At 38.4% G+C, this 576,716-nt stretch overlaps 13 protein-coding genes across 23 annotated transcripts in view; 4 read left to right on the top strand and 9 right to left on the bottom strand.

The window, feature by feature from the left end:
* Positions 1 to 10,087, bottom strand: part of wdr19 (WD repeat domain 19) — a 25,055-nt gene extending 14,968 nt beyond the window's left edge. The window contains exons 1-18 of the mRNA XM_079853761.1: positions 10,001 to 10,087; positions 9,517 to 9,608; positions 9,366 to 9,431; positions 9,077 to 9,202; positions 8,859 to 8,974; positions 8,252 to 8,367; positions 8,064 to 8,144; positions 7,575 to 7,687; positions 6,671 to 6,844; positions 5,933 to 6,003; positions 5,639 to 5,811; positions 3,672 to 3,786; positions 3,141 to 3,247; positions 2,928 to 3,050; positions 1,758 to 1,907; positions 1,318 to 1,465; positions 821 to 1,028; positions 474 to 633 (exon numbers count right to left, since the gene is read on the bottom strand). Coding sequence (XP_079709887.1) covers positions 474 to 633; positions 821 to 1,028; positions 1,318 to 1,465; positions 1,758 to 1,907; positions 2,928 to 3,050; positions 3,141 to 3,247; positions 3,672 to 3,786; positions 5,639 to 5,811; positions 5,933 to 6,003; positions 6,671 to 6,844; positions 7,575 to 7,687; positions 8,064 to 8,144; positions 8,252 to 8,367; positions 8,859 to 8,974; positions 9,077 to 9,202; positions 9,366 to 9,431; positions 9,517 to 9,608; positions 10,001 to 10,006 — 2,145 coding nt within the window. The 5' untranslated portion in view covers positions 10,007 to 10,087. The remainder of the gene's footprint in view (positions 1 to 473; positions 634 to 820; positions 1,029 to 1,317; positions 1,466 to 1,757; positions 1,908 to 2,927; positions 3,051 to 3,140; positions 3,248 to 3,671; positions 3,787 to 5,638; positions 5,812 to 5,932; positions 6,004 to 6,670; positions 6,845 to 7,574; positions 7,688 to 8,063; positions 8,145 to 8,251; positions 8,368 to 8,858; positions 8,975 to 9,076; positions 9,203 to 9,365; positions 9,432 to 9,516; positions 9,609 to 10,000) is intronic.
* Positions 10,088 to 11,359: 1,272 nt separating this feature from the next.
* Positions 11,360 to 28,033, bottom strand: ncapd3 (non-SMC condensin II complex, subunit D3). Of its 3 annotated transcripts, none has more exons than XM_079897797.1 (35): positions 27,958 to 28,033; positions 27,420 to 27,571; positions 27,132 to 27,294; positions 26,779 to 26,954; positions 26,432 to 26,602; positions 26,098 to 26,159; positions 25,475 to 25,562; positions 25,259 to 25,392; positions 25,031 to 25,103; positions 24,437 to 24,562; positions 24,061 to 24,313; positions 23,898 to 23,936; positions 23,703 to 23,810; positions 23,541 to 23,614; positions 22,453 to 22,587; positions 21,273 to 21,493; positions 20,968 to 21,159; positions 20,663 to 20,760; positions 19,712 to 19,821; positions 19,518 to 19,625; positions 17,989 to 18,097; positions 17,624 to 17,725; positions 17,296 to 17,534; positions 17,117 to 17,196; positions 16,879 to 17,016; positions 16,618 to 16,751; positions 15,071 to 15,267; positions 14,882 to 14,992; positions 13,950 to 14,120; positions 13,692 to 13,825; positions 13,456 to 13,523; positions 13,056 to 13,097; positions 12,898 to 12,960; positions 12,696 to 12,759; positions 11,360 to 12,140 (listed from the first exon to the last, which is right to left on the bottom strand). In XM_079897797.1, the coding sequence occupies exons 1-35, from the start codon at positions 28,007 to 28,009 to the stop codon at positions 12,068 to 12,070; spliced, it is 4,260 nt and encodes a 1,419-aa protein (XP_079753923.1). In that variant the 5' UTR covers positions 28,010 to 28,033; the 3' UTR covers positions 11,360 to 12,067. The 3 variants fall into 3 exon arrangements, with proteins under 3 accessions (XP_079753923.1, XP_079753925.1, XP_079753924.1); XM_079897799.1 differs by having other exon boundaries at positions 23,898 to 23,933; XM_079897798.1 differs by having other exon boundaries at positions 26,432 to 26,599.
* Positions 28,034 to 28,370: 337 nt separating this feature from the next.
* On the top strand, positions 28,371 to 36,280 carry primpol (primase and polymerase (DNA-directed)). Of its 3 annotated transcripts, XM_079857227.1 has the most exons (15): positions 28,371 to 28,456; positions 28,777 to 28,913; positions 28,992 to 29,180; positions 29,270 to 29,364; positions 29,539 to 29,677; positions 30,504 to 30,651; positions 30,777 to 30,828; positions 31,012 to 31,148; positions 32,819 to 32,981; positions 33,107 to 33,201; positions 34,200 to 34,286; positions 34,440 to 34,548; positions 34,643 to 34,725; positions 35,168 to 35,214; positions 35,321 to 36,280. In XM_079857227.1, exons 3-15 carry the CDS (start codon positions 28,998 to 29,000, stop codon positions 35,555 to 35,557), a joined length of 1,575 nt encoding a protein of 524 aa, XP_079713353.1. In that variant the 5' UTR covers positions 28,371 to 28,456; positions 28,777 to 28,913; positions 28,992 to 28,997; the 3' UTR covers positions 35,558 to 36,280. The 3 variants fall into 3 exon arrangements, with proteins under 3 accessions (XP_079713353.1, XP_079713354.1, XP_079713355.1); XM_079857228.1 differs by lacking the exon at positions 28,777 to 28,913 and having other exon boundaries at positions 28,379 to 28,456; positions 28,954 to 29,180; XM_079857229.1 differs by lacking the exon at positions 28,371 to 28,456 and having other exon boundaries at positions 28,818 to 28,913; positions 28,983 to 29,180.
* A 2,455-nt stretch (positions 36,281 to 38,735) lies between these two features.
* adamtsl7 (ADAMTS-like 7) lies at positions 38,736 to 51,668 on the bottom strand. Its single transcript, XM_079864771.1, has 12 exons — positions 51,435 to 51,668; positions 49,004 to 49,187; positions 47,380 to 47,555; positions 46,852 to 46,963; positions 46,079 to 46,243; positions 45,538 to 45,667; positions 43,206 to 43,419; positions 42,183 to 42,356; positions 41,933 to 42,109; positions 40,290 to 40,469; positions 40,059 to 40,203; positions 38,736 to 39,142 (listed from the first exon to the last, which is right to left on the bottom strand). The coding sequence occupies exons 1-12, from the start codon at positions 51,582 to 51,584 to the stop codon at positions 39,003 to 39,005; spliced, it is 1,947 nt and encodes a 648-aa protein (XP_079720897.1). The 5' UTR covers positions 51,585 to 51,668; the 3' UTR covers positions 38,736 to 39,002.
* Positions 51,669 to 60,365: 8,697 nt separating this feature from the next.
* On the bottom strand, positions 60,366 to 114,214 carry zcchc7 (zinc finger, CCHC domain containing 7). Its single transcript, XM_079864772.1, has 9 exons — positions 114,132 to 114,214; positions 112,490 to 113,088; positions 81,153 to 81,211; positions 80,854 to 80,991; positions 79,868 to 80,038; positions 77,239 to 77,274; positions 62,896 to 62,991; positions 61,548 to 61,665; positions 60,366 to 61,464 (listed from the first exon to the last, which is right to left on the bottom strand). Exons 2-9 carry the CDS (start codon positions 113,073 to 113,075, stop codon positions 60,887 to 60,889), a joined length of 1,782 nt encoding a protein of 593 aa, XP_079720898.1. The 5' UTR covers positions 113,076 to 113,088; positions 114,132 to 114,214; the 3' UTR covers positions 60,366 to 60,886.
* A 5,265-nt stretch (positions 114,215 to 119,479) lies between these two features.
* On the top strand, positions 119,480 to 172,896 carry pax5 (paired box 5). 4 transcript variants are annotated; one of them, XM_079851379.1, is made up of 11 exons: positions 119,480 to 119,858; positions 128,709 to 128,874; positions 132,298 to 132,495; positions 133,798 to 133,862; positions 136,755 to 136,880; positions 144,626 to 144,807; positions 153,384 to 153,513; positions 160,799 to 160,900; positions 167,098 to 167,184; positions 168,139 to 168,225; positions 170,004 to 172,896. In XM_079851379.1, the coding sequence occupies exons 1-11, from the start codon at positions 119,813 to 119,815 to the stop codon at positions 170,084 to 170,086; spliced, it is 1,272 nt and encodes a 423-aa protein (XP_079707505.1). In that variant the 5' UTR covers positions 119,480 to 119,812; the 3' UTR covers positions 170,087 to 172,896. The 4 variants fall into 4 exon arrangements, with proteins under 4 accessions (XP_079707505.1, XP_079707507.1, XP_079707508.1 ...); XM_079851381.1 differs by having other exon boundaries at positions 119,482 to 119,858; positions 144,626 to 144,726; XM_079851382.1 differs by lacking the exon at positions 119,480 to 119,858 and adding an exon at positions 123,463 to 124,758 and having other exon boundaries at positions 144,626 to 144,726.
* Positions 172,897 to 190,783: 17,887 nt separating this feature from the next.
* On the bottom strand, positions 190,784 to 203,576 carry melk (maternal embryonic leucine zipper kinase). The gene is made up of 18 exons (XM_079860035.1): positions 203,375 to 203,576; positions 202,810 to 202,890; positions 202,590 to 202,675; positions 202,297 to 202,413; positions 202,062 to 202,205; positions 201,606 to 201,674; positions 201,155 to 201,247; positions 200,961 to 201,059; positions 200,758 to 200,826; positions 200,575 to 200,673; positions 200,080 to 200,166; positions 199,293 to 199,421; positions 198,541 to 198,693; positions 197,647 to 197,896; positions 196,719 to 196,824; positions 194,675 to 194,834; positions 191,860 to 191,963; positions 190,784 to 191,397 (listed from the first exon to the last, which is right to left on the bottom strand). The coding sequence occupies exons 2-18, from the start codon at positions 202,871 to 202,873 to the stop codon at positions 191,220 to 191,222; spliced, it is 2,007 nt and encodes a 668-aa protein (XP_079716161.1). The 5' UTR covers positions 202,874 to 202,890; positions 203,375 to 203,576; the 3' UTR covers positions 190,784 to 191,219.
* Positions 203,577 to 204,978: 1,402 nt separating this feature from the next.
* Positions 204,979 to 239,946, bottom strand: frmpd1a (FERM and PDZ domain containing 1a). The gene is made up of 17 exons (XM_079850462.1): positions 239,623 to 239,946; positions 229,754 to 230,185; positions 219,322 to 219,426; positions 219,048 to 219,211; positions 217,263 to 217,365; positions 217,026 to 217,071; positions 215,739 to 215,843; positions 214,986 to 215,081; positions 214,568 to 214,693; positions 213,915 to 214,034; positions 213,669 to 213,805; positions 212,761 to 212,884; positions 212,310 to 212,402; positions 210,998 to 211,180; positions 210,753 to 210,897; positions 209,127 to 210,200; positions 204,979 to 208,913 (listed from the first exon to the last, which is right to left on the bottom strand). Exons 3-17 carry the CDS (start codon positions 219,420 to 219,422, stop codon positions 206,242 to 206,244), a joined length of 5,289 nt encoding a protein of 1,762 aa, XP_079706588.1. The 5' UTR covers positions 219,423 to 219,426; positions 229,754 to 230,185; positions 239,623 to 239,946; the 3' UTR covers positions 204,979 to 206,241.
* Positions 239,947 to 240,538: 592 nt separating this feature from the next.
* On the top strand, positions 240,539 to 264,638 carry kdm4c (lysine (K)-specific demethylase 4C). Of its 3 annotated transcripts, none has more exons than XM_079850472.1 (22): positions 240,539 to 240,639; positions 241,342 to 241,520; positions 242,270 to 242,445; positions 242,821 to 242,935; positions 243,669 to 243,862; positions 244,001 to 244,050; positions 244,140 to 244,243; positions 244,345 to 244,482; positions 244,600 to 244,793; positions 246,622 to 246,788; positions 247,724 to 249,459; positions 250,572 to 250,683; positions 251,078 to 251,259; positions 251,360 to 251,579; positions 253,576 to 253,652; positions 253,781 to 253,836; positions 254,012 to 254,120; positions 262,034 to 262,222; positions 262,960 to 263,130; positions 263,357 to 263,476; positions 263,574 to 263,666; positions 263,974 to 264,638. In XM_079850472.1, exons 2-22 carry the CDS (start codon positions 241,377 to 241,379, stop codon positions 264,133 to 264,135), a joined length of 4,509 nt encoding a protein of 1,502 aa, XP_079706598.1. In that variant the 5' UTR covers positions 240,539 to 240,639; positions 241,342 to 241,376; the 3' UTR covers positions 264,136 to 264,638. The 3 variants fall into 3 exon arrangements, with proteins under 3 accessions (XP_079706598.1, XP_079706599.1, XP_079706600.1); XM_079850474.1 differs by having other exon boundaries at positions 240,544 to 240,639; positions 242,789 to 242,935; XM_079850473.1 differs by lacking the exon at positions 262,960 to 263,130 and having other exon boundaries at positions 263,974 to 264,633.
* Positions 264,639 to 266,392: 1,754 nt separating this feature from the next.
* On the top strand, positions 266,393 to 360,764 carry dnah6 (dynein, axonemal, heavy chain 6). The gene is made up of 78 exons (XM_079850561.1): positions 266,393 to 266,672; positions 269,564 to 269,737; positions 269,826 to 270,091; positions 270,680 to 270,947; positions 271,121 to 271,255; positions 271,551 to 271,665; positions 271,761 to 271,875; positions 272,746 to 272,914; positions 274,259 to 274,366; positions 274,492 to 274,602; positions 274,707 to 274,796; positions 276,691 to 276,811; positions 276,902 to 277,053; positions 278,059 to 278,211; positions 278,373 to 278,624; positions 279,308 to 279,436; positions 279,569 to 279,682; positions 280,035 to 280,178; positions 280,511 to 280,666; positions 280,879 to 280,929; positions 281,019 to 281,111; positions 281,253 to 281,372; positions 281,469 to 281,646; positions 281,875 to 281,971; positions 282,072 to 282,285; positions 282,395 to 282,559; positions 282,637 to 282,747; positions 282,927 to 283,052; positions 283,372 to 283,527; positions 284,046 to 284,207; positions 285,763 to 285,900; positions 286,000 to 286,167; positions 287,262 to 287,410; positions 288,963 to 289,070; positions 289,820 to 290,375; positions 290,488 to 290,610; positions 291,672 to 291,854; positions 292,749 to 292,892; positions 294,094 to 294,315; positions 294,418 to 294,565; positions 294,645 to 294,802; positions 296,208 to 296,339; positions 297,644 to 297,815; positions 306,621 to 306,767; positions 307,608 to 307,681; positions 307,881 to 308,035; positions 308,200 to 308,431; positions 310,119 to 310,271; positions 310,419 to 310,559; positions 316,787 to 317,029; positions 317,270 to 317,437; positions 317,660 to 317,895; positions 321,400 to 321,661; positions 321,828 to 321,951; positions 323,113 to 323,309; positions 323,567 to 323,770; positions 326,916 to 327,041; positions 327,449 to 327,613; positions 328,666 to 328,733; positions 329,276 to 329,456; positions 330,327 to 330,506; positions 333,150 to 333,383; positions 334,155 to 334,290; positions 334,422 to 334,594; positions 338,292 to 338,482; positions 343,516 to 343,676; positions 345,544 to 345,632; positions 346,293 to 346,439; positions 349,466 to 349,604; positions 350,260 to 350,379; positions 353,285 to 353,406; positions 353,540 to 353,669; positions 353,792 to 353,919; positions 354,072 to 354,257; positions 357,841 to 357,913; positions 358,076 to 358,227; positions 358,885 to 359,107; positions 360,612 to 360,764. The coding sequence occupies exons 1-78, from the start codon at positions 266,412 to 266,414 to the stop codon at positions 360,713 to 360,715; spliced, it is 12,471 nt and encodes a 4,156-aa protein (XP_079706687.1). The 5' UTR covers positions 266,393 to 266,411; the 3' UTR covers positions 360,716 to 360,764.
* Positions 360,765 to 360,831: 67 nt separating this feature from the next.
* Positions 360,832 to 477,538, bottom strand: chrna8 (cholinergic receptor, nicotinic, alpha 8). The gene is made up of 10 exons (XM_079850503.1): positions 477,155 to 477,538; positions 452,969 to 453,108; positions 423,703 to 423,747; positions 407,353 to 407,462; positions 374,440 to 374,519; positions 369,735 to 369,902; positions 365,185 to 365,379; positions 364,965 to 365,051; positions 364,730 to 364,839; positions 360,832 to 362,363 (listed from the first exon to the last, which is right to left on the bottom strand). Exons 1-10 carry the CDS (start codon positions 477,225 to 477,227, stop codon positions 361,821 to 361,823), a joined length of 1,551 nt encoding a protein of 516 aa, XP_079706629.1. The 5' UTR covers positions 477,228 to 477,538; the 3' UTR covers positions 360,832 to 361,820.
* Positions 477,539 to 485,677: 8,139 nt separating this feature from the next.
* Positions 485,678 to 506,819, bottom strand: chrnb3a (cholinergic receptor nicotinic beta 3 subunit a). The gene is made up of 6 exons (XM_079848089.1): positions 506,387 to 506,819; positions 498,101 to 498,252; positions 490,078 to 490,122; positions 489,887 to 489,996; positions 487,398 to 488,301; positions 485,678 to 487,308 (listed from the first exon to the last, which is right to left on the bottom strand). Exons 1-6 carry the CDS (start codon positions 506,445 to 506,447, stop codon positions 487,177 to 487,179), a joined length of 1,404 nt encoding a protein of 467 aa, XP_079704215.1. The 5' UTR covers positions 506,448 to 506,819; the 3' UTR covers positions 485,678 to 487,176.
* A 42,291-nt stretch (positions 506,820 to 549,110) lies between these two features.
* Positions 549,111 to 575,371, bottom strand: chrna6 (cholinergic receptor, nicotinic, alpha 6). Of its 2 annotated transcripts, XM_079864789.1 has the most exons (7): positions 575,118 to 575,300; positions 560,409 to 560,548; positions 558,982 to 559,026; positions 557,845 to 557,954; positions 556,644 to 557,703; positions 552,522 to 552,578; positions 550,564 to 551,689 (listed from the first exon to the last, which is right to left on the bottom strand). In XM_079864789.1, the coding sequence occupies exons 1-7, from the start codon at positions 575,173 to 575,175 to the stop codon at positions 551,564 to 551,566; spliced, it is 1,596 nt and encodes a 531-aa protein (XP_079720915.1). In that variant the 5' UTR covers positions 575,176 to 575,300; the 3' UTR covers positions 550,564 to 551,563. The 2 variants fall into 2 exon arrangements, with proteins under 2 accessions (XP_079720916.1, XP_079720915.1); XM_079864790.1 differs by lacking the exon at positions 552,522 to 552,578 and having other exon boundaries at positions 549,111 to 551,689; positions 575,118 to 575,371.
* Between the last annotated feature and the right edge of the window lie 1,345 nt (positions 575,372 to 576,716).

The raw sequence follows: 576,716 nt of genomic DNA, 5'->3' as shown, positions 1-576,716 counted from the left end.
ATGATGCAAGTTTAGTCATGTGATGCATATTGAACCCAGATATTCATGTTTATACTGGTATTGTGCCTGTTATATGCTATTCACTTTCACACAGTTGCTAAAATATGTTACTTTGCACACTTTTCACATCACAGTCCTGCAAAGATGACAGAAAATTCACTCGCATTTGCTGAGCAATTACGTTTTAGTGCAACCTGGGCGCATCAGTGAATGGTGAGATATTTTGCTAAATAAAATGATCCTGCCAGAAGAATTGCATTGTAACTTGATTATGTCTTGTTCTGTCTGTATCCTCTCAGTGAGCTTTTATGATGGTTTACGCATGCTCTGTAATTAAGCGTTTTACGATGTTTAAAGAAACTTTTGGAAAACATTTGAAAACCCTAGTGTGGACGGAGAGCGTTTTGACAAAAACTCCCGTTTTCAAATCTATCCGGATTAATGTAGACATAGCCCTAGTGACATGGTCACACCTTGATGTCCTCTAGGGACATGACCATGCCGACGTTTCCCATCATGCGGTATACTCTAATGGCCAGTTCCACCTCCATGTGGTGCAGGCATGCCCTGCCCAGCTCACCCCATGCCTCGGTTTTGTTCAGAGCTTTACAGGTATTCCACGCATCAGAAAACCTGCACACAAACATTTGACAGAGTTCAGAACATTGCTGAAGACATCATGTGGATACAATCATTGATAAATTATACATTTAACAACCTTGCTTTCAGAAGCATTTAGGTTTGTATTTTTGGGCTTGATATCCTGTAGTTAAGAATGCACAATAAACTTCCAAATCAAACTAATGTAGCATGAAATTACCTTTTCAGCATGATGGCCTGTTGCAGTAATGACTGGAGTTTGTCTTTGCTAGTGTCACTATGTGGGTTGTTGAGGAATGAATGTGTGTTTAAAACCACACTGTTAATCTTCCCACTTTGGGTTTGACATGTCAGCTCCCCGTTATGCAACAGCAAGGGCTTATGGGAAAACGGCAACTTGGTGGCACCAACTAGAATCACTTTAGAGCCTAGAGAAAAACACACAAAAACACGCTACTAACGAACATTCAGTAGCAGTGTAGTCTGTTTCATTGTCCAATAAAACAAAATGTCTATTACAAGGCATTGATGATTAGAATGGGAATTGAGACCTTTTTTTAAAGATTTTTAACTCTGTCCATGCTTCCTCAAAAAAATGACTAAATGAAACGTCTATCAGAACCATTATACGCATCCGTAATCATTACATGAAATCGGAACCAATATTACAACTCCCATACCTATTAATGATAAAAACATTCTGCTTTTTAGTTTTACCCTGTATGGTGTCTTTGTGGAAGGCATATGTGTAGACTTTGTCCTCCTCATACGCCACAAACACACCCTTATTGCTGATCCAGTTTTCCCACAACACCCCTTTAATGGCAGGAGAGAAGTCTGGGATCTCAAACACTGAATCATTCACCTATAGGAAAAACAGATGTCACTTGGTTTAAAGGTTGTCATTTTTTTTTTTTTTTTTTTACTGATAGTCATTAAAGACAGTTCACCCAAAAATAAAAATTCTGTCATCATTTACTCCCCCTCATATCATTCCAAACCTACTTAACTTTCTTTCTTCTTCGGAACACAAAATAAAGATATTCAGAAAAAAGTCATGCAGGTTTGGAACAACATGATGGCGAGTAAAAAAAAAAAGTTTTATTTTTGCATGAACTACCCTTCTAAGAGTGGAAAACGTGTTTGTTTGTGTGTACCGGACAGTATAGGAAGCCGTCACTTTTTTCATCAATAAAAACGAGACGTGTCCCATTGGGGTCGGGAAAGACTTTGCGTACACCCACTGTATGGCGATATTCAGTCACACTCTGCCAGTCCTCAAAATAGAAACACTGAATCAACCCGGTCTACAGAATGAGAGAGAGCCAAAAACATAGGCAGAAAGAACACAAAGAATGACACATTTAGGTAATAAGGTACGAAAGGCCATGTTATATAATGAACAGAGTCACACTAAAGGGCTCACATTACTCACGCTTGAGTGCCTTATTGCTTTTATCAAACTACAAAATATTAAGGGCATACATTTTCATTAAAATGTTATTTTAATAAGTATCCTGCTGCTAGAGGACATAATATATTTTATATAAATAATACAACTATAATATATTATTAAATAGAGTGAATCTCCAGTTGTCTCATCAATTGATTCAATTACGATTCAGAAGTTATTGATTAGATTATAAAACGATTCTCGATGCATCTTCTCTAAAATTCTTTTAATAATACTAAGGTTGCACTTTATTTTACAGTACGTGCACTTACATGTACTTCCAGTGTACTTACCAAGGAAAGTAGTGGGCAATACAAGGTAACTAAGGTTAAGGTCTGGTTTAGGGGTAAGTTCAGGGTTAGTACCTAGTTATTACCCAGTTATTGTAATTACTATAAGAAGTACATTGTATGTACATGTGGAACAGGACTGTACATTAAAGTGTGACCAATAATAATTACTATATTAATAATCACAAAATAGATTTTTTCCCCCAACTGTTTACGTTAACTTAAGACATAATGACAATGTTTATGTAAATACTCACCAAGACAGATATTTTGAAATGTGTCTCTGACCATTCAAGCACAATTCACGCTAAAGAGAACTGAATTCAGGATCGCATGATGTCTATGTCCATGGCTTATTGCGTTTAACTCTTTTTAACATTAAGCATGTTCTGCACCTTATTTTGTCATTCATGCATGTTCTTTTTGTAAAAACAGAAATGCGCCCAAATATCGGCTTTTAAGAAGTCACAGAATGTGTTTATAAAGTGTATTAGCACAAACAAAACAGCATTCAGAACCATAACTATAAATTGAATAAAATGAGGTAAGGATGGAAAAAAAAGATGTATTTGTGAATGACTCACATCAGTCCCATAATACAGAAACTCAGAGGTGAGAGCATGACTGAGGATGCGGTATTTCTGATCGGGTTCCGGAAACAGTTTCGTCTGTCTGTCCTCTTGAACAACCTGTTCATCTCCATCAATCTTTCATACACACACATTAAACAAAAAGTAAGTAGAAAAAGCTGACAGTCATATATTCAGAATTGTCTTTTTACACAATTGTCTTCTTACCACATGCAACTGGACTTTCCCCTCAAACAGGGCAGCAGCATAGTCACAGTTCAGGCACATACTGGCCACTGTCCCTAAATACTCAGTGTCTTTTACACGCTCCACACCTGAAACACACACATGCACAGATTAGTTCACTTCAAAATGAAAATTCTGTCATCATTTACTCACCATCAAGTTGTTTCAAACCTCTATGAATCTCTTTCTTCTGCTGAACGCAAAGGAAGATATTTTGAAGAATGTCGGTAACCAGTCAGTTGATGTACCCCATTCACTTCCATAGTAGGAAAAATAATACTATGGAAATCAATGGGGTACATCACCTGTGTGGTTACCAACATTCAAAATATCTTCTGCGTTCAGCAGAAGAAGAAAATTCATATAGGTTTGAAACAACTTGAAGATGAGTAAAAGATGACAGAATTTTCATTCTGAAATGAACTAAACCTTTAAGATGTAAAGAAAGTTACTGCTACAAGTCAGAATATTTCCTTTTTTCTCAAATGTGAATTCATACTGTTCCTCACTTACCACCATCTCCTAATGCATAAAACCACGCTCTGTTATTCATGCCCACAGCAACATGATATGGTCCCACAGCTATGAAATTAGGCTCCACCTCCACTGACACAGCAACGGGGGACTCCTTTGAAGAGATAAAATGCCATCTATAAACTCTATTTTTACATTTTCTGGAAGAAAACAATCTGGCAAAACCACAAAATGATAGGGTGTTGTGGGTGGTTGCAAGGGCATTGTTATGCAGTTGTTAGTCGTTCTAATGGCCCGTTCACACCAAGGACGATAACGATAAAGATAAAGATATAGTTCTAAAAATCGTTCTCAATATTAAAGAATAGCCGAGTACACACCACAGCTGTAATGATATCATCGGAATCACTAATGATTTTATCCAGCTGATGAACGATAAAAACATTGACAGCCAATCAGAATCCATCCTGGTGTCGAGCATTTAAAGTGACAGACAAGCACACGCTTAGAATAAACAGAACAATATTGTCCACTGGTGTGAATGCTACTACAGTTATCTATATAGTGATCACTCTTGGTGTGAACGGGCCTTAAGGGTGTTGCTAGGTAGTTGCTAGGGTGCTCTGGGCGGTTGCTAGATGGTTGAGGTTGGGTCCAAATTAAAAGAAACCCACCCTAAATCTCTAGATATGGCTCAAGTCCTTCCTTCAACAAAAATCGAAGGGATTTTCTCAACCGTTTCGTTGTGTACCAGGTAAAGCTGGACAATTAATTGTTAAAAGATAGCAATCTTGATTCAAACACCCACGCGATTTATTCATAAATGACAACGATTTGTCTTTTATGTTAAATAAAAGTATTTGTCATTGAAACATTCATTCAAGAGATTAGTTCAAAAAGGCTGATTTATCTATAAATAAAACAAGTGACTGCTGTGTCCCAACTCGAATACTAGCCATCCAAAATAGTATTTAAAACTACAATGTAGTACTTATGTTGAAATGAGTGTTCCAATGATACCCGGATCGTTTACTATTTCCGGACAGAATCTGATAATTGTCGGCTAATATTGCCCACAACCCATTGCGTGTTGGATGAGGATTCATGTTTATTTAATGTTTATTCAAAGTTATCCACATTATATTTCATCTGCAACACCATTGTGAACTTTTATGAGGATAAGTTTGGTCATTAACTTTTAAATGCATCATTATACAAACACATGAGGAGAGTCTCTGCATGAAAGACCCACGACTGGCAGATCTACGTTTCTCTTCGATACGGTAGGATATTATATTACATTGAATGTGGAGGATTTTAACTGTGACAAAATGATTGACAGGTCAGTTTAAATGGTGACAGGATGCACATAAATAAGTGACAGAGCTGTCCGTTAAAGATGCAATTATGAAGAAGTAGTATGTCCCAAAGCTTGCCTACGATTCTGATATACACTTTAAAAGTATGTACTTTTTCTTCACAAAAACAGTACATACTTTTAGGGCATAGTATAAGTAGGCGAACTGGGATGCAGCAGACGTCTTTATGAGGGAGTCAATGAATCCTTCATTCAAAATGAATCCTTCATCCTTCATTTAAATGAATAATTCAGATTAATTAAATATTTTTGTTAAATAGACAGCAGCAATGAACCCAGAATTTAATTACATGTCATTTTGTATGGTTGTATATTCATAATCGTGATCTCTATTTTAAACAAAAAATTCGTGATTCTCAATGTATCCTGAACTGAGCAGCTCTAGTACCAGTAAAAAGTTAAATTCTGATTGCTTAGAAAAGTAATAGCACACCTCTTTTCAAGAAGTTGCACAATTTGCGGTATCATACACATTTGTAGTGTTAACAATGCAAGACAGGTTACATGCATGTTTAGTATTTAGCATTAGGAGTTTGGAAAAAGATGATCAATAGTTATAGTGATGCTTCGTGAGCACATTTAACTGATTTTTTGTATATGTGTATATGTCTTTGTATTGTCTTCTCACCCCTTCCAACTGGTTAGCGACTGTAACCTCCAGCAGGGATGTAAGATATGCGATTCTAGTGCCACTGCTGTCTCCCAATATGGGAAGCTTGGTGAGGAAGACATGCAAAGTGCCCTGCTGAGAAGACACTGCTAACAGCTGCCCATCATCGGTCCAACACATCTGATCAAGGCCTGAGAAAGACATGAGTGAGTGTTCACTGAAATATGCACACTTCAGAGAGAACAATTCTTTATTTTATTTTAACACATATACAGGGCATCAATATGCATCAGAAATTATTTCATAGCATACCTTTGGTCTCCTCATCCAGCGTGACTATAGCATACATCTCCTTCAGATCAGTCAGGTCATGTATCTTAATACTCACAGAGAGATACAATAGTGTTATCTTAACAGCACAGAAATAAAATTTCATGTTCAATGAGAGTGGTGGATAAAACTGTCATGATTGGATGAAACAGTGAAGTGTGCGTCTGAGAGCTGTAGGTGAGGTCAGTCCTTTAAATCTATTTATAATGACTTTGTATATGTAAATTGGTTTTGACAACTGACCTAAACTGTCGATCAGCTTACCGGGAAAATGTGGTATATGGCAGTTTATCCAGACATCTATTGTAATGTGCACACTAGCAAAGTCCCTTTAAGGCAAGTCATTTCACTCAGCGGGCATCTTTGAAATGATTCTTGGGCAGCTGTTTCAGTCATGCAAGTATAGCTCATATCTCTTTGAATGGGGAAACATCAAATTCTCTAAAGCTGTTCACCAAGCTTACGATTCAATTTCTTATTTGAAATCACCAATGAAATCTGACAACAACTGTCTCATAAAAATCATGACAAAACACTGCATTTCTCAGGCTGGACCAGCCAATGCACATGTGCAGTCGTACAGTGATTTTACGATTGGCTCTTTTATTTAGAAGGCGGGGCTTATTCTGGCATATTGCGCGTTGCACTTTCTCCCATCCATAGTTATACGAGTGCACCGTCTTTGTATATCTAAAGTCTTTGATACTAATAAACACTTACCAGTTGTCCCCACAGGACGCAGCCTTGTTTAGTGACTGTGAGATGGCGATGCTAGAAAGGCTGTCTTTATGATTGTGGGCTTGAAACAACTCTTGGCCAATCTCACGGATATGTGTGGAAATTACCACAAAATAACCATGAGAAAATCCTATCATGATATAGCCATCCCCATACCTATAAACAGAAAGGAAAATATGTGTTCAGTATATAAAAAAACACAATAAGCAATTATGTTTTGAGTGGTGTTTTTTTCTCTTTGTGTTTTGGTTGACTTTTTTTGGACCTTTAAGAAAGGTACATTATAAATAATTTTGTGCTGTCAAATCTATTAATCGCATCTTACATAAAAGTTTGTTTACATAATATATGTGAGTATATACAGTTTATATTATATTATTTATATATATTATCTATATATATATGTGTGTCCGTGTGTGTGTATATATACATATATGCATATACATGTAGAAATATGTGTATGTGTGTATACTGTATACACACACACACACACAGTACACACATATATATAATATATATAAATATAATAATATATACACACACACATGAATTATGTAAACATAAACTTTTATGTTAGATGCGATTAATCGATTAGACAGCACAACAATAATTATAAATGTCTTTTTATTATTAGTAACTAAAACGGCAGTTAACTTTTGCGTGGCACTGGCAACCAGGACGTTATTGTTTATTAAGTAAAAAATTTTAAAATGTATCCAAAATGACTAAATTGAATGAAGGAACAGTCCTTCAATCTGTGGTTAAATGTCTTGTTTGAGCACAGTGGTCAAAGACTTAAAACAATCACTCCCACATTGAAGTACATCAGTGTGTGTGTGTGTGTGTGTGTGTGTGTGTGTGTGTGTGTGTGTGTGTGTGTGTGTACCAGCGGTAGGAGATGATGTTGCCATAGCGCTGCTGGAAGGCCAGTTCTATAGGGTTATCAGGATCATTAATGTTAAAAAGAAACAGGGTCTTCTTACCCAAAGCCACACTCACCTGCAAGTTAAAGATCATTTAGTCAATCTGTAGAAATATTTGCATACTCATGAAACAAAGAGATGGAGAAAGTTTAGTTTCACTGTTTGTACAGTAATGCCAGAAAGCTTTTTACATCCATAAAGTTCAAAATAAAGAGAAAATAACCAAAAGACAAAGCACCTTGCATTAAGTACTAAAGTATTAATAGACAGAATAATCCCATATTGTGATTATTACAATTATAAAAAATTACATCTTTTTTAATAGTTAATATTAGTATATGAATTTTACTGTGATATGAAATTACTTATAACGTAATTAAGATTTTGCTCATACGTTCACCTCTACCTATAATCAGTATAAAAAATCAGGTAAAATGAGCATGTCAACATACAGTGCTTTCTCCTGGAGATGATCTCTCATCTGTTTTCATCACTGAGAACTGAACTTCTGCAGGATCTGCTCTCACAGAGGTCTGAAGGCAAGAAAGAGCGGAAAACAACATTTCAAACTATGCTATCTAAACGTCTACACCAACAGATACTATAACACAGGATCTCGCTCTGACAGATCCTCACGTGCCTGTCGAATGGTGTCTCCCTCATGGTTGCTGATCGTTATGCTGCGGTCTTCACTGCCTAACGCCAGGAGGTTGTGAGAGCTCCAACAGCCACATGTGATTTTCTTTGTGTGCTTACCTACATGAATATACAGTATGTATGTTTTTTTTAAATCTTTTTTACCCAAACTAAATAGTAGAATGGAGAGGAACATAATATTTGATAGTAAAAGAGTACCTAAATTCTTACAGAATGTATTCCATACGGCAAATACCTTTTTGTGTCTGCCCAAAATATATGTGAAGCATATTATAAATTGTAATATATTTTTAAATAGAAAATATATTTTGTTTAAACCTTCACATTTCATGAATATATATTAAAAATAATTGCAAGAGGGATCAGAGAAACAATTAAAACATTAGGATAAAGGCAACCTTTTCTGTTCCTTTAGAAAATTTGTATCCATTTCATTATTTTAATATATTATATAATTATATTAAAATAAATTATATTTAATAAATACATTATAGAAATATAAAAGAACACATGTCTGAAAGAAGAAATAAATATATGACATGAGAAATATTCACATGTTTCTTTTTTTTTTAATTATTCTTCTATTTTACCCAGAACAGGAATCTTGCGAGAGGTTTGCTGGTTGTAGATAAGAAGGTTTCCTTTAGATGTGCCAACAGCCAACAGTGGTCCAGTTTTGGACCAGAGCAGGAAGGACATCTGATCTCTGTATCAACCCGAAAAGAACAACCGAAAAAAAGGCATCAGCTGAAAAACAGTTTAAAGAGTTTATTCTCTAACACATTCCCTCTCTCATCACATCACTCACCTCATACCACTGTCTAGCTGAGAGGTTTTGTTAACATTTGCATCCCACAAGTAAATGGAACTGGACTTTTCAGCAATCACAGCCAAGATATCACCATCTTTATCCCAGTCAAGAGATAGACAATTCCTGTACGCACAAAAACACAAAAGTATGAGCAACTGCAGGAAGAGAATGTCCGGCCTGCAATATTGCTCTATAGTTATAAAGAAACAATATTACATAAAATCTTAAAATATCTTTAAACTCGAAATTAGAGTCTCAGACAGAGCATGGCTGAATGCTCACTTACCCAGGGAGATTTAACTCATTGACCTTCTGTCCATGTCGATCAAAGATTTTTACAAAATTGTCAGGGCTGTGGATATATAAAATATTTCACTCAAACATTGCCTAAAAAGATGAACACTTCTTGTCTATATAAACCAGCAAACGGTACTCACCCTGCAGCTGCAAGATAGTTTCCTACTGTTTTCTGCCATTTGTATTGCAAACATGATCCAGACCAGGACTTTTCTGACAGCGTGAAAACACGCTGAAAAGAAACAAAACAAGTCTCAAATAAATACAGTTCATTAATAAACGGCAGTCATAGAATATCAGGCTAAAATGACAACAAAACTACATAACGTTACAATCTTGAAAGATAATGTAATAACTGTCCAATCTTTTTGGACAACATTTATATTACTAGCAGACAGGAAAAAGTTTAGTTTATCAGTATTTTGCAGTTTGTTCACTTATATTTACATTAATTTATTTTCACTAGTAAAATACATTGCTGCTGAGCTAACTAGCCATCGTGCTAATGCTATACGTGATGCTTTTAAAAGCATCTTCGCGAGAGCACGTGTACTTCAAATAGCGATATTCAGTTTAAATGCAATAGGAAACCAAGTGTTTTTTATATATAAAAAACATACGTGCCTTCATTTTTGTTTGCTGAAAACGTTTCACTTCCCAGGGTGCTTCACTCCGACGCGTCTTGATCTCTCTTAGCAACCTCTAAGCAACAGCCAGTCAGCGTTCAGCAAACAGTAAAACATGATTTACAAAACAGCAGAATAATAATAAATAGGCCTAGTCGACGAAATAATAAGAAAGGTACTAATTAATAAATACGGTAATAACATTTATAGAAAGCTATATTAATGAGGAGTAATAGGAGTAAATAACATTATTTGTCTGCCAAAATTATATGTTAAGCATAATATAGGCTAAGTAGTTGAAAAATTATTCTTATTCTAATAATAAGGCAACCCTTTCTGTTCTTGTTCTTCTATTTTTGTTAATATAATTAAACAAATTTAATTAAACTCATTATAATTCAATATTTATTAATTTAATTCATATATTATAAAAAAGCAGTTTTTTTTTTTTTTTTTTTTTTAAATAGATCCTGAATGATCCATGTACAACCATTAAAGAGTTGACTGAGACCGAATCTGAAATGTAGATCTTAAAGACAGCAAACTGTTACTTTGTTTCTTGATGTCAGAATTCCATTTTTAATCATGGACCTTTTTTTACAGTCTATGATCAGGACAGATATCAAAAGGTGTCTGTCTCTCTCATGTGGAAGTGAGAGGAAACACAACAATTGGTATGTTATTTGGAATATGATCAATTCATGCTGGTTAACATGATCATCATGTTTTGAACGTATTGAATGTAACTTCCAAAAATTATTTATTATTAATCTATTTTTCACACACACACATGCATGTTTTTTCGTTTTATGGGGACTTTCCATAGACATGATTTTTCTATTCTATCCCCTTACACTAACCATACCCCTAAACCTACCCATCACAGAAAACGTTCTGCATTTTTACATTTTCAAACAACATCACAATATGATTTTTAAGCTGTTTTCCTCATGGGCACCAAAAAATGTCCCCACAAGTAAAAGGATTTCGGACATTGCCATCTTGGTGGGGATATTTTGTCCTCATAAATGTAGGGTTTGCCATTTTCTTCAAAGAAAAATATCAGATTTATATTTATGGAGCAGCCTGTTCATGTGCAGTATTGGCATAATTTTATGCTTTTCTTGATTAGTGTATTTTTATTGTTTATTATTATGACTGATTATATTTTGTTCGTAACCAGTATATATGCTGTGATCTTCAAAAGACAACAATGTGCATTTCATGTTTATTCTGACACCTTCAGTTATGCTAATGCTCCAAAATCTGTTTTTATAACAGTAAAAACTCTTCATGTAATCGTATTACCGGTAATTTGTGTCATGTTTATCAAAATAAAACTGATTAAAAAAAAAATATAGACCTCACTTTATTGGTATTTAAATAGCCTATATTAAACTTTATTCTTGTACACACAGGTGCTGTATTAAACACTAAAGTACTGAATGAAAGAATTTCGGTTGCTACATTTTAACATTAGAAATGTCTCATATGAATGTCTCGTCACATACATTTGATCCACTTCATCTGCAATAAAGACAGCAAACACTGGTAATCCACTCTGTAGACACAGGTGATAATATTCAGGGATTAAAAGCACACAAGAAAGTGGATTACACCTTAAAAAAAAGTCACTTGCATGACAAAATGTTTTATTATATATATATATAAACCTCTCAAAGACAGTTTTAGAAATACATCATAAAGGAGAAACAGAACGCTTGTGTACCAATGGGTGATAAATCTGCTCCATATAATAATCATTAGTTGCCACACTTTCTCTACTCATATGAACGGCAGGGAAAGTAGATTGCGAATTTCAGACACATTCAGTACATTTCCATATAATAACCAGGTTTGGAGGAAATCCACATGATACGATCCAAAGTATCAAAAGCATTTAATAACATTTCCTTTTTACAAACAAGACAAGTCGATGAAATGGTAAAAAAGGAGAGTTATCAAGAGAACAGTGAAATAAAGAGGGCTTGTTATAAAGGTACAGTGAACTGAAAGGTAGAATCAATACATCCTACATCATAATAAATGCACAGATAAACATTCACTAAAACCTTTTCTTGGATCTCAGTTTTTGTACAAGAGGAGATTGCACATTCCACTGCCTGGGCACTGGTTTTCTAAAGGGCGGAAGAAAAAAGAAGAAAAAAGGAAATCTTAACCAATATACCTTCATGCTTCATCTAATATTTTCAGTTCATTGTAAAACTGTATATATTGTGAAGGGTCATTTCACTATGGTTGTTGTAGCGCTGTGCTGAAATTTATTTTCAAGGAAGTACCTCGTCTATTAATGGGGAAAGCTACAGTAACATCTTCAGCTAGACAGCTTGAGATCCTTTCTATCTAAACTGGTGTTTCTTAAGCCTAGTAGGGAATGTTTTATGAGCAGTAGGATGACCATTTTCATCCGCATGCAGTGCCGAAGCACAACCAAAAAAAAGTCTTCTGCAAAATGCATGCAGTTCTGTTTTTTTAACAGTGTACATTTAATTGAAATGTTAATGAACGATGTCTAAAACTTTGTATTACTATCACTTCTCGTTTCTATTGCCTCTTTAAGATGAAGTGCTTGTTGTATCCCTCATTAAGTCACTTTATTTAAAAGTGTCTGTTTAATGAATAAATGTAAATTCAGCTTAGCTCTCAATGCATAATGAAATGTATAAGCTTACTGTTGCTCTGGTGACATCAGATGTAGAACACTCTCTTCTTCCTCCGCATCTTTGTTACCTGTAACTAAGTACACATTTGACCATTTTTCGCAAATTTCCAAGTACTTGTTGAATGGTTTTTAAAACATTTGAACACCATAGTATTGTAAATGAGATTTCTGACCATAAGACTAAATGTTAATGACCATTCGCAAAAACATACCTCTTCTAGATTCATTGCAGATGGCACTGACTTGCTCTCCAAATGTCACTTCATTGATGCTCGCTTAAAAAGAATCAGAAAAGAGCTCAATTAAATAGCGGTTTCCCTAAAGATGGACTTTTGTAATTATGGGAGACGTCCAAATGAATTAATCTTACCCTGTGGAGTACTAATGGCTCTCCCAACCTGTTTTCCTCGTCCTGAGAGGGAGGGAGAGAGGGAGGGAGAGAGGGAGGGAGGGAGGGAGGAGAGAGAGAGAGAGAGAGAGAGAGAGAGAGAGAGAGAGAGAGAGAGAGAGAGAGAGAGATTAAAAATTATTTTCAACTGATGGCTCTCCCAACCTGTTTTAATAATACAGATGTTCTTTATAATATAATTATAATAAAATACATGATCTAAAATACCCTTGAAGTTGTGTGATTAATTATTGTACTGCAGATATACTGTATATATATAAAAATAAAATAATTCCCCCCAGAAATGACTGATCTGTGTTGTTCTGTATGAGCAATATTATTGTTGAGTTGCTGACAAAAGAAAATGCTGATTTTGGTTTACCTGTTGAAAACACTGTAGGGGAAGATTGGCCCCTGACTGGAGTTACCATGCCTGCAAATGTGCGGCGCCTGAGAGAACGAATAATTGTAAAAGTGATGTGAATATTCATACATAACACTTTTGCCTTATTTCTATAGATAAAGTGTGCTGCTGATGATATTATTATATTGATATTGGTGATATCTAACTAAAAAGTGACAGGTTATCTGTTGTACTTGGATGTGGCTCAGTTTTACCTCAGAGCATCAGCAGATTTTGGGGTTCGTGCGGGTCCTTTATTAGCATGAGGATGTAGAGGGGTGGCAAAACCTCCCCTCGGTGTCAGCCTCCCAACATTTGCTGCCTGGGCAGGAGAAGCCATGGCATTACCCTAAAGAAGAATGGGAAAGGGAGGGAAGCAGAGGAAAGAAAGAGAGACAAGGTCAAAAACTGGCAGTAAAGGCTTTGTTGTCAAATTTCTGCTACTTTCCGATGCATGCGTATGTTTGACTAACGTTTTGTCGGGGTGACATTGTGAAGTTGGCCAATTGGTTTTCCATCTGTTGTTGTTCTTGTTGTTGTTTTTCCTTTTCAAACTGCTTCAGGTTATACTCCACCTCTGCAGCCAACTGCTCATCAGCAGCAAACAGCTCCTTCACTTCTGAACGATAGTCCTGCATGGTCACCTGCAATAGACACATAAACAAAAAGCTTGTCTTGTGATGGGTGTGAATATCTTGACATTAACTCATAAATTACATCAATGATCAATTGCCTCATCTTCTCTCTTGATTTTTAAATTGTGGCTTATTTGAAATGTATGAATAAATTCATATGATTTAATGTCATAAAATATTAATGACACATTCACATTTTTTGTGTGCTTTCAATCTGTCAGTTAATTAAAACATTGCTACATAAGAACTACAACTACCACAAGGATGTGTTTGATGAATCAGTGTAAACTAATGGACCCTTTTCACAGAATATATTGTTATATTACCTTAGCATTACCACAATGTCTGAGGAAGGGAATTTTTCTCTTTTCTGACCACCATAATCAATCTCTCTATATTTTTTCCCTCTTTTGCAAAGTCACAGAAACCCTATCATGGACTATAGTTTACTTACTGGAGCAAATTGTAACAAAAAAAATGATATTTATTTGTTGTATTCTCTTGTTCACCACCATGGAAGTTTACTCAATTACGATGACTTGTGCTTCTGAGAACATGAAAACGTGAAAAGGATTCATTACGGCACTACAGGTTTTTTTTTTTTTTATATATAAATCTTTTTGACTGAAAAAATTGAGATGAGATGCAATGGCCCAAGACATTTGTCTGACGTGTTTGATATGTAGACAAATAATTAAAAACGAATTTATTTAAAGAAGTAGGGAGGGGGAGGCACATCCCTTATATCTAATCATGTCTGTATGCATCACCTGTAGGTACGCCATAAGGTGTTTCAGGACAGGTGAGTGTTGCTCTTCCAGCATGTTCTTCAGACTGATGATGATAGGAATAACATTCTCCACAAAGTTTCTCTTTTGGACCTGCACATAAGACAGATGGCAAGTTTAACAAAGATCTGATGACCACCCCCAGAATGTACACTCAGGATGTTCTCTCACCTGTGACACCAACTTTTTCTGGGCCACCTGTAAGACAGCTTTAGCCATGGCCATCTCATCCTCCTGAGGTTCCTCTCCTGCTGCTGGGCCGCTCATGGCTGACAGTTTCATCTCCTTCAGGGAGAGGATGTCAAATGTATCTGCAAGCAACTCTGAACCCTGAGAGTCCAGAGGCAGCTCAGAGTCCACAAAACTGGCTGGAGAAGAGAGGCATCTGTAAGGGTCACATCTACTGTATGTAATAAACCAGTGTTTCTCTGATCTTCTGTTGAGTCCCTAACCATTTGCTTTCAACCTGTAAATTGGATTTACAGCTACATAAGTCATGGATAAATATTCCTTCTACTGAAAAAAACACAAGATAGTTAAAGGGTTAAACATCGATAAACAAAATTGTGATCGGGTGGGGCTGTTGCTCTATTCAGGATTCATAAAGAGTTTGGAAAACATTTAAACATTATGTTTTCAATGTTTGAAATGTCCTTGAATTTTGAAGATCCTCTTTAAAAATAAATGCTTGGTATTTTTCCTTAGAACTTCCAGTTAGATTAATAAATATTTTTCTTTTTTTAAAAGATCGAGTCTGTGTCAGTAATCGCATACTCTCATGAGTAGGTACTCATTACTAGTAGGTAATTACTTCACGACCGCTAAAAAAACATGTTCTATATAATATAGAACATGTTTTAGTATGAATGTAATCTGGACGTACTACATTCGCCATGTTGTCATTATCATGTGACCTACCAGCATGAGTTACATTGCTTTACTGCCATTTATAAATCCTCTCCTGTGGCCTCATGGGATAGTAAAGTGTTCATCGTATGCACACTTCAGAATCTTGCCGGAAGTAGTAGGTCATACAGTACTTTTTGCCTACTCTTTCTCTTTTATGAGAAGTATCGGACATACTTTTGTCACATACTGTTTTTCGCCTACTATTTAGTACAGGGGTGGGGAACGTTGATCCTGGAGGGCCATTGTCCTGCAGAGTTTAGCTCCAACCCTAATCAAACACACCTGAAGTTAATCAATGTCTTCAGGATTACTAAAGTTACAGGCAGCTGAATGTTTTTTTCAGAGTTGGAGCCCTCCAGGATCAACGTTCCCCACCCCTGATTTAGTAGGAACGTATGCGTATTCAAATGCAGCCCGAGTCATGGGTCCCCTGTGTTCTGTTCTTTTAATATCTGGAATGGTATTGCAGCAGAAAAGGTGTGTTTCTGTTGCACTGTACAGATGTGAATTTGTACTTCCTTCAGCCAGAATCATTCAGATTAAAATGTTTGTTTCATATTCATTTTTGCTCTTGGTGTAAAACGACCATTCGTCTGTGATTCATTTCAATATATCGCATAGCCTCTGGTGTAAAAAGGTCTTTTTCTCCAGCCAGTTTTGTTAACTCACTGTTTCAATCACTGTATTTTGTCCTGCTTGGAAGCCCATTGAATGTGCTGGAAAAGTGCTTAAATTTCACTCCTAAAATCTGTACAAACCCTGCACAATGCAAACACCACAGAAAGCAATCTATCACAAACAGCTCTCACCAAGAATGTCCTGGCAGATTTTGGTGGTGATATTGAAGCGTTGCTCATCTGTAAAGTTTTTCAATAGGAACCTGTAGATCCTGAAGCGTTTGCCTTGATTCTGGTGTCCTCTCAGAGAAAATCTGCTTTTCTCACTGACAGAAAACAAACCAAAACACATTTTCAGAACTCCTAGCATTCCAAATTAGTCGATTCCTCCCATGAAGGGAAAGGAAATTAAACATTGTTTCTGAACATACGATGGATCATTTCAGAATGTACCTCTCAGTTTGAGGAAATTTATTATATTTCTTATGTTTCTCATAAGAGTTGAAGTAGAAAATACACTCAATGAAATGCTGGGAAAACATGAGGGGACTCTTCTTAAGCAGGAGGTCAACCAGGCAGTACTCACAGAGACTAAACAACAAAACAAACGAAAAACAACAACAACATTATATTAAATGGCAAAAGAAACTGCACTGTAATAAGCTTTTCTTTGTGAAGCCATATTTCTTACTCTGCAATGGCAGGATTTTGGTCCACAAGAGCAATAGCAAAGCGGAAAAACAGCGCACCTTTCCATTTCACATATTCCTCCTATTGAAGAGCAAAACATCACAATGCAGGACATTTAAAGAATCTGACACAGCCAGATAAAAAAAGAAAAGAAATGCTTGGAGGGTCTTGCATGAGTACCTGCAGTAAGTTGGTGAGCATAATGAGGGTCTGTTCTCGAACGATGGGCTCTTTGTCTCTCAAACATGCTGAGATGTTTGGGATATATCGGCTCACTGTGTTGGTGTAACGCACGCAAAGGTCGCACATCACCACCACCACGTTACTGCGCACGGCCAGCTCTGTGCCCACTTCCAGCTCCCGCGCAAACACAGGGAGATACTTCAACATTAGTTCCTCGTGCTGCAAACAAAGCTTACCTATGACACAGAGAGAACATATAATCACATTGAGCCAGCTGGGTAATGTGCATCTAAAAAAAAAGAAACGGTTTGTAAATGTTTATCACCTAATGTGATAACAGCATGAGCTCGGACCACTGTTGGCATGGAATTGGGTTTGAACTGAGACAGAGGCTGACTAGCAGGCAGTTCATGTCCTTCAGCAGGAACTGAAAGAAAACACAGAACAAAAAACAAAACATGCAGTTGATGAGACAGATGTTTTTAAAGCTTTATTCCAAGACCATGATATTGACACCAGCTGTAAATTGCATCTTAATCTGTGCTTACAGCTATAGCAGATTTCTGAAAAGCTCTTGGATGTGATTTACTGAAATGACACATGCACATGATAAGAATCCTGGGATAGATGTGCATCCATACCAAGCAAAAAAAAATAAAAAATAAAATAAAAAAAAAGTCATGGCCTCACCTAGCTGCTCTGAAGGAGTTAGAACAGACTGAACCAGAAGGAAAATTCTCTTCCCCACTTTAGAAGGACAATGGAGAGAAGTGGCACCAAGTGTATAAAGATGTTTCACCTGAGATACACAGGATACATTGAAGGGAATATAAACATGCCATTTTAAAATGCAAAATGTAAATTAAACTATCACTTTATTTAACGCTTTTAATAAGTTGTGGTCTCTGAGATTCGTTTTTTAGTTTAATGCACACAGTCAAAGGTACGTTCATTTTTAACAAGGTTTATGATCATTTAAGTCTGATTCATTGGCAAATTTCAAAAGCAATAGTTTTGTGATTTCTTTCATAATGTAATGCAGGTTTATAAAGTGGCTGTTAGATATTGCATTAACACTATAAAGCTAATGGGCCTGTTTACACCTGGTCACTTTTACTGATCAGACAACCATCTGATATGTGAAAACTGAAAAACTCAGCCACATAAATGAGTCACTGCAAAACAAATATAAATCCGAACTTCAATTCTCATACCATATGCAAATTTAACGTCAATAAGATCTGCATATTATTTATCATCAGCTAATTTCTCATCAAAAGACATCAATAGGACAGAGAGCGGCATCATCTTATTTTTATTCTAAGATTATTTAGTCTCACTATTTTTAATTTTTGTATGATTATTGTATGTTCAGGATGCGACATCGAACTTTCAGTTTCGTTTCAGAATCAGAATGCTTGCACAAACAAGGAATATTTCTTAAAAATATATAAAAGAATAAAGAAAGACAGTATTATGAGTAATATGAATAAATATCAAAGTTTACAAAGATATTGCACTAAGCAGCAGAGTATTGCACTTACAGGCTTCTGCCTTGGGAGGCATTTAACCGTTTAAGAGGGAAATGGCCTGTGGGAAGAAGCTGTTCCTGTGTCTAGACGTTCCATTACCCAGTGACCTGAAACATTTAGGGCACAGGAACAGCTTCTTCCCAGAAAGCCATTTCCCTCTTAAACAGTTCAATGCGGCATTTTGAGCATCTGCTTGCTGAAGAAATGCTCAGCTGCTCATCTGAGGTGGGCCATATCTGTGGCGTTGCATGTTGCAGTAGCACTATCATATCTGGCTGCCGATAGCCTAACACACTCTCACACAAGTAAAATTTACATATGTGGCTTCAACAGCCAGATGCATTTCGGTTGTCCAGTTTCGTTTGGAATGAGTCTGAAACCACCTCCTGAAACCATCAGTCTTGAGAGCATTTCGGAGGACATTTACAGTACACCTTTCCTTTTCCGATCAGAGAAAACGCATGAAGTGACCAGGTGTAAACAGACACTATATTGTTGCTTTCTGATTTAAAAAGCACAACAGCAAGAAAAACAAAACAAAACAGCCGTTTAACTAGAAGGATCAGAGAGGGTGAAAAATAGACATGTAAAACTAAATTGATTGTTTTTGCTGCAAAAACTTTAACAATGTTAGGCCTCAATGAAAAAAGTGTGATTTATCCCCCTGAATAAAGGCTCTGTCTGTACCAGAAGGTCTTCATTGATGTTCATAGCTCCTTTCTCTTGTAGAATGACACCAGACAGATAACTCTCACAAACAGAGACCAGCTCTCCACAGAAACGATCCAGGAACCTCTGAAACAAACACAAAGACAGAAAGTATAAATAAAATACATCTAATAAGGGCTTCTTGGCAATGTATAATGGAAGTATGATCTTACCAATGTGTCCTGAGTGTTGTCTGATCTTCCAAACCTGACCAGAGTATCCACACAGGAGTTGATCACCTCCAAAGGCAGACTGAAAGTCTTCAACCAGCCCATCAGATCATCTACACAGGTAAAACATGCACACATTTGTAAAGTATTTGAATTAAAATTCCATTTCTTACAAAGCTGTGTTTTGAATGTGTAACTTTAACTGAATTACCAGTGTTACTAGCCAGTAGGTAATTAGACTGTCTAACCTACACTACCATTCAAAAGTTTGGGCTCAGTGAGATTTTGTCTTTTTTAAAGTAATATATTTATTTATTTTATTTTTCAGCAAGGACACATGAAACTGACATTATATTTATAATGTTACAAAACAAATGTCTATTTCACACTGATTATACAAAATGTTTCTTGAGCACCAAATCAGTATTTTAGAATGATTTCAATTTTAGAATGATCATGTGACACTGAAGACTGAAGATGGCTGCTAAAAATTCAGCTTTGCCAACAGGAATAAATGTAAAATTTTAAAATATTCTTAAATAGAAAATAGTTATTTTAGTTTAAATTGTAATAGTATTTCTATTTCCCACAAAAAATGCAGAATTTCTGAGCATAAGAAACTTCTTTCAAAAAATGTTTAAAAAACCTTAAGGACAAATGAAACAATAGCGGTTCTGAGTTCATCTGAATCCAACCTGACTTAAAAAGTCTTGAACTCATAAGTTATTGGTCTTACACACTCACTGAACCACAAGTCAGTTTCAGGTTAAAAGGAACTGGCTCACAATACTTGTTTGCTCCTTAATGATATAATAAACTAATGCAACCTCACCAGATCAAGTAAGATGAAACCACACCACCTGTCATCAATGGCGACTATTTTTAATTATTATCACAATTAGTAATTTTTTTGACGCATTTACAATAATTTCAGTCCCGACACACAACACTTACCAACTATTCTGGCCTTGGTGTCATCATTGATATTAGAGGCAATGTCACCCATAACGCTCAAGATATGACAGGTCATTGTAACTGAAACAACTGGTGACCTGATAATTAAAACAAACACATCATTAAAAAAAATATTTTAGAACAAAATCACATGCAAAGCAAGCAGACACCATTTACACTATTACAATAAAATATTCACAAAAACACTACATACTCTTTGACCTCTTTCCTTTATAACTGTCTGCACATTTACCACATGGTTTGATGGCACAACAAATTCCACTTCCTCAGCTCTGTTTTCTGACCTGATAGTATTCTCCCAGGTATCCAGAATGGTGGAGTAGTTCAGTTTAGGAGAGCAACTGGCAATTTTAGCTAACAGCAGCCAGGCAGCAGCGGCCCTCTCTCCCTCTGTGTGAGACAGCAAACAGTTCACAAAGGCAGGAGTGAACTTCTGCTGTGGAGCCCACACGCTGAAAGCCTTGCTGAAATACCGGCTACAGAAGAGAAGGATGTGGAGGAGGACAGAAATAAAACAATGAAAGCAAAGAAAGGGGGAGATATGTCACACACTTGTAATCACAGATGATTAGGACAACGTGTTACTAACCTGAGGTCTTGACACTTCTCACACATCAGTCCCAGTAAATCCCAGGCCAGCCTCTGAGAGGTGTCGCCATCCCGATATTTGCCTTGATTCTTAATGTGAGTGATGATGACATGGTCCAGACATTCTAGAGCTTTCTCCTGCACAGAACTCTCAGAGTCCATGACAGCCGGTAACACTCCTCTCAACCAGGCCTCCTGCACCTCTCTATTTTCAGGCAGAGCCTGGACACATCATAATTGAAAGGAAGAATGTTATAGGACAATGATACACCACGCGTGTCAGTCATGCAAGTACAGCTCCTATCTCTTTGAATGAGGAAACAAAATTCTCCAAAGCTGTTTACCAAGCTTACGATTCAATTTCATATTTGAAATAAATCATGAAATGGTTTCTTATGATAAAATAGCATTAAAAAAGATTTATGTGCAGTCAAAAGCATGCTTCTCAGAAAATGTACTGTTTCTATAGCAACCGGAGCTTCTTACAGCAGCTCCAGTGACGAGATGACTATCAATCAACGATTGGCTCTTTTATTTAGAAGGCGGGAATTATTCCGCCATATTGTGCATTGTAGTTTCTCCAATTTATTAATATGAGAGCACCGTCTTTGTATATCTCAAGTCTCTAAGTCTAAAAACATTAACAGCCAATCAGAATCCTTAAACATTTAAAGTGGCAGTAGACAACCAGCAGGACTGTGCGTTGGTATGGACGCTAATATAGTTATAGTTATAATTATCGTTCTTGTTATTAACGGGCCTTAAGAGATATGGCAAACCCTCATTGGCCAGGCCATCACCATTCCCATGGGTGAAAAAAATTAAAATCATGATTTTTTTTTTTTAATTCGTTATGTTATTATTTTGTGGGTAAAATTGTGCATTTATGAGTAAACAAATATGATTAATATCTTATTTGTCAGAGAAAGCTACCATACCAGCTGAAGAGAAGTCGTGAGGAAAAACAGGATAAATGTCAAGTTCTTAAAAACACAAGAATTAGAATTTAAACATGACCTCAGTTGTAAACATTAAAATGGAGAGGCACAGGTAAAAGTTTGACTGTTTTGACTAGCTAATCATTTGATTGGTCGTAAGTCGTAACAGATACTAGATAGTATGAATCCATCTGTTAGATGCAGCAATAATGTTGTAATGTGAGGTTGGAAGGGGGTGCTCACAGCGAGGAGGTCCATAAGGCACTGCATGGCTTTCTTCTTCACTGAGACAGCAGGATCCCTGCAGCGCTCCGACAGTATACTCAGATTCTCCGCACTGCATGAGACCACACCATGCTTCAGCAGACTCATGACGGTCTACACAAACACATGAAAGACACACGATCAGATACATCTGCTTGCTTTATACAGTTTAGACAATGAAACGAATGGCCTCTCCCATTAAAAAGTAAGATTTTTTTTAATGCTTTCTGTTAAAGAAGTCTTACAAAGGCTGTATTTATTTGATCAAAATCAGTAATACTGTGAAATATTACAATTTACAGTAACAGTTTTCTACCATAATTGATTCCTAATTTATTCCTGTAATAGCCATACTGAATTTTCAACAGCTTATTTGGAGCTCAATAAACAGTTCTAGAAAGTTTATGGAAAAAGTGAGGCTTTTTTTGTTTAGGATCCTTTGAGTTTGATGAATAGAAAGTTCTAAAGAACAGTATTAATTGAAATAGAATTTTGTAACCACGCACATATATTTACTGTCACTTTAATCAACAATGCATCCTTGATGAATAAAAGTATACATTTCTTTAAAAAAAAGAAATATTATTAGTTGGACGACTAATCGCACATCGTGACCCAACCCTGAGCTACACCAGTATCTGAAGGTCAAAGATCTAGCAATCACAAATAGTAATTTATTGGGTAATTCAGCAAAAACCATACTGGAATTCTATTTTACATTTACATTTACATTTATTCATTTAGCTGACGCTTTTATCCAAAGCGACTTACAATTGCTATATATATGTCAGAGGTCGCACGCCTCTGGAGCAACTAGGGGTTAAGTGTCTTGCTCAGGGACACATTGGTGTCTCACAGTGGATTCGAACCCGGGTCTCTCACACCAAAGGCAAGTGTCTTATCCATTGCGCCACACCACCCCCCCTATTTTATAGACCATAGTGGAAAGTGGTCACATACCACTTACCACATACCACCGTTTTGGTGCAATAAACATTGACTTTAATAATATAAGTATAATATATGGAAAATGTGAGATGTTACAAAGTGTACAATGTATTTCATACCTCCAGTGCACTTTTTCTAGCATTGGTTTTTGGATCACTGACATGCTTTTTAAACAGAGCCATAGTTTCCTCATCTAAAAGTAAATACAAAAAATTAATAAAGAAATAGTGATGTAAAAATTTTTCTTTAAAAATGACAAGGCCTATTTGAGTTAAACTTACTCTGAAAAGACGTATTCATACCGCTCCTGTTGGTCGTAGTGATGCTCTTGTGTTTTGTAAGCTCAATGGTTCTGAAGGTCAGGGCAGTTTTCTGACCTTTCAGTGTTTCTGAAAAACATAACACACACTGAACCATCACAGACTATAAAAATCCATCTACCTAATTTCATTTTAAGTACCAAAATACAATCTTACGCTCAGATTGGGCTGAATCCAGCATAGTCTGAGCACCTGCTGAAAAAAAGAATGTGCTTAATCAGTATTCAAATGCATGTTACAAATAAAGAATAGAATTCCCTCATATACAAACATTTTTACACTGAGATGTACAGTTACAGTACTGTAGTAATATACATACTATTGGAGAACAGCTCATGCACACATTTTGTGGCATTCTGGGAACCCAGCTCCAGACATTGTGCCAGGCAGTGCAATGCGTGACCTCTGACCGTGGGAGAGACGTCATTACGATGATTGTAAATTATATTGTGGACCAGGAACCTGTGAGACAGGAACACAGCAAGCTCAGGGTCCACTGTGTCGTCCACGTCCCTCTCGCTCTGCTGCAGAAGGACCATGGTAACATCAAGCGCAAACATTCTAAATGCCACCTGTAGAGAAGGTTTTTTTCAGGAATCAGGAAAAGACCAGTGCATTGACAAATATCAAATAATCTGTGCAAATGTCAAGTTGTGCTCAAATAAGGGGCCGTTATAGTCACACTGACTGTTCACCTTGTTATTTTGGGAGTAGTTATAGAGCCACTTAACGATGGCTGCGTAGTCCTGGCACGGCATCTTAGCCATCAGCTTCCCAACAGCCTGTGCTCCACTGGATCGATATTCAGACTTCTCCACCATCTAAAAACCCAGAATGAGTTACATGGAATTACATGGAAGATTTTTTTTTTTTAATGGCGACACCTCACAGGTTAGTTCACCCAAAACTGAAAGCTGCTGTTGTTGTTAGAATTGATTTGAGAGCTGCATAATGACTTGCATGAACGATATGATAGTGAATAATGATGTCTGTATGTGTATATAGCTTTGGAAAATTTGGAATATAAGACAAGTTGTATGAACTACTTCTATGGTTCTTTAATAGTGCTTTTTGTCTGTTTTGAAGCTTAACAGCTGAGGTCACTATAATATGTCATATATGTAACTGTATGTAGATTTTTATGAAAATCTAATTTTGTGTTCCATGAAAATAATAACTATATAATAAATATATCAGGAACGACATGAGGGTTGAGAGTCAATAAAGACAAAACTGAAATAATTCAAATGAAATTATTTATTAAAATGTTCCTTTAAAATAAAATATACCTGATGGCAGATGTGTTGCACAATGATCCGTAAAAGTGGCAATGTGGCCTCCCTCTGCTGATCAACAATATGACTAGAACACATAAATCAGATAGAATCAACTCTCAGTATCAATGCTAAAGAAATATTGGGGGACAAAGTAAATCCAACACAATACATTTAGAGATTGTGTGTCATTTAAAAAAAATAAACTCTTTCCCTATATGAAAGTGAATTGGAGTCACTAACCTAATGAAAAGGATGGCCTGGTCTCTGGCACCACAGACAGCCTGAGATGGAGCAAGAAGACATGGCTTGGATCTCTCCTGTGCTTTCATCATTAGAATCACATACAGTAGCTTGCGGAACACTCGGCGACGGCACTGTATAATACAACATACAATGATCAAGCAATGTAATCATGCAACCAAAATACAGTGGTCTTCTTGAAGTAACTCCACACACCTCATCTCCTTCACCATGAATGGTTGAGCAGAGTAGCCCCAGTCCATGATAGGACAGCTCAGGCAGACTCTCTAATTGGTCGACATTCCTGTAAACACACACACACACACACACACACACAAAACCTCAGAAGGCTGCGAAGCTTGATATAAAGTCAGATGTATTTGTGTAAAAGACTCTTTAAGAAGAAATGCATCAGTTTTGATATTTTTAACTAAAACAAAATAAAAAAACTATTTTTTTTTGTGTGTGTTTGATTTAGTCTGGTCGTTAGAAATTGGGTGTGCAAATCTGTGGAAAATTGGGAGCGTAGAGGGGAGACAACAACCAATAAAACACAGACCTGCAACACTCATTATTCAAACAAACATGAGCGGAGAAAAAACCCCAAAAACAAATAAATCTAAAATGAAGTCAATTTTAAACATTAGATGACAAACTTAAATTTGAAGAGAAAAAAACTAAAAGACAATTGTAAATCTTGCCTTAGGAACAAACTGAAATTGAAATATTAAAAAATGAATAAAAATGACAGACACATTTTTTTTAATGAAAACTAGTATACAAATAATACTAAAACAATGCTGTAATGCATTTCCTCATCTTTCTAATTGTGCATTTACCTTTCCTGAGAGAATGACAGATCTCCAATAACTGGTTCAAAGTTGGTAAGTTCAGTGAAAAGCTGAAAAATGAAAATAATGTACGAAATCTCAGCATTCTGTTAGTATAACTGTACAAAATGCAAATGTTGGTTTCAATATCAACATGTGAAAGTGTTCTAACCATACTCAAATCTATACATTAACGCTGCTTTTCTGCGGAGACAAATATGCTCTGAGAACGTTATCTACACTTCAAAGGGGTCAACCTTCTTTTTAAGACCAATCCCTAACTACCACAAGAAGCACACAAATGCTGGGTGAGGCTGGCACACATCTCACATCATTTACAGACCTGAACACAACTGTCAGCACTCTGAGGTTTGTCTCGAAGCGAAATTCTCTCTAGGAGTCTCAGAAGTGTGCGAACCAGTGATACAATGCTCTCCCTTAGTTTCAGCAAATCCTGTGCAGAAAAGTACATCCCCTCTTCTTCATCATCTTCATCGTCATCAATCTCCATCTGCTGGGAAACAAAACACAAAAATATGCAATACATGACATCACTGTCAACACTATCTTTGACAGATAGATTGAATCTAGTCTTTGGGGAAGGTGTCAGAGTAGGAAAATACACTTTTAAAGATGATGAGTGTAAATGTCACATATGCAAACAAATAATTAAATAAAAAAATACTATACCTCTTCTGACGTTTTCTTTGGGGGTTTGGATCGTTTTCCAGGTTTGGGGTCACCTTGGGAGCATTTCAGAGAATCTTTCTTGCGTTTCTTGCCAGAGTCTTGAGGCCAGCATTTTAGGGGCATGTTCAGACAGGTATCAAAAAGGATCTGATGGTACACTTTATTCGCAACACTACCTGAAGATGGACACAAAAAAAAAGATTAAATAAACTAATGAGAAATTCTGACAGTGTTATGTTAAAATAGAAGGATCAGGGATTTTGGTTGTGGGTGACAGGTCCTTGACATCACTAACAAACTTGAAATCAGTTTTTTTTGCTCTAGGCTATATTAATAATCTGTTGCAATCTGACCTGGTATTTTCAGCAGCAACAAGTATAGAGAGGCTGCCTGTAGACCACACAGTCTCTGTTCAAGACTGGGATTTTTGGCTTTAGCACTAAGGATGAAGTAGGACAGGACAGCCACCAAAGTTTTTGCGGAGACACCATTCTCACCAAACACCACCCAGACACTCTACAGGAAAACAATACATGTTCAAGAAATCATAAGTAGATTACATTGCAGTGAATAACAAAACTGATCGATTATGTTTGTGTAAGCCCTTGGTGAGGTGAAACAGAAAGAAATCGCAGTTATACCTGTGTATTGTCATCATCCTCATTGGAGAAGGTCAGAAGCTGCATGTAGACTGTTTTGAAAACATCAGGGTCTTCCTTTATCTCCTCCTCAATAACAGGGTCAAGAGGGTCTGTGTCGGTGAACTCGAAATCCCACACTGCATCCACCCAGTCTGAAACATTTCAACAAGTCAATACCATATGTACACTGAGGCTAATGATGCACAAACATTATGCAGGCAGTTCATTACGTTTTAAAATAGACTATGAGCATGCGATTTACACTATGGCAGTTTGAACGGATAGTTAAACGTTAGATAGAAAAGACAGTGAGTTTGGATATAGCAGAACAAAATGTTTCGCTAAAAAAAAAAAAACCTAAAATCTCGCATATTAACGTACAAACTATGACCCGAAACCAAAACAAACCCCCGGGATGACAGTGTCAGTTGCAGCTCAACATATTTTGAGGTTTAATAGAAACATACACACGATGAGTCTCAAAAAAGCATTTAGCATTTGTTCCCAATACATGCTCGTGACAAAAAAGACACTATACCTGAAGACACGCTGCTTAATTTTAATAACTGCAGAGCACGTATCAACTCCATCTTTCGTTCAAAACAACGCGCCAACAACAGTGGGACTTCGCGTCACATATCCCGGCATGCACTGCGGCATTCACGGACTACCTCATGAATATTAATTAGAAAATGACTTTTTTTCGTTTTAACTAAACCTAACTGTAATACCAGTATGATAACATGCATATATGGTACTAATCTCCAAAAAAGAATAATAAAACAATTAAACAACAAGAGAAAATAACTTCTAATAACGATGAGGGGTGTCAACTAATTAATATTCATGATCTTAAACAAGTTCCGTTTCGCGCTCGGTGCATCTAGCGCATGCGCAATGCTTCGTTCTGTGACGCACAATTACGCGCGTTCCTTAAAAAGCCGCTGTGATGCTCAGATAGAGGAAGTGCTTCAGACTGTCAATACGTAAAAACAAAATCACAAAGGATAACAAAGGACTATAAAGCAAGAATACAAGTAAGCAACCAAACTAGGTGTATGTGCAGTGCACTTATTTCTTAATGTATAATGTAGCACTCATATATATGTTTTATTAACCTGTAACTTACTGTATGCAGTTCGATGTTCTTTAATTTATTGTTCAGTTTTATCCCCTGTCTATCTATCTATCTATCTATCTATCTATCTATCTATCTATCTATCTATCTATCTATCTATCTATCTATCTATCTATTTATTGTTTACAGTGTATTAGTAACACATTGTGTGTCTGGCATAAAGCATTTACATAAACAAAACCAGTAACATTTTATTCATTTGTTTCTCTGTCTATTTAGGATTCAGAAATGGCCAACATTCTTGATAGTTAATCATTTCACCATTCATATACCAGCCCAGTAATATCCCAGAATTACATCTGCTGTACCAGAAGCCTTCACTGTACATTTGCTGTTGGACTTTTACCTGCTCACAGGTGACTTCAGTATTACTGTCCTCTGATGATCACATCACAGAGCATGAGTGAGATTTAATCATACTCCAGTGTTTTGAGGCAAGGATGATGGGAGGAAAGTGGCAGGATAGGCTGAAGTCTTTGGAGCAGAGAGCCTCGTCCTTTCAGTCTTCTCCTCTGTGCAGTCCATACAAGCCACGTCTGTCCCGGCCATGGCAGCCCTCCTCTGTCTGGAGACTGTTCCCACGCCAGAACGCAGCCATCGGCTTCATTCAGCACATAAAACAGGTCTAGACATTAGCTGTTAGATATCCGTACAAGTAAAGTATATCATCAGCTGTTTTTAAAATGTTTTTCTTTTATTCTGTATTTGTCAGGACGTGCACATATTTTCACTTGAGAAGGAAGGCAGTGGTGCTGGACAGAGGATTTTCCTTGTGACCAGCTACAGTGAACTTTGGCATTATTACAGGTAACTGTGACATATATAATGATAAATCAGTGTTAGGGAAGTTACTCATGGAAAGAATCTGCTACAGAATAGTTACTTTGCACATTATTTGTTTATTTTCACTTCATTTTTAATACAATGTGCATGCACTTAGAGGCATTGTTGAAGGTGAATGAGAGATCTGTGTCTCTTCAGCACTCACAGACAGTCTCTGATGCACTGCTATGAGGTCATTCTGGAAGGAGCCGTCTGCAAACTCTACTTTGACTTAGAGTTTCACAAAGGCACCAACACGCACCTGGACGGCAAGATTATGGTGGCAAAACTAATTCAGGTAAATATGCTACCATTCAAAAGTTTGGGGGTCAGTGAGATTTTTTTAAAAGAAAGTAATAGCCTACTTTTATTCAGCAAAGACGCATTAAATTGATTAAACAAATGTTTGTTAATGTTAATTCCAACATTTGCTAGTGCATTTTTAATTAAAAGTTGTATTTGTTAACATTAGTTAATGCACTGTGAACTTGAACAAAAATGTAACAATTGAATTTTTTTCATTAACATTGCCAAAGATGATTAAATGTAAAAATATATATATTTCTCACTATTAGTTCATATTATTTAATACATTTACTAATGTTAAGAAATATTGTTACAAAAGATTTCTATTTAAAAAATGCTAAATGCTAAACATTATTTATCTATTCATTTAATTATCAAAAAATAGGGAAAAAATATAATGTTTCCTCAGAAACATTTAGCAGTACAACTGTTTTAACATGAATAAAAATAAGAAATGTTTTTTGAGCACCAAATGAGCATATTATAATGATTTCTGGAAGGATCATGTGACACTGAAGACTGGAGTAATGATGCTGAATATTCAGCTTTGCCACCACAGGAATCAATTACATTTAGAAAAAAAAACATTTTTTTAACTTGTAATAATATTTCACAATGTTATTGTTTTTAATATATTTTTGATCAAATAAATGCTGCCTTGGTGAGCTTAAAAAGGCTTTTTTCAAAAACACACACACACACACACAAATCTTTCTGGCGCCCCTAAACTTTTGAAAAGTGGTGTGGTGATTTGTCGGTTCTTGTTTTAAAATGGTTTTCATAACTAGACATGTAATTTCCTCAATATGCAATAACAGTATGTGTGTGAGAAGCTAGAGGAGGTTTATAGTCTACGCTGCTCTGCAAAAGACGTCCTTAATCTTGACTCCAGCACCTCTGAGAAGTTTAGTCGCCATCTTATCTTCATGCTTCCCAGCGCTGCCTTCAAAGACAACTCCCATGTAGGTGAGTCATTGTCATGTCATCATCATGTGCTTTGAGTGACACTATTGATGGTTGATAAATACATATATATATATATATATATTTGTCACGATCTGTCATTGTGATTTTTGTGTGCGTGTTTGCAGGACGATTTATTCATGATATCCTACATTCTGCTATAAACAGCCTTCAAAAAAGGTGAGAGATGACAAACATTGGAAGGGCTGTAATTAAAGTCATTATTTTGAACTGATTTCTTTATTGCCCCTCTTGTTTTCTGTAAAAACCCTCCACCAGTTTCTTACAGCCTCATTTTTAAAAATGTTTTTGCAGTGTTAATACATCCTTTCTGTTATAATATTGGTTTGATTTGGTTTAAAGCAATCCAGAGGCACCAAGAGAGAACAGAGATGATGTGGATGGATCTCAGACCAAGAGAAGAAAGTTTGAAGAGAAGGATCTTGGCTTTCTAGTAGTCAAGAGCAAAAATGGGCAGGAACAACTTTTTGTTGATCTGGGTAAGAATTTAAAGTTGGTTCTTTAGTCTACAGTCTTGAAAACATTGTTTCAATGACACACTGGACTTTAGAGGACTGCTGTACACCAACCTCTTTGCTGTTGATTAAAGGTGCTCTAAGCGATGTCACACGTTTTTTAGGCCAAAACTTTTTTTGTCACATCTCCTCACTATCCGCTAGCTGCCTGTCCCCTGAACACACTGTAAAAAAACGCAGTCTCTGTAGGCAGCCCAGGCTCCACAAATGGCAAGAAAAACAAACTGGCCTAACCTTGGCCACGAAACATAACAAACAGTGTTCCAGCCAATAACCGACAAGAATGATTTGGGGTTGGGGGGTTAGTGGGAGTACACATGAAAGGGGGGGTGTGGGGAGTGGAGGAGAGAGCTAGAGTTAGCTTGAGGAGAGATGTCCTAACAACGACTAATGTTAAAATTGTATATTCTTGAGAATTTTGATATGGCCGACACACGACCAAAGAGACGACGTTCCGGTGAACAAAAACAAAGAATAGGGAAAAGGAGAAGGAACGCGAAGTCCCGAATTTTGTCGCAAAGTCCCGGAAAAGCGTTCAAAAGGTGGCGAGAACTCGGCCGGAAGAAGGGCTTCCAATTCGACATGCAGGTGGCTCTGTTTTTGCTGGACAGGTGGGTAAATCCAGTTTGTTTTTTCTAAATGATTCATGACTGTTTCAGGAAGCACGGAAGGGAGGGGGAGGGGACGGGATGAGGAGGAGGGAGGGTCGAGCTAGCCTCCATTTTGTTTGACAATACTTCGAACGTCAACAAGAAGTGACGTCACCCAGCATCGCTTAGAGCACCTTAAAATATATTAAACACATTAAATGGTCTCTTGTGAAAAAAATAATACTTATTATGGAAATAATATACTTTAGAAGGATACACTTAAGTGCAAACTAAATTTAATGTTATCAGACACTTAATTGCATATTATTTACAATTAAATGTATATGTAGTATACACCCTAGTCAGGGTAGCACCATATTTTATTTTATTTTTTTATTTATCAAAATGATGTGTCCATGGTAGCCAAAGTAATCAACAAATTGAGGGCTGGATTTAAAATCACACCAAATTCTGATCCAACTTGAGCACGTGAAGGTTTGTGCGAGACCATCACTGACCCACTATCAAACCAGTCTTGCTGGATGGTTTTGCAGTCAGCATAACATTCCCCATGGCTTCTCCAGACTCTTTCATGTTTGTCAGTCTCATCTGTGAAGAGAACGGGGCGCCAATAGCAGACCTGCCAATTCTGGTGTTCCCTGGCAAATGCGATCGAGCTGCACGGTGCTGGGCTGCGAGCACAGGTCTCACTAGAGGACGTCTGGCCCTCATGCCACCCTCATGGAGACAGTTTGTTCAAAAACTTGCACACCAGTAGACTGCTGGAGGTCATTTTGTAGGGCTCTGGCAGTGCTCCTTCTGTTCCTCCTCACACAAAGGAGCAAATACCGATCCTGCTGCTTGGTTGTTGCCCTTCTACGGCCCTGTCCAGCTAGTACAGTTTTTAAGAAAATATATTTTTAAGATTTGAAGTACACTGCAAGTGTATATTCAATAAATTTAAGCACACTTTTTTGCAAGAGTTTATTAAGGTAAAGGACAAGAAAGTTATGCCTGATGTTAATACCATGCTCTCTTTTGAAGGTGTCTACACCAAGAACAGGAACTTTCGCCTCTACAAGTCCTCCAAACTGGGAAAGAATGCAGCCTTCAGTGTGGCAGAAGACAACAAGTTTGTCCCAAAGCCCTGCAACCACACTACTAAAGAAGAACGCATATTTCTAGATTCTTTAATCACCAACATCAGGTAATTGTATGCAAAAATTGTGTAAATATGTTGTCCACACTGTGGTGGAGCAAGCTTTTTGTGATTTTATTTTTGTCTCTCTCTCGCTTTCACACACACTAACGCACATTACTGTTTTGTACCAGTTTCACAGGACAGAGGATTTTGACGTATGATATACCACAGAAGAAAACAGCAGGGTCTCTGTGTTCAACCCTGCAGAGAGAGTCACACAGCTCTGGTGAGAAATACAAGTTAACATCACCAAGAGCTACCCTCATCCTTCCCTCGCACTTTGTAACAAATTCTTCCCTCGTGGGTCAAAATGACCTGAAGCCCTTAAATTATACTTTTTTTTCTTTTCTTTTCCAGAAAGCTTATTTTATTTTGGTAATATTTTTTCTATTTCTTAATGCAATTTTTTGGAGATTTTTTTGTTATTTAATTTACCTTTAAATGATTAGATTTTATCAATAAATAAGTAATAATTCATAAGTAAAAGTATAAAATAATTTTTGGTTGCACTTTTTTTTAAGGTGACATTGTTACAGTGTAATTATATATTTAAGTACTGAGTAATATTAAGCAACTACACGTACTTACTATAGGGTTAGGGTAGGATTAGGGTTTGGTTGAGGGTTAGTTTCATGTAATTATGCATAATTTACTGTTAGTACTATGGTATGTACATATGTTACATGTAACAAGGACACTGTAAAATAAACTGTTACTTAATTTTTTGGTAAAGTTTGAATTTTGAGCAGTTTTAGTTTTTTCTATGTGTACTGAAGTATTCCTCGCATTCCATTCATTTCTAAGGGGGTCACATTGACCCTCGAGGGAAGGATTTGTTACTTTTTTAAATTTCAACCACAAAACTACTTTAATCCATTAAAAATAAAAAAAAAGGGTATTTGTGGTTCAAGTGTGACAAAAGTCCTAGGGTCTTGGACCACTCCGATGGACACTATTTAAAAAAAAAAAAAAAATTAACTATCGGGTCAAAATGATTGGGTAAGTGAATTTATTCAGAATTAACCATCTCAGGTCATTGCTGTAATGTAGTTTGCTTACAATTTGCATTAAATACACTGTATAATGTGCATTTATATATATGAAATTGAACATTCACTAGCCTGGTGGCTGTTGGGTGAAATAAATGTAATGTCATGTTTTACTTTTCACACCACTGACAGTTCATTACAATTAGACACTTCTCACTCCGCCCTCTCTGTATAGATCTGTTAGGTGAACAGAAGCCGTCTCCTTTTAAAGAGGTGGATGAATTTGTGCTGACACTCGTGTGCAAGGATGGCATTCAAGGAAGTAAGCAGGAGAAAAACGATCTGTATACCATTTCTTTCAAATGAAAATTGTCATTCTCTACTCACCCTCAGGTTGCTGAAGGCATGTTTTTCACAAAAGGAATTATTTCAGCTGAATGCTTTGTTAAATGAATGTCACATTTAACCCAAACAGGTATCCGGCGATGGAACTACTTTGCATCTGAACAGCTGCTGGTTTATGACATTGAGAAATTCCGCTGGTGCCACAATGTGAAGCGCTTCCACAAGAGCAACAACATCATGTGAGTCTCTATCACTGTGAATTGCATTGCTTTACATTCTCTGTTTGATGATTTGCAACAAATTACGAATGCTCTTTATTCTTCTTTTTGATAGGATTGTGGTGGATCTCAAAGAAGAAGTGTGGTATCAGAGATGCCATGACCCTGACTGCAGGAGACAGAACTTCAGATCCTCCAGTATGCTCCATAGAGGAATAAATAGATGATAATATTACGCTCCCAGATAGGCTGAATTTCAGTGTTGTTGTTGTTACCTAAAACTATTACAAGTAATTTTAGGTCACTTAAAAAAAAAAAAGAAAGAAAATCAGATATAAATATTTGATGAAAAACTTGTTCAAGTTCAAATGTTCAATTAATATTAAAAATGTTTTGTTGGCAACTAACTGTTATAGGTTTAAGCTGAAGTAAAGTTGCAAATTAAAACAATTAACACATTTTTTTCAAGAAACAAATACAATTAAAAAAATTAAATAAATGTTAATTAAAAATGTTAAGAAACTTTATAATAGTATATAAATAATACTAAAATAAGAATGTTAAGATATGGAAAGTTTGTGGGGAATGATATTGCATTTAAAAGGGTTTGTTTGTAATATGGTGGCATTTCTATGTTCAGGCTTCCCACTGCCTCAGGAGGTCTGCATGAGCCACCTACTGATGAAGGTTTGTCAGGATTCACCTCGTCTGGAGACACCTGTCATTCACATAACCGTACATTTGGCTGAGTACATGTTTGTGTGTTGACTTGTACACCTTTCTTTATCTTAAGGATGAAGAGGATCAGGAATATTTGACGGATGAACTGGGGAACATTGAGCTTGCCAAGAGCTCTGTACCCATGAATGCTTCAGCAGAGTCCTCCTCGGCTGCCAAGCCTGCGAACACTGAGGATTGGGGAGAGTGGCCTGATGACCCTGCTTATCTAGAAGCTTTGCAGGAAGTAGAAAGCACCACTGAAGAGGTACCTGATGAGCTTCTGCTCCAGGCAGTGACTGAGTGTGAATGACACCATTATTAACTTACTATAGTGCAATACATGAATTTCTTTCTTTCTATACATTCATTTGTAAAATATGTGCTTAAACTCTGTTTCCGTACGGAATGTTCAATATAAAGTTAAAGACAAATGTTCATTCATTTCCATTATTATTTTAGATGACTTGTCTTGGGATATTACAACTGTATATAACTGAACAACAGGTTTTATTTACAGAGATCGATATATGTCAATATGCACCTTTTACTGCAAACTTAAGAAAATAACAAGAGAAATACAAATCTCTGAGCAGAAATGATTTGAAATGATTATATGATTATAAATATACACATTGATAGTGCAGAGAAATAATGCAAATGCTTAAGTACAATGCAATACATTTTATAAAATTGTAAATACATAACATGTTGATCTGATTGGTTAAGATTGTGACAAGATCATCTAAATGTGACACCTTTGACCCATTTCAAGATCCTCAAAAGGGACATAATATTTGATGTCATCTGTTGCATTGTAAAAGGCTTTAACCTATTTTAAAAATTGTTTAAATGTAAAGTTTTGATTTAACGGTAAAGTTTGATTGTTGTCTTAAATTAAATATTTTGCCAAAATTACAACCTGCAGTGACAAGGCAATTCAATTGAATTTCAATTGAAGAAAACTAAGTTGAAACTCTGCAACTGATAATCCATAAAAGCGAGTATAAATAATAAAAATTATTGTGACGACTTGAACAATAATTTTATTTTCAATGGTGTGGATCAAAAACAGTAAATACTGCTTTTGGTTACTTTTGTGATTTATAGAATAATTTTATAGAAATGAATAGATTAATTTTATTTATTCAGTCAGATGTATTAACATAATATACTGGGTAATGTACAGAAGTGTCCATTTTCCTCTTGCTCTGATATTCCAGGAGAGGGCAGCATTTGTCTATTTCTGAACACAGATTCAGGACAGGGCTGGAAATGCTTTATGTTGCTGTATAAATTTAAATATGAGAACCTGAAGAGGCGGTCTTCCCCAGAGCCTTGGTTCTTCCCAAGGACACAGAAGGGTCTTTTTTTTCTCTTTAAAGCTTCTTTAGAACAAAATGCATCATTAAAGTCTATATTCAAACAAATTGAACTTGAAATTAGTAAGGTGGATGAGTGTCCTACAAACAGCTTTTTATTTTTGATACACTGTTCTGTGTCTGCGACTCTACATATGACTATAGTTACACAATTACAATTTTTTTACATATACAAACAAATAGAAATCTTTTTAAATTCAATAATATTTTGTATTAAGGAAAAATGGTAACACTGTACAATAAGGTCCCATTAGTTAATGTTATTTATGCATTAACTAAAATTAACCAGCAATGACTTGTACCACCTGACTGCTGCAGATTCATTTCGGCATTGATAGGGTTGACATAGAAATGCCTAAAAAAGATTAGAACGGTTATGGTAGAACCGTTATGACATGGCGGGATCACAGCATAAGCTCATTGTTTTGGTTCAGGAGAACTGTAAAAGGCGGCTTCTGTTCGTTTGCGGCGCTCGGTGACTGACGTCTGTCTACAACGCATGCATTGCCATACGGAACATGCTGATGACGTGTGATGTCTGCGCGAGCAGGGTGTGCGGAGGTATGTTGACAGGCAGGTAGGAACATTTTTTGGTCCTACTCTACCATTTTATGTTAGCTCAGGTCCATTAAATAAGAATAACATATATACAACATTTAGTTTTAGTTATGTATTAGTAAATGTGGAAATTAACATGAAGTTAGTTCATGTTAACTAATGTAAAAGCAGATGTTTTTTTCATGATAAATTAGAGTAAGTAAATGAATCGCCTATTAATCATTTTGTTTTATTTCTTTGCATACAATGACCCTAATCATTAATTTTGAATGCCAAGATTAAGATGATATTTGTCAAGAATGTTTTTTTATTGCACAAATGAATATTATTATTATTTATATCAATATTGTCACTGGAAGTTTGTTTCCTATATTGAAATATGGCACTTATGGGATGGGATGTTTTCCCATAATGTTATTAATGAGTTAATAACAACAATTTCATTATTTTCTATTTAATAATGAATAAAATACTTTTTTTTTCTTTATTACTTTAGTATCTAACAAGGAGAAGTACAGGTTCATTCTATTCCCATTCCCACATTATAGACACCACTGTGAATATACAGTATTTTCAGAGCATTTTATGTTCTTGTTTGACTGTTGTTTAGTTTTTGTACATCTTCTAGCAAAAAGAGTGTCTCACTGAAGGAACACGTCTTTCCTTTATTTTAGAATTCACCTTCATCATTAGGTTTATTTTGTATATATATATTTTTTTTTTTTTCATTTTTCAGAGTGAGAGCAGTCTTAAGAAAAAGAGCATTTTTCAGTCATTCTGAAGCATGTGTGCATTTCTGGCGAGTCTGTTCTACTCATACTGAAGTGACCTCTTCAAGGGGTCATATCAGGACAAATCACATTATCTTTGATCTTTTGAATCAAAACTCAAAACCTCCCCAGTCCAAAAAGACAATTTGTCGAAATTCAGCTTACAACATAAGCACTGTTTCATTTCACACACTAAGTGTTCGCATAGAAGTCTTAAATGTACTGTAGCTAAAACAGGCCTTTTAAGGCTGTGTGAAATGTAATTTTACCCAGTTTATTTTCCAAACGCATGTTATAAAACTATTTGTAAATAACTCATCCGTGTTTCATTTAAAAAAAGTCTTATAACTCGATCTTCTGGTATATATAAACAATAGACTTCTCTCTGGTGATAAGACTTCTCCAATCATTTCGTCTGCTTAAACCCGCCCCTTCCAGCTTGTGTTCATCTGCCCACATCTCATAATCCAGTCGTACGTCACAATTCGGAAGATCTGTTGCTACTTCCATTTCATTGGAACTTAAAAATTCAGGATCAAAAAGAAGGTGAAAATGGTTTTGAAAACTAAACTCATTTTGGAGCAAGAAACCTTGACTAATATTGCATGTGGACCTCTCTTTAAATTATTGAAAATACAAGGAACCCTCTACAATGGCAGAGAAGCAAAGTTTTAGATGTTGTATTTAGATAGGTTAATAGTCATAAATTAACATTTAAATATAAAGATTAATTTGAAAATCAGTCATTGTTCATTTTTAGACATTACTGAACATGATAAATGAAGTAAAAGAGGCTCAGTTGTTTTTATTTGCAATAAATATTCAATTGCTCATAGAGCATTCTCATTTTGCGTTTTAAAAAAGAAAGGCAGTGAATGTATACTTAAAGTCTTTTGAAGTGAAAGACAGAGAGGTGATGAACAGTGATGTCATCTCAGGGTCAGATCCAGCTGAAAACAGGTGGGCGATGATGTCATGATGAGAGACAAGGACATACCAATCCAAGGAAAGGCGAGCGGTGATGTCACATCCCAAGGAGCCGACCTGATCACCTGATTCTATGCAGTGTGTCTCTCTGAATGACCCGAGAGCATGATGCACAACATGTGGTGCGGTAGTATGAGTACACACACAAACGAGCTTGGACCACCACCACACAGTTGTAGTACAAATCCCTGCAGGACTCGTCTACAGACAGAGACAAAGAGAAACATCTTAAAGGTACAGTCCACACATAAAAGAAAGTTCTGTCATGATCATTTTTCTGGAGTTTGATAGCTACAGTCTTCATTAACTTTAATATGGAAAAGAGCAATTTAACATTTAGCTTAAGATCTCCTTAATTGTTCCATGGAAGAAGGAAAATATGGGTTTGGAAAGAGCTGGGTAAAAATATAGATTTTGATTAATCGTGATCTTCATTTACACAATACTGATGTTCATTGTTAAAGTCACGATGTAACGGAAGTAGCGACCGTTCTTTTCTATATTGGGATGTACAGCTATATGAAATGGATTATCAGAGGGAAAAAAGTAGGGTGAGGACTGGATATAAAAAGTTTCAGTTTTAGTATCTCTATTATGTGTCTGTCAATTTTATATTTCGTTTTTGTTTTTTTCTATATAAATGTAACATTTTATTTCAGTTTATATTTGGTAATTTTAGTACATCAACTTAAATGTACGTATTTATTTTAATTTTTTTTTAACGTTTTTCATCTAATATTTATATTTTATTTTTAATACAGCTTTATTTACCAGCTTTCAAATACATTTGAATAGTTTTAGCTTTAGGTAACAATAACACTGTCAAACAGACAAGTTTAAAATAAGTCTGAAACACTGGCCATAATAATTTACAGCATTAGTAGAGAGAAATGTATTTATTTCTGCAAAAAGTTGAATATGTAATCATTCAAGAGCTTGTGAATCAGATTCAGATTGGGAAATCTGTATCGATATCCAGCCTTGTTTTGGAATGACATTTGGGTGATTAGATGGCAGAATTGTCATTTAGGGTGAACGATTTGTTTAACAATTCTAGATAAAGTACAAAGACAAATTATTTTAAATGAAGAAAGTGACAGCTGTAGAAAAATCATACCAATCTGTGGCGTGCAGGTGTGTGTGTTACACTTCTCTTGATTTGCAGGTTCAAGGGCAGGATCACAGTCATGGCTTGTGGTCAGTTCATCTTGCAAACAACGTACCTCCCTCACTCGAAAGCCTCCGTCGCAGGAACGAGAACACTGAGGTAGTTTAAAAACATTCTTGTTAAACGAGTTGATTGAAACAGCTTGGTTGAAGTTGCACTGTGTGTGTGTGAGGAACTAACCGAGCTCCACTCCGTCATGTACCACTGCGCACCACAACTCTTCAAATAGCAGGTCTGTCCACTCGGAGGACGGGGCAGATGAGAGCAGCGCTCATCTGAGGTGACTTCTAATTGGACATTGTTTTGGACAACACAGACCACACCTCGACTCTGGGTACCATTGCCACATTCAGACGAGCACTGTTACACACACATAAGCAAACAGGGTTTCAGTATTAGATCTGGGTTTTTTTCAGTAAATCAACACTGAGTTACTAGTGCAGCTCAATTCCAAATACGAACGACTCTTATGAGTCAGCTCTTTTAATGAATAGTTCAAAAGCAGACTTATTTTAGTATTCAATTATATTACTATAGTATTTATTAATATTTTAATTACTGTCACCTCCATTTTTGAGCATAGATGTGAAAAGGCTTAAAGGGATAGTTCACCCAAAAATGAAAATTCTGTCATCATTTACTCACCCTCAAGTTGTTCCAAACATGTATACATTTCTCTGTTATGTGGAACATGAAAGAAGATATTTTGAAGAATGTTTGTAACCAAACAGTTGTGAGGCATCATTGACTTCCAATGTATTTTTTTCCCATACTATGGAAGTCAATGGTGCCCGACAACTAATTGGCTACTGACATTCTTCTAAATATCTTATTTTGTGTTCAGCAGAAGAAAGAAATTCATACTGGTTTTGAACAACTTGAGGATGAGTGAATGATGACTGAATTTTCTTTTTTGGGTGAACTATCCCTTTAAATAAACCTAAATTGCTGTAATTCTTGAATGCTTTGGAATCCAGACCTAAGGCTGATCTCTTTTTAGAGAAAACACTCTGATTATTATAGGACAAAACAGTACTTCAACAAAACAGTTAAAATAAGGTTAAGAAAAGCACTTACAAGGCTCTTTTAAAACAGATTGCAAAATATATTTAAAAGTATTCAAAGGTGGCAAAGACTTCAAGCCAACTAGTTAGTTGTGTTCCAAATTGAAAGTTTATTATCACAAAAATGGAGGTTCCTGTGAGCTTTTGAAAAGGCGCTATGCTAAAAATAGCCACCGAGTGACTCACACTCCATTGAAATTTTAATTGTGCATTCTCCTGTAACAAATGAATACATTTCTGTCACAATATCACTTCTATTACAAAACAGTGGTCAAATACAGAACTTTTAGTCTCAGACCTTTCCAACGATATGTGATTTGTCAAGATTAGAAATAGATTTGACCATAAAATAATGCAGTCAATTTTGTAAAATGTGAAACATGACACCGCTCACTAGGGGGAGGAGCCGGCTAAAAGGATTTAAAGTACGATTTCCATGTCCGATTTCAAAATATGAATTTTGAGTGTTTTAGCTCTTGAATGATATCTAATTTATAATGATTACTAAAATATTTGACAGGAAATAAACAGTTAAAAAACACTGGTATGGCCACAGGACACTGACAGTTTTTTAAATGAACTTTTATTTTATATTTTTAGTTGTAATTTTTGTTTCAATTTTAGAACTTTTGTTGTGTGCTTTTATCATTTTTATTACTTTTTGTTTCTGTATACCTTTCATTTTATTTCAGTTTTAGCTTTAGTAATTTGAGCAAACTTTCAGTTAGTTGACTTTTCTGCATGTGTGTGTCCATGCACCTGTCCCCAGGCTCCTGTGTACCATTCCAGTCGCTGTGAGCAGGGTCCCAGGTCACACGGCATGAGCTCGTCGGGTTTATCCTCATCATCGCAGTTGTCCAGTGGAAGCGAGTTGGTCTGACTCATCATACACACCACCGACCGGCTGCGACTTCCTTCCGCACAGTCTGCAGAGCACTGCAGAGAGACATAAACAGCTGTTTTAGAAGTGCTACTGGGAAATACTGAAGAAAAGCGCACGATTTCTCACCCTATCACTCCAGAGAGAATAGAACCAGCTGCTGGCACACACTCCTTTGTCACAGTTCTGCAGGTCCTGTGGGCGAAGCGCCATGTTGCATTCCTCATCAGAAACGATGTCACCCAGGTTATCAACACACACGACTTCTCTTCTGCGCTGACCTACTCCACACGGCACAGAGCACTGAGAGAGAGAGAGAGAGAGAGAGTGAGAGAGAGAGAGAGGTTTTCTCCGAGCACTTTGTATTGATGGCCTCCAAAAACCATGATCTGTTAGGCCTAATATATTGTATATTGTGCAGGTTATCATAAGCAAATGCAATGTAAATAATAATTCCTCTTTTACATCTTCTCTTCTTTTTCACATCTACACTATCGTTTAAAAGTTTGGAGCCTATAAGGTTGTTTTTTAATGTTTTTGAAAGAAGTATCTTATGTTCACCAAGGCTGCATTTATTTGAGTTGTGCTGCTTAATATTTTTGGTGTACGTGATAAATCGAAAGTTAAAAAGAACAGCATTTATTTGAAATATATTTTTTTGTAATATATAATTTTTTGTAGCAATGTAAAATATTTTACTGCCACTTTTGATTAATTTAGAGGATACTTGCTAAATAAAAGTCATTTAATTTTTTTGAAGAAAAAAGAAAGGAGAAAAATAACTTCTTATTGACCCCAAACTTTTAAACTGTAGTGTAAGGGGAGAGCGGGGTAAGATGAGCCACCATCTGTGTTTAGGAAACTACAATTTTTGTTTCGTTTTTGTTTATAATGACAACACTGTTAATGAGGTCATTTTTTCCTAATTAGGTGGTTATGGGACAAACTGAGATCACATTATTCAAGTCAGTATTTCAATAGCCAGATGTTATGTGTTATAGATGCGTTCTTTTAATTCCAGATGATAGATGATGTCATGAAACACAGTTATGTGTATTAGTTTAACCTCTCATTTCTTCTTGCTTCACGTACTTAAGGAAAAACTGGCTCATCTTACCCCACTCTCCCCTACACACAGACACATTCACAAACCTCTGTCCACTCTGAGCGGATCTGCCACTCACTGCAGATCTTGAGCTGGCACACAGTGGTCGTCTCTGGCATTTCCGTGTCGTCGCAGAGGCTGGCCGCCACGATGACTGTGCTATTGCCATGGTGTCCCTGCGTCTGCTGGCAAATCACCTGACGATACTGGAAACCTGGACCACAGGTCTTACTGCACTCAGACCACTCCCCTACATCCCAACTACACACACACACACACTGGTTGAAGGACAACTGCTTGGTTTCATTCACATGTGCTTCTCATTTGCACCATTTGAAAATCAAGTCCAAATGCCCATATGGACAGTTTTTAAGTATATATTTTAAGTGTATACACATTTTTATGTAAGATACATACAAAATTATACATAAGTAAGTATACTTGGCTTAGACTGACATGTATACAGAAAAGTTTAAGTACATCTGCATATAATTGTACTTCATTAAGAAAAGTATGATTAAGTATTCTAAGTATATTTGGCAAGTAGTTGTGACGATACCAAGATATACAGTGAGGAAAATAAGTATTTGAACACCCTGCTATTTTGCAAGTTCTCCCACTTAGAAATCATGGAGGGGTCTGAAATTGTCATCATAGGTGCATGTCCATTGTGAGAGACATAATCTAAAAAAAAAAATCCAGAAATCACAATGTATGATTTTTTAACTATTTATTTGTATGATACAGCTGCAAATAAGTATTTGAACACCTGAGAAAATCAATGTTAATATTTGGTACAGTAGCCTTTGTTTGCAATTACAGAGGTCAAACGTTTCCTGTAGTTTTTCACCAGGTTTGCACACACTGCAGGAGGGATTTTGGCCCACTCCTCCACACAGATCTTCTCTAGATCAGTCAGGTTTCTGGGCTGTCGCTGAGAAACACGGAGTTTGAGCTCCCTCCAAAGATTCTCTATTGGGTTTAGGTCTGGAGACTGGCTAGGCCACGCCAGAACCTTGATATGCTTCTTACAGAGCCACTCCTTGGTTATCCTGGCTGTGTTCTTCGGGTCATTGTCATGTTGGAAGACCCAGCCTCGACCATCTTCAATGCTCTAACTGAGGGAAGGAGGTTGTTCCCCAAAATCTCGCAATACATGGCCCTGGTCATCCTCTCCTTAATACAGTGCAGTCACCCTGTCCCATGTGCAGAAAAACACCCCCAAAGCATGATGCTACCACCCCGATGCTTCACAGTAGGGATGGTGTTCTTGGGATGGTACTCATCATTCTTCTTCCTCCAAACACGTTTAGTGGAATTATGACCAAAAAGTTCTATTTTGGTCTCATCTGACCACATGACTTTCTCCCATGACTCCTCTGGATCATCCAAATGGTCATTGGCAAACTTAAGACGGGCCTTGACATGTGCTGGTTTAAGCAGGGGAACCTTCCGTGCCATGCATGATTTCAAACCATGACGTCTTAGTGTATTACCAACAGTAACCTTGGAAACGGCGGTCCCAGCTCTTTTCAGGTCATTGACCAGCTCCTCCCGTGTAGTTCTGGGCTGATTTCTCACCTTTCTTAGGATCATTGAGACCCCACGAGGTGAGATCTTGCATGGAGCCCCAGTCCGAGGGAGATTGACAGTCATGTTTAGCTTCTTCCATTTTCTAATGATTGCTCCAACAGTGGACCTTTTTTCACCAAGCTGCTTGGCAATTTCCCCGTAGCCCTTTCCAGCCTTGTGGAGGTGTACAATTTTGTCTCTAGTGTCTTTGGACAGCTCTTTGGTCTTGGCCATGTTAGTAGTTGGATTCTTACTGATTGTATGGGGTGGACAGGTGCCTTTATGCAGCTAACGACCTCAAACAGGTGCATCTAATTTAGGATAATAAATGGAGTGGAGGTGGACATTTTAAAGGCAGACTAACAGGTCTTTGAGGGTCAGAATTCTAGCTGATAGACAGGTGTTCAAATACTTATTTGCAGCTGTATCATACAAATAAATAGTTAAAAAATCATATATTGTGATTTCTGGATTTTTTTTTTTAGATTTTGTCTCTCACAGTGGACATGCACCTACGATGACCATTTCAGACCCCTCCATGATTTCCAAGTGGGAGAACTTGCAAAATAGCAGGGTGTTCAAATGCTTATTTTCCTCACTGTATGTAAAGTAGGACTTGATTATAATTTTAACTGTAGTGTGTTAGGCCTATGTGATAGGCTTATTTAAGTATATATATTTAAAATGTATTCATATTATATACTTTAGTGACTGACTAACTAAATAATCTTGAACTAACTTTAGTGCTGTTTTTTTTTTTGTTTTTTTTTAAAACTCCTTTGTCTGCAGTAAAAGATGTTCACTCACAAGGCTGGACAAGGCTGCGATTGACACTCTTCTACCTGGGGGCCAGAATGACTGGTGTAGCTACAGAGATCCCCCGGTACAGTGGTTTGAGTGGCCCTTTCCACACAGCTGAACACAACTTGACGACTGCCTGATAAACACACCAGACAAACAGATTAAACAGAGACAGACATTGTCTTACAAGTTCAGTGTCTGCGGCTAGTAGAATACCAATCTATTCTGGTTTTATACGCAAGCACAAAAGTATGGTTACTCTGGATTTGATTTAGATTTTTAAACAGTGAGGACATTATAAAACCTCAGCAATGGCCTGGAATGCGTGAATGTTGTGTGTGTGTCACTACATTCAAATTCAGAACACTATTCATTAGACAACACAACAGTGTGTTTATATATCTCAGGGCCAAAAATAATTATTTTCTAGTTCTGTCTTACATATATTCTAGGAATCTTTTAAGAGACAATTTAGTTTACCCAGACCAAATTAAAAGAAGAAAGGACCACAAAAGCACATTAATGTATGGACTAACAACAAAACTACCTGTTCCACAGGTGGCACTGCAGGGTGTTGTTTTCATGGCAACCCAGCTGTATTGAGGAACTGGTTCTGGGGTTATAGGGTCCAAAGGAACTTGGTTAGGATGAGGGCTGCCCATTGAGCTTTCACCGTCACTATTCTCAGGATCAGGAAACATTCCATGACTCTCTACTGGAGGGAGGGGGAAAGAGACAGAAAGAAAGGAGAAAAAAAAACTTAAAGATACTTTATTTTTTTTAATACAGGATATAAAATGCCCCATTACCTAGCAGATAAAAACCCTTAAAAATGATATGTACAAGCATGGAAACAGTTATATTAATCTAAAAACTTTTATTTAAAAGTTTAAAGGTTCTTTTTTGGAATTTTGTTAACATCTTGTTTTTATACTTGTGAATCAAAACTCTTTGTTTTTGAAAGTCTGTTTTGCTCACCAAGGCTGTGTATGTAATCAAAATTACAGTAAAAACAGTAATATGAAATATTACAATTTTCAGAAGCCATTACTCCAATCTTCAGTCACATGATCCGTCAGAAATCATTCTAATATGCTGATTTGGTGCTCAAGAAACATTTCCTATTATTATCAATGTTGAAAACAGTTCATGAGAAAAGCATTTTTTTTGTTGTTACAATGTCAAAGCGTTTACTCTCACTTTTGATCAATTAAATGTGTCCCTCCCTGCTGAATAAAAAATATTTATTTCAAAAAAATCTTTATAGTGTACTCCATATGTGCATTAGTATAATATAAAATTATATATTGAAATTCTTACCCAGAGGAAGTACACTAGAATAAGAATAGGCATCTGAGTAAGTGTCAGTGATGGGGTCTTTGGGTAGAATGTATTCATAATACACTGTTGGATTGGGCTGTTGATAAATCACCTGAAAAATATAGAGTTTAAAACAAAAAATCCAGTCTTACACACTATTCATATGGACTTAATCAGAAGCCTTTGTTATCATAAAAACAAACTTCCTAACTTTCTAAAACAATACATCACACTGTAAGGAAAATGAGCCAAAACGGAAAAGGTCCTAGTCATTTTATGCAGAACATTATCAGTTACATTTTCTTTAACCCCTAAACACAGCACAATGCAATGTGTAATACAAAATACAGGTAAAACACCTGTGAAAAAGTCTATACAGAAAATTCCTTTGTATTAACACAATACTGTTCCTTATTTTAACACACTTTTCTTAGAGTGTAGATTATCTGCCACATTAAGCCGCTTTCTATATATGTATCTTTAATCGAGGCAGTTTTGTGATATCATACAGTAGGAGTGGTCTCTCACAAAGAGATGCAGCTCCTGATTGGTTGGGCCAGGAGCAGTGATGGATTCTCCCGCTCTGCTGCGGATCTCATTGGGCCGTTTGTATGCGAGCTGAGTACCCACGGCATAGAAATATCCTGGCCTGTCGATTACCCAGTCACCATTTAGCACTGATTCACCACTCGCTGTCCTGAGAGCTTGAAGAAAGAGAGAGGGGGGGAAAAGATTATGGATGGAAGAAGGACACATGGTTCCATAACACATTTTAACCTTAATGGGATAAACCAGGTCACACCAGCTGGCGTCTGGAATGTGGTAGCTGTTATTCTGCTGGTCCACCAGCTTGGACCAGTTAGAAGTAAAACCAGTTACCGCCTTAAGATATGGCACTTTAAAGAATAGGGTATAATAGGGCCTGAAATGCTTAATAACTGTCAGTGAAAGAAGCAATATACAGTCAAACCAAAAATTATTATATATATATCTGGTGTCTGAATAATTTTTGGTTTGACTGTGTATATATATATATATATATATATATAAACATTTTTTACTAGTGGGTGCAGGACACTATAGCTCATTTATGTAAGTGATGATACTAAAATGAGGAAAACTGTGACATATTATACCCAAAAATTCCTCATACCATGGGCTACCAGTAAAATGTATAAAAATTTGGGGCCAAAGATTATTCAGAAACACTTTGACCTGACCATGTTTTGCTTATGTGTTTTTTCTTTAATTGCTAATGCGACCTTTTTACACCACAGACTGAACAAAATTAAGCATTGCTTGGTAATTGGTTGACCTAAATTGGTATCATCTAAATGTGTACTTAAATTAAACAGCTGACAGCTATTCAACCTAATTCTTTTGTGAGGCAGTCTAATAGAAGGATGGCCAAAACCAGTGAAATATCAACTGATTTGATAACTGTGATAATGTGAGAAATGTTGAAGGTGTCTGAATAAATTTTGGTTTGACTGTATATATATTTATACATTCCATTTTAATTGAGGCTTGCTTCCAAAATTTGTCTACATACAGTTTAAAAACATGATTTGTTTCACCAACAAACATTAAATATTCAAAATTGATAAATATGTATACTGCACCAGAAGTAGGTTTTTGCCTAAATTAAGCTGTATTGGAACCAAATGTTGATTTGTACTTATTGATAAACCAATTAGGTACCCTACTGTTCAAATGTTTGGGGTTGGTAAGATTTTCTTGTTACAAAAGACTTCTATTTATGCCGTTCTTTTCAACTTTCTATTCATCAAAAAAATGTATCACGGCGAGAGAGATTTTTTTTTTTTTTTTTTTTTAAATACTACCAACCCCAAAATATTTGAATTATTTGATTAATAATCTTGTCTACACTCTTATAATAAAATGATTGAATGGTTGTGCACATCAAATACAGTGAATGCTAAAATTTGATAAGTTAACAGAATGAGATTATTTATTTGTATTCTCACCTGTCAGTTTTTTTATATAACATATATTTCTCAGAGCGCACACACACAAAAACGTGTGTTTTATGTCTGGAAACACTAAATTGCACCCTGTTTGAGAAACGTGCCATGATAATGAACCTGAAGTAAAGTAAAAACAAGAGCCAGCAGGAATTCAGTTCCATTACCTAAGTAGTTCCTGGTCTTCTGTGTTTCCTGTATTTTGATTCGTTGAGCTCCAGAGGGGATGTCCAGGATCTTGTGGTAACCAACAGAGAGCACAGAAAGAAAGAGTGTCCCACTGAACAGCTCACACGAGCTCCCATCCCCTGCGCACACACCACATACATCCACCTGGAAACCCTCACAGCCCTGCACGAGAACAACACACACACACACACGAGTCAACCTTCAGACCTGAGTAATGACTTCACACAGATGAAAACAGGGATTTCACCACTTCAAATGGGAGACTATCTGGGCAGATGTTTGCTTGAGATCGTATTAATAAAAAGATTAAAATCAAAATTGAACGGCTAAGATGATTCGATTTCAGAAAATTCATCAACATTGGCTGTCTTATCTGGCAAGAGTTAATCAAAAAAAGCAAACATGTAGCTCTTCAAAAGGGCATTGCTGTCTTTCACTGAAAATGCACTCACATTGAGCTGTATTTATGCCTGTAAAAATGCTTTCAGTCATTTATAATTTATATGTAAATTAGACAAAGCACATGAGTGCATATTTCATGAAAATTTTAGGTAACACTTTCCAATAAGGTCTCATTACTTAACATTTGTTAATGCATTAACAAATAATGAGCAATACATTTTTTATGTTAACGTTAGTTACTAAAAATTCAACTTTTTATACACTTTCTTCACAGTTTTAGTATACTGAACATGTAAACATCAAATTCAATATTCACCCATGCTCGCAGATGAACAAAGATAAATACAGGGAAAAAAAAAAAAAAAACAGATCAATGAAGAGAGAGATTGCTTGTGTTTGAGATTTACAGATTTGGAAACACTGCTACTATAATCACAATGATTCACTGTAAACCGTTTCCGAAAACTTTTTCATTCAAACCATCATAAGTCCCTCTTAGCATAACACAATAATGAGAAACACACACTTTATGGTCAGACAAGGACCACATCGTTTCATGATTCAAAATTACTCACTGCAAGCCGTCTAATGCTTAAACAAACTGCTTTTATTGTAAGTTCCAAAGATTCTATAAGAACTGGGATTGATTAAGAAGACTATGAAAAAACACCTTTTCTCGCAGTTTGTCAGACTTACAATAAGAAACAGGCTTAGTTTAAAGAATATCATACTTGACAGACTGGAAAAATTCTGCTTCCTAACACCAAAACACACACAGTTTTGTTTTTCTATCATAGTGGGGACTTTCCAGTGACTTCTTGTTTTTCCTCTGAGTTCATGATGTTTTCTATCCCCCAAACCTCAAATAAACCTTTCGGCATTTTTTTTTTAACAATGTTATTAATGTGTTATTTAGTATGTTTACTAAGCCATTTTCCTCGTGAGGACCTTTGACTGATCCCCACAGTAGAGGTGATTTTGGGTTTTACTATTCCTATGGGGACATTTCTTCCCTACAATGAAGACAAAACCTGACCCCAGAGCCCCACACACACATCCGTACTGGATAGTTTTGCAATGTTTTGTCCCCAAGATCATCTTTACAAGAGCCATCAATGTTTGCTCCAGTGTTTACTATACTGGACTCAGGAGTTTATGAGCAATCTACTCACATTCTCACAGTACTCAATAGGTTATTAAAAAAAAAAAAAAAATATATATATATATATATATATATATATATATATATATATATATATATATATACACATTTCATACTTAAAGATTTTTTCTCAAATACCGCATAATATAGTATATCATTTTTTTAAAATAAAAATACATATAGGCCTATTTAAAAAATAAAAAAAAAAGTCATTTGCACTGCATAGATATTGAATATTTAGAAAAATATATAAAAAAAACACTAATATATTTTTATATATTAAAAAAAAAACAATTAATATATATGTTCTATTAAACTTTCAGAAATGTAAACAGGTTGCCATAGGAACTGTAAGAGACAGAATTTTTTTCACAACTTTTTTTTTGTGCCAACTCAGTTTTACAGTATACTGTATTTCTTGTCTTATAATGAGTACTCTGTACTTTGTAACGTATTTTTGTTACTGTCATTGTAACAATTGCATTTTTGTAAAAATGTGCATCATTTTAAAATGCAGCAATGTACTTTTTAGAAAAACCTTCTTGAAAATGGTATCACATTATTGTACTATACCAGAACATTTATCAAGTCAAGTCATATTTATGTAGATTTCAACCTATTAAATGATAACTCGATGTAAATTTAGGAACTTAATACTATAGATGTTGAATATTTCAAATTTTTGTGAGTGCAGATTTATGTGGATTTCTACATCTTAATTTATCCTAATTAAGTTTAAAGTATTCCAACACACTATAAGATATTGAACACTGTTTGTTACAGACACTTGCATGCGTTCTAGTTCTGCCGGCTGGAATCATTTGTTCATTCTGTGCGGTTCTTACCTCTCCAGGGCCGCTGCTGAAGTCGTTGTCCCGGGGAACGGGCTCCGTGGGTGGGCACAGGAGGGAGAGCAAAAGGGTCATCAGGAGGAAACGCTGGATGAGTCTCCACTGGTGTCCGCTCCAGGTCGGCAGTCGCATCCCACAAGCCATGAGCAGAACAAGACAGTTAGTAAGTGTGTAGATGTGTGTGTATGTCCTGGTCTTAATGAGAAGTAATGCAGTGGCGCTGTCTCTGAATGGAGATGTGTGTTTGTGTGAGAGAAAGTTTTAGTGAAAGGGGGTTTCTCTCTTTGGTATTTAAGTGTGTGTGTGTGTGTGTGTGTGTGTGTCTCACCCCCAGACAGCGAGTCACATACACACTGGCACACATCTCCCTCCTCTCCTCTTTCCACTCACCCCATTTTTTGTTCTTTCATAAGCAGCAAGGTTTCCTTCCAAGAAATCTCTCTGCATGTGAGAGAAGCTGTAAAATGCTTAGAATTACAATCACTTTCTGATGGACAGACACAGTCTCTCTATCTTTCTTTCTAACACTCAGGGAGGCTTATTCTGACCTAACCAGAACTAAATCAGAGAATTAGAGCAACAAAAAAAAAACTCTCCCTCTCCCTCTAAAAGCCACTAGAACAGAAAACAAATGTAAAACAGGCCCATTCTGTAATGCAGTCCACAGCCGTCTCTTTGCATACTTGAGTGTGTCTTATGGTGTGTAATTTTGTAGTAATGAGGGTGTATGTCACTCGTGTCCAGATGGTAAGTGTGTTTTTCTATGACCTGCACACCTTCTGGAGGTCACATGAACTTCACCTCATCAAACAGGAGAGGAAAGGAGAATATCAAGACATCAGATCTAAAGGAAAAACACAGAGAACGTTCAGAACTCTTGCACTGAAACATTCGGTCAGTTCTGTTCACAGAAAATATTTTCACGGACATAAACTACTGGAGCTCAGACTGACGCGGCAAAGGAATGTTTCTTGTGGCAGTGGTTTTGTGTTTCTTTATTCCAGGTCAATAATGCAAAGCGACTTACAGTTTTTCTTCATTGCAAACACATTAAAACGGATTCTATTAGCATAAAATCCCAGAGCATTACTTCAGCTCCCTAAACAAAGACACATTCTTCCAAACGTTAAACTCTATTCACCTGTTTTCACACATGGTCCATTTTATTCCTTTTGTTTTTAATCTTCACAAAAATGCCCTCATGAACAGATTTCACCATGTTCTTTTTTAGGAAACCCAAGCACTCAATATGTCTCAGTTCACACACACATGCAAAAAAAATTCACATAAAATTCTAATCGCAAATTAGGTGAGTATGTTTTGAAAGAGGCAGAGCGTTGAGGGACTGAGACCAAGAAGATAATGAAGGGACAGTTTTCTCCGATGAAATTATGTTTCTCTGGTTAAAGTTGACCCCAAAATGAAAATTCTACATTTTTTGGGGGTAAATAGACTTTCAAAAGAGGGACAGAAAGCTCTCAGATTTCATTAAAAATATCTTCATTTGTGTTCTGAAGATGAACGAAAGTCTTGTGGATTTGGAACAACATGAGGGGGAGTAAATAACGAAAATCTAAAAAAAAAAATTGGGGTATACGATGGAAGCTGGGCCAAATCTGAGCCGTTTCACGATTGCAACTATCACCAAAGACTTTCGATGTCCTTGAAAGGGACTTTGCGATCACTCAACCTCAAAAATATAAACATGTTACTAGCCTACAGTAACTACAAAATACAGTATTTTGTCTTACTGTAGTTGCACAGTATACTGTATTTCTTGTTTTCTGGTGTGTACTCTGTATATTGTCAAGTCAAGTCACCTTTATTTATACAGCGCTTAATACGATACGGATTGTTGTTGATTCAGTTCCGTTGTAAAGATCATACATTTCTAAATTAATTCATTTCATCTACAAAGCAGTTCTGCAGAAAACAGTAGTCAAATCAATAATATTGTTGAATATTAAGTGTCCTCAACTAAGCAAGCCAGAGGCGACAGTTGCAAGGAATTCAGGCTATGTTTACACGGAAACGATCTGAAGAGAAAACGCAAAAGTGGCGTTGCGTTATCACTTTTTAATTCTGCGTTTAGACGAGCGTTTTGGGGGGGAAATCTGCGTGCATATGGTGACGCAAAATTGTGTGAAATTCGATGTAGTATGCACTCCAGGCGGCTAGGTGGCAATGGACCGGTGATCGGTGCCTTCATGGTCTAACATACTTTTGCGTTTTTTACCCTTTAGACGGGAACCGGGGAACGCGACGGTGGAGCGTTTTTAAGATTTCCACTCTGGAGGGTGGTTTCACTTTTTTGCGTTTTTAAGGCCCAAAAACGTCGTCGCCGTCTAAACGAAAGGCACATCTGATAAAATATTTTTACGTTTTCACCCGCGAGCGTTCTCGTGTAAACGGGGCCTATATGTAATTACACATTTATATAATGTTGATGTTATAATTTACTACATTTAAAATATATTAAATGTAATCTAATAACACACTACAGGTAAAATGATAATCAAGTAGCGGACCACATGTGTTTTAGTATGTTAGTCAACACATCAAAATAAGTGAAGTGTACTTTAAATAATCATTAAAACACAATTTACATTATTACAGTGCATTTTTTAAAAGTGTACTCACACTTAGTCATGAAAGTGTGCTCTCTACTGAAGTTGCCTTTTATTGCATTCATATTATAAATGGTACCCTATAGACCATTTTGAGATCATTACAGTTATCTCAGGCCAAAGTTTGGTTGTGATGGAAGATGATCTGATACTGATTTACAGTAAGAGCTTGAGTTCGTCACAGAAATTTGAGGTTTGCACAAAATGAAGAGCGGAAAATATTGGATTAAATACTCAGATACCAATAAATTGTGAATAACATGGATAGTCTAGGACTGAGTCTGATTTAAGACCAAGCATAATTTGTATGCACTTTTTAAAACCCTCAAAAGAAATTCTACTAAGTTAAAGACTCCACTTACTGGTAGTGAAATTTACTCTGTTCTCTTTTTAGATCTAGACTGGGTGACCACCACTCGTGTTGTTTTTTTTGTTGTGTTCTGCAATAAGAGCCCTCTATGAAATTTTTTTTTTGCTCCATGTACATATTCATGTATGTTTAAAGAGGGAGGAAAAAGGAAAAAAGGGGAAAAAAAGGATAAATTGTTCCTGTGAATGGAAGTATTGTATTGTTTTGCTTTTCCCAATAAAAAGAAAGAATTCATTTTGAAAAGAAAGAAAAAAATTTGTCTGGAAACTACAGTATGAAGCACCGGTTGAGGAGGAAGGAGAGGTATAGAGGGGCTTTACTCGGATTTACAAGCATAAAACGGACACATTCCCAATCCGCACACTGTTGACTACACACCTGTTGCAGTGCAGTGATTTAGATGACATGCATCTGTACATGTGTGTGTGCGGATAAGTGTGTGACGTGGTCACTAGTCAAATTTGCTCATCCTTCAGGATGGTAAATAGAGAGAAGTCTATTCAGTGACTGCTTGGAGGAAATCTCAAAGTGACGTTAAACGCAGACAAGTCTGACAGCCTTCGTAGAGAGTTTTTAAGAGATAGAAACAGATAGCTGGAAACTCGACAGAGACTCATCCAAAAGTACGGGGATTTGGAGAGGAATGTCAGTACTAAGCATACTTAATAACAGCTCTGAGCCCTGCATTCTACATGCCCGCTGTGGATTAGTACGGACAGTAAATAACATAATAACAGTGGATGTCTCCCAAGTGTACTAAATCAAACAACCCCAAATCTTTATGCTAAAGTACTAAAGGTGGAATGACTGTTGAGAGGATGGAAATGCAAACTGAAAATACAGAATTGTCAATAGAGATCACAGCCTGTGTTATGACATTTAACAGTTGTGAATTCCTGTATTTCCATGACTTTTATACAGATTTAAATGATCCTAGAGTACAAATTAGTGTGCAAATATCTTCAATAAGACCCTCAAAAGACAAACGAGACGGATGTTATCGCGCCGCCTCGAGGGAGTTTACTCTACACAAGCACTCACAAACAGCAATGTCTAGCCGATTAAATACTTTAGAGAGGAGCGCAACTAAAAAAAAAACAATGTATCTCCCAGTAAAACTTTCCAGGCCTAGAAATCAGAATTGTAATGTGTTATTTTCAGGTTTTCCATGGCCGTGGGAACCCTGGAAGACAGTCTCTCTCCCGCCATACAAATATTCATACTTCCCTAATATGCAAAAAGCAGTATGTCAGATGAGAAGGATGTTGAAATTTGCAGACTTCATGATACTGGAGGCAAAAATATCTGGGTAACCTAACCTACAACTTGGCAATGAACTATGAGTTGAGCTTCTCTTGGTGCTATAGGTCCCCAAAAAAGTTGTTTCTAGTGGTTAAATAACACCAGTAAATTAGTTTCGTTGTTATTAGCACATCATAGGTCTACGACCTTGTGCTGATAAAAAACTAATCCCAAAAATTACAACTTCATGCTGTGCAATCACACAAAAACTTGACTGAACGTCTTATTTCACTTGGGCCATTAAAAACCAAGGCCTTCATTTTATGTGTTTCTTTACAAGGCAGTGGAAACATAAAATGTTGACATAATCAATGTGATTTAAGACTTTAATGCAAGTATCAGTATTCCTTACATTCCAAGAATGCTGAAAATTAATCAAGTTTATTTTAAGCCACATTTATCTCTCACTTGAGGGTGATCGAGTAACACACACACATATAACGTTCTACAAAATGGAAGAATTTATAATCATCCCAGCCGTCAGAAAGAGGATGTAACAGTTGCATTAAAATGGAAGTTATATTATATATTTATTATATTATATATATATTTTTAAATGTCAATCATGAGAAAATTGAGTCGTGATAGAGAAAACAACGTTTGTTATGTCAAGACCACAAGAAAATTAAGTTGTGATCACGAGAAAACAGCTTTTTATGTTGAGATCACGAGAAAATTAAGTTGAAAGAAAAAATGTATAAAATGAATCCATGGCCTCTTAGGGCTTCCGTACAGTTCTGAAAGAACACTGGTTTTCAAAAAATGTGTAGTTATTGTGCCATGAGTTGATGTATGTCAGATGTTTTGAGCTGACTGAGTTTAAAACAATAAATAAAACCTGCATCTATTATTGGATAATTATTAGTGATTTTAGGCCAAACTACAAGGTTGTTATTGTTGACTAAAATGAAAACTATTAAAAATAATTTTCAGTCATAAAATAATATAAATGCTAATTAAATAAAATTATTAATCTTAGCTAATGTTAATCTCAACATTTACTAATAAATGTTTTAGATTAAAAGTTCCATCTGTTAACATAAATGCACTGTGAACTAACATGAACAAGAACATTTTTATTATCTAACATTAATAAATGCTGTAAAAATATATAGCTAATTGTTAGTCTATATATAGCTAATATATAGCTAATTGTTAGTCAATATTAGTTAACTATTAATATTAACAATTAGTTTACAAATTAGACCTTATTGTAGTGTTGCCATATCTAGTAGATTACTAAAACTGAAATTTTACAAAAATCACAAAACAAAAGTACTAAAACAAACTAAAATGAAACCTCAAAATATAAAAAGCAAAGCTAATTTTAAACTATTATTAAATACATTAGTATATCATACTAAAATAACACTGCTCCAGAAATATTTGAGCATGCAAATTACATTTTCAGTTCAAACCAAAACGTCTTTTTTTTTTTTTAAATCAGACTCTGTCACGGTTTCCATAAACTTGGCCATTCTCAGCACTGAGTGACATTTTCTGGCAAGCAATCAGCACATATGCAGGGACCATAAAAAGTACTGTAAAAACCTATGAACATCTATTTTAACCGCAAACTTTTCCCATTTTTCATTATATTTTGACTTTCATGGGTTTAAAGCTGGATTTATAGACATATTTATATGTTTTTTTATAGCCTGTGTGCATTGTATATATATAGCATTTATTAAGCCCCAGTTGGGCTGCACTGAGAACTGGACTAATGAAAAAGACATGTCACACACAGCTGAAATGGACCACAGTAGTGGAGGAAACATTCAGAGGAAACTAGAAATCACAATCTTACAAACAAGACTTACTAAATAAAGATTTTACAGGCAAACACTGTCCTTGAAATGAAAATGACCTTGAGTATGATTCAATAATTACACTTAAGTGGATGACTGTGATTGTTTTGAGAGCTGTATGTTGAGTCCAAGGGTTGTGACGCATTACTGGGAATGTGTTGTGGCCAACTATGCCAGTAAACAGCCTGATTAATCATTTCTAAGGAATTAGTCAGTGAAAATCAGTGTGAGTGATTCACAACTAAATTCAGTTTCAATAGTGACTGCATGTTTCTTCACTCACTCACTCACTCCGTACTGTATCTCTCTTGCACATCTCAGCCAAGCCCTGGGGGACCCTTGAGTTGACATTCTGTCTGCAAATCTTTTTTCTGCATGTGGGCTGGATTGCCGTGTTTGGTGTTGGATTTATATTTGGCTTAAGTAATCATCTCTCCTGTTTTACTGTTGAAAACTTTTCAGGCAATAAAAGCTTGATGGCACACACTTTCACATAAACATCCACACACACAAAGACAGTTCTGCAGAGCAGAAAAACATTTGACAGAACAACTGAACAAATCTGTACTCCTCTGGAGCTCAAATATTGTTCTTAACGAAAACACAAGCCGTAAATGCGAAAGGAGGAATTATACAGAGAATAAAAAGGAATGTGGGATCTTAAAAAGTGAAAAATAGGGAAAGGGAAGGAAACGGCAATGGTTTAACCACTTAACCAGCTGTTTTCTGCCTGTCATTACTTCAAAGCTGAACAGCCCTAAACAACACCTGGAGCTCAAGTAGATAATCACGGGAAAGAGGAGAAAGGTGGAGCGCATATTTTTGTCTGAAAGTGAGAATTTAGTTCAATGGACAGATTTTTAATATGAGATTGCAGGTAATCACAGCCGCGCTGATACTCAGATCAACAACATGATTGCAAGTTCAATAAACAAGAAGCTCATATTGAGGAGCTTAACATTGAAGGCACAATATTGCCAGTTACTTATCTGTTTTGATCCGACAACGAGAACTGTTCCAAATGACGCAAAAGCAGAATCCACCATTGAGAATATCTGAGCAAAAGTTCGAAGTTGCATTCCTGAATGAATCAGCATTGTTGAATGAATAGGTGGAGTGAATGATTCAGTTACTCGCTCACTTGTCACCACCAACTGGCATACAGATATTTGGCAAGTAAAAACAGGCAAGCACAAAACGGGTATATTTTATTTTATGAAACAAAATTGCAGAAATAATGGCTGCTTTTAAACCCGCTTTCAAAACACTCCCACATCTGCCATTGATTGATAAAACAGATAGTCCCGCCCCCAGACTCATCTCATTGGTTAAGCTGGTGGGAGGCTAAAATAAATGTTTTGTTGGCCCCACAACATAGAGTATGTTTATACTTTTTACAAAATCAACCTATCTGTGTCTTAGTTTTCTTTTGCATACTAAGCTGGGATAGCTTAAAATGACACTTTCCCTTAAAAAACCTGGATATCATTAAAGGTGCAAAAGGTGATTCTCTACAGAATTTTTTTTTTATGCTGGTTGAAAGTCTCCTCATATCCTGATAGCAATCACTATGTTAAGTGGTCTAAATGTTTTTTGTTTTTTTATAAATATATAAATATAAATAAATATTGTTTGTGGAAGGCGTAGGACCATAAAATGTCCGTTCAATCAATGAAATGAAAGCATGTGTTCCTTGTCAGTCAACGTGTGTTTGCATACCACTGCACAGCTTGTTCACGCAGACATCATACATCATCAACGCGTTCACGTGCGCTGTGTAGACAGAGAGAGAATGGCATTTATTTATGTTCGTTAGTACTGTTACTATACTGTAAAGTTTTCTCACCGGTGAATGACACATGATGTAATCCAATGTTGTCTCCGGTCGTCTCGCTTCTGGTCTGTGTGCGTTCATGTGTTTTGGAGGAGGCGTGGCTTTGGACGGCGATTTGCAGGATCGTAATGCTTACAATGCTAGCAGGCTAAAATTAGCATTTCCCAGATCACCTATCGCACCTTTAAAATAGACGTTAAAGGAGAACTCCGGTCAATTTTAACATTGAGCTCATTTTTTTGTACATTTGGAGTGCTGTCAATACAGAGAACAACGACAAAAATCGGTGTTGCCTACACCGTGTTATCCTCTTTTTAAAATTTGCACCCTGTTGACTTCAATGGGGCAAGTTTTAAACCTGCTTTTAGCCTCTTAACATCCTTGATGTGTCATTACAAGTGCACAGGTCATGTGAGTGATTCCTTCGGAGTGAACGCGGGTCAATCTGACTGCAGTAGATGTGAAAGATATGAATAAAAATGATATTTATTTAGCCAGCGCTCATACCTGTATTTACATCCTGTTTTCGGTCAAAGTCCATAGTAATCGATTGTCGAGTTCACGCGCATGATCATAGGTACTAAACCAATGCGCGTGAACTCGACAATCGATTACTATGGACTTTGACCGAAAACAGGATGTAAATACAGGTATGAGCGCTGGCTAAATAAATATCATTTTTATTCATATCTTTCACATCTACTGCAGTCAGATTGACCCGCGTTCACTCCGAAGGAATCACTCACATGACCTGTGCACTTGTAATGACACATCAAGGATGTTAAGAGGCTAAAAGCAGGTTTAAAACTTGCCCCATTGAAGTCAACAGGGTGCAAATTTTAAAAATAGAATAACTCGGTGTAGGCAACACCGATTTTTGTCGTTGTTCTCTGTACTGACAGCACTCCAAATGTACAAAAAAATGAGCTCAATGTGAAAATTGACCGGAGTTCTCCTTTAATACAAAAGATCTCAAACAGGATATCAAAACAAACAGACTTTAATCATGGTGTTACAGAACTCAGCATGTACATAAAATAAGAGAACTCGTCACGTAGAAGCAGGACACCTGTCACTAAAAAAACTGATGTTTGCTAAACCTATCGAAACTAAGCACTTTTTAATGTCAGTTTCGTACATGAAAAACATTGTGTAATGCAGCCAAGCAATTAATAGTTCTTTTACAATTCTGTGAAAGTGAAACGCACCAAACACTGACAGTGAATTTGCAATTTCAATATTCATTTGTTTTCCCTATTTATTTAACCTCTGAAATGAGATGTGATCAATTTAACATTCACAATATTCAACAGCACTTTAATTGTATTTGGGCAAGAGGGGCTTATTTGCATTGATTCGTTTTCCAAGAACAATCCTAAAAAAGTTCTAATACTGTACATGAAAACGTGGATGGAAGAAGACGGACCAAAACCAACTAGCCAACCTGAGAAAGCCAGCATTGGTGATAGAATCATCTGAAGTCATATTCGCATGCTTTGGCATTTTTAGGAACGTTTTTTAACCTTTCTTTGTTTAATTTGAAAAAGGTTTTCATCAGATGGATACATGGAAGAATCGTTTGCTGCTTTTTTTTGTCTCTTTTTCAATTTCCTCTCCTTCTTTTTCGTTGTTGTTTCCGTTTTCTTTTTATTGTTCTTTTCTATTCCAAAGGCCTTTTTCAGCTTCATATTGGCTTTCCGGGGAGACGGAAAAAACCCTGTCCAGTGAGGGCCCTTTTTGCCACCTCTAGGAAAGTCTGCACCTTCATCTATAACTATAACTGAAGATTTTTTCTTTTTCTTCTTTTTTGCTTCCTTCTGGCTTTGCTGCTGTGGTATAAACTTGCCTTTGCCGTGGCTCCCTGGTGTTTGTGAGTTCTGCTTGACACTCAAGTGTTGGTGCGCTTGTTGATGATGTTTGGGCGTGTGTGCGATGCGTCTCTTCGGTGTGTGCTGGTTGTTTGTGTGAGTGTTGTGTGGGTACGGAGACTGTTTGTGGCTGGTTTTTTGTTTCTTCCTGGGCGGTTGAGGGGTAGATGTAAAACCGCCTCCATCAGTGGACATCAATCCGGCATCCTGAAGATCTGTAAGAGAAACGCATGTCCTTATATCTGATCAGTTTGATCAGTGTCTATCAATTCAACTTATCTGAAAGTTTCCAACAAACCTCTGGCCTTCTTTTTTAGTCTGTGCTCCCGGCAATTGATGTCCTTTGTTGTGTCATAATAAGTAATCATGGGCAGGGTGGGATACGTCCCATTATACATTCTCCTCTGAGAGCATTCCTGCAAAAAACACACTCTTTAAAACCTCATATTATTAAGTCATTTTATTACTTACATTTTTTTCTATTTGATTATATTTTAAAATGTAATTTATTCCTGTGATGGCAAAGCTGAATTTTCAGCAACAATTCTCCAGTTTTTAGTGTCACATGATCCTTCAGAAACCATTCCAATATGCTGATTTGATGCTTAAAAAATACATGTTTATTATCAATGTTAAAAATGGTTATGCTGCTTAATATTTTTGTGGAAGCCAATACATTTTTTTTAGGATCCTTTGATGATCAATGTTTAAAAGAACAGTATTGATGTTTTGCAACAATGTAAAAGTCTTTACTGTCACTTTATCAATTGAATGCACTCTTGCTAAATAAATGTAGGCTATATCTTTATGGCTATATCTTTATATCTCAAACTTTTGAACGGTAGTGAATACAGTGTGTGCAAGTCATTATACCATATATTTTTCAAGCACATTTTACCAATTCCAAACCACATCAATCCTAATAACTACTTCTAGTTTTGTATATAATCATTTAAAAGTTACATATAATTATTAACAAGGGCTGTAGGTGGAAAAAAGCCTTATATTAACATGTGCATTGTTATTAAGCAGGTTTTCCTTTACAGGATGCAGTTCTGGAAAACGGTGGCACTGGAGACTAAAGGGTTCCTGATGGTTTCACACCTAATTCTTAAAGTCTTTTACAATTAATATAATTTCTTCTCAACCTGTTTTTTGGGTGACGCTGCTGCCCCAATAAATATTTTCTTGTCCTTTGGTTGTGGCTTAATTTTGCAATTTCTATTATTAAGATTGATGTGGTTTGGAATTATTAAAATGTGCTTATGAAAAAAAAAGATCAGAATATCAACTTTTATAATAACCATGCACACACTGTATACTTTAGTTTTAATATTGTTAGCAGAGCATTAGCATGTTGTATATGAAGATAACAATGCCAAAAAGATTTGTACACACAGAGTAAGAGTTAAAAAAAAATCAGCAGTGTATGTTTTGTAAATCACATATTTGGAAAATGTGTCAATTGGTTTAAGTATGACAAACAGGTGTCAAGCAGGGGTTTTCATTTAGTTTGTGTGTGGAAATGTTGTATATAAGTTTTGCTTAGGGGTTGTTGTGGTTGTTATCCATTGCAGAAAGCAAAAGTGACATCACAACATCAGCACACTCATGTGATGGCCCACAGATGAGGCCAGTCCACTTACATGCCCAAAGTGTCCTCTCTTAGAGCAGTTATAACAGTAGGCAGGTTTCCTGCAGGCCTCTGGATCACTGGACTTGTTGAAAGGTCCCAAAGTGGTCTACAGAAAAACAAACAGAGCAAAGGGAGAATGATTACCAAATTACCGAAATCTTTAAAAGAGAGTTTGACGCCTCGACTGACAAAGTGCACCAAAGTACTCTTTTGTATTTACAGTCTGTCAAAAGAAAAACAGTGAAGCAGTTCCTTCATTCACACTCAGTATTGCACCATTTCAAATCTTCTTGACTCCAAGGCCGGCCATTTTCCACAACAATACTTCCTCTGTTTATTTTTTCAAAATAATTTTGCCTTATTTATGTTTTCTCACAATTTCAAGCTTGGCATTACTAGAAAAATCTATATTCATTATAAAAAAAAGTCATTCACATTATATTTGACTAATTTACTTGACTTTTCCTGGTCTAGAAATCCCACTTTTATAGGCTTCATCGTATAGCCAGTGGGAACCCTGGTTCTTCAAAGAAAAATGAAAAACTGTTTTAGATTATTTTGCAATTAAACTTATTTTAAATCATTTTAAGTCATCTTGAGGCCCTCTTGAAAGTTTGCCGAGAACCACTGATGTAAAGGGATAATTAATAGAAAAATAGACATTCTGTCATTATTTACTCGTATTCCTGTGTTGCAAAACCATCTCTGCTTTTTTCCCAACAATGAACGAGTCAAACGGACAATTTTGTCCATTTTTGACAGTCCCTGGTCCCTTCATGCTTTCACAGTGTGGAAAAGAGCAGCTCTGACATTCTGCGAACGTCTTGTAGCAGGCTACTATGCTCATAATAACAAACCCTTTGTAACAAAAGCATCTACTGTGTGACAAGCAAACAAGCAGTCAGGTTAAGAAACCTCCAATTAGGGTGACATGAATTTGGGCACAACCACTACCAGACACACTCACTAAACACACACAAGAATACAACACGCTCATGTCAAGTGTGTGAATGCACCTCGGCCTCTCAGCTGTGCCCTTTGTGAGCGTGTGTATGTCAGCGGTAGCCGACTACCTGCGTTATATTACTCTACTTCACTCAATTCCTTTCACTCGGTTCTGTTATTATAAACCTCACTTACATTTCCCATCTCGCTAGTGAATGATGACCCCCATTCACTCTCTCTTTCTCCCATCATCCACTCTGTCTCCTCCTCCCACTTTTTCTCACAGACATTCATATAATCTGTATATTTTCCTTTTCTTTGAGGTGATATAAGGGAGTGATTACCGAGGGTATCAACAAATCCCAGTAATGCGCTGGTGATAAGGCCGCCTTTGGAGTGTGTGTATGTGTGTGTGTTTCTCCATCTGGTCCCGGGGAGCCCAAAGGCGTTTCACGCTCCATCGCCCTCCGTAAATACAGCACGATAAAGAGGGTAAGCTGACTGGTGCGAGCATGTTTGTGTGCGTGTGTGTGCGTCGTGCCCGAAAACTACACACATATTGTCTTTTAATGTCTCCTCAAGGGGGCGTCGAGACATACACACACTCATATACACGCATTTTCAATAAGCCAGGACACACGCGGTCCCTCTACGTCATATTTTAAACATATCTTCCTCCGTTCCACACACTCACTCTCTCTTCCTTTCTGTCCGTTTTCCGCTTGAGTGGTTAAAGGGTGGAGGGGTGAATGCTATTAGAACCGTTGGTCATTATCAGCTCAGCGCTGGAGACTGCTCCATCTCCATCACAAAGACACCACCGGTTACCCCCCCAGACACCCACCCTTCTCTCTCTCCGTCGCTCACTCACTCACTCTCTCTAACCCCCCAAACTCACGGCACGGTTTGCCTTCCACTGGCCTTTATTAGGTATATTTGCTAATCAAGCATCACTATTGCTCATACATAGAGTTTTGGTCAATCCCTTTACTCTAAGTATTATACTTCAGTGTAACTCGTCCTGTACTGTATGTGCTATGGACATAAATGACACCTCAATTCATTTGGCTTATTGAGGAGAGATATGCTGTTACTTCTCCAAGCGATGGATTGCCTGGTGAATGTGAGAAATGGGTGAGAACTTTGAAGGAGGAATCAATGAGAAACTTACAGTAGAGCCTTCTTTTGACCTGGGCCAATAAGCATCCACCCAGAACACCCTAGAAACCACCAACTTACGATGGGAATCGAAATTTATTGGTTTTAATTTTAATTTCGATTCCATAAAGCAGTTCCTTAATTAAATATTAGCCCTTTCTAAATAAAAATACTAATGAATAAAAAATACCATTATTTGAATACTTACGTTTTTCTTTCTGAAAAATTTAACCCTGAGGAGAACACCAAAAAAAAACTCAGAAAAAGATTTTTTTGTCTGAATGTAGATTTTTTTGTAAAAAAAAAAAAAAAGAATACTTTTATTCAGATGATTGTTAAATTGATGAAAAGTGACAGTAAAAACATTTTTAATGCTACAAAATGTTTCTATTTAAAATAAATGAAGTTCTTTTTAACCTTCTACAGAACAAAATATATTAAAACATTTTTCCCCCTCAGATTTTTGGTTTATGCTAAAGTGAAAAATATATCATGGTTTTCACCAAAAATATTAAGCAGCATAATGGTTTTCAACATTGACAATGTTAAGAAATGTTTCTTGAGCGCCAAATCAGCATCCTAGAATGATTTCTAAAGGATCATGAAGATCACAGGAATAAATTACACTTCACAGTTTTAATATATTTAATAAATTGTAATAATATATAAAAAAAAAAATCAATTAAATGGGTGAGCATAAGACAATTCTTAAAAAATTATTTCTAAAATATTATATAAATATTATATATATTTAAAAAAATCTTACCAACCCCAAACTTTTGAACAGTAGTGTATATCTTTTCTACTTGCTCCCATATGAACAACCACTCAATAATTAGAAATAGACAATAATTAGATTTAAAGCACACATAACAGTTCTTTACATTTTTGAGTTAAGCATCAGCATGGCAAAATCAAAGACTTGTGGTCCAGCGAGTCAGGATCAACACCAGATAAGTCAGTGAATGAGTCGCCAGACGGGTTCAAACAGATCTCTCATCAGATCCAACATCTTTATAACTGATTCATTCAAAAAGAATCATCTCATACAAGTCATTTGTTCACAAACTGGACTATACTGGTTCTATTGAGTTGAGGACAACTCAAAAGAAAGACGTATATTTTTTGGATTATTTTGGAGTTTCTCTCTTTTTTTTCCTGTAGACTTGGGAAAATTAATTTTAACCAGTTTTCCACATTCCTGCTTTTAAACTTCCCTTTTTCCATAAGTGTTTCTTATGCTCCTTCTTACTCACTACCTTCTAATCTTTATGTTGTTCTTTCTCTCTCTGTTCATCTATACTGTACCTTCACTATCCATCTATTTTTCTTTCTCTACATTTTTTCATTCTTGCTGATATCTCATGCAAATTGGTGTTTAGGAAGACTCTCCCCACCGTCGCACCTACGCTGTGCCCCCCTCCCCTGACCTTGAGCTTCTGTTATCACACTCGTGCTCGAATGTGCCGGAAAAGGGAGGAAGACTGACAGGGGAAAGAAAAAGAAAAAGAAAACAGGGCGACCCCTCCTTCATCCGATTCTCGGTGCATAAGAGCTGCTCTGTGGCACTATTAATTACCTCTCTTTAGTGTGTGTGTATCACCTCTATCTGAAAGGATTATCGGGGCAGAGGGTGGCCTCTGATATGTTTGTGTTTCAGGGCCAAGAGTCACAGAGCATATTCTCACACACACACACACACACACACGCACACACACACACGACCTTGTGCAAAACTGAATTCATAGACCCAAATATCCGTACCACATTTTTCAGTTAAAAAAAGAAACGTTAACCTAAGTTGTGACATAAAATGTAGCATTTTTTCTTTCCCCCCACCTGAAATAGCATTTTTTCCCACCCATAGATTTTTGGTTTATGCTATTTTAAAGTGAATCTTGTTTGTAGCTTCAAAATATATCTTACAACATCCCTCACTACTACTGTACTATTTGGTGAGTTAACATTAAATTTCAAGCAGTGACAAGTTGCATCCTACAGTGTGACATGCTATATTTCATTTGTAAAAAGTATGCAGCTTTTATGACTTTATATTTATTGAAAAACTATACTGTAAAAAACGTTTGTCAAATAAAAAAAAATGCTACAGTAAAAAAAGTTTAATTGGTTACCTGACTATACAAGATGAAAAATTGTAAATGTTTAGTTACCATCACATTATATGTAATTTTATTGTATTTATTGCAAGTACCATATTACCATATAACGTAAGGTGAAAAACTGTATTAAAAAAATCCCTATGTGACACACATATTATTTAAATGGTTTTGTTTCGTATACTTGTTATCGATCATAAACATTAGGGTGTTACAATTTCTGTTTACATTTAGTTTATATTTATAGCATTATTTTAGTCTTGTGTGTGTTACTGTCATGGTGTTTTGGTCTTTGTGTGACCCATAACACCATGAACTCTGATTTATCATTTACAGTGCTATGCATAAGTTTAGACACCCATACTAAAGTTGACTAAAAAGAGGAATTAAAAAACATCTTTTGGAAACTAAACTTAATACCTTAATTTAAAAAATTAGGAAAAATCCAACCTTTAAGGACACCAATTTTCTTTGTGAATGAATAATGTATCGTAAATAAATAAATGTTCTTCCTTAAAATACAGGGTGCATAAGTTTGGACACCCCTATGTTAAATTCCCATAGAGGCAGGCAGATTTTTATTTTTAAAGGCCAGTTACTTCATGGATCCAGGATACTATACATCCTGATAAAGTTCCCTTGGCCTTTGGAATTAAAATAGCCCCACATCATCACATAGCCTTCACCATACCTAGAGATTGGCATGGTTTTATTTCAGTTAGCCTAATAGCTAGTTTGATTTGCATTGAGAGATGATCTTATGGAAAGTACTCCATGCCAATCTCTAGGTATGGTGAAGGCTATGTGATGATGTGGGGCTATTTTAATTCCAAAGGCCAAGGGAACTTTATCAGGATGCATAGTATCCTAAAAAAATTAAAAAAATAAAAACTTAAAAATAAAAATCTGCCTGCCTCTATGGGAATTTAACATAGGGGTGTCCAAACTTATGCACCCTGTATTTTAAGGAAAAACATTTATTTATTTACGATACATTATTCATTCACAAAGAAAATTGGTGACCAAAAATTGGTTGGATTTTTCCTAATTTTTTTAATTAAGGCATTAAGTTCAATTTCCAAAAGATGATTTTTTTATTCCTCTTTTTAGTCAACTTTAGCATGGGTGTCTAAACTTATGCATAGCACTGTATCATGTGCCACCTGTATACCTATTGTGCCACCTGTACTATTTTGCTGGTTATTAATGCATTTTGAGGTAAAAGGCAGATTTAGCTATATTAACATTATATAACAATGAAATATACAGTTATAAAAAGTAAAATATACATTGTCTCTGTATTTTTTATGGTAAATGTCTGACAATCAATGTTGCTTTTTTTTTTTTTTTTACAGTGTACATAGAATATTTGCACTTGTCAATTTGCTAAAAGATTTCTAGTGAAAGCAATGAAAAATTGAGAAAAACCATTAACACAATGAAAATTAGAACTGAAAATAGTATTTACTTAAAAAAAGAAGTAAATACCTCTGTTTTTCACAATCCACTCTACATTTTTGAATCCACTCTTTTCAAATTGATCCACTTTGGAGAGCGTTTTCAAAAAGCTGTTTTCGATAATAAAAACGCCGTCTCAGTGTAGACGGAAGGCCAAAATGGAGAGAAAAAGATGCATTTTCTAACGAAAACGTATTAGTGTGGACAAGGCCTTACACTATCAACAAGCAACAAACACTATATTTATTAAAACCAACTACAAAAGTTTGACCAATTCAGGCTGATTTACGGACTGGTCGCAATCATGATAGGTCAGGTACATCTGTAAGATGTCTGCTAAAGATCTCTTAATCTGGAAAGCATCTGCGGTGTAAAAACCTCTGATAAACGCCGAGGACACACTTTACGACTGTAAGACCGATTATGACAGTAATTTGATACTTACGACTCATCATGCCCAAACGTGCCAAGTCGCGTTCAGTCGGTGTTCACAGTCGGTGTTTAAAATCTGCTCCAGTTGTTGGAAACAGTCTGAAAATGTGTTCAGTTCAGTCTTAGATTGTTTCAGCTAGTCATTAAGTGTGTCCCCGGCATTAGAAAAAGCAGTTTTACATACTTTGTAAATCTTAAACATTTTAAAGATGTCTTTTTAAATGTCTATATGGCATCTAACAGGAAACGTCCTAGAGACGTATTTCAGATGAGCAAACAGTCTAAAAAATACATCTTGCAGATGTAAATGCCAACATCAAATAGACGTCTCAGAGATATACTTGTGCTATCAGTAAGCCAATTATAGCGAAGTACATATGAATGTACTGGCTTCCCTCACATGACTTTATTTCTCCCCTCATGCATCAGGGCTTCTAGTATGAGAACATAATGCTCAAGAGAGGCCAAAGAGATGCTGCCTCTCTCTGAAACCTCATCTGCTGGTGTTGCTGTTGGACAGTGTTACAAAGATGAGTGCTTTGCACAATATTTCTTCTCATATTTCATATTATTTCTTGTATTATTATTGTACTGTTGATTATTTTCTCATCCAATGTTTTTAAGAGGCACCGCCTCCCTTGCCTCCTCAAAGAAAACGGTCCTTGTGCCCACACAATCACATGTTTAAGCAAATAAAACACACATTTACACACACACATTGCACATCCTGGCAACAGTACCTCACACCTTGGCTACAGGCGGACACAACCTTAATCCTTAAACCCACATCAAATTTAAACTGTTCCCAGTGTAATCACAATTCAAACATGCACACACAGTGTAAACAGTCTTTGTGTGCTTGGTGGATTAGGGAGAGGTGGGAGATTTGGGGTGCATTTTGCATACGTAATAGAAAAATCTAGAGAGCCCCCCAGAAGGACAGGAAAGGGATGAAGGTAAATAGAAATCATAAGAAGATATTCACCATTTTCATTCCAGAAATGCATTGAAAATATGGCATTCCACAAAAAACAACACTCATTAGACATGACTAATGAAAAGTATGAATTAAGAAACTTAAAGGGATAGTTCACCCAAAAATTTAAATTCTGTCATTAATTACTCAACTTCATGTTGTTCCAAACCTGTATGACTTTTGATCATCTTCGGAACACAAATGAAGATCTTTCCCTCAATTGACAGCCTACGCAACTACCACTTTCAAGCCCCAGAAAGGTAGTAAAGAGTCTAAAGAAGAGTCATAACTTGTAATTATGCACTGTTATTACTATTAAGTACATATAGTAACATGTAACTACATCACCTTAAAATAAGTGCTACCAAACAATTTACCATTTTATTTACTTAATATTACATCTCCAACGCGTTCATGCAACAGCGTCTGCTCTCGAGTCAACAAAACATGCATACGTTCTGGTGCTCTTGTGAATGCGCTTTGGAGATTAATATTTTATAAATAAAATGGTTAATTATGTTGTTGTTTTTCCACAAATAAAGCACTCGCATCTCTTCATAACATTAAGGTTAAACCACTGGAGTCACATGAATTACTTTAATGATGTCTTTACTACCTTTCTGGGGTTTGAAAGTGGTAGTTGTGTAGACTTTCAACGGAGGGACAGAAAGCTCTCAGATTTCATTAGAAAAGTCTTCATTTGTGTTCCGAAGACGAACGAAAGTCTTACGGGTTTGGGCAGAATTTTCATTTTTGGGTGAACTATCCCTTTAAGAAACCACAAATTACCTATGCCTGTGTGTGAGAGAAAGAGTGAGAGAGGAAGTTAAATGGAAGCAGATTTAGGGCTCAATTTGCTGGAAGAAGAGGATCCAGAACCTCCCGAATTCCCATTCACATCACAATCTAATGTGTTTTAGGAAAAAATGAAGTGTAATAATTATGGATGCACTGATATAAAAAATGCTGGTCGATACCAACAAGCTAATAATTATGATCATCTGTGGACCAATAACCGATAAATGGCTGATATTAAAATCCTATTCAGGATTTGTATCAATCTTTTCACATGCTAAAAGTAAAATTGGGCATTACAACATTATAACAGGTCGAAAATTGGATATTTAGAGATTTACTAAAGTTTACATTTAACAGTGAAGTTAGAGTTTTTAAAGCTTGTGTTAGCAAAGATAATATAAAATCTAAATGTAATAATAGTGGAAAAGAGTATGCATATTTAAATACCCACTATATATTCAATATTGACCAATAAAATATATTAAATAATGTCCAATATGGCACATGTATAACATTCCCAGTATAACATGGAATATACCACTTGCAATAGCTTATATAAATGGCAGGTCTTGTCATTGCATGTACATATCCACTGGCATAATATTTTAATATGGCATAGAGGTGACCTAAATGTATAAACACATAACCACAATCACAGGAATCGATGTATCATGCTCAAATGTTGATTGTTGATTCTTCTGCACAGCGGACAGAAAACAAGTGATGATTGACATGACAGGGCTGCAGCAGCTCAGTCTTTTCCATGCAGGTACACACTGCTTTCCTGTGATGTGATTTACAAACAGATCAAAACAGTCTTCCATTTCTTCTACATTTAAACTGAACAATTAGTCCTAATTTTTTCGGCTATTTACATTAACCGTATAGTTTTATCTGGAAACGTATACCCCTGTGTACAAATGCTATGTCAACCCACCTGTCAACATCCTCTTTTTCATGTTTTTTTCACACCAAAATATTCCATAAATGAAAAGATGCAAAGAAATGCTATGAAGGACACTCTGACCCATTTCTGGTCTCAGCTGCAGACCGTATACTCTCCCGTCTCTCTGTGTTCAGTAAGAAGTGTGTGTGTATACGTAGAGGCGAGAGAGGCTAACAGATAAACATTTTTTCTATTTTCATGCCAGCTCCTCTTGCTTTTGTAATTCAAATGCAGACACAGGAAACTGGCAGCCAAGAGACACACACACACTTACACGGATGTGCGGCCATACACACACGCCTTGTAATGCTATCGACCCCTGGCCTGTCATGCAATGCCACACACACACTCTCTGTGCCTGCCTTCCAACTGATAACCAGAAGCCATCGTCCAAACCAGCGGAGGAGTGAGAGACAGTGTGTGGATTTGAGAGTTTAAGAGAGAGACAGAAGGGGGAAAAAAGAAAGTAAACGGGAGCGTAAGCACTGTGTTTGTATCAGTGATTGAGGAGTTTGCGTCTAAAAAGGTCATAACATCATGATGCATCAAAAAAATTCAAACTGCTCAAGGAAAAATTCTAATTCATATTTCACAATTCACTCCAAAAGTCAAAAGACAGACAACATTACATTTAGCTCAAATTAAGATTTCTGCATCATGACATTGTCATATAAATGTTATCAAAATACCATAGACAATCAGAAGGTGTCGAATCTTCTTGCCTCTTTCCCATTCCCACACCCCTCTTTTTCCCAATATTACCAGTTGCATTTTTACTTTCCCATTTGATAAAAGGCAAAAAAGCTCTTCAATTGACAGCTGGAATTAAATAATTACTTTATAAAGAAAGCCCATGCCATGTCTTTAGCTTATCTGAGTTTCAATGAGCGCAACACATGAGTCAGAAGAACAAGGAAGAAGACAAGAAAGAGATGAATGAATGATATGACAAAGTGAAAACAGCACAATATTGCTACAAAACAAATGTCTACTGCAGCATTTTGAAGTTTCTCCCCCAGGTGGCGACACCACACAACATAGCATGATGACACTTATGACTATCAGATGAATCACAATGGTCAGTCCATCATCAACAGAAAAGCAATATACAATAATAATAATAATAATAATAATAATAATATGAAAGAGATTATAAGGGAGACTATTAATGAATACAATTTATCAGCAAATGCAAAAAATCTCGCTGTATTACAATTCACACATACACACATTGATACTTTTATTCAGCAATGATGCATTAAACTGACAAAAAAGTGACAGTAAAGACAGCAAAGGTCTTTTTAACTTTCTATTCGTCAAAAAATCATGAAAAAAAGATTCACGTATTTTCAGCTCAACTGTTTTCAACTTTGATAATGATAGGAAATGTTTCATGAGCAGCAAATCTGCGTATTAGAATGATTTCTGAAGGATCAATTCAGCTTTGCCATCACAGTAATAACATTGTAAAATATATTCAAATAGAAAAGAGTTATATTATAATATTTCACAATATTATTGTTTTACAGTATTTTTGATCAAATAAATGCAGCCTTCGTGAGCATATAAGAGACTTCTTGCAAAAACAAACGAATCGTACAAACTAAATCCTCAATTCAAGCTCACAAGCACATATTCATCCATATTCATTTCTCAATTGATTTAAACTGTTCTTACCCTGAACTAATGCTTTTTGCAGACGGTTCCACAGGAATCATAGACTCTTAAAAAGCACAGCAGCACAACATCAACATGAGAAAAAACTGCTTTATCTGAGCGCTGTGCTTTGACATTTCCACTGAGCTGTTCCCTTGGGAGTCGAATCGATACAAATACTCGAAATAAACTGTGTCAGATCCTTCTCTGTATCTCATGGACAGTGTTCCTCTTCACCAGAGGAGAGAATGTTTACCTGGCAATCAGTGGGAACACTTACAAGCGTTTATGATATTGTGATCCCTAGATATGACTTAGCCCTCATTCGTTGTAAGTTTATTTGTTTCGCCCATTTTATACCAGGCGAAAATCTCATGGAAAAGTTTGAAAGCATGCCATATCATACCATATTAATAAATAAAAAAAATCTTCTGGGGACATATTACAGACATTATTTGTCCTTGAAATATGGCTAGATCACACAAAATCAAGCACATAAGCCCAGAACAATGTTCCACTGCTGTAGTGCCTCATCTATATCAGTAGATGGTGCTGTATGTCTATCACACCAACACATATACATCTATGTAGACATTTACAAACTATATACAGTATTTGCTTCCTGTTTAAACATTTGAACAGGCTGATTCTAGCCCTTTTTATCTCCTGATGGCATAAGGTGCAGCTAAATGTGCAATCTATCGGCATAATACCCTTTATAGTGAATAAGAAATAATAAATGTTCGTTATAAAGTTTTCAGACCATTTCTGGCTCGGCCGGTCGTGCGGTGTCAGAATTACCGAATAAAATCCCCAAAATGTTCATATCATCTCTGATGACAGCAAAACCTTTTCTTTATTAATTGCCGTTGACTTTCTCTTTCTCAGTTGCATGGCGCAAATCGTTAACTTTGAATGCTATGTTCCTAATACATTTCACTTATACTAATGGTTCAATTAAATTTCATTACAGTGTAAAGGATTACTAGGATGATCAGTTTGTGGAACGGGGGGATTTTAAAAAGGAGTTTTAAAAATGGTAATTGCTCACCAATATCCTCTTAAAAGGTCTGGAATCCGTACCCCCTTCAGACCCGTGATAAAAAGCTATGTTGTGCGCTGCTAAATACACCTAGCCGTCACAAAAAAATGTGTCTAGTTGTGCGTGTGTGTACAAAACATGCTTAAAACGGTATTTTAAAGAGAATGAAGGATAATTGATTTGATTTGTGGGGAAAATGATGTCCTTACAGATGTAAAACAGGCTGTGACCATATTATATAATAATGCTGCCGTAAAGTTTGAATAAGATTGAATAAAAGAGTGAACAGAAATACAGTATCATCGCACCAAACCGCACATTTGTCCCAGATGCCACATTTGCTTGGTAAAACTTTCACTCTTTGCATAGCTTCTGTGAACACTCGCACTTCTCTCTGTCGGTCTCCTTTGGGTTTTGTGGCAAACTTAGTAGAGTTGAGTGGTTGTTTGTTAGTGAAGACAGGTGCAGGCCTCATCCACACACACACACACACACACACACACACACACACACACACACACACACACACACACACACACACACACACACACACAGACAGTATAAACAGACCCAGTACAAAGGGACTGGTCTGACAGAATGCCTTTTCACACCTGACTGGGCCTAGCATAGGGCGACAGGCCAGAGCTTCCAAAGCACGACACACACACACACACACGGGTATCTGTACTGTATTTAACTTTGAGCCCTCTAGACTCCAGGATAGTTTAAAGGCCTTAAAGACCGTCTGTTGAGGGTGACTCAATTTAAGTACCTACACACGCAAACAGAACCAGGGCAGGACCCAGAGGATGAAAGTAATGCACAACCAGATGGACTCAGCCCAGCAGAACCAAGTGGACCTGAAGGAAACCATCTCACGCTAGTTTACACCACTATAAAGCCTTCAGACTCGGACAACAGTCCACATGTCGTCCACGCAAACAGCAATTCACAGTGACAGCAAAAGACCTTTTGGCCTAAACAGAACTAACATTTTGCTGTAAATAAATAGTTTCCACTGGAATTCAATGATTATTTCAATTATACTACAGAAGGATAAACAATCTCCTTCAAACTGTGTAAAAACACTTTCTTTATTTCTGTCTTTCTTTCTTTTTCTTTTTGTTGTTTCTTATCTGATTTTTTATTTTACAATAGATAAAGTGTATCAAAATCATAGCAACACAGAATAAAAGTAGCTTAATTAATCTTACGAATGGCAAATTAATACTTAATACAACTTAAGATATTAAAATGCACTAATATTACCAAGAATAAGCCTATAAACATGACATAGGCTGAATATTAAAATGTTTATTATAAAATATTATACATTATTTATTATTAAAATAATGTATTATGTTATTAACATGAAATAGACAATACAATATTATATAAAAATTATGAACTATAATAAAAATGTAATATTCATGTTAATAAGTTTTTATTAAGTTTTTAAAATGTATGTACATGCATTTCATGCATATCATATATGCATTTAAAATGCACACATGTACACACATATATATATATATATATTTCATAAACAAGCAGAAGCTAATTTCAAATGAGACAATTTGGGTTTTATGACAGGAAATTATTTGACTTTATTTCTGAAATAAATTTTATTTTAAATGTTACTTAACCACTGAAATGAATTGTAGAAACAATAACTGTAATAACAATGGTACTTTTATGCTATGAGTGATAATAATATCAGTTTCCTTTGTGCTCCGAGCTCAATCAGTACAAACTCAGGAAACACTCTTATTTTTTTTTTTAACACCGAGGAACAAAACCATAAAGCTGAGAAACGGTGAAAGCGAGGAAGATTTTTTAAGACTTTTAACCCTCCGCGCAGCTCTTTAACAGCCCTAGAGGCAACATTTTCTTTTCATCCCACCTTTCTTTTTTTCCTCTCTCTCCACTCTGCCACCCAGCGCACCAGGCTAGCGCTAACGATCTGGCCTTTTCATTAGGCAGGCTAGCTAATTAGACTGTGTGTGTGTGTGACGGGTCGAGTGACTGCTCGGCGCAGCGCGATGCTGGCAGCCCATTTCATGCTTTATCACGTCTTTTAATTGACAAACAACCTGCTCTTTTCTCTTAGGCTGAGGTCTATATTCCAGGAGTCTGCGCGGATGTGTGTGCGTGTGCAGATGTTCCAGCGCGCCCCTTGACGTTTAGCTGTGTGTGTGACTGTCACATGCCTTCTCACCCTGGTGGATCTTTGGGGAGAAAATGCTCACTGAGTTTGCCAATTAACCACTTTCAGATTGTTCTGTGACAAAACGCATACACAAAGATGCAAATACTGAGAAATGCACACAGCAACTCAATAAAACTCGTGTAAACCAATCGTGTCATTTTAAGGAGTCTCAAAGTCACATTCAAATATTAAATTGCATTTAAAAATTCAGTGTATTAAGTAACTTTATACACTTTAACACAAGGCTGGTTATTAAAGCAGCCCTTTGTGGCGAATGAAAGCTGATCTCTCCTCCGCTTCGACACACCATCAGGAGTCCACCATTTATATACATTCACACAAAGACAAAACCAGCGGGAGTCTTTTCTCTGCAAGCAACAATCAGGACTAATAGAGCTCATGATGAATGTGTGTGTTTATATACATGTGAGGTTTTGTTGCACACAAATATGCTTCGACTTTACTTGTGTCACAAAGGACTCCAGTCATTTTCTTAATTCAGACGCTTAACACAGTCAGTCACCTGGAATTCCCTCAGGCAGATTCTGTATGCATTCAAGGTGTTCACACAAGTTGTCTTCACATTTTATATGAGAGACATAGAAACAAATCTTACCGTAAGGTGGAACTGTCTCCAGATTTCTGGGCAGGCCTGTTGAGAACAGAAAAAGTCAGTGTGAAAACATAATGTTTATATAAAATGACAGTCCGTAGGTTCAGAAACACATATAAAAAATAATCACACAGATGTTTATGACACAAAATCCATCGTTTTATCTCTGTTTCTGTTCGTTTTTGTTCTGCTCTACACTTCCGAGCTTTGTTTCGTCATCTTTGGATTAAATGTACAGAAGAAGCTAAATGAGTGAAAACTTTTAGGGCCTATTAGGAAACTATTCATGAACTGGATGACGTTTATGGAAGGATTGATGGTGTTGATGATAAAGATAAAAGGAAATCCAGCAAAGCAAGAGAAGATGAGAGATGAGAAGATGTGGACATGAAAGGAGATGGGAAAATGAAAGAAAGGGCAAGACAATGAGAGAAGGTGGAAAAGAAGAATGAAAAGGAAATGGAAAAGAGAAAATGAAAGGAAAGGAAAAGGAAAAAAAGAACAGAGAAAAAGAGAATGGAACAGGATAAAGGAAAACAAAATGGAACAGGAAAACAGAAAAAAATAGACCAGGAAAAAGGAAGTGGAAAAAGACAATAGAACAGGAGAAAGGAAAAAGAAAATGGAACCGGAAAAAAAGGACAAGAAATTGAAAAGGAAAGGATAATAGTAGGAGAAGAAAGAGGTGTGGTGTTGACAGCTCAAGTCGTCTTAACAGAAACTGAGCGAGGGTGGTTAGCGCATTTGCCCTGCGAGCTTCCTACATTTCTGTGAAAATTGAAAGTGCCGAGGGCACAGCAGCCAGACTCATTTATACAGTTAGCTTTTCATTTAACCCCACCTGAGAGCCGGGCAGAGGCTGGAGGGTTACCCTGCTGAGGGTATTGAAGGAAACGTTCAAAATCTTTAAGAATCTGCTTTCCTTTCCCTCGCTCACTGTGACAAGATTATACAGCAATAAAGCTATTAAAAACACATTTTCATACTGCCATGATCTTTATATAATGATGAGTTCTACTATTGATTTAGACTTGTTTGAGGGCACCCAAAGCGATGGCCCATTGCCTATTGGTCGTCGAAAACCATGACAATTGAGATTTTCTTGAGCTTTGATAAAATGACATTTTTATAGACACAAATCTAGAGGTAAAATCGAATATTGAAACCAATTTGAAGCAAGTTCATATTTTCACATCCAAATGAGATTTGTGCCAAACTATGCACAAATTAGGCACAAATAGTGTTTGCAAGGGAACATGTTATCAGAGTGATCAGTCATTTTATTTTCAAGAAGCGGTACAAATCGCCAAACATGAGAAAAGGGTGAAAAAAGGGTAAAAACTTAACATTTAGAACATAAACATTGAAATTCCAAAAATTGTCTACTTTAGAAAATGCCTTTATAATGGCAATATCAATCTTACATAGTCATAAAAATATTTTTTTATATATAATTTGTTTTTTAAATATATATATAAAAATCTTGCAAACAATCTGGGTTCAGACAGTCTAAAAATTTACATATCCCAAACATGTAATAAATATGTAAATATCAAAAACGGTGGTCTTCATTATGCAGAGGTATGTTACAGCAAGCCCAAAACCAGAAAGTAAATGGACCGGCTGATATTTTTCAACTCTCAGAGTTCATTAACAAATGCAACATAGCAGTTTTTGGGACTGGTGTAATTATAGATTATAAGCATAATTAAAAGTCATGTTGTGCTGGCGGCTGAAGAATTGTTTGTTCAGTTAACCAGTAAGATCAACTAAACTCTGTATTCCATATTTACTATCTGTTCTAGATCCATCAACAACCAGAAGTCTTACAGGGATGATTGGGCATTATGATTGTGATCATGTGATGTGAGAACTTACGGAATTTAGATAATCAGAACAACTTCTAACTTTGACTAATAGAATGCTGCAGAATATCTTGCAGCGGGATTGTTTAACTGCACCCAAATCCTAAACGTGTTTGTTTGTCATGTTATGCATGAATGGGGAAACCAATTCCGTTTCAATTAAAACTATGCCAAAATTATATTAAAACTGTTTCCAAACCACAAGACAACAGAAGATGAACAAACTTAACAAGCTTTTATGGTGAGTGAATGTTCTTGCGTCAAAAAAAAAAAAGGAAGATAATACAGGGGCTTCGTAAAAATTCAACGCTAATGGTGTGAGATGCTGAAAAAAAACAAGCAAAACGCAATCTGCATGCAAGAAAAAACTAGTCCACTGCACTAATTGCAATGACCCTGACCCATCCCTAGTTATGAAATACGATTCCAGTCTTTGTTTTAACAAGCTATATATTTTGCTCTTTCATCTCTCCTGCCATTTCTAAAAGTCACTTGTATCTCTTCCTCCCCCATTTCTATCTCTCTCGGTGGGGTTGTTGTTGGGGGTGACGAGTGGAGCGTGTGTCCCACTCACAGCCTGTGAAGCGTCTGTCTTAATGAGAGAAAGAATGGCCCAAGAGATAGACTCACTCACTCACACTCTCACACACACACACACACACACACACACACACACACACACACACACACACACACACACACACACACACACACACAATGCAACACAATACACTCTGAAACAAACACACCCACATAGAACTACTCACGTCAATGAAGTGCCCGGTCATGCCACAGCGGTGGCAGCATTTGTGCCAGCGAGCTTTCTCCAGACAGCTATCATAGGTGTGGCCGGGCAGCGAGCAGTTATAACAGTGACGGTTCGGACAGGTCCTCAGTAAGTGTCCCTGAAGCCCACATAATGAGCAGCATGGCATCTTCTGCTCATAAACACACACAATAAGAACAACTCTCATACTTGGTGACACGAGCTACAAAACACTATTAAGTTGATACAAGATTGTATTCTTAATATATTAAAACTAGAACACCTTTTTTTGAAAGAATTATCTTTAATCATTGTAAATCTCATTAAAGATGTGTAATAATAATAATAAACTAACTACACACAACACCCCTTTTTTTTAAACACCTAGCTGTTTCCACAGCTATTTTGTGGAAAACATTCAATTGTATTAATGGTCACACAAATAACTTAAAAAAAGAGTAGTATAAAAAGTTATTCAACCTTTTATCTTCGATGCCAATGCTCATATTTGTTATAGCATAGACATTTGGTAACATTCTATTCTTGTGCATGATATGCATTTATTTGATCAAATAATACAGTAAAACAGTGACATTATGAAATAATACAATTTAAATATATTTTTAAATGTTATTTCTATTTTTGACAATCCAGCAAATAAACAATTATATTTACAGTATTGTCAAAATATGTGAATGTTTAACATGTCACACAAAAACTTTGACCTAAAATGCCTTTTCATCCTAGAGTTTATCGTGACCTATAAGTTACATTATCTCCAACTGTCTGAAATTTGAAAAACTTGATTCTGATTGGTCAATCGCAGCATTCTGAGACAGTGGCTAAACTCTATAGCTGACAGTTTTTTGGTTAATCCGGTACTATATGTGTCAGCACATTCTTTGAGTGGAAATGAGAAAATGTGGACCTTTGCTAAGGGGCAGCTGACTGTAGTATAGTCAGAGTGAAGGGTGGATAATGATGTACCTTTGGTGTGGGGCAGTTTTTGGAGAGATGGCCAGTCTTTCTGCAGTTGTGACACGTGATGGATTTTTCTGTGTAGTAACGGTTTGAGAAGCGGTTTGAAACACGCCTCGGGCCAACCCCTTTATTATGGATCTGAGCCTACAAACACACACACACAAAATGGTAATTACCTCCTATCAAAGACAATCCTTAAAAATAACAATTATTTTCGGTTTTAAAAAGTAACTGTAAAAGTATGTTATAAAATACCAGTAATATCTATTTATCATGATCATTTTTTAACAAAAATGTAACATTACCCATTTATCCTTTTCTGATACAGTCCAGGTTTGTATATTCCCTCCATCATTTCCATGTTCTACGAAAAAAAGAGATCAGTACATGAGAAAAACAAACTCAAGCCATTGACATGGAATTAAATAAAACTTCAATAAGAGATTGTATGCGATTATGTGTGTGCGTGTCTATAGTACAAGAGGCCCACTCCCCTAATTTGACCTTTTTTTAAGATCATTCTCAAGAGACAGAGAGACAGTTACTACAGCAATACACAGCTGCACGTCAACACACACAGCTTTAAAAATGACACACGCACACACATGTTTGTTTCACTATATTAGTGAGGACACTGCATAGACTTCCATTGATGTTATATCAAGTTAATGATATTTTCTATGGCTTAATCCAACCCCTAAACGTAACCCTCACTAGTCAGTTGTCATAATATTTCACTATATAAGCGAAGACATTTGGCCCTCACACGCATTGCCAAACCTGTACATAGATGCATGAAGTCACCAAAAAACAACAACAACTGAAAACTCCATAGTAGAGTACAAAGTAATGAAAATAAACAAAACAAATCTCTGGGAAGTGACCAGAGCTGACAAGGGCCATTAAACTATTGATGCTACAAAAACTGATGCTAGTTTAGCATGTCACATTGACTGTACTGAAAAATGATACTGATTCATGAAACAAAATTCTAATTTTCACAGACAAAAATATACATTGAGGCACATTTATTCAAACTAATAAAAATCATTATGAAAATAAACCTTATACGTTCATTAACTTGTGTGTGTGCTTTTTAAATCTACGCGCACAACACGTCGCAACAATGCCCCCAAAACATCCCTGAGGACCCCAAGTACAATAAACAGGAAACATTTCCTTTAATCCTGATGCCCCCCTTCTGTCTCTCTCTCACACACACACACACACACACACACACACACACACACACACACACACACACACACACACACACACACACACACACACACACACACCTCCGTGTCTACGTGGGGGAAATGCCTCGTCAGTCACGGCCCAGCAATCACACAAAGCCAGAGAAAGGAGGACCTCACTATGGTAATCCTGCCAGGCCTATTCACAATGACAAACACACACACCAAAGATACTATAATGTGCTTCTCATATGAATATTAGGAAATATTTTCATAAATCCACCTAGTTTTTACCTCAGATCGGCTTTATACATAAATAAAAGTGTGGGGAGTTTCTCCAATTGGCATCTACACACATTCTACACCACCACCAGGGAGGGCGCTAGAGAGTAAGCCATAATCAACATCACAAAAAACCTTTCGCTTACCATACAGCGAGACTGAGATGGAGGGATGAAAAGTAGAGCAAGGGAGGGGGGAATAGCGGAATAGCGACAGATGCTACTTGTACGTCTCATAGGTATGCTAATTAACATAGAACCAACAAATAAAAATAAGAGGTGTGCGCGCAGGGTGCAACTTCATCAGTGTGTGTGTGTTTTAATGAATTCCAGCTGACTAATAGTCTGAGAGAGAAGAAAGCTGGCGTGCGCCCGGCCACCATCGTTGGGTCCACGGAGAACAAAACGGATGTGTAGGAGAAACTAATTAACCATGAACACAAGCTCCCATTAGACAGAAAGAGACTGAGATACTATTCTGAGTTTAAGAGTACTCTGTGTGTAGGGAACAGGCCATGTGAAGGCGTATCTCAAAACACAAACTGTCTGGGACTCTCGAGTGCTTCCTCTCACAGCTGAATCACAGTCCTGAACTAAACGGCTACTAAAACTTGTTAATGGGATCCTCATTGGAAAATGCATTTAGCCAGTTCAGAAGCAAACATAAAGCCACAAAAAATACCACAGTGAATAAAACTACCATTCAAAATGTTGTGGATGAAGATTTGCTTCATGTTTGTGACAGAAGTCTCTTATGCTCACTCTTATGCATTTATTTGATCAAAATACAGTAAATACATTTAAAATAATAATAATTGTTTTCTATTTGAATATGATTTACAATGTTATGTATTCCTGTGATGGCAAAGCAACATTTTCAACATCATTACGTCTTCAGTGTCACATGATCCTTCAGAAATCATTCTAATATGCTGATTTGATGCTCAAGAAACATATTCATGTTGAAAACAGTTGTGCTGCCTAATATTTGTGTGGACATCGTGATGTATTTGTTTTCAGGATTCTCTGATAAATAGAAAGTTCAAGAGGACACCTTTTATTTAAAGCAGATTTTTTTGTATCATTTTAAATGTCTGTCACTGTAAATGCATTTAATGTCTCGCTGAATAAAAGTATTAATTTATAAAAAATAAAACTATTTCACAAATAATTACAAAGAAGTTTTAAGTATCACATTGAATGAAACGTGAAATTGCAAAGTAGAAAACGTCATTTTTTTCTTTTTCTTGTAAAATGTATTCCAATAATCTTTCTTAACTTCAAAAATATATATATTTTTTACAGTGGTGTATTGGAATTTCTTATGTGTGCAGAAACAGAGGATTATGATTCATCATAAACTAATGACATGATCTAATGAATCATTTATAGATTTGGGCAGGCTGTATGTTCAAACTCTGTGATCCAATCAGTATTGGCACGTCGCTTTCCTGTGGCTTTAGGCAGGGGTGTTCTCTGAACTCTTGAAGGGACACTGTCCTGCAGAGTTTTGCTGCAACTTGCCTCTGCAATTTTCTAGTATGCTTAGTAAGACGGTAGACCTTGATTAGCTGGTTCAGGTATGTTTAATCGGGGCCGGAGCTAAACTTTGCAGGACAGTGGCCCTCCATGAGCAGGATTGGACACCCCTGCTTTAGAGCCACGTGGCATTTAGCTTGGTAGCCAACAAATATGGCAGTTTTTTAAATTGCATACTTCTAGAGTGTCTTGTGGCAGCCAGCCAAGAGCCTTTGAGATGAATAAGAATGCTAACAGATCATTTTCTCTAGGAATTATATGGACTTCTTTAGGCTGATGTGTGAAATACCACCATTGTAGTCTCACAGAGTCAGACTTCTGACTATTGGTATCCAATTCGGTCTACTTTGTTGCTTATAGCTTGCTATATTTGCATGCACTATGCATTGAAGGAATTTGAGGCTACCACCATTGAGCAAGGCACTTGTAATGAGACATATTTCCAAATGAAGTAGAATATTCAATGAGAACATAAAAGTAAGGTGGGACTTTGGCTGATCATTAAAAATTGGGGTTCAATACCATAATGGAGTTAGACCTTGATGTCAGTTTGCAATCAATAGTGGAAACACTGCCAGCATCTTTTTGACCCAAATATGGAAGCTGAAGGTAGGGGTGTGCAATATTTATCGTCTACAATAACATCGTAATTGTTGTTTTAATGAAATGCGAGGTGACATTTTCACGTATGTCACTCACTTTGCAAAAAGCAAACAGAAACACGTCTTGAGCATTCACTGCGTGATAAAGCCTATTAGAATGTAGTTAGAATGCCCCAATAATTCAAGTTATGAGGGCAAAAAATATGAGTTTTTTATATTGATGCTAACATTGATAGTGACATCACACAAGCAAGAAATCCATTTTCCTGAATATGATATTGATTTTATACAACAGTTCAACAAACAAGAAGTTAAAACTGAGTGAGTTACATTTTAGACACAACATTGTCTGTTTTTGCTCTCGAAAAAAAGCCGTAGCAGAAAATTGTGCAACACTGTGCTTTCACTGTTTCTTCGAATAAAAAATAAAGACATTTTTAATAAAACCTGACAGATCCGCCCTTCCATTAAGACATCTTTTGAACTTCTCTCTTGCCATATTTGTGCACTATGCATGTGCGTTAATCAATGTTCATACATGAATAAAAGCTTAAATTAAATCTATTGAAACATGAAGGTTTTGGGGCAATGGACAGAAATCTGGTCCGTTAAAAATAGCTTTCTTTGTGTTTTGAAGATGAATTTAAGTCTCATGAGTTTGGAATGACATGAGGGTGAGCAACTGATGACAGAATTTTCATTTTTGGGTGAACTAATCCTTTAAGTAAGTAAAGGAGGTCAATTTTGATTTCATGCTGACTTAAACCTTGGGTTACATGCAGGTGGACTGTACCTGTAAGTGTACTGTAAATCATGTTAGCTAAATAACTACTTGCTTCAAAAGGAATTTTCTAAAGTTATTTGGATAGATCTGTTGTCTTATCACAAAACGAATCTGAAAAGAATCTAAAAAAAACCCTCCAGTGTTTGTATAGGCAGCACATAGCATCCCCTACTGAACCAGTGACACAAGTATCAATCCTGAGCAACTCTCTCCGCACTCGTCTCCCTTAACAACCTCCCTCAAGTGTAACCATTCAGCCTTCTCCAGCACAGGGAGGGGGAACATGGGACTGAACCCTGAAAAAGCTGATCAAAGCCTCAAGCAGGCCCCGCCGTTAACCAGTTTTGGGGGATGCAGGCCCTTTGTGCCGTGCTGTTGACTTCTGCCACTGGGCTGGTGGAGGGGACAAAGAGAGCGGAAGAGAGGCCAGCAGTCAGATTAACACAGCCATACATAACAATGGAGCCCGAGTGTGGGCGACCCCATGTACCTTTGTGTGTGAGGGTGTACGTTTAAGTGAAGGAGAGAGGGAAGGGAGAAGTTGCTCATGTTCAGCCCTACTTTTGGTTCTTACTGCAGGGCTCAACAATATAGATGGTCTGATGGCACAGGATCAGTGTTAGTGTTTTTGGGATAGCTCATAGAACCATCACTTGACCTATTTGGCTAACGTGTACTACTGTTCAAATGGTTCATTCTTTTATTCAACAAGAATGCAATCATTTGATCAATAGTGACAGTAAAGACTGTTACATTATTACCAAAAATACCCATTTAAAAAAAAATAAAAAAAATTCCACCAGTCCTGAAAGTCATGGTTTCTACAAAAAAATATTAGGCAGCACAACTGTTTTCAACATGAATGAATGAAATTATTTTTTTGATCTCCAAATCAGCATATTATAATTATTTCTGAAGGATCATGTGACATTGAAGACTGGAGTAATGATGCTGAAAATTCAGCTTTACAGTCACAGGAATAAATAACATTTTTAAATATATTTTAAACTGTCATAATATTTCAGTTTTTACTGTATTTTTGATCAAATAAATACAGCCTTGATGAGCACGAGACTTCTTACAAAAACATACTTTTGAATAACATTGTAGATGAGGTTTTATAAAAAATCTGAAAATGACTGGCAATAGCCTAAGTATTACACAAATCAATAATATTTTACAAACTATGCAACACTTTTTTTGTCTGTTTGAATTCATAGCCATCAGAGCAAGTTTAGTATAATTTCCAGCTAATAAATAAAATATAACTATATAATGCTTCACAAAAAAAAAAAAAAAAAAAAAAAGCCTCAATTTTTGTGATAAAACCAGTCAAAATGTTGGCAGGGCAGATAAAAACCTGATATACTGGCCTGTCCGGGGCAGCCAAAAAAATAAATAAAATAAAAATCCTTGTTTAGCCTTGACTAAATCAGTGATTCCCAAAATCAAAAGGAGTCTGTTGTCTCTTGTCAATAGAGAAGCAATATATGAAGCACGGTTTTCACAGAACTCACCAAGCAACTTTATGTTGGGCACCACAGCAAATCCACGTGACCGACTTGAACCTGCTGTGAAATTTGTGTGTGGAAATCTTTCGGCCCATGCGAAATTCCTGATTGTGTGGATTTTGCCCGAAAACGTAACAGCACGTATGGTCTGTATTTAATACTTTAAAAAAATCTATGCATAGCCACATTTCTGCTATTTTCTTTTTTTTTTTTTTTGTCTTTTCCATATAACCCTTCTTAAAGACTTCCACAGCATTATTTAAGTGACTTTTTTCCCACACTGGTTTAATCTATTTCAGATAAACCCGCCTCTAAATGGCACGCAAAACGAACTGTGGCTGGTTGCTTTCTCTCCCTGTCTAAGTGGGCGTTTCTTGGCCAGAATAAGCAGCAATGTGGACCAGACCTTTTGCCATTTAGTCAAAGGTCTGGCTACGCGAGACTGGCGATAGAGAGAAAGGTAGATGCCCCACAGAAGGGCAGACATGGGGGGTCAGTGGCCCTCACAGAACCCCTGACAAATACTTGACATGGACCACGGAGCAAATGCATTACGTCCCTATTCACCCTGCCTGGAGCAGACCTTAATCCAATCAAAGAGTGATCAAACACAAACACACACACACACAGCGTTCGCGGCTGCTTGACCAAAGGCATGTCTTTCTCTCTTCCTGGCCTGCCATTCTCCTGTTCCTGCACTTCCTTCATCAGCTAGGCTAAATAATCTCCTTGCTCATTCTAATTTCCTGTTGGAATCCATCCCTCCAAAACGCTTTCATACCTTCTGCGCAGCCCTTTCACTCTCTTCATTATTTTTATGACCTTTTTTGCCATTTTTATGGAAATGATAGTAGAGAGAGAACAGGAAATGAATGGGGGAATGAGAATAAGAAATGTTGCGAGCTGGATTCAAACACTCATAACCCATACAAGCACCATCCGCTAAGCCACAACTCCATCCTCCATGTTCCTTCATGGCTTTCTTTATTCAACAACGTTGCCTTTGTACCAGAAATGCCTGATTTACATCCACACGGGCAATTAAACTCTACTTGACAGAGGAGACGGAAGGCAGAATTCAAATGAGTGGTGCAGTGAAATGCATCATGGTCTGTGAACAGACCACAGTGAGTTAGGTGAGCAGTGGTGAATGTGAGTGTGAAAACCAAACAGTGTGTAACAACGGCACACTTCAAAGACAAAATACACACACAAGGGTACCTCAGTACAAGAGACTGGAGATACGCGTGCTTACAAACATACTCGCTAGCGTTTCACACTCGACTTAATTCAAGCATCCGGTTGGATCACAAACAGACCATGTTGGAAGAGAGGACCAGGACATGAAATCAAGCAGAAAGAGACAGACATGTTGAGACAGAGATGAAATGAGAGAGATAGACAGAGAGATCTCCCTCTCGGTCAATACATCATGTAGCCTACAGGTCGATTATGGATTACAGTGGCACATTTCATTTCATTTCATGCTCAGTCTTCATGTTTGCGGCACTGCTGTGGAGCCTTGCAACATGGATTACACTGATATCTCTATTGCACACATACACACAACTTTAGCACCAAAAACCACCTGAATATGAACACGCAACCAGTTTTATTGCAGTCTGTTGCTGCCATCATTGTTTTTAAAAGGGATAGCTCACCCAAATCTGAATTCTGTCATTTACTCACTCCATGTCATTTCAAACTTTCATGCAGCGATTTTATTAGAGAAACACAAAAGTAGAATATATTTAAGAATCATTACGCAACCCTTGCCATAGAAGAACCTTTCACAGTGATCAAGAGCTTTCAAAAAAAGACTGTGAAAGAACTAAAAATAAAAGTTATTTTTTGGCATCAATAGGGGCTTTCGCACCGGAGGAACCTTTTCATAGTTCCTAGAACTATTGGCGGAAGAAGCCGCTTTTTGAACTAGGAACGATTTTAGTTCTAGGAACTCCTTTTGGTTCCGCAAAGAAGCTTTACATTGGGAAAAAAAAAAGGTTCTTTATAGTGGAAAAAGTTTTTCATATTATGTAAATCTTCACACAATGAAAACATTGGGTCTCATGCATGCGTACGCAAATCTGCGTATGAATGTTTTCACAAACAAATCATGATTCACTAAAAAACTTTCTTACTAAAATTTGTTCTAAATTTATGAAAAATGTAGGAACAACTGAAACCACACGTACGCAAAAATCACTTTCTCTGTGCAGCCTTATAACTGTGTTAAGTTATATTTCATCTTAACACGACATCTTATATTATTTATATAAAATTATACAATAAAATAAATAAATAATTTCATCATATACAGTGAAAGAGAAAAACTGCATTATAGCTTCAGCTGCGAGGTTTCTCTGAATAACGCAGATTTACGCGCATGTACAGCTGGCTAATGAGAGGTCTATAAAAGGTGTTTATAGTGTTTGAACTGGTTATGAGAATGACACAATTGACACGTCTACAGAGAGAGGCATGTTGACGAGAGTGACGAAAGGCTGTAATGTCACCAATACAACTGTAAAACAACTTTAAATCATTTTTCACCCATGATGACTTGGAATATGCTGGAACAAGTCTATATGGCCGCTTTTATTTTAAATCAGCAAAGATGTTTGGAACAACAAAACGGTTAATTTTTGGAAGGATTAATAGATAAATAACTATGAATAATGACAGAATTGGCAGATGAAGTTTGATACAAGATTTTACAACTTCATTATATATAAATTTGGGTTTGCGTTTGCTTAGATCTTCAGCATTTTTGAAAAACCTCCATACAAATTCCTCATACAGATCTTTAAAAGATCATAAAACTATACGGGTTGGTTTTAGTTTTCCAGATGAACCATCGCTACGAACAGTCAGGCCTGGCACCAGAGGCCCTGAGGGCCCATGGACATCCCTGTGCCCCCACCAAGCCACGATTTTAACCGATTAGGACAAAAGTATGTGAAAACAATGGAAGTCCTCATTTGGACAGCCAGGCAAACACATGATAATGAAGATGTACAGTAAGGATACCCCCAAGTCTGCCAAACAATCTGACTATCAGCTCATATTACACCAACTCTGCAGGTACAAAATGACACTGTGGCATGTGGCCAAATCGGTGCCCCTACCCACCATTCGGCATGGCACACAGTACGTGCTGCCACGCTCCTGGCATTCCTGACTTCTCATTTAAAGGGGGAGGTGGGGCAGGTGGCCAAACCTGTCTGTCAACGTGCCGTTGCCTCTTGCAACCCAGAGGGGGCCCAATTACTGCCCAGCGGGGCGCGGTATGGCAACAGCATGGCAACCACACGGCAACCATACGCTCCAATCAGAGTGGCAGACGGGTAAGTGACAGGAGATAAGGTAAGAGAGTCACATGGGATTAAGAAAAGCACACGCACACACTCAACACGACTCTTTGTACTTGGTAATCTGATGTCAAGTTAATGAAAAAACAAAAACAAAGCCTTCAACCATAAAAAAAAAAATACTAATACAGTTCATCCAGTTCACCAAATTTAATTCTGCCATTATTTCCTCACCCTCATGTCGTTCCAAACTCGTATGACTTCCCAATCCTCCATGGAACATAAAAGGAATAATTCTGAAAAATGTTGAAGCTGCTGTGACCAGAGGCTTGCCAAACTCCAAAATGGACTAAAACAGAAATCTTAACATCTATATTCCCAACTTAACTATATTCTACATCATAGCTCTAAAATCTCATTCACGTTATTAATAACTCAATATTTTCTGTGAATAAAAAAGTTTTTCCCTGTTTTGGTCTATTCCTAACACAAAGATATCAGCTTCAGAAACTTCTGAACTTTGTGTTTTTAATTATATTTATTTATTATTATAATTAAAATCATTAGAGTAAGTTTAATAAGTTAATGTGGTATAATAAGGTTTGTGATGATTTTGTAATAATATTTAGAAGCTTGATAGCCTCTGGTAACTGTAAACTGTAAAACCTTTTGATCAGGAACAGCTTAAATTGAAAAAAAAATAGGAAGTTATTCGTCATGATCATGCAAACTAAAGTTTACATTTATCAGAGGCTATCAAGCTTCTAAATATTACACAAAACCACCACAAACTTTATTATACTTATTATACCACACTAATTTATTAAACATATAATTATTTTAAAAGGCAGATAAAGGCACACCTTTAAAGGCATACCTTGGATTATTATATTTATAGGAGGTTATGCATAGATGGTTGTAATGTTGAATATACGCTTAAGTGTGTTGTTTTTGGACCCTGGTTTGTTATTGAGAGTATTTTTAATGTTTTTGTGTGTAAAAATGTTTTTAAGTGTTGTGTGGACCCCAGGACGACTAGTGGTGCTCTTGGACATAGCTAAAGGGGGATCCAAATAAATAAACAATAGACAAGACATTATGCACAGAATTGTTATGCACTACAACTACAAGATTTTTAATGCCAGTTGTATATATATATATCGGTATATTAAATGTGTATGAACTCTTAATTTAACATCCATTTTCAAGATAAAATCATTAGTCTGAATCCAATAAAAGACATGTAAAAATGAATTTAACAACAAATAATGATGCAAATTACAAATACTTGATGTAACGTGCACTGGCAATCAGACTACACTCGCACTGATAGAAACAGCTTGTGCGCACATGTAGTCTCGCTCAGTCACTCGTCACAGCGCTAGTCTGTGACAAACCTGCTTTAAAAGCCCACCAGAGAAATATGTCTACAGCTTGCCCTGTCATACAAATGATAACAGGGGAATTTTCTCATGTTACTCAAACATGAAGAAAATCCTAAAGAAGGGAAACAAGTCATAAATACTACTGATTTGATAGTATTTAGATGCTGAACTTGTCATTACTTGTTTTCTAGTGTCACAATGTTCTATATATATATATTCCAAGACATGTATTTCAAACGTAAATTGTCTGTAATTTTACAGTGTGGTGCATTTTCTTGGAGCAAATGGTTTGATGTTTGTAAAAGCATGGTAAAAAAAATTAATATTCGGATCACAATCAGCTGACTTAAGCTTTATAATATTGTCTAGCTTCTCAAAATAGCAGTATCAACCTTACATTTCTTGATCAGTGCACCACTATATGTTGTGTATGAATGTATCCTATATCCAAAAGACTCTCCCTGTAGAGTCTCCACAGCTTGCAGTGTGTTTTAAAGAACGTTTTTTAATTGATATTGACCCTGGAAACATGCCTATCACAAACACAACAAGCAGACTTAATATTCCAAACCTTTAGTTTTCCTTTCCAATCCACATACATGTACACACAAACACGCGAGAAGGAAAAATGAAATACTTAATAAAACCACTAGCTTGCGACTTCAATTTCATTCTGATGAAAATTCTCCTCTGGGAGTGTTTTTCTATCAAGCTGAGGGGCAGATCGACTTTTCATGATTGTTATTATATGAAAAGAGATAAACACCATCATTAATCGGCTACATTCCCTTTCCCTTATCGCTGTGATAGAAGGAGAGGAGGGCTTTTCTTCCTCCCATCCAACCCACACTGTAATTAGGCCTCCCTTTCATTCACTCACTCACTAAAACGTGAACGCGCACACACAGGCACACACAAGGGATGCGGGAGACAGCCGTGTTCAGCAAATTAAAAATTTGTCATTAAGTGGAATTTACCATAATGCTGTTTTATCTTCCAGCGGTTGGGTGGGGGTGCTGATGAAGTGTGTGTGTGTTTGTGTGTATGTTATGGGTCTGGGGTGTTAGGGGGTGTGTGGGCAGTGGGGCTTCTGTAAATTGAAAAAGCAGAATAATCCTGCCCTTTCTATCGCCCTCTTCAGTCACACACACACACACACACAGCAAATCCATAGCCATTGGGGTAATTAAATAATAGCGCTTTAAGATTCTAATTTGTTTTTTTTTTCTTTTCTGTCTGTAGCCATCATTGGACTTCAGGAAAGGTGGAAACAATATAGGATGGATATAAAACAGGTGGGAACCAAAGACACACACACACACACACATGGACATTAAATATAGCTACACAAATTAGATTAGGAAACAAAGCTGCCATTATTAAAAACGATATCTCTCAGTCTGGAATTATAATGAAAGACAATAGGAATTATTTCTACTGTTCCCCAAAGAGACCCGGGGAAAAGTCCACGGGGGTGTGTGTGTGTGGGGGGGGGGGGTGTATGGGAGGACTGCACTGTTCAGCTCGGACAACCTGGAATAAAATATGAGTTTGGGTGGGGTTCAGTTACACTAGATTGACGGCAGGCAGCACGTGTAAAAATAACCGCTGCATTGAAACAAACACTACAAATGTGGCGTTTCCATATACGGAGCATCAAGGAATACTTTAATAAAAAAAAAAAATCGAAATCCCCTGTTGGTAAACAAGAAGCAAAAATAGGAAAAACTACACTTAGTTCCCTACAAAGCTACAGAGCAGTTGACTAGTCTATGGAGGAACTGAACTAAACTAAACTAAGTGATGATAAAACAATATGGCGAGATACTCCCCTTAAAAATCTGGGCCATAATTCCAGAATAGTATCCACAATTTATTTGTAGTAAGACCATAATAGCCACAGGTGTATTTATTAAATTTTTTTAAAAAAATTAAAAACATGCCAAATTCAACTTGAAATGGTTAAACTAACTCAACCAAACAAAAAAAGTGTTGACAAAATCCCCTTACAATGAAAGTCTATGGAGAAACACTGTTTGCCCCTTAGACTTGCACTGTAAGTGCGTGACTGTCAACATTCTCATTAGTTTGCTTATTATTGTAATTATTTGATTTTTGGTATTTTCCGTGCATTGACTGTAGAACATTAAATTGATCAAATATGTAAATATTATTTTAAAAACAATACTGATTTTATTATGAGAAATAGTGGGTTAAATTGTAAAAAAGTAGATTCTTTCAGTTCCCTAACATATTTAGTATGAATTAGTGAGAACATTTCTGTCAAAATACCATTATTTAGTGTTACTGTAATAAAACCAAGGCAAATTCTCTAAAGGGTGATTTCGGTTTCATTCCTATAGCTTAGCGTTACTAATAAACGCAGACTGAGACGATATGTCTAATTTTTAAACAGTCACATTAAATTCCATCAAACAAAAAGATTAAAATAAAGGCTGAGAGATGTCAGGCGCAGAGGCGAAGGGAAGGGGAAAGACAGATGGTGGGGCTATGGCTGGGTGAAAGAGGGGTGAAGGGGGGGGCAAAGGAAGCGACAGAGAAAGAGAGAGAAGGTGTAACGAGAGGGTTTGCCTGTCCATCTTCACCTCACTCTCTTCCCCAGGGCATTCCTCCCTTTCCTTCTTGCTCATTCTCCCGCTCGTAATTCTCATTTATCGGGTCTTCCCTTGCTATTCCGAGCTCTTGTTTATTCATTCTGTTGGTTCGCCCATTTCAGCTGGAATAGTCTGCTCCGTTACAGTCCGACTATGCAGATTAACAAGAGGCTTTTGTTTGAAGTTGTTTTTATTTAGCAGCATTAAATGTTCAGTTAAATTTCACAGTATATACATCAATTTACAGTGATGATTAATGCATATTTAAATTGAAAGGATAGAATGGTTTGCATAAGATGACAGACAGGGCTGGATTTACTCCTCAGAAACCATTCATCTCTCCACCCATCCATCCATCCATCTCTCACTCTAGTCATCCCTCCATCTGACTTTGTTTATCTCAGCCTTTGACAGGTAATAACATCCAAAAGAGAACCCAACTGACAAGCCCATTTGAATGTGCGTTTAATATGATAACGATAGACTGGGTCAAGTCCTCAGACCTTACCTGACATCACAGCATCCTGCTCTCGCTCCTCTATTCAGCCCTCCAATGGAAACTCTACCCAAGTCTTTGAAATATGAAGTTTCTGAATATAAAAAGGTGATGAAGCCTACAGTGTGTGTGTGTGTGTGTGTGTGTGTGTGTGTGTGTGTATGTATGTGTGTGTGTGTGTGTGTGTGTGTGTGGGAGGGGGGGGTATTTTTTTTACTTTAACATTTAATATACAGTGGGTCATCCATCAAATACTCAAATGAATCTTAATTTAAATGGTTACTACAGCTTCTTAACGGGGTATAGAATAGAAAATCCCCCCTTTAGATACCTAGGGTCCAATGAAATTAATAAAAATAAATTCCCCAAATTCAGAGTTTTTCTTTTTTTTCTGGAATCCGTTTTAAGCATTTAATTGAATTTTAATCATCAAAACGCATGTATATTAAATACAATTTTTAGCAATTTAACAATTTAGTAAAGTTTTATCAATAAAAGGCCCTATAAAATGTTTTTCACAAGTTTAGTTTTAATTTTTATATATTTAGAAGTAATTTACTTCTATTATATTTACAAGTTCACACTTGTAGTTCGGTTCAATTAGTGTTCAGATTTGCATTTTTATCACCGAACCTAAAGGCACACTCTCAGAAAAAAAGGTACAAAAGCTGTCGCCTTTTCAAAAGGTACACCTTTGTACCTAAAAAGTGCATTTTAGTCTCTCAAAGGTACATATTGGTACCAAAAGTGTACATATTGGTACCAAAAGTGTACAAATTGGTACCTAAATGGTACATATTAGAACCCTTTTGAAGGGTACTGTCCCAGTGACAGATTTTGTACCTTTTTTTCTGAGAGTGATAGGGATACATTCACAACATGATCGGTCGGCTTTTATGGCGTATTGCCTATTTTGAGACGGAACTTACCTAACAATGCCGTGTGCTGGGATAAATGCGCTCAGTGTATGTGCGTAGTCTGCATATGATGGCATTTTGACCAGCTGAGAACTTGAGAAGAGCTTAAAAAAAATGTGTAAAGGAGTCAAAACAGAGGCAGGAATCCCTCCATCGCATACACAAACAATCTGCTGCGAGGAGACGTGGTTCTGATGCCTATACTGAACTGTGATGGGCAACATGGACATCATGACTACTATGATGAGCAAAAAAGATATGCGTGAGCATTCTGTCCTATATCATTCGAACCGCACAAGAGTTAATTTGGAAGCGCACCGAGACCCATCTTTTCAGTGGTCTTGGTCCGCTTGTTTGGTGCGCACCAGGGTTCGCATGGTAGCGTTTACCCTTATTCAAATGAACCGCACTAAGAGTGTGTTCACACTTGGCATGTTTGGTTCGATTAAAACGAGCCCTGGTTCGATTGCTCTGTTAGTGCGGTTCATTTGAATAAGTGTGAACGCTGCCATCCGAACCCCTGGTGCACAAGGTTTCCTGTCTCTGTTTTGACTCCTTTACACATTTTGAAGCTCTTCTCGAGTTCTCAGCTGGTCAAAATGCCATCATATGCAGACTACGCACATACAACGAGCGCATTTATCCCAGCACACGGCATTGTTTTGGATGTTCGGCAAGTTCCTTCTCAAAATAGGCAAATCGTCATTAAAGCCGACCAATCAGGTTGTGAACATATCTCTATGCCTTTAAGTTTGGTCTTTTTTGGTTCGGTGATAAAAATGCCAATCTGAACACTACTCGGACCAGGACTAACTGTTGTTGTTGTTGTTTTTGGTCAGGAAAAAAGGAACCAAGCAAACCAAAATACAAGTGTGTTAAGATTGAATACAAATTGATCATCAAAAACTGTGGAAATCTAATAAATGCATAAAACTTGTAATCAAATAAAAAAAATATACAACTCCCTTTACAATAAATAATTTTTAACTTTCTGTTTGATGTTTACCCGAACCGCTGCCCTATTGGTTCAGTGTTGAGTTTCTTGCAGGAGAGTTTGGGGGCTGAAATAAACTTTTAAATTATGCATAAGATTTATGTGGCAGGAAAAAAAATTCTTGATTGTGTGCTATTCCTTAAATACTGTTTATTAAACTGCATTATTATTATTATTATTATTATTATTATTATTTACTTTGAGAAGTACATTTTACTAATGTATTTCTGTCATAATTTCTTCAAGTAAAACCAAACTTTTATTTCGGCAGGTTGTAGTGAAGACCTTTGAGTTTCTGTATATGATATGAAAATATATTTTCTTAAAAGGGTTATATGTAGAATTAAAAAAACCTTGTTATTAGCGTTATGTGAACTGTAGCCAGCAACTTCTTGCTCATGCTCGCACTCATGCACATGTAGCGTACAAGAGACTACACGTGATTCAATGCCCTGATATATTCACGGCCAAGTTCTTTTATGTTCTTTGCTTACAAGTAAAAAGAAGTTGGAAATTTGCAGTTATATACTGTTAACGAACTTCCAGACACCTTCCACGCTGCTGAGAGCGACGTTTAGATTAATATGCAAGTATGTACTGTGCGCTTTCCTCTCAATAACAAAATAAACACAATTCAAATTGACAGTGGTGAGTAAACAGCAGATCCGATCCGAATCCGATTCTGAATCTGGGAGTCACGATCCGATTCTAAAACGATTCTTGATTTACTTTTTACAGACTTGAAAATCTTAAAACCTTTTTTTATTATTACATATGTAATTATAAGTACTTTTAAATATAATTACATATTGAAAAAAAAAATTAAAACAATTGTATGCTAAGAATTTATAGTTTATAGCTTCAAAACATGAAAGCAAGTAGTAAATAAAAAAGAGGAACAAAGAAACATATTACAAGCAATAAACAAAGAGTGCTTTCAGTATTTAAGAGTATCTGAACGTTTTCCATTCAAGAGCTGTGAGTGATTTTTCTCTCAGCTTAACTGTTGTTTGATTATTACTGATGACATCATAGACAGCGGGAGATCTAATTAGCTGCATCCACACTTATGCACAGATCTCTTTTGAAATATAAGATGTTTTTGTCCTGTCTGTTTAATTCCTTTAGACATTTCGCATCATAAAAGCATTTTGAGGCCCAAGTACATTTAACCACTGACACAGTGTATTTGCAAGTAAACATGGTAATTTATGTCTTAAGTCAATGTAAAGAGTTGAGAACTTTACACAATTTATGTAGTATTTCTTATTTCTAGTGCTTGAAGTTTTTTCAGGTGGGTCTATTTCATGTGTGTATGTTCTATTGTAGTTTGTTTTCTTTGGTCTTTTTTATCACTGTTTACTTTGAGATTTTTAAGCTAGTATTAGTTTTTTAATTGATATTGAAAATGGTGCTAAGAATAATGAAATTTCAATGGTATTAAAAATGTATAAAATAAAACCAACTTATTTAAAGCAAAAATAACTACATTGTGATATATATTGTTATTGTGAACTAAAATGACTTGTATCGTGATATAAGATTTTGGGCATATCTCTTTTTGCAGATTAAAAATTGCATGACATTCCATGTTGTACAGTCTCTATCACGGTTACGCTCACATGACGTTGCTGTCCTACACGCAGTCACGAAAGCTTATCGTTTGCATGCTTTTTTAAGCATTGCAGCTGAAAAACAGGTGATTTTTTAACGTTTTTCTTTTTAATATTATGTTCTATTCTACCATGCAAGCCTGGCATTTCCATTTGCAAAGGCTCATTTCTTCAAATGGCATGTATCTCACTCATGAACAAAAAACGAACAAGTTTGTGTGCATTTTTGTTTACAAAGTGAGTGCTATAAAATGTGTCACTGACAGAGGAAGCTTTCCAAGTAGAGTGAATATATAACCCTAAAGTGCCCTTGCACCATACATCAGAAAATCCAATTACACCAAAAGTGATCTGCAAATTGAATTGAACGTATTTATATGAACAACAGGAGGTTTCTTTAATACACCTTAACGATTGCCTAATGCCATCACTAATACCTCTCTATTTGAATGTAGTCACTTAAGGAAAAGCCTTTATGGGAAAAATCTATTAAATATGCCATCAAAGAGTACCGGTGGTTTAGTCTCAAAAAGGATTACATTCTGGACCCCTCTCTCTCTCTCACTCTCTCTCTCTCTCTCGCTTTGGTGCATGACAGAGACAGAGAGGGAAAGAAGCGGAAAATAAAAATATATAGATAAAACAGGGGGTTGAGAAAGAAAGATTTTTAGATTAGGCCTAATGCTGAATAAATATGGAGAGATTTGCGGAGGAAAGTCAGTCACGCTCAGTACCTCGTAAACACTCTCCATTTCTCCTCCTGCTGGTCCACCGGGCCACTAAGCTGGTCAGAAGCGGCAACCCAATTACTATTGATCACCGCACTTCAGGAAAACGAGAGAGAGGAAGAGTGCAAGGGGAGAAAAGAGATAGACAGATAGACAGCAAAATCTATTCAAAAGTGAGCATCACTTTGCCCTACTCACTCTGGAGGGCGCAGGGCATTACTGTGTGCTCATTTGGTACACCCTAAACGAGGACGTTTGGCACTGCGACATTATTTTGTATCGGAATGTTACTTTGACAGCAGCGATATAAACGGGTGCATCCCATTTGTTAATAGCCAATAGGAATCAGTTCTGTCACAGCCATGAATCATGACTTGCTACATGCTAATTAGAGGAAGGTGGTATTATTCTCATTTTATTACACGGCACTGTGGAATACTTGAACCTGATAGGTCAATCACGCCATCCAGCGGTATGTTATTCCCCGATAACAACCGCTGAAAACAGTCAGCAGAGCTATACGCTTGCTAGGAACGTTTTTTCTTTGTGGAAGCTTTGCGTTTGGTGAGCTAATAAAATATCAAAACCTAGTCAAATCAATATTTTGTGTACAGTTACTTAATTATGTCATCCAGTATTGTGGACTCTTTTGCTTCATTCAAATGCAGCTGCTGCCAATTTGCAACTATTGTTTTGTACACTGTTGGATTATAAGATAACAAACAGGTATGATTTTAAAACAGTTTCATCTCAGATCAATATCTCTTATCCCCATTATTATTTATGTGGCGAAATGCCGTGTAATAACTGGTATGACTGTACCGTATCCCTTAAATGTCCATCTAGTTTGAACTTGCCGCGCTAGCAACTGCTTTCTCTGCGGAAGTTTAAAGAGCTAATAAAATATTTAGACTCAGATCAATATTTCATGTATAATTATTTACTAGTAGCAAGCAAGTAGCCGTGTAACAAGCGAGATAATGTACATCCAGCCGGTTGTTATCGCAGAATAAACCCCTTCAGGCTGATGCAAGACCGCTTCGGGGTCCCGATAACAACCAGCTGGATGTACATTATCCTTTAACTATAGAGCAACTGATTGGATAAAATGTGTAGTGCACAGGATGAGTCATCACAATTTCTAGTCTGTTTTTCACAAAAACTTTTAAATGTGTACATCTGCTAAAAGTTAACTAGCATGCTAAATGTACTCTATGGCCTCATCTAAAAAAATCCTTGCGATTGTGAGCATTTTTTGTTTACAAAGTGACAAAAAAATTTGAATGACGTACACCGGACCGGCATGAGGGCTGGGCAATAAGGTTGTCGAATAGGCAGACAAGTTTCAATCCTTCACCTTCAGCAACCTGCCACTCGCATGAAACCTTTCCAGAAATTAGCAAATGACAATGATCCAAACAATTCCCAATGGACAAAAATCCATTTAAGAAGTTTAAGAAGTTGTTCCAATCACATATGCATCACAATAGGGGAAAAAAGACAATTTCAGTTTCATGACGACTTTAACATCTGCCAGATCTGTTCAATTATCATGGGGCTATTGAACTATAAAAGGACTAAACAAATTGCATATCTATAAGCGTACATGGAGCTGCTATGCTCACACGGGTGATGCAGAATACATTTTCCCCCTTCTTCTTTCATAATGTCCTGTCATAAAAATGGCAAAATAAATAAACCATACAAACAACATGCCGCTTTGAAAAAGTCTTATTCTTCACCCAGCCTAAACATTTTTTTTTTTTCCAACAGCATACCTGCTGGTATAGCTATTATTTACTCTAAGAAATGTTTAGGCTTCATAATATTATAATAAAAATCCCTGCTTATGTGATAATGAGGATGATAGCTAGCAAAAACATTATTGGATGTTAGTGGAAAGATAAACCACCAATATGTCTGGCGTATGCAGCAATCGCAGTGACAGTAAATGGGAGAAGAAGTGGAATGATATAAGAGAAATGGCTTCCCGACAGTCGCCGCATGAACATATCGGCCTCATTCCGCCAATGAAGCCAAAATCTACACTGCCAGGTTCTCAGCTCCACTGTCAGCTATCACAGCTAAACCAACTGTATGCTTGGGCTGTATTAGATAGCAGACGAAACTCAAAGCTTTACATCTCCATGTCATTACGAGTTATGACTAGAAATTTTCAAGCTTAAAATCCCAACGGATGAAAGCGGGGTTTCATTATTTCTGCATGTTGGAGGATTATTTGATACGTTTTTATATCATTGTATGAAATACAGAAATCTATGAGGACAGAAGGGTTCCAAAGCCTTCAATGAATAACATAACAATAAAACATCTTAAAACATTAGGCAACCATTTGTGTGGTTCAAAAACATAATGTCACCTACAAACCAGTAAAGTAAGTATCCTATAATTTCACAGAGACCAAAAATTTGTATAAGAAAGACGTTATACTTATGAGCATATCAAACCAAAGACCAACCTTCAGTCAAGAAAAGTAGATAATAAATTAAAATAATGAGACTAGAACCACTGTGAAAAGGCAAAATGCAAGGTCTCACTTTGAAATTTATATTTACATTTTTTTTTTAAATAAAATCTAAATAAATCAGTAAAAACATTAAAAAGTAGCATTAACCATGGTGGTAATATGAAGCAAAATTATGAATTTACTTACTAATTATTTACTTACTGTCTTATTACAAATACCAGTTATAATGCAAGAATTATGGCAAATATGGTTTCTTAAGGTAGCGTTAATACCCTATAATAAAAATACAAATAAATTAAAAGATTAAAGAATAAATAATATATATATTTTTAAAAATAATTAAAAAAGGATAAAAAATATTTTTAACAATCTTAAAGGTGACATTAATAAGTGACCAATATCACAAAAAATAAGAAAATAATATATAATATATATATATATATATATATATATATATATATATATATATATATATATATTTGGTTTTTTTTTATTATTTGGTTTTTTTATATATTATTTATTCATAAAAAAATAAAAAATACACCTTAAGAAAAGTTAAACCATAACAATGGTAATATGAAGTCATGGATTTACCTGAACTTACTAGTCTTAGAACAAATACAAGTTAACTGTGGTAAATATGGTTCATTAAGGAGAATTAATAACTGACGTTGTTTTAGGTTCTTTCTTTCTGCCTCACAGAAACCGTAACCATTCTAGAGAAGTAGAGCAGTTATTAAGTTGTTTTAGATGTCACGAGTTTGGTTTAACAGTTGGCGCAACAAAAAGGAAAACTTTTGCTGCACATTGCGCACTTTCACTCTCTCCTCACACATACACGATTGAGAGCAACTCCCTTAATATGCAAAAGAGACCCTAATAATAGTGAGGTGGCGTTTTCCGGAAGGTCCCTAAGGGAGTTAAGAAGGCTTGAGAGATTAGTAACAGTGAGACACAGACTGACTGGCATACAAATATATATACACACAAACACCTCAAAGCTCATGAGTGTGAGGAGAGATCAGTCACAAGCAAGAGAAATAAATGAGATAGGGCAATATGTCTGTAAAGGTACAATATAAATATCATGAATATGACTTTCCAATGATACATTTTCATAGTTTCAGAACTTAATCAAGAATGAATTTTTTGGGGTAGATATTTAAGAACTACATCTGAACAAGTGAATGTCAATCAATGCATTTGGAAAGTAATACAGAATACTGTGATAAAATTGACCCAGTTTTTTTAGGTAGGTTGCCATCTATATTTATCTGAATATCTTTAGTACATAAAGATAAAAGACACATAAGTACCGAGTAATATTAACAGGTTTAGTATTAGTTGCTTGTAAATATGCCTAAATCACTGTTATTTCTATAGTAAATACACGTAACTCCCAAAACTAGGACACACACTTTACTTTAATATTTCTGTACTTTAATATTTCTCTACTTCTGTACTTAATATTTCACATCAAATCTGATTGCTCTTGAGAATCGGTTGATAGCAGTTATATAAATGCAGTGACTGAATAGAAGACAAATCATATTTTTTTGTTTTCAAACATTACAATGATCCATGCACTAAGCTGTTGTATAACAATGTCAGTTTTCCAATTCCTAACCTTTTGAAATGCATCCACAAGACCGACTTAAAGAGGCAACAAGATTCAAAACAGATGCAGAATATTCCCGCTTCATTTCGCACCACTCTAATGAAATGATATTAATAATCTATAGTCTAATAGTGTAGAGTCTAATAAATATCCCAAACAGTCAGGTAATCATCATATTGGCTCAGTTTTAATAAATACCCCTTACCCAAACACCCCACCCAAAGAGACAGAGTGATTTAAAAGTTACAGTTGTGCTGAAAGGGAGAAGAAGAAAAAATTAATCAGGTCTCACTGGGGTGCCTCCGTCCTCGGCTGCTGAGGCAATAATTTGATTTTATATTAAATGACTGCTTAATTATAATGAATTTTACTGGTAATTGCAATTACTTTTCCCCCCTCATTGAAGTGTCCCCCGCACCGACACACAACTTATGAGGGCCAGTGCCTCAGAATGATAATCAACCCAGACTATAAGAGACAAGAGGAAACGATAATATCCACAGGTCAGGAATTTTTAACCATAATATTCTGGCTTGGATTACACTTAAATGAAGTTTAACATATATTACAATATTACTCTAAACGTGAATAAATAGTCAGTCTACGACCCACATGACTCATTTCTGTATGTGTGGGTCTTCATTACATTGTTGCAGTGCCAATGGACCACCAACCTCTCAATTCCTCTTCTTTAGAAAAACTAAATATGCATCTTGTTTTTTTGACCACCATCTTGTCATCGCATTTAAATAATTCTGTGAAAAACAAATATATTTGGTGTGTGGAATTATCAACAGAAGTTAGTGGGTGGGGGGGGACTTTTTCCACTACACTTTGTCTGAAAACAGCTCACACAAATATTCTATATTGAAAAAAAAAAAAAAAACGTTCGCATCAAACCAAATGAGCACCTGCAAAAACAAACACAGATGTTGGACTTGAGGTTTTCCGGGACAACGCTGCATCTTTGTGCTGTGAAGATAATCACAGAGGAACAGACACGACATTCAGATTTAACCTGCTCTGGGAGACTATTCTCCTAACTATTATAAAATATATTAATAAACATATTGAGATAACTTCATTAAAGCATTTAGATTCATTGGTGAATAGGTAAATCTTCATATAACAAAAACAGCTAATTTGTTATAAATGTAATGCATGTATTAAATGTATAAAATTGTATATATATATATATATATATATATATATATATATATATATAAAAAAAAAAAAATAAATTTTAAAGTGTATTGGACTAATGTGAGAAAAAGTAAAGTCTGACAAAAAAAAAAAAAAAAAAAAAAAAAGTTAAGTCTATTCACACAGATTACCATAGTCAAAATACTTTTCATTTCATACGTAAAACTCGCAGAAAATGGAGTGAATAATTCCTCCAACAGAAAAACTACAGCGGCTTTAAATGCACAGACCTGCCGCTCTGCACCAATGACAGAAACTATGACAATGGGTACCTCGGCCTTGCCTTCTCTAATCAAACCTGGTGTGTGACCATTTAGTATGAAATTGGGATGGGAGCTTGCCAGCTAACCCCTTCTCAAAAATACACCCCGCACCCCGTAACATGATTAAGGATACCTGCTGTCCCATGCAGAGCCCACCCAAAACGCCAGACGTCCAACCGGGAACACACGCAGACCTTTCAAACAGGATTACACTGCCCACACTCATAGCGTAGTTCACCGGCCATTCGTGAAGAAAGAGCTGATGGAAATGCTCTTTTCACAGAGAAGCCGGATGTCGAGCCGATGGAAAATTACAATCTCTTGGAAAAGTTTGATGAGATTCTTTCGATTTAAGGCAAAAGTTTAGTGAGTCGTGTTGCCTACTTTTTTTGATAAAGAGAACGGTCCTGACGAAAATGGTTCAAATAAGATATGAAACATTTGCGATTACATAAATGCATGCCTATTTCTTTTTATATATATATATATAAAATTATGTGGAAAAAAATATTAACAGCTTGCAATGATAAAAATCTGACCGTAGAGAAGTAGTAATATTGAAATTTCCCTTGATACAGATAAGCCAATAATTATTTTTTAATGTTAAGGATGACAACTGATACACTGACAATATTATAGGGTTTGTAAAAAATAAATAAAAAACACCCACAAAATAAAGTATTAAGTGTTTGCGTGAAATTAAGTGAATTTAGGCACTACATACAGTATGACAGATGTATAACTATACCTTTTGAGATCTGAATAGAGAAAAATATATAGTGTTTGAATAAAACAAAAGTCTTCATAATAAATATGGGACCTCTGGGAGCTTGTTAGACTGTCCTTGAAAACAGGTGAAACCAATTATAGTCACTAATCAATGGATTGTAATGACACTTTGGCTATTATTTGACTATTTTGGTTTGTGTGTGTGCTCGGAAACAGAATTAGGCTAGATAAACATGCATAATAAGGTAAAAATAACAATTATAATGCATACAGTACAAATATGTACAGTGAAAATAATTTTAAAATAATCTTGGCTTGATGTAATAGGAAACGATGGGGAAAATTATATTTAACATTTTGAAAAGCAATTCAATACCAATGTCAATACATATAAATAAAAACCTTATGATCAAAATTCATACAAATGCATCAATATCTGACAGCATTAAGACGTTTCTCGTAAATTCCAATAAGGCCCATTTCATAATAATTTCGTAACAGTATTTACGTAGTAATTATTAAATATTCATACAATAAAATCCAACCAATAAATATCTTATCTAAAAATATAGAAAAAAACACAGCCTCGAGCTGTGATTTTATGACGCATCTGTGTGTTTGTGCGAGGACATGGCGTCTGTTCAAACAAACCGTGTGGAGAAATGGGTGTGGTGTTTCAGCTGAAGTGGCACTGCTGTGCCCAGATAAGAGTTGATGCCTATCCCTGCCACACACACACACACATACACATCTCCGGGTCCACACACTCACAATAACACACACACACACCAGCATCACTTGTATTACACAAACTTACACCCAAAAAGCCCTCCAATCTCACACACACAGACCTACAGACACATATCACCTCGCAGCTGCCACGCCTCACACACACACACACACACACACACACACACACACACACACACACACACAGCTGCTAGAATCACGCAGCAGTACGCAGTCTTCACAAATCCTGCAGATAAAACACCTTCACTCTCTATAGCACTCAGCAACAGAAGTTACAACACAACATATACGGTTTCATTTCTCGAGACCGACCGCCACCGCCTCAAGCTAGAGCATTGTGACCCATCCATAATGATGCACTTCTCCTCTTCTATTGACTGCGTATTCAAAACAACCACATTCATATTCACTTACACCTCACCTTCAAGCCCTTCTCAACACACATAGCTCAGTGTGAAAACAAGCACATAAAACATAAATATCTAGGAATTTACACTAAGAAACAAACTGTAAGGATGCTTATGTGTTTGGAAGGAAACAGTCTTGAGTTAAAGAGCACTTATTATACTGAAACAGAATGCAAAATCCATGATTGATTGTGAACATCAAAATCCAAAAGAAACGTTAAAAAAATCCAAGCATATGCAAAAATGTGCAGTTTTTACATCCATACCACACAATAATCAACTTTGTTCTAGAAGTCTATTGGCATTTGTATGAATCTTTTGCTCTGTCAATGGGAATAATATAAAGACTTGGCTGTATAAATAAATATATTTATATTTAATAAATAAATATATTACCTATATCGGTTTCATATATATACACACACACACATTTTTATAAATATATCGTTTTTTTTATATGAAGTCTAGCAGGTATGCATTATATTGATCAATTTTGACAGTAAATATTTTTACATTGTCATTTCAAATAAACTCTAATGGATGGAAAAATGTATATGGAAAAAATCCAAGGAAAAACATGTTTTCCACAAAAATATTAAGCAGCACAAATGTTTTAACATTGATAACAATAAGAAATGCTTCTTGAGCAGCAAATCAGCATATTAGAATGATTTTGTGAATGATCTCATGAAGGTTCATGAGACACTGAAGGTTCATTAAAATTCAGCTTTGCATCACAGAAATAAACTACATTTTAAAACGTTTTGAAATAGAAAAACAGTTATTTCAAATTGTAAAAATATTTCACACGATTTAAATGCTTTTCTGTATTTTTGAATAAATAAATGCAGCTTTGGTTACCAAATAGCTACCAAAACAATTTAGTTTCATTCATTAGAATAAAAATACCTCATTTAAAGATAAGCTTCACAATGGTGCCTGTATAAACATTTACATGTAGATGATAGCAAAAGTCAAAGTTCAAGGGAAAGGTAACAAAGGTGATTGACACCTGTCAGTTATACGTGGAAGTCTGGGTGTGGCCTCATGAAAGAGAGTGAGAGGGAAATATAAGAAAAAAGAGGGAGATCAAGAGAGAACGAGGCGATGACGGCAAGAGAAAACAACACCCAATAGGATACGGTGGGCCACGTTTACCACTTTGAAGATGGCAGTCGAGTCACAATAGACAGAGTAAGAGAGCCAAAAACAGAATGATTCACGCAAACAGCTACGAACAACTCTAAAGAAGCTGTAATGCCATTTCTGAACCCTTGAAACAAAAACGAGAGGGAGACGGATTGCTAATGTCTTACCTTTGCATATGCCCTGCAGTATATCAAACACACTCAAAGACACTTCTCTTTCAAACACCCATGCATTCAGCTTAAACTAATGCCCATCTGCTGCCACTGCTTTAGTCCAACCTAATGACAAAGTTTGGTGTTCACAGGGTGAAAAACCAGACAGAACCAAAAAGGGGAGGGAAAAACACTGGGGGAAAAAAAGATAAAAAGGGGGAAAGGGAAATTAAAAAGGCACAAAGGGGGAAGAAAAAGAAAGTGTGACCACTGAGGAAGGCTCAACAACTCGAATTCAAGTTTAGAGCCCCCCTTCGCGGAGTTTCCCCCTCCTTTTTTGGAGGCTCTCATATTTCTTGTCTGTTCCGTTTGAGTGGGGTCCAAGGGCCCCCCTCCATCCTAAAGTCAGATATATTCAGAGACACAACCTGTGTGTGCTGGACTGTAAGGACAAATAGGATATTTTGGGTGGGATTTTGGGGATGTTTTTGTCTCATCGTGCCGTCGTTATCCTTTTCCACCCACCCACCCACATGTCCTCCTGACAGAGTACTGTAAATGGATGAGCTGAAATATTATTAAAATCTCGCTTCAATTGATGATAAACACTTGTGCGCATTTTCATTCTCAGGTTTTTTGTCCTCTAAATGTGTACAAATCAACCTGTGTCAACCTATGTGTGTGTGTTTCCCATATAGTAACAGCAACACTAACAACTGTAGAGAATTGGATTTCGGTGTGTGTGTGTGTGTCACAATACGACTGTATGTTGTTCGGCTGACACATCACATAGTTGAGACCTTGCAACTGAAGAGAATTGGATTTGTGCGAGAGTGTGTGAGTGTGAGTCTGTGTGCTCAAATGAAATTAGTCACTGCTGTCTAAAGCTTTTTACTAGTGTATCACAAACACAATCACACTAAACACAAATTCCTCGTCCCCTATGGAGAGTGCATATAGCCATGACAGGACAGGACATGTTAACAAATCAAAATGTGTTTACGTCCCCCTATGCACACAATGCTGTGTTTTGGAGGTATTTTTGATGCCAACAAAACAGCTAGGCTCACTCCATCTATATATACACCACATCTGCCTTTTAGGCAGAGCATTTTAGGCCTCATATTCTAGACTAAGTGGTAGATTGTGTATTGCAATGGCTTATGGCTAATATTATGCTCACGTTCTAAATATTATATTTAATAATAAAGATTTGATATATACATCTAATATATATTTTACATTTTTAATTGATATCAAACAAATCTCAAATCAAAAAAAAACTATTAACTTAAAATTCACTCACAAATATTTGAATTTTGAGATTTCAAATATTGATTAAATTATTAAATGTTTAGTATTTATTATTTAAGTATTTATTTTTATATCTAAGTTGAGATGTTGAAAATGGCACAAAGGGGAACTAACATTTCTGTTAACTGGCCACGTGTGTGCAGTCCTAGGACAACGCCAATCAACAAAAGAATTCATCCAATTTGCATTTATACATTTGACAGATGTTTTTATTTAAAGCGACTTTTCCATTGCATTCAAGGTATACATTTATCAGTTACTGTTTGAGCTACAGAAACATGTCTTGTCTGAAATTTCAGTCTAACACTATTCTACAATATGGTATACACTATCGTTCAAAAGTTTGGGGTCAGTAAAAAAAAAAAATGTTTTGAGAAATTAATACTTATTTTCAACATTTATAATGCTACAGCAGATTTCAATTTCAAATGTTGTCCTTTTAAACTACTCATCAAATAATCTTATAAAAAATGTCATGGTTTCCACAGAAATATGAAAAATATGAAGACTGGAGTAAGGATGCTGAAAATTTAGCTTTGCCTTACATCCTATAATATATTAAAATAGAAAACAGTTATTGTATATTGTAAAAATATTTAACAACATTACTGTTTTTACAGTATTTTGATTAAAAAAAAAAAGCAGCCTTGGTGAGCATAAGAGACAAAAATATTTATAAAATGTCAACGGAAGTGTATATGATAAATATATCATGATGATATATATTAAGGCTGTCAATTGAATTTGTGGGTCCTGGGAACAAATTATGATGGCTCTGGTTTGGTAGGCTATACGTTTTCTCAAGTTCAATTAACGCACACATTTTTTTAATGGTCTCACAACCCTCACCTACACTCCCACCTCACCCGGGCATCCTTTTGTCCCAACTCTACCACAGTTAAACTGGCAATGGAAACCTCTGTTTTTTAGAGGTGTAAGTGCACATGCAGACTGCAACCTCTTCAGCCACTTCCTCCCAGCTCCCCTCCCTTGTGTGACCCACATGTTCTGGAGTGCAGGGTCAAGCCCCAGAGATCAGAGACACAGAGGAGAAAAAGAGAGACAGAGAGCTGCCCCATTCCTCCCTCCACCCTCTGTATATCCCTCTGTATATCCCTCTGTACCCCTCCTCTCTCTCTCTCTCTCATCCTCCACTGAATCTCTCTCTCTGGGTAACAAAAGCAGGCCAGGGCAGGAGAAGGCCCCCTCTGCACATGAGTGTGAGAGGCATGACCGACAGAGCAGAAATACCAGCCCACAGACTCCTCCACAGTCACCATTCAAATAAGCCAGAGAGAGCAAGAGAAGGAAGGATGGATGGAGGGAGGGAAAGAGAGAGAAAAGGCACAATGAAATGCTCTGTATTTGAAGGGGAGAACTAGATCAAAAAAAAGAAAGAGAGAAGGAGAAAGAGTAGAAAATGAATAATAGGAACAGGAAGGAGTCTACGAATGGAAATGAGGACAGCACATTCAGGGAGGATCGAGGGAAAAAAGGGAAGAGAGGAAAGAAAGAAACAGAGAGAGAGGTTTGCTGCTTTGCTGAGCTCTGCAGGTTAACCTAATGTGTAGATCTGGAGAGATTTGCAAAGACATTTTTATTCATCTATGATTAAAGTCTCTCTCTCTCTCTCTCTCTACCACGCTCTCTGACAGGAGGTTTGTTATGTTTTGTTTGTTTTTTCCACTACATACACAGAAATATTCCCTCATTGCTTTTCCTGCATGTTCTCACACGCATGCAAATTAACTTTACACACTTAAAGCCGGATGCATGTGCTCACGCACACACCTAGTCGTTCAATTGGTACACCGGCACGGTAACTTTATGACAAAAACATGAAGATGAGACATCAAATTCACTGATTATACACATACAGCCGAGTGCTTTGGGGATAAACACACATTTTTGCTTTGCTTATATTAACACAAGTGCTCTGGCCAGCAGACCCTCTAGGCAGCCCATCCATACAGATTGTGCAAATATGATTCAGATGATGTACAAGCACTACCCAGGAAAGAAAAAAAGAAAATGTATTCAATTTATAAATTAAAAATAATAGTTTGTAAAAATGATCAAACATGGGTTGCCATGAATTCTTACACCACTGGCTTTGATGGCTTGGCATATGCGTTCAAGTCATATGGGCTAATTTTATGTCATTTTCTAAAATTGATAGTCCCTAGTCAGTCATTCATTCATTGCATGGAAAAGAAAAGTGCAAACGTAATATAAAATACTCAGTTCGCTTAAAATAAAAATTCTGTCATCATTTACCCTCACGCTTTTTCAAACGTGTATTATTTTATTTCTTCTCAGGAATACAAAGAAGAATGTTGGTAACTAAACAGTTTTGATTACAAAAAAAAACATTTCTCAAAATATTTTATGTTCCACAAAAGAAAGAAAGTCATACAGGTTTGGAACGACATGATGAGTAAATGACGACAGAATCTTAAAGGAGAACTTGGTAACTTTTTTAACTTAATAAAACTGTCTAGAATTCATTTGGATGGTTAAACAACCTGTTCTGGTGATATTGGTGACTTTCCCCGCTCCCCCCAGCGTTCCCAGGCGGAAAACCAACCTTGCAACTTGGGGACTACCGTCCCGGCAAGATAGAAATTGGAAGTCTCGTGAGAAGCGAGAACGAGAACGAGAGCGAAACACGAATTGCTTTACGGCAATTCGACATAAACACACACGCATGTATGATGTATTACTAGATTACCCACCTCGGTAGACATAGCTCCACACGATACAGTTGGCTTGCTCCGATCAAAACAAACACACATGAGCAGCGGTAGAGAGGGGGAGGAGGCCGCCGCAAGTGAGTTTTTTACGACCGTGTTGTGAAATATACGCCCCCCCACAGCTGTAGGGGGAGCTCGTGGGGAAAACATGCGACAACAAAAGGAAAAATCAGCGAAGAAGTGACTAGAGTTCGCTAGAGTTGCCGAGTTCTTTAATTTTTGAGTGAACTGTCCCTTTAAAAGTGCAGTCTACAAGGGTTTGTTCACATTTTTACATCAAAACATTTAAAACAAACAAACAACTTAAAGGTAAGGTAGGCAATTTTCAGAAAGGCTAGCAATAGCGAGCTAGCTTTGAAAGCATAAGATCCCACCCCCCTTCAGAGCGTCTCCAAAGCCACGCCTCCTTCAAAACACATGAACGCGTACAGCAGGGAGCAAACAAAAGCATCGCGAGAGAACTCGTGAATGAAATAGAATGAAACGCGCTGATGATGTGTGATGTCTGCGCGAGCAGAGAGCGTGAAGATATGAAAATACATATGTTGACAGGCAGGTATGACATCGTATCGGACCGAATGCAATGATTGGACGAGCATTTTATGGTCCTACACCTTCCACAGACGATATATATAAATACATTTAGACCACTTAACTTAGTGATTGCTATCAGGATGTGAAGAGACTTTCAATCTGCATAACAAAAAATGTTTCTGGAACAAATTGCCTACCCTGCCTTTAATATAGATCATTCTGTTCTTATAGTGAAAGGCCACATGGGCATTTTAGGTGAGCTTATTTAACAGCTTTAGTATTTGTCTTAAACTTGAGTGGAAATCCTTACCTGGATTCTCCGATTTGGAGATGTTGAGTTGGATGCTCTGATCTTCATCTTGTTTCTCCTGACCCAGAATCATCCAGTTCTCCAGTACATCTGAGTCCGAGTCCGAATCCAGATCCTCCACAAAAGGAGGTATAGATTCAGAAGAGCTCTCGTCGGATTCAGAATCCAACACCACGATATCATCTGGAGAGCTCCTTCCTGTTTGAACTTGTGGTGGACAGGGTGAAGGTAAGCTATTGGGATGCAACATCCTTTTCCAGTATTTTGATGATTGACCTTTGTTAGCACACACGCTGTCATCTTCCTCTGTGTTGTCTGACACTGTGATGGTATCTGGGCCGGAGTCGATCACAATAACATCTACAGGTGGAGCAGGAGGCAAGGACTTCTGCTGTGGCTGAGTCCGTGGTACTGGTGACTGGACCTCTCTCGAGTCCTCGCGGTCCTCCTGGATCTCAGCGTTGTAGTGCAGCTGGGAATAGAGCCGGAACTCCAGCTCGCTGTCAGCGTCAGACAAACCAGAGTCCGCCTCATCCCCGTACAGTTCGTCCTCATAGTCCTCCCGCTCCTGATACCCTGAGAACATCTCAAGGTGATCCCTGAACAGAGAACAGCCCAGCCATAAACATCATCATGAGTCATCATTCAATGGCCATAAAGATTACTTTATTCAGAATATCATTCTGCCAATATCGGCACAAGCCCCACCACAAAAAATAACTAAATATTTTGATATCATTATTTTATTTTAAAAAACATTTTTTGGTTTAAAACACAAACTAGATTAATTTATAAGGTTTTTAATTTGCAATAATAACAGAAAATGAAACCATGATTTTACTTATGTTCTAGCTGATTCTTTTAATACTATCAGAACTCATTAGAAAATATTAGATTTTTAATGAGTAAACTTTGCATAGATAGATAGATAGAGACACTTAACAAGTCAAACAGTTTTATTCAAAGCCCTTAGAAGACAATCTGTTTCCATAACACAAAGTGCAATGATGTAGACAAAGCACAGCTACTGTTTACTTTTGATCAAATTGTCAGTTTACTGCTTTGTCTTCTGTATAATAGCAGTTAGGCCAGTCCATGCATTATAATACATTGTTTTGTTGTCCTCTATGTCTCACTTGTCAAAAAGCACGAGTGGATTTGTTTCAATTTAGCCTGTTTGACAGCCACACATAAGTCACAAAGAGAGATATTTCTGGTCAAATCCATGAAAACGATTCGAAACATCACGAACACAGCCGATTTAACGCATAAACAACACAACAGAACACAAGCTATGGACACTATGCTAACTGGAAGCCTGAATAATTCAGTAAAAACAGGAATGGTTCACAATAATAAATATCTGTATAAAAGCAATGACTACATAAAAAAAAACTTGCCATCTAACAGCCTTAAATCAATGAATACTCATATTAGGCAACATAAATTTGATGAACATGTGTTAGCTTCAGTGCTATTAAGTGCTACTCAATGACCCACGTGTGTTCACGTACACATGGCTGTCGGCTGTGGATGTATTACTACTAAACGGGCACGACAGTGTTTTAAAACATCTGTAACCTTAACTACACAATATGACAGGTTTTAAATGGCTTTCTACCAGGCTGAATAAAAATCTGACCTGTTTACAAGTTCCGATTTGCAACGCGGTGACACTCGCTTCCGGACTCCGCAGGAAATTAAATGGTTGGCCAACTATTCTTCATCCCTGGGAAAAAAATGTACTGAAGGTTAGTGTGGCTCTGAGTCTAGGCACTGTTTCAACTGTTACCATACTTGTTCATAGTGTGAATGGGAGAGGGTTTGGAACTCTTTGAACTGTTTATACTTGAATGTTCTGTTTGTAGGAATTTGTACTTACAAGAAACATAAGGAAGCCAGGCATTAAACAAATGTCTACTGAAGGCCTAAGGTCTTTTTTTACAATTTGTTCAAATTGATATAGTGTCGTTGTGTAGATGTTGCAGTTAATGAATAATGATAATTATTATAATAAAGGTTTGATTCGCCTTGGGTATTGGTCAGAAAGCAGACAATAATAACTAAAAACATAACACACACCAAATGATAGCCTAAAGCATTGCCTCATAACTTGGCTACAAAAAAACAAAAACAAAATAAATACAAAACACATGTATGTATGTTTGTGTATGTGCAATATCTGTATGTAGGCCCATGCATTTTTATTTTTTATTTTTTTATTGTTAACATGTTGGCCTATAGCCTAGCCTACATATTTAAGACAATTTCATTTGTAGCTAACAGTTATCCAAGACATAAGCTGGCATTTCAAGATATTTTTACTTGAGATGTGAACTTCTTGCTATCTTCATTGCTGTGATAGAAATAACATGCAAAATGTCATTTTATCAGTTGCTATGTTTGGCCTCTTCTGAGGTCCAGAATTTACATATCTTAACAGCAGCAGCATATCTGTCACAAACATATCTATCTGAATACAAATCACACATTTTTGTTCTTTCTTGCTTGCTTTTCTCTTTCTTTCTTTCTTTCTTTCTTTCTATTTTTGTGAAATCACAGGCTATACCTTTATCATCTCCAGAGCCTATGACATGAACAGAGCTCGCGACTGATGTGGGAATCACGGTGTGAATGCCATCTGATTCTGAAGACGTCCCCATGCGTGTCAGTGTCAGAAAAGGCCATCAAAGCAGTGGATTGTTTTCTTTCAAAAGGTTACATTTCCTAAATGAAGCCAAAAGCCCACCACATATGCCATATTTTGGGAGAAAGCTATAGCAATAGGGATTGCAGCTGGAGAACGGAATGCCTGGCTGCTCTTGCCATATTGGACGTATTTGTTGATCGTTATTACTATTATTGTTTTAAAAGGAAAAGGGAAGGCGCTTGTTCATCTGTTAATCTGCACAAATTCAAACCAGTCAGGTGTTGAAGATGGAGTCACAAGCGAGGATGCAGGCTTTCCCATTCCAATATCTGATTTCACATGGCTGTTCTGCATGAGAAAGATTTTCATTTGGAAAATGAAGCCAAATGGCCACCTTCACCTACCCCTGCGCTTATATCGCTGATGTCTCCAGTCTGCACCTTCAGTGTGTTATTCAAGTGTAACATTGCCCCATACTGTGCTATGATCAATATTTGAGCATACAATTATCATGGCATTGAAAGTTATAAGTCTATTTGGGTGCTATATACAAACATAATAGCTTTATTGCTGTGTAGGAACCAAGCTATAAAGATGGGGAATCCCTAATAAAAACAATGAACGTTATACATAAAGCGTACCAGATTGTACACTAAATAATGGGTTAATAACAAATGTAAATAATAAATAAGTTTGTTTTTTCTTCAGATAAGGTTCTCTCTCTCTCTCTCTCTTTTGTTTGTGCAGGCAATATAGAGCCTTTGATTCTGATCATTTATTATAAAGGGTGATGTCATTCGCCTGTTTGATTGTTTTCCTTTTTGAGGGTCCACTTAGAATATCAAGGCACAGTTTGACCCCAGCATGTCGCTACACGTCACATGATCTGGAACAAAACATTGAGTGAAGAAACCCATGTCCTCTTTGTGTGGTCTGGTGTTGTGCCAAGTGTTGACAGGTCTAGAACTGGCACTGTTTCCTGCTGAGGCTCGGGGTTCACTACTTCAGGAGACATTTTCACAGTTAATACATAAAATGCATCATGATAATAAATCACTCAATTAGATCATTTCCAATTTGATACAGATTTTTGGCATAACACCAAACATGGCGTGTTGCAGAATAAGAAAAACCTCTTTTTGACTTTCAGTATGAGGATTCTGTTTCTGCTGACAATCATTCTGCACAAGTTATTAACACATAGGCTATCCATGTTTAATAATAATACTCTAATAGGACAATAGCACATCAATGTTCTCTGCACTTCAAACTAACAATATTATTTAAATATGGGGGGAAATGTACATGTTAACACCTTTGATTTGTTAAATAAGCCCAGGTGGGAAAGTATGGTTTCACAGATTTGACAGCTCCGCAACAAAAGCTTTTCTTTGTGAGTTATTATAACCAAGAAAATTCCAATTTCAGGTTTTTGGGAGATACAGATATGTAAAGTAATTAAGTAGGCCTAATATGTAAAGTAATTGCTTACCAAAAAATGCTCCGAATATAGTCTGACGAAATACAGGTGGATCCAAAAGGAGATCTCCTTCAAACTGCATATTTCTGTAAATATTTTATTTAGGCTACTTTTTATTTTATTTTTAATGACAGTGTAGAAAAAAAATCATTATATTTTGAGGAAACAAAAAGCGAGCTATTAAAAAACACGTAAAAAGTGTGTTTCTGCGTAAACATTGAGGGTCAGAGACAGACAGTCAGAATTCCTTCTGTTGTTTTTGTTTTTAAATGTTTACTGATAAGACGCTTTTTGATTATGTAGATTGTTTTATGGGAGCTTGCGGGGAAAGCATTCGATTATTGGACTGCTATAACACCATTCACAGACCAAATGAGTTGAATGAAAACAGAGGCGCCATTAATGTTGTTGATTTTCTCTGTGTATTTGTTTACTTTTTATTTTAATTGTCCTCATTGACTCCCGCGTCTCGGTCAAAAGCGATTATTTCCGCTTCCAGCAGGGCAACAACCAAAATCCCCCTTACCAAAAACTCTCCGCGCTTTAATTAGCCTACTTTATTAATTAAACCAAGAAGGAGCCTGAAACACCACATTTTGTAATCCTATCACGTTAACACTGCATGAGCGGTGCAATGCTGCCAATCGAAATATTAACAGAGTCAGAATTTCAGACTACAAAAATATTACTTAAATATTAGGCTATTATAATTATTTTTTATATTTGCATAGGCCTAAATATATTTCCAAGCATATTTGAACTTTTTAGTTACAGAGCAATTTAGCTAATACATTTTTCATAGTAGCATAGTTTCTAAAATATGTTGTCACAGCCATTGTAAATTATATGGGACAGCCTTCAAAATATGCTATAAGACTTTTGAGAATCTTTCTAACGTGTCTTGCCTTTTTTCTTCTTTTATTTTAGTGGGAACAATAACTGTATAGGCTATTTTTTTTTTCATAATAATTTTTAGGCTGTTGTTGTTGCAATAATAATGATAGTAATAATAATTCTGTAATTATACATTAAAAGGCTTACATGTCAAATGACATGGGCCTATGTATAAGCTATAGATTTTATTTAGTTTTTCAGGACTATTGTAGCTGCAATAAGGTTAAGCGGAAACGGTGTCATTCGACTAATAAATCCATTAGAATAAAAATCACAGTGCTATTTTATCGTCCTTGATGTCTTAAGAATTATGCCTGTGGTTTGACCATCGTGGATGCAAAACTGAGTAAATGAATTCTATGATTTTAAAGTCTATAATTAAATGAAAAAAGGAAATTCTGTGGTCTCATGCATGTGTTAAAGGAGGCGATATGAAGGGAGGACGGGGAAGAAAGAGTGGACGTTGATGTAAGTTGATGTAGGACAAGCTTGGCCTTTGATCTTCGAGCGGAGAGTCGTGTGTAGCGATGCGGTTACATCGCCTCAGGTCACCGTGACAACAGACACCTGCACAGAAACAGCCAGAGCTTCACAACTCACAGAGGGCAGTTCAAACTCTGCATGGGCTCTATCCTCAAAATATCATTCTTTTATTTATGTAGTATTGCAAATGAATACGGGCTTTCCGTCATGCGCGAAAAATGTTGTAATTAAATAATTGACCTCTGGGCCAAAATTATCTGAGACAAGCCACGGGCCACTCTGAATTAAATTAATAAGGTCTAAAGCTTCATTCATTATTCTGCCTTTAGCCCTCTATCAATGGAACATGGCTTTATGGGGCGCGATTAAATGAGCTACATTTGTTGTTTTCTGAGAAGAGGTCAGAGAGTGCTGAACGGCGCGTCCATCGCATTGTTCCGCGCTCAATTGTGTCTGTGTCGCCCATGAACCTAGAGACCTCGAATCATCGCCTGGCGTCATCCAGCGCGTGCTTTCACGTGCATTGTCGGTGCTATACGGGGGAAAAAAAGCAAAAACATTCTGCAGAAGTCTTGTTAGGTTGACAAAATGATGCTTTAAAAAGTCAAATCAATGCAACCAAAAGGCCTCACCGACTGAAACTTTTTTTGTTGTTGTTTTGGCAGATAGCCTTGTTTGGTAACACTTCTCACTCAGGCTAGGCCTACTATAAAGCATTATTACACCTGCATTATTAATGCTTTATAGACCAATGGTGAATGTACATTCAAATAGCCAGTAGCCTATGAAATGGTAAAAAAAAATAATAATAAAAAAAAAAAATATCAAGCATAGCCTATATTTTCATATATTTTTGAATAGGTTATACATGGATTTTATAAATAAATAATTTTATAGATACATGTTTTATTAACTGAATATTGAAAATTATTGTAACTGTTATTTGGCTTTCTCACCGTAACCTAAAATTCACGCAGAGTGATTATTTTATTAGCTATTACTGAACTAATCATGTTCTGTATTTCACTTAGGCTATTTATTGAACCCAAAATCACCTGACGCACTTAAAGGGATAGTTCACCCAAAAATGAAAATTCTGTCATCATTTAGGCATACTCACCCTCAAGTTGTTCCAAACCTGTATGAAAAGGATTATTTTGAAAAATATTCGCTATAGAGATTGACTTCCATAGTATGAAGGTAAAAAAAAAAAAACGAAAAATAATTCAAAATATCTTCTTTGATGTTTCACATAACAAAGAAATGCATACAGGTTTGGAACAACTTGAGGGTGAGTAAATTATGAATGTTCATTTTTGGGTGAGCTATCCCTTTAAACGAGGGGGCGAAAGTTAAGTTTGAAAAGTATTACCAACAAATGATCAGATCTATGGGCCTACAACCACGCCACTGTCTATCTGAAGAGGGGGAGCGGTTGTGTGTGTGTGAGTGAGTGAGAGAGAGAGAGAGAGGAAGAAAGAGAGAGAGTGTGAGAGAGAGAGAGAAAGAGGAAGAAAGAGGGCATGAGCGCGCGGCTCTTTCTTGACTTTGCCCCATAATCGTTTCACGCTTCCTTCAGAGTCTCTTTTCCACCTAAAACGTTTAGTCTCACTCCAGTGAACAATTGCAACGGCGCAACAGGGAGCGGAAGAGTCACATTATTTCAAACTACCATTCGTCAAAACCACTGTTACAAAAAAAAAGAAAAAAAAAAAAAAGAGAGAGCAGAGAGAACAGCAACAGAGGATATAGGAGAGGGAACTTTTTCTGTTCTCACCCCCCCTGCTCATCCCTCTGTCCAACCTCTAGCCACGGCATGGACTTGGACCAAAAGGGTCCATCTCTGCGCATCGGACGGTCGGGTAGGGCCTTGTCTGTTTCTACATTTCACTTGAACTATTGTTTGGTCAAAGTAGTCTACTAGGTCTCTGTTTTACAAAACTTTGTACAAATACAGCATTTGTGCACTTGCTAAACGAGATAGATGTCTTTTATAAAACTGTTTTTGTTTTTGGGATTGATCCTTATATTGAGATGAATGTTGGTGGTCCATCTTTTGACACTTTTAACGCAAGAAAAAAAATCAAGAACAACACGTTGTAATGGGTCTAGAAATTCTACAAGCTTATTTTGGCCACACCTTTGCTGACTCTTTGATTTTGACAGCAATGTGTTTTGAGCTTGAAGTGTGCTGGGTTTGGGCCTATTTTTCTGGCCTACAGTCCAAAGAACATAATCAAAATTTCAAAACCGTCAGGAAATTTAGGCCTACGCGAAAATAGATGAGAAACCAGTGGCGTTTCCTGTCACACAATGGGGTTCTTGAAAGATGTTTGTTTCAATGGAAAATAAAAACGTTGAGGCTTGTGAATCCCTGCAGATGTTTTAATTATGACCCAGAAGCATAAATTATGTTCAGCCCTTGGATTCAATAAGAAATATTTTTGTGTTTTCATAAACGTCCCTCGTTCACGCGTCACATTTAAAACTCCCAATGAAATGGCGCGTGCAGTTGAGCTTTCTGCGTCGAATCTGTCGGTGTTGTTGCTGCTTACTTGGCTCGACGTGAGATTGAGCTTCACAAATGTAGCAGTTGTCAAAATTGATTGTTTACATGTAGAATGTGTTAGTATATTGGCTATATAGGCCTAAAGGGAATTTTTAACGAGAAACAACACGTTCTTTAATAGTTATGTCTTAAATAGACCTGTTTAAAATGAGTTAAGGTGGTTCATCTCACCTGCGTCAAAACGGCTACGCCCAGATTTCCTTGAAGACTAAATCATATTATTATGAGACATCGGACATCCCAGTAGGCCTATATTTGGTTCTCGTGTTTTTATATGAGCATACAATTTTTATAGTAGGACTACTTTTGTTATTTTTTTGTGTCAAAATATAGGCTATCTATCTTTAAAACTTGCAGTCGTAAAAAAGCAATGCTCAGCCTATGCACTGTCATCCACCTGATGTTCTGAGGGTTTCCTTTCCTCAATGATAGCGCCCGGGAAATAACTCGATTTAACTCGAATAAAACTAAACAGTAATCTAAACTAAACCGAACAGAATACGAGTTTCTGTCAATGGTGTAAATCATTAACCGTCAACTTGGAGTGGACTGGAAGCTTGTCTTTGGCTTTGACTCTGAGAGGCTCTGAAGTATTCAGAATTATTATTCAAATTTGTGCCCACCGACTTCTGAACACTTCTATATTTTTGTTTTATTTTGTGTGTGTTTTTTTGTTTTTACTCTCTATTATGTAGCCTAGCCTATTTGTTTTTTTTATAACCCAAGTGATTTCTTTAATAACCAGAATTCTAAATCATTTTGTCGTAAAAAACAATACTAGCCTATCTCAATAATGGATTATATTAATGATTTAGAAAAAAAAAAATGTTTTGAATCATGATAGAACTTTTATTAAAAAATAAAAAATAAAATCCAAGATAGAGCCAAAAGCAAACTGTAGGCTACAAATGATTAGCTGTGTTTTAGATTTACTTGTTTTATATTTAATTTGCGAAGTAGGCTATAGCAGAACATTTGGGCAACTGTTATATAAGCAAGCATTTCCTCAAGAAAGACAGAATGTGAGAGCATTTAATCACGTGGGCCACAGTTAAACACGGGAAAATTGACAAAAAGGAGCATAAGCATAGCCTACAATAATTCAAATAATATATGCGAAAAAAATTAAATCTCTAAATCATCATAAATTTATAAAATAGGCCTACTTAATGTTTATTTGTGGGCTGCGTTTGTCTCTCAAAAACAAAACAAAACAAAACAAAACAGAGACACAAATATTTAAACATCTAATGAAACGGAATACAAGATGTCTGCAAATAGCGCTTATGTCTTTTTTAACATTGCAAAACGTCTAGTTGCTATAATTTCAGAAGTTTATAAGTGTGCTTGTGCATTTGCTCTGTCTCTCTCTCTCTGTGTGTGTATGTGTGTGTGTGTGTGTGTGTGTGTGTTTGCGCGCGATGGAGCTTCTTCATAAGAGACCAAAGGTTCGCCCCCTCGTGGCACTTAAGGCGCACCACGGAGGAATCTCTCCTTCACAGAATGCAGCGAATATGTGTGCTGAGCACATGCATTTTGAGCATGTACCACAGGATTTCAGTGACTTAAAGATTACATTATTCTGACCACACAGGCAAATACATATAATATAATTGTATCTTTGATCTCTAGAATAACAATGTGACTAGTTGCAGAATATGCACGCAAATTTGCCCCAAAGTGTTCTCAATCAAAACATTAAAATGGAGTTTTAGAAGAGTTAAGGTTTGGGTGTTCCTTTAAATATATAGGTGGGCAATGGAACATCTGAATGTAACACATTGAATAACGTGATGTAACAAATTTATAAGGTTGTTTTATGTTTTGCCTTATCGTTTATGTTTTGTCTTTTTTGTAAATAAATTAATAAAGGACAAATAAATAAATAAATATAGCCTATACAACGGTAATTATATAAAAAAATCAATAGGTGTTGAGAATACTCCCAAGTTAATTCATTATAGGCTGACCGAATCAGTTAAATTCAAGTAGCCTATATGTTTTGTTCCTTTTTCGTTTTCATTATTGATCTAATAATGAAATTAATCTAAAATGAACGAATGAATGAAATAATACTGTTTTTTTTTTTTTTTTTTTTTTAATAATTAAAAGTGTATTACCATGATGCTAGACACCACGACAATTATAATCACCATTATTTAAAAACACACCACAGTTTCTAAGTCAACTAAACTTAACATGACTTAATATCAAGTGCTTAGTAATCTGTTGTTAGGGCTGGTAATGAAAAATTATTTAGCATAGAGCAAAAGTCTGTGTGGAACAGCGCTCGTGTCCGTCAAACACAGATTTTTGTTGTTGTTGGAAGCACAAATAAACCTCATAAATAAAAACGAATCGATTTCATTGTGAATGCAGAATTGTTAATCCTTTAAAGTCGTTTTTTAAAATGAACAATATTAAAACTTTTGTCGTAGATACTAAACAGCAGTTGTAACTGTACGTACAAGTGGGACATCATTTATAATTTCTAATAATGTGAAATACAAAAGAGTGAGAAAATATGTTAATTTAATTTTTATGTATCATTATCTTTTATATGCACATGTAGCTAAAATGCTGCAATACGTCACTTTTTTTTACAATGATTTAACAAAGCTTATTCACAATTGAAAACACATTCTGACGCAATACCCAATTATTAACCATTTATTAATTGAATGACTGAAAAAAAGTGCAAACGGATATTTAAAAATGTAAATTTTATCACGTTCCTTAATTGAAATTAGACATGGGATCAGCGAAGCCAGAGAACCAACTTCGATTCAAGACTCCCTATTTGTCGGTGCACAATTGGGACAGCATGCCACTCTCATATTGGCTCAGTGTTAGCCAATCGGTGTCGTCTTTATCTGAGCGCGTCTCAGGGCGATTGTGACGGCAGAGGTGCAGTGCTCGGATAGGTAGGCTTCTCTTGATTGACAGTCTCGCTCGGGCTCGGTAGTAGATTCAGAGCGCTGTAGCTTTGGCGCTGTCCACAAGAGAGCAGGTTCTGAAACGCGCCGTGCGCTCGTGCAGTGTTTGCGCGGTACGGACTGGAGGCTCGACCACTGCTTCTCACACTGGAAGAACACCGTTCGGCGGACATCAGTTGCGACGAGAGAGAAAAACTACACTACCGTACCAGTCATCTGAGACTTTCCGTGGATTTTTACGCGCGTCAAAACTTGATAAAGCCTGTTTCTTCTTCACGACATTTCTTGGACATTTTTTTTTTCAAGTTCAAATGCTTCGCGCAATGGCTATTTATCATTTTCTGTTTAACTTTGGCAAACATTTTGATTCGGGGTTCACACCAAGTACTTTTTAATTTCATATGTCCACGGTCGTATGTCTATTGTTTGGGGATCTTCGTGCTGTCGGAGTAATCTGAATATTTTCTTTCTCTTTTTTTTTTTTAAAAAGAGAGTCTGAGGGCGCGATTTGAGCAATTAGAAGATCAAGATGCAAGGAAATCGCGTTTATGTGAAGATCCGTTAAACATGAAGTAAATGTTTGGGTTTCTCAGAAACCTCACCAGGATTTTACAGATCCCTGGAAGGGACGCGCTCTGACAGTGCGAACCTCGGTCACAGTTCACGGGTCACGGTCAGCGGAGCGAGGATGTCAAGATAGAGCTTGGAAACGAGACTTCTACATTTTTATCTAAAGCTTAAGAAGACTGTTCGGACTAATATTAAAACTGGTGCATGCCAGGACTTTTCTTGATATGCCATTTTGATGAATCCCTACAGATGTCTTGAGTTAGTTCACTCTGGATGTTGGGCCGCAGAAGCAGTTGTGTGACCCTGCAGGATTGTGCCCTGACCGCCTTTTTGCTTATTTTTGTCGACTAATTAATGACGGAAAAGATAAATGATTATTTATGAAAGTATCATTTTTTTATTCCCTCCTCGCAATTCACAAAAACTACTTTTACTCTTGACCTAATAGGCCTTAGGTCTTCAGGGTCAATTGTTTATTTTCCAACCAAAGTTTCTTTGGACTTCCAAACAGCTGAAACTGCGTTTAAAAGAGACATTTCCGAGCAGAACGGACTGACTACAAACGCACAAACCTTTAAAAGAAAAAGTACAGGACATTAAAGACTTTTTGCTTCTTTTTAACGGGAGGCCTGTCCTGCTAAACGATGGAAATCCACTGCAAACACGACCCGTTCGCAGCGATGCACAGTAAGTTCCCCGTAGTCTTTCACTAACTGCTTGTTTGAAATGTTTGATTTCTTTCAAAGTTCCCAGAATGTTTTTATTTAAACAATTTTATTAAAGAAATAGGATAACAAAATACAGGCTACATTCTTAAAAATAACGGTTCTTTATTGGAATTAGTTCCATGACGAACCTTGGAATGTTTCCATTCCACAAAACGTTCTTGAAAAGGTTCTTTAGATTTTTAAAATGTTCTTTGAAGAACTGATGACCTGAAGGTTCTTTGGAGAACCAAAAAATGGTTCCCACCTTTTGAAACCTTTATTTTTAAGAGTGTACTCTTTAATGAAATCAAAGCATGTGCAGTATAGCTGGTAAACTTTAATAAGGCAACTGTCTTAAATAAATGTGACGTTTTTTTGCTGTTTGGTCCGATTGTTTTGGCATTGTAAGAACCGGATTGCTTTGTTAGAGCTTTAGCCTGCTTGACAATCCCTGGGGGACAGAGAGGGGGGAAGAGATCGCGGCCAAGGCCAGCAGCCAGCGGACACAAACTGAACTTGAACCGCAGCTGAGGATATAGCAAACAGGCTCCGTAACCTTTAAATACATTGCTTGAGGGTAGCTGTAAACAGGCCACTCGTGAGGTTAAAAACGAGAGCTGAAGTTGCTCACTGTGGCGGAGAGATGTGTGGTCACTCATTCGTGACATGGCGGACACCGGTGGTCCCCCAAGATACCAGCGTTAAGGGCCCCTTTTCTCTTTCCCTCCTCTTTATTTTTTATTCGTGTTGCAGCCAGCGTACAACCCGCAAACAACAGCTTCATTTGAATAGTCTGCTACACATTTGATTTCATTATGAATGAGCATTTTCAGTGTGCAAGACTTTTAGTTATTTTTAAATATGTATTAATTATTTATGAAAAATCAGCGTATATCTTCAATTTGTAAGAAAATATTTTCTGAAAACCGAAAATTGCAATGTCTTTGTTACCAAAACCAAGCTGCCAATCACATATTATGCACCCTGAAAATGCAATTGTGATCTCTCTCTCTCTCCTCCTGTTCCTCGCTCGCTCGCTCGCTCATTCTTTTTTCTCTCCCTCTCATCGATGAATAAACCCGCAAAACTCAAATATGCGCGCACCCACCCACTACACGCACACGCACGTCTATGTGAAATGACATCTATTGGCACGGTGAATGAAACGGTGGATTAGATGTATACACATTTCAGAAGCTAGAACGAATCACGTTTCCTCTCTGCCACAATATCTCAACACAATCCGCGGGGTAAAACGATTACACCGAAAATGTCAAACGGTGCAAGCCTTAAGAATGGACTGTGCCAAGAACCTGCGAGACTATTAGGAAAGAAACTCCAGTGACGTTGCAGAGACAGGAAGAAGACTTTAGGATGTTTTAAACTCATAGGCTACCTATCTTTCTCATGAGACTTTGCAGGTTTTAAATGATCATAAATAGTGTGAACTCTCGTACAATGTAAGTTACAATATTTAACACTCCCACTGGTGCAGTAAATGATATGTTAGCAGTTGTTATTAGGCCACTAGTTGGTCGTATAAATTGGTTAAAGTTTTACCCTAAATTGACACGAGCCATGAATGCGTATACTAGTCATATATTATGCTAGTGTATGAATTTTGCTAAATATTTCTAACAGTGTTTTATATGTTTTTATTTAAACACGAATTAAATACTTATTTTAAATACGAATACATTTTCATTGTCTATCGAGTGAAGCATTGGAGTTTGCTAAGATTTATTTATTTATTTTTTGCTGAAATTTCTGAAGTGTCACATTGTTTTGTTTCTGTGCTCGTGAGTTTCCCTTGGTTGTTTGGTGTCGCTTATTTAAAAAAAAAACAGTATTCTTTTCTTTGTACAATTTTACATTTTACGTAAATTATGCAAAAATTCCTTATTAGAAAATAAAACAAAGAATAGGCTTCTAATCAGGCAGTGAGGCATTAATTACTAATAGGTTATGATAGCCTATGCTACGTGAGTAAACTATGACAAAATATTAATAATCAACCTGTCAATAATAAAATGATGTAGCCTACATAGTCTAGACTAGAATAATTAAATTGAAGATTGAAGAATTAAAAAAGCATCTCTTTAAAACTTTTTTAATCCAGGAACCCTAAACGCTTAGGCTGCACTTTATATGTTTAAACGTATTTTTTAATATAGCCTACAAGAAAAATCAAACTCTTTTTATTTTTATTTTTAAAATGTAAATATCTGTGATTTTATTTCCAAATGCTGCATGCATTCATTCTCGAAAACAATGCATTTACCCTGCATGAATGAAGGTAGTCCCTTACTTGTTTCTTTCTTTCTTTCTTTCGTTCTTTTTTTTTTTTTTTTTCTGGAGTGTGTTTGTTAAAGCACGCCTGATGTCACGTCGCTTTGCTGGCGTTTGGTTTAATCGTAGCGGCCGATAGCGGATCGTAATGGAGCAGCGTCTCTAATCGGGTTTATTTTCTGGATGGGGGAGCATGAATGTCTTTCAGCCGCTCTCGCCATTTCTAAACGGAACCTGCCTCGAAATCAATCAAAGCTCCAGGAACACTTCGATTTATAAGCCAGCAGTATTTGCTGAAGAAACGGGAGAAAAGTCTGGGTCAGATCACATCTGAATAGCTTGTTTCGTTTAATCCTTACTGCAGCCTTATTTCTCTACGCTCTTATATTCAAACAAACACATATCTCATACACACTTAAACACATGCTTGCTCAATACTAATATGTATAGTCATAACTATAGCCTAAGTAACTGGTTGCAGCTGAAAAAGTTTCCACCTTTTCTAACTAAAGTATTAGAAATGCAACATAAACTGATCTAAAAACTCTCTAAGTTATGCATATTTAAAAACCACAGGAAGAATCATTTTATACTCGACTTTCAAATGTGTTTGTCTGATGTATTTCAATGTGTGTTTCTTTTGTAGAAGGACTCAATGATGTTTATCACATTAAAACAGGGGATTAAGCAAAACATGGTTTTTTTTAATAATTATACTTTTGTTAATAAAAAAGTTTGCACACCTAATTTTTTAATGTACATCTTTAAAATCAACCGAGCTATAGTTGACTACATGACTTTGTCACTTAAGTTTTTAAATAATAAACTAACTGAGCGACAGAAGAAGAAAGAGAAAAGGAAACTGAAGCAAACTAGCATTGATAGAAACGAAATAGAAAAGAGGTCAAATGAAACTGAAATCAGACTTACACAGACCTCTCAGAGGTCAAATCACTCAGTAAAGGAACTTCATCAAAAAGCAGCACACTGCTTTGAGAGACTGAAAATGACATGTAGCTGGGTATTCATTTTCTTTTAGCTGAACTTATATATAGTTATGAGGACACAAGGCCAGTTAGGTCTTTTTGATATTGCCTGCCCGGATGTATTTAAGATCCATTACCCTGTAGCTCGGATTAACAGATCCCCCAGTCCCTTTGTGTGTGTAAATGTGTGTTTGTGTGTTCCCCTTCTGAAGCAATCAGTATGTTAATATGACAGATTGACTGGATTACCACAAAGACTTCTGCACTGAAATGATGATAAGATACTGAATTCTAATGAATATATATATACAGTACAAGAATGAAAGAAAATTGGTATCCAAAAGTCTAAGCCCATGATGGAGGTCCAGCCCACCACCCACGGTGCAAAAAAAAAAGACTCCACTACAATTATAGACAATAAAAAACAAACTTGAGTGAGGAGGTCATGTGCAATTCTCTAGGTGACCACCAGGGGCAGATATGATAAAGAGGAGAGGAAGAGACTGCATAATGAATCGTAACCTTCAGGTCAAAGACACGCGTGCGCACACACCAGGGTGGGACAGCAACACCTTTTGCCTGCTATGTGACAGCTTCTGTATTTAAGGATGATATGATTTGCTCAGTGTCCTTTTATTGCTGTCTGTGTCCGCAGGGCATGGAGGGGTGAATCAGCTGGGTGGGGTGTTTGTAAACGGGCGGCCCTTGCCTGACGTGGTGAGGCAGAGGATAGTGGAGTTGGCCCATCAGGGCGTACGTCCATGTGACATCTCCCGCCAGCTCCGGGTCAGCCACGGCTGCGTCAGCAAGATACTGGGCAGGTGAGTTCTGCTTATCATAAGAAAATGTCAAACACAAGCATGTATATATATATTTAAAAAAACTCATATCACTTGAAAAATAGTACCAAAAATACCATGGTACTAACATATTTTCCTAGAGATTCTTTTACAGTACTTTGCATGTAACATTTTATAAAAGATCCTATATATCCTATATATTTACGCTGTTTCTATATCACATTTAAACATTGACATTTGTTTTTGAAAGAAGTTCATTCTTTTATTCAGCAAGGACACATTAAATTGATCAATTGTGACAGTAAAGACATTTATATTGATGCAAAATATTTCTTTCACATAAACGCTGTTCTTTTGAACGGTCTATTCCTCAAACAATCTTGAAATAATCACTCTTTCTAGAAAAATATTAAGCAGCACAACCGTTTTCAACATTGATAATAATAAGAAATGTTTCTTGAGCATCAAAAAGATATATAAAAATGGAAAATAATCTACTATTATACCGTTTTACTGTATTTTTGATCAAATAAATGCAGCCTTGATGAGCATAAGAGACTTAAACAAACAGTATGTAGCACTTTATGAAACTCAAACTCTAAACATATTAGCATTTGAGCTGAACAATATTATATAATAGAGTGGATGAGTCTTGCAACTATAGGCGAACATGTGACTAGACATAGAGCTCTCATGTGTCAGTATAGGGATGAAAAGACAGTTTCTTGAGATATTATATGATTATTTCATATAACAATGTATTGGTGAATAATATGGATTAGTTCCCACAGACAGAGTTTGCCTAGTCCCAGACCGAAGAGGATTTTGAATGGAGAATCTCCATTGCCTGTGCCATTTTATCCAGAACTAGGCTTAATCATTGTCTGGGAAACCAGCTTAATGTCCTCTACTGCATTCAAACAGTGGAGCCAGTGTCTGTTTGTAATCTTGCCTTTAAATGCTTTCCAAACCTCCTTCCATTCTTTCATCAAGTCAACTTATACGTAATCCATAATAAATATCAATTTCTAAAATATCCATACACTGATGAATGCTGGCCGTACGGCTGATATTCTCTCTGCCGTTGGTTCAACTTGAGGCTGACTCAGCGCTTCCTTTCAAAGGAGACACGTTGAAATTCAGTAATTCTCAAATCTCGCACCGAAGCCAAAGTCAAAGCGCCGTCTTTTCTTTCTGTCTTTCTGGGACAAAAAAAGAAAAGATTCATCACATTTTACATTTGCATCAAAATGACACCGGGCACCATACGTCTCCCGAGGAGGAAGGGGTGGCTGGAAGGACAGAGAAAGGGAGAGAGAGAGGAGGAAAGAGAGAAGGAGAGGGAGGAAGGGGTTAAGGGGGAGGACAGAATTTGAATGGATAAAGGTGTGGATTAGTGCTAGAGCCTTTAGCTATATCAAAAAAATGTGTTTCGCATTGTTCTCCTTTGCCTCAACCCTCTTCCCCCAGCCCCGGTCCAACTCACTCAACCGTTACTGCAGCGCTCTCTGTGTGTGTGTGTGTGTGCGTGTGTGGTAATATCTTCCCTCCCTCTTACTGCTCAGGCAGAAAACACACTAATATGTGGGCTGCAAGTGAGGTTTGAGTAAATAAGGCGTATGACTAACTCGGCTCTCTTGTAATGAGGGAATTTTCTGCACGCTCATTTTGGTGAACGCTCATCATGGCTGTGCTGTATGCTTTATGTTTGTGTGTAAGGCATTAACTAAATCTAGCCATGCAAGATGATGGACAGCACCTAAAACCCCCTTTACCTTGGTAAAATACTGTAATGCATAACCGGGCTGGATGCTTCATAAAACACTATAAGAGCAATATATGAGACACCAATGTTCAATAATTCACATTACTTCAATAAGATCACATTCATTTATTAATATTAATCATCAGATTTAATATAATTATTAATAAATAATTAATAATATCATATATCACTAATATCATAATATACACTACAGTTCAAAAGTTTGAGGTATGATTTGTTTTTTTTTGTAATAAATTAATACTTTTATTGAGCAAGGATTGAATAAAAAGAGTTAAACCATTTACAATGTTACAAAATATTTTTATTTCAAATAAATGCTGTTGTTCTGAACTTTCTATTCATCAAAGAATCAGTTTCCACAAAAATATTAAGCAGCACAACTGTTTTCAGCATTTATAATAACAAGAAATGTTAACCTAATAAGCATATTAGAATATCATAATAATAATGCATTAATATGAATCGTTTAAATAATGATTATTCACCAAATGATCTAATTTTCAATATATTTAAATATTTTCAATAAATGTATTAATATTAAAAATATATAATAATTTATTAATATTACTAATTTAAACCAATGATTATTCCAGCATGATTTGCTATAGTTAAAATTCTATATAGAATAGTTCAAATTCTGTCATTAATTAGCCTACTCAACCTCGTAAGACTTTCGTTCATCTTCGGAACACAAATGAAGATCTTTCTGATGATATCTGAGAGCTTTTTGTCCCTCCGTTGACAGTCTACGCAACTACCACTTTGATGCTTCAAAAACTTATTAAAGAGTTCGTAAAACTAATCCATAAGAATTGAGCGGTTTAGTCCAAAATTTCTGATGAGACTCAAACGCTTAGGCTTTTATTCACATATAAATCAACTCACGCATCAGTTGTGGTAAACAGAAGCTCAAGCATGGTCGCTTGACGTGCAAGAACCAATGATGTTCATTCTCGTGTTTTACGCAGCAGGTTCGAGCTTCCGCAAGAGGTTTGTTCTCGTACGTCAAGCAGGTTCGGTTGAGCTTCTGTTTATGTTCGCTGATCAATGTTGCCGATCGTGTCTCCAAACCGATCGTGTCTCTCCAGAAAATTTTGACTAAACCGCTCAATTCTCACGGATTAGTTTTATGATCTCTTTATGAACTTTGTGGGAAGTGGTAGTTGCGTAGCTGTCAATAGAAGGACAGAAAGCTCATAGATTTCATCAAAAAGATCTTCATTTGTGTTCCCAAGATGAACTTAGTCTTAAGGGTTTGGAGTGACATAGAGTGAGTAATACTTTTTTTTTTTTGGGTGAACTATCCCTTTAAATTTAGGCTGTTTACGCTTACCATAGATGCATTAATATAGAATGTGCGGACACAGGTGTGCATTTATCTGCATGGCTTTGAAGTGTCTCATCCAATCAGAATTTAGACCAGGGTGTATTTCAGAATTCCTGTGTGTATGGCTTACATATTTTTTTACAGGCTGAACAGATTGATCATTTATTTCAGGTTTGTGAAATGTGTTGTTCTCAGTGTCTGTGTTACAAGTAAAACCTACTGTGCGCTGACCGCAAGGCATTATAGACCTACATTGCCAGATAAGCATATGTTCTAACTCTCTGTTTATCTTGCCTGGTGAAATACAACTCTCTATCTATTTGCTCCACAGGTACTATGAGACAGGCAGCATCAGACCAGGGGTGATCGGAGGCTCCAAACCAAAGGTTGCTACACCCAAAGTCGTCGACAAAATCGCTGATTACAAACGCCAAAACCCCACCATGTTTGCCTGGGAGATCCGAGACAGACTGCTGGCAGAGAGAGTGTGTGACAATGACAGCGTGCCCAGTGTCAGCTCAATCAACAGGTGTGTGTGTGTGTGCACTGTTAAAATATTTTCATTATTATCCATTCAACTTGACGCAAAAATGTCCGTTTAAGTGTCAATTTGAATTTCTTCATTAGTAATTTAATTAACTTTGATTTCCTTAAAATATAAGGGTGTGACTTTTGTGTGAAGATTTGATTGGGTTGAAATTGTTTAAAGTGTGTTTTTCCGAATTTGTTTCTGCACTTTTCTAACATGCATAAAGCATGTTTGTGTACTTATATTACTGTTTAAAACTTTGTGGTCAGTAAAATCTGCTTTTTTTGTGGAAATGAATACTTTTATTGAGCAAGGATGCATTAAACTGAACAAAATTAACAGTAAAAATGTTCTTTTGAACTTTATATTCATCAAAGAACCCTGAATTTTTTTTTTTTTATCACAGTTTCCACAAAAATATTAAGCAGCACAACTGTTTTCAACATGGATAATAATAAGACATTTTTCTTGAGCACCAATTTAGCAAATAAAAATGATTTTTGAAGGATCGTGTGACACTGAAGACTGGAGTAATGATGTTGATCACAGGAACAAATTACATTTTAAAATATAAAGAAAACAATTATTTTAAATTGTAATCATAGTTTACAATATTACTGGTTACTGTTTACAATATAACTGTTTTTGATCAAATAAATGCAGCCTTGGTGAGCATAAGACTTCTTACAAAAACATTTAATGATTTCTTACTGACCCCAATGTATGTGTACAAACCATTACATTTTTGTGAACAAGTTGATCACTATAGAACAAGGATAGAGCAATGCATGGAAAAGAGATAGAAAGAATGGAGGGGTATAGAGAAAAACAACACGACTGACTGAGTTAGTGGAGTAAAAAGACACATATTCATGAGCAGTGTCTGGTTCAACAGCATGTGTACAATGACAATCTTTCTCAGAGAGAGAGAGAGAGAGAGAGAGAGAGCGAGTAAGAGAGAGAGAGAGAGAGAGAGAGAGAGAGAGAGAGAGAGAGAGAGAGAGAGAGAGCGCGAGTAAGAGAGAGAGAGAAAGAGAGAGGGACGCAGAGGAGAGGGGAAAGGTGCTTTGCTTGAGCAGCCATGCAGGAAGTGTGAGACTCTGCTGCCATGTCAGCCTGCATGAGCCACTTCACACACACACACACACACACACACACACACACACACACACACACACACACACACACACACACACACACACACACACACATCACGTGCTTGCATACTTAGCGCCTTCCTTGCATGGTAAACCTCAAACGCACCATAATGTCTAATTCCTGTTTGCTCTTTCTTTGCCGCAGGATCATTCGCACTAAAGTCCAGCAACCACCTGGCCAATCAGGAGCTATCTCTGCCCATAACTTAGGTAAGAGTCAACGTCACGTTTACTTTTGTCATATTTCAAATTCCTCACAATGGATAACTTTAGTCCTTGGTAGGATTGAAATATATTTGGATTTTAAAAATAAATAGAAATGTAGCTTCTGGAAATAAAATTACCATTCAAAATTTCAATTTTTTTTAAATACTTTTATTCTGCAGCGACACATTCACTTGATTAAAAGTGACAGTAAATGCATTTAAAATGTTATAAAATAATCCTGGAAATTTTTTTTTTATCACAGTTTCCGTAAAAAAATATTAAGCAGCAATTTTCAACACTTTCAACACTTTATTATAATGATTTCTGAAGGATCAATTTTAAAATATATTAAAATAGAAAAGAGTTTTTTTAAATTGTAATAATATTTCACAATATTCTTGTACTTTTGATCAAATAAATGATCATAAGCATTAAGCATTAAAAATCCCCAAACTTTTGAACAGTAGTTTGCAGTTAGAAAGCAATAAAATGAATTTGGATAGCACAGACAATATGGTAAAATAAAGTTAAATTTGTTATATAGCAAACTTATCTGGGCAAATCTGAGCACAATTTGAGACATTGTTGAATTAGCAAAAGTATCAATTTAGTTTCATTTATTCCCTGAAGGTTTCACCATACCAGTAACCCTATGAAACTTATTTAGGCAGTGTAGTATACCAATCCCATAGACATTTAGGGGGACTGAGATTTGAGATTTTGAAACATTTACATTTAGATACACTCAATCTTCAACGTTTGATTACATCCTTGAATCCCTGACACTCAAAATGCCGCCTCCAAAAACCAAAGGGGAATCTCTAAAAATGGTCTGAGACCAGTTTAAGAGGAAAACTCCCGTCGGCAGTTAATAAACTATTGAACTGTGTTTGTCTCACTGTCAGTAATCTTCATAATCGCACACCTCCGCTTAATCTAAATTAATTTCACACGCACAACGCTCGCCAGTTCTCTGTCTCCTTCAGATTATGATGATAAATAGTTCTCATACTCAGGCGGAAAATTGAAATTTAGGGATTTTGAATATAAAGCGCTCGCTTCGGGTTTCCATTCCTTGACGTGAGGGGGAAAAAAAGTGCAAAAGAATAAGAGAATCAGATAATTGAAACGATAAATCAGGGGTAAAAAATGGATGGATATGCATTCATTACATTTTCCACCTGGTTAGCAAACGAGAGCGGCGGGCGAGCAAAGGCGTTTATCTTTTCTCCGAGCGATTTGTTTTTCTTTTTTCCCACCTTCTCCATTTTAGCACAGTCTGTTGGGATGTGGGATTAGCCTCATCTCTACACCTTAGTGTCCCCTTGGGGCCACTGTACTGTCACTCAGGCTGTACGTCAGCTGACAGGAAGTGAGATAAAGAGGAGAGAGAGAGAGAGAATGAAGGGTTGACAGAGAGAAGACTTTGTGGCCTCGTCCCTTACTGCCAAGACCTCACAGACAGCCAGACGTGTCGAAAAGCTGTTAGCTTGTTAGCATCTTATCCTTGGGCGGCAGCACGCTGCTAGAATAGAGTGACAGCAGTTTTCGGTGAAAGGTCTTTAACAGGGAAAACGCTGGGCCAAGAACCACGAGAGGAAAAACAAAACTCAAAAACATACTACACATCAACAAAAGACGATGGGCTGAGAGCTTTAACTAGGCAGAGGCTAGAATCACATAAAACCCAATTCTGTCCGGAGATATTTACACAGATACACACTTTCACATTACCTGGAAATCCAACCTATGATTAAAATGGACTAAAAATGGAAGGTTACACCAGTTCAATACAAAATAGTAAATGGATAATAGTTCATATTACATTTATGTATAAGGGTTGATGACATGATGCTAATTTTCTTTTTGAACTAATAATATATTTTAATTTAAAATTTGGATATATTTTTGGGGCATAAATTAAAAATGTTAGAGAGGTACTGTCCTGCTGTTATAACAAAGAAAAAAAACTAGGGCTGTCAAACGATTAATCGCGATTAATCGCATCCAAAATAAAAGTTTGTTTTTACATAATATATGTGTGTGTACGGTGTATAATTATTTTCTATATATAAATACACACACATGCATGTATATATTTAAGGAATATTTGCATGTATATACTGTGTATATATATTTATATTATATATAATTTATATTATATATAAATATTTTATATATAAATAACACATTTTTCTTAAATATATATGCATGTGTGTGTATTTATATATAGAAAATAATTATACTCCATACACACACATATATTATGTAAACACAAACTTTTATTTTGGATGCGATTAATCGCGATTAATCGTTTGACAGCCCTAAAAAAAACTCATTAAAATAATATTTTTTGAAAAGAAAGCTTTATTTAAAGAATAGTTCACCCAAAATGTAAAAAAACTGTCATTATTTATTCACCCTCATGCCGTTCCAAATCTGTATGCTTTTCTCTCTTCTGCGGAAAACAAGAAATATATTTTGAAGAATGTTGTTTAAAAAAAAAGTACTCACAGGTTTTTAATATATGAAAAATTTTGTCTGTCAAATCAAAGTCATGTTGTGCAACCAAAAAATTCATGTGGTGCAACCAACATACAGAAAAAGAAAAAAGGACACCTGCAGTTTAATAAATCCTAATAAATTTACTTTTTTTATGACAAAGCAAGATTAGTTTGGGTTGTAAAATGCTTTTAATTAAAAAATCTAAAAAATGTGTTAGTATATTGAAAATAATGATTTATGTGTGTACAAATATTCAATGTGTAAGCATTTTAAAATAGATTTTTCTTTATCACAGTATATTCTTTCCAATGTTAATGTCCTGTCAGCGCAATGAGCAGCACTTTGTTTTGGGACATTTGTGGTCTTCATAACCTCTCTGTAACTTTCTAGCCTCTACAGTGGCAGTGACCCAGGTATCCTCAGTAACCAGTGACACTGCAGGCTCCTCCTACTCTATCAGTGGAATTCTGGGAATTAGCTCACCTGCCGATGCAAGCAAGCGGAAGAGAGATGAAAGTAAGTCGATGTGTGCGCTTTGTTTTTCGGGAACAGAAAATCTACTCTAAAATTAGCTTAAAGTCCCCGTGAACCGGAAGTTGCAAACGACTTTTCTCCAGTGTTATGACGTATTTCCAAGTGAAACGGAATATTGAACAGAGGGCAGGGTTTTACTTAGCGATCCTCCTCTCCATCTCTCAATCATAGCAGACTAACGGTTTGAGGGGAGTGGTTAAGCGTTTTCAAACCAAGCCGTCAAACTGACGTCATCAGAAAAAGACGCCATTCCAGACCGGAAGTAACTTTTCAGACTTTGATTAAAGATTACCATGGTAAAATTTTATTTTTTTTATATTTACTTGCACGGATTAATTGTTCACCACAAGACTAGTAATATGCGCTAACAAAGTAAATAGGGTCAATTTTGATTTCACGGGGACTTTAAAGTGTTATTCATGCTGTTGCGCTGAGGGAGTTTATTTCATGCAGGACACTAATGAGACATTATGTATACCAGCAATTACAGAACAAAAATTAAATTACACCATGTATTCTTTCTTTCTTTCTTTCTTTCTTTCTTTCTTTCTTTCTTTCTTTCTTTCTTTCTTTCTTTCTTTCTTTCTTTCTTTCTTTCTTTCTTTCTTTCTTATGCACAACGTCATCTTAATGCACACACACACATACACACAAGCACACACAGAGCACAGATGGAAGTTGCTGAACATTGACAGATGCATCAGAGTAGGTGGGGGATTGGACACCGCTGGCACGTCTTAGATAAACATCTCTATCCAGGGGAGGCACAGTGTGTGCATGTGGATGTGCATGTGTTTGTGTGTGTGTGTGTTTGCACACATGTGTCTATTAAAAAGCCATTGCTTGGCAGACCCCTGCAATACATGAGGGAACTCCAGATGTCACCCACATACTCTCACACACAATATGACTTATGAAATACCAGACATCAACAATAGAAGATTCCTTTCTATTTAGTACACTTTCATTTAGCTCTTTAGCAATAATTTATATGTAAATATGCAGATTAAATGTTTTGACAAATGAGATATCTATCTATCTATCTATCTATCTATCTATCTATCTATCTATCTATCTATCTATCTATCTCTCTATCTCTCTATCTCTCTATCTCTCTCTATAATATAATATAATATAATATAATATAATATAATATAATATAATATAATATAATATAATATAATAGAATATAATCGAATAATACTCAAGGTTGAATTAAGCAACTGCGTAAACTATACATGCAATGCAACTTTGTAGGCTGACTACTGGCTTAGCTGAACACACACACACACACACACACACACACGCACACACACACACACACACACATCAACGTTCATCCAAGCTCCAATTAGGCCGACGTCTGCCACTTTAATTAATGCAACACATCACATCCAGCAGGGAGGGAGGGGCGACTAAATGAATTTGTGTGTTTAATTGACGTGGTGAAACTGCGGGTGGTCAGTGCTGTGATGTTTTGCAGTGTGTGTGAGTGTGTCTGCACGCTTGCTGCGAGGGCCGTTCTCATGGGTTTGCTGAAGGCATAAAGTAACATAAGCGATAGTTTTGGCAGGTAGTAGCCTACACTGCTTGCAAATTTTAAGTATAAGGCACATGTTAAGGAGCCTGGTCATGGTTTTGTGAAATTGAGAAAGAGTATGATGGACAAAAATTATGATCTACAGTTCTTTTACAAATTTATAGGACCCATTTCTCAATATTTTGGTCACTTTTTCAAACCTCTTCACACACTTAGCACAACAGCAGTCTATGTGGGCTAAAACGTGGATTATTTATCATTGATTTGGAACAAAATGCATTCAATGACTACATCTTTCAAATGACATGAATACTTTTCTCACTCAGACACAAACACCACCAAAACTCTATTTAACAAACAGGCCAATTTGGACATGCTTACATACAAATGACTCTTTGAGTCTCTGAGTCAGTTCTTTTTAGTGAATCAAAAACTTACAGCGCGATCAGTGTAAACGATTCCTGAAGCGAATGAATCTCATGAGCTGGTTCTTTTTAGTGAATCAAAAGCATAGAGTGAGACCAGTGTAGACCAATTACTGCAACGAATGACTCTTATAAGCTTGTTCTTTTTAGTGAATCAAAAACATACTGCATGACAAGTGTAAACCGATTCCTAAAACGAATGAGTCATGTGAAATGGTTCTTTTTAGTGAATCAAAAACACAGCGCAACCAGAGTAGCTCAATTCCGAAAATGATTGACTTTTGTTAGCCGGTTGTTTTTTTAATTAATAGTTTTAATGAATAAAAGATGAGTTACTCATTTCAATCAGTCTCAATCACTGCTCTAATATACAGCATTTGGAGAGAGAGAGAATTTCTTTCATGTTTGCAAAATGGACATTATAACTGAAATATACCATAAATATATATATATGTATATATATATATAGTCAAACTTAAAGCTTGTGAATCAGCGATGAATTAGGAAATTTCTTTCTCTCTTTCTTTTATTCAACTTTCAGAAAAACATGAATTGGGAAATTTCTATTGATACCCAGGCCTTTGAAAGCAAAAGCGAGAAATTAAATAAAGACATTTTTCATGTACTTCGGTAAATTGCGTCTATGTAATACTAGGAATTTCTATGCTGAGTGGTAATGCTTTCAAAAAGGGAGAGGGAGACAAAATACATGTTTAGTGAAGCAAGACACTATGATTTCCAGCTGCACACAAGCAGGAAAGGAAGTGGCAGAGGGTTTGGATGGCTTAGTGTGTGTGTGTGTGTATGTGTGTGTGTGTGTGTGTGTGTGTGTGTGTTTGAGGAAAGCCCACTGATGCCCTTTGACCCAAGGGAAGTGATCTGAAAGAGAGAACTTGACTCGTGGGGCCTCTAGAACAGAAGCATTGTGTCTGCCCATTCTCTAAGAACGGAGGAGGAATGGACGAGGGGAGGAGTGGAGGAAAGGAGAAGTAGAATAAAGAAAGACAGGAGGCCTGTGGTACGGGGCACAGGGGTCGGACAATGTTCTCTTTGCCCCCTGAAACAATAAAGAAACCTTCCTTTAATGTAAAAACTTCAAAAAGTGAAGGGGAAAAAAAGTAAAATAGAAAAATTATACACATTTATGGTTGTTATTCTGTTCAGTTTAACAAACCAAACCTGGATGTTTGCATCATCAGGACAGACATGATTTCCTCTGCTGTTTAATATGTTCACTTCTTGTCCAGTTTCATTTCAGTCATTTTTATCTCGTTCTTTCTGTGGAATATTTTGAATGGAAGATAGGGGAAATTTTTAATAAGGTGGGGGGATTGTGAAAGAGAGGGGGAGTGAGAGAGAGGGAGGGAGGATAGGGGATAGATGATAACAGTGGGATTTGTTAAAGGTTGGTATCCTCCTTTCAGAGACTTATACTTTGATCTGTCAAGGTTGGCACACACACACACGCACACACACAAAGTGTATCAAGTGCATAAGAAATCAGCCAAACAGTTTTCTCTGCCCCAAAAACCTTCAACCTCACCCCTGAGAGAAAGCGAGAGGAAGACAGAAAAAGACAGAGGGGGCACAACGGTGATCTCATTGTTGCTATTGTCTCTGCTTTTGAAGCAAGGAAGATGCCTCTCCTCCGTTCTCCTTCTGTGTGTGTGTGAATAGTGGGGTTAACCCTGAATGCAGCTGGGCTGTATTGTGTCTGGTTACAGAGAGTGGTTCCCTAAAGCAGGTTCAGAGGCTGAAAGACAAAAGGCCAGAGAACATCTGAATACCTAAGACCAATGATTCTGTTTGTGGGGTTTGAAACTTAACACGAGGAAGGTTGGTTAACCGTGATGCTGGTATGGTGTGTTTGTTTAAATTTGGTGAAAAATAGTTTTATTGGCGACTTCTCTTCTTTCTGTCTCTCTTTTGCTCTGATATGGCTGAGTGGACTTCCAGATGTGTTTGAAATTGCATTTCACACATGGTGGCTGACACTGTGAAAGAGTTACACGCATAACATACACGCAAACAGTCACAGATAAACACATATCTGTGTAATAATAACAACTAAAAAAAAGTCCATTACATTGTTTTGACACTCAATATCTATGTTTTAAGATATGGATGTTTGTGGACTCCTGAAGCTCTAGAAGAAATAATAGGCAGTCACATTTACAGTTGTTACTGGTGAAATCCAGTAATTTCAATAGGAATCCATGTCCATTGGGAATTTTGCATGAGGTCAAAAGATTTCCTCATGCAGATTTTGTAATGGGTTCAAGCGGCCATATTGACCAGAAAGCTGCTTGGTTTGAATGTGACTTCTGTGTGAGCTGTGCTTCATACATCAATTTTTTTTTGCTTTGTGAAATTCCGGTGAAAGTTATGATGAAAAAAATTGATATAATATATATTATATGTGTGCTTTGCTTATTAAGTATGATATATATATCTTGAGTGCTGCTGTCACTGAATGAAAAGGGGATAATTTCATGTAAATTCAATATTAATCTGATAATATCATTTGTAATAAGGCAAACGTTGTATGAAATTAGAATGCTATAAATGCATTTTCACTAGTGGTCTCAGATGTTTTAGTCCCTACTGATGCATAAATAAACAACCATGTGCACAAATATAAGCAAAGCACACAAACACTCCAGAGAGCTGCGGTTTACAAACAGCCCTTTTTTTAAAACCAAGATCCAACCTTTCAGCCATCTTTTGTGTGTGTGTGTGTGTGTGCCATCAGTGGACAGTCTTTGAGAAGAGTGGAAAGCAATAAACCTGCTGAAATGGTGCCATCTCACAGACATGATTGATCAATTGAATTCTATCAGACACACTGACCGCTGGGATTAAGAGGGTCAAAACACTGGAGATCATACACTCTCTGTGTGTTCTGTGTGTGTGTGTGTGTGTGAGTTAGAGAGAGCATTTAAGTAAGTCCTGGCGTTGAGGTGTATTAGAGACACATGGGACCTTCACGCCATCAGCGAGTCAGTGACTAGCAGATCTTTCTTTTAAATAACCGCAGGCGGCAGTAAACCGAATCTGAATTCACATTCAAATGGATCGATTTCTGTTCAAATGAAGGAGGAAAAAGGAACGTTAGGATAGCGGCTTTGTCTGCCTGTAATTTTATCCTTCTATCCCTCCATCTCTCTCTCTCTCGTTTTGTGGGGATTGCTCTGGCCTCTGACTCAAACTCCCTAGAATAACCTCTCAGAGGCATTTTGAAGAAATGAATTGGCTCTATATCAGGGATTTTCGTTTCTATTCTTCTTTTTTCATCCCCCTCTCTCTCTCTCTCTTTTCTCACCTTGTAATCATTTGAGGGCTGTAGCTTTCTCAGCTCTTATAATTGTCTCTTCAGAAACTCAACAGCCCAGTAATAACTGACTCACACGCTGCCTTAACACTCGCTCAGAGAGGAGGACGCAAGTCCAGGAATCTGTCTGTGTGCCTGTATGTGTGCTTGAGTCTCTGTCTGTTGGTTTTTAGAAAAGTTCAAGTATCTTTATGATCATGATGACAAAGAGAAATAAATCACTATTATACATTTTTCCCCAGAATGTAATAAGGAACATAAGTCAGGCCCTGTATCTCCACTTCCCTACTATATAGCAGGCAAAAAAACTGAAGTGAAATGAGTAGTATGATCATTTTCAACCAAATTCGCGGTGATCATAAAACAGTAGGGGAAAGTAACTGAATGACTTACTATGGTGAGATTCGGATGTGTGCATCCAATGGACACTTTACTATCCTATGAGGCCATGGGAGAGAAGTCATGAATGGCAAAGCGAATTATGCCATAGGTCACATGACGATTGGCGAATAGTATAGGCACATTTTTTAATGGTTGAAAAGTAAGTTCATATAGGTACATGTAGTACATACCACATAGAGTATACAATTTAGGATGCAGCTATAGAGTTTCAGATTCTCACGATTATGTTAAAACAAATGAGATTAAAGTGGTTGACTTGCAAGATGGTTTGGTACCATTATTTAAGTCAACAGTTAAAGAGATAGTTCACCCATTTACTCAACTGTATGCCGTTCTAAACCTATACGACTGTCTTTCTCATATGAAAAATATTGTTTCAACTATTTACACAAAATTAAATAATATTTACACACTTTTTGCATTTTGATTGGATACAATGCCAATAAAAATATTCGGTAACACTTTATTTTGATGGTCCCTCTTGAACATTCGGTTGACTTTGCAACTACATGGCAGCTTACTCTCATTAGAGTATTAGTAGACTGTCTGCTTAAAGGGGTGGTTGATTATGATTTCACTTTTTTAACTTTAGTGTTAGTGTGTAATGTTGATGTTTGAGCATAAACAACATCTGCCAAGTCACGATGCTCAAAGTTCAAAGGAAAGGGAGATATTTTATTTTAAAGAAATTGCTTTTTAAAGACTACAACAAATGGCTGGTAGGGACTACACAACATTCCTCCCGGGTTAGTGACATCACTAACCCTAAAATTTATATAAACCCCGCCCCCGGGAAAGCGATTTATAGATTATCAAGACAGAATATGCTAATCGATGATTAGAAAATAGTTAACTCCACATCAGCTACATAAATTTAAACATAAAAAAAAAAGATTTTGAAGTTTTCAGGACACAAGCTGTTGAAGCTCCACCCTCTGTGCCGGGAGCAGCAGCTCATTTGCATTTAAAGGGACAGACACAAAAACGGTGCATTTTTGCTCACCCTTAAAAAGTGACAATTTTAACATGCTATATAAAAATATATGTGGGGTATTTTGAGCTAAAACTTCATATACTGTACACACTCTGGGGACATCAAAGACTTATTTTAAATCTTGTGAAAAGAGCATTATACCACCCCTTTAATATCTGCTAACTCTTTATAATGCTCCCTCAAAAGACATTCTACTGACTATAAGTAACTTTACAAGTACATGTCAACTTATTCTAACCCTAACCCTACCAGTCTACTAATACTCTACTAACACTCTAAAATGAGAGTTAGTAGACATAGGTGTAACGTTACTTATAGACAAAAGAATGTGTTAAAGGGACCATCAAAATAAAGTGAAACCAAATATTCTGCTCAAGGTATGTGCTTACTTTCATTATGATGCATTTTCTTCAAACACCATGTCTCATTTTTCATCTCAAGCATATTTTTTATTGACACTGTTGTTTCCTTGGCATACAAGTATTTTTTTTTTTTTATAGGAGCAGAATTGTTCGGTGTGGTGGAAATGACGTCAAAACTAATGGAGAGCTGTAATATTTGAAATATTTACAGAAATTATTCAACTTTTGTTTAGATTATCATAGTTCTAAAAATGTTATAATATTTTTTATGATGAATTTTCAATTTTATTATATTATTAAAAGTCTGGGCTGGGGACAAGACTCCAACAATAAAATCTAAACTTTAAAGCCATTTGAACATTGGCAAAAATAAATGATAAAAGGATCCTTTAAAGAAAAGTTGAAATCTATTGGTTTAAATAAAAATCAAACCCTGGCACATAAAAGTGCCTGAAGTTGAAGCACCCATATGTTAACATTATGAATTAACAATAAACAAAATAATGGTGAATTCATGTATAGAACCTTATTGTAAGTTGGTTTATTGTTATTATTACATCCAAAACATGGGCTTGTGCTTAATATGCACTCTTATTCTTAAATGTCCTACTTTTGTAAATTTTACTTTGTTTATTATTACTACTTCATGAAATCTGTGTGAATCTCTTTCCAGCTCTACAGGATTCTCCTTTGGCGAATGGCCACGCCCATTCAGGGCGGGACTTCCTGCGGAAGCAGATGCGAGGAGAGCTCTTTACGCCGCAGCAGCTCGAGGTATTGGACCATGTCTTTGAACGACAGCCCTATCCTGACTTTTACCCCGTCCCTGACAGCATCAGCTACAAGCCCGCCCAGGTAAGGGCTGGGGGGTAGGGGCGTGTATCCTGCCACGGTGGTTGTGTGCACCTCCTCTGAAAGCTCACGCTTGCCCTTGCCTGGCTGCCAATATTGCTTGACCCTGTCCCAACTCTGCTGTTGACCTATGCGCCCCCACACTGAAGCTAATGCTGACCTTTCACCTCTTTAAGCTAATTCTGGGGCCTTGACCCCGCTGGTGCTGATCTGTCCTCTATCGAGTTTTAGGGTGAGGTTAAGTCCCAGCAATGTGTAGAGGTTTAGGGTTAAGTAGCAAACACTTGTTTATTAGCTTGCAAAAGTTACTCACACACATGGAATTATGTTTATATGTCCACATAAGATACATTCTGCAATTATTACTATCAAAAAAATATTTCATACCGTAAGATGAGGGTTTCATAAATGTTCAGTTTTGATTTAGTGTATATTATAGTGAGCTTTTAGGCTTCTTTATTTTAACTACTGTCCACGTCATTTTTAAACAGGCACTAGTGGCAAGCCTGGGTCACTCACATATTTGAGATAAAACATAACATAAATCATCACCCAAGCACCAAATCGCAATATCAGAAGGGTTTCTGAAGGATCATGTGACTGAAGACTGTAATGGCTGCTGAATTTTCAACTTTGCCATTACAGGAATAAATTACATTTTGAAAGTATATTCAAATAGATAAAAAAAAAATGTTTAATAATATTTCACAATGTTACTGTTTTTACTGTATATTTGATCAAATAAATGCAGCTTTAAAACATTTTTTCTTTTGATCGGTAGTGTATAATTGCAAATAAACTGGACAGGTACTACACATTCATTGAATGAAAAATAGCAGCTTTGACATTCTGAAAAGAGTGACCTAAGTTTAGAGCGACATGAGGGAGGGTACATGATGACAATAGTTGCAGTTTAAAGCAAATGATCTGCGAACAGTGTGACTTCACTGGACTGGCCAAATTGTGAATAGAATATTTCTGCCACAGCATTTTAGACAAACACTTTTTTTTTAACCATTTTTGGAGAGTGGAATCCCTTTGGATCAAAATGGGCCTGTTGTCTCCATTCTGGGCAATGCTGGGTTTGTGTAAATGCCAACACATAGCAGATAAGATGCAAAAGTACAGCTGCATGCACAAACAAACGATCACATTGCATAAAAACTGTCTACAAGAATAGTCAGTCAAAGATGTCAGTCAAAAGTCAAATGCTATCACCCCCACATTCATTCAGGCACACACACACAAGGCCAGTGTCAGAGTTCTATAGACTTGTCTGAAAGACCCCATAATTCCTCTGTCCATTTCACCACTGAGCGCTGAGGCTGGCAGGGTCAAAGGCTACTGAGCAGGGCATTAACCCTAGGGTCAATCCACATCCCCTGGGTGTGTGTGTGAGTCAGGTTTGTTGTGGCACAAACGATCAGACAAAGTGAGAACTGGGAATTTGGAGCTGTCTCTTTTTTTAGAAATTAGATTGTACGAGAGAGGTATATGCTAAGTGGTCTTAGGTGATTGACTGGCAGGTTGTTTTCCCTCCGCTGACAGTCTAACCTGTGAATGTTGCTGAAGGAGAGAGAAATGATAGAGAGCTTGAATCTGTCGAGTGTGTTTGTGTCTACCAGAGGCAGGAAATGAACTTGGGACTTGATTTAGTTATTTTCCCTGTAGCTGCTGTTTTGATTTGGTTGCATAAGGGCTCAATTATATATAAAAACAATGGTTTGATTAAACCATTCATATGTTTTTCTTAGATAAGGTAAAAGTGTGCTTCATGTAGTGACATCAAAATTAATTTTTTTTATTTAATATGACCAAATCAACCGGATTACATTAAGTTACACCAGCGAAAGAAACTTTAAAGAGTCAAATCAGGTGCCTAACAAAACCTACAACAATCAAAGAACCTGAAAATAATGTACAATCAATTATTCTCAAATAATCTCTTCATTCGCACCTGTTTTTTTAAGTCAAATCTTAAATTTGAACTTTTCCCTGCTCTTTTAAAATAAGAGTACCATGAAAACGAACTGCAACTTTCAGAATTCAAACTTCAAGTCTTCAAGGTCTTATTCCAAACTTCTGCAACATGTTAACCCTTTCTTTTAGATGTTGCATCCACCCATCCATTAATCCATCCATCCATTCTGCAAGGATGACATATTTTTTAGGCCAACCCGGAAATAGCATCACTCTGTTTCCTTTGACAAAAAAGCAAATAGGATTTTCCCACTGGCTTTTGGATTATTGAAGAAAATAACTTTGTGCCCAACAAAAGATCATCTTACACAGGTTGTTCATATAATCCTCACAAATGAACAAAGTTTTTATGACTTTTGAAGCCTAAATACAATCGCCAGAGGTCTATTAATGAACTACACCATGGTTACATGACTTCAACGTCACCACCACTAAGCTTCTGAAAAATCTTTCAATCTAATGTAAAATCTGCAAGTTGGAAAGTTTGAGTTAGAATAGTTTCTAAGAGTATAAAATGCATACAACATCAAGCGTAGCGTTAGTTCTGGCAGGTCACGTTAGTCAAGCTCGTATCAGCTGACTCTCAGCTGATCCACATCTACCTATAGGAATATGACGCCCATCACTGTATACATTTATAAGCTTCTTCAGTATTATCAGCAGCTATCGCGTTTCTCAGGAGCTAATTACCCTCCTCCATCCCCAGCTCCTTCTCTCGCCCAGTCAGGATTTGGCATTCTGATTCCCCTTGAATCAGAATAAATTCTTGAATTATGTTGTACTTTAAAATCTTGAATTAAATATATTTGCAAACATTCATGTTGGTTCTGTTCTGTTTACCCCAAGGGGGCTTATTGCTGCTCTCCCTGCTCTTATCCATGCTAGGCTGCATGGATGCACAGGGAGTTCTCGCCCAGAACGGAACCATACCGCCAATCCAAACTGTATGCTAATTGTCAATCGTATTTGACGGTAGTGGTCCTGACAGAAATGCATCAAATGATATATGTAAATATACAGGACTGTAATAATGGCAAGAGAAAGCCATGTAGATGTGTAAAAAAAGAATATAACTTAACAGTCACTACAGCAATGGTTCTCAACTGTGCCAAAGTTTATACGATGAGAAAGTCCATTAATTTCCAATTTACGACTAGGAAATTGATATTTACAATAATTCCGATACCACATGAAGGCAGCATAATTCCTATGGCCAATTAGTAATTGGTCACATGATATTTATGGCTCAGATGATTGGCTCAAAAATCTGAATATGTGAGTGTCCATCCTATGCATCTGTGCTGTGGACAGGTGAGGATGATATGATGGCTGAGCAAGTTAAATCAAGATAAAAATTATATACCATGTATTATATACCTCCTTGGATCAAATAGAAGTCTTACATACACAGCAATAAAAAAAGAAAATAAGTAAATAAATAAAAAAATATGAAATACCTATTTAATTAGAATGAGTTCTTAAGCAAAATATATGAAGCAAAATCCTTGACTATTTTTAATTTTATTATTATTAATTAAAAGTGGAAAAAATTTACGATATGACCCCAACCCCCCCCTTTAATATGCATCTAATATCCTTAGCAATCTGTTTGTTATATACTTTGTAAAGTCGATGTGGTATGAAAGCATCTGCTGTGATGGTAAACATAAAATGTTATGATTCTCTTTTCTCTCCACCCATAAATTTACCCTCAAGCTATATCTATAGTGATGAAATTTCTTTTTTCATCTTTCATCCTCCCCTCCCGCACCCTTTCTCCGCCTCTTTTACATTTTTTTTTCACTTCTCCTCTCATTTGCTCTCTCCATCTCTCAGTTTGTGGTGCTGGAAGGACCATTAAGCACTGGCAGATCTATTAATTAGTGTCCTGCACTTCAAGGGGGAGCATATAAAACTGCATGCTCGTGAGAGTCTTTTCATTTGAATTTCCTCTTTCCTTCTCTTTATATTATGCCAAAGATACATCAACAGCCCAACAACCCTTACACTGAACTAATTACTCAGCCAGACCAAGAGACTAGAGAGATAAAGGCACTGGAAAATATTCATTTATAAAAACAAGCTTTAGAGGTAATATGTAAATATTAAGAGATCAGTGCAAAAATGTATGCAGTTGTGTTTGACTCAAGCCAAAGCATTTTCATTTTGGGGGCTTTTCGCTTTTATATTATATGAAAGTATAGCAAAAGTACAAGTTTAAAGGGATGGTTCGGAGTAAAATCAACCTAGGGTTCTCTGCACCATGACCTCGAGCCAAACACCCCCCCCCCCCCCCCCCCGCCAGAAGCCTTTTTTCCCTTGGTCAAACATTATTAAAGTTAGAGCTTATTTAGAGATATCAGCCGAATGGCTTAGTGCAGGCGCTAATGGACCCAAGGATGTATCTCATAAATTACCCCACTAATAATGCCCGGAATGGTACCAAACTTCTACACTAGTTCAAATAGGTTCTGTACTCATAAAACGAGGCATTGGAAAGTTTGTAAGTACATCAGGAGTTTATTTAAATAACACTTGCCTGACGGCTCATGCTACCGCTAACCCGGACGTCAAGGTCACTTCCGTTATTTGGGAAAAGCGCGTAAAAGTCCTGGCAGAAAGCGATGCATAAGGATGTAGTGTAACGACGCCCATTTCCAGGAATGCACTAATATTTTGTTGGTAGTACCAGTTTGCAACAATTATTAGTTAACACTAAGCTGTCAACACTTTGGAAAAATTATAATTCGTCGTTACACTACATCCTACTTTTACACGACAACAACTTTTATTCCTTTTCGGTTATGATTATTATGAAAATTATGATTACAAGGGGCAGATTATGCAACTTGCTTGGTAGCTCACCTGGTACAGCATTGCACTCGTGTCATTTGTAACACAAGTCATGATGAAAGAACTTGTAGAAGCAAGCTAAAATGGCATGGTTGCTTCAACAATGCATTTTTATTTTACATTTTGTTAACACTATCGGTTTAGGTATAGAGTAGGGTTTAGTGTAGGTGGCATGTTAGTTTAAAATTCAATTGAGCATTCATATTTTAGCGCCACTCACAGGACATTTCATTTCCTAACTGCTGCGATACAGTATGTAAAACAAGTAACAAAACTAACAACAACTAAAAAAAAATTGTTCACATCTGTTACCGATAAAACTGAAATGCTTTTAGCACCACTCATAGGACATTTCACTTTGAAAGTGTCCCGAAAACTGCTAGAAGTATGTGATATAATTTTGCAGAAATTTAGCCATAGGCACAAGCAGGTGCTCAGTCCCCGGCACCATAGCAGTTACTGAGCCATGATGTCTATAGGGCCTTTCGCACCGGGTTCTAGAAACGTAGTTCTAGGCACTAGCCACCAAGGTAGTTCCCCGAGAACTAAATGTTCCCCTACAACCATTTTTCTGGTTGCATTCGCACCGCCAGTAGGAACTCTGAAGTGACATAAGCCATGCTTGTTGTTGTGACTTTTATTTTGATAGTGCGGAGGACATTTATTTTGACGGCGCTGAGAACGCCAGAGCCTGAGACCACAGTGCTCCCATTCTCCATCTTCATTAGTTTACGATCTGTTTAACAGTCCTGTCTAATATGTTATTAGATAGAATTGTTATACAAAGAAAGTAGATAGTATATGAAAAAGTATACCGGTAAGCATTTGCTGTGTGGTTGATGCCCAGTGTTGCTAGCTGAGTTCAAACACATAATCATGTTTTGCTTGGTCCCCTAAAAGTCACGTTGGATTTTCTTCTTAGTGTAATGGTTGAGAGGTCCATATATCACCGTTTTCTATGTTAGTAGAGTTAGTTTGTGGAGTAAATAGGCTATAGGCTATGATCTGTGTGTGTACACAGCTTCTTTTTTTAAATTTGCATGTGTTCGGCCAATCAGCGTACACTTAAGTCACAGGTAGTTCCTACTGTGGTGGGTTAGACCCTACTCTGAAGTAGGAGCTAATTTAGTTCCCCAAAAGGCGTTCCTGGAACTAAAATCGTTCCCAGTTCCTGTGGTGCAAACACGCCAAAAAGCAGGTACTTCCACCAATAGTTCTAGGAACTATGAGAAGGTTCCTTCGGAGCGAAAGCCCTTCATGTGGAGGACATGAGTTTGAGTCTTGTTTGCACTGTGTCCTGATCCTATTCTCTCTATCATTTCACATACTCTTCCTACTATAATAATAAAAAAAGAAAACTTAAGTGTGCTCATGTAAAAATTGTTACTTAAAATTACACACCGTCAATACTTGGTAAAATTTTGTATAACTTGTATAACATATTTGTATAACAGCGATGGCAAGGGCCAGTTCACCCAAAAATAAACATTCTGTTGTCATTTCTTCTGCAAAACAAAAAAGATACGGTGCAATACAATGTTGTCCAATGTTGTTTTGGACCCCACTTTAATTTTATGGACAAAAACTGCTGAAACATTCTTCAAAATATCTTCTTTTGTGTTTCTCAAAAGAAATAAATTCATACAGGTTTGGAATGAGGGTGAGTAAATTATGACAGAATTTCAATTTTTGGAGGAATTGTGCCTTTAAATAAAATATTTCTCCCAAAAGGTATGGAAACAACATGGTCTCAAATAAAGCATTTGAAATTGTGTGTGTGTGTGTTATACGTGCTGAGAGCCGCGACTCTTTGCTCCAGAGGAGCTCACCAATAAATGCCTCCCTGCCAGTCAGGCTCATTTAATACTGCATGCACTGCTAAATACCTCCCCCATCACTCTGTCTCAGTCCCACACACACATAGTGCAGTTTACAGGCTCTTCTAGGAGACAATGCGTACAAGCTGAGGGAAAAATAGAGGAAGGGAGATAGAGGGAATGGAAGAGAGAAAGAGCATCTGAGAGGAAATACTATTATGTAAATGTGGCTGCGGGTTGGGGTGAAATTATTTTGGTGTCGCGCGATTAGGGGCCTCATCTGTTATTGATGTGCGCGAAGAGGAGAGCCATTACAGAGGGGCTGTGTCAAAAACGACCCCCGAGAAAACTGTGACCCCAGAGAGAAATCGTGAGAACAAGGAATACAGTTGAAATGGAATTCCAGGGAGTTTCAGAAAGGCTGTGTGCTTGTTATTTAGTCAAAATCAATAAAAGTTTTTTTTTTTCTTCATTTTTCTTTTACCCTCTTTTTCTTTTCATCTCAATTTATTTTACAAACTCCATTCCTTGTTAACAGCCATTTTTTCCCAACCTTATCCTCTCTCTACGTCTGGCCTCGCTCCAATCTTTGCCCCAGCTGTGGTGTGTGTGTGTGCCACGTCTATATGTGAAATGTGTGTGTGCATCATGGTCGCTGATGGGTTGCGTAGCTTCAGAATTGACAACATTTACAGGCTAAAATGAGAATCATCCATCTTCACTAGGCTGCTGTCAGAGGTAGGGCCAAACTTCATAATCCCCAATTACTAGCGCTAACCTTCCCATCTACATACACACATGATGAGGGGGTGGGTGCGAGCTGCATAAATAGAGAGGAAATGCCTATCTCAGACTGAATGACTGAAACAGAGAGAAATAGACAGTGGGAAGGAGTCAGGGATGGAAAGAGAGAGAGAGAGAGAGAGAGGAGAAGTGGACGGCGTGAGCTGTGATTGGTGAGGTCACAGTCTACTGCCCTCGCCGTGGTGATGAGCACTGAGGTGTTTAAGGGGTCACTGGGATACACACATACATTCACACACAAACACAAACAAACATCCTGCTTACCCTGTGTATTAGATTGGAATTTAACAGCTGTGGTTTTCGGTTGTAATTCTAGGAAAGAATTATGGTTCCATTAACAATTATCTTAGGTCATTTAGAGGAAACTCCCTCCCCCCAATAATCTGAGCTAACTATATACTGAACAGAAAAACAGGAATTTTTGTTACCTCACAATTGATGAAAGCAATGAATTGTGGTTTAGTGAAGAATCTCTTTGACTTTTTTCCTGAAGAAAATGACTGCAAATTTTAAATGTGTTTAAAGCCACAACCTTGAAATCAAATTATGTGGTTCCAGTATTTTGTCTTTTTATCCCAAATGGAATCAGTTCTGAAAAAGATTATTTCCAAACCCTAGTATAAGAGCACAAACTGTACGGTAACAGCAGGGGCAGGTGTATCATCAGGATTTTGTTGAAGTTTAATTCACACCTAATCAGGGTTATTAATAACCTCCTCCTGCACTAAAACAGAAGCGACATCCACTTCCCAAACTCTGCCATCAAACCACATCCACACCTGAGTGACAAACCCCATTACCACCAATGGAGATAAATCACTGTGGGTGTGGGACAGAGATCATTGTAAGTAATTGTTCATGAAAGCACACAAGCGGGGTCAGTCTGAGGTCGGCCACATACATCACCTGAATCTGTGCCACCTCTACTCATTAGTGTTGACTATGTACCTGTGTGTCATTCACAAATTGTGAATCATATTTTGGATACACATGCAAACAGCGAGCAGAACACACACACACACACACACACACAAGCAAACACAAAGATGAGGGTTAACATACAAAGTAATTGCATGAAGTTGATTTTCTTCCATTATAGCCATCTAATGAAATCTGTTTCCATAGACGTCTGATTACTCAGCTATGGCATCTCTGGCTGGTGGATTGGAGGAGATGAAGAACAGCTTGGCCAATCAGACAGGAGCAGAGTTGGGTTCCACTGTTGCGGGACCTCAATCGTATCCACTAGTGTCCGGTAAGCAAACTATGTAAAAAAAAAACAAAAAAAAAACATGTAGTTTTCACTTCTGTCTTCTTTCCAGATGTTTTGCAAAGCAACCCATCCCAGTCAGCATGTGACAACCTTTAAAGCTGAAATGTTGTTGAAATAATGTCAGATGTTGTTTCAATGTTGAAATAATGTTTAATGCTAAATGGTTGTAAAACGGTAACAGTATACTTAACACTTATAAATCAACATTGAAATTTTAAAGGAGAACTCCGGTCAATTTTTCGATTTTACAAATCAAATTAACATATTGCGATGATGTTTCAACATTTTACTTTTACAATGTCTTAAAGGAGAACTCCGGTCAATTTTAACATTGAGCTCATTTTTTTGTAAATTTGGAGTGCTGTCAGTACAGAGAACAACGACAAAAATCAGTGTTGCCTACACCGTGTTATCCTCTTTTTAAAATTTGCATCCTGTTGACTTCAATGGGGCAAGTTTTAAACCTGCTTTTAGCCTCTTAACATCCTTGATGTGTCATTACAAGTGCCCAGCCACGTGAGTGATTCCTTCAGAGTCAACACGCGGTGAATCTGACTGCAGTAGATGTGAAAGATATGAATAAAAATGATGTTATTTCAGCCAGCGCACATACCTGTATTTACATCCTGTTTTCGGTCGAACCCCACAGTAATCAATTGTCGAGTTCACGCGCATAGGTTTAGTACGTACGATCATGCGCCCGACAGTTCAACCTTGATCCATGATGTTGATTTACATGTGAATAAATGTTGAAATGCCAGCTGGGTTAAAGGGGTACTTGACTGCTGCCAAAATGGGCTTTCAATAAAACTTGGCTGCCTATACAATGGAAAGGCGGAAACTTTTTTGAAATCGGTGCTACCTGAAAAAAGGCTGTTGTCTTCCCTTTTGCCAAATAGGAAGAAAAACTTCAATGCTCATAATTCACTGGACATGTTGCCATCCAAAGCCACTCCCACCAGTCTGCTATGGATACGCTCACCATAGTCAAACTCTGCCTTGCTTTAGTAGGAAATACTTCTTAGCAAACTTTTAGTAATAATGGTACCAACTTGTATTGTTCCCATCCAAGAATTCAAAGATTAAATGTTTACTTTTGGTTCCCAGTAAACAAGTAAATATGGTTAATTTAGACATACTACCGACATTGTAACAATACAAATCGGGTTGAAAATCTGGGAAGTTACACTTTCAGAAAGGGCGTACATCAAATTTGATAATTTCTACAACTAGTAGTAGTAACTACAAGTAATTAATGTTTATGTACATGATAAATCTATAGCTGTGGTTAGAGGATAAATAAAAATAAATGCCATTTGAATGCAAACAAACTACAAGCAAAACAGGTAAGGCTTAAATTAGTCAAAACATGTTTTATACTAAACAATTAATTAAACAAGTGAGACTAGTTTATTTAATTCATTCATTCATTTGATTTGTCCAATAACATCCAACAGTAAACATGCATGGATCATGGAAGAATTGTCTCTTTTTTTACGGAGTAATGAAAATTCCCACTATAGTGTCATTTTCAAATTATGATCAAATTAATAGCATTCTGTGATGGAAATTATTATTATTATTATTATTTTTTGCATTTTGAAATTAAATGGCCAACACCTTTGTCGTTCTAAGACCCATTTCCACAATTAAATTATATTTTCACACAATTTGCATAATTTGACTTTTATTTATAAAAAGGAACTTGAAAAGTAGAAAAATGTCAAAGGTATGGTACGGCATTTCTAAAGCAGTGTTAATGCGACCTTTTTTATAGCAAAAAGAAAAGTAAAATAAAAATCAACCTCTGGGAAATAAATAAAAGCCAGATACTACATTCCTTCCAGCTAACAGCTGAAGTGCTGATCTGAGATCCGCAAGGCTTTCCTGTTATAATAGCTATGTTAAACATGAAGGAGAACCACCTGATTGTGGTTCAGCTTGCTGTGGGCAGCCCAGGGCTGAGATGAGTGTTATCAGACCTGTTAAACAGTGCTCAGTGATTCAGATTCAGACTCTATTTCCTAAGGGACAGAGGGAGTGGATGGAGACCTGTAATTACTATATACACGTCTCCTCCTCTCCCTTACTCGCTCACTCCATTTGGGAGTAAGGGAGCGCTAATTAAGAGCTGCTTGGACAGGAGCCCTAACGAGGGAATCATGGAATTGGGATTTGTGCACCATCTGACAAGGTAGAGCGAAACCTGTACATCTACACGGTGTGTGTGTATGAGCGTGTGTGTAGAAGGACAGAGAGCCAGAATGGATTACAAGCAGAGCTCGTCTCATAATGGACCATGTGAAAAGACTGGATTGAGTTCCTCATGTTTGCATAATGGCGCCCCCTATTGGTAGCCTGGGTTTCCCCATACTGCCTTGAGCAGCGCGATTTTATTCACGCTGCAAGGTAGTCTGGACACCATGGACTAATTTTTCCCCTGAAATAGGGAACCAATCACAGAACGGGGAGGGAGCAGGAAGACGATGACGAAGTATATGCGACACACCGAAGCAGTTTGTTTATCTATGGATCCAACATGACAGACGTAAAAATATATGCATATTTTTAGGAACACATCTACAAAAATATGCCTGTATTTCAAGTTGATAAAATAATTTAAAATCCACATCAGTTTATTTGTGCCGACGCGCCACGCCCTCCCAGGATCTATAACGTTACCAAGGCTACTTCCACTTTTAAAAATGCATCACAACCGCGCGCGCGCGTTCTGCTTGCAGTCGTCGAGATAGATGCTGAGGAGTTGAAGAAAAGAATAGCTAGTGGAGATTGTAAAGTTGTCGACAATACGTCATCAAAAATCAAGTCTAGTGTGTGGGAGAAATTTGGAGTTATCTGAAGAAAATATTGTGAAAGGCTTTGCTGCAAACATTTTCGTGTTGGATAGCCGCAAATGTGGAACTTCATCCCTGAGGAAGCACGCAGATAACTGGTAACAAAGCCGTTCTATCGAACGGTATTTTTCATATTTAACACTGTTAAGTATGTGTGGTGTGCAGGGTGTGTTTGAACCCAAAATTGTCAGATGTAGGCTAGACGAAATTGTGTGGCATATAGTGGTGTAGCCGCGTCTGTTCGATTTGTGTGGTAACGTTAGCCATGTTCTTCATGTATCGGCCTTTTGACAGCTTCGGCTGAAGTTGTCCTTAATGGTCGTGTAATAACTTCTGTATGACCTGGCAATAAAAATGTTTGTAAGTGTGTCTATAATGTGATAGTCTAAACTGATTTTATTTCGGGTGCGGGTCGGGTGTCGGTTCTATTTTAAGCGGGTCGGTGCAGATTTTTATTAGTGCTGCTGTTGGAAAACGGGTCGGGTGCGGATTTACAAAATCGGACCCGTGCAGGACTCTCTGGTGTACACATAAATCTCTGACCCATCATCGTCTTCTTCGTTGAATATCTGTCGCTCTACATACGTCATCTGGTATAATTTGAAATGATTGGCTATGAGCTGCGTACAGGCGCATTTGATAGACATTCGTAGCGCCCAATAAACGGCTCTGGGCATTCGTAAACCACGCCTCAAATACGAGAAAATGAACATGTAGTTTCCAGACCACGTCTCAAAGAGAAAGTGGTCTGACGTTAGCCAGGCTACCCTATTGGCAGATCACAAATGAAATTTTACTTTATATTTATGATGACTATAATTTTTTTTAATCAATTTACAAATGATTCAGTCATACAAATACAATTAGACATGAATGAATGGTTGTTGTTGTTTTTTCTGGGTGACACAAGCCAGACTCAAACTTACATTGACCACATTAGCACCACTGCTCAATGTGTCACAGCATGTGAACTACCCACCAGACCCAGATTTGATCTCTTTTGGACAAGAACATTTTTTTCCTGTCTACCCTCTTTCATTCTTCTCTCTTCTGACAATGTCTCTCAGAGGACGAGGCCTTGTCTGTTCTACCTCTGAAGAGTCCATCTCTCTCTCTGTCCCTCGCTGTTGCCCTGTCCACTGACCCAGAGTGGATTAGTATCCAGTCTTCACTAATGTCTTCCTGTCACCTAACATGGACAACTCCCTAACATGGCAACCAGCAGAACAGAGAGAGAGTGAGACTCTCTGTAACTGTGTAAGGTCTGGGCAAGGTTCATTTTCAATGGGGAAAGTGGTCACATATACATTTTAAATGTTAGAAACTTTTACATTTTTGCTGCTCATTATGTTTTCGGTACAGCAGGAGAAAAAAACAATAATTTTTTTAATTTTTATTAAACAGTGGTTTACCGTACAAACTATGTTTGTCTTTTAATAAAAAAGTCTGTCAGTTTATGGTGCTGTTGTAATTGGGGAAGGGATTTGAAGTGCTTACACTTTTAGATTCAAAATATGTTAGCAAAATATTTTAGGATAAGGTTAGAATTATTGTGCTCCCATTCTAATCCGCTCCGTCTATTTGACGCGTACCCGGCACTCGTTCATTTAAGTCCGTGAAGTTAAACATACAGTAGACTCGCTTGCTATCATGATAATCCTTTAAGCGAAATGGAAATACTTGCATGAATTTTTAACATTTACAGTTCAGTACACACTGTATTCGTTCGATACACATGCGTACCAAACAGAAAGACCCATAACAAAAATTTTCGGTAAGAATACGTGTACCATTACACCCCTAATAAGCAATATCACTGCAATTCAGCCGAAGTCATGATATTCAGAAAAACAGAATGATTGTGATTGTGATATTGCTGTTATACAACAGTTAATATTTAGTTACTTGCATTTTAGAAACAATATTGCAAGTGACTTTGTTTTTGTTTGGTAAATTAAAATAGTTTCAAAAGCAGAGGAACTAACCATTGTGCAACTCTGAGCAACACACAGTAGGTGTTGTTTCTTTTTTTGTTCCCGTTTGTGAACGAATCGGGCTGGATTCATGAAAATCTTTTTAAGAGAGAAGGTAAGAAATTCTAAGAGGTTTGTCAGAATGTTCCTGATTTTATTTTAATCTTAAGAAGAAAATGACTTGGAGTTATGTACCTCTTATATGTGTTATTTAAAAATCCTTGATATTCAAAACAGCCCAATAAATTCAGTAAACATCTAACATTTAAGAAATGAAGACAATAATATTCTAACTTTAAGAGGTTATTTACAATAATTGATTTTAAAGAGTCTTCTTTCAGAAAAAGAAATGTTTTTTGAGAAAACAAAATATTCTTTTATAACTATTCTTAAGTTAGAAAATATGAGGAAAATGGCTGTTAAGAATTTTCAGAATGTTTTGTAAATCCAGCCCCTGTTGAGTGAATGATTCAATGACTTATTCATAAAGACAGTTCTCTTGAGTCATTCTTGAATTAATTAGCGCTTTTCAACCTCACTCATAAAGACAGTCACTTGCAGCCACCTACCGACGTAATGATGTAACCAGCAGAAAAAGGTACTAATATGCAGAAAAACAGTTATTTCAGTGCTGTTGGAACTCTGCTTGAACAATCAGATTCGAGGACCGGAACTAACTGTTGTCTTTAATATATTTTAAAAATGTATGTGTTTTCTTGACTGTTATGTGAACTGTGACAATGGCATTTTCAACACTCACATTTCATTCGCTTTATACCATCAAACATAGAAACAGTATCTGAACAATGAGTTTATTTTATCCAAAGGTCACACACTCACGTTGCGCAAAAACTGATGGGTATTTGAAATATTTCCCTGTCCACACTTTTCACCTCTTCCCATCCTAATGCTCCTTTTCCTCCATCCCTGAGTTATTCTCCACCTTGCCTCAATCTCTCTTATTCCTTCTCTCATCTTCTCTATCATGTTTTTTAAGCTCTGATAAAGTATTCAGTTTCCCTCCTCTGACTCTGTTCTCGCCTCCCTCCACCTCACAGGCCCTACAGCGGCTTAAATGGTGGCTGTGTTGAAGAGGATGGATGAACTGAGGGTGATGGTGTTTATTATGATGAATGGGCTGCAGTCTACAGATCAGCACCATGTGCAGACTGAGAGATGATTCACTCTGACAGCCATGTCATGTAGCCTAATACAGTTATACATCCATACAACAGAGAGAGAGAGAGAGAGAGAGAGAGAGAGAGAGAGGGAGAATTAAATTTAGAAACTGCCCAGTGATCATTGTGAAATGGACAAGTTAAATCGCTTGTTAATATTTTCAATAATACATCCTTGTTTTTTAATTAACTCTAATCAATAGTCTATATAGGGTATTGACTGTTGCCACATGTGAGTCAGTTACCTGTGCCTAAAGAGCTTCATTTTTTACCTTTCAATTTCACTGACGTGATTCTCTCTTTAGTTCCTCTCAGGCCTGAGGGTGACACGGGACATGTATTTTTTTACACTAACAGTAGAGACAACCAGACCCTGTCATACATCAGTGCATAATTATACCAGAGACCCTATTACTGGGGCAAAGGCAGATTTGTGATCTGACATAAAGTAAGATGGCTGTATTAATCGGGATGGTTATACAGGATGTCGCTAGTTTACCAAGCTCATGAGATGTCACTTATCAGATTTAATAAGCTACAGCACAGATCCAAATTTCATTCGCTTTGAAATGTGAACGCTTTCTATAACAGCTTTTAAATTACACTAGGCTTTAATTGAAACTTTATTAATAAGAAAAATGGTCGTAAATTTATGCACAATTATTAAAATGCTCCAAAGAGTGCTGATGTACAGTCCAGCAGGTTATATTAATACGCCAATTTAGTCTTTATGAGTGAGCCATTAAATGTGATTTATTCAACAGATTCGTTCAAAAAGCCAGATTCATTTAGGAACATCATTACTGTGTCAGAGACTAACAACTGTCAATTCGGTTTAGGCTTCATTTGGAAATTTTTCATTTGTGGAACAAAAACACACAAAGTAACGAAGTATTTCAGTATTAACTTTTTGGTTTTTGCACTGTTGCATAAAAGCAATATATTACTCATACTGTTGGTCTGATTACCAGCCATGCTGAGTGGTAACACTAGAATCAAAACAAGAATACCTTCGTTCCGTGAAGACAGACTGTTGTTTTCGAATGTTTTATGCATTTATTTATAAAAAGTATTCCTTTGCGTCACAACTAACAAGCGGATAAAAAGGTTAAAGACTAGTTAACTGAACAATTATAGGAGAAATTGCTTCATAAATGGTTGTGGTGATTGGAATGACTCACTGACAAGTTAGATCAATAAAGTCTTCCCTATGGAGTTGATGCTAATCATGCTAGAAATGCTCTTTTTTCTATCTTTACAGGTCGTGACCTGGCCAGCACCACGCTCCCCGGTTACCCTCCTCATGTTCCTCCAACTGGGCAGGGTAGTTACTCCACACCCTCCCTCACAGGGATGGTACCTGGTGAGTCTCAACCAATTTGTAACCGCACAAACTACTTACGGTTTGCTTAAAACAGTAATATTGTGAAATATTATTACAATTTTAAATAACAGTTTTCTATTTTAATATATTTTAAAATGCAAGTTATTCCTGTGATGGCAAAGCTGAATTTTCAGCATCATTACTCTAGTCTTCAGTGTCACATGATCCTTCAGAAATCAATGCTGATTTGGTGCTCAGAAATGATCGGCACTCGGTTATTAATCATGACGAAAATAGTCGTTGTTGAAAACAGTTGAATAGTTTTTCGTGAAATTCATGATGCATTTTTTTTGGATTTTTTGATGAAAGAAAATTCAAAAGAACAGCATTTATATGAAAAAAAAAATGTAAATGAAATTTAAAGCATCCTTGCTGAATAAAATATTAATTTTACTTACAGCAAACTTTTGAATGGTAGTGCAAATCACGATTTCCACAAAAATATCAAGCAACAAAAACTTAAGTTTGTTAATTATTGAACTGTTAGTTATTGATAATAATAATAAATGTTTTGTGAGCACCAAATCAGCATATTAGAATGATTTCTTAAGGATCATGTGACACTGAAGACTGAAGTAATGATGCATTTTAAAATATATTCAAATTTTAAATTGTAGTATTTCGCAATAATACTTTTTTTATTGTATTTTGATCAAATAAATGTTGCCTTGGAGAGCATAAGAGACTCTTAACAACATTAAAAAATCTTAATTATTCCAAACTTCTGATTGTAGTGTACAGACAGAGAAGTTTTTCCCATCATAGTGGATTGAGTTCTTTAGGCATAATGCTGAAGAAGGGATTGATGACAAAACTAATAGATAGGCTAATTTTCATACATGTGCCACCCTCATTCTTTCTCTCTCACCCTCTCTCGCTCTTCCTGCTGTAGTCACTCTCCCAATACCCCCTTTTCACCTCTGCTTTATTTCAGTTGAGGTCCCAGTGGGAGGGGGTCTTGTCTTTGCCACTTCCTGTCTCCCCCCATCTGCCAGGTTGACAGCACTCCCAGGGGGTTATGGGATGGAGAAGGGTGGGGGGGGGGGGGGGTTGTTGGGTGGCTGGCAGAGTGTGGGGCGGGTGGACTGGCTTTGAGTCTTCAGCAGGAGTGGCTGGACTATTAGACCCCAGTCACACAGCTGTCCCTTCTCAACATCAGTAATTTGTTTTTAATGAGAATCATCGCTGACCCTTGACTAATTCATTCATTCTCCTGGAGACTCCCTCGGCCTCCTTTCTTTTAGCTATTTTTTAATCCACAGGCCACTTCAGAATCACAGAAATACACATGGATTTTCTCACTATAGGATATTCATATTCACAAACACAAATGGCTTTGAATACTGTTCGCATAGATGCACGTGGCTTTAAATAATACTAACTTGAACAAATGTTTTCTTTATCTGACATAATTTGAAATTAATTGAAAAATGACTTTTTTTTGTTATGTTTTTTTCAATGGTTAAGGGCTACCTGATTTTTTTGTGTTTTTTTGTGTTGTGTTGAATCGTATTTTTGGGTTGATGTTATATATATATATATATATATATATATATATATATATATATCATTTAGTCATTTCTGAATAGTACTAGAAAAAGTAGGAGAATTGTAGTCGAAATTGCTTGACACCCTGCAGTATTTCAGTTGTTGTGTCTTGTTGAAGGCTGCACCCTCTGGAGGACACAGTTTTTAGTGGCATGCGTCATTGAGGCTGCCTCATTTCAGAAAAATAACCATTACATTCTAAAGTACGAAATAAATTACAGCAATTTACGGCTCATTAAGAATTGACAATCAATTTTAGAATGGCTACTTTCCTGAAATGAAACATCCTTGACGTATGCACCGACAGAAGCAGTACTGCTGTAAAAAGTTGCAGTATTGGCTGCCAAATGATCTTTTAAAACAGGTAGAAATAATTAAATATATTGAATTTTTTTTATCTTAAACTTTCATGGCCCCCAGAATTTTTAGTTGTATGAATATCTGAATATGCAAAATCAAAAGAAAGAACATACCCTCTGCTTTAAAAAAAAAAAAAAAAAAAAGTTTTATTCTAGCTTCTTGCATTACTTTTTTATCAACTCTAGGAATGTGGGTAAGTTCAATAAAAAACATTTTGAGCAAAAAAATAAAAAATCGATGGAGTAGATTGAGTCCATCAACACCCCCAAAGCTTGCACAGTCCTATACTGGGTCGACATTTCATTCAGTAACATTAGGCAGTTTTGATTTATATGCTGTTTAATGTTGATGATCGCGTTATTTTACATTTGCATATGCTTACATATTATATCGTTTGCTTCTGCTTCTTCTTTTCCTGTGTTTTGATTAGGAGATTCAGAAGAAGCGTAATAACGCCCCCTACCATATAACAGTGAAAACACGGAAAGCCGTACATTTCCGTCAATGGCGGGGAAAGAGTTAAAAGAACTGTCTCTTGAAGAGTGCCTTCTCTTTAAAACATGCGTTCCAAAATTTACTCACAATTGCTGTCCTGTGGCAAAACATGAGAGCGGTTGCGTTTTAGACCAAACATATAATGGTGACTGAGTGCGACCTGGACACATCAGTGAATGGTGAGATATTTTGCTCAATAAAATGATCCTGCCAGAAGAATAGCAAGAGAACTTTATTAAGTCTGTTCCATCTGTACCATCTCAGTGAGCTTTTATGAGGTTTTACTCATGTTTTTTTTTTCAGTGTGGATGAGAAACCTTTATAAAATGCGTGAAAACACTAGTGAGGACAGAGAGCATTTTGAAACGAAAACGCCATTTTCAAATGTATCTGGATTAATGTAGACGTAGCCTAAAACGATGACCGACAAAGAATTGAACAAAACAGGGAGTATATACACAAGGCAACTAAATAAGACTTGTAACTACAGTAATTAGCAACCAATGAAACGAACTAGGGAATTACCAAGACCAACCCTCTACGCACACCTTAGCCAGACTGATATACTATTATATATATATATATATATATATATATATATATATATATATATATATATATATATATATATATAATATAATTCCACCAAATCAGCTTATCTTTGTAAAAATGGCACAGCTTTTTAAATATCTAAATCTACACTCTTAAAATCAGTCAATCAAGCATTATATTATGATATTCAAATATTATTTAATGATAGAACTCTAGTAATTAGAACTAAAACTTAATAAAAAAGTTGTCATTTTAACTTAATTTTATTTCATTTATTTATTTTAAATTTAGGACTGGTGGTAGAGCTTAAGATATTGTTGGTCATTCACTGTTTCTGTAAAAAAAAAAATGGAATTAAAAGATAATAATCCTACTACTAATTCTACTACTAATAATGACAATATACAACACATGAGCTGCTGGGTTCATGAATTTTAATCACATTGTCAGCGTTTGTTGATTTGCTGAAATTAAAACAGGGATGAGTGCCATCCAATGAGATTGCCGTTTGCGCATTACCGGACAACCCGGCATATCTTCTGCTTGCTCTTAAAAGCTGAATAATTCCAGATGAACTCAGGAAAATACAAACAAGAATATCGTTTACATGTAGCGCGTCGATTTTGCGTGGTATGTAAAACTCTCACACTTTCTCTCTTTGCAAAATATTTACAGATCGCTTGACGGAGAGTGAAACTCTCAAGCGCTCAGTCAGTGTTCAGCGAGTGCAAATATATCTATGCTAAACTCATACTTGATACTAGCCAATGGCTAATAATAGACATTCTTTCATTCGCCCAGAGTGAAATTTAATCGCATATGCGAGTGATTTACTCGCATTGTACAGGGTTGAAGACTAAACTGAAAGGAAAAACAAGAAACACAGGCACATGAATGAAAACTTTTCTAGTGTAATATGTAAAAGAATGAAAAATTGTTTAATCAACTACTGTTCTCTTCCCAAATGTGTCTTACCAAGCTAAATTGTAACAAAAATTGAAAGGAAAAAAATTGCAAGGAGGGATATCAGTTCTAATAAAGCGACTCGGTAATTAATTTTCTCTCTCAATGTCTCATCAAAGTGTAGGTAACAAATGTGTGCTTGTTTAGCTTCAATATCAAGTGCAAGGTAACGAGTGATATAGTGGAAAATCTCTTGTGCAAAAAGACAAATAGACTGGTATAAAAAAAACAAAAGGTCTACGATGAAGGATTGTTCACCAACCCTTGTATCAACTCCCTGAACACAACAAAACAAACCCAAGCCAAAACAACAACATGTCTCTTGTCGTGTCTCCAGTCTGTCACACGGGTGTCTCTGTCGATGCTCTCCCCGGTTGCCACAGTGACTCGTAGGGTCTTGTCGGGTCCCCTCTCTTCAGAGCAAGATCCGTAACCTTGTCTCGTATTTCCCTCCGACTGAATCCCCCATGTTTCCCCCACTTCTGACAAGCATTTATGACCTTGCAACCCATCTCTCTCGCTGGGGAGACCCCATCCCTATTTTCTTCTCCGTCCATAAGTCATCCCCCTCGCTTTCACGAGCATCTTCCCTAAACAACCTGACACGGTTTAGACGCTGTGGCGCAGAGTTGACAGAGGAGAGGTAACCATGCCAACGATCCCATCTAAGAGCGTGCTGAAGGTTAAGAGTAGGAACAAAGCTCCAGACATGTACTTTAGATAATCCCATTTCATTTACCTTCAACTATTTTTTTTCCCTCTGTCTTTATGATGTCACATTTTAATTACTTTGAAGGCAACATTCTCATAAATAATTTCATGTTCACATATCCCTATTCTTTTATATAATATACACCGTATGCGTGAACTTTCTAATTACATTCTAACATTCTAATATGCTGATTTGGCACTCAAGAAACATTTCTTATTATCAATGAGACAAACAATGGTTTCCACAAAATATTTTTGTGGAAACTGTGATGCCTTTTTTTGATGAATAAAAAGTTCAAAAGAACATAATTTATTTGAAATCGTATTATTTTTACGTTTACTTTCACTTTTGATCAGGTTAATGTGTCAATGCTGAATAAAAGTATTTATCTATAAATAATCTTACTAAGCCCTCATTTATGTCCCTTAGAAGTAGAAACAATATTAGTCTCTTAAATTAGATGAGATTTAGCTATTTTACTCTACAGAAACAATACAAATTGTGATGTTGCTTTAAATATTTTTTTTAAATTAAAAGTTCACTTTAGTTGTGGTTAGTTGTAATAAATAGAAATTTTGAAAACTTGCTCTCTAAATTGACATTTATAATAAACAAATGGAAGCTAATTTCTACCTGTTTCTAACATTTCTTGTAATTGTGACTTTATACAATCTAAAAAAATAAAGATTTTTCTTCATTTGAAGAACATTTCATAACCTAAAGAACCTTTTTTTCCAGTATGAAGATCCTTTTTTAAAATGAAAAGTTCCCATGGATGTTAAAGGTTCTTCATGGAACCATACCTTTATTTTTAAGAGTGTCTAGTTAGCGTGCTTAAAACCCCAGTTAGCATTTTGCACAGCTTGTATTTAATCAGTTATTTTGAGTACATTGATATCGTTAAAATGAAATCATCTGAAAAAAAGAAAGATGATAATTATTGGTAAAACTCCCTAGCTAAAAAAAAAACTGTGCATGAATCCCTTTAATGCTTATTTAAAGCTCTCCGATATGATAGATTTATATATTTCACTGCCATTTTTTTTGAAAAATGGATTAGTAGTGCCTTTTCTTCTCTCCCTATATCTGCTGGATCCTCTTCCTCCACTTTCTCTCAGAGTGTATCGCTTATTTCTCCTCTCCTTCTCTTTCGTTCTGTTGCTTCCTCTCTTTCAGCAGGGGGGCTGACACACAGGGGAGGGGGGCACAAAACCAGCCAGGCAGAACCGACAGAGCGAGAGATGGAAGGAAAGAGAGAGCGAGAGAGTTGGGGCCTCTGATTTTGTGACAGCCAGCAAAGGGAAAGTGTTCCCCAGGGAAAGGGAGAACGAGGGAGATGGGAAAAGAGGGAGAGAAAGAGACATGGAGATAAAGGGAAAACTACACTGAAGCAATGGAGGAGAAAAACTGTCACAAATCGACACTTTCACCTAGCCAATTGGAACTTTTAGGCTCCTACACACTACGTAGGATGTAAAATCAACCTGCTGACTGAACAATTTTACATGCATATCTAATATTTTTATTGTCTTTTCTTAAATTTCAGGAGGAGATTTCTCTGGCAGTCCATACTCCCATCCGCAGTATTCGACATACAATGATTCTTGGAGATTTGCAAACCCCAGTCTACTAGGTAAAAGCTGCTGAAAGCACAACCGTCTGGACAGTGATGGAGCAAACTTTCTCAGCCCATGCTTTTGTAATAATGTGCTTTAAAGGAATAATTCACCCAAAATGAAAATTCTGTCATTATTTACTCATAATCATATGGAAGCCAGTTTCTGCCTCAGAATAAGAAAATAAATGAAAAGGTAATTGTGACTATATCTACCAATAACTTTATATTTCAAATTACGTCTTTATCGTAATTGCAACTTTATATATCACAATGAGACTTCATATGTAACACTTCCTACTTTCTATCTCACAGTTAAACTTTTAATGCAATTAAAATAATTTGCCCTCATCTGCAAATTCATCCTCCATTCTGCATATTTGAACTGCCGCCATCACTAGTTAGGACTCACGCTAGAACCAATGGACATGAATTCGATCTCAGGGTTTCAGTGAAAGGGAAGATTATTGGAAAATTGAACAACTTCAGTCTGTTCCACACAGAAAGGTTATGTATATCTTATATACTATCATTCAAAATGTTGTGGTCAATAGGATTTTTTTATTATTTTTATTCATTTTGAAAAAAACTAATAGGCCTAGTTTTGTTTTTATTATATTGTTTTCATCAAGGATGCAAAAGGTGACTGTAAAGACGTATAATGTTACACAAAAAAGTAGCACAACTGTTTGCAACATTGATAATAATAAGAGATTTTTCTTGAGCTCCAAATCAGCATGACCCAGTCATTGTATATGGAAAAGATTCTATAGATAACAAAATACCTGTTTGGATGGACATGTGGGAGACAGAATTTTCATTTTTGGGTGAACTATTCTTTTAAGTGGAAATTAAAATGCATTGGCTTAAGAGTGCTTTATAAAGGATTCATTTATAGTCACATTTCTGAAATAACTGCATTTTTTGTGAACTATAAACCTATTGTTGTATGTGTGTGCACTTTCTTCTCAGTGTTCCAGCAGGAGTACGGTTCTTTACTGGGCTCGGAGAGAGCAGCTTCATCGGGTCTATTCTCCGGCCAAACTCCACAACCCACAGGTACCAAAACATGCCATGTGTTTTTGCATGTATGGTGCACAGAATAAGTGTTTTAGAAGAACCTGCCCCGATCAGCAAAACCTCAGACTGACACATCTGTCAAGAGCAAGGTGAAGGTGCATTGGCTTAAAAACAGTAATATGTGTGTAAGAGAGAGCCACAGAGCTGACCTTAACGTTCCCAATGGACAAGGGGTTCCTTGGAGATTTCATGATTTTTTGCTTTGTGTGTCAAGAAAGAGACCCTGATTTGACAGAAGTTTGACAGTGTTTGTGTGAAGTGCTCCAAGGCAAAGTTTAGTGTCTATTAGGGCTGGGATATATCGTTTTATTGAAATTTTAATGCTCTCATCTAAGTAGTGAGACAAGGAAGAATTGTGAAATTAGTTTACTTAAACTTACTGGGCACAAAAAAGTACTGTAAATCATTGCAATAATCACAATGTTGCATAATATTGTTGTCAGCAAAATAATTGTGAATATAGTTACAAAAAAATATTTGAAATATATCCCTATAGTATCTATGACATTGTGATATACCTCACGCTCTCAAACTAGGTTTTACCACAACACAAAAGCTACTTAATCACACTCATATAATCATCATTTCCAGGGAAGACAAACACACACATCCACCATATTTCTCCCAATTTCAAACTCTTTACCTCCGTCAATAAAGACTAAGCAGCGTTGTTGTCCCTGTACTCTGTTATACCCTTCACTCATGCCCGCTGTCTCTGTGTGGAATAAAGAAAAATAATTCCTGCTAAAACTAAATATGATACTAAAGACATTTCTGGGTCTAAGGGGTCCATCAGCACTTAATGCCAACACAGACTGATCAAGAAGGATCATGTGTCCTATAGAGCAGAAATGGTCTTTTTCCAGCAGAAACTGAGCTGATGATGATGGTGTCATTTCAAATAAGTGGAAGGGTGACATGATTGTGGGGGACTGATAAATCAAACGTACCCTGGGCGGTAAATCCATCATCCTGTAATCGTATAGATTCTTTGTATTGAATGCATTGCTTATTATTTAGCATTTATTTTAATGTAATCTTTAACCTCTGTTGATTTCAGATCCTTTTAACAGGAGTGCATGGTTAAAAATAAATGCACCACCACAAAATTTAGTTAAAATGGTTGACAATAATACATTTAACATGACTCACGAACATGTGTTTTTTAGCAAAGATGCATTAAATTGATCAAAAGTTCAAATAAAAATGTGTATAATGCTACAAAAGATTTCTATTTCAAATAAATGTTGTTCTTTCCATTCATCAAAGAATCCTGGAAAAAGCTATACAGTTTCAAAAATGTATATACAGAACAACTGTTTTCATCAATGATAATAATAACAAATGTTACTCGAGTAAAGAATCAGCATATTACAATGATTTCTGATGGATTGTGTGACACTGAAAACTGGAGTGATAGCTGCTTCAGCTTTGCCATCATGGGAATACATTACATTTTAAAATAAGTACTTGAAAACAGCTATTTTAAATTGTAATAATATTTCACAATATTATGGTTTTTACTGTATTTTCCATCAAACAAATGCAGCTTTAATGAGCATAAGATACTTTCAAAAACATTAAAAGCATCAATAAATCTTACCTACCCCAAACTTTTGGTAGTGTACAGAAATATTTAGAGTGAGGTTTAATTTGATCATATAAACAGTTGCAAAACCTGGATTAAATTTAATTATTAGATGGGGGCCATTTGTATATCAAATGACTGACAGTTTTTTTTTTCATATCCCTTTTAGGATCTCCATACTACTATAGCGCAGCCACACGGGGACCAGGAACGGCAGCTACAGCAACTGCCACTGCCTATGACCGTCACTGACCAGCCGAGCAGAGGAGAAGAGGAATGGTGAAGGAGTGGGAGAAACAAAAACAAAAAAAGAGGAGTGAGAATGGATTGATAACGCCCACATGAGACTGCCTACATATGGAAGAAAAGAAGTGGAGGAGAAGCAGGAAGGAGAATGGAGAAAGAAAAAAAGAAAGAAAGGAAGAGGTGACAATGTTTTCCTGCCAATTACAATCAATGGTCCAATCAGTAGCTTCAGCTGATGTGTCTAATTTCTGTCCATTAGTGGAAAGTATACACCCATTCACCTGTATTCCTGTGGTCTCACCTCACACTAAGGGGCTGTTTACATGTCACCGTTTTCAACTAAAAACGGAAAACTTTTTATGCGTTTTGACCATTCATTTACACGGCAAAAGCGTTCTGGGGGCCTGAATACGCAAACGATACCGATATGGTCTCCATGTAAATTACAAAAACGTGAATTTGTGAAAATGGTGACGTCATGCGCATGCATATACATGTTCAGACTATAGGTGCGTAGTGTTTCTTAAAGTGACATCGCCAACTACTGGCCTGGCCTGCATAATACAGCTTTTTAGTAATTTTCGTGGATCCGTGTGAACGGGGGTTGTTTTGACAACATTGTTGCCTCTACGCGAAAAACGCAAAGGAAAAATGTTTCCGTTTTTAGTACATTGTTGTCGTGTAAACGTAGTACCCTAAATCTGTTATTGCTTTTAATTTATCTTCTGTCATTAAAGCCTTGCTTATCCTATCGTCTTTGCATCTCTATGCAGTCTGTTCTTATAGAGATGATCAGGTGTTGGGAGTTGGTACCAGACAATCTACTAGTGGCAGCTTGAGATGACCTACGTGATTTTTGAGTCGTTCATCAACTGTGTGAATGTGGCACATCATAATCTGTCTAACTAAACTTGACTAGACGGTTTTACTAGTCCGCTAAAACCATGAATCGTTTTGGAGAGAACCTAAAGTATCAAGTGAACGGAGATTTAATAGAGTTGGACAGATAACTCAGGTCGGAATATTGGCATTATTTACTTTAAAATTAGCCAGCGTGAAGGACAGACCCATTTCACCATTGATCATGGGATGCTTCCATTTGAAATAGGAGTGTAATTACAGTAGAGTTAGGAGAGATATTACTGAAAGATTCTGAAATTAGCCCTGATGCGTAAGCACAAGAATATTTGAGCCCTAAGTTCTAATCTAGGTACCATTCAAGCATAATGGACTTCTTGAATAAGATGGAAGTTTAGCATTTGTGCGATGCGACGCATATAAATGGGACTGTTTTGTGATTTCAGTCATTAAGTTGGAAAATAGCAGCATTAAAGCACTGTTGTCATGAATGAGAGCACTGTATTTTAAAGACTCCTCTCCTTCCTCAGTGTAGATAAATACTATTTACGTATGTACAGAATACCCTTATTCAACTGTACATTAGTAAGATTTATAGCTATTTATGATGGAGAGTAATATATATAATTGTGTGTAAAAGTTTACTGCAGACAAATGCTACAATGCTACTGCTAGCTAAAGATGTTGCCGTGGAATACGTAGCTGGTTCTCTTTTCAAACCCCTGATGTTTCATTCCAAACGCAAATCAGTTGCAATTAACAGAGCTTGCTGGTATTGAAGCGCTGACAAACTTTTGTAAAGTCGCTACATTTTAGAAGGGGAACACCGTTAGCGATGCTAATGTCCCTAACAGGAAGTGATGTCATACTGTCTGTCCATTCAAAACATCTCCTTAGCCTCCCCAAAGATACTCTTTAGTCTTTAGTAGTGCAAATAGACACTCTTAAAAGCACAAAGTGGCAAATCTGTTATCCGGAAGTTACCTTTTTTGTTCATGCTCTATGAGTGCATTTGTTTTTGAATATTCCCTTCATCCATACTGCGCCAAGACAATGCATGAGACCAAGGTGGAGGCCTTACCAAACTCTCTATGTAGCAACATTAATGCTGTACATTCTTCCCTATTTGTCTGTATGAGATATCCTGTACATCTATCATTTACAATGACAAGAGCTTTTGATATCATTATTGACTAATATATTGATATCTAACTTTAGATTCTAGTAGACGAGCAAAGACAAAAAGTGTGCTTTATTTAGCTATTGTCTGTGATGAGTGTTCCCAGTTCTTGATTTCCTTGTTTTCTTTTTTTTTTCAATACACTGTGCATTGCTGAGTAGCTTTCGAAAAAGGAGAACACTGTAGTTGTAGTAGTGAGTCGCAAGCACCAAAATTTTGATGTGAAGTAATAAGAAAAAAAAAGACAAACCTATGAATATATATATAGAAGTTGATAGTTTTTATGTTTTTATGTTGTTGCTCTGGACTGTAAAGTAGTAATAGGATTTTTTTGTAGACCATAAGTTGCAAGTTATGCAACTCTAAAGAAACCCTTGATGCCGTTTACCACTAATGACTACTGGTGAACTTTGACCTTTTAAACTTTTAGTCTGAGGCATTATGAACCTGAAGTACACCAGCTGAAATCAAGGACAGTGCCTTTATTTTTCTACCGAGTCATCCAGAATGACCACGCGTCACTAAATTGCGAAGCTGTCTGCATGACATAATGAGATCAGAGCTTGACCAACCAATCAATCAACCGATGCCACTGCCCACAATTTTTTTATATGCCAATTTTACAAACTAATTCAAACCCAGCAAACAAACTAGAGGAAAAGATGATACTCATATTATCTATTAAATATTCTAACAGCAAGTAAGATATGATTATCCATAAAAAAAAAAAAACATTGTTCTATTATATACAATATTGTACTGACAAGTAATTTAGACTAAAAACAGATTAAATGAGACTAAAAAGTTTTAGTAAACTAATAGCAAAATTATTAGCAAAATCCACATATGAGACCCAAAAGCTGTTTTATTTTCTGATGATATAACAGGGTACACTCTTAGAAGAAAAGGTTCTATATAGAACTTTAAAGGGTTCTATCAAGCGCATCATATATAGAACCTTTTAGGGTTCTCATTATGAGATCATTTCATGGATTTAGTTTTACTTTAGTTTTAATTAATTCGTTTTTTATTTTAATTACATTTTATGAATTAAACAGCTTGTTAACATCCTTTATCACTATACAAATGTTTTTAAATAACCTGTTAAACATTGAAGTATTATGCAATCATTAAAGACATTTCTCTTTATATAAAACCTTTTTGGCATAAAATGTTCTCTAAAAATGAGTCAAGAACCCTAGGGTTCTATATAGAACCCCAATGAACCTTTTTTCTAGGAATGTACAAGAGACTCCTGATGGCAACATGAATTCCTTTGTCTTAAAGTGAAAGTTCACACAAAAATGAAACTTCTGTCATCATTTACTCACCCTCATGTCATTCCAAGTGTTTCTGTGAATATACGGAAAGTAACATTGGACCACTTTGACTTTCATTGTATAGACAATAAAAACACTGATGAATTTTTCAAAATATCTTTTGAAATGTAAATGCATACAGGTTTAGAATGATGTGAGGGTGAACTATCACTTTAAGCACTGAGAACGAATGTTAGATTAATTATGAAGGGATTGCCGTGCCATTTATCTGACAATTTTTGTTTAAATAGTGGCTATGTGTATTTCTGTTGGCTTAAAGTGGAGAGATACAAAATTAAATACACACATGCAGTCCTTTTGTCCTTCGTCAGGTCATGAACACGCCACACATCTCCATCGACATGATCAAAACCTGCTGCACCAGCAAAATCGAAGAACGCTCCTTTCTCTTTTCTCATCCCCTCTTATTTCAATTTCTTATTTGCACCCCACCCCCATTTTACTCCCGTTTCCTCTCCGGTGCACCTTTAATCTCATTAGATCTTCCTAACCCCTTTCTCCAATGCCATCAGGATTAGAAATTCTACAAGTTAGCCGTTGATCACCTTTATAAAAATCCCCCATTTTCTCTGAGAAGATTAAATTGTAATTGTAATTTTGGTGGCAAGGAAATATCCCAACTTATTAATATCTTTCAAAAGCACCTCACAATACTAGCAGTTCATTTATTTTAGCCTTTTATTACAGGTTTCCCGTTGCACATTTCAGTTTAATCACATGTGTTTAAGTTATAAATAGCATTCATTTTATGATTATCGGCATGCACGTTCATTTAAGTAGTCTTATTTTTCTCATTCACTCTCATTCTCATTCACACAAATGTGGCTAAATATATAACAGGCTTTCAAATATACCTTAAAACAAAGTAGTTTGCTGTCTAAATTTGACTCCAAATTGAAAATGTTTTCAAAGTAGAAGCTGAGCATCATGAATGATACACATTTATCCAGTGAACCTGCCTTGTGGGAACAGCCCTCAATTAGTTAGCGTCTCCCAGTTTTCCTCAGTTCAGGAGTCAAAAGCTATTTCCGAAATAAACAAAAAATTGGTTAACAATCCTAAAACTGTAATATATTTGGTAATTGATTCTACAAGCGGTACGGCCAGATCAATATTAAAGGTTTCCCCGATTAAAAAAAGCAGACTTTTCAAAACAGAGGACTTGGTTATCACCTTATTGTGGCCTTCTGTGTACAATCGGAAGCTCCTTCTGTAATTACTTGCTAATAGTTTCTTTCCCAATGGGTTCATAAGTATTTTTTACTCGGTTTTTGAAGTAAAGATAAAAGATTTTAAGAAAGTTTGAAACGTTTTGACGAATTTGATAACAGCAATCAGTTCAATTCGAAAGAAAAAGAAAAAGAAAAAGAAAGAAGAAAAAAATCAGACCAATAACATATCTGTAGCATCCACCAAAGTTAGAGATGCCCGGTTTAAAAGTATTCTCTGGTGCAAAAAATGTCAAATTATGAAATAACCAACATGACAGAAAGATGAAGGCAACAGATATTTGCAATGAGTAAATGAATGAACTGCTTCTTTAAGAAATGTATATGTTTTTTATTGAATTTTCTAGTAGTAAAAAACTCTTGGTGTTTTTCTCTGCGTGTCGTGTGTTGTCTTAATATTTGAATGTATTTACTGCGGAACAAAATTTGCCAAAGATATCATGCCACTTGATTTCAATCTTTTTGGTTCTTCATGACTTAGCTTATTTCTTCATTTTATTAAAGTCTGTCCACAAGCTGGAAATAAATGTGATTTGATATTGATTTTCTAATGGAATTATATTGTTATAGTTATATTATTATTTTTATTATTATGATTTTATTTGTTTGTTTTACTGTTGTTCAGGGTTATTCAATTGTCTGGCATTCCTCCTAATCCCTGATACAGGGTCATAGGCTACTCTGTGTATGTGCATATGAGTGAATGTTGTTTGTGAATTATCAATTTACGTATATTGTAATGTGAAACTAAGAAGTAATTATTTGTAAATATTGGCCATAATTTTATTGGTTCATCAGAATAAAAGTAATTTTTTAAGTTCACAGGTTGTATTAGTATTAATGAAAAAAGCTTGGCTTTCATGATATGGGTCTTTCCCCAGTTATGTAGTAGTTCACACATAGAGGGAAGCTGAAATGTATCAGATATATGTATAAGATATGGAATTGGGGTTGTTTGTGGTAAAGTGAATGAATTGCGAATAATACAATTCCATTAATACGGAGAGTATTTATTATCAAGGATGCAAGCATATCTCCTAATGATGTGTGTAGAAATTTGAACCAGAAATAATAATAATAAAAAAATATGGGTAAACAGAAAAGCACTCTAGCAACTATTTAAAAAATGTCTTCTTTCTTTCAACAAGCAATGAAGTTATATTGCTACAGACATGTAGGCTAAGTAGAACTATATGATACAGGTTTCATAAACCTAATTAAAGAAAAACATTATAAAAGGCAACAACTGCAGTGTTTCTACACAAAAGTTGAAATTAATCTACTTCCCTCTATAGAGCTGCATAAAAACAACCTCCCCACTTTGTGCGAATGGAGCTTACCAGCGCTTCAATTTTGGCTGGTGGCCTGGTCCACGGGAGGTCTTAACGGGGTGATAATGGACCACAAACTGCAATACAACAACAACACACCACACACACACGAAAAACAGCTTCAGCCCAGCTGGATACACACTCAGGACCAGCTGGGATTTGGTCGCGTGCCAGGTTACCATGTCTCTCACACACATTCAGTAACAGTTTTGGGTCACTGCCCGAATACCTAGTTTGCCAGGTTGGCATTTCGGTGCTTGGGTGCATTCCCAGATTAGAAGCACAGTGGCAAATTGTGATTTCTGCAGAGCTTGAGTCTCAGCCAGATAACATGATGAATGAGCACTTCAAAGCAGAGGAGTTCCTCAGGTGTGTACTTTTGTGACTCTGGATATTCTGGATAGTGGATCATTCTCTCCTAGCAGCCCTTTCTAAAGCTCATTAAAGCATCCAGAAGTTACTTAGCCAAATGTGCAGTTGTGTCCCACAAAACCTTATACGCAACTCCCAAATTGTTTCTCCAACCCAAGCCAGTACACCTTTTCTGATTTCTTACAGATATTTGCTCAGGGATTACTTAAAATATAATGGGCATAATTACCAAAGCAATGTAGTACCACCAGCTGAACATCCCTGATGAAAAGACCAGCATGACAATATGGACTCCAGGTGTGCTGGACTCGCCATCAGGTTGCATGAATTCCATTTGAGATTCAAAGTTAAAAATTTTTTTAAAAGTGTCACAAATGAGCTATGCACATTCATTCAATATCTATTGTATTAATGTGAATATCACATTAACACAATTTTGTCAAAACTCAATCGTAAAGACACTATCTCTTTATATAGCGGAGCACATCAAGTACAGTAAACATAAGCTGGAATGCAAGAGATTTGTTCTCGTGCCTCAAGCATACCCGCTTAAGCTTGTTTACCATATTTGATGTGCTCTTTGTATATGCGTTGATCAGTGTTTATATGTGAATAAAAGCCTATATTATAACTTTTATGATGTCTTTATGTACTTTTTGGTGCTTGGAAATTTTGGGTTGCATGGACTTTCAATGGATGGACAAAAATGCTAAGATAATATTCAGACCACCAGCATGATTAAGAGTGTGATATTGCCTTGTGTTTTGAGTGAAGGGGTTGAGTAAATTATTCAATGACTCACTCACTCATTGCCACCTACTGGTGTAATGATGTAACATGCAGAAAGATCCCCAAATGCACCAACTGACAGTCATTTGCACAAACACAAACAGTGAAAAGCCCAAGTGATGTTGGACTGTATACAAGGACTTTTGGAATGACGCTTGGCCATCCAAAACTTTGCATTATTCAGTTGATAATTATATCACAGTTACACAAATGACATGTGCATTTAAAGTGCTCGGCATGCTTTAGTAAATATGAAGGAGGAAAACATATGTGAATGTTATATCCACATTTGTTAATTACATCCACACCACACTAGCCTTAATAAGACACAGGGTGCTATAATTGAGAGCATACACCAATATGAAGATAAATATAATTCAGAACTGAATTTTAGTCTACAAACTAAAATGAATCATCTGTGTTGGACAAATTTTCTTTCTCTTCATTAGACTGGCTTCTTCAAGCCTGATTAAATAAATAATCATGACATTTCTATTTTTCCTGTCTATTTTATTTGCTCTTGCTCTGCGAGAAGAGCGCAAGTGGGAGAGATAGCCATTAGAGGGCCAAGAAGCCATGCAAATTAACGTCACTCACAGAGCAGCTACTTCTGCGTGTGTGTGAGTGGAAATGGAGGGTGCTGGTAAGGTAATTGCAAGAGTCTTATTAAGACAGGAGTATAAAGCTGACGTGCAGGTGAAGACACTTGCAGGCGCACACATCAACGTACACACAACGCTTACACGAGGACGCACATGTGCTCTTCCCCTCATACACAAGCAACTTGAGTAACTTGATTACTAAGAGTTTCTTTTTTTCTCTCACATTCACACATGATGGTCGTGAGTGGGCCTTAGGGGAGGCCAAGAGGTGAACAGTCCTTTTCAGGAAAGTGAACTCCCTACAGTAATAAGTTTAGAAAAGTACTAGCGCTTATTTAAAACTGTTAAATGTCCAAAGAAGTTAGTTGTTATTAAATGTCTGTTCATATGTTCTGCAATTATAAGAGAATGACATTTTCTAGTGAATTACAAAGGATTTGTGTTGAGGGCATGTAGCATGTTTGCAACACCAAGGTTGTGGTTTTAAATCCCAGGGAGCACGTGTTGATGAAAATGTATAACTTGAACCCAATGGAAGTTATGGAAGCCTATTTCTACCTTAGAGAGGAAAAAACAAGCAATAAAAAAGTAACTGAGATAAAGTTTTAAATAAGAAATAAAGTCACATTGTGAGATATAGTCTCATTTGAAGAGATAGTTCACCCAAAAAAGAAAATTCTGTCATCATTTACTCACCCTCATGCCGTTCCAAACCTGTATGACTTTCCTTTTTCTGCGGAACACAGAATGTTTTGAAGACTGCTGGTATTCCTCTAAGAGAAATAAATAAGAAATGATAAGAAATAAAGTCACAATACTATAAATTACGTGATCTAAAAGCACAATTGAGAGAAATAAAATCACAATTACCTTTTTATTAACTCTGCATTGGAACAAACTACAACAAATATAGGCCTAATTTTTGGAATTTTCTATTTGATCAAATAGCAAAAGATAAAATCCACAATTTCTATGACTTTCAAAAATAGGATAAAAATATAGAGCGCTTTAATAAGGTAGTCCGAAGAAAGAAAAGTTGTCAAATAAGCCGTCACTCCCTCAGCCATTATATTAGAAACACTCACTCAGCAGCGTTAACTAGTTTTCTGAAATATAATGGCAAGGCTATATATTGCAAAGTATGGTTTTATAAATGTATATAATTCAATATAAATTGCTAGATTTACAATGTTAATAACTGTGGAAATGCCAACATTTGGTTTTAAGATCAATCTGATTTTAATTTTCAACCAAAATCCGTCAGGCCAACCTTGGGTTTTGAAATCAACCCAATTTTCATTTACAGTGAATCACATGATGCAAAAGCATGCATAAAACAGATATAAAACAAGCATTTCTGCAGTTTCCATGTGTCTCTAAGACATGTAAAATGTAGATAGTTTCAAACATCAGGCATTTGTTGATAGGATGTCAGGGGACACGGACTGCCTTACAGTGTGCACTGTGATTTAATACTACATTACTCACATGAGTAGCCATTGAGTTCTAGCTATCGTTCACTCTTCTTTAGCCAGCTTCTCCATTCTCATTTCTTAAATGCACAACAGAGTAAAAGTTTAGTTCAAGTATGAACATTTGTGTGCTTATTAAAGGGTTAAAACAAATGTTGATCTAATCGTCTAACTAATGCCCCAGTGAGCTGTACAATTTCCTTGTCTTTTCCTACGCCTGTAAAACTGACACTCATGACGAGTTGGAAAAAAGAAAGGAGGAAAAAAGAGGAGAGAAGTGAGCTGACAGGCAAAAGACCCTCTCATCCAGCTGTCTGACCCCCCTCCTTACACCCTCTCTCTCTCTCTCTCTCTCTCTCTCTCTCTTCCTCTCTCTCTCTCTCTCCGTTTCTCCCAGAGGGTTTGTCCTTCTGGTCTCGTCCATGATGAATGGACCTGTCTAAAGAAACTCATCCTAGACCCAATTAGAGACAGAGAGAGGAAGAGAGACAGGGAGAGAGAGAGAGAGAGAGGGGATGAGTGAGAGTAAGAAAGAGTGACAGCGAGACTGCGAGAGAGAGAAAGAATCCCAAACACAAGTAAGCTATTCAGGAAAGAACTGTATTATTTTAGTCTATGCTCACTTTCAAAGCAGGGTTTCTATAGTGTTTCATACACTGTGACTGTACTAGACTGCTGGTCTGAATTCATTTAAACACACACATGTACAGACAAAAAACAAAACAAAACAAAAAACATATCCCACACAACAATGTAACAGTAACCAGTTTCTGAAAAAATACTATAGTTACAGTCACTACAGCAGGGGTTTTAAACTTCTTGATGCCAAGGTCCCCCAGTTATTTATTTTTATGCATTGTTTGACAATGAACTCGTTTTACATTTTAGGAGGAGGATCTCAAAAAGATCATCAGATTCTGGGAGTGTTCAAAAAATACTGCTTTAAAAATAAGGAATTAACATTTTAAGCTAAAACTTTAACTTTGAGTCTCAAAAATACATTTTGTAAAACCTTTTGTTTAAGTAGTATATGTGTGTGTGTGTGTGTGTGTGTAATATAAATACATATAGGAATATTGTATATATACATATACAATATATGTCATATTGTATATATGTAATAATACTTATAAAATATTGCATTAATAGCAACATGAGAAAATTAAATAAAACATTTACTTTATTTAGGAATCATTTTACTTTTACCTCTAAATGTCCCAAGAGGGAATTTATGCCAAGTAGAGCTAACTTATGAGAACAATTTCCCCAAAATATAGCTAAATCTCTCTCTCTCACACACACACACACACACACACACACACACACACACACACACACACACACACACACACACACACACACACACACACACACACACACACACACACACACACACACACACACGTATGTTGTGTTTTATGGGGGCTTTCCATAGACCAGAGGTGTAAAGTCCAGGGGTCAGAAAGTAAAAGTCCTGCCATATGTTTATTCCACCCAGGAACTCAGCCAGCTGATTTCACTAATTTGTTCTATCTCCTGGCTGAAAAACTGTGCTAATGAACAAATCCAGGTGATTGGAACAAAATACTGAGGAGGACTTTTACTTTCTGAACCTGGACTTTACACCTCTGCCATAGACATAATGATTTTTATACTGTACAAACTGCATATTCTGTCCCCTTACACTAACCATATCCCTAAACCTTCCCATCACAGAAAACTTTCTGCATTTTTACATTTTCAAACAACATCACAATATGATTTATAAGCCGTTTTATTCATAGGGACCAAACATTCTCCTCACAAGGACAAGGATTTCGGATACTGCCATCTTTGTGGGTACATTTTATCCCCATAATTTAGGTCTTACCAGGCCACCCGCCCCCCCACACACACAGGAAGATCAGACAGCCACCTGAAAGAGCCACTGGGAGCATTTTGTACAGCAGTGAATAGAGGGCTTTTCCTTGATGCTTCTCAATTTCCTCTGGGCTTTTGTTGTTTTGGTGTGTTTGTTTCCTGCTTACAAGTGGAGAGTGTGTGTGAGTATTAGTGGTCTGTAGCTCAAAGGCGCGCACACACACACACACACACACACACACACACACACACACACACACACACACACACACACACACACACACACACTCACTCACTCTTGAAAGAGGTCTTAGGACTTTAACCTTGTCGGTTTAAGCTGTAATGTAACTGACAAGAAGACAGCAGGAAGTATGTGCGTGTGTGTTTGTTTGTGTGTGTGTGTGTGTGTGAGAGAGAGAGAGATACAGGAGGGAAACTGAGAGAAAATTACTCGAAGACTTGGAGGGGATTGAAAGTTAAGTCCTTCATTTTAACAGATTTAAAAAGATTCCCCTGTTAAAACACAAGGATGCATACATAATCCATTAATACTGTTACATTAAAGGTAAAAAAACCAACAACGACAACAGCTCTGGATACCACAAATAAAGGTGAAAAAAAAAAATCTAGGAATTATGGGATGGCATTTTGGTGTATAAAAAATATGTTTTACTGTAAAATTGTTAAATTGTTTTTCCATTAAACTAATGAACATTTTACGGCATGTGTGAGAACTTCCACAATCACCTTAGGAGTGCAGCCACTAAACAGATACATCCAGTTAGAGTGCGATTAAAGACCAGGACAGATGGAGAGAGAAAAGTGAAGATTAGGGAGAAGGCCAGACCGATAATGAAAAAGTGAAAATGGCTGAGATACTGAAGGTAAAAAGGGAAGAAAAGTAAGACAAAAATCATTCAATGGATAGAGAGAATTATACAGATATAGAGAGTAGGCGAAAAGAGAGAGAGAGAAAGATGAGTGGAATAGAAAACAGACCAAGAAGAGATGGAGGAGATGGATGTGGAAGTTAAATTTAAAGACAGTAAAGAGAAAGTGATCAGACACAGAAGAGAGGAGAAACAGACAGGAAGAGAGGGTAAGAATGAGAGTTGGAGGGGGTCAGATACAAGGAGGGAGAGAAAAAGAGAGAGAGGATAAAGAGAGGATGACAGTACAATTAGGGATTTTAATTCTCTGCATGACTGAGTAAGTCCAGTCTACATGATAATGAGCAGTTTCAATGTAATAAATCTTTATGATACACTGACACCCACACACACCCACACACATACACCCACACTCTCTCTCTGCATGGCATCCACCAGATTTACGTTGATCATTTCTCTTTTCACAAATATTCGGTGCATTTTTATACAAAGTAAAAAGACTAGTTAAAACTTGTTGGAAGTTTCAGAAATAAGTGGCAGAAATGATCTGTTCTGGAACCCTTAAAGGGATAGTTCACCCCAAAATAGAATATTCAGTCATCATTCTATCATGTTGTTCCAACTTGTATGACTTACTTTCTTCAGAACACTCTCCTGTGCACTATCCAGTTCTTCACACTCCAGTCCAGTAGGTGGCAGAAATGTACACCTTTGTTTTTGTTTTTTTATGGTGTTTTTATCATGACTGTTTGTTCAGCCAATCAGTGTACACTAACGTCACGGATAGTTAGATCCTACTCTTAAGTAGGAGCTAATAAATGAAAATAAATAAATAAATAAATAAATAAAGTAGGAGCTAAATAAAAAAAAAAAAAAAAAAAAAAGGAGCTAAATTGGTTCCTCCAAAAGGAGTTCTTAGAACTCGTTCCTATGAAAAGGTTCATCCGGTGCGAAAGTGGTTTAACTCTAACGTTAGCGGTTAAAAAGAAAACTGCATGCATTTTGCGGAAGAACATTGTTTTGGTTGTGCTTCAGCTCCGACACCATATGACTGAGCGGATGAATATGATCCTTAGATCAGTGGTTCCAGGGGTGGGGTGGGGTGGGGTGGGGTGGGGGGGGGGGGGGGGGGGGGTTGGGGGAGATAACCCCCCCAATATTTATATCTATGCATTACAACCCCCCCAATATTTATACCATGATCACATGAAAAATATGCAGACCCAAACTTCAACCCCCCCAATGTTCAAACCAAATCTACGCCCTTGAGTGGTTCTCAACTCCAGTCCTCGGGACCCCCTGTTCTGCACATTTTGTATGTCTCTCTTATCTGACACACTCAAATCAGTTCAGTCTCTCTTAACGAGCTGATGATCTGGTTCAGGTGTGTTAAATAAGGGAGACATACAAAATGTGCAGAGCAGTGGGTCCCGAGGACTGGAGTTGAGAACCACAGATAATACTTTACAATAAACTCTGTTAGAGGTAGCCTACATATGGCAATTTCTATGTTCATTAAAATATCTTGCTCACCTGTTGAGTAGCCTAATAAAAACACCATCTAAGTGTTGCTTTGTCAACATTTCAAATCCTGGTGCCATCTCCGAAAAGCCAATTCAGTGTTGATTGTCGTTTTAAAATGAGCTCAGTCGCGTTCTCTTCGTGCCAACAGGTCTACACTCCTCTGTTCGGCGTTTTTTTCACGAGTGACTCCCCGGAGGTTGAAGATTTAGCGTGCTTTATGTCAACCTTTCTTTCGTGACAAATAACCTATGCCACAAATAACCTATGGCGAATTCCAAACTTCGTTTTTGCAACCTTGAAGGGCACTTCGGGAAGAAGACACCATTTGTAGAGGAGTTATAAAAGAAAAGTGAACTGAATCTGAATCTGAATCCGAATCCCTTCACAAGTCCGTTAGCGAAAAGAACATGTCATGTGACCCAGGGTGACAAGTCCTTGTGATTCATGGCGGGAGATAACGTATTATAAACAGGATAATTCAAGTTGTTTTGTTGTGATTTATTACACACATTTTCGCCATGCATTTCATATTAAGCTTTTAAAAGTTTCATAGTTGGGCGTTTCTTCAACTAGGGCACTTTTAGCCTTGTGAAGTTGAATAAAAAAAACTTGTTCAAAAGTCGTAACACAGTCTCATATATGTTTAAATAATTTGTCTAGTTTTAAGGTCTGTAAGAGGACAAACATAGATTACAAGAGAAATTGTTAATATTTTACATTTTTTCCGACCTGCAATGTCATTTCCACCACATCTCAATATACAGCTGTTATTTAAAAATAGAATAACTTATGCCACTCAAGAATTGTCTAAGATAATTTTTGTAACTAGTTTTACCAGTTTGTCCACAATGTACAATAATTATACATTTGTCAATTTGATAATTTAACTGCCCTAAAGGACCAAATGCTGAACTGTGTACACCTGTCACACTCCAAAATGTAATATTGGTTTGGGTAAGAGCTTATTAGAAAATAAATAACTTGAATTGTGATATTAAGTAGAGCATGATCTCATAAATTGTGGATACATTTTTAATGTGCGATGAGAACTTTTTAAATATTTAAAAAAAAATGTGTGTGGTGATGGAAATTACAGGGTGGTAGTGGAAATGACAGGGTGTTGTGGAAATCACAATGAAATGAATAATTGTGAATGTATAGAAACAGTAGAGATACTTATTAGAAAAATTCTTAAACTCATCACACTCATTAAACTCAATTCACAAAGTCATTAAACATAACCACACCTGTTTTTAGTGTAATGCTGAGTTTAATGTATCAAACTGATTTGTCTCACAGATGAACGGTTACAATGCATACTATAATAAAAATAGATAAAAATGAAATAAATAAATATAAAAGTAATATAATTAAAATAGAATAGAAATAAAAATAATATCATAATCCATCCATCCATCTTCTTCTGCTTATCTGGGTCCGGGTCGCGGGGGCAGCAGTCTAAGCAGAGACGCCCAGACTTCCCTCTCCCTAGACACTTCCTCCAGCTCTTCCGGGGGAATACATATGCGTTCCCAGGCCAGCCGGGAGACATAATCCCTTCAGCATGTCCTAGGTCTTCCCTGGGGTCTCCTCCCGGTGGGACGCGCCTGGAACACCTCCCCGGGAAGGCGTCCAGGAGGCATCTGGTACAGGTGCCCGAGCCACCCCAGCTGGCTCCTCTCGATGTGGAGGAGCAGCGGCTCTACTCTGAGCTCCTCCCGAGTGACCGAGCTCCTCACCCTATCTCTAAGGGAGCGCCCAGCAACCCTGCGGAGAAAGCTCATTTCGGGCTGCCTGTATCCGGGATCTTGTCCTTTCGGTCATGACCCACAGCTCATGACCATAGGTGAGAGTAGGAACGTAAATTGACCGGTAAATCGAGAGCTTCACCTTGCAGATCAGCTCCTTCTTCACCACAACAGACCGGTACATCGACCATGTTACTGCAGAAGCTGCACCGATCCGTCTGTCAGTCTCCCGATCCATAATTCCCTCACTCGTGAAAAAGACCCCAAGATACCGTCCAAGTGCATGCTGAAGTTCCTGGTCTGATTCCAAACCGGACACCCTCCGGCTCCTTGCTGCGCCTAGAAATTCTGTTCATACAAATTATGAACAGAATCGGTGACAAAGGGTAGCCCTGCCGGAGTCCAACATGCACGGGGAACAAGTCTGACTTACTGCCGGCAATGCGAACCAAGCTCCTTCTCCAGTCGTACAGGGACCAGACAGCCCTTAGCAAAGGGGCCCGGACCCCATACTCCCAGAGCACCCTCCACAGGATGCTGCGAGGGACACTGTCGAATGCCTTCTCCAAATCCACAAAGCACATGTGGATTGGTTGGGCAAACTCCCATGCACCCTCCAGCACCCTGGAGAGGGTATAGAGCTGGTCCAGTGTTCCACGACTGGGACGAAAAACCGTACTGTTCCTCCTGAATCCCAGGCCGAATTCTCCTCTCCAGTACCCCGGCATAGGCTTTCTCGGTGAGGCTGAGAAGTTTGATCCCCCTGTAGTTGGAACACACCCTCTGGTCCCCTTTCTTGAAAAGAGGGATCACCACCCCAGTCTGGCAGTCCAGAGGTACTTTCCCCAACCGTCACACAATGTTGCAGAAGCGTGTCAGCCATGACAGCCCCACAACATCCAGAGATTTGAGGTACTCAGGGCGGATCTCATCCACCCCTGGTGCCTTGCCACCGAGGAGCTTCTTGACTACCTCTGTGACTTCAGCTTGGGTGATGGACGAGTCCACCTCTGAGTCCTCGGCCTCTGCTTCCTCAATGGAAGACGTGTCGGTGGGATTGAGAAGATCCTCGAAGTATTCCTTCCACCGTCCGACGATATCCCCAGTTGAGGTCCACTGTAAACAGTGTTGGTAGGGCATTGCTTCCCCCTCCTGAGGCGCCGGACGGTTTGCCAGAATCTCTTCGAGGCCAACCGATAGTCCTCCTCCATGGCCTCACCGAACTCCTACCAGGGGCATATAGCCACGGACAACACGGCTCCTAGGATAATTCGGGTACTCAAACCCCTCCACCACGATAAGGTGGCAGTTCAAGGAGGAGGGGGATATACATATAATATCATAATATAAATATAAAAAGTATTGTAATACATTATAATATAAAAAGTATTACACAAATCTAATCTCTCAATCCATATTAATTGTATTCTAAATAAGAGTATTTTGCATACATGAAATGCTAAGTATTAATGCAGAGCTAATCATTGAAGCTATCTTCCATTTTTGCACAAAAAAATACAGAAATGTCATTTCAGCACATATAAGGAGGTTGAAAAGTATGAAAAAATCTAAATAGAAAGGTAGTAAAACATTTTTAAGGTGGTTTTATTGTTAGTTTGACAAAGAAAGAGGAATTTGTCCAAAATGATATGTATTTTTAAAAATATGACCAAAGAACATAATAGTGACCATAGTCTAAGAATCACCCAGGTAAGAAATGTGTTTAATGCTTAACTTAAGAGCAGATCGGAACACACATTCACACACAGCATATTTTACTTCATTATGTAGGCCTACATTCATTTGTATGTATTAACACCAACAATAAGATATTCCTGCTTAGCTTTGTTGTGGTAACTTTCCATGTGAAGCTAATGAGGACATTATTGTCTTTCATTGCTCCCTTTGCCTGCATTCCAGACGGCTTTATTATGACACGTGCCCTGCTCCCTCCGAAGTCCCCAACGTCAAGGGCCCTGCCCTTTGCAGTGAGAGCACCATGCTAACTTCCGATTGGAATTTGCCATGATTCATGCCTCAAAGTAGCTGGAGCAACTGTTCTCTATTTATGGATATGATGACAATCATGGCACTAGCGAGTGAAGTTACACAAATTCCCATGAAAACTGTCCTCAGACCCCAGGTCTAAAATATAAACACATTATACCATGGTCTGGGTGAATACTCGATTCTGATTGGCTGCAGGGTGTCCATTAAAAAGTGATAGAGGACACCTAGTAATAAACCGTCAGGCGTAACCAGGGAAACCAAGTTGTTTGTAAAAACTTTAGATTTCGATTGTAAAACTAATTAAAATATAAACTAATGTTTTAAAAATGTGTTATTTGGCAAGTGGCCATGGTATAAGCGGGTTAATGCCCTTCGAGGTGTCCATTGTCAGGTATTAATGGACTTCGGCGGAGGCAACCGTCCGACGCGCCTCGCCGTCCTCCATTAATACCTGACAATGGACACCTCGTCGGGCATTAACCCTTACATATGCTTACCATAGTGAATCAGGGTAAGACAAAACATGTTTTGGAAGAATGAGTGATGATGCATTGACTCAAAATTTAAATTTAGTTCATTTTAAACAAAAAATAAAAAAGTTACATTGTGCACCTTTTCAGTTATGCAACGTAAGTGGAATATATAGTTTAAATATAAGATCTTAGAAATTAAATGGTTTATGGCAATTGGTTTCCTCAAATGGTTTGAGTTACTTGTTGGTTTTCACAGAATTTCATGACACTTACAAGTAGCCTACATTTAAAATATTTTTGTTGTAATAATAAAAAGTAGGCTATACTTATCTTAATGTGTTGGCTAACATATTAAAGCACATGTAAAGTAGGCCTATAGCCTATATAATTATAATTTTAGCTAAAGTATGTTACTAAATATTGCCTTTAAAGTTAATGTTTTAAATATACTAAATTGCAACATGCAATTTTTAAATTACAAATATATTTAAACATGACATACAAGCTGACATTACAGTATATTTTAGATTTCCATAAATGCTTGTCAGTAAATATATTTCAAAGACAAGAAGTAATTATGAAATTAAATATAAAGATATCGATATTATTGATTTGACTGCACTGACACTATTGGATGAGAACTGAACTGAGCTGGACGACAACATCCCTGTTTTCTGCAGAACTGCTTTATAGGTGAAATGAACTAATTTAATAATTGATCTTTACAACAGAACTGAATCAATACTGAACTGACTTTAGCTAAACAATGGCACTGTTTTCTTTTAGAGCTGCTGTAAAACCGAATTGAACTCTGTTTGGATCATTGAATCATTTTCCTTTTCCCAACTTTGAAATGATCTATTGTATAAAGTGCTAGGCTATATAAATAAAGGTGACTTGACTAGATGTACTGAAGTCTAACTTATAGGTCAAAAAATTCCTCTATAGATTATTAAACTGCATTTGATATAAATGTAATGTTCATGATAACACTTTTAATTCTAGTACAAGTAAGCTAACCTGTAGTCTTTGTATGTCTAAAAAAGGCTTGACATCCCTTAAAAAGCAGTAAAGAATAAGATGTCATTCTGTCTGTATCTTCAACTATAATTTTAAACCTTGCTCTAACAGCAGTGTTTTACATGTACAAAGATCATGTCATTGTCCTGCACTGCTGGCATATTTGCCAATAGTTTTCTCAGGCTGAAAAGACATTTCGGCATGAGAATCAAACTCTTCATTTGTTCCTCAACCACTGGAACCAGTCGTCCGTTAACAAAACAACACGGCGAATCATTTTTCCCATTGGAGACATCACACGCCGCCATCTACTGTACATGCCCATTAGCTCTGGGTTTCTGTGTGTGTGTGTGTGTGTGTGTGATGGAAACCCACATCTCTGGAATATGAAGTCCCCTAATGAACAGGCACCATGAATGGAAAGCAAAATTCGTTAAAACTGAAGGAGGTAATTGGAAAGTGAGCCGTCACAGTGCAGCCGCCTTCTGAATCTGTCAGATTCGTAATGAAGAGAAACATCACTGCCTTCGTTGACCCAAGAAAACACACAAAGACAAGCAGAGGAAGGGGTAAACACATGTTCACCTCATTATGTTTAGCTCCTCAATGGTGTATAAGTGAGAGTAATGAAGGAAAAGACCTGGGGTCATGTGTTAGCAGACACTTTAGGGTACATGCATTGACATGAAATCAAATTCACCTTTTCTAATACTATACAGTCCAAGATTACTTGGGGTTATGAAGTAATTAATAAAAAGATTTTTGTCTGTATAGGCTACCAAATAACATTCATATGAAGAAGAGCAGAGTGTATGGAGAAACAGAAAAACAGAAAGAGACGGCTTAAGGAGATGTGAGAGATGACAGCAAGCGTCTGTTCCCACAGCTGGCCCTTGCCCCGCCTCTATGAAATGCACAGCAGGAGTCATTATCAGTGGGGGGGTTAGTTCATCCCCATATTACCACCTTACCCCCCCCCCCATTAACCATCCACCTCCCCAGCAGCTCACACACTTCATCTGATGTTAACTATGTAAGCACTCATATCTGTCACACTAATAGCTATTGTTATGCTGATATGCACAGTAGGACTGACACACAGGTTGCTCCCACTTCAATCATAATAGAACAGTTAAAGCAAGATAATACATGATCTTACCAGCATGTGACATATTGGTTTTACAGACATAACATACAACGATGGGAGGGGTTTCAGCTATTCAACTTTATTGAATTAATATTAAACAAGCCGTTTGACAGGCTTAAGTGAGGTTTTCTTCTCAAGGCCTATTTTTTTCTTATTCACATATTTATTTTGTTGAGTAAATATGTTTTGGTTATAAGATAAGCATGGAATTGAACTTGACTTTAAAGTCAGAAAATGAAACTTCACCCTATCTATTTTCTAAGTGCATGACCTTGTGATTTTTAATTAAAACAACCCGATTTCTAATCTAGTGAAACAATAGACTTCTCTTTAGACTGCTTCAATCATTTAGTCCCTTAAATCCCACCCCTTTCATACAATCGACCGAAAGCTCTCATTCAGATCTGCCTCCATCCAATCAACAACCAATGGATAAAAGAAAAAGTCCCCCACCCTATATTTGGTCTTATCATAATCCATTCCATGTGCATGTACAGTAAGTCACAATACTGAAGTAAAGATCCGTTGCTACTTCTGTTACATTGTGACTTTAAGTTATATGCAAGGAAAGTGTGATTTAAGTTCTTTTTAGGAGCCTTCTTATAAATAGTACTGTAATATGGCAAATATATTGTACATTTAACTACAAATATTCCATTTTGCTTTCAGTCAATATTTCATTGTGTATTAAACTCAATTAAAAAAACATTTTCGTTTAGGAAAATGTCATTTGCAAGACATTATTTAGCATGAATTTGAATATCAACAAACTTTTCATTTCACTTACAGATGAAAATAGACTTAAGGTTTTTGTTGCCAGGATAATGTAAGTGTTAGTAAATAATTTAAAATACATCTGAGACAGATATTAAAAAGATTTATTTAATTACAAGTCAGATTTTCATTATTACAAAGTAAACATGAATAAAATGACAGACATTTTGAAAAGGGTAACAGATTAGAAGCTTTACATATTAAAACAAACAAATGACACTAACACTATATCATGGAGACGAACGCAAAAACAAATAAAAGACAAGACAGACATGTGCTGCCATAATGCTTTATGAGTATTGCTTATTGCTAAATTAAAAGGATGTATAAAGTATAAAGAGACAAAAATATTTTTTTTGCATTTCTATCAAGAGAAGAATATAAAATAATACTGCACTGCCTCCCACACATAAATGATGAAAAATGATGGACATGTTCATCAACTGGAGGGTCATCTATAAAGTACATCAAAAATACTCCAAATCCTCTGATTTAACTCCAAGGTGACGTCACAGTGACATCAGATGTTAGTGGAGGACAGGATGTCCTCTACCAGGTGTTTATACACCCATGCGTCACCTTTGAGACGCTGTCGACGGATCCCGACCACCTCAGGCTTCTGCAGCATACAAACCTCCAGCTCGAACTGCATGGTCACCTTTCCAAAGTCTGACTGTGTGTGGCACTTTAGCGTAAACCTAACAGAAAAGAGGACATGATAGCATTTAACAACTATACCAAGTTAATCGTTTAGAGCAGCGGTTCTCAACCTTTTTGACACAAAGACTTCCTGTTGTCCAACAAAATTTCTGAAGGACGCTCCTACGTATATACGCTACAATATATCTGCTGTAATTATGACAAAGCTACTCGTTTACAAACTTTTTATAGATATATAGAATTAATTAACATGCAATTATGTTCTGTATTATAGTTATTGATGTGAAAAAATTAAATTGATTTCAGTTGATTATGTTTTTTAAGAATATTAATTTAGATTAGTTAGATTTTTATATATAAAAATATCAATTTATTAATTTAAATACTTTTAATTTATTCTGAAGCTTGCTGAGGCCCCCTGCATGAAAGCAACTGGTTTAGAGGAAGAACAAATTTGAATTGCCATTTCAGGAAACAATTGATGTAAGAGTTTAACTTACCCTTTCTGAACAAAGTCCACATTCTTCTCTGGTAAGATGCTGAGAATCTGATTGAGCACTTGTTCAGCATTAGTCTGACTGGTGAATGTCACATTGTATTGAGCCTGGAAAACATTAACAGTTATGAAACCAGATGTAGCCACAGAGTTTATAGTCACTGGCATACATCTAGATCTGCATTATGGAGAGACTTCCTGCAATGAACACATGAACAAGGTGAGGACTTAAATCAAATGTTGAAGTGACAGTTCAACAATTTTTATCATCATTTATCAAGGGCCCTGTTTACACCTGGGGCCGGTTTCACAAAGATAGACTTTGACTATGGCTTAGATATAGTAGATAGTCAGACTTCAGATAGACATCTATATCAGACCGTGGCACAAAGCACTTAAGACTCTGACTATCTTAAGTAGGACTACACTGCAATGCATTCTGGGTAAAATAAGACACTTTTCAAAACAAAAAACATGGCGGATCGAGTAAGCGCATTCAACCGCTCAGTGCAGTTTACCCCAGCGGGAAATATGTGTTTGTTGGAGGAGTATAACAGTTACAAGGACATTTTACTTGGGAAATTTAGCGGAGAATGTAGTAACAAGAAGAAATGTTTAAAATTATGAGCCATTTTCCCTTTTCTTTTGGCTGTTTGTAATGTAACTGAATGTTACTGCTGGTTGCCAAGGTAACAGAGTCTTAGACCTCAGTTAGCCTGGGGGTAAGAGGTGTCTAATTCTTTTGGTCTAAATTAAGTCAGTCTTTATTTTTGTGAAACAGTCTAACTTGCATTAGACTAGTCTATGAGCAAATTTTAGACTTGTCTAACACTATAGACCGGTCTAAAATAGCTTTGTGAAACCGGCCCCAGGTATTAAGATGCGTTTTGGTCGGTCGGATCACACCTGGTATTTTAATCTGTCTCTTTTGTCCACTTTCAACCACTCCTGTTCGGATTTCTTCGAGGGGAGGGTCTATGGGCGGGTAAATGTATGGTGTGGACAAAATAACCTTGCACAATATACATATGAAAATGCCCTGAGACGGCGGAAAAACATTTGGAGAGCAGCAGCTTTCGTTTCTGCTCTGATAGCCACAAGACCATGCCAATCGCTGTGAGAGCGTGTTAGAAATCAGGAATGGTGAGAGAACATTGTGCTTGGGACATTTTTAGTCTTCAAACCAAACTTTGGTCTTCAGCCAATTGTTTACACATTAGGTCAGTAGGCGGTGAGTCTTTTGTGGCTGTTTGAACACATTCGACCACATGTAGAGTGTCTACACTAAGAGAGAAATCCGGTCAATGCATTTTCGACTACCTCTGGAAGTGGTTGAAAGCAGACAAGCTCAAAACATTTTATCCCCGTTTTACACCTTTATTCAGCATCGTCCACTTGTGATTCGATCAACCAAAACGCATCTTAATACCAGGTTTAAACAGGATAAATGTCTTTTGCAACTTAAGCAACAAAGATCGTTTTGGCTGTAGAGCAGCTCTAGAAGAAAGTCATTGTACAGTTTAAGTAAGTTATCATTAGTTTTAACACGTGAATCTGTGAAAAAGGTGACAGCATGCACATGCGTATTAACACGTTTAGTCTATAGGCATGTGCGTTTGAATGCATGTGTGCGTGGGGGCGTAGTCTTTCTTTACAAAGTGACATTGCCAATTACTTGTCTGGCATGCATAATACAGTGTTTTTAATACAGCAAGATTTACAGTGAATATTGACCTAAAATTCTGTCCTCACACAAAGCTATTTTATGGCTTCAAAAGACTTGGAAAAGAACATAAAAGATGTATGGGCTATTTTCTTTATGCTTTAAGGCAGTGGTTCTCAATCAGGGGACCAGGGTCCACTTTGATTAAAAATAAGCATTAAAATAAAAACAAAAAGCACTAAAATAAGACATGGATAAAAAAAACAAAAAAAAAACAAAAAAAAAACAAGATATTTCTTATTGTAATTCAACCCCTTAACTACGGTTTGTTTTCTTTGAAAAACCAGCGATTCCTGTGGTCATAAAAGGAAGTCTATTTTTTTTCTTTTAAGTATGATTTCAAGACCTGGAAAAGTCAAGAAAATGAATAAAATCTTATCCATTAACTCCATTGGAATTTCTATAATGAACATACATTTTTTAAGATTATGCTAATCTCTAAAATATTTTATATGGTAGAAATTGGGAGAAATTTTTTCCTGTCCTGTTAAAAAAAAAAAAGAATCATGGGAACTTTGAATAATGTTGTGGTGAATTGCTTTAAGTTTTTTTTTTAGTTTACAGGTTTAGGACGACATGAGGGTCATCGTGTCTATTCCTGTTAAACACATTTGCCCCCAGTTTCACAAACAAGTCTTAAACCTAGTCCCAGACTAGAATGCCTGTTTGAAAGCAACTTGCACTGACATATCTTAAAATAAGTCAGTGCCATTATTTTGTCTCAAGATGCACACCAGTAATGTTTTTTTCTAGGACAAGTTTATAATAATAATAATAATAATAATACATTTTATTTATTTGACGCCTTTCTGGACACTCAAGGTCGCCTAAGGTCGTTTATAAAAGGTACTTAAATGGCTTAGATTAAACCAGGATTAGGCATTAGTTTAATTAAGCCCTGTCTGTGAAACCAGGCCTTTGTTTACCATCAGTGATGTGGTGATTGCAGCAGAGTGATAAACATGCAAAATAATAATTCTAAATCTTTGGAATAATGGAAAAAACAAGGGAAATTTTAGGCAGTCAAAAGCACAAAGGACAAACAACACAATCTTAAAAAAACTAAGCGCAAATGTGAAAACAAGATGAATAATACCTTAATTTTGCGTGGTCCGTCTCGAGTTCCTCTCTTCTTGTTTGGTGTGAGCATTGTAATGACTTTATCCAGGCCTCTCTCCAGACTGCCAAACACTTTTCCTCCCTTACGCTTCTGCCCACTGTCCACTTGACAACCAGCCAGGTCCAGAGATCGAGACCTGGACACATAGGAAATGCCGTTTAGAACACAATTGCACATTTTTGTAGTTGAACAATTATTACAAAGCAATACAGGATTTGCCAAGAGGCAATTACTGGAGAATGGGGCAGTTAAAATTATAAATGGCTCGACAGAATACTCCAAGAGTAAGTGCAGCAAGTCCTGCAATTAATTTCACATGCAAAGAGGTTATTGACATCAAGTCATAAAGGTAAAACAAAACAAAAAAAACATATATACACTCCTTTTTAAAAAGTTTGTGGTCAGTAACATAAAAAAAAAAATTATGATAATTTGTTTTCAGCAAAGATACATTAAAACGATAAAAAGTGACTGTAAAGACTTTTATATTATAAAAAAAATGAACATTTCTACATTTCTATTGATAAAAGATTGCATCACGGGTTCCACAAAATATTAAGCAGAACATCTGTTTTCAACATTGATAATGTGAAATGTTTCTTGAGCATCAAATCAGCATATTAGAAATATTTTTGAAGAATAATGTGACTGAAAACTGGAGTAATGATGCTGAAAATTCAGCTTTGTCATCACAGGAATAAATTACACTTTTAATATATAGCTTATTCAAATAGAAAAAGGTTCTTTTAAATTGTAATATTACTGTTTCTACTGTATTTTTGATCAAATAAATGTAGCCTTGGTGAGTATTAAAGGCTTCTTTTCAAAACAAAAAATCTTTGAACAATAGCATATATAGCTGTTATTGGCTAAAAACAAACAAAGTTGACTTAGGAAAAAATAAAAAAAATAAAAAGTGTGATTTTTAAAGGTAAAGTGTCAACGATTATCTAATTTATTTCATAACGAAATTTCCCCCTCCATTTACATTTGTTTTACTTTTTAGCTTTGAGCTACTTTTTGAGCTTCAGTGGCGGCTCGTCAGGGGAGGCACAACCTACACAAAATTTTGAGGTGGAAAATGGGAGAAGGATGATTTAATGTTTCATGTCTCAGAATGTGAATTTCTTGTTTGTAATTCACCATTGTAATACTATAAAATATTACTGAAGTCGGAACCACCGCTGCTCTTCCCCAAACGTGCCGAATCTGCCGTTCGGAAAACTGTGCTAAGTCTGAGGAGATAGAGAAGGGGAGAGAAGGGGAGGGGGAGGCAAATCCTTTTGCCTCTGTTGGTAACAAAAATTAGCCAATAATCATAATCAAGTATTTGACTTTCAGCATTTAGTGTTGATAAATATATATTTATATAGCAGAGTCTAGCCTCCCTTGGTAAAGAAACGTAAATTCTATATTAGTTTGAACTGCTCCAGCTAATAATTTTGCAGCTATGGAGAGTAGATATATTGAATATTTACTACAAATTAAAAATGAAGGAAGACCCCATGCTGGACATATAGTAAAATCAGCTTCATTTAATGCTCTTTTAACGTGGCTATTTAAAAGGACATAAGGATTCTTTTATCAAGTGATAGGCTTTTTGGCACTTTTATGTTTAAAAGTGCCAAAAAAGCCATTTTAAAGCAGTTACAGCTACAATTAATGTGCCTCTATTTTAAAATCTATGAGACGCCACTGGAATGATTCGATTTTTTTTTTTAATGAAGGGTCAGAAAGGATAAACAATGCAGATCTATTTATTTTCACAGCCTTTAGCCTTCTTTGCTCATATTTATGAAGGGTGGCAATAATTCTGACCAGGATTATTTATATGTATAATTAAAAAGCCCTTTGTACACTGAAACTGTGAAATCTGCTTGGAATGGAAACTATTTTTATAATCCCTTTTGTTCACGGGGCATAAGTTACACATTCACCTTTAAATCCCACAGTCCTCCACTCCATTCTTTCTCTCCACCGTTAATTTGACCCTTTTCACAAAATACAGAAAGTTCTCAACCTTCTCTCGGGGCTGAAAGCCAGTATATCCAGTTCTCCTTGTTGGCCGCTCTGCTGTTGGTCCATCTCTCTCCTGTGGGACACTTCTTTAGTGGCACTGCCCGCTCCTGCACACACACAAAGGATAAACACGTGTCACTAAATGCTACATGCTGCCGGAGCACTGGGAACGGCGACACGTACACCTGTCAGTATGCGCTTCGGGAGTTGTCTCGTACACACGGGCATGCACACATACACACACACACGCTCCGTCCCCAGTGTGCTCCTGTCTGTTCCAGTGCAGGAGGTGGTGTGTGACAGTAACGAGGTGGACACAGTGGATGTTGGGACATGAAGACTTTTCCCCAGGTACATTGCGCCCATACAGAGACACACACACACACACTCCGGTCAAAGTGAATCAAACTAAAGATGCTAGATGAATGAAAAGCACACAACACACACTTTTTTTTAGGTGTATTCTTAGATACTCTAGATGCCAGATGCCATTGAAGCATCTGCAGTAGTCACGCTACTGTGCAAAATGACACCTAAAATGCATCATTTGCACAAAATGAGCATTTAGGCTTTATCAGAATACAAGAATTTTGCTGCAATAATAGTTCACAATATTACTGTTTTTACTGTATTTTTAATCAAATAAATGCAGCCTTGGCGAGCAAGTCTTTAAAAAAATAAAATAATAATAATTTTACCAACCACAAACTGCTGAACAGTAGATTATCATTTAGTACACAAGCAAAAAGAATTTAATTTAGAAAAGTGTGCTCTTCAGATATATAAAGACATACAGACAAAGACATTATTTCAACACAGGATTGCAAAACTTTGCATGTTTTCGGAAAAAAACTTCAAAAGTATACAAAAGTCCATCAGTTGTACAGTTGTGGTGCCATGATGTGTAATCGATTCATTACCCAGCTCACCTTTGTTTGTGTCACTTCTTGTGTAAGTGATGTTGTTGTTGGGTGTTGTAACAGTTCTGTTGGATTTGACCTTTCTGCTGCACATTGGAGTTCGGGGGGCAGGCAGAGCAAAAACATCTCCATCTGTGCGAGTCACCACATTCTCTTTATTTTCTTTGGTTCTACCACGCCTCTCTGACTTCTGTTGCCCTATGATGGGGGAGTAGTCTACTTCGTTCCATTTCTTCTCTGATGTTTCAGAAGTGAACTTCTGAAGACAAGAGTTTCCACATTAAAGAGGACATGACATGAGAAATCAAATTTGCCTTGATCTTTTGACATAAAAGAGGCCTTTGTACCATTAAAACATCCTGCAAGTTTCATAACTTAAAACATCATTCTCATTATGAACAAAGCATTTATTTAATCAAACTCTAAATACTCGTTTGGATATTGCAGAAATTGTGACGTCACACTGGCAAATATATTTGCATATGACTGCCTCCAGAGCAAGACATCGACGAATAGTTTTACATCATCAATACAATATTATGAATTTTAATATGTTGCAATTACAGATTAGCATTACTGTAAATTGTTAATAATAGATTCATAATGGAGTTCAAGCAAGTTCATAAACATTTATTAGCCTGACCAAACCCAATCCAGTTCTGTCTACATTGCAGTAATGTAGGAGGACTGTTTTTCCAATTGGCGTTCTGTAAAGTATGTCACTTTGGATTAAAAAAAAGTATACTAAATAACAAGTAACAGTATTACTAACAAGACAAGTTAGTCACGGTCAGAGAAAAGAAGATTGCGGAGAAATAAAAAGGATGTAAAAAAAGACAGGCCGAATAAGCAGCACTGGACAAGAGGGAAGAGCAGACAAATAAAGAGAACATGGAGGCTAACCATGCGTGGAGTGTTTGTGGTCTGTGTGTTCTTGGGCGTGAGAGGGGTCCAGGGATTCTCGTCATCGTAGCAATCAGGGGGGAGGACCATAGAGCCAAGCACCACTGGGTGAACACCATCATCATCCTCACTGAAGCGTAGACTCTGCTTCAGCTGAGACACAGATACACAAAATTAAACTCCTGTAAATGACTGCAACTACACAAGCATTTATACATCAAGCAACACCTGACTACAGTTATATTTAAGTCACAGTATTTGTTATAATAATTTATCTATACACATTTTTTTTTTTTTTAAATACATGTGCCTTCATAATCTTTAATGAAAATAACTTCCCCTCCCTCTTAACATCTCATCTATTCTCTAATGATGTGTTTACTGGCGCTTGGTGGGACAACCTGTCACTCACATGAGATCACAGCAATAGCAAACCACAATGATCCAATTATTCAATCAATTCCTGATGGACAAAATCAAGTCCTAGCCTACATTTTTTTTTTTTTTTGTTCGAGAAGCCGTTTCACTCAGATATACATCACAACAGGGGAGAAAAGAATTGAACAAACACATCTATCACTCCCGTGTGGCTTAATGAATCTGAAATACCCTTTCAAAAAAACGTACTGAAACATTACCATCACTGCATTTTTTATTTTATTTATAAATGTAGCATGAACTGATTATTATGCAATCATAAAGCATCTAATAATAGCTTTATGGTCCTGACTGTGTGAATATGAAAGACTTACTTGTATGTCCTGTAAAGGAGAGTACATGGGCTCAAGCATGGGGCATTCTGCTCTCAGACGCACAGGGCGGCCGTGACGCTTTTTAGCCAGCAGTAAAAGGTAGGTGGCGGTCATGTGATCATACTTCCACTGAAGAAACAGGCACAAAGTAAAGATTTGTCTTTTGTGTGATTGATGTATAATTCTCTTGTTTAGAAGTCACATTTCAGCTGTTAAAGGCAAGCAGCTTTGGCTGATGCTCTGGAATCTACTGACATCTAGTGGTCATAGTAATAAATTCAAAAAAGTCTAATGTCACTTTAATTCTCATTACTCATAACACATTTATATATTTCAATAAGAATTTTACATTCTTTACAAATAAATTTTCTTCAGTCAGCGACAAATAGTCCATGTTTATAAAGTGACAGTTTGCAACAATTTGCTTGAATTATTATTCAAATTACATGTAGAGAGTACCATTCAAATGTTTGGGGTTGGGAATGTTTTACTTCCTTTTTAAAAATAAATAAATTAATAATTAATAATTGAAATTAATTTAATCATAATTTAATCATTTCACAACATTACAGTTTTACTGTATTTTTTATCAAATAAATGGATCATTGGTGAGCATAAGAGACTTGAGAAAAAAAAAAAAAAAAAAAAAAAGTATTTTACCGACTCTAAACTTTTGAATGGTAGCGTCTTTGCCGTTAGATCTATACAATAAATACAAAAACAAATATAAATATTATATTCATTCTAAATAACAGGAAACACTTAGTAATATGTCTTGTTTCTCTACCTCTGACACAAGTTTGATTGTGCGATGTCTGGACCGTTTAAAAGCCACTGCCATTTCAGTGATACAGTCTTCATCTATATGACCCAACTAAAAAAGAACATATAAAGGAAATTATTCACAATAATTTAGTAAGTTAAAAACCTGCTTGCTTGTTTTTCAAAAGTAAAATTATGTATGACTCTTTTACAGTATTCTCTACTTTTATTAGCAGTGTTCATCTATAAAGAATCAAACACTGCTGATCAACAAACATCCTGAGTCACATTTGCTTAATCAAAAGGACTAAAAATATTAAGATCATATTGATCTGTTAAAGCTTCAAGGGAACAAAATAAGATACAATTTATGGACAAGTAATCAATAAGAATGACAACAGCATTTATGCTTTAAAAAAAATAAAATAAAAATAAAAAGTCTTACAAGAGCCATATTGGAATCACTTGACTAACTGGATATTGGAGGCATGAGATGCAACTATAAGCATGTTTATCTTACAGGATATTTACTGTGCCACTCCACTGGTGTGCTGTATCCCTTCATAACCCAGGGGTGATCAAGCAACTGTTTCACTGTCAAACGCCTCTTTGGATCAACCTGCAGGAAAATAGAATAAACTGCCATGAAATTGTTTCGACATCCTAAAACACATCAAACAGACATACAAACCATGCACAGTACCTGCATCATCTGGTTTAGAAGCAGAATGCTAGCAGGTGAAAGCCAGTGCGGGTTGCTGTATTTGCCTCTCTGTCAAAACACAAGCCAACATATGAGATCACTTACTTCACAAAACTAGTCTACTTTTATTTTAGTAGCCCAATAAATTCATGGATGAACAAAATGTAGTGGTGTAATTAAATGCTCACATGCAACAAACTTACTGTGATTTTTCTGTAGAGGACCATACAATTGTCATCATCAAATGGTAGAAAACCACACAGTAGAGCGTAAAGCAATACACCCATACTCCACACATCAGCCTGAAGCATATACACACACAAGAAATAATTTATTAAACTTATAATTTCATTTGTCATTCCTTTTAAATATGCTGAAACACATATGCCACACTGACCTCGGAGCCGATGTAAGCCTTGCCCTGAATGAGCTCTGGAGCTGCGTATGCTGGACTGCCACAACACGTCAGCAATTCAAAACCCAAACCACCCTAATTAAAAGTAAAATTCAAAACTTTTAAAATGCTACTAAAACAAGGGACGTGTTACTTAAAAAAAAACAAAAAACAAGTTTAGGTAAGATATTAATGACATGAATTGAATTTGCAACATTGACACTATTGAATTGAACAATCAACATTGAACTAACTTGAGCTGAATAATGACATTTTTGTATTCTGTTGAGCTGTTTTACAGCTAAAATTGGGGTAGTTTTATAATTGTTGAATTTGAACTTTGTTATTTTCCCGTTTATTACTGTCAAGCTTCTTTGAAACAAACTGTATTGTATAACGTGCTTTATAAATAAATGTGACTTGAATTTATGGGGCATAATAGATGGATACACACCTTAGGCTTTGCACAAAGGCCAAAGTCAATGAGTTTCAGGTTATGATCTTCATCAATCAGCAGGTTTTCCTAAGGTGAATAAGAACAGTTACTGTACTCTATTAAAGTAATAAATTACTGCAAAATGAAAATACCACCATCATATACTCACCCTCATGTTGTTCCAAACCTGAATTTTTTCACACTAAGCTATCACATGGCTTTAAAAAAAAGACCATGTTGATGGTGCTTTTGTGTCCTTTTCAAAGCTTGAAAACATCAGTCCAGATAAATTGTAATTGAATGGGAAAAAGGGATGAGCACAGTGTTCTGAATGAAGTCTTATGGGTTTGGAATGACATGAGGGTGAGTAAACTAAGACACTTTTCATTTTTGAGAGATCGGTTCCTTTAAATGGGAGAACTCAGTACACATAAGCTGAAGCTATTTAAGTCAAGTTCTCATCAACCAACTCACAGGTTTGAGGTCTCGGTGGGCATAGCCTTGACTATGAACATAGGCCAACGCAGAGATGATCTGACGGAAAAACCCTCGGGTCTCTTCCTCTGGTAACCGGTCTTTAGCAATGATGTAATCAAACAGTTCTCCTCCAGGACAGTACTGTCAAAGTGACAAGATACATGCATATAAACATATGAAGCATATTAATCAATTTCTGGTAAGCAGCAGAATCACGTTCAGCAAAACACACCTCAAGCACCATGTAGATCTTGCTTGACGTCTCAATGACATGGTAGAGACGACACACGTGTTGATGACTGAGGTTCTTCATAGCCTCTATCTCTATCTTTACTCTGGGAAGATCATCCTAGATCCAGAATACACACTTTAAAGAGCATTTCTTTTCATTTTCATCAAGCTAACAATGCGTTTCATCTAAATGTAGAATAAATTAAGCAATATTCCCATTCTCCCTCCATAACCATAACATATTTATGCAAATGTTGTCTTATGGTAAGGCCAGGATTAAGGAGAAGATCTTACCCCTAGGTCTTTCTTCTCCATTATTTTGATGGCCACTTTCTCACCTGTAAGTATGTGTCTGCCAAGTTTGACCTTGGCAAACCCACCTGTGGGATAGAAATAATAATAAATAAATAAAAACTGCACTTGATTAAAGCTGATTTTACAACTTTCTCTAATAAACACAATCTCTGAAGCAATCAAGAACGTTTTCCATAAAAGCATAATCAAGGGGCATTACCTGAGCCAATGGTTTCATAAACCTCATAGTGCTTGAGAAGTTCAGAAGTGCTGTCTACAGGCATACTGATGACACTTAGACCTGCATTAATAACAGCACATTTTTATTCAAATATATTAAGGGGACACATTTGTCTAAGAAAACCGATTCAAATGGCACTCATCACGTTTGCAATATCAAGTACTTGATGACAATGATCACGCCACGGTGTACAAAACACGATCAAAATAGGATTAAACCACAAAGTGTAGCTTTTATATTCAATTTTAACTCATTTAATAACTATCTTTAGAGAGAATCCCATGTTTTTTTTATTATTTAATGCTCTCGATTAGTTTTCTAATGTGGCAAACTGGCAACACATTCCCAAAGCTGCATTGATTCGCATAACGTTACTCGTGGATCAGAGTAAGTTACTGATGCATCAGCAAATTCCAACCCAAATAAAGGTGAAAAATTGAACATGTAAATGCGTCAAACTAACACCAGATAATAAATTTAACTGATATAGAATCAGTCAAGCAAAATTGCTTGTACTGACTGACATGTTGAACAACAAACTCACCAGCTGTGCTCCAATGATTCACTTTAAAATGCCGATAAAAGATAGTTCAAAACAACAAAGAACTTATAATTTAAGGTTAAAAAGAGGCAATCGTTTACTATATTAGTCCAGACTACACATATAATGCGATATAAAATTAAAAGTGCCAAAACATATTTCAGTCAAACATGTTTTAAAATTTGAATTTCCCACTTGCTACGTCAGACGAGTTCCTGTTTCCGGTAGAGATAAAAGTCTCTTAGCTCGGGTGGAAGGTGTTTCCCCCCGAATAACGTGAGTATATATTTATTTATTTACTTAATGTAGCAATAAAACATGACATATTATTGTGAATGATCTGCTAGCACTTTTTATTTTACGTTATTTTGCGTTTTTTTTTGGAAGACTAGGGCTAGTTGTCACAATTGTTTACTCAATTTCATACACATTGATTTACCCCATATAGTTACGTTTTCACAATGAAAAAAAAAAAAAAAAAAAAAAAAAAAAAAAAAAAAATTGTCCTAATTTACTAAACAGGGAAGGCAAACATTTACAACTTTATCTATGGCCAAGGAGCTCTAAAATAATACCTGCCTTAACAGAGCTTGCGTGCTTATAGGCTATATGATGTCATGTGATCATGATGTGCTGTGGCAATGTAAAAATGTTTTCAATAATAATAAAAAAAAAAAATGTAAAAATGAGACAATGCTTTTACAATTAAATTGAGATTTAATATTTTTTGTATTAATATTTTATTTATTCATATTAAAAAGTTTCAGATAGCCAATGAACATGCTTTTTGAATTTCTGAACTCCATATAAGTCGTATGTCAATTTTAAATATTAAACAAAATTAATTTTACTTTTGAAAAATAGTTCAAATGAAATCATATCAGTAATCTAATAAAATTATATTTATTTTACGTGAAGCTGTGCTGTGTAATGGGTCTGCTGTGTTAAAGTCGGCATGAAATGAAGTTCATCATATTAAATGCATGTTAATGATCTCATTGTGAACAATTCATCTGTGCATGTTTCATTAAAAAATATTTTTTGTGATGTTGTATTGTTTAATTATTATATCATAACTGGACTTCTTTCTGGTGACGTATGCTGGATTTCTCTGCTTAAACCCTGCCATTTCAAGCTTGCATTTTATCTGTCTCCACTTTTGTGTGCAATGGCCACATCTCAAAACAACCGAAGCATAGAACCAAATCCCCGCCATATATATATTTTTTTTTCAATAATCCCTTTACACTTGGATGTAGGCTACGTCACAATATGAAGAAAAGATCTTCAGTTTCATTGCAATGTTAAGATCACTTGACTAGCCAATTAGCCTACCATTCACTTTATTTGGGCAATCCCAATTAGACACTTTCACTCACTGAATAAATCAGTCTCAGCTGACAGGGAATATCACAATCGCACTCTGACCGAAAACTTTTGCTTACATGAGTTTGTATCTGCAGCTAGGCTTCAGTGGTAAATCCACTGACCCACATCAGTCAGCGCAACATAAATATAAATTCCTGGCTGTACCGTGGCGTTGAAGCAAATATATGTTGGCATATGGAAGAGAATAGTGTGAAGTCTAATTAATAAAACAGACTTCTCCAGTTGTTTAGAAGTCATTTTAATGGGGGTGAATGCTGCATTACAAAGCTGGTTTTCATTGTTATAACCATTCATTCACTCACTGGTCAATCTTTCAATCATGCATTCATTTTTGCATGCATCCCACTATTTCCAATGTATACAGTATGTCTATGGCTTACAGCATGCCCTATAAGAAGAGAGTGCATGGCAGCTTTTTGGTATTCTGACACGTACTGGACTGGTAGGTAAATTACTTAATTTACTATTATTAAGTAAGCTATTAATTTAGTCATTTTTATATTTTCTCAAACTCAAATATGTAATTTTCCACTCCTGTCACCTTTCAACCATTTTCTACAATAATTTGATCATTGTATGATTATGTGCGCAGTGTTTTGTGAAGACTAAAATATTTTAGGGGGAGGAATGACTAAAAAGGTATAACTTGTCAGTGAATAATAAATCAATGGCACCAAAAATTATACTGTTATTTCTCCACAAAGATAATCTAATGATCCAAATAATACCACTCCCCCCTCCCCCTCCCCCTCCCCCTTATTAAGCTGTAAAGCATATGCAAAAGTCAATGTAAAGTCTTTTGAATGAATCTGCATTCACTCTGCAAAATCATTCATCCGTAGGCTTTGGTATATTTTTCTAAAAGAACATGTAACATTACTGGCAACTCAAGTAAAATATTGTTTGTATTAGTAAACATTTATAACCCAGGTGATTACTGCAGAAAGCTTTCATAACATTCTCTAATAGACACTAGGTATTGAGAAGAGAATACTGTATGTGCATAACATTGGTGAGGAAGCAAGAGAGAGCAATTATGAGAAAGATAGCAGAGAATGTTGGAAGATACTATGGAAAATCCCTGTCTATGCTTTCCTCATGAAGCAGAATAAATAACTGACAACCATAGTACAAAGACAGTTATAGTTTAGAATTACATTCAATACTAAATACTTATACCCAACATACAAATACTGCAAAACAAGCTGTTTAGTACCCTGTTTAGAAATTCTGTTCTCAGTACATTTGTCATTTTAGGCTAATCCATTCAATACATTTAAATGGCAGGTTTTATGTTTCTGTGTCTGTATGTGTGAGTGTATGTATTAGTTTATGCTTATTACTGGTATGACAGTGCCTTTGGACACTGCCTCAATATTAATGTTATATCTCAACAAGTTTATTTAAACCACATTTGAGTTATTCTGACAGGTTTCTTGCGATTTGGGGGGGGATGACTACTCAATGTAACAGTCCAAATGTCAAAGGGCAGTGAGAGTGCGAAAGAGCTGGGTGAGGCAGAAGACTGAGGTTGTCAGTGCAGTGCATTGGCGAGCCAGGAGTTTAATACTCAGATCATGACATGTCTTCCTTTCGCTAGCACTTCCCACAAGCTCTGCTGCCCGAGCAAAGTCTTGATAAGTTTTTGCAACATTTGCTAGTCCCGTAAGTGCTTGGACATGGCGCTCCCTGCATCGCTGGCAACTAGAGAAACATAAGCATACAATTGTCAGCTGTACCAGCGAGCGGAAGCTTTCAGACAATGATTGAAGTGTTTCCTCTGGCGTCTGCCCAACCCTGACCACACGCTGGCATCCAGCTAAAAGCCCCCGAGCCTCTGCATGTAATCGCCTTTTGTTCTCTGAAAAGTGAGCCACACAGGTATCCCTGGGGTGCTCGTGGACCCTATCTTGGTTCTTTATAGCACCAGCAAGAACACTTAAGATGGTATCCACATCCCTTTGCAAAGAAAGGAATCCTGTTGGTGGTAGGGGATACCGGCGAGTCAGCAGTGAAGTCATGATATCTCCATGGGGGTTCGTTAGGAAGCAGTTCGGAGCATCCAGGGGAGACAGAAGGGGACTGAGCTCTGTAGATGACGAAGCAGGCAGTACTAGATGAGGGAATGAGGGCAATGGAGAAGATGGAGAGAAAGATGCAGGGGATGCAGAGAGAGAGGAAGGAGGGACAGATGTCAGCACTGTATCCCCTGTTTCACCCTGGCTCGTTCTGCGGGAAAACTCGTAGACAGTGAGTTCATCATCGAAGCTGGCACTGTCAAGAACTCCACTGAAACAGTTGGTGTATACTGTCTGGCAGACCTCTAAAGGTGTCTCAGCACTCTCCATTACAGTGTCACAACCCATAGCCAGTACTGAGCTGCAGCTAAGGTCTTGTTTCTTATGTTGATTGGGGCTGGGCAAGGATTGTGGCTGGGCTATGGTAGGTTTGGACTGGCAGTTTGTGAAAACCCCACAGCTAGACGTAAAGTTTTGGGGAGTTGTGCTTGAGGGAGGGCAGCTATATTCTTGTAATCCACCGGATGTTACCACCCCCCAGGGTCCGTTTAGGTTTTGTGTAGTAACCACTACAGATGAGGGGCTGACTTGGAGAGAGTTGTCTGCTTTGGAACACAAGGGGGATATGGCTAATACAGAAAACTCTTTAGGTTCAGTTTTGGCTTTATGCTGTCCACATGCTTGAGGACTAATATGGTTGACCTCTCTTATCTCCTCAATGACTTCAGTTACTTCTTCAGATACTATGGTAACCACTTTTACCTCTGTTACTTCAGGAGCACCTACATTCAATGTCACATCCTCAGTCACTTCTTTTGCTACCTCAACTTCATTTCTTTGTAGTTGTGTTTCTGAAAGTCTTCTCACAGGCTTAACGTTGCCACTGACATTAGAACTGGCAGTTAGCATTTCCTGGGAACGTGATAAGTAGAGAGGAAGGCTCTGGATCTTTCCCCGCAATGTTGAGGCAGAAAGTTGCCCAAGGATGCCAGATGAACAGGGCGTAAGAAGGAATCTCTGGGCTGGTTCATAAGAAGGAACGCCAGAAGACAGTTCTTGGATGGAAGCGTTACAAGAATTGTCAGTTTCATCAGATTCTGGTCCTACGACTGGCTGGGAAAATAATTGTCTTGATGGGCAATGTGGTGCACCACTGCCAAAGTAGGCAGACATGCTTTGACTTCTTGTCCTTTCCGTGGGGTCCACTGAGCATTTTCCCATCCCAGATTCTAGATATACAGTATCATCATCCTTGTCTATATTAGGGCTTGTGGTGTATGATATACTCGGGAGATGGAAGTAGGGTAAACTTGATGGGGATAACTGGCCTAGTCTTGGCAGTGAACTGCTCTTTTGGGTCACTAATCTGGCCTGGGATGAATCCTCCATTTGTTTGGTTACATGGTCATCTCTTTGACCAAATAAAACACTGCTATCACACTTTCCTCCAGATATATCAAAGAACAAGTGGCCTCCAAACAGTCTCTCAACAAGACCTCCAACTGCACCCTCCTCCTCATCATCTCTGCCATGGTTACTGGAACTACCTTTGTCCTGTAGGTCCATGCGGGAGCGTACTGCTACTATAGTTGGCGATACTGAAGACATTAGCTCAGAGACTGATTTGAACTCCATGGAATCTGGTTCCATCGCTATAAGTTGCTGTTTCCGCTGATATGCTTTGTTTGAGTGTCCCACTTGTGTATCAGTACGATTATCTGGTCCTGATCCATTGACTTTGGATGGGTTGATGGGTTTTGATTCCAGTGGTGATGGTTCTCCTTCAGAATCGGTCAGAGATGAGACTGTTGGACATGGACCTTGATCTGAGCATCCGCCATCAAAACAAGCTATTTGTCCAGCACCATAGTTGACTGATATAGAACCATAGCTTGGTATGCTATTTCCATAGCTGTTATCTAATTGATCATGTTCTGGGAATGATACCAGGGATGTGTAATTTGTTTCCATAAATGAGCGACGCTTTTTGGATCTTTTATTGAAATTTGAAAATTCCTCTTGTGTAATCATTTTTCCTTCCTCCTTTTGTTTCTTCTCTAGATCCTCTGCTTCTTGTTCACTGACACAGATGCCAATCCCACCTAGGCTTATGGTGCTTGGCTTTGCAGAATTTTCTATAAAGAGAAATATCAGCAAATACACATGGTAAGTATTTGTTAGCAAAACTCTACATCACTATTTTGGATATGATTTCTTTTTTTCTTTCTTTTTTTTTTGATGAGTGCAGATAACTACTTTTTCATATGATTAACTAACTTCTTTAACTTCTACAACATTTGTTATAATAATTTGAGAACATTTCATAGAGAATCTTCCCTACGTCATACCTCTTGTCATCGTACTTGAGGAGGGTTCTTCAGGGGATATGAATCTTTCCTGAGCGTCAAAGAACTCATCATCTGAACTGCTGTCTCCAAACCCTGGTGGAGGTTGAAAAATTGGCACTGTTACTGTCTGATTTACTTCCCTTCCTTCCCGATCCGGTTGTGTTTCTATAGGACCTGGAGGAGAGAGAGGTTGTGGAATGCTGCGGGCACTGTCAGGGGTCACATTGGAGCAGATATTGTAGTAGTGTCTAGTGTCTCCTTGTTCAAAGGTGAACACATAGTCTCCAGGAGGGGGTTGGGTGGTTCCAGGACATTTTGCAGGTGACCTCTTTTCATGTTTTTCAGTCTCTGGCCCCAACTCCTCACAGTCCTCCTCTTCACTGGCTGCAGGGGGACTAGGTAGACATTCAGCAATATTTGAGAGTGCAGCAAAGCAAAAGAATTGGTCAATATCAGACTCACAATGGGAATCAGTAGAGCACAGGTCACTTTGAGAATGGGAATCTTTGCTGTGCAGTTGCTGTGGAGACAATGCTGGTGAATAGCGGTCTTCACAGCAGTAAGAGTCTTTCACTGGTAAATGGCATGGGCGTCTGGTAGAGAAGTAGGTCATCAGGTCGTCCTCTTCTAGGGCATCTATAGAGTCACTGGACATGCTGGTCATGAAATGTGATTCAGTTTGGTATGAATCAGATGCTTCAGATGAAGGGTCATCCACAATGATGATACACTGAGGTTGTTCAGGCTTTTTCTCTTGCTCTTTGTCTTCCTTTTCTGTGCCTACTCTCTCATCATCTGTTTCTACTGTCTTTCCATTATTACCATGTTCATGGATGGTTTCTTTATCCTCTTCCTTTTCCTTCTTCTCAACCACCTCCTCTTCTTTGCCTCCTTCCTTCTCCACCTCTTCATCTTTTTTATTGTTACTTTGTGTTTTTTCAGTTCCCTCTGGTAGCTTATCTTTGGGTTTAACTGCTGTTTTGTTGCTTTTAGCAGTGCTAGCAACATGAGTAAGGAGAGCATCCACATCTGTGTCTGAGTCGTCAGAGTCACTGCCACAGTGTGACACATAACCTACACAAAGGCAGAAGCAGAGACAAAATTCAGATAAATCGCATTGTGAAAATATCCTTTTTCAAACATGCAAAAACAGTAATGTGGTCACATTGTCAGCCTATCATACCCCACTCTCCAACTCGCGGTTAGTTCCAGTCGTGTTTGTCACTAAACTGTAACCACCATTTTTTTTTTCATACTAATGACATAAATGTCATATTCCTTTTGATTTTATAGACACTAGTAAGATGCAAATGGTTTTCACTGTTAAAGAGTCTATCTAATATATCACAACTTGCTATTTTTAGAATGTTGTTATAGTATGTAACCAGTGTGGAGTGGAAGTGGAGTTCTGGGAATTTGCCTGAAGCATGGAATATTTTTTGTTTTCTGCATTAGACTAGAATTTGCATTTATAATGTTAGGATTGATAGTGTTATTTTTGTGGCTCTGTAGAAATGCCTTTAAAAAAACTTGAAAATCCTACCACATTCTAAAATTCTGTTTTTAAAGTAAAAAATGTTTCACCAGAACAAAGAATTCAGTAAAACAGACAAATAGGTTGTATACCCTCCTCTGCTGATATGCGGTGGCTCTTTGAATTAGTTGACCAGGGGAACACGCAGATCTGGGGGTCCACAAATAGTTTGCAGTATCCAGCAACCAGACACAATAAATCTTTTGCTGCCACTGACTCCATCAGCAACGTTATTGGCTGAAAACAGGAAAAGTGTGACCAATGTGAAACAAAGTCAGAGCAGAGACTGGGTGTACGTATATGTAGATGGAAGTACGAGTGCATGTTTATTGTTTACCTTTATATCCTGCAGGTAGATCTTGACCAGACTAACTCTGTCAGACTCGGGTAATAGTTCCACTCTGGTAATGCAGCTGAATTCAGTTAGTGTGGTCATGATGCTCAGTTTATGGTTGATCACCTGACTCACCCCATACTGAGCTCCCACCAACAAACTCACCATTGACTCTCTGTCCTGCAGCTAGTTAATAGAGAAAGAGCGTACAGTATGTGATAAAGCATGTGATATATGGAATGGACAGCAGTGAGAAAACCAAATAAACCAAAAAAATAAACCAAAATAGAAATATGTGAACATTTAATCTCATCTTTTTTTTTTTTTTTTTTTTGTACTTCATTTCCTCACTCTCACCTGTTTTATTTAGAAATACAGGCTATTTGAATTAAAACAGAATGGTAACATTTTTATGGAAAGGAATAATGGCCCACTTCAGGGCTCAACATATACTTTTTGAATAAAAGTATTTGTTTTTCTGTGACGTATTGAATAGTGCTGTTATTGGATTTATTTGGATCAAGAAGTTAAAGATATTTTTCTAAAGTGTATACAGCTGCATCAATAAAATGTAAAAATATACTACGATTCAAAAGTTTGGGGTCAGTAAGTTTGTTTGTTTTTTAAAGAAAAGAATACTTTATCCATCAATGAGGCATTACGTTAACAATAAGTAAGGGCGCATAAAGCGACAGTCAATACTTATAAATTGTTACAAAAATTATATTTTGCATAAATGCTGTTCTTTTGGACCTTTTTAATTCATTAAATGTATCACGGTTTCCACAAAAATATTAAGTCGCGCAACTATTTTCAACTGTAATAATAATATTAAGAAATGTTACTTGAGTCAGCATATTAGAGTGATGTCTAAAGGATCATGTAACACCGAAAAAAATAACAGGGCATAATTCTGCTTTGCTATTTTTAAAATATCTTAACATAGAAAACAGTTGAATTAAATTGTAATAATATTTCACAATTTTGCTGTTTTTAATTTATTTTTAATCAAGTAAATGCAGCCTTGTTGAGAATAAGAGACTTTCAAAAACCTGAAAAAAAACCCAGCCCCGATGAATCTAAACTACTGGTCCGACTGGAAAATTCTAAGACTGAAGAGAGCATGTGCAATGTAGGTCTCTGACTTTCTAAAGTGGCATTTTGGTGCTGATGTGTGAGTGGTAGCAATGCGGATGAAAGATGTAAAGCCATTGCGTGTGTAAATGCAGGTGGGGTACATTTAATGGCAATTTTTTTTTACAGCAGTTTAATGGATTTCATGTCTGAAAGTGGATATTAAGAGTGCATCTCTTACCATCATAGTTGCACTAAAAGCCTTTCCTCCATAGGACTTGAGTTCAGACATCTCATTCAAGTAGTTCAGTCTAGCACGATTCACTGAGATCACCTATGAAAACACCCATGGGAAATAATGTAAATGCACATTGTACTGTACTTCACTAACAAAATATTCATGTTTTGAGCACATCTACCATGGGAATGCTATGGTATATTTTTACATGTACCATGATATTCTTTCAAAGTAAAAAAAAAAACAAAAAAACATGATAAATGGATATAGTATTATTCTGTAACATGGCATATGTCACGATACTATTTGAAACCATCACTGTTCTATGGCACACAGTATGGGTTATGTTTTTTTATTTTAGAGTTACAGGTATACTGTATACTATGCACATGATTTACATTTTTCCACTCAATGCTCAGGACAGAACACAAATACAGTATACACATGCACACACCTTTTGCTTTGGCTCCTGAGATAGAATCTTTTTCATGTGGTAACTGATGGCTTTCTTCAAGTCCTTCTCTCTCATGTTTCGCAGTAAGGTGTGGGACACAAAGCTTTCAATACCCCACTCCTTCCTTCAGACAGAAATAGTACAGACAGAATACTATGAATAGTTTTTGATGACCAAGGCAGCATTTATTTGATCAAAAATACAGAAAAACAATAATTGTAATGGTTATGTCTTGTTATAGTTTTTCACTCTGTTTGATCTGTTCCTGTTCCTGATAGTTAGTTAATTCGTTTCCTAGTTGTTTGTTAATTAGTCCCACACACCTGTTCTGTTTCATCCTGATTACGTTTCCTCATGTTTATAAGCCCTGTGTTTCCTCTTCGTCCAGTATTATTTATGTTAAGTCTAGTTGCTATTCTCATTCCTCCTACGTGCTCACATTGTTTATTAAAAGACTCTTTATTTAACTTGGATTTTGTGCGTGTTAGTCTACACATTACAATAATATTGTTAAATATTATTACTATTTAAAATAACAGCTTTCAATTTGATCATATTTTTCTCCAGTACTTTACATTACACCAATCTTCAGTCATATGATCCTTTAGAAATCATTATGCTGATTTGGTGCTCAAGAAAGATTTATTAAATTGGTCGTGGAAACATGATTAGAGACATTTTTTCTTAAATAGAATTCTTTAATAGAATTTCAATTTTGATCAATTGAATGCAGCTTTGCTAAATAAAAGTATTTATTAAAAAAAAAAAAAAAAAGAACATCTTACTGACCCCAAACCTTTGAATAGTAGTGTACTTGCTAAGGAGGACAACTAGAAAATGCAGCAACAAGTTTTCGTTTATTAGTTAAAATAGCATGGACACTCATGTGTTAGTGTGTGTGTACTCACATCATGGCCTTCAGAGGTGTTTTAAGAGATTGTCCACTGCTTGCTAGTTTTTCCTGTACAAGTAGAGCAGCCAGTCTGAGAGCTGTATTACATTTCATCTCCACTGCAAACCTTTCCTGCAATACATCACTCACGCTCTACACACATACACACAAACTATTAAAAACAATCTAAAATCAATCTGTGGCGATATTATTATTTTTATTATTTAAATGCCTGTATATACACACAGACACAAACGCACACCTGTAAGTATAGATACTCAAAGGCCACAGGATCTTCTTTGAGCATGCTCTTAAAGTCTCTCGGTAGAAAACAGACACGAAACAGACACCTGTAGTCGTGAGTCTCCTGCTTTTCAGCCACCTGTCATATATACACAGAGTGTTAGATGTATACTGTATGTGAGTGTAGAAAGAAGTAACTAAACTCTTTAAAGGAACATTTTCACCCAACATGTAAATTCTGTTATTATTTACCCATCCTTGTGGTGTTTTAAACCTGTATGACTTTGCTTTTGCTGTGGAACACAAAAGGTGATATGAAGAACATACTCTTTTTAATGTATGGAAAGTGAAAGGGGAAAAGGATTTAAAAAAAAAAAATTGTGAAAGTATCATAAAAGTGGTCCATATGCAAAAGGATTTCTGGAGTCAAATGACAGCTTTGTGTAAGAAAGTTGTAATCACTGAAAATATTTTGGACTGCTTTTATGAGTTTTAGATCTTGACTTTCAGCCCGCATCCTTATTCACCTTTATTACATGGAGGTAAGTGGCCAGTATATTCTTCAAAAAATAGTTTGTGTTCCAGAGAAGAAAGGAAGTCCCACAGGTTTGTAACTACATGAGGATGAATAAATGATCATTTACTGATTTTTTCTTGTGTTTGTGTCTGTACCTTTTGAATAATCTCTTCCTCGTGTAGTAGATATAGTTTGCTGATGCTGTATTGTTGCTCAAGTACCAGAGAGAAGTGTTCGATCCGGGTGATTGATAGTTTCTCCTTCAGAGTCATCACTATGTCCTAAACCGTGATACATTTTTTTCAGGATTGTTGAATACAAAATTCAAAAGTACCCCAGTTTTTTTAAACATTTGATCAATTTAATGCATACTTGCTTTAATTTACTGACCCTAAACATTTGAATGGTAGTGTATATAGCATTTCCAAAAAGTCCCTAATACTGCGATTGGATCATGCATGAAATGATCTTCAAATTATCCAATAAACATCATAAAAAAAGCAACATAATTAATGCTGACTGAAAAATAAGGCATCACATAACAACAGACTACAGTAAATATGTCTAAAGTACCTTAACAGTGGTTTTAGATTCAAATTTAAAAGCCTTCGTTTGGCCATTCTCCAGATAGACCTTCAGAACATTGGGCAGGAACAGCAGAGAGTTACCCTGGGGGTCAAAGGTCAATATATGTTCAATATATTGTAGCAATGGCAAAACAACTGCCTGTTTCAACAGTGTTTAAACAATTCTAGTTAAGCCAGGGAATATTATCAGTCTCATTATCACATTAAAAAAGATTAAGCACTCAAAAGGCTGCATACAACAAAGATAAAACAGCTTTATCACTGCCTTAGTCATGTGGTGTGCCTGATAATGGGTAATTTTAATTAGATGTTAATTAAAAAACATCTTGGGTCGAGGGAAATGAATAGACTCACGGCACTCCACCTAAAGGAACAATTCACTGAAACATAATGACAGAATTTTTACTTTTAGGTTAACTGTGCTCTATCTATATTAAGGTGCTCTATCATAATCAAAATTTCAGCTATACTATACACCATGTCAGCACAGTTACACAGAGATTATGATTAATGGTTAATTTAATAATTAATAAATAAGTGCTAAATTATTGACTAAGGTTTTTCCCAAGACTGGGTAGACTGCCAAACCTCTCCCTCTCAATGCCTCTCTATTGTTCTACATCTTTTGTTCATATTCTCTCGCTCTTATGTTCTTTATCGCTTATTCACGTTATCTTTTTTTTTGTAAATTAGTGAATGTGAATACTAACATAGCATGAATGAACAGAATGTGTCAAACCTGTGAGTGACCATTGACCACCACCTCCTCTGCAAACCTCACTTTAACAGGGTTTGACTTCAGCTTGGCTCTCTTCTCTGGAGTTATGAAGGACGACTTTGGCCCCTATGGCACAGCCATAATGACAATCAGCACAAATATGGACCTGTTTGACCTTCAGTGACATATTCTTTCAACAAACATTCATTGCAGAATTACACTGGCATTCGCATTGACTGTGACATTTACCCGTCTGTCACTAAGAAACATTTATTATTTCCAAACAGAGTGACATCCTGAGATCAAACCATCTGTATTTCCTCTTTATGACCCTACAAAAAAAGGTACTGTGGTGGTACCATGCTACAGGAATTGTATCAGAGAGCAATCATGGGACTTTAATTTACATCATGGTACTGAATGATTACTGTATTCAAAGAATGCAATGGCATTATCATAGAAATATAATTATACTTTTTGTGTGACCTAATTGAAATCGCATTAACAAAATAAACCAGGGGCTTGTCTCAAACTTTAGCCATTTACATTATAAGGCATGTTTTCGAAATGAAATGATTAGCTTTTATTTGTCATTGTACTACAGTCGATTTAAAGTATTAATTTATTAATTATAAAAGTCAATACATTTTTTTTCAGTTAAACACAAATTCATTTGTATTGCATCATTCGGAATAAACATTCTGAATATTCTTGTTCCACTCCTTTGCAAACCATGAATAATTGTATATTGTCACGATCTGTGTGTTTAGTTTAATTTTCTTGGACTTTTAGTTTGTTTCTCTTCAGTTACCTGTTCCCTTTGTTCATGTTTCCTGCCAGCTATTAGTGGTCATGGACATTCATTAAATCATCTCACCTGTTTATTTAGTCATCATCACTGTGTATGTAAGTTCCTCTTTGTGCTCCATTCATATTATTCATCATTCCTGTGGATTACCTGAGTTTGTTTTATTTAATAAATACTTTTGTTTTTGAACCATTTGCATCTTTGTCATCTTCATCGGACCTAAATATATACAGTATATACTCTGATGCTTTGTATTTAATAGGTTTACTGAAAACTGAAAGCATAATCAAATTAGAAAAAAAAATGTTTTAATAAATGAACACATAAGAGTTGGGAGATTTGTAGAATTTTTATTATTCTAATAGTTATCTATCAAAAAATACTTTTTGGTAATTTCCGCCTGCTGCCATAATGCATAACAACACTGCATCCTCCTGCCATTCCCCAATCAGAAGTAACAGTTTGTGTGAGTCTCTAACTATATGCACACATACACTTACCACAGTATTTCTCAGGACTGTCAGTATTATGGTGTTCTGACATTCTCTATAAATAATTGAAAAAGAGTACAACAGAATTAGTGGTACATATAGCTAGAGCCACCAGATGTCCCATTTGTTCCGAAGATACATTTGGCACTTGAAAATTATCTAAAATATTTGGTAAAACTGGACATCTGGGAGCCCAGATACAGCTGATTTTGTAGTTTCACATAGACACTCTTACATGTCGCATACCTGATGATGTCAGCAGCTTGCTCAGTAGATAGATCATCAACAGCAACATTGTTTATTTTGAAAAGTTGGTCACCAGGGACAAGCTTTCCATCAGCCGGGCCTCCTATAAAAAACAGACAAACATACCATGACACTGTAGCTGTCAATCTGTCTTAATTATGCTGAAGAGAAGGAATGTTTGAGAAAGAGTGTTTATGTCATCCCATTTGGCTGTGGGGTAACCAGATGGCATCAGCCATTCCAAGAGTAGGGTTTCCTGTAGCCATTGCTCCATGTGCCAAACCAGTCAGCCAACATGTTGCTGTCATTGCAGGCAATACATGCACATAGCTGCTTGGCCACATTTCAACCTTAAACTTATGTTCATTTATAAAATTAATCAGTTTTTAAATTGCTCTATTAAAGATTACAGTTTTTAAGGTAACACATTACAATAAGGTCTCATTTGTTATCATTAGTCAATGCATTAAAGAAATAGCCCATCCAAAAATGAAAATTCTGTCATCATACTCCCCCTCATGTCGTTTCAAACCTGTATGTCTTTCATTCTTCTTTGAAACACAAAAGAAGATATTTTGAAGAATGTGGAAAACTAAACAGTTTTGGTTTCCATTGACTTCCATTGCATGGACAATAAACACAATGAGAACCAAAATGGTTTGGTTATCAACATTCTTTAAAATATATTCTTTTGTGTTCAGCAGAAGAAAGAAATGCATACAGGTTTGGAACAACATGATGACAGAATTTTCATCTTTGGGTGGACTGTCCCTTAAACTAACATGAACTAACAATGAGCAATATATATTTAACCTTTGTTACTGTAACATTATTAAAAAAAAAGTTTATGTACACAGTGCATTAATGTTAACAGATACAAAAAATGTACAATAGTAAATGTATAGATTAACATTAGCAAAGAATAATAAATGCTGTAGAAGTATTGTTTATTGTTAGTTTATGTTAACAAATGAAACCTTATTGTATTGTAAAGTATATCTATATACTATACTATACTATATATATATAGGGGATCATATACATATACACTAGTAGAATTATCTGCAAAATGCACTACAAAAATGTTAAAATATTTCATAAAAATATGATTTTTAAAGGTTTATTGTGATTTGACTCAAATATATTCTAATAATAAACATATTACTGCAGTATCCTTTTTGCAGTAATGGAACCTTTTTTGTAGCTAATGCACTGTAACTGTTTTATCGATTTTCATGAAGGGCTTGTGTGCTGTATAATCAAAATTTTACTTCAAAATGTAATTGACCTCAGACCTGCTCCATCAAATGGCTCAACAGACCAAAGCTGCGTTTCTCAAAAGCATCGCAAGCCATTCGCACCAATGGTCTCTGTGATCAACTTAGCTCATGATGCTTTTGAGAAATGCAGTCCTGGTCATCCACTTCTTATTACGATGACATCTTCATGGAGTCCATGGGCATTTTCCTGCCAGCAAGCTAATCTAGAAATGATCATTGTGGGATTATTCCAAAATAAAATCTAATGGATTCAAAAATCGCCAAAAAATCTCGTTTCAGAACTGTATGGCCAACGGTCCCCTGCCTGTTACCCCTGTGAATGTTATTCATAAGAATTTGGAAGTCCCACAGTTGAGCTCTGGAGTTAACCAAGGCCACCTGGCTAATATCTAGTTCTTAGCTTCAATGCTTTCATTACATGTGAGGTGGATAATAAAGAATTATGAAAGAACCTTACTATTTGACCTGATGAATATTTTTAGAGATGATTGTGGGTGTAATGTACCTTCTGTCACGTCCAGCACCTGGGGTGGAGTGTGTGTTGATACAGTGAAGCCATGGGAGTTAAGGGTGGGGTCAAGTGGGATCTTAACAGTGACTCTAATTGGACAGCTCCTCTGATCCTGGGAGCCATTGTCAGCAACTTGCCCATCTTCTAACACACGCTCGCTATATACAGACAGAGAGGGAAATGGGTGATGCTATTTGAACACAATGTACAAAAAAGAAATGTAAAAGTACTTGTCCACACAATTATTCTTAGATTGAAAGAGTGGTACCGGCTGATGGACTCTCTGGAGCGGCGAAGCCAGCGTCCCACCACCTGTTCTACTCTGCTGGTCCTGCGAGATGGTGAGCGACTGCGGTCCCGCTCCTCCATTTAGCTACACACAGGGTGAAAGGTCACCATTAGGCCACTATTTATTGCAAAGAAAATAAGGTAATAATTTCAGTGATATAAAAAAATAAAAAAATCACTCATATCTAACGTTAACCAATATACAGAGAATATACAATGCACATTTATTGTTGAATATGCATTTGCAAATTACCACACATTTTTTATGTTTTAAGACGTTTCACATATACATGTTTTAGAATATCCTCTTTAGCCAATCATAGTCCTCATTGACGTCATTGCATTACACTTTCCTCCCTATATAGGATGTTTATATAACAGGGTTTCCCAAACTGGGGTTCGTGAGTTGATGGAAAAGCTAATATTTAAAACATAAAAATGTCAAATAAAATAAATGAATAATTTAAAAATAAAAACAATCAAAAGATTAAATATTTTATTTGTTTATCTGCATGTCATGTGACTGTTAACCAACATCAGAGAACATGGGACTGTGTTGTTAAAATATTTAAATAATAAGGGGGTACTTCGAGAATAGTATAAAAAGTATTATATTATATTATATTTAATTATAATTATAAATTTGATCATTTGTCATAGGCATAATATTAAAATAAATGTGGGCAAGTTAATTTATATATGTCTTAAAGTTGGCATGAAACAGAAGTTGTGATCGTCTTTTCTTTCTCATGTAAGTGACAGGCTGTCCCACCCTCACTCCAGTAAACACATCACCAGAGAACAGAAGAGATGTCACTGCAAGAGGGAGGGGAAATTATTTTATTTAAAGATTACGAGGGCACATGAATAATAATAAATAAATAAAACGTGCACAGATAAATCATTTATAATAAATACTGCAATATTCCATTAATAAAAAAAAAGATTTGTCAATTTTGATTTCATGTGACTACCTGCTAAGTAATTCGTGTTCATAATAACTGTATTGTAACAGTAATATATCTTGTGTGTATTAAGCCAACATTGAAACCCCTCTTTAGGTGAATTAAGCTGAAGAAACGAGCCAAACTTTTAGTACTGTGGTGGTGCACAATGACTGGTTAGTAAATTTCTCTATCCACTTTCTGAGAAGTGATAAAAGTCAAAACGTATTCATGCTGTTTACAGTGGCCTTCAGGTTGAGCATGTACTCTTATAATGGACATAGCTGTTGCAAGCAAAATGGCGTGCACAGCAGTACTAATAATGTGCGGTCAACCTCTCTTATAGCAGTATGAAACATTGTCTCTCTTTATGTTGTAGGTTCTGTAAATTGTGGTGTTGTTGCAGAATTGCTTTTGATGTTTATGGTGCTTCTATATGGTGAGGTATTTCTCACTAGGGAATGTGAGAGACAGTCTGGAGCCTCATGGTGAACAGAGAGAAGGCCAAACAATGGCAAAGAGACAAATTACATATTGCGACAAATAATAGACAGAGATCCCAGGAGATCATGAGTCATGGTCCCATTATGTTCTCAGATTTCACAGGATTTGGATCTGACTCTCCATTTATTTTGACTACTGTCAACATCGTTATCAATACTGTACACCACATCAAAGTCGTTACAGACTGTGCAACATTTGCCCAGGCTGTGAACAATAGTGACCGCCCACTTTTTCAAAAGCCCTGTTTATGTTTCAATATTTTCAGGAGGATGCTTTTTCAAGAAATAGAAATATCCTTGAACCAAACCAACCAACAACATTATAACCATTCATTTGAAGCAAAAACATATTTGAACATCTGAAAAATAGAAAGTTACAAGACTATTTTGTCACAGTTATGTTTAGCTTCTCTGTCTTGTTTAGGTTTAGTCTTAATTTTCTTTGTAACCATTTGTCTGAGGGTACGTTTACACAACAATGATGTACTAAAAAAACTTTGCGTTTTTCATGTACAGATGACAACGTTGTCCAAAATGATCCCAGTTCACACAGATCCACGAAAACGATAAAAAGCTGTATTATGCAGGCCAGGCCAGTAGTTGGCGATGTCACTTTGTAAACAAACACTATGCGCCTACAGACTGAACATGACATCACCATTTTCACAAATTCACATTTTTGTTGTTTACATGGAGACGATAACGATATCGTTTTCAAAAAATTGCACTTTGAAACCCGTTTTCAAAAGCTTGCGTTTTCAGGTCCCCAAAATGCATAAAAAGTTTTTAGTTTTTATTTGAAAACAGTGTAGTGTAAACAGCCCCTTAATTTAGTCATAATTGCCATGGTCCCTGCAAACATAAAAGGAGCATACACTTCCATCTCCGTATTTATATAGGAGAAGCGGAATTGCCCATCTTTCCTTACCGATGCCAACCAGTGCATACTATAAACACAGGAGGAGCATATTGGTACTATTTCCACATTTGTAACACTATGGAGACACCATAGTGTCTAGAAGCGAAATAGCCCTTCTTCTTCAGCTGTGTATGGCAACCCTTTGCATACAAATATTAAAAAAGCATATACATTTATCCCGGAATATACCTCCATATTCTAAATACTGGGAATACAATGGCTGACGAAGCAGGACGTGAGAGGTGGAATAACCCATATTCCTACAATTACAACAACAAAAACTACAATTACAGAAGGAGTATAACATTCTGCACTACTCCACAACAAGCAGCGGTAGATGAGGAAGTGGGGATGCCAGAAGCTGTATTGCCCATCTTCCTTACACGCATATAGTACTGAATGTATTTATACATAATACTGGGGAGATAATGATAAAGTGGGACACCAAAAAAACTTCAAAATATTACAACTCCACTTCAACAGGTGGCAGATGATCAACAGACCCTTCACTTGACTTCTGGGTGGTCCTTGGTCAATGAAAACTGTCTGCCATTAGTCTGAAGGTCTGGCTATGCAAGACTAGGGGCCCTATCATACACCTGGTGCAATTCGGCACCTCAATGTTTTGACTAACAAAAACCTGGTCTAAAGTGGTCGCAATATTTTTTTTGTTATTTAAAGAGCGCGTTAGTAATCTGCGCCTATAGGCAGGTCCAGAACTTGTGTACACTCTGCTTATTACACACACAGGGCAGCGCAGCAGAACTAGTAGCCAAATATTAAAAATAAAAATAATAATAATAATTCATTACATTTATATAGCACTTTTCTGGGTACTCAAAGCGCTTTACTTGGAAGCGGGAATCTCCTCAACCACCACCAATGTGCAGCATCCACCTGGATGATGCGATGGCAGCCATATTGCACCAGAACGCCCACCACACACCAGCTTACCCGATCAATAATCCCGATCCCGATCACTACACTGGGACATTAAGTCCCACACAGGCCACAGGGTGAGCGCCCCGTGCTGGCCTCACTAACACCTCTTCCAGCAGCAACCTGGTTTTCTCAGGAGGTCTCCCATCCAGGTACTGACCAGGCTCAGCCCTGCTTAGCTTCAGTGGGCAACCAGTCTTGGGCTACAGGGTGATATGGCTGCGGCTAGTAATCCTGCTAAAAGGATTACAATGTAAAAGATTAATATTGTGTACATAAAGATATGGTGGAATACGGTTTGTCCCGGTAGATGGTCTGCTTGTGCGCTTTCCTCGCGCACAACAGATCCGTTTGCTCTTTGGAGACGTGTTCAGTCTTTCCGCTTGCAAATTCCGCCATGTAAATAGCGAATCCACCACGGGACAACTGCCTTTTTAAGGGAATGGGAAATTACACTCTGATTGTTTTTTTGCACGTAACGCCCAAAACACACCCATTACTCATTAAGAGAATAGGGACAACCCTTTTAGACCATGAGCCGGGGGCGCCGACCATTTTTCCCGTCGTTAAACTAGCAAAAGTGGATTTGGAAACGCCCTAACTGCACTTGCGCCGTGCGCTTTAGACATTCGGATAAAGACATTCGGCAATTACTGTAACATGCAGATAGAGCCATTTTGTCAGATTAAACATGAAGAGAATAAACATACCATTGCAACAGTATTATGGTTTATCTGTGTTCTTCAAGCCATCTCGGGTATTTTCATAAGGATAATGTATATGAAGAGTTCAGATGCAAAAGCCTCTAAGTGCCATCTGAAATTATCTTCTAGAATGATAATTTTTATAAAGCTCGTATATTATACAGGCTTAAACTTAAATATACAGGCTTGATAAAAATGATCATTCTAGAAGAAAATTTCAGAGGGCACTTAGAGGCTTTTGCATCTGAACTCTTAATATTTATAATGCAATGCCAATCAACATAGCCTTTATCACTGTATATAATACTATACTAGATTTCAATAGATATCACGATATACCATTATTGTGAATTCCTTTGGCCACGATAATTGTAAAGTGAAAAATCTGATATTGTGACATACCTAGTCAACACTATGACGCAGTGGGAGTTATTTACATATATAAAGCATCTTTTGTGAAGCAAATAACCACCACACAATGATAATTATGTAACTGTATCTAAAACGACAGTTCACTATAAATCAATTTAATTATAGTCATTATTCATACATATAAAATACAATAGATTTATAAGTTGTCAGGGGTGCATGTAGTTAAAATCCAAAGACGAGATGCGTGACGCAGAATGAACGAAACCCAGACTTTAAAAAACACAGAGAACAATACTACAAAACACAATCCAAAAACATTAATGCAAGACAATGAACTAAAGGAGCAGAGGGCTCAAATACACTGAGGATGATAATGAACAGGCGTGGGCTAATCTGAAACCAACTAATGAAAAATACAAGCACAGGAAAACAGAAACAAAGAAAACCATGACTAGAAACTAAACAAGACAATGAAACTAAACATGACCGTGAATATGTTTATTGCAAAATGTATGAATATTTAAGTAGTTTAAAGGCCAATTCACACTGCACTGACAGACGCAGACCAATGCCGACAATCACCGGATTACAGCACGTCACTTCTCAGACATTCTAAATCCAATTCAGCATGTTCAATCTGCGAAAATAAGCTCCAACAGACTCTGACTGTTGCCGTCTGTTGACGCGGTGTGAATTAGCCTGAAGAGTCTTCAGTAACCATTACATCATTTGCAATGGTTTAGTTTGTAAACATAATTTGGTGAAAATGCTGAATGCAATAACAACTTCAGAGCGTATGCTAGGTGTGTTCTAAATGATTTATAATGACTAAATCACTAAAAATCTATTTATGTATTGTGAAAATTAATGACATTTCTACCTCCCTATAGAGCACAACCCAACTGCTTTGCTCTAGGCTAAGGTATTTTATTTAACAATTAAAGATTACTGGGGCAGATTTTCATTAGTGTCAGGTGACAATTCTAATACCATTAGTTTAATAAGGTTACAGTTTTTTGTTTATCTAATCTCAGCTCAACTGAGGCCACAATAAAGCATCACATTTTAACTTAGAAAAAGTTACATACTGCTGCTGTAACATTCATTGACAAGAATTAACACAGCTGATTAGATATAATTCATGGGGAATTTAACGATTCTGATTCTGACATACTTTTGAATTATTTTAAATTTTCCCCCTGATCTTTACTTTTTTTAAATAACTAAATCATAATTTCAGAACATTACAATTTACTTGCCTACGCAAATAATGCACAAGAGAGAGAGAGAGAGAGAGAGAGAGAGAGAGAGAGAAAGAGAGAGAGAGAGAGAATATTATAATTTGCTCTCTGAAGAGTTTCCAAAGCAGTTTGTACCTCAGGCGGTTTGCATTATGGATAAAGAAAAACACCGCTTGACCATGATGCACATGCCTTTTTTTCCACTGTACTGCAACAAATCAGTTTGCAAATCATAAGCATTATTGTTTCCTGATTAAATATTGATAAGTTTAATAATAAATGACAATAACATATAAGTAGCTATTTTACCAAAGAACGTTGTTCACTAAAAAACAACAACTCTCTATTTATTTTAAATACAAAGGTGTGCCAGGTAGTCATCCATAGATCCCTTCCTTTAATTCTCTCTGTAAAGCTTAGTCACTTAAGGATACCAATCACCTCCCCTCTCTCAACCGGTCTTCAAGAGGATTAGCACGAAATGTTGTTGAGGTTTTCCTATACAAATCTCATTACCTTTTCAGCACTATTTAATATATTTTATTCATGATATGCTTCAGCAGCCTCTTGGTCAATGGGGATCTTCTAAACGTAAGGCCTCTTCTCACTGCAAAATCTTAAGATTACATTATATACTAAAGATAGAGGGATTCAATTTCTGTGAACTGCTCACTAAACTGGATCCAGGAACTAAGTCTGTGTTGTAGCATTTAGATATAGGGGCCCATATTCAATGAATTTCACAATGAAACATTTCAGTTGACTGCTCTCTCTCTCTCTCTCTCTCTCTTTCTCTCTCTCTCTCTCTCTCTCTCTCTCTCTCTCTCTCTCTCTCTCGATTAGATTAGTGGCCTATAGAGTGGGGTTTAATTCCCCCTTACGCCCATGTTCCCTCATAAAAAGGTCTGCCCATGCTCTCTCTGAGAGATAATGGCTGTACTCCATCATTAGCATGGGCAGCTAACGCTAATGGCTTGGTTTGACTATTTAACGTAAGAATTGTCTACAATTCATTGACATTCACATGGGAGGATTACAGGCAGTGGACTATGTAACGTTAGCACTGAGCACAGCTAAATAGCTTAAAAATGTACACTTAGTCTATCACGATCCTAGCTTGTAATAGATCTTTCAGCAGGCTAAAAGTGTCCAACGCAGTTACATACATCAGATGTATCGCAACAAGTCTGTCTCTCAAAAATCACTTACAGACAGTGCTGATGGTAAGTATCATTATATGCTATACTGTACAGTATATAAGAACAAAATCAGGGGCTGGTTGCACCAGCTTTGCACAAATTACAATTTGGCGTAAAGGGGTACTAAGATACAACTTATGCACTACTAAATATTTACGGAAGCCTCCGACCTGAAGTAACAATTGGAAATACAGCTGCAAGCAGCCATTATCGGGGCCAAGTGCAAAGAAGACGATAAGACATGACAACATGGCTGGGAGTGTCAGACCAACTGCAACAAGGAGCAATTTATGACATTTAAAGATGAATTTAGGCAAAATGGCTGCAAAATCATATATATTAACTAAAATGGATTATCACTTTCAACCAATAAGTGGCACAGTTACAAAATGTATGTGTTGTGGTCAGAGTGAGGTGACAATGACAAACCTTAAGACCAGTGTCAGTACAATAGGTTTTTAGCATTTTTGGAAATTTTGTTATAACTTTTTTATAAAGTTCATACCGAGTTTCGTAACGATACGCTAATGCGTTCATAAAGAATACAATTTTTATAACACAATACTGTATTGAAGTCAATGGCAATTTCATGTTTTGTTCTATTATAGCGCCAACAAGAGGCACAATCCCACAATTTTTTTATGTGTCCTTAGAGTGAACCCATAGAAGTGTGTGTCAAATTTGGTGAAAATATCTCATTTCTTTTTGGAGTTATATACATTTATATGTATAAACACATAAAAAATTACCCACACCTGACTTTGTTTGCATTTTATTTCCACTTACTATTAATATTTTGACATTTGGGCATTGCCATTTAGCCAACGACCTATGTTTTCGAACTTCCTACGGTGGTTTTGTCTCGATCTGTCTAACGGTTTGAAGAGACTGGCAAATGTTTTTTAAGCCCTAAATCACAACGCTACACAAACCGTAAGGCGCATGTTTGGCATCGTTGGACTCAGCAAGGATTCAGGAATCTAAGGAGATGACTCCCGTGAAAATCAGTCATTCACACCCAGAGTTTTAAGCATTAGAACATTTAATCTTACCACTAGGTGGCGCTGGTTTGAAACTTCTCGGGCTCCACACATACTGATGACCCATACCGAGTTTCATAACGATACGTTCATGCGTTCATAAAATACAGCATTTTGGTACAAAATTCAAAATGGCCGACGTTTTTGATATGGAAATCATCAGACATTGGATATCAGTCGACTCGACAGGATGCCCTGAATCTAGACCACTTTCGTTTTTTTTTTTCTTATCTGCGGACCAGTAGGTGTCGCTGCGCCGAAACGCAGCATGTAGCCTCAGGTCACGCTTGTGATGACGTACCAAGTTTGGTCTAAATACGATAAAGCGTTGCGGAGATACAGCCTTATGTCTGTTTTCGCAAGCGCTATGTAAAATTAGTTTGCGTGCTATTTAACAACGGTGTGACGAATCAACATGAATTCCATAATTTTTTTTGGGCATGGTCTGAAGATGATCTGGTTACATTTTTGTGAAAATCAGAGCAACGGCCTAGGAGGAGTTCGAAAAAGTTTTCAGAGAATTCAAAATGGCAGACAAATTTTCATGACGAAAAATGATGCCATAGGATGCAATCACATCAGCTTGAGCTAAGGCATCAGAGGAAAAAAATTATTTTATTTCTAAAGTTATTAGCATGAACATGAGTGAAAATTTGGACAGATGGTGGCGCTAGAAGTATTGAGTTAGAGACTCCAAATTTGCTATGGTGACAGTTCAGACTATCCTCTATCTGTGTGCCAAATTTCATAACTTTCCCGAAAGCTGCCATACACGCCAACGATTTCAAGAAGTGCCTACGCACTTTCAGTGCTTGGCCCCTAATGAAACAGCAGGACAACTTTGTATCTTATCCACCTCTAAAAGGTGCATTTTAGTACCTTAGTGTGGTAATATGTTAGCCTGGCTGCGCCCTCCTACGCACTTCCGCTCAATGTCATTTAGCTTCAGTACTACGTCTGGGACTGCTGTATATTCTTAGGTTTCCAGAAATCAATTGTTTGTAGGACCAATCAGCGAACAGAGGGAGTGGCTGAGAACGATGACGTTGATGTAGTGCGTCAGTTTGAGTTGGAGTTCAGTAATGGCAGCGGAGAAAGACGTGAGAAAAGCTATTCGGTCTGTTGTTGCAAAACTGCCGAATATACAGAAGTTAAAGCCGGAGCAAGAACAATGTTTGCTGGTAGTAGCCTGGTGATCACCGTAGAGCAGGGTTCACCAATCTCGGTCCTGGAGGGCCGGTGTCCTGCAGAGTTTAGCTCCAACCCCAATTAAACACACCTGAACCAGCTAATCAAGGTCTCACTAGGCATACTAGAAACTTTCAAACAGGTGTGTTGGAGCTGGTTGGAGCTAAACTCTGCAGGACACCGGCCCTCCAGGACCGAGATTGGTGATCCCTGCTGTAGAGCATTTGCGGCAGATCCGAAACGACCGCAGCGGCGTATTGTTAATGATTAGACCCAGCTTCGACAGTTGACTGAATACATCACTGTCCTTAGTGTCAAATATACATTTAGAATTTACAATTGTTCCTTGAACTTTTAAATTCGATGAACAAAACCTGCAGCTCTCGTTGACAGACATCTTATTCTAAACATAATCCTCTGAACATTTGGACTTGTTGTTTCCGGCCGGTTTCGGCGCATGACATACGTCACAACCACACGTTAGCGATTGGCTATGGCAGATCCTGAGTGACTCTGGCCAGATCCAATAGTTTTGAACTATAACAGAGAACCCGCCTACAAGGAAGTAAACGTTTCTCAATGGAGAGAGGCCAGACTCTCTGTACAAATGAAATGTACGAGAGTCTGGTAGAACCAGGCTAGTAATATGTACCCTTAAGTACTACTTTTACGGGTAAATAAGATACAAAGATGTCCCTTTAAGGGTATTGCCCCAGTGACAAACTGTTGTACCACGATTTACCATTTGTTTCATTAGGGAAAAATAAGTTAGAATCAAGGATAAACTGAAGTTCGAATGCTGCTTACGAGAGCTTACGAACTACTAGCTACGTTCTGCCTTGAACAAATGGTGCAGCTTAAATAAAGTACATCTCGGGGGAGGGGAAGGACTAAATATCCCCCACAACTGACTGCAAACTGGCAACTTCCTATGATTCAATTCCCGAAGACAAAATCAAGTCATGCTCTAAAAAAAATTCTCGTTCCAGAAGCCGTTTCACTCAGATATACTTCACAATAAGGAAGAAAAGACTACCTAACCCTAACCCTAACCCTAACCCAACAATCCATTTCATGCACACTGTGCAATGCAAAATTCTAATTACGGGAAAACACCTGTAAAAAAAATACAGAAGATTTCTTCATATTAACATTGGACCCATTGGACTTTTTAGAGTGTACATGCACAGAGAGTTACAGACAGTTGACCCAAAGGTTACTGACAAGTATTCTAATTGGATTAGGTTTCTAAAGGCTGTGACAAAGTGTAATTGCGTCACACACTGAGCCATATGCACATGTAAACACCTAACACTATGGATACACTAGTACACACAGACACAAATACACACTCTACACTTACCTTAAAGTCAGATAATATGTCGCCCCATTGAAGAGGAACTTTTCCTTGGACTGCATCACCAATTCTTCAAAGCATTCATTTGATCATTTTGGTCTACTCATTTTTTGTCTTTTCAGTGCCTCAGTCTGTTAAATTGACACCTAAATTTAAATAAACGTCTTTATTTCATTGGCAAGCTCAGAATACATATATGCAGTGTAAGGGATTTTGAAGTTTTTGTCCTATCCATTTGCACTGCATCTATATGGATGTTTTGGACCTGAAAATTCTGAGGTTAATATGAGCAAAGAGAAAGATTCAGAAGTCTTTTTTCATCAGTAATGAATTCCAGAGAGTGCAGGTGCTTTGTTTTCTTCTTGATCCATTGGTCCTCTGCATCAGACATGGACTCTTCTTTGTTGCCATGGTGGGTGCTCCAAGGGGTCCTCAGCTCTATCAAAAAGACACATATGTTATCTGATGTTGGTTTTTTTAATCTCACAATGAGAAACGATTCCTGCCTAACTGACCAAAGAAGACAACTCTCACAGTATTATAATTCACTGCCACTATTGCATCATTCTTATTCTTTCTCAACTTGAAGAGAAATGAACAGTTCATAGATTAGCCATCATGGTAACATCGCTACACATGATGTTTTTTTTTGTCTGTGTGATGAGCAGGGTCGATTTTGCTTGGAGTGAGGAGTGTTTTATCTGTGGTCAGTTACGCCTGAGACATTTCCCATAGTATGCAATGTTGGGGAAAGTTACTTTTAAAAAGTACTCCCTAAAAAATGTACGAATACGTTACTTTACTTTTGAGTTACTTTTCCTGATCTGTGCTGGGTTTACTTGTTTGATTTTAAATACCAATTAAGTTCTATTTTTGGCAAATGTAAAGCCCTTATGCAACAAAAGTGAAATTAATAAGCCTCAGGCTGAAGGAAATGCAAATTCACTCCTGTACAGAGTGCGCAGCTCAAACAAAACTTTCAGCTGTGTTGTCATTCTGGATTGCAAAGGAATAGGGCGCAGGTAAAGTCATTTTTGCTTATTAGTATTGTTGAAATGAATAATCAAAGGTCAGCAGCAAATTGGTTAATAAAGTGAGATTAAATACATAAAGTACTGTATATTTGTGAAATTCATCACTGATTGTAGGTTTGCATTTCACTGTTTTTATTCATTTCTGTTCATTTCACTGATATAATTCATTGAAAAAGTAACTCAGATATTTAGTTGTAAATTTAAAAGTAATGTGCTACTTTACCAGATACTTTAAGAAAGTAGTCTGTTTACGTAACTCACTTTACTTGTAATGCGTTACCCCCAACACTGGTAGTATACCTCACTCTTTTAGTAGAGAACAGTGGTTAAGTAGGCTAATATTTTGTCATGAAAATTAGAATTTTGAACCTGGATTTCTGTTCTGGAAATGTATGCAAATTAGTGCATATTTAATTCGATTATTCCTTATTTGCATATTTGAACATAACACTTTACAAAACCTGTAATACAAAAATATTTGCATTTCTTAACCAGTCAAGTGGAAGTGTGGTAATATCTATTGGTTATTATTTTTTTACATTTCTTTTTACCCTATCCACCTGTTCAATCATATGCTAAAAGGGAAATTAGACATTACCAAAAGGGCCTTACTAAAGATCTGGCAAGGAGGTACCAATTAAATGAATAGTCACATTAGGTTGCAATAGCCTATGTTTGATGTTCAAAGCTGTTGTACCACAAAGGTTTGTTTAATTGAAAGAGCTCTCTCAATGAAAAGCATTTTATTTCTTGTTTAAATGAGGAAGGATATTGTAACAACAGTATTTCTTTGTGTATTGTATTGTGTTTCTTTTACTCCATTTTATTTATTTCCTACAACTGTATTATATAAGTGCATAATGTTTTGCCAATACTGCAATCATCTAATATGCTAATCCAAAGCGATGCTAATAAAGGCTTTCTCTTTTTGTTTAAAAGGAAAATAAGGTCTTTTCCTTATCACTGCTTATCCAGTTTGTTGTTGTATAATGGCCAGAATGTAACCCCATACAGACCATATGCCATATACACCTGCATCCCTTAAAGGGATAGTTCACTTGAAAATGAAAATTCTGTCATCAGTTACTCTCCCTCAAGTTGTTGTATGAATTTCTTTCTTCTGCTGAACACAAAAGACTTAACTTAACAGTTGATACCCCATTGATTGTATTTTTTTCCCCCCTATAAGTCAATGGGGTACATCAACTGTCTGGTTACCTGGTTACTGTGTTCAGCAGAAGAAAGAAATTCATACTGGCTTGAAACAACTTGCCTCAACACATCTTGTCTACCTTTATCAAACCATAAAACTCAGTCTGGCCGTTAATTCATCTCAGCCTGAAATGGCCTGTCCACAGACCCTGCATCTCATTTTAGCTTTTGCCTACAGCATTTGCATTGCATTCAAGGAATATTTTTATATTTTTTAGTTCATGTATATTTCCTGGAAATCAAAACCATGACCTTGGCATTATTGGTAACATTCTCTTATTTATTTTTTGAGCTACAACAATGGTTTTCCACTAATCTTCCATGTGACGTGTTTGATGTACATGGAGTAGCTAGCATTGCCACCCGTCCCAGTTTTCCAGGGATTGTTCTCTTTTTTGAGCGACGTTTTTTTGTGAAAATGTACTTCTAAAGTAGAATTTCCTGGTTTCAAATTAAACCGTTTCCTTCTACTGTTACTGTAGAGCTGCCACACGCAATTGACACTTTTCACACGCTCTCACGCCACACATCCATTTTCTCACGCACAGAAAAATCGCAAAGCAAAGAGGACACGGAGACCGACAGACTAGACAGAGCAAGTTACTTATGATATAAAAAAAATCTCACCTCTCAGATTCTGTCAATTTTATTACGAAATTCAAACAATAAACACCGTTTTGGCGTTTGTAAATGTGACTTGAAAGATCCCTAGCGGCACGTGAACCGATCATCTCTAGCTAATAGTAAATAAACACGAATGAACAATGTTAAAAAAAACAGTACAACTTACCGAAATGTATATTCATCATACATAATATCGATCAATCAGTGTTTTTCAACCGCGGAAAGGGTCAATAAAACAGCTAGAGAAACAGCGCTGGAAAATCACGCAAAAACAACCACCACTCCACTCCAACAACAACAAAAAAAATCATCTGAGTGTCCCGGTTTTTCACAAATCAAAGGTGGCAACCCTAGGAGTAGCTCATTCCTGTCATTTAAACATTAGAGAGCATGGTGCTAGCAACGCCAATGTCTTGGGTTAAATTCCTAGAAAATGCATAAACTGATAAAATGCAAAGTCTCTTGATAAAAGCATTTACCAAATATAATTCTAAATGGAAATGGAAATATATAGCCACCTGAACAAACTGATTCACTAAAATGAACCTAATTTATTTGAAGCCCCATATGCATAAAAGTTCCTTCATAGCATTTTACGTCTTTTACGTAACTAAATATTTAGTTAAAGGTGTGGTAAGCAATTTCTGAGAAACGCTGTTGAAAGTGGATCGGATCGAGCACCACAACACACTTGGCATAGACATTACAAAAGAGAAAAGGTCAGAGGAATATCACTGGGGGGAAAAATGGTTGTGATAAGGCAAGAGCTTTAGACCCCCTCTTAATATTAGAAAAGCTTTCCAGCAAGGAAAGACCTAAGCGGGAAGGCTTGAAAACGGACGCCAAGGTTGCATTGTTTCTGCTCCATGCGTGAGTAACATTGGTTTTGCTATATTTCACAGAAACAAATTATGCAGTTTTGAATGTTATTGTTTGTCTTGAGCTGGTGTGCTGCTGGTGACTAACAATGAACTAACAACAAACTCTTGCTTGTATATACTCTTGTGTACTGAATGTTAATTTTTTGTTCTTCCTTGTCGTTCATTCGCCATTTTTGGTTTATTTTTCACTAAGCGTTATTTTGCTTTGCTTCAGCTAAAGAGACATCCTTGCATTGGGAGTTTGTGCATCTTGGGGGCGGAGCTAATGAAAGGAGGAGTGTGTTTGTTTGGGTTGATTTAAAATATCAACAGTGTTTCTCAGAAATCGATTACCGCAACTTTAAATGCTGTTGTTCGTTACTGTTTTCCTTTTTTGTATGCTGTTCCCTGCTCCAGTTTGCAATTTAGCAACCCCTATGTAATATCCCCCTATTTAAGTAGAGCATGTGCTGTTAAGCCATTTTGTTGTGAGGCATTTGAGAGAGCATAATATCTATCTCCATCCATACTTTATTTACACTTGAAAAAGGCATTGTCTGTAAGTGTTTTCCAAATCAATCATGTTATGAATGTTCTTTGGTGTTTGTCCATGATGTTGTATTTGAAGATGTTAGATGAGCATAGGACTATCAAGCACCTTTCACAGCTTGTTGGATTTACATCGCAATTTGGGTATTTACAGTTAAGAATCTTTTAATAAAGATTTGTAATGATTATAATAATGATTTAAACCTTTGTGCTTGTAAAAATACATTATATAATCTGATATTATTAAAAGGATACTTCCCTCTTGAATAACATAAAGTTAGCTAATTCTTCAGTGTTTTCAAAAGGCTAGTTTGACTATAATGATCTATTTTGAGTTATGGGAAGCTTATAGAGAATCAGTTACAAAGTAGCTTCCTTAACACTGATAAAGTGACAATGGAAGTCTGAGGAGGAAATTAAGAGAGAGAAAGAGAGACAGAACCATCAGGGCTGTCGGAGTCCCCTCTGAACATTTTCATCTCCTAGCTATTGAATAATTAATGTATCCCAGTAAAAACAGAGAACACAGCTCTCTTTCTCCCTCTCACTCGCTTGTTCTCTGCTTTTGTTAGTTTATCCTTCTCTCAGCGCTATTTTTCTCCCAAAAACCACAGCCTGCCTTATCAGAATCTTTCAGTGCCATTATTTTATTTTTGTTTTTTTGCCATTACTGTGTCTTTCTCAAACGAAAGATTTTAAACAATGCAATACAGATGGACGTTGAACAATGAGACTAGTTACAATGGATGAATGAAAAAGACTGAATCCATGAAATGTTTATAATTTTTTTCTTCAAAAAAAAAAAAAAAAAAAATTAAATCTTTTAAAAATTGATAGCACTGTAGACCGGTAATGGTTTTGATTGATTTGTTCGCTATATGGGTTGTTTGAGCAGATGTATATTTATGAAGTTCCCAGCACTGCATGCATCCTTCAAACTCTTAAACACTTTAGTAATCCTATCATTGCCCTTAAACACTTCTTTCAGACTTGCAGAGAGAGAGAGAGAGAGAGAGAGAGAGAGAGAGAGAGAGAGAGAGAGAGAGAGAGAGAGAGAGAGAGCAAGCCACAGAGTGCACAGCTTTAATAATGTATCTTAATGCTGCCTCGCCACTCACACACACAGGCACAACAAAACAAAAAGACAGTGAAAGAGTGGCAGAGCAGCATGATCTGACCACTGCATGTGGTGATCGGGGGTTATAAGTAAAGGGTGAATGGAAGAGAATTGAGAAAATGAGAAAAAGATGTATAGATAGAAGGGAAAAGAATGAGATAGAGAAAGCTGGGAAGATGATAAGGTTGAAGGAAGAGAAAGAGATGCTAAATAAGAACATAGAAAGACGAACTGGGGAAGTTGCATGTGACTGTGTGTGCATTATTTGTTCTTTGGATCTTGGCTTCTGGGAGTCTTAGCACGAGGGGAGAGATGTGGCTTAGAACAGGAAATGCATCATCTTTTCTTTTCCCTATAAAGAGCTTTAGTTACGTGTCATCTCAATGTTTAGTTTGACTAGGTTTATTGTTTTATACATGTGCTTTATATACGGAATTGTTAACATAACAATTGTTTACATAAAATGACATTATATAGTTACACTCACTAACAATTTGATAAATGTGGTGCTTTACAATGCAATTATTAACATGTATTATTCCAGGGTCAATTATTTTAAGGTTAATGATTTAAGAGTGTCAACAATAAAGGACAAATCTTTTTTAAAGATTGTACCAAATTTACTAACATTTAACCAAGTTTTTGGTTTCATAGAATTTTAAAAAACCTTTGTTCCAGTATCAAGAAACGTTTCACTTTAATGACATACAAATGTCATGTCCAACCATCAAGTAGAAAACAATATTGTCCTTGAATACATGTGCATGTGCAAATCTTAATCAAAATGTTTTAAAATAAGTTTTTCCAAGGTAAAACTTTTTTACAAATATCACAGAGTATTCATTCATAAATATCATTAGGTTTTTGGGGGGTTGCACCAGATGATATTTTTACAACCTGGACTAAAATTGCCTTTTCATAAAAAGTTAGCCTAAATTATTTAATAATCTAAGAGACTTGTTGACTTTGACAGTGTCACATTTTAGTCCAGATGAAGATGATTCAAAAAGGTTGCAGAACAAAGTATTTATTATTAAAACAAACTCAAGTAGGCTAATCCAATAGCTAGTGCAATGGTAATGACAAAATAACGAACAGCTGTGATGATTGAATAAGAGTCCATGGAAACTAAGGTATGGCGAGAAACTAGAACAAAGAAACTAACGATAAACAAACTAAGGCTGAATCCGAAATCACCCCCTATACCCTCAAATAGGGTGTTATTTGAAGGGACAGCCATTTGTAGTGGTGTCCGAAACCATAGTGGACATTATTGAGTGCACTTATTCAATCTCACATTGCACTGCAATAATGAGTGTACAACAAATGTAAGCTCAACGGCTGTCCGAATCCACACACTCATTTTCATTCACTCCTTCAAGTGAACAGTATTAGTGGACTAACCTAGGGAATAGTGAATGAGGGTTTAGGGGGCGATTTCAGATTCAGCCTAAAAGTCCATGAAAGTGAAACTAATAGAACATAATTGTGACAGACAGACCGTCATGAGTGTCTGCAGGGGACCTCTCTATATGATATAATTTCTTGTTTTATGTTTTCTTCTGTGTAGAGGGCGTTTACACTGAAGTCTCACAGCAGACACGCCCCTTCAAACAGAGTGTTCAAACCAGGGAATGAAATCAGGCTAGGAAATATGCCTTTTATTTCTAAATTATAACAATTTTTGATCTAAAAAACATACTAACATTATAAGGGCACCCCTGGAAACATTATAAAATAATTAAAATAATCCATGGAATGGGACCTTTAAGAGATTTTCTACAACTAAAAAATAGTATGCATATCAGTAAGATTGTTAAGCTTGTCTATTGGACTAGCTATATGCATTAAATTAGCATATAAGCATTTCCTGAAGCATTTCCTATTTTGTAAATATCAATGAAAATTGAGAGAAATTGTTAGTAGGAAAAACATACTGCAATCTAAGATCACTATACTGACATCAGAATAAAGGGCTAACTAAACTCTATGTCAGGGGTCTTCCGCGTTGTTCAGAGCAATAACCGCATGGTGGATAGAGCATACATAATGTATAAAACTAAGTGTTGCATTTGAAGCCCATAATAAAATGTGTATAGTTTCACGCCAATGTATTTATATACTTTGATAGCAAGTCCATTAGAGTAATATAATATATATATAAGCAACCCATATACAGAAGAGCGACATATTAAAAGAAAGTTCATGGGCTATGCTATGCATTTTGCTGGGATTGTGTAGGACCGACTGAACCCATAGAGGGAAGGGTCACTGCAAATCAATACAAAGCTGTTCTGAGCAATCACCTTTATCCTATGATGAAACATATCTATTCTAATGGGAGTGGTCTCTTTCAGGATGACAATGCCCCCATCCATAGGGTGCAAGGGGTCACTGAATGGTTTGACGAGGAAACAGTTATGTGAATCACATTATATCCTTCTCAGTAACCAAATCTCAACCTGATGTACTAGACAACGCTCTCCACCACCATCATCAAAACACCAAATGAGGAAACAAATGGAATGAGTTCCAGAGGCATCACATGGTGGCCCAACATAAGACATTTGATATTATATAATAGGTTTTCTAAAGTTTTTGGAAGTAGTCTCTTATGCTCACCAAGGCTGTATTTATTTGATCATAAAATACATCAAAACAGTAATTTTATGAAATATTACAATTATGTGATAGCAAAGCTAGATTTTCAGCAGCCAAATGTTACTCCAGTCTTCAGTGTCACACGATCCTTCAGAAATCATTCTAAAATTCATTCTAAAAGAGACATTTCTGATTATTATCAATGCTAAAAATGGTTGCGCTGCTTAATATTTTTGTGGAAACCTTGATATAATATTTTCAGGATTCTTTGAATAGAAAGAACAGCATTTATTTGAAACAGAAAAATGAAAAAATAAATTATTTCAAAAATAACATTTTTGAACAGTAGTGTAAATATATGACATATACTAATATGGCTTATTTTACTTTTATGAGGGACAATGAAACATGTAGCTGAACTTTAGGTTTTAATTTGAGCTTATTTGGTTGTTGTTTTCAATTGATATTTTTGCATATACACAAAACCTATTCTTGTGATTTACACGCAGTAAATTCTGATGAAATCAATGTTGAATATAAATAGACACAGTAAATGTCTCTACCTCTCCCCAAATAATAATTTAAGGCCAAATACTGGTAATTGGGAACAAAGTCGGTGTCTTTGGATGGATGTGTGATTTTCTTTTTCCATGCACAAATGTGTGTGCTACATTTGGTGTCTGTAACCGGAGCTGTCATTTGCCCTGGGGGTTTCAGTCACTTTTATATGCGTAATCAGATCAGTTCCTGTTGTAGATCTCCCGCTCCAAGAGCCACTTAAATGAATATTGGCACAAATCCCCCAATTTCAGCTGTTAGCTGCTTGTAAAATGCTGCTTCATGCCCGAAAGACAGATGTGCTATGAAGAGTGTGTTATCATAGGGCAAAGATCACAGTTGCATCAGGATGTTTTAAGCATTATTTTATGTGCATGTGCCTTATTATTTGGTCTTACTGAGCATAGCATCACTAGATTATTAGGTTTTAAATAAGTGACAGACATCTAAGCACGGTCTGTTTTGGTAAGTTTACAATTACAAGGCATCAAGAATTCACAGTATTCAGCTGCTCCTAAAAATAACAGCATAAATGAATTATGGCCCTTTCTGAAGCCTGCCGGATCTCCTGTCTGATTTCTGCCCTTGTTTTCACAATAATTTTTATTATTATAACAGTGTTGTGTAATGTTTGCAACAAAATGGTAAAAATAAATCAAGTACATCAATCAAATGAATGAAGTTTTAGAAAACGTGCTGCGGATCTTGGACAATATACCTCTATTGTATACTAATTGTACTGATGCCTGTCAACTGCCAAATTCCCTGAATCATCCAGACACTAGGCTATATGAATTGGGCACCTTTTGGCTTGCTATAACTAATGATATATATATATATATATATATTTTTTTTTTTTTTTTTTTTATAAGCCCCATTTATCAAAGGAAGCGCTGAATTCATTTCTCTCTCAAATAAACAAGGTTATCTGGCATTCCCTGAAATGCTGTAAGAAGATAGGCTAATGTAATAATATTGTCTGTGGTGCAGAATCTCTGTATCAGACGGCTAGAAAAGACCAATAGTTATGCTATTACTATGTTATTATAGTAATAAAACATGTTTTCTTGGTCAGACATGAGCAACAAATAAGCGCCTACAAAAAAGCATCTGTAAAAAAAAAATTCCTATTTGTATTGCAGTTATGCAATCAAACATACACAAGTTTCTCTATAAACGCTGCTAGAGCGATTGAAACTGTCATTCACTTACGTTAATTCCCTTTAATCTGTCTAATTCACCTCGTCCAGTCAGAGACGCGCCTTCATCTTCACATCACAACGTTTGCGAACAATATTTATATGGTGTGCAATCACTCACCTTACATGAAGAGTAACATTTTCACGAACTATCAATCGCCTTGCGAAGAGTCATTGGGACGGTAAATAAATAAAGTGAAGACGGGTTAGTCCGATGGAGTTTCACAGACGCACTTCAGTTGAACCGTTTAATCTGCTTTCAGCGCCTGATCAGTCTATCTCTCTCTCTCTCTCTCTCTCTCTCTCTCTCTCTCTCTCTCTCTCTCTCTCTCTGACAGACTGCACCATTAAAACCTAAAATAAACGCATATATACACTTTTTGAAGGTTATATTGCATCATGCCATTGTTGGGCGTGCGCGCTGTCGTTCTCTCATTGTCGAAGCATCGGTGAAAAAAAAAAAAAAAAATGAAACGAATTTTTTTTATACAATTACACTTTCATTTAATTTATTGTTTAATAAAATTATAGGCCTATTATTTTTAGTTTATTAACAACAACAACACACACACACACATGCACACACACACACACACACACACACACACACACACACTTCTCTGCATATCTTCAGACGAAATCAAGATATCTGACAAAACAAATGAAGATCAAATGGCTCAAAAGTAAAAATCGATCACTATAATTAATTTATATAATTCACATTCAAAATATAAATGCACAATATTAGCCATTGTATGTTTGTGTGTGTGTTCAGTTACTGAGTTCTGGCCTTTCCCCCCCAAATCCATAGACCTATAAATACATTATTCTTAACTATTTTACTTACTCTGTGTACTTTTATTTAGACAAACAGTCTTGACTATCGCTGTGATGTGTCTGATTCCCTAATTTTCTATGCCCAAAACTAAACCTCACCCCTCAGATTTAAAAGTTATTGTGAGATGTAGTGCAATGTATAGCATACATACAGGCCACCAGGTGGCGCTCGTCTCTCTTAAGCCCTAGCGAGATGAAGAGAGGCAGACATGAAATCGTGTGAGAGAAGAGAGCTGTCATGAAGTACAGCTGGGGGATTTAAAGGGACTAGACTGCGTGCCCACGATCACACTTCACTGAGGTATTTCTAATCTATACACCGAACAGAGTACAGATGTGTTATGCGCACATAAGTAGCTTCATCTTGTTATTATTGGCTCAGAGAAGAACTTTAACAACGACACTAGTTGACATTTAATATAGTCACTCTAGCAGCTAATGAGCTAACTGTAAATAAACCTATCTGAGTACAGTAAACAATATAGTTTGAACGATAAAAATCATAACGCAGGGGGTTTACACTTCCTGCGACTTCATGCGACGAGATTGTATATGTATATTTCACCTTTGTCTTGCTCGTCTTTTTCTGGTTTATGTTTTATCAGCAGATTATGGGAGTGGGCCTGCATTAAAACTCATTCTACTAGACGTTTGTAAATGACAGTCACAGGCTTGCTGCATTGTGCATTCATATTGAATTAAGTGGTAAATAGGGCTGATTTAATGGCACAAATATGATTTTATGGTAAATTTCTTCAGAAATTAAGTATGCTGTAAATACACCCTGCTTGAGGATATTTGTAGGTTTGACTGGCAGTGATGAAATCCTAGTCAGGTGGACCAAAAATCATTGTATGAAAATAATTAGAATGGCTATACAGTCAGTAATATGCATGTAAGCTGTTAACACCCAAACTAGGTTGAACACAATATTTGTGCATGTTTTACTGCATGATCAATATTGTGAGGGGGACGTCTAGTTGCAACACAGTGTGCTCTGCAGGTAGATCCTCTGGGAGGCTGGAGGGAGAGGTCAGGATGGCAGGTGTCGGGGAAAGTGCCCTGGCTAACCCTGCCTGTAAGATCATGACCTTCAGACCTACCATGGAGGAGTTTAAGGACTTCAACCAATACCTGGTGTACATGGAGTCTCAGGGAGCACATCGTGCTGGTCTGGCCAAGGTTGGTATGCTTGTATGTTTATGTATGTGATGGATAGTGAAAAGCTCACAGCTCTAATATATAATAATTATAATAATATAGTAAAAATAATAATGTCTAGGTTTTATATATATATATATATATATATATATATATATATATATATATATATATATATATATATATATATATATATACACAGTCAAACCAAAAATTATTCAGACACCAGATGTAAGTTTTGATATTTTTTTTTACTAGTGGGTGCAAGACACTATTTCATTTATGTAAGCAAAATAAAGTAAACAGTGACATATTATACCTAAAGATTCTTCATACAGTGGACTACCACTAAAATGTATTAAAAAATGTTTTTCTTTAATTGCTAATGCGACCTTTTTACACCACAGACTGAAAAAAATTAAGCATTGCTTGGTAATTGGTTGACCTAAATTGGTATCATCTAAATATGTGCTTAAATTTGACAGCTGACAGCTATTCAACCTAATTCATTTGTTAGGCAGTCTAATAGAAGGATGGCCAAAACCAGTGAAATATCAACTGATTTGATAACTCTGAGTTCTTGTCATATTTTATTACCATTTTCTAAACTATAGCAAATAAACTGTGATAATGTGAGAAATGTTGAAGGTTTGGTTTGACTATATATGTATGTATATGTGTATGTGTGTGTGTGCGCGTGCGCATGTGTGTGTGCATGCGTGCATGCTTTTTCGCCTAATTCTTACATTAGATCTTAATTATTTCCACAGGTAATTCCACCCAAGGGCTGGAAGCCACGTCGCAATTACGATGATATTGATGATTTTGTCATCCAAGCACCTATTCAGCAGATGGTAGCTGGCCAATCAGGACTCTTCACCCAGTACAACATCCAGAAGAAACCACTCACTGTGCAAGAATTCCGTAGACTGGCCAACAGTGACATGTAAGTGACAAACACAAAAATGCACATCTGGTTCAAAGTAACATACTGTTATTCTACTCTTTTAAACACAGTAGGTGCATGCAGTATATATTCTTTGCAGAGTATGCACATTCTGTCATTTTCTTTTTAAAGTGGGCAGCCATAACCTACATTTAGATATAAGGCAGGTTGTTGTAGGTACCAGTTTTGTATTGTGCCACAAATTCCAATGTCATGAAATGGCATACAGTTTACAAACACCTCTATTTTGGTTCCTTGTTTTATTTATTGTTATGTGCTGGACTTCTAATGCACTCTGTAATGAGATTTCTTTTAAATTATGGATTGACCTGTATTCGTTAAGGCCATCTGGAGATGTGTGATTTACCTACTCAGGTACTGCACACCTCGCTACCTGAACTATGAAGACCTGGAGAGGAAATACTGGAAGAATCTCACCTTTGTCTCGCCCATCTATGGTGCTGATGTGAGCGGCACGCTCTATGATGAGGTGAGGATGCAGGTGGACTGAACGTCCACTGAACGTCCAGCGTAACATGTGAATGGCATGTGTGTTATAACAAAGGATAAAAGTGTTTTTGACTGGTTGCAGTTCAAAAAAATGGATTTCAAAAATAAGAACTGGTTCTTTACCACTAAATCGCTACAACCGCTATTATTACTAAATCACACTACAATAGTCTATTATGCTCTTACTACTGTTATTTTTATAAAATTATTTTAACAACATTATTTACAAGAAAAAGAGAAAATGTATTTATTTTTTATTTCTGACTGGTTACTTGGATGATTACAAAAAAGCAAGTTTTAGCAACTTTTCGCAAAGGTGTTTAATTGAGAAATAGTTGAAAGCCTCATGCCATTGTGTTAATTTAATGTGTTACTATTATTATAAATAAATAATATTGTGTGTTCAATAGAATATTATTTGCTATTCATTCAGTTATTTTTTTGCTGTCATTGAAATTATTATTGAGTATTATGAAATTTCACTGCTTTGAAATATACCATGAATGATTACCATAATGAATTACTAGGATATTTACATGGTATTTTAATATAAATCTGAGGTATACACATAGAAATATTAAAAAAACACACAAAAAATTTCGGAAATTAACATGCAACATATCCAAAAAGTCTGGGTAGTGCCATGTTACTTTCTTAAATGTGCTGTATACTGGTAAGGAGTTGACATACTGTTACTGCCCCTCTTATCTCAGGACATTGAAGAATGGAACATCGGGCACTTGAACTCAATCTTGGACGTAATCGAGGAGGACTGTGGTGTGTCCATTCAGGGAGTAAACACACCCTATCTGTACTTTGGCATGTGGAAGACCAGCTTCTCCTGGCACACAGAGGACATGGACCTCTACAGCATTAACTACCTGCACTTTGGCGAGCCCAAATCCTGGTAGGGCTCGCTGTGGTTTTCTGTGTTTCTTCAGCATGCATAGATCTATTTGGACTTTTTTCTTCTTGTACCTCTCCTGAGGACCAGGAATTTTCCCATTTCTTAATAAATAAATAAATAAATATATAAATTTCACAGGTATGCCATCCCTCCAGAACACGGGAAGAGATTGGAGCGTCTTGCTATAGGTAAAAACTATAAAGTTGTCTTTTAAAGGAATGTGCTGCATATATACACTGTGTTGTACTGGGTGTGATAAATGTGTCTTTGTCCTTAGGTTTCTTTCCTAACAGCTTTAAAAGCTGTGAGGCGTTCCTGAGACACAAGATGACACTGATATCCCCCTCTGTACTAAAGAAATACAGCATACCATTTGATAAGGCAATCCACAGTCTTTTAGAATTAATTTACAACTATTTTAGTTTTTGCTGTGTCTCAGTTCTCCTTGTATGTCTTCACAATAAACTGATATATGTTTATAGATAACACAGGAAGCAGGGGAGTTTATGATCACATTTCCCTATGGTTACCACGCTGGCTTCAACCATGGCTTCAACTGTGCCGAATCCACCAATTTTGCCAGTCTCCGGTGGATTAATTATGGAAAAGTTGCTACGCAGGTACTAAGAAGCACATAACAACAGCTGTTGCTGATGAAAATCTGGCAACTTCATGTTACTGTTCCTTCATCTTCAGCCAGTGAACATTTCACACTTTACTTTTGTGTCCTCTTGCAGTGTACATGCAGTAAGGACATGGTGAAGATTTCCATGGATCCGTTTGTCAGACGATTCCAGCCGGATCGCTATCAGGCTTGGACACAAGGCAAAGACTCATGCTCATTGGATCACACCCTGGCCACACCCAGCACCACACCAGAGCTGCAGAGCTGGCTTCAGAGACGTCGCAGGAAATCACCCTCCACCACAAGGTATTATCAGGGTTTCAACGAGGGTCACTATAGCTAGTATTAATGTATACTGCTGTCTTCTATGGTCAGTTTTCTCTTTCAGGTCAACTACAACAGTTTGAGCAAAAAATAAGTCTGTTAAAGGGATACTTCAGGATTTAGCATTAAGCTTTGTATTAGTAGAAAACCTGTAGTATTTTCGAATTACCGTGTTTTCCACCCTCATATCCCCCTGAGACGAGAGATTTATGTATTTTTTGTCTGGAAAAAATTCTCCGTTGACACAAAAATCGCCATTTTGCGTCATCGGAGGATTTTTTGGCCAGAGGCTAAAGACTACAGCCAATAGTAGGGGCTGTCCCGCATGTTTTCAACCTGCCCATAGAGGGTGGGATCTCACTCACAGAATGTACACATAGTGTCAGCCATCTTTTTTTGGAAGCTATAAGCTAGCAGGCTCTTGTTCTGTGGAGAAAGCTGAGTAGTAGGAGAAAGCTGAGTAGTAGGGGTTGCCATCCTCTTTTTGTCCAAAATGTCCGGGATTCGGCTTTTGCTTTCTGCAGTCGCAATTCATTGTTTACATGCACACCTTTTGTTTCAATCTAACTGAATTCATTCCGATTGGTGAATCTGAATGTAGTGTTTACATGAACGCTAAACAAGTGATCGGTTGATGTGCGTTTTAGCATTGCTAAGAAAATTCCCGCTCCTCCGTGAGAGATACGAGACCGGTGCGTCTCACAGGTGTCACTCATCAGTAATCACGCCACCGGCCTCTCATCGTTCTCCCACGGCCCTCAGTCTCGTCCTGCTCGCCACAGTAAACATAATGAATGGCGACTGTAGAACGCAAAAGCCAAATCCCGGACATTTTGGGCGATCTCGAAATCCCGGGCAGACTCGTCACGGAGACTTACTAGTAGCCTAGCCTTGTTGTTTAACTGCGCTCTCTTACCGTAGGCGTGGCTTGGGAGTGGCCTCCTAGGGCAGCGAAGCAAGTGCATTCTGGGAGTTGTTGTCTTTCATCCACATAAGCCAAAAATACATTTTCTGGCTTTTCTCAGTCTAGAAAGCTCCAAATTAAAAAATAATTTCACATTTCTACTACATAAATGACCCATTTTAAATACACATTCATCTTTCCAGAGGTGAAGTACCCCTTTAATAGTCGGCATTAAACGGAGGTTGCCAAGGTCTTTTCTTCCCTATTGTAACGTATATACGAGTGAAACGGCTTCTGGAATGTGTAAAAAAATGTAGGTGATTGAATCTATGTAAGTTGGGCGTTGCAAACTAAATGGAGGCAGATCTGAATGCCAGTTTGCAGTCAGTTGTGGATTTTTATTCCCACGCTCCCCCGAGACATACTGTACGTCATGAAGAGAGCAGATGCCATTTTGAGGGGGAGGGGAGGTTAACATTTTTGATTAAAAATTGTGAATGAATTAAAAAAAATGAATGATGTGCATGGATAAATCATTTATAATAAGGCAGCAGCTATTTGCACTAAGTGCTAATAGCATTAGATAATATTTTAATATTTAAACTTATATTTAATTTTTAAATTGATATTTAAAATTTAGCAAAAATTGAATAGAGATTGTCGAACTGTTTAAAGATTTGTGAGAGATTTAGAGCATAGAAGTTTCTGGCAAATAATTTAATTGTATTAAAAGACAATCTTGGACATCATGTGAATCTTTTTTTTTTTTTTTTTTTTTGTATCTTTAATGCAAAGGTATGGAAGCCCTCACTATAGAGATTTTTTTATGATTATTTACTGACAGGCTCAATTAACAATCTTGGACAGCGTGTGAAATTTTTTGTGTATTTTTTTTTTTGTATCAAGTCTCCATTATCCACGCACATGCTCCAAACGATTGAAGACTGTGGACACCGCACTAGAGAAGGGAGGAAGTCGGAGGAGTAGAGGGTCAGCTTTAACATCAAAAGACAAGGAAGAGGAAGACCCAGTGAAACGCCAAAAAGAATCGCAGTTCCCAACTGAATTAAAAGGCTAGTATCTCTATTATTTTTGTAAGTTCACAATACATTCCACAAATACACAAAGCCTAGTAGTTTGCATTTGTTCTCTGATTCAGTAATACATGTAGATAAATGTGCATTTTTATTTTCTGTGGAATTGATTCTTGAATATAATCTGTGATCTGTTAACAGTCACATTAAGGACAGATACCGTTTGTGTTCGACAGTATCAGTATCGGACATAATTTTATTTCAGACAAGTCCTAGTTATCACAACACCACATTTTTACAGAATGCAAATGAACACTTGTGATCTCTGTTTCATCACATTATCTTCTGTTACAGGCATGTAAAAAAAATAACAAAAATAATCCAAAATTCTCTAAATGAATTGATTTCTTCTTAAAATGAAATGTACACTCCCGTTCAAAAGTTTGGGGTCAGCAAGATAATTTTTTTTTTGTTTTAAATGTATACTTTTATTCAAAAAGTATGCATTAAATTGATCAAAAGTGACAGTAACGTTATTTATAATATCACAAAAGATTTATATTTCAAATAAATGCTTTTCTTTTGAACTTTCTATCCATCGAAGATTTCTGAAAAATAATGTTTCTCAATTTCAACATTGATAATAATAAGAAATGTTACTTCATCACCAAATCAGCATATTAAAATAATTTCTGAAGGATCATGTGACACTGAAGACTGGAATAATGGCTGCTGAAATTTCAGTTTTGCCATCATTAAAATAGAAAAGAGTTTTTTAATAGTTCACAATATTACTGTTTTTACTGTATTTTTGATCAAATAAATGCAGCCTTGGTGAACACAAGAGACTTACTTTAAAAACATTAGAAAAATCTCCAAACTTTTTAACAGTAGTGTGCATGCAAAACCTACATGTCTGTGTATATCTCAAAAAAACTGTTTTATTGTTCATGACACTTGTTTTGTCTTTTTAGGGCTCACTGGTCCATGTCGACAAATGTGTGTTGTTAAAGTAACAAGAGTGGAGAGTGACTTGCTGGCCCACTCTACCTCACAAGTCAAAGATGCTTCACCTGAACGACTCTCGACTTCTCCACTCACTTCCACATCCAGTCAGAGTGACCCTGATCCAGGTCATGCAAGCTCCCAGACGCCTGTAAATTTGGATGAAGGTCGAGTAACCACAAACACAGTCTCCACCGCAAAGCCTGGGCCTGAACCAACCTCAGAGAGTGACATCCCTGTGGATGTGACTCTGGACTCAGAAAGAACTGCTGAAAGTCCTAATCAAACAGACTGTGAATCTGTCTCAGGAATAAGTGCACCTTCTGTTCCTGTGACCCATTCACAGAGACGTAGCTCTACTGGTGCTGCAGTTTTATTTTCGGAAAGTGATTCCCAACAGGCTAAATTTGAAATGGAAGAGACGGTCGCCGATATCTTGTCTGAGAGCAGCATCGATTACGGCACATCAGCACTTTACAAGGAGCAAAGCTCAATCCGTCTACACTCTACTCTTCAGGATTCAGAAACCTTGGAGAACAGAACAAACTTTGAAATCCAGACTGCCCCTTTTTGTGAAATGCCTCTTCTAATGCCTGAGCTCACAGATGAGAGAGTCAATCCTCACTCTCACGCACCTGAAATGCCCTCGCTGACTCTCGCTGTACGACCCGACACCGCAAATCACCGACCTCACAGTCCGAGCAGTACTGTACCTGTTCTCCTTCTGGAAAAATCACACGCACCTCCTGTTATAACAGATGATGTGGGGACTTGTTCTGAAAAAGCTTGTCCCAATTGGCCAATTGTACCCCAAGAAGGTGTGAGCCAATCGTTCAATAACTCGATCTCAGACACCTTTATAGCAAAACCAGCATCTCCTTCTATGGTGTCACAGTGGGAGCCACCAGAGGAGTCCAAACAGGAAGGACATAAACACACATGCCCATCCACAGACCAGAACACTCAACATGAGTCAGTTTCGCAGTTTAAAATCACTACTCACAGTATTTTACAACGTCCTACAGTAGCAGACATGGATTTTATAGATGCCCGCAACTCTAATAACTCAGCAGAAGGAGGGGACAAACAAACTTCTATGTCTTTTGAAGAGCAGTCCAGCTCTCTCACATCCTCCCATGGCCCCTTCGTGGAGTCCAAACCCTTCACCATTTGGAAAAACCTCAGCTCCCAGAATCCTGCAGTGCTAATTGAGAGCTTGCAGCCCGAGTTGGTAATGGGTCTTACCACAGGTGTAAACAGTCTCACAGAATATTCCCATGACTCTCTGCCCTACACCATGTGGTCTGAATCAGGGTGCCAACAAGAAAAGTTCCCAGATTCTCCAAACTCTTCACCATGCACCCAGACCTGGACCAACCTGGAGCCCATTCCCATGCAGTGCTCTGGTGCAGACGTTGCTCTTAACACCCCTATAGATCTCAAGCAGCAGAACGTCGAGATGGTACCAGCTGTAGCTTGTGTGCTTGGTGAGCAGACAGGCTCTCAGGAAACTCAGGAGGAAGAGTTTAAAGGGCAGGAGTATTACGAAGGTGTGAAGTCAGAGCATGATGGGTCTGTGAGCGACTCTGATTCGTGTGAATCGGGAGATAAGGGTGCGGACAGCAGCAGTGAATCCAGTGAGGAGAATGCCATGAGTGACCCTGAGTATGTGGAAACGGGCCTGGAGCCAGGGGAAGTCTGTACAGTGAGTTCTGGTGCTACACCATGACAAGCAGTACATCCTGTATTCTTCAGTATTTTGTTCTGAGCTTCTGTCCCAAACAACATCGACCACAGTGACAAGACATTTTGCTAACTTTTGTTGTTGTTTGTGTATATTTTATTATTTATGTTATACAGTAGTCGATATTTTTTTATATATATATACAGTAGTCAACATTTGAAGTGGATCAAAACCTTTCATCAAAGTTATACATGAATTGTGAACAATACCCGTTCTTGTCTCAGGACAACTTTGAACTTTTTTGATCCACTTCAATTGTTGACTACTGTATATATGTGTAATATTTTATATATATATATATATATATATATATATATATATATATATAATTATTATTATTATTATTATTATTATTTTTATTTTTTTTTGGAAACTTATATATTTTCAGAATACTCACAACCCCTTACATTGCTAAAAAAAGATTGTAGCAATGTAAGTCTTTACTGTGTCTTTTGAGCAATGTAATGCATCCTTGCTAATTTATTAAAAGTATTCATTTTAATGATCCCAAACTTTTGAATGGTAATTTATATTAATTTGCTGTGAATCCAGTGATTTTAGTTTTTGTTTTTGTGAGAACATTTTCTCTACTCATACATCAGAACACTTATTTAATTACTGTTCACACCTTCATGCCTTGCAAACAAAGCTTTACAGTGCCAAAGCATTAATGGTAACACTTTACAATAAGGTTTCATTATTTAACATGAACTATGAATGAACAATACTTCTACAGCATTTATTAATCTTAGTTAATATTAACTTCACCATTTACTAATACAACATTAAAATCAGAAGTTGTATTTGTTAACATTAGTTAATGCACTGTGAACTAACATGAACAATTTATATTAATGAATTCTGTAACAAATGTATTGCTCATTGTTAGTTCATGTTAGTTGATACCTTTACTAATGTTAACTAATGAACTTTATTGTAAAGTGTTACCGCATTAATAAATGTGCACATACTGTATACACACATGCACAATAAAGGTAGCAGCAATATTTTCAGAAAGTGTATGGTCTCTTTCACTGACTTCCTCTTTGTCTCTCTTTTTTTTGCTCTCATAGTATCACATGCAAACTGTTAAGAAGACTACCAAGAGTTGGCGTCACCCCCTCAGAAAGCCCACTGCAAGAGCAGTTCCCAGTGCTGTGAAACAGCAGGCTGCCAGTGATGATGGTGGATGTTTAACCACTTTTACTTTATTATGAGCAAAAAATAGCTTACAATTATGGATGAAAAAAATAAGAAAAGTAACAAAAATGTTATTCTGATTTGTAACATATTGTAATGGTTTTAAAAATGTAAGTACCATTTATTAAACTGCATGTTGTCATTGGACAGAATTACACTAAAAATGCATTGTTGCATTCTGTTTGTGGTATTTTTAATGATTCATCTATGTACACAAGGCAAGCAGACTGATGTCTTGGCTGTTGTGTCCCGCTGCTTTTCAGCATCTCACTCCATGCATGCATGCACTTTTAAAAAGCTGTGTCAAGTTAAAGAATTAGAATACTAAATGAAATTTTCAGCCCTAGAGTAAATATTTATTTGTGTGTGTGTGTCTCAGAGACTGTAGAGGAGTGTGAAACTAAAGAAGAGGAGCCAGAAACTGAGGAATGGGCAAAGCCTTTAGTGCATCTGTGGCAACAGAGAAAAGCTCATCTTCAATATGAACGAGAATACAACACAGCTGCAGCTCAAACTGCTCCTCACTGTGCTGTCTGCACCCTTTTCATGCCATACTATCAGGTAACTTATTGAGACAGATACTAGGTACCAATCTGGTTGTGTATATGTGCTATGTGATGCAAAAACATTTATTTCAAACTCTTGTTTTTTTTTCTCACAGCCTGAGAATTTAGAGGAAAGAAGGCATGATGTCTTGATGAATCCTGCCACAGAGTCTCAGGGGTCGTGTTCACAGGTGGCAGGCTTGAGATCGCGACCTCTGATCCCTGAAATTTGCTTTGCATACCAGGAGGGCCCATGCCCTTCGAACACACTACTGGAGGAGGATGGATCCAGTCCTCTTGTGGCCTGCAACAGTTGCTGTGTTCAAGTTCATGCCAGTACGTCACTGAGATCACTTAACAACACAATTAACAACTGAAAAAGCCCAAAATATCATGATCCTCTGGCAAGGGAAACCTGGACTTTATAAAATATAATTAATTATTAAATAATATAAAAACATTCAAAAGTTTAGGGTCTGTAAGTTATTTTTTTAACAATTTTTTTTTAAAGAAGTCTCTGGTGTTCAAAATACAGTAGAAACAGCAATATTGTGAAATATTACAATTTAAAATAACTGTTTTCTATTGTAATATATAATATATACAGTACCAGTCAAAAGTTTGGAAACATTACTATTTTTAATGTTTTTGAAAGAAGTCTCTTATGCTCATCAAGCCTGCAGTTAAAAAAAAAACAAAACAAAGAAAAACAGTAATATTATGAAATATTATTACAATTTATAATAATGGTTCTCTTTTTTAATATACTTTAAAATGTAATTTATTTTTGTGATGCAAAGCTGAATTTTCATCAGCAAGTACTCCAGTCTTTGGTGTCTTATGATCCTTCAGAAATCATTCTAATATGCTGATTTATGATCAATGTTGGAAACAGTTGTGCTGCTTAATATTTTTTTATAACCTGAGATACTTTTTTTCAGGATTATTTGATGAATAAAAAGTTAAAAAGAACTGTATTTATTTAGAATAGAAATCTTTTGTAACAATATACACTACCGTTCAAAAGTTTGGGAACAATAACTATTTTTTTTTTAAGAAATTAGTACTTTAATTCAACAAGGATGCATTAAATTGATAAAAGGTGATGGTAACGATTTATATTGTTAGAAATGTTTTTATTTTGAATAAATGCTGTTTTTATGAATAAATGCTGTTTTACTCATCAATGAATCCTGAAAAAAGTATTCCAAAAAAATATATTAAACAGCACAGCTGTTTCCATCATTGATAATAACTGAGTATCAAATCATCATATTAGAATGATTTCTGAAGGATCATAAGACACCAAAGACTGGAGTACTTGCTGATGAAAATTCAGCTTTGCATCACAAAAATAAATTACATTTTAAAATATATTAAAAAAGAGAACCATTATTTTAAATTGTAATAATATTTCATAATATTACTGTTTTTTTTTTGTTTTTTTACTGCAGGCTTGATGAGCATAAGAGACTTCTTTCAAAAACATTAAAAATAGTAATGTTTCCAAACTTTTGACTGGTACTGTATATATAAAATTATTCCTGAGATGCAACACTGAATTTTCAGCAGCCATTATTCCAGTCTTCAGTGTCACATGATCCTTCAGAAATCATTCTATTTAGTTCTCAAGAAAGAGCTGTGCTGCTTAATATTTTTGTGATGATATATTAATGTTTTCAGGATTCATTGATGAAAGAAAGTTAAAAACAGCATGTTTTTGACATAGCAATGTTCTGTATTAATGTAATAGTCTTTACTGTCTCTTCTGAACAATTTACTCCATCCTTGCTGAATAAAAGTATTAATTTCTTTAAAAAAAAAAAAGTAATGGTAGCTTATGGTATAATTTCATACCCATTCATACCATGCATACTATATTAATTTTTCATTCATTTATATTTGTTTTATTTGATTTTGATTTTAATCATGATTAAAAAACTGCTATATATTAAATAAAATAATTGGCTTTTATATAGCTAATTTATTATATTATCTTTAACTCTACTTTGTATTAAATTGAGTTTATATTTTTCTGCTCACTTCTAGAGTAATGTTAGATATATATACTGTAAGAGAAACATTTTTACTTCAGTTCCATTTTTTTGTACCATCCTTTAGGTCTGTTAGTAGAATAAAGTAATTGAGTTCATCTCATGATCTAATTTCTGACATTTTTGAAAGCAGAATTATGTATGTGTGTTAAATAAATGATTGTGTTAAATTTAATAATTAATATCTTAAGCATACACATTAACTTTGGCAACCTTAAAAAATGCATGTTGTAAAAAAATAGTTTGGCATAGTATGTAAAGGTTTGATTGGTCCATAGGTTGCTACGGTGTTTCTATTCATGATGTTGGCCCAGTGTGGACATGTGACCGATGTGTGAGCGGAGACCTGGCAGCTGTAAGTAATCATGCAGTCAGTCAACATTTACTGTATCAGTATCATTTATTGACTACTTGTATGTTTTGCTTGCCTTTGTTAAATTATGGCTGATATCTTATATCTGTTTTGTGTGTGTTTTATACCAGGGATGCTGTTTGTGTAACCTGAGGGGAGGTGCATTAAAGAGAACCTCAGATGACAGGTAAGCTCCCTTATTCAGATCCCTTAATACTAATACAGTGTTGTATTAAATACTAAACAGAGCAGAAGACTCAGTATGCTTTTTACACACATCCTCCAAATATGAGTTCAGCAAAGCCAGTGTTCTTAGATATTAGTGAATGAGTCAAACGGCTCATGAATTATACATGTTGTAGGTGGGCCCATGTGATGTGTGCTGTGGGTCTCCCTGAGGTGAAGTTCATAGATGTGGTGAAGAGAGCTCCTATTGACATCAGTGCCATACCTGTACAGAGATATAAACTGGTGAGTAATAAACACACACACTTTTGTTTCACTATATTAGTGAGGACATTGCATAGACTTCCATTGATTTTTTATCAGGTTAATGATATTTTCTATCACCTAACCAACCCCTATCCTTAAACCTACCAATCACAGAAACATGTGCAAAACACTAGATTTAAATAAAAACATGTTTTGGCCAATTTATACGCCTTTTTAAACTAGTGAGGACCAGTATAATGTCCTCACTAGTCGTTTGTCATAATATTTCACTATATGACTGAGGACATTTGGCTCTCACAAGTATAGCTAACCTGTACACTAGAGGCTGAACGACTTTTATTAGAAGTTGGCATTTATGTGATTAAAGTCGAGTCGACGTTGACCTGTCGCTGATAACGTCATTAATGAACAAATAAGCCTGAACCATGGCAATGGCTTATGACACAGTGCTGCCCACAAGGCTATTGCTTCTACATAACTTATTTTTATCAGTTCTTTTGTCATTGGCCCTTGTATATTTTTTCAATGATTCAGCTTGTTTTAAATCGGACACAGATAAAGTAGCACAGTAAAGATTAGATTTATATGAATGCATTAGTGCATGTGTGGGTTTTAGTTACTAAGAAATATATGCAAGAACTTTTCAGTTTCTAAGCTATTTTATTGATTAATCACAGAACAGTGTTGACAATACATTTCTGTGCTACTAAATGTTTCTGTGTGCGTGTGATGTGTGCAGTGCATTAGTTTAAAACGGGGATTAACTTACGTGTACAATAAGCTGTTTAAAACGACCAATTTTGAGCTTCCAGATGTTATAATCAAACATATCTTGTGGAGTGCTCTTGGAGTTTGCATTTATTTGTCATCTGAACTGTTGGAAATGGAGCGTAAAAGCATAGGGTTTACCAGGAAAAAAACCACACACACACACACACACACACACACACACACACACACACACACACACACACACACACACACACACACACACACACACACACACACACTCATAGACAGTAGAAACAGTAAAATAAAGTGCAAATGGGTCTTAATGGCCCATAAGAGCTGAGAAATGTAATGTCTCTTGGAACAAGAGTGTAGAACTAAAGCTAAAATGAATGTTGGCAACTTTAGGTAACTTACGTAACGCCGGTTCTCTTATAACAGAAGTGAGGTATCTCACAATGGGAAACACCTCTGGCGTGACTAATCCTGGAAGCACCAATTACACCATGTCTGTTAGTTGGCAGACCAATCATGACAGTGATGCGGGAGTCCCGCCTCCCTAGTATATATCGCTGCTAGCGGTCACCACTTCATTCTCAGCATATCTCTTCTCCATGCAACTGCAAGGAGGGAAGTGTGGTGAGATACTTCACTTCTGTTATCAGAGAAACTGGGGTTACATAGGAGCTTTAAATCAATACTATCTATTAGGGCTGCACAATTAATCGCACTAAAACCGCACGTGATTTGGCAAAGGTTGCGATTATTTTATGCGCAGCTTGTCAGTGCAACACGGCTGATCGGTAGTCAATGCTGCTCCATCTGAACACCAGAGGGCGCTCTCGTGCAGACATGCCAAATATGCCCCGTCACAGAAGTAGATAACGCCCTCATTCCAGGAAATCCCAATCGCTGTAGCTGAATAAACAGGAGATTGATATGCTTTGATTGATTAAACATGATCAATAAACACACAACTGCCTTATTCTGTGTAAGAAGCCATATCATCTCACAGAAGGATGCTCAACTGTCATTATGAAGTGAGTTTGGAGTAAAAGCATGTTATTAAATGTTGGCTTTTGTTGGACGAGGTTATTAAATGCTTCTCATGTTTGGAAAGCTGTTTGACGCATGTTGCTTTTTCAAATGCACACTATAAGTGATTCAAACTCACAGTGCTTTCAGATGGAGCAGCGTTTACAGAGCCGTACATCAATGACAAGCTGCACATACAAAATAATCGCAGCATTTGCACTTTCAAAATCGCGATAAGCCATCTCGATTTAAGTGCAAATACATTTACAAATTGCGATTAATCGTGGAGCCCTACTATCTATAGGCTCAAAAGGGTCTCAGCCCCCTAGTGCATTAAGGATCACAGACAGATCCCACAGCAGAATTAGTGAAACATTGAAACCCTGTGCCGTGCACCTCTCGAGCAGGTGTTGACCTACAGTATGATGTTCCTGTCAATCCCCACAAGGCACGCAGAAATTGCGGCAAGATAAACTTTAAGTTGAAAAGGCTCTGTCCTTATCCAAAAGTTCCTGCAGAAAACATAACACATCCGCAACAGAACAATGTATCTGTGTGCGCACAATCACTCAAACACATTCCATTTCTGATCATATGCAGAGCGCGTTGAAGCCACTTTCACATTCTGAAAAATCTCAATCACCCTTGAAGGCAACCTCCATCCTTCTTGCGTAAATCGCTCTGTTGACGCATATTTGTCATTGCAGCACTGAAAAGGGATTTCAGCTCCACAGGGGCATCAAGGAAATCCCTCTCCAACAAGCCTGACAGACCCAATCCAGGGCTCTTTCACCCACCACGGCCGAGCCTATGCTGCGGCCGCTCCCCTAGATGAGCACAGCAGGTTGAGACCTGTAATGACACAGATCTCTTCCCACAACACTGAATCTGGTGACCCAGCATCAATCTGCCTCCCCATCTCCACCATGAGTTCAGCTTGATATTCTGTGAACAGTGAGGTGGCATTCAAGGCTCTCACAACCAGGGCAGAGGAGTAATACGTTTTTTAAAAAGAGAGGCAGACAGCCTCTCTGTCTGTCCCGGCAGTGAAGGAGAGGCGGAGGATAGGGCTGCACGGCGATTGGGGGGTGGAGGTGACTTGCCACACTTGCTATTACTTGGTTGGACATCCCACACGTCCAGCCAGGAGAAACCTTTAACTGGCACCCTATGTAGGAAGGGTTTGTCACAGAAATGTCACATCTCTGTGACTCATGCTGGGATGGCTGGAATCCTCTGCTTGACCCGGGAAGTGCGCGACTGCAGCCTCTTCCCGTCATATAAATCCATCTCTGCGCCTGGCCTTCTTGCTTCTTGCCTTCGATGGCCAGTCGAAAGAGTGTTTAGCAGCCGCTCTCCTACACATCTCAATAAGATCCAATTCTCCTGGCATGGGGAGGGTGACTCATCCATGGCACAGCCAGGCCTAGTAGAAAGATTAGGAGGGAGGATAACATCCTCTTCCAAGAGACAAGCAATCGCCTCATCATCATCCTCTTTAGCCGCTTTTCCACCGAAATTACCCGGAACAATTTGTCCCAGGAACTTTTTTCCCAGGAACCTTTTTTGCCCCAGACCGGTTGCTTTCTGCGTTTACACCGCGGTCTAAAGTACCGGGAAGGTAAACTGCGCGCAACTGCTCCTCCCAGTCTGCGACGGACAGTAATCAGTTTTGAGCGCCACATTTATAAGTATGGAGGAGATTCAAACTGTGCTGCAGTTATTGGTTTACTAACGAGGTAGGCTAATTAACATAACAAAATAGACGAGCACTGATACTAAAGCGTGTTCAGAAAGCTCGTATGCGTATAAAATTAGACAAGGTACGTTGTGAGATGACTGGGACGAACGCGCAAAAATTTCCTTTTGCGCAAATACTCTTAAAAAAAGCCTGAACCCCGTCTATCAATCATAAATAGTGACAGTCTTGTAAATAGTTGTTTGTTACCAACCTCAATGCGCTATTTCAATCCTGTTATAGTAAATTTGTAACATGGTTTGCCTTGCAATAGATGACAATGTGTAAACATAATGACTTAATATTAAAAGCTGTGGCAGAAAAGAGACGAGCACTGATAAAGCGTGTTCAGAGCTCGTAATGCTAACGTTAGATATAAAATTGTATGTTATCAGCTATTGCGGACATTGGCCGTGAGATGGCTGTGACGAACGCGCAGAAAGTTTCCTCTTCCACAAATACCCAAATAATAAAGCCTGAAACTCGTCGCCAGTCCCCCAGTTTTTTTTATTAAATTCCATATTTGCAGACAGACAACTTTACTGCATGAAGCCACTTTTTAAAAGGGAGGTTAAAAATAAAGAAAATGCTGCGTGGAGTCATCCAACCAAAATGCGGCGTGAACACAACCAATCAGCTTGTGCAGCGCACAAGTCCCACCCCTGAAAGTTCCTGAACTTTGAAAAAGTACTACCTCGTGAGCAGGGACTATCGGAGGGGCAAATATTTACCCGGAACTTCATTTAGACCCTGGTTCCTGCGGTGTAAACACATCGAGTACCAGCCCAAAGTTCCTAGTTCCTGGGGAAAGTTCCTGCGGTGGAAACGCGGCTTTTGTCCCCCGCAAAGGGGTCTGATTCAAAGATGGGAGGAAGTTCAGGAGAGATCTCATCCATCAACTCTCTCCAGCTGCACCGGGGCTGAGGAGCAGCCTCATCTAACTCTGGGGGAGGTGCAGAAAGACTCAGGTCCCCTTTAAGGACTCATACACGATGCTCTAAAACCCTTGATGGGAAATGAGAGTGGTGCAGGCAGCACTCGGGATTAGCGAGCACAGCCTGTCCGTGTCTAACTCCCAAACACGCTATGCACATAGGGTGAGAGTTCTTAGAAGTAATCATAGACACGCACACACGGGCAAGAGGGATCTTTCCCTTTCACTGTGCTGCTGGATGGGCTTGCAGTCGTCATAATCGAGATCCAAACACCAGGGAATTAACAAGTTCACACAATGTGCCTCTCGATATCGGATCTTATCTGCAATTATTCTCGTAATGCGGCAGGATCGGCCAATCCTTCACACCACTTAACGTGAGGGAATAAATGAGAAAAACCTTTTTCGGAAATCTGCTGAGAATATCATCCAAAATAAGATCTTCATGGGGAAGAGAACAAGAATGAAGTGGGGACTGCCAGCAGCAAAATATATTAGAGAGGCGGGACTCCCGCATCACTGTCGTGATTGGTCTGTCAACTGACAGACGTGGTGTAATTGGTGCTTCCAGGATTGGTCACACCCTAGGCATTTCCCATTGAAAGATACCGAACAAATGTTTGAAAGAGAATACTTTACTCTCTCGTTCTTTAGTTTCACTTTCCTCTACAGTTTCTGAGACATACACAAATAAATATTTACTCTAGGATTGTCAATTTAATGTTAATTTAGGACGATTAAAGGTCCTTGCACACTGAATCCGAAATTTTCGCATGCGTTTTTTCGTATCCGTCATTCTGTGGCTCTAAACTGTCAAAACACCATTCAAATGCTTGTTACGGATGCGAAAAACACAGAAAATCGAACCCGATCCGATTTTTTTTTTGACGGACGAAAGTTTCGGGGGCAGTGTGCAAGTGTGATTGACATAATGTGAGGTTGTATTTATTTTTTAACGTGCTAAAATTTCGGACGCGAATTTCGCACTCAGTTTGCAAGGGCCTTAAGTATTTATCTTGACACAGCTTCTTAAAAGTGCATCTCTGTATGGTGTGAAGTCCCATTAGTTAGTGTTAGTTAATGCTTTAACATTTAACTAACAATGAGCAATACATTTGCTACAGTATTAATTAATTTTGATAACGTTAGTTAACACAAATACAACTGTTCATTGGTAGTTCATGTTAGCTCAGGTCCATTTAATAATATTGACAGATACAACTTTTAATTGTAATAATGTATTAGTAAATCTGAGGATCTAGGATCGCCTAAACACAACCACAATGCATGATGTAGTCAGCCGGATACGGGCCGTATCCTTTTTCCACCTTTGTTGCCTTTGGCTTGGCTTGCTTAGTTGGGGACATTAAATTTTACATTTAATTTAATATTCAACAATAATATTAGTCTCCCTGCATTGACACTATTATACAAGAACTGAACTGAGCTGGACGATGACATCGCGTTTTACTCCAGAGCGGCTATATATATATATATATATATATACACTGCTCAAAAAAATAAAGGGAACACTTTTTAATCAGAGAATAGCATCAAGTCAGTTAAACTCCTGGGATATTGATCTGGTCAGTTAAGTAACAGAGGGGGTTGGTAATCAGTTTCAGCAGCTTTAGTGTTAATGACATTAACAGCAGGTGCACTAGATGGGCAACAGTGAGACAACCCCCAAAACAGGAATGGTTTTACAGGTGGAGGCCACTGACATTTTTTCCCTACTCATCTTTTCGGACTGTTTTTCACCAGTTTTGCATTTGGCTAGGGTCAGTGTCACTACTGGTAGCATGAGGCGATACCTGGACCCTACAGAGGTTGCGCAGGCAGTCCAGCTCCTTCAGGATGGCTCATCAATACGTGCCATTGCCAGAAGGTTTGCTGTGTCTCCCAGCACAGTCTCAAGAGCATGGAGGAGATTCCAGGAAGACAGACAGCTACTCTAGGAGAGCTGGACAGGGCCGTAGAAGGTCCTTAACCCATCAGCAGGACCAGTATCTGCTCCTTTGTGTGAGGAGGAACATGATGAGCACTGCCAGAGCCCTACAAAATGACCTCCAGCAGGCCACTGGTGTGAATGTCTCTGACCAAACAATCAGAAACAGACTTCATGAGGGTGGCCTGAGGGCCCGACGTCCTCTAGTGGGCCCTGTGCTCACTGCCCAGCACCAGGGAGCTCGATTGGCATTTCCCATTGAACACCAGAATTGGCAGGTCCGCCACTGGTGCCCTGTGGTTTTCACAAATGAGAGCAGGTTCACCCTGAGCACGTGACAGACAGGAAAGGGTCTGGAGAAGCCGTGGAGAATGTTATGCTGCCTGTAACATCGTTCAGCATGACCGGTTTGGTGGTGGGTCAGTGATGGTCTGGGGAGGCATATCCATGGAGGGACGCACAGACCTCTGCAGGCTAGACAATGGCACCCTGACTGCCATTAGGTATCGGGATGAAATCCTTGGATCCATTGTCAGACCCTATGCTGGTGCAGTGGGTCCTGGGTTCCTCCTGGTGCACAACAATGCCCGGCCTCATGTGGCGAGAGCATGCAGGCAGTTCCTGGAGGATGAAGGAATGATACCATTGAAGGGCCACCACGCTCACCTGACCTACATCCAATAGAACACCTCTGGGACATTGTGTTTCGGTCCATCTGACATCACCTGGTTGCACCTCAGACTGTCCAGGAGCTCAGTGATGCGCTGGTCCAGATCTGGGAGGAAATACCCCAGGACACCATCCGTCGTCTCATTAGGAGCATGCCCCGACGTTGTCAGGCATGCATACAAGCACGTGGGGGCCATACAAACTACTGAGTACCATTCTGAGTTGCTGCAATGAAATTTCAGCAAAATTGACAAGCCTGCTGCATCATTTTTTCACTTAGATTTCCGGGGTGTCTTTGAATTCAATCCTCTGTAGGTTGATCATTTCCATTTCCATCAAACGATGTGGCATCCTTTCGTTCATAACACATTACCCAGTCCATATTAGTATAGATATCCAGCATGATATTTTTCCCCATTGAGATCTGATGTTTTTTCAAAGTGTTCCTTTAATTTTTTTGAGCAGTGTATATATAAATGAACTAAATCACTTTTTTTAAACAAAAATGAAACATCACTGAACTTACTTAAGCTGGACTGTGATGCTATTTTCTTCTGGAAACAAACTTTTTTGTATTACTTTTCTGTTATCGCTGTTAAGTGCTATATAAATAAATGTGACTTGACTTGACTAAATGTTGAAATTAACATTACCAGGCATTTACTAAGATTAATAAATGCTTTAGAAGTATTGTTCATTGTTATTACATGTTAACTAATGTAGTTATCTAATGTTAACCAATGAAACCTTATTGAAAGTGTTACCTGAATGTTTCTTACACTGCTCTTTCAATGATTCGACTAAGTCTTGGCATTCTTTAATGTGTTATGTTATGTGTTCTCTCTCGTTCTCTCTCTTCTCTTTCTTTCTCTTTGTAGAAGTGTATATATTGCCGTAACAGGATACAAAAGCTATCTGGAGCATGTATTCAGTGCTCATGTGGCCGTTGCCCCACCTCTTTCCATGTCACCTGTGCACACGCTGCTGGAGTGCCCATGGAGCCTGATGATTGGCCATATGTGGTTTTTATCACCTGTCACAGACACCAGTCACGGAGCTCCAGTGCTGTGAGTACACTCACAGCCGCAATACTTCCAGGCAATTCAGAGAATATCTTTAAAATTTCAAGTTAAAAATAAAATGTCAAATGTTCTACTTTATTTTTCTACTATGTACATACATATGATTTTTTTTATTACTAATATCATGAATTTGTATAGTTTATGGTATAGTGGTATATGGTATAGTTCACCAACAAATGAAAATTCTGTTATCCATTGCTCACCCTCATGTAATTCCAAACCCATTATACTTTTGTTCATGTTCGAACTACAAATAAGATATTTTTTAATAAAACCTCCATTAGCAGTCCATGTAACCAAAACGTTGATGCTTCAAAAACTTCATAAATACATGTAAATGGAATCTACATGAATCGAGCGTCTAATCCAAGTGTTCTGAAGGCATGACAACTTTATTTGATGGATAGATTTTATTTAGGCTTTTAGTTTACTCGCATATAAACACTGATCAACACACATACATAGAGCGCATTAAATATGATAAAGCTCAAACATGCTTGATTGACACATGTGAACCAATGAAGTTTGTTCTTGCGTTTAATGCAAGAATGTTCAAGCTTCTGCAAGAACCAGTGAGATTTATTCTTGCATGTCAACCAAGTACGGTTGAGCTCTTCCATTTATATATATTTTTTTAATATATATAAATAAATAAATTCATACAGAAAAAACTGTCACATAATTGACCCTTTAACATCAAGATTTTTTTTATGTCCCCTCAGAAATTGAAAGTTAGCAGAAGTGAATTAGAAGTGGGCCAGACAGTGATCTCCAAACACAAGAATCTTCGTTACTACAGCTCACGTGTTACCCAGGTCACGGCCCAAACATTCTATGAAGTCATGTTTGATGATGGCTCATTCAGCAATGATACATTCCCTGAAGACATTGTAGTGAGTGTTTCTATCACTGCTAGCCAGTAGTTGTTCTAATGAATAATCTGTGGCATGTTTTCATTGAACTGATGAATGCAAACTTAAATATACAAAATATAAGCTTACAAAGTTGTCAGCCTCTTATTTTTCACAGAAAATTCTCATGCGTTGATAAGAATGTGCCCAATATTTCTAGTTTTTAATCCCGGCGTCTGAGTGGAATCTGTTCTCTTTCACCCTGCAGAGCAGAGATTGTACCCAGCTTGGACCTCCTGAAGTGGGGGAGGCTGTTCAGGTGAAGTGGCCTGATGGACTTTTTTATGGAGCCAAGTACCTTGGCTCTAACACTTCATATATGTACCAGGTACACACACATATACTCTCACACGTATTCTTTCAAGTACTGCTGCTTTACTACAGTACCTCTCTAATCATTCATGGTATATCCTGTGTTCTTGTAGGTGGAATTTGAAGATGGATCCCAAGTATTGGCGAAGAGAGAGGACATTTATACACTGGATGAAGACCTGCCCAAAAAAGTCAAAGGTCGTTTGGTGAGTTCTCACTTACTGAACTCTTTCTTTAAAGGGTCACTTCACCCAAAAATTTAAATTCTGTCAAAATTGAATCACACTCATGTTGTTTCAAACCCACAAGACTTCTGTTCATCTTCGGGACACATCAAGAACTGGATTAAACCTCTCGATTTATATGGATTACTTTTATGGATGATATCCTTTTTGAAGCTTGAACATTTTTGTCCACCCATTGAAAGTCCAAAAATGAGAAAATTAAAATATTGTCCTGTTCTGTTTTTCTTCATGAATGATGTTTTGATGTGTTTGTTTCACCCCTTTACAGTCCACGGCATCCAGCATGCGTTTCCAAGATGCATTCTTTACCACACAAGGTGAAAGGAAAAGGCGACGCACTCCAAATTCTCGGTTCCAGACGGATTATATCGCCCATATCAGCCCTCGAACCTTCGCCAGGATCACAGAAACGCACAGCAAAGCCAACTAAAAGATGAATGGAGTTAAAAGAGCCCTTGAATTACAAGGGGCTGTTTTCAATTGGGCTTGAAGATTGTACATCAGTGAGATCATGATTTTTTAACGTGGCAGAAATACTGTGGTCTCATAAGTCAGGGACAAGAATGTTTTTCTAAATTAGAAGTTTTTCCTGTTATATTTCAGAGGTTTTTCTTGCCTCAAATGGTATTCTGTAGCATCGTAATCATGTAATTTCCTCCCCAACACTGCTGAGACTAATTTCACCCGCATGCTTGGTTTGTAAATGATTTGTCTTGTCATGCACCATTCCATCACTGAAACATTTAGCGTTGAGCTTAAAATGGTATAAATGGCAAATAAAAAAAAAAAAGTTGCTACTGATGTCCAGCAAAGCACATGTCACCTTTTACTTATAGTCATGATTTCTTTATTTATTCCGGGGTTAATTTTTTCTTTTCTATGTGGTGCTTACAGCTGTTGACAAAAATTAAAGATGTTTGATTTGTGGTCTGTGCCTTGACCTCAGTTGATGAAACGCTTCACACTTTGCTTTAAAAAAAATTATATGATACATAGATAGGGATTTATACTAATTTATTAAATATAACTTGCAAGAGCAACAGAAACATAATGGTAGTTTTAAACAATCACAATCTTAACCAGTTCAAAGACAGAAGTGGAACCTATGGAAGCTTGTTTCCACCTCTGCATAATAAATAAATAATAATAATTGCGACTTTTTATCTCACAATTCTGACTTTTTTTCTCACAATTGCGAGATATGAAGTCGCAATTGCGAGGTATAAAGTCGCAATTGCGAGATATAAAGTCGCAATTCTGAGAAATAAAGTCGCAATTGCGAGATATAAAGTCGCAATTGGGAGATATAAAGTCGCAATTATCTTTTAAAATGTTTTATTTTGTGGCGGAAACAAGCTTCCATAGGAACCAGGACTACAATTTTAGTTTTTGATGGTGAAAAAAAAAAGTTTTCTTACGAAATGGTACTTTGCTTAGCAAACCTGGATTCTCTCGTGTGCTCAAATGCCATGTGATGGATGCCTGCTTTGTGCGAATCAATCATTCTTTTGAGACGGATCTTTTAAATGATTCGGTTGAACAGGTGAACAAAACCAAAATCTGTCCGAACGCCTTTCGAGTCAACAATTTGCTGAATCATTGAACCGGGAAATTCTTTCCACCAATGAGTGAGTTGATACCGCAGTGAACCGAGGCATGGAATGATGATAAAAAATACTTTAATAGCCAAAATAGCGTAAATGTTACAAATGACTCTTATTAACATGCGTGCGAAAAAGAGTTGTTGTTTTTTTTTGTGCGCAAACTTTTGAAGCTAATGGAGTTTTAATGTAAATGCAAACTACTATTTGCTCTGATATTTGTTTTATATTCTGGAGCATGTTAGCTACAAACTGCAGTTATGTGTCTTCACATAGTTTTATCGAAAAGTTTATGATCATATACTGTTATATTACACAATTTTACGTACTGTCCTGTCTTAAAAGAATCACTGAATGATTTGAGTCGGTTCTTCGAAATCGTTCAAATGAATCGATTTGCAGCAATATGTGGCGCTTTCCATCTGCCCTGCTGTCATCTGAAGCGGAAGTGGTGAAAAGTACACTTCGTTGCTAAGTAACTATAAACAGCCCAGTAGAAGATAATAACCGCCACTCAGTTGTCCCGTTTTGAAGAAATAAAAATATAAACATGCCTTCGCTTTTCATGAATGCTTGGCAGCAGCTAACTTAGTTTGCAATTGACTAGCATTTCATTCTCTGGGACTTGTAAACACATTTTGTAAGTATTGCTGCTGTCTTGAACTGAAAGTCAGTGCGCCGTTTATAGTTTGCTAACGAGCGGATATATATATATATATATATATATATATATATATATATATATATATATATATATATATATATATATATATATATATATCTTTTTTTTTAAATATTAAAACTCCTGAAGATATGCTTAACGTTATATACATATGACGAAATAAACTACAAGATTTTGGCTAATGTTGCTTTATAATTTGGGCACAAAGTTTAAAAGAAAAACAGTCCGAGACTTCCCGCACGTTACTTAGCAACACTATCTAATCATTTTATTGTACAGTTGTATTATGGCAGTTCACTGCGATTCTCACTAACATGCTGTTGTCTTGACTGTATTTAAAAGAGTTTACTGTCCAGGAATAACTCCGAGGAGAAGGAATTGAAACTTTTTGGGAAGAACACAAAACAAGAGGAAAGTTTGGTCATGCACTCTTTTCAGAAAGGCACCTCCAGGAGCCAGGCAGGGCCAGAGAAAGATCATGGCAAACAGAAGCTGTCTTCTTTACCCGTGTCTACTAATGCACCTGGTTCTCTGGCACCTGTTGATGTGGATCAGCTGAGGGCTAGACTTATCTCAGTGCCCAGACGTCCACAGACGAATGCTGATCCTCTGGTATTCCCTCACAGAACTAAGGCTCAGGAGAGACACCTGACCTCAAAAAGACCAGCACAAGTTGAGATGTTGGTAAGAGCAATACCATCAAATGAGGACTCAGTACAAATCGTTTGTTTGTCCATTTATTCTTTTAATTCTTTTTGGCTGTCAAAATTGGGTCGATGAAGTGACAAATCTAAAATGAATGTTAAAATGAAGTTCACGTAAACTGTAAAAAAAAAAATTTGTCGTTAAACTTAAAAAAAAGTAAGTAATATTGTTGGCTTTAAAAATGTGATTTTAATTGAAATGAAACATTTAAGTTAATACAATGTAGGAGATTGGTTTAGCCTAATCAACAGAAACTCAAAATATTGTCATCTGAACCACATAAATTATTTAAAAGGTGATTTTACAAAAGAAAAAATGTTGTGATAACAAATCATGAAAATATTTTTGACAGTGCACTTGAATATACCTATGATGGGCATGTTTTTAACCTTTTCATGCATGAATATGATAACCTCAGTCAGGATTTTTTTCCTATGTGTTTTTATTGCTCTTAGGGCATGAAAAACAAGATTTGAATATATATATTTTTTTTACACATTTAAAAAGAGAATGAAATGAGTGGACAGCGTGCGTTTATGGTTTAAACTGAAGAGATACTGTATTAAACATAATACAATAATCAAACAGATAAAGTATGTGTATTTAACAAATTAATCAATAAAATTATATGACATATCATGTGAAAACTATAAAATATATACAAAAAATATAAATGCGAAATATCGCAAAAGGCAATTGAAATTCATACAAGTTGCACTTCGCGTATCTTTGATATCAGAACATGAGGACGTGATTCCACCAGAAATCTCTAAGGTACAAATGTGGAAACCACTCAGATGCTCCCTCTAGTGTACCAGAGTATGTCAATTTACTCTTATTAGCTGATAATTCTGATTATGTTCAAGATGGACACATTTCTAGCACAGCCCTCCTCTGAGAAAACCTAGCGATACGTTTTTTTCAATCTCATCTGAAATGAGCAGTGTTGGATTATGTAAGCATGCATTACGTAATCAGATTTTTTAAAAATGTTACGAGTAATGTATTACAAGTAACATGCATTACCAAATCAAATTACTTTTTGATCTAACAAGTAAAGTAAATAATTACAAGTAATGTGCATTACGTACTGTAATCAGATTACTTTTTGATGTTACGAGTAAAGAAACGCATTACAAGTAACATGTATTACGTAATCAGATTTTTTAATGTTACAAGTAAAGTGATGTATTACAAGTAACATGCATTACATAATCAGATTACTTTCAGATCTGATTCGGGAGTGTAGATAAAAGCCCGCCCGCACTTACAATTGATTGGTTGGGTCCTTACATGCGCTTCGTGAGGCACACACACGCAAGGTCTCTCGCTCCCTCTCTCTACACGTTCTTCCCCCGGTAGACGTAGAATCCACGGCTAGATCAATGAGAACTCCGATTACAACGACCATCATTTGAAGTGTCACACAGTTCTGAAATTATCGTACATTATAGGATTTTTTCCATTATTGATCGTACATCGTACAGAGGTCAAAATTATCGTACAAATACGATAATTATCGTACATCTGGCAACACTGGGCTTAACGTTTTTGAAATTTTCAGTGCATGTCTGTGTGAGTGCAAGCTATTGAAGCTCCGCCCCCTGTTCTGGGAGCAGCAGCTCATTTGCATTTAAAGGAACAGACACAAAACGGTGCGTTTTTGCTCACCCTCAAAAATGTACAATTTTAACATTTTGCTATATAAAAATATCTGTGGGGTATTTTGAGCTAAAACTTCACATACACACTCTGGGAACATCAGAGACTTATTTTACATATAGTGAAAAGGGCATTATACCACCCCTTTAATATCATAATTTAAATTTATTTTTATATTGTTTTGGGATTATAACGTAAAAAAAAAAAAAGGTCAGGGTGATACAATAGCCCTGATGTCATATTGAAGAAAAATGCCTCATCAAAATAATAAAATTCTTATCAAGAATTAAATAAGAATAAAATAAGGACTACACGCCTGCGCACATATATATTCAAACGCGCATACCTTTGGTCTGAACATGTAATGCGCATGTGTGGACGACGTGTGCGTTTTCGCGGGTTTGCATTTTTGAGGTTTGCGCAGAGATAACGGATAATCGTTTGCGCGCCTTCGAAACTATTTCAGGGAGTGCGTTCTCGAGACACCAGACACCAGGCACTGTTTTGTGCGGATGGGCGGCCGGAGCGCGTTAAGGATTTTCCTGTTAGAACAGTGTTGTGTTAGCAAAGTAGTGGTCCTGGTCCCTAAGTTAATAACTAATGATCTTCGCAACGGAAGTAAACCAATCAATCAAAACTAACTTTAGCTGGACAATAAATTTATCCTAGAGCTGTTGTAAAGCCTAAACAATCTGTTACAGTAATTTCCTATCTCTGTTAAGCTGCTTTGAAACAATCCATATTGTTAAAAGCGCTATAAATATAGGTGACTTACCTTGACTTAATACTATTTTTATGAAAATGTAAGATTAGTTCAGGTTTTAAATATGGTGTGATTCCCCAAAAACCGGAATAAACTTTCAAAATATTAATTAATCACAGATGTGGACACTCATATGCATGCAAGTTAAATACATTATTACTTGATGGTTATACTGCATGACATTTTTAGAGTCATTAAATTTAAACTTTTTTTGAAGATTGTACGCACATTTTTCAGTGCAATGAAACCAACATGAGTACAAAGAGTATATTTCTATGAACATGCATTTTGAACTAGATATTTAAAATATTTTTCATTTTCTTAATCAATGATACTGTTGTATGTCGTTGACTCAAATATTAATAAACAAATAAAAGTACAGTGGTAATACAAAATAACCGTCATACTCATTCGTGTTAACTGCATGATCTGTATTTTACCCTAGCCAATTCTGAAGAGACGCAGTGAAAGTATGAAACTGGAGAACATCCAAAGGTTCAACTTGAGCCCTAAGATGCCTTTTTCATCGGATGAGGTCCAGCCCATTGGCAGGGCCTTGGAGAGAGGACCCTCTGCGCTACAGCTGCCCAGAATTCCTGACCATGTCAAAGATAGACAGGTCTGGCCACTCTACTCATAAACAACTCTGGCAGATGCCTCTTGTATCATTAGTAAAAAATGACATGCTTTTTATGTGATGATTTCAGGTACAGTTGACGCAGGGCTCACTCATGATCCCATCCCCTCCTAAAAGAACAAAGAGCTCATCTAGAGGTTGTCCTGTTACAGTTTCACCTCTGAGCTACACCCTCTCTCCACCGCTTTTCAACTCAGTAGAGGAAGTAATTCGTGCTAAAATTCACACCCCACCCGACATCGTTCAAACCATCCGGAATAACCCTCACTTGGGATTCCTCTATGTGACGTCTACAGCACCTAAATCATCCATCAAATTTGACACATACAACCTCAAGTAAGAAAACCCGTTTTTGCAATTATGTAGAAGTGTGGTTGTACGCTATTGTTCAAAAGTTTGGGGTCATTAAGATTTATTTAAAGAAATTAATCATTTTAAATTTATTAAAAGTGACAATAAAGATTTTTATAAAATTTTTATTTCAAATAAATGTTGTTCTTTTGAACTTCGTATTCATCAAGGTATCCTGGAAAAATGTACTATGGGTTTTTATAAAAATATTAACTGTTTTTAACATTGATAATAATAGGAAATGTTACTTGAGCACCAAATCAGCATTTTCTGATGGATCATGTGACACTGAAGTCTGGAGTAATGACTGCTGAAAATTCAGCTTTACCATTACAAGAATAAATTACATTTTAAAATATATTCAAATATATTTTGCTTAAATTCATAATTTAAGTTCAGTTCAAACCATTTCACAAATTTCATCAAATAAAGGTTAATATTCAGTAACTTTTCATTTGTATTCTAAATAATGTGTGACATCACATGATCACTATCAAGAAAATACACATGAACTGTTAACTGTGTGTTAAACCATATCTTTGTCTCTAAATACTCCAAATATTCTTTCAACAGAATTGCAATGTTTGACAATGTCAACAAGTCAGACTACTATACGGTCAGTACTCATGCAGTGATGCACTACTGTGGGTCTGAAGTGGACTATTTGTCCTTAGAACGCTGGGAGCAGGAATACCAATATCACCGGAAGCTTTTGCGCATCCCTGTGTTTGCCCTCTTCCTAAAGTGGAAGGCCTTTCGTGTGTGGCGTAACAATGTGCGCTATAAGAAAATCAGCAAATGCAGACGCTCATTGCAAGAGCATCTCTTCGTTCTTAATGAGGTTTGCCAAAGATTTTTGTATGTGAATTTATATAGATATGGCTTTTAGAAAAGTTGATTTGTTTAAAAAAACTTGCTGTATATACTTACAACGGGGTTTCTTGCAGAATGCATCACCTTCTTTATACAAAGACAGCAAAAAGTATGGTGAAAATAATCATGTCTGTATTTCAGTCTCTGCGACCAGCATTGATTGACATCAGGGAAATGTGTTACTACATCAGTGACATGCCTCTGTGTCGGCTAGAGAAAGACCACACATACACGCTTGAGGAGTTTCAGAGTGCACAATACAAACAGCTGGAGGAGGTGAGAGAGACTTGAGTTTGCATGCGTTTTGGGTTTTGCAACAATCCCATAGAATAACCATTTTTGACTCCCCAATGAACCCTTCAGTGGATAGTTCTTAAATGAACCTTTTCTTTTTCTTAGTGTGAAGAACATTTTAAATCTTTTGTGCAATGGAAAGGTTAAGCATTTTCATGGAACCATAGATGCCAATAAAGATCGTTTATTTTTAAGAGTGTATTATGTTCGCTGTACAGTGGGAAGTGTCTTTTTTCTGTCATTTATGATAAGTTATTTTTGTGGATACGTGTTCTAGGTGTCCTCCCGTCTTGAAAAGTTCAGGAAGCTGGCAATGGAAGTGGCAAGAAGTGCCTGTCGAAATGCTTTGAAAGAGTTTGGACACACACCGGACTACGGCGACTTGGAGACTGGTGACAATTTTATCCAGACACACAAGCAATTATGTGTCAAAAAGCTGGTATATTGTGAATTTGATTGTGTTTTTTTTCTTACATGCATGTATCAGACGGTAATGAAGAGTTAGCATCACCTGATTTTGGATTGTTCTTTGAAGACACACCTGAGAAGATGAGTTACACGCAACAAGCAAACAAGAGATACTACTGCAAACGTCTTACTTGGTTAGTCAACATTTCTGTAATGTTGCGGAAGCGGTAGGAAACAGGCAGAAGTGAGGATCTATATGCAGAGATTTTAATGAAATGGCAAAGTAAACAAACAACAAGGAACAATGCTGTCATTATTTATCTTCATCAAAATTTGCTTTTATTTTTGATGTGTACCAATAAAAATGTGTATGTATATATATAATATATATATATATATACAGTCAAACCAAAAATTATTCAGACACCAGATATCATTTTTGATATTTTTTTTACTAGTGGGTGCAGGACAATATAGTTTATTTATGAAAGTGATGATAGCAAAATAAAGTAAACTGTGACATATTATACCCAAAAATTCTACATACAGTGGACTACCAGTAAAATTGATAAAAATCTGGGAGCTAAAATTATTCAGACCATGTTTTGCTTAAGTGCTTTTTCTTTAATTGCTAATGTGACCTTTTTACACCACAGACTGAACAAAATTAAGCATTGCTTGGTAATTGGTTGACCTAAATTGGTATCATCTAAATGTGTACTTAAATTTGACAGCTGACAGCTATTCAACCTAATTCTTTTGTGAGGCAGTCTAATAGAAGAATGGCCAAAACCAGTGAAATATCAACTGATTTGATAACTCTGAGTTCTTGTCATAATTTATTACCATTTTCTAAACTATAACGAATAAACTGTGATAATGTGAGAAATGTTGAAGGTGTCTGAATAAATTTTGGTTTGACTGTAAATATTACATAAATAAATAAATAAATAAATAAATGTATTCAGTTCTTTCACAATGACAGTTCATAGTGACCCCTCTGTCAAGCTACAAAAAACTAATTTTATTGGTGAACTGTCGAATATTTTTCTTGGTCTCCATAGTTTCATCAGAATGGCCGATTATCTGATTATGAACACCACACACATGCTTGTTGTCAACTCGGTCAGTAAGCTACTGAGTGTGTTTCAGGAGCAAAACACACACACCCCTTCATTTGCCCTTATCCAGAGCTGGGCAGGTAGCGAGACCAGCCATGATCCTGAAATAAAGGTTAGTATATTTGTGTTTTTATGTGATACAGGGAAATATTTTAACTTTTTTTTTTTTTTTTTTAAGTGAGATATGTTTGTATCTATGTGATTCTTTAAAGGGATACTTCACCGATTAGCATTAAGCTTTGTATCAGTAGACACCCGGTAGTATTTTCGAATGACTGCGCTTCCCTCCCTCATGTTCCCCTGAGACGAGAGATTTCTGTATTGTGTGTCTGGAAAAAACCTCCGATGAAGCAAAAATCGTCATTTTGCGTCATTGGAGACTTTTTTGGCCAGAGGCTAGAGACTACAGCCAGTAGTAGGAACTAGTTCCGCATGTTTTCAACCCGCCCATAGGGGGTGGGATCTCAGGATAAAATGGCGTCTTTTTAGTATCTGACTTTTTAGTCAACTAGTAGCCTAGTTGTATCATTTCTTCCAATACTGCCCTCTGTATCCGGTAGGCGTGGCTTGGGAGTGGCCTCGTAGGGCAGTGAAGCAAGTGCATTCTGGTTGTTGTCTTTCATCCACATGAGCCAAAAATACATTTTCTGGCTTTTCTCAGTCTAGAAGGCACCAACTTCTAAAATAATTTCACATTTCTACTACATAAATGACCCAATTTAAATACACATTAAACTTTCCAGCGGTGAAATATCCCTTTAACTACAGTCACGTTTATTTAGGGCTTGATCTAAAAAAAATTTAAACTAACAGATCAAACTGATTAAAACTCTCTTTATTTTCAAATATGAAAATGGATCATATAAATATTAATAAGACTTTAAATATTATAATAATGTCAAGAAATACAGTATATCAATATTTATTTAAATAAATATCACATGTGAACTGTTTTATTGTGCAGCATTTTCAACCAAGCTTTAATGCATTTTTATTTATTTTCAGTTTTTAATTTTTTATTTTTTGTTTTTTAAATTTATTTTTCATTTAGTAAAAAAAAAAAAAGTAATTTCCACCACTGAATATTATTAACACTCAATGCATACCCTAAGATGTGGTGGAAATAACATTTTGTGGTGTTCATGTTCATACTGTTTCAGAAAAAATAAACGGTTGGACAATGTTAATGGACAAACCTGCTGAACACCAACTAGTGAGCCAGAACTCACTATTTAAAAAGACTTATAAAACAGTCAAGTCATGTTTATATTTAAATGTAGGGTTTTGCACCAGTTTCTGTGAGGGTTATGTAGGGGTCAGGTTAGGCGATAGAAATCATTAACCTGATGTAAAAACATTGGATGTCCTCACTAATATAGTGAAACAAATGTGTGTGTGTGTGTGTGTGTGTGTGTGTGTGTGTGTGTGTGTGTGTGTGTGTGTGTGTGTGTTACAGGTCACAGCAGAGCAAAACGTCATTGCTCCCCACCAGCCAATGTTCATAACTGAGCTGATGCTGGACACACACTCCTTATCATACCAGCCCTCCATTGATGACTTCCAGGTTTGTGTTTTTAGGCACACTATCAGTTTTTGTGTGTTGTAAACATTGTAGAATGCCCAGTATGTGTATATGTGTACACTGCATACAGTATGTTTATGCTTGCCATGTGTTTGTGTGTACATCAGGAGTGTGTAGCAGAAATTACTGGGCGGTTTGAGAACACAGTATTGTCTTTGGATACTCTGGTGCAAGACACCTACTTTGATGCTTTTACTCAACCAATTATCAACAAAAAGGTTAAACAAGACCAACATTTACCTCTTCAATGTATAGTACACGCTCTTTTATAATCTGACCCTGGCTGATGTGTGTCTGCACATGTGTATGCGTGGTGTTTCAGGTTGAGGAGAAGACATGTGAGGATGGCCCTAGTCTTGCAGAAATCCTGGAAGATGACACTTATCTGCAGAACATCATCCTCAATATTAAGGTTTTTATTTTATTCTAATATGACTATGACCTAAATGCAGTAAGAAATAAACAGTTTTCATGCACCATTTTAAATTAAAGGTATAGCGGAGGATTTTCCCGAATTTTAGAAAAGAACCGCCCTCTCCACTTTTTGAAAAAATGCACATGCGCAACACTCTACCTGCTCCCGAGAGGGAACGCCTATTAAACGTATGCACAAGCTAATCATAGCTTACATTAACTTTTACTAGCAGTGATTTTAAATGGATTTCTCCAAATAGCATGCCAAACTTTACCTGTCAAGTAGAAACTTCGCGACTGAGGCATCAGTGGGAAGCCCAACCTGTGTTTTGAGTGCACGCCATCGTGTGACTCGTGTGCACGAGCACGTTCGACGGCCTTATGTAAACATATCACCACAATGATTGACACTTAGGAGAACCAATAGTCTTGATGATCCACCCGGAAAAAGAAAATCCTCCACTATACCTTTAAGTTAAAGGAGCATTTTTTTGTAAATTTGGAGTGCTGTCAGTACAGAGAACAACGACAAAAATCGGTGTTGCCTACACCGTGTTATCCTCTTTTTAAAATTTGCACCCTGTTGACTTAAATGGGGCAAGTTTTAAACCTGCTTTTAGCCTCTTAACATCCTTGATGTGTCATTACAAGTGCACAGCCAATGTGAGTGATTCCTTCAGTGTGAACACGGTGAATCTGACTGCAGTAGATGTGAAAGATATGAATAAAAATGAAGTTAATTCGGCCAGCGCTCATACCTGTATTTATTTCCTGTTTTCGGTTGAAGTCCACAGTAGTCGATTGTCGAGTTCTCCACTGTTGCTTAGCTACCTATGATCGATTTTTGTCGTTGTTCTCTGTACTGACAGCACACCAAATTTACAAAAAAATGACCTCAATGTTAAAATTGACCGGAGTTCTCCTTTAAAATTGAGAGTTTTCCAAAGGAAGATTAAAGTATATATATATATATATATATATATATATATATATATACCAGTATTTAAATGTTTTTTATACAAGTTATAGAAATAATTTATTGGTTTCTTTAATATCGTGTTGATAAGAGCCACCATTTGGTAGTTCTAAAGAATAGCACCCAACAATGCCATTACTGTAAACATCAGTGTTCTCAGGTAATGTAACTTACTTATTTAAATGTTTTTCTGTCATGATAGTTTAGCATGTTTATGGATGCTAATGACAGTGATATGATTGCATGCAAAGGACCTATCAGTCTTTTCCATCTAGAGTTTCATGACTAAACTAGTCATTGTTTGCATAAATTTGCATACTTGAGGACATTTGGGAATTTGTACATAATAACCGCTGTTCTCAAATGAGAAATAATCTGTGTTAAGGTTAAAGGAACGGTTGACCCAAAAATGAATTTATCATTTACTCACCCTCATATTGTCCCAATCCCACAAAACTTCCGGTGGAAAACAAATGAAGATGTTTTTTACCTTCTCTCATAATATTTGTCCATCCATTGAAAGTCTACCCTACCAAAATGTTCATGATTCTAATAGTACAAAAACAAAATAACCAATAGAAATCTACACACTCTTGTTTATTTTCATATTTTACTTTTTAATCCTGCATCTGTTGAAGATAATTTGGATGTGCATACTTTTCTCCTCTTTTTCTAGAAGTGCAAAATGACATCGTAAAAGTAATCCAAATGAATCGAGCAGTTTAATCCAAGTCTTCTGCACATATATACACTATAGAGTGCATCAAATATGGCAAACAGAAGCTCCACCATGCTTAATGCTTGAGATCAATCCAAGAAAGAACAATTGAGATTTCGTGTTTATCATGAACTTTAAAATTATGTGTTCATAACTGTCTCTAATTGTGAAAATGTTTTATGTTTCTTCCCCTGTCAGAAATCTATTCAGATTGCATTTGATACCGCTAATGTGTATGCTCGTACATTTGAGCCATTCAGACTGTTTTACAAAGAGAATGAAGACCTGGACCTGGAGGCTCTCAAAGAGCAAGACCATGGTACATCATTATCATCATCATCATGATCTACAACTGTCAAAATCATGATTGTCTCACACTTCTTATGTTGTGTACGTGTGTCTGATGCAGAAGTTGCATTTTTTGGGGACAGTCTGGATAAATATCATCGAGAGCATAAAGAGGCTTTAGCCATCAAACAGAAAAGACCCCTGGGAATTCTGCTGGTGGATACTACACAACTGAAGGACAAACTTATACCATCCCCTCTGCACTGCATAGAGGTAACACACTGACAGAAACACACACATTGAAATAGAAAATACAGAAATAGAAATTGACTTCTCCTGTAATATTTGGATTCCCACTGTTTGACCTAGTGGGACCAAGCCATTTACCCCAACACAGTTGGCAATAGGGCACATACAGTGCTATGCATAAGTTTAGACACCCATGCTAAAATTGACTAAAAAGAGGAATAAAAAATCATCTTTTGGAAATTGAACTTAATGCCTTAATTAAAAAAATTAGGAAAAATCCAATCTTTAAGGACACCAATTTTCTTTGTGAATGAATAATGTATCGTAAATAAAGAAATGTTCTTCCTTAAAATACAGGGTGCATAAGTTTGGACACCCCTATGTTAAATTCCCATAGAGGCAGGCAGATTTTTATTTTTAAAGGCCAGTTACTTCATGGATCCAGGATACTATGCATCCTGATAAAGTTCCCTTGGCCTTTGGAATTAAAATAGCCCCACATCATCACATAGCCTTCATCATACAGTACCTAGAGATTGGCATGGTTTTATTTCAGTTAGCCTAATAGCTAGTTTGATTTGCATTGAGAGATGATCTTATGGAAAGTACTCCATGCCAATCTCTAGGTATGGTGAAGGCTATGTGATGATGTGGGGCTATTTTAATTCCAAAGGCCAAGGGAACTTTATCAGGATGCATAGTATCCTGGATCCATGAAGTAACTGGCCTTTAAAAATAAAAATCTGCCTGCCTCTATGGGAATTTAACATAGGGGTGTCCAGACTTACGCACCCTGTATTTTAAGGAAGAACATTTATTTATTTACAATACATTATTCATTCACAAAGAAAATTGGTGTCCTTAAAGTTTGGATTTTTCCTATTTTTTTTAATTAAGGCATTAAGTTCAATTTCCAAAAGATGATTTTTTTATTCCTCTTTTTAGTCAACTTTAGCATGGGTGTCTAAACTTATGCATAGCACTGTAAATGCACAGATTGCCCACCTCATTTTGAACCCCTTTCTTCAGGCCATTAATGACATCCTACCTCGGCTAGCAAAGAAAAAGATGGATGACATCATTGCAGAAGCTCAGGATGCCCAGTTCAAACTGGACTTTGTTCCAACAGTAACCAACGAATATGTCAACTCCCTTAACTTCCTGGAGGAAATTCAGAAAAGGGTAAGAATCAAAAGAGAACCATGACCCATCAAGAAGTTTTATAGTGATTTAAACAATCATTCTTTCAATCTATTGAGTATCAGACATTAGACGGCTGTTTGTTCAGATGTATTTAATTTATCTTTTGATATTTTTTTGTCTTTTTTTCTTTTTTCTTTTAGATTGAGGTGCTGGAAAAGGAGACTGTGAATGTCTGTGAGATGTACAAGTTGATTGAGAGTTACTCTGTCCCCACCCCTCCTGAGGATATTGCAGTGTATGCCACATTGCCGCCATGTGTAACTGCCATAAAGAACACCATCGACAAAGCGGTGGGAGAGCGGGACTCTAATGTGGACAAATTTTGCCAACACCTCCAGCAAGATATCAACCAACTTAACAAAAATGTGCTGGCAGTGAAAGAGCAAGCTGAGGTGAAAGAAAGGAGAGAGAAAGAAGTAGTGATAGTATATCAGAATAATGTGCTGAAGTCATTTATAATAAGTAATTATACACTACAGTTTAAAATTTTGGGGTCATTAAGATTTTCTTTTGTGAAAGAAATTAATACTTTTATGCAGAAAAGATTAACTTGAACGATAGTGACAATAAGTACTGTCAGGTTGTTACAAAATATTTCTGTTTAAAAAAAAAATTATATTTAAAGAATGCTGTTCTTTAGAACTTTATATTCATAAAAGAATCCTGAAAAAATGTTGAACGGTTTCTGTTAAAAAATATTACAAATATTAAGCAACCTTAAAAATATTAAGCAGCACAGCACAACATTGATAATCATGTTTCTTGCAATCATGCAAAGACTGGAGTAATTGCTGCTGAGAATTCAGCTTTGCCATCACAGGAATAAATTACATTTTAAAATGTAGAAAAGTTATTTTAAATTAATAATTCAGAATATTACTGTTTTTACTGTATTCTTTGATTGAATAAATGCAGCCTGGTTGAGCATAAACATGAAAAAAAACAAAAAAAAACAATCATACTGACCCTTTGAACAGTAGTGTATTTCCAACTTTAACATGGTACTGAACTGGTAATGTGAAATACTGAAACCCTGCCTGTTTTTGTGTATGTTGGATGGATTTTGTCTCTCCAGAACCATCAGCTCCTTGACATTGATGCAGATCGCTCTAATATACGCCGGCTGCTGGGAGATATTCAGATCTCTATCGATGAGTTGCAGGCTCAAGCCTTCAAATATAAAACCTACCAGAAGAACTTTAAGGTCAGTGTTTCTCTCTGTCCAGCAGAGGGCACATTTTCTGTATTTATTCTCTGCACATTTTGTTTTGAGTTTGTCTGTCTGATCATTATGAGTTATATATTTAAAAAAATGTATCTGTATTTGTTTATGCAGGTGGAGGTGACGAAATATAACGCTTTAGAGGAACTGACTGCTGAAGTGAAGCTGAAGCAGCTACTCTGGGACTCTCTGGAAGAATGGGAAAATCTAGAGAACAGCTGGTTGCAGGTCATTTTAAGGGGGTCATTTTTTACTGTTGAAATATTTGACTTTTTCCTTTCACTGAAATCCACTTAAGGGTAGTCAAGACATACAAAGCTCCTTACATTTAAACTGCAAAAAAATAAATAAAAAATAAATAAAAAGGTGGAAGGCCAGTTCCTCAGTACTGTGGAGCATGGATACAGCAACTAAAGAGTTACTGAGATACACAGTCATGCTTGTCATAATTATGGCCTTAAACAAGGCATTTTATACTAAACAACTTCAGATGAAGTGTCCCTGCAAATGATGTGCTGGAAGCCATTTTGAATGAAAGTGTCCTTTAAATGTCAAATGGTCAATTATCTCTTTGATACAGAATAAGTTTGATGAGCTGGACCCAGAATTGCTGAGCAGGCAGGTGATTAAGTTTGGCAAATATGTCAGCCAGCTGGAAAAAGGACTGCCACCAAACAATGTGGTGCCCTGCCTCAAAGAGAATGTGGAGAATATGCGAGAAAAGGTGGGTCAGGTTGGCACTAATTCCAGTGTGTCATTGCTCTTTAACTGTCTCCTCGTTTGAAGTTGACTGCTGTATTTTGCTTTGGCCCATGGAAAAAAGTCTAAACCCCATAACAAAGTGTTTTTCCAGTGTTTCCAGTGAACAGTTCAAAAGAACAGCATGTATTTGAAATAGAAAGCGTCTGTAACATTATAAATGTCTACTGTCGCTTTTGATCAATTTAGTGCAATCTTTCTGAACAGAAGCATCCTGTTTAATAGAACAAAAAAATGTAGTGAAAAAATGTAGTGTATGTATGCATCTTGTTTATTTAACGTTCTGTGTTTGCGTAGTTGCCAGTGATCACAGACCTGCGTAACCCATGTCTGAAAGCTCATCATTGGGAAATGCTGGAGGAAATTGTGGAAGCCAAACTACTGGAAGAGCCACTGACTCTCGCCTTCCTGCAAGAACTCAACATCTTCAACTTTGGACCACAAATACAGGAGGTGAGAGAAACACTGAGGCTCTCAAAACCTACTGATCTACTTTCCTAAACAACACTTTTGGGCATCATAGACGCATTCCAAATTTCCATTACATGTTGTCTTGGTGTGCAGCTCACTAGGTTTTGAAGTGCAACCTGACAGGAAGGAGTAAATCAGTGTATAGTTGCTAAAGATTCTTCTTTTAACCTTTATGAATCCTCTTAAACTCTCAGGTGTCAGCACAAGCCTCAGGAGAAGCATCTCTGGAGAACATTCTGAGAAAGGTGATGGCTATGTTTATAATTCTTAATTTATAAAAACAACATTTATACATGTCCTTATATTCATCTTCACACACACTTACTTTTGATAGATTGAGAAATCCTGGAAGACGACAGAGTTTGTGGTGCTTTCTCATCGGGACTCCAAGGATGTGTTTATCCTCGGAGGAACTGATGATATTCAGGTAGGAATGTATTGGATCCATTGTTCACAGAGTTTTCAGATTGTTAAAACATTAGATTTATGTGTAATTATCATTAAATCTAACTTTTCCTCGCTTATTAGTAATATTTGTATTCTGTTTGTGTGAATGTAAATTTTGTAGGTGCTTCTTGATGACAGTATAGTCAATATCGCCACAGTTGCTTCATCACGTTACGCAGGCTCCATCAAGGCCAGAGTAGACAAGTTGCAGAAACAGCTCTTACTTTTCAGCCAGACCTTGGTAATCAGAGTGGTGATCATCAAAAACATTGTTCTTTGTTTTGTTTTGTTTTGGATTAATCAAACATTCTCTATCTCTCTTCTACTGTGTTTCTAGGATGAGTGGTTGGTATGTCAGAGAAGCTGGCTTTATCTTGAGAGTATTTTCAGTGCTCCTGACATCCAGAGGCAGTTGCCTGCTCAGTCTAAGTCGTTCCTGCAAGTGGACAAGTCCTGGAAAGAAATTATGAGGGAGGTCAACCGCATGCCCAATGCCCTTCATGCTGCCACACAGGGTTAGGCTCAGGAAACACACATTAAGCATAGGCAATCTAATATCTACTGTACAACTCAAACGTTAGATTAACACATTTACATTCAAAATTCTTGTCCAGTGTCAAAAAGTTTGTATCTGCAAAATGGTTCACTTTCTAAATGAAAGCTGTAGTTGAAATGCAACAACGAAAAATGGTATAAATTATAAATGACTTTCACCAGTGTTGCCCTCTACTCTGTCTCTCCAGGGAATTTGGATATTTTCCAGAAAAATAATTCACTCCTGGAGGAGATACAGAAATGCCTGGAGGAATACTTGGAGTCCAAGAGAGTTATCTTCCCAAGGTGTCTATGCGCACTCACACACGCACAGCAGTTTCTCATCAGAATGCTGATTTCTCTTGATGCCGTGCCATGACTTTACTCATTTCTCTTGGTGGCTCAGGTTCTACTTCCTGTCTAATGATGAACTGTTGGAGATTTTGTCTCAGACACGAAACCCTCAGGCTGTGCAGCCTCATCTGAGAAAGTGTTTTGATGCAATATCACAGCTGGAGTTCGGCCTGCTTACCCCTACTACACCTGGAGAGGGCGAGACTGGCGAAAAAATACAATACAGTAATGACATCTTAGCCATGGTGTCACCTGAGGGAGAAAAGGTCATGTCTTACATTTTTATTTTATTTTTTTATTACTGTATTTTTTTTTGTTCAGTGATTTATAAAACGACAAAGGATAGAAATATATATGTGTGTGTCTGTGCTGTAGGTGGCACTGGGGAAAGGGCTGAAGGCTCGTGGAAATGTAGAGGACTGGTTGGGAAAGGTGGAGGAGGCCATGTTCTCCTCTCTTAGGAGACTCAGTAAGGCTGCAATTGCTGACTACCAGAGCAAAGCCAGAGTAGAGTGGGTTGTGGCCGGGCATCCCTCACAGGTTTGTGCTCGGCTAGGTGAGATTGCTTGTGTGTGTCTCTGAGTGTATGAGCGATTCTCACCTGTGATTTTCTGCAGGTGGTGTTGACCATCTCCCAGCTCATGTGGTGCAGAGACATGGACAACTGTCTAGAGGGAGACCATGACCACTATCATGCATTACAAGAATTTGAGCTCACCAACTTTGAGGTGACAACATGTTGCTTTCATTGACCAAATTATGTATCTTTTTATGAATGTGTTAGTTACTTTGAAGTTCCCTCGCAAGTAATTTACAGTTTAGGTGAATATATTTGTGGTATATTCATGTGTTTTTTGCATACGTGTGTGTGTCTGTCTGTTTTATCTTTTGTTGTTTGCATAAACAGAGACTGAATTCTCTTGCTGCTCTGGTCCGTGGGAATTTGCCTAGTCTTCATCGGAACATCATCACAGCTCTCATCACCATAGATGTGCATGCCAGAGACATTGTTACAGAGCTTGTCAAAGAGAAGGTTTGTCTGTTTGCTTCATCTTGTCACAGGGATGGAGAAAACGTGGCCTGTATAGATCAGTAATTCTCAACATAGTTCATCAAGTGATAGCATCAATAGCCTTTTCTGCTCTGTTTTAGAAGTCAATAAGCTTATTTATTTATTTTATTATTTTATTAATTTTAACCCTGTTGTCCATGACCATCAGAACAGACCTGTAGTTGTATCAGAATAGGCTGCGACCAATCAGTTGAGAACCACTGCCATACATAATATGCCAATTATTTACCTATGTCTGATAGTTCAAGAGGTTATTGCGTATGTGTTTATGTGTTTGTAGGTGGACTCCAGCGATAATTTCGAGTGGCAGAGGCAGTTGCGGTATTATTGGGATGTGAACTTGGATAATTGTGTGGCTCGGATGGCTCTCTCTCAGTATGTCTATGGATATGAATATTTGGGAGCGTGCCCTCGTCTGGTGATAACGCCACTGACGGTACATATATTCACTTTTTTATGAAGGGGAACAATTATTTTCATCCCATTTATGATGATTTTATACATACTGTATGTTGTATATATGTTTTGAGTTTTGCCCAAGTATATCAAATAATGTAAATAAATTTGAACAATGATGGCTTTAACTTCATTTCAATCAAATCAAGATTAAAAACAAAAGTAGCTGTAAAAAAACCGCACATATTAATTATAGATGCACAATGTAAATGTAGTTATCAAACAACAAATAAAGCTCTGATGGAATTAAAAATCGATTTAGATTTTTTGCCGCTACATTTTAAGTATTAAAATGGTGGCATTTATGCCCTCATGACCAATATCAGTTTGCGTCTTTTCACGTCATAAGAAATACAAGTTTAACAAATACATTTATATTTTTATGCTTGTATAGAAATTTCAGATCTATGTGAGTGTGGTGTGCTTGATTTATCAGGAACATGATTGTACTAATAATGTGTGTGCGAACTGCATATATGTTTACTTTTTTCATTTTAGGATCGATGTTACCTCTGCCTAATGGGAGCGCTGCAGCTGGATCTAGGGGGAGCTCCTGCAGGTCCAGCTGGCACAGGCAAAACTGAGACCACTAAAGACCTTGCGAAAGCTCTGGCAATCCAATGTGTGGTCTTTAACTGCTCAGATGGACTCGACTATAAGGTACTAATCTGTCTCTCTTACAGTTCAACTTTTATTTTCTTTTTTTCCTCATCAATTTGTTAAGCTAGACAACCAGTAAGACCTAGAGATGCTTGTTTTTCTGTCAAATTAGAGTGTATTCATTCATTGCATTTGTCAATAGGAGGCAGCAGAGCTCCAACTGAAGTTCTCTGTACGTTACATGAAAACAACTGTAGACATCTTTCTGAGAGCTTTACCCAGCAGGCTGTCCTTATTTATGGCCAGTGTTTAGTGTTTGCTGGGGGAGTCATATGTCATAAAGACGTTAAAGATTCTGACTAGGCCTTAAAAACTGTCATAGTGTAAAATTGATTTTCCATGTCTAAAGACGTTTCCATTTTAAACGCCAAATATGGGCAAATCCACGGACAACTAACAGGCATTAGGAAGAACGTAAAGAGGGCGCTTAGACGCTTTTCTGATTTTCTACAGTCTTTTGGGGAAATTCCTTATGTCCATCCAAATCATTACCTAGAATAAGGAACACCATCAACAGGAATTCTGGAGCATACAACAATTTGAACCATTTTCAACCATGAGAGACTGCTGCTTGCTCCTGTCTCTCTCAATATGGTGATCGGTGTAGGTTTTGAATTCTTAGTGAGTGCTACTGATCCAGACAACATGAAAGGCTTGTAGAAAGAAGACTGAGTTGATAAAGAGGAAGAATCTAAGACAGGGTGAACAGATGCAACACCAACACATCTGGATTGTTCAGAGGGATTACTCTGTTTCCTATAAAATGATCTTGCTCAAGACAGTAGAAACAAACACGCATTTTACCACTATAATGGTGGGCAGACTTGTGTTTTTTCATACAGCGTTGAGCAAAGATCATTGCCATTGTAATCACTGAAGCTGTCAATTACAATGCGAGGTACACAAGCTGCACTCTTGTGAAAACTCCCATTATAATCAATGAAGCTGTGCACTGAATCTCTTATTGCCATCATGTTTATACTTTGTTGGAGCACTGAAGATAGCAATGTGCTGAAACGTTTGCTTGCTGGTGTCTATTTGTTTTTAACTCACATGCACTTTGCACTTTTTGCACGATGCAATTTATAAAATAAAAAAATGTTTTTGTAGACTTTTTCAGTCTTGAGTGGATCAGTATGCAGTCAGCCACCCTTTTTGTTCATTCTTCAATATACTTTGTTGGTTATAATGAAAGGATTCGCAAGACAGGCATGATTTTTGGCCAATAATCTTGAAATAGCCAAACAGGCTTATTAATCAACCTTGCCAAATTGGCGCTGCAGCATATATATCATAGTCACTGCACTTACAACAATTGCTTACGGTTTAACTCTTATGCATTACCTATAAGGTGAACATATGTAAATGTAATATGTAAATATTCACTCTGTGGCAGTATTATGGTACAAATAGTATGAGTTTTCAACTATTTGTTTATTAATTACTTTAGCTATGTCGTATTGTAATGCTATGTACTACTATATTTTCATTCTAAGCCCTTAGCGGGTTCAGTATTCAGCTTGCTACAAGTGTTATATGGCATTTGTGTGTTCAGATGATGGGGACGTTCTTCAGTGGTTTGGCTCAGTCAGGTGCCTGGTGCTGCTTTGATGAGTTCAATCGCATCAACATCGAGGTACTGTCAGTCATCGCTCAACAACTCATCACTATCAGAAATGCCAAGGCAGCCAAGGTAAAGCACATACACACTCACATATGCATGTACAGTATCATATGCTCAAAGTACTTATACTGGATTTTTTTGCAACTGGATTGTGATTATTTTCTGCAGCTAACTCATTTCACGTTTGAGGGAAGAGAGATAAAATTGGTGATGACGTGTGCTGCCTTCATCACTATGAACCCCGGTTACGCTGGCAGAACTGAACTCCCTGACAACCTGAAAGCCCTTTTCCGACCCATAGCCATGATGGTGCCCAACTATGCTCTTATCGCTGAGGTGTGTGATTAAACCACCTGATCTGATCCCAGTAATGATGATAAACCACACTAGGTGGAGAGGTCAGAGATTGCACTGCTCACCTAATGTGTGTACTCATTAAAAGCTTTTCTCTGTTCATGTGTGTGCGTTAAGGCTAATTCACACTGCACTGACAGACCAATGGAAACAGACACATTCTTCTGGATTTGTTGGATCAGAGTGTCATCAGTCTGAGTCTGTTGCCATTGTTCAGCACTTGTTTTCGCAGATTAAACATTTTCGGGTAATGGAATGTTCGAGAAGTGATGTGCTGTAATCTGGTGATTGTCTGCTTCATTCGACGTCTGTTGGTGCAGTGAGAATTAGCCTTTCCTGAGAGGAAACTGATGTCTTACCACTGTGATTTCCTGTTTGTAAATTTCCACAATTCATTGGTTAGAAAATGTACTTTTGACTTCAATACACACTTTATTCCCTGTGTAAAATGATGAAATGATGAAGTAATTCGGAGCATTTAGAGCAGAGGAGCCTAAACCTTTTACTGCAAAGGCCAAAAATCATATTTGATCAAGTGCTTTAGGCCAAAAGTAAATGTTGCATTATACCTGACTTAAAATCACTTATATACTCTAGATTTCAATTGAAAAATAAAACTTTTATAACTTAAAGATGAATTTGGAATGAACCAATATCAATAGCATTTCCCCCCCTATCCCCCCAATCCCCCCACCCCTTGTGATATATTGTGACAGGCCATATCAAGAAGGGTCACGAGCCAACTTTAGCTCACATGCCCTGGTTTGGGCATCTTATTTAGAGATTTCTTTTTTTTTATAAAAAAAATGAACTTTTGGCAACCTTAATAATAATAATAAATATTAGTATTTTTTTAGTTCACTAGATTTTGTCCAAAGAAAACATACTCTCAAAAAAGAACCAACAGTTTTATGGAACTATTGAAATCTCATCAGAAACCACAGCCTTAGAGGATATCTGTTTAGAGGAGTTGCATGAGTCCTATATAAAATTCTCTTAATATTAGCATGTCTTATCTGACAATACAAACAGTTCTACAGTATCTTTAACCTTAAAACCTCTCTCTCTCTCTGTAGGTGATCCTGTACTCTGAGGGCTTTGAGTCTAGTAAGACTCTTGCTAGGAAGATGACTCAGATGTACAAGCTCTGCAGTGAGCAGCTCTCTCAGCAGGATCACTATGACTTTGGCATGAGAGCTGTCAAATCTGTGCTGGTCATGGCAGGGTGAGGCATTCAGGGTTGATCTCTGCTCTTTTTCTACAGCACAAACACATTTTCACATTACTCAATGAGTTAATCTCACACACTACCGTTCAAAAGTTTGGGGTTGGTACAATTTATTATTTTTTTTTTTTTATGTCCAAGGTTGCAGTTATTTAATCAAACTCTCAGTAAAATATTTTTTTATTGTGAAATATTGTTACAACTTAATATAACTGTTTTCTATTTTCATATAATTTAAAATGTACTTTATTCCTGTGATGGCAAAGCCATTGCTCCAGCCCGTGGTCAGTGTCACATGATCCTTCAGAAATCAATAATTGTGCTGCTTAATATTTTTTTGGAAACCATGACACATTTTTTTCAGGATTTTTTGATGAATTGAAAGGTTAAAAGAACAAAATTATTTGAAATAGAAATCTTTTATAACTTTAAATTAATCAAAAGTGACAGAAAAGACATGTACTGTGTAATGATCTTTCAACAATGAACGTTACATAAATAGCGTAAATCAGTCTTGGAAAGTGTTTGTTTAGGGCTTTTCTAGGCCACTCTTGTCTTCTCACATTTTTATTGTCTTTGTTTTATAAACAAGTCAGCCTTTGATTGAGAATTAATTTGCACATGATCAGTCTCAGTTAGTGATGTGTTTGGGGTAAAGGCCAATAAAATACAGCTATGCAAGAAACCTCTAAGCAGATCATGGCCAACAGGAAGTCTTCTGTGTGTGTGTGTGTGTGTGTGTGTGTGTGTGTGTGTGTGTGTGTGTGTGTGTGTGTGTGTGTGTTAACCTCATGTCACCACTGGCACATTTAATTAGCACTCAGGTTTTATGTGCAGTATAAATTCACATCCTTGTCCCTTTATTACACTGTGTTCTTCAGTGGTTCAAAATGTCTGTCTTTAAATCAATTTGATTTAGGCTACTAAACTATTTACAAGAATATATGAACAGTTGTAGAGTGTTTAAAAATTGAGAGTAAATTTGAGCACCATATTCTGTGTAAATTACTGATATGGAATTAATACAGGCTGTTTAATAGCTTGGATGTATTTTATGATTCCCACAGTACTAATTGGTGCTTATCAAGGCATGAATGACACCTTGAATCATGTGTCATGTGTCTTGTTGAGGAGAGGTGTGAATTGATCATAAAAGTGTGAAAAAATCCCCTAAGCCAGGAAGCAGCCACATAGCAACCATCTAGAAATGACCTAGCAACCACCCTAGCAAAACCACCTACAGCATCCTAATATTGTGGCGGGCAAGCACCACTTACATCATATTTTCCACCCTAGCAACCACATAGCAATGCACTAAAAGCATTCACAGAGCACTCACAGAGCATCGCTTCCATTTTCTTCAGAAAATGTAAAAATCTTGTTTAATTTGTGAATGCCATCTATAATAAAATCTATCTTGTGATGTCCTGTGTGCATGCAGTGTAAAAATACTGAGAGAATCCAATGTTTTTGTGCTGCAAGTTGTGTATTCCTGCTCACATTTTCTGAACAACTGTTAATATGTTATTTATTATGTGTGTGTGGTGTTCAGGTCATTAAAAAGAGAAAACCCTCAGTTGAGCGAGGATGTTGTGCTGATCAGAGCTCTGCGAGATTCGAACCTTCCCAAGTTCCTCAAAGATGATGCAGTGCTTTTCAGGTGACCACAGGTTTTTAATATCGCATGTAAAAAAAAAGGTAGTAAAAAACAGTGATATTTTAAAATAATATTGTGATTTTTTTATTTATTTCATTGATGACAAAGCAGAATTTTCTGCAGCCTTTACTACAGACATCCGAGTCACACGATCCCTCAGAAATCATTCTAATATACTGATTTGGTGCTCAAGTAGTTATTTTTTATAATCAATGTTAAAAACATTTTTGTTGCATAATATTTTTGTGTGTATTATTTTCAGGATTCTTTGATGGAAAAAAAAAAGTAAAAAAGTTCTGCATTTATCTGAAGTAGAGATCTTTTGAAACATTATTAATGAGAGAATAAGTGAGGAAGGACATAACAGAAATCTTTGGACATTTTTTGGTTCCCATGATGAAAACAGCTTATAAATCATACTAAATTTGTTTTTTTTTTAAATGTAAAATGCAGAATGTTTTATTTAAATCCTAAAACACAAAAACCTACATACACACAGTATGTGTGTGTGTGTGTTTGTGTGAGAGAGAGATTATTACGTAGAATAAAATAGCTTTTTCTATCTCATGTGAGTGTACATTATTTAAGTCATATTTGTCAGAAGTACCATCAATTTCTTTAGATATAAAGTAAAAAAATAAAATAAAATTAAAACTTTTAGTAATTCAGTGAAATTAAGTGTGACTTTAAAGTCCAAGGACTTCTCGGGGCTACTATATTTGTGTGTGAATACCCACTCTTTTTTCCCTTAGTGGCATCCTGTCAGACCTCTTCCCTGGCGTCGCCATCCCAGAGCATGACTACGGTGTCCTGCAGTCTACCATTCACTCATCTCTGTGCCAACGCTCCCTCCAGCCCCTCCCATGCATCATAAGCAAGGTCATCCAGCTGTTCGAGACCATGCTGGTCCGCCATGGGGTAATGCTCGTGGGGCCTGCCGGGAGTGGCAAGACTACTGTCTATCGTGTGCTGGCAGACACCTTGGATACCCTGTATCACGCTGGCCACCAAAATCCCTTCTACCGCCCTGTTAAGACCTATGTGCTCAACCCAAAGTCAGTGAGCATGGGCGAGCTTTACGGGGAGGTGAACCCGCTGACGCTGGAATGGCGGGATGGTCTGATGGCGCTTTCTGTGCGGGCAGCAGTTCAGGACTTCAGTGATGACCACAAATGGGTGATCAGTGATGGCCCGGTGGATGCACTGTGGATTGAGAATATGAACACAGTCCTGGATGATAATAAGATGCTCTGCTTGGCCAACAGTGAAAGGATTAAGCTCACACCTTCCATACACATGTTGTTTGAGGTGAGATGCGCAAATGTGCACATGTTCCCCGTTTGTTAAATTCCACATGCATTTCCTGCTTTTAACTAGAGGCTAGTCACGTACGCTTACATGCCATGCTTTTCTCAATCAGGTTCAAGACCTGGCAGTGGCGTCTCCTGCTACAGTAAGCCGTTGCGGGATGGTGTACATTGACCCAGAGGAGCTTAAGTGGATGCCGTATGTTCAAACGTGGCTTTCAGGTTTAGCCGAGAAGGTAAAGCCATTAAAACTCTCTGAGGACTCACAAAGCAGAGTGTTCACATTGTTTTACAGTCACGGAAGCATTAGAAAGAGTCTTAATTAATAGTTTTAAAGGCAAACCTTAAAGAGGTTGGACTTATTGGGCCCTATCTTGCACTCAGCGCAATTGACTTTGTACACCGACGCATGTATCATTCCTATTTTGCACCCGACGCACAGCGGACTTTTCCCTCCACAGATGCACGTCGGTAAATTAGGGAATGAACTTGCGCTCCCGGGGGTGGTTCAGCAAAAAGAGGAGGCGTGTTCCGGCGCAAACGTTCCCTGGTGCTATTTTGCAGTTCCAGAAAACAATTTCGCCACAGACCAAGAAAAACATAGTCTAGTGGCGCGTTCAGAAGCTATTTTAAGGGCGCATGCTTGGCCATAATGTAGCGTGTGCACAACGCGCATACACTTTGCTTCTCTCATCTACACAAACGCAGCAGTTGCCATTTTTGCAAACCATACATAATTACACATGAGGGAAATCATTGTGGTGTCCATGAAGATGTGAAAAAATAGGCATACATCTAGCTTACACATTTACCCAAATTATCATACGCCTGTTTAACCGAAGCTTATTTGGGTGGGTTTCTCCCATCCCCAAACAATGTCACTTTTCTGTCTTTTATGGCCCTGACGAGAACGTCGGTTTCCTCGGATGTGAACCGCTCCTGGCGTGCGCCTGGCAAATCTGCCGTTATAATAGCAATCCACCATGGAACAAACGCGGCTGCTCTTAAAGGGAATGTGAGATGATGCTCTGATTAGTTTATTTCATGTTATGCCCAAACCACACCTATGAGTAATATAGCTACTTCAGACCAACCCATTTTAGATTTGCGTCGGGCGCAAGAGTCATTTATCCCGCCGGTATAATAGCAACAGCGCCCAAGATCCGCCCACAAAGTTACTTGCGTTTCGCGTTTGATACTTGCGTTTCAGATCGTTAAAATAGGGCCCAGAATGTCTTTTAGTTTGTTTGTTTTTTACCATCTGGGAAATGTGTGTGTTTTTCTTTTTCTTTTTTAGATTACAGAGCCTGTACGTGGATATCTGATGGAGCTGTTTCAAAAATATGTGGACAAGGGCCTGCAGTTTGTTTCAAAGCACTGTGTTCAGGCCATTGGACAGGTGGACATTAGTAAAGTCACAACCCTCTGCTGCCTATTGGAAGCGTTACTGTTCAGCAATGGAGCCCCTAACCTCAATATGGTATTTATGCATCATAGCTATCACCAAAATTAATCATTAACATATTTTAGAAAGCTTCTATAGGACGTCTAATTGATAATGTGGTTAAAGACAAAAAAGAAAACCTAGTAGATCTACACTACCCATCTAAACTACTGTTCAAGGTAGTTCAAGGTTTGTTTGTTTTTGAAAGAAAGAAATTAATAATTTTATTTAGCTAGGATGCATTAAATTGATAATAAAATATAATATTATAATGTTACAAAAGACATTTAGTAATGGCTGCTGGAAATTCAGCTTTGCCATCATAGGAATAATAACATTGTACTTTAAATTATGACAGAGACCCCTAGCTAAAATATAAAGGCTATGTACAAAGTCCCATTAATACTATGTGAGCAAAAAAAGTGTTATAATATAAAGACGTGTTATTTGCTAAATTAAATGTCTTTTATACAGTTATTGTATTGAAGTCATAGCAAATAATAAATAAATAAAAACATTATTTGGAAAAAAGTACTTGCATGAAGTTGACTTATCTTTTTTTACCCACTAGTAATGTTTAATTAATAAACCTGAAGAGAAATTCTGATTTATTTGTAACTGAGATATGTTCTTTTCTATTCCATTAGGCATTAAAATAAATTCACATTTACACTTCTCTCTGAATGTTTGGTTTCTCGCCTTTGAGAAAAATGTGGAAATATAAGGATTCAGAGAGGAGTGGGAACTTGAGTTGTAAATTAAATACCACGAATCAAAACCCTGGACTGGCACAGTTCAGAACATTCAGACCCCAAAACTGCTGTACACTCAACACTCTCATATTGACATTCAGTAGTGTCTCATATCAATTTCAGTAGAAATTGCAGTGCAAACTGTTTAATTTATGTGCTTTTGTGTATGTATTTGTAGGAGTCCAGCAAGTTGAGCAATATGTTATGTCAGACGTTTGTGTTCTGCTACCTGTGGGCAGTGGGCGGTAATTTGATTGACAGCCACTGGGACACATTTGACACCTTCGTCAGGCAGCAGTTTGAGGACAACAGTGATACAAAGGTAAAGGAATAAATGTCAAATGCAATGTAATGCATAGGAACATTTCATATACTCTGAAATAATATCTCAGATCACTTTGATTAACCTGTGAAGTATGCTTACATTTATGGAAATTTATCAGTGAGCATATCTGGGAATTTCTATTTTATTGCCTTAATTTATGACAATCATGTTAGCTTTCTAATAGCATTTTGTTCAGGAAAAGACCATTATGTACTACAAGATTTGGATGAACATGTTTAGTTCTTTACAGATCTGCAGCCATAATGTTTTCATAATTTTACTTAATTCAAAAGGTAATAATTTTTTTTCTCTAGTCCCATCTGAATGTATTCTCAATGGCCATACAGTAGCTATTCCTGTTAAACAACTGATGTGGAACATTGAAGACACTGCAAACCTCTGGGCTTTGACCCTGAAAAGAGAACATTGACCTGACTGATAGGTCATTGTAAATTATATATAGCACCTGACTGGTTCAATTCTTTTTATATAGACAGCTGTGTCTTGTCTCGTGTGTCTGTCACATTCATAAATGTGACCTCAGGAATATTTAATGGGAAATAGATTGAAGAAAAACAATATGCCACAGACATTTGTATAAGGATTAAGGGAAGGTGTGTTTATTTCAGAAGGTCGGAATGCAGTGGAGAGTGTCATTATTAGTATTCCACAGAGCAAGACAGAATGATCCAGGGAGGAGGAGGAGGAGGAGGAGGAGGAGGAGGGGGGGGGGAGGAGGAGGGGGGGGAGGGGAGGAGGGGCGAGCAGAAGAAAAGGAAGTGGTTAATTTGAAATGAACAAGGGTACTTGAACCTGCCCTTATAATACAGACTCCCGAAACACATTCTTTTTCTTTTTTCTTGCTATTACTGTTATACTTATTTGAACAACAAACCCCCTATTAATTATTAAATTGAAGCATCTAAGCCTACCTACAGCATCCATCCATCCATCCATCCATCCATCCATCCATCCAAATTGACAAAAATTGGTTGTTGCATCCTTAAAACTGTTTCTCACACACAACTATTGAGAAAACCTGAAATACAGTGCACAAACCATATGGATTACTTTTATTGTGTTTTATGTTGCCGTTTTAGGAACTTGACCTGTCCCCATTTACTTTCATTTCACGAAAAAGAGCATTTTAAATATAATACGTAATTCAGTGAACTCTCTCTCTCTCTCTCAATAACAGTTGCCCAGTGGATGTGATTTGTGGAGCGTATATATGAACTTTGCTACTAAATGTTTGGAGCCATGGGAGAGGATCATTCCCCCCTTTAGTTATAACAGTGAGTTGCCCTTCTTTGAGATGCTGGTACCCACCACAGACACAGTGAGGTATGGATACCTGATGGAAAAACTGCTGTCTGTTAATCACTCTGTCCTCTTTACTGGCATCACTGGAGTGGGAAAGGTAAGACGGGCATATGTTTAATGTGATGTAAGAGTGTGTGAAGCAGTAAAGTTGTATGTTTCGTCACTAGAAATTGCTTACTAGGCTTATTGTGTGTTTTAGTCTGTTGTGGCACGGGCATTGTTGAACAGTGTCCAGGAAAAGGCAGGTTATGTCCCCGTCTACATCAACTTCTCAGCCCAAACTTCATCAGCCAGAACCCAAGAGATCATTGAGTTAAAACTGGAGAAGAAGAAAAAGAATATACTTGGTAAGGGGAATTTAGATACAATTATGGCAGGTGTGTAAACTGCCATACTGAAAATCATCTGTGTGTTTATGTATCTCAGGTGCTCCTGCTAATAAAAAGATTGTGGTGTTTGTGGATGATCTGAACATGCCAAAGTTGGACAGTTATGGCTCTCAGCCCCCTATAGAGCTACTCAGACAGTTCCAGGACTTTCATGGTTTCTATGACAGAGAAAAGTTCTTCTGGAAGGAGATACACGTAAGCAACCCAGACACTTACACATAGAAAATGGAAACATGACACATGAGAAATATTAACAGATTTGTCCTTGTTTGACTTTACTGGCCTGGCATGGGAATTGAAAATGATTTCTTATTCAAAACCGGTTTTGTTTAAAAGGAAAAATAAATAAAAATAAACAGTGTAGTTTGAATGAAGTTCAAATTTCTGTTTAGTTCGATTCTTGAAGGTCAGAATTCTTCATGAGAACGCTGGCTGGACATAACACTAAAAAGCTCCCACAGTATTACCACAAAACAAACAGACAGCACAGCCACTGTAGTCTAATTTGTGAACTCTCATGAGCCACTTTTTTTAATGAATCTTGCTCACAAATCCTTCACAGTCTCATGACTCACTTGGACACCTTGAATTGATCAGAATGGATCTTGACTAAGTTTTTGTAATGTCAAAATAAACTCTTATATGTACTTAAGTCTCTGTTATGTGTATTTAATGAGATTTAAATCTGTCTAATTACTAATTGGTGTGGATTTTGGAGGTTTATTGTAAATACATATTATAATTGTTTACTAGAACCAGAATTGTTACCTTTCTTAAGATTCCCATCCCTAATCCTGGGCAACTGCTGTGAGACCAGCAGTTTGCGCAGAATCCTCAGGAACCACAATCCAATTTTATCAAGTGTTTTAATCGTTAAACATTTTCTCACTCTCTGCCTTCTCTCTATCGGGATAGAAAATAATGTATGTTGTAATATTTATTATATAATGAGCGGCACTAATTCTTGATGTTTGAAGTAGCTGCTCTCATTTGATTGTTGTCTCACCTCGGGAATGATGCTTAATTATGTATTTTTCACACACCAGCATCAAGTAAACCCTCTGCTTGTTGAACACACACACTCATACACTTGTACAAACAAAGATAAAAGTGCATAATATAAACAAGGACAATTATGCGATTTGGCAAGGTTACAGAGAAATATGGTGATCTGAGACATTGCAGTCGACCTCATTACTCATCAATCTCAAATATGAGTTACAATAAAATAAAAGACAGAAATATGACATGAGGAAAGAACCCGCTGAGGTTTAAAAGGATGATTTGTGGTACTTAATTTAGCTTTGCCCTTGGAGAAACTGATTTGGTTAGTGTAGCTCTTTGGTTGCTGAATATGACACTGCTTTGACACAGCAACATTTCCTGAATGATTTTTCTGTCATTTGATAAGAAATTGATCATTAAGTTTCTAGCTGTCAAAAGGCTCTTTTAATTTGGGTTGTAATCAATATTACATTAATTTCTTCTAGTAAAGGTTTGATGAGATTAGTGGAAGTGTCAAAAAAGTTAAATGATGTCCCTTGGATATTTTTTCATATGCACTTATTCACCATCTTCTGTCTCCTTCTCCTCCCTAAAGGATATGACTATAGCCGCAGCCTGTGCACCACCTGGTGGAGGTCGTAACCCTGTGACTCCTCGTTTCATCCGCCACTTCAGCATGCTGTGCCTCCCAACGCCCTCTGAGCACAGCCTCAAACAGATTTTTAAGGTCAGACATATGGTAGCACTCATTTTGAATGAACATTTTTCTTTTAAAAGTCAACATGAAATCAAAATTGACCTATTTACTTTTTTTTTATGTTCTTGGTCTTATTGTGCTTGAGTCACCGGTGCACATTATTCCAAATAAACGTATCAACAAATCAATAACTTGCTCTGCATCTGAAACAACTGTCCTTTTTAGTTGACATTATGATTTCCAACCACCTGGCTCCATTCTGTATGTAACATCCAGTCTTGTCCCTCTGGATAAAATCAAGTCCTGCTCTATTTTATTTTATTTTTCTCATTGAATAACCTGTTTCATTCAGAAATATGTCACATATACAGTATGCATGACAGTCAGTGGGTAGCCAGCACTGTTTCATGTTGACTTTAAAGCTGTTGCATGCTGTGCCAGTCTGTTGACTTAGAAAAGGCAATGATCTTGAGCCAACTTAAGCTGTGTTCCCAAACCTGGTGAGCTGCCTACCTAGACAGCATATTAAAGCTGAAAGTATACTTCACTTGAATTTACAGCTGTTTGAAAAGGTAGGCAACACTATTAGTATTCTAAGATACCAATATCATTTGTTGGCCAAAATTTAAGGCAGAATTTCATATCCTTCTCAGATAAGTCAGTACCAGAATGCATTGCGACAATATTTTTCTTTTTCTTCAAGATGATGGATGAGTTGAGAAAAATGTATTGTATTCAACACTGAATAATAATGATAAAAAAAAATATTTCAATTAACTTGGAACTGTTTTTCCAAATATTTATTGTGTTACAGTTACTACCTTTCAACAACAAATACAAGACATTTCTGAGCCTTTTGTTTTTAAGAACACATGTAAAGTTCTGTTCTGTTCCGTGATGTTGCAAGTCAATCTAGCTGTTTTTGAATTCATATTATGTGAACATTCCTTAAGAATCCCTTAAGCGTCTGAATTGTGTTCAGTAGGCATGAGCCTTAACCTGCATAATTGGGCTTCCTCATTAAGACAACCCACCGACTAGATGAGTTTTAAAATATGCAGTTTTCCATATCTCTAGTAGCTTCCTATATAGAAAGTTGACTGCAGAGTAGCTCATTAGGATATGGAGCTGTCCATGGTTCTGAAGCCACAGCCTGAGAGCTGGAGTTGTCCATGGTTTTGAACTGACAGTCTAAGCTCATTAACTGGTCAATGCTGGAGCTGTCCATAGTGGTAAAGGTCTTCAGACAAACTTTAGGCTTAGAAATATTACTATCATAAACTCTATGCTTGCTGCGCACACTGACTTCTGTTCTTATATGTGCATGTTTGTAGGCAATTTTAGAGGGTTTCCTCACTGAATTTCCCACAGCAGTGAAGCAGGCAGCTGACAACATTGTGGATGCTGCTGTTGAGATCTACCATCGTATGAGTGTAGACCTGCTGCCTACACCAGCAAAATCTCACTACGTTTTCAACCTTAGAGACCTCTCTAAATGTGTGCAAGGTAAGAGAGACAGACAAGTGTACAAACACACATCTTCAGAGACATTTTAGACATTTGCAAAGAATTTACCAAGGCTGCCATTTATATATATATATATATATATATATATATATATATATATATTTATATATATGAAGAGTTTGGTTCCAAAACGCGATAAACGCCATTTTTAAAAAAATTGAGTTCCCGCAAAAATCTGTATTGTATAGGGTCGGTATTGAAAAGTCCATTTTAAATTTTACGTAAAATGCGATATCCGCCGTGTTATTGTCATGTTTTCTCCCTTTCTTTCCAAACCGCGACAAACGCCAGTCTCGTTTCTCTGCAGAATGCGATAGATCCGCTCTCAACCAATCACAGCGCAACATTCCACGCATTGTAAACAGTAACGGCGGCTCTTTGAATACACCCGGCATCCTAGTTTTTCCCATCTACTTTGTACTTTTTGATCAACAAACAAACAAAAAAAGTAATAATTTTGACGGCATTGATGAACCTGTGGTGGTTTCTGCGGTAGGGAAGAAACGTAAGCCATCGAAATCTAATCATTTACGTGAGGAGATTAAGAAGATGTGGCATGCGGGAGGAGGAAAAATGCAGACTGTTGCTTGTTCTCACACGACAGCATCAAACTTCAGTCACACTGACACATTGACCCCAGGGGATCTTTTAAAAAACTTTCAATTGTTTTACTCAGTCAACAAAATCTGAGCAGGACATTTTACAGCTGATCGCCGTCAAAAAAGTTCAGGAGGTATTTCCTAGCGATGGCTGATTGAATGCATTTTTAGTCCAGTGCCTGTATTATAAGATATTGACCGAGTTCAGAGGCTGTCATATGTGGATCAACTTACTTTGTTGTGTATTTTCAACAGTTTCAATATGAAAAATAACTTTCATATTGATTGAATGGATTAATTGCATTTTGGAAAAAAAGTGTCATGAATTTATTGCATTTTGGGGGAAAGATTACCCGTTTTTATAATAAATCTTTGAAAATCAAAATCTGGATTTGAATTTTTAATGTTATTATAACCTACAGATGCTATGTGAAAGTTTGAAACAGAAAATAGTGGTTTTCATCTTGCCACTTTCTTGGTAAAGAAAACACATTTTTACTCAAATTAATCAAAATGGATTTATCGCGTTTTGGAACCAAACTCTTCATATATATATATATATATATATATATATATATTGTAATAACTGCAGTTATTAAGCGTGGGAGCTGAGTGGAGCTTAAACTACGCTATTTACTTTTTCTAGGCTAATTACTAGCGCGAGCTAGAGCACTCATGTCCCATACACCGCTCGACCATGAGTGTCTCAGCAAGTGAGCATCAGTAGCACAAACCAGCAGGAGGCAGTACTGTCATCTTACTCTCTCTTTTATTCAGAACAACAGAATAAGAACTGCACAGGCAAAACCCCATCTTACACATCTCTTACCACGACGGTGAGAACCACATTTTTACATAAAGCAGTAAATGAACCAAGAACACTCAAACTAACTCAAACATAAACACACATAACTTTACTAACACAAAAACCCAACCATCTTGCTTAAATAACGCATAAATCAACCCCCAACAAACAAGTACCCATAATGCACCCAGCTGCTAGAGCTGACTGCCAGGTCATTACAATAACCCCCCCCCAAGAGGGTTAGTGTCCCCACAACCCTAATCTCCCACAACAAAATCCAACAAATGTCCCGGTCGGCGTCGAACACGCTTCGACCTCCCTGGTGTTCTACCCCCAGCGCCAGGCTCAGCCCTGAGTCCGTTATTGTCCATCTCGGCGCTGGGAGTGGATTTTGGGGAGCCTCTCTGGCTTCCATCAGTCTTTTGCTCTGGAACCAGTGGGTGGTATGGTGCCAACCGGTCCTTATGAAGCACCACCCGTCTACCCCGTCCCGGCATTCGGACCCGGAAGACAACCTCAGAAATTTTGTCCAGAACCTCCCCGGGTCCCTGCCAATGATGAGTCAGTTTTGGTGACAACCCCCGCTTCCTCTGGGGGCAGAACACCCACACTCTGTCCCCTGGTCCAATCATAGGCCCATGGGCCCGGGCATCGTATGCCCGCTTCTGGCGAGCTCCAGCGTCCTCTAGAGCCTCCCTGGCCAGTTGATGGACCGTACTCAGACGCTCCTTCAATTTTCTGAAATAATCCAATTCTGGCCCCCCAGCAATCTCCGGCTCGGGGGGAGACCCGAACACCAAGTCCACTGGTGTGCGGAGCTCCCTCCCAAACATCAGTGCCGCCGGTGTGCACTGACTCGACTCTTGCACCGCTGTCCTATATGCCCACAGGACCAGGGGCAGATGCTGGTCCCAGTCTCTCTGATGCTGACTGGTCAAGATGGCAAGTTGGGTGGCCAGGGTGCGGTTGAACCGCTCAACTAATCCATCGCTTTGCGGGTGGAGGGGAGTGGTTCTTGTTTTCTTCACCCCTAATCGCTGGCACACCTCACTGAACAGTCGGCTCTCAAAATTGCGCCCCTGGTCACTATGAAGTTCGTCCGGCACCCCAAACCGGGCGAACATCTCGTCCACCAGTCGCTGCGCCGTCGTGGAGGCACTCTGATCCGGCACTGCATACGCCTCTGGCCACTTCGTAAAATAGTCCATAGCGACCAGGACAAAGCGATTGCCAGCCTCTGTGATGGGAAACGGACCCAAGATGTCCACCCCGATCCTCTCCATAGGCGCCCCGACTAGGTACTGCTGCAACGGCGCATGAGAGCGTTGGCTGGGTCCCTTCTGTGCCGTGCAAATATCACAGCAATGAACGTACAGCTCTGTATCTTGCCGACATCCCGGCCAGTAGAACCGCTGCCGCAGTCGCCGCACTGTCTTGGAGTTCCCGAAATGACCGGCTCCAGCTGCCCCATGAACCCAACGGAGGACCTCCGGCCGCAAAGCGTGGGGAACCAGGAGTTGCAGGCGGTCGATGCCCCCCCCCGGTGCCTGCCACCGCCTGTAGATCACGCCTTCGTGGAGCTCCAGGCTGCCCCACTGGGAATGAAGTGTCTTGATCTCAGGCCCCTGAGAGGACACAGCTGGCCAGTCCGGACGGGTTTGGGCCTCCAACCAGCCCCTCACCTTCACCAGAACGCGATCATTCGTCTGATGTTGCCTCAGCTGCTCAGTGGTGAATGGCTCCCCATCTCCCCCACTGCCACCCGGCCTTACTGCTGCCGACGATGGCCCCAGACCTCGTTCTTCCTGGCGACTGCAGTACCGACATTCGTCAGCAAAGCATGGACGTCTGGAGAGGGCGTCAGCGTTAGCATGCTGCCGCCCTGGTCGGTGCTGGACCTCGAAGTCATACTCTTGAAGGATCTCCAGCCACCTTGCCACCTGACCCTCTGGCTGGCGGAAATTCAACATCCAAGTGAGGCTAGCATGGTCGGTCCTCAGTGTGAACCTGGTGCCCAGGAGGTAGGGCCTGAAGTGACGGACCGCCAGGACCACTGCTAACAACTCCCGCCGGGTGACGCAGTAATTTCTTTCTGGGCGACTGAGGCTGCAACTATAATAGGCCACCACTCGCTCTCCATTCTCCCCCCTCTGAGATAGTACGGCCCCGACCCCCACGTTACTGGCATCAGTGTCCACAAGGAATGGTTGGTTGGGGTCAGGGTAGGCCAGGACAGGAGCATCGATGAGAGCGGCTTTTAGCTGTTGAAAGGCCACAGTGCAGTCCTCTGACCACCCAAATCGCCGGCCCTTGTTTGTCAGCTGATGTAAGGGGCTGGCGATGGTTGCAAAGTCTCTGACGAACCTCCTGTAATACGAGGCCAGACCCAGGAAGCTCCTCAGCTCAGTGATGTTGGTTGGTGGGGGCCAGTCCCTCACCGCGGCCACCTTTGTTGGGTCAGTAGCCACCCCGCTCTCACTGACCACATGCCCCAGGAACAGTGTCTGGCGGGTGAGCATGTTGCACTTGGCCGGGTTCAACCGCAACCCAGCATTACGGATGGCTGTCAGGACCTCCCGTAAGTTGTGTACAGCCTGGTCAAAGTCTCTGGCATGGACTAACAGATCATCCAAGTAAACCACACAGCGGGTGCGGGGGATGTCTTTAAGGACCCGCTCCATCAGCCTCTCAAAGGTGGCTGGGGCATTACACAGTCCAAAGGGCATCACTTTAAACTGCCACAGTCCTTGCCCTATGGTAAATGCAGTTTTGGGCCGGGCCTCTGTCGCCAGCTCCACTTGCCAATAACCGCTGCGCAAGTCCAAAGAGCTGAACCAACAGGATCCAGCTACATAATCCAATGCATCATCAATGCGCGGCAGTGGGTATGAGTCCTTGCGGGTGACCGCATTTAGTTGCCGAAAGTCTACACAAGGGCGCCACCCCCCCGTTTTCTTCCGCACCATGACCATGGGTGCGGCCCAGGGACTGTCTGAGGGCTCAATAATGCCATTAGCTGCCATTTCTCTGATCATTTCTTCAGCAGCCTGGCGTTTGGCGAGAGGCAGTCTATGGGGGCGTAAACGAATGGGGGCAGCGGGGCCAGTGTCAATGTGATGCTGCACCAGAGCTGTTCTGGTACAATCCTCCTCTCGGGCAGCAAAAATGTCCACAAAGTCTCCCAATAAGCATTGTAACTGCTCCTGCTGTGGTACACTCAGATGCTCACTGCTTCGCCGCCCCAACTCCTCAACAGCAGCAACAGTTTCAGGTGACGTGGGGGCGGATGGAGAGTGGGGTGGTAGTGACTGAGATGCACTGGTCTGAGCTGCAATAGTCCTCGGAGGCTCACCTTGGGTCTCTGCAGCTCTCGGGTGGCGGTTGGGGGCCGGAGCTTCTCCATGACGGCCCCGGCCCAATCGAAGCGGCACGGTCTCGTTACCTAGGCATAGGGCGGCCCCTGGCACATCGACACATGCTCCCCAGCGGGCCAACAAGTCCAAGCCCACAATACACTCATCTCTGATATCGGCGAGCCAGAACTCGTGGCTCGTCTGGCTCATCCCCACCACCACAGACAGCAGCTTCTTTCCAGGCATTACTGTCCTTTCACCTGTGACGGTGAGCAGTTCGGTATTGGTGGGGGTCCAGTCCTTCGGAAGAGGACCGGCAGTTTCCGACAACAGTCCTTTTCGTAGTAAGCAAATGGTGGACCCCGTATCTACCAGGGCGCTGCAGGGCTGCCCATCAACAACACAGTCCAGGTACAGTCCTCTGGCAAAACCGCAGCGCCCTACGGTAGGGCAGTCGTAATGGAGGGGTGTTGAAGAACGGGGTGAGGGTCCCCTCACTGCCTCACTCCGAGGTCGTTTCCCGGGGGTGACGTTGCCCTGGGCCGGGGGCTTGGGGCAGGGCAGTCCCTGGCGAAATGCCCCGGTTCTCCGCAGCGGTAGCAGCGGTCTAGCCTCGACCTCCGTCGTGGGGTCGCTGCTGGTTGAACACGGCTGACCTCCTCCTCAGTTCGGACCCCGTCCCCCTCCCATTCGGCTGCTCTCGTCAGATGACGCCGGAGTGGAGATTGACCTGTCGCCGTCCCATCCTGTAGCACATCCTCAGCTCGCTCAGCCTCTCTCAGCGCCTCACTTAGATCTCGGGGTGACAACAGGCGGACATGTTGGCGGAGCCGCTCAGGTGTAAGACCCCGCAGAAAAGCATGGAGGCTCAGCTCTTCCCGTGCTGCGGCCTGGAAGGTAGGGTAGCCCTTCCGGGCGTAAACCCGGATATCAGCGGCGAAAGCGCCCACACTCTCTCCCTCGCGGCGACGTCGGTTATTCAGCTCCTCCCTGCTCTGTTCTGCGGAGATTCTCTGCCCGAAGCGGCGGTTGAGAGCAGCGGTGAGGGCCTGGAGATCACGCCGCTCCTCAGGAGACAGATCGATGAGGACCTGGAGCGCGGAACCCTCCAAAGCGAGGGCCAAGTGAATCGCTGTCTCCTCACAGCTCCATCCATCGTGGAGGGCGGCCAGGTCGACTTGTGCCAGGTAGGGCTCCAGGGGCGTCAACCCGCTATATCGTGGCAGCTTGGCAGGCGATCGTGTGAGGGGGCCTGGCCGGCCATTGGTTTGGAGTGTCGGTGTGATGGATGGAAATTCATTCTGCCTGTGACTAGGAGAGCGGTACACTGTCCGGTGTACACTAGCGCCATCAGGCCGGTGCGGAGCCCTGCTCCTCCGCGTCGTCTCACTCGTCAGACGCTCTAGCATGATGCTGTTCTCTTGAATGGCACGCTCTAATTCGCCTATACTTTGCTCCATAATGGCGTCTTTGAAACAGCCTAAATCCCACTTCTGACACCAATGTAATAACTGCAGTTATTAAGCGTGGGAGCTGAGTGGAGCTTAAACTACGCTATTTACTTTTTCTAGGCTAATTACTAGCGCGAGCTAGAGCACTCATGTCCCATACACCGCTCGACCATGAGTGTCTCAGCAAGTGAGCATCAGTAGCACAAACCAGCAGGAGGCAGTACTGTCATCTTACTCTCTCTTTTATTCAGAACAACAGAATAAGAACTGCACAGGCAAAACCCCATCTTACACATCTCTTACCACGACGGTGAGAACCACATTTTTACATAAAGCAGTAAATGAACCAAGAACACTCAAACTAACTCAAACATAAACACACATAACTTTACTAACACAAAAACCCAACCATCTTGCTTAAATAACGCATAAATCAACCCCCAACAAACAAGTACCCATAATGCACCCAGCTGCTAGAGCTGACTGCCAGGTCATTACAATATATATATATATAGCACCTTTAACCAAGGCGCTGAACAATTTTTAAGCTAAGTGGTACATTGAAAAGAAAAGGCTGAAGGAAGAAGGTACGTTTATTGGGCAAGGGTGAGTAAGTAGGGTGGTGCTACAGTGAGAACAGAGGCTATGGCAGGGTTGGGCAAGCAAGCAGAGTCCTGACCGGGGGTTACGGGCTAGGATACGCAGTGGGATGGGCTAGAGTTTTAAGGGAGGAGCGAAAACTGCGTAGTGTAGGGGACTGTTTTATATGGAGTGGGAGTTTATTCCAATGAAGAGGAGCCAGGAGGGAGAAGGAACGGAAACGGGATTGGACACAGGGCGAGGGTGGGACCGAGAGGGACAGCAGAGATTGAGAGCGTAAGGGACAGGAGGAAACATAGTAGGTGATAAGTGCAGCCAGATAGGGTGGGGCAAGACCATGGAGGGATTTGTAGACTAGGGTAAGGAATTTAATTAAGCAGCGAAAGTAAACAGGAAGCCAGTGTAGCTGGTGGAGAAGAGGGGAGGTATGAGAGGAGAGGGGGAGGTTGAATATAATACGGGCAGAGGCATTTTTAATTTGCTGTAGTGGTGTGAAGGCATAGGAGGGAAGGCCAAGAAGGAGTGAGTTGCAGTAATCAAAGCGGGTGAAGATGAGGGCATGAACCAGGGAGTTTAGTGGCAGAGAAAGAGATGGAGGGGTGTGTTTTGCGGTTGTTGAATAGGTGGAATCGACAGGTGCTTGTAGTGGCCGAGATATGATCAGCAAGGGAAAGGGCAGCGTCAAAGATGAGGCTGAGGTTGCGAGCAGAGTTAACCAGAATGAGGGACAGGGGAGGAAATGAGATGGTGGGGGTGGGAGGGGGGGAAGAAGGGGAGGGGAAAAAAGGATTTCGGTTTTTGATGGGTTGATAAGGAGGTATTGGCGAGCCATCCAAGATTGGATTGCAGTCAAACAAGCAGTAATATGGGCAGAGAGGTCAGGGGTGAAGGAAGGGAAGGAAAATAAAATCTGGGTGTCAATAGGAAAGAAACGGTTGGGGAAATTGAATGAAGAAATTAGAGCTTTAAGAGGTGAGGTGTACAGAGAGAATAACAAGGGTCCAAGGACAGAGCCCTGGGGAACACCAACAGTCAGAGGGGAGGGGGGAGAAGTGAAGCTGTTGAAAGCAACAGCAGAGGTGCGGGAAGATGGGTATGAGTGCAGCCAGCTAAGGGGTGTTCCAGAAATGCCGAGGTTGGAAAGGGTGGAGAGGAGAATGGGATGATCGACTGTGTCAAAGGCAGAGGAGAGATCAAGGAGAATGAGAATTGAAGAGAGGCCAGCATGAGAGGAGTTGGCCAGATGATTCTGGACAGTGAGGAGAGCAGTCTCCGTGGAATGGGAAGGACGGAAACCAGATTGGAATCGTGGGTAGAGGGAGTTGACGGATATGTATTGTGATAGACGTATGTGAACTAGGCGCTCAAGGAGTTTTGAAAAATATGGAAGAAGAGAGATTGGGCGGTTGTTGGCAGGGCAGGCAGATTGGGCGGTAGTTGGCAGGGCAGGCAGGGTCGAGAGTGTTTTTTTTTTTTAGCAGTTTATAACAGTAACAATTTATAAATTGCACACAAATCACAATGCATCCATAACTCATAGCCTTTTTGTCCAGAGTATTTGGCAACTTGAGTCTAGTGCTTAAATACACCAAGGGCTTGTAAAGAGCTTCTTTTGTTTTTGAGCTTCCAAATGGCCAATAAAAATGCTCTTTCGTAATTTGACAGGAGACTTGGGGGCTGCTAATATGTTCTTTTATCCTTTAGGACCCATCCAGGTGCTGAATTGTAGGCTTGTATAAATACTGACAATGTAAACGAAAACCAATCAGCACAACCACCATTATGTTTTTATGTGTGTTTTTATTAACAAAAGGTCCCAGACAAGTTAATCTATTACTGTTCATTGATCTGTAGACACAGAATTGATTCTTTACCAGAAGTCATTCTTATAAAATGAAAGACATAATGAAGAATCTTTATTTATGTGAAAGAAAATCATATAAATTCTCTGCCTGTGTATGTGTGTTTCTGTATAGGTATGTTGCAGTGTGAGCCAACTACAGTGAGAGATCAAACCCAGATCTTCCGTTTGTTCTGTCACGAGTGTCAACGTGTCTTCCACGATCGACTCATCAACAACGAGGACAAGAGCTATTTCAATACTATGATCTCTGAGATGGCCAGTAAGTCTCTGACCCTTGAATCCTTTTCACTGTTAATCTCTTAGTTCAGTTTAGTGCAGACAACTTTGAAAGCATATATTCTTAATGGAATATTGCAATACAATATACGTTGGTGGGTAGAGAGGTGGCCACAAAGTCGAAAAACATTATTTTAATTTTAATAGCTGTGTCATGATGTATAAGAGCTGTTTTATTGCATATGCTGATATCGTAAAACGCTAATTGTAATTCATACTTAGAGTTCAACTCATAATTGCAGCCTCAAAATCCCCCTGTAGTCAATTTTATCCCTTAAAACTCACCTTTGGTCACCAAAATGACATATTTAAAAGTTTTTTTTCCTTGAAAAAAATGTCTTAATGCCTTAAAATAGCTTGAATGTAACTCTAGACCCTTGCCTCATTTAGTATACGCGGTTCTATGAATTTGCAAATTAGCCCTGCCTCCACTCACCTTGGTTTAACAGGTAGTTTGTGAAATCAATAACACCAGCGATCTCAAACCATGTTTTTGAGACTGTCTTTGGTTCACTGCAGTTTTAAGGAGAAAATACTCAGCAATGGTGTTGACTTATGAATTTGCACATGGTTTGTCTTAAAGCATATTAAAAACACCACATAGACATATAAACAACTTTAAAAGGATTTTTCAAACATTAGTTTATGAAATTTAACTTCTTAGAAAGAGGCAAGTAGGTCAGATTAAAACAATGTTATAATCCTTCTCATTTTGCCGTGTGACTTACTGTATCAGAATGTTCTATTTATTTATTTTTTGCCCCCAATCTGTCACCCTTTACCTAAAACTTTAGTACCCTGAACTGCTCCTTTTGTCCAACAGGTAAACATTTCAGCATAAACATAGAGCCAATGTACTTTGTGAACCAGCCCATCATTTTTGGAGATTTTATCAAGGTAAACATACTTTTTTGGATTGTTCTGACTGTTTTGCATCTGTCAGTGGAATGCTTTAAGTGTGTTTACATTTTACTGTTTTAAACTGCAGTATTTAGCTAGTTAGAGCATTAGTCATCTTTCTGATTAGGGTCCTTTTTTGATTTAATGATGTTTAGATAGTATTTTCTTATTAAATTATTGAATGCATATTTTGCAGGTTGGAGCAGACAAGGCTGACCGTGTCTATGAGGATCTAACGGACATGAAAAAGATTCGCCAGGTGCTGCAGGACTACCTGGATGACTACAACACGACCTTTGCCAAGGAAACCAAGCTTGTGTTCTTCCAAGATGCCATTGAACACGTGTCTCGGTAAGCATGCAGCTTGCCTTTTCATCTGGAGATCACAAAAAAAGGTGTTCAGATGACCCCGCCATTCAGCCTGGGCATCGTGATCAGTTTACTAATAGAATGTTTTTTATCAACCACCCAGTTGACCTTCTTTTCTTACCATACATCTCTTCCTCTGTCAACAGAATCGCCCGCATGATTCGGCAAGAACGTGGCAATGCCCTGTTGGTTGGTGTGGGGGGCACAGGAAAGCAATCTCTAACACGTCTGGCTGCTCACATGTGTGGTTACCGCTGCTTTCAGATTGAGTTGTGCCGTGGTTATAATTACGAGAGCTTCCACGAAGATCTGCGTAAACTTTACAGAATGGCAGGTGTGGAAGGCCAGGACATGGTCTTCCTCTTTACAGACACGCAGGTACAATCAAAGAATCTGTTTTTAAATGGTCTATTATAATTCTATACGATTTTCTACAAATAACAACTATAACACTAAAAACTAAAATCAGCCATTTTAAATGCTACAAGTAAACATATGCATCACAATATAATAATGAACTGTATGGATATTTATTTTGAGATTTGCTAAAGGTTACATTTAATTTTAAATGATTAGTGTTTTTATATATTAACTGGAATGACTGCAAAGGCATTCTGAATATAAAAACAGGGGAAATGATCATGTACATGTACAATCACAATAAATATCCAATATTGGTGTGTCCAATATTGTCCAATTTACTTTGAAAATGTATGTAAAATCAGCCTATAACTGATATGTTACCAATATTGTGCATACATAGTCAGTCCCAAACGCTAAAGGTGATGATACACAGGGCAACTTTTTCGGCAATGTTGCTGGGCAATGTTGCCGTCAACAGGCAACCAGGTGAGACACAGGGCTCACGACCGATCTAAAGTATCCAGATAGAAATTCTCAATGGGAAAGTGCCCAAGCAACATTGCCTGGCAACATTGCTCAAAAAAGTTGTCCTGTGTAAAAACTTTTACTGTACAGGAAATATGAGATTTAAATGTTAGCTTATTTTGAATTTGTGTCCCACAAAAGCATCTGCATCCATGACATTTCTGCTCCATTTTGTCCTTTCAACAGGGGCAACAGCTATTGTCCGAATGTTTTCAATGTCAGTTCAATGCCAGTTTACAAATTTCTTTTTATGAGTTTTTTTGTTGTTGATTGATTGGTGTGAGTTAAAATAAGGGTCTAGAAATTGGAATGCTTGCCCCAGTCTAACCCAAAACCGCACCTCTCCAACAGCCTCCTGTATCCAATTCAAAAGTTATGATTTATTGATATCCTGATATGAATCTGGATGCAGAGAGGTTTTCTCCGAGCTGTGGAGTAGACAGTAGGTCATCTGTTATGACTTCGGGCCCTCTGCCAGTACTGTAAAGTACTGTCTTGCCTCATGAAAGCAGAGAATGCTACTGCTTTGTGATTCAGCATTCAGGTTTGGCAGCAGTAATGACCTCCTAAATTATTTCATGTGCAGTTCCTAACGAGACAGACACAGACTGGTGCTATAGACATGAGATATATGTTGTGAAGTGTGCGTGTGTGCCCATCTGTACAGTTATTTACTAATGGGAATAAGAATCTTTGATTGTATAGGCTGTTTTAAATGTCATTTATTTGAGTGTTTTGATAGACTTAAGGGAGTAAACTTAAGGGAGAGTCACACAGTCGAAACATTGTTTTTCAAACTTGCCCTTAGAGTGTGTGTGTCCTTCCAGTTTAAATTCTATATCTGAAATACCCACGAGTGTGTGTGTGTGTGTGTGTGTGTGTGTGTGTGTGTGTGTGTGTGTGTGTGTGTGTGTGTATGCAGACCAAAGTGTGATAGGTTTGAGTGAGGAGCAGAATGAAAATTAAGTAATCATTCACTGAAAATGTTCCTCTCTGATTAATTATCTCATTTAAAAATTAACATATTCAAACTCAGTCCTTCAAGACATGCCAGATTTTAAATCAATGATGCCAAATGGCATTAATTCTTAAAAGTGATGCATCAGAATGTTTAAATCTTTGTTGGCCGAATGATATTGTTTGATCAGGCGATTTTATTTTCTGCAATCTGCTTCAGATTGTGGTGGAAGAGTTCCTGGAGGACATTAATAACATGCTGAACTCTGGTGAAGTACCAAACCTCTTTGAGAAGGATGAACTAAAACAGGTGCTGGCTGCCATTAGCCCCAAGGCCAAAGAAGCTGGCATTTCTGAAGGAAACAGGGATGAGGTATGTGATACAACCAATAACCATCCAATCTCGCAACATGACCTTAAACAAAACATTGTGCAAATCGTCACTATTTATTCTCAGCTGGTCTACTGTTCTGTTTAGAGGTCAGTTGTCTAATCTCTGTTTATGTCTTTGTGTCTCAAGGTCTTCCAATTCTTTATCTCTCGTGTTCGTGAGAAGTTGCATATAGTGCTGTGCATGAGCCCTGTGGGCGACTCCTTCCGCTCACGTTGCCGCATGTTCCCTTCGCTAGTTAACTGCTGCACCATCGACTGGTTTGTACAGGTGAGAATCCCCCTCTTCCCTTTTATCACTCCCTTATCCTTTCAGACGGAATCTTACTTCTGCTTCTTCAAACCAAAATTACTGAGCAGTGAATTAACAACTTCACCACTAAACCGCTGTGCCTGTGAAAACCCTGTGTTCTATTCAGATTCCACCTGCAACCACACCAGCTGCTGTATGTGCTGGAATAGTACTTCACTGTGCATATTTAAATTAAGTTTGCACACATTTCCTCATGTTTCATAGAGAGGAAACATGGGTGTACTAAAAAGAATAACGATGACTTAATTTAAATATGCACAGGCACATCACATACAGTAATGGCTTATTACAGATAGTGCCTTATTTACAAAAATCAGTGCTAATTACAAAAAGCTGGTGGTAAGCAGAGTTTCAAACAGGTGGCACTAACGTCATGCAAATAGCGTTCGGCACTAATGGTGCGTTCAAGTCCTCCTGGGAAGTTCATATTTACGTAGTGGGAAGCCGTGTTTACGACAGCAGGTGCGTTCAAGTCACTTTCTTCGGAGTAAGATGACAGTGTACTTACTCTTAATTAATTAGACAAAAATACAGCAGGTTCTTAAACTTTAGTTCTAGAAAATGAAGAACAAAGAAATGTGCATCAGGTGTGTTTTGCTTTTTTATGTTTTTAATTAATTTATGAAGCCACTGCAAACTTTATTGTTATATATTATATTGTTATATTATAATGCTATCATAATCTGTGCAGGCAATTAGCTTACTTTGCTGTAAATAGAAAAGCCTGACAATATAACTGCCAAATACAGTACAGTATGTAGAAATTCTACAAATATGTCTCAAATGCTCTGACTAGTCTTGGTGTACATCAGGAATATGAGCACATCTATTCTCCAGGGCCAATCTGTCCAGTAATAGCATGGAACATTGATAAGGGAAATTGCTACCCCAGTCGCTACACATATTACAGAGTCACTTATGCCAGACAGGCAGCAGCATACTATGATGATAAGGAGCTGTCATCCTTGAATATACTTTTATGCTTTAAAAAGACTACTTATGCATTTCGTCCTCACTCATCCCTACACTTCACTTCAGTTTTCACACAGTTTTTGCTGGTTTTGGTTCAGGCCCTGAGAGAGAGGGAGAGGGAGAGGGAGAGGGAGAGGGAGAGGGGGGGGGGGGGGAGGAGGGTGTGTGTGTGTGTGTGGAAAATGAGTAAATCAAACAGTCAAAGATTGTGCTATTTTAAGCTAAATTAATAGACCTTAGTCAGATTATTGAATTTTGTTCAACCAGACTTTCAACTATATTGAATTTAACGCAGATAAAAATGAGGCTGTGACTTACAATGGGTCCGTGTAACGCTTTGCAGTTCTTTGTTCAATTTGAAATTTAATAATCAGAAATGAGAAAACGGCCCCTTTATTCGTTTTTCGTTTTTTCAAAAAAACGAAAAAACGAGATTTCGGCTTGATTTTTCGTTTTTTGGTTCACACAGGCAAAAAAACGAATAAATGACTTCAAAATTCGTTTTCCACATCTGGGCGGCCTGACACGCCCCCTTCCGCCGATTGGTCAAGCAAATCTGAGCATGTGACGTCATCAGTTGTCGCTCAGGTCAGGTCTGTTCAACAAAATAATAGTCCTCTACTATGGCTACAGATTCTTAAACTGTACAGGGCAGGTCCGGGCTTTCTTCTGTGCAACTTTACACGTTTCACAGAAATCATTACATCAGAAATATTAATTATTAATCTGCCACCAGCCTGTTTTATTTAGCTGTGTGTGGTGAAGCTGCGCTTGACAGCGCCGAGCGGGAGAGGCTCACTGACCAATGTCCAGTCAGCAGTCAGAACTTTTCTTTTAGACGCTCGATCCGTTTTGCCACGGGATGGTGATTGCAAATACTGTAATGCCAATCGGCTGATGGTGAAATACATTTTTACTGAAACTGTAATCATAGCCGCGACCCGTGAGAATGAGACAGATGATTGACAGGACGATAGCGGAGGCAATTAAAGGCGCAAGATAACTTATGTTAACAAAAACATAAATAAAAAAAGTGTTTAACCATTTCATGCATGAATTATGATAACCTAAGTCAGGATTTTTTTCCTATGTGTTTTTATTGCTCTTAGGGCATGGAAAACAAGATTTTATTTTTTATTTTTCATTTTACAAATTTTTCAAAGAGATTTTCAGATTTTCAGGCGTTTATGGTTTAAACTGAAGAGATATTGTATTAAATATAATACAATAATCAAACAGATAAAGTATGTGTATTTAACAAACTAATCAATTAAATTATATCAAATCATCTGAAAACTATAAAATATAGCCTATACAAAAATATATAAATGCAAAATATTGCAAAGGCAATTGAACTCCATACGTTTTCTATGCAGTATCCTGACATTTCATCTCTTTTTGAACGTGCTGTCAATTTCCACCAAGAAGAGTTCCAAAATGCTTTGAAAATGTTAATTGATCCTGTTCATCGAGTTCATGCTTAATAGTTTGCCTTACTGTCCTCTGAATTAACACAAAGTAGTTATTAGTAAAAATGGGGGAAACTGGATCAAGTTCCTGTGGAATCAATAAATGTTCTTGATGGCATGCATTGTTTCTCATTTTTATTGTTTGATTATACAGCCAGAACTGGACTTCTGTTTGGGTTCCACCAGTAAGTGACATACCTTTACACACACACATACACACACACACACACACACACACACACACACACACACACACACACACACACACACACAGTGTCTGGTTCACTATCTTTGTGGGGACTCTCCATAGACGTAATGGTTTTTATACCGTACAAACTGTACATTCTATCCCCTTACACTGCCCCTGCCCCTAAACCTACCCATCACAGGAAACATTCTGCATTTTTACTTTCTCAAAACAACTCATCCTGTGTGATTTATAAGCCTTTTGAAAAGTGGGGACCGCTGGCTGGTCCCCACAATGTAGGTGATCTCAGGTTTTACTATTCTTATGGGGACATTTGGTCCCCACAATGTAATATAAACAAGGACACACACACACACACACATATATATAGCCTTTTTTTTTTTTTTTTTCATGGTATAATTATGTAATCTGCTTATTGTGAGCCTAAATGAGTAAATTGGTATTCAATCATTATCAGGCTGACTTGCTTTTTTATATAGGCCTATTGAAAGTAGTGTTTCATGTTGTCACTTCACATTTAATGGCTGCTTAGAATGAAATTGCTATGCAAATTCACAGTGCCTCCTTTGAGCTGCATTAGACAGTGTGTAATGTACATCTAAAAATGCAGGGTCAGATGCTGCTTCTGTGCCACCTATACTGCAAAGCTGTGTGTTTGTTCATACAGAGTTCATCAGACAGCCTAAAGCCTCTTATGTTGTTGATTTATATTTTAAACAACAATTCGACATTTGCTCGCAATGTTTTTCTTACAAAAAACCTCATCATTCTGCAGGACAATTGTCTATTACAGTATACAACACGCTTTAAGAAAAGTTTATTTCCATCACACTGTAAAGTGTTTTTAAATATTACATATAGATATACCAAAGATTTTACATGTTAATTACAGTAGTAGGCCTACCATGGGAAGTAGGGGTGCTGAGCGTGGAGCATGAAGAAATATGGGATGAAAGTTCACACAAACAAAACCAAAAAACTGTGGTGTTTTGCCTATAGGCATACATATTACGTGTGTTTGTTTTTATTTATGCTGTATTATAAAATGCATATTATAACAAATAAATAAAATATATTTGGAAATTGCCCTTTAAAACGAAGGCTCAGTTTGTGGTTCACAATTATTTGATTAAAAACAACAAAAACAATAAAACAAAGACAAAGTCACTTATATTAAACACTTTTTTTATTTATGTTTTTGTTAACATAAGTTATCTTGCGCCTTTAATTGCCTCCGCTATCGTCCTGTCAATCATCTGTCTCATTCTCACGGGTCGCGGCTATGATTACAGTTTCAGTAAAAATGTATTTCACCATCAGCCGATTGGCATTACAGTATTTGCAATCACCATCCCGTGGCAAAACGGAGCGTCTAAAAGAAAAGTTCTGACTGCTGACTGGACATTGGTCAGTGAGCCTCTCCCGCTCGGCGCTGTCAAGCGCAGCTTCACCACACACAGCTAAATAAAACAGGCTGGTGGCAGACTAATAATTAATATTTCTGATGTAATGATTTCTGTGAAACGTGTAAAGTTGCACAGAAGAAAGCCCGGACCTGCCCTGTACAGTTTAAGAATCTGTAGCCATAGTAGAGGACTATTATTTTGTTGAACAGACCTGACCTGGGGTGCGTTTCCCGAAAGCATCGTTAGCCAACTATGGTCGCAAGTTCCCTCGTTACCAATAGAGTTCAATGGACATTGCGATGAACTTGCGACCATAGTTGGCCAACGATGCTTTCGGGAAACGCACCCCTGAGCGACAACTGATGACGTCACATGCTCAGATTTGCTTGACCAATCGGCGGAAGGGGGCGTGTCAGGCCGCCCAGATGTGGAAAACGAATTTTGAAGTCATTTATTTGTTTTTTGCCTGTGAACCAAAAAACGAAAAATCAAGCCGAAATCTCGTTTTTTCGTTTTTTTGAAAAAACGAAAAAACGAATAAAGGGGCCGTTTTCTCATTTCTGATTATTAAATTTCAAATTGAACAAAGAACTGCAAAGCGTTACACGGACCACAATGGGACGCACTGTATAAAGGTCCTAGATCACATAATTTTCGCAAATGACAACTTTTTAAACTGGTTCTTGGAGGTTTTGTCTACTGATAGTTTTTTTCCGGAAAGACGTTTTGACATCGGAACAGTCGTATGTTGTTAAACAACAGTATAATCCATTAAACGCTATGTACCTCACTGCCTCGTTTTCATTCTTGTCAAAAATTAAATATGCTGCTGTTGTTAAATATGCTGTTGTTAAAAAGAAAAAAAATGGGGGAATGGTGGGGGAATCAAAATCCACAATCGCAAATAAATTGTCATATTTTGAAATAAATGAGTTTGATCTAGGAGGTTGAATGGAAAAACCAATACATATTTTGCAGCAATCTCTAAAATAAATATTTGTTAAAAAAAAATTATGATTGGCTATATGGACATGTAAAATGCATAAACTTATTTTTTATAAATTTTAATAGAATAAGTTTAGATTTAATTTTGAATTAATATTTGTCATTTTCTGAACTCTTAAAGAAGACCTATTATGCTTTTTTACATTTTTACATTTTGAACTTGTTGCTGTGAAAAATGAAAAATGTTGTTTATATTAGTTATAAAGCACTAAGTCCACTCCTAAGGGAGTTATTCTTTATATCAGTAAGCACTGTTCTGAACTCCCTGAAATGCCTCGATTGTAGTCTTGAGTTTTCTTTAAAACTCTATTTAAATAATTCCTGCCCAAGGCATACAAAATCAAGACTTTGTAAAAGGGCATAATATGGCCTCTTTAATATTAGCTTTTTCTTTAGATTTTGTGGACACAAATGGTACTTATTTATAGAATGACGCAGAGACGGAAATCTGATTCTAAAAAAGGGAGGGGGCTTCACACACATACAGATGCTCTGGCCCCATCATTCAATATCTTTTTGTCTCCATTCATTTGTTTCATTCTATTATCTAATGAGACGCATGTTGACTGACCTCTGTGGGCTGTTGTGTACCACGAGGTGTTCTGCTAATTACTATAAAGTGTGTGTAGTGCGTTTGCATCTAGTGTCGATTTTATTTGTTGTGTTGTCTGTTGTAGTGTTGTGATTGTGGGTGTGATGAATGACTCAGCGCTGGCCAACTGCAGCTGCTCATTAGCGTTAAGCTGCAAGCCCATACGGCTGTTCACCCTGCTTTTATTTGCTTATTTGTTTCCATCACCGCGTGTTTGTTTACTTGTGTATAAACACACGCTCACACTCGTCCCACATATTTCAAGGTGACAGCTATGGTTCTTGCTGGATGAAATGAAAGAATAGTTTATTATAATGTCTTCAGTTCGATCTGCATGATATTTTTGTACTTGGTTTGTGGAAGCTAATATATTACCATACATAAAGTTATAAAAAGGAAATGAACATTTAAAGGAATATTGCATCCAAAAACGAAAACAACAACAACTGTTATATGCAATTCACTCTGTGAAATGTTAGAAAATGTAACTGACTGCCACAAATGTATTCTTTCTTTCCATGTTTATTTTTCAGTGGCCTCGTGAGGCTTTGCTTTCTGTGTCCCAGACCTTCTTTCAGAACGTGGATTTTGGCAGTGAGGAGATGAAGCAGTGTTTTTCAGAGATGTGTGTAGAGATCCATGTTAGTGTGACTGACATGGCAGAACGTTTTTACTCTGAACTGCGCAGACACTACTACACCACGCCCACCTCCTATTTAGAGCTCATTAACCTATACCTGAGCATGCTGGGAGAAAAGAGACAACAGCTGCAGGCGGTGAGCAGGCGAAGCTATGGATGAGCAATGCAAGATGCATAAATATTTGATGTTGTTTCATCATTACTTAAAATTGTGAACTTATAACACTATTTTAAAATAAATTTCAAGACAAAAGGTTATCTTTTAAAATATTTAATTCATGGATGTTGCAACTTGATAATTTTTTAGAGTAAAGGCCACATCTAAGCTAGACAAAGAAAGAAATGTTTGGAATGTAACATGTATTTGTTTGCATAGGCACGAGATCGCGTGAAAAATGGTCTTACTAAATTGCTGGAGACAAATGAAGTAGTTGAAAAGATGAAGCAAGACCTCTCTGCACTGGAGCCCGTGCTTGAGCAGAAATCGATTGATGTCAATGCTCTGATGGAGAAGCTTGCTGTGGACCAAGAGAGCGCTGACCAGGTGTGTGTATTAATAATAATACAACCATTCTGCCTCTCTTTACACAGGATCTCTCAATTACCTGTATATTAATTCTATTTTTTTTCCACTTGAAAAGTTGTCCACTTTGAAAATCCCCAAACAAATTATTGCTTTTTAATTTTACATACGTACTCAATAATACCCGTAAAAGTATATATTCTTACAGTTAACATTTGCTTTTGTTGACCTCTTTACTTGTAGGTGCGTGGGGTTGTGAAGGAGGATGAAGCTTTAGCTAAGGTAAAGGCAGAGGAGACTCAGGCCATCGCGGAAGATGCACAGCGTGATCTGGATGAGGCTCTGCCTGCACTCGACAGTGCCAATAAGGCCCTAAATTCCCTGGATAAAGCTGACATATCAGAGATCCGTGTCTTCACCAAACCACCAGACCTCGTCATGACTGTAATGGAGGCGGTGTGCATTCTGCTCAACAACAAGTGAGTTTTATCTTTATATTATATTGTATTATATTTAGTTTTGCAGGATGGAGTCCTAAAACCCAGAAATGAGTTAACAGTAGCTATGTTTCAACCCAAAGGTGCGAATTTAACCTTTGCCCATAATTAAAGTATAGCATAAAAAGTTTGCAGATAAAGCACCTTTTCCATCTCGTGTTTCATTCAAAAACACTGATTCATCCAATAACAAATCAAGTCTTGATGAATGAGACTGACTCCATTAAAATAATTTTTTATTTTGTTCAAATTTGTTCAAACAAATCTTTTAATAGACCAGTGTTAACCCTTTTTCAGTCACGGCACCCTTTGAAAATTGTCAAAACTTTTTGGCACCCTACACTAGTGTTGTCACGATACTACTTTGATACGATACCTTGAAATGTATCGATTTTCAATACCACAGGGAAGAACCACCTACTGTCATATAGATATTTTTTAATATTATCACATTTTTTTGTCCATCCATTGAAAGTCTAGGAATCAGTCATGTCAATTTATAATGAAATCATGCACAACCCACGCAATTCAACGCCAAAAACTTACGATTTGCATTATTATTATAAATTTGTGTGCGTTATTTGTTGTTATTAGAGACATCCGAGATTGATGGTACATACTTTTATTTTTATTTTTTTACACATTTTTGTAATTTGAAAATGTTAGGGTTAGGGTTATTTTTACACGGCACCCCGGTTAAGAAGCGCTGAAATAGACTAAAGCAATTCCCATTTTGTCAGAACCTCTAGTTTGCATGTTATTTTGTTTAGTTGTCTGATGTTTTTTTTCTTCAGAATTGTGGGAGAATCACAATCTTCATTTTTTACACACAAAAAATCGGGATTCTCAATTTATCCAGAATTGTGCAGCTCTAGTATTTATTTAAACAGTTTTATGTCTTAAGTGAAAGTAGACAGTTAGGAGAAAATGGTTGTCTATTTGGATCCGTCCATTAGTTCTTAAAGTGACAGTTTAGCTTAATAAACTTGCTGCTGAGTCCATAATGTTAATTCAAACAACAAAAGAAAAAGAGGAAGTCACTCGCTGCTCTTGACTGAGTAACTTAGTAGCTTTAATACGGATTTATAAAAGAAAGACTATGCACTGCTATTTTACATTTGATTACTTTAAATTCAATTTCTGTAGGTAGTATTTCCTGTAGGTAGTATTTTCCTGAAAACTGCTGTTAGACCTATCTGACAAACTTTATTTCATTTGAATATTTTTTCAATTGCATTTGTTCTTATTTTTGTTTCTTATTTACTGACTGTTAAATTTCAATTGACTAAATCTAGACTAAAACTAAACCAATTCAGATGACTAAAGACTATGATTAAAACTAAATGAAAATTTGCTGTCAAAATTAACATTGGTTCAAGCAAACAAAATCATAACTTCCTGGGAAATTGCCGTAAAATATCTGTAATAAAAATGGAAGTTGCTGCAATCTGGGAAGCCACTGTGGCTCTTTTTTCCTACATTGTAAATGACTGGAGCCACAGAGCAAGCAGATGAAACCATTAAATGTTGTCGTGTTATCTTGTGTTTCGCGGTGAATACCTGGTGTTTATACATGTTGTGTTTATACTTGTGCTCTTGCAAACTATTCTCAAAAGTTAAAAGTGTTGTTGGAAGCTTAGTGAGGGTGGCGCTGAAGTCATTTTATTGAATTTTTGTTGAGGGAACCAACAGCCTTTTGCTGAGGGAGCCAACAACCAACTTACAGGCTGGCCTACAAAAATGTCATTCCTGCAGATTTATAGAACATTTTTCTTTTGATATAGCCTAGGTCTTCATCTCATGTGAGTGTACAGGATTTTAAACATATTTATTAATAGTACTAGCATTTCTGCAGGGGTAAATCTTAAATGATGAAAAAAATGACTGCATTCACATGTAACCCCATGTAGGGGGGGCTGTGCAGAATCATATTTAATCCGAGATAATATGGTTGTGATCAGACACCTGTCCTGCCAGGCTACCTGTCCTGACAGACAAGACTTATCTAAAGAAGCAGGAATGATTTGGACATTTACCTTTACAGTAGTCCACTATTTCTGGTATTTCATTTCATCAGGTTTGTGAAGTTTTGATATTAAATCCTTTTAGGTATCTAATCTAGCTGCAGAAAAAAAATATGCCCTCACACTTTATAAACCCCCTCTGGCTTTGAGATCCTCCACAGTGTGACTCAGTATGTGCTGGCCATGCTAACATCAGATACTCTGACTGTGCAGCATCTGTGCTCTTTTCATTCAATCATCAATCTTATCCCTCTCCAATCTCCTTACTTTCAGCATCATTATCATCATCTGCAGCTGAGCTACTCATTATTAACGTTATAAGACACCAATTTAATGGGTGTTTTAAAATGTCATAACACCGACTGAACAGTCTGTGTTTCTGTCCCTTCACATCCCTCTCTCTCCGCTGTTCTTTTATCCTTCTAATTGTTCAATTTGCTCATGATATTAAACCTCTGCTGTATCTAAGTGGCAGATTAGTGGAGTTTAAACTCAACATGAAATCAAAATTGACCCCATTTACTTTCTTAATACATGTTCCTGGTCTTACTGTGAATTATTCATCCATATTTTTCAACCCCTCACTTTCAACCACCTGTCATATAGACCACTTTTCATGATACATTTCATTTACAATAGATAAAATCAGACCATACTTTTACTCAACTCGACTTGCATTAAATACCAAGTTTCACTTGGAGATATTTAACTTCATGGGATTAAAATGTGTTGCGAACAGCATTTCGTAATGACTTGTAATATTACTTACAAAACAGTGTGCAGTTCATTTGCTGTTTTATATGAGACTTTTAATTGCTCTAGATTAACATTTTATATGTACAGTATGAGTTTAAAATATTAACTCCAGTACATAATTAGACGCCTTGCTCTCTCTATTGCCTGATTTTTTATTTTCTCAGGTGTTAAATATTTATGAATTAATTTCATGTGATTTGCTTTGGTGCGGCTGGAAATCACCTACATTAAATCAACTGCTATTCTAATCGCCTTTGTTTTATATTTCCAGCTGCGTACTCATCTAGCTGGTGTTAAATCTAATAATATAATTAAGGGTTGATGGAATGGATGTGGGGGTGTTGTAATATGTTGAACATTCAGATATACCGGTCATAATCATTTGTCAAAAGAAAAGAACAAAATACACTTGAAAACGTCTTGAGTCTTGTAGGATTTGAACACTTTACTGTACATCCACTTTACCTATCTTCATGAAACAGGACATTCATCATTTTATTTAGTTATTACAAAAAGGCAGTTTTCTGAATCACAGTATCTCTATTTTTATTTTGGTAATATAGATTCTATTTCCTAGCTACCTAATTCTACATTTCATAGTGACAAACTGGCTATACATGCTTTGAGTCAAAGAAACCTATTGATTTAGTTGCTACAGTAGCTGTAGTCTACATGTCCTTTCATTCCCTTGTTTCCCTCTAACTAGGACAGACTGGGCCAGTGCAAAGCAGGTCCTGGGTGACGGCAACTTCCTGAAAAAGCTGATGGACTATGAAAAGGACAATATCAAACCTCAGATTCTTCAGAAGCTTCAGAAATACATTAACAATCCAGACTTTGTACCTGAAAAAGTGGAAAAAGTGTCCAAGGCCTGCAAGTCCATGTGTATGTGGGTGAGAGCCATGGATCTGTACTCAAGAGTTGTGAAGGAGGTTGGACCCAAACGTGAAAAACTGGCTACTGCTCAGGTGAGTCTAGTTTGTGTGTGTGTGTGTGTGTGTGTATGTTAAATGAGAACATGATAAAGATACAGAGTTAATTTATAATGCATTATGAGTATCATTTACATTGCTCCATTATGATTTTCACTGTGTATTGTTTGCTGTGATTATTAATCTGATTTGTTTTTATCAGGCCGAGTTGGACGCAACAATGTCCACCTTAAAAGAAAAGCAAGAGAAACTACAAGATGTGGAGAGCCAAATCAAAGTTTTGCAGGAGCAGTTTGAGTCCAGTGTGGCTGAAAAAGAGGCGTTAGGTGAGATAGAAAAAGAGAGAGATGAGACAGATAGTGTGTAAGCTTTTTACAACTTTATAATTATTTAAATTAGTTAAATGTGTCACTGAGGCCATTAAATGACAGAAAGCAAGAAATTGTGTCAGGGCCAAATAAAGGGATTTAGAAAAAACAATATAATAGAATTAAAATTGAAAGAAGGCTTTTTTTTGCGGATAACTGTACAAAGTCGAGTGAATTAGATTTACATTTATTACAAATAAGGGCATCATTATATTATTATCCTGCAGGGATGACACATTTTTGTTGGCCAAAATCCAAAAACTAGCTACCATTTTAGCACTTTCGGTCCCATCGATGGGTTTTTAGTTAAATGCCTGAAATACGGTCTATAAAATACATCAGTTATACTACTTTGTGATTTTTTTTTTTTTAAAGCTTTTACTTGTCTTTAAAAAGTCAGTTGATAACAAGTGGCTAAATCGGACTACAGAGACTGTTGTTGGAGACATAAAGCAACATCACAACAAACAGGAAAACTCATCTACTCACTAAGTCTGCTTTCACAGCCTTGTTGTGTTTATAATCGCGCTCTTGCAAACTAACTATTTTTTAATAAAAAATTGAAAGAGTTGTTGGAAGTGATGGTGAACTCATATGACCGTGGTGTAGTTCCTTTATAGCCTATTTTTAGCTTTTTGCTTCTTACGATTGTATTTAGGCTTCAAAATTCAAGAGTTGTTATTTTCTGCAATAATCCAAAAGCCAGTCCTATGGGGTTTCTGTCGAGGGAACCAGGGTGATTCTGACTTCTGAGTTGCCCTACAAAAATACATCATCAATGCAGTGCTTTATATACGCTGTGGGTCCAGTAATAGTGGAATTTTGTGCATGTACAAAACTACACATTTTCATGTCGACTAGTCAGGTTGTCGACATTTCTAGTTTACCAGTCTTATGGAAGCCTGGACCAGTTCAAATGGATTTCTTAAAGGAACATAACACACATTCTTGTTTTCAAAAACACATGGCACAACAAATTGCAGGGGTCTCCAGACACATTTAAAATGTTTTAAAATAGTGAACTATTTTTAAGGTGCCACACAGGATAGGTTGCTTTCCATTTTCATGTGTCATATGAATTTGTGTGTATGTTAATGCATGTTTGTATGTGGGTTGTAGCTAAAACCAGGGCTCTGACTGAAGCACGCCTGGGTCGGTCGGGAAAGTTAACATCTGCTCTGGGAGATGAGCAGGTGCGATGGCAGGAATGCATTACTCTGTTTGAGCAGGAGATCCACAACGTCATTGGAAATGTGTTCATCGCTGCAGCTTGCGTGGCTTATTATGGAGCCTTCACCTCCCATTACAGACAATTGGTAGTATATTAGATCACAACCTTTTCTTACTCCATAACATATCTTGATTATGTAATGCCACTGAGAATTTCTAAAAGATTTTCTAGAATGTCTTTAAAGTCAAGCCTGTCGTATCTTCTTTCTCCTGACCTATGTCAGTCGTCCACCATACCAAACTATGACATTAAAACAGAATTTCCCCTTCAGCTTACTGAACACTGACACTTGTTTCTGGGAAATGCATATGTGTTTAATAAACATTTTTCTTTTTCCTGTAGCTTATAGATCACTGGATCACACGCTGTCAACAGTTAGGGATTCCTATCAGTGACAACTTTAGTCTTATCAGCATTCTAGGAGATCCCTACGAGATCCGACAGTGGAATGCCGAAGGGTTGCCGCGGGATAATGTCTCCACAGAGAATGGAATACTTGTGATGCGGGGACGCCGCTGGCCACTCATGATTGACCCTCAAGATCAGGTGACCTCTAACATTTCCAAACCTTCCATCAGTGCTCTGTGTTCCAATACAGTACCTTGTTAATTTATTAGCAAGGCAAGTCACAAGAACAAATTCTAATTTAATAATGATGTTTATAGTCCTTTTAAATGGTGCAAAACAGTATAGTTTCTAGACTACAGTACCTCACATAAACATTAAAACTCTTCATGAAAGGGTTAAGAAGGATCAGTGTATTCAAAAGCAGCTTATTTTTGGGTCGAAAGGAAGTTAATAAGTTATTTTTCTGGCAGGCAAAACAGCTGCCACACACTGTTTCAGGATGATCATTATAGTTTACCCCATGCAAACTTGATGGTGACATCAACATTTATGATAGCCCAACCACAGACTTTCCCCACTGTTGTGGCCAAGGAAATGCTACTGCGGTCTCATGACCTGCATGAATAGGCTCAGGAGGAGCTACTTCCCTCCAGCACTCTGAATTCTTAATGAGGACACTGCCAAGGGACTGCTTGATACCATAAACTCTCACATGACACCATACACTACAGTACAGTACACTACAGTACATTCCATTACTATACGACAATTAGTATGCATATCTTTTGCACATTTAACCATCCTACATCAAACACTACCACATTTTTCTAATGTAATTGAAAAGGCTTTGCTCATTGCTAATTTGCATTATTTCAAGTAGACACCCTATAGATTTGCAGTATAAAGTGTATATACTTTATTTATCTGTTTATATTTGTGTATGTACAGATAGTGTTCCTTTCTGTCTTATTTTATATTCATGCTTATTTTGTTTCATATTAACTTATTCTTACAGACGAAGTACAGTATGTACATTTCTACAGCATTAGTGTCATCAAATGGATTTGCAAAAAATGTCTGCGTTCATAAGTTTTCAGAATGCTCCTTCTGTCTACTATCAAATAGACCCACCCTAAATTCACACTGTTTACACTTTTTGGGGACCTATAAATCAGGGTTCCTGCAAGTCTTAAAAAGTCGAACTTTGCCCATATAGAAATTAAGGTCTTGTTTTTGTCAAATTAATTAAAAAGTAATGGATATCTTTTTTAAGTAGTATTGTCAAGCTCTAAAGTTTTGCTAATACAACTCATTGTGTTTCTCCCTAGACATGTACATTTAGAGAACATATTGATATATTGTTTTCCCATTAATTTATTTCTTAAATTTATTCCTTAAATTTTAAAACCTCTGCATATTAAGCATATCAACCTCTACATAATAGATTGGATAGGTAAAGTATTTAAACTTTGGAAAATTTAAAGTTTGGGGTCGGTACGATTTTTTTACTGATTTGACAGAAGACTGCATTTATGTAATCAAAATACAGTAAAACAATAATATTGTTAAATGTTATTACAATTTAAAATAACTTTTCTATTTTCATGTACCGGTATTTTAAAATGCCATTTATTTCTGTGATTGCAAAGCTGAATTTTCAGAAGCCATTTCTCCAGTCACATGATCTTTAAGAATTCTTTGAATATGCTGATTTGGTGCTCAAGTAACATTTCTTATTATTATCACAGTTGAAAACAGTTGTGCTGCTTAATATTTGAGTGGAAACTAATCATTTTTTTCAAGATTTTTTTTAAGTACAAAATAACATAATTTATTTGAAATAGAAATAATTTGTATCATTATATCTTTACTGTCACTTGCATCCTTGCAGAATAAAAAAATTATACTGATCCCAAACATCAGTGTATAACAGTAGTGTGTTTAAACTGACTTTTAAAACTTCACAGTATTTGCACTACCTGCATTATGAGTCAAATGAAAGACATTGATGATTGGATCAGTGTAGCACAGACAGGTAATTTGAAATAGAGTACTGTGAATGTAAAGAGTTTAGTCTAGTTGTATCCATATTTTCAATCTATTCCATGAAAGTCTTAGGTTTAGGGACAAATGGAAGTAATATGGTGCTAAACTTACACTGACTTGTTGAAAGATGCTTGCGGAATAATTCTTGACACCTCAATAGATCTATTCCCATTGGATTCCCATTTTGCATTTCATATCCTCTCTGTGACATAAATGAACGCGTCAGGTGAAGGACATCTTTAATAGCTGAGTGTTGTTCAATTGGTTGGAGATGTTGTCAAACTGGTACGAAGTACAGCCTTCAAAATCCAAATAGGAAAACAACCAGACTCTGCATTACCATACAAATATCTTTCTCCCATTCCACCCTCTCCATTTTCATTACTGTCCTCCGGTTTCAGCACACTTGGCTGTCGTTCTCCTTTTTTTCTCTGCTCTTTCTTGTCGTTTGTGTTTTGCTCTCTCTCCATCCAGCTGTCTCTCTTGGGAGAATCTGTCATCTAGAGAGACTGAAACAGACATTCAAACATCAGTCTGTCTCGCATTTATATACACACAAATACCATGACACAAACACTCTACACTCAACTCAGCTCCACTCTGCTTAGTGGCAGTGATGGCATGATGCTTAGATTCCACATACACACTTTTATATAGTAGTGCATTACTTTCTTCATTTCAGCAGAATCTACTTCCTCACAGATTTTTTTACAAAGGGTCAATTGTCACATCCTTTCCATCTGATAAAGATAGTTTTCTAAAGATAGTATCTATCTTTTTCTCTCTGTGTGTCTCTCTGTCTCTCACACAAATATACTCATGCACACATACGTACACGCACATGATGATTAAAAAATGTATTTTATATCATATCGCTTTATGTCATCATCTTTATATTATGGTCAGTGATGTGAAGCTATCTATTAAAGTATTTAAATTAATAGATTATGTATTATTTTATTACCTTTATTTTATTTAAAATGATTAAAATACATTAACAATGCAATTAATACATACAATGCATATGCCTATTCTTGAATGAGCATATCATTATTTTCTGATATTGATATTGATATTGATATTTTATTTTGATATTTAATATTTTGGGGCATACAACTGTCTTAATGTCATAATGAAAAAAAAGGCTCATTAAAAGAAATTCTTAAATAATTTGGCATAATTTTTTAATATATTATTATTATCTGGCATAAATTTATAAAGTTTTTGGGGAATCACATTACATGACATTATACAACCTTTACAACCTACATTTTCTATATTTTCATTTTGTATCTAGGCAAACCGTTGGATACGATCTAAAGAGGCAAAGAACGGTCTAAAGGTGATCAAGCTAACTGACGCAGGCTTCCTCCGAACACTTGAGAACTCCATCCGGCTGGGCATGCCTGTACTTCTGGAGGAGGTAACCCTTCTTTCACCTTTGACACTTTTTAGTCAAATTTAAATACAAATTCACTACTGAAAAAAAGCAAGTAAATATTTTAAATTATGAATTACAGTTGTGAGGAAGTGATAACACTTCCAAACTGATCTGATCGGCTTTGAATGGTTTAATTCAGTCTTAAATGAGTGATTCTGTAGTCTGTTTATTAGTTCTGACTCTTGCCAGATGTGATTTATCTGATGAATCTAGTTTCAGTCATCTTTGTTTTCACTTCTGACTACTGAAACGTATGGTTTCCCTTTATTTTAGGCCAGTTTGTACCAAAAAGAGACCTAAAATGAAAATGAATGCTGAATGATATTAATCTTAACAGCAAAATGATGAAATATCATGCATTTCACTCATGTCTGTGTGTGTGTTTGCAGCTAAAAGAAACTCTAGACCCTGCTTTGGAACCCATTCTTCTGAAGCAGACGTTTGTGTTAGGTGGCAGAACATTGATCCGACTGGGAGATTCTGACATTGACTATGATAAAAATTTCCGTTTCTACATGACCACCAAAATGGCCAATCCCCACTATCTTCCTGAGGTGTGTGTGTGTGTGTGTGTGTTTGAGGAAATACATAAAATTATATTTACAAGAAACACAAAATTATATAAAGTTTTTAATTATTTTTATTTGCATTTAATTTAATTATTATTATTATTATTATTATTATTATTATTTAATTAAAATATTTGTTGTATGGTCTCAGTCACATGGATTCATTGGCTACTGGAAGAGACAATGATAATTCATTCTTCCATGCAAATGTCTGACCCCTTTTTTTAATGTAATTATTGTATGTTTCATTAGCATCTCATTGTTTATTTTATAAACAATGAGGGGGTATTTAGAAAGGGGATTCTGGGGTCGAGGTTGACACCTGTTTAAGGTCAACTGGGTTTGGCACTGTAGCAAAGTGGACATGGCTGGCACTAGCCCTTCACATATCTGTTCTGCCACCACCTTGTGCACCAATCCCTCTCTGGCTCCATGCCATATCATCTCTCGCTGTATAATTCTGGGGTGGATGCGGATCAGCGCCCACCTGCCAAGAGACAATGCTCTAGCAATCATAACAGACAGGACCACGGGCAACAGCGCTTGCAGCAGGCAGAGAGCACACCACCAGATATGGTTGCCTGTCAAACGGGGCTGTGCCGTTGTAAGCTCCAGCATTAGAGACAGGACAGACCTGTCATCTCAGCTTAAATAAGGGAGATGAGCTATGCTGAAAGACCAGTCTGGACTAAAGAAACATTCTCACAGACAGACAGCAAATACAAAACACCTCCAGAGGATTTTTAGAGAGGAAAGGGACAACAGCAGCATCTCTTGGGGGATTCATTTAGCAGATAATGTCAATCATTATTTACATGCCCCTAAAGAATACATGTTTAGATTGTGCTATTTATTCAATTACATTTTTCATGACCATGTCCACCTTTCTCTGAGCCATCATCACATCATCAACATCTAAATTAGAAAAAGTTGTTTATGTAGCTTGCTTTCAATTAATATTGAGACTGTACAAGTTAGGATATGACCCCTTTAAGCTACACATTCATAATCGTTTTGTAACCAATTTTCCATGTCAGGTGTGCATCAAAGTGACTATCATAAACTTTACTGTTACCAAGTCTGGACTGGAAGATCAAATCCTCAGGTAATCCTCTGCTTTTACTATTCAGATTCAAAATGAACACCCGGGACACATGATGTTGAATTTTAAACTTTATGAGAAACGTTTTTTTTTTTTTTTTGGAAAATATTTTTTGGAATTTTCTTTGCTATATAGAAAAACTTAATAAAGTTTATATAATAAATCCTAAATTTGAATCCTCCAAAGGTCTACAAATTCACCTAAAAGACAGCAGCTGAATCAGTGTTTTTTCTTTTTCTAAAAGCAAGAAGCAATAGAATAATATAGTAGCATAAGAGGCTAACTAGCTCACAGTATTAGAGTTAAAAAGAAATTCACTTTGGCCTCTTTTCACCTTCTACTACCATCCATCTTAGGTGTTCCAGTCAAAACTGACCAACCAAGACACATTTACAACTGCATTGGGTGCATTTGTAATTCATGACATAAGATGTCTAACAAAAAATATTATTTGATGTTGATTAACTTATTATTCTCTTGCCAATGCTCACTATGTAAAATATTGGTTGACTTTGTAGTGATCATTTATTTCTGTCTGTGCCCAGTGATGTAGTCCGTCTAGAGCGTCCTGACTTGGAAGAACAGAGAAGCCAGCTGATAATTCGCATCAATGCAGACCGAAACCAGCTGAAAGCTATTGAGGACCGAATCCTTAAACTGCTCTTCACCTCTGAGGGCAACATCCTCGACAATGTGGATCTTATAAAAACTTTACAAGAGTCAAAGGTCAGTGGTTTGCGGTCAGAAATTTAAAGAGAGGGAATGACATTTGAGCAGAGTAGTGGACAAAAGCAATTTAATGATTATGTAGAAAAGCATGTTATGGAATTTAAACTGGTTACTCTAAACTGACTTATAAAACTACAGTTCAAAGGTTTGGGGTTGGAATTGTTTTTTTTATCTTATGCTCACCAAGGCAACATTGACATTTACATTGATTTATTTTTAGTGTGCCTTTGGTTGCCACTGTTTGTTTAATAATTGTCATTAAAACTCCCCCCACTATACTAATAAATGCTTTATATAAAAAGGAGATGTTTACTTTAAAATAATTTCAAATTCCACACTCAACTAAAAAGAAAATAGCCTCATTTGATAGCGGTTACGTGTTTATTTGGGAATGAGTGCTGACATATTTTAATCCTTAGCTTTTCCTCTGTGGATTTGTTTTAGCACACTTCATTTTTAGCAAATTCCTTCAAAATAGTATGTTTGTGCCACTGCCAACTATGAGCAAGCACATCACTGCCTGTCACTCTTCCGATACCCACAGAGTTATGAAGGCCTGAATGGGAGGAACAGATGGATAGATAGATAGATAAATGAATGATAGGTTGGGCCGGCAATGAACGAAATGTCTGTCTTAAAGACAAAAACTCTGTCTCCCTCTGACACCTTTGCTACAGTCTCATGTATCTCTGCGACACTTATAATGCTGTCAATGTGGACGGCTTTACAGCTCCTTTTGCATTTTAAGAGCTCTTTACAAACACATCAAGCTTTCAAATCATTACATTTGTCTCTGTTTGGAATATAACACTTATACTTGACATAGAGCAGATCAGCTGACAATTTATCCTCTTTTCTCTTGTACAGGTGACATCTCAGGCCATTAAGTCTCGGCTGTTGGAGGCGGAGACGACAGAGGAGATGATCAATGCAGCCAGAGAGAAATATCGCCCTGTTGCCACACGTGGCTCCATCATGTACTTTGTCATTGCCAGCCTGTCTGAGATTGACCCCATGTACCAATTCTCCCTAAAGTACTTTAAACAGGTAATTTCCTTTAAGAGTAATCATTCTATAATATTTTTTTCAGGATGTAATATATCAAAAATAATATTTTTATATTATACTACCGGTTTGGGGGTCGGTAAGATTTTTTTAAATTCTCTCTTTAAGTCTCTTATACTCACCAAGGCTGAATTTATTTGATCAGAAATACAATAAAAAGCTAATAAAAGCTAGTAATATTGTGAAATATTATTACAATTTTAAATAACTCTTTTCTGTTTTTAAAATGTAATTTATTACATTTTGTCAATTTATCTTTTAGCAGCCATTATTTCAGTCTTCAGTGTCACGTGATACTTTAGAAATAATTCTAATATGCTGGTATTCTAATATTCTAATATATTCTAATATTCTAATTATTGTTCTGTTGAAAACGTTTCAGGTTACGAATGTAACCATGGTTCTCTGAGAAGGGGAATGAGACACTGCGTATTAGATCGACGCTGTGTGGAACGGCATCAGTGTGACCGATGTCTAAAGCACGTGTATACACAAGACATTTTCATTGGCCGACGACAGTCCATGACATCACTACACTAGCCTGTACGTAAAAGAGGACACCTGCAATAGTGTCATCAACTTTTTTTGTCTAAAGGAGAGGTGCAGGGAAGCCCGAGGCATGGCAATGAGACGCAGTACCTCGTTCCCCTTCTCAGGGAACCATGGTTACATTCATTACCTGAGATATTCCCTTTCGAAGTCAACATTGCGCCTTGGATCGACGCTATGGGGAACAAATACCCACTCCGCCATGCTGAGGGAATGCCAGCCTCATTAGCTGTACCTATGCACAACCACAAGGGGCATAGCATTATTGACTCTATGGACTTGTTTAGCCGGAGTCAGAAGCGTCAACCACACAGGGTACAGCCTAAGACTCATAGACCGTCAAGTGGTAATATTCCCTTCGACCATTACCCAAGCTCATATGCCTTACTTGTGGGCCCAGCCTTAGCCACCTGTGGCCCAGAAGCAGATCTCTAAGGTTTAGCTACATCAGCTTCTTTAACTTGATACAGCTATTTGGGAATACTGGCCCAGGGAGACCATTTTATGCACTACCCTAGCCTACCACTACCACTAGAGGGAGCAAACATGGGGGTTTTCATTTAGAATAACTATTCACTACATATAATTTTAACCTCTAGGAAGCCTCAATGGAGCTTCAGCTCTACTACCCCAGTACAATCGGAAGAAAGTGCTCACACCCTGCCTTGACTAGTACAGGACCCAAGACTCCCAGCACCTGACAAATGTGCCTGATAACAAGAAGAGCTGCCAGAAGGCAAATTAACCTCTACTTGCCAGGTTCTAAGAGATTGGTTTAGGCTCCAACAGGGAATGGAAGACCCTACTTTAAAACCCACACAGTAGGTCTTGTCCAGGGTCCCTAGACTCCCAGCACTTTACAAAGGTTGCCTAATAACAATAAGAGTTGTTAAAAGGCAATTTAACCTCTACTTGTTAGATTCTACATGACCAGTTGAGGTTCCAGCAGGGAGTGGAGGACCCTACTTTAAAACCCAGACAGAAGGGGAGGGTTCTACTCTACACTCAACTCTGAAGAACAGATTGCCTAAGGGAGCCTGGTAAACGCTCGCTACGAACCTCGACACTGCTATCCTTCAAAGAGAGGAGCCATCCTACTTAAATATCCCTCTTGGTGGAGGCAGCTTAACTCTCTCATCTAGGACCTGCTATACCTAGTGCTAGATTTAGATTAGCACTAGCCCTAGTAGAGCAACAAGAAATGCACTATTCTATTCTCAAGCCCTGTGCCAAATGTGTGCATGTGAAATAAACAAGGCTGGTGCAGACTCAAAGGCCACCTAGGTGCTCAACTTTCAACCCTCAAGAGAGTCAAGCTTAGGTGGAGCTTCTCACCGCGACCACATCACAAAGCATTCTTTCAACTCCCTTAGGAGCTGAACGTGATCAGTTCAAAGCCAGATTTTTATCACCACAATCTGCTACCACAAATGCATTGCTATGAGTGCCTATGACTCCCTCGAGAGCCAAAACATGCTTGTGCAAATGCTATTATCCGTCAGGTGAAAATCAAGGAAAAACAAAGTTTCTTACCAGTCTCTTCCAGCTTCCTCGAGGAGTCAAACGCACTCCACCAGTAGCGTTTGTTTTAAATGCGCACACAAACAAGCATATCCTGAAGACAAAAACAGTTGTTGACGTCTATTGCAGGCGCTCTCTTATAGGCACGGACACTCATAGACTGTCGTCGACATCATGGACTGTTGTCGACCAATGAAATTGTTGTGTATACACGTGCCTCAGACACCGGTTACACCGATGCCATTCCTCATAGCGTACATCCAAGGCACAGTGCTGAGTTCCACTTTGAAAGGGTTCCACTTTTTTGCTGCTTAATATTTTTGTGGAAACATCTTTGCAGGATTCTTTGATGAATAGAAAGTTCAAAATAACAATTTATTTAAAATATAAATCTTTTGTAATCATAAATGTCTTTACTGTCTTATTTGATACATTTTTGAACAGTAGTGTGTGTGTTTGTATATAGATATATATCTATATTATCCAAAGCGACTTCCAGTGCATTTAAGGTATACATTTTGACATTTCATGTATTCCCTGGAAATTTCTTCACAGTTGTTCAACAATACTATTGAGTCAGCAGAGAAGCACACAGATTTGAGTGTGAGACTACAGATCCTGTTGGATCAGACTCTGCTAAGTGCCTACACGAACGTGTCCCGTGGCCTTTTTGAGCAACACAAGGCCATCTACAGCTTCATGCTGTGTGTGGAGATCATGATGCAGAGGGGAGAGATCTCCCAGCAGGAGTGGCAGTTCTTTCTGAGAGGGGCTGGAGGCATGGAGAAGGTCAGAGATGTGGAGAGGGCATATGAGAGAGAGAAAGAAAGAACACCTGTGTGTGTGTGTGTGTGTGTGTGTGTGTGTGTGTGTGTGTGTGAGAGAGAGAGAGAGAGAGAGTGCTTATGTATGTGTGTTCTTATTATAATTCTGTTGTTGGCAATTATCCTTCTACAAGTCATGAATGAGATTTAAATTGTGTTAATTGTTAGATTGGAGAGCTTTGTTCTATTTTTTTTCCCTTTCCTCAGGGGCCTGTGCTATATGCCCCCATCAAAAAGGCATTTCTTTCACAGTGCACTGTTAGATTGTTTTAGTGTGTTGAAACAGTGCTTTTTTGCAGTCCACTTCTGTTCTGTTGCTAAGGCAAGCATCTCTGTTGCTAGAGATATATACACAACCCTTAGTATTAAACTTGATATCTCATCCTGTCGTTATTTACGAACTTCTTAGTATAGGATGTTAATAGTGTTTAGAAAGTGCGAAAAATGGAGAAAAGTTATTTGGGGAGAGAAATAAGAGAAAAAAGATTCCAAGTGAAATCATCCAATATACTGTTTCTATTTCATTTTCTTAATTTTGGCTGGTTTTATATTTCAGTCTACTCCAATGTTTGCCAATTTTCATACTAAAATGAATTGCTTGATCAAAGTCTCAAACCTTAGTTCATGCTATTTGATAGTTTTTGACATATCAGTATGATGAAATATTACTCTCAGCCCTATGCACAAACGTACAGGAACTTTCCTACATGCATAACACTCCCCTTTCCCACTGCAGGGATTGCCAGAGAAGCCAGAAGTGCCATGGTTGTCTGATTTTGCCTGGGAGACTTGTTGTAATTTAGAAGACCGACTACCCTGCTTTAATGGCATTAAAAAAGAGATGATATCCACACCTATCTCTGTCAAACTAGGTATGTTTTTTAATTTTCCATAAAATGTCACTGGCTCATACTGTACTTCTATAATTTCTTGCATAGCATCAATCACAAAATAGAAATCATACAGTAATTCTTATCCTAACACTATTTTTCCCTCTCTGTAGGGCAACTGGAGGTAACAGTAAACCCGAAGCAGTGGGACGGGTATGTTACTGACCTTCCTCCTTTCTCAGAAGACATACCCTCTGAGAAACAGCCACAGGTCAGAGGTCACTGGAACCAGCGGCTTGGGGCCTTCCAGAAACTCATCCTCATAAAGAGTTTCATGGAGGAGAAGGTAAAATAATAATAATAATAAAAAAATGTGATTTGATATGAATTGTAATTACTGTAATGTCCAAACTGTTGCAGTACATTTACTTAGACTGTTTAGACTGTTTCCAACACAGAAAAAATATATATTTCTTGCAATTCTGAGTTTATTCCAAGTTACAATTTTGAGTTACAATCGCACAATTCAGACTTACTTTCTCAGTATTGCAAATTCATTACACACATTTCTGACTATAATCTATATTCAAAACTATAAAAGTTTATATTTCGCAATTTTGACTGACTTTTTTCAGAATTTTTCTCAGATTTGTTCTGCTGAATAAAAGTATAAAAAATAAAAGTCTTACTGACAACAAAGGTAATTACAGCCTTTGTCTCACTATTCTGACTTTATTTCTCACAATTCCAAGTTTACTAACAATTTTGAGTTATTTTCTCACAATTTATTTCTCAGAATTGCAAGTTCAGAACAACATATTATATCTCAGGAGAGACTCTTCTCTATGAAGTATTGAAGTCTATTTAAAGTCCCCATAAAACATGAAAACTCTGTGTGTTTTTGTGTGTGTGTGTGTGTGTGTGTGTGTGTGTGTGTGTGTGTGTGTGCCTGGTAAACCCTATGTTATGAAGACCAAATGTTGACATTTGACATTGTTCCCTATGAAAACAGCTTGTAAATCACCTGCTAAAGACCTGGAGGCAGCTGCCCATGATACTGTAGTTGTAAGGGGGCTACATGCTCAACGTGAGTTTCCTTACCTACAGTAGGAGATCGCGAGTGCTCAGAAGCTGTGACAAGGACTGTGCATGGAACCCAAATGGGGAAAGTGCACTCATTCTAACAGCCTCAAGGTTTTGTAGTAGGAGGCTCCCTTGGATATTGCCATGGTGTGGGCTTCCCCAATTTGCATAAGATTCGGTGCTCCATTAAATGCCCATGAAGGAACTTCCTATTAAATAGAAAGGGAGGAAGTACACCTCATGAGCCATAGAATGCAGTGCAATGACTCTGTGAATGGACCGCCTGATTAGAGTAAAGCAGTCTAGCTTCACAAGGCGTAAGGGAACTGCCTACTTCAGCGAGGCAGCTTCAACCTAAATTGAAGTGGTTCCGAGATGGGCTGCCTGTTTAGACCCCAAACTCTGGGGAAGGCAGCCCTAGCTTCATAAGACACGAGGGAGCTGCCTACTTAATGAACCCAAATTAGGGGTGGCAACTCAACCCAAAAAGTATTGCCAAGGTTTGCGAACGGACCACCTACACAAAGCCCCGAACTGGGGGAGGCAGCCACAAATTCACGAGACATAAGGAATCTGCCTGCTTCTTTAAACACTCTAGTGGGAGGCAGCTCAAGCCCTAAGGCAGCTCAAGCTACTACTTCAAGACCTAAGGAAGCTGCCTGCTTATGAATTCATCCAGATCTTTTAGCAGGTGCGCTTGGTAGGCCTGCAACACAGAGCCGCACCAGCCTGACCTGCCGCACCAGCCTGACCTCCACCTCAGCATGAAGGTCCAGGAGAAATGGAAGACTCACAGGAGCTGCATGTTTATGGTCAGACAAAAAACGCTCATCAAGACGCCCGCAAGCAATCTGCGGCGTTTCCTTAATAACTTCCATAACTTCTAGCAGCTCCTCGTACACGGGGCAGGCAGGCTGAGAGGGCTTCATCTGTGTATCATCGCCCTCATCAGCCACATCCTGCTCTTCTTGGCTGGAAGCCAAAAGTGTGCTGTCTGCTAAATTGGATGACTTATTCAGAGAAAATACATCCGCGTCTAGCAGATCGCTCAAGTGAGCTGCAGGGGAACGAGAGAGAGACAAATTCCTCCTCCAGCGCTCAACCTGTCTCCGCTGGGCCTTGGCTGCAGCAGGTCCCAAATCGCGGGGTACAGACGCCTGTCCTAATTCCCTCAAGAAAAGGGACAGGTGTGAACTGAGCTTTTTCTTGGAAAAGCCCTTGCAATTCATGCATTCTGCTCCCTCGAGAACAGAACACGCATGATCCTCTCCGAAACAAATTACGCACAAGCCGTGTGTATCGCCTGGTGTCAGATAACGCTGACACTGCGGTAGACACTTCCTGAAAAGCTTAGAAACACGTTCAAAACAAACAGTCTCCTGAAGACAGAAAGCTGATGACATCTAATACAGGTGCTCTTTTATACTCATGGTCACACCTGTGGTGACGTCACAGATTGTCGTTGGTCAATGACATTGTCTCGTTTTAACATGTGCTTCAGACACCAGTCATGCTGAGGCGTTTCCCAAAGTGTCCTTTAGAGCAGTGATTCCCAACCCTTAGTCCATGAAGCCCACCTCCTTACATATAAGAATACCTGAGTCCCCCCCTAGAAAAAAAACAGTGAGCTTGTTGGTACAGTATTTTCTCTGCTCTCCGCTTTGTGTCCATGTTCAGCGTATCCTATCTCTGGCCTCTGTTAACGTACTGTTTACAGACTTCGTAATATTTCAACACAAATGACATTTGGGGAAATAATTGCAGTGCATTTTGAATGCAAGTCTGGAACAGAGATCGGCCAAAAAAAAAAATTGGAACTGGCTGGTTCTGATTGATGGTCAGTTGACCTGTGCTTCTCTGCTACTGGCAACTATTAACCTGGAGCTCTAATGAGGAAAACAGCACATGTATAAAGATGTACAGTAGCTACAGTTAATGGCGATTGGTTGGTTTTAAAAAGTAGTTTGAAGCATACACACCTTTTACTGCGTTATTATTATACTCTAGCCCTGTGGAGACTGAGAAGCAGCCGTCATTGATCTTTTCATATTTGCCGCACCTGTCACGGCTGGTGTGAGCAAGTTTGCGTCTTTTGCGTCGTAAAAATGTGATCGGCAAGCTGAGAGACCACGCATATAATCAAAGGAAGTACTGTTATTATCAACTGGTTCAGATCAGTGACCAATCATTTGTTACCCTGGAAATCCAGGATTCTCGCGAGAGCACAAATTGAATTTGCTCAGCGAGTTTACTCTGGCGTCGAGTAATGATGCTCATTAAATATGCCCCTGTATCAGAGCTGCACCAGTCAGGCCAGCTAAACAGATGACGACAGCGCTGTGACGTCAAAGTCATTAGTAAACATTGCAAGATGGCTATGGATGAGCACCAGTTGTTTGACCGCTACAATGAACAAGTTAGACTTCGCTTTTTATCTAAAAAAGGAACAGAAGACGGCGCTCGAATCCTTCCTTTGCAAGAAGGACATTTTTGCAGTTTTGCCGACCGGATACGGCAAGAGTCTAATCTACCAGTTAACTCTGCTGGTAGCTAAGCGTATGGGGCTTATTGTTGTGATTGGTCATAGTGTTATCCAATTGCATGCAGTGAGATTTTTAAATGCATGCTTGGTGCCGCCCCTCGAGCTGGGTGATTTTCATTAGTCGATTCCAGACCCTTAATCTTTCAGATTTGGGTCTGGATTTCCAGGCTAATCATTTGGAGCATTCCTAGAAACTATACCTATGAAAAGGTTTTTCGTATACATATTTGACCTCAAAGCATATAAGCTCCCGCAAAAACCCGGAAGTTTGAATTTGACCTATGATAGGAATACCAGTGTGTGTGTGTGTGTGTGTGTGTGCCTGTGTGTGTCAAGTTTCATGTGAGTCTCCGTGACTTATGTATCATTATCAGCTGTAAAAATAAATATGGTAAGTCTCTGACTCTGTGTGTTCCAGGTTGTGTTTGCAGTGACTCAGTTTGTTATCATTGGTTTGGGACAACAATTTGTGGAGAATCCCCCTGTGGATCTTTCAACCCTGTACACAGACATGTCCCCAACCATTCCCCTGGTCTTCATTCTAAGCACGGGGTCAGATCCAATGGGAGCATTTCAGCGGTTTGTCAACGAGAGAAGATACCAGGATCGGTACTGTGCACTGTGACATTTATACACTCTGTTTACTCACTCACCTCCTAGTTGTGGCACAAGTGGCACATATAAGTACATAACTTACATGAATGAATACTACATGTGTTGATTATATCCATACCGAATGTGTTACATGTTTCAGATGGCTTACAAACAGATTTCCTTTAAAAAAAAAACTTCAGTATGTGATACTTATGAAGATAATTTCTCTGCTGTCCTGGTTTTCCTGCAAGAAATGCTTACGCTCTTTATATTGCGCTTAAAACTGGGGTACCACAGTGATCAGCGTTTGGACTTTCATTCTTCTTCATCTATACTACTGTACTTCAAAACCCATGCTTTTTTAGCACTGCTGTACTGATGACATTCAGAAGTACACATCATATCCTCCTTCTCTGTGTGTGCCTCGTCGACATATCAGCTTTAATTGTGACAAGTTCCTCTTCCTTTCAGCCATGACATCCCTCACCAAATTCCTCTCTGTCTCATTCAGAGGTCACATAGTCATTGCCTCCTGGTATGTATCATTACATTGTGTCAGCCTGGGTGACATGCTTTTCCTTAAGGACCACATTATGATAGCAGCGATCTTACTTGACCACTGGTTTACTCAGCTCCTCACCCATGTTCTGTTGATTTTATAGCTAGATGTCTGGAATTACTTTCTTGTTTGCCAACCAGTATCTGCTATACTTCTGCTATATTCCTAGACTGGGTCCAAAATCCTCTCTCTCAAATGGTTTTTAACTCTCTGTCATTTTTTCACGTCACGCCTCTGCTCAGATCATTTTACCAGCTGCCAGAATACATTGCTGCCATACAATGTCCTGTCCTCCTATTACTTTCAGTCTTGTATTAAACCTTAAACCTGAGCCTGGATTTTACCATCGGTTGCATCCGTTTGCCAGCTATGAGAACAGTTGATTCATTAGCCATTTTCTATCAAAGCCATAAGGACCACATTTTCAAAAGGTTTATCTACTCTCACGGACCTGTACTAGTTTTGGACAGCCATATTTTAAATAAAGCATGTTATATTTTGTAGCTTATTCTGGCCAAGAACTACCCATTTAAGTAGGAAAAAACTCTTAAGTTTGAAATACATTTTCAGCGATACACTGTCAACGTCGTGGATATGTTTGCATAAGCTCTGCAATTCGGCACTCCAATCAAGTTATGTCATGTTTATTTATATAGCACTTTATACAATAGTGTGCTTTAAACCAGCAGCTTTACACTATTAAACATGAAAAAACCTGTGTTACTTTTAAATAGAATTACAATTACAAGTTGTTTTTACTTACGGATATTTGACCTCAACGGACTGGAAAGAATAAATGAACCGGAGATGATTTCTATGTCAAAGAAGGCGGAGCCCCAGAGAATATCTACCTATTAGGCATTGCCGCAGACCAGTGGTCGTTCAAAGGTGTTTATTAGCTGGAACAAACTTTTCCGAGAAGTTCATGTTCTCAAGCTATTTCAAATACACCCATGCCTAAATGTCACATTAACACAAAAGGAACACTGAAAGCCCCACCATACTTCAAGTGGAATCAAAGAACATGACAAATAAAATCAGACCAAAACAAAGTTCATTTGAAGTTTGTTTCAGGAGTTTGAAATAGCTTGTGAACATGAACTTCTCGGAAAAGTATGATAAACACGACAAATCAAGACTTTTGCCATTATTGTGGTTCCCTTTCGAGAGCGGTAACTCTACATTGCATAGCAACGCTGCAGGAACTCCTCCCTTCTCCACTTTCATTGAAAACTTATGGGCTAACGCCAGCTTGAAACAGCTGGCCAATTGTCGCAAAGTATACAAATACTGACAGGCTCGCGGGCCGTATAAAATGCATAAGCGTGACAATTGTGTCAGAATCTCTTTCTTCATGCTGCCATCGTGGAAGCTGTTCCAGGAGGACTAGCAACCTTTTTCTCCGAGCATCCGATGGCTTCAACTTGCCAGATTTGTGCGAGCCCCATCGACCCGCCCGACGAACATGAGTTATGCGTCGCCTACCTGGGCCTCGCCCACACCGCGGCGGCGTTCACGGACTTCACGTGCGTTTACTGTCCCGAGCTGCCAGTGCGCGCCCTATGAACCAGGAGGGATATGGTTCGTGCTATAATGGGGACGAGGTCCACTGCCCTGGGTCTGGAGCCACCGTCATCCATCTTCATCGCGCTCACCTGTTCTTTCACAGACGCGAGCTTTCCAGCCCTCGTCGACATCTCACTCTTCATCGGCGCCTCGCCCCGCTCAGGGACCGGTTAGACAGCCTGCCGCGGGGCCCCACCCCACACCAGAGGTTCGCCGTATGCAGTGAACGGGGCCTGGGAGGAAGCGTCAGGGTCAGAGGAGAAGCCTGCGCCGCGACAAAGTCAGCGCGCCATCCTTGGCTACCAAGCCTTCATCCTGACGGATTTGGTCAAGAGGAGGAGAGAGTTCGCTGGTGGCCCCGCCCCCAAGCACCGTGTTCTTCATCATGTCCCCTATGTTCCTGCAGGCAACAAATGCAATGTTCGTGTAAATGCTGTGTCTGTTTGTGTGAGTTTCACAATATAAACATGTATCCTTCACAAAAAGAGCTTTTTCCTCCTCTTACACCCAACACTGTGTCACTCGCCCTGCCCCAGAGCAGAGTCGGCCTTTCGAGGGCGAGAGAGTGCCAATATTCCCCCGTCTTGCACGACACCGCTCGTGCCCGATTGGCTGCCAGCCTATCCTCCATGAGTCATTTCTCCGCCAGTGCTTCTAGCCTCGTTGGGGCGTGGCTCCAATCAAAACACGTCACCAATGGCAATGGCGGCCATAGAACTTTCACCGTGGCTACTGGGAATGCGCATTTTAAATTATATAGATGATTGACTGATTTTAGCTCACTCAAGGGATGTGTTAATCAGTCACATGGAAATGCTGCTTCGCAATCTGGATACACTGGGACTGCGTGTGAATGTGCAGAAGAGCTTGTTTATTCCGAGTCAGACTATAACATATCTGGGCGTGTGTTTCGACTTGGTGGCGATGCGAGCCCACCTCTCTCAAGAGCGCATAGAGACAATTTCATCGACTCTGTGCCGTTTCAGACTGGGCAGGTCTGTTTCACTGAGGGAATTTCAGAGGCTTCTGGGGCTGATGGTGGCGGCTTCTTCTGTGTGCCATCTGGGCTTGCTGCATATGCGGCCGCTGCAGTTTTGGCTGAAAACACGAGTCCCGCCCGTGGACGTGCATCTGTTTGCCACGAGCGAGAACATGCACTGTCAGACATTCTTCTCGCTATCTCACTCCCTGCTGATGGGAGATGCTCTGATATCCCGTTGGCCGAAAGCCAGGCTTTACGCGTTCCCTCCGGTGAAGATTATGCCTATGATGTTACGCAAAATCAGGGAGGAAAGAGTGTCAGTGATCCTCGTGGCCCCGAACTGGCCGAACCAGCCCTGGTTTGCGGACCTGAGAGATATAATGTTGGCTCCCCCATGGCAAATCCCCCTGAGGAAGGACCTGCTGTCTCAGGCGAACGGCACGATGTGGCACCCCAGCCCCAAGCTGTTTAACCTTCATGTGTGGCTGCTTCAGGGACCGTAAATGAGCGAGACACTCTGCCTTCACGAGTGCTGGACACACTCACGGAGGAGCGCTCGCCCTCTACTAGGCGCCTTTACGCTCTAAAATGGGGAGTTTTTGTGTGAGGAGATTGTGTCCTTCATGGCCTCTAGTTTTGAGGGCTCTCTCTCTACCGCCGTTCGAGCCCCTAGCTTCGATTGCTGGTAAGGAGCTCTCCCTAAAAAAGGCTTTGCTCCTTGTTCTCGCCTCTGTGAAGCGCATTGGAGACTTACACTTGTTCTCGGTGAACGACGATTGTATCTGTTTCAGACCTGGCGACGGCAGCATTACTCTCCAGCCGAGACGGGGCTACATGCCTAAGTAGCTCTCTACACCGTTCAAAGCACAGGTTGTCCCTGCCCGCTGTATCTGCTGAGCCTTCATCCTCGCGTGACGCTGACACTCAGCGCTGTTTGTCCTGTCAGGGCTTTGCGAATGTCGAACCAGCTTTTTGTGTGCTTTGGTTGATGTACTAAGGGACGTGCTGTCTCAAAACAGAGACTTTCTTACTGGATTGTGGATGCTATCGCATTAGCTTACGAATACCAGGGGAAAAATTGTCCCCTCAACATCAGAGCTCATTCAACGAGGGCGGTTGCCTCTTCGTGGGCATGGTCTAGAGCAGGGTTTCTCAAACTCGGTCCTGGAGGGCCAATGTCCTGCACAGTTTAGCTCCAACCCTGATCAAACACACCTGAGTAAGGTAATCAATGGCTTTAGGATCACTAGAAACTCACAGCTAGGTGTGTTTGATCAGGGTTGGAGCTAAACTGTGCAGGACAGTGGCCCTCCAGGACCGAGTTTGAGAAACCCTGGTCTAGAGGTACAGTATGTCTATCCAGGATTTATGTCATGCTGCTGGCTGGTCTTCTCAGAACAACTTCGCAAGATTTTACAAGCTGGATGTATATGCTGTTGACTCTGTGTATATGGCTACTAGTGGCTACTACGCTGCCGCCGTTGACACTGTGTTTAAACCTCATGCTTGAGAGGTTATTGCTTTCTTTGCATTTGGATATGCAAATTTTGATAGGGTTGGAGCTGATGAGCTGTCCGCCTATCAGATGCGAGCACTCCTAGCGGTGCGGCTATTGGCTGACTGTCTGTCTCTTCCGTGGCTGGTGTAGCTTGACCCCGTTTCTCCAGGCTTATCTTCCCGCAGCATTGCTACGCAATGTAGAGTATACTGCTCTCAAAAGGGAACGTCTCCGGTTACTATCGTAACCTCGGTTCCCTGAGAAGCGGGAACAAGACATTGCATTAGCCGCCATGTTCGCTGTTTGATCAGCTGTGCAAGCGTTCAGTCTTGATTCTGATGCAATTGTCGCGCCCATGCATTTTATAGGGATGCATTTAATTTCCCCGCCTCTCAGGGAAGCGAGGTTACGATAGTAACCGGAGACGTTTTCTTGTATTGCAGGGTGAAATCTATCTCGCTGGGTCAGGGTCAGGGTCCTATAGCAGAGAAGCTGATTATGAAAGCTTTGGAGATTGGTGACTGGATCTTCCTTCAAAACTGCCACCTTGCTGTGTCTTGGATGCTGGCAATGGAGGAGCTCATCAAAACCTTCGCTGAACCCGGTTAGTTTGTATATGAGTGAGGTTTTGCATCAGTACAAAGTCCTTTAAGGCAGGGATCTTCAGCATTGATCCCTGCAGTCCCTAGGGGTCATTTAATGTGTAATATCAAAATTTGTGTAAAAAAACAAACCTTAAGTTTAAAAGCTGGAGTTCAACTACACTACTGGTCATAGAGCAAAAAAGTAATAATATGAAATATATTGCAAATGAATTTTATTTTATTTATTATTATTTTTTTTTTTCATATGTAATTTATTCATGAGATGGCATCTATTTTAAGCCATTACTTCAGTCTTCTGTGTCACATGATCCTTCAGAATTCATTCTAAAATTCCGATTTGGTGCTCAAGAATATTATTATTTATTATTATTACTATTATTATTATCAATTAAAAACAGTTATGTTCCTTAATATTTTTGTTTAAACTAATGAAAAGGTTTTTTTTTTTTTTTTTTCTCAAAAAAAGGATTATTCTCCTTGCAGGAGTTTTTTTTAAGGAGCAAAGACTTTTACATTGTTACAAAAAATAGTTTTTTAAATAGCCTTGGTGAATAAAAAATATATTTATTTAGAAAATATATATGTTACTGACCCCAAAATTTTGAACGGTAGTGTACTGTATATGTTTGATTGTCTTTCCTGCATTAAAACGTATTAAGTAAATGTTAAAAATAAGGGGGCCTGAAATGTTCGAAGACCCCTGCTTAAAGGAGAACTCCGGTCAATTTTAACATTGAGCTCATTTTTTTGTACATTTGGAGTGCTGTCAATACAGAGAACAACGACAAAAATCGGTGTTGCCTACACCGTGTTATCCTCTTTTTAAAATTTGCACCCTGTTGACTTTAATGGGGCACATTTTAAACCTGCTTTTAGCCTCTTAACATCCTTGATGTGTCATTACAAGTGCACAGGTCATGTGAGTGATTCCTTCGGAGTGAACGCGGGTCAATCTGACTGCAGTAGATGTGAAAGATATGAATAAAAATGATTTTTATTCAGCCAGCGCACATACCTGTATTTACATCCTGTTTTCGGTCGAAGTCCATAGTAATCGATTGTCGAGTTCAGGCGCATGATCATAGGTACTAAACCAATGCGCGTGAACTCGACAATCGATTACTATGGACTTTGACCGAAAACAGGATGTAAATACAGGTATGAGCGCTGGCTAAATAAATATCATTTTTATTCATATCTTTCACATCTACTGCAGTCAGATTGACCCGCGTTCACTCCGAAGGAATCACTCACATGACCTGTGCACTTGTAATGACACATCAAGGATGTTAAGAGGCTAAAAGCAGGTTTAAAACTTGCCCCATTAAAGTCAACAGGGTGCAAATTTTAAAAAGAGGATAACACGGTGTAGGCAACACCGATTTTTGTCGTTGTTCTCTGTATTGACAGCACTCCAAATGTACAAAAAAATGAGCTCAATGTTAAAATTGACCGGAGTTCTCCTTTAAAGAATTAAAGGCAGATCTGTGACCTATCTCTCGCTTTTAGTGTTTTTTTTAGTACTTCAAAACTTTATGAATATTATATATAAACACTTGATATGTGGTCGCTATAATTTCTCCAGAATCACTGAAGCTGAAACTGTTAAATTAGTATGATCTTCCAAATAAATATGTCAAATGAATGACTCGATTTATAAAGTAACACTTAACTATGTTTATATTTGTGTCTGTGTACATGTTTGTATGGTTCAGTGAAAATATTATTGTTCTTTTTTAAGACATGCTCACCTGTTTTGTACCTGCTTCGACCTTACAGATTGTGTGCTGAACATGTGAATCCATTATGAATCAATTTTTTTGTTGGCCTGTTTTATGTTGTCCTGTTCTTGTATGGCCTTTGCAGACACAGTTATCCATGAGGACTTCAGACTGTTCCTTAGTTCCATGCCTACCAATGTATTTCCTGTCACTGTATTACAAAACTCTGTCAAGGTAACACAAGGACACAAACTTACATACATACATACATCCATACATAAAAAAAAAAAACTGATAATCACTGATAGTTCATACACGAGTACAAATTTTTCAGGAAAGTATGCACATGCCTTTATCTAATTTTTTTTTTATCTTTCGGAGATGAAAACATACATCAATGTTGAGAGAAGATTCATGCGTCAGTGGCATCCATATGCTGATGACATGCACATATTTTTACCTTTACACATCATTCATCCTTCCAGCACTTGGATACTGCATCTGCATGTATATGAAATTAAAATTTTAGTCACACTAACGCAGGCACACACTCCTGCAAAAAGAAGATAACACTTCACAAGGAGGAGCGCTTTCATATTTTATTAACTCTTTACCTAATACATTAACACCCCTGTGCTAACATCCCTATCAGTTAAACCCCAGCTTTACTTAAATCACTGGAACCAATAATAGTTTATAAGACCATAAACAATATTTCATTATAATGAAAGTGCAGTGACATGAATGTCTTTAAGTGGTCAGCCTGTTTAGAGTTTGTAACTTAGTTGTATTAATTTTAGTAGTTCTATTTTGTCTTTGGCTCTAATTTTTGTTTTGTTGCTAATATGTTTGTGTTGCCAGGAAACTAATGAGCCTTTGTTAATGTGATGGTAGGTTACTAACGAGCCCCCAAAGGGTCTCCGTGCCAATGTGAGACGCGCCTTTACAGAGATCAGCAGTACGTTCTTTGAGGAACACACCCTTGGCAGGAAATGGAGGAAGATCATTTTTGGAGTGTGTTTTTTCCACGCCATCATTCAGGTCAGGGCTCAAGGGTTGAAAATTCTGTTTCTATTTAATTTGAAGCCTCAAGAGATTGTACATTTAAAAGCATGAATGCAGTTTTTATGATTAAATAAAAATTATTAGATGGAAACTTTTCTCTTGTGCAGCTTATATGGTAAATTTGCTTTGGAGTAACTTTAAATTGTTTCTCTTTGTGAGGTTAAGTTTATATTTTTTATGTCTATGATTTTTTTGAACAGCCGAAAACCACTTACCTAGTTGGTGGTGGAAAATATACTTTATAAGCTATGTATCTGATGCAAAAACCAAGACTTTTGGTTTTATATTCAAGGTCTATATTTAAAATTCTAGATATGTTGATATTTGTACATGTGCTATAGATTCATATGTTGAGGTTGGTAAAAATGTTTTTGATGTTATTCTCATTAAGGCTACATTTTTTTGATCATAGAGTAAAAACATTAATGTTGTGAAGTATTATTACAATTATATATTAATATATTTATTCCTGTGATGGCTAAGCTGAATTTTCAGTAGTCATTACTTGTCTGTGTTTATCCTTCACATGATCCTTCAGAAATCATACTAATATCATTCTAATTAGTAAGATTAAATATTCTTCTAAATGTTGAAAATGGTTGTGCTGCTTAATATTTTTTTGTGTAAACTGACACTTTTTGAAGATCAAAAAATCAAAAGATAGAAAATTCAAAACTACACCATTTATTTGATACAGAATTCATTTATTAAATTTTACTTTAAACTAGGTAACAAAAATGTTCACACTTTCTATGAAGACCTTGCTTATAAATAAGCATAAATGGAGCTATAATTCATTATAAGTATTACTAATTTATACATATATTTATAAAGACTTAAGACCTATACTGTACAAGAACAGTTATAGTTACATTTCTAATATTTTTATAATTACTTATAAGTCATGCATTTGCTTTTTCAATGGACATTATCCATAATATTCCATAATCCATTATCCACTGATTTTCAATGCGCATTCTCATAATCAATTACACACTGACTTATATTTATTAATTAGTCAGTCGTATGGTTCCATGAACGTATTTATAAACAGACAACCTGCATTGCTGTATATTGTTATTATATTATATGACACTTTAGTAATTCAGATTTTTGACAGATATTTCTGTCAAATAAGTGAATATATTGTTATAGCCATGTTGTGTTCTTAAAAATACGTATTATGAGTAGGGCGTTCACTTTATGTTTGAAAATCGATTGCACAATCGATCGGACCAACCAACGCAAGTTTCGAAAACGAAAATAGGGAATCGATTTTAACAGTCTTTTCTCGGAGCGCGTCCAGCTCGTCACGATACGCCCGCAGCAAACGCGCATCACATAGCAACTGCAGGCTCTGACAAACACGCATAACAGCAAATTATACTTCTGCATAATGTGTCTCTTTTTACAACTAAACTGTGAATTCTGCTGGTATGCAGACAGTCTCATGCATACAGATACAGATTCGGGCTACGGTCTATAATTGCCTATGTAGGCGAAATTTGTTTGACATTTCTAATCGTAAACACAGCCATGTTGAAGACTGCAGTAATGTTTTTCATTTATGCTATGGCAGTCCACTCTGCTGTTTTTCGAGAATGTTGCACTCCTGTTTGTCATTGTGCACAAAACTTCACGCCAATAAATCATCAGGAAGATTTGCTGACTTGTGCGCGTTTCAAGCACCCTCTTTACGGTCGTCCTAATGCCTGTAAGTTGTCCGTGGACTTCCCCATATTTGGCGTTTAAAATGGAAACGTATTTAGACATGGAAAATCGATTTTACAATTGATTCAATGAACACTTATGTCTCAGGATTTTTTCACAAAAGTGACAGCCCTAATTATGAGTGATAATACAGTTACTAACCTCCATAAATGCATCATTGGTGGCTTTAAGTAAAGTGAAAACATAAGATGCAATTTTCCTAAAGCAAATGTTAAGAAATCATGAAAATTTGCTCATTATATATTTAAGTTGTTTACTTGTAAATGTAACTAATGACCAGTAATTCCCGTAATAATATAATGGGGGAAAAAATAGAAACCATTAATACAAACAGTTGAAAAAAAAATATTGTTTAATGTTACATACTAGCATGAATTACCATTCATGACCTCTAATGTAAACATTAGCCATTAAAGACATAATTGATAACTAACTGGACAGCAAACAAGTGTCTCTAGATCTATTTTATATTTGAACATTTATAAATCAGTGTATTATGAGCATGCATATTGAAAAAGCAAATGCATGACTTAGTTGTGACGAATTCACTGGAGGCAAGTTGAGATGAGGACCCAAACGCAAATTTAATTATCAAACATATAACAAACACAAAACAAAAGCATGACCAGGCATGGAAAACTCTAAACTAAAACAGGAACACAAAACCAAGACTAGAAAACAAGAAACCGGATCTGGGACATAGAACAAACAATACTCGACAAGGACACAGGGCAAACATGAGGGCTTAAATACATAGACTAATTACAAGACAAGGAACACCTGTGAACAATGATCAGACGATTAACCAATGACAAGACACATGGCAGGATCACATGACAAGACAAAACCCAAACCATGACAACAGCATAAGTAATTATACAAATAATTGTATAATAACTGTATACTATAACTGAACTATAACTGTTCTTATAATGCAGTATAGGTCTTAATGAGTCTTTATAAATATATTTATAGAATAGTAATACTTTATTATTGTAAAAAAAAAAAAAAAAAATGTATATATATATATATATATATATATATATATATATATATATATATATATATATACTGTATATATATATATATATATTTATATTTATAAGCATAGTCTTCATTGAAAGTGTTACCCAATTGTTTGAAATAAAATGGCCAATTATTTGCAGTACAATAGATGTTCAGGATTGCTTTACTTATTCACATCCTCTAAATCCTTCTCTTCTGTCTATATGTGATTTCCTTTCTGTGTTTATGCATTAATGTTTGTATAGGAGAGGAAGAAATTTGGTCCTCTGGGCTGGAACATCCGTTATGAATTCAATGACAGCGACAGAGAGTGTGCTCTTCTCAACCAAAGCCTCTACTGCCATAAAGGACATATACCCTGGGATGCTCTTATATATATCACAGGTATATGTCTGTGTTTATTGCAGAAATATTTATAGCATCAGTCATTAGCCCCTTTCACATAGCAATCCCAGAAAAATCACCGTAAAATTACCAGAATGCCTTTTCCGATAAAATGCACACACTGGTAAACTGTGATGTCAATCATCGAAAATGATCTTTAAACACTGATCCTTAATCCACCTAGATAAGAAGCGCTTTATTTTCAATGCCTTCTGACCTTGTACATGCTCATACCGGTAATCATACCGGTACTGGTAATTTACCGGTAAAATGTTTTTGTTTCTATGTGTTTGTCTGTTAAATAAATTAAATAAATATCAATATTTGTGTAATATTATTGACAGTTTTCCAAAAATCTTTTGTATTCTTTCACAAAAAATTCCAAAATGTATTAGAATTGTTACAAATGCATTTCTCATATGTAGGCATCATTTTACAGACCATCAGCTGGTGACAATAAATTTCATCAAATTTGGTGCAGCTGATGGCGTGCAGGGACTATGAGAGAGTGTTCCAGTAATTTTGTTATGAGAGGCTTTGGGAAAGACTCATTAAGGAAGCTTCACACAATGTCCAATTGTCTCATTAATTTTTGGCAAGGTGTCAGTCATGCAACGAATTGAAATGTGGTTTGTTTGTTTTATTGTCTCTGCAGGTGAGATTACGTATGGAGGCAGGGTGACGGATGCCTGGGATCAGCGATGCTTGCGCACCATACTCAAGAGTTTCTTCTCCCCAGGCACAATAGAGGACGGCTATACCTACTCTAAATCAGGTATACACAAACACACATGTTTACTTTGATAAATGGGGAAATTCCATAGACTTTTTAATGTGCTGAGACGACTATAATCACAAGTACTGGTATATTGACTTCCCCAATGGTCACTTTTGTTAAAATGGACTTTTAAGATATTTCAGTTAAATGTTACTGGCTAGGTAGCTTTGTTACTGGCTAGGTAGGGCAGAATATATGCCTCACGCTCAAGCGCATGCATAAAGCTTGCTGCAAAACACTGGCAAAAGTAACCTAATGATTATGAATGTGTCAGGAAAAAAATAGCAAGGAGACGTTTGCAAAGCATCTCTCCTGACGCACCTAACATTGTGATGGGAGACTTTAATCATTGTAAAATGGAGAAATCACTCAGCCATTTTGATCAATATGTGGATTGTCCTACCAGATGTGGAAAATATCTGAAACTTTGTTATGGGTCTATTAAAGGGGCATATAAGTCATCCTTGAGAGCCCCTCTGGGCCTGTCTGACCATCATGTTGTTTATCTGGCCCCTATTTATAAACCTGTCCTGAAAAGGGAAAAAAACTGAGAAAAGATTAGTTCCTGTGTGGTCTGATGACTCAGTTCAAGAGCTAATGGGATGCTTTGAATGTATTGATTCAGAATTGTTTAAATCCGATTTAGATGATCTTACTGAGACTGTGACTAATTATATTGCATTTTGTTAAGATTTGGTCTTTCAAAAGAAACCTTGTATAGTATTTCTGAATAACAAGCCTTGGATCACTAAACATGTTAAAAATGTGATTAATCATCTAAGGCAGTGGTCACCAACCTGCCGACTGGTAGATCTTTATCACTGTGTCGGTAGCTCCCGAAAATAACAGAAAAATAAGTACAAAAACACGTTATCAAGGCTCGAAATGGCGACCATTGAATCTGTGCAACCTCAAAAATTATTTGGGAGCATTTGTGAGAGTACAAATATTTGTGGTGCAAACTTTTTTCTAGAGATGCACCGGTTTGTGCTCCAAAGACATGATCGGCAACTGGACGGTTTTTAGTTTAATTTTGCCTGATCTCTATTCCAGACTTGCACACAAACTGTCTTGCTATCGTTTCCCGAAATTGTATTTGTGTGAAAATATGACACGCTGAAGACGCAGCAGAGAAAATAGCAGGCACAGCAAGATCACTGTTTGTGATGCTAGAAATATAGGAAGAAACATGTAAATATTGAATTGGGGTGGGGATTTATATGAATGTATCTCTGAAGGAAACTGACTGTCTTCAGAATAGTTTCAATGGAAAAAAACGGCAGCTGGTATCGGAATTGGCCAATTTGACATGAAAAATAAATCGGCCATGAAAAATCTATAGGTAGATATTGCCTTTCATCAAGGCCAAAGTCAGGGATCTTGAGCTTTAAAAGGTTGGTGACCACTGATCTAAGGAATATTTATTTTAAACGATAGTATTCGGTACAGAGAGTCCCTAGCAATGAGGTGAAATTAGCAAAATTGTGGTACAAGGAAAAAGAAACTGTTTACAAAGGGGAAATCTCATGTAGCCTGCGATGGAGTGAAGTCCATAATTGGAACTAAACAGAAGACAAAAAGTATTACTTTAGGATGTAAACTCGATTATGAATTACGCAGATGATTTTAACTAATTTTATTCACGGTTTGATAGTCATGATTTTACATCTGAATTATCTGATTATTGTGGGAAATCAGCGACTCTGGACACTCCATTTAAATTTCAAATCTGCAGAGCTGATGTACATAGTTGTTTTGGTCAGGTTAAGGTTAGGAACAGGCCCTGATCACATTGGTGGCAGACTGTTGAGGACTTGTGCAGAGTAGCTTTCAGAGATTTATTAATTTATTTTTAATAAATCATTGCAACTTTTTGAAGTCGCTTGTCTTTGAGAAGATTCTATAGTAGTGCCAATTCCCAAAAAAAGAAATCCTCTTTGACAGCACCTCACGTCACAAGCTCAGCTTTTTGTTCATCTTCTGACTGGAACACGCAACTGCAGCGGAGTTGCTTGCGAGTTCACAAACGCAGCTTGTGATTTGGTCCGCTGAAGAGGTGGTTTTCTATGGCTAGCAACTTCTATGTTGGGCTTGTTCCAACGGTGACAAGTCAACGTTCTGAAGAAAAATTATTCAGTGTAATTGCCGTTCGATGCATTTGATAATAAACTACAATTCGAGGCAAATATCGACATTATTAGAGGGAAAGCATTTCAGCACATGTATTTTCTGAGGAAACAATGAGCTTTTAATCTGAGTGTTTCTTTTATGAAAATGTTTTACACCTGTTTTAGTGAATCTGTCTCAAGTTTTTCCATTATTTGTTGGTTTGGCAATATTAATGTAAAGAATAGGAGTAAGTTGAGTAGTATATTTACGATGTTCAGCAAGATAGTGGGGACTGACTTAAGGACTATCACACAAATTTATGAACGTAAGGTGACTAGGAAGGGCCAGTTAGTCCTTTCCGATGTCACCCATTCATTGTGTACTGAATTTCAACTGCTTCCATCAGGCCGGAGATTTAAATTCCCTTTGTGGAAATCAAACAGATATAAGAATTTCTTTATTCCTTCTGCAATCATGTTTTTAAATGACTTTATTATTTAAATGAATAATAAATGTGTGTTATTTTGTGTGTGTTGTGTTGCTGTTTGTGTATGTACTGTATACTGCTATCTACATAAAAAAATTGCATTCAAGGACAATAAAGTTAAAGTTAAGTTTGCATACTGTTCATACAAAGCCGTTGAGAGTGGAAAAGCATGAGGGAAGGGGGGAGTGTTACGTTTGCGAAACCTTTTTATATGGTTTGTTTAGTTCCACTACTTCCATGGTAGTGCCAGTAGATCATTACACACCTCAACTTTAAATAACAAAGGCTCTATTTCCTTTTGTGCAGGGATTTATTTTGCTCCTGATTCAGACAGCTTGACTGAGTATAAGAATTATATTGATGATCTGCCTCTTATTGATGATCCAGAGGTCTTTGGCATGCATGAAAACGCTAATCTGGCCTTCCAGGTAACTCTCACCTCTTCTTGTTGTACACAAAATAACAAAAAATCTTGAGATGAAGAGCACATCTTTAGATAAAGAGCACCTGCTACTTGGCATATATCACACACATTGGTCTCCTTTCCATCTTTGAAAACAGAGGCAGGAGACAATGACACTAATCTGCACCATTCTAGAAGTCCAGCCTCGCTCCTCAGCAGCTGGTGGAGGGAAGAGCAATGATGAGTTGGTCCATGAGCTGGCTGACACCATCTTAGCAAAGATCCCTGGTTAGTCTCAAGCCCCTGTATCTCCCTGCACACAAGTCTACTGTAACTACTGTTTTATAATGAGTTTTTTTTTACCTGTCCGTGTGTGTGTCTCTGTGGATGATGTTTGTGCATCTGAGCAGAGAAATTAGATATGGATGCAGCAGTGGAGAGTCTGTTCTTGCAAGATTCGAGTGGTAGAGTTAACTCCCTAACCACTGTGCTTGGTCAGGAAGTAGACCGCTTTAACTTCCTGTTGCGTGTGCTGAAGGTAAGAGATCGGTTTTGTTACAGTTTTTTGATTGTAAACCACATGATGAATTGATTACAGCTGCTAATCAAACAAGAATGAATGAATGAATGATCACACTAATTTTCCCACTCTTAATTTTTTGTATTTGTGTGTGCATGCATTTCCTGCAGACTTCGCTGTGTACTCTACAGAAGGCTATAGCAGGTCTAGTGGTGATGTCAGAAGAAATTGAGAAGATTTATAACAGTTTCCTGAATAACCAAGTTCCTGCTCACTGGTCTAATGCTGCTTACCCATCTCTCAAACCTCTCGGCAGCTGGGTTAGAGATCTCACCCTGCGCACAGCATTTGTAGAGGTATGTCTATGTCACCAGCATTTCCCATTAATTACCTAGATGTGGCAGCCCAATCATTTATCCAGCCACAGTTTCATCAAGAACTGAAAATATTTTACAATTTTCATAATAACACAAAAGATGTCTAACACTGTGTTTTGCATCAGTGCTTTGGCAATGCATCTGTCAGACAACTAAAATCGAAATTGCATATGGCTTAGTCCAATTATCAAATCACAAAAGGCTATTATTATTATAATCTGTTTTCAGCATCTCAGAGCGGCTCGGTTCATAGTAAATGCTGCGACATCCATCTCTGTGTGTGATGTGAGTTTAGTTGTCACTTGTGTGCCAAGTTCGCTTAAATTTTTTACATTTGCATAATTTACACAATTTTTGTGCAAATATTTTTTAATGAGAAGCATTTATAAACTAAACACAAAAGCTTAAAGGTCTCCCTGCAGTTTTTCCAACACATAAAAAGCTCAATGTTTTAACTCTTGCAAAAGAAGAAATCAAAAAATAAGTATTGTAATTTTACTTCTGTAGTTTAAAGTAAAATTATTAATATAATTATTTTTAAATGTCATTTTTATTTTTACTGTGCAGTTATATTACAATAATATAATATTTCTGACTTAGAATTATTATTATTATTATGATTATATATTCAAATTCAAATACTTCCTACATTTTAAGTGTACTGAATCTACTTTAAAGTCCAGGTACAAATCAAGTCAATGCCATTTGCATGGCATTTGCAATGCATCATGCATTTTAATACATGGCTCACAGGCTTTGAAGCCAATCTGCAAATCTGTACTATCGTATTTCAGAAAGGCAAGACCTTAAAAATAGTCTTAGGTTTAAGATTCCACTCACATGCATGTGTGCAGACACACACACACTTTTTTGTAAAATTTTGTATTCAGGAGGTTCACTCTCATTGTACATGGACAATTTCCTCATGGTTGGGGATTCCAGTAAAGGCCAGTGATATATGAGCTGTGTGCTGTTGTTATTATAGTTCATGAATGGAGCCAGAGGGGCTCACAGCCATTCTGAACCACAATCAAAGAGGCTACATAAACAACTACAATTTCTTTCTGTATATCCTCACCTCACTGTCTGGGACTTACATATGGTGATTGCTCTCTTGCACGGGTTGATGGGCACACCAAACGGTTATCTCTGACTGGATGTGCTGTTCCGTGTGGCTGGTCTGAGTGCTCTTGTTATATAACACACAGACACACACGATAAGCTTATGTTAATATGGATGAATTTAAAAAAAAAAAAAAGTGTTTCTGAACTCTGCGAACAGGCTCAGCATATGTAACTGGACTAGTTTAAATTTCAGTAGTGAAGAGAGAAATTTTCCTCTACATCAGCATGAATAGACTGAGGTACACTACATAATATAAGCCCACCATCATTTATGAGAGAGAAAACTTAAAGGGATAGTTCACTCAAAAATGAAAATTATGTCATCATTTACTCACCCTCAAGTTGTTCCAAACCTGTGAGTTTATTTTTTCTGTTAAACACAAAAGATATTTAAAGAATGTTGGTAACCAGACAGTTGACGGCATACCATTGACTTCCATACTATTTTTTTTCCTACTATGAAAGTTCAACAGAAGAAAGAAACTCATACAGGTTTGGAACAACTTGAAGGTGAGTAAATGATGACAGAATTTTCATTTTTGGGTGAATTATCCCTTTAATTACCCATTGCTGTTATTCTCCTCAGAAATATATAGTTCTTACAAAAATGTAAATTCTGTCATCATTTTCTCACTGTCATATCGTTCCAAACACATACACTACCATTCAAAAGTTTGTGGTCGGTAAGATTTTTTTGAAAATGATTTTAAGTCTATTAAAGGTGCTCTAAGCGATGCTGGGTGACGTCACTTCTTGTTGACGTTCGAAGTATTGTCAAACAAAATGGAGGCCTCCTCATCCCGTCCCCTCCCCCTCCCTTCCGTGCTTCCTAAAACAGTCATGAACCATTTAGAAAAAACAAACTGGATTTACCCACCTGTCCAGCAAAAACAGAGCCACCTGCATGTCGGATTGGAAGCCCTTCTTCCGGCCGAGTTCTCGCCACCTTTTGAACGCTTTTCCGATGTAAATTCGGGACTTCGCGTTCCTTCTCCTTTTCCCTATTCTTTGTTATTTGTTCATCGGAACGTCGTCTCTTTGGTCGTGTGTAGGCCATATAAAAATTCTCAAGAATATACAATTTTAACGTTAGTTGTTGTTTAGGACATCTCTCCTCAAGCTAACTTCCCTCTTCATGCTTCTCTCTCCTCCACTCCCCACACCCCCCTTCATGTGCACGCGCACTAACCCCCCAACCCCCATCCCCAAATCATTCTTGTCGGTTATTGGCTGGAACACTGTTTGTTATGTTTCGTGGCCAAGGCTGGGCCAGTTTGTTTTTCTTGCCGTTTGTGGAGCCTGGGCTGCCTACAGAGACTGCGTTTTTTTACAGTGTGTTCAGGGGACAGGCAGCTAGCGGATTGTGAGGAGATGTTTGCTGGATGTGACAAAAAAAGTTTTGGCCTAAAAAATGTGTGACATCGCTTAGAGCACCTTTAAGGTCACCAAGGCTGCATTCATTTGAACAATAAAAACAGTAATATTTTGATATTTTTATTTTTGTGGAAACTGTATACAACTGATACATTTTTTTAAAGGTTCTTTGATTAAAAGAACATCATTTATTTCAAACAGAAACAATTGTAACATTATAAATGTCTTTACTGTTACTTTTGATCAATTTAATGAAGTCGTAATAAATAAACATTCATTTTAAAAAAATTTTAAAACACAAAACTTTTTGAAACCTAAACTTTTTGAATGGTTGTGTACAAATTTTTTTTTTTCATTTGTGAAACATAAAAGGAGATATTTAGCAGAATGTCCAAGCTGCTCTTTTCCACATAATGGATGTACATGGGAAATGGGGCTGTCAAAGAGAACTATAAGTAAACTAGTCTACGTATGACTCATGCTATACTAAATGCCTTCCAGAATGATATGATGAAAAGCAAGGGAAGAAGGAGGTAGAGAAGAACATGCATGCACACATATCTCATTGACATTCTTGTCTAATTTCTTGTGAAGCAGTAAGTTGGAGGTTTGGAGAGTGAATGAGATTTGAGAGCTAAGCCAGAAGGCAAGATTTTCACTGAATAAATAGAATTCTAATTTTTTTCTCACACAAAACTTTTTTTGGGGGGAAATGAGGTGAACCATTTCTCTACAAAGACTATGGCACACTAATATAAGCATTTATTATTTATCAGCTTAGGAATATCCTGATATCCTCCCCAAGCTGTATGATTTGAGGGTCTTTGTTAAGGTTATGTATGTAGTTGTGTCCATCAACTAGAACCTTCAACCCTCTAGTTACTGATTTTTTCACATGCTCTGAAATAGAAATGATCCAAGACTGTCTGCTTTACCTTTGAGCTGACTTTGTTTGCCCTCAGGGATTTTTGTTTTGTTTTACTTTGAATGACCTTTGTTCTTTCCATTTTGAATGCACAAGATTGTAAAGTACCATTGGTTGTGTGTGTGGTTGTGTAAACAGAGTTGGATCACAAGGGGTCAGCCCAAGTCTTTTTGGATTTCTGGATTATTTTTCCCTCAAGGATTCCTCACAGGTAAGAAACAAGTTTGCATTAATACCTGCTCTGGAAAATAAAATAAATCCCAAACAGATTTAGGCCCTAGAAAATAGGTGGAATCAAAACGTATGTATACAGGATTTTTCAAATGTAATTTGAAACACCTTTGTTCAATAAAGAGTTGGTTCTGTCTCACAGGTGCACTGCAGAATCATGCACGTAAATACAACCTGCCCATTGATGAGCTGAATTTTCGTTTCAACGTGGTACCAGTGTACAGAGACCAGACTCTTGTCACTGAAGCTCTGAAAAGCCTTGAGCCAGGGAAGGAACTTGACATGGACAAAGAGGTCAGCTTGGAAACAAGCAAGGATACTTGCAGAGATATTTTAACATATTTTTGAATATGATTACAACAAAAACTTTAGATATATACTGTAAACATGAACATCCCATGATCAAGGGATATAATTTTTATGTTTTGCTGAGGTCCTTTTTTAAGCGCAAATAACAGTCATAACTTACTTGTTAATGATTTTCCTCTTTGAATTACACTGCCGTTCAGACGTTTGGGTTTGGCTTATGCTCACCAAGGCTGCATTTATTTGATCAAAATAAATAAATAATTGTGATATTGTAAAATATAATGATTTTTGTAGAAACGGTGATAAAGGATTTTTTCAGGATTATTTGATGAATAGAAAGTTTAAAAGAACAGCATTTATTTGAAATAGAAATTTTTGCAACATCATAAATGTCTCTACTTTCACTTTTGATGAATTGAATGCATCCTTGTGGAACAAAAGTATTAATGGCTTTCAAAAAACTCAGAATAGGGGTTGTCCTATATTTCGAAGGAGAACAAGAGAAATTTGAGCCTTTCAGTAGTTTTTCAAAGTGCATTTTTATTTTATTTTATTTTATTTCAAAAGATCAAGAATTTTTTTTTGTCATGGTTAAATCTCACATCATTAATGTTTTCAATATGTTATGGTCTGCCTTTGTAGCTTCCCTCCATGGAAGATGGTGTGTTGGTTCATGGTATGTACATGGATGCTTGTCGCTGGGATGACATAAACATGGTTATTGAAGACGCGCTGTCAAGGGTGATGAACTCCGTGCTGCCTGTGGTGCATTTTGAACCTCAGCAAAACTATGTTCCTGAGTCCACCTTCTACGAGGCACCTCTGTACAAGACCTCTGCTCGTGCTGGAACTCTATCAACTACAGGTCAGTTTATGAGTCTTGTGAAGTTTAAACTAGGGCTGCACGATGTGTCGTTTAAACATCGATATCGCGATGTGCGAATCCACGATAGTCACATCGCAGGATGTGCGATGTAGGCTGTCGTAGTTAATCCGTGATTCATTAACCTTACGGGCCAGCTGCTCCCCGGCCTTTTTAACACATATGATTCACGGATTAATTGCACATCTTAACCATCATAGAGTGAAAGTTTAACATTTGCATGTGTTTTTAAGTCCTGTTAGTTTAACAGGGCGCATTTAAGAACGAGCAGAGCGAGAGAGCCCCGGCCGCGTGCGCGCTCACCTTCACCGTCTTCAAACAACACGAGCGCTGTCTTGCTCTCTCTCTCTCCCTCGCGAGTCGCGCATATTAATCAAAATCAATTGACACGATGGAGTCGAACAAAAAAACTATCCAGTGATGAAATGTTTTCTGTGTTGACAAATATTGTGCGATATCCTAAACTGCCGAGGTAATTACACAACGCGTGCCGTAGACTCGCCTACATGTCAGATTCGCGAACTAATGATTCATTTGAACCCAAACCGATTCAATTTAATGAATGGTTTTTAAACAACTGACCTGTCCAACACTGAACTCACGAGACGTCTAAATTGGTGTATATAAAAAAAAAAAAATCGGTAGCACCTTACAATAATGTTCTATTTATTAAACTATTTAACTACTTTAGTTAACATTTACTATTAGTAAACTGCACTTCTACAACATTGTTAATTTCAATATTTAGGCTATATAGCCTTATTGAAATCAAAAGTTGTACAGTATGTGTTAACAGTAATGCACTGTGAAGTAAAATTACCAAACAATAACAGCTGTATTTTTATAAACTAAGATAAACAAAGATGAATAAATACAGTAACAAAAGTATTGCTCATGGTAAGTTCATGTTAGTTATTAGATAGCCTACATTAACTAATGTTAACAATTCAAACCATATCCTAAAGTTACAAACAAATCATTTAATTTAAATAATACTCTTTTTAAATCATTTAAAATGAGAATGTAAGTGTGTTTACCCCATATTTGTTTGTAAGAAAAAAATAGATTAGATTTCATTTCATATCGCAATATATATCGTAGAAAAATAAAATATCGCAATGTCATTTTTTCCTAATATCGTGCAGCCCTAGTTTAAACGGTTATCCTGTTCCTGCCACAGAGTCAAATAAAAATAAGTTAATTGTAACTTTAAATCTCACAATTGTGACTTTAAACTTCAGTTCACAATTACCTTTCTTTACAATGTAGGTACTTAGCCCACAATTAACTTTTTTTTATTCTGAGGCAGAAACATTCATCCATACTGTATATTTACCTCCAGTGGGCTATTGTAAAAAAAAAACCTTGCTTAAAAAAATCCGGCTTAAACCATTAGTATCAGAATTTAGCTTTGAATTGTTATCTTATTTATGATATTTTTACTTTTTTCTTTTATTAAATTCTATGTTTTTGTTCTGTCTATTAGGACACTCCACAAATTTTGTGGTAACTGTGATGTTGCCATCCAATCGGCCCAGTGACTACTGGATCTCAAAAGCCTCTGCACTACTCTGCCAACTCAATGAATAAGCAAAGCTTTACTTCGCGACTTTAGATCATTTCTCAACAGAGCTTTTAGTGTTTTTGAGCACAAGTAACAGTAAAGAATAATAATAATAAAAAACATTAAACATTAAAAATGAATTATAAATCAAAATGACCTGTAATGTTGATTTTCTCTTCCCTTCCCCTCTAAAATGAATAAATGCACCTACAATACATTTATAGTAGTAGAAATACTAGTTGTAAGTGAAACAAAACTAGGTAAACATAACACAGCCACATACATAATATCCAGAAAGTCCGAATTAAATGCCAAGAACTATTTATGCAAAATACATGGATTCACCTAGAACTTTAAATTGTTTTATTTATTTAATTAATATTTTCTAACTAAATTACTTATATCCACAGTGTTTACATAGTATTTTTACATAATACAACAGAGCACAGGGTCAGAATGAAGTGACAAAATAATGACACTCTGATTATGTGGACAAACTGGACACAAATGAAAGATTTGAACACTAATAACTGTAATATTTATTTATACAAAAATGTCAAAATGATGACAGTTACAGAGCTTATTAATTCTACAGTTAACATAGGTTATTGTTGCTTTGATAAAGAAAATGTTTGCTAAAATGTATGAATTATATTACAGTTCAGTGATAACTTTTCATTCTAACAATATTGAATTATGTCAAAAATATTACTAAAGCCAAGAAATGAAAAGAAACCTATTTCCAATGCGATTATGGGATTGGTTGTTTATATTTCACATAAACTTCACAGACATAGCTGTGTCTAAAAGTGTTGTCACACTGAGAACACATCTTTACAAAAACCAACCCTCAAGTGCTCAGTCCAAATACAGTATATAAAGACATACAATATCACCCAAACAGCTTGTCCAAGGGTCTGTATGTTTGTTTGAAAAGTTCAAAAATACATAACTTTGACAAGTTTTTTTTTAATCTTAATTATTGTAACAATAGTTCACGTTGATCTCAAAACGATGAGAAGAGGAAGGACTCGACTTTGGTGGTAGACACTTCTCACACTTAATCACGTGTTTTTTATATCATATTTTATATCTTTAAAAACAAAAAAAGAAAATGCAACGCTATTGCAATTATGTGAAGTCTTTCGAGACTGCCTCAATGAAGTTTGGCGCGGACATGAGAATGGTAAAGGTGCAGATGATGGAAAAAAGTGAAAACGCCACCAGACAGAGCCGATCCACGACTGCTGCCGCAAATTTCCACTCGCTGCAGATTGCCTCTGCCTCATCCTGGTCACGGAATCGCTGAGCTATGTACATCACTTCCGCCAGGATGTGATGGATCTCCTGTTCGCCTGAAAACACCCTCACTGCCTCCCGCTGTTCTTCGTTTGGCGACCCGCCGACTCGACCAACGCTGCAAGACATGCCGGAGTCGCTGCTGGGTGGGCAGCAAGCGTTGTCAATGGAGTGGTAGCCAAAGTACAGGTTCATGTGACCGTTGGTGGTTGAGTTGGTAGAGGACGGCTGACCGGGCATTACCCCCATCTGAATGCTACTGGCGCTGGCATGGTGCGCTGGAGAGTGGTCATATTTGTTGTTGGCTTTGCGTTCCTCGCCTGGCTTCTTCATGCGCAAGAACCAGGCGCACCAGTTGAGCAGGATTACACGCACCTAAGAAGAACAGGAAGAATCTGTTAAAGATGAAGCACTCAGATGTGTGAACAAGACATTCCTCTCTTTATGATGATGATATGCTGTATGAAATCAGTATATTTCATTAGATTATGGGAGAAAGTATCCACTAAAGGTTCGTGTGTTTAAAAATTCAGACGCTTCAAGCGGCAGGTGTGTCCCACTGGACATGAACCAAATAAGAAACACCAGACAGCTTTTCTTCTCATAAGAGTAGCTGAGGATACATTAAAGTTTAATACAAACAGACCTCATTACCTCTCCAGTGGGAGATCACAATACCAACTGCACTAGAGTCATTCTACAACTCACCCACATATTGTGTATATTCAGATTTTCTCCGATTTTTGTCTGACGCAGTTTTTTCATTTGGATTTTTGTGAATGCAGCACTAGTTGCTTGAACAGAAAGCCATATTTTAAGTTAAACTTTGCATAAGTCCTGATTGTTTGTATTGTTCCAAAAATTAAAAAAAAAAATGTTGGAGTAACGCTCCACAAAAATGTGAAGAGATTTAATGACTTTAGGATGGATAAAAAAACCTAAAGGAATTTAATAAATGAATTTTTGTACAGATTTTTGCCCCAATTTGCTGTCTGAGCTAGAGTCAGAGCTAGTTGGTGAAATTCAAAGCTAGTCTGTAGAATTTGGGCTGTCGATGTTGACAGATTTCATCATGTTGTGTATGATGGTCAGAGACTCAGACACAGATTGTTTTTTTAGCTTCACACTTTGATTCCGTCTACTCAGAAGATATCAAACATGATTTGAGCTGGTTTTCATTTGTCATGTGATTCCTAGCAACGAGGCGCATGTTTTCAGCATGAGTTTGTGTCCGGAGTGACTTGAACGTCTCGCTGTTTGTGATCCTCACAAGTTGTATGATGCCCAGTTTTTCCTCTATTTACAAAGTCTGCAATTGTATGATGCCTAGTGTAAAATCTGTTCAGATTTTAAAAGTTGTGCAATGTATTCCAGCCTTAGCTCTAGATATCCACTTGTGTGGAGTGAGCGGACGTTGCCAATACATTCTCTGTGGGAGTTGAGAAACACACTCACCCAGTAAATTGAGGGAATGACAGAAGAGCATGAGGAATACTCAACTTTGTGCAAAAGTTTGCAAAATAAACTTTATTTATATGAGGTGAAAAATGCCAGTTACTTTGAGTGGTGATGTTTGCAAGTTCCTTGCATTTTTCTAACTGTAAAATTTGTTTTCTTTTTTGTTTAAAAATCCAAGACACACTGCAGCAGAATGGCAAAAAAGAGCATGGTCTCAAGGGATTTTAAAAGTTTAACTTCTTAACACAGTGTCTTAAAAACATCATCCACAAAAAGCAGTGAGATGTCAGAAAACAAGCAGGGACGCCCCTCATGCAAACATCCTTAACTTGTTAGCATTGTCTACTACCAAGGTCAACTAAACAGGTCTATTCCTTTAAAGGGAGGCAATATGCCTACTTAAAACCCATCTGTGGTTGTGGAGGGAGGCAAACTAAGAAGATGGAATTCAAATCATTTGAATGCTGAAAGGGATAGATGCGAGCTGAATATGACTTCCTCCATGACTTCATCTCGGTGTGAAGTTCAGGAATAAACGGAAGGCTCATTGGAGCGGGGCAGTTATGACCTGACAGGAACCGCATGTTAAGTCTGCCACAAGCAACTTCCTGTCTTTCGCGCCCCTTCACACCTCCAACACTCCTCATGTGGGGCTAGCAGGCTGAGTGGGCTCTCTACAAGTGATATCCTCGCCCTCCTCAACCACATCCGCCTCATCCTGGCTGGATGGTGCCAGAAACATGCTATCTGCTGGATCAAAAGATTCAAGAGACTGTACATCCTGATCCAGCAGATCAATCAAGCCAGTGACTGAGGAACGCGAGAGAGCCATACCTTTCTCAAAATCCTCAGCCACCTCGACTTGCGATCACCACAACTTCAGTCTCTGCTGTGCCACGGCTACCACGGAGCCCGTCTCTTGAAAATAGGGCCATGTGCAAACAGAGCTTACTCAGTGTGAATTTTTCACAATGGGCGCATTCACATCCCTTGAGAGCCAAACACGCATGCTCCTCACCCAAACACATAACGCAATGTGTGTCCTTAGGTGTCAAAACATGAGCTAATAAAAACAAACGGCTCCTGAAGACAAAAAAGCTGATGACGTGCATTACATGCACCCTCTTATTCTCACGGGCGCTCCGGTAATGATGTCATGGACTGTCATCGGCCAATAAAAGTGTTGAGTTTACACATTTGCTTCAGACATTGGTCACGCTGATGATGCAGTGTTGAAGTCCACTTTGAAAGGGAACTACTCAATTGAAAGAGTTTTCACTCACCCATCTTGGCATCTTTCCCCCTTGTGGATCATGATGATGAAACTGCAGAACGAGGACAGTGACAACAACTGACAAGCCCACAATCATCATGGTGCTGGCGAAGTACTGAGCTACAGAGCCAAAAAAGACACAACCATTTCAATCGGCAAGATGCTGTCTAAAACAACATCAACGAAGAAGTAGTTCTTCATGAGATTTAGAACAATTTCCAATTTGAATGAAGCCCTTAACTTACCTATGAGAGGAACTGAGTCAGAGGTGGCCGGCATGATCTCAGCCACCAGCAGCATGAAAACCGTTAATGACAAGAGGACAGTTATACCTGTCAGACAGGAAAGTGGAAAAAGTAAGTGTAAAATAAAATAATGTCATTCCTTCATACATAAAAGTGCACAATTATGCATGTTTGGTCATTATGATAAAAAAGATAAAGCTTTACTGCATGTTTATCTTACCCAGTGATATCTTCTCTCCAGAATCAGCTGGCAGCAGGAAAACGAGCAGAGCCAGGCCAGAAATGAGCACACAAGGAATGAGCAGATTCAGACCATAGTACAATGTTCGCCTGCGCATTGTTACTGTAAATGTCACGTCAGGGTAAGGCTCCTTACAGCACTCATAATACAGCTCATTACGCTTCCCAGGGACCCCTGACAAAACACAAAGTAATGCAATCAGGTTTATGTCGTACAACAGTAGGCATTTTCCACAAATACAGTACATTCTGGTGTCCCATTACTTTTTATGAAGCAGTAAAGGCACAAATCCAATGTTTTTTTGTTGTGAGAACTATTAGATATTTTCTAACAGACAATAGCATGAAAAGTGGCTGTTTTAAGCTTTTTTTTTCTTCAAAATGTTATGACATATTAATTTACAATTACGAGAAAGTCATTATGATAATTTTTTTCAATATAATGACATGATATTTATAATTAGTAATCATAATAATCATAATTAGTTTCATAATTAGACTTACAGTATGGTATTTTTTACTGAAATTTGGCAGAAAAAGGCTTCCATACCCTACTGAATGATAGCTTAATTTACTCTACATTTGCAACCCTGATACTCCTCCTACCATTTTATTTTATACATTTTGCCTGTTAAATTCAGATGTTTATTTAAAAATGTATTTCAAGATCATGATTTTGAACCACATTTTAAAATAAAATGTAAACAGTTCATACAAAAAACAGCTCATACGATATTTTGTTTGATATCCTGAGGATGATTAACATTTAATTTGAAAAAAAAAGAAAGAAAAAAGTATATTTAAAAAGGCAGCCAGCAGAGTGGTTTAAGGTAAAAGCTAAGGCAGGACTTCAAAGTGACTCATCTACATCATAAATGAGATAAAGCCCTTGTCAGCTAAGACGAACATATTTGTTACAGGACAAAATCACAGACAGGATCTTCATGACATTTTAAAGTGCATAACCGAAAAAAGTCCCAAAACTGTTTGTTGTTGTTGCTAAATCTAAAGCAAACACAAGAATAAGCCATTGTTTATTCTGTTTCTTGTCCTTGAACTTGGTGGTCACAAAACGGATATTTGCTTTCCTTTTCCCAAAAATTCATGAAATAAGCCTTATTTCTACCAGTTACAAGACTAAAGAAAAACAATGACATGACATGTTGCAAATGAGACAGCCTTGATCTGTCCGGGTCAGACAGCCCTCCTCTCCAATTGATTAAAAATTAAATCAAAATTGTAATTAATCAAACTAGGCAGCGGATGAAGAGCTTTCCTCAGGATTTCACGCTGATCAGAATTGTTATGGCACTCAGAGACAATCACATCAAAGCAAATGGCTGGTTTGAGTCATGTAATTGATTACAAAAGTCATACCTGAGTGATGTGGTTTGTTTGTTTGAAGGGGGAGGGAACTTCCATTTACAATGGTATTTATGCAAATGTATCAGATAAATGGAAAAACAGGAAAAACAGCCTATTAACACATATAAAGATGTAGAAAGATTCTTGTTATTTATCATAGATGTTTACACTTTTGTGAAACAGAGTGATCAGTAGATTGCGGCTGTGTGTGTGCAAATTTGTGGCTCCCTGTGGTGTTAAAGATGCCCATTCACAGACTGCCCGTGTCACTGCACAACCTTGGCACCCAACTGGCCATTGGTGCCAGCCAGAATCAGTACCAAAGCACTGCCAACTACCATCAGGACCCCATCTGTCAAACAGACCCTGGGTCACATTGGCAATGAAAGCATAAAAATGAAAGACTGAGACAGAAACAGAGAGATTAAACATCCAAACACGACCAGATTATGAGATTAGAAAACCTGCGCCATGCACGCAAACCTTCATTTCTAATATTAATATTTCTAATATTAGTTCAAAACATCCTATGATGTTGCACAATTACACGAATTTCACACATATTATATAACAATGTTATTTTATCCTGTTATGAAAAAATGCCACATATAAAAGTAAATTACTTTGTTGTGGTCGACAGGATGTTAAAATTCTGTCTGTGTTGTCTTAATCCATAAGAATAACAGAAGAAATGCTCTCATGAGGGTATGAGAGTCTAGACATTCTCCAAATTATCCATGAAGTGTGCCATTTGGGACAGGGCCACAGTGATACGAAAGATGGTGCCGTTTTTTTCCGATGGTTTTTCGATGACAGCATGGCAACTATGCTAACATCAAAGGAACGTGGATGCCCCCTATGGAAGAGACGTTTGTGAGATATCTCTCGGCAGGGGAGGCATCGACACTTAAGGGTCTGGTCCTGCCATCCAAGCCCCTTAAAACAACTTCACACCACAGATCTCGCTCTCCGGTCCACAAAACAAACTGCTGCCGCGGTCGGTAGATTCTTTCTTTTAGGAGACAAAATAACTTTAAAACTTCAGACAGCTATATTACACATTTCATGCAGGAAAGGTAATATTTGAAAAGACATAATAGGGGCATGTAGCCATATATGGAATTTAGCCATATCTAGACTTGTGGATGGCTCTTAAAAAGCACCATATTATGTCCCTTTTCACAAGATGTAAAATAAATCTCTGATGTCCCCAGAGTGTGTATGTGAAGTTTTAGCTCAAAATACCCAACAGATAATTGTTTACAGCATGTTTAAATTGTCACTTTTTGGGGCTCAGAAAAACGCTGAGCTGTTGCTGCTGGCACAGAGGGAGGAGCCTCACGAGCTTGCGCTCTGTGGACAATCTCATCTCATCTCACGGAATGATAATATCAAAACAGAAACTCTCAGTAACGTTAGGTGTTCATTTCGACCCAGAGTCGGACAATAATGCCTACAGAGTCAGAGAATATATGCTGTATGCAGATCGAACAGGTATAGTTTAGTTTAATTACGGTTATAACGTATTTGTCATTTGATTTTATCCACTATTAAAACAAGCCTGCTGTAGCGGACCCCGTCCGAATGATGGCCAAAAATATACTGATGAGTTCAATGAAGTTTATTGTACATCACACAAAAGATGAAGCGTCAGTTTTACTCCAGAAAATCACTAAGAGCTGAATAAACACCGTATAAGAAGTGCGTATTAAAGTCTTATTCATAAACTCTCTCTCTCACTCCCTTTCATTATCATCAACATAGACAGCGAATTACACAAAATACTCGTTACTACTAACAGTAAACAAATATATACACGCCTTTTCAGGGGGTGCTTAATAAACTGGCAAACTTTATATCTGTTAAACGACTCAATGAGCTGTCATAAAGTGTGCGCTCTCACTTTAATTTCTACCGTGAACAGTAATGTTAGGCCTATCACTCCGGAGACTGTAAACTGGATCATGAACAGTTGGTACAGATCCATCCTCGAGTAACAACGAGAGTAAATAAAGATAGCTATGTTCATTCTTGCATCCTACAACAAAACACCTCAATTGCTTCGAAGACATTCTTGTCTACAGCTGCTGACTGTGAACTGACGAAACAATGGCGGACTGTATACAGCTCACTCAGGACGGGTCTACGCTAAAACTGCAGTGTCAGTCAACAGTCGTGGGAGGGGCTTGTCTTGTGCAAAAGTACGTCACATTGCCCTGAATCAGAGAACAGGTTGTTCTGAGACAGTGCTTATGATTTATGGGGATTTTTAAAAAAAAGCACACGGTGGATTTTTATCATTATAGGGTGGTTGTGTACACACACTGCCAACACACATTTATGTTCAAACGCCATGTAAAAGTGAATTTTGCATAATAGGTGCCCTTTAAATGATGTTTTTAATTCCTGAATTGATCAGTTGATTCAGTGATTCACTCATAAAGACAGCCATTTGTTAACACCTACTGCAGAAAGAGTCGCAGAAAAGATTCAACCACTAATGCACAGAATGTACATGCAAATAAAAACTGTAAAATGTGATATGATCAGTAAACCAAGGCAACTGATGGTTTTACATTATTATGTTATGAGATTCGACTTGATCAAGTCAATTTAAAAGGGACATATCATCATCGTGCTATAATCGTCATGCTATAATCAGGTCCCGGGTGCATCTACCAACCCAGAAAATGTGAAAAGTGGCAACCCAGTAGGCTAACTTTGTTTTGGTAAGCCTTTCTCTGCAAGCATGTCAAAAAATAAGCCGATCAGATTTCGTTCCCCTTCTGACGTAGGAAGGGGATCTTATTATAATATTACCGCCCCTTAATCTGCACGTTTCCACTCACGACGCCATCATTTGGTTTTGCAAGCAAAAAGTTCGAGTAAACCATGCAAATTGTTCTGTCGTTGGCTGCACAAACGAGCACAGAGCACTATTTGACCAAAAAAACGTGTACAACCAAGTTGATTGTACTTAAGAACTTAAGTTCAGCTGCTGCCTTAAATTTCTAAGTTGAAATTGGTGGAATGTTTTCTGACTATATAACTGTCGGACTACATAATTTGGAACAACACCCTTCCAATCCAATTCAAGGACTGAAACTAGCTGTTGAAATATTGAAATATGAAAATGACAATTTACAAGTTTCCTGGGACTCTTACCCACTAAATCCCACTCTCCATTGGGGATGTATGTAGAGATGTCCACTGACTGCATCTGTAGGTCCAGCAACCATCCGTTATGAGTCCATGAGCCAAACTTGAGATCACATTTCTGTATATCGAATGGGAACCAGCGCACATCTATGTAACATGTACTCTTCAGAATACCTGCGTGGTAACACACAAACATACATACTGCAGCATATAAAAAAAAATCAATAATGGCAATAAAGAAAGTCATGCTGGATTGTAAATGAATGTTGAAATTATCTTAAATATTACACTATATATCACAATTGTTAAACCTACAAAACGAACTGTAGACAAACTAACATACTAACTAACTAACTCAAAGTAAAAATTAAACTATAATAGTATATCAATGATACTAAAATAACACTTGTTCCCTTTCTAATGGGAACTTGCAATGCGTCCTCTAGAGGGCACTATGGGCAATGCCTCCAGCATGACTGGTGTCTGAAGCACATATATGCGACAATTGCATTGCCTGGAGACAGCCTATGATGTCATCACGATGCAACTGTGAGTATAAACGGGCGCCTGAGGAACACATCATTCTCTTCTGTCTTTAGGGGCTGTTTGTTGTGAGGTACTAAGCGACCTAGATATAAACTAGTGAGAAGTACTTCAGGAATTGTGTCGATCCGTGTCCTTAGTTTTTGACACCAAATGACACACATGACTTATGCGTGGTTTATTTGGCGTCGCTGAGGTGACGAGGAGACTGAGATCGTGGGGTCCCTCAGGTTGGTAATCAATGTTGAGTGCGTATGTCACAAGGCATGCATTCAGCATGGCAGAGTGGGTATTTGTTCCCCATATTTTCCTCTAGAAGACGCAGTGCGAGTTCCCATTCGAAAGGGAAACGAGACACTGCGTCTTGTTGCCATGCTTCTGGGATGCCTGCTAATTCTCCTTCAGACAAAGAAGTGGATGATGTGTTCCTCAGGTACCCTTTTATACTCACGGCCGCACTGATAATGATGTCATAGGCTGTCGCCGACCAATACAATTGTCGCGTTTATATATGTGCTTCAGACACCTGTCACGCCGGAGGCATTCCCTATAGTGTCCTTAGAGGACACAGTGTGAGTTCTCAGGGAACCATGGTTACATGCATAACGTCTCGGTTACTGATGTAAGCCTCGTTCCCTGAAGTAGGGAACGGGAGACGTAACATCGACGTGGCGACGTAATTGGGATCACTTCAGGGAGCCCTATCATCTTCGAGTGTCTACAGAACGAGCCAATGACCGTTGGCGTGCATAAATCGTGTCATGCGCCCCGCCCCGCAGCGCGGGTATAAACAGGAAGCGGGTGCACGCACACATTGTTTTTCGCTGAGTAGCCGAGATAGTGACGGCCGTACAGCAATGGTCAGCAACAGTGGCGACGGGACGTTACGTCTCCCTTTCCCTCCTTCAGGGAATGAGGGTTACATCAGTAACCGAGACGTTCCCTTTCAGTCACGTTCACGTTCCAAGTGGAAGGGAGTGGCGCAGCAAGCCGACACTAGAGTGGGAACTTCGGTGTTACCAGCTGGTTGAAGCGAGCACACAGGAAGAAACCGGCTCAACACGTAGGCTATAAAATCTAGCGAACGTGTTAGGTGTCGCCCAGCCCACAGCTCTACAGATGTCTGTCAGTGAGGCGCCGTGTGCCAGCGCCCAAGAAGAAGCGACACCCCGAGTGGAGTGGGCTTTCAACCCGGGCGGGCAGGGCACGCCTTGGGCGACAGCCTTTCCCTTCTGCTGGTCTCCGTAACAGACGAAAAGGTTATCTGAGGTCCTGAGGCTTTGCGTTCTGTCCACGTACAGATGCAGAGCGCGAACGGGACAGAGAAAAGCCAGGGCTGGATCTGCTTCCTCTGAAGGCAGCGCTTGCAGGTTCATCACCTGGGCCTGGAAGGGAGTGGTAGGAACCTTGGGCACATATCCGGGCCGGGGTCTCAGGATCATGTGAGAGTTATCCGGGCCAAATTCTAGGCACGATTCGTCGACCGAAAATGCATGAAGGTCCCCTATCCTCTTGATGGAGGCCAATGCAACCAGGAGAACTGTCTTACAGGACAGGATTTTTAACTCAGCTGATTGTAAGGGCTCAAAGGGTGGTCTCTGAAGTGCCGAAAGGACCAGAGACAAATCCCAAGAGGGTATAGAGAGCGGGCGAGGCAGATTTAGCCTCCTCGCCCCCCTCAGCAACCTGACGATCAGGTCGTGCTTTCCCAATGACTTATCTTCAGCTGCATTGTGATGTGCGGCAATTGCGGCAACATACACTTTGAGGGTGGAGGGAGACAGCCTTCGCTCCAACCCTTCTTGCATGAAGAAAAGCACGGCTCTGATCAAGCAAGTTCGGTGGTTCTCCTCGTGAGAAGAACCAGTCAACGAACAGGTTCCACTTCAATGCATAGAGGCGCCTCGTACAAGGGGCTCTAGTGGAAGTGATGGTGTCAACTATCGCTTGGGGTAGGTCACCTAGAACCTCCGCGTCCCGTCCAGAGACCAGACATGGAGTTTCCAGAGGTCCAGACGCGAGTGCCATAGGGTGCCCCATCTCTGAGAGAGCAGGTCCTCTCTCAGAGGAATGGGCCAGGGAGGGGCTGTCGCGAGGAGCACTAGTTCCGGGAACCAGGTCCGGTTTGGCTAATGCGGCACAACAATCAAGATCTGCTCCTCGTCCTCCCTGACTTTGCATAGGGTCTTTGCAAGAAGTCTCACTGGGGGAAACGCATATTTGCGAAGACCCCGGGGCCAGCTGTGCACCAGTGCATCCGTGCAGGGAGTAAAACAGCTGGCAGTGCGACATGTCCGGGGCAGCAAACAGATCTACCTGTGCGGTCCCGAAGCACCTCCAAATCAGCTGGACCACCTGGGGGTGGAGTCGCCATTCTCCCAGTAGCACATGCTGCCGTTAGAGCTCGTCAGCTGCACGGTTGACCAGGCCCGGAATGTAAACGGCATGAAGGGATCTCAGATGCTTCTGACTCCAGAGGAGGAGATGGCAGGCGAGTTGTGACATGCGGCGGGAGCATAGACTGTACGGACCAGTACATGCTTACCTAGTATGGGCGTTTTGAAGCGGCCCAGTGCAAGATGTACTGCTAACAACTCGAGGATGTTGATGTGCCAATGCAGTTGAGGCCCCGTCCACAGACCTGAAGCTGCATGCCCATTGTATGTGGCCCCCCAGCCGGTGGCAGAGGCATCCGTGGTGACCACAGAATGCCTGGACACTTGTTCTAGGAGAACACCTGCCAGCAGGAATGAAGAGTCCGACCACAAGCTGAGAGTTTGGCGACAGTGTGGGGTCACTTGGACCCAGCACGAGCTGCTCTGCCACACCCAACTCGATCGTGGAGCCAGTGTTGGAGCGGCCTCATATGAAGCAATCCGAGCGGCGTTACCGCGGCTGCAGATGCCATATGCCCCAGGAGCCTCTGAAACAGTTTCAGTGGAGCGAGCAGTTCAACACTGACTGGACACGGGCCTCGGTGAGGCACGCTGTCATGTTCATCGGATCCAACTCCATACCGAGAAAAGAGATCCTCTGCCCGGGGGTGAGTTTGCTCTTTTCCTAGTTGACCCGAAGCCCTAAGTGGCTGAGGTGACTGAGCACCATGTCCCTGTGTTCGCACAACTGCTCTCTCGAGTGGGCCAGGATAAGCCAGTCGTTGAGGTAGTTGAGAATATGAACACCACACTCGCACATGGGAGCAATGGCTGCCTCCGTGACTTTCATGAAGACACGGGCCGATAGGGCCAGCCCGAAGGGTAAGACTTTGTACTGATATGCCCGTCCCTCGAACACAAAGCGAAGAAACGGTCTGTGTCGAGGGAGAATCGAGACATGAAAGTACGCGTCCTTCAGGTCAAACGCGTCAAACCAATCTTGGGGACGGATGCAATTGAAAATGCGTTTCTGCGTAAGCATCTTGAACGGCAGCCAAGATTGGTCGTAACCCACCGGGGTGGGGCAGCGCGGTGGAATGCCCGGGGGCCAGTGGCGGAACAGAAACAAAAGGAAACAGAAGATTCTCCGCCCGGCCCTCCACCGGGGGAAGGAGCGGCGCCTTCTCCATCTCCTGAAGAGCAGTCTGATCCACCTCTGGGTCTCCCGTCTCAGGGTCGTTTGCACCTGCGCTTGCCTCTTGGTTTGGCAGCAGCCTGGACGGGCGGGGTCGACTTGCTCCACACTGAGCCTTAGGTGGTTGCTGCTGCTTAGCGGGAGCCCAGGACGCCGCAGGAGGTCGACCTCAGCGACGAGCAGGCGAAGATTTCAGAAGATTTGTAGATTTCAGAAGACAAAAAAGATTTCACGCACGCAATGGTCATTGGCTCGTTCTTTAGACACTCGAAGATGATAGGGCTCCCTGAAGTGATCCCAATTACTTTGTCACGTCGGCGTTACGTCGAACCTAAGACATTTTAAATGAAATTGACTTTGCATTTTAAATGAAATGATAGCAAAGGTAATCTAAATGTAGAAACAGAAAATGAGCACACAATTAAATATCCAATATTACCCAATACCGATAAAAATAAATAAATTATCGAATATCGGCCAATGATTAAAATGTTACCGATTTACTGTGCATACCTAACTTAAATCTGTCAGACTTAGACAAGGTCTAAGACCATATTTGTGTGTTTGGATAATTAAAAGTGGTAAAGATAATTCATACCTGGTGGTATGTACTGACAGGCACCTGATGCATTAACCAGCACATTCGTATGGAAGGTAGCATCAAACCTCTCATCAGCACTGCAGAGAAGAGTGTGAGGAAAAAAATACAGATTAAACTTTAATCAAAATATTTTTGTAACTGCATGACTGGAATTGTTCCCGAAATGTTAACTGCCCTGTAATCTGAATAAAACAATCAAATGCCAGTTATTACTTCATACTATGCGATGGGTCATTATGCAGCTTAAAATAATTTATATGCGCTCTCTGTAGAATAATATATGTGTCCTTGTCCTTTTGCTTTTCTCCCACCTACCAGAAGAATAATATTCCTTTGATTAAAATGTCCAATTCAATTGGCATTGTGGTTACTAGGAGGCAGTCCAGCAGTTGTATTATTCAAAAACCTATTCATAATTAATACCAAAGCACTATTAGCAGTATGATTAAAAAATGAAATTCAGGTAAAATTGATAATACCTTCATAAACTAATGTCATAAATCATGTGACATTTAGGGCTTATTAGAATGTAAGAGGCACACAATATGATTCTAAATATGTCAGTAATTATACACACGTCCTGATCTTTTATTTGGCACATAAGTCAAATGAATTAGTATTTGGATAGAGTCTATACAGGTTGTAATCAATCAATCAATCAAATTTATTTCAGGAATACATGGCCTCTCTGCCTATAGTTCCACAAAGTCACAATAGCATGACAGATGCTCTTTTCTTCATTCCATGATATATATACAATGCCTCCACTCACAAACCTGTGACATATCAATAGAAACATCACCAACAAGTGTGAGATCACCCTAAATATTTCTTAGCATATCCATGCACAAAGAACAATCGTACAAGAAATGCTTCTCGTCTTCAGTCACAGAGGTATTAGTTAGATTACAATAATTACAGATTCTCTCTGTCATTGGTACATTACTCAATCTACCTCTTTCTATAGCTAAACAGTGCCCTGAGCATCTGAACAAGAACAGAGATCGTACCAACTGTATGTTATGTATAGATGCAATGTAGCTCTCCTGTATCACCAGGGACTTGCATTGTGAATATATATTCAACTTCTTGTTTTCTAAAACTGATGTGTACCATGTATTTTGAGCTTTTTCTCTCAATCGTTGATTCAGATTGGATGTGAATGTTCTTATATCACCTACACTTTGAGCCTCACAGGCACTAGAGAAACCATAGAAATACAATAGAACGCCGGAAACCCATGTTTTTCTACCTACTTCATCTAACTGAAAAAGCATATTATAACATTTTCTTGGATACCGATAATTAGACATGGACACTAATTTTATCCAATACATGATAAACCTTTTCATATAGGTAGTAGACAATGCAAATCTACCCAGATTGCCCAAAACAGCTACATTGCTCACACCTGTACTGATACACAGGAGTTTTTTTTTTACAGAAGGATAACTGAACATTCTCAATACACTCCACTGGCTCAAAGCCCCATATCTCAGATCCATACTACAATATGGGTGCAACCATGTGGTCAAACAAATACAATGCTTGGTTACAGCTACTTTTATGCTTACGAACAAACCTTAATAAAGAAAGCATTGCCTTCTTTCCTTGGTTTTCTAAGTGTTGTCGAGTTTTCCACCATGACAATTTTGGTGTAAACCACATACCCAGATATTTATAAGCATTAACCACTTCAATCTACTCACCAGCAAAATACCATTTTTCAATCTTATTTAAAAAGCCCCCTCTTCTAAAAACCATAGCTTTTGTTTTACACAAATTCACTCTCAGACCTTAACGGTTACAGAATATTTCAAGCTGTTCAATTTCCTTCTGCAATACACCAATTGTATCTGACACATTAGCCATATCATCAGCATACAATAAGGTCTGCACTTCTGTGATACTTTCAATCTGAATACCTTTACCCTTACAGTTTTCAGTACACTAAAAACTTTTCCACCAATACCATTCCTAATGAGAGTAAAGTACGGGAGACTATGCTGGACGCTATCAAAAGCTTTGGAGAAATCAATAAATATACAGTACATCCTTCCTTTTTGCTTCGTAAGATATTTCTGAACGACTGACTGTAGAACAAAAATATTATCCATTGTGGAATAACCTGACCTGTAACCTGCTTGTTCTTCATAAAACATATTATTTACTTCTACAAAGGCTACTAGTCTCCTGTTCAAAATCTTTGTAAAAATTTTACCAAGTACATTAAGCAATGAGATTCCTCTGTAATTTTCAACATTGTTTCTATCACCACTCTTATATAATGGGAAAATCATGGCCTTACACCAAGCCTCAGGGAAGTCACCTGTGTCTAATATTTTGTTATAAAGAGAGAGACATAACATATGTGATGCTGCTTTCATCATCTCAATAATAATGCCATCTGGACCAGGGGCTTTTCCATTGCTCATTGACAATAGTTTTAAATATTTCACCATAGGTAATGTTGCTATCCAAAACTTCAACTTGATTAAAAACTTCAACTTGATTAAAAAACAGAACAGACGAGATAATCTTGTCTTTTATGGCATTCCGGAATCGGATCGGGAAACATGGGAAGAGAGTGAAAAGAAGGTGCGGGACCATGTTAACAAATATTTTGATCTGAACAGAGCCAAAAGCAATGTGGAACTCCCAATCAAACGTGCTCACCGGGTTGGGAAGAGATCAACTGGGAGAGCGTGACCGGTGGTTGTCCATTTCACCAGGTGGAAGGATATGGATGAGATTTTACAGAAGGCACGACAGAAAACACGAGAATGGCATGAACGAAGCAACAGTGAAGATGATAGATCTAATGGCTGAATTCGGGTGTCAGAGGACTTCAGTATTCGAGTGCGTGAGATACGGAGAAAGCTGGTTCCCTATCGTACGGTCACTACGACGTACGTCGTGGTGAACGACGAATAGGAATCTCGCTAGAGAGGCCAATCTACTTCGAGTGAAACTAAACGAGCCAATGCATATTGGCGTGCAATCATTTGCATCAGCTGTGCAGCCTCGCAGCGCGGGTATTTAACGAGCAGCTGGTGTGATTGCACTTCAGCTTTTTGCTTCGGAGCCGAGCGTTTCGATGCTGTTTAATCTACTGAGTGATCAAACAACGAGCAAGCTCTTCAAGATGATCTCTCGTGTCTGGTGCGGGCGATACAGCGCAGCAGCGGGGTCGACTTTCTTTTTCTCTCTCTTTTTGTTTTTGTGTTTCTGACTGAGCAAAACAAAAAAGCTGTTTTCACAGCTGGTAACGGTGCGCCAAGAGCGCTGAATAGCCGTTCTTATGGCTGGTAAGACCGCCGTGAAGAGAGACAGCGCACGTCAGGCTGCATATTCCTGTCTGTGTCCGCTGCGACCGTTCCCCTGCGTGCTTCAGTACCTAGGAGAGTATTTCCCTGAAAGAGCTTACATGGGTGTGAGTGGCGTCTTTCTAAAGATGACATTCCACCCGTGTGTTTCTGGTTGCGGTCGTTTCCTGTCCTCACTGACGGCCACGATCACTGTCTCGCATGCCTGGGAAACATGTGAGACTGTGTTCGTGGGTGGTTCATGTTCTCACAAGGGAACATGACCACGTCGGCACGCCGGTCAACTCTTCTTTCTCCGGAAAGTTGAGTCCCCTCTGTTGTTGGCCAGCCGCTGCTGTGTGTAAAGCACAGCTGCAGGTCTGCTCGACACTCTGGGGGACCATGAGCGAGAGCGTTCGCGGGGAAAACCCGACGGATCTCTCGCTCCTCAGCGTGTCGTGTGCCGTCGAGCTGCCGGGCTGCAGCGCGGGTTGTCACGGCAACCCAGCGCTCGCTCGGCGCTCTAGGTGCGCGGTCTCCTTGTCTATTCTCTGTTGTAGCGCCCTCCCTGGTGGCCACCAGGAGAGGTCTACTTCAGTAAAATGGCTTGGGTGATCTGAGAGCTGAGGGCTTCTCCTTCGGGGAACCAACCCCCTAGGGCCCCTCCCTCTCTAGCGCATCACAAGCTGTGCAGCTTCTGGATGAGATTGCTGGTCCTTCAAAATTGGAGGAACCTAGCGTTTCATTCAGGGCTCCAGCTGAGGGCAGATGTCGATTGCTGCATCGGAGAGAGGGCCTGTTTGTTCTGGAAATGAGGGTATGCTGAGTTCCCACTGTAATAGTGTGTGTGCTTATGCTGAATCAGATTCAGAACTGACAGCCATGCTTTCCCGGGTCTTTCTCGGATGTGCATTGAAAACTTAGGAGTATGGAGCTATATTGGTGCCAAAATATGGAACGCCAAAAGTGCCAAATTCTGTTAAGTTTTCACCTCTCTCGCTACCCTCGTTGGTGGGGTGGCTGTGCCTCTGGCGAGCCACCTCTGCCCTGCATGCGAGGCCAAGGCACTCTTATTGCACGAGGGTAGTTCTGAGCCGGAGTTGAGCTGCACTTGTCGACTGACCGTGTTCAAGTCACAGCGCAGGCCCTCGACCAGACGATGTCCACCTTGGTGGTCCAGAAGCGTCCCTGGCTGTCCTTGCAGGGGTGCGAGACGTCGTCAAAGTACGCTTTCTCGATGCTCCCATCTCACAAGGTGGCCTTTTCGGCGACACTGTTGAGAATTGGCCCAGCAGTTCTCCGCAGTCAGCAGCAGACTGAAGTGCTTCCCCGACGTACCACCAGAGTGCCTCGTGGGCTGCCCCTCAGTCTACTTGTCGCCAAGGGTGTCATCCCCTGCAAAAAATAAATAAATAAAAATAAAAATAAAAACACTCCGACACAGCCTGCTCTACTGTGTCCGCTGCAGGAGGATGACACCGCCCGTCTCAGCCACTGTTTAAGTGGTCGGTGAAACAATCACCCCTGAGATGGGTGACCTGGAGATGGGTGGAGCTGCTCTTTTCCGGTGGAGGGCCGGGGAACGAATCTTTTGAGTGTTCCACCACTGGAGTCACAGTGGTACCCAAATTCTCAAAAAAAGAGAGCAGTTCTTCTATCCCTGGGTCTGAAGAGGGCCAGGAGAGCAGTGGGAGGACAGAATCCTCACCACTCTCATCCGCCTCTTCTATCGCCAGCAGGCAACAGTGTGCGGTTCGAGAATGCAACCAAGCCGCCTCCTGCACCTCCTGCCTCGTGGAATCAGGTAAGTGTTGCACAGCACACTCAGACTCCGCTACGGGCCGCCTCCCAGAGAGAGCCTTCCGAGCCGAGCCCCTGTCTTCCACCTCGCTGCCCCACTCCGGGTAAGCCTACGGTCCCTTTGGTCCCGCTTGTACGGTCTCTGCGAGCCTGGCTAGCGCTCCCCAGTCCGTCTTGCTGGCTTATTCGGACCATCAGGCTCGGCTATGCGATTCAGTTCGCCCGGCGTCCCCCAAGTTTCGGGCCATCCACTCCACTACAGTGAGAGCAGCCGATGCCCATGTCTTGCGCGTGGAGATCGCAGTCCTACTGGCGAAGGACGCGATAGAGCCGGTCCCTCCAGCCGATATGAGGTCAGGGCACTACAGTCCCTACTTCATTGTACCCAAGATAGGTGGTGGGTTACGACCGATCTTGGATCAGTGAGTTTTGAATTGGAGCCTTCACAAGCTACCGTTCAAAATGCTCACGCAGAAACGCATTTTCGAATGCATCCGTCCCCGAGATTGGTTTGCAGCGATCGACCTGATGGACACGTACTTTCATGTCTCGATTCTTCCTCGACACAGGCCGTTTCTGCGCCTTGCGTTCGAGGGTCGAGCATATCAGTACAAGGTCCTGCCCTTCGGCCTGTCCCTGTCTACCCGTGTCTTCACGAAAGTCACAGAGGGGGCCCTTGTTCCCATGAGAGAACAGGGCGTTCGCATCCTCAACTATCTTGATGACTGGCTCATACTAGCACACTCTCGAGATCAGTTATGCGAACACAGGGACCTCGTGCTCAGGCACCTCAGCCAGCTGGGCCTTCAGGTCGACTGGGAAAAGAGCAAACTCGCCCCCGTGCAGAGGTTCTCTTTTCTCGGTATGGAGTTGGATTCGGTCGTTCAGACAGCGCGCCTCACAGAGCGTTCTAAGGCAGGACAGCGGTCCCACTGAAATTCTTTCAGAGGCTCCTGGGGCATATGGCAGCGGCAGCAGCGGTAACTCCGCTCGGCCTGCTCCATATGAGACCGCTTCAGCACTGGCTTCACGGCCGAGTCCCGAGATGGGCGTGGCATCACGGCACTCACCGGGTGGCAATCACTCCGGAGTGCCGCCAGACCTTCAGTCCGTGGTCAGACCCCTCGTTCCTTCGGGCAGGAGTCCCCTTGGAACAGGTGTCCAGGCATGCTGTGGTTTTCACAGATGCCTCTGCCACGGGCTGGGGTGCCACGTACAACGGGCATGCAGTGTCAGGGGTGTGGACGGGCCCCCAACTGCATTGGCACATCAACTGCCTCGAGTTGCTAGCAGTACGTCTCGCTCTGAGCCGCCTGAAAAGGCCGCTACAGGGCAGAGACGTGCTGGTCCGTACGGACAACACTGCGACCGTTGCGTACATCAACCGTCAAGGTGGTCTACGCTCCCGTCGCATGTCGCAACTCGCCCGCCATCTCCTCCTTTGGAGTCAGAAGCATCTGAGGTCGCTTCGAGCCATGTATGTCCCCGGTGTGCTCAACCGTGTGGCCGACGAGCTATCACGAGCTGTGCTCCCGGGAGAATGGCGACTCCACCCCCAGGCGGTTCAGCTGATCTGGAGAGAGTTCGGAGAGGCTCAGGTAGACCTGTTTGCCTCCTCAGAGACCTCCCACTGCCGGTTGTTTTACTCCCTGACCGAGGGAACACTCGGCACGGATGCACTGGCACACAGCTGGCCCCGGGGCCTCCGCAAATATGCGTTTCCCCCATTGAGCCTACTTGCACAGACCCTGTGCAAAGTCAGGGAGGACGAGGAGCAGGTCCTTCTGGTGGCTCCCTATTGGCCCACCCGGACTTGGTTCCCAGAACTTATGCTCCTCGTGACAGTCCCTCCCTGGCCCATTCCTCTGAGGAAGGATCTTCTGACTCAGAGACGGGGCACCCTTTGGCACCCGCGTCCGGACCTCTGGAAACTCCATGTCTGGTCCCTGGACGGGACGCGGAGGTTCTTGGTGACTTACCCCCAGAGGTACTTAACACCATCACTTCTGCGCTAGCGCCGTCTACGAGACGTGCGTACGCCTTGAAGTGGAACCTGTTCGTCGAGTGGTGTTCCTCCCGCAGAGAGGACCCCCGAAGATGTTCGATAGGGTCAGTGCTTTCCTTCTTGCAGCAAGGGTTGGAGCGAAGGCTGTCTCCCTCCACCCTTAAAGTACATGCTGCTGCTATTTCAGCATATCATGACCACATAGATGGCAAAACAGTTGGGAAGCACGACCTGGTCATCAGGTTCCTTAGGGGGGCGAGACGATTAAATCCTCCTCGTCCCCCCTCCATACCCTCTTGGGACCTTTCCCTGGTGCTCCGAGCACTTCAGGATGCTCCCTTTGAGCCTTTGCAGTCAGCAGACTTAAAGCTTCTCTCCTTGAAGACTTTGCTGCTGATTGCACTGGCCTCGATCAAGAGGGTAGGGGACCTGCAAGCATTTTCGGACGACGAATCGTGCCTAGAGTTCGGGCCGGGTGACAACCATGTTGTACTGAGACCCCGGCCTGGCTATGTGCCCAAGGTTCCTACCACTCCCTTTAGAGATCAGGTAGTGAACCTGCAAGCGCTGCCCCTGGAGGAGGCAGACCCAGCCCTGGCTTTGCTCTGTCCGGTTCGCGCTCTGCGTATGTACGTGGACAGAACCCAAAGCGTCAGGACCTCAGACCAGCTCTTTGTCTGTTACGGAGGCCAGCAGAAGGGAAAGGCTGTCTCCAAGCAGAGGATGGCCCACTGGATAGTGGATGCCATCGCCTTGGCTTACGAAGCTCAAGGCGTGCCCTGCCCGCTCAGGTTGCATGCACACTCCACGAGAGGCGTTGCATCCTCCTGGGCGCTGGCACGTGGCTCCTCGCTAACAGATATCTGTAGAGCTGCGGGCTGGGCGACACCTAACACGTTCGCTAGATACTATAGCCTACGTGTAGAGCCCGTGTCCTCCCGTGTTCTCACCCTAAATGGGTAGAAACACTGAGAGTACCGGCTCTGTCGGCTTGCTGCACCCTACTGTGCACCCTTATTGCTCCAGAGTCAAAACCTGTCGAGTCCTCCAAACACCCTCGGCCCGGACGTGGCGGAGCGTCCGGTGCCAGGCCTTTACCCGCTGAATCCTTGAGAACCGGGTCTAGGCTGGGTCCCATATGTGTGACCCTACAGGGATCCCATATGTGTATATCTTCCACGGCTGCTCCTAAACGGAAGCCCGTGTCTTTCCCTTGGGCTAAGTCACCCATTATTCATATGCAGTACAACCCTTGGGTTAGTCCATATGTGTTTTTCCCACATAACTCTTCTTAAGAATGTGGGTTCCGCAGCGTTCCCCTCCCTCAGTTTGGGCACGCTTTCCCAGTGTTATCCATTATCTCACTGTATGGGTTATCACGGAACAACAGTGTGGATACTCTATGTGTAAGCCCTCTCCTATCGTCCTTACAGGCAAGAAGGTGTTGAGGCTTGCTCAGGGCGCTGGATGGGGTGCAGCAGCTGTGGCACTTTGGTAGGGATTCCTATTCGTCGTTCACCACGACGTACGTCGTAGTGACCGTACGATAGGGAACGTCTCGGTTACATATGGTAACCCTCGTTCCCTGAGGGAGGGAACGGAGACGTACGTCCCGTCGCCACATCTGCTGCGACCCGCCGGGGCAGCCAGCTCACTGGCTCGGCTCCTCAGCAAAAAACTGAAGTGCAATCACACCAGCTGCTCGTTAAATACCCGCGCTGCGAGGCTGCACAGCTGATGCAAATGATTGCACGCCAATATGCATTGGCTCGTTTAGTTTCACTCGAAGTAGATTGGCCTCTCTAGCGAGATTCCTATTCGTCGTTCACCACGACGTACGTCTCCGTTCCCTCCCTCAGGGAACGAGGGTTACCATATGTAACCGAGACGTTACTTATATGCAAACTCTTCGTCTAAATCAACCTAACACAAGGATGTCGCTTCGTTTTGATAAACCTTTTGTGGACGGTAGAGTTTTCACTTATGACAGCGAGTCAGAGTCTGTGGTTGAAACTGGACTGAATAATGAAGATACATTTGACACTCGTGCAAGGTAGGATGACGGCCTCGGCCCAGATGAATTTACTATGATCTCATAGAATGTTCAAGGGTTAAAGACGAAAGTCAATAACAGTGAGTTAATGGATACCTTGTAGGGAAAATCTATCATCGGTTTGACTGAAGTGTGGTCAAAAGATGAGTTCTGTCACTTGTAGCGTTTATACGCCCGCGTAAATATAATTAATTATTATTCATAATGGATTATGATCAATAATTAATAATTTAATTATTTTCAGAATTTACTGTAGCAGAATCAATAGTATGATAATTTGATCAGTTTATCCAATGAACAGAAAGCATAAACAATTATTAACTCTAGGAAATATAATATCTTCCTGGCCAAGAAAGAATAATCCCCAGCTAACAGTAAAGAAATAAATCAAGGGTAAAAGCATAGGTAACTTAGATCGCAGTTCAAGACAATAAATTCATAAGCACATAACACAAGTAATACTTCTCTTTTCAAATACAAACAATACTTTATTGATTATATACTAACACATAGAACTAATATCTAACACAAACACACACACACACGCATACACACACATTCATACAAGTTGCCGAAAGAAAGAAAGAGTTTGGAAAGAGTTTAAGAGTGAGATGATGAAATCTCAAGATTCTATGCACTTATAAGACATATCAAATACACCAGTTCAGTTTAAGAGTCTGGAGGCAGTACTTGCTTGTTTGTGTTCCTTTTTTTCTCTTGGGATTCCCTTTTTGGACGTAAAAGGGGTTTCCCGAGTTCGTCGGCTGGTCTCCTCGTGCCTGGGTCTGAGGCGGCCAATCACGTGGTGTGCTGGCGGATGGATGGAAGTCTTTGTTTGAAGCTGGCTTTGCAGAAGAAACGTGGACCGAAACTTTGCCGCAAAACTTAACTTAGAACCGAGACTCACAACGGAAAAGAAAGGAAAACTCAGAAAAGAAAGAAAATTGAGACGAGAGTAGTAAGATGGCTTGAATAAAGCTGTTGAACCCGTTCTTCTGATCTTAATTTGGGTTCTTTGTCTCCGCGCGTCTACATGGTTACTAGTCGGCCTGGTCTCTTCATCTTTGTACTGCGAACCCTTAACTAACGCTCTGCGCTGATTTTTAAAGGTTTTTTTAAAACAAAAAAAAGGTTTGTTCCTCCTACAAAGGGGAGTTCTGACTGCTGCTTTGTTTGCAAAGTCGTAAATCATGTCTTCCCTGGGGGTGTCGGTTCTCTAGCTTTAAGCGGAGACCAGATGCAACAGTTTAGACATGATTTCTAATTATCAGAATACAAAACATTTTACACAGATTTAATTCTAGCCATCTTGCTAGTTGTGTTCGTAAGATAGCATTGATATGAAACAGTACACACTTTCATTCACACATCTAATATCTAACGATTTCATGACTTGTATGGGATCTAAACAAGTATAGACACATATAGGTTGTAGACAACAAAGAATTATGTAGTTGATCGATGTTTGATTATAGGTCAGTCAAGAATTGTTCTGGGATGAGTTTTATGGATTTTGATATGTAAAGTCTCTTGGTGTGTAAAGTTTATGGCGTTTAAGACATTCCAATCTGAGGTCATGGATATTTCCTGCTGAAATCTGTTTTGTTCATCTCTCGTGGGACCTTGGTCTCTGTCATTCTCTTAACCAATCAGTGTTCGGCAACAAATCTAGCATTGACCAGTTATTTCGTTAGTGGGGCTCATCCCTTTGAAGTTTGCATAGTGCTGGGGGGCTCTTTTAAATAGCCAGACTGGTGGCGCCGGGACCCGATGGCAAGATTGATGATGATGATGAGAAGTTCTGAACAAATCTTCCCCCTTCATTCGGCGAGAAGCGGAAAGTTTGAATTAATCTTCTGGAAGAAGATTAGTTTGTGTTTGGTTCATCCTCGCAGTCGCTACACACTTATTGGCTGGTTACACAGGTTTTTGTCTCATGCATAAGCGTGTTGCAGCTTTTGGACGTAACATTGGAGGTATATGTGTATATGTACATGATTCTATTGTGAAACATTTTTCTCAAATCTGTAAACAAGCAACTGACTGTATATTTTTATACTCTGACAAAGAGAGTGGATTATTTGGTGAAAACATTGTTTTTGCCTTCACGTATATTTTTCTGAGGGATCCAGTTCATATAGAAATAGAGAAGAGAAAAATGGCATCAATTATCTGGGAAATTACATTTTAAGTGTGCTAGATCAAGTAGGAGAAGATGTACAATTAATTATTACAGGAGATTTTAATACTAGAACTGGCAATGAATATGACTACAGTGAGTGTGATGATTCTGAATATATAGCATGTGGTAGATATTACACTAATGATTATTTTGAATGGAATAGAAAATCAAAAGATAAGGTTGTCAATACTTTTGGTCACTGTCTTTTGGATATGTGTCGTTCTTTAAATATACACTTTGTAAATGGAAAAGTTGGAAAAGATACGGATGGTGACGTTACATTTGTGCCTACAGCTGGATGCAGTGTGATTGACTACTTCATCATATCCAGTGAACTCTTTGCACATGTTAGGGATTTTGAGATTTTACAGCTGGACATTTCTGATCACTTTCAATTATTGTATACTATGAGAGCAAATAGGGTTGATTCAAGGATTAAAATGAAGAATGACAGACCCTGGATAAGATTTAAATCGGGAACTGATGGCGAGAGGCAATTTCTGCAAAGACTATCTTATTTATTGAATGGAATTTTTTTTAAATAACTGTACAGGTTGTACGTGTGTGTATGTGAGTGGGTGTGTGTGTGTGTGTGTGTGTGTGTGTGTGTGTGTGTGTGTGTGTGTGTGTGTGTGTGTTAAAATGCTAAAATGTGCATTTTATGCGTTATGCATGCTATACATTTATATGAATACTTTATTTTGATGGTCCCCTTTAGACATTCTGTTGACTTTAAGTAACGCTGCACCTACATGTCAACCAACTCTTAAGTATTTGTTGAGTATTAGTAGACTGTTAGTGGTAGGGTTAGGTTAATACGGGGTTAAGGTTAGTAGAATTAATTAATTCCTTATGTCGTTCCAAACCCGTAAGACCTTCGTTGATCTTCAGAACACACATTTTTGATGAAATCCGAGTAACTAACCCTTTAAAACCATCAAAATAAAGTGTTACCGAAAATGTAAGCACTATGTGTCATTACATCATATAGCCACTTTTATGTATATATATATATAATAAAAATGACAAAAGCACATATAAAATTACTAAAACTTTAACTAAAATTAAAATGAAAACTGAAAATATAAAAATAAAAGCTAATTCTAAATATTAATAAATACTAAATATTTACATTATGAATTTTCCATTTGAATTGTTTCTGTTTAGCTTTAATTTATATCTATTACAGTTTTAGTAATTTTAGTATTTAAACTTTTTTTGCCGTTTTTTAATATTTATATTTGATCTTATTTCATTTATATTTTATCTATTTTTCATAGTTTTAGACACTCTTTTTTTTTCTGACACTCAAAAAGTTTTTTTCAGTCTTTTACTTTTTCTGCACACTTAGGGCCCTATTTTAACGATCTGAAACGCAAGTATCAAACGCGAAACGCGAGTAACTTTGTGGCCGGATCTCGCGCCCCACGCAAATTTAAATGGATTGGTCTGAAGTAGCTACATTACTCATAGGTGTGGTTTGGGTGTAACGTGAAATAAACCAATCAGAGCATCATCTCACATTCCCTTTAAGAGCAGGCGTGCTTGTTCCATGGTGGATTGCTATTATAACGGCGGATTTGCAGGCGCACGCCAGGAGCGGTTCACAGCCGAGGAGACCAACGTTCTCGTCAGGGCCAGAGAAGTCAAAGAAGACAGAGAAGTGACATTGTATGGGGATGGGAGAAACCCACCCAAATTAACTTCAGTTAAACAGGCGTCTAATAATTTTGGTAAATGTGTAAGCTAGATGTATGCCTATTTTTTCACATCTTCATGGACACCACAATGATTTCCCTCGTGTGGAATATTTTTCCTTGTAATTATCTATAGTTTGCAAAAATGGCAACTGCTGCGTCTGTGTGTAGATGAGAGAAGCAAAGTGTATGCGCATTGTGCACACGCTACATTATGGCCAAGCATGCTCCCTTAAAATAGCATCCGAACGCACCACTGAAAACGCGCCACTGACTTTAGACTAGGTTTTTCCTGGGCTGTGGCGGAATTGTTTTCTGGAACTGCAAAGTAGCACCAGGGAACATTTGCGCCAGAACACGCCTCCTCTTTTCGCTGAACCGCCCCGGGAGCACAAGTTCATTCCCTAATTTACCGACGTGTGTCTGTGGAGGGAAAAGTCCGCTGTGCGTCGGGTGCAAAATAGGAATGATACATGCGTCGGTGTACAAAGTCAATTGCGCTGGGTGCAAGATAGGGCCCTTACTCTTTATATATTTGGCTTTGAGTTAAAATACAAATACCATTATGTAACATAAAACAAGATGCAAGATACTGCCCACTTGGGATATTATGCTTGTGGCATTCCTTTCAGTCTTAAAACTTGTCTGAAAAGTCTTCTTTTCAAAGTCAAAGGAAAAAAATCTCATACAAAGTTTCGTACCGTGAGATTATAACTTGTCTCTGCTCTTTGCTGTCTGACATTAAAGACGACCTTTCAGCAACATTGCCAAGATAATATTGTCTCTAATCCTTTCCATTTCTCAGAAAGCTGTCCTTTTTTTATAGTGGTTTGGCAGATTGCAGCCTCTAAATGGAGGCTGTCTGGTTAACAGCCATGAGTAGATGGTTTAAAAAAAAAAGAAAAAAAAAAAGCAATACCTCACATTATGAAAGAATCATTCTTTTGATTGTCACAATTGCCTACAAATTATCACTTTGCCATACAAATCACTTGTCATGCTCACAATGATGCTTTTGCTTAACATTTGCAATACATGCCTGTAAAAAAATGGGAGAATCTTTTGTACACCCCTCCCTTCTCTCCAAAAACTGTACTCATCCAGAGTGAGTAAAAGGGCTGGCAAAATTACTTTGGACCCCTCACTTTCAGGCCACTTCCTCTTTGAACTCTTGCTGTCTGGTCGGTCCTACAGAGCTCTGGGCTGGGTTTCCCGATAACGTTGTCTCTTAGCGCGCTACGAAGACTCTTAAGGTATACTGTAACTTAACTAAAGGTATACCATTACTAGGCGTGTTCCAAACTATAATAGCCTATAATAGCCTAGCCTACATATTTTAAAATTGTATCATATATTGCTGCCACAATAACCATTTCAAAAATTTTACGTGCTTTCATCTAATTTTTGTTCGCTGAGGTGGAGCTGCGATGAAATAGTGTTCTTGTAAATACTTTCCAGCATTTCAGTAATAAAAGTGTACATCTTACATACGGTACTGGGTAGTGATCAAAAAGGATTTAAACAGTGAATTTTGAATCTCTTCTTGTAAACTCAGAAATGTGGATTCAGACGGTAATTAAATTTCCACACGACCTGTTTGTCAAACAACAATTTGGCCAGGGATTTTTACGCGGGTTGGGTGAGAAAAAACACTGACATTATGGATTCGGACGGCAATAATATCACTTTCCCTTTCGAAGGGAACTCGACACTACGTCATTGACGCTTTGGGGAACGCCTCAGGCGTGACAGGTGTCTGAAATCAAATATCAACTCACAGCAATCATGTTGACCGGCAACAGCCCGTGAATCATCAGCTTGATTGATTAACGCGCGACCTGGATGTATAAAAGGGAGCCTTGCACACATGACAACATCTTTTCGTCTTCAGGGACTGTTTGTCTGTTTGGAGAATATCGCTGAAACGCGCAGAGAAGAAGGAGAATTTTCGCAAGTGTGCAGACCCATGCCCAAGATATTTGACATCGGGTGAAACACACACGATCTGTGCGTTTTTTGCTTGGGAGAAGAGCACGCTCGAGAGAGCCTCTTGTGCAAACTGTGAGCATTTTTTCATTTGAAGACGCTCCGCTCTCGTCGGACCCTTTTCTCGAGGGAGGAGGGTTCAGCATCTGAGCCCCGTGGTGTACGCGATCTGTGAAATAATACTGTTTGGGTGCGAGGCATTCACAGTCAGCTCCTGAGGGTGCTGGCAGTGTTCATTGAGAAATATCTTGGCGTGCGTGCATCCGTGCGCTGTCGGATGTTTCAACCTCGCACCTGTTGACTTTCTTCTCGAGGGATGAAAGCCAAATATATTTTAACGGCTCGAATCTCGCGTTTGCCGAGGCAGTGTGTAGATTACGAGAACGTATAGATAAATATCAAAACAGTATTGTCTGGTGATTATGGCTGCATTTAATTCTATGGAATTAAAATGATGGAATATTATCTGACTTTAAGAAGTTAGATATTTTAATTCAGCCTACCATCCAGACCGTGTTTCACTTATCCAGTGTTTAAAAAAAAAAAAAAAAAAGACTAAAAAAAAACAAACATATGTGGTGTTCAGGTAATAGGCTTCACCAGGCCTTCCTGAATATGAGCTCCCATATACTGTGGCTTATCAGGTCAGAGGCCTCACTAGGCCTTCCTGAGTATGAGCTCCCATATACAGTGGTTATCGGGTTCTAGGCCTCACCAGGCCTTCCTGATTATGAGCTCCCACATACTGTGGTTATCAGGTCATAGGCCTCACTAGGCCTTCCTAAATATGAGCTCCCACATACTGTGGTTGAATATGAGCTCCCACATACTGTGGTTATCAGGTCAGAGGCTTCACTAGGCCTTCCTGAGTATGAGCTCCCACATACTGTGGTCGAGTATGAGCTCCCACTTACTGTGGTTATCAGGTTATAGGCCTCACCAGGCCTTCCTGAATATGAGCTCCCACATACTGTGGTTATCAGGTCAGAGGCCTCACTAGGCCTTCCTGAAGGTGAGCTCCCACATATTGTGGCTTATTACCAGGTGATAGGCCTTACCAGGCCTTCCTGAATATGAGCTCCCACATACAGTGGTGGAATATGAGCTCCCACATACTGTGGTTATCAGGTCAGAGGCCTCACTAGGCCTTCCTGAGTATGAGCTCCCACATACGGTGGTTGAGTATGAGCTCCCACATACGGTGGTTGAATATGAGCTCCCACATACTGTGGTCGCCAGGTTATAGGCCTCACCAGGCCTTCCTGGTTATGAGCCTCCACATGTCAGGTTACAGGCCTCACCGGCCTTCCTGAATGTGAGCTCCCACATACTGTGGTCATCAGGTTACAGGCCTCATCCGGCCTTCCTGGTTATGAGCTCCCACATACTGTGGTCGCCAGGTTACAGGCCCCATCCGGCCTTCCTGGTTATGAGCTCCCACATACTGGGGTATCAGGTTACAGGCCTTACTAGGCCTTCCTGAATATGAGCTCCCACACACAGTGGTCGCCAGGTTACAGGCCTCGCCAGGCCTTCCTGGTTATGAGCTCCCACATACTGTGGTCGCCAGGTTACAGGCCTCACCGGCCTTCCTGGTGATGGGCTTCTACATGCCAGGTTACAGGCCTCACCCAGCCTTCCTGAATGTGAGCTCCCACATACTGTGGCTGCCAGGTTACAGGCCTCACCTGGCCTTCCTGAGTATGAGCTCCCACACACCGTGGTCGCAGGTCTTCCTAGTTATGAGCTTCCTCATGTCAGGTTACAGGCCTCATCCGGCCTTCCTGAATGTGAGTTCCCACATACTGTGGTCACCAGGTTTCAGGCCTCATAGGCCTTCCTGAGTATGAGCTCCCACATACTGTGGTCACCAGGTTTCAGGCCTCATAGGCCTCCCTGAGTATGAGCTCCCACATGCTGTGGTCGCCAGGTTTCAGGCCTCTCTGCCTTCCTGAGTGTTAAGCTCCCACATTCAGTGGTCACCAGGCTTCAGGCCTCCTAGGCCTTCCTGGTTATGAGTTTTCACATGTCAGGTTACAGGCCTCACCAGGCCTTCCTGAATGTGAACTCCCACTCACTGTGGTCGCCTCACTGGTTGTGAGCTTCCACATGTCAGGATGCAGGCCTCATCAGGTCTTCCTGAATGTGAGCTCCCACGCATTGTGACTATCAGGTTACAGGCCTCGTCTGGCCTTCCTGATCATGGGTTCCCACATGCTGTGGTTGCCAGGTTACAGGCCTCACCGGCCTTCCTGGATACGAGCTCCCACATTCTGTGGTCGTCAGGTCACAGGCCTCAGCGGCCTTCCTGAGGATGAGCTCCCACTTACTGTGGTTGTCAGGTTATAGGCCTCACTAGGCCTTCCTGAATATAGAGTGATGAAGTACATGCACCTTTACTTCATCTATTTTTCTTTTTGGTACGTATGCTCCATACCTTCTTAAACCCATACTTATGGTAAGTCACACGACTGAACGTATTGTGTACTTTCTCAAATGCATATTTTATGATAAGGGTCATGTGCTGTACGCTTCGGTCCCTTCCTATGTGGCTCAGACCCCGGTCTTTCACCTCGGGTTCCACTTTAGATGCGTCCTGTCGTCGAAGTATGCTACGACAGATGCCTTTCTCTAGCTAACTTCCACATTCTGATGGGCTCCCACACACTGTGGTCACCAGGTTACAGGCCTCACTGGCCTTCCCGAGTATGAGCTCCCACATCTGTGGTCGCCAGGTTAGAGGCCTCACCAGGCCTTCCTGAATTCGGAATGGCTAAGTACACGCACTTTCGTTTCGTGTACTTTCTAAAATCCATATTTATGGCCTTTTTGAAAGTATCCCCCACATGGTGTGGTTGTCAGGTTACAGGCTTTATCAGGCCTTCCTGAAAGTAAGCTCCCACAGGTTGTGGTCACCAGGTTTCAGGCCTCACCGACCTTCATGAGTATGAGCTCCCACCTACTGTGGTCGCCAGGTTACAGGCCTCATAGGCCTTCCTGAGTATGAGCTCCCACATGCTGTGGTCATCAGGTTACAGGCCTCATAGGCCTTCCTGATATGAGCCCCCACCTACTGTGGTAGCCAGGTTTCAGGCCTCACCAGGCCTTCCTGGATTTGGAATGGCTAAGCACACGCACTTTCATGTCGTGTACTTTCTAAAATTCATATTTATGGTAAGGGTTATGCGCTGTCCGCTTCATTCCCTTTTTTACGTGGCTCAGACTCCGGTTCTTCACCTTGGGTCCCACTCTAGATGCGTCATCTGTCGCAATGTTTTACGACAGGCGCTTCCCTTTCAAGCTATCTCCCACATTCTGTGGTTACAGGCCTCATTAGGCCTTTCTGAAGGTAGCCCCACATTGTGTGGCTGTCAGGTTACAGGCCTCTCCGGCCTTCCTGAATACGAGCTCCCACTTACTGTGGTCGCCAGGTTTCAGGTCTCACAGGCCTTCCTGAGTATGAGCTCCCACATACTGTGGTCGCCAGGTTACAGGCCTCACCGGCCTTCCTGATATGAGCCCTCATGTACTGGAGCTCCCCACATGAGGAGGTCATCAGGTCTTAGGTCTCAGTAGACCTTCCTGGTTTTGAACCCTCTCTTACTTTCCCAGTGTTCGGAGCGAGCACTGGGTAGACCCGTGGATTGAGTGGACGACTTCCGTCGTTTCTTGAGGTTGAGTCACACTCTCCGGGAGATCCCGTCTCTGTGATCCGGAACTGAATGGTTTCTTCCAGCTTCGCAGGCCTTCGGTTTCTGGATGCCTTATCCAAGGCAACTTCCAGAGGCTCTGTCTCGGACAGACAGGCAATGGCCAGACTGTGTGTCTTAGTATAGATCACCAGGCCAGCCTGGTGGTATTTCAGGAGGCATGCTCCCCTGAATAGTGACTGGCTGGGGGTCCCTCGGGTTCCCTAGCCACATTCCCTAGAAGGGACCCCTTCTATTGGAAGTTGTGGTCTTAAGCCTTTGAGCTGGCCCAGATATACCCCCCATTAACTATGTTCTGGCGGTTTCTTGGTTCATTAGCTTGGGCTATGACCGGTAGGGAGTGCTGTCACTGACAGCCTGATGTGACCTAAGGGTGAGTGGTTCCAGTGTTTTCTGAATTACTGGTTCTGACAGTTGTCACTGCCTTTTGGCATGCACTCCCCTCAGCATGGCGGAGTGGGTTTTTCGTTCCCCAAAGCGTCAATGACGTAGTGTCGAGTTCCCTTCGAAAGGGAACGTCTCAGGTTACGACTGTAACCTATGTTCCCTGAGAACAGGGAACGAGACACTACGTCTCCCTTCCATGCCTCGGGGCCTGCCTGCAACAGTCCCTTCAGACGATAGGATGTTGTCATGTGTGCAAGGCTCCCTTTTATACATCCAGGTCGCGCGTTAATCAATCAAGCTGATGATTCACGGGCTGTCGCCGGTCAACATGATTGCTGTGAGTTGATATTTGATTTCAGACACCTGTCACGCCTGAGGCGTTCCCCAAAGCGTCAATGACGTAGTGTCTCATTCCCTGTTCTCAGGGAACATAGGTTACAGTCGTAACCTGAGACGTACCCCTGTAAATGTTTAAAATACCGTACGAGCCCATGATAAACAATTAGCGTCCGAATAGGACTTAACTGACAGTCTGCTTTCACTGGCCTTTGAAAGCGCTCTGCAGATGGCGCCGTCTTTTAGAACAACTATTCGCTGTATCGCTGCCATAGTTTGAGCAAACTCCCCACCACAATCATTCCCTTTTAATAGTCTATTAAGCCTTTAATGGTTCGGCAGCTGATGTACCTTTGGATAATATAATTAAAAATCTAACAACAATCTGTATAATGACAATTTTATTCTTTGCATGAAAACACTTGAATTAGCCTAATTGAACACTGTCTGGGTATATTAAAACTTCAGAATTATATTTGTATAAACCTGCAACAGTGATAAGGTAAAGCTAAGAGTGGTCCAGACCAACCTTCCGAACGTATGACTTACAGAAGGTATACTTAACTAAGAACGTTTCGGGAAACACGTATTAACGATAAGGTACTGTACAGCTTAAGGTGTAACTTAAGAACGACGTAGCGTTAAGAAGGGTTCGAGAAACCCAGCCCTGAGCACCAGAACAGCCAGGCACAAGAAGGCCATCTCATTAACAGTTAAATGCCCCCACTGGGCAATAAAGTGCACTCCACAAAAGTATTTATATGTATTTAGCATCCCATACCTCTTATTCACATTCCCTTTCATTTGTATATAACATCTGTACATACATCTATTGTCTATTTTTTAGCTGTCATTCTGTCTGTGCAATTGATTCTGTCTGTGCTCTATCACCAAGACAAATTCCTTGTAAGTGTAAGCATACTTGGCAATAAGGATCATTCTGGTTCTTGTAAAAGAGTAACTGGTAACACTTTACAATAAGGATTCATTTGTTAACATTAGTTAATGTATTAACTAACATGAACTAACAATGAGCAATACATTTGTTACAGTATTTATTAATCTTCTTTAATGTTAGTTAATAATGGATTAGTTTTGAGATCTCTTTATACATTTTTTGGGTGAACTATCCCTTTAAAGTCACAATAAAATCAAAATGGGCAATTCTTTTTTTGTAATATTTTATGTAGGAATGTAGTATTTATTATAAATGATTTATCTGTGCACATCATTATTTTTTTAAATTCATGTGCCCTCATAATCTTTAATCAAAATAACTTCCCTTTCTGCCCTTCTGTTCTCTGATTTGTTGTGAGGACGGGACAACCTGTCACTGACATGAGATCACATCAATAGCAAACCACAACGATCCAATCAATTCCCAATGGACAAAATCGAGTTCCGCCCTACATTTTGTCTTGTTTGGAAGCTGTTTCACTCGGATATACTGTACATCACAATAGGGAAGAAAAGACTATTGAGACTTCCATTTCATGCAGACTTTAAAGAATGAATGCTCTTTTGTCAATTAGCTGACGTCATAAAATCTGTTTGTGTTGAAGTGGACAACAGGTGGTTCATTGTTAAGCTGAGAAAAAAAGAATCTCTATGACCATATCCTCTTGCCTGACTGTGATAAGGTGAAGATGACAACTTTCCATTGTGCACAGAAACATTCTCCATCAATCTTCCTGCTAAAACAATGCATTGTTTTTCTGTGAAATAACATACTATTACATTAGTGTCACATACTAAACATACTAAACAAACATACTGTCACATACTAAACAATTAGTAATCCAAGTGACTTTAAGTAATCCAATCTATTATAAAACAAATAATTGAATAAATGGATGATCACATGTGCATTAGCTTCTGTTCTGCACATTTACTTTATATTGCTTAATTGCCACATATTTATCCAGTTTAATGCACCCCACATCATCTAAATGCATCCTGCCTTCTCTTTAGAGGTTTATCCTCATTTGACTCTTTCTCAGAGTCAGTCAGCAAAGTCAGAATCTCTTTTGTGTGTTATCTTAATATATTCATCTTAAAATGGCATGATGTTTTAGCTGATGTCTTCTGCCAAGAGGATCATTGTAATTGGCTGAGTGATATAAGTGGCCATGAGCGATATTTTAAGGTATGCATGATCTGTCAGAATTTGGATGATGTTGCTCTTTACATAATTTCCTTAAACAGAAAGTAAGTTGTTATAATACAGTTTTAGGAAGAGGTGATACCTGTCAAGCCTCAACAAGAGACATTTGCATAATGCAGAGTTATGAAGCCGGGCCATAGAGAAGGCAATTACTGCTGTCAGTCACTCACACAAAACCCAGCTCCCCTTTCTCTATATCATACAGACACATTTAGTTGCCAATCTAATTATCTATAACAAATCTGGTAAATTAAAACCAAATTATTATAGAGACTATGACGTAGTGGTATTATTAATATGGTGGAAATAAACTGTTTTCAGAGCACATGGGACCAACCCAGACCAGCATAGTAATAGACATGCTACCCCTGGAGGTCCACTGCAAATTTTATATTCATCCTGTTTCAGCTTGTGATTTTCAAGCATTCTTGAAGAACCTGATAAGCTGATTCAGGTGTGTTTGTTTAGGGTTGAAATTAAACTCTGAATGACATTGCGTCCCCAGGAGCAGGGTTGAAGACCTATGGATTAGTGTACTAAGAAGATCTAAACAGTTGATACATTTCCTTCCTTCAACAAACTTCATGCACCTTGAGTCAAGCCAAACAGTTCCCTTTTCAAAGTGGAACTTTGATGCTGTGTCTTGGTGTTGATGCTATGGGGAACGCCTTGGTCACAGACAGCATGTGTAAACTAATGGCAATAATCATTGGCAGAAGGCAGTCTATGATGACACAAGTGGATTGCCCGAGAGTTTAAAAGGGGCCTGAGTTACACGTCATCAGCTTTTTTGTCTTCAGGAGACATTTGTTTGCAAGCGCGTGAAGTAAACAATGAAGAGCAGCAAGAGTTTCAGACAGTGTGTTCCTCTGTGTAGGCATTATTTTATACCTGAGGACTCGCATGAGCTCTGCTTCATCTGCCTCGAAGTGTAGCATGTACGTTCAGCTCTTAAAGGAGTTGGATGTGCTCACTGTGATAAGTTTACTGTAAGGAAGCTCTGCTTACGCTTGGGAAGAGGGTCTGCACTCCACAGACCGGGCCCTGCTGAGGCAGTGTGGTGGATCAATTAGTGGGGATCGCAGTTTGAACTGGTGGAGGAGTTTGGGAAAGGCGTGTCAATTTCCCAGTCTCCTCAAGCCAGTTTGAGCCATTTGTTGGATTTAGAAGCCCGCTCTACGGATTCTTCTGATCCAGCAGAAAGCATGCTGCTGGTGGCTCCTAGTTCTGAAGAGCTAGACAGCATTGTTCTTTGAGGAACTAGATGTAATTAGAGTAGAGCAGGGATTCCCAAGGGTGCGCGAGAGGAAAAATGTAATGGCGGTCTGTTTTTTTTAAGTGGTATTTTTCCATACAATAAAAAAACATGAACAGTAAACATTTCCTTTGTTAATTCCTTTTCCTTGTATTTTAAATAAAAAAAACTATAATTTATTAGTTTTTGATAAAACAAATACATATGAAATCCACAACGACACACCTAAAGTCGCTCACGCACATACAAGCAAACTACACACACGAGACGCGCGGAACTCTCCGCGCACATACTCATATGAGACGCGCGCGCGCACACAAACTCTCCACGCACATACTTATATGAAACGTGAGCACACACACACACAAACTCACGCACATACACATACTCAATGTGACCCGAGCACACACACACAAACTCTCCGCGCACAAACTCATACGCGAGCACACTCACACAATACCATAAAGATGTGGAAAAGTCGATCAATTGATTGTAATTTATCCTCTTTTAATTTATTTTATGTTTGAGCCTATGCTCTTTGTTACTTAATTATGTTGTGGATCGTGTGTAGGCTAATTTTATTGTCGCACTTGAAAAGTATCAGATTAATCCTCGTTTTTATTTATTTAATCTATTTCGGAGCCTATTCTCTTTAGTGTTGTGGATCGTTTGTAACTTCATTGCAATTTAATTCAATGTACTGTCGTTCTAATTTCCATAACCGTTGTGTTATGATGATGATGCTAGCTCCACGGTCATTTAATATTGCTGCAATGTTTCTTTTACGCGGCTGAAAATAACCGTGCTTTCTGTTACTGAGCCTGTGTCTGTCACTCGTCCTCTTAAAAGTGGAAGCTTGTACGTAGCTTTGTTGCATTATATTGAAACTTTGTTGACGTTGTTATTGTCATGTGTGTTCTGGTTATTTGCGCATGATTAAACATGAGTCTTTATATGGCGATAAAACAAAGCTTTGTTGCGTTATTTTTTTGAAGTGGGGATTGGGGGTGTGCCAACCCGGTTGGGACATAGAAGGGGGTGCGCAGGAAAAAAAGTTTGGGAACCGCTGGAGTATAGAAATGATAGTGTTATGACTGAGTCTACTCCTTCTGTCAGCCCCGTATACAAGGAATTTTTGGATGTGATGGCCTGTGCCACTGCCAGGTTAAGTCTGACTTGGTTACATGAGAAATAGATAGTCGCTTGAGGCCACAGATCTGGCTCTAAAAAGTTAAGAGAAGATACCATTGCAATTCACAAACAAGGAACAGAATACAAAAAGATGGCAAAGGCACTAAACAATCCTAGAGACACCATTGGAAACATAGTTCACAAGTTCAAAGTTAAAGGAACGGTGGTTACACTACCTGATCTGTGCAGAAAAAATACATTTTCAATGGCTGCAACCAGATTTCTGAGAAGGCAGACCCCTCGAGTGACGATAAAAGACCTGCAGCAAGACTTGGTGGCAACAGGCACTAAGGTTACAGCTTGCACAGTAAGGCGAGTACTTAAAGCATGCAGTTTCCATGCCAGAACTCCAAGACGTACACCACTACTGGCCCAAAAGCACAAGAAAAGTGATCAAAATCATATAAATAACTTACAGAAGTTTTGGGATTCTTTTCTGTGGAGCAATGAAACAAATCTGGAACTTTTTGGCCTTATATGGATCAGCGGTATGTCTGGAGAAAGAAGAATGAAGCATATGCTGAAAACAACACTGTCTACAGTTAAGCATGGTGGTGGCTCATGATGCTCTGGGGCTGCTTTTCATCCTCTGGTACTGGAAACCTGCAGCGTGTGGAAGACAAGATGGATTCATTGAAGCATCAGGAAATCCTGGAGAAAATGTCATGACGTCAGTGAGGAAGCTGAAGCTTGCGCGCCATTGGAACTTCCAACAGGACAATGATTCCACGCATACCTCAAATTCCACCAAGACTTGGTTGCAGAGGAAATCCTGGAAGATTCTATGGTTGCCATCACAGTCACCTGACTTGAACACCATAGAAAATCTCTGGTGGGATTTGAAGAATATGGTTGCAGTACGTAAACCCAAGAATATTACTGAACTGGTAGCCATTGCTCATGAGGAATGGGCTAAGATTCCTCAGAAACGCTGCCAGAAGCTGGTGTCAGGTTATACATCTCGTTTGCAGCAGGTCATAACAACAAAAGGGTGTTCCTCTAAGTACTAAACATGCTTGCCATGAAGGTGTTGAATCATTTTGAGACTGCAGAAGCCATTAAAAGTAGGAAACCACTTGAAACATTTTTTTGTGTGGAGCTATTTCAATTACTATTGTTTGATTTGTTCATTTCAAACAGTTGTACATTTTTCCAATAAACCTTATTTGCAACAGGGGTTGAATAATTTTGATTACAACTGTATGTCATTCATGGCCCCTCTTGGGAGTATGTGAATTATCTCTTTTAGGAACTGTTGCTTAAGAAAGCATGAGAATAAAGCAGGATTTTTTCTCTTTTTTGGGTAAAAATAATAAGGAAAAAAGAAGATGATAGTTGACCTCTCTGCCTCTTGTATAGCACACTGTTAGTGCAAATATTACCGTCATGTAATGCAGAGTCTTTTTCATGGTGTTGGTGGTTTGTTGTATGTCCGAGGGCATCCCGCCCTCTTCACTTGTTAGGACAGTGGACTACCGCAACCGAGATGAATCATTCATCTCTCTGTTACCGCCCAGGTCAGTTATTTTCTGCTTAAATTTCTGTAGGCTCTTCCTAGGGTAGAGCTAATGAGGAATATAGTATTCTCTCTTTATCCTCCCTTATGAGAAAGGGTCAAGTAGGATAATGCTTTGGATGGGTTGCTATCAGTCAACAGTAGACACCAAGCTATGGTAAAGGGAGTCGTGTTGAGTGGAACGCCATGCATCCCACACTCCTTTTAATCGTCTTTTCCAGCTTCCCTCTAGACAAGGACACTTTAGGGTTGATGCAGGGTACATGTAATTGTGTTGGGCAGTCCGCAAGCATCCCTCTATTTCATTTACCCCCCTCCCAAACTAGTGTTGAGGTTTAAAGAAGGGATGTACGCTCCCCTTTGGTCAGGGTTGTTTGGTAATGAGAGTTGCTATGGGCAGTATGGTACACGTCTCATGCTCCTCTTTAATATTTGTCTCAGAGTTTAAGTAGGGCTAAGAGCTTCCCTCTGTATATTTATTTCCTCAGGGTTAAGGCAAGGCAGATGAATGAGTATGGACAATCTGCACTGCTTCCCACTTTTCATTTGCCTCTTTCCCTTAACTGTTGTTGGGTTTTAAGTAGGACTGTGTGTTCCCCTGTGGCCTGGTTGCTTGGTAAAGGAGTCACATTGGTCAGAACGCCATGCATCTTATGCTCTTCTTTTTCCGCCCTTTCCAATTTCTGGATTGGAGTTCTAAGCAGGGCTGAAAGCTCCCCGTAAATAAGTACCCCCTTAGGGTCGATAATAGGTAGATGGAATTATGGTGGGCAGTCCGCATTATGTCCCTTTATTCCATTTACCTCCCTCTCCAACTATGGTTGGAGCTAGAAATATGGACTTTATCCCCTTGGGATGGGTGCTATTATTAATGATGCCTGATGTTAAGGGTTGTCATGGGCAGAACCCTAGTATTCCATGCCCCTCTTTTATCGCCTTCTCCAGTATACTGGAGTTTCAAGTAGGGCTAATGGCTTCCTTCCAGTTATATTCTTCCTTAGTGGTGATGCAAGGTAAATGAAACTGTTTTGGGCAGTCCGCAGAGCTTCCCTCCATTCCATTTATCTCCCTCCCCAACCACTGTTGGGCTTCACAAAGGGATGTACACTCCCTATGGGTGACTTGGTAGTATGAGTCATGATAATTGGAACACTAGGCATCCCACACTTCTGTTTTCTGCCCTCTCTGATTATTCAGAATTTAAGTATGGCTACAATCTTCCCTTTAAGACAAGTTCTTCCTTAGGGTCAATATAGGTGGATGGAGTTATAATGTGCAGTCAGCGCAGCGTCCTGTTATTCCATTTACCTCCCTCCCCAACTTGCGTTTGAAGTAGGGACATATGCTCCCTTTTACATATAATACTTTCCATTGCCTCCCTCTCTTATGATTTGTTTGTGGTTGGGATATATGCTCCCGCTTGGAGAGTGCCAAGACTAAGGTTGTAACTATGGGCAGAATAGAGTTGGACTTAGCATTTTTCAGTAATCTCCACTTGGAGGTACTGACTGCTAGTATGCTCCCTTGGTAGACTGCTCCCTATGAGGCTCTCAGGCTTAGCATAACATAGCTGAGGCTTTGTTGTGTATTTCTCTTATAGCATTGTTTCCACGGTTTCAGCCTGAGACCTGTCTTGTTTAAATTTTTAGGGGTTTTCCCTAAACACTTGTGGATACTGGCTTGGGGAGCTGAGCCACTGTGCATCTCTTGCACATGTCATATAGGCTGTGCCCTTAGGTGCTGACATGCTCTTCAGAATCCGTAGTGTCACTTAGGTGCTAAGCCTACTCTGTTTGTGTGTACTCTAAGCCTAGTGGGGCAGACATTTCTTCAGCATGGCGTAGTGGGTATTGCGTTCCCCATGGCATCAACACCAAGACACAGCATTGAAGTTCCACTTCGAAAGAGAATGTCTGAGGTTGGCCTTTGTTAACACATGCTCAGACACTGGTCGAGCTGATGCCGTTCCCAAAAGTGTCAACACCAAGATGCAGCATCTCGTTCTCCCTCTCAGGGAATCGGTTTACATTTGCAACCCGAGCCATTTCCTTGTGAATGGCAGATATTGTAAAGCACCTTGCCACAGTTTATCCAGTATTTCTGCTGTTGTGCGAAATGTTTATGAAGGATGTTCAGTCAAATATGCTTTTTCATTCATACAAACAAGAGGCTTTGGTAAACTTGCCATTTAACTTATAATCCAGCTGGATATCCAGTTAACACAAAAGATACTTATTATGTGTCTTATTCATCTTACCATCAGTTTTTTTGCGTTTTGATTGGAAATCTGCAAAATTCTGAATGGATTTAACCCTGTCAAACATCACACACGCATATAAACAGCAGCTTCTTTCACTATTTTACAGTTCCTCTGATGTAATTCAAGTTATATTTGTTTGCCCTTATCAATCTCTTTTCTTTTACCACTTTCAATGATTCAAGCTAGTGAAAGATTTTTAGTGAAGCACCAACAGTTTTTTTATTACTTTGTCTTTCAAGCCCAGCTTTTTTTTGTCACTAATAAATTCATCCAGCTGCAATCTGCTCTATAAATGTGTTGCACACAAAATCTGGCACACAATATGTAGTTGCAGGTCTGCAACAAAATGAAAGCTCATTTTTAATTATTGTTGCACTCAGTCCAAATATAATAAGCCCTGATAATTTCACAGGCATACACTTATAAAACAGCCATGCAATCGGATGATCTAAAGGAAAGCAAAGTAAATGAGGTTATTGTAAATCTCTTTATTAAGACAACGTCCATGAACACAGTCCCAAGACCTTTACTGACTATACTGTAATGTGAAAGGCCCATAAAAACAAAATGAGGCCCAGGTTAAAAAAAAAAAAAAACTAATATAATGAAATACTTTCATTACATTTCAATACTATTTAAATATTATTTAAATAGTGCTTGGAATATTTTTAGAATTTGTATTTGGTCAAACTACACAGATATTTTCAAATGATCAACAATAGAGACTAAAGGGCAACACTGAACTATTATAAATTTGAAGTAAACATGCATTCCTGCTGAATACCACAAATGACTGTGATGGAAGAACAGAAAAGAAAGAAATGGGGAGTGGAAGTTTTGTAATCAGTGCAGTCCATTATATAAAGAGAGGGTGGTGGTAGGGAAAGTGAAGCTGACCTCTAAGCTCTGTCTAAATAATACATAACACTGCATCTGTCCTCTCTCAGTGCACACAAACATGGCCAATGCACAAACTCACAGCGTGTTTTACATCACAGATGAGGGGGCAATAAGTGTGAAGTGAGAGGATGTTTACACTGGACTGCTAAGCACAATACATTCATATGTTATGTATGTAGAGTACATCGGCACACACTGTAGAGTCGTCATTTGTTCTGGGTCCCACTTTAATTTCTATGTAGTAACATTTAATTGTTTGATAAATAATTTGATACAATGCACTTACTGTGTAAATACTTGTTTTTTCATTCTACTTGTATTAAAAAAAATTGGAAACACTATTTTACAGTGTCCTCATTACACGTTACATGTCGTTACTATAGTAATAGCTATAATTATGCAAAAATTCAACTAACTCTAAATCCAACTCCAATCCTAACCCTATAGTAAGTACATGTAGTTAATTATTATTACTTAAATGTATACTAGCACTGTAACATGGACACCTTACCTTCATGTAATTACAGCTGTAATTAATATCTGTGATTACATCAATAATTACACTGATGACCCTTTCCTTACACCTTAGCCAACCCTTAAACCTAACCCTACCATGAAACATATCCCTAAATACATAAATAACGTAATAAATAACATAAACCCGTATTCCACCTCAATAGCAGCAAAAGTATTTTGCAATACAACATGAACACAATTAGTACATTTTACCTAACATTTTTTTGGATGCAAGACACCCTAATATATAGTGTGACTGAATGAAAAGGTCTATTTTACCCAGACTTTAAAAATTTTTGAGTTTGAGTTTGCTGACATACCCATGTGTAGTAGTCTGAGAAAAATATGGACCTTTTTGTTCAGATGTGCTTTCTGTCTGTCTGTTCATCTATCTTAGTTAGAAGAAATAAAAAGGTTTAAACTGAATCTCTTTTATTGTTCGTTTCTTTTCAGAAGTGTGAGATTGCCATCATCAGGAGTTGATGATCTATGGATAAGCAGCTTAATGATGGGTGCAATTCTCTTCTCACATCACTAACTTCTCTGTCTGTGTTCTTCTCTTTTCTTTTCTCTAACTGTTCCATTCCGTGCCTATTCGGGCCAGTAGTTACAGATGTGGTTTAATTTTCCACTTTGGGGCTGATAACTGCCACTCTTCGGAATGTAATACAAATGCATCAGTCATTGACTTGTTAACGCAAAAATATACAGACGATATGAGATGTAAATGGTGTCTGCATTAAGGAGGTTGATCAGATATTTACGGTGAGACAACCGTGCAGAGAATTCAAAAATACAACTGGAAATACAACTGGAACCATTAAAACCGTTCGGCCCGACGGTGAAAGTGATATTGTTCACAAGCTGTTTTATTGACATCTTTCCGCGGTTGAAACACAGATTGAGTGATTACATGAGTTATGATACAGATTTCGGTAAGTTGTACTGTATCTTTCAACATACCTTCTGATATTCATGCATGTTTTTCTAGATGTAATTTGTATTGAAGTGGAAGAAAACACTTGTGCGTTGAGCAGCTGCTTGAACTGAGGCTTTAAAGTGATCTGTCACATTTAAGAGCGTCAAAACGCCATTTATTGTTGGAATTTCGAATTTATTGTTGCAATCTGACATGTTTTTCCACACCCTTTTGATTGACAGGATATAATCAGCACTGATCATTGGCTGTTTTTAAACAATCGGCCCATGCCCGATAGCGAAAATTATAGCTTTAATCGGCCGATACAGATTAGTGGCCGATACATCGGTGCATCTCTAATATATATATATATATATACACATACACATATACATACACATACACATACACATACACACACAGTACCAGTCAATCACTCTTTTTAATGTTTTTGAGAGAAGTATCTTATGCTCATCAAACCTGCACTCATTTGATCAAAAGTACAGAAAAAAAAAGTGTAAAAAATTGTGAAATATTATTACAATTTAAAATAATGGTTTTCTATTTGAATAAATATAATTTATGAATTTTTATCTGCCATTACTCCAGTCTGATGAAATAATTTAAAAATAATTAATAATTAAATTATTGTTTTAAAATAATGTATTTTAAATATTTAAAGTATTTTAAAATAATTAAATTCATTATTTTAATATTATGATCAAGCCTTTCTCGATGTAAAGATTTTAATAGTTCAGCTGTTGTTGGCAGGTGGATTTGTAGAAGTTTGTGAGTTAAATTTATTAAAAAAGGAATATATATGTGTGTGTGTGTGTGTGTGTGTGTGTGTGTGTGTGTGTGTGTGTGTGTGTGTGTGTGTGTGTGTGTGTGTGTGTGTGTGTGTTTTTGATGTTTTTTTTTTTTTTTACAATTGCCTCTGGTGTCCCCTACTGCCTATTTGCGACATGATTGTGTAAATTGATGTTTCACTGCTTTTCTTCACTGCCTGAGATTTCAACTGTAAGAGCAACTAGACTTAAGTATGATGTTGCATCACAGATCAGTCCAGACTTGGAACATACGGCGACTGAAATCTACTGTGTGTAACACAAGTTTTTTTTTTTTTTAAGTTCTACCTGAGAAAGAAAATCATACTGGTTTGGAGGATGAGTAAATGATGACAGAATTTTCATTACTGAATGAACTGTTTCTTTATTCTGCAAATTCTGCAAAACTGCACAGAAAGACTATGTTTGGTGCTGTGAAACATCACATATCGTCACTGTAAGTCAGAAACCTTGTATCACCATATTTTGTAAAAAAAAAAAATTTCATAAATCATTACTAATGGTCACCCTTTACATCTGTCTGAGGGTTTTGCAAATATTTAACCAGTGAAAAGTATTAAAAAAGCTTGAGAATAAACCTTGTAACTCCATTGGATCGTCAAACTGTCTGTAAACCTCATAACTCCTCCCGCCTCAATCTTGATTTTTGACATTATGCTTGTTTTCAATGCAAGGGTAAATGAAGAACTGTTTGTTTGTCAAGAATGACTATATATAAAGGCTAATTTTTTATGTTATGATGAGCTAAGAAGAGTGTCTTAGCCTACAATTTGTCATCGAGTCACTGCCAATACATAGCCTATGCAAAGGACTTCATTTTTTATAACGTGATTTTGGCCAAATGATAGAAACAACGGAGTGTTTACATAGCTACAATAAACTTTATAACCTGTAAGTTTGCGATTGCACATACTGCCTCAGTTACGGCTGTTATAATGATGGACAAAACATATATGTCTGTCATTTGCTGGTCAAAAACCTTGTAACTCCTTTAGAGCTTGATTTTGGAAGAATGTTAATAATTTAATGACACATGCAAGTGTCTGACCATATATTAAGCCACAATATCAACTTTGACAACACAGAGTTTATAAAAAAAAAAAAGTTTTTCTTGAAAAGTAGCGGTTTTGGACATGCAAGGTTTCCTCCCGAAAGCAACGATATATAGATCATTACCTGTGTCAGGATGCATCAAGAAAGTTTATGCTACTTAATGACTACTTACCATTAAAAAAACAAAACAGCACCATATCCATAGTTCTGAGGCACATTAAAATGTTGTATCTACAAGCTTGATAAACCTCTGTTTCCTCCAAATTTGTTTTGGCTTTCTCCTGTTGGAGTGAGATCAGCTCATGTATTATTAAATACACTTTCTCTGTCCCCGTCGGCCACAATTCAACACAGCAGAAGTACAAATTTACTCTTAGTCACTTCATGTGTATTGACTGATCAAACTGAAATTTAATTGTGTTTGCACATTCCATTTACTTATTGCATATTCCTGAGCCAAGCCTTTGCCCCCCAAATGCTTATTACTTACACCACTATTTTTCAACATTTTTGATCACATCCAATATACACGTACCCATGCTAATGTATGTTTCTTGGCAACCGAAAATAGTTTTCTTGTTGCCTAAGATTTTATTCTAACCACTTAAGTGATTAGTGTCTATGATCATTTTTATGTTGCCGTTGGCTTATAAAAGCAATAAGCCAATTTTTGCATATGTTGTGTGTGTGTAGATGGTAAAATCACTTAACAGCCTTTTGTGGCTTATTGCGTTGCTAAGGCAGTTTATTAAGGATGTTTAAGAAGAAACAGAGTATTTTAGGCTAAAAGAAAACAGAAAAATGTGAATGTGAATGTGTTGCGTTACCTGTTATAGAGCAAAATATCTGGTGTCCAGATCTGATTGGATGGGAAACGCAGGGTCTGAACACCAGGGTAGTTATCAGGGTTCCAGCTCAAATAGACATCCGTCCATCCCTGAACACACAAAACATACATCAGATTCAGCAACATTAAAATGTTTGATGGCTAAAGAGACAAACATATTACACACACAGCCAGTAAACACAATAACACAATCACACAGCTGGGGTCTGCCAAGGGTGCACACATGTACATTTACCACTGGGAAATGAAGAGAGAACATACAACACAGAGCAAAGGCACATAAATATCCAATTCTCTAAGTTGAATATGGCATAATGTGCTTAAACAGTCTCTAACAGCCACTTAAATGCCAATAATTTAAGTTGAATAAAGTCATTGTGAGTCAACCTCTTTAGCATGAGTAATGTGTGTTGACATCTTCTTGCATAAGCTCCACCTGATTTCTTTTCCGAGGTGTAGATGGTCCTCGGCTATATTTCTCTAGCCTATAAAGTTGCCTCTCTGCTGTATTATATGGTAGGTTCATATGTGGTGCCACAGCAGATTTTAGAGTAATATAAGTTTTTTTTTAAGCTTTTTTTTTTTTTTAAGCAGCACACTACCAGTCTTTCTCAAAAGTAATAGGAAGCACACTACTATGTTATTAAAGTCACCATGAAATCAAATGGAATATTGCTGCGCTATATATATATATATATATATATATATATATATATATGGTAACACTTTACAATAACAGGGCATGAATAATCATGTACCTGAATTAATAGTTACTTCAACATGAACTCATGATTAGTGAATATATGAACTAATCATGAACCAATGATGAGCGATCCTTAACTACGACAGGACTCATAATGATTCATGCATGAATAACAGCAGCCTTAAACATGTTAGTACATGTTTGATAGTTAATGCATTAATTAATGTTTAGGGGTAAACTAAATCAATCAGGCTCCATATGAATAAAAAATAAATATTTTGACTTTGAAATACATTTAAACAATTTATTAGTCATAATTTATGCTAAACTGTTGACATCAGCAGCTTCATCATAAACATTAGATTAGTTTGTCATTAATTTCACTGATCCTCCTTATCAAACATAGAAAATACTAAATAGACTAATAATTTATCTTAAAAGGTCCTAACAGGCTGCTGTTATTCATGCATGAATCATTATGACTCCTGTCGTAGTTCCCTCCCACTTGCAGTGACATCTCTTCCCTGATGCGTTTAGTGGCATGAGGGTGGAACAACCTGTCATTCACATGAGAGCACCACAATGATCCAATCAATTCCCTATGGGCACTATTAAGTCTCTTCCTACATTTTTTCTTGTTCAAAAAGCCATTTCACTGGGATATACATCACAATAAGGAAGACTATCGTCAACTGACAAAAGGCAAACTAACAGTATAGGCTGAAATCAGACTTGCTGCATTGATAATTAGAACAAATATTTCCATTGTTTGTTAATGATCCTCGTTAGAGAAAATGTAAAAAAAAGTTCATTCAGAGTTTAAACTTAGCCACAATTGTTTTACTCATCCACAAAGCTGTGTGGAATTATGAATATTTAATTATAATTAAACACAAACACAGCTTTAAAATCTATAATTAGCTGCGCTTCAACTGTCGAGCCAAAAGCGAGCGTGCAAGTGCATGCCAGGGCCAGTTGTGCTTCCACTGTCACTTCCAAGGCTTGCTCTGGCTTGAAAGGTTGAAACGCTACAACAGAAACTAACCCTATCCGGTACCCTAACAGGCAGCTTTCGCAACCAACTGTAAAGACCTTTCGGCACACCTCTTCCTTTCATCAAGCACATTCAGCAACCTGCAGATACCCACACTTATCTTGTGGGTGCTCCAAAGTGGAGTACCAACTGACTACACCAGTTGGTACTCCAAAGTGGACCAACTGGGGCTTGAGAAGTGGTCATGAACAAAGCTGGAGTTTTTCCTGAGTCAGGACAGGGTCATGTTATCATATCAGACTACAAGCAAACATAAACATTTAAAACAATTCTCAGCTCAAAACTCACTTTCAGATTCAGCGAGTGTTTTAATTGAGATCCGATAGGAATTCATGAGGCAGAAATATATGTATACGTGATTCTAAAGGCTACTTATGCTAACCAATAATAAATAATAAATACACATATGATTATGGAAAATATCAGAGATTGCTTGAAGAACTTAGACAAATCATGTATGATTATAATTGTGTTTTATTTGGTTTCATGTTTCATCTGTCTTTTCCGTGCCTTTGTTGATACCGGACTTATGGATCCGCATATGTCATAATTACATACACTCCGGTTAACTCATTAAACTCTTTCCCCGCCACTGGCCGTGGGCATTGGGAAAGAAGCAATTTCCGGCTTTCCGTGATTTCACTGTTATGCGGTAGGGGGGCGCTATGACACATCTTCTGAAAGAGTAATGAATCTCCTGATCAAAACACTGGCAAAGAAGAAGCAGAAACAATCGATAGCATGTATAAGCAGATGCATATGTAAAATAACGTGATCCTCAACATCCTCAACATATAAATCAAAACTGCCTAATGTTACTGAATGAAATGTCGACCCAGGACGAGCTATAAGACTGTGCTATAAGACATTAGCAGTGTTGATGAACTCGATCTACTTCATCTACTGTATGTTTTGATCATTGTTCTGAATCCAATCTAGACATAGTCTTTAACAAAAACGTCTCGGTTACGTATGTAACCCTCGTTCCCTGAGTAGGGAACGGAGACGTTACGTCGGATGACGACGAATGGGGTTTCGCTTAGAAATCCTATCATCTTCGAGTATTAAAACACGAGCCAATGGCAAAGAAATGCCATGGGTCTGCGGAATTTGCATAGCGTAACTCCGCCCCACCCTGGGGGTATATAAGGAAGTCGCTGGCAACATGCAGATATGTCTTCGCTGAGGAGCCGAGACTGAACTCAGGCGTTCCAGCGGTACAGCGGAAGTGGCAGGGAGACGTAACGTCTCCGTTCCCTACTCAGGGAACGAGGGTTACATACGTAACCGAGACGTTCCCTTTCGTTGTCACTCCGAGTTACGTCGGATGACGACGAATGGGGTTCCCGTATAATCACGCCACCTCTCGACTGTCTTCCAGTGCCCTGCGTAAGTCTGAGCTCCCTGTCGTGAGACTAGCACGGACGAAGGAGTCCTACTTAACACAGGAATACCAAGGTACACTGGGAAGCATATCCAGTGGAAATATGCAATCATGCCCAACCCGAAGGGGGGGACTTGGAATACACATATGACCCCGAAGGGCTGCATACGGAGTAACACTGGGGTGTCCAGCCGCAGGTGGAATATTTCAACCCCAGGGGTGGCAAGGTGGCTTGCCAAGGGAAAGACACATGCTAAAAAAGGCTTACAGTGGAAATACACATGTGGGGGTCGCCCGAAGGGAACCATGCACATGGAGACACCTAGCCAAACGCGAAAGCTGCCAGTGGCATAACTCTGGCGTTGACGTCGTCAGTGCTGGAGGAGACTCAGGGCTTATGAGGCTCACCTGAGGAATATCGCACGTATCCCGTCCGTGGAGAGGAATGGCGAGCAAGCGAAGACACCTGAGCAGAATCTAGCACCGGCTAGTTGAAGCGAGTACATGAGAAGAAACTGGCTCTACTCGGAGATTGTAGAATCTCGCAAATGTGTTAGGTGTCGCCCAGCCTGCAGCTCTGCAGATGTCTGTTAGCGAGGCGCCATGCGCTAGAGCCCAAGAGGATGCCACACTCCGAGTGGAGTGGGCCGTCACACCAAGGGGGCACGGACGACCTTGCTGCTGGTAAGCCAAAGCAATGGCGTCCACTATCCAGTGAGACAACCTTTGTTTGGAGAGAGCCTTTCCCTTCAGCTTCCCACCATAACAGACAAAGAGCTGGTCTGAGGTCCTGAAACACCGCGTTCTGTCTACGTAAGCACGAAGGGCGCGTACTGGACAGAGCAGTGCCAAGGCTGGGTCTGCCTCCTCCAAGGGCAGCGCTTGCAGGTTCACTACCTGGTCTCGAAAGGGTGTGGTAGGAACCTTGGGCACGTATCCAAGCCGGGGTCTCAGGATCACGTGAGAGTTAGCCGGCCCGAATTCCAGGCACGCTTCGTCAACCGAAAATGCCTGCAGGTCCCCTACCCTCTTGATGGAGGCCAATGCAACCAGGAGCGCTGTCTTCATTGACAGGAACTTAAGCTCCACTGATTGCAGAGGCTCAAAGGGAGCACTCTGCAGGGCAGTTAAAACCACTGAGAGGTCCCAAGAGGGTACGAGGGGAGGACGAGGAGGATTTAATCTCCTGGCTCCCCTCAGGAACCTGAGGATCAGGTCGTGCTTTCCCAAGGACTTACCATCAACTGCGTCGTGATGTGCGGCAATGGCGGCAACATACACTTTCAGGGTGGAGGGAGACAGCCTTCGCTCCAACCCTTCTTGCAGGAAGGAAAGCACGACACTGATGGGGCATTTTGTGGGTTCTTGATGTTTAGAAGAACACCAGGTGACGAAGAGGTTCCACTTCAACGCATAGACATGTCTCGTGGACGATGCTCTAGCGGAAGTGATGGTAGCCACCACCGCTGGTGGTAGGGTACTCAAACCTGCCTCGTCCCGTCCAGGAGCCACACGTGGAGGTTCCAAAGACCGGGACGAGGGTGCCAAAGGGTGCCCCGTCCCTGAGAAAGGAGGTCCTTCCTCAGAGGAATTGGCCAGGGAGGAGCTGTCGCAAGGAGTATGAGTTCTGAGAACCAGGTGTGGTTGGGCCAGTATGGGGCAACCAATATGACCTGCTCCTCGTCCTCCCTGATCTTGCGCAGGGTCCGCGCAAGAAGGCTCACTGGGGGAAACGCATACTTGCGTAGGCCCCGCGGCCAGCTGTGCGCCAGTGCATCCGTGCCGAGCGTGCCCTCGGTCAGGGAATAAAACAGGATGCAATGGGACGAGTCGTGGGAGGCAAACAGGTCTACCTGTGCGTCGCCGAACTGATCCCAAATCAGCTGGACCGTCTGGGGATGGAGTCGCCATTCTCCAGAGAGAGGCCGAACTCGAGACAGCTCGTCGGCCGCCTGGTTCAGGTGTCCCGGGATATAAATGGCTCGAAGCGACCTCAGATGCTTCTGACTCCATAAGAGGAGGTGGCGGGCGAGTTGTGACATACGGCGGGAGCGCAGACCACCTTGATGGTTGATGTACGCTACAGTCGCGGTATTGTCTGATCGGACTAATACGTGCTGACCCCTGAGCAGCGCATGGAAGCGGTGCAGGGCGAGACGTACAGCCAGCAACTCGAGGCAATTGACATGCCATAGGCGCTGGGGTCCTGTCCAGGAGCCCGCGGCAGCATGTCCATTGCACATGGCGCCCCAGCCCGTGGTGGAGGCATCTGTTGAGACAACAACATGCCGGGAAACTCGTTCCAGGGGCACTCCGGCCCGTAGAAAGCTGAGGTTCGACCACGGGGTGAAGGTCTGACGGCAGGTCGGAGTCACTGGGACCCGGAGCTTGCCGTGTTGCCATGCCCACCTCGGGACTCGATCGCGAAGCCAAAGCTGAAGCGGTCTCATATGAAGCAATCCGAGCGGCGTTACTGCGGCTGCGGATGCCATATGCCCCAGGAGCCTCTGAAATAGTTTCAGTGGAACCGCACTCTTGCCCTCGAATTGGCGAAGACAAGTCAGCAGTGACTGCGCGCGCTCGCTCGTAAGCTGCGCGCACATGGCGACCGAGTCGATCTCCATACCGAGAAAAGAGATCCTCTGCACGGGGCAAAGTTTGCTCTTTTCCCAGTTGACCCGAAGGCCCAGACGGGCTAAGTGTTGGAGCACCAGATCCCTGTGTTCGCAAACCTGGTCTCGAGAGTGAGCTAGGATTAGCCAGTCGTCGAGATAGTTCAGGATGCGAACCCCGTGTTCTCGGAGGGGAACAAGGGCTGCCTCGACGACCTTCGTAAAGACGCGAGGAGACAGGGCTAGCCCGAAAGGGAGAACCGCGTACTGGTATGCCTGCCCCTCAAAAGCAAACCGTAGAAACGGTCTGTGTCGAGGTAAAATGGAGACATGGAAGTAGGCGTCCTTCAGGTCGATCGCTGCAAACCAATCCTGTGGCCGCACACACTCGAAAATGCGTTTGGCCGTGAGCATCTTGAACGGCAGCCTGTGAAGGGAGCGGTTCAGGACGCGCAGGTCCAGGATCGGTCGTAACCCACCCGATTTCTTCGGAACAATGAAGTAAGGGCTGTAAAAGCCGGACCTCATTTCGGCTGGAGGGACAATCTCGATCGCACCCTTCGCCAGTAGGGTGGCGACCTCCGCTCTCATGACAGGGGCATTGCCACCGACCATAGTGAAGCGGACTCCGCTGTAGCGGGGAGGAGATCGCGCGAACTGAATCGCGTAGCCGAGCCTGATGGTTCTCGCGACCCAGCGGGACAGTCTGGGAAGCTCTAGCCAGGCTTCCAGAAAGTGCACCAGCGGGGTCATACGAACCACAGACGTACCGTCGGGGGTGCAGCGAGGCGGAATGACCGGCCCAGGCGTGGGTGGCATAGCGGCCCGGTGCGGGGGCACGGTCATTAGCCGCGTCCTGCCAGGGGAGGACCAGCGTCCCACGGGGGCGTGCTCTGGCAGGGGTCTGGCGACAGAGGGGGATGAGAGGAGCGTGGCCCGTGGGCGGCGCGTGCTCTCATCCGCACACTCCGTGTGCTCAGAGATGGGATAGTGAGTTCTTTCTTTAACCATTTTAGGGTGCTGCCCGTCGTGGGACGAGCAGCGGGAATGGGAAAACCAAGTATTCTCCCCCGGCCCTCCACCGGGGGAAGGAGCGGCCCTGCTACCGGCTCCTGTACAGAACTCATCGCCATCTCTGAGCAGCCCGTCTCAGGAGCGCCGCTTAGCCTGGCGTTTAGCGGGGCGCGGGGCGGGAGAGGGCTGTGGCGCCTTCCTACGGCTTCCTCTACGACGCGACCCGGGAGCAGCGGACTGCTGGGGCCGATCGGGAGGGGCGGGAACCGCAGGAGGGCGCCCTCGGCGGCGAGCGGGCTGAGGCACCTGTGCCGACGGCTGCGCCGCCGAAGCAGCGGGCCGCCGGGGCAGGACATGTTTTAAAGCCTCAGTCTGCTTCTGGGCAGTCGAGAACTGCTGGGCAAAATCCTCGACTGCACCGCCGAATAGGCCAGCCTGGGATATGGGGGTGTCGAGGAACCGGGTCCGCTCGGCCTCCCGCATATCAGCCAGGTTTAGCCACAGGTGTCGCTCCTGGACCACCGAAGTGGCCATCACCTGACCCAGCGAGCGTGCGGTCACCTTCGTCGCTCGGAGAGCAAGGTCGGTGGCGGCACGCAACTCATCAAAGAGTGCTGGGTCAGACCTCCCCTCGTGCATATCACGCAACATCTGGGCCTGGTAGACCTGCAGAGTCGCCATGGCATGCAGTGAGGAGGCCGCCAGCCCCGCAGCTCTGTAGGCCTTCGCCACGAGGGTGGAAGAGAACCTACAGGCCTTGGAGGGGTGCTTTGGGTCCCCGCGGGAAGAAGCACTCTGAGGACACAGCTGCATCGCAACAGAGCGTTCAACCTGGGGAACCCCAGTGTACCCTTTGGCGGCCGCCTGATCAAGGGGAGGCAAGGCGGAGGCGGTCGCCGAACGATCACGGGAAGACAATGGTGCCTTCCAGGACCTCGTGACCTCCTCATGCACATCCGGGAAAAAAGGCATTGGGGTTGGCCGCCGACGCGGATCAGCAGCCGCACCCAAAAACCAATCGTCCAGCCGCGAACGAACCGGCCCAGGTGGCGGGGACCACTCAAGACCGATCGCCGCGGCTGCCCGGGAAAGCATGGCCGTCATCTCGGGATCAGACTCGGACAATGCTGGGACACCCGAGGGTGGCAGCACAGCCGAATCCTCACTTCCCGAGGACTCCTGCCCACCTTGTGATGCAGCGATCGACATCACGTCATCCTCTGGAGCGCCGAACGAAACTCGCGGCAAGTCAGAGGACTGTACAGCGGTTTCCACGCGGACACTCGCGGGTTGCACGGGAACAGAGGGAAGTGTGGAGCGTGGAATAGTCGGCGCTTTGTTCCACACTGTAACCCTCAGATCACCCTGGCCGCCAGCCGAAGTACCAGCCCTCTCGGGACCAGTAGATCGGGGTGCGGATGAGGGGACTCTCACATGAAGATCATTGAGTCTCGATCTCAACCGTGCGATGGGCATGTTCCCGCAATGGGAACATGACTCATCCACAAACGCTGCCTTAGCGTGCTCGACACCCAGACACACAAGACAGCGATTGTGCCCATCAGAGTCAGACACGAATAGACCGCAACCAGAAGTGCACGGGCGAGGCATCTTTAAAAAGACGTGCCGCGTGCAATGCTCTTTTGTGAAAGGAGATTTCTCCGCAGAGTGTTGAAGCGACCAGGGAGAGAACACACAAACTCTGGCAAATCACTGCACAGATCAGCAGGGAATGTGCACTCGCTGGAACTCGCTGTCACACCAACACCTGGAGAGAGGCTCGTCTCGAAGAGATGAAGAGATAAACTCAGGATTTGGCTGTGGAGTGAAGTACATCAACTTGGCTCCGAAGCGAAAACATATCTGCATGTTGCCAGCGACTTCCTTATATACCCCCAGGGTGGGGCGGAGTTACGCTATGCAAATTCCGCAGACCCATGGCATTTCTTTGCCATTGGCTCGTGTTTTAATACTCGAAGATGATAGGATTTCTAAGCGAAACCCCATTCGTCGTCATCCGACGTAACTCGGAGTGACAACGAAAGGGAACATGATTTTCTCAGCTTTTTTCTCAAAATGTTGCTTTTTTATGAAACTTAACCACATTCAAGTGTTAATAAAAAAAGAATTCATGAAGCTTGAATAAAAGTTTTTTTAGTTTGTTTGTTTAAAAGCAGAGGGTCCGTTCTTCCTTTTGATATATTGCATGTTCAGATATTCATACAACAAAATATTCTGGGGGCCATGCAACTTTTGTGAAAATGACCAAAAATGTTGGTGCTGGCTGGCAACTTCTTTCAAAAAAGCTGGTGGGGAAAGAGTTAATCACATAACTCCTGTTTTCTGTCCATGAGCTCCCTCTTTTGCTCTGGCTGAAAGGATAACAGTATAGTGAAATGGGAGAGTTCGCTCAAACATCCAATGCTAATTTTTTCAAAAGAAATGTGATGTAAACATATGCTGTTATATCACAATTTTTCTAAATGTGTAAGCCTTTGGACTTAAAAGTACGGTGGCCCAGTAGTGCACAACACAGCAAAATTTAAAAGGCAAACATAAGTTCACAACACAACAAAATTAATCCACAACACAACGGAAATGAGACACAACACAACGGAAAATGTACAACACAACGGAAATAAGCCACATCATTTTAATTAATACAAATTATACGTTTTAACAACTTGGAGGAATTGGCAGACGTTCCCTTAGGCATCATGCGCATCATTCCAGCCCTCTTTCCGTTGTGCTGCGGCATTATTTGGTTGTGTTGTGGCTTATTTCCATTGTGTTGTAGCTTATTTACGGCGGCCGAGAGAGCTCAACGCACAGCATCTGAAGAAAACACATGCAAATAGAAAAACACTCGCAACACATGGGTGCTCCAAATACTCACAACACAACCAAATACAGAAACGCGCTGCAAAAGTTCACAACACCACCATATACAGAAACGCGCTGCAAATAGAACAGAACACAACGGAAATGTTTACAGGGGACCCCAATAAGTGACGAACCTGGCTGGGACAAGATATTTTTAATATTCTCTCATCATTCTGTCCATTGAATGTCTACATAATCAATGACGTTTGTTCTGACATGTCAAGCATGCATGTTTGAGACAGAATATTGAAATAATATATCTTAAATATCCTCATTTGGGTTCTAACGATGAATGAAAGATAAATGGGTATGAAGCAACATGAGGGTTACTCCCTCTCTAAAATATTTTATTATTTTGGTAGAAGACCCTAAACACTTTCCAAAAAAAAAAAAAAATGTGTGTTAGGCACAACTATTATACATTTCATTTGCCCCTCTTTATATCTTGCATTGCCACTTTTCAGGTTCACAGATTGCCATCATTATAAAACAACCTTTCAGCTATTTCTGATCATTTGTTTGTGTGTTTTCACTGATGTACAATTAATTCAGTTCAAACAAGGAAGAAATGATGTTTGTTTCATCCTCACAGATCAGATCAGTCAGGAGGAATGAGGAGTTTCTGTCCCACACATCTCTCTGTGGCTCAGGTGTCCCAGTGTGCTTTAGTGAGCGTATTCCCTGGGGCGCTGCCTCTCTCTGCGGACACACTGGCTTGCTCGGCACTGACATCATGATAGGATCAGGGAATGTGCGCTGCACATATTTTATATACTGGAACACATACTTTGAACATACTATTTCTCCATGTCCAAGAAAAGAACAGATCCACTTTTTTCCCAATGTCACGTGCAGTTTCATGTTTTTAAGCAACACTAAAGAATTACAAGAGTATGAACCAGTTTTATATTATATATTTGTATGGCTTGTGCTGATATTTTTATTCTAATCATCTTATTTTAAAATGTTTAAATAACTTAAAATATTTATATAGTTTAATATAATATTATGTGTGTCTATATTGTACATATGCACGGTGAGGAGGAAAGTTTGAGTGGCCAAAGATTCTCCAAGGATCACAGATGGAGAACTGCAGAGTTTAGTTGAGACTTGGGGCCAGAAAGCCTAGAAAAATTATACTCAAACAACCCCTACATAACCACATGTTGTTTGGGAGGCTTTCAAGAAAAATCATCCTCACTCATCCAAAAACAAATTCCAGCATTTTCAGTTGTCAGACAAGACTGGAACTTCAAAAGGGACCGGATTCTATGGTCAGATGAAACTAAAAAAAAATCTTGGCAAAAGGAGGTCGCAAAAAGTATTTAATAAAACGGTGCCAATAATTCTGGCCATTTCATTGTTTGAATGAAAGATCAAAAGGATAAACATTAAACATTTTTATTTAATAATCTTTTTTAAAGCTTTAGTTCACAAAATGAAAATTCTATCATTATTTACTCACTCTCATGTTGTTCCAAACCCATAAGACTTTCGTTCATCTTCGGAACACAAATTTTTTAAATTTTTGTCTTACGGGTTTAGAACAACATGAGGGTGAGTAATTTATGACAATTTATTTATTTATTTTTTTCATTTTTGGGTGAACTAACCCTTCAAGTCAATATATGGGTGGTCATCTGTGCAAGGTCTGTCTCTAAATCAATTTAGCACTTTGGAAAGCAACTGGTCTGGATGTTGGGTTCATAATCAGAGCAGCTCCTTAGTGGAAAATTTCTTATCCAGCTTAATTTCATGGTTAAGTGCTCAGTTGGCTAAAATCATGCATTATGGCTGATGAGGTCAATAAAGGTGAATTAGAGCCAAGGAATGTTTCAGACAGATAGAAACACGTTTCAGCACCTAAAACTCACTGTTGGCATCAGCCATTTGGAGCCATTTGTGAGCATTTACACATTTATGAACATGTCTCTCATGAAATTTCACACTTGCCTGCTTTTAAGCTGATTATGTGTTTACCAAATATATTTAATATGCTTACGTTTTGCACGTTTAGTGGGCCTGGACATTTTCGCAATTAATTTGGTTTGTAATGTTTCTCATCATGGAAGCTTTCACTCTAGTGAATAATATCCAGATGAGGTTTGCAGAACTCTACTATATTCAAATTCTGACATTATTGCTCATCTTAAAGCACTCTTGGGTGCTGAAAACAGTTTAACAACCTTATGGAAATGTTCATATGCTTTTTTATGATGTTCATTTAAATCATGCAGTGAAATGAATACACATAAGTAATGTATGCAGCTGTGTCTATAATATAATATAATATAATATAATATAATATAATATAATATAATATAATATATTTTTTAATTTCTTCTGAGTTTTGCTTAGAAATATTGTAGAACTGTATTGTTTAAAGTGAAACAAAATATATGCTACAAAAAAGGGGAAGTCTGAAGGAGTGCACCAGAGGATGGCAGCCTTGAACAGATTGTTCCAAATGCAAACAGCTTAATGTAAGTTATCAAGTCAGAAAGGCCATTATAAGTCAAGCTCCCAGACATAGACCTGCTCCTGCTCTGCTCCAAGCTGTTATTTTAGTTGTAAATCTGCCTGATGTGACCAAGGGATGTGACATTAAACCTAGAAGCCATTGAAATGTCATTATCTTGTTGCTCTGAAGTCTGAAACTTTTGTTAGCGTGACCTGCCATGCAACTGGAACAACCTATTTAAATTTCAAATAATTCTGCTGTTGTTTTTGCTTTCCAGGGTGATGTCTGAACAATGAGGACTTGAGGAAGATGTGCCGCTGAGCGGCATAACTGAGCAGGACAGGAAAACATTTGAATTCTCTCTTGTGAAATTAGCATCACCATTCGAGACGCAAGTCTCACCTAAGCATCATCCTAATCTACATCTCTTTCCCTTGACCCCCCATTCCCTGTTCCTTCTCTCTCTCATGCTGAGATCACCTGAAATTCACCTAAAAATCTATATGGTTTAATGTGAACAATTATCATACAACACTATACATGTTTGGTATCATTTGAAATGTCTCAGTGCGACTGGTACAAAGGTCTCATTCTCCACAGAAGTAAACCAAAAGGTAATAAAGTTTTTAAGAGTTTAAAGATAACTTGCTTACAGAAGAGGGTGTCTTCCAGGCAAATGGCATCCTGCTCTCAAAAGGTGTAAACTCTGAATGCAAATTCCCATTGTTAGCAAATGTTTCCATTAGGGATGGGGCCGATCCGATCCAGTATCGGTATCGGGACCCGATACCAGCGTAATTCACGTATCGGATTTTCCCGATCCAACCTGCGGAGATATCCGATATCCATGAGTCATGTCTGCGCTCGCTTTAACGTCTGCTGAAATGACTCCAAAAGTGATTCCCGCCGGCTAGTCTGCTAGCTGGCTGCAAACTGTGGAATGGATTTCCTGAACGGAGGCGCGGCTCAATGAGACACAGAGTTATGAGACACGCCCCCGCTCAGGAAATCTATTCCGCAGTTTGCGGCTAGCCAACAACGTCCGCTGTGTGGATATACTTCACACTGGAAACACCGCAGAGCAAGACAGCAAAATGTAATGTTTGCAAAGCTGTAATTCAGAGTCTTTTGAAGCTTCCTCGCGTCGTACAACACAACGAACGCAATCAAACATTTAAAAAAGCACCACGTTACTGTGCGTTCACACCAAATGCGAATAGCGCGTCAAATTCGCGTCTACCGCGTCTATTTTGAATCCATTCGCGCGTCCAGAGAAAAATTGACGTGCGTAAAAAGCAAAAGTTTGAAACGAAATTGACGCGCGTCTGAGGCAAAATCCGCTTGTTTGTTTGCACGATGTTGACGTTGATCGAGCATTTACTGCATCGGAGCGAGGATCACCCTTCAGATAGTGTGTGTAAGATGTTTAACGTTAACGTTACACTTGCACTTTTCTTATATTTCAAGACGCAAGTATTTGACATTTTGGGAATGTAATAAATATTGACATCATGACAATCAATTTGAAACCCCAGCTGCATATTTGTTTTCAGAATGGGATTTTTCCTGTTAACAGGATTTCCTGTTTTTCTGACCTTATACTTACCTCAAGTTGCCTTTTGGGACATACATGCATGCATACATACGTACATAACATATCATTACTTGCTTGTTGAGAGAAGTTTATTTCAGCATCATATAAAATAAACAATAATGATAATAATAATATTAAAGCAAACACAGCTCTGGTATCGGAATAGTATCGGTATCGGCCGATATCCAAATTCAGGTATCGGGATCGGATCGGAAGTGAAAAAATGTGGATCGGTGCATCCCTAGTTTCCATGTGAAAGAAGTTTCTGTCTCGTTCTGGGTATTTAAAGAAAGAGCACAAGAGGCTCAGGGCGATTTGAAATGAGATCGGCCCATAATGCTGAGTGTCTCCCAGAGCATCATGTATTTCTTAAGTCAGGTACATATTTTACTCTTTATCTCTGAGCATTTGATGTTATTGTATTGATTATCTTTGAACTGATTATGAAATTGGCATGATACAGTACATTGACCTGATATAATAAATTGTTACATTTGATTTTATTCTGAATTACTGTGAAATTATTTGTTTCCGCAAATCTGCGTTCAGGATTAAATACATACTAGATCCCATTTTAGATGGAGCGTGGGGCACATCTGGTGGGATTCAAGATTCCTGACTAACTGCTTGACTTTAAGTTGTTATGCAGTTGCAAATAAGGGGCTAGATAAAAATACTATTGGGGTAATAGCAGCATTTGGAGCGGCATTATCTTAATGTATTAGCCATAACCTCTGGTTATTGTTTGGGCTTTAACTAAGTTGTTATATGGGTGACTGTAGGGGGCTACATGGGTACTTCTTAACAATAGCAAGTTGCGGCATTGTTAAACTGCTTAAGCCATAATCTCCGGTTATCGATCTGGCGAGTTCGTGATTGTGAGATCCACGTAATATTAACGGCTGGCACGAGACTCTCTGAGCGACATACTGTAGATTCCTAATGAATGGGTAAAATATAACGTAAAGAGTTATAATAGAATAATCAAATGTATTGCTAAATGACCAATAAATAAATTTGAGGTCATGATAAAATGGAGTCAGATAAAAGCTGAATTGGAATTAAATTACTTTGCCACCTGAAAAAAACGGTAACACGCAGTAAACCTTCACCCGCTTATCGGAAACTGTCGTTGGACCGATTGGGCAGGCCTTACAGTAGTGAATGAGGGAGAGAAATCATATTGTTCATTTACGATGGCTATAGGAATGAGAAGATTGCCTTTCATACTGTAGAGTTAATTTACTCTAGAAGGCACAATTGTCCAGACAAAATACAGTAAAATACATTTTTTTAGCATGATTTGAGATAATGAAGCAATGCTATTTATTATAATGTGATCAGATTTTATCAACCCAGGCTCATTGAAAAAAAAAACATGCCTGTGGCAACATTACTGTTTACAGCATTACAACATAAATGATATGTTGCTTCTTGCATGTTTCACAACACGTATGCAATGTATGTAAAATACGTGTAGTCATGCAATTTGGTAAAGTGCATGGTTTTAAAGCCTTATTGTACAAGGAACAGTGCAAAAAGTCTGCCCATGTGATCATAATTTGAGCAAAAAGGAATAAAAGTTGTCATTGTTTTACTGCCACTAGTGTTAATTTCAGATGGAAACTGACGTGAATTGCATTGCATGGTATAAGTACTTTTTTGACATTTTGAGTTTTGCAAAAATGTAGACAGAGCCACATTTTTTCAATGAGCCTATGTAGGATTTTATTTCTGATTGTTATTGAAATGTAATCTTGACAAATAGTCAAAACAAATGTGGTCATCCCCAAAAGTAGCTGTGATACTTGGTAAATAGTAAGGAAATACTGTTGCCTGGGACGTTACCGAAATGGCCGCCAAGTTGTTGTTTCCTTAAAGGGACTTTTGACCACACACACTTACGCCGCCTTCACACTGGCAGAAATCAGCTCCGATACGGCTTCGAAACGACCGGAAGTCATTCATTTCCTATAGAGATTCGCAGACCGCATGCGAATGGGTCCGATCCGGGTCCGAACAGTGCGGTGCGAAAAAAATTGTGTCAGTTGGTCATCCGGATGCGTTCAAAAAATTGAACTCTTGCGAAAGGCTACGGACGGTTCCTATCCGACAATTCCAGCGGAAGTTAGCGTTGCTATGGTAGCCTACTGATAAACAAACATTAATTCTTAACTTTTAATAAAATAAATAATGATTTTATAACGATAAGTTGTCATGTCATTTTTTTATTTTCATGATTTTATAACGTTATTAGGACAGTTAATACAATTAAAAGCCCTATATACCACTATATCACATTTAGCCGACCTGACATGTCAACGTCCTGGGCAACTTTCCTCCACGCAGCAGCCTTCCGATTAATGTCTCTATAACCCTCATCAGAGAGATCATACAGAATTGTTCATTCTGACACTGACAAAATCAACCGTTCTAATCTCTCCGCCATTTTTGTTCTTCGCTTCCGAAGCTTCCGACGCTTCCGATGCTTTTCAACGGTGTAGTACGACGTCCGCTGGGGGCATATTGCGTATTACGGAGCTGATTTCAACCGCCAGTGTGAAGGCGGCGTTACTCATACATGCACAATGCATGAGTACAAAAGGAAAGTAAGTAGAAACTCACCAGCTGTAGCCAGGCGTTGGTTATTAAAACCTGATTTTTTTCATCCTGGGGCAGAGAAAAAGGAGAGAAAAAGAGATTCAGTATCAAATGAGGACATAAATGAAGGATTACTTCAAATTGAACAGCTCCTTTCTGCTTCTATAATCTCAACCCTTTTTATGAACAAAGACTTTTATTCCTTTTTTGGCCTCTGTGTACCATTCGCTCTCTATCTCTCTCTTTCTCACACGCACAAATGCAGACTTTGCCTTTTGGAGCATTTGAGATAAGGCCAACAAACCCCAGCTATGACACTCAATGAATAGGAGCAATCAAACCTTAAAGCAGTTTCACAATGTGACAATCACCATTACAATACAGATCTCATAGTAAACCTCTTGGGATTTAAAGCTTCCCTTCAACATGCATCGATCGGTGTCAAAATCTCTCTGTGTTTATTTGAGCTCAAGAACATTCATGTTGGTTTTATTCAGAGAAGTGTCAGCTCTGATTTCCTCACATTTCATTCAGTTTGGACCAGGGATGATCTACAATGTCATCAATTTCTCATGTTTTTACCCTTTGATATTCTTGTTTCTGGCTTCATCTATAGTTCAGAAAGTAACTGAGCGATAAGAGCAGACAGCATAAGCTTCAGACAGGTTCAAGTGTCAGCACAGTTTATTAGGGCTGTGTATCACCAACAATGTCACGATACGATACGCATCACGATACTAAAGCCACGATACGATACGTATCACGATATGGATCAATTTGGAATTTCAGAGTTTAGTAACAGTAATATATGTTTATTGTATAACCAGTGTTATAACAGTTGTGATCACTGAAAAACTATTTAGTTTTTGTCATTAAAAAAACGAAGAGTTAAATGAAATAAAAAACACAAAAAAGCTTAAAATGGCTCTTCCTTAATACAATAGAATAAAGAGAGCCTACCAATAAAGAGAGAACTTTTTGAATAGGTCTAGCACTAGTATTCAGAAATAGGCTACTAGAAACTGAATAAAGTAATCAAATGCAAAATAACACTGGGTAGTATTTTAGTCCTGACTAAATTAAATACATAGGCTATTAATCCAAATTCTTCAAATTAAAACTATCTTTTGTTGTTTTGACAACAATATTAATGACAGACACATATGGCGTCTGTCCCTTTAAGAGCTAACGTTAGTGCACGGATCCTGATTTCATTATACTGTCCCATCATGCGTTTTATGCTGAAGACATAACCGACTGTGTTTAGAGGATACTCAACAAGACCGAAATGTTTGACATAATTTTGCGTGTTTTTGTTTGTTAAAGTGATATAATCCGCGAAAAATAACTTTTGTTACTCGCAAGCTGTTTGTGAGCGCGTCGAGTATAAACGCCTCATCCGTTTGGGGAGGTGCGCGTGCAGGCAGTGGAGACTCGCGCTGTGGAGCCAGGCGAAAGTACAAACAAGGCTTCACGCTCTTTGTGAAATTGCGTCTCGCAGAAAGTTTTAAAATGACTGATCTGATTGTATAGTCTGTGTGGATTAATTTACTCATACAATCTACATGCTAAAGTGCAGGAATGATTAAAATTAATCGCAATACCCGCGCCGAAATTCGAGCCCTGAATTGGCTACATAAGCACAACAGTATCGATACGGCAGCTGCTGTATCGATACGCGCATCGTCAGGAGTTCATGACGATGTATCGTTGTATCGATATTCTGAGCACAGCCCTACAGTTTATACACAATATCAAAGATATAGAATAAATAAGAGTATAAAAAAGAAGAAGAGCTATCTCATTTAAGCGAGTTTATAGAGTGAGTTTCACTAACAAAAAAGTACTGTGGTATTGCCATGTAGGCCTGTATATTACTAGTAATACCATGGATTTTGTTACAATAGTACTGTATTAGATTAGGCTACCATGTAAATATTATAGTATATCAATATGTTAATCATACAGTACCACGGTATATATCAAAGTACCATTGTACTCCATTGTACCACGGTATATATCAAAGTACTCATTCACAAATGATTGTGAAATAATGATTATGTTAAAACACAACCAACACCATCAGATCACCTTTTCTCTTTGTTCATCTGGCTGTCATAACTCAGGTACAGCAGCCAATCAAAATGTAAAGTCAATGATTCAAGGTCAAGAGCCCAACTAAAACAAACACTGATCACCATAATGGTGACTTAAAATTACAGTTTTCTCATTCAGTGATTCTGCTTGTTAACATCAGGTGTCTTCAATGTTGGCAATAAAAAAAAAATTTGTTGTAAATTTTACTCATTTTAAATGGTTAACTTTTAAGGAATTAATTTGATTAATTATTACTCAATTCTAATTTGTTAAATTTAATTAATAATATTGCTTGTAATCTGTTGCCACAATTTTATTGATTAGATATAGCGTATTCATTTTTACAGTGTGTGAGCATGTAAGACATGTCTCTGCAGCACATTTAACATTCACGAAATAACCCCCATAGCAGATCTATACAGGTGGAGCTGGGGAAGGTGGAGAGTTTCTGAAAATGCGCTGCAGACTGCTAACAGAAAACGCTACCAAAATGTTGTGCCGCAGCTTATTGGCTGCTGATGCAAAAGTAACCGATCAGCTGCACTATGTAGATAACAACGTGATCATGACCAAATTGAGTTAAAGATCCTATCAGCCTGCGCCATCTAGAGTATCATGCCAGAACTTGGTATTTCTGTCATGACAGCTCTGGGAGAGATTGCCATGGTAATGGAAATGGTAATGTTAATATACTTGGTCATGAGAAAAGTGCAAAGCCCTCCACTTCCCAAATATTTTGTCCAGATTATTTACAGGCTGTACCGCCAATGCCAAATAAAGCTGCACAGTTGCACAGCTTTTCCCATCCGCTCTAGATTTGGAGTATAGTGCACAGTTGTGCAACAATAGTACTGATGCAGATGAACAGATGCACAGGGTAATGGGAGAAATAGACAATTCAAACCAATATATGTGTACTGCTGAGTGAGAAAACAAGCTGCTGCATAGACAGACATGCATATATTTGTGCATATGAATGAACATAGACAGGACGAGATAGGACAAACACTCCCCAAACAAGCAGATCCACCCCAAGAACCATAAGACTGCATGTTTTAATATCTATGCGTGTATGGGCTACCGTGCCGCAGGGACGGACTGGGGCTAAAAAACAGCCCTGGACTTTTTCCCAAATAGGCCCATCATCCGGCCATTCGCCTAGCCGTGTGCGACAGACACTAGCCAGGATGTCCTGATACGAATGTCACTGGCTACAGAAACCCCAAATTACACAAACTTATGTAATTATAAAACATATAGTTACTATACCAGGGGTCTCCAACCTTTTTGTGTGCGAGGGCTACCTCAAGGGATAAAATAATCTAGAAGGAATTTTTATTTGTTATACTCCAATATTTATTATACATAACATGGTGAAGCTTTTTTTACTTTTCAGCATCATATGGGAAATAATAAAATATCTTGATATTCTGGTTCAGACTTACAAGCGTTTAAAAAAAAAAAAAATTCCTGAAAAATTATGAAAATATTTATTGATTTTTTTGTTGATTTTCTATAAACCTATTTTATGTGTTATCAAAAACAGTAGCCAAACATTTAGTATAAATATAAATGAATAAATAAATAAATAAATAAAAATAAACTGCCATAACTTCTAAACAAAACATTACTGCATTAGGCCTACATTTAATACATTTATGACTATATTAATATAACAGCATTTTAAATATGAATACAGGCACATTTCTGCCAAAAAAGTTTGTTTTACTAAAGTTAATTCATAAGTTTTGGTGTGAAATGTCTTCTAGCTGGTTTGTTCTCGGAACAGTTTCGCCTGTTTTTTGTTTATTTTTTTGCGTCAATATGTTGAGAATATCAGCGCTGTTTCATCTGGCTTTTTACAAGCTTAAATCACATAGTCATTTCATTTGTGGGTTTATAATAGAGATAGAGAATTCTGCGCTGAATTTAAATGCTTCTCAGAAAGAGAAGCGCAGCTCTGTGTAATAGCCTAATGTTCGCGTGATCGAGATCAGCCCGCACAGCTGCTTTGTCCGCGATCGCTGTTTTTTGGGCCGAGCTGATAATGCGCTGCTCAGATCAAACAAGTTTTGTTCCGCTTTTTGAGCGTTGCCATTTGATGTTTCTCATACGCAACGCAAATGACAGCGTATAATCAAAGAGAGTTGGGTAATTTTGTAGAGGCAAAAATTCAAACTGAAACGTTTAGTTGAAAAGGTCGCAAAATTATACCATTTATTCGAAGTCTGGAACCCCGACGGCAAGTTGGGGCTATTTATAGAATGTGTTTAGCGGCAACTCACAGGCACCACGTTGGAGACCACTGCTATTCAAATATAATGTAAGCAAATTTAAAAGTGCAGCCTTATAAAACTAACTTTCTGTCAGTGGCTAGTAGGCCGACTCTTCTTCCTCAGTTGTTGTTTTTTACACGTAGCATATAAGTGATCATATTAGTGCCCCTGCTGTTGGCTGTTCATATTGCTTTATTATTTTTTTTTTTTTTTTTTTTTTTTTTTGTGCCGACGGCCCTCGGTTGGACGGCCGTTCTGGACTTTTCCAGAACGCACAGATTGTCAGTCCGTCCCTGCCGTGCCGGATTAACACTAGTGGCCTATGACTATGTGTGCTTGGGCTACCATGCCTTGTGGCTTAGTTCTATAAATGCTCACTATGTGTTCTCATTAACAATATATATTATAAGCTGATAGAGATAAGAAACCCAGCAACCACCTGAGCAAGTATCATAATTAAATAATTTGATGTATCATTGACATAATCCTTATACTCTTATTGATAAGTGAAAAGGCTGCTGAGACGATAAAGAAAGTCAGGATGCATAGCTAATGAAAACACTGCCCTTGGAAATAAATGAATGCATCATTAGAGTTACAGCTAAACATGGTAACCCTGTTAACAGCCCGAATGGTTATTTCACTTTAACCTTTTCTCATATCCGTAGCTTAAATGGCGTATCCTTAGCAATGACATACAATAGACTGCTTGCTGCTGCATAAACACAATTGCATAAACACTACAACTTATATGCTTATAATCACGCCACAAACTGTTAAAGGGGGGGTGAAATGCTATTTCATGCATACTGAGTTTTTTACACTGGTAAAGAGTTGGATTCCCATGCTAAACATGGACAAAGTTTCAAAAACTAAGTTGTACGTTTGAAGGAGTATTTTTGTTCCAAAAATACTCCTTCCGGGTTGTCACAAGTTTCGGAAAGTTTTTTTCGAGTATGGCTCTGTCTTACGTAAGATAGGGCGGAATTTCCTTATATGGGTCCTAAGGGCACTTCTCCGGTAAGATCGCGGCCGCGCGCGCACTCGTAGACTAGAGCAAGAGAGTGAAAGCAGTTCGCCATCAAAGCGCCCTGCCCGGCTTTTGGGAAGTCAATGTCACCAAAGAAGTGTGTTTTTGGTTGCCAGGGCAAGACAACCCTGCACAGATTCCCAAAGAACCCAGCGTTAAGGCACCCGTGGATGGAGTTTGTTTTCCTGAGCATAAACGGAGTTGTGTAAGACTGTTGTTCCCTGCATTTCGACGATGATTGTTTTATAAACAAAGCCCATATCGACGGATTTGCAGATCGTCTAATGCTTAAGGATCGAGCAGTCACAATGATAAAGGTTTGCGGTCGTGCGTTGGAACCGGACGGTGAGTAAAACTGTTTGTTGAACAAATGTCTCTGTGTGTTGTCACTAGCTTGGCGCGTTAGCACAGCTAAGCTTTGCCCACAGGGCCCGCCCCCAGCCGCTCGGTTTTTTCCGGAAAGACTCGGTACAGCCTATCTTTCTGTTAAAAATTTAATAAAACAAAAGACTTTTTGGAGATATGAAGGATGCAATATTACTCTATAGGTACTCAAGATTAACAGGAGATTGAGTGAAAATGAGCATTTCACCCCCCCTTTAAACATAACGCTTAGATTAATCGGTTATATTTGCTCATTTAATAAGCAAACTATGCAATATGCGAGATATGGAAAGAGTGTTCACTTATTTTAGATGTTGATTTCAGATACTTTTTTGAAAGCGCTCTGCAGACTGCTAACAGCAACACTACCAATTTGAAAGTTGAGCCGTAGCTGATGCAACAGCAACCAGTCAGCTGCACCATAAAACGATGTGATCACTACCAAATTCAGTTCCATCAGAGCATGGTATTTCATTAACATGAGCTAATGAACAATACTTCTACAGCATAGAGCATGTTCATTTATTAACATTAACAAAAAAATGCTGTAAGAATATATTGATGGTTAGTTAGTTAGTTAATGCTTTAACAAATGTTAGCAAATGAGACCGTATTGTAAAGTGTTTGACTGGAGTAATGGCAGATTATCAGAGGAATAAATTAAATAAATAAATATTAAAATAAAAACAGATAATTATTGCAACAGTTAAAATATAATATTTCACAATAATACTGTTTTAATGTATTTTGATGAAATAAATTCAGCCATTTGAAGTAAAGTACTGCTGAAAAGGAAGTTGACAAACAGTTTTTCTGTTGATCTTGAATTTCAGTTCAAATATTTCCTTTAAGGCTCTTATGATTATTCATGCTGAAGAGGAACCTGTGCTTGCTTTCTGCCTCCAGTCCCTCTGTCAATGAGTTTTCTGTTTAATGCGCAAAAGATGTCTGTTTTGGCAACTACAGAGTGGACGCATTAATCATTTGGTTCCTAGGACATTCACGAGACAGTTATTAAAATACACCAACTCAAACATGTTTTTTTTAAAAATGGGTTTTTAAATTGTGGTTCAGAAGATGACAAATGCTTGTGTATCTGCAGAAAAAAATAAATAAAAATCTGCACATAAACTACATACATTTATTTAAGTATTTATACATATGTTTACACAGGCTTAAGATTAGTATTTGTGCTGCATCTTTCAAAGACATTTATGTCCACCACAGTTGTCTTTTGGACTTTTTTTTTTCTCAGAATTGCGAGTTATGAACTCGCTATTGCGAGAAATAAAGCCAGAATTTTAAGATATAAATTTGCAAATGCAAGAAATAAAGTCAAAATTGCACTATATAAACTCACAATTGCGAGAATTTATTTCTCACAATTCTAAAATAAAAAGTTGCAATTGCCTAAAGACTTTTATTCCGTGGCAGAATATAAGCTTCCATGGATATTTATATTTATATTTATATGGATACTTTTTATTTGTCAGAAAAAGTAGGCTACTTTTGTTAAAACTACAGATTTTGGTTATAGTACTTTTTATTTTATTTTATTATTTTATTAAGTTTATTTATTTTTGTGCTTATAGGAAAATTAATCCTGGAGCCTGTAATTATTTCAAGACTATTTGATGTTTGAATAAAAAACCTATTTGACAAAAAAAAAAAAAAAAAAAAAAAAAAAAAACCTACAGATTGAATTTTTGAATTCCTACACACAGTCAGATCAACAGAAATTGAAGTTCTTGGCAAAAGGGAACGCCATAGCCCCCTTTCTTTTCCTCTGTTTTCTTTAGTCATATAGCACAAATTGTTCAATGTTTTGTACTTGTTTCTTCTTCATAGACAGACAAGTTTCATGAAAAGCCTATCTTGTCAGTGTATATTCCCCTTTAAAGTAGAAAAACTTGCATCATCACAAGAAATATTAACTGTCAATTTTTCAGTCACTCGACCTTTCTAGATATTATTATAATAATTTCCTATAGTGCAGTGATGAAATCAAAGAAAGTTATTTAATTTTGGAAAAGTCTATGTTTATTATAGATTATTTTTATTTTCAGCAATTGAGGGAAGAGTATACAGTTAAATACATTTATTATAAGTAGTTAAAATAAATTATCAGACTTTTTTATTTTTTGTTTATAATTTTTTTTAGCATGCCTCAATTTTAGGGCCACTGAATGTCATGTATTTCTACTATTTTTGTTCACGATGTTGATTCTCACTCTTGGAAACAACGCTTTGTTGTTTTTTCCCTTCTTTTTCTTTATTATTAAATTACTATTCTTGGCCTGTCTGCTGAAACTCTGTCACTTGAAAGAATGAATGCCTCTTGCTCTTGGGTTCAGCGAGTAAAAGACTCTTTGTTAAGCCATCTTTATATAAGGTCCCCACACAAGGTTAGAAATTTCTCTATATATCCTGTCAAAACCTGAGAGCGAGAGAGAGAGAGAGCGAAAGAGAGAGAGAGGTACACCCTAAAATTTACACCCGTAAACATGACACATCAGTTGCCTGTTTGATCTTTTGTTTTGTTTTTCTCTGCTGAGTATCTATCATTTACTTTTTTTTTCTTGTTCTCGCTCTGTTTCTTCTTATTTTCCTTCCTTCTGTCTCTTTCTTTGACACACTAAAGTCCCTGTTGTTTTCTGCTCCTGCAGAAGAAAGTGATCACAACGTGTTGTCTGTGAAGGATAAACTGAGGGCTTGTGACATGCAATCAACGTAAGACAGGGAGGATGATAAGAGTGTTATAAGAGTGCCAGCACAATCCTGACCAAAATGTCATCTGTACGGCTCTTGTCTCACAGAGCCAGACATTTAACTAGTGACACATTATAAGTACTAAATGCTTTCTCAAATTTAATTAAATTGACAACATAGGTTTTGTTTTTGTTACAATTAATCCTTTTTTAAAATTAAAGTTGACCTTAAAATCATTAAAAAAAAGTTGAGTATCAGTTACTAAAAATAATTAAAAAAGTATAAAATGAAAAAATTCCTTTTGACATTGAAAATGTCGTTTGACTATGGTTGTTGTATTTTTGTGTTTTGTAATTGTGTTTTGTGTGAACACTCAGTTGTGGATGATTATGAGTGTCCTTCTGGTGAACTGTTGAATTAAAGAAATTTCGGCAGCCTATATTTGCAGTCATGTTTTGCATATACATACTGTGTACTTATTGTAGTAATGACAATAACTGGGTAATAACTAGGTACTAACCCTGAACCTACCCCTAAACCTAACCTTAACCCATATTGTTACCTTACATTACTTACAGTACGAGCCGACGAATAACGAGTAACGAGCCGAAGAGAGCACATGTCACTCCTCTCCTCACAAAATTGCACTGGTTGCCAGTTGCTGCTCGCATCAAATTCAAGTCACTGACATTTACCTACAGAACATCCACTGGCTCTGCTCCCTTTTACTTAAACTCATTACTTAGGACTTATGTGCCATCCAGAAACTTGCGCTCTGCAAGCGAACAACGTCTTGTGGTGCCATCTCAAAGAGGCACAAAATCTCTTTCTCGGACCTTTACCATGACTGTTCCCTGCTGGTAGAATGATCCGCCTAACTCAACCAGAGCGGCTGAGTCCATAGCCACTTTCAAGAAACGGCTGAAGACGCTTCTTTTTCGACAGCACTTGATACAGTAATACTAACACTTTCTCTTCTATTCTATTCTATTCTGTTCTATAAAAAAAAAAACATTATTAACATTTACTGCATTAGATTAAACTGATAAGGGTCATAGCACTTGCATATTGTTGTCCTACTGTTAGTTTAACTGCTTCTATTGTTCTCATTTGTTAGTCGCTTTGGATAAAAGTGTCTGCTAAATGAATAAATGTAAATGTAAATGGGTAAGTACACTGTAAGTACATTGAAAGTGCACATAATGTAAAATAAAGTGCAACTGTAATTTCACTCTATATAAATGTTTTACAAAAAATACAGTTGGATGTGCTACGCAGAATGGCATGGGGAAGTCCTTGGAAATGTGTGTAGAATTCAATCAGATTGTCTGTCCATCTAAAATAAATAAGTACCCATAAATTCACAGCCATTAAGAGGAAAACAATCCTGCTGTGGAAATCTAATTTACTTTCTATTAAGTTCCTCAGACAACCCCCTCAATATCTTTCAAAGAATTGATTCCACCAATCTCATAAACCTTCATTTCTAATGATTAGTGGATTTGAAGCTTAATGTACATTGTAGCTACAGTAGCTGCCCAGTACTGTACATTGTAAACAGAAGTGTATTTCCTGGCAAACTAATAAACCTACACAATGACTTTTAGACTGTGTTCCAGCTAGCCAATCAGATTTGAAAAGCACATTTTCAGCCAGTCTTGTCCTTCACAAAACACCTTCACAAAAAGAGCATCTCCACTCCATTCCATGCTACTGCAAGTGTCGGCCCCCCGTCACAGTGTGGCGGGCTGCCCGAAGCCGGTCTTGGGAAGCCATTCCGGGCATGTCGAATTGGGTTTTAGAAACAATAAAATGGGGATACTCGCTCCATATTTGCTCGCAGACATCAACTTGGGGTTCAGAATCAACTTGAAATTTCAAGTTTCAAGTTGAATTTATTTATAAAGCACATTTTTTATCAGCTAAATACAAATCCTAAATATACACACTTAAGATGATACACACTAATATAATTTACACATTTAAGAAAGAAAAAAAAGAGAGAGAAAAAAAAAATTGATACACCAGAGAAAACAAATACGTTATTAAAAGAGACTTAAAAATTGTCAGGGAAGGCGCCACTCTGATCTCTTTGGGCAGGTTGTTCCATAACCGTGGCCCAACCACAGAAAACGCTCGATCCCCTCTACGTTTGAGTCGTGAGTGTGGGACTAGAAGGAGGTTTTGGTCACTTGATCTTAAGCTTCTGGAAGGGGTATAGGAATGCAGCAATTCTGATAAGTAGATGCTCCTGCATGGTTTTGCAGACATTTATATACAAATAAAATAATCTTAAAATCAATTCTATACTGAATAGGCAGCCAGTAAAAATCTCTTAGAATTGGAGTGATGTGATCATATGTACGACTTTTGTGAATAAATCTTGCAGCAGCATTTTGGACCAGTTGAAGGCGAGCAATTTGTGACTTGGAAATACCCCAATACAATGAGTTGCAGTAATCTAAATGAGAAGTAATAAAAGCATGAACAGCCATTTCTATTGTTTTGTCAGTTAGGAAGTGCTTAATTTCAGACAAAAGATGGAGCTGATAAAAAATTACTGAAGATAATTGTTTGTCAAGTTTTAAAGGCTCATCTAAAAGGACACCCAAATGTGTAGATCTAAAGGCAGATTAGCTCCTCAAATCGATGCTGGTGGTCTTAAAATTATCAGTGGGGCCAAAAATTATCACCTCAGTTTTATCTTCATTTAAAGATAAAAAGTTTTGAGCAAGCCAAGATTTAACCTCGTCTAAGCACAATTAAAGAGAAGTTAATGCAGACGGATCATTTCTCTTGATAGGTAAATATATTTGGGTGTCATCCACTGATGGGCAGTAACGCGTTAGAAGTAACGCGTTACTGTAATCCGATTACTTTTTTCAAGTAACGAGTAAAGTAAGGGATTACAATTGCAAAAACAGTAATTAGATTACTGTTACTTCCCCGTAAGCAGGTTGCGTTACTGCGTTATACTGCGAGACTGTCTCGCGACGTGAGCCGTGACTCGTGAGTGACAATGACATGAGCGCCGCGAAGTCAGTGGTAAACACTATGGCAAGCGATCGCGTTCAAAAGTCTTTAAACGAAACGCGTGAATTTTGACGCGTCAACACGCATCGTTTGTCCGTGTTCAGACGTCATGTTTATTCATGAACGATGTCGTAATGGTAAACTGTATGCACGTGCAAACATCATACGTTATATTTGTTCATGAGGGATAATGCATTGGTACGTTGTGAGTGATGTCAGTCTTATGTCATGATTTGTCATGCCTTTTAAGTTGTTCGTTTAACGTTCTTTCCCAAGGTAGAAAAGTCAACAGCTCTAAGAATGGGTCTTTTATTTTAGCAAACTGCCAAAAAACCTTTTCAGACTGTGTGCAGCTGAACCAAGAAAAACTTAAGATTGCATGGAGCTGATAAGCATGAATGGCAGAAGAAAAAGACTGCAATTAAAAAACAAATCAAGAGAAAATTATTTTAATGCAAGCAATAAAAAACTGCACACATCAGCTGTGGAATAAAAGAAAAGAAATGCATGATCAACTAGATTAAGGCAAACTCCTGTCTTAATGTAAACCCTGTCCACCACCCCCAAAGGTTTCACAAAGTTATTCTTGCTACTGTAACTCATGGCTTCCTAAAGCCAGGTTTATGGGTAAACAAATTAATAATATTAAAAAATATATACCAGGGCTCAACATTTAAGCTTTTCATTTGTCCTTCAGTCGGTCATTCACTTGTCCGAGTAAAAACATTTGTTAGAACAGGAAAAAAATTAGATTTTTTTGTGTGTGTTGTAAATATAATTTATTCCGAATCAGTATTCTCATCAGTTCAGTCAGCTTTAACATATATAAATCGGCATATTTATGATATTGTAACCTTTATAAAGGGCATTTTTCCCTAATCGTTTGCTTCATCTTTGATTTAAAATTCTTAGATTTGATCAATAAATTACAATAGAATAATAAGATGCTAAAGGGCTGTTACCAATCAAATAAACTGCAATAAATAATGTAATGAGATTATTTAAAATATTTTTTGAATATACAAATAAGAAATATTATTTATGCATAGAAATAATATTTATAAACCGCCAGTAGGAGACGGCAGGCGACCATCTTAATGAGTGAGTCATTGATGCAATGTGTATAAAGTTAAAATACTGAAACTAATAAAACAAGTTTTAAAAAAGAATGTTTCATTTAATTCAATTTTAGATGATGGAATATGCAGAAAGAATATAATTAAGCAGAAAGGTATATTGCTTTATAGCGTATTCATTTCGTGCATCATGTTTTTGAAAAGTAACTAGTAAAGTAACTAGTAAAGTAACTAATTACTTTTGAAAATAAGTAATCAGTAAAGTAACTGGATTACTTTCTTGGAGAAGTAATCAGTAATCAGTAACTAATTACTTTTTCCAAGTAACTTGACCAACACTGGACGTGAAGGACTATAATGCGTTAAGAGCTCGCTCAAGTACTGGGGAGCAAAACCATTTAGTGCTTTGTAAGTAATCAGCAATATTTTAAAATGTATACGTTGTTTAATAGGGAACCAATGCAGTGTTGACAGAACTGGGCTAATATGGTCATACTTCCTGGTTCTGGTAAGAACTCGAGCTGCTGCGTTTTGGACCAGCTATAATTTGTTTATTAAGCATGCAGGGCAACCACCCATAATAGCATTACAATAATCTAGCCTTGATGTCATGAACGCATGGCCTAATTGTTCCACATTTGTCAATGAGAGCATATGACGTAATTTATGCCACAGGAGAGGTGAGTGACAGAAGAGGAGAAATTACCTATCTTGGTCTTACTCGTGGCACCACTCTGGCAGAACCAGCCGTGGTTCCCTGGAATGGTCCAGATGCTCCCTTTGAGAAGGGACCTCCTTTCCCAAGCAAAAGGGTCAATCTGTCATCCCCAACCCGAGCTGTGGAGCCTCCACCTATGGCCTCTCGACGGGAACTTCCAAGCCTCCCCTGGAAGGTCATGAGCACAATCTCGGAAGCTAGGGCACCTTCTAACAGGAGCCCGGCTTATAGACCCCATTTCCTGTGCGATCGAGCCCACTCTCTTTTTTCTTCAGGAGCTGTTGGATGGTGGACGCATTCAGTCCACTTTCAAAGTATACAGTATGTTTACAGTATGTTTACAGTTTTCTGGACATTCTAACTCCTTGACTCTAGTAGCCTGCCTGGGGCCCTCCTCACTGAGTGCCCCTGGGCTCCGGCTTCACAGGACAGCGTTATGCAGCCGTTCCCATAGCAAGAGAGAGAAAATCTCTCACACAATGCAACTGAAACCTTTTCGAAAGGGAACTCTGTGGATACTGACGTAACCATGGTTCCCTGAGATGACAGGAACGAGCATTGCGTGTCATGCCATGCTACTGCACATATGCACAAGTCGGCACTGTCGATTCTCTGCTCCAGTCAAGAAAATCTGACTAGATGGCCGTTTCAGTGCGACTTATATGGGCAGTCGACCCTGCCCATTCTGGCGGACTGAAAGGCCATTTGTCTGTGAAATTCACAGACTTGAACCAATCAGGCTTCAGTATTCTGAGAAAACAGAGTTTCTCCATAGCAAGAGAGAGAAAATCTCTCATGCAATGCTCGTTCCTGTTATCTCAGGGAACCGAGGTTACGTCAGTAACCGGAACATTTCACTGTATTACATGAGGAAAATAAGCTTTTAATAATAAGTCAAATCATTAATTGTACTTTTGTGCAATTTTGTACTTTAAGGTACATGGGAAATTTTATGAGTGTAGATTTTAGGAGTAGTGTAGGAGTGCAGGTGCAGCCAGTCAGTACTCTGGTGATTGTGAACGAGTGGGCGGGTCCTGGTGATTGAGTGATGATTGGGGCTGTGACGGTGTGGCTGACTCTGTGACAAAAGGCGGTGGGCTATTTGTCTGAGGGGTTGTTATCATCACCATTGAACATGTGGTTGAATTGTTAACCCATCATCTGCAGATAACAACACTCAGCATACAAAACTCAACAACGGTGACAACAAATATTTTAGGTCACACTCTGAACATTATAAAATAAATAGCTTAAAACAACAACAGGATCAGCAAAGAAAGCCAGCAAGATAACAGAAAACCACACTATGTGTTCATGCCACATTGCATGCTGGGAAACTTCTGTAAGTGTCAGCACATTTCTGTGAACACTATTATAGTTAATCTGTCAATACATAAGAGATCACTGTAATGCAAATAATCATTGTGATTCTACCTTACCCTACTCTAAGTCTTGTATCAGTGTACAGTATGCATACTATAAATTGTTTTTATTTCTTTTATATCTGCATATCCAGAAAGTTAGCATATTTAAGATGAGTTCATCATGAGTTCATAAGCTGCTTATTTAGTGCTGATTTTGTAGATAGCTGTAGAGTAACATCATGACTCACTCATTTACCTGTTCAGGCTTCATGAAACTTCACAGTCAATAACATCTGTGAGTTTAACTAGTCTGGGGTGCGTTTCCCAAAAGCATCGTTAGCCAACTATGGTCGCAAGTTCTGTCGTTCTCAGCATAGTTCAACGACTCTGTGTTTCCCGAAACCATCGTTGCAACGAACATTCGCAAACAGCATCGCAAAGTTGTGTGGTTGGAACGACAGCTCTCGACTTGTGGTTAAAAACATAGTTTCTAGTTTGGATGAAATGTGGACTTAATAAATCTTTATCTTGAGCTAAACAGGCAAGCCGACATTCAGTACAACCTGTGTCTTTTATTTAGAATACATACAAATGTCATTTACGTCTTTTAGTTTGTCTAGAGATTTGAAGCACCGTTATTGAAGACTGCGCATGTGCAAATGTGCTCTATGTAAGAACGAGCCTATGATTGAATCTGGAAATAAAGCAAAATAACTGAGAAAAATGAGAAATACTGTAGTCCTCAGATACCATGTCTGTAATTTATATCAAAACATCTAGCGTTAATTTGATCTCAAACAGTTTCATTAAAAGTTATTACTCCACCACGTGCGTGACATCATAAACCAACGTGGTTGAATGACCACTTTGCGGCAATATGGTTTCGGGAAACAGTTGTGACTAGCTAGTTGATTTCTTCAACGATGCATCGAACTATGGTAGTGAAGCAGCGAGTTACATCATTGTACGGGAAACGCACCCCATGTCTGCTTTACTGCAACTGCTTTTGGATAATGCAAATGTCTAACACAATTCTGTGAATGAACACTTCAACAGTACTTAGAGGAAATGAGACACATGAAAACCTGCCTGTGGTAATGAGCAGTGACAGACTATTGTGATCGTATAGATAAGGAGGCGAGTGAGCGTTTTCGCTCTGTGAACCGATTAATTGAATCTTTCATATGGAAAAGCTGTGGAATGAACGCACATTGCAGATGACAGGAGATTATCCATAAGTCTGGAGGATCTTTAAATGGAGAATATAATAATGTGTTCCTTGATTTGATAAAAAGAGGATGTGACTAATAATATGCACTTGATATGAGGTGGAAGTGAACAATGGAGCGGAACTATGGAGAATCGGAGCTACTGTTCTAGGCCATATCCATCTACACCCTCTCTCTATCTCTCTCTTACTCTCTCACTCTCTGTAAACCCAGAGTATGTGAGTAAAGCGTGTATAATTTTTGCCTGGAGCGAGGAGCATTTTGGACATTTTTAGTGTTCTCGCTCATTCCAAGATTGTACCAATCATGAGCTTAACACGTTAGCGGCCCATAATACGATTAGAAGTCAGCAAGAATTCCCCATGTGTTAATGTCAGAGCAGTAGCCCAGTGGGCTGTGCACATGCTCTGATATCTTGCGCGATTGCACTTTTGTGTAGGTGACCCTGAAATCTTGTCCAGCTTAGGTCATTTCTTGATATCACCCTTTTATTCCCCCTTTTAATAAAGTAACAAAAGAAAAATATATATATTGAAAACTAAAGGTTTGGTCACATTAGCTGAATTTTAGTGAAATTTCACAGGCATAAAACGGTCCTTGTCAGACTGTTTTTGTAAAGGTAGAGTAACTGGAAGTGACTGACACCGGAAGCCTTGCACATAAAAATGCCCACGCCCACTTTTAGGTTAAATATATGGTGGATAGAGCTAACTCAAAGCGAGGTTTCTTTCACCATTGTTCAGTAAGCTAGCTTGGAGTGGGAAATGGAAAAATTGGAGTGGATGGTTTACAGAATGCTTTGGTCTTTCCATGAGTGCAGGTTCCCATGTAAAAGAGAGAGAGTGGTACTGGCTGTCTTGTGGTTTGAGGACAGCAGACGGTGAGTGAGAGAAGCCTGTACAGCATGGAGACTGGAGGACAGAAGGATGGAGGTCACAGAGAGGTTACTGTTTCTCTGGCCAGACGGTGAGTGTGAGAGTTTCCTACCCTCAACTAAACCTCCCCTCTGACACTGCTGTTTGTGTTTCCAGAATTCACTTTAGGTGTTTGCTGAACCATTATGAGGACATGTATACACATACTCAAGAGGTCAAATGTATTACATGGTGTTTGAGCTCCCCAAGACCTCTCTTAAAGGAATGTTTCAGGTTCAAAACAAGTCAATTGTATCATGTTGCATGTTGAGTACCATATAAAATGATCTCAATATGTCCCTTAGATTTATTGATTTATTGATTTATATTTTTTTGTAGATGATAAATGAAAGCTTTAGCGTAAGTTCTGTCAGGAAGACTCAATCGTTGCGTCACTTATTACCTTCACATCTAACCAATCATGTTCTAATACTTGCAGTAAAAGATTGGTACTTACACGTCTGAGTTCGCAGATGCTGACCCAAACAATTACCTCCACCCTCCCCGCCACCACCAGGATGGTCCCTTCCCCTCCATCTTCCCCACCACCACCAGGATGGTCCCTTCCCCTCCATCTTCCCCACCACCACCAGGATGGTCCCTTCCCATACCTCGCGGGGGGTCGGCTGCGCCCCTGCCTTCGTCTTCAGGCAGGAAATGCAGATTCCGCTACCCTCGGATTGCGCGCTACGGACAGGGCCTACGCCAAAGAACTTTATCAATATTTGCTTGCTGGGCTGTTAATAAATATATGCTATTGTTACATCATTTTATCTCCCGAGTCTTTCTGGTAGAACTGTTGTTAATTACAACGCAAGTAAACCGGGCCAGTGCTCCAGGAGATTTAAAAGCAGAAATGTGAACACTTACATAAATTATTCAGTAAAAAGCTGTTTATTATTTGAGCTGTACATTTGCCTAAAATTGTCATTTTTGAAGTGGGGACACTATTCTTACTTGATTCTGGTTATGAGTTACCGACTTCCGTTTGTAATGTAAACAGCTTATTTCTGATTTCCTATTTCTGGTGAGTGTATAATACAAATGATCGGCATTATATGGTCATGATATTAGGTAGTAATCAATTCACTCAGACTCATGCTAACATGTATGATGTTTAATTGTTGAAACTGTGTGTTTTATTGTTTATTGTTAAGTTTATTGCCTGACCCCATGCACTTTGATTGTTAGTGTCTTACCATAAAAATAATTTTCCTTTTTTTTTTTTTTTTTAAAAGATGAAGGACTAGTCAAAATATTTTTCTGTGGTTAACAATACAACCTTAAAATTGATTGTAGGGTACAATAGCTAATTAACTCAGTAGTTCCTTTGGTCAACCCTGTCTGGATTTAAACTCGATTCTAGAACATTAACTAGGCTTCCAAACTCCCATCAGCCAACATTAATTTCAAACTACTGTATTGTCTCCTAAAACTACAAGCTGTTTCCATTTAAGCCACTTCTGATACATTTGCGTAACGTTTTTATTGCACATGATCATAAAATTCTATGCCATGCTGTAATGTAATGGACACACTGCATTACGAATCAAAAAGAGGCCTTTTCAATGCCAAGAACTTTTCAGCTTTTGTTTCTCACAGTCCACCTATCCTCACACTCATAACCCTCCCGGCACTGTGGTGATGTAGAATGGTGTGGCAGCTGCCACCCCCAGCCCCCCTTAGCTGATTGAGAACAACTCATGCGTTCACGGTTTCACAGCATCCCAGTCATAGCTTATGGGCCTCTCGCCATCTGGGGCTGCGCAAGAGCTACGCCACGGCAGCCATGATTTAACACACAGGATAAACAGATATTTCACACAGTGAGATGGGTGAAGGAGATAGATTTCAGCCAGATGACGGGTCCTTTGGGACAGCGGATATGGGACAGTCAGGCATGCATACTTTTATTTTCTTTAATTTAAACAGAAAGTGGATAAAATATTAAAAGCAACATTCAAATTCAAAGAAAATTTGTCAAATAGTATTAGCAAAACTAAACAAACAGCTATTATTTTTACCATTCTTTTTGGTGCCTCTATTCATAGAAATTATGCACTTTAAATCTGATAATTGCTCAGCATATACATTTAATGGTCATAACTCAAACTATTTTGCAGGATAATCTGTTATGCAAACATGTTGCACTCATCTCCCAGGATGATAAAGCTAAATTGCATGCTGTTAAATTCAAGACTCTTGTAAATGCAAGGATGGTGTTCAGTGCCTTCAATGGCCTTACATATCAGCAGATTTAAACATCATTAATCCTTTAACGGAAAATCTAAAGCGCAGAATACAGTATGTATTTTTACTAACGTTGTACACAGTTTAGGGTTAATGCTGAGAAGAGCTGGATTAACTATATGGCCATTTGGGCCTCACTAAATCAAAGAGGCTATGATGCATGGCTGAATGCTGTAAATGTTTTCAAAAAGTGGGAGATGCAGCGCAATGGCCAAAGACTGAACTTAAATAGTTCTGAAGACAAAATGTACCCCATCTCCTAAATAAACCCTTGATATCAATCTATTGTTCTATTTCGAGGGAACATAAATGCTGCATCATTGCGTTGATGCTATGGAATTTGATTACAATGAAGAAGCTCTGATGAGCTTTGATGATGAAGAAGACTTTGTCTCTGCACTTTATGGTTCAGGTCAGGCCAAAGTGAATCAGATCATGGAGCTCGCAGATGGAGCTGTTAGAAGAGCCTGAGACAGGCCCAGCCCTTTCTCTTGCTCTCTCTACAGACTCTGAATGTCCCACTCTGGACTTGGAAGCTCTCTCTGCGATTTCTTCAGGTCTAGATGACGACCTGCCATCTGGGGAGTCTAGCTTCAAGGAGTAAGAGGGGGGTTACAAGTTGAGTGCGGCTGGTGAGCAGCCCTCGTATTCGAAATGTTATGAGTAGTTGCTTCAAGTCGTAACTCGAGCGGTGGCTAAACTGAACATCAAAACTGCCGAACGTCTCTCCTTGGGTTCTGAAAACTATAGAGAAAGGTTACAGAATTCAGTTCAGGTTTCGTCCTCTGCGTCTCAGTGGCATGCTCGGTGAAGCCAGAGAAGATTGTGTTGCTTACGCAGGAATTAAAGTGTCTCTTTGACAAAGGGGTCATGTAGAATGTTCCTCTCCCAGAGACTCGTCTTGTCACGATAGACTTAAAGGACGCATATTTCCACATAGAAATATTGCCTGTGCTCAGGATGCTCCTGAGGTTCGCTTTCGGGGGCGATGTTTACCAGTATCGGGTTCTTCCCTTTGGCCTAGCCTTGTCTCCTCGTACCTTCACCAAGTGCATAGGTGCAGCTCTGGCTCCCTTGTGACTCCAAGGCATCAGTTTACTAAATTGACATCAATGACTGGCTAATATTGGCTAAAGCCGGGTGCACACTGTGCGATTTTGGCCACGATTTGGCCGTCTGTTTGGCCATCAAATTTTACCTTCAACGTTTTTCTTTGTAGCCACCATTTCAATCCCGGATCTTGCCCATGGACTGGTCAAGACGATATTGCACCCTTGGCCAGATTATGTCCAGAGGGTGCCTTCATCATCATTTCATTCTGTTGTTCTCCAAGCCTTCTACCCTCCATTGTTTGAAACTCAGGAGCAGGAGAGGCTTAAATTTCGAGAGGCCTCGAAAAGGAACATCTCAGGGTTACGTATGTAACCCGATTCCCTGAGATGGGAACATGACGCTGCATCACATTGCCATTCTTCAAGTACAACTGCGTGGCTTCTTCAGACAAATGAACCTGGTGATGCGCTTGTGCAGGTGCTTTTTAAAGACTTAGTCACGCTGTATGCAGTGTCACCTGACTTTGTCCGTGGCCAATGGCATTGGCGCATATTACACATGATTCAGACACCAGCTCATGCTAAAGGCGTCCCCATAGCATCAATGCAGTGACACAGCATCTCGTTCCCATCTTAGGGAACGGGGTAAAAAATTTTACCCTGAGACATTTTCCATGTATTTTTTCATTTACTTTGTCCACCAAAGCGTTTTTTCACGCGGTTGGTGTGTTTTTCCAATTGTTTTCAATGGGAACACCGCATTTTTAAAACGCCAAGAGCGTAACGAGGCACTGAGCATCTTTTTCACCCTGAAGCGATGATCGTTTTGTGTTTTTTACCGGTCGCCGAGAGTTGAAGAATGTTCAACTTTGGGTAAAACGCAACGCTCATCACACCAACCAACAGTCACATTCTGCCTGTTCAACGTCAACAGATGACAACAACAAGCATAATAACGGAACAAAATAATTTAAAACAAAAGCCAAAGCAAATAATTTATAATCTATCGACATTTTTATATAGAATCAACACAGAAACAAACAATCTGTGAAATTAAATACTAGTAAAACTTTTGCGGATATTCCGTATTATAGCAAGCAAATCGTTTCACCTGAAAAAAACGCTACGCTGCCAAACTGCTCTCAAGCGCCCCCAGCTAGACGTTTTCTGCAGAGCGCCTAGCGTTTTCAGCTGGATAAAAACGCTTTGGTTGACACACAGCCTTATTCATTAATGGAAAAAAGAACTGTGATGTCCACACACTGAATTAACAGCTTCAAACAACTTTAATTGAACGTTTTGACAGTCAGGTCTTCATCAAGCACCATCAGGTGCGGACATCATGCTTTTTTTCATTATTGTTTTTTTTTCTTGTCCTGCACCTGAGCCCAATTAAGGTGTGTGGGATGTGCACATCTTTTTTGTACTTTTGATTCTCCACCTTATTCATTGCCCACATATTTATGATATATATATTTATGCAGTCAAGTGCAACAGCTACTGAGCCAAAAAGTTATCTTATTAATGTTTCATGTGGATCTTTTCATGCTCAGGGACTCCCGCTGTGATGAAACATCAACATATGTATCAGTCTGGCATATAAAAAGGAAAAGAAAAAAATGAAAAATGAAATTGTGCCTTTGAGAAAATAAACTTTTCACCTGGATTCACAAAACATAAAACAATAAAACATAAAATTCTTCTTAAATGTTTTTTCCTTCTTATTTGCGGCCAAAAAAACAAACAAAAAAACTTATGGTTATTTGTCTTAAATTGCTCAATTTAAGATATTTAATGAATTTATTGGGTTGTTTCAAATTAATTATTGTAAATTAATATACATATAATTGCAACTACTAGGGTTGAGCACTAGTACCACAAAGTGACAGGATCCATAATGTAAACAATGATTGGTCATAATAATGTGTGTGATTCAATTTGAAATCTACAAAAGCAAGTTAATTAGGGACCTTGTTTTTCATTTTTATATTACTTTCTCCTGTGTAATACCTGTTTTGTTGTCTCAAAATTAGAAGAAGAAAAAATGATAACCACTTAAGTTATGAAAACCCTAGTTTTAATATCCTTACAAATATAACAATAGGGATTTTCTTAAATTAAAGGGTTTAGTATTGTACTGAGTACTGGGACTTGGTTGCCTTCAGAAGTACAAATAAATTATTTAAATTATTAAGAGCCTGGTGAAAGGAAAACAACATCTGCTAAGGAGCAGAAAACAAACATTTTCATTAACAGCACAGTTCCCAAGTGAAGTGGTCTACTCGTAAGTCCAAGCGGGTCAAAGAGGGTGCCCTATAAAGGGTGTTAATTGTTAGGTTTGTATGGACTTTGCACTTTGAAGCAAAAAAACAAACAAAACAAAAACAAATCAGAAGGCTATTGATGTTTACAGTAAATGATCAAAATTAAAAAAAAGTCTACTTTTGGACATTTAAGCCACAAATAAAATATATACATTTAATTTCTATTAGATAAACCAAGTGACACATGCACACAAATTATGAAATCTAACTTAACATTTCTGCCCATATCTTTTAACCAACTGTTTTAAAGCTGCTTTTTAGAAGGGGGGCAGGGTTTCATATTATTTTGAAGTTTCCCCAGGCGCCGCCATTGGCTAGCGGACCCCCACCTGCTGTTAGCATCCCATTGACTCCCATTCATTTTGGCGTCACTTTGACAGTGCATAACTTTACATCTGAGGCGTTTAAAGACTCTATTTATTTCTAAAGAAACATGAAAATGTATAAAAGGCTCCATTACATTGTAGCTTCCGTTATGGCCCTGTAGATGCAATTTTTGTAAAAATAGGCTAACGATTGCGTCATAACCACGCGACTCTCTGTCGCACAGTAGAGAATTACCGTATGGACAGGAGGAGAAGCTCGCGCGCAATCGGGGGGACGTGGAGGCAAAGTGACAAAATAATTAATCAGAATACATAGCAAAAGTTTCTCCTGCTCCTAGCTCGTGGACACCTCTTACTCACACTCTCCGTCTCTGCAAGTTTCGGAAGGGAATGATTTAGATTTCTCTTGGCACAGCTACTAGAAGACAGACAGGTTGCTCACGTCACATCTACGTCGTCAAGCTCAGTTTGAGTCTGCGCAGTACGCTCGACCCCCAGGAAGTAAGAGCTTCTAATCGACTTCACTTGTCTCCGTTGAATCCAATGCGGTCGCTGTGTCCAGTTTATATACTGTCTATGCTTTTTAGTGGATATATAAAGTCATTTCCTCTCAGGGGTGTAAGTGTAGTTCATCACATTAACTATGGGCATGCTTCACAAAAGTTTGATATCCAGATAGTGTCCAAATACAATCAGAAAATGTATCGAGTCTTATTTTTAAATAAATCTATTGTTTTATAATTCTAACAAACTCATTTTTTGTAAGATATTTTGCTGCATAATATACTGTAATTTGGAGTCCATGTCCTTTGTAAACACAGAACACAATTACATCATAAATCATCTTTATGTGTGTAGAGACCATGTGTGTTCCACCACAGTAAGCTACCATCAAATACCATTTTTGAACCAGGACATTCCTGGGATATGGTAGAATGGAGGTATATGTACTTTGGTGGACCTACAGATAAGAGTTTGAAACATACTGGTAATAGGTGTGAATATTGTTTATTCAGGGATTTTATAGTAGACTGTTTTTTTAACAATTCGTGAGCTTAGAATTATAAGGTTCTATCTCCACTTTTGGTCGAAATTGAGTTTTTGACATAATCTGATCCATTAGGTGTTTATTAATGCCTGTGTGGTGTTATTTTTGTAAAAAAAAAATTTTTGTTAGTAGTTATTAATAAAATAAAAAGGTTCCATCTCACAAAACATAAACCGAGTTGGGATTATAAGGTTCTATCTCCAGTAGATTCAATATCCAATCAAAACCCTGAATGAACACGGACGGACCAATCAAAACCCACCTCTTAGCTCTGTAGCCTGGACACAGAGCTAAGGGCTGGACATTAGCCTGTACATTTGAAGCCGGCGAAAGATGGCATTTCCATCTTTCTATCTTTTTTTTATAACGAATCAATCGTTCTTTCTCTCTCTCTTACTAATCTATCTATCTATCTATCTATCTATCTATCTATCTATCTATCTATCTTGAAACTGTTTCTATCTATCTATATTTCTTTCTTTCTAATATATCTTTATTTCTAACTAATCCATCTTTCTTTCTTTCTTTCTCTCTTTCTTTCTAACTAATCTATCTTTCTAACTAATCTTTCTTTCTTTCTTTCTTTCTAACTAATCCTTCTTTCTTTCTAACTAATCTATCTTTCTTTCTAACTAATCCATCTGTCTTTCTTTCTTTCTAACTAATCCATCTTTCTATCTTTCTAACTAATCTATCTTTCTTTCTTTCTAATATATCTTTATTTCTAACTAATCCATCTTTCTTACTTTCTTTCTTTCTAACTAATCTATCTTTCTTTCTTTCTTTCTTTCTTTCTTTCTTTCTTTTTCTTTCTTTCTTTCTAACTAATCCATCTTTCTTTCTTTCTTTCTAATCTATCTTTCTTTCTTTCTAACTAATCCATCTTTCTTTCTAACTAATCTATCTTTCTTTCTTTCTAACTAATCCATCTTTCTTTCTTACTAATCTTTCTTTCTAACTAATCCATCTTTCTTTCTTTCTAACTAATCTATCTATCTTTCTTTCTTTCTAATCTATCTTTCTTTCTTTCTAACTAATCCATCTTTCTTTCTAACTAATCTTTCTTTCTAACTAATCTATCTTTCTTTCTTTCTAACTAATCCATCTTTCTTTCTAACTAATCTTTCTTTCTAACTAATCCATCTTTCTTTCTTTCTAACTAATCTTTCTTTCTTTCTTTCTTTCTTTCTTTCTTTCTTTCTTTTTTTCTTTCTTTCTTTCTACCTAATCCATCTTTCTTTCTTTCATTCTTTCTTTCTTTCTTTCTTTCTTTCTTTCTTTCTTTCTTTCTTTCTTTCTTTCTTTCTTTCTTTCTTTCTTTCTTTCTAACTAATCCATCTTTCTTTCTAACTAATCCATCTTTCTTTCTAACTAATCCATCTTTATTTCTTACTTTATTTCTTTCTAACTAATCCATCTTTCTTTCTTTCTTTCTTTCTTTCTTTTTTCTAACTAATCCATCTTTCTATCTTTCTAACTAATTTATCTTTCTTTCTTTCTAATATATCTTTATTTCTAACTAATCCATCTTTCTTTCTTTCTTTCTTTCTTTCTTTCTTTTCTTTCTAACTAATCCATCTTTCTTTCTAATCTATCTTTCTTTCTAACTAATCCATCTTTCTTTCTTTCTTTCTAATCTATCTTTCTTTCTTTCTTTCTAACTAATCCATCTTTCTTTCTTTCTTTCTTTCTAACTAATCCATCTTTCTTTCTTTCTAACTAATCTATCTTTCTTTCTTTCTAACTAATCCATCTTTCTTTCTAACTAATCTTTCTTTCTAACTAATCCATCTTTCTTTCTTTCTAACTAATCTATCTTTCTTTCTTTCTAATCTATCTTTCTTTCTTTCTAACTAATCCATCTTTCTTTCTAACTAATCTTTCTTTCTAACTAATCTATCTTTCTTTCTTTCTTTCTAACTAATCCATCTTTCTTTCTAACTAATCTTTCTTTCTAACTAATCCATCTTTCTTTCTTTCTAACTAATCTATCTTTCTTTCTTTCTTTCTTTCTTTCTTTCTTTCTTTTTTTCTTTCTTTCTTTCTACCTAATCCATCTTTCTTTCATTCTTTCTTTCTTTCTTTCTTTCTTTCTTTCTTTCTTTCTAACTAATCCATCTTTCTTTCTAACTAATCCATCTTTATTTCTTACTTTATTTCTTTCTAACTAATCCATCTTTCTTTCTTTCTTTCTTTCTTTTTTCTAACTAATCCATCTTTCTATCTTTCTAACTAATTTATCTTTCTTTCTTTCTAATATATCTTTATTTCTAACTAATCCATCTTTCTTTCTTTCTTTCTTTCTTTCTTTCTTTCTTTCTTTCTTTCTTTTCTTTCTAACTAATCCATCTTTCTTTCTAATCTATCTTTCTTTCTAACTAACCCATCTTTCTTTCTTTCTTTCTAATCTATCTTTCTTTCTTTCTTTCTAACTAATCCATCTTTCTTTCTTTCTTTCTTTCTAACTAATCCATCTTTCTTTCTTTCTAACTAATCTTTCTTTCTTTCTAACTAATCCATCTTTCTTTCTTTCTAACTAATCTATCTATCTTTCTTTCTTTCTTTCTTTCTAACTAATCCATCTTTCTTTCTTTCTTTCTTTCTAAATAACTAATCCATCTTTCTTTCTAAGTAATCCATCTTTATTTATTTATTTATTTATTTCTAACTAATCCATCTTTCTTTCTTTCTTTCTTTCTTTCTAACTAATCCATCTTTCTATCTTTCTAACTAATTTATCTTTTTTTCTTTCTAATATATCTTTATTTCTAACTAATCCATCTTTCTTTCTTTCTTTCTTTCTTTCTTTTTTTCTTTCTTTCTAACAATCCATCTTTCTTTCTAATCTATCTTTCTTTCTAACTAATCCATCTTTCTTTCTTTCTTTCTTTCTTTCTTTCTTTCTTTCTTTCTTTCTAACTAATCCATCTTTCTTTCTTTCTAACTAATCTTTCTTTCTTTCTAACTAATCCATCTTTCTTTCTTTCTAACTAATCTATCTTTCTTTCTTTCTAATCTATCTTTCTTTCTTTCTAACTAATCCATCTTTCTTTCTAACTAATCTTTCTTTCTAACTAATCTATCTTTCTTTCTTTCTTTCTAACTAATCCATCTTTCTTTCTAACTAATCTTTCTTTCTAACTAATCCATCTTTCTTTCTTTCTAACTAATCTATCTTTCTTTCTTTCTTTCTTTCTTTCTTTCTTTCTTTCTTTCTTTCTTTCTTTTTTTCTTTCTTTCTTTCTACCTAATCCATCTTTCTTTCTTTCATTCTTTCTTTCTTTCTTTCTTTCTAACTAATCCATCTTTCTTTCTAACTAATCCATCTTTATTTCTTACTTTATTTCTTTCTAACTAATCCATCTTTCTTTCTTTCTTTCTTTCTTTTTTCTAACTAATCCATCTTTCTATCTTTCTAACTAATTTATCTTTCTTTCTTTCTAATATATCTTTATTTCTAACTAATCCATCTTTCTTTCTTTCTTTCTTTCTTTCTTTCTTTCTTTCTTTCTTTCTTTTCTTTCTAACTAATCCATCTTTCTTTCTAATCTATCTTTCTTTCTAACTAACCCATCTTTCTTTCTTTCTTTCTAATCTATCTTTCTTTCTTTCTTTCTAACTAATCCATCTTTCTTTCTTTCTTTCTTTCTAACTAATCCATCTTTCTTTCTTTCTAACTAATCTTTCTTTCTTTCTAACTAATCCATCTTTCTTTCTTTCTAACTAATCTATCTATCTTTCTTTCTTTCTTTCTTTCTAACTAATCCATCTTTCTTTCTTTCTTTCTTTCTAAATAACTAATCCATCTTTCTTTCTAAGTAATCCATCTTTATTTATTTATTTATTTATTTCTAACTAATCCATCTTTCTTTCTTTCTTTCTTTCTTTCTAACTAATCCATCTTTCTATCTTTCTAACTAATTTATCTTTTTTTCTTTCTAATATATCTTTATTTCTAACTAATCCATCTTTCTTTCTTTCTTTCTTTCTTTCTTTTTTTCTTTCTTTCTAACAATCCATCTTTCTTTCTAATCTATCTTTCTTTCTAACTAATCCATCTTTCTTTCTTTCTTTCTTTCTTTCTTTCTTTCTTTCTTTCTTTCTAACTAATCCATCTTTCTTTCTTTCTAACTAATCTTTCTTTCTTTCTAACTAATCCATCTTTCTTTCTTTCTAACTAATCTATCTATCTATCTATCTATCTATCTATCTATCTATCTATCTATCTATCTATCTATCTATCTATCTATCTATCTATCTATCTTTCTTTCTTTCTACCTAATCCATCTTTCTTTCTTTCTACCTAATCCATCTTTCTTTCTTTGTTTCTGTCTAACTAATCTATCTTTCTTTCTAACTAATCCATCTTTATTTATTTATTTCTAACTAATCCATCTTTCTTTCTTTCTTTCTTTCTTTCTAACTAATTCATCTTTCTATCTTTCTAACTAATCTATCTTTCTCTCTAAATAATCCATCTTTAATTTTTTAAAATGTTTCAGTGCACAGAGGGGGTGGGGGTGGAAAGGGATGAAAACATAACTTTCATGATGTTACACAATATTTTGTATGTTTTAATCTACTAAATGAACCGTTTTTAATGTATGTAAGATGCTTCCTAAATGTTTTTACAGTACAGAGGAGTGGGGTGTAGTAATGTGAAGAAAACATTTTTTGTTTAGCTGTAATTTTTCCAGGTCCATGTTCTTTGAAAATAAAAATAACATTTTTTTCTTACAAACTTTCTTGGCTTTGATGTATACTATACTATTATATATTATATTTTATACTACAAGCTGTGTGCTTGTATTATAAATATATAAATTGATTAAAATCAATGGTTATATACATTTATTCTTTGAAATGGGGGGTTTTATTTGTAAAAGTGGAGATAGAACCTTATAATTCCAAACAGAATCAGAGCTCTCAGAATTATAAGGTTCTATCTCCATTTGGGCCATCTTAAAAAATCCCATTTCCAAATGTGCCAGGATTTTGATATTCTATCCTCAAAGTACCTGTAGGGTGATGGTCTTGTTGAGCTATAATAGTAGATTATACTACATAACAGTTTTGCCAGCTGGGATGTAAAAACTTTGATGCTCAATATCTCAGAACTACCCTAAACGGAGATAGAACCTTATAATTCTAAGCTCACGAATTGTCATTTGTTTGTTCTTCATAGATACATCCTTTACCCCATTTCAATTCAAGGCTTTTCAAGGACAGTCTTACACTTTTTAATTTGATTTTGATGCCGAAACCTAGCACAGTGACCTTCATCGTACTCCATGTACAGTCTTATCAATCAAACTGAAATCAACGGATGCAGTAGTGAAGAGATTGATCCAACTGCAAATCACCACTTAAAACACTAGGAAGCGGAATATGCATGGTGTGATACAAACCAGCCTCATGAAAGAAAAATCACATAAAAGAGAAGCAGACGCAGAAACTCACCACGTCTATGATCTGAAGCAGCGTGAGTCCCAGCTCCACCACTATGGGTGAAGAATCATTGAGCACAGGCCTTTCCAGTCTGTTATAGTTGTTCATCAATTCCTTATACAACTTTCGCTGATATTCCCCTTGTAACGACTCTATAGAAAGAAAGAAAGAAAGAAAGAAAGAAAGAAAGAAAGAAAGAAAGAAAGAAAGAAAGAAAGAAAGAAAGAAAGAAAGAAAGAAAGAAAGAAAGAAAGAAAGAAATATCTCATCAAGAGTGAATGCACAAGAGATAGTTTGGAGTTAAATTTTTAATTGATCTTTAGATTTTATTTCCACAGGCTCTGATAGGCAACTCAGTAACACAGACACTAATTCCCTCAGGGACATTGCAGTTGTCCTGTAAATAAAAAACACATGGAGGGGGACAGTCTGAGAGAAGACTGCAGCAAATCAGCAGTATAAAATATCCACACTCCTTCACAAAGATGGACTAAAGTCCCCTGATGTGTACAAATGGGATTTGCTCAAATGTAAAAACACGATGAGATGGAGAGATGAAACGGAAAATTTCAAGAAACTAATGTATGACATAATATTAGCAGTCCAGGATAATTCAATGTGGATAATTGAATTTTCTTGGAACATCTGTGATGATGTCTATGTTTAGATTCAGTATGGTTACGCTGTTATATAAGCAGAACTTCCTTCATAAATCAAAGGAACCCATTCATATTGTAAGAGGCATCATTCACACTCTCCTGACTCACAATGCATATGAGGAAATTAAAAGGAGCGTATGTTCTGTGGATCAGATTGTAGCTGAGACAGAGAGAGACTATATGCAGCTCACATAAAATCTGTTTAGCATCAAGTGTTAAACACGCCAACCAACAAGAATGCTTTGTCTTTAATCTCTGGGTAGACCTAAAATATAACTGTTGTTATTAAAAATGTATTCATTTTCTTTATTAATTAAATAGAAACAAATGTGTCTTATTTTGTCCAAAAAGATAATGTTAAATCAGTGGCTTGTTCATTTAAGAAAATGTAGTATTTAAAACGGCTCTTATCAATTAGAAGCCTTTAGTTGTTATAGTTTTTATTACTTTTTAATGTTTTTTTTAACTGATCCTCTCTAAACGCTGGCCTTAATTACAATACATGTGGCATATTTGCAAAGTAATGTCAATGCTTACTTAATGTTTAATTTCAATGTGCACAGTAAGTTTATTGCTGACTACTACTATACTTCATCACAAATGTTATTGGAATTCAAACTGAAAGCTACCTAAAAGCTAAACTTTAAATAAATGAATAAACATGAAATAAGTTTTTTAAATAATCTAGAATTAAATAATTAAATTATGCAGTGAACAAAAAATCTCATGATTTGCTGTCACAAAGGTCAGAATGTCAGTAATGAGTAAAGTTCTAATCTTCAAGGAATGTGCTTTTTTAATAAACCAAGTATTTGCATTATCAGTAAATAGCAGCAATAACTGGCTTCTAGCAGGTAAAGAGACTTTTTTTCATAGGTAGACCACTTCTATTGTCTATTCAGGCAGGTTTAGCAGCCACAACTAAATGGGCAGAGAAGTTTAACAGATATTTTTAAGTTTAGTAGATATCTCCTACTTTAGGACACAATTTAATTTCATTAAGAGCGCACATGATCTTAATTACCACTATACCATATACCATTTAAAATTCTTGTGTTCTTTTGTTCTGGTATTTCTAACAGCTGATACGTGCAGGGGGCAGTTGTGGCCTAATGGTTAGAGAGACCTTGTAACCCAAAGGTTGTGGGTTCAATTCTCAATACCGGCAGGAAGCGACTAAGGTGCCTTTGAGCAAGGCAACCAGAAAGCTCCCTGGGCGCCGCAGTGAATGGCTGCCCGTTGCTCCGCTTGTGTGTTCACTACTCAAATTCCGTGTATTGGTTACCATACTTGGTCTTCATGTCACTTCAAAGAATGGGACTTCAATCTCTTGCTTTTTTTGTCTGAATCAACCCGTACAGAACAGTGATAGCTACTGGATACATGACATGCCAAGCAACAGGATACAGGCTGGGCTTGTAAACGCTCAGGCAAAAAAATCCTAATTGAAAGTTGCTTTGAAAGTTTCTAAAAGATTGTTTCGGCAATAGTGTCACGCACGCATACACACACACACACACACCAAACACAGCATGGAGCACTGACAATAAAGAAAGCAACAGAGGGTTTAACACTATGACAGTAAGGGATTACAGCCCATGACAAGAATGATTGACACTCTTAACAAGGTCCCTACAGAGAGGAAATGATAGATTCTCTTTTGTTCTCTTACATAATCAGAGTAATCTAAGCCATTTTTGCACTTGTTATTTCTGCAATTTACTATGATTTCGTCCAACTCTGATTTCGACTGACAAATATCACTGGAATCTTTCTCTACCATTTAAACTGGTACTTACTATAGGGTTAGGAATAGGGTTTGGTTTAGGGCTAGTTGTATATAATTATGCATAATTTATAGTTATTACTATAGTAACTACATGTAACATTTAACAATGACACTGTAAAATAAAGTGTTACCGAAAATGTATTATAGTTTAAATTTATATTAAATGAAATTAACTGAACTTTAGAGTGCTGTTTCACCGACTTGAGTAGGCCTAAAGTACATCTTTAAATGTAATTTCTACATTTTTACTTCTATTGTCTTTGAAATACGTTTAAAGCCCACTGCAGAATGTACTGACAAGCATGGTAAACTAACATACTGTACTTGTCTCTATTGAAACTTGTCTGTCATGTATTTAAAGTTATTTGTAGTTACACATTTGTATTAATGAGGTTGCAGTTTAGTACATGTAAAATATTTTATATTTAAAGCAACACTAAGGAACATTTTTTACCTTAAAATAATGTTTCCAAAATCGTATCAGTGGATCATCAAGTCGTAACAGGGTGAAAGACACTTCTGGATTGTCCCTATATCTGCTATAACCACATTATGCAAGTTTGCCGGGTCGGGTTTCTGTAGTTCGAATGAGACAAACATGTGAATGAAACTACAAATCTGACTTGCTTTACGCCAAGCGATACAATAGTCATTATTTAGTTTTTCTTCGTTTCTGATGTCGCAATACATCATACTTTCATGAAATCATGCAACATACTATACCTTGTCTGTGGACATCGTTCATTGGTGCTAGATAAACAGCGAGCGTGCGTGCTGCGGGCGGCAAAATTATAAACAGTAGGCTGCGGGCGGCGAAATTATTTACGACAGCGTAATGGACAATTCCGCTTCCAACCTGTAGGGCGACCGAAGAAGAAAAGTTCCTTAGTGTTGCTTTAAAGCTGCAGTCCATAGTTTTTCCGCTTTGTCGCCATCTCTGTTTGAAATCTGCAATTGCAGTTATTTGCGGAATTATAAACTTTACGTGGGTTGTGCCTCGGCATGGCACAGTGCGGATGAATCCAATGTTTTGAGGAGAATGTGCGGCTGTCAGTCACCGTGCCGGTGTGGATACTGTCATTCGCAATCAAAGATTCTACTTTTTGGAAGTATGACCAACATAAGAATTTTCACCGGAAAATGTCATCTGAACAATTAAGTAACATCCACTTTTGTTCTGACCAACTAAGGGAAAAAAAGCATTGCAGTAAATTGTGCTGATTAAAATTAAATTTGCTTATCATATCACATCAAACCGTGCAAATTATACTTTGTTCTCAAATTGTTAATGTTAACAACATCAGCATTGCGTGACTACATTTAATGCCCTTCCGATATTTATCCTTGTTTCCGCATGGGCCGGTTGCGGTCTCTTTTTTTTTTCTGTAGCCACTCCGAAGTCTTTTGCATTTTACAACGGGTGAATCTCCAGTTGACACCGGTGACAACCTTTCGTTTGAACCTTTCTGGATCCGCCATCAAACTGATAAGTTAATTATAATTATATCAAGTGCTGTGAGAAAAGGCTAAATCTCCACCTCCAACATCCTTACACGCAATATAGCCAACTAGCCGAGAAACCTTCTTTATGTGTAGGCTACAGATGTGACATAATGACGCAAAGACATGCTCAAATATCCCGTGGAAATCCACCAGTTTCACTAGAATTAAAACCATTATTACAAGCTTACTGTTTTGAATCGAGCTAAGGCAAGCACATAGTTTTGAACACTGGCTGAGTATGTACTTGCTTAAAAATTTATTTTGGATAATTTTTAACCCAGGAAAGTTATGGAATGCAGCTTTAAAAAAATCATTTGAAGCATGACAAAATATTATTGAAATATAATGATTTAAAGGTATAGTGGAGGTATTTTTTTCTTCCGGGTGGATCATCTAGACCAGGGGCACGTTCAAGTTCAAAACGGTGCGCAACGTTTTGCTACGGCTTCCGGGTTGAACGTCATGTTTTCTGGAAACGGCGTGCACCGGTGTGCAACGCGGTTTGAGATACGTTTTCTCTTGTTTGGTGGGTGTGTCAGAACTGCAGTCCAATCAGCAGCAACATGTATATAAAGCACACGATATTAAAGTGAACTCGCGCAATGGGTTCAAGGAAAGTAATTTACAAGTATTCGATGCAGCTCGGTATACGCAACAACTGAGGATATTAGAAGACATGTTTGTCGTAAGTTTTATTGTAAAAATATAGGATATCAACATAATGATGTAGTTGTTTATTTTTTAGCTTCATTGCAAGTGTATGACATTTGGTATAGAAATAAACAATGGTAATTAAGTGCTTTTCCTAAAAATGAGAAAGAAAATACAGGGTATTAAAACAGTATGAACTACAAATAAAGTCAGTATGTGAGGCTAAATAGATGTGTTTTAGTCTGAATTAGGTAGCCTAAGATGTGTGCTTCCATTTCAGTTTCCACAAATCCCTTCACTCGATTGGGATTTCTCTTTTGTTCTGGGCGGCAAGTGCAGTAACTGTAACATCGGGCATAATTTGTAGTATTAAACACATATTTATACCGACTTCATCAGGCTCAGAAAATTCTTCACAAAGAACACAAAGAATGGCCTTCTCAGCTGCCATAGTTGCAACTCTTGCGTCATCAGAACAGTGTGTTCAACGCATCAACGTTTCTGTTTAAAAAACGTTGCGCAACGTTTTGTCGGGGCTGAACGCAGCCCAGGGTTCACCAATCTCGGTCCTGGAGGGCCGCTGTCCTGCAGAGTTTAGCTCCAACCCCAATTAAACACACCTGAACCAGCTAATCAAGGTCTCACTTGGCATACTAGAAACTTTCAAACAGGTGTGTTGGAGCTGGTTGGAGCTAAACTCTGCAGGACAGCGGCCCTCCAGGACCGAGATTGGTGAACCCTGATCTAGACCAGGGGTTCTCAATCCTGGTCCTCGAGGGCCACTTTCCTGCAGAGTTTAGCTCCAACCCTAATCAAACACACCTGAACCAGTTAATTAAGCTCTTCAGGTTTACTAGAGAGCTAAAGGCAGGTGAGTTTGATCAAGGTTGGAGCTAAACTCCGCAGGAAAGTGGCCCTCGAGGACCAGGATTGAGAACCCCTGATCTAGACTATTGGTCCTACTAATTGTCAATCATTCTGGTGATATGTTTACGTAAGGCCGTTGTACGTGCTCGTCCCTTAGTTTTCGCTTTCTGCGCATGCACACTTTCAGGTGTTTATGTGTGGTGAGCTAGAGCTACGGTTTAAGCCATTCATTGAAGCTCGGCCTTTCACCGGGTCCTTTGAAAATGTCTGAGGGTCGCAAGAGAAAAAGTTTGTACGAAGTGAATGAGAAGAAGAGAAAAGCCTCGGAAGAGAGAAACAAGACCAGAGTGTTTTTGGGAGATTGTTTCACACGATGTCGTGCGCTGAAAACACAGGATGCTACATGCTACATGCCACATGCTATTTGGAGAAAAAGTGCAAATCTTCTTTTGGAAAGTAATCTTGTATGAGCGATGCCGACAGCAACTTGTAAACAGAGCGTGCACGAGGAGAACTCGCACACGTTTAATAGGCGTTCCCTCTCGGGAGCAGGTAGAGTGTTGCGCATGTGCATTTTTTCAAAAAGTAGAGGGGGCGGTTCTTATCTAAAATTCGGAAAGATCCTCCACTATACCTTTAAAATGTCCTTTGAAGTAAAACTTTAAATTTGATATTATTACAAAGTTAACTTTTTAGAAATGTACTTGAATGTATTCAGAAATAAAGTCATGAAAGTGTACTCACTAAGAGAATGGCCTTTTATTTTATTTTTTTTATTATTATCTGCAAGTGCAGTTTTTTTTTTTTTATAAACATTGAAGTACAAGCACACTTTTTTTCATAAAGGACATAATAGAATAGAATAGCCAAAATATGACTGAGATCACATGAAAACCCTTCTAGGATTTGAAATGAACAATCTGCACAGATGGACCACTGGTGATCACCATCATAGTTTATGCTATGTATAACTTGATGTAACGTGCCAAAACACTCTTTTAGAGGCAGACATCCCAGTTGCTTTCCAACAACTGCACAAACTAAAAAGCATGACTAAAATCAAATAAAAAATTACTGGCTTTACATCTCAGAAATCATTGGCTTAGAACAACGTGATATTTTGTTTGGTCTAAAATATTATCTTGTTAACTCTATGTTTGTTCGCGTAATGTATGTTTTTTCTGTGTGAATAATATGTGAACACTCTGACAGTAATTTGTAGAATGAATGATTTAAAATTATATTTCTGAAACAATGTTTTTATAAACACTAAAATGGAGGAACAAAGACAGAATCTAGTGAAGCTTAATAATAGATACGCTGGACTTGTTCAACTGTATCCACTTAATTGGCCAGAAAGAAAATGAAAGCAATATTTGCCTTAACATGTAGATTGCTGATTCACATGAGAAGTGAGATTTGTCTGATTTGTCTGCTCTTCATTCACTCCTCCCCTGACTGCAGCCGTCTACTCTCAATTACACTGAATGTGAGGCATTTGGCATCTCAAATGAGTCTAGTGTTAACACACTGTAGACTTGCTTGTGAAATGTACACATCAGAGCTGAGCAGAGGTGTTCCAGATTACCCTAATTCATCCTAATGGAATAAGTGTTTGGCCCTCAGGCACATATCAGCCTGAGGGCAGATGCAGTATCTGGTGAATGTGATTAAAATGCATATTTAAGGCATGGAGAAGACTGTCTAATGATGGAAACCAAGAAAAAGATACTGTGGCTGTTGTGTTCCAGACCAACACTATTCTGGTCACATCTATAGCACATAAGTCTGTAAATCACGTTCGTTAAATTTCATTACTTATTTAAATCCTTTTTCCCACTGGTCAGCACAATCTCATTTCAATGTATGTGCCGTCATTGATTAACCCTCTATTGCCTTGGGACAAACCCATTTTATTAACTTTGTAAGCTTTCTTAATAAATCCACCCATCCATCCATTCAATAAAAACAAAACAAAAAATAAACTAGTTCCAATAATTTGTCAAGTAGTTTTTAGAATTTTGACATCAACAAATTATTTTAACATTGCTTCCATAATGTGTGCATTAGATGCTAATAAATTTACTAGAAAATTATGAATCTTACATAAAAAAACCATTTGGTAAAAAAAGTAGACAAAAGACCAAACACAAATCACAAAGGAGGTGGGTAAATAAGCTGAGAAACAGATGCTGTGAAACACAATGTGGGGCAGAGTGATATTACATATTTAAACAGACTGGAACAAGTATATGCCACTTCAGCTTGCCTGGGAAACAAGTGCTCACTGAACTTTTCCTCACACCTCACTTGAGTGCTAGCATTCGATGCTTAACCCCATAACAACAGTCAAGGAGACTCCAGAGGGAGATGGGTGGCTTTGAGATCAGCAAGCTCACAGAGAGTCTGGACCTGACAGTGACGGTGTGATGGGTGATTTTTTGAACTTCATGCAAATGCTGAAACATAATAGCGAAGAGAGCATAATGGAAGCATTGTGACCGCGAGACTGTTCACAAAAGAGAAAGCTGGGCATAAAGTGAAAAGAAATGGAAGATAAAAAGAGAACTAAGAATAGTGAGAGAGTGTGTTAGTGCAGTGGTCTTGACTGGTTTTGCTTTAGGATTTTACATTGCCCATCAAGTGGTTTGTTACAAAACTAAGTACAAAACTAAACAAAAATGCTGTTAAAAATCTAACTGTATTATTATTTTTATAACAATGTATTATTAGTATTATTACAACAACAATATATGTAATTATAATAACAATTATTTTTATGATTAAATATAATATAAATGTTTTATTATTAATTTTGTTTGTTTGTTTACTTGTATATTTAAGAGGCACACACACATATGACGTTTTGTAAGGGAAACTGTATTTAATAGATTTTTTTTCTTTTTCTTTTTACTTTACAAAGGTTTGTTAATGTTTTTTGTGGATGAGGGGATGTAAAGTAATGTTTCCTTGTTTAAATGTTTGACTCTGTGATGGCCAGGATCTATGCCACACATGATTCTTATACATTTATCTTTGCACTGATCAATAAATGAAAAGACATTACTAAACTGGTTTGTTTTAATATCTTTATTTAGGCTTAAGGTTAAAACATTAAAACAAGTTAAAAATCCTCTTTGGATAAAATGTAATTTTAAAAACAACTAAAATTGTTAAAATTCATTTTTTTTATTAAGATGACTTGAAATGTTTAGTAGTGTTGTGGGAATGTGTGATGTCCTGATCAATGTGACTTTTGTCTTATAGCATTCGGTTTGCATTAACTAAAAGTGTCTCCATGGCTCTAAATTTAGTTAAATGTATTGTGTTAATTGCAGGGTTTGTGTTGTTACTGTTGTGAGAGTTTGTATGGTTTTGTTTCCCCCGTTTTTGTTTTAATGGTGCTGGCCACCCCCTATAAATTCAGTGTGTGTCTTGTCAAATGAGTTTCTTGTTACTTATTACACATTTTTGGGTCTTTACCCACCAGTTAAGAACCACTGTATTAGAGGAAAAGAGAAGGATGCAAGTCAGAAAGGACAATATAAGAGAGAGAGAGAGAGAGAAAGAAAGAAATGGAAAAAGACAGATGTTGTTTTCTTCTTTCTCTGATTACATCTTCTGCTGGAAAGCACCAGACGCAGATGTTCTTTGCGTGTCTATGAGTGTTTGCTTACTCATAGTCCAGGCCTTTTATGGGGATTTATCTAAGTATGATTATGGCCGCACAAGTTAGATCAAAATCAGAAACGCTGTAAATTTGGCTTAATCTTGTGGTACATTTGTATGTGAAAAATTACCCATTTTATTACTCTTCTTCTCCACTGAGGATAAAGAGCAAATCATTTTACATGGAAGCCTGATCAGGAACAAGATATTCTTTGACTCAAACATCAAATCATCCGGTCTAATAACACATCAGGTTGCACCTCATGGGTTTGGAAAAAAGTGAGTGAAAAAAAGAGACAGAAAGAGAAAATCCCTGTGGAATAAATGGGTCAGCTCACTCTCTGTAGGATTGTGATATAGTCCAGATTAGTGATGGACGTCTGGCTTTAAAAGCTGAATGGCTATCACACCACTCTTTTCCTGATGAAAAACAAGATATAGAGGGGGGACAGGGCTAAACAAAGCACACTTTCCCTATAAATTAATTCACTAATGCCAGTACTGGGCTAAAAGGGGAAGAGTAGAGAGAATAGGGGTGAAGAGAAAAACCCTGGAAAGTGACTAATCCCTTTGTAGAGGCTATCCTATAAGCCTCGGCATAGATGGCATGGTGTTCTCAACGCGTAGCAGAAAAATCCCGACTCCAAACATTAGCTCTCTTTGGGTGGTGTGCTGTCGTGCTGTTGGTAAAGTGGGTGCTCACGGCTACGGTAAGAACCGTGTGTTTCCCGCCATCCACACCTTTTCCTAACTGATTGCTACACCTGTAAATATACCTAACACTCAGTGACATGTCACACCCAGTGCAAAACTCCCACCAAGTGACTACAATATTAACCTACAGTATTAATTGTGAATATTTACTTTAATCACAATTGCCCAAATTACCTATTTTAAACTAAAGGAGTCATTTGTGCAAAGCTAATCTTAGTGAAATCTTCTTCTCTTGAGCTTAGGACATCTGTGGTCAGATCATCTAGTCTGTGACACTTCGACTTCCATCAAAAGGCAGATCTTCATTACAGGCCGTTCCAGCTGACCCGTTTTTGTTTTCAGCTGCACTGAGCGGATGAAGCCTTTCTTGTCAGGGTACGTCTGCGTAGTTTTTCCCATCAGCCAGGACCCTCGTGGAGCGACAGGATCCATTATGACCACAATGTCTCCAACGGAAAAGCTTTTTTTTGGTCTCATCCACTTCTGTCTCTCCTGGAGTAGCAGTTCCCTCACCCAGCGTTTCCAAAAGAGATCAGATAGGAACTGCACCTGCCTCCATCTTCTCTTCAGGTACAGGTCATCCTTACAAAAGAGCCCAGGAGGGAGGTGTGGCTTTGACTTTAAGAGCAGGATGTGGTTGGGTGTAAGTGCTTCGAGGTCATTTGTATCATCAGAGGCCTTTGTGATGGGACGACTATTGAGAATGGTTTCGACTTAACAAAGAATGGTATGAAAACCTTCATCATCCAGGGTTTGGAGTCTGAGCGTGTAAGAGAGGACCCTTTTTTGCAAGACAAATAAGACGCTCCCAAAACCCTCCATGGTGAGACCCGGCTGGAGGGTTAAAGGACCATGTCAGACCACTCTGCATTAAGGCATGCTGAATCTAACTCAGCAATGGCTTCCCTTAACTCCCGCTCAGCTCCTATGAAGTTGGTGCCGTTGTCTGATGTCAAGTGTGACACCTGACCTCTGCGACACATGAAACGGCGAATGGCATTTATACATGAGTCAGTGTCTAAAGCATAAGCAACTTCGAGATGAACTGCCCTACCCGCCATGCAAGTAAAGAGGACGCAGTAGCACTTTGCTCTGCCCCGACCTTTCTTCACCTCCACTGGCCCAAAGTAGTCGATGCCCACATTTATAAAAGCAGGTAAGTCTGGCACAATTCTCTCGGCCATTTTCAGTTCCCCCATCTTTCCTTGGAGGCGGCGACAAACTACACACTTAGAGATGACCTTCCTGCAAGCAGAATTGGCACAAGTAATCCAATATTGCTTCCTAAAAAAGAGAGCATGTGATTTCTACCTGCGTGACCCAGCTGTTGATGGATATACTTCAAGTCGAGTTTGGACACATGTTGCTCTTTGGAAAGAATGACAGGATGTTTTTCAGCTTCAGCAATCCGTCCTCCAACACTGGGTCCAGCTTGTAGAGGTCGCTGTTACATTTGACAGATCCTCAATCTTTCAAAACAGCAATCTCATAAAAAAACATCTCTTGCTGGAAAAAGCAGATGGTGGAAGTCAGTGACTGTCCACGAAGTGCCAATTTTTCCCTTTGCATCTCGACATAAAAATTTCTTCGACCTCCACTATCATGGCCAATACTTTCATACGCTTCAAGAACCTTTCTCCTTTGGGATAAGGTTAGAAGCACGTATCTGAATCTGAGCATCCATTCCACAGATGTATTCAGCTTCTTAAAATCTGAAAAGTAGCTTAAAAACACTTCTGTTGCATTCAGTGGACTGTGGGAGACAAAGGCATTCACCAGTGGGTCTTTCTTCACCTCAGGATCATCCACAGGGATCAAAAGTTCAAAAGTTGTTCCATGATGGTCTTAGGCCATTCCTCTTCCCCCCTCAAGAGAAATTCTGGTCCCTTCAGCCACCGCTTGCATGCAAGGAATTCTTCAGCACTTAGACCCCTGGATGCATAGTCTGCTGGATTCAGTCTTGTGCCAATGTGTCTCCACTGTACAACATCAGTTTCATTTCTGATTACAGCCACCCTATTGGCCACAAACGTATGAAACCTCCTGGTGTCATTTCCAACATACTTTAAAACAGTTGTGCTGTCTGTCCAGAATACTGATGGGTGTAAATCCAGCTGCAACTCCCTCTTCAGCATCTTGTCCACCCGGACAGCCAGGACAGCAGCAGTCAGCTCAAGACGAGGAATTGTTGTTTGCTTTAACCCTCTCGGGACGGATTGGGCGGTACCGCCCAAAATGGCATACTTTTACAAATGTGATCTTAAAAATTATCTTAAAAAAATTTATCTTAAAAACTATTAATGATAGAGAGATGCGGTCTTTTTTGCCATCTTCCTCAGATTCCGCTGAAAACAATGGTATATGGTATACTCACTTCCTTGTTGCGTAATACCACTGCGTATTGAGGCCAATGAAATCGATGTTGTTAGGAATATTCCACGCGCAAAGACCAATGGAAAAATTGCCGCTGGGAGGAATATTTTTCTTACCCAATCAGAGGAAGGTTACCATGACATATTCTAGCTAATCAGAGGACTCTGTAGCCTTGCAAGGGGTGGTATTATAGTAAGTGATATGATGCAAACAGCGTCGAGTGGAGAAGGAGACAGAGAGCGAACGGAGCGGAGTATTATACACAGAGATTTATATGAGAGAGAGACAGAATGATTATAATATTTATATATATTAGCAATATTTAATATTTATAGCATATTAGCAATTATAGCATTATTATTTTATTGTTTTAGCACTTGTATGATGGCAAGCAGTAAAAGATTTACCTCAGAACAAGCTCTGGAACAATTACTGGAAAGTGACGAGGAGAAATCCGAAGCTGACAGTTTTTTTAAAAAAACGCTGTATATAAAGTTCATTATTTCATTGTTCTTTACACTTTTGATTGAACAATTACAAATATCTGTATAGCAAAGGGTTTGAAAAATATATTTTTTGTTCAAAAACTGTTCACTATTGTTGTGTGAGGTGTGATTTTCAGTAATAAATGACTGAAATTTTCGTTTTTTAAATTCTCTAGTTTATTGTACATTTTTTACTCATACTTCCTTTATAAACACATTACATGCATTCTTATGTTAGCTTAGGGTCTTCTGAATCCATAGATACCAACACATGGTGTTCCATCTCCATTACATATGGTTTATAAGCCCAAATGTAAAAATAGAGAAAACGGACCAAAAAGGGCTTAGTCCCCAGAGGGTTAAAGGAGCAACCCTGGCCTTGTCCAAGATAAAAGCAACACTGACATGGTTTCTCTCATTCTCCATCCTGAGATATGATGCAGTTCTGTAGTCATACTCACTGGCATCGGAGTAGTGATGCAACTGCAGGTGAGTAGGTGTTCCAAAGTCTTTTGGCTTGATGCACCGGTCCACTGTGAGCTCAGTGATATGTTGGAGATTAGCCAGCCATTTGGACCACTGCTCTGAGGAAACACAAGGTATGTTGGCATCCCAGCCGATGTTAAGCCTGCACATCTCCTGCAGCATCCTTTTTAACAGGCAAAGTAAATGGTGCAAGAAAACCCAAAGGGTCATAGATGGACGACACCACAGACAATACGTCTTGTATGTGGGCGCTCTTCTATGGCTATCCTAAAGGTCAGAACGTCTGCATCTATGCACCAATGAAGACCAAGAGCTGTTTCGACAGGATTTGCCTTTTGATCCAGGTTAAGCCCCCCGGTGGTCTTGGAGCGCTGTGGCTAAGGAATACTAGCCAAGACTTCACTGCTGTTACTTGTCCACTTCAACAGGTGGAATCCTCCCTTCGCACAGGCTTCAGTCAATTCATGCACCATTTTTATGGCTTTCATATGGCCTATGATGACAGATTTTAAGGGGAGACACCCCAGGTGAATAGGAAAAAAAAAAAAAAACTAATAGATATCAGCATGAAACTTCCCCAGTTGATTACTGACATTAAGACAAGTTTTTAGAATATTTAAAAAAATATATATATATATGCAAATTAGGTATTATCTCATTAAAAATGCACTAATTTACATATATTTCCAGAAGAAAAATCTGAACATTGAATAAAGCCAGATTCATAATTCTTGTTTCATTTTGTTGACATATTATAGTCAAAGGTTTTTTACAGAGGGGATTTTGGATATCTCTTTTTATCACTCCATTAATCAGAAAAGACTGTCAACAGCCAAAAAAATTCAGTTTCGCCCCGTTTTTAGGTATAAAATGTTGTATAAATCAGAATCTGAACGATATATGAACAAACCCCTCTGTAAAAACCTTAAGAATATAGATAGGAATACAACAGGAAAGATTGGTTTATGTAAGTGCTGCTGAAGTGGAGATTTCTGGCTCAGAGTATGAGAAAAAAAACATTTTGAGAAAACGGCCTTTAAAGATTTGTATTGCAAAAATTCATACTTTTTTAGTGGAAACAACTATTTACAGACAAAATATCTTATCAAATCATTAGCAATCAACAATACAAACCACCTAAAACACATCAAAACTTATGTACATATAACATAGCATTTATGGCCTTCAACTGAACAGAACCCCAGTGAAAAACAGTCAAAAACACACTATCAGAGTCACGTGATGCATCTGAACGAATCACGTTGTCAGAAATTGATATCAGCCAATGAGATTTTGCTTTTAGGGTTAAATGCCCCATTGTACTTTCACGATTGGTTGCTGATAAAAAGGAAATTACCATATTTGGATTCGACAGCATTGTACAGGAGAGAGAGAGAGCTTTCCAACGGTATATGTGATGACAGTGTGCAGACAGCGATCGCGGAGCAGCGGGATGATTTAGAAAGCCAACTTTTGTTGAATTTAGGAGAAATCTAAAGACGCAAATAGACAAAGTGTAGTAAAATAAAGACCTAAATGTATATTTTGGACTTTTTTTCACCACAAGTCTCAAAGAAGACAAATAGTCCAAAATCTCAAAATTGACCAGTGAAAAAAAAACGATGTTTTTGCCTGCCGTGTCTCCCCTTAAACAATCATCCATGAAGAAATTTTGGAGTATTGTGTTCAGAACACTAGGTTCAAAGTTGTCTTTGTAGTCTTGTACAATTCTCCGCTGTAACCGCACTGGGTAGTACATTAACATTAGCTCAAATGATCTATAGGGAATTTGAATAATTAATCATGAATATGATTAATGTATTGCATATTACAGTTATATTAAATTATCGAAGTTGAAAATAGATCGATTGTATATGAATAATCAATCACAACGAATTATAATTCCTCATTCATATATCAATGGTCTTATTTCAGATCGATTATATGAGATAACCCTTAATGGAAATTAATGTAATTATCAAACAGTTGTTTGTCCAGCAAACGGCCATAAGATTAACTTATCAACTTCTCAATAAAGTTATCACTTCTTATAATTTCAGGAAAAATAGTTTCTGGCCATGAAACCATTCTCTTGTCCTTATAAAATTTAGGTTACTGAAAAGTAACAAATCAGCTTTGTAGCTTAAGATCGAACATTTCATTGACTTTGTAACACGAGCAGACAGACAGATTCAATCGAGGATATATTGGATTTTAATAATTGCAAAACTAAAGAATACATACTACGATTCACACAGAATATATGTATATACACCTTAAACAAACAAAACGAAAAACATTACGAACACGAATTAACAGAGGATGAGATAATTAGAGAGATCAGACGATGAGAGAGGTGAGAGAGAATGAGAGAGAGGGAGAGAGGATGAGCGAGCGAAAGTGAAAGAGGAATAGGGAGAGATCACAGAATGATCGCACAGTAGGCTATAGCAAAATCACAGACAGTAACCTTTTGAAAGACAACAAGGAATCAAATCACCTTGGAAAAGGGAATAGACAACCTTAAACAGCATTTAGATTTCGATACTTGCATGTGGTCTGTTGTGTTGAGGCAAGAATGCGCGTGTGTCGTTCTGAGTGGAGGCGGGCGTGTTCTCTCGTGTCTTCCAGGGCGAGCAGACTCGCGCGAAGTTTTAAAGGTTCACTGAAAGCGAAGTTACTAAAGAAATAATTCAGGCTAAGTTCATTTTCCCTCGTAGGTGGAAATGAACAAAGGAGAATATGAAAAAACAAAGACAAAAGACTAAAAGAAAAGAAAATGGAGATGAGAGCTCCCTAAGGAGCCATGGAACCAGAAATTCTCTCAGACGGAGTGCTCGTGCGTGTGTCCTTAAGGAAGAGGAGCTTGCACTCCATCTCTTCCGTTGAGCGCAGTCACAGGAATTTCAAAAGTCTTTTTCTTTGAGTTGAAGTTGCTGGCTACGTTCGCTTCACTGAACGTAGGGAGAGTCCGAAGACTAAAATAAAGAAAAGACTTAGAGAAAAAGAAAAGAGAAACGGAAAAAAGCTCCCGAAGGAGCCATGGACCCAGAAAACCTCTCACAGAAAAAGTGCTCATTGAGAAACTTCGGTGTCAGTCTCTTATGGAGAAGATGGGTTCACGCCTACTTCGTGTACGTGAACCAATCACCTTCAGAGATTTCAGAGTGGGAAGAAGTTTCTTTGTCCTGTAGGCAACGCCCACTGGAATGAGTCATGAGGAGATGGGATTGAGCTGTTCGGCTTCCAGAAATATGAAAGGTGTAAAATAATGCACATTACTGCATTCTGCTATCGGAATTCGACTCCGTTAGATTGAGAGAATTACAGAGATATCAAACATGTCACAAGAAGATTATAGGAATACAAAGTTACATAAGATATGCATATTACAAGCATTTTAAGGTTCGTTCCTTCAAATACACGTCATAAACGAAGTGAATATAAACTGGGAAACACACAGGAGTATATGAAATATGACATGCTTATATTCTAAGCTTAATGTTCAAAGTTCGTGTATGTGTGTGCGTTAATGTGTGTGTTGGAATGTTGCGCTCCCCGTTATCTCTCTTGCAGAGGAGCTGGATGAGCTGCTGAAGCTTGGTGGTCATAAACTTTATGACCTGGCATGAGATCGGGTTACGGGATGCGATTCCACTGGGAGAAACATTCTTCAAAAATACATTTCAGAGCCAAACACTAGAAAACCACACCTCTATTATAAAGCAAAAACTAATCACACATGCATATAGGAATGTACATACATTAAAAGGATATTTCTATCCTAAGTTACACCCAAAGGATGTTTGTGTGTGTGTGTGACTTCTCAGTCTGGACTGTCACATAGAGAGAGAGCAGGGGGGTTAGGTTACAAGACCATGATTCTATTTGAGACATTAATTAGAAGAAACACTTCCAAGTTACGAATCAGAAAATCATGACTATGGCATGAAAGGGCTAACCAAACATGCAGGCCTTAATACATCATCTTAGGTTCTGAATCATTCTGGATTAAATGCAAGGTAAGTTTTTGTGTGTGTTTGGAATGTCTATAGAAAGTTTTGTTATCTCTTTGGTCATCTCTTTCAGCCTTGCGAAGCATGGAGAAGTGTTGTTCTGGAGTGTGTCTAGGGTGCTATAAAGTCTCGGGGTAGCCTTAAAAGTTGTCAGAGAGCCATCTAAACCCAGCCATGCTGGCACCAGGCCAGTCAGTTAGCCTGCAGAGAGTTTGATTTACATACATGAGTTCAGAGGCTAAAAGCTTTGGGTTTCATAAGGAATGTCCATTGTTTTAGATTCAACGAACCATGATTCCTTAATTCAAACTCAAAGAATGAATGAACTGCTCATATGCTACACCGCAGTGCATAATTCGCACAACTGGGTGAAGACACAGCCCCAAAGAGGTGAAATCTCATCCTGTATTGCATGAAAGCTTGTCTTGTATCACCATCAGGATACCACAAGAAGCGTAAAAAGTCTGTGTGCTCCAGAGACACCCTCACCTGATGGAACATGGCTTGGTTGTTTGCCATCAGCGCTACACATTCCTGTCTAAACCTGGTAAGTACGCTAAGTAAGGTGCTTGTGAGGTAAGGCCCCTGTAACAGCTTTGAACACAGCCTTTGAACACAGCAGCAACTAAAACAACTCTAAAGGTTTTCTTTTTCAGATGGTATACCCCATGATGGGGAATATACCACACCTTGCCATCAGCTCACTTCAACTGCTGATGCATAACCCTTTTCAATGACTTCAGAGAGGAAAGCTGTATACTCTTGATGATAATCTTTATTCCTCTTGAACTTCCTATGAAGAATTAAGAGACACTGCTCTGCGATGCTGCGATTATTTGGCAAGAAGACATCTTCAGCCTTAAAAGGCAAGTCAAAGCAGTAGTTTCCTTCATCAAGCTGAATTGAAGACTATTATTTGCATGAACTTTTGATCCTCTCTGGAAAGGCACACATCCTCTGATTTTTCATTAAAATCCTGATTGTATTGGGCAACCAATAAGTCTTGTAGCTTGACGACTGAGATCCTTTTGGCAGTAACAGCAGGATGACTCATCTTGCCTTTGCGCGGATCACCACCTCTCAGCGGACCATTCACGACCCACCCCAGTAGAGTCCTAACAGCATATGGTCCTTTGCCTTGGCTATTTATTATTTCCCATGGTTCCATAAGCTTCAGTGCATTGGTGCCTATCAACTCCACCTCTGCCTCAAAACTGGGAACCCTAATGCCTTTAAGGTATTTCCATCCCTCTAGGTCCTGTTGAGTGAGCATGTTATTTCTGCTCACAGGCATGGTCCTCTGAGTATAGACTTCAGGTAAGTCCGGGAAGTTTTCTTCATTCAAGCCAGAAACCTCGAGACCACTAAGCAAGAATGGTCTACAGACCTCTCTTGGCCAAGAGTATGAAGAAGAATGCTAGTTCGGATTCCTGAAAGATTAAGTTTTCTCATGAGATGTTGGGTAAAGAAAGAAGCTGAACTCCCAGGGTCTAGAAAGGCATAGGTGTTCACAATGGTGCTCCCGGACTTGGCCTTCACCTGTACAGGCACAATAGAGAAAACACATCCATCACTTCCGGCCCCAGTATGGCCACATGTCTCCAATGACACGAATACATTATTGACTGACACTTCCTGTATTTTAGATTCAGTGTGTAGGACAGTTGGATGTTTGTGTTTACATATATATATATATATATATACTGTATAAATATGTTGTTATGATGTTAAATATTTGCTATTTTAAATGTTTGTTTATACTAAGTACTCGACTGTAAGTACTCGTTAATACTAAGATTGACTATTTTTGATGCCGGTCAATGCCGGTTTACACAGCTACAGTGAGGAGTTCAAAATCTTTCTTTTTAGTAAACTCTGTGTACACAAACAATGTTCTCAATGCTCGAGTTAATGTGTAGAGCCCCTGGTGATACTTTGAGCAAAGTTTCATGTTGTGTCGAGCCTTCTTAGTGTTTTAAAAATAGCGTTTTTTGATGCTATCATGCCCCAAGCACTCCCATTCAAAAGGCAATTTAACTGAAAACGAAAATATGGTCAAACTTAAAAGTGGCGTTTCCATTCTAATTATGCTTTTAAACAAAAGTTTGCCTCAGGTAGATTAACAAAAAGACCCTAGGTTGCATTTTGGCGAGAGTTACCCTTTAAGAAAATCAGCCTTTCCTATGCTGACTGACTGCAGCAGTGCTTTTTTCTATATGCAGCATTACACCTTTAAAAATGACTAAGATGATGATGATGCATGTGGTCTTTAAGTTAGACCTTAATGGCTCATGTTAGTCCTCTCTTTTTCTCACTCTTCTAGCTGCCAATTGCTGCCTGCATTAAGTGATGATTGCATACCGAAAAGTCACTAGATGTGCACAAAGAGGTACAAAATGCTTTTGCCAAATATTTTCCATCAGTATGCCACTATAGTGGATAATCTATATTAGGAGAAATGTCTTAAATAATTGCATCTAGGGCTGCTCTATTATGGCAAAAATCATAATCATAATTATTTGGTCAATATTTTGTGATGAATGCATACAGAACAGTCACTGGATGTGCACAAAGAGGTAAAAAATGCCTCTTCCTAAATCTTTTCCTTTAATATACCACTATAGTGGAAGGTTTTTCCCAACTCCATCCCCTGCAAAGTGTGTGTGTGCATGTGCTTGTGGGTGTGTGTGTGTGTGCGTGTGTGTGTGTGTGTGTGTGTGTGTGTGTGTGTGTGTGTGTGTGTGTGTGTGTGTGTGTGTGTGTGTGCGAGCGAATGTATCCTCATACACCTAGACTTTTGTTTGTTTGAATAAAGTCTGGTCAACAATCCAATGTATTTTGCAGAAAAACTGTTTGCTTACAAGTCTTCTGGAATTAGATATATTGGTGCGGGATTCGAACCGAACTTAGATTCCTGCTTATTAGTTTCAGACCAGTCTTTAAAGATTCACATGAACATGATTGAGGAGCCCTAGTAAATGCAGTTGTGCTCAAGGATACTTTGTACTGTAAACAGCAGGTGTGTGAACTACTGTATATAGCTAAAAACATGAAATGATGTTTTATTAACAAAGTTTGGGAGGAACACGTTCAAATTATCTATCCAGTCATCACATAATTCCAATAATCATGCCATCCCAATCATCACGTCATCCCAATCATCAGGTCATTCCAAACAGCTGTCAACAATCAGTAATCAACATGTCTACCCAATCAGCATGAGTGGAGGCCTATATATAAGCCATCGCCTGGTTACTTTCCTTTTCTTATATTTATACTTATACATTTTCTTATAAGTATTTGCTCGTTATTTAATCTGACTTCATAAATGAAAAACATCTGCTAACAATGGGAATTTACATTCAGAGTTGACACCTTTTGGGAGTAGGAGACCATTTGTCTAGAGACCCACCCTCCTCTGTGAACTCTTAAAAAACCTTATTACCTTTTGTTTTACTTCTTTGGGAATGAGACCTTTGTACCAGTTGCACTGAGACATTTCAAACGATACCAAACGTGTAATACTGTATGATAATTATTCACATTATAGATTCTTGGGTGAATTTTGGTGATCTCAGCATGAGGGATGGGGGAAGAGGGGAAGAAATGTAGATTAGGATTGCTTAAGTGAGACTTGAATGATGGTGCTACTGTAGTTTCACAAGAGAGAGTTCAAATGTTAATTTTCAGATAGGTCCTTTGTCCTCTCAGGGAGTGGTCGTTCCTCAAGTAGACTGCCTGGCATTTATCTAATTTCTCAAGTCTTACATTAGAAAAAAAGTTTTTAAATAGAACCATAGGGTTCTTGGCTCAATTTTAAAGGAGAACTCCGGTCAATTTTAACATTGAGCTCATTTTTTTGTCAATTTGGAGTGCTGTCAATACAGAGAACAACGACAAAAATCGGTGTTGCCTACACCGTGTTATCCTCTTTTTAAAATTTGCACCCTGTTGACTTCAATGGGGCAATATTTAAAGGAGAACTTGGTAACTTTTTTAACTTAATAAAACTGTCTAGAATTCATTTGGATGGTTAAACAACCTGTTCTGGTGATATTGGTGACTTTCCCCGCTCCCCCCAGCGTTCCCAGGCGGAAAACCAACCTTGCAACTTGGGGACTACCGTCCCGGCAAGATAGAAATTGGAAGTCTCGTGAGAAGCAAGAACGAGAACGAGAACGAGCGCGAAACACGAATTGCTTTACGGCAATTCGACATAAACACACACGCATGTATGATGTATTACCAGATTACCCACCTCGGTAGACATAGCTCCACACGATACAGTTGGCTTGCTCCGATCATAACAAACGCACATGAGCAGCGGTAGAGAGGGGGAGGAGGCCGCCGCAAGTGAGTTTTTTACGACCGTGTTGTGAAATATACGCCCCCCCACAGCTGTAGGGGGAGCTTGTGGGGAAAACATGCGACAACAAAAGGGAAAATCAGCAAAGAAGTGACTAGAGTTCGCTAGAGTTGCCGAGTTCTCCTTTAAACCTGCTTTTAGCCTCTTTACATCCTTGATGTGTCATTACAAGTGCACAGGTCATGTGAGTGATTCCTTCAGAGTGAACACGAGTGAATCTGACTGCAGTAGATGTGAAAGATATGGATAAAAATGATGTTATTTAAGCCAGCGCAAATACCTGTGTTTACATCCTGTTTTCGGTTGAAGTCCAAAGTAGTCGATTGTCGAGTTCACGCGCGTGATCATAGGTAACTAAACCTATGCGCGTGAACTCGACAATCGACTACTTTGGACTTCAACCGAAAACAGGATGTAAACACAGGTATTTGCCCATTGAAGTCAACAGGGTGCAAATTTTAAAAAGAGGATAACATGGTGTAGGCAACACCGATTTTTGTCGTTGTTCTCTGTATTGACAGCACTCCAAATTGACAAAAAAATTAGCTCAATGTTAAAATTGACCGGAGTTCTCCTTTAAGGAACTATTTATGCCAAAAGGTTCTTTATAAGGAGAAATGTCTTAATTAATTGCATGATGACTCAGTTTAGGTTCCTCAAAGAACCTTTTATTGGAAGAGCTTCCCAGACGTGTGGAAGCAAAGGGAAGGATTAATGCATTTTTGACATGATTTTGAAAGTAAATATTGATACAATCAGTGGGGTACGTTACTGACATTATGATGAGGCCTGGCTCACTCAGACCAGCCATTTCCACTACATGATACTGATGCAAAACATATGACTGGCATCCCTCTTTAATTTGCATGTTGACCATTTTCTCTCAGCCAAATAGTGTAAGCTGCTGGTATATGGGATTTTGAGGTCATGGTATAAATTCTAACCCTCCATGACAGCTGGGAGAGTGGTATGAATATTGTCCGAATGTTGGTTAAAATTACATTTCTGCCAATATAAGGAAAATACCAATGCCGTTAACAACAAAACAGTAAAACGTAATTTGTATATTCCTGCTTTTAAATGCATTGGTTCTCACATATGCACAGCGTTTCACAGTGTCACAGAAAAAAAAAGAAAAGAAAAAAGGCATACAGATTTGACATGTGGGTAAGGACAACACACTCTCATGGAAATTTGTAATTTTTTTATGTTTTGGTGAATTGGTGGCTAATTCGTGTCAAATTGTACAATCTCATGTACGTTTTCTGCTTATGACCTATACGTTAGGTTTAGGGTCGGGTTTTTCTAAAAAATCTATTTGAATTCACACAACATTGCCCACAATTGTATTATTAAAGAATAGACATGAGTGGTCCAGGAATCCAGAGGCCCTTGTCTGCAAATGTTTTACCTTTTAAAGAAATCTGCAGTCAGCATTATAATATTACCATAATTGGCACAGAGCTGACCAGAGTCATAAATTGAAGTCATTTTTACTTAAAGCATTGGGTGAGAGTGACCTCTGTAAATAGTTTTAGGGCAATCCCAGACCTTAAATGGTTATAAGTAAAACCCTCACACACACTGAATGTCCAAACAAAATCAATCTAAGAGTTTTAATCATGCTTTGGCTTTAAGGGAAATAAAAGGACACCAAGGGACCTCTTTCATGTCTCAGGAAGAGAATGTGTTGCTTATCCAAAAAGTCATCATGACACAAACCAAGTTCTGTAGACCTACATGTTTTTAGACAGGTTACTATTTAGAGGAACAGTTCCAATGCTAATGTGTGAGAGAGGTGGATTATAAAGTTTTGTTCCTAAAATTTGTTTGGCTGAGTGGTGTTCCAAAAGTGCTGATATACACTCAATCGGATATTTCACTGTTAATATCAGTCTGCTTTTCTGTGTTTACAAACAAAAGTTGATGCTTTGGTTTCTTTTGGAACAAATTTCTTTGTCAGCAAAGGAATATACATACCAACTCGCCAATTTTTGTCTGAAACGTGAGTTAATCAATATTAAATGCCACCCCAGGCATAATCATCACTCGCGCATAAAAGATTTATTGAGCAAGGCGTTAATTAAAAGTATCAAAAAGCATAGAGACATACACTTGATGCGCGCGCAAATACTCGTGCACTGAGCTAACCTATATAGCCTACCCTGAAATTATAGGTTAAAAATCCTTTATGTCCTTGCTACATGGTTGCTCGCGTCTCACATCGGTGTATTGGCGAGCAGATCTAAGGATGTTTAACTATATTTTTGTCAGTATTCATGCTTCAGTGCGATCATGCCAGATGTTACGAGGTTTTACGAGATCGAGGTGCTGCAAGGCAAATCGCACACAGACACTCAAGCAGTACATAAAAACAAACATAAATGCTCATATTTTTATACAGTGAAATGATCCATCCTAGCTTTAATTCAGTAAGTCTAAGTAATTAGTTTGTCATACTTTAGCTACGTACTATTCAGGCTAAGTTACACTTTAAAACAAATAAAAACAACTCATCTAGATACGATGCACCTTCGCGGAGTTCACTTTTACTATTACAAATCAATCAAGTAAATTGCGTTACGCAAATTACTTAAGTTAGAAAAACAGCAGCACCTACCTTTAATACAAAATGACGTCCATATAAAAATTCCAAGGTGAAGAATTCCAAAATGTCTTTGATTCTGCATCATTCCTTTAATTGGAAGTTGTCCTCATTCACACAAGCCGACGAAACTTTAGTCTGTCAGCATCCGAGCTGTGTGCTTAGGTGGAACACTTGCGCGCGCCCTCCTCTCTCTCTCTCTCTCTCTCTCTCTCTCTCTCTCTCTCTCTCTCTCTCTCTCTCTCTCTCTTTCTCTCTCGCTCCCATTTGCTTTTAATTTCTCAAACACACTCACTGACCGCAATGCAAGATCAGTGTGTCTATAATCGGCATGTTATCCTTATAAACTGTGAACCATAAACTGTTTTTTTCTTCTTCTTTGGTTAATCAATCTCAGCCAAGTCTAATCACTATGCATTACAATATAAACAGTTTGCACGATTGCGCGCGCTCCTACATTATGCGTAAAGACGCCATCTGGACACGCGCTATTCGCAGAAATCATTTCACTCTATCGCTTGCTGTGGTTAATATGCTGCAAGCACGATATGATGCTTGTGAAATCTGCATTTAAAGTATTGAATCCGAGGGGAGATTTAAACGCCTCTTATTGGGCAATGTTTTTAATGGATCATTATTTGGTTCAGTTAGGATTTATAAATATGAGTTTGCGCATCATCAGATGTTTGTGATCGGTGCACTAAATATGAGTAGGTATTACATTCCTCTCGTTAATTTATTTTAGAGGTTAAAGACGTTACCTAATTATCGGAAGGTCGATGTTTTCTGTGATTTAATTCATGATTCCTGTCACTATTGTGCCATATGAGCAAAGCACTTAAAGCCATATTGTTCCCGAGGGAATGTCCCTGAAGTCAAATGTGTGTAGACTGTTGCAGTTAGGATAGCGCAGACCGGGGTTACTTTTCAGACTTTCTACTTCAGTGAATATTTTTCAGGGTACAGGTTCATTTTTTTTTAAAGTATTGATAGTACTGACAACAAAAAGCTTTTTAATATTTTCAATTCAAATCAATCATTTATCACATTTATTTGTATAGCACTTTTCACAATACATATTGTTTCAAAGCAGCTTTACAGAAAATGCATGTCTACATTACAATTTAGTGTCTATATCAGAGAATGTATCCAAGTAATGTATTTCAGAAATGTACAAATCACACAGTTAGCTAACAATTCATAGTTATCTACAAATCACACAATTAGCTAACATCATGCATTATTTAATAACAAATAATAATTAGTTACATTTATAGCCTATAGCGCTTTTCTCAGCACTCAAAGCACTTTACATGGAAGGGGGGAATCTCTTCAACCACCAATGTGCAGCATCCACCTGGATTTAGGCAGAAACAATGAGCTCATAGAAGTAATTATTACAAGTTATAGATATATTTATAGATTTATCTTTATAGATATACAGGTGCTGGTCATAAAATTAGAATATCACCAAAAAGTTGATTTATTTCAAGAATTCAACTTAACAGGTGAAACTAATATATTATATAGACTCATTACATGCAAAGTGAGATATTTCAAGCCTTTATTTGTTATAATTTTGATGATTATGGCTTACAGCTTATGAAACCCACGAAATCAAAATCCCAGAAAATTAGAATATTACATGAAATCACACAGTAATTACACAGTGATACCATGGTCATTGAAGCAGGTTTTGGTTCTTTTGGCAGTGTGGACAGGTGCAAATCCTGCTGGAAAATGAAGGAAGCATGAAGTGCTCTGAAAATGTCCTGGTAGACGGCTGCGTTGACTCTGGATTTAATAAAGCACAGTGGACCAAAGTCCTCTTTTCTGATGAGAGCAAATTTTGCATCTCATTTGGAAACCAAGGTCCCAGAGTCTGGAGGAAGAATGGAGAGGCACACAATCCAAGATGCTTGAAGTCCAGTGTGAAGTTTCCACAGTCTGTGTTGGTTTGGGGAGCCATGTCATCGGCGGGTGTTGGTCCACTGTGCTGTCCACTCAACGCAGACGTCTACCAGGACATTTCCAGAGCACTTCATGCTTCCTTCAGCACACAAGCTTTATGGAGATGCTGACTTCATTTTCCAGCAGGATTTGCACCTGCCCACACTGCCAAAAGAACCAAAACCTGGTTCAATGACCATGGTATCACTGTGTAATTACTGTGTGATTTCATGTAATATTCTAATTTTCTGAGATTTTGATTTCGTGGGTTTCATAAGCTGTAAGCCATAATCATCAAAATTATAACAAATAAAGGCTTGAAATATCTCACTTTACATGTAATGAGTCTATATAATATATTAGTTTCACCTGTTAAGTTGAATTCTTGAAATAAATCAACTTTTTGATGATATTCTAATTTTATGACCAGCACCTGTATATGTTATAGACAAGATATATAGAAATTTAGCATTGGTGCGTGTTGATTCAGAGTTGGCGTCATCTGAAGTCCTCACAGGAGTTGGAGTCGTCTCTTCACAGGTGTTGGGGCATCTGAAGCCTTTGTAAGAGGCTGGATCCAAACTGGAGCTGACAGTCTCTAGGTAGCTCGGGCTGGGCATCCCGAGATAAAATAGAAAAGCAAATGGAAAGTAATTAGTGTAGCTGCTGTTCCTAACATTTCAAGCAACAATAATCATGTGCATTTAATCTGATATAACTGAAGTACAAGGTTATGAGGTGCATTATGTGAATGCCTGGCTAAAGAGGCGTTCAATCCAGCGTCTTTAATCTAGATTTAAATTGGGATAGTGTCTCTGAACCCCGAACATCATCAGGAAGGCTATTCCAGAGTTTAGAAACCAAATACAAAAATGCTCTCCCTTCTTTAGTGGACTTAGACATCCTAGGTTATACTAAAAGTCCAGAGGTTTGTGACCTTAAAGAGGGTGATGGATTGTAGGGCGATCGAAGATCAATTAAATACACATTTAGGACCTTTTAATTATATAAAATTATGAGAAATAAAACAAGATTTTGACTTTGATATCAGTTACATATTTATAGCAAAATAAGTTTATCTTCTTTCTACTTTCATACAGAACTGTGATTAAAGTGCCAATGTGATTTCATTGTGTTCAATTGTTTAGCCAACTGCTATTTTAAAACAGATGATATTTTAATTTAAAACCTTGTATCTACTCTCTGTCAACGAATGAAATGCAATGGTAACAATTCATGGCAAGTTTGCCAAGTAAAATTAACCAACAGCATCATATTATATAATGCTCAACTGTTCATCAGTTAAAATACAATGTAGGCACGATATGGCCTTAAGGCCATACCGTGCCAACATTGGGCCCACCATGAAATGTAATAATGTTTGTTGTTTTACTTTAATGCTAAATGGTATTGTCGGCACAGTGTTGTTAGCCGATAATCCAATCAATGGGTTATATATTAATTTTTCTGGAGTGTGGATGTATTCACAATATAAGGCATCCAATACATTCTCTATCCAATAAATGGATAGAGAATACCAGTACAAAATGAATATCATTCAAATCCATTTGAACACTTTATTATGCTTGGTGTTAAATGATGGAAAAATTTAACTGGCCCTTGGAGCACATATGGTTTTACAGTGTACTGCACTTTGCAGCCGCATGAATTGCAAACAGATTCATCACACACTGGTGCCCCGGCAGACGTTCGTTCTCACACAGGACTATGAATGAGAGAGCAGGGAATTGAATCTGACAGTCCCCAAAACCCCATCGGTGGCAGACACCGGTATGTGACCTCTCCCTCTTCTCTCCTTCTCACGACATCCACAAGCTTTGCACAACTGTCTCTCAGCATCAGACGAGAGCAGAGAGCAGTTGGGGAAAACAGACAAGCCTCATGCACTGTCAGCTTGACTCAGAGAACTAACTTTTATTCTATGAAAATGAGACAGTTTTAACTTAGCAAAACAATAAACACATTATTCTCATTGCGCTCTCTTCTTCTTGGAGTCAGAAGTCATTTCCTTACTGGCATATAGCCTACAGCCATGGAAATCTTGCGTTCGGCTAAATACAAGTATCATATTTTTAAACAGCCTTTGGCCATGATAGAGGTTACAAAAATGTGATGTGAGAAGGGTTCACTGGAGATATTGAAAAATTATCACACTTTCCTTTGGACTGAAAATGAGGTTTCATTTGAATCCTTTAGAACCTGTTCTACTAAAATTTTCTACACATTCATCAAGGAAACAAATGATTTTTATTTGTGCTAAATCCAGTCTTTAGAATCATCCTGCTTTCACAAAAACATTTGAATGTGTATTATAAGATTTAATTATTAATTTAATTATGTATTAAGAACATTTTATAAATGCTACAAATGTTTGTAAACAATTAAATCCACATAGAATGTAATTTACCAAAAAAGAAAGAGCAGAAATTAGATAACATAAGCTTATAAAGTACAAAAAGAAAGCGAGGGAGAAATAGAGATAGAGAGAGATGTGATCGGAAGCATTCCAGGCACAGATTTATATTAAATTACCCTTATAACCCCTCAGAAGACCCTGGACACACTATCAAGGCTTCCATATCTTTCTCCCTATCTTTTACTCTTTCACCTTTCATCATATGAGAAAGAATATGAGTGTCCAGAAGATTGGAGTTAAAGCTCCAGAGATTGGAGGGCAGAAGGCGAGGAAAAAAACATAGAAAAAGAGACAAACAGAATCTAACTTTTGTGACTGACCCTCAATCAACTCAAAAAGAAGAGATGATGAAAAAAAAGAGTAGCTTTCTTGATTTCATTTTAAATGAAATGCATTTTTTCAAAAATAACTTGCACTGTTGCATTTCATTTGTCAAAAGCTTACTTTATGAATGATGCAGTCCAGAATTTTTAAAGAGATAAAGACGTAGCACAGTTGAGAGTATAAATGTGTCTGTGTTAATACAAACTGACATGATGTTGCTTCAGATTAAATGAGCATGCTACTTTTAGCAGATGACACTGGGTCCTTTTTAGCTATCATGTTACCATGGCACCTGATTTCTACATGAAGTGAAGTTTCAACAAACAACAAACAAAACCATACGAAACACTTTCTGCCTGTATAAATCATCAGAATATACAGATACATGGAAATAAATTAGTTTTTGATTTCCTGAAAATACAAACCTGAGACACTTATAGGCAACCTTGAAGACATTGCACATTATAAATGAACATTAACTTGCAAATATCCGTTAATTAAGTGATTGATCACACCAGAACACATCAGTGACAGGAATGAGAGGAGAAGATTAGCTTTAACCCCTTCTGAGGGAGAATTGCAGTGCAGTTTTAACTCAGTAAAAACATTTATTTTGTTATTTTTTAACAGGTGTAAGTCAACGCTCTTTCACAAGTAATGTTGGTCATAAAGATGAATGTCATTTCCATCCAATGTCATTACAGTAGGATATGCTGCCATCTGTTGGCAAGCAATGCCTTAATTTTTTATTTATTTTTTCACTTGACCATAGATATCATCTTAACACATTTAATGAATGGTTATGCTCTTCTCAATTTTGCAATTTCATCTGAACGTCAACATTTATATTATATATATATATAGTGAAAATATATAATTAGACACCCCTTGGGGGAAAGAAAATGGGATAAAAGGTCCAAAATGGCATGTGGTTAGTTTTATAATTTTACATTTTAATACTTATTATAATTCACTGGGTTATTATTCACTAATTCCATTAGTTAGATGTACATTTCAGACATCACACTATTCATTAAAATATATAGGCTAACTGTGTGACGTGAATCAATTTTAATTGTGCGTGTGTGTGTGTGTGTGTGTGTGTGTGTGTGTTGAATCAATTTTTTTTTTTTTTTTTTCAATTGTATGTTATGTTAATTCTTAACAAGAATCTTGTTAATTCAACTGAATTAGCAATATTTGTGTCCCTTAATAACACTTTGGCTGATGCATCATCATCCTGCACACACTAAATTATTTAAATGTGTACATTGTTTCCTCATCTCACCCCACAAAGAGTCAAATACAACCAAACCATTTATTTATATCTTAAATTTAGTGCAAAATACTGTTTTTCTAGGGACTCAAGCATACATATTCATAACAGATTCATTCTGACCATTGTAACATAATAAAGTTGTGAGAGTGGATTGTAAAGTAGGTTAGGAAAACTTGTTAGGATGTTATGAGGATTCTGATTTGAGACTGCCACAAGCACCAGTGCTGTCACACCGCATAACATCTCCTCTACTGAATTATACAGGAAGAGATGAAGTCAGACTATTTAAAACCTCAGCTTGTCTGTTTTAGGTTTGTTTCAATTAAAGGAGAGGTCCATTAAGCATTTGTGTCCATTTTGTCATTAAATTATTTTATAAATGTGGTAGCATTGCCTAAATTTGCATTATGCTTTATTCAAATATATCCAGAAGAGCTGAATTTAATGGTAAATACTTTAAAAAATAAACTAATCAATTATGATTTGAATATATTTTCATGTTCTATTTTGGTCGACTTCAACATCTCATTATATGGGATATCTTTCTGGGATGCCCTGGCCTTTGCATACACAATCTGTTGCACAGGCACACATCTCTTTAAGTCTCTAAATTTCTCTTAACCAATCATGAAGTTTATCTTTGGTTCAGTTACATTCAGTATATGGCCACTCATCTCCCTCAGAAGACCATGTTACAACCATAATGTAGTTTTACATGTTAGTATAACATATAGTATGCTGCGTTGGCTGTAGTCTTTCTGTCACAAACTGCTCTGAGACGTGAAGGTAGAGGATCCAAATGCAGTTTACTAAACAGTAATCCATAGACGTGACCCAAATCCAGGCAAGGGTCATACACAGGCAGGCAGTCCATACAAACAAATCCAGAGGGTGAGAAAGGAACATGAAAACCAGGGCACAGGCAGATATCAAAAACCAGGAACAAGGGAAAAACAATGGAAAACGCTCAGAATTGCAGATGAAACAAACAAGACTTCGCAGATAATGAATGAGTGTACATGGTTTAAATAGGCTAAGACTAACAAGGTAATGAGACACAGGTGGATGCAATCAGGGATGAGTCCGGGCAGCGAGTTATGGGAAATGTAGTTGTGAGGGAATCACGATATTCTGATGTGGAGTGCCCTCTGGTGGCTCTCAAAGGCAATCCAGCTGAAGACCGTTACACCTATGTTGGCTTGAACATAAAAGAAAGTATTTTTATGACATGCATTAATGATATTTATAATAGTCAAAAATGAATTTTGATCAATGAATATTTTAACATAGAGAACAGCTTGTGATTTGCAAGAGCACGTGCATGGGACCTCAAGAGAATGCACCAACAGCTCATACTTTGAAAAGAAAGGGATGCCACAACAGCGTGAAATTCAGTCTACTGCTTACACATTATCGGTTGCTATTGTCAATGATTACAGAGCCCATGATGTGGCTTGAAAACATATCTGAGGAATTCACATGCTCTAGAAATAGAAATTTTTGATGCTATGTTAATATCACTCACAGGCGAGGTGCTTTGAGATTAAAGCCTGACTATCAAGAAGCCAAAACACCTTGCAGCGCTGTACATTTGAATAATTTCTCTTTGATGCAATACAAAAGCAGCATTCAGTAACGTAGATATTAAATACACAGTCTTCATGAATACAAAAGGCAACATGCATTCATTTTACTTCTGTAATCATATTTTGAAAGCCACTAATAAAAGTCATTGGAGAGGCAGAGTGTGTACTGATAAATCATGTACAGTAAGATTTCATGTTGACTTTAATGTGACATCAGAATAATAAATAGAAAAACAATGGATGCTTTTGAGAGGAACTAACAATATCCAAGTTGCCAATATCTACTTTTGAATAACACTTTTCTCATAAATATAAACTGAACTTTGTTCATCCAGTCTTAAAAAAACAAGTTTGGTCCCTAAACATTAAACCTTAATTATTTTAATTAATTTAAAGGTAAGATAGGTAATTTTTGTATGATGTCTGCGCGAGCAGGGAGTGCGGAGGTATAAAAATACATATGCTGACAGACAGGATTGGACGAACATTTTATGGTCATATGCGTTCCACAGAATATTATATATATATATATATATATATATATATATATATATATATATATATATATATATATATATATATATATATATAACATTTAGACCACTTAACTTAGTGATTGCTATCAGGATGTGAAAAGACTTTCAACCAGCATAACAAAAAATGTTTCTGGAACAAATCGTCTACCCCGCCTTTAAGGCATTGTTTTCCAACCCTGTTCCTGAAGGATATATTTCTGGTCACGGTGTCCCTACTAACGAGCTGAATCAGTTGTGCTTGATTAGGAAGAGTTTGAAAATGTGCAGTGTTGGTTTGCTTCCAGGTACAGGGTTGGGAAACACTGATTTAAGGGATGCAAATAACACAGATTTACTCAAAATTTACTATGCAAAATGCCAGGCTATTCTGAACCAGAGAAATGTTTCTGATGTGACAATATGGAGTAAAAGACATTAGAAAACAGGTCACTGACAAGATTATTTATTAATTGCTTTTGTACAATTAAATATTCAAACAACATAAGACTATGATACAACAACAATGACCAGAAATAAAGGAGGGTGTCATAATCCAGTCCTTGCTAATAAACAACTAGTTGTGATCAGTTAATCCAGCAACAGTATCCATAAAGATCTAGGGCCTTGTGTGTAACACTTGGCATAGACTTTATCCTAAAAAGTAAGCGTGAGTGCAAATGACAGATATTAAGATTTATAAAACCATATGTGCCAGTGCAAAGTTATTTTTATAAATCCCAAATGGTGGAATATTGTACATACACACACGTGCGTTTTGTATTATGCATGGCCTCATCTGAATAAAATGTACATATGCATAATGCCATCCAAAGGCATGATACTACTGCATTTAACAGTACTAAAAACTAGGAAAATAGATTATAGACTGTACAGTAAATATCACATGTGCTAATAAGAGAGATACTATTATAATTGATTATACTTACTAAAAGAAAAAGTTATCATCCAGACTTATAGAAAACCTTTATATTATTAGTAAAAGGGGCCCATTTCATATGAAGTGTCTTTAACAACTATGTAACATTTAAATGAATCATTTGTTACAATGCAGTTATTGTGCACATACATCATATCTAAAACTCCTGCATGTAATTACAGCTGTAATTAATTTTCTGTAATTACATTGTTGACACTTTCCTTTCACCTTAACCAGCCCTTAAACCTAACCATACCTCGAAACCTTACCTGTATGTGTTTGCATTACAACATGAAAACAATAACTACATGGTACCTAACATTTATTATTATTATTGATGATGATGATGTAAGCATAGTAGTTAAAGACACCTAATACAAAATGTGAGCAGTAAGATTAATATACGTTTAAGCCTGGATGGTGATCATTTCTGATTTAAAATCCATACAGATTGCATTTTAATTTCAAAAGTGGTGAATTAAATTAAAAAGCAGTGCAAATAGGTTTGTTACAGTAAAATATTACGTACATAGACAGTGGGCACATTAAACCTGTAAAAATATTTGGTAAATTATTTTTATAAATCATTTTATAAATAAATGAATCTGAAAGCAAAATGAGAAGCCTAAGACACGCGGTTTCACCTCATATATCACAAGAAAGTCAAATTATTGAAGATCTTTAAAACCATGATCCCCTCAAAGTGATTATACACAGATCCAAACCCCTCCAACTGTATCAGCTGCCTCTTAGTTATATGTTTAATGGGAAGAAGATTCCTAAACTTCATTTCAGCTGAGTTTTGCTATTTTCAGTCTAACTATTAAACACAGCATCTAGGAGGGAGAGAGAGAAGCTGAATTTGCAGCGGATTACAGATGTGGCTAGGTCAGAAAAGGACTTTTAGAAGGATTACTGTAGTGTTGTGGGAGCTACATATATTTCAAAGGGGCCATAAGAATGCTATTTTGAGAAAAAGAGATTTGGTAGGCTGAAATCTTGTGGGTTTTTACGATGAGCTGAGGTACATCCGCACAGCCGGGTAGAAGATGAGGATTGTCCCAAGCACAGAAACTGTGAGAAAGGCCCATAGGAAGATCCGGTCCAACACCTGAGCCACAAACTTCCAGTCCTGAACGACCTGAGAAACAAACAGACCCAAATACCCTAAATACACAGTATAAAGCAAGCACTTCTAATCAATAATTTGATAATTGATTTGAGTGGTACCTCTCTGATGAAGTGTTCCTTCTTGATGTGTCTGGAAATGTAGTGCACTGAGTTAGTGGCTTTCTCCAACAGGGCAATCCAGGCCTGGTTATCATCTTCCTTTAACCCCCCTCGTCCACCTCCGGCACTCTTCTGTTGCCCTTTTTTCATCCCTCGTTTTGGCTCTGGGCTCCTTAGCTCGATGTCTGGGTACTGATACCGATCAGAGTGCCCCCTCATGCAGAGCAGTCTGGGTAATCTCTGGAGGAAAAGACTCTTAACCCATGGTGCCATGGGATGGTATGTGGCAGAAGAACGGTGATGGACATTGATGACAAAGACAGTTACAATGATTGAGAATGTGACGAAGATCATGATAAAAAGCAGATACTCTCCTATCAGAGGAATGACTTTAGAGGAAGATGGGATTATCTCTTCAATGACGAGAAGAAACACAGTGAGAGACACAAGGACGGATGTGGAGAGGGAAAGCTTTTCTCCTTCATCCGAGGGAAGGTAGAAGACCAGCACGGTAAGAAATGACAGGCCGAGACATGGGATGATGAGAAAGAGTGTGTAAAAGAGAGGGAGACGCTTCATTATGAACGAATATGTGACGAAGGGATAGGAGTAAACGCCGTCATGCCGACTGCCCCTCTGGCCGGTGGCATTCAGTATTTCCCATTCGCCATTGTCAAAGAAGTCTTTACGGTCTACGTATGCATCTACCAGGGTCAGGTCCACCATAGTGCCATCGTATGTCCATGATCCAAACTTCATTGAGCAGTTCTGCCTGTCGAAGGGGAAAAAGGTGACATCCATGGTACAGGCGGATTTATAGCTGGCAGGAGGAGTCCACATGATGGTACCATTAGACCTTACAATGGCTTTGGTCATTAGAGACCCTTCAAACCGGCCATCAGCACTAAGAGAGATGGAGATGGAGAGGGAGAGAGGGAGAGAGAGAGAGAGAGAGAGAGAGAGAGAGAGAGAGAGAGAGAGAGAGAGAGAGAGAGAGAGAGAGAGAGAGAGAGAGAGAGAGAGAGAGAGAGAGAGAGAGAGAGAGAGAGAGAGAGAGAGAGAGAGAGAGAGAGAGAGAGAGAGAGAGATGATATTAGCAACTACATTTCACATTTTTTGATGAAAATGTGAGTAGTTATTGCCCATGCAAATGTCAATGCTGCAATGCTCAGAGGTTCTGGACATTGCAGTAACACTTTATATTAAGTATATATACAGTAATAAAGTATGTACAAATAATAAAACTTAATCTAAAGTGAGAACTATTTATGGTTAATAGGTTGTTAACAAAGCATAAAAATCATTATCTAACTCTTTAAATATGAGCCAATTAAACAATATTCATTTTGTTAATTTCAGTGACCGAATGAAGAACTCACTATAGAGACTACAATATAAACTATGAATTAACAATAAAATAATAGTTTACAAAATATTTGTAAGTACTTTATTATTATATACATATTGTAAAATGTTACTGATATGGCTAAGATTTTGAGAGTTACATTGCTACTGTATGCTGCTGCTAGGGTATTCTAAATGGGTTAGTAAATTAGATTATAGTGCATGTATTTGGAAAGAACAATAATGGTGTCAGATGGAGCAGTTACAAAAATATTTTAATTAATAAATAAATACATTTTCCAATTTCCATTCCATTTCTACTCTTCTAATAAGTATTTGCATTTTTGGCCTATTTTTGCCAATTTGAATATGTTATATATCATTAGACATGATGTTATGGTGTCCTGGAAGGTCCCGAGGAGATACTTTCATAAAAACTTTATTATTTTTAATAAATAAATAAACAATGTCATTTTATTGTTTCTATTTAATAATTACAATTTATTATGAATAAAATAGTTATAAATATAAAATATTGAAAATTCCTGCTTTTTAATTTTGCTGGATATTGGCAATATTTGCTCTCCTGGTAAGGCAAGGCAAGGCAAGTTTATTTATATAGCACATTTCATACACAATGGCAATTCAAAGTGCTTTACATAGAAGAAATTAAAATAAAAAAAAGTACAGTTGGTACAGTTTTTCTATGTCTGCTATGCTTGAAATAAACTCTTCCAGCCTCAGACACAACTACAGTTTTTAGATGTTGTTCACGGGCAGCCAATGAAGACCATAGGCTGGCATTATGCACATTTGTTGCAAATCTACGCAGGAAGTAAGCCTGGAATCACTGACGACTTGTTTCAGGCAGTTCAGAATCGGTTCTTTCTTTCAGGAGACAATAGCTCCATTTATTGTGCCTTTTGATCTTTCTTCAAAGCTATATAAGACACTAAATGAAAGGTAATATCAGAAAAAGCATAACAGGGTGCTTTAAATACAAATTGAGTGTCATCTAGAACAAGCACACAAAAACTGGCCAATTGTAGTCGGATTAATATTGGATGAAGCCAAGACCCAACTGCATTATCTAATGTGAGCACCTGTATGACATTATATGTATAAGAGGTCATAAAAAGACTTACTTCTCATAAAGAACGATGTCTGGTAGCCAGATAGATTCTGAGGGCACTCTGATGGATGTGATTCCACCATAATCTTCTGGATTCCAACGAAGCTTAGCGTCTGTCCACTCCTACAAGAAATGAATTAAGCATGAATCAAGAAGGTATTTTGGGACATACTTAAAAATGAAAGCCAAATTTCTTTGGGTTACCTGCCACAACCAGACATTTGTAGTCATTAGTTGGTTCTTTTCATCCTGAAGACAGAAATGAAGAAAATACACAATGAAAGGTGAAAAAACTTTGATAGTTGCTAAAATGTGTTTACACCATACATGAGCTTGAACCATAACATGTTTTAAATGAACCCGAATACACTATTTCTCTCAAAGCCTCAAAATCTATCACTATTGACCTACTTGTGTAATTCAGAGGATTAACTCAACTGTGCTATTTATATATGCAGCTCAAAAGATTTTTTATTTTATGTCTTTTGTTTCATTTAATTGAAATTCAGACCCTGAATAGGAACCAATATACTGAGACACATCTGTTAAATAAGAATGGTGTGAAAATCAATTGTTCCCACAGTGTTCAGTGTTTCACCAGCCAGAAAATGTATACTGTCAAATCGTGACAACAAGGTGAGTGCTGAATATCATGTTGATTACAAGATATGACCATCAGGTGGCTCTGCAGGACAAATATATATAGGATGTGCCTGAATCCTAAAAAAAATCTTGCTGCCTCACTGCTCAGACTAAACAGGCTTCCAACAAAGCACCATATTGTCACGCTGATTATCCTGGTTATGTCTACAGTGAGGTTTAGACATAATTAAGCAAATATTTAGTGACTAAAATATGTACAAAATTTAAACAAAAAATTAAAGTTAGAAAAAATGTACATTATTATTATTATTTTAATAATTAAATTCCTCATCGTGTGCCATTTTTATTATTTCCACAAACCACTGAAAAACATGGACAGGATTGTGGATATCATATCATTTGGACAGCTTACGACGTCCTGCTTGCATAGGCCACATTTTCAACACCCAGAGTTCTACTCTATGTTAATGAAAGGTTTTAAAGAGATAGTTCGCCCAAAAATCTTTGCGGTATGATCAAATTTACAAGTTGAGCACATATGAACTCCACAATAAAGTTGTAACTGCCAGTGAGAAACTCTCGATCTTCGTTAAGCCACGTCTTTCCAAGTTTTCAATTAAAGAATAATGAAAGAAACAAATTGGTACTGATCATAATAAGTTTGAATGTTCATGGTACAATTTAGTCTGTTCACATTTTGTGTGCTTTTAATAAAGAATGTTGATAATACTTCACAATAAAGCAATAAAGATAAAATCACTTCATGCAGCTCATGTTGCAATTGTGAAATTGTAAGTAGGCACATCTCAAGAGGACTTGAACACAGCAATGTGAGGAAGCTTTTTTTTGCTCTTGTGAAATTAAAGAATTATATTCCCATTATAATCACTGTACAAGGTTCATTTGAAAACATATTATAACTTTCAGAATATCAAACTCCCTCCCCTAATGAAACAACAAAAAGGCATGAAATCCAATGCTACATGTTAGAAATCTAAAACATTAACCACATTTATATATCAAAATCCCTATTTAGTGTTAAGACACTTATACTACCTAGTCATGATGATAAAATAAGAAGGACATAGTATAGACTATATGATTCTTATGCATTTCAGCATGAATTGTTTTGTGAACGTGTCACAGTGTAAATGCAGTTTTTTTAATTGAAATAATTGTAAATAAGTTATCAAATGTAATTGTATTAACAACTTGTCTCTACAATAAAGATCAACTGATCACCAAGAACGGTGTTTGCCTTTCTCTGATTCCTGTGATGTATGCAAAGGCAATTAATATTTCATAGGTAAAAGATTAAACATTTACACATCATGTAGATTTATTAACCCCACACACTATTAAGTAGAGCCAGTCTCACTATAACGTCAGCCAGTAGTTACGGGGGAAGTGTTGCATGCAAACATGCTCATACAGTAAGACATAATTACTCACACACTTTCTGTACAGTGCATTATTGCGTGATTTATGGATTTATGGAATGTTGCACTGACTCAGACTTTGTGATTTGATTTAACGTGGGCAACTGGGAATAGCTTAAAGGGACAGTACACATAAAAGTGATTATTTACTTTCATTTACTTTCATTGTTCCTAACCTGTATTCTGTTCAAATAATTATCTGAAGAATCTTTTTGCAGCTCAAGAGCTGCAAAAAGATTCTTCAGATAATTATTTGAACAGATCATTCATAGTGACCAGAGGGCTTCTTCTCAAAGCATCTTACACCTTCTCAACTGGCTTTACTCTCTGCTTATTCACAATGGTAAAATGAATGGATAATAAATGTCTGAATGCATCCACATAAAACAAATGATTGCTAATATGTTTGAAAGAAAAGCATAGTTAGGTTTTCTAGGGCTAATCAATATTTTCTAACAGAATTATTCACAACTGTCCATTATACAGTCAGGGTTTTTGCATTAGGTATAGACGCACATGTAAAAATATTTCAAATCCGATCCGAAAATTCTGCATAACCACATGCACATTTTCCACAAGACACATGGCAGAGGCAGCACTGATTTTGCATGCCGACAAGCCATAGAGGAGTCAGAGGCTAGCGGTGACAAAGGGAAGATGTTACAAGGCTACTATCTAAGAAATTTTAAGTCAAAAGTCCAGTAACACAAATGGTTGTTTTCAAACACTGAGCGTAGCGTTAGTTCTGGCAGGTCACGTTAGTCAAGCTCACATCAGCTGGCTCTCAGCTGATCCATGTCTACCTATAGGAATACGACACCTATCACAGCATCCATATATAAGCTCCTTCAGTGTTATCAGCAGCTAATTACCCTCCTCCATCCCCAGGTCCTCCTCTCGTCCAGTCAGGATTTGGCATTCTGATTCCCCTTGAATCAGACTAAACACTCGAATTATGTTGTACATTAAAATATTGACATTAATGATATCTGCAATACATTCATGTTGGTTCTTTTCTGTTTACCCTAAGGGGGGTTATTGCTGCTCTTCCTGCTCTTATCCATGCTTGGCTGCAAGGATGCGCAGAGAGTTCATGCACAGAACAGAACCATACCGCCAATCCAAACTGTATGCTAATTGTCAATCGTCTTTGACGATAGTAGTCCTGACAGAAACCTAATTTTCCAAATTACTGCTGCATTGTGTTTTTGATTTAAAATACAAACAGATCTCTGTATCAGTCTTTGTTTATGTACTACAGAAGTATAGCCTACTATGTTATAATCAATGTAATATCCAAACAAACAATATTAAAGGAGCTGTATGTAAGAAATGTATTTCAATTAATCATAAAATGGCCCTGATATGTCACTAGACATTAAGAAATCATGTTCATTTCAAATACTTATATCACTGACAACAGTAGTACGGCCAGGATATTGTCATTTAAAAAGTGAAGTTGCAGCCCTCAACTGATGTTGATGTTGTCATCTTGTGTTTTGGCCTGAATAGCCACCCTCCACCTATCTACCAATCACAAAGTCAGTAGTGTTTCGGCATCCGGGTTGCCAGCTCTGCTCTAGTTACCACAGCTGCAGCTCCTTGTAGCAGCCTATGTTCCTGCTGGATCCTGCAGCCTATCTGGCAACCTCGAGTCAGGGGGGAGGGGGAGGGGATACACTGCTCTACATTAATTTGAAAGTGATTGCAGTACCAGTTTTGGCCACAATCTTACATACAGCTCCTTTAAATATGTTATATTAAAGGGATAGTTTATCCCCAAATTTTAATTCTATTTATTTACTCACCCTCATGTCATTCCAAACCTGTATGTAAAACCTGTACTTTTTTTCTTCTTCCACAGGTTTGGAACAATATTTTTAAATAAATGTCTCTGTGTTTTTTTGTCCATACAATGGAAGTACCACCCTCTTTGAAGGTGAATAAATGATTAAAGAATTTTCATTTTTGTGTGAACTATCCCTTTAATACTATACTGTTTTATATTAATAGTATTAATAGATTAATTTTAACCTCTATTTATATTCGACCACAACGATCTATTTATATTATGTCTCCTGGTTTCTTTTTTAAAAGGGTTCTGCACAACCATTGACACAAATGATCATCTTCAAATTGCCAAATTGGTAAAGCATTTATGGAACTATTGTGTTGTGGTATGGCATGATAAAAGTGCATCCAGTAATATTACACACACACTAGCATTTTCAATCAGGTTCTTGAATGCTCAGCATCATCAGGATCAATACACGGGTCAAAAGAGAAGAGGAAAACAGAGAGATAGGATCATTTAACGCAAAGTGTGATACAGCTGGTTGTCATGATGATGTGTTGAGTAAATAGAGTCTAGAAACTATGATCTGAGTTGCCATTCTCATATCCGGCCTAAACTAATCAGTTGAGAGAGAGAACAGGCTGGTCCAATTAAATTTGCGACCGACTTCAGCATTATGTCTTATTTCAGAGTGAAACAGAAAATTAAATCAGAAAAAAATAGTGGAATGCCATTCCAAGACAAATCATTTTTTTGTGGTTTAACTTGCTTTATTAATTGTACACCACAAGAGTAGTAATGTGCGGGTCCATTTTAGTATAGAGTCCAATTTAATTTTATGCTGACTTGCCTGTGTTTGACTATGTGCAATTGCCTCTGGGTAAACAATAATAGGCAATAATAGACAGAAACAGTCCGCTTAACCTTGGTTTCATGTTTCATCTGGAACATTGAAGTTCCCTTTCATTCAGTCACTACGAGTTACGTCACTGAATGATGAAATGGGGGTTTCGCTTAGAATCCTTTTCGCTTTATCACCTTCGAGTTCTTACAAAACGAGCCCATGGCAAAACAATGCCATGGGTCTGCGGAATTTGCATAGCGCAACTCCACCCCACCGTGTGGGTATAAAAGGAGCAGCGCGGCAATCTCGCATTATGTTTTTGCTTCGGAGCCGAGTGTTTCTTCACTTCTCTCCACTGCAAGCTGTCTATGAGTTCTGAATACGAGACGAGCGACTCTTCAGTGGTGTTGGTGTGACGGCATGTTCCAGCGAGATCTCATTCCTGCTGCTGGTCTGTGCAGTAATCTGCCAACAGTGTGTGTTTTCTCCCTGGGCGCTTCAGCACTGCTGTTGAGTTTTATCCTCTCTAAAAGAGCTGCACGCGGCGCGTCTTTTTAAAGATGCTCGTCCGCGTATTTCTGGGTGCGGTATACAGATTAATTTTGCTGATGGGCACGAATGCTGCCTGGTGTGTTTGGGCTTAAATCACGCTCAGGCAGCATTCGTGGATGAGTCATGTTCTCATTGCGGGAACATAACCATCGCCATCGAACCATCGATCATGTTGTGATCGAGACTCAATGACCTCCTTAGAGGTAGAGTCCCCTCCTTCATTCAGCGCCCTGATGTCATGTCTATCACCGCATCACAAGGTGGGCTTGAGTCATCTGGAGATGAAGACTCGGCTGTGCTGCCTCCTTCGGGGGTGCCAACATTGCCCGAGTCTGATCCAGAACTGACTGCCATGCTTTCCCGGGCAGCCGCGAGCATCAGGCTTGTGTGGAACCTTCCGCCATGTCCCGAGCTCTCAAAGCTTGATGATTAGTTTTTGGGGGTGGCACGTGCTGACACCCTTCAGCACCCGCCCCCCAATTCCTTTCTTCCTGGAAGTGCATGAAGAGGTCATGAGATTGTGGAAGTCTCCTTTGACTTTTTGTGACTGCTCAGCGGCCTCTTCCGCCTTCTCTGCACTTAATGAGGCCGCGGCCAAAGGGTACACTGGGGTCCCCCCGCTGGAGCGTTCTATGGCGATGTAACTGTGTCCCCACAGCGCCTCCACCTGGCGTGGCGACCCTAAGCACCCCTCCAAAACCAGTGGGACAGCATGACCTGGTCGTCAGGTTCCTGAGGGGGGCGAGGAGACTAAATCCTCCATGCTCTCTTCTTATACCCTCTTGGGACCTCGCAGTGGTCTTATCAGCCATGCAGAGAGCTCCCTTTGAGCCACTGCGATCAGTGGTTCATGTCTATGAAGACAGTGCTCCTGGTCGCTTTGGCCTCCATCAAGAGAGTAGGGGAACTGCAGGCATTTTCGGTTGACGAAGCATGCCTAGAATTCGGGCCGGCTAACTCTCACCTGATCTTGAGACCCCGGCCTGGATACGTGACCAAGGTTCCCACCACTCCTTTCAGGGATCAGGTGGTGAACCTGCAAGCGCTGCCCTCAGAGAAGGCAGACCCAGCCTTGGCACTGCTCTGTCCAGTACGCGCCCTCCATGCTTATGTAGACAGAACGCAGTGTTTCAGGACCTCAGACCAGCTCTTTGTCAGTTATGGTGGGAAGCTGAGGGGAAAAGCTCTCTCCAAGCAAAGGTTGTCTCACTGGATATTGGACGCCATTGTCTTGGCTTACCAGACGCAGGGTCGACCATGCCCCTTAGGGGTGAAGGCACAGTCCATCCGGAGTGTGGCTTCCTCCTGGGCTTTAGTGCATGGCGCCTCGCTAATAGACATCTGTAGAGCTGCAGGACCTGCTCGGTGTCATCGCTTGCTGCACCATTCCGCTCTATGGATTGGTATATGCATGCCTAGTGCATGCCTGGTTGGTCAGCCCTCGTGATTGGCTAGGTGCCTCCATGTGCATGGCTCCCTCGTTGGGCAACCCCCACATGTGTATTTCCACGGTAAGTCTCCACCGAGCACGTGTTTTCCCTCGGCAAGACCTTTTGCCATCTCGAGGTTGAAACATTCCACCCTGCGGGCTGGATACCTCGGAGTTTTCCATATGCATCCCGCACTCTGGTCATATGTGTGTTCTAAATCCTCCCTACGGGTAGGCGCTGTGTTACATATTCCACCTGGCATATGTCACCCAGTGTACCATGGTATTATTGCGTTAAGCCTAGCCCTTCGTGCTAGTCTCACAACAGGGAGCTCAGACTTGCACAGGGAACTGGAAGACAGCCACCGTGGCGTGATTGAATTGGGACCCACATTTCGTCATTCACTGACGTAACTCGTAGTGACTGAACGAAAGGAGGGAACGGAGACGTTATTTTCCCCTGCCACAACAGCTGTACTGCTAGAACAGCCGGGAGTTCAGTCTCGGCTCCTCAGCATAACATAATGCGAGATTGCCGCGCTGCTCCTTTTATACCCATGCAGTGGGGCGGAGTTGCACAATGCAACTTCCGCAGACCCATGGCATTGTTTTTCCATTCGGGCCATTGGCTCATTTTGTAAGAACTCAAAGGTGTTAGGCTTCTAAGCGAAACCCCCATTTCGTCATTCACTGATGTAACGTCTCTGTTCCCTCCTCAGGGAACGAGGGTTACATACGTAACCGAGACATTCTTTTTTTCGAACAGACGAGCAGAGTTTTCGGACAGCAAAGCAGCTGATAGCATTTGGACAACTGATTTTAAGTTGTTATAGTCATTCTATGTTTTATCATTTTATATAAACTTTAATATAAATTAATTAACAACAAAACATTGCATTTTTATTTTTTGTCAAATAAGATGCAGCACAACAGAACTTTATAAATTTAAAACATGGATGAAAAAAATAGATTGGTTGTATGATATTTCTTAGAAATAATAATGTTAATATTATTACTTTGAGAAGTTAATACGGCTACAGTTTTGATTTATTTCTGTCATAATTTCTTGAAGTTTTATTTTGACGGTTTGTCATGAAGATCTCAGTTTTAGTTTCAGTGTGTTTATTCAATGGTAGTTTTTCTCAAATGAAACGGTGAAAAGCTTGTGAAGTGACTCTCAAAGCAGCTCTGGAGATAAAGTTCATGTGTTCATGTCCTCATATATTGAGACGTCAGACGCTGAAAACACTGGTCGTCACAAGTGTGTGAGCTTGTGTATCAGACTAAACCGCACCGTTCATTCACATAGAGACACACAGAAATCACTCATTAGTGACATGCACTGACTGGCAGTTGTCGCGTTAATTTGTACTGCGTGATAGGCTGTTAGATTAATCCACATCGAGTAAAAAAGTCCAGAGCTTATCATCGTTATCAACGTAAATTTTAACGCAATCTCGATATGATATTGTTATCATCAAGCCCTTTGTGTGTGCTATTTGTTCATGCATTTTGAGACTTAGTTGAAGATCAGATTTTACAGTGGATATGTGTGTGTGTCTCACCACATCCACCAGCTGGGAGATCTTCAAACCGAAGCGAACGGTAATCGTGTCGTTGGCGTGAAGGACAGGTCTCACCCACTTCTGATAGCCGCGAAAAAGATTCCTCAACAAAGTGTCCTCCATCTCAGCCAATGAGACAAATTCTTCAGGAGCTAGAACGAGGGTGGAACAATATGAGAACAATTTAGGAAAAACTAATGACATTAAAGACTCAAGTGGCATGTGGTGATAAGGTATAGTATAATCTAAAGCTGCCATGCTAATTTTCAGTGCTGTATAGGCCTATACATAAACATATCTGTCTGGTTATGTAGGAAGTAGGTCCACATTTGATATGCCATCTTGAGGAATGACACATTCAATGCAGACACACTCCCCCACGAGTGTTAGATGAGCACAGAGTAATGAAGTGACAGCTGGACCAGGCTCCTCAGAGTTCCTTCTGCTGACGCAACCATTGCCATGATATGATGACCTCAGACAAGAGCACTACAGAGAGCGTCAGGAGAACAAGACGACCATACAACTACACACATATACACAGAGATGGGCATTTTTTTTTTCATTTTGAGTACTACTGATACAGTAGGTCTCAAAAATGGGTGGGGGGGGGGGACAGGCTGTGTCTGTCATGGTGATAATGAAATTATTTTAATTAAATCACTGTTACGAAAACTAATGATGACAAATAAAAATAAGACATGAAAATATGTCTATAGAAATATTAAAATATAATTAGAAAAATAAAACTACAAGATTATCAATAATGCATCAATGTTTTTAAACATTTTGAAAGAAACATCTAAAAGGAATAGCTGAGGAGAATAGGTGAAGCTGAAGAGTGAATGAACACCAGTAAACTGAAGCCCGTTCTACATGACATTAATCAGATATTATAGATACACAACGTAAACGTAACATTACAACTTGTATCTGCACAAAACTATGCAAATGCAGGTGAACTAAGTTATGTGCTAACCAGAATGTGTAACTCCCATTGTGGATGCGCTCTTCCCGTAACAATGCGCTAAAACACAGCAACTAAACCACAAAGAATTTACAACATTCAATCTATTGTATAGTGTTCTCATTATAATGTTATGTATGGCAGATTGGCGCAAGTACACCTGGCTGCAGCCTGCAGAACGGGACGGGGTTAAACCCAGGGTGGGGCTGCACATGTTGCTCTGCCCCATACCTACTCTGATTCGCTAGATCTTTCATAGCCATTCATGATAGGAAATGTGTTTGTAGTCAGTGTATGATGGTGTATATGTGGTCATAGGCGTCGATTTCGGTGGGGACGGTGGGTACGCGTACCCACCAGATTTCGTCATGAGTCATTTTGTACCCACCAGGTTTTTTTTTTTTTTTTTTTTGACAGTTTTCAGTTGTTATGAGGAGCAATATGAGAGAAATTTGGTGATTGTTGTTTAGGTACATTAAACCACGTAAAGCTTTTTCACGTTAGGACTTATATATAAAGCCCATGAGAACCGTGGGGAGTCAACCCATAGCCGCTCCGGGACTTTGGGTTAGATTTTTTGACAGTTTTCAGTGGTTATGAGGAGCAATATGAGATGAATTTGGTAATCGTTGTTTAGGTACATTAAACCACGTCATGTCATATTGTCAACATGGTAGGCTACTTATGAAGCAGAATAGTGGGTCATATGTCTAATGCTTTTTGAAAACTTAAGGCTTTCTTCTTCATACAACGAGTCGGATATCATCACATTTTTGTATACATTTTTATTTATTTACATTAGTAAGCTACAGGACATCATCTTTTAAAACATGACCTGCGCGAAAGAGAAAAAAAAATGTATGCGTCATTGTACCCAGCACTTCTGAAAATGCACTTCTGAATGAGTCTCTGTCCCCAGCACATTTCAAACCAAACTGTCGCCCATGTATGTGGTTTAAATCTATATGAACTGGAAAAGATGCTCAGTTTCACAAGCCATCATTATAACGCACAGAAGTAAAAAATATTATCCAGTATCTTGCTGTCACAGATCTGCACTACATCTCCCATCACTCTCCTTGGTTCCTACCTGCACGTCGTTCATGATCACTTACACCGGCACCTCATCATCACCTCTATAAATGCACACTCTTCACTCCAGCTCATGGTTCGATCTCGTTTACACATAGTGGACTACTCTCCCTATCTCCAGCAATCTCCCTGTCTCCAGCTATCTGTCTGTCTCTAGCGTCTCATCCTTCCACAGTGTCTCCATTCCCACCTTTGTTCATCTGCCTAGTCACCCACGGTATCAACCATCATCCTCACCCTCTGTTGTTTTCAAGAAAACTCACTGTTCTTTCAGGACCACTATCGTCAAATATGATTGGCAATTGCGTACATTTAGGATTGGCGGTATGGTTCTGTTCTGGGCAAGAACTCCCTGCGCATCCATGCAGCCTAGCATGGATAAGAGCAGGGAGAGCAGAAATACCCCCCCTTAGGGTAAACAGAACAGAACAAACATGAATGTATTGCAGATATCATTAATAGATATCAAGCAGATATCATTAAGTATTGCAGATATCATTAAGGGGAATCAGAATGCCATACTGACTGACGAGAGGTGGAGCTGGGGATGGAGGAGGGTAATTAGCTCCTGAGAAACGTGATAACTGCTGATAATACTAAAGGAGCTTATATATGTATACAGTGATAGGCGTCATATTCCTATAGGTAGACGTGGATCAGCTAAGTGTCAGCTGATGCGAGCTTGACTAACGTGACCTGCCAGAACTGACGCTACGCTTAATTTCACCTGCCAACTTCCTCTCCAGAGTTTGCATTCCGTAACACTTGCAATGTCCCTTAAATTATTGTTTTGCTAAATTAAGCTGGTCTTTTGGCTATGTTTGTCTTTATGCCTGTCTTTTCAGCCCCCAAATTACAAATTATTCAAACATAACGGGGTTGAAACAACACAGGTATGGGGCAATGTCTAAGATGGAATTGATGCTTGTGAGATATCTGTCCCCTGATACGGCATCGTCAATTAAGGCCCAGGGGTAAGAGCAGCCTCGGCTGTCATCTAGTTCCTCATACAGGGCGCAGGAGAAGGAGAGTGTCGCTTCCCGAGACCCCCCACAAAAAGAAATGGGGTCGGGGTGGCACTCTCGGCTGGAGCCTTCAAAGGGGAAGACAGATCTGAGGACCGTCATTCTCACTAAGAAGGCTTTGGCTAAGAGGCACTAATGCCAGGATTGTCAGGCCTCTGAGGGCAGACCCCTCTGGGGAGAAGTTGCTCACACATCATACAGAGCCCATTTCTCTTCTGTGCCCTCAGGGGACTGTTTTACAAACCCTGCCAACCTTGGTGCTTTGGGGCGCAGCAGTTTCCAGGGAGTTCAGGTCTCAGTGTCCGCCCGAAGATGTTGGGGCACTGGGAGACTCGTGCCCTTCGAGGAGGACTTTAGAGAAGCCAGGTCGGTTGTTCCCTGCTGGCCATCCGCTTCAGGGCGCCGAGCTGACTACTCGAAATCTACCAAAGACCAGTCTCGAGAGGCTGGTTCCCTTAGTAGACCATCTGGCAGCATGAAAACTTCTGCCAAATGTGTCACAATAGGTCCTGCAGATCGTAGAAAGAGGCTACTGAATTCAGTTTTGTTCTCGTCCACCTTGGTTCAACAGGGTCCTACTCACAGTGGTAGGTCCCGAGCAGGCTCTGGTATTGAAACAGGAAGAAAAAGCTCTTTTGGTTAAGGAGGCGATAGAGCATGTTCCTCCACCCAAAAGAGAATCCAGGTTTTACAACTGGTATTTTATAGTTCCAAAAAAGAATTGGGGGTTGCGTCCGATTTTAGATCTGTGGCTGCGCCTGTTAAATCGTACACTAAAAACGTACAGTTCAAAATGTTGACTTTAAAACTAATCGTGACTCAAATCAGATCCGAGGACTGATTTGTCACAATAAATCTCAAGGACGCATACTTCCATGTATTCATACTTCCATAACACAGGAAGTTCTTCGGGTTTGCTTTCGGAAGTGAAGAGTACCAGTATCTGGTTCTTCCTTTCGGCCTAGCCTTGCACCCCACACTTTCACAAAATGCGTGGATGCAGCTCTGGCTCCTCTGTGACTCCAGGGCATTTGTGTATTGAATTACATTGACGAAAGGTTAATTTAGGCTCAACTGGAGCAGATGGCGATTCGGCATCGAGAAGTCGTCCTCGCCCACATGAAGGAATTGGGGTTAAGGCTCAATGTCAAGTGTGCTTTATCCATCATGGAGGGTCAGCACAGGGTCTTTGGAAGGGTCATCATCTCTCTTGGCACATAAATTGCCTGGAGATGATGGCTGTATTTCTACCTTTGAAACACTTACTCCCAGACCTGAGGGGCCATCATGTGTTTGTCCAGACAGCCAACCAACACATCAGTTGTCTTCTACATAAATCACCAGGGGGGTCTGCAGTCGTGCCTACTTTACAAACTGGCACACCAGATCCTGAGAGCAGTCTACATCCCTGGTCACCTGAACCTGAGGGCCGGGTAATGGAGACTCCACCCCAAGGTGGTGGGGTTGATATGGAGGGAGTTCAGCCAGGAGGAAGTGAATCTATTTTCATCTTAGGAAACAACACACTGTCAGTTCTGGTTCTCACTAACATTTTTAGAAAGCTTTTAAAAGCTGCTTTTATCTGCTAAATTCTTTCCTTTATCATGTTGAGTCAAAAAAAAAAAAAAAAAGAACACTCACAATAAACAATGATATGTGCTACTCATGTACTCAAGTAAATCAATTTGTCTGCACTATTTTAGACATGGACATATGTTTTCTGTGTAACAAAAAATTAAATGGGCTAGGCTACTACTTTTAAATTACAATTTAACCTGTAGTTCCAAGAACTTCAAGAACAATCATGCATGCACTCACTGAGAGTTCACAATTCTATTATACATTGTAATTCTTAATTCTATTTTCGGTAATTATAAAAAGAATAGTTCCAGTCCTGGATGCTGATTGGTTAACAGCATAATTTGAAACAACTGTTCAACTCTCTATAATGTCAATAATGTATATTTAAATGTACGTATGTTTGTACACATATACATACATATACATGCAGTAGTCAACATTTGAAGTGGATCAAAACCTTTCATCAAAGTTATACATGATTTTTGAACAATACCTGTTCTTGTCTTGTCTTAGGACAACTTTGATGAACTTTTTTGATCCACTTCAAATGTTGAATACTGTATACATATATATATACATACATACATACATATGTATGTATATATGCATACACGCACAGGCACGCACACCTGGTGCCTCCAACATTAGTGCCACACGATTCTCTACCACCTTAAAGACATTTTTTACAGGATGTAAATTGTTGCTGAACAACCAGCATTACTTCCTTCCTCATCATCACCATCTGTCATGCCCTGCATGTAAAAAAGGCTTTTCTGCCTGACTATAGGAAGCCATTTTGTTTTTTTGAGCACCCCCCCCCCCCCCCATCCCATATGAAATGACATCATAAATAAAGACTGTACGCAGGGCATGCCATTTCTCCAGGGTTTACGACTCGACCAACTAGGGAGTGGACAGGGATGTGTAAATCAAAAGACAAGAAATGGGAGGAGGGTGATAGAGAGAGTGTGAAAAACAGACTGTGTGTTTTTACATGCATGTTGAAGTGTATAGATTTTATTTTAGCCCGTTTAACCTATTTCAGTGTAAGAACAGGTTAAAGTTTTGTGAGAAAAGGGTTATGCGTGAGTCTTTTTTCTATTTATTTGTGTTAAAGGGTTAGTTCACCCAAAAATGAAAATTATGTCATTAATGACTCACCCTCATGTCGTTCCAAGCCCGTAAGACCTCCGTTCATCTTCGGAACACAGTTTAAGATATTTTAGATTTAGTCCGAGAGCTTTCTGTCCCTCCATTGAAAATGTATGTACGGTATACTGTCCATGTCCATAAAGGTAATAAAGACATGTGTCCATGTGACATCAGTGGGTTAGTTAGAATTTTTTGAAGCATCGAAAATACATTTTGTCATATCACATATGTCACATGGACTACTTTGATGATGTCTTTATTACCTTTATGGACATGGACAGTATACCGTACATACATTTTCAATGGAGGGACAGAAAGCTCTCGGACTAAATCTAAAATATCTCAAACTGTGTTCCGAAGATGAACGGAGGTCTTACGGGCTTGGAACGACATGAGGGTGAGTCATTACTGACACAATTTTCATTTTTGGGTGAACTAACCCTTTTTTCTCTAGAGAAGTAAGATTACTGTCCATTAGGGCTGCACGATATATCGAAAATATCGAAATATCGCAAATGTATATATCGCGATAAGCATATCGCAACGGCTTGCAATAACTGGGGTCATGAACAAAAGATAAAGAGAAAATCACTCACTGCTCTTGGCAGAACAACTTTTGTAGCTTTAATAAGAACCAGTATATATTTAATTCATACAGTGAAAACTAAGCAGTGTTTTATTTTTACATTTGATTATTCAGTTTCTGTTGTTAAATAAACCTAATGTAGGATAACCTGAAATCCTAAACCCTGTGGTTTACACTGATGTTAAAATAACACTTCTTATGCCACAGTAAAACACTGATATTCACTTTCAGAAGCTGTAGGGATGTTTTCTTGTCACAAAAAGAATGTGAAACACGCATGTAGGTTATATAATTTTAAATATATTTGAAAGATAATTTAGCATTATCGTATCGCACATCGAATATCACATTATAAATTAGTTATCGCATATCGCAATTTTCTTCAATATCATGCAGCCCTACTGTCCATTGCATCAGGATGTTAAAAGCCACTTTAATGCACTCAAGACAAGCTTCAATTCATAGAACATCATTACACAAAGAGCAGAAACACACACTCGCTATGTGTGTGTTTCTGTTCTAACCTTCTCAGTCCAAGGACATTGGCATTCATCTGTTGCAACATTGTGTAGACTCTTCAGGGAAAATGATTCCTTCTTACAGTATGAAATAAAAAATCATGAAAGAAATGGATTTATTTTCATATCTATGTAGACAAAGTTCACAGACATGACCTCATTACTCATTGGACGCAAATGTGAACAGACGACCTCTTCTCCTCCCCTACAGCAAGCCATCTGGTCAAAGCAAGATTTTAAGGGTGAAAGGTAGTTTGGGTACATTTTAGGGCTGAGTCAAAAGACAAGAGTCAAAATAAATAATTGTCATGGCGCTACAGTCAACTCATCCTGCTTTGACTTCTTTGGGGACCAACTTCGTAAAGGTAAAGAAGAAATTAACAAAATAACCAGCCATGTTAAAATTAAAAAGTTACTCAACAATAACTCCTTTTTGGAATTGTTGTATAAAAAAGTTAAATCACACTTGCAATCAAGCTGTTATACTGGATAACAGCATGGGAATATTACTCAGCATATGGCCATGCTTTCAGAGCAACAGCAAGATTACAAATGTAATATTGCCTATACAGGCCTTGCCTTGTGTTACAGATATGAAACAGCACGTACAATTTCCGTTTGAGCAGGACTGCAATTCTGTTAATCAATGAACGGCAAGTTTGACAGCAATTTCCCCTTGATTAAAAACATTTCTCTCAATAAAAAATAAAATAAAATAAAAATGAACAGAGTGGAAGAGAAAAGCTGTTGTCAAGTATTTATCTCCTGAGTGCTACTGACCGATAAATTAACATCCAGTCCAGCAGCTCCATTTTCAGATTAAAGCTGCAGATGAAGGCACTCACTGCCTCCACATTGATAAGAACCCCACATCTTCACTTTTACACTCTGCCAAACCCAGACAAAACACATTTCCTTGCATTAGTGCTACATCAATGTGTTGGTTGTCTGTTAAAATTATTCTTTTATGCTTCAAAGCTGGTTCAAAATAAAGAGTGGGGATGGGAAACCAGTAAAAGTGTATGGTTGTATGACTTTGAACAGGTCACACACAACACCTACACTCAGTGACCCAATTGAGGGCGCTAGAAGTCAAGCAATAAACGTAAATTAAGCATGGGATAGATATATTTTGCATCATTCAAGGTTGAATGCACAAGATAAAACGGCTGGTAATGCTTGACTGCTCTGGCTTCATTCTGATCATTTATGAACTGTCTAAATTAACATTTTAAGTCACATTATGATGGAACCGAAAGCACTTACATAATTTCAATAATTCTTATAAAATACATAAAACTGAGGAATGGCATATACAGAGAACGCAGGAAAACTCTTTAAGATCGTCTGCAGTAGATTACTCACCCTCTATCGTTGCATAGGCTACAGCCATTACGAGCAAAAGACCGGAGATTTGTAACTGCATGCTGTCTTTCCCGGCTTCAGTTCCTTCGTGCAATAGAATTATTTCATGCTGTTTGAATTGTGAGTCCCTGTGTCATCGACAAAGGGGGGTATAGGCTACATATATGTCCTTTATTCATACGGCCGGACACCGGGCCGTTTTGTTAAACGATCAGACGTACTGCAACCTGCAGTGTGATGAAGTTATAAATTAATCATCAACGGAGTGTTTTTAGCCTGCTCCATCTGAGGCGAACAACAGAGGAAGACGCTCTCTATCTCCCCCAGTCGGCGTTTACGTGATGTCGAGAAAGATGCCATTCATTGGAGCAGCTGCAGCGGAGCAGGGTGAAATGAGCGCTCGAGAAGGGGAGGGGATAAACAAACCAAAGTCTTCGAAACGAAAATGTAGGCTGCTTTATGTAAAGACATTAAAGACGTGGTTCTCAAATGTTATTTGCTTAATCAGGAGTCAGAGTTTACAGTATGCATCAGGTGACTTGACACAACTGTAAAAGGTCATCAAAACTGTCCTTAACCCTCTATGGTACGGTGTTGCCTCCAGGCAACATAGTCTATTTTAGCTTTTTTTATAATAAAAACGTAATAAAATTGAATTTGTCAATGCTCTCTAAGGGGAGGGGAACTCAAATACTAACCGATGAAAATGCAAAAGAGTGGCCACATGACCCACAGGGGTCCATTTTGGTCCCTCTTTCAGCACACGTGCACATGTCACATGGCTCCATATTTTCTCCACTGAAAAGGGCATTTTTCACTAATTTCTGTCCAGATAATCAGTTACAAAAAATCAGAGTCACCTTCATTGGTAAGTAAAGAAGTATTTTCAAAAACTTTGCATTATATATCATCAAATATTTTATAGGAAATTACATAAAACTGCATGTTGCCTCGAGGCAACATTGTACCATAATGGAATCACATAAGGCCATACCAGGCATAGTAGGTTTGAATACTTGACAGTATATTTTATTTGTAAGGAAAGAAGTTTGAATTATCTAAATGTATTTGCATTTTTGCAAACTGAAAACTCAGCATGATTCGACGGGACATTTGGCCACTATAGTGGGAAATCGGACAAATAGTGGGTTCGTGGGACGAGGGCGTGATTTGTGAGTGGTCAGGGGTCAACGGGACATTTGGCCACTATAGTGGGTAATCGGACAAATAGTTGGTTCGTGGGACGGGGGTGTGGCTTGTAAGTGGTCAGCGGGGGTCGAGGGGACATTTGGCCACTATAGTGGGTAATCGGACAAATAGTGGGTCCGTGGGACGGGGGCGTGGCTTATGATTGGTCAGCGGGGGTCGACGGGACATTTGGTCACTATAGTGGGCAATCGGACAAATAGTGGGTTAGTGGGACAGGGGCGAGTGGCGCCAAACTGAGGATGAAGGCAGCGATTATCCACAACTCGGATAATCGGGGGGCTCCCGTCAGGCCCCCCCTGACCCCCCACGACTTTGTGTGAGAGCACTTTGTGGACTACAACTCTTCGCTGCTCGACGCGTTTGAAACGTCACCAGCACTCGCACACGGACACTAGCTCATGGATGCCGCTAAACATGGCTTGTGTCTGTGTCTTTGGTGCACTTCACCGCCTTCTTTCAGGGAGAGGACAAAATCGTTGAGGTTGGCGAAAACCACGGATAAGTCAACTTTATGGGGTGGCGTCACATAGGCGGCATGTAGTCTTTCTCGTTATGTCTTTTCCACAACTGATAGCCGAAGAATCATACCATATACTGTACTGTCAAACTCGTAACATGAAAAATTATATAAAAAATTCACAGACAACATATGTTCACATTCATGGCACAATTCAAACGGGACCAGAAAATAATTATTTTCTCCCATTCACTTGCATTGATGATTTTTCAACCTAGAGGTCCACTTGGGGTTTTACGGATGGGCGGGACTTACCAGCTCTATGGTGGAAACAAGGAGAAAGCGGCGGCGGCCCTTAAAACAGACCCAATATAAACACTTTATAGGTGTACCTTAGTGATTCAGGATAAGACAAAAACACAGTTTGGAAAATGGATTCATGATGTACTCGCTCATTACTGTTGTACATTTTAGATACAAAAAGTTATGGATTTAATAATGATAATAAGAAGAAGAAGAAGAAGAAGAAGAAAATAAGGATGTGAATAATACACATTATTATTATTAAAACAGAATAATAATCAGCATACATTCAATAAAGACATTTAGCCATTTTTTTGGTGGTGGGGGCGGTAAGGGACCTGGATAATGGATAGAGGGCACTGGCCTAAAAAAGGTTGAGAACCACTGTTCTATAGCCTCGTTCAGACTGTCATTCCGAATCCGTTTCTTTGAGCATATCCGATTAAAATCCAATCATATTTGACAAGTGTGAGCATCAAAAAATTCATATGAAATGTGATTTTTTACTCTGTTTTGAGCTACATTCAAATGTGATTTGAAATCCCCATTATAAAACCCCATAGGAAAATCTTGAAGGAACTAACAGCAAATTAGTCTTCCGGGTTCTGACGTTGTAACGGTGCGGAGAGAGAATCCACATGTCTGCACGACTTTAAAAGCAAAATGTAAAAACATCGATAATCCACACGAGAAGACAGGAACATCCAGGAACTCCCAACCAAATACACAAACACGATCCAACAATGACTAGCAAAACACAACTGAAAAGCACAAGCTTAAATATACCGATGGGTATATAATGTATTTCAACATAAAAGTCCAAAACACAAGACACAGAACCAGGACCGTGACATAGCCCCCCTCAAAGGAGCGGCTACCTGACACTCCAAAAACAGTCTAGGAGGGAGGTGGAGTGGATGCAGAATGAGGGAGGGATGGATGGAGGGCCAGGCCACTGAGGTAGAAGGTGGTCTGGGAAATAGGAATTGAGGTAGAGCAGGTGGCCAGGGTTGAGATGGCAAATCAGGTGACCACCACAGCAGGTCAGATGGAGCTAAAGCCCACCAAGCCGGAGCAGACAGAGACTGAGGGATGATGGACCATGGTGTAGCCCATGGATCGACAGGCCAAGGTGGAGTCCAGGGCTCGGAGGTCCGAGGTGGAGCTAAGAGATCGACACACCAGGGCGGAGCTGGAGACCTGGAAGCCCAAAGCAGATCTGAGCTGCTAGGTGGAGCCAATAAAGGAGGGCTGAGAGGAGCCAGTGGTTACAGAAGAACTGGATGGCAGAATAACTGGATGGCATAAGAGGAGGGAGTGGGAGTCTGGGTGGGAGCATCAGCAATGAAGGAGACTTGGTGCTGGAAGCCGAAACAGACTTGGAGCTGGGCAGGACCAGCGGTGATGAAACAGACTTGGAACTGGGCAGGACTAGTGGTGACGAAGGATACTTGGACCTGGGTGGGAACAGCAACTAAGGAAACTTGGAGCTGGGTGGTACCAGCGGCGACAAAGGATACTTGGATCTGGGCAGGATCAGTGGGGACAACGTACTTGGAGAACAGGTCCTTTCCCATTCCTCAAATAACAAAATAGGGATTTAGCTCTGCACACTTGCTTCAGCACCGGGAGAATTGGCGGGGCTCCACTCCATCCCTCATACTCCATTGAAATGCCCACTGGAATGGACATCGGTGCAAGATTTCGCACCTGTTCAGACTTCATTACCTTTTCTGACACCGGGACTAATGTGGGCTCAGGTGTAAGCTCCAGAAAGGATATAAGAGTCGGCTCACGCACCTGGCCAGACATGGCTCTCCGTGGCTCTATATATCTACAAACGGAAGAAAAGAAGAAACAGGTGGATCGAATGAATCAAACAATGAAAAACCAATTACAAGTCCAACTCAAACTAAACTCAGACATAACGTGACAATACCACCCTATATTGAATTATTATTGTTATGCTTTTATAAGTATAAAATGGAAGTGTAAAAACATTTTTACTTGTCTGCTGCTTATTGTGTCGCAGCTCATGATCATTGGTGAAAGATGCCTTCATTTAAATGTACTGTAAACTTGTAACAGTCACCAGCTGGAGTGCCCTTGAGAGGCCCACCAGAGGGCACTCCACACCAGACTATTATCACTCCCTCACAAACTACATTTCCCATAACTCACTGCCCGGACTGATCATCACTGATTGCATTCACCTGTGTCTCATTACCCTGTTATTCTCAGCCTATTTATACCATGTTCACTCATTCACTCACTGCAAAGTTTTGTATGTCGTTGCACAGCATTTCCGAGCGTTTTCCCTGGTTTCCTGTCTCTTGGTTTTTGGATTTTTTGCCTGTTCCGTGGATTACTCTTTTGCCTCTGACCCCTGCCTGTTTTGTTTGTTTGTTTGTTTGTTTGGTTGTTTGTTTGTTTGTTTATTTGTTTGTTTGTTTGGACGGCCTACCTGTGTTTTGATCTATTGCCTGTATATTGAATTACGTGTCTGGATTGCCCCTTAATTAAAGCTGCATTTGGATCTCAACTGTGCAGTTCGTAACAAAACTGTAGTATTGTCTATATTTGTATCTTGTATATTGTATATTATTGTATATTTATCTTGTATATTGTATACTATTTAGCTCACCATGTTGTATTCAGTAAACTATTTTATATTCTGCCATCAAGACAGGCTACATTTACATCTACCCTCATAATGTGATTATGGCAGTACTTTGAATAAATTGAAGCTAATGCAACCAGAATACTGTGATTATGTTAATATGAGCATGCTCATAGTTAGAAGAAACCTACCCGCCTTACAATATGCACTGACAAAGTGTGCTTGTGCTAGGGCTGCAGATAAAATAAGTGTGACATTCATCCACAGCTTTGAAAATATGCTGAAACAGAAAAAGACACTTTATTTTTCATTTGCTAATACAGTAGGAGTGTTTACCACTATACTAACTTTAGAATCGGGGCCCAGTCAGGATTTGTATTATCATTAATATGGTCTGCCTGAAAAATAAATCTACGACACGGCCAAACACTTAACATCCGTGTAATGAAATAAGAGATTAGCCTGCCAGCTGGTCAAAGATATGAAAACAAGATAGCATGCTAACACTAGAAACTTCAACTGATTAATGAAACAATCAAAGTATGGAATAATAATGTTATATAAGGGATTCTAATGCACAAGAGAAAATATTTAGATTGCTAATCTATACATGACAAAAGACAAACACAGGGTAAAAGTGAAATAAAATAAAGTAAAGGAGAAGGAGAGTAAGACTGTGAGAAAGAAGAGAGTGCAAAGAGATATGTGTTTAAAGGAGCATGCTGGGTAAATCTCCCATAACTAATTAAGACTCTCCACTGATCAGATCAACAGAGACCAGCAGGGATCCTGTTACACACTTAAACCTTTATACTGCATGCATACTTGTGTGTATGTGTACATGTGTGTGTAAAAGAGTTTATGTGTTTCCCTGCTGGGCCACGAGGGAGCCCCAAACTGATGGGCACTGGCAAACCAAATCACACATCAGCATAAAGCAACTAAGAAAAGGAGGTTCTGAATTTTGATGTGTGAAATGTGGGTCTAATTAAGCATGAAAAGCTCATCAAACAGCAAGAGAATCCAGCACCTGATCTCTCCAACACACTCTGCCAAGCTCATGCTCACAGACAGAACAATACTCAGCAGAAGTTCAGCTACTCCCATTCGTCTATAAATCTGTTATTTCTTTGTTTAACCAGAACAGGTATCATTTGTCCTTTCAAAACACACTGAACTTAACTAAATGACAGAAAAGAGAGAACGAGAAAGCTTTGTGTGTGCACAATATAAGACTGGAGAAACTTGAAGAGCTGGAAAAGAGGGCTACTCTCTTAGCCTGGATGCCAGCCGAACTTAGCCCCGCCCACAACATTTTTAGGTCGGGAAGTTCGGTCTGGACTCGATCCGTTGAGGAGCTATTATGCCCGAACAAAATTTGTTCGGACCAATCAAATTGTCAGGGCGGGCTTTATACGATGGTGGACAGATGAGCAACGGTAACGTAATCATTCACGTCATCAAAGAGCGCTTGGGTTGAATTCGTTCGTTTACAACAAAGATGACTGCCGCTGGAGAATTGAGATTTCACGAGTTCATACTTACAAATAAGTCAGATAGAATAAATGCATATTTGGCGTTCTGTCCAAGGAAAGGCTCCGGGCTCGGTATTCGGCCCGAACCCAAAGTACTCCCCCCGTATTCAGGGCAAGCTGTGGAAGAACAAGCCGAGAGTGAGTGGAGGGATGCTAAAAACTGTCAAGGAATGTTAGGTGAGTTGACAGAGTGAATAAATATATGCTTCCTCTCATGCTGATAGTGTAGACGGTAATTGTTTGATGACAAGTGGATGGGATTGATTATTTGAACGTGCTCCTCCCGAACTTTGTTTATAAAACATTATGTGTAGATTCCGCCATCGCGTCAGTTATAGAATATATCGACACAGCGCATTAATTTTAAAAGAGGAACATAGTACCGTGATCAAGGCATTTGTCTATCGGAAACATGAATGAAAAACATACGTCACTTACTCCGTTGCTCTGATTGGTTGTAGGTCTATCCAATTGAGTGCAGATGCATTTTTTTCCCTGGTTCGGTTGAAACACGCCCCATAATCACAGCCCAATGGAGCAGTATCAGACTCACATTCTGACTAGAATCTGAGTATGACGACGTCAGGCTACTACTCTCTGAGAAAGAGTGAAGAGTAGGCTACACGTTGGTTTTCATTTACACTTCTGCGTCGTTGTCCGTGTTGACGTGCAATTACACATGCAGAGGGAGCATGTGAAACCCGAGGGAGGGGTTCTAGTAGACCAATCACAGCGCTTGCGGTCTGCGTAGAATTGACACTTTGTTACATTTTTGGAGAGGTTTACGAAGAGGTACACTGAAGGGTACGCGTGCTACACACAGCCTACGATGTAGCTACGGCGTGAGTTCGACGCAGAAGTATAAATTGGGCTTAAAGATTATGCGTATTTGGCGTGCTGTCCAGGGGAGGGCTCCGGGCTCAGAATTTTGGCCCGAACCCAGAGTATTCCCCCCAGTTGTTGTAAGAGTAGTTAGGACTAGAAGTGTGGAGGGATGCTGATAAACTGTCAACAAACGTAGGTAAGTCTGCTGTATACCTCTTAACTCATTGATTGGGTTGATTAACTGAATGTGCTCCACTCGTGTTTAATTAGGCTTGATTATCTGAATGTGCTCCACAGGTGTTTAATTAGGTTTAATTATCTGAACGTGCTCCTCTCGAACTTTGTTAATAAAACATAATTTTGAGATACAAGCACTGTTATTATTATTAGCGCAATATGGACCTAACCGTGATGATAAAGCCAGTTCATCCGCGAAGCAGCAATATTGAGTAATCGCATGTGTGCTTGCATCAAATAGTAAGTTGATCTCTTTAATTATACTGTGTATTTACACAAAACCCCTTGGGTTTAATAAACCTTGTTGAAATTTTTATATCCAGTTGTCAGTCTTCGGTCTTATAAAGTCATCGTGACAGAACAACCAACCTAAAATGGAATATGCAACAAAGTTCGCTGCTGTGGCTCAATAATAATGTCTTATTATTAGCGCACAAGTTGTTTGCACCAGTTATATTATAAGTTTATGATGCTTTTGAGCTTTAAAGATCAGTCCCAAGTGGAATTGTAAGTACATTCTTCAATGATTTTCATTCTTTGTTTCTCAGAAGAAAGAAAAACAAAGAGTTTTGAAATAACATGTTTGATAAATGATGAAATAATATACATTTTTGGGTGAACTATCACTTTAACTCTATTGTTACATATGGATGAGTTTCTTCACTGTTGTTTCAAGCCTTATAATGCTTTCCAAAATGAAAAGAAGACAATTTTAGTTAAAGCACAGATCACCACATTTCCTAATTTCTGCACAACCAATTAAACATATAGGCTAATTACCAAGGCTGGAGTTGATTCTTATAAACTTGGCCTACAGGGCAGCAGACAGTTGTCTTCACCACAGTCCATCCTCACATGAGCTTAAATGAGCTTAAAGGGGTGGTTGATTATGATTTCACTTTTTTTTTAAGCATAAGCATTCAACATTTAAGCATTCACTTTTGTTTGAGCATAAACAACATCTGCAAAGTTATGAAGCTCAAAGTTCAAAGCAACGGAAGATATTTGCTTTTAAAGAAATGTCTTTTTAAGGACTACAACAAATGGTTAGTAGGGACTACATTCCTCCCGGGTTAGTGACATCACCAACCCCGCCCCCGGGAATGCGATTTATAGATTATCATGACCTAATATGCTAATCAATGACTGGAAGATAACACACCTAAGCTACCTAAATAAATTAATCAACTAACCATTCAGAAATGTCCTATTGCATTATACATGTTGTCTCTTCTTCTTGAGTCTCTCCATCATTGTCTGACTCTGGTTTGAACATAAAAGGCTGAAAGATATTGAAATTTTCAGTGCATGTCTGTGTGAGGTAAAAGGACATGAGCTGTTGTAGCTCCGCCCTCTGTGAAAAGAGCAGCAGCTAATTTGCATTTAAAGAGACACACAAAAAGGTGCGTTGTTGCTCACCCTCAAAAAGTGACCATTTTAACAGGCTATATAAAAATATCTGTGGGGTATTTTGAGCTAAAACTTCACATACACACTCTGGGGACATCAAAGACTTGTTTTACATCTTGTGAAAAGGGCATTATACCAACCCTTTAGCAAAATTAAATGTGTGTGAGAGAGAGAGAGAGAGAGAGAGAGAGAGAGAGAGAGAGAGAGAGAGAGAGAGAGAGAGAGAGAGAGAGAGAGAGAGAGAGAGAGAGAGAGAGAGAGAGAGAGAGAGAGAGAGAGAGAGAGAGAGAGAGAGAGAGAGAGAGAGAGAGAGAGAGAGAGAGCAATTAAGCCAGAGAAGCAAGAAGACATATATACACGTCATCCCCCTCAACTCAACTCACTTTATTGTCACTACAGCATTTACAGGTAAATGATGTGTCAAAATCTTAGGTGCATAGTCCAGACATTGCACAATATACAAGAAACAATACATACAATATACACACACATATATACAATGTACACATACTATAAAATATACATAAACAATATACCCAAACAGTGCTGACAGTGGAATCGATGAATATACAATCCACATTTATGAAACGTCAATGAGAGATCAAATGGCTATTGATGGAGGGCAGTTGATGAGAAGTTGGGGTCATGATAACTGATGCGAGAACGCCTGTCATAATGCATTAGATTTCACAGAGTGTGTGCACATACATATGCTGTGGCAAGATGCAGCAAGTGGGTGAGAAAAGAGTGACACACAGGGGTGAAGGTTTGTGTTGTGAATGAATGAGTGTGTCATGCAGAGTGCAGACACAGTTAGAAGAGATAAAGGCAATTCTGTCATCATTTACTCACCCTCATGTTCCAAACATGAACACAAATTTTTTTCTTTTTTTTTTTTCTCAATGTTGCTTGGACCCCAGTGGTTTTCACTGTACCGACAAATACAGTCAAAACATTGTACAAAATATCTAATTTTGTATTCCACAGAAGACAATAAGTCATACAAATTTAGAACAACATGAGGGTGCGTATGGAGGGTGAACTCCATTAGTGGAATGGGTCTTGATGCATTCATACTGCGGAAGTGTACAAGACCTTTTAGAAAGAAATACTAAAACACAAAGCAGATTAACAACTTTACTCTTTGAGAGTAAATGTTTAAATACCTAAAGCATTTAGCATAATCTAAGTTTGTATGTTTTCTGTTAATACAGCTGGTGTTTTACTACCTAGCCAGCTGTGATTGTGTTCATATAAAGGCAGGTGAAAAGGAGGGAAAGCCCTCCAAAGAGACCCGAGCACAGTGTGTGTGCACTGGAGGATGAATAGATGTGTATTCTGGCAAGGGATGCATTGACTCTTGTGGGTATCATGCTGCTGTCTAGAAGGGTTTGGTTCAATCTCAGAACGATAGCAGAAATGATAGAAGTCTTCTATTGCGGTCTTAAACTGAAACTTTACTATCTTTGATGGAGATATTATTAATGCTCTTAAGCACAAAATCAACTGTAGATAACTCATAAACGGAATCTATGCTAAAATATTTTTGAAACAATTGAGCTTTTGGCATTATGAAAGTAAAATCCTTCATGTAAGAGTTAGTGATTGCTGTAAGCATAATGCAACTCTTTGTGGGCTGCTGAAAATAGGGAGGATGAGAATGAAAGAATCCTATCCAAAAACACCTTGGGCCCTATCTTGCACCCAGCGCAATTGACTTTGTACACCGACGCATGTTTCATTCCTATTTTGCACCCGCGCAAAGCGCGTTTTTTCCTCCACAGAAGCACGTCGCTAAACTAGGGAATGAACTTGCGCTCCCTGGGCGGTTCAGCGCAAAAAAGGAGGCGTGTTCCAGCGCAAACGTTCCTTCATGCTATTTTGCAGGTTTAGAAAACAGTTGCGCCACTAACCAGGAAAAAATGGTTTAAAGTCAGTGGCGCGTTGCGCATGTTATTCATATGCTATTTTAAGGGCGCATGCTTGGCCATAATCAATGTAGCGTGTGCACAACGCGCATACACTTTGATTCTCTCATCTACACAGAAGCAGCAGTTTTCATTTTTGCAAATCATACATTATTACGATAGATAGATAGATAGATAGATAGATAGATAGATAGATAGATAGATAGATAGATAGATAGATAGATAGATAATTTATTATAAAAGCATACATCTAGCTTACACATTTACCCAAATTATCATACGCCTTTTTAACCGAAGTTAATTTGGGTGGGTTTCTCCATCCCCAACGTCCCTGACGAGAGCGTTGCTCTCCTCGGCTGTGAACCGCTCCTCGCGTGCGTCTGGCAAACCCGCCGTTATAATAGGAATCCGCTTTAGAACAAGCGCGCCTGCTCTTAAAGGGAATGTGAGATGACGCTCTGATTGGTTTATTTCACGTTACGCCCAAACCACACCTATGAATAATGAAGCTCTTCAGACCAACCCATTTTAGATTTGCGCCTGGCGCAAGAGTCATTTATCCCGCCGGGAAAATAGCAACAGCGCCAAGACCCGCCCACAAAGTTACTTGCGCTTTGCGCGTTGACACTTGCGTTTCAGATCGTTAAAATAGGGCCCCTTGTGTGGTGTGATAGGAAATATCTCACTATTGGATGCAAGGTGAGACTGCTGCAGGAGTACAAACTGGATGCAAAATTAGGACAGTTACAATTTATTCTCCATAGAATGTAATCATAAGGCATTTGGAATCAATGGCAAATGCCTATAAGTCAATTCAGCTTCTTAAATCACTCAATGTTTTAGATTAACATTTAGAATTTTGTTTTTTAGAACATGTTTTTTTATATAAAAACTTACAACAAGGTTTATTAAACACAAAAGGCAATAAGGCGTGGCAGTGCGCATGACACAAACAACCGACAATAAACTCAGGAGACAGCAGAACTTAATTACAGACTCAAAAAATATAATCAAACACAGCTGATAACAAGGAACTAATAATGACTGTAATCATTGTAACTAAAGAGTGGTGGGAAACACAAGTGTGACATTATGCCCCCTCCGAAAAGGCACAACCTTGAGCCACAACAACAGACAAGGGAGGGAAGGTGGGAGCTCTGGAGGTGGGTGAGGAGGTGGCAAAAGGATGGCAAGAGGAGCAGGCGAAGGGATAGTGATAGAAGGCGGTGGAGGAATGGTGACAGACGGACGACGACAAAGCCCCGGTGGCGATGATGGATGATGCCTGCTGACACAGACCCAGAGCACAGCAGGGATGTCAGCACACGGTGGAGTTGAGGGAGGGAGGAGCCATGATGTAACTGATGACATCCTGGTGATGACCGATGAAGAGGAAGCTGATGGACCTAAACGACATCACTGGCACTGGAGACCTAGGCAAAGCCATGGTGACGAGTGCTCGAGGACTGAGGTGGAGCTGGTGTGACAGAGGACAGAGGCAGAGCTGGTGGGAAGGAGGTACCCGTTGTAGCTGTAGGGGTGGAGGGACTGAGCACAGAGGAAGGCTCGCAAGTCCATGGCAGAAGTAGAGTGATGACTGACCAAGGTGGAGACGAAGGAGCCCGGAGAAGCCATATGGCCGATGGTTTCCGGTGGAGCCGAGGGAGGGAGGAGCCAGGGTAGAGCCGATGTGTCGACATGCCGAGGTGGAGCGATGGGCACAGAGGCTGGAGGCGGAGACAGGGGATCCACTGTGCGAGATGGAGCTGGTGGCCTGAAGACATTTGGCATTTCCACCTGGCATGTGGGAGATGCTGAAGGGCTGAATATAAGCAGAGAAGCTGGACAGTGGGAAGGTCCATGGGGGAAGCAAAAGAAAAATCAAACAGAAAGGAAAAACGCAATAAAATACTGTTAGGGTTCTTCTGTCACGTAATGTGGTAAATAGAAACTCCCACGACGAGGAATAATTCAAGGAAGCAGGTTTTAATATCAAATACTCATAGAAATAGGATTAACGCGGGGGAAACACACATTTACATTGACGAGAACCAACAATGAATTGAAAGAGACAGGTGGTATAAATACACAGGGAACTTAACGACAGACAGCTGAACATAATCTGTAACCAAGGAGACTAACTAGCAGGTGATCAAGACTGAAATGAAGTAGGCCTACATGAAACAAACACACAGGAATGAAATGAACACAAGACACAATGAAACTGTTACAGAAATCAAGGCACACGATAACATTACAAACTTAAAGTCTCAAATGCAAAATAACACATCACAAACATCCTGTAGGGCAGTGTCAGGATGAATTAATTGGAAACTGAATTACTGAAACAGCACTGACGCTGCTGTGGGACGTGGCCAATTGAATGGAGTTGAAAGGAAGCCAATTCTTCCATTTTGCCCAGCCCTGGTATTTAGTTTCTAAAATAATTCAGTTTTATAATTTGCACAAACCTGGTCATTTAGTAAGCTGGAAATGCAGTTCATGTTTCGATATAATGTGATAAGTAGATGTTAAGCAGTTAAGGCTATAAACTGGTACTAGTACAAATGTTGTTAATTCAACTGGGGGGGTGACTGAAAGAACTTCATTAAATCCTTTAGATTTAGATTGTTTATCAAAGACTAAGAGTACTGTACATTACTTTAGGCCAGTGGTCCTCTGTTCTGGTTTGTTTTATATAAATATTAAGTTATACATATTTATATTCATATATAAATATTAAGTTAAAGGATGCCTGCCGGGCAGCATATCATGTGGTGACCGTTGCACTACCGCAGACCTATACATTGTACAAAAGGAATCAGCTTTGCTGGGCAGAGACCTCTTTACAATTATGTGATGATTCGGTCAGTACAGCCCAGTGTGCGCATCCTGTCTCATCTGTAACTGCAATTTCCGTAAACAGACTGGGATGTGCAAGAGGATTTGTGCATCATGTCAAAATTCAGCCTGAGGTTCAGCCCGTTCAGCAGAAACTGAGGTGGTTACCTTTCAAAATCCGCGATGTGGAGTCCAAGGAATTACAGAAGCTTGTACAACAGGATGTAATTGAGCCTGTGGATGCACCTGAGTGGGTCTCCCCGATAGTGGTCACCAGAAGAAAAGACGGGGGGATTCGGCCTAATAAATTCGGCCTAATAAAGCCATTGTAGTGGACAGTTTTCCTCTTCCACATAGGGAGGAGATGTTCACAAACGTGTGGAGCAACAGTGTTTTCCACATTATACCTCCAATGCGCTTACCATCAGGTTGTGTTGCATGAGGACAGTTATAACCTTAGTGCGTTTATCATGCACGATGGGTTATTTAGTTTTAAAAGGGTTCCATATGGACTAGCCTCAGCTCCAAGCTGCTTCCAGAGGATGATGTCTGAAATCCTTTTAAAGGTCAGTCTGGAGTTCATTGCTACTTAGCTTTTGAGGTTTTTGTACGTTTGTTTGTAACCTCAAAAGTTTACAATGATTTCAGTCAATATTAGGGAGTTATCTTGCTTTTTCACTTTAGAATACTGATCCAAATAATTAGTAGTTCCTTTAGAAGAAAGTAACACTTGAGTCATTACTATCTGTAGTAGACATGAAAGAGGTAATGTATTTGATTGTCACGTGATCATGTTGGAGGGTCACGGGATTTTGTAGGAATGTGAATATTAGTCACCTGTTCACTGATTGAGATAGGAGGAGGGGGTGAGCAGGGAAGATGTATTCTTTGTTGACCACTAAAAACTTTGTACCATCAAGAAACATCGGTCTGTGCAATAAAGAAAAGTAAAAGTTTATTCTTCAACAATGTTATATTTATGCGTCACAAGTGCATAAAGTCCCTGTCTTAGTCTCTCAGCGGTTTGATTATTGGATTGAGTAGCCGCTGTACTATCCAAAGCCTAACAAAAACCTCAAAAGCTTACAATTATTTCAGTCATTACTAGAGAGTTATCATGTTTTTTATTTTGATCCAAATAATTAGTAATTCCTTCTGAAGGATTTAGTAATACTTGAGTCATTACCAGTGGGTTACCATGATCTTCACTTTGCAATTAATTATACATTATGCATTATTCATGTTAAAGCTGCAGTCGGCAAGATTTTTTTGATCATATTCACTGAAACCGACACTATGCTCCAACAGAACAACATAAATCAGCCGGTTTTAGAAAAAACCCACGCTTCTACCTCCACCTGGAGCCTGTTATTTGTTTTGAAAAAATCCACCGCTCCCAGTTCTTCTGGTCCAATCAGCGCAGGGCTGTGTGAGATCTGACTGTCAATCACAGTTTGTGCACACGCCACAGATGAACATCACATGTACACGCCTGAAGTTCGCAGGTGTGTTGGATTGTAGGAAGCGTGATGGCGGAGAGAAAATCTACTAACAAGCTTCCAATTCCTCGGTTATTGCTGTCTATGGGTAGATTAGCCAGGGCAGCCTACCTCCGCGTCCATGGTGTTTTGTTCGATGCTGAAGAGACAGACGCGTTCACATAAAATCTGGTGCACACGCACTGACGAGCACGAACTCGATGGGAGGGTGCTCGCTGGTAGTGGGGGAGGGGCATGAGAGTTGTAAACAAACACAAGAATTTCTAGCATGTTAGAAATTTTGGTCGCTCTTCGTGACTATATCGCACAGTTGAAGCAGAGCTACGAACTGATTGCCCTAAACTCAGTGTTTTTTCCCTCACTGCGCCTGCGCGAAAACAGAAGTTTAAACATTTAATCTGCAGCAAAAAAAAAAAAAAAACGAAAACGAAAAGAGGGAGATCTTTAAGTTCTGTAGTTCAAACTAGCTACAAATTACTGTTGCTTACTTCCAGTGGATTAACCATTACCCACTTCTTCCAAGCCACCTGTGATGTATCTACACTGTGCCTATTTTATTAATTTGTTAAACAATGTTTTTGAAATAAAACTGTTATTACTTTTCATTGATAACTAATTATTGCAGTGTTCGGACATATTATAGACTGTTAATAATTAATTATATGCCTATAATTCATTGTAATCGACCTAAATGTTTTAGACAATTTTCAATGAGGAGGAAGCTTCTATGTAATATTTTATTATCCTCACAGCGCATTGGCTATGCAGTAATGCGCTATGAAATTATTGCGTGGTGTTACAGCCGGCTCTCAGGCTGCAACAAAAAGGAGACCAGACGTGTCAATTCTCAGCAAAACATTTATTATATCGCAAGAAAAAAACAAACATAAGCATAACATAAATAAAGAGATGTATCAGGGTCAGGCAGGACACTCAGCAAAGCGGAGACCAAACGCCCAAAAGCCACCCTCATGAGCAGTCTCCACCACATTTATTCTGCATCCAACAAGTGTCAGGTGTGTCGGCCACGCCCCCTCCAGACGGCACCTAAAAACATACACACCAACCACACACACGCACATACGTACAGCCTAGGCTCAGACGTCACACACCCCCCCTTGAAAAACCCCAAATCCATAACAACAAAAAATAAAGAATGAATTAAATGCATCAAAACACATAAGACATTGAAGATATCAAATAACATTCATGAAGAACTTCTGACCTATAATTGAGAAAACAAACTCGACCCACTAATCCTTCCATCTCACCTACCCAACATCTTCATCCCCGGCAATCCGGATCCTGAAAGAAATTTAAGGTGATAAAGAATATAGTAGGGAGCAAAGGAAAAGTCGACAGCATCGTAATCAACAATTACGTAGCCACATCAAACGTACGAGACAACGCATCAGCCATGACGTTATCAACCCCTCTGATATGTTGAATATTCAAATTATACGGTTGTAGAAATAAAACCCACCGCATCAAACGCTGATTAGGGCTTTGCAATGAATGTAGAAATGTCAGAGGATTATGATCCGAGTAAACCAGCACCTCTGCGCCTCCCCCCACATAGACGTCAAAATACTGTAACACCCAGATCATAGCCAAAGCTTCTTTCTCGATCATCGAATAATTCCTCTGATGTACATTAAACTTTCGCGAAAAGAAACATACAGGGTGATCCATTCCGTCTCGATCTGAGTGCAACAAAACTGCCCCCGCTCCTACATAACTTGCATCAACCTGCATTTTAAAAGGCTGATCAAAATTAGGTGCCGCGAGGACTGGGGCTGTCGTCAGTAACAATTTCAAATTGTCAAATGCCTTCTGACAATTAAAGGTCCATTCAAATTTCGTGGAACCTTTCAACATATCTGTCAATGGGGAAACAACAGTGGAAATATTAGTCCAAAAACTAACCAATGAGTCCCAAAAAACACATCAGCTCCTTTTTAGTCGATGGAGGAGGAAAACCTTCAACCGCTAAAATTTTAGCTTGGAGTGGACGTACCTGGCCCTGTCCCACCTCCTTCCCCAAGTACTTCACTGTGGCCTGGGCAAATTCACATTTCGCGAAATTGACTGTTAGGCGTGCTTCAACCAGACGATCAAACAATGCCCGTAAACGCTGAAGATGCTGCTTCCAAGTTTCACTAAAAATAATAACGTCATCCAAATAAACAGCACAACCCTCCAAACCCAGAATCACCCGATTCATTAATCTCTGGAAGATTGCTGGTGCATTTCACAACCCAAAACTCATAACGGAATATGAGTATAACCCTGAGGGTGTAGTAAAAGCAGTTACCTCTCGGGCACGTGTTGTTAACAGCACCTGCCAGTACCCCTTCAGGAGGTCCAGCTTACTCACAAACTTGGATGCACCAAATTGGTCAACGCAGTCCTCCATACGAGGAAGAGGAAACACATCAGGCTTAGTTATTTTGTTCAACTTTCGATAATCAGTACAGAATCTGTGTACCATCTGATTTTTTCACTAATAAGCAGGGCGATGCCCAACTAGAAAATTAATGTTTGGCTATGCCATTATCCAGCATATACTGAACCTCAGAATCTAATACTTTCCGTTTCTCAAGAGGAACTTGATAAAAACCATGTCGTATTGGTGGCGCGTCACCAACGTCCACATCATGATGTATCAGATGAGTGCGCGACGGCACATCTCCAAAGAACCTAGTAAATTCAGCCACTAAACACATTACTTCTGATCTATGCCCATCCGACAGATGACTTAGCAAACTCTCCAAATTCCCAAGTGCTTCAGAATTTCTTAGACGCGGTAACAACTCACTATTCCCAGGTGCCTTCACATCCTCCCCAGTAAAATGAGACTCCTCAAGGACTGTGATGGCAACAGAAACAGGGCTTATGTTTACCTCAGGGCTACGGGAGAAATAAGGTTTAAGCAAATTAGCATGACACAGTTGGTTTGATTTCTTTCGATCAGGAATAGCAATGATATAATCCTGTTCCGAAACCCTCCGTACCACGGTATAAGGGCCAGAAAATTTTGCACAAGACGGAGATCCTGGGTAAGGCAACAACACTAACACTTGATCGCCCGGACTAAAAACACGACATTCCTTATGGCGATCAAACAATCTTTTCATTTTTAATTGCGCCTTCCCAATACGTTCTCGCGCTCTCTGTCCTGCAAGAAACAAATGTCCCCGGAACCTGCTAACATAGTCGGACAAATTTCTAGGCGGTTCCTTGCCCTTTAATTCATCTTGCAAAACTGCAAGTGGTCCCCACACCGTGTGACCAAACACCAATTCGTTTGGACTAAAACCCAAACTCTCTTGTGTCACCTCCCGAGCAGCAAGTATTAGCCAAGGCAGCCCATCCTCCCAATCCCGGTTCAATTCCACACAGTACGCGCGCAACAGTGACTTCAGAGACTTATGAAAGCGCTCCAGTGCGCCTTGACTCTGAGGATGATACTTACTAGACTGGTTGTTTCACACCAAGCTGTTTCAGAATCTCTGCAAACATTCTGGACATAAAATTGGTCCCTCGATCGCTCTGAACAATCCTAGGTATTCCACAAATAGAAATGAAATGAGTCAAAGCTTTAACCACACCTTTAGTAGTGATCTTGCGCAATGGATATGCTGCGGGATAACGAGTTGTTTGACACATAACTGTAAGCAAATACGAGTTACCCGATTTAGACAGAGGCAACGGCCCAACACAGTCAATCAGTATATGTTCGAAAGGCTGATTTACTACCGGTATTGGACACAACGGCACAGGTTTTAAAACCTGATTAGGTTTACCAACCATCTGGCAGGTGTGGCAAGTTTTAATAAATGTTGCTACATCTTTTTTAAGACGAGGCCAATAAAATTGCCGCAAAATCCGGTGATAAGTCTTTTTAACTTCCAAATGGCCTGCAACATCACCATGGGCAGCCCTTAATACCACCTCCTTAAACTGATCTGGCACCACTACTTGAATTATCGCCTCACCACCTGAATCCTCATTTTGATGACTCCATTTCCTCAACAGCAACTCCTCCTGAACAAAGTAGCCGTTTGCCACACTCTCCACCTCCTCAGGGGGCACTACAACAGCAAACAAAGGTTGTAAAATAGAATCTTTCTGCTGCGCAGCTACTAACTCACTACGAGTAATAGGAGAAAGAACAGCTAACCCAGGTACCTCAACTTTTTGCACTTCTGCACAATTGGATGATAAAGTACGACTCATTGAACGTGTTACGGCACAGGACACAAACACCTCAGGGAAATCACACCCTAATTCATCAGTTGCCCTTTCAATGGAGTAAACAAAACTACACACACACACACACACACACACACACACACACACACACACACACACACACACACACACACACAAACTCATTTGTATCTAACACAGAATATAAATAATTCTGAAATGTAGATCCCTGTATGCATGAATGTTTTATTCCTTTATATTGACATAGTTGTGATTTCCTAGTGTGTATTGTCTATTTTAAAGAATGTATCCCTAACAGAACGCGGTCCTGTCACCGGACCCCCTTTTAGACTGATAAGAGTTTTACGACCCCAAAAGGAATCTGCAGAGAGCTGCGACAGCTCACGCGATTTCTTTTTGAGGATTTTATATAAACTATTTTAATCCTATATATTCTATATCAATATACCCACTTGAGAAATATATCTAAACATGTATCTAATTTTCTCATCTAATGATTTTCCTGCTATGTGGTTTGGTCTTTGTGTTCTTGTAAACTTTTGGATTAATGTTTTAGACCTGTTTACATATGGTTTATATAAAATCATAAACCAATCATATATGTGGCATGTTTAGTCTCTATAAACTCCAATCTTCGTTCTCCATTTGTTAATTTACATCACATTTTGTTAACTTCATGACGCATTAGGATTATAAGCATCTAAAAGATTCTTGTGTTAAACATCCAATCAAATTACATGATTCAGAGGTCTGCCTGAACAAAGGGTCAAAAACGTTCCCGCCAAAGGAAAACGGTTCTTATTGGCTTGAATACGCCTAGAGGGTGTGTTCGTTTCACACTTTAAATGATATGGATCACAATATCCGAATGCTTTTCTCGTCTGCTTTTTGTCTCTTGTATGATTCTTGTTTGGTTTTGTCTCGTCGTCTCTCCATTTTGTTTTGTATTTTACTTTGCTTTTTGTATTAGTCATATCTCCGGCTTCTTGCCTTATTTCGTCTCATGTTCATTCATTTACACCTACGAGTGAAACGGACTTTTAGCTAATTTCTGGCAACTCTTACATGTACATCGTTTGAACCTCCCGCGAACTACACGAGCTCCGGAAGAACCGAAAGAACGCGTCCAACTAATGGACGCACCTAGAACGGACACTCACAGACACGCATTCCTGTTCAGCAAAAAAAGTATTATTCTTTTTCAAGGTTTAAATGCGTATTATCTGCCGCTGCTTAAGGTGGTTTTGATTCTTTTTGCTTGTTCTCAAAGGTTCATTGTTTGTGATATGTTTGCCACGCAGTAATCTACTCTTTCTTTCTTTATGTACTTTCCTTATACTGTTCATTTAGCCTATGTATTCTTTGTTAGATGTAGTTGTATGTTTATAGTTTCATTTATTAAAAAAACCCATTATACGCTTGATTGTCTCTGTTTGCTGCTCAGAACAAAAGCCTCTTAAATGTGTACGATCTTTATAGCTACAAGCTTTACAAAGTGTGATCAGCTTACAAGTTAATAATCTCTTAAAACAAGAGAGTTATTCCTCGTGGCCAGAGGAATAGCGTTTCTTGAGAGTTTATAAGAAGAATCCTCCTTGAGAGTTGATAAGAAAATCGCATGATTCGTTTGGCGGACAAACAAATTATTCGATGGGACATTAATTTTGTAGGCATTCACACATTTGATATATAGCCCATCTGTATATTCATAATTAATTGTAATTCTTCGTGGTTAATTATTTATATATAGATATACAACTAGATGGGCTTTGTATTCCCTTTTTGGGCGATTTAAAGTGTGTAAGCGATAGCCAGTATGATTAGTTATTGATTATTAATAATTAATAATTGATAATTAATAATCAATAATTGTACATTCCCCTCATTTGAGCTGGTGGCGCTACACAAATTATTTCCCAAAATTACAAAAACGCCATTAACAGGTAACGACGGACGCACCACATTTATTCTGCATCCAAGTGTCAGGTGTGTCGGTCACGCCCCCTCCAGACGGCACCTAAAAATTTATGCTAAATCATAAATCGATGTATGTACAATAACATTACGATGTCCAGCAATCGATTTAAATAGTGCATGGGTTTAATTTGTCGTTTAATGAGGTTTGATATATGTTGGCATGGGGAAATCCGTTATAAAAATGTGTATATTGAAATGGTCCAGTGGTAGAATTTTTGCCAAGCGTGTCAGAGGTTGTGGGTTCTAATCTTTTACAGTCTATGGTTCTAATCCGCACTCGTATAGTTTTTTTTTTTTTTTTTTCTCATTAAAACCGATTATGTTTATCAGTGGTTGTATATCAGGCAAGCATACGTTTGTATGCATTTTGTTTTGTAATTTCACCGGAACGAATAGAGAGTCTCTACCAGGCGCGGATTTATGGGTGGGCCTGGGTGGGCCTGGGTGGGCACGTGCCCACCCAGATTGACCGGTGGCCCACCCAATCAGATTAATAAAAACAATTTAAATTTTTAATTTTAATAATAATAATAATGAATTAATAAATAATTTCATTTTAATAGTTTCCTGAGGACATTTATGTACAATAGCTACGAAAAATAGCTACAAAAGAAAAATATTATGTCGGCATATCACGTGTCAGTCCAGTAATGCTATCACGCAACACCACTCTCTACTTGCGACTCGCGTGACAGACAGATGAACTTCAGGTTTAAAGCAGCCGCGGAGGGCTGACTGACATGAGTACAAGGTAGTTAAATTCACTACCTACGTACCGATCTGCTATACTTGACATATTTATCAGGCGTGCGTGTTACATAGGCGTAATTTGCGAGTGGGGCGGGTGAGACATGTCCCCACCACTTTTTAAAACATTTCGCGGCACGAATGTACCAATTCTACAAATAAATATCTCCAGTTAACCAGCAGAGCATTCATTTCGTTCGTTTGTTAAATAAGAGACGATCTAGCGCTGAAATGTGTTTTTTAAATCAAGTGATGAAAGTGCTTGTTGCCGCTGCGATCAGTGGCGCTGATACAGTGTTCTCTCGTGTGGCTCGCGCACACACCGCACTGTCTTGACTCGACGCGCGCTTCAATCCGTTGCGGATACTCTCTATTCGTTCTGGTGAAATCACACATCATAATGCACACGTGTCCCTCCTTGATATACAAACACTGATGAACATAATCAGTTTTGATGAAAAAAAAAAAAAAAACTAGGCTGGTGCGGACAAGATCCCACAACCTCTGACACTGTTGGCGAAAGTTCTACCACTGGACCATTTAGGTGTACGTCGTTCAAATAAGCGAATCTATGTATTTTAGTCACACAACAAATCTATTATACAGCATATATTTGGCTACATCTCATTAAACGACAAATGTAGCATACTATTTAAATCGATGGACATCGTAATGTTATTGTACAATGTACATATATCTAATTTAGCAAAGTTACGCCACTGGGCGTGTATATAAGCTTAAAAAACCGAGGCCCCCCCGTATATTCACCAGGCCCACCTATTAATGACATTCTGTATCCGCCACTGGTCTCTACAACAGATTGAAGCACGCGTCCGAGTGAAGACTGTGCGCGAGCCACAAGAGAACACAGTATCCGCGCCTGTGTCTAATCGCAGCGGCAACCAGCACTTTGATCACTTGATTTCAAAAACAACACATCAGTGCTAGATTGCCTCTTACAAACGAACTAAATGAATGCTCTGCTAGTTAACTGGAGATGTTTTAGGCTATTTATTTGTATTGGTACATTCGTGCCGCGAGATGTTTCAAAAGTGGTGGGGACAATATCAACCTTAGCAAAAAGTGGTGGGGACATGTCCCACCCGTCCCACCCGTCCCACCCGCAAATTACGCCTATGCTCTGGATACATGATATCGTCTAGGCGCAACCCGGCACGAGGGTTTATCGCGCTGATTCGCGCATATTTCACATGTATAGTGTGAGCGTCGCAGCTCGACGTTCGGACCATATATTGTGAGCACATAAATCCTGAGCTTTGGCTTTACATAGCATGCGATCTACTCGTTCAGTGTGAGTATGTAGGCTACCTTGCTGAAATCGCACAGACATCGCACAGTGTATGTCTGCCTTTACTTAGGCTACTAATTCAGTGTTTCTTGTTAGTAATAGTTACTAGAATGTTAATAGTGCTTTACTCATTTGTTCCTGTGTGGTTATTCATTAATGACGGAACAGCAGTCCAGTGAATTGTCATTGTTTGGCTCTGGGAATACAGAACCAGCAGAGGGTGAACAACCTGCTGTAGTTGCACGGCCTGTTCGGAGTAGGTGTGCGCCTGCATGGATTATGTGATGGAAAATGTCAAATTTAATGCATTACTATAACCATATGTGTCTATTGTGTATAAAGAAAAAGAACGTTATAGCTGTTCTGTGAATATTGTGCAAGTACGGTCTGTCTGTGAGGGTTAAATTGAATGTTTAGTACACTCAAAATTAATGATATGTTGGATTTAATTAACTTTTTTATGTCAACAGGTTCCACATAACTGGGTTACATTAAACAAATATAATTTGGTCATGTAACTTCAACATCATGGAATTAAGTCATTTTAAGCAACCCTTTCAAGTAATCTGAAAGCGAATTTTTATAGGCTCTCTGACATGAATCAGATATTCATATAATCATTCATCCATTAAGATTTCATTTATTTTAGTGACACTAAATTGAATACTCTCTAGCTAGCTATATGTTAACAGTAGCACATATTTTAAATGCTAAGATTTACATGCTCCTTCACCCAACACAGTTGAGAGTATTGAATCAGTCCACAGCCTAACCAAATGCTCCACTCTTCTCCACAATGGTAACCCACTGTAATTTAAATGGTTCAAATAATTCCAATGTAATTGATCATTAAACACAATTACACACTATCAAGTCTTCCCCTTTTCTATTTTTCTCAAAAAAAAAACAAAACAAACAAACATAAAATAACACTTAATTTTAACATTTATTCTCTCTTAATTCAACCATTTGCAAAGCATGCTAGGAACTAACAAGCACCGCAGATGTGGGTGGGTAATTTCTAAATCACACGTGGTCCTCAGATAATACTAATCCCGTGCGAATAGGGCTTTAAAAAGCAGCCGTTAACATTGCACATTTACTACGTCCAAATTTCATTCATAGCCTACTACACACATTCATACTATATAGAACGTACTTTTTAGCGGTTGTGAAGTAAATACTTATTCAAAATAAGTACCTACTCAAGAGCGATTTTGGACTCAGCCAACGCTTCTCTGCTATTAACAGAAATTTCTGGCTTTCCCTGTTATACGGTAGGGGGTGCTATTAGGCATCCTCTGAAAGAGTACCGAATCTCCTGATCAAAACACAGTCGTAGAAGAAGCAGAAACAAGTGATATCATATGTAAGCATATATATATTTAAAATAACGCAATCATCATCATTAAACAGCATATAAATCAAAATTGCCTATGTTAAAAAAAGAAATTTCGACCCCGACAAGCAATAGGACTGTGCAAGCTTTGGGGGTGTTGATGGACTCGATCTACTCCATCTATGTTTTGATCATCGTTCTGAATCCCATCCCATCCATTTGTTTAAAATCAGAGGGTATGTTCTATATTGCATATTCAGATATTTAAACAACAAAATATTCTAGGGTCCATGAAACTTTTGTGAAAATGATCAAAAATGCTGGAGGTGGCTGGCAACTTTTTTCAAAAACGCTAGAGGGGAAGAGTTAAGAGAGAGGGGTGTGTGGTGTTCTGAGTAAGCCGCTAGAGGGAGCCCTCATATGTAAGATATTAAGCGATGACATAAAAGTGAGTAGTGAAGTAGGTGACCAGACTGAGTGAGTGAATAATAAAAAGACGTTGAGTTCCAGTCACTGAGTTTATATGTTTTATTTCAAGGCGCTCAACAGTCCACTTCTCAGGGCATGTGGCAGAGTGGTGGGGCGCCACCTGAAAATGAGAACCACTGCTTTACACAAAGTGGGGTGACAAGGAACAACGTGAACTGTACAAACAGAAAAAAAAAAACCAAGGAGAATGTGCATTGCTTATACAGACACAGTCTGGGGAGAGATGTGTAATCTGCACTGCATGAAGAGACGATTTTCTGCTCCAGTTGCTGCAAAGGCACAGAGCGCAGTGGTGTGGCTGCTTTCACGACACACGCTCTGCTCCGCCACACCACGACTAGTGTCCCATACAGAGGACACTCACATATGGCCTCTTACCCGCTCACATACTGGAGATTGTCAATGCAAGATGCTCACACTCAAACTGCTTTAGTAACTGTACAAGCATATGCAAGTATTTAAAATGACAGATTTTATAATTTGTGATTTTTTTTTTCTTTCCAACAGACAACAGCTGTAGGCACCAGCCTCAGAGTACATCTATAATTATTTCTAATACACTGAGGATATTTACTGATGTAACAGTGATTAGTCATAGGATAAGTATGTCTTGATGCAGAACACTATAGGATTAGGTAACCAATGGTTAAAGTTCAATGAATACGCTTATACCATGTTTCTACTAAGTTTTAATGAAAGTGTCATGCATGTACATCTTGAACTTTTAAAATAAAACGTTATGAGCAACTATGAAAGCCTATTTCTGCCTTACTGTGTGTATGTATATGTGGTTGTGTGTGTATATATATACATAACCACATAAACATAGTAAGGCGGAAATAGGCTTTCATAGTTGCTATGATATATATATATATATATATATATATATATATATATATATATATTATATATATATATATATTATCAATGTTGAAAACAGTTCAGCTTTTTTTTTCAGAAGTCCTTGTTCAATACAAAGTTCAAAAGAACAGTTCAAAAACAGGTCACAATGTAAGTCTTTACTGTTAATCCATCCTTGCTGAATAAAAGTATTAATTTATTTGCTTTGATGACAAAAAATAAACCAAAAAAACTGATACATTGTGCTTGCATTAGTATGCACTATTCAGTCCTCTGTGTTCCAGAGGCACAGTTTCACAGATTCTCTAATGAGCAAACAACTGCATTGAAATTTGCTGTGAATCATAAAACCCTTTTAAAGGGCTCAGTTTGTGATTATGCAGGACAGAAGTGAACAACAGTGGAGAACTGAAAAAAAATACTAAAAGGTATTTCAAAGACTTGACAGATAAAGTAAAACCATTGCAGAAACTGTAAAAAAGTACCAAACAGTTTCCAAGTGTTTAGAAACCCCACTGAGCTCTGTTGATACAACTGTCAGGAAATGTAACATGAGACAACAAATGCTGCATAGAAAAGGCCAACCTTCAAAACTTTTCAAAATCAAAGAAAGAAACTTGTGAGAGACACAGACACAGATGATCGCTTTGAAGGAACTACAAAGTTCAGATCAGACTGAAGTTGCACCAGTAAACCACATAAAGCTCTCTGCATAACACTAGGCTTTACTCGCTAGGCTAAAGATCCATGTGACAGTAAATCACATGGTGTTTGTCAAAAAGCTTAATAATGACCTGGTTGCTAGATGTAAAAGATTAGGTAATCAGGTGAGAGTCTTTTAAAGCTTTTACATTTTTTTGGCAAAAAATAAAATAAAATCTATGAGCAAAGTACCATCTACAGTCAATAATTGTGAAAGGATTCTTTAGGGCAGCTTCTCATCATCAGGGACTGTGTATCTTTTTTTTGTCCAAAAATGTAGCAAAATAGTATTATTGTGAAATATTTTTACAAATAAAAAAGTTTTTTATTTTAATATATTTTTATATTTAAATTTTTTATAATTATTATTTATTATTATTTATTTAAAAATTATTTTAAAATAATCATTTCTATTTGGACAAAGTTGCAGTCGTGGCTCTCTTTTCTGGCTAGAGAGAGAGAGTCACCTCAGCCGCTCCCCGCGCTAGTCCTTTTGCAATGTACAAGGCTGCAACGGCTAGCACTGAGGGTGATATTAGGGCAACAATGGGAATGTTTCCACTGGGTCAATCCCTATGGCCTCCCGTTCCTTGTCACGCATGTGGCGTCTGGTGGAGTTCTCGGATGAGTTTGACATTGCGTCACATGACGCACCTGATTTCTCATTCAGGGCACCAGATAAGGATGGGCATCTTCCTTCTGTCGAGGAAGACTCGGCTGGGCTTCCACCCTCGGGTGCAGTGGCCAAGTTTGAGTATTTTCCTCAAAAGCATCGGGCTGGAGTGGAATCCTGCGCCATGTCCTGAGTCCTTGGTTGGATGATTGGTATCTGGGCTTTGAGTGCAACTCATGGCTGCACCAGGGCCTATCTTCCCGGAAGTGCATAAGGAGCTCACAAATTTGTGGAAGGCACCAGCCTGTCAAAAATCTTTGGTTCCCTTTTGTTTTTGTTTCCCTTTTGTTTTTGGTACCCAAATTTTCAATGAAAGAGCAGCCTCTGCACTCCCTGGACCACACAGCCTGGCTAGCACTTCCCTGTGTGTGGAAATTGTGGTTCTATTGGAGAAGCCAGTCGAGATGAAGAAGGGTTTCTATAGCCCTTACCTCATCATATCAAAGAAAGGCAGTGGGTTACGTCCAATCATGCCAACAGGATTGGTTTGCGGCGATAGACCTGAAGGATGCGTACTTTCATGTCTCGATTTTACCTCAACACAGACCACTTCTTCGGTTTGCCTTCGAGGGTCAGGCACATTAGTACAAAGTCCTCCCTTTGGGCTGTCCCTGTCACCTTGTGTCTTCACTGAAGTCTCAGAGGCTGCCCTTGCCCCGCATCCGTATTCTCAATTATCTTGAGGACTGTCTGATTCTAGCTCACTCTTGAGATTTATTGTGTGCACACAGGGACCTGGTGCTCAGACACCTCAGGCATAAATCTAGCTTACACATTTACCCAAATTATTATACGCCTTTAACCGAAGCTAATTTGGGTGGGTTTCTCCCACCCCCATACAATGTCACTTCTCTGTCTTTTACGGCCCTGACGAGAACGTTGGTCTCCTCGGCTGTGAACCGCTTCTGGCGTGCGCCTTGCAAATCTGCCGTTACAATAGCAATCCGCCATGGAACAAGCGTGCCTGCTTTTAAAGGGAATGTGAGATGACGCTCTGATTGGTTTATATCACTTTACGACCAAATCACACCTATGAGTAATGTAGCTACTTCAGACCAACCCATTTTAGATTTGCGAGATCCGCCCACAAAGTTACTTGCGTTTCGCGTTTGATACTTGCGTTTCAGATCGTTAAAATAGGGCCCTTCAGGCTTCTGGGGCTTATGGCATTCTCAGTGGCTGTAGCGCCGCTCGGGTTGATGCATATAAGACTGCTGCAGCACTGGCTTTAGACTCGAGTCCCGAGATTGCCTTGATGCCACGCCACGCAATACTCGTCAGACCTTGAATTTCTATGTCAAGTCAAGTCATCTTCATTTATATAGCGCTTTTAACAATGTAGATTGTTTCAAAGCAGCTTTACAGAGATAAACGTATAATCTAAGGTAACAGAGACTGTTTTGGCTTTATAGCGGTTCTTTAATAAAGTTATTTTCCAGCTAAAGTTAGTTTTGATTCGCTTCCATCGCAACGATCATTTGTTATTAAATTAGGGGCCGCTAAGATGACACCATTCTCTCTACACAGACTTTAAACGCGAACCTGTGATAAACGCTGATGGCGTTCACATGCGCATTAAGAATTGGTTCTATAGTTATGTGCGTTTGAATATATGTGCGCAGGTTTGTAATTCCCGACAAACCAAGCCTAAACAAAGTACTGGTCTTTCCTTATAAATTTTAATACAGAATTTTATTTTATTTTGTCACTTCGGGGTAGGTACGCGAAATGAATTTTCCCGACAACACTTTATCTGTAGAGTGGTAAAGGGATCCTCCATAGGGAGAGACTAGTTGGCACTTCAGCACTGCGTTGTCATTGGGTCCAGGCGAAGGTCCTTCGTCAGATCTGGATGAGGCCTAGATCCGGCAGGCTGCGGGAAAACCTTGGGATAAACAAAGACACTAAAATTAGCGTAGATGCCATTCTTCTTATGATGTAACGAGTACATCAGGATTTATGGGAAGTGCTCCCAGTTCCGGCTGACCTAATCTATGCAGCCTAACATTGAATTATAGAAGTCTATAATGTATGATGTGAATGCTAGGTCAAAGAGATGTGTCTTTAATCTAGCTTTGAACTGACAGAGTGTGTCTGCTTCCCGGACAATGTTAGGAAGACTATTCCAAAGTTTTGGTGCTAAATAGGAAAAGGATCTACCGCCAGCAGTCGATTTTGATATTCTAGGTATTATTAACTGGCCGGAATTTTGAGATCGCAATAGACATGAAGGACTATAATGCGTTAAGAGCTCGCTCAGGTACTGCGGAGCTAAACCATTTAGTGCTTTGTAAGTAATCAGCAATATTTTAAAATTTATGCGATGTTTAATAGGCAGCCAATGCAGTGTTGACAGAACCGGGCTAATATGGTCATACTTCCTGGTTCTGGTAAGAACTCGAGCTGCTGCGTTTTGAACTAGCTTTGGTTTGTTTATTAAGTGTGCAGGGCAACCACCCAGTAGAGCATTACAATAATCTAGCCTTGAGGTCATGAACGCATGAAGTAATTGTTTCCGCATTTGTCAATGAGAGCATATGGCATAATTTAGATATATTTTTAAGATGGAAAAATGTGGTTTTACAGATACTAGACATGTGACTTTCAAATGAGAGATTGGTATCAAAGAGCACACCCAGGTTCCTAACGATGACGAAGAACAGAGCAGCCATCTAGTGTTAGACAGTATTCTAGGTTATTACGTGTGGGAGTTTTTTGTCCAATAATTCGAATCTCTGTTTTTTTCAGAATTAAGTAGTAGGAAATTACTAGTCATCCAATTTTTTATATCAGCTATGCATTCCGTTAATTTTGTGAATTGGTAAGTTTTGTTAGGTTTTGAAGAAATATACAGCTGAGTATCGTCAGAATAACATTGAAAGCTAATTCCATGTTTCCTAATGATATCTCCTAATGGTAGCATGTACAGAGTGAACAGCAGCGGTCCTAGAACTGAGCCTTGTGGTACGCCATACTGAACTTGTGATCGATAAGACATCTCTTCATTTACTGCTACAAACTGATGACGATCAGATAAGTATGATTTAAACCATGCTAGTGCAATTCCACTAATGCCAACATAGTTTTCTAGTCTATTTAAAAGAATGTTGTGGTCAATAGTGTCAAATGCAGCACTAAGATCGAGTAACACCAATAGAGAGATACAACCATGATCGGATGATAAGAGCAAATCATTTGTGACTCTAACGAGAGCTGTCTCGGTACTATGGTACGGTCTAAATCCGGACTGAAAATCCTTGCAGATATCATTTCTTTCAAGAAAGGAACACAGTTGTGAGGATACTGCTTTTTCTAATATCTTTGACAGAAAAGGTAGATTCGAGATCGGCCTGTAATTGACTAATTCTGTAGGATCAAGTTGCGTTTTTTTAACAAGCGGTTTAGTCATAGCCAGCTTAAAGGTTGTTGGTACGTATACTAGAGACAAAGATGAATTAATGATATCAAGAAGAGGATCTATGACCTCTGGGAGCATCTCTTTCAGTAGCTTAGTCGGAATAGGGTCTAGCATACATGTTGTCGATTTAGATGAATTAACGAATTTGCAAAATTCTTCCTCTCCTATAGAAATAAATTAATCAACTTTTTCCTCAGGGAGACTACAATGCACTGCTTGATGCGATACTGTAGAAGATGGTTGCATAGTTATAATTTTGTCCCTGATATTATCAATCTTATACTTAAGTGAAGAAGTTCATAAAGTCTGTGCTGTGTTGCTTGGAAACTTCTGGGCTTGAAGCTTTCTTTTTCGTTAGTTTAGCCACTGTTTCAAATAAATACCTAGGATTATGTTTATTTTCTTCTAATAGGGTTGAAAAATAAGCAAATCTGGCAGCTTTTAAAGCCTCTCTGTATGCAATCAAGCTCTCCTTCCATGAAATCCGAAATACCTCTAGTTTTGTTTTCTTCCAGTTGCGCTCCATTTTTCTGGCTGCTCTCTTAAGGGCCCGGGTGTGCTCATTGTACCACAGCGTTGGACTATTTTTCTTTAATCTTCTTTAAGCGCAACGGAGCAACTGTGTCTAAAGTGCTGGAAAAGAGAGAGTTAAAAGTTTCTGTTGCAATATCAAGTTCTTCTAAGCTATCCGGGATGCTGAGATGATGAAACTGATTAGGAAGATTATTGATAAAGCAATCTTTAGTGGCAGAAGTGATAGGTCTAACATATTTATATCACAGAGCTTTATAAAAGGCTTTGCAACCTTGGCTAAATGAAGTTTACACGAGACTAGATAATGATCTGAGATGTCATCGGTCTGCTGCAGAATTTCAACGGAGTATGATTACAACAATGAGTAGGTCCTGACACGTGTTGTCTAACTCAAAATGAGTTTACAATGTCTTTAAATGCCAATCCCAATGCATCTTTTTCATTATCTATGTGTATATTAAAATCACCAACAATTAGTACTTTATCTGCAGTCAATATTAATTCTGATAGAAATTCAGAATTCTTTGATAAAATCTTTATGGTGCCCTGGTGGCCTGTATACAGTAGCCAGCACAAATCTCAAACGTGATCTATCGTTTACACTATATATTTTTACATTAAGCACCAACACTTCAAAAGAAGTATATTTAAAACTTGATTTCTTAGTGGTTTTGAAAATATTACTATAAATTACAGCAACACCTCCCCCTTTGCGTTTCAGATGAGGTTCATGTTTATAACTGTAATCTTGTGGGGTTGGATTTAAAGTAATGTAATCGTTTGGTTTTAGCCAGGTTTCTGTCAAACACAGCACATCTAGGTTATGGGCAGGGATCCCCTAAATCAATTGTCCAGGCATGTTGTTGTCAGGCTGGAGTGTTTTGTATGCAACGGGCACACAGTGTTTGGCTCCTGGACAGGACCTTGTATGCACTGGCATACCAATTTCCCCGAGTTGCTGGCAGTGTTGCTGGCCCTGCAGAGGTTTTGACCGTTGATCCAGGGCAAGCATGTGTTGCGATGTCTCAATTTGCCCGTCATCTCCTCCTTTGGAGTCAGCTGACTGAAGTCACTGCGGCCCACTCACACCTCAACTGAAGCTCCAAGGAGAGTGAAAAATCCATCCCCAGGTGGTCCAGCTGATTTGGAGTTGATTCGATGAAGCACAGGTAGACCTCTTCCCACTTTCCCCTGTGGTATTTACTGACCGAGGCCCCCCTCAGCACGGACGCAATGGTACACACCTCTCCCCGGGGCCTGTGCAAATATGCATTTCCCCCAGTGAGCCTGATTGCACAGATGTTGTGCAAAGTCAGGGAGGATGAAGAACAGGTCCTGTTGGATTTGCCGTATTGGCCCACCCGGACTTGGTTCCCGGAGTTCATGTTCCTCGCAACAGCTTCTCCTTGACGCATCCCTCCTTTTTTAGGGGCGGAGCACAATCTGACACCCGAGCCCAGACCTCTAAAACCTCCACATCTGGTCCCTGGACAGTACACGGAAGACTTAAATGTGATATCTCCAGCAGTGATAGACACTATCGCACAGGCTATAGCCCCCTCCACAAGGTGGGCCTATGCTTTGAAGTGGTCTGTTCGCTAATTGGTGTGCTTCCAGAGGGGAAGACCCACAGAGATGTGCAGTCAGGTCAGAGCTTTCCTTCCTGCAGGAGAGGTTGGAGGGTCGGCTGTCCCCTTCTACCTTGAAAGTGTATGTGGCCACCATAGTTTCACATCACAACACAGTGGATGGTAAGTCTTTAGAGAAGTATGTCCTGATCATTAGGTTCCTCAGTGGTGCCAGGAAGTTGAATCCTCCTAGACCACACATGATTCCCTTTCTGTAGTCTTGCTGGGCCTACAGAGCTCCTTTTCAGCTGCTGGAGTCAGTTGAGCTTAGGGCCCTCTCATTGAAGACGGTGCTCACTTCCATCAAGAGGATTGGGGACCTGGCGATTGGGATATGCATTCTCTGTCAACAAAACGTGCCTTGAGCTCCGTCAGGTATACTCTCTTATGATCCTGAGACCCCAGCCGGGCTATGTGCCCAAAGATCATCCTACCCCTTTTAGGGATCAAGTGGTGAACTTGCAAGTGCTGCCTTGACATGAGGCAGACCTTTCCATATCATTTGGACAGGAAGCTCAGAGCAGCTCTTTGTCTAGTTTGAGGGACAGCAGAATAGGGAAGGCTGTCTCCAAACAGAGGTTGGCCCACTCAATCGTGGATGCTATTGCCTTGGCATATCAGTTACAGGAGAATGTGCTGTGCCCTTCGAAATTTGAGCACACTCCACAAGGAATCTTGCCTCCTTCTGGGCTTTAGCCAAGGGCACCTCTCCAACAGACATCTTCAGAGCGGCAGGCTGGGTAACACCTAATACCTTCACGTGATTCTTCGATCTCTGGGTTGAGCCAGTGTTGTCCCGTGTGTTTTCAGGTACGAGCAGGTAAGCTGCGGGCAACTGGCCGGGTGCTCCACTTCCACACATTGCCTTTCCCCTCCCTCGGGCGATAACATGTGCTCTTTTGTCTATGTTGGTTCCCCAAACCAGCGTACCCTGGATGTATCTTACCATCAGCACCCTTCAGCAATCGAATGCACCCTTCAGCAATCCTTTTCAGGTCAATCCGTATTACGTAGTGAATCCCTGACGGTACTCCCATATGATGTATTGTCCATGATATGATTTCCCTGAAGGTAAACCCTTTGTCTTCCCATATGAATAGACAGAGCTCTGTCTCTGCCATCAGTCACTGAGTTTGTACTACTTCCTCTATATTCATGTAGCACCTACCGTAGGAAATTCTTTCCACGTGTGGTACTTCCCGGGAGGTACATCCATATGATGCATTCTCTACATATTAACCTTCCCTAGGGGAGGATTGTGGTTTCATTAGTGTTCCTTCACCAATCTGTGAGTAAGAGTGCTTCCTCTGTGCACTAGTCTACAAACAGCTTTGATTGTTTTTTTAAAAGAAGAAGAAGAACAGAAAAGGTCAATGAAGCAACCTATTCCCATTGTAAGTACTGTCCTTTTGGTCCCAGAGTGAAACGAAGGACTACCCAGCTTACGTGGGGCATTGGGTAGGTTACGATGTTGCGAGTGCACTTATTACCCGGCACGCAGAAGCTTGCCAACATCTGCATCACCAGAACTTCATAACTCAGTTCAGCTGTTATGGCGCTTTCCATAGGGACCCCTAGTGTCAGTCTTTGACACCACAATGAAGTGACTGACAGACAGGGAATGTCTTGGTTACTGTTATAACCTCCACTCGCTGATGGAGGGAACGAGATGTGGTGTCCCTCCTGCCACAACGCTGGACCCCTAGTGTCAGTATTCGACACCACGTCTTGTTCCCTCCATCAGGGAATGAAGGTTATAACAGTAACCGAAACGTTAAACTTAATATTTTTGTTCACCTAGCTAATGTTTTTGTCACATTCTGCTACTGAGATGCCTTCTCAGGAAGGCAGCTTGGAAGTATCTTTTACTGCTTATGATATCCTACTATACTGATATCACATTCACTGACTGGACAGCGAGGCAGTAAATTAGCTGCCTTGGTTCATGATTTAGCCATGATTTAAAGAAAAAACACAAATATGAAAAACTACAAGTGAAGGAAGTGAATTAAGTCCAATGACTAATGTACTAACATAAAAAAAAAATGTTCCACATTAAAATAAGTACTTTTGACTTCCAAATGCTAAAAATATGACTGAGAGAAATATTTTAATGAAGAATCTGTAATTCAGTAAAGTAAGACTTAGTAAGTAAAGTAAGACAGTAAACTAAGAATCTGAATACTTTTGCGTGTTTCTTGCACCACACTTTGCACCATGTTTTTTTCTGCATTTAGACTTGTTCTGTGTTCTGAATGTTACACATGCAGTGATGCATACTGTACACGGTTCTGAGACGCACACACACACACACACACACACACACACACACACACACACACACACACACACACACACACAGAGCTGCAGGGCACAGTAAGAGGGCTAGGAGGATTAGAAAGATAGGGTGTTTGAGGGAGCTACTTTCATTAGATTCACCCTGTGGGCAGATGAATTGTGCTGCATAACTCCTCAAAAAAGTTTGGTGTTTGTCTCATTGTGTTAGTGTGCGTAGGGGGAGCTGAGTAAGGCCTCTGTGGCTGAACTTTGTAAACGTCAATAATTCTTTGATTTAGCTATCAGTAGCATTGGGACTTGTTCAGTATAAATAGACATGGAAGCTCTATCATATAAGAAGACTGTTTGCAAGAACGCTAATCTTGTAGTTACCAATAATTTTTTTTAAATTTGCTCTTTGTTACATTATGTAATGTGGCCATTTGTGGGTCCAGTGTGATCTCCCATGTGGGCCACAGAAGGTTTTTGTGTGTAACCCAACTTGGCCCCATTATTAGCACCAATTTGGGACCCAAGTGAGTGAATGTGCACTTTAGTCCTTTTTCATTCATGGTATTTATTTAGTAGTTGTGTTGATTACTCTTGTTTATCTTTTTGTAAATAAAAATAATTTTATTACATTTGTGTCTTAGTGTGGATAATGCAGTAAGAATCTCTAAGTTATCTCACAATTTACATAATTTGATGTATTCAACAATCATCTTTGATTGTTATTTTACTGTTAAGGTGAAATTCCTTAGCTGGTGCACTGAGGTAAAAGGAGTAAGAAGTCATCTGGCACTCTCACAGTCACCTTAAAGGACATGACGAAAACTCATAATATTAATTTGGTGTAACTGGTCTTGTGTGAGGTTAATTTAAACTTCTACAATCACTAATCATCCACATGGGCCATTAGTGCTTAGTTGCGTCTATGTTTACGGTGTGTCTTACAAAAAGATGGTCCACAGTTATAAACTCACAAGTCTCAATTAATGCTCCGCACAGCATTTCAACATCAGCATGCAGCTGGTCACTATAAATTTGTTTTAAATTTAAATTTGTTTTAGAGCACTGATAAGACAGAATTAGGACATTAGAGATATACACCCATGGCCTAGATATTTTTGTTCGGATAGAGATACAGGTATGTACGTACTATTTTCAAAATAACCTGAGGACTATATTTTATTTTTCATTACTTTGAATTTTAGGGAATTTGGGTTTCATGGGGCCTTTTAAACAGTGACTGTTGTGAAGAGAAGACTATACCTTCTGGAAAGCAGAGTGACAATCATTCCACAGCATGATGCAGTTTTGTTTATTCACCCCTGACCTTTTCTAATGCCAGTTTCTCTTCAGAAAATTATTGGAATTATTATTCTAACTTCTATTAAATCTTTATTTTTTGCTGTTCTGATTTCTTCTTCACTAATATTTTAGTCTAAGTCGGTTTTTAAAGACATTTTTCTTCTAACTATTATGTGACAGCTTTGAGACTAGCTTATCTCTGTATTCACAGTAAGGATACCACTGTCAAGTTCTCAAACTCCTGCCTGATGACTGCAGCATTGACTAATATTGACAGAACAAAATCATGGCCCCCTTTACACCTGCTTTAAAAAGAAAGCTTTATTAAAATGCCAATCACATGCACAATAGTCACATAAAAGACTGACCTGCAGTGCAGTCATGTAATAAATCACAAGGGATGCTCTGTCTCACACCACAGGTTATTCAGACAGACACAACACAGTAAGTTTACAGCTCTGTAATCATAAAGGCGCGCTGCTGAGCCTTGGTCACTGTAAATGGAATTTAAAAGGCTGTTAGTCTGTTAGAGTGGTGCAAGGGGCATGTGACTCAGCATTAACGTGCTGCTAATGAACAAAGTGCTCGATGGCCAGATCAAAGCACTCTGACTGTGAGAGAGCAATGAGCACAATACTTATTGCCAGAGCTGAGCTGCACTGGTTCATCAGCAGGGGGAGGACTAGATAAAACTGAGACTGACAGAGAGAGAAATACAGACCTTCTCTCTAATGGAGCACAGGAGAGTTGTACAGGAGGCTTTGAAATCATGTTTGTGCATTTTTTCTTCCAGGTCAAGTGAGCTGACTGATTAATAGCTTTTCACATCAAATATATGTGAGATTTGCATTATTTTTACAAATAGCTGATATATGAGTATTCCAGGACTAAAATGCCCATTTAGGATTTTTTTTTTTCTGTTCTCAAAATGTATAATAAAATCATATTAATTTGTATTAAATATTAGTGAAGCGACATGTAAAAAGAAGTTTGTTTTGTTTAAAAAAAAAACATGTAAACATGAAAGCAACTACATTTTATAATACAATATAAAAATTATATATTATAATAATTCTGTCACAGTTGCAGCTAGTCACCACCTCCTCACTACATTTCCCATCATCCTCCCTGGCCCTCACCTGCGTGCACTTCCCAATCACTGATCACGTCACCTGTCACCAATCTTCACTGACCATCATCCAGCACTAATTAACTCTTCCCTCTGCAGCTCGCCATTGTCTGGTCTCATTGTTTCCTCAGAGAACTCTACCTGACTTCTTTCCTTTGATATACCTTTTACCTTCAGTCATCGGCTTCCTTCAAGTCGAAGCAACTCATCTGCTACGTTCATCAGTCTTCAGCCTCGATCTCCATTTCAGAACCTACATCAGATAAGACTCTTTAACTTCCAGATTCATCCAGTACTCTTCATTCTTCAATTACTCACCTGCTTCATCGCTGTGATATAATACTTCCGCTAATAAAACCTGTTATCCACTTAAAACATTACCAGTGTGATTCCTTCTGTTTCATGACAGAAACATTAGTTATATCATGTTTATTTGTAGTAAGCATCTTTTTTTACAGTCTATGGTAAAGCTACATGCAAAAAGGTGGTAATTTTGTTTTGATTTAAAAATATGTAAATTTGAAGGCTAGAGACAAAATGGCTAAAATATATAATAAAACATGAATTATATGTATTTAATATTGGTAAAGCTATGTGTAACAGTGGTAAAATTGTTTGTTTTGATAAAAAATGTAAATTTAAAGGCAGCTATGGCAAGAGGCCTAAAATAAAAACTAGAATAAAACATTAATTAAAATGTATAATAAAATTCATAAATTTTTATAAACACTTCAAATATATGTATTAAAAATTGGTGAAGCAATTGGCCTTTGTCTTTTGTGTCAAAATATCTCAGATTCAGCGGTTCTCATATATACATTTAAAACAAATATTTATTGTTACTCAAAGGACCTCAAATTTGACCTCTTGAATCATGACAATTCAACAGTGTATAATAACAAAGAGGCAGTTTGGAAAGTAAGTAAGCACGTTTAATGTAAGTGCCCTCAAGTTAAGGACATTATCCTCCTGTGGTCCTTTAGATCCCCCTGTAATTTGAACAAAAACATAAATTTAACAACTCTAGCATCACAGCTGTTTAAATGCTCTAATAGCAGCATAACACCATAATTAAAAAGCTTTGTGATAAAGAACCTCTCATAAACCAGCTTTCATGCTAGTAAAAACAAAAGTTGCTGTGTGGCTTGGACAAGCATAATCTAACAGAAGCTCTACTAGCACACTAGAATGAATTATTGAGTGATTGGCTCTTCCGTTTACTTCCAGTTGACTTGACTGAGATGCGTGTGAGTGAATGTGCACACAAGTTTGCATGAGCATTTACTCTCTTCCTCATTTAGTTTTGGTGACCGTCGTCAGATATGTATGGCACTATGATATGTATGTTTTAGGTTTCCAATCTAACCTGAATAGAGACAAGGGTGACATTTTAGTAGAATGAATGACATCTGTATGTGACTGTGCCATCTGATTTGTGCTTGTGTGTGTTGGACTGTGAACTCTTTACACTAAACACACAAGAGGCTCCAGCAGATGAACCATCCAAAAATCACACCTGGGGCCCTTTTATACTTCATGTGTGCCAATAGCTAATATTCTCTTACTGTGTAATTTTTCGGAAATTACTTCAGTGATGAGCACACTGCTTTTAGAAAGAGTGCTCAAATTGATTTATCTATAAAACATATCCTTGTTAAAGCCTTCTGAGAGATCCATTAGACATTAAAAGCTCCTCTATGTGTGTGTGGAAAACAACAAACATTCATCAGCTTTGCTTATATGCCTGTTAGAAAAAGAAGAAAGAAAATAACAGCATAAACACAAAAGACAGTGGGGGTACAAGGAACACCCGGTGAACAGGTGACATTAAAAAGTTTGAGTTTTCATTTCCACTGTTCGAGAACAACCCTACACAAGGGCAAATACATAGATCAGTGCAGCATTTAGTGTTCTGTGAGTTAAAATGAGGTGATGTCCTTGAAAGACCAGCAGTGACAAGATAACCAAGCAAGTCAGTCAAGCTTAGGAAATGATTCTGCATGCCTGATCAAAACAGGAAAGAGAGAGGATTTTACTATGTAGTTTGAAGAGAAAGAGAGACAGAGTGAGTGAAACGCCTCATTGCTAACGTAAATGACAGGTTGTCCTTAGAGATCCCTAAAACTCTATTTCTGACTTATGTGCCACCTCTTGAGAATATCACAGATACAAACAAAAGTTTAAAATGGGGATTATCAAAGAAACTACAGTTCTTAGCAAAAACCTTTTTGGTGGAGAAATGTTTTATTGTTCAAAAATTTCAGCTACTTGATTCCGTATCAGTGGAAACTGTATCTACAAAATTTAGAGAGGGGTACAGCTGTGTGCTTTTCTCTGTGGTGAGAAGTGATGAGGTGACAATGAAGCCTATTATTAGTGGACTGAAAAGGATGTGAAAGCATCTGCTCTCACCAATAGAGTAACAATCATTTTTTTAAATCTGTGTGATAGTATTCAACACCATGTTGAGCAACTCTAAATGTATGATACAATAGCTGAGGTATAATGTATTTAAACATTTTTACATTTACTTAGCTATATAAATGGGGACATTCTATAGACATTTATTGTTTTTATATAGTTATATACTATAACAAAACCATAACAGGACATTTTCTGCAATTTTACATTTATATAACTTGTTATACCATTTTTTTCAAATGAGGACGTTCCCAACAGGTGGTTTTGCTATATTGTCTCCAAAATATGGTTAACTAGGTACACATTTGTTTTTATATCTTTGTGGGGCTTTCTATCAACTTCCATTGTTTTAATACTAAGATAATGATATTGTTCTATCCCTAACCCATGCAGAAACGTTTTTGCGTATTTTAATATTAACCCTTTATCGGGCGAGGAACCATATTTGGTAACTTAATCGCGCATTCAAACTGAGTCTCCCCTGCCTGTTTGCGTTGTCATATGAGCGCATAGATTTCTCCTAGCCAATCAGCGAAGATCAGGCTACGTCACTGATAGTCACATGATGGCATCTGACCAATCAGAAGTTGCGCGGAGCATTTCAAACTTCAGTGTCGTTCCGGATATTGGAAAGTGAGGTTATGCGCTACTACCTACTCCCACATCAGCGCTAATAACTTCAAAACAAAAAATTGTGAGTTGATGAAACTCACACATTCTATGGTTGAATAGTTGTGCAACATGTTGAGATAGGTGTTGTTTGCATAGATTTCTTGAAAGTATTGACATTTGTGGCATGAAAAATGGTGAGACCATATTTGATCATACGCCCTGTTCAGGTAAGATTAGAGAATGTCCATATTTAGACATACGCCCTATGCGTATAGAAAAGCCGTACTAGGGTATTTTTTCTACAAATAATGCATTGTAACCACAGTCTATGATTATAACGTAGGACAATAGTATTTACTAGTGCATTGGATGTTATCACAGGTTTGAATAACATTATAAAGTGATCCAGTGGGAAACGTAACACATTTATAGACATTTTATATTGCCATAGATATTGAAATATGTGTGGTTTTGGTCAGTTTTATGACCTTTATAACAGTTTTTAATACTTATAATGATATTTTGCACTTCTTTTTATATATTTACCCTTTATGTGTAAGTTTTATGCCCTTGAAACAGTTTTTATCATAGTTAAATGCCATGTATTGGTGTTTTTTTTTTTACTGTGAGACTTATTACTGTTAAAATAAGTGGTACCACCAGTACTTGACCATACCAAAGATCAGTAGTACAGATCTTTTATAAATGTATACATTTATTTATAACATTTATAAATGCACAAATGTGCATTCATAAAATATGAATCATATTAGATGTTCTTAGGAGCACAAACCATAAATGAATACCCTATTCATTAATTTAATGAATGTTCCTAATAATAATTTAATTTAAAATGTTCCTAATAATAATTTAAAATGTTACTAAATAAATATTTTTATGTTTGTAACAAGTTTATGTGTTTTTATTATATTTTTATATATACACTTTTTAAGGGAAAAACATTACCCTAGACTGGCGAGGAACCATATATGGTAACTTCATTGCCCTTGATTTCCAACCTAAAAAAATATATTTTTTTAAAAACTCACAAATGTTTAGAAGTCTTATAATATCCTCCAATAACACTCTATGGTTGAAATTTAGAATTTCCAAGTATTTCAATGAGTGCCCTATAAAGGGTTAATTTAAACATTATCAATTATGTTTATCCATTTATTACCATCAACTGGTCCCCACAATAAAGCTAATTTCAGGTTTTTCTATTCTTGTGGGGACCACAATGTAGGTTAAATCTGCACACATACTTTTACCTATCTATCTAAATGAGGACATTCCACAGACTTGAAGCAAAAAATTGTTTATTTATGAATCATTTAACCTTTAAGGACATCCCTTTCGACAGATTTTGGGAAAAGTTGGTCTCTGAAGCATAGCTGAGTAACATACAGTTCCTTGGGCAGACACACTAGGTCAGTCCACCATGAGCCAACTAGACAGCAGCAGAATCTGTGTTTGAGTTATGAAGGTACGCTGTTGCTGTAGGAAGCACTATGATTGGGGTCTCTGGTGTAGAATGTCGTACTATGATCACTAGCCTTGAGTTTGGCCGCTGTCCTTGGTTCTGAATGGCTGCCTTCAAAAAAGTGACTCAAGTGTTTGCTTCACTATAAAGCAGATAAAGTCAATCTCTCCTGCAAACATCACCTTCACCATGCCCTAATATTTGAGCTCTCAAAAAAAGAACACAAACTACAGGAACCTCAGTTCCTGCTGGCTCTGTGTGTGTGTGTGTGTGTGTGTGTGTGTGTGTGTGTGTGTGGGGGGGGGGGGGGGGGAACACATACACAATACGCTTGGAGAAGGAGGCTTTGCTATTGGATTATTGGCTGCTGTTGCAGAGACAAAAGCTTCAGATTCCATATATAGTGACTAGCCTGGACCATGGAGACCAAGGCACACCACTACAAAGAGCCAAAAACAACAATAACAAGGGTAACAATAATATGACAACAGCACAATGTTGCCTGACTAATCCAGGAAGGACGGAAATGCAGTATTTTGAGGCAAGCATGACCTCGGAATTTAAGCACTGCAAAAAAAAAAAACTATCTTCTAAGAGAGAGGATTGCAGGAAGGTAAACGTGCATTTTATTTAAAGATCTTATGTGCTCTCATGCTGAGCCACACACATCCAGTTTGGTAAGCAACCAAAAGAATAAATGACAAAAGGAGAGTAATACAAATGCAAAAACATGCAAATGCACAAACAAATTTTAATTTTAGATATGGCATCACATCCACAGTAATCTGTATAATGATTCAGATGAGAACAGAAAGGAAGAGGGTGTGTGAGAAATGGGGTTTTGATGAGCACTCTTATTTTTAAACTATCAAGAAAATTAACTTGATGTTCATCCACTTGAGTAAGCAATTCTCTAATTGTCCATGTTACATTTTCTCCAAAGTCATCTAAATGAATAAATACATTTATTAAGATCACTGAATGAAAACACAGATCTTGGACTATTATGTGTCCCAAATTCCACTCTAGACCTATGTGAAGGACAACAACTGTGATTTTTTTTTATTCTGTGTGACTGTGTAAAGTGTATTGCATTTTGTTTTGTGTGGTAGCAAGTGCCAGACAAAGCACTTCACTTATACCCCAAGTGTTATTTGTATTATGCTTTAAAGTGTGTCCTCAAGGTATGATTTTCCACACACATACACAGGGGCAGATATGGTGCATTTTCCCATTGACAGCCCTCTAATGCTCAAACAAACAAACCCGAAGTAATTTTCCATTAGTCTGTGATTTTCATAAAACCTATGATAAAGTGCATCTGCTCCCTGAAACCATATATAAATAATGAGCAGTTTTATGATCTTTAGTGTAATGCTAATTCCAGCCAAATGTTGGTAATTAGCTATTTTCCCTGCATCAATGTGAATACATATTTTTCTTTGGAATTAATGCGTTACATGAGCTTTTGGAGCCACAGCCAAATGTTGGCATATATCAAAGATACTGTTGCAGTCTGTATGCTTGAGTTGATATTGATTCAATACATTCAGCTGATATTAAGAAAAGAAGAAAATAGACATTCCTGAACATAAAAAAGACTCAATGCAGAGACAGCACAGTCTATCTATAGTGTTTATACCCTATTATATTTGCCATATCTTTGTTCTCTCTCAAAAGATAGTCCTGTAGGAACACATACCATTTTTTAAAATCATTCTCATGCAGTAATTTAAACATGGAATTATGAATTAATTGCTGATTAGGATAGCTACATTAAATACAATTTCTGAAAAATAATTAATTTATGATTCATCTAATGCTATATTTTCACAATTTGTTTAGAGCTTCTCTACTGCTCTAAAGTCATTTGCGTATGTTCCATTTAAATTGCAAAAATTGTACAGGATTATGATGTGCTAGAATTAAATCAGATATTCTGAATCTGCTTTTACACTTAGGAAATGATTATAAAAATCTGCTACTTCAAAAGGCCTAATACTACTAAAACCAATCATAAAACCAGAGGCACTTACAACTTCTGCTATAGCAACCAAACCAAGATAAGCATGTTCGTTTCACAGACATACGCTACATTTCCCAGTCATACAGCACATCACACTCATTGCTTGCTGAGTTCAACACACAGGCAGTAAGACAGAGAGATGATAGTGTGTACAACAAAAAAAATAACTTATTTTATTTGAAAGACATCTGTTTAAAAAAAATGTTTTACAAAAGTGTCAGAAGCTGACAAGTGGAAGTGGATTTTATTTAAATGTTGTTATTAAAGAGGGGATTATGTCTCTGATGGAGCAAGAGAGAGAGAGCATGGGTGTAAGAGAGGGAGGAAAAGCAGTCATTTTAATAGCCTGCACAGCACTAAAAACAGTTATGGATTTAGACATCATGGCCAATACATCTGCTTCAAATGAAAAACTAAAAACTTCACCATGCAGTATCATAGGGATGAGACACACTGAGAAAAAAAAAAAAGATGAATAAATCTCATTCTAAACACAAATTATTTGGCATAAATGGGACCTGATTAGTCGTTTTTATTCTGGAATGCAGCCATGCTACGACTCACAGCTATTTAGAGAGAACCCATATTCTTGACTAATTTCATCCCATAATCACACAGCTCACTGTTTATCCTCAGATATTTTGGTGAACTAATCTACACAACACATTTCTTTGTGTTTAAACTAGATTTCCTCTATTCCCCCTGGCAACGAAAACATCACTGTCTGTTGCAGATTTTCCTGAGTGACTGTTGAGTAGTTGGTTGAGAGAAGATGGGCTTGTTGTTTGGCATAAAACACCACATATAATGTGTGTGTAATCAGAAATTGCAAGTGGAATGTGGAATTGTGAGTAGTGGACACAGAGCACCAATCAGTCTGATTAGTCTTCTTATGGACATTGCAGTGCTTCAAGATGGAAGGTGATTAGAAAGGCAAAAAGCAGTCTTTAAGTCTTCAATTGATTAGTGGCAGAGAGAAAAACAGAACACCTGATTAGCTATTTTCTTTTTGCGCAAGGAAACCAGTACATAGTTTTAAAAGAGCATTGTTGTAGTGATGGAAAAAAATTAAATATGGAGCATGTCAGTGACTCAGATAACTGTTGGATAAAACAGGTAAGCTGGCATCTGTGTTCATAGTTAATTACGAGAAGAAGCCAATTAGAGGTTGTAGGAAAAGCCCCAGAGTTCCCAGCACACACACCAGCACAAAGACCCAAAGGAAGATGCGGTCAATCACCATGGCAACATACTTCCAATCATCCTCCACCTAAGAGAGAAAGGGCACACAATAAATAGAGAAAAAAATAAGAGATCTGGAAGGTTAATGAAATGAAAGAAAAGAGAGGTTAGAGGTTAGAGGTAACAAGGAAAGAAAATGAGAGAAAGAAGGTAAAGGAGAACACGTGAAAGCAAGGTAAATAGAGGAGAAAATGGCAAAGTGAGGATGAGAATGAGTGAAAAGCAGGCCTACTGTCTGTCCAGAATGCTTTACTAAATACAAGGGGATAAGTTCAATTATATTGTGCTACTACACTCACCTAAAGGATTATTAGGAACACCTGTTCAATTTCTCATTAATGCAATTATCTAATCAACCAATCACATGGCAGTTGCTTCAATGCATTTAGGGGTGTGGTCCTGGTCAAGACAATCTCCTGAACTCCAAACTGAATGTCAGAATGGGAAAGAAAGGTGATTTAAGCAATTTTGAGCGTGGCATGGTTGTTGGTGCCAGACGGGCCGGTCTGAGTATTTCACAATCTGCTCAGTTACTGGGATTTTCACGCACAAACATTTCTAGGGTTTACAAAGAATGGTGTGAAAAGGGAAAAACATCCAGTATGCGGCAGTCCTGTGGGCGAAAATGCCTTGTTGATGCTAGAGGTCAGAGGAGAATGGGTCGACTGATTCAAGCTGATAGAAGAGCAACTTTGACTGAAATAACCACTCGTTACAACCGAGGTATGCAGCAAAGCATTTGTGAAGCCACAACACGCACAACCTTGAGGCGGATGGGCTACAACAGCAGAAGACACCACCGGGTACCACTCATCTCCACTACAAATAGGAAAAAGAGGCTACAATTTGCACAAGCTCACCAAAATTGGACAGTTGAAGACTGGAAAAATGTTGCCTGGTCTGATGAGTCTCGATTTCTGTTGAGACATTCAGATGGTAGAGTCAGAATTTGGAGTAAACAGAATGAGAACATGGATCCATCATGCCTTGTTACCACTGTGCAGGCTGGTGGTGGTGGTGTAATGGTGTGGGGGATGTTTTCTTGGCAATTGGTTTTCTTAGTGCCAATTGGGCATCGTTTAAATGCCACGGCCTACCTGAGCATTGTTTCTGACCATGTCCATCCCTTTATGACCACCATGTACCCATCCTCTGATGGCTACTTCCAGCAGGAAAATGCACCATGTCACAAAGCTCGAATCATTTCAAATTGGTTTCTTGAACATGACAATGAGTTCACTGTACTAAAATGGCCCCCACAGTCACCAGATCTCAACCCAATAGAGCATCTTTGGGATGTGGTGGAACGGGAGCTTCGTGCAAATCTCCATCAACTGCAAGATGCTATCCTATCAATATGGGCCAACATTTCTAAAGAATGCTTTCAGGACCTTGTTGAATCAATGGCACGTAGAATTAAGGCAGTTCTGAAGGCGAAAGGGGGTCAAACACAGTATTAGTATGGTGTTCCTAATAATCCTTTAGGTGAGTGTATAAGTGGAGCTGCGCAAAACATTTTACCTCCGTATATTTAGGCAAGGGTGCTTTACAATGCAAATGTGATTCAGCAGTGAGGCTCTGAGGCAAGAGTGAAGATGAAGGATTAAGTGGTGAGACTTTCCCTATCAAAGTGTGATGTCTCTGTTGAGGGATCTAAAGCACTTATTGTCAGTGAAGCACTCAGTAAACATTTCCACTGAGAGCAGAGGAGTCTGTAAGCTTATACTTGATGTCTGTGATATATAACCTGTCCTTCTGAGGATATTACAACCAAAACATGGTATGATACTGGAATTTGAGTCAGACACTAAGTGGGAGCCTTCTTACAATGGGCAATGAGGATCTTTATTATAAAGACATTATGATATCTGAATGGACAAGTGGATGGAACAATGGCACTGCATGCATTATCATGTGAGTAAAGGTACAGTAAAGCATTCAATTGCTGTTCCCAGGGGGAAACAAAGTACAACACATTGACTATTGGAAATCACAGTTGAAATGTATGCCTGAAAAGCCACTAACACACAGTGACACCAGGCAGCTACACTGTAACAAATTGCTGTAGTTTTTACAGCAAAATTGTACAGAATATTACTATTTAAACATTTTACAAGATGTAGCTGTATATGTATTATGAGTCAAACACCGTTTTATGAAGCGACGTGAGCGCTTTGTGCAAAAAAACAGAATTTGACGCAAGAGCAGACGTTGATGCGTGAACGTGCATCAGAGATTAATATTTTGTAAATAAAGTGGTAAGTTTTGTTTTTGTAAATTATGTTAAGCACTCGTGTCGCTTCATAAAATTGAGGTTAAACCACTGGAGTCACTGGATTACTTTAAGTTTTTGCTAACTTTTTGGGGTTTGAAAGTGGTAGTTGTGTAGGCTGTCGATGGAAGGACAGAAAGCTCTCAGATTTCCTCAAAAATATCTTAATTTTTGTGTTCTGAAGATGAACGAAAGTCTAACAGGTTTGGAACAACATGATGGTGAGTAATTAATGACAGAATTTTCATTTTTGGATGAACGAAGAATAGAATAGAATTGAATAGAATATAAGCTCAAACAACAGAATTTGTGGCATACTGTTGAATCATTTTATTTTAATCTTTTTCTTTAAGAAAAATCTGTGTTACACTGAGTTTCAAAAGGAGTCAAAATAATTTTTTTGGGTATCAAAATTCCCCAAATTCTAAATTTGACCTTAATTTCTATTGAAAGTTAATGTTCTATTCAGAATATGACTTAAAATGGCTTTTTAAAACTCTAAAAATCAGATCAAACTTATTTTTAGTTATTTTGTGATACTATGTAATTTTTATAATACGGTTTTAACAGTTATTTTACCAGTAAAAGCCTGGCAACGCCTTGCTGCCAGTTTTAATAAATATTTACTTGCAACACCCTTGATTTGGTTTTTATTCATTTTTAAATTTATATTCAGATAGTGTTCATCCTAATGCATTTAAATCAATGTATTACAGTTTACTGTTAAAATTATTCTTTACAGCATTTTCTATCTTAAACTTTAACAACATCATCTTGGATTTTGGGATACTTACAGGATTTTATTGGCAACTTTAGTTGACATGTAAATACTGTACTTTAGTGAAATTACAAAAAAAATATGCTGTAAAATATATTTACAGGATTTTATTTCCAACTTTTGTTGCCAGGTAAATACTGTACTTAAGTTAAATTACAAAATGTTGCTGTAAAGTAAACTATAAGTTTAATTCAATGTTACTGTAAAAACACCTACAAATTACTGTATTTTACATACAACAATTAACTGTAAAATGCTTTGCAATATTATTCTGTAATCTATTTTACAGCAATTAACAACATTTTACAGGACTTTATTGGCAACTTTTTTGCCAGTAAATTTCTGTCAATTCTACGGTACATTTTTTCACAGTGTACATCCACCTGGCAGGAATACAAATACTGCTGTATACGTCATTCCCACCGTTCAGAGAGGCTCTTCGCTTAGAGTGGGGTTGTGATGTGTTGATCATCGTCCCCCTGCTTCTGGGACAGTCATTATGTATTCATAGTTATATATAGTTGCTCTACTCTGTGCAATACATTGACTAAAGGACAAATATCTAGCAAATATAGAACAGGAATAAATACGACAGCTTGGAAACAGCCATCCCACGAGTTGAGTGACTGTGCAAACCCTCGGGCTGTTACAAGCCAAGAGATAGCTTCCACAATTCAGTGAGAAAGACGTTGCTTAGACTGGCGCTGTACAATGAGCTGGAATGGCAAAACAGACAAAGATTTGATCTAACAATTGAAAAGGTCTTAGACATATTGAAGGATAGTTTAAGGCGCCTCACATTTCTCAAGGGGAACCCCACAGATTTCCATATGACATGCTGAAAGTTTTTCTAGACTTTCAGAGTTAAATAAAAGGGAAAAATTAATAAAAAATAAAGACTATTTGTAGAGGCTTCACCATTATGAGCTCTAGAAACAACACAGCCCACAAACTGACTTCAAAGCCCACAGCTCTGGATAGGAATGCAGAACTTCCCCCTTTGCTTGGGTGAGCAGAACTGTAGCAAATAGGAAACACTAAGGGCCAGATTTACTTACAGCTTGTGCCAGCGCAAACCATCTTTTGGCCTTAAAAAACTAATGTCAGGATTTACTAAAGACACGCAGTGAAATATTAGCGCTGAAAAGGCGTGGACAGTTATTTTGCGGCTGACCTTATTGCATATGCATTTGTAGGAGTTTCCCTTTCAGGCGCAAAATGTATAGGAGGAGAGTATTTAAATGAATCACGCAAGAAGATTTACTAAGGTTTGCGATCGTCAATGTACTGGTGTTTACGCCATTATTTACCGCCCAAAAAAAGCACGTCTTAAACCAGAGACATCTTAAACCAAAAGCACGTCTTAAACCAACGCTATCTACCGCAACCTGGTAGATTGCATTGGTCATTATGGAAATGATCCGGCTGCGTCTGTGTTCTTTAATTTGCACGTCGTCAGTAGATCACGGTCATAATTTTCCACTCTCATCAGCGCTGTTTTGGAATTGCAGTCTTACGCTAATTTGCCCTGTTTAGTAAATCTGCCCCTAAGACTGTCCTACTAGAAGGTTAATGATGTCAGCATACCATGTTTTCCCTCCATGTGACTATGTCACTCCCACCATCCTGTCAGCAGGATATACACAGACGCCTGGACAAAATAGAGGACTGAACAGGAAGCCTAATTTGACTACTATCATAGGGGTCATCAGTCTAGTTTGCTGCCCAGCTTACACTAATGTGATAGTTGTGAAACACAACTCTTTGTTGTGACAGAAAAGCTCTATTGCAAGTGGAGTCAAGTTACAAGACAAGGAATATTATATGTTTGCAGGGGAATACAATTTTGGCAGTGTGTTTATCCAAAGAGAACTATTTTTTCATAGTCAATGTGTTGTACAGAGTGTATTGACTGAATAGGAACCTCTTTACCTCTTTGGCTTTGTTGCGGCTCCTCATGTTCTCAGCAATGTACTTCACACTCTCAATAGCCTGTTTGATCTCTGGTGACACGACAGAGAAAGCCACAACTGTGTTAATAGCCTGTGGACTCAACTGACGACTCACTTTCCCACAATCCCCCTCGGTTGCCTCTTTCATTGGGTGACAAGGACATCCCCCTTTCTTTCCTTCTAATGCTGCTTTCCCTTCTCCAAATTCCAAAGAGTTCATCGCTCCCTGTTGGGATCCACTATTTTTCCTCTTCTTTCCCTCTCCACCTCGTCCCGCTCCAGTCCCTGACGAGCTCCCGCTCTCTAGTCCTCCTTTTCCAGAGGACTCTGATAGATCGAGAGGCCGGCGCATGAGCATGATGCGGGGTAAAGCTCGGAGGAAGACAGTACGTACCCAGCTAGGCATAGTGTGGGTCATAGGGGTGCGATAGTGCACATTCAATACAAAGACGGTGATGACAATAGAGAGGGTGACGAAAATCATGGTGAAGAGAAGGTACTCGCCAATCAGAGGGATCACAAGTGAGGTGGAGGGGATGGTTTCTGTTATGACAAGAAGGAACACAGTGAGAGAGAGTAGTACAGAGATGCACAATGTCACTTTCTCGCCACAGTCTGATGGAAGGTAGAAGACGAGTACTGTCAGAAATGAGATGAGGAGGCAGGGGATGATAAGGTTAATAGTGTAGAAGAGGGGCAGTCGGCGTATGTAAAAACTGTAGGTTATGTCTGGGTAGATTTCTTCACAGCAGTTGTACTTGATGTCATGCTTATAACCGGGTGCATCAATGATCTCCCACTCTCCACTCTCCCAAAAGTCTTTAAGGTTGACCTTTGAGCCAATGAGAACCAGGTCAATCTTTGCCTTGTCATAGGTCCAGGAACCAAACTTCATTGAGCAGTTCTGATAGTCAAACGGGAAGTAAGTGATGTCCATAGGGCAGGATGATTTGAAGATTGCAGGAGGGACCCAGGTGATGGTTCCATCAAATTTCAACAGAGCTTTGGTTTTGTCTTCCACCAAGAAGTCCCCAACAGCACTGTGTCAGAAAAATTACATTTGAATTTTATGACATTATGAAATTTAACCATTAGACTATTAGCCCCCAAATTACAAAATTTCAAAAATGTTACTATTAAATTTATACACGTTGCATGTTAAGTTGGAATACTTGACTCACTTGTTGTAAAGTACAATGTCAGGCCTCCAGATTTTATTTGATGGAACTCTGATGAACTCAATTCCATCAAACTCTACTGGTAACCACTTCAGCTTGTAGTCATTCCATATCTATAACAAAATCACAAAAGATTAAATCTGGCATTTACACTGGTATGTGTTCCTCAGTCATCTGTGCCCTGTCATAGTCTTTAAAAGTCTTTAAGTGTGTTTTTGCGTGTGCACATCGCTCCATCTGCAAGGGGAAAAAAATGCTTTTTTTACTGTTCGAGCAGGTATATTGTCTATTACCGTTTACTATCAGTATCAGATGTGTATACAGAGCTGTAAATGTTTATAGTGGTTTATTTGCATAGCTGTGAATTTGTGCTCATTGGGTGCACATCGTTGTTCTCTGGCATGTCTGTGTAGAGATATCTTATTAAGACTGCTTATCTCTCTGTGTTGATACAGAGATACTGCTATCAGGCGTTGTACAATACTAAAGGGTTTAATACAAGCACACACATACACACATTCTTAGAAAACTTTGCAATAATCCAAAAATGCAAATTTAAGCAGTAAGTTCAGCAGTCATGCAGGAGCATCTTGTACTTACTATTGTAGAATTTAAATATAACCAGATATTTCCATAGAAACCCTATTACTAATAAGATGCAATATTCATATTCATATTTTCATTAAAGCTATTTTTATGAATTCATATAGTGCATCATACTAAATAATTAACAAAACTAATATAAAAAAAACTTTGCTGACTGTGAAATTACCTTTCAGAACAGTAGTTTATTATTATTCAGCTAATTATTAAAAACAAAGTGAATTGTTTGATCTAGTTCGACTAAACAATTTTTGCACATATTTTACCATCTTTTTAACCTCTTTCTTTCCAGTCGTTTTGGAGATAACAACTGTGCCAAAGTACCTCTCAGTTTTCAATTGTTTACATAACAGATACCTTCTCATCTGTTCCATCTATACATCTACTTTATTCTTCTTTCCCTGCATTACTAAATCCCATCCTATTCAATGTTTATGCTATGCACATTTTCTTGTCACAGTTCATTCTTACCGTCAATGAGACAAAAATGAGATGCACAAGGTGCAACAGTACATGCTGCACACATACATCACTTACATGTCTGAGCCAAAGGTTTGTTTCCATGATCTGATTGACTTCATCCTTTAGACAGGAAGACACAGGCAGAGACAAAGACGAAGAAGAAAGAAGAAAGACAGCCATGCTCTATTATTTAGAATGGAACATGTTCAACAAAATCAATACATTTCTAGTCTATTGGGAAAGGAAGATCTGACAAGATCTTAGAAAAGGGTTTTGGAGGGCTTCTTTCATTAGTTATTTCATCTTCTATCTTAAAGTGCATACTGTATGCCATTCATCACAGTACCCTCAAACGTGATAATAGCTTCTGCATATTCACTAGAAAACATCTGCAAAAAAAAAAAACGAAAAAAAAAAAACCTTGTTGAGCAGAAATCCTTAATCCTGTGAGTGAGTATAATCTATAATCCAGGATTCTGTTCCATAGAATGGTGGGTTATGGCTTCTTAATCTGTCAGGTGTGTGAAGCAAGAATAAAGGTGTGATGATTATCTTGGCCGCTTTCCCCTGGTGAAGTGGAAATTTAATCCAGGAGTTATAAGAGGCATGCTGATTTTGTATGACGCGAGGGAAAGCACAGAGTCTGCACTACTTCCTGTAACAGCGGAGCACAAAGGCTTTTAACTCAATTGCACTTTCTGACCACAGTAAATGAAACAAAAAGCCCTCACAACAACTGAAAACAGCACAGAATTTCACTCATGAAAGCAACCTGCGAAGAAAACAACCTTGCTATATCCTAGCAAAAAATCCTATATTGAGCTTTATTAAGAGGTCAAAAGTGCTTGCATTTGATTGAGCTTTAGTTTACACAACTAATTTATTGTTTTGACGCAAATGTCTCAGCTTCTCTTTTTTCTATAATGCTTAACAATATGATGATTTGTAATTGGATGTCTTAAAGTGTTCCTTCTTTAGATAAATATTAATGCACAAATATATACAAAGTCTGTCCAGTCCAATACTGATCAGGTGATCTTACATACCAAAATACTGAAATTGTACACTATTTTGTCACCATAAAAAATAAATAAAACCCACAACAAAACAATTAATTGTTTGAAATGCTACAAGTGATTGTAGGCATCAAAACATTATAATGTATATTATGAAAAATGGATATTCATATTAAGATTGGCAAAATATAACATTTGAATGTTATTAAATGTATGTTATTTATTCAATTATTGTTTTTAAAAATTTAAAGTAAGTGAGTGTTTAATGATTGCAGACATCAAATGTAAAAATTAGCATTCACAATTAAATATACAATACTGACAGATATTGATGACAAAAATAAAAAAATAAAAAAACCTTTAATACTGACTAATAACCAATATATTATGTAGTGCTAGTAATAATGACCACAGTTCAGGTGAGAGTTACATCTTACAAACAAAAATCAGGTTAAATGTTTTGAGACCATGGACACTTTTTCTTACCACTTTAACAAGCTGTGAGATGGAGACCTCAAACTCCACAGTGACAGGGTCAGACACATTTTCGACTGGCCGAATGAATTGATTATACCTCCTGAATAAACGCCGAAACAGCCTGTCTTCTCCTTTAGATGATAAACAATCTGCACAAACAAAAGCATACAGAGATAAACACACATGCAAGAACAGAAATCTACTTCAGTATGCAGTGCACTGGGTGGGACCCAGGAACAGACTTCATTCATTATACAGTGGATGGCGAAATATAAACTACAGAGAATGAGGCACATACAGTATAACATTCGGATTCGGGAAAGTAATACTTTACGTATACGTATACGTTTACTACATGTAAAAGTGGTTGACTGATATTTTACAACCAAAGCAAATCAAGAGAACATGGTCGATATCTTTATTTCAAGGAAAGCAAGTAAGCCAAATTTGCTGGATTTATATGATTATTGTACAAAATATTTACTTAATACACACACACACACACACACACACACACACACACACAAAACCTTAAGGTGGAATTACCACTTATATTAATAGCCCAATGCCCCACAGTTATCAGCTATTGTCATTAATCCAAAATAGGCAAATCATTTTTTACTTGTATATGCCTGTGAAAATTGTGTTGTTTTTGTTTTTGACTGTCCCCTCACTCTATTTCTTGTTTTATATTTCGAATGCATGTTTTTTTGTAAGAGTGAGTGTGTTTACTCTGGTTGCTTTTAGCATATTCCTTGGGGTCAGAGCCAAAGTCCTACCACCAGACACTATAGGGTCCAAATATAGCTCTCAAGGTTAGAGGTCATCATCAGCTATCACCAAAGAGACCAGGTGTAATCAAGTGGAAAATGGAACCACTTTAAAATAGTGCACTCTGATGTACCAAGACAAGTCTGAAGTAACACTGACGAACACACGACGAGTCAAGAACAGGGTAGGGTCGCACTTGAATGTAGGTATTTACTTAAAATGGGATATACTTCACATTATATAGGATTACCAGTTAGTATGTAACTTTGAACTTAACTTGTTTGCACCGTTTCTTCTTATTCTAGACATAGTCTAGTAGGATACTGGTCGTAAGTGTAGTCACATATGAGGTTTGCCTGCACTAATGCAAAAAGTGGCTTTCAAATTTTTAAACAGATGCAATGTCCAGAAGCTCACATTTCAGTGTAATTAAATAGTTATAGTTAAATATATACGATATAGGAACTATATCTCAAATGATAATAGGAAATAAATACATATTTAAAATATTTATAAAATAAATACATTTATAAATAAATAAATGTATAAATAATAATTTTATAATATACATTTATCTAATTCGCTTTTTGTCGAAATGCACCATTTAGAGACACTAAAACTATTAACATCTTTCCTAAAATATAAATGAGTGTGAAGGTCAATATTATAATATACAGTATGTCTATAAATGAAGTCTGTTCTGTCCAATATCTGTTTTAATTCAATCACTCTGCCATTTTATTCTTACTGTTATAGCTTTAAATATTTAGTAAATATAGTAAATATTTAGTCCATACATGGGGTTACATTTCAGCTAAATGTAATGATGCAATTAAGTTCAAATATTCAATAGTGTGTAAATTGTAACTTGGTGCTAAAAAAGGTCTGAAATAAGCTTTTCAATACAACCGTAAAGCTGTTTTCTTAAAACAGTGGCTTCCATGTATTGTTGCATCAAATTATCTTTTAAGATTTATACTAAATAATGGATTAGCAGTGATATAACATAAAATGACTTGCAAACACTCCTTTGCAGTAATCGCTTCTATAAACCTACAGTAGCAAAAATTGAATAGGACTGAATGCAGTGAGCCTTAATGAAAACATATGCTGTGAACTTTAAACACCCAAACACACTCATGGACACTCAGAGATTTCAGTGCTGCTGTCTCATGTGTGTATATCTCTTGTTTTAGTTTCCTCTTCTAATTACTTCAACTAGTTAACTCTCCAATGGCACCCTCTGTTAATGGGGTTAGCCAAGGATAGCAAGGCCTTGCTTCTATTAATTAAATGGACTTAACCCTCACTGAAATGCATAAGATACAAAGTAGAGTATTGAAGTTTAGAGTTAGTTTTCTGAACCCCATCAAGCTTAAGATAACCCTTTTAAATTAAAGTAGAGCAGTGTCTGCATGGACCATACAATATTTTAAAGTTGAACTCTTATGCAGACCCTGGTGGGAAACTTAAAAGCATAGTTCACAATTAAAATTCTGTCATGATTTACACACCCTCATACCGTTCCAACCCTGTATGACTTTATTTATTCTGAAGAACACAAAATAGAAGATTGTTATCAAAGAATGTTGGTTACCACTGACTTCCAATGTATTTTTTATTTTATTTTTATATCTCCTTCATACAGTCATACAGGTTTGGAAAAAATGAGGATGTGAAAAGATGTTCATTTTTTATACCATTGTTCAGTGCCCTTGGTGAATTTTGAGGATTCTGTACATTTACTAAAACTGGCAAATCATGAAAATATTTGGTAACTGATAATATTTTGTATTAACACTGTCAGTTAATTAAATAAATAGACGCATACACACACACACACACACACACACACACACACACACACACACACACACACACACATATATATATATTTATGTCCAAGAGACTATTTACAAAATCTGGCAATTATATCAAATTTATTCCATTTCAGACCCCAATTCACATAAAAATGTAAGAATGGAGCAGAAATGACATACATTATCATAATTGCAAGAAAGCCATCAGTGGCCACAATGAGGATTACAGTTCATAACAGTTAAGCCCAACATTTGACTTGGTCCACTGGATTCAGCACTGAAGCCCATTAAAATTGCAATTACATACGAAAAAGCCACAGGTATGAGTCACCGTGGAATTTAGTCCCTCTTTACTGAAATTAGTTAAAGCTGCAGTCTGTAACTTTTTGGGGTTAAAATGATCCAAAATACATTTTTGAGCAAGTACATAACCAGCCAGTGTTCAAAACGATCTGCTTGCCTTAGCTCGATTCAAAACACTAAGCTTGTAATAATGTTTTTAATTTCAGTGGTACTGGTGTATTTCCACGGGAAATTCGAGCATGTCTTTGCGTCATTACGTCACATCTGTACACATAAAGAAGATGTCTCGGCTAGTAGGCTATATTGCGTGTGAGGATGTTGGAGGTGGAGATGTATAGCTTTTTCTCACAGCACTTGATATAATTAAACTTATTAATTTGATGGCGGATTCAGAAAGGTTCAAACGACAATCACCAGTGTAAAATGCAAAAGACTTCGGACTTCGGAGTGGCTACAGAGAAAAAGAGACAGCAACCGGGCCCATGCGAAAACAAGGACAAATATCGGAAGAGCATTAAATGTAGTCACGCAATGCTGATGTTGTTAACATTAACAATTTGAGAACAAAGTATAATTTGCACGGTTTGATGTGATATGATAAGCGATTGTTAATCAGCGCGATTTACTGCAATGCTTTTTTTTCCTTAGTTGGTCAGAACAAAAGTGGATGTTACTTGTTCAGGTGACATTTTCTGGTGAAAATTCTTATGTTGGTCATACTTTCAAAAAGTTGAATCTGTGATTCCGAATGACAGTATCCACACCGGCACGGTGACTGACAGTCGCACATTCTCCTCAAAACATAAATTCATCCGCGCTGTGCCGTGCCGAGGCACAACCCACGTAAAGTTGATAATTCCACGAATGACTGCAATAGCAGATTTCGAACAGAGATGGCGACAAAGAGGAAAAACTACGGACTGCAGCTTTGATTGTTTTATTTTTTTCGCTAACAGATATTTTATATATTGGATTGTTGTTTTTTTTTGTTTAGTTTTTTTGAAGTCCCTATTTGTAATTTTACATGTATTAAAACGTTTTATTAAAACATGTTGTAAACACTGCTTTTTTTTTCTATTCGTGCAATATAAAAAAATTAAAAAAAAACTTAAATTACATAGAAAGATAGATTTATAGAAACATTTAAGAAAAACTTGGCAATAACGGCTATTTGGTCAAAATTATGGTTTGATCAAAATTACCCTTAAGCCATTTTTGAGCAAATAAAAAAAAAAACGTTAAAAATAGCCTATATATTGATATGATTTTAACTGTATCGCCAAACCAAAATACATGCATTTTCCAGACACTGGTTTGATGGAGATCAAAGAAACACACAAGCAGCAGTAATGAAGAGTGTTCATTTGGTTGGAAAGACTAAAGAGTCATCTGTGATTAATATAAAGCCATGTCACTCCTGAACTGCTGCTGACCACATATGCCCTCATTTAGAAGTAATGAGTGAGAGAAAGCAAATGAGAGAGACACTCCTCTCTGCTCTTTCCCTCAAAGTGAGTAGGACACTAAGTGTGTTTCTCTGTCAGTGGAGGAAAAGCATTACAGATAGAATCAGACAGGTGAGCTGTCCTTGTTGCCCAGAGACTTGAGCCTGCAGTAGCATACACATGCCTGTTCCCCACAGCAGACTGTGTTTCTGTATGTGTGTGTGAGGTGCTGTCAGGACATGCGTCACTATCTGTGGTGCGTGTGTGTGTGTGTGCGTGCGTGCGCTGTGTAGCTTCTATCTGGAACAAAGAGTATGTGAGTTTGTGACTAATTCCCAAACGCAGGAGGAATGACACTAAGCCACATGGAAATATTCACATTTCAAGCACTGTCATCCATTCTTTAAAAAGTGAAATTTTCTGCTCGTCTCAAAGATAAACTTGGAGCGATCATCTTCAATTATAATTTCTTCTTCTCTCAGTTCACCCTACATATGAATTGAAGCGTTACCTCTGATCACACAGAAACATATAGAATTGTGCAAGTGCAGGGACCTGGGGCTCCAAGACCCTTGACACCATATATAAATAACCCAGCCTCGGGAAGGCAGAAGAAACAGAGGTGGCAAAGCTGGTATGAGAAAGAAAGAAAATGAGAAACGATTTAAAATGTCTTTACACCCATCCTCAAGATGAGGTGATTTTCTCTTTTCTTTTGTTTACTTTCTTTTGCCTTTTTCTCCTCGTTTGGAGCAGAGGGGTTTACCTCCTACAATTTCTCTCCCTGCTGGAACCTCATTGATTTCTTTCTTCAGTACCAAAACACAGATGTGAAGAGCATTTGAGTGGATCAAAAAGCAATCCTCCCCTAAGGATGTTCCTCAATAGCAGTGGTGGAGCCAGGATTTTTTCATAGGGCTGGCCAGGCAGGGGGCAGCAACGAGTCTGGGGTGGCACAGAAATTTTCATTATTTCAAAATAAAAATGTGTTTGACTATAATGTACTGGACTGTTTTACTGCCTACAACACAACTGAATAAAGTTAATTTGTACTTGATTGTAACTGAGATAGCAGTGAATTGAGGAAGTGATGTGTGGCACGATTTGTCTCAAGGTTAACATTTTGAACTTGAGCAGCGTAATTGACTGGTTCAGCTGAACCTAGAAGTTGAGTAGAAACCTGTTTCTCTGTTGAGGGGTGGTACACGCTCTATATCCCCGTTCCCCAACAAAGCTTTCGCCTCTTGTTCAATGGACAGATCCTGCTCAGGACCCCCATAAATCTGGGCGGGCAAGACCCGAACTGAATAGTGTGTAGTGTAACCCTAATAGTGTAACCCTTTTCGACAGTGTGTAGGACCCAACAAAATATATTTGGCAAAAGCTTCCACGCTGTCAAAATATCTACTAAGAGAACCAGTCTCTCGAGACTGGCCTCTGGTGTTGCTAAAGACAGAGAGGGAGAGCATCCCAGCACCGCTACGTTTCCGGGCGGACACTGAAATATGAGCTCGCTCCCGCTAAGCAGCCCCTGAGACCTGAGAGTTTCTGGAATGCCGCTACCTGTTTGCTAGCCTCCTGAAACCTCTCGAAGACTGTGTTGACAGTGTATCCATATGGCAGGAGCATCCATAAGAAAACTCTTATCTTTCTCTTTAATGCTGCTAAGGTTTAGCCAAAGATATTTCCTTGATGGCCCAGAGCGCAACTCTCTCACTGCGTCCAGGCTCATACTCTTAGGATGAACGCTGAACTATGAACTCATACTCTCTGCTGGCCAGTCAATGTTCAACCTGGCAACAGAGTCACAACCTCCATAAGTTCCTCATATGCAGGAGTGTGAGGTGGCGAGTCCTCAGTATCTCCTGCATCCATGCTAACAACATCCAGTTCCTCAGAGCTGGATAACTGGAACACCGGTGCCTCACTCGGGGCAGAAGAAACCGCAGCGCGTGCTTCCAAACCCTGAGATAAGGCACTGCTAGATCCATTTGTGATCCCCACGACCTGAATAGTCACTGCGAGGAACGCAAACCTGAGTGTCCTCCTCAAAGAGTGCCAGGCGGTAGCGGAGCATCCGTAATGGAAGTAAATCACAGTGCTCATATTTATATATGCTTGAGTGACAGACAATACCAAATAAGACAAATGATTTTACGGATAGTGATTACTGAAGACACAGAAGCTAGTGTTGCACTGTTTGGGTATGCTTTATAGTTTCCTAGTCGTGGCATTATCCACCTCTGACGTCTCGTCACAAGATTGGACTGATTTCAGATGTTCTTCATGACACAAAAACGTAAAGCATTCCCACAGCATCATTCTTGAGGCAGCATGAGTTCCCTTGAAAAACCTGGATATATGAGGTACTGTAGTTTTTCAAAATAATATTCAAAACTTTTCTAGAATTTTCTAGTCATGTAAATTACTCTCTGGGCATTACTCTTTGGCCATTTTTATAATAAATATACATTTTCTAGTTATATACCAAACTCTGATCAGGCTGATCTGATCTGATTAAAGTCTGCGTGAACCGGAAGTTGCAAACGACTTTTCTCCAGTGTTGTGACGTATTTCCGAGTGAAAAGGAATATTGAACAGAGGGCAGGGTTTTACTCTAGCGCTCCTCCTCTCCATCTCTCACTCATAGCAGACTAACGGTTTGAGGGGAGTGGTTAAGCGTTTCCCAACCCAAGCCGTCAAACCTACATCATCAGAGAAGGAACGCCATTCCAGACCCGAAGTAACTTTTCAGACTTTGATTAAAGATTACGACGGCAAACATTTTTTTTCTGTGTATTAACTTGCACGGATTAATTTTTCACCATAAGACTAGTAACATGCGCTAACAAAGTAAATAGGGTCAATTTTGATTTCAGTTGGACTTTAAGCCTGGTTTTCTCATTCATTCTCTGCAAAGTCTTGTATGCGTCTCATTGCATTTCTGAGTGTGTTTGTATCTGTTTCTACCGTGTCCTGGTTCTCTTTATTCTCTGCCTGTTCCCTCTAGTGATGGGAAGTTCGGATCATTTTACTGACTCTCTTGTTCGATCTCGTTCATCAAAATGAACTAATCTTTTTTCGAGTCATTTCATTCATTTAAGGGGCTTTAAATGTTATACTTTTAATAGGCAAATTCCCCGAACACATCCACCTACGCAATCTTGATCATATTCTGAATTAAGAAATCATTATAATGCAGTCAAAAATAATTACTTTACCTTCCTAGTCTTTCGTTCATTTGTCACGTGACAGACGCAATGAACTGCGTCATCATGAACTGCGAATGACGCATCACTAGTTCCCTCGGATTTCTCTCTTTGCCTCAGCCCTGATCTGTTATCGTTTGGATAGTTTGTTTGTGTATGACCCTTGCCTGTTATCTGGATTACGTCTTTGGATTACCCTGTTCAATAAATACTGCTTTTGGATCCTCAACCTTTGTGGTACCAGATGCCTGCCGAGCCTGATCGTCTTCACGTCATGCCTGCCAAGCCTGAGCTTGTTCACATCATGCCTGCCAAGCCTGAGCTTCTTCACGCCATGTCATGCCGAGCCTGAGCTTTTTCCCGTCAAGGTCGCCCTTCCAGAGCCTCGGCCTGACATGGCCGCCCTTCCAGAGTCCTCGAACAAGATGTCCGCCGTGCCTGAGATAGCTCCGGATGATACAGCACTGATCATCATGGCCACGGCTATTTTGTGTGTGTGGACAGCACACACATCAACTCCATCTCGTGACCCCTCAGCCAAGATGGCCGCCACCGTTCCAGAGCCCTCGAACAAGATGGCCACCTCTACGCATGTGTCTTCATACAAGATGGCAGCCTCTACGCCTGTGTCTTCAGACAAAATGGCAGCCTCTACGCCTTTGTCTTTGGACAAGATGGCCGCCTCTATGCCTTTGGACAAGATGGCGGACTCTACGCCAGTGTCTTTGGACGAGATGGTCGCCTCTGTGCCTGGCCCCCTGAAGCGTCGCTTCAGCCCTGGCCCCCTATCTCAATCTCCAGTCTTTCCCCCTCTCCACGGACCTGGCCCTCCATCCCGCCCCCTTGTCCGTCTCCGCTCTGCCTCCCTCCTGGACTTCTCTATGTTAGGAGCATCTGGAAGACTAGGAGGTGGGCTATGTAACCGTCACCAGCTGGAGTGCCCTTGAGAGCCACCAGAGGGCACTCCAAATCAGACTATTGTCATTCCCTCACATGCTCAATTATCCATAATATTTTGCCCAGACTAATCAGCCATGATCACATCCACCTGTATGTCATTACCTTGTTTAGCTCACTCCATATAAGCCTGGTTTTCTCATTCATTCTCTGCAAAGTCTTGCATGTGTCTCACTTCATTTCTGAGAGTGTTTGTATCCTGTTCCTCACGTGTCCTGGTTCTCTTGATTCTCTGCCTGTTCCCTCGGATTTCTCTCTTTGCCTCAGCCCTGATCTATTATTGTTTGGATTTTTTTGTTTGTGTATGACCCTTGCCTGTTATCTGGATTACGTCTTTGGATTACCCTGTTCAATAAATACTGCATTTGGATCCTCAACCTTTGTGTCTCAGAGCAGTTCGTGACAGATAGTAAGAAGGGCTAAGTCACAGCCAGAGGCCTGGAAGTCCACTGCAGAAACAGGATGAAGAGTGACCAAGGTGGGGCAGGAGGGACGAGGGTGTCCGGTGAAGCCTAAGCAATGTCAGACCATGGCAAGGTTGAGGGAGCACAGAGCCAAGGTGAAACCGATGGGCTGACAGGCCAAGGTGGAGTCATGGGCCTGGAGGCCTGAGGCCAAGCCAAGGGATCCGTCTCGTAGAGCTTAGCTGGTGGAGAGGAGACCTGAGGCGGAGCTGGAGAGGTAGTGGGAGTCTTTGGTGGAGTGGAGGCGAGGAGCTGCACAACACCAGCAGAGCCAGTGACTCCTGGGGACTGGACAGAGCCAGTGGTGATGACGGGGACAATGGGGTGGGCAGGTGATGGGGTGGGAGTGAAAAATCTAAAAGATTCAGGGGACTAGACGGAACCAGCCTTGATGATGAGGACAGCGGAACAGGTAGGATACAGGATGGGACTGGGTCATCTAATATCGTCACAAGGCAGTGCTAAGTTGTATTTAAGTTTAAAATCAGTGCTGTCTAAAGTAAAGCAGATGGAAAAGAGAATTCTTGCAAAACTAAGGACTTAAGGACTTCTTTTCAAAACAAACTGCCAACGAGGTATTTGTTTCACTTGTTTAATGTATTGGTAATTTTGTATCTCATTTACTTTCAGACTACACATTGTTTAATCTGCTAATGTGCTTATAGTATGTTCATTTACATATGTTCTCATGGTGAAAACAAGACGAGCCAAAAAAATTAAACGCCCATTTGAAGGAACCGACATGTGTCTGTGTTGTTGTGAAGAGAGATACAAGTTAAGAACCACTGAATTAAAGGGATTTTAATGGAATTTATTACTGCATTTAAAATAAAACAAATTATATAATTTTCACACGAATATTTACAAACATTGTATGCATAATTCTAAGATTTATTGTACATTTCAACATTTATATTGTGTATAAATGGAACAATATAGGAACAATATTGATACACACAAACTTGTGTGTTAAGAAAGTTTTTAATAAACATTCATTCTTTTAGTCCTTTAAACGCCCCAGTTACTCAGATCATGATTTACTAGAGTACATTATTTTACAAGTTAATAACTATTGTAAGTTAATAAAAAACAAAAAAAAAAAAAAAAAAAAAACATTTAAAATGCCTTTTTTTGCTTATACCTACAAATATCCATTGGGTTAATTTGCTAAACTATTTGCAATGAACTTGCCCGACTCTGAAACCTGTAATAAAAGATTATAATAAATTAAAAAATAAAAATATACTCACTGATGATAATGAGTGGATAAGTTCATGACTATTCCACAGCAAATCTTTGGCATACAGTGATATGTGCTAGCCTATATTAGTAACTCCCTACAGCACTCTCCGAAACTTTATATTTGTGGATATCTCCAGAGAAACCTTCGCAATCTTGATCATATTCTGAATTAAGAAATCATTATAATGCAGTCAAAAATAATTACTTTACCTTCCTAGTCTTTCGTTCATTTGTCACGTGACAGACGCAATGAACTGCGTCATCATGAACTGCGAATGACGCATCACTAGTTCCCTCGGATTTCTCTCTTTGCCTCAGCCCTGATCTGTTATCGTTTGGATAGTTTGTTTGTGTATGACCCTTGCCTGTTATCTGGATTACGTCTTTGGATTACCCTGTTCAATAAATACTGCTTTTGGATCCTCAACCTTTGTGGTACCAGATGCCTGCCGAGCCTGATCGTCTTCACGTCATGCCTGCCAAGCCTGAGCTTGTTCACATCATGCCTGCCAAGCCTGAGCTTCTTCACGCCATGTCATGCCGAGCCTGAGCTTTTTCCCGTCAAGGTCGCCCTTCCAGAGCCTCGGCCTGACATGGCCGCCCTTCCAGAGTCCTCGAACAAGATGTCCGCCGTGCCTGAGATAGCTCCGGATGATACAGCACTGATCATCATGGCCACGGCTATTTTGTGTGTGTGGACAGCACACACATCAACTCCATCTCGTGACCCCTCAGCCAAGATGGCCGCCACCGTTCCAGAGCCCTCGAACAAGATGGCCACCTCTACGCATGTGTCTTCATACAAGATGGCAGCCTCTACGCCTGTGTCTTCAGACAAAATGGCAGCCTCTACGCCTTTGTCTTTGGACAAGATGGCCGCCTCTATGCCTTTGGACAAGATGGCGGACTCTACGCCAGTGTCTTTGGACGAGATGGTCGCCTCTGTGCCTGGCCCCCTGAAGCGTCGCTTCAGCCCTGGCCCCCTATCTCAATCTCCAGTCTTTCCCCCTCTCCACGGACCTGGCCCTCCATCCCGCCCCCTTGTCCGTCTCCGCTCTGCCTCCCTCCTGGACTTCTCTATGTTAGGAGCATCTGGAAGACTAGGAGGTGGGCTATGTAACCGTCACCAGCTGGAGTGCCCTTGAGAGCCACCAGAGGGCACTCCAAATCAGACTATTGTCATTCCCTCACATGCTCAATTATCCATAATATTTTGCCCAGACTAATCAGCCATGATCACATCCACCTGTATGTCATTACCTTGTTTAGCTCACTCCATATAAGCCTGGTTTTCTCATTCATTCTCTGCAAAGTCTTGCATGTGTCTCACTTCATTTCTGAGAGTGTTTGTATCCTGTTCCTCACGTGTCCTGGTTCTCTTGATTCTCTGCCTGTTCCCTCGGATTTCTCTCTTTGCCTCAGCCCTGATCTATTATTGTTTGGATTTTTTTGTTTGTGTATGACCCTTGCCTGTTATCTGGATTACGTCTTTGGATTACCCTGTTCAATAAATACTGCATTTGGATCCTCAACCTTTGTGTCTCAGAGCAGTTCGTGACAGATAGTAAGAAGGGCTAAGTCACAGCCAGAGGCCTGGAAGTCCACTGCAGAAACAGGATGAAGAGTGACCAAGGTGGGGCAGGAGGGACGAGGGTGTCCGGTGAAGCCTAAGCAATGTCAGACCATGGCAAGGTTGAGGGAGCACAGAGCCAAGGTGAAACCGATGGGCTGACAGGCCAAGGTGGAGTCATGGGCCTGGAGGCCTGAGGCCAAGCCAAGGGATCCGTCTCGTAGAGCTTAGCTGGTGGAGAGGAGACCTGAGGCGGAGCTGGAGAGGTAGTGGGAGTCTTTGGTGGAGTGGAGGCGAGGAGCTGCACAACACCAGCAGAGCCAGTGACTCCTGGGGACTGGACAGAGCCAGTGGTGATGACGGGGACAATGGGGTGGGCAGGTGATGGGGTGGGAGTGAAAAATCTAAAAGATTCAGGGGACTAGACGGAACCAGCCTTGATGATGAGGACAGCGGAACAGGTAGGATACAGGATGGGACTGGGTCATCTAATATCGTCACAAGGCAGTGCTAAGTTGTATTTAAGTTTAAAATCAGTGCTGTCTAAAGTAAAGCAGATGGAAAAGAGAATTCTTGCAAAACTAAGGACTTAAGGACTTCTTTTCAAAACAAACTGCCAACGAGGTATTTGTTTCACTTGTTTAATGTATTGGTAATTTTGTATCTCATTTACTTTCAGACTACACATTGTTTAATCTGCTAATGTGCTTATAGTATGTTCATTTACATATGTTCTCATGGTGAAAACAAGACGAGCCAAAAAAATTAAACGCCCATTTGAAGGAACCGACATGTGTCTGTGTTGTTGTGAAGAGAGATACAAGTTAAGAACCACTGAATTAAAGGGATTTTAATGGAATTTATTACTGCATTTAAAATAAAACAAATTATATAATTTTCACACGAATATTTACAAACATTGTATGCATAATTCTAAGATTTATTGTACATTTCAACATTTATATTGTGTATAAATGGAACAATATAGGAACAATATTGATACACACAAACTTGTGTGTTAAGAAAGTTTTTAATAAACATTCATTCTTTTAGTCCTTTAAACGCCCCAGTTACTCAGATCATGATTTACTAGAGTACATTATTTTACAAGTTAATAACTATTGTAAGTTAATAAAAAACAAAACAAACAAAAAAAAAAAAAAACATTTAAAATGCCTTTTTTTGCTTATACCTACAAATATCCATTGGGTTAATTTGCTAAACTATTTGCAATGAACTTGCCCGACTCTGAAACCTGTAATAAAAGATTATAATAAATTAAAAAATAAAAATATACTCACTGATGATAATGAGTGGATAAGTTCATGACTATTCCACAGCAAATCTTTGGCATACAGTGATATGTGCTAGCCTATATTAGTAACTCCCTACAGCACTCTCCGAAACTTTATATTTGTGGATATCTCCAGAGAAACCTTTCCTATAGCCACTTTTGTGCCTTTCTCCAAACTCTATCTCTCTGTCTGTCTCTTCTCTCCTTTACACTTCATACAGTGGCCTTGTAACCAGTCCAGCATGGAAGGAATGCTTGCAGCGAGAATGACATACAGCTGGAGTTGAACACGAGTTCATCCTCAGACAGCTCTTCTCAACAGCACAAGGAATTTAACAATGTGAAAACTCAACAGGATGAAAGAACAAAGCAGTATGTGTCTTCTGAGTCTTTGCCTATTTCTAAGTTTATCTCCTCAGTGTCTGACTCACTCTTGAGTGACATGGATGCATCCAGTGACAAAAAGTGAAGCCTCTTGTTTCTTATTTTACAGTAGATCCAGATTTACCACATAAACCAAACAGAATGGGAGAGAAACTAACAGCAGACACTTAATCCAGTGACAAAAACTGGTGAGCACGACCAAACGTGGACATGTTGCAAACTTAAGGTAAACAGCTTTCTCTGAGCCGAGAAGACTTAAATATTTCAAAGCTCTGACGCACAAGCGGATGTTGACGAATGTGAAAAGCGAACTGATTAACCCGCATTTCATTATAGCAATGCCACTGGGCTCACCTACCGGTTTAATTCAGCCGATAAAAGGCTTTAAAGCGATTAAACAAAATTGTGCTATCGTTGTCTAAAATAGCCGTGGGATCCCGCAGTTACTGACTCCCGAGTGAGACGAATATGCACCCGAAACTCCGCTTTCCGCGCGCACGCCAGCAGCGTGAAGAATGAATTTGACTATATTAAAATGTTACGCTTTGGCATAAATCTATAAGATACAAATCCAAATACCTAACCTTTTGACAAATACGAATTAAGTACCACAGTCACGCCGATTACTAATTAACATGCATAAACGACTTCAGCACCTGGTCTTTTTTTTTTTTTTTTTTTGCATTAACGAAACCATGTTAAAGGGATGATTTACCCCAAATTTCTGTCATAACTTATTCACCACAATGCTGTTTAAACCCTTTCTGACTTACTTTCTTCTGTGAGATACAAAAGGGGGTGTTAGACAGAATATTAGGCTAGAAGCGAGCGATTACCATTCACTTTCGTTGCACCTTTTTCCACATAATAAAAGTAAATGATGACCGAGTCTGTCATTTTACCTCTTTGTTTTCCACGGAAGAAATTCAGTCATACAGGTTTAGAAAAAAACATGAGGGTAAATGATGCAAGATTTTTCCTTTTGGGCGAACCATTCTTTAAAAAAAAAAAATAATAATAATAATAATAATACATTATGAGAACTGAGAAAATGTTCTACATTCTCACCAAGTTTATTTAAAGACATTGTTTACTATAGTTCACGACTGACAGCATATAGCCTAGGCTAATACTTTTTTCGCTTGATCACAATACCGTGAGGTCAGTGGGCACAAAAGATGCAGAGCAAGTATACTTTTTTTAAGTTATTGCAATCATAAAATGTATTAATAAACTGAATAGGCTACAGTGTAACTTACCTTGTGTGATCAGGGCAATTAAAATAAAAAACAAAGTCACTCTCCCCGCAGAATTCATCGAGCTTCGCAGTTAGGAAGTCCGTCTCCCTTTCCAAAAGAAATTAACAAATTCGTGAATGTATCGAGTAGGAACAAACTGTAAAAAGGATGTTTGCGGATCCCGGTTGTGTGGCTGAGTTGTGCTTTTCGCGAGCAGAAAGCGCGTGAGGTGGATTTGATTTCGTCCCTCCCCCTGGGCGCGTGCATCCTTCCACACGTCTTCAAGTGTCATTAATGAGACGCACAATCACAGAGTCGTTTATTCAGCCATTTAAAGAGGTAATTCATGAAAATATGGTAATTATGTGATACTTTACTCATCGTGACGTCGTTCACGTCCTGCAAGATTGTCTGTAGAAAACAAAAGGACACATTTAGGAAAAATACAGGCTTCGTTTGCATTGCCAATGAATGGTGACTGAAGACACACAGCCTTAAAAAAAGATGCAAAAATCACCATAAAAGTATACAATCCATGTACAATAACTGTCTTCTAAATCCAGAACGATAGTGTGATAAAAGGCAAGTCGAAACATTTAGATTCATTGATAAATTCCGAATCAAGAACCATTCCATAAACACTTCTTTCTTATCAAGGCGCCATATTTTTCACGACTTAAATTTGAGTTATTATGGCTACAGGAAACTTTATTTGGGCCACTTAAAATACCGTACTTTGTGTCTTTTTTTTTTTCTTCTTCTTTTTTTCTTTTTGAGACCTGACATCTTCAGTCATCATTTATAGTTAATGCATTAAAAAAACGAATTCTTCAATGTTTCTCCTGTGTTCAGCACAAGAAAAAGTAAAACATATTTGAAACAAGACTGTAGTCATGACAGAATGACTTTAAAGGTTGTTTTACTTCATGATATATAAATGTGAAATGTACTCAGTTACATCTTTGTGAAGTAACAACCAGTTGCATTTAACAATATACACTGTACTACTTATACAATAGAACTCTTCCAACATAGTCATATCACCCTAAGCAGAAAATTTGAGAGAAACATGTCCGAGGTTTATTTCCTTTAACTGCAAAATGGAAGAGACTTTCTGAGTTGCATAAAGTTTTGTGTCAAGTATTAAAAGCAGAGCAGTCGATAAAGAGTTCATGGCTGGTGGAACTCAGCAGGTGACTAAGCCTCTAGAATATTGATTTAATTTAGCCCCGCTCATAAAAAGCCTTGAGTGTTAATGAAAATGTGTTTTAAATCTCACATTAATTATACAGAGCAAACAAAATCACATCCCAGGGAGCTGAAAGATCAAGGTCTTTCATATGAGTGATGATGAAATCGTCTAAATTCATATTTAACTTTTAACACACGCATGTATATATAGGCCAAAGGGACGCACATGGCTCAGCAGCTGTTGTTGTGCTATTATTGTTTTCCCAACAAACGGCTGTGTTTATCTGTGTATGTTTGCTGTGATGATAATGGGAGAGGGACACTCTGATGTTTCACTGATGTGCACAAGGAAAGAGACCGTAAAACTACAAGCATCATGTGCAAATGGCTAGAAAATAGACAGAGAGAGAGAGATATTTGACCTTATTT

The sequence above is a fragment of the Squalius cephalus genome, assembly GCF_949319135.1.
Source record: "Squalius cephalus genome assembly, chromosome: 2".
NCBI classification, from domain to species: Eukaryota; Metazoa; Chordata; class Actinopteri; order Cypriniformes; family Leuciscidae; genus Squalius; species Squalius cephalus.
This window is presented reverse-complemented; position numbering and strand designations above follow the sequence as displayed.

What these genes read in the sequence shown, in the direction of transcription:
- ncapd3 (XM_079897797.1), bottom strand. Translation starts at nt 28,009, where the DNA reads ATGGAGTTGATACGTGCTCTGCAGTTATTAAAATTAAGCAGCGTGTCT. An exon ending in ATTAAGCAGCGTGTCTTCAG is followed by an intron (nt 27,572 to 27,957) that starts GTATAGTGTCTT and finishes GAAATGTTTCAG; the next exon opens with ACTGGGTGGATGCAGTGTGG. An exon ending in CAAAGAAAACGTCAGAAGAG is followed by an intron (nt 26,603 to 26,778) that starts GTATAGTATTTT and finishes TTTGTTTCCCAG; the next exon opens with CAGATGGAGATTGATGACGA.
- primpol (XM_079857227.1), top strand. Translation starts at nt 28,998, where the DNA reads ATGATGGGAGGAAAGTGGCAGGATAGGCTGAAGTCTTTGGAGCAGAGA. An exon ending in ATAAACAGCCTTCAAAAAAG is followed by an intron (nt 30,829 to 31,011) that starts GTGAGAGATGAC and finishes TTTGGTTTAAAG; the next exon opens with CAATCCAGAGGCACCAAGAG. An exon ending in CAAGGATGGCATTCAAGGAA is followed by an intron (nt 34,287 to 34,439) that starts GTAAGCAGGAGA and finishes TAACCCAAACAG; the next exon opens with GTATCCGGCGATGGAACTAC.
- adamtsl7 (XM_079864771.1), bottom strand. Translation starts at nt 51,584, where the DNA reads ATGGCTTGTGGGATGCGACTGCCGACCTGGAGCGGACACCAGTGGAGA. An exon ending in GAAGACCAGGAACTACTTAG is followed by an intron (nt 47,556 to 49,003) that starts GTAATGGAACTG and finishes TCTTTCTTCAAG; the next exon opens with CTCTCAGGACAGCGAGTGGT. An exon ending in ACATGACGGAGTGGAGCTCG is followed by an intron (nt 40,204 to 40,289) that starts GTTAGTTCCTCA and finishes AAACTACCTCAG; the next exon opens with TGTTCTCGTTCCTGCGACGG.
- zcchc7 (XM_079864772.1), bottom strand. Translation starts at nt 113,075, where the DNA reads ATGTTCTCAGGGTATCAGGAGCGGGAGGACTATGAGGACGAACTGTAC. An exon ending in CTCCAAATCGGAGAATCCAG is followed by an intron (nt 81,212 to 112,489) that starts GTAAGGATTTCC and finishes TTTTTTTCGTAG; the next exon opens with AACATGGAAATGATGGAGGG. An exon ending in TATCAGAAAAGGATAAATGG is followed by an intron (nt 80,992 to 81,152) that starts GTAATGTTACAT and finishes GTGTGTTTGTAG; the next exon opens with GCTCAGATCCATAATAAAGG.
- pax5 (XM_079851379.1), top strand. Translation starts at nt 119,813, where the DNA reads ATGGACTTGGACCAAAAGGGTCCATCTCTGCGCATCGGACGGTCGG. An exon ending in ATCGTATCCACTAGTGTCCG is followed by an intron (nt 153,514 to 160,798) that starts GTAAGCAAACTA and finishes CTATCTTTACAG; the next exon opens with GTCGTGACCTGGCCAGCACC. An exon ending in TGCAAACCCCAGTCTACTAG is followed by an intron (nt 167,185 to 168,138) that starts GTAAAAGCTGCT and finishes CTTTCTTCTCAG; the next exon opens with TGTTCCAGCAGGAGTACGGT.
- melk (XM_079860035.1), bottom strand. Translation starts at nt 202,873, where the DNA reads ATGCCTGTAGACAGCACTTCTGAACTTCTCAAGCACTATGAGGTTTAT. An exon ending in TGGAGAAGAAAGACCTAGGG is followed by an intron (nt 202,414 to 202,589) that starts GTAAGATCTTCT and finishes TTCTGGATCTAG; the next exon opens with GATGATCTTCCCAGAGTAAA. An exon ending in CAATCAAACTTGTGTCAGAG is followed by an intron (nt 199,422 to 200,079) that starts GTAGAGAAACAA and finishes CTGTTTCTTCAG; the next exon opens with TGGAAGTATGATCACATGAC.
- frmpd1a (XM_079850462.1), bottom strand. Translation starts at nt 219,422, where the DNA reads ATGGAGGAGCGGGACCGCAGTCGCTCACCATCTCGCAGGACCAGCAGA. An exon ending in CAAGCTGCTGACATCATCAG is followed by an intron (nt 217,072 to 217,262) that starts GTATGCGACATG and finishes AATTATTTATAG; the next exon opens with AGAATGTCAGAACACCATAA. An exon ending in CTCAGGAGCCAAAGCAAAAG is followed by an intron (nt 212,403 to 212,760) that starts GTGTGTGCATGT and finishes GTGTTTTCATAG; the next exon opens with GTGATCTCAGTGAATCGTGC.
- kdm4c (XM_079850472.1), top strand. Translation starts at nt 241,377, where the DNA reads ATGGCAGGTGTCGGGGAAAGTGCCCTGGCTAACCCTGCCTGTAAGATC. An exon ending in GCGGCACGCTCTATGATGAG is followed by an intron (nt 242,936 to 243,668) that starts GTGAGGATGCAG and finishes CTCTTATCTCAG; the next exon opens with GACATTGAAGAATGGAACAT. An exon ending in ACAGCATACCATTTGATAAG is followed by an intron (nt 244,244 to 244,344) that starts GCAATCCACAGT and finishes ATATGTTTATAG; the next exon opens with ATAACACAGGAAGCAGGGGA.
- dnah6 (XM_079850561.1), top strand. Translation starts at nt 266,412, where the DNA reads ATGCACTCTTTTCAGAAAGGCACCTCCAGGAGCCAGGCAGGGCCAGAG. An exon ending in TCTCAAAGAGCAAGACCATG is followed by an intron (nt 276,812 to 276,901) that starts GTACATCATTAT and finishes TGTCTGATGCAG; the next exon opens with AAGTTGCATTTTTTGGGGAC. An exon ending in CAGAGCTTGTCAAAGAGAAG is followed by an intron (nt 283,053 to 283,371) that starts GTTTGTCTGTTT and finishes ATGTGTTTGTAG; the next exon opens with GTGGACTCCAGCGATAATTT.
- chrna8 (XM_079850503.1), bottom strand. Translation starts at nt 477,227, where the DNA reads ATGATGCAGAATCAAAGACATTTTGGAATTCTTCACCTTGGAATTTTT. An exon ending in TGCTTCAGATCATAGACGTG is followed by an intron (nt 423,748 to 452,968) that starts GTGAGTTTCTGC and finishes TCTCTGCCCCAG; the next exon opens with GATGAAAAAAATCAGGTTTT. An exon ending in GATATTTTGCTCTATAACAG is followed by an intron (nt 374,520 to 407,352) that starts GTAACGCAACAC and finishes TCTTCTCTGCAG; the next exon opens with TGCTGATGAGAGGTTTGATG.
- chrnb3a (XM_079848089.1), bottom strand. Translation starts at nt 506,447, where the DNA reads ATGCAGTTACAAATCTCCGGTCTTTTGCTCGTAATGGCTGTAGCCTAT. An exon ending in CAAATGTCTGGTTGTGGCAG is followed by an intron (nt 489,997 to 490,077) that starts GTAACCCAAAGA and finishes CATTTCTTGTAG; the next exon opens with GAGTGGACAGACGCTAAGCT. An exon ending in AGGAACACTTCATCAGAGAG is followed by an intron (nt 487,309 to 487,397) that starts GTACCACTCAAA and finishes TTTGTTTCTCAG; the next exon opens with GTCGTTCAGGACTGGAAGTT.
- chrna6 (XM_079864789.1), bottom strand. Translation starts at nt 575,175, where the DNA reads ATGAATTCTGCGGGGAGAGTGACTTTGTTTTTTATTTTAATTGCCCTG. An exon ending in AATTGCCCTGATCACACAAG is followed by an intron (nt 560,549 to 575,117) that starts GTAAGTTACACT and finishes TTGTTTGTGCAG; the next exon opens with ATTGTTTATCATCTAAAGGA. An exon ending in GACATTGTACTTTACAACAA is followed by an intron (nt 557,704 to 557,844) that starts GTGAGTCAAGTA and finishes TTTCTGACACAG; the next exon opens with TGCTGTTGGGGACTTCTTGG.